General features: G+C 39.2%; 6 protein-coding genes and 1 long non-coding RNA gene across 21 annotated transcripts in view; 2 read left to right on the forward strand and 5 right to left on the reverse strand.

The window, feature by feature from the left end:
* The first annotated feature begins 23730 nt into the window (after positions 1-23730).
* Positions 23731-29055, forward strand: CTSL (cathepsin L). Its single transcript, XM_042787965.1, has 8 exons — positions 23731-23824; positions 24278-24413; positions 24744-24866; positions 24946-25101; positions 25454-25678; positions 27228-27396; positions 27736-27853; positions 28648-29055. The coding sequence occupies exons 2-8, from the start codon at positions 24288-24290 to the stop codon at positions 28745-28747; spliced, it is 1017 nt and encodes a 338-aa protein (XP_042643899.1). The 5' UTR covers positions 23731-23824; positions 24278-24287; the 3' UTR covers positions 28748-29055.
* An 11547-nt stretch (positions 29056-40602) lies between these two features.
* On the reverse strand, positions 40603-62353 carry LOC104367487 (fructose-1,6-bisphosphatase isozyme 2). Of its 2 annotated transcripts, XM_032981805.2 has the most exons (7): positions 61990-62353; positions 59114-59276; positions 58092-58184; positions 52249-52389; positions 50918-51055; positions 44682-44801; positions 40603-41416 (listed from the first exon to the last, which is right to left on the reverse strand). In XM_032981805.2, exons 1-7 carry the CDS (start codon positions 62160-62162, stop codon positions 41222-41224), a joined length of 1023 nt encoding a protein of 340 aa, XP_032837696.1. In that variant the 5' UTR covers positions 62163-62353; the 3' UTR covers positions 40603-41221. The 2 variants fall into 2 exon arrangements, with proteins under 2 accessions (XP_032837696.1, XP_032837697.1); XM_032981806.2 differs by lacking the exon at positions 52249-52389.
* Positions 62354-67976: 5623 nt separating this feature from the next.
* Positions 67977-77856, reverse strand: FBP1 (fructose-bisphosphatase 1). Its single transcript, XM_032981904.2, has 7 exons — positions 77618-77856; positions 75086-75248; positions 73235-73327; positions 72066-72209; positions 70727-70864; positions 69386-69505; positions 67977-68383 (listed from the first exon to the last, which is right to left on the reverse strand). Exons 1-7 carry the CDS (start codon positions 77785-77787, stop codon positions 68192-68194), a joined length of 1020 nt encoding a protein of 339 aa, XP_032837795.2. The 5' UTR covers positions 77788-77856; the 3' UTR covers positions 67977-68191.
* A 30199-nt stretch (positions 77857-108055) lies between these two features.
* On the forward strand, positions 108056-312943 carry AOPEP (aminopeptidase O (putative)). 10 transcript variants are annotated; one of them, XM_032981857.2, is made up of 18 exons: positions 108056-108123; positions 108988-109114; positions 124588-125551; positions 134322-134488; positions 142604-142760; positions 146890-147138; positions 192554-192743; positions 194662-194771; positions 199908-200010; positions 200129-200236; positions 209152-209195; positions 217041-217101; positions 231649-231711; positions 232422-232505; positions 288384-288500; positions 306279-306365; positions 309060-309204; positions 311099-312943. In XM_032981857.2, the coding sequence occupies exons 3-17, from the start codon at positions 124746-124748 to the stop codon at positions 309198-309200; spliced, it is 2487 nt and encodes an 828-aa protein (XP_032837748.1). In that variant the 5' UTR covers positions 108056-108123; positions 108988-109114; positions 124588-124745; the 3' UTR covers positions 309201-309204; positions 311099-312943. The 10 variants fall into 10 exon arrangements, with proteins under 10 accessions (XP_032837748.1, XP_032837749.1, XP_042644050.1 ...); XM_032981858.2 differs by lacking the exon at positions 108988-109114 and having other exon boundaries at positions 108074-108123; XM_042788108.1 differs by lacking the exon at positions 108056-108123 and having other exon boundaries at positions 108876-109114; positions 312116-312943.
* Positions 309783-325970, reverse strand: LOC122152905. The gene is made up of 9 exons (XR_006164887.1): positions 325679-325970; positions 322672-322813; positions 322511-322579; positions 318578-318716; positions 315976-316021; positions 314905-315069; positions 314626-314684; positions 311863-313273; positions 309783-310617 (listed from the first exon to the last, which is right to left on the reverse strand). It is a non-coding gene; the product is annotated as an uncharacterized LOC122152905 (long non-coding RNA).
* An 851-nt stretch (positions 325971-326821) lies between these two features.
* FANCC (FA complementation group C) lies at positions 326822-412807 on the reverse strand. Of its 2 annotated transcripts, XM_042788118.1 has the most exons (17): positions 412744-412807; positions 406493-406570; positions 401401-401607; positions 399346-399519; positions 397676-397760; positions 391962-392056; positions 362569-362688; positions 361717-361781; positions 357717-357881; positions 353570-353726; positions 347570-347622; positions 344458-344557; positions 336373-336448; positions 335489-335570; positions 331646-331817; positions 329031-329231; positions 326822-327236 (listed from the first exon to the last, which is right to left on the reverse strand). In XM_042788118.1, exons 4-17 carry the CDS (start codon positions 399508-399510, stop codon positions 327093-327095), a joined length of 1680 nt encoding a protein of 559 aa, XP_042644052.1. In that variant the 5' UTR covers positions 399511-399519; positions 401401-401607; positions 406493-406570; positions 412744-412807; the 3' UTR covers positions 326822-327092. The 2 variants fall into 2 exon arrangements, with proteins under 2 accessions (XP_042644052.1, XP_042644051.1); XM_042788117.1 differs by lacking the exon at positions 401401-401607.
* A 26384-nt stretch (positions 412808-439191) lies between these two features.
* The window catches only part of PTCH1 (patched 1), a 75173-nt gene continuing 20236 nt past the window's right edge, over positions 439192-494128 (reverse strand). For 2 of the 4 annotated variants that reach the window (XM_042787624.1, XM_042787622.1), the window contains exons 3-24: positions 484179-484368; positions 482820-482889; positions 482616-482707; positions 480959-481157; positions 480205-480326; positions 478772-478919; positions 477845-477976; positions 477379-477534; positions 476661-476759; positions 475224-475349; positions 468141-468259; positions 465752-466151; positions 464960-465269; positions 459239-459381; positions 457006-457189; positions 455239-455519; positions 453560-453697; positions 450331-450473; positions 447311-447410; positions 445652-445906; positions 444045-444573; positions 439192-442473 (exon numbers count right to left, since the gene is read on the reverse strand). In XM_042787624.1, coding sequence (XP_042643558.1) covers positions 444046-444573; positions 445652-445906; positions 447311-447410; positions 450331-450473; positions 453560-453697; positions 455239-455519; positions 457006-457189; positions 459239-459381; positions 464960-465269; positions 465752-466151; positions 468141-468259; positions 475224-475349; positions 476661-476759; positions 477379-477534; positions 477845-477976; positions 478772-478919; positions 480205-480326; positions 480959-481157; positions 482616-482707; positions 482820-482889; positions 484179-484368 — 3935 coding nt within the window. In that variant the 3' untranslated portion in view covers positions 439192-442473; position 444045. Of the gene's footprint in view, positions 442474-444044; positions 444574-445651; positions 445907-447310; positions 447411-447585; positions 447603-450330; positions 450474-453559; positions 453698-455238; positions 455520-457005; positions 457190-459238; positions 459382-464959; positions 465270-465751; positions 466152-468140; positions 468260-475223; positions 475350-476660; positions 476760-477378; positions 477535-477844; positions 477977-478771; positions 478920-480204; positions 480327-480958; positions 481158-482615; positions 482708-482819; positions 482890-484178; positions 484369-494128 lie in introns of those variants that run through there. The other 2 variants (XM_042787623.1, XR_006164838.1) reach the window with 2 other exon arrangements.

The raw sequence follows: 494128 nt of genomic DNA on the forward strand, positions 1-494128 counted from the left end.
GGTTTGACAGCCTGGGCCCGTACTTCCTCCTCCTGCTGAAATGTTGTCGTAGCACCCACTGCAACAGTTCAGGCATTTCGAGTGGCTCTGTGTCCAGATTTGGGAATATGCACCCTCTCATACCTGCGCAGGAGCCGAAGAGTGCAGCTCGGTGAGGCATCTTCCCTGTGGACCCAGGCACTGTCAGAGCTGAGTGTGACTGGCCTCGAGAAGCTTTGGGCCATATGTGCTGGAAGTGTCCTCAGGACACTTCTGCTGTATCTCAGCAGCTGAGGTTGGGGCAGGGGGCTTACCCAGCAAAGCGGGGTAGAATTATTTGCATGAGTGAGTAAGGGCTGGCTGAGGCACCAGCATGTGGTGTGCAGCGAGGGGAGGGTAAAGTTGCGCTTTTCAAAAGTGTTGTCAGGGAAATATGGGAGAGGAGAGAGGGCTCTTGCATTAGAGGGGTTTTAAACAGCTGATGCTGTTAGAAAGATCGCATATTTATGACTCATTGAGTCACTGTGGCTTTACTTTTTGAGCTGCTCATTGCATTACAAAATCTGCTATTTTAGCCTGGCCACAAAGAAGTATACTTTGATCACTGTAGTCAGTTTCCATCTAGAGATGAGTCAGTCCCACTTGCACACCCCCTATACAAGACTGCTTACAAGCCAAAATGTATGGAGCAGAGTGAATCAGCTAAGCAAAGAGAATGCAGAGAAAAGGGTCATCTGCTGGGAATATTGGAGTAAAACCATCAAATCCTGCTATCACCCACAAAGCACTACAACTCTGTAGCATTATCATCTTTTTTTAGTATTTTCTATTGGTTGCAAATGTGAAAAAAAAAAAAAATCTAAAAATTACTCTGCAAAGTGCTGAGTGCAATCAACTACTGCTAAGCCAAAGCTTTTATTAGTGTGGAAAACAGTGTACAGGTCTTGAAGTTTGTGCTGAAGGCAGTGTGTCAGTGCACATGAAAGCCTGTGCCAAACCCAGGTGAGTTGCAGGACAGAAGCGGATCCCTACTTTCTTAAGCCTATAATGTGAATTATTTCATTGTTCCCAAGGTATGCATCTGCAGAAGAAGCAGCAAAGAGATTATTTTGGAGGCGTTTCCACCTATTAAAGGTTTTGATAGCTAGAATTAGATTCTTTGATTTGATTGTACATAAGGAGTTAAACCACCATCCTCCACAACTAGAACGCTTTGAATCAGAATTTTCTACAGACCCCTGGGTATTGTGTTTGCAGCTGGAGAATGTTGTAGCTATTAGCCTGGCAACTGTTGAAGAGGGTGAGTCACCATAACCAAATTAGCATCAGATAGGATGGGCTAAATTTCCTTAGTTGCTCACAGTCAGAAGGAAATATCGCTTGCAGCTGTTAGACCTGGCAGTCAAGTGCCAGTAAAGGTTTCACTTGAGGCAGTGACCTGCAGTATCAGTCTGCTTATAGAGGTTCAGAAAGGAGATATGTGAATGTTTAAACTGATGGATTAACACAGTTTCCATGTATGCTTCAGGAACTGAATCAAGGCCTGGAGCTTGGAAGTGCTCCTGGGAAGAGAAGGACTTCCAGACCTTTTTATCCCAGGTAATACTACCTGGCTGAGAAGTGCTTTGCAAAGCAGCTGTTGCTGCCTTGTCAGAAAAACATGAAAAGGAACCTCATCTAGTGGTGTCAGTTTGGGTGAACAGGACAGCTGTAAAGAATGAACGCAAAGCCACTAAGTGACCTCCCCGTTCATTCTCCAAGGCCCAGTGTGTGTACTTAACAAAACAGGGAGAGTATCTTTCGGCAGAAGGTCAAGGCGTGTTGCAGGAAGAACCAGTTCACCAGCTGTGACTTAGCACCATGCAGTTACCCTATTTCTTATTATAATGGCTAGGAAAGCTCTGTAGGAGCTCCTATAGCTACTGAAGAAAAAGCATGTGTGTCAGGGAGAAAATATGGCTTGTTTTATTCATTCTTCTTCAGTAATCAGTTATTTAAATGTTCCAGTCTTCCGTGCTAGCGCAGTAGTTTCATAATTCCCCTACCAGACCCACCTTCCTGCTTTAAGTTACTCACCGCAGGAAGGAGTGCTGTGTCACTCGGGAGAAATGCCGTCTGCAGCGCCCGGCGAGTCCGGTGCTGCACGGAGGAAGAGCACAGGTTCTGTACAAGTGGCTGTGGTGGCTGCTGTTGCTGGCCAGATTAGCACGATGGTCCCAGGGCCCCTCTCTGCTGTTAGTCCAGCCATCCTCCTGGATCCAGCACAATTCAGCTGTGCAGCATGGATGTGATCTCTCTGAATTTCCCGTGGCTTTAGCTGCAAATACAAAATACTGCATCCACTGAAGAGAACAGAGGGGCGACTGCCTTATGCTTTTCTTTATGGTGTGGTTGACTTGAAGCATCTTGTGGATTCCACCAGTGAGCTCAGGAACAGGCTTCGTAAGCATAAAGAGATCTCGCTCAACGCAGGTTTGACATTCGTGTATTTGTATAAAGCCCAGTACCACTGCATTAAGCAGTAACGGGGGAACATTCCTGCCTTGTTAAACGTTCATTGTGATCCACTTTCCATTCCCAGCCGTGAAGCCAATATCTATACAAGTGGTGGAAACTATTTGTTTTCAGTGTTTATCATATTCATCTCTAGTCCACATTGTTTTTAAGATGTGGTCTCAATGAAATCTCTGAAGGAAAAGTTATCCCCAAGGGAGAAACATAACTGTTGGCAGCAATTCTCTACTCATACAAGCTACTAATAGAGACTGCCGCCAACTGTTACTTTGTCTGGAAGATGAAGTAATATGCAAATTGTTTCTGTCATTGGAAGAATTAGTTTCCAAACCCGACAGAAGAACCTCCTTTAATCCACTATCAGTGTGGAGCCACAATTCTTTATTTTGCATCTACATAGTAACTACTACAGCAGAGTCATGATTTCTGTATGCCTCTGCACAATAGATAGAAATGATTGAAAACTGCCCTCCCAAACAGGTATTTAGAGTCCTGTAGATCTGTGCATATGCAGTAGGCATGAAGCTTGTGGTTCCTTCTACAGGTGGTCAGACCTACAAGGACCACTGCATAACTTGTAATATCCACCAGGCCCAGAGCCACATTTTGCATAAACTGAAGTCAAGATTTCCATTTGTAGCTCAGAGGAGCTGACCTGCAGATCTGGACTCAGTCCTACTCAAGGGCTTACGTTTCTCTGCCAATCCTGTTACTCCTGCTTATCTGCCCACAGCTCCACGTTTATCTAGTGGAGGTGAGCCTCAAAAAGTAAAGTGTGTAAACGGTGCTAATGATGATTTTGAGAAGCTCTAAGATCAAGTGCAATTAAGGTCATTTCAATTGCAACAAGAAGCTGGTTTTATTCTTTTTCTGCAACTTCCAGTTTTTTAAAAAAAAAAAAATCTGCCAAATAAAGTCATTTTGTCTTTTTCAAATCTAGGAAATGTAACAAAGTCGGGAAAGCTTGTAGTATAAGTGATCTGGCTATATTCTGAAATATGACTATTAAGAACTTGGGCTGGAATTGCTCCTTGGAAACATTGTCCAAGAGCACTGTTTCTCACACCAAGCGAGAGTCCGACCTCTCTCCTCTGCTTAGTGGAAACGTTTCCTGTCCTTGCCCAGCAGAAAACTCTCTACCATGAACCAGCGGGTGCTTCCCAAGACTTACGAATCGCAGCTGGAAATGCCTCTGTAGGTGCACATTTCTGTAATTCAGACCAGGCCTCCATTAGCATTGCCAACAATAGGGACTTCTTGATGTGCTCTGTTGCCATCAGGCAGGGTGTGGTGCCAGGTTATTAAACTGCCTCTGCCACTTTGTTTTCATCTGACACATGCTTAATTGTGAGGATGTCCTTCCTCTTGTTAATGCTTGAATTGGCCCAACTGTTGATGAGAAATGTCCGAATCATGTTACAGTAAAATGTATTTACAGCCCCAGCCTTAATATTATGGTAGAACCAAGTTCAGACTCTTGACATGTCTCCTCACATTTCCCAGCATTAGCAAGGAATGGCACCATATTATTCCTGATGGGCAGAGATGCAGTAGCTGATGTGGCCAACAGACTGTCCTGGACTCCCCCATGGAGAGATGAGGACTGCAGTGTAAGCCATAAGTGAGAGAGAGAGACTTTATTCAATGTTCTCTGTCATCTTTGGCTATTTCTATTAATTATGTGAGAGGGGGCTGGTGATGAAAGTAGAATGAGAATGTGAAAAATAAGAAAATGTGTGAAATCAGTGGCTTCTTGACTTCACCAAATGGTTGGGGATATTACATACTAATAGCTGTTGATCAAAGGTGCGATGTTCAGATATCAGGGACTTAAATTAGGGTCTAGGCTCAAAAAAAAAGATTGGTGGTCTTGCACAAGGAACAAATTTCACAAGCTACATGGTTTTCCTATATCACAAATAGCTATAGTCCTTTCTTCTGACTTCTAGTCCTTTGGGGCACCAAATTTCAGGGGCAGTTTCAAATCTGGGAAGCCAGATGTGCTCCTCCTAACCTCTGCTACCTGAAGCCTTTCTGTGATTGCCAGTTCTGATGAGCTGAGTAAATAAAACATTTTGAAGAGTGGGAATGGAGTCATTAAGTGGTGAAATAGCCAGACTAGAAAACATGTTGATGGCATTCACCTTTGTGAAACATCAACACTGCTTTCTGTAGGGAGCAGAGACAGTTTTAAATGGCAGCAGGAGGCAGTGACAAATCTCTGCATTACTCCATGTGATGCAGCCAGGGTCTTGGGTGAGGGAGTCCCTGCCTCATCCATAACTCTGGTAAACACAGTACCTGGGAAATAAGATTAATCACTCTTTCTAAAGCCAGCCCATGTTCTAGTATGGATTCCTGGAGACCCCTGTACATCCAGTTCTGGCAGCGACCCTTTACATCAGTTGCAAGAAGGAGTCCAACTCTGCCAGCTTTGTAAGTGCTGTGTTCAGCTTTATCTCAGCTCTCTTGGAAAAGCAGTGTCACAGAGGTTAGTGGGAAACAGTAAACAAAACTGAGTGTGCAGCAGCTAACGTTAACTACGTGTTTGGGGCAGAGAGAAAGGAGCAGGTGCTCTTCTGGCCAATAGCCACAGTTCAAAGCTTTAGCCCATGTATTTTGCTCAGGAGGCTGCTGGCGACTGATCAGCAAATCTGTCCAAGGCTGATGTCTCTTACTTGCAGGGTAGTCATTGTGTGCACGTAGGTGCCTCTGTGTTTATAACTACACTCAGGATGGCTGACAGGGGTCAGCAACTGCTGCAAGAACTTCTGCGTTTCTGACATTTTGCTTTTTGTTCTTTTTATCTCTAATCTAGAATATTTTCACAACCATGGAGAAAGAGAAACAGAGAGTTTGCAGAGTAAGGGGTAGATGAATTTGATGCTGACTGGCCTGAATCCCTGCTCAGCTTGACATAGAAGAGACTTTAACCAAGTTCTGTCATATCTCAGATCAGCACTCTAGACTCAGCACTGGTTTGATGGTCCATTTTCTCGAGTATTTTAAACTAATCTGAAGCTGTGTTGCACTGAAAGGAGAAGTGCTGTACTCTCCACCCTTGCTTTGCAGTCTTTTGGGCTCATACTAGTATCTGGCGTGCTCAGCCAGTTCAGCTCACTGATCAGGAGGAAGCTGACATTTTGTTTTGAAGGCTTTGTCTGCAGCCCGATGAGCTTGCTACTACAGCTTAGAGCAGGAATGAGCACTCACAGGAGAGGGAAGGGCCAGAATGCCTTTTTTCAGCAGTAACGCTGGTTCAAATCAGCCTAAGATGCTTGGTAAACCACACCTATAAACCGTTTCAAGTCCTGTAAAGGTTTGAATTCAATGTTTGTTTTAGCTAAAGGCATTTCTACAAGATCTGTTGAAACTCTGCCCAGGTGTCAGTGGCCCTTAGCAGAAAAGACACTTAAAAAAGATCACAGTATACTGAAACTGTCCTCTACCCCCTTCTAGGAAACCAGCAACTATCTTAAATCCAGAAACACTGGCAAATGTGAGATGGTAGAGCCTGTCCCCTGGGGGATGTTTAACCAGGAAAGCCAGCCCTGAGCACTAATTACATCTGCTCTGCTGTGGAGGAGAGGGCAGCATGGCAAATGCACCGCTGTGGCATTGAGCTCTCCTGACTCATGGCCATCCCTGAAGTACTAAGAATTGCAATTTGGTTTACTTCTGTTAGCAAATGAAGAGTGACATCTGTAGCTCTTTCCTTCTCAAGCTCTCTCTGGGTAGAGCTAATTCTAGTACATCTGACGATGAAGGCAGGGTTAGAACTGAAGCAAGGAAAAGGGAGTTTGCTGTGCTCCTGCCTGCACCACAGGATTCCTGTGGCATTGCTGGAGTCACAGAGTCCATCCTTGACCCAGCCCTCTGTGGTGTGGGAGCTGATGATAGTACTGCCCTGCCTACCAGGGCTGGGCTGAGGCTCCGCACAGGGAATGCTTCCAGACCTGGTTGAAGTCTCAGTGCCTCAGGAGCTCAACACCTTCAGACGACCACTGCTTTTGCTAAACCCCTTAGAGCCGTACAGGGAATGCTGTGGTCCTTGAGCACTGCCACAGAAACACAGACGTAGGACATACCACCCCTGCTCAATAGCACCTGAGCTTTACAAGATGCAACTAAACAAACACTGGGAAGAGAGAGGCTAGCTGGAGATGTGGATGGAAAGACAAGGAATGTGAAGAAGAAAAACAGTACTACTTGCTATTAAACATTTCTGAGTAAAACTCATCTATGTGTCATCTGATCCCTTTCATCTCCTCCATTTTGCCCAGCAGATATTTTTAGCCTATTGGTATTTGGATTTGTTACTTTCCTTTCAGTCAGAAAAGGCAAAAAAACCCCAATTTTACAGATATGAAGCAGCTGCTGTAAATGCTGCTTCTTAAACCAACATAATGAGCAAATCGAATTAAAAATCAAAGTACAGGCTTAACTGAAAACAAAGCAAGACTTAATCTCCCATTTCTTGCACACCAGATATTACTGGTGGTTTCAAGATCTGAGTCTAGATCACTCTGCCTGGGAAAGCATTAAAAAAACAAGCCAACAAACCATGCTGATTCTGTAAGTGAACGAGAAAGTGCTTTCCCTAGTATTTTAAGAAACCCTGCTGAATTTAAAGGATGTTCTGTGATCCTACTTCTGACGAATGTTGTTCATTTAATCTGTTCCTTCTTCATCCTCAAAGCAGCAGGGATTGCCATGCTGTGGATGACACACGGCCCTGGTCATTTGCAGGGGCCACTCTCCAGGACAGGCCTTCCCAGGAAGGTACCACCCCAGGACCTAAAGCAGAGGGCAGCTTGGTTCCCAACACCAGCTCGGATGTGACCAAGGATCAGGGTATTGCTGCCGATGGTGTGTTTCCCAGGTACTGCACCTAGATACCAGACTCTGGACAGTATCACAGCTAAACTGTAACTGTAGATTAGGGTGAAATTTTCTCTGAGTGGTCCACGTTTTCTCACTAAAGAAGTTACAGCACCTCTCCTCTCGCCCCTCAACCCTCCTGGCAGGGAAGAGGGTGTTTCTTGTGTAACAGCATCAGCTGCAGACATACCAATGATGCAGCCTCCTCCCGATTCTCCCTGCCTCATGATGCTTCCTGCATTGGGTATATCTGATGGGGAAGATTTGCAGATTGAGGTCATGCCCCATATGAATGGAGAGGATATCCCTTTGTACAACTTCCAGAGTCTCTGTGTCTGTATAAGTAACAAAAGAGAGGACAGAAAGGTATTTGCAATTCTATTTACCTGTAGGTTTTGACTTTTATTTACTATGTATGGAAAACCCCATTAATTTAGCAGGACTTTGGTAATTTGGTAATTTGTGATTATTTTCCTCTTCACATATAAAGCAAATGTAAGGACCCATCAAAAGAAATAACTAGGAAGGACTGTTTAGGGGAAAAGCTGTCAAGTTTAGGACAGGCAAGGGATCTGTCATTGCTTCAGGTGTGGATAACACTGGCTTTCACACACTGGCTTCCAAAGTGCAGAGGTACAACTTTTACCTCTCCAGTAGAAAAAAAATGCACTGACTAGGATCTGAGATACATTTGCATTAACTTGATAGAAAGTCATCATCCTTGTCTGAAATGGAAATGAAAAGAAACAAAAATTCCTTCAAGTGAAAAATTAAAGACAGGTGAAAAGGGCAAAATGTCAGCAAGGAGGTTTTCCACAGGAAGCAGTTCTTCCAGGTTTTTGGATAAGCCTTTGTCTATTTGAACAACCTGCTTTTTTTTTTCTTTTTTTTTTTTTTTTTTCGTAAGTGTTTAAGGGTGTTCTGTTTAAACTGTTCAAAACTAGCTCCAGTGGTTGAGTACAAGGAAAAACCAACAAAAGAACATGTGTAGTGCTAACCAGAGGAGTCATCCAACCAGCCTGTGTGAAAATTCTTCACTGCACTTTCAAGTATTTTAAGTACTTGTAGGAAAAAACATTGAATACCCTTGAGGACTGAACTGTGAAGTCCTTACGTTGAAGATTCTGTTGGAAGAAAAGATCATCTTGGAGGAAACAATCTGTGGAGACTTCCTTCCCCGATACCATTTTCCCCTGGTAAAATAGGCAGTAAGCCAGGCATTTTCAACAACTAGATATTTAGCAATAGTCTTAGGCAGGAGTGGGAATGCAGTCCTGTATTCTGAAGCCTCTGCTCTGTGTTTCTGTAAAGAAACAGGAGGATTACTTTTAGATTCCCCCAGAAGAGCTGTCTTTCCAGCGTTTCCACTTGCAGCTCCCACAGGTGCCCACTGGAATTTGAACAAGTTTCCAAGAACAGATACCCAAGCTGCCTCCCAACAGCATCGACAACCAGGTGTACAAAGCGGTGACTATCTCTGACCTCTTCCTTGCTGTAGCAGTTTGCTTATCAGTAGCGCAGAGAGAATAACATACATGTCTCTGTAAGGAGGCTGCCAGGAGGTGGGTGCCCGGAGCCTACAGACAGAGGCAGACGCTGTCGCTGGCAATCTAGCATAGACACAGATAAGAAAGTTCAGACTTGTCATCAAGGAGGAGCTGGAGATGGCATAAGGGACTTTCTGAGGGCATCCTCGAAGAGCCCTAAGGTGGTATAATACATGACAGCTAAGAGTTTATGTGGTAATTGCAATTACCACATAAAACAGAAGAGAGACTGCAAGCGAATAGGAAAGATGCAACTGTGCGAACCCCTGTTTGTCGTGAGTCAACTATAAGCAAGCTGCACCTTGCAGTGGAAAGATGCTCCAGCCACCTCTGACAGGAGCCCTACTCTTAAGTTAATGCAGTCCCAGAGCCAAGAGCAGCTTTGATGCTTGCTCTCTCATTCTTAAATGTTAGGAGTGTTTTTGCTGGTGCTTCCATCCTAAAAGTAATCCAGACTAAAACTGCAGGTCCTGCACTGTGGTATGAATCATAGCGTAAATATTACCACAGTCACTGCTTGTCACAAACAGGTTTATTTCAAAATGACCATTGCAACATTCCTCCTTTGTTTGGCTGTTTTACAATCCTTCCTTGACTCCTGTCAGCACGCTTGACATTTGGAGGTGAGAGAGATGGTCTTGTTTTGCACCCCCCGTCACCCTCAGAGGCACAATCTGTTCAATTCACCGGTGAAAGAAGGTGAGGGGGTCTCTCATCTGACCATTCTGTAAGATAAACAGATGTGGTGATTTCACAAAGTCAGGTTTTTTCGCAATAGAACCACATACCTATTACATGCGATTTCCTGCACAGCCTGTATGCGATACATTCTGCTAAAATGAGGGGAGGTGTCTGGTGCAGGGAGACACTCGAATGCAACGCTGCACTGGCTGAAGTCTCTGCCTGGGGACACTGCCTTGCACAACCACCAAACTGCAGGGCACAACGTGCCCTGACCCCATATCCTCCCCTCACTCACCTCCCGTCCATCTGTGCAGGGGCTCCTGTGGAGGTACAGAGGGTATTGCAGGGGTAGTTCTGTGCCTGAACAGGAGGGACGGGACATATCCTTCATCAGAGGACTATAGCCATCCCAGTGCCCCTTTGCAACATCGTGCCTTCAGGCTGTCTGTCAGCCAGGGTAAGAATACAGTAAACAAGAGCACAAATCAAAAAACAATGTTGTGACCTGTTTAGTGGGAAAAAGACTATGGTGACCCAAGTTACTGGCAAAACTTGTTTAATTGCTGTAGCTACTAGCCAAGTAAGTTACGTGTGGACATACGTGTTTGTAGTCACCATGCTAGCAGGGGCCCTGCTCAACACACTTACATATCTCTGCAAATGCTTGGCCGGACAGGAATGTATCCAAGCAGAGTCTACATTTGAAGCAGCAGAAGTCTGGGAGTTGTTTTGTCTTTCGAAGGGAAAGCATAATGCCTTTCTTTGTCCAGGGCTCTGGGTGACGCATCCATCCATGCTAGTGGGTGTGAATTTACCCTGTTCTGCTCAGGCTCCATACTCAAGAAGGTCCTATAGAGGAGACTGTCCTCCACACCATTTTCTGCCTCATGCTGTCATATAAAGCAAGGCTCAAGGACAAGTGAAAAAAAAGGCTGTAACAACGGTCAGGGTAAAACAGGAGCTCCGATCTTCTGCCCTCACCCTGGCAGTTTCCATATACAAGTAATGTGAGTGACTGCTAATCTCACCTGTGAGTGGCATTGCTTCATCAACTCTTCCTAAAGAAAATGCTCAGCTCATGATGCTTATAGCTTTCTCCTCCTCACAGGTGAGTGCCAATCACCCCTGAGGGAAGAAAACCAGGAGGATTGGGAAGAGAATGGGAGGCATCCCTCTAGCATGAAACATATTGTGCACAAATAGAGATACCACCAACATTAATTCACCATATTCAAGCCCTCACTTTGGACTCTTTGGCTGTATATAACCATGAAATATTGATGTAACACTCGTACAGATTGGAACAAAACACTAATGATCCTTATACTCTGCATTGCAGAGTAACACCTGCAAAAAGTGCTGCATGAGCTTCACACCAGCTTTGGGGAGGGGAGAAAATTTCTTCCACCAATTCCACTTGGCCTCCATAGCATACAATTTGCTTACACAACTCTTAGAAAGTTATGAGCTTCTCAAGTTAGGTGCTTGCACAACAAAAATGTCAGGTTACTCTCCATTTAGTCCGCTGAGGAATACCATCTTAAATTATACACTCTTCAAAACACACTTTCTTCAGTAAGACTGCTTATGTGTGCTATATAATTATCTTTTATTTTACAGTCTTCGTGAAATTCAATGCTACAGTGCTGAAAAAAAATAATTGAGTCAGTGCATTACAAGTGGATAAAAAACTTAGTGTTATCAGCTATTCCCTGAGCAAAAAGAATTAATTCTGACATCCCACTGAAGCACACAGCTTAGGTGCTTAGGGCTTGACCCTGCAAACATTTAAAAGACTGTGTGTAGTTTATTCATGTGAGGGAATTCACAGAATTATATGAAAACACCTCTGTGGATAATATTACAGGGTACGGTTTTTCACTGTCTTCAGAACTGGGATGGCTAGAGCTTCCTGCCAAGTGTTTTAGAAGTGGCATCAATAAAAACAGGAAAGGGTTCTATTTTTAAAATTCATATTAAATGATGGGATTCCTCATGTAAAATGTTGGGCTTTAGTGCTGATCTTTTCAGACTAACTGCTTTTCCAAGATGTTTGGTTAGAAAAATTACTGATGTTCATTATAATTGCTGGTTTCTGCTACTGATGAGAAGTACATTGCCACATCATACTTGGCAGTCACAATGTGTTCGATCTTTACAGTGGTTTCGCTTACTCCAGAAGACTTCACATAACCAAAAACAATCAAGCAGAAAAGCAAAACTCATCCTGCTTTTGCTGCCTCCTTTGCCTGCAGTCTGCCTGCTTTCAGTTCAAAAGCCTGATCTTCCTAGCCAAAGATACTGCACTGCCCTTTTTCTTCAACACACGTCAGTTTCTTTACAAAAGAAGTGCAGGTAGGAATGTGCTTCCTCTTGTGCTTCACAGCTACGATTCATCATCTCAAGAATACATCTTCAGCAGCGACACAGAGGTAGCTTTCTGGAAGTAAATGAGAGAACCAGCTGTGGAAACAGCTGGGCAACATGGATGGCAGAAAAAAGTGGTGGGAAGGCAGAACTGATGCACTCTCAGTATCGCTGGGTCTCTCTTTCATCTCCTGTTCTTCCTTTCCTCTCTGTACCTCTTCCCATCTCCACTGAGCAAGAGCGAGCTGTGCCACAGACAGTCTGGAGCCCTACGAGCTCAGACGGGGGAGCATCAGCAGCTGCCGAGCGCTGTTTTGTGGCAGCTGTGGTCTGCCTGGCTTTCCCCCAGCAAAGGCTCTGGTTTTCTTCTCTTCTACCGAACTGCTACCTTCCAGGCAAGTTGGAGAGGAGTCCTTCCTTTCACATCTGACTTGCAATGGCCAATGTGCTTAAAAGGTACCAGAAGAAGGAAACAGACATATGGATGATGTGATGCCCTAGGTGTCAAATTCATAGGGAAAAAACCCCAAGAAGGTATTGATGGTCTGACCAAGGGAGCTGTAGCAGGGTAAGCATAAATCTCACCATTTATTCTGCATTGCCTACCTAGCAAAACTCTCACCGCAGTTTTCTGGAACTCAGCCTACAAAAGGATGTAGGATAAGGCGCTGTGCACTTCGCGATGATGCACACGAAACTTGAGCATTTTCTTGTCTTTACAAAACCAGAAAATGGAAAAAATTAGTTGTGCTGTATTTCTGCTTGCACTCCCTATTTATAAGAAGCCCCTGCTTAGTGGCACACTCAGCAAGTTAGTGAGAAAAACACTGTGGTTAGTAACTTCAAAAAGCTGCTTGAGAAATGTGAGGTAACTTTGGCTGTTCCCAGAACCGGTGGGAGGGAGGAACAAAACGGAAACACGGAGGAAAACAACAGGCAGGTGAATTATGCAGGTACACAATTGCAAGTACGTAACCGAAGGTAGGGAGAAGGTTGTCCAGGGACTCGAGGATAAAACTGTTCTCTTATGATGTATCTCACCTACTTAACATTCATAAAGAGCCATCCACAGCCGCACTATCTGCAAACTTATCAGAAGAAAAAAAAAAAAAAACACAACACTGCACATTGCAGCTGGATTTCTATGAATGTACCTTTGAAGTAGTATGTGAGGACAAGTAACCAATGTCCTCCTCGATTCATCTGCTTGAGGAGACCAGCAACAACTCAGCTGTGACCTCACTGACTGTGATATTTCCAGTCTGTTGTTTTCTCCTCCAGGACTGCAGCGGATTAATTACAAACACAGTTGATGAATCCTTGTAGTATTTCCAGTGTTTTGCATGAAAAAAAGTGGTTCTGGGCCTTTTTCAAATAAAAGAAAAAATAGAAAAATCAGCTTGAGAATTGGCTTTCATCTTCTGCCCCTAAAGTTTAGGCAGCCCTGCAGTGACACATATGCTGGTTTGTCAGCTCAAAGAATTTGTCTCTACAGCCAGGCTTTAGCTAGGAAAAATTGTAAGAAATAGTTCTGACAGCTGTATAGATATTTTATAGAGACACCAGTGCCAAATTATTTTCAGGATAAATACTGAACTCCCTCACAGGACTTAATTAACACAGCATCATTAGTGTTCATGGAAGAGAAAGGCATTCAGTCAACACAAACCATTACATTTAGTAGTGATACCATTACAGTATTTTATTATCTCCTTTTTATTTTGTTCTGCTTATCTTCAATCAAGATTTAGCCAAAAACATACAGTGTACATTAACACAGTGGCTGCTGCCCTCTGCTTCTCTCCAAGGATAGTGATAAGGTCAGGCTGACCCTTAAAGAAATTGAATTTTATGGAGTGAATGGTCTTGCTGATATAGGTTGGGGGCAGGATGGAGGAAGAGCTTATTTCTGCTCTTTTTTGTTTTGAAGAAGTTGAGGCATAAAAGAGCACGATGAAGGACTATGAACTGACCTGAGGGGTAGAAGAGAAAAAGCCAGGGAAAATGTTACGAAATCCCATGTATTCTGCTTAAGCCAACTATCAGTTGCTTCTGGCAACTCTGTCCTTTGTTTGTCTTCATTTTCACTCTGTCTGTGGAGCCACCAGCACACAACCTTTGTCACATGAGAAAAGGTTAAGAGAAAGACCACTGGTGGGCAGAGGGGCCCACAGCTGAGGAAGTGGACTTCTACCTCACCAAGTTTACCACAGGAAGAGCAAACAACCTCAGTGTACAGGATCATCTGCAAGGCACAAAATTCTCCCCGAGTCTGGGTGAAAAGGGCATGTTGTGGCCAGAGCTCAAACATGCAGACATACCTGTGCTAGCCATTCTAGTATCATTAAAAAATACGTGCATATCAATCCCTGTTTAAAGCAAACGTGGAACGCCAGTCAGTTATCTGAGTCTGAATTTTCTAAACTGTTTTTCTGAAGAAAATCTGTACTTACCAGCCTTTGTTTGATAGCTCTTTAGAGGCTGATTTAATGTTTTCAGTCCCCTTTAGACAAATCAGGCAACTGAAAGACTAGACTACTGGGCAATAAACAGTGTTTCACCTGTAGTTTTCAAATGTAGCCAAATACAGAAAAAAGTATAGACTAATCTCAGTTGGATTTTGCCACTTATGCTTGGCTTGCCTTTCAGTGAGAAGTACAAAGAAGGGGAAAACAGCTTTCTATGTGGAATTAGAAATCTTTCTAGTCAGGTCAGCCAAGTCTAATCTGGTATTTGATTAAGGAATTCTGTAGTTTTAGCTTTAACTACTGCTTCAAGGGGAAAAAATTTTAATATTATTATGAAGGAGCATTTTAATTTAAATGATCATAGCATCCTAAACGCAGAACATCACTAAAGCATGTTTTTCCATTAATAATGTACCTTCTTTTTAGGCATTTTCATGTACGTTCTGTGAATGGTTTAGGACAGTACAAATTCAGCCCATCAAATAATACACGAAACAATGTGTGATGTCATATTTGGGTTACGGATATGTTATTTCATGAAACAATTATTGATGATGCAAAAAAAAAAAAAACAAACAACAAATCAACAAACCAGCCACCAATCAAAAAACAAAACCCAATTCCAAAATACTATTCTTGCTAGGAAAAAATAATTACAAAAATATTTTAACATTTATATTGATATTTATCGTTGTACATATAGTCAAAATAGTCACAAATCAAGATACTATAGGTAAACTCCAGAGTGCTAATGTGTTGAGAATCTTCTGTATGTTTCATCCTTTCTTTCTCCCCTCCTTCCTTTCTGTCTGTCTCCATTGAAGTATTTGGGGATTATACCTTTTGCAACCAGAGGGTGAATGTACCTAATTCTAGATCCAAGTGTCAGGACTGAGGGCCTGTGTAAATTTGCACTGGAACCTGCAGCAAGGGAAGCCTTTGTCTGCAGAGGTGATAGCTGGAGCAGCCTACATTCACCCGGGTAAACTAATTCCCACTGCGCAGGACACATCAGCCAGTGGCTCCTGTGCACCCCCCAGCATGGCTGCCCTGGCCTTTGCCAACTAAAAAAAGCCCAGAGGCCCAAACTGTTCTCCCTTAAACACAGCCTGTGTTTCAAACAATTATATGTTTAGTCAAACACAAAAAAAAAAAAGTTAACTAGGGGAAACAGCCAGCGCTGTGTTTGGATTGCAGTGTGTGCTCAGCTGTCTGCCCTTCATGCTAAGAGGAGGCATTTGGGACCGCTATCAGGGGACAGGGGAGCAGAAGGCAACCCAGGCATGCAGCATCGGGACAGCCCCTGGGCAAAGGGGTTTCACCACCACCTTTCCAGCAATGGCCAAAGGTCAAATTTTTGCATTAAATCACGGGTATTGTAGGTAATGAGCTGCTTGCAAGCCAGTGTGTAAAACAGCTTGCTTGGCTGATAACCCAAGTCCCCGACTTCCACCGATACTGCTCAGGGAGGGAGGAATCTGTGAGTAAAGGACACTGAGTGTGAATGGTGAGGCTTGGACTTGAGCAGGCCTGAATATTAGGCAGCTGGGCCACAATCCAGCACAGCTGTATGCTACCATAGGCACCACAGCAATCACCCCATGCCAGCCCACTTTTCTAGCACTGCATGACCACTCACCAAGAGAACACCTGCTCTAAGAGCAGAGGATGACTCTGGTGACAGGGATGAGAAGTGATCATATGAATGCTGTGTCAGTCACTCACTGTGCTCTTCTGCAAGCCTAAGGGTAAGGTCCAGTGAAATCCCTGTGGATGTTCCCATATGGAGCAAGAGGAAATTGCATAAGCTTATAACTGCTCATGAGACAAGTCAGAGGAGCTCTGTTCAGACCTCAGCTCTGCGGCTGCTGCACTATGTATGGCCTTGTCATGGAATCATCAAGACATCGTTGCTGTGTGAAACAGTTTCCTAAAATATCTTGTTTCCTGCTGGCCACTAACTAAACCAGCTTCATCTTGCATACGGATGAACATCCCCTTGCACACACTTACCTTCAGTGTCCCACAAGGAACCAGCAAAGTCCTTTTTCTTCTACTGTGCTGTCCTGAAGCTTTGGGGTGTACATTTAGGATGCTCCATGGGTTGAGGGTGATCACAAGAAATTCTGCTCTGCAGATAGTGACAAGATTCCAATCAGGCAGGTCCTTGGTGGCCAGAAAGGTCCTATAAAAGACCTAGTGTAGTGTGTGTCTGCCACAGTGATTAAACAGTTATTAGAATATCTGAAATGATTATGTAAATCTGGCAGCAATTACCAGCCATCCTGGTGTTCAGTGGACTGAGCACGCTTCAGCTGGCTTTCAGACAGACACAAGTAAGGCAATGCGTACTGCACTGATTTATATCACATTTGTTCTCATTCCCCAAAACGAGATAACTCTTGCATTATTTTGATTAGCAGAAGAGCGAAAAAAGCTGTGTTATGATTTACCATAGCTCAGCTCTGTATCAAAGAGCCTACAGTGATCTATCCACAGGTCATTCATTTGATTTCAGTGTCCACAACAGTGTGGTACTGCTTTTTGCCTCAGTCTTCCCATTTGTGAAGCAAGAATAACAGCAGTTGTGAGTCACCACTGCTCTTACCCAAAAAGCACATGCACAGGTCTCTTTTTCCTCCTACCTGATTTTCAGGAAAACAAACTTTAGACCAGTGTTTGATTGTTTCAATTGCCTCTCTCCTCTTCTGCAAGCAGCTTTTGTTTAACCTTTACTCACATGATCTGTTAATGAAGCCCAGCCTGTAACTTTTAAGTTTAAAAATAATTCCTCACATCATTCGCAGTCTCCGGCCTTATCATGGGAAATGCTCTCCAGCATGTCAGCTTGCCCTTTAGACACCACTGCCCCAAGAACAACAGGAGACAGACAGATTTTTCTTTCATGCTCTGTTTACAACTGCTTGCAGAAGCACAAACATTGCAATCCAGCACTTAAAAGATTTATACTTCTCTGAACTTTATTACTGCTTCTGTCTCAAAACAAACTTTTGATCAGTTTGTTTAAATAAAAATGTGATTTAAAATATTAAATAGTATATGAAATACTCCCCAAAACCCTCTTTGCATTCTGTTAAAATGCCTTCACTGTGATCTCTAGAGTAGAGATGGGCAGTAAAAAATTGGTCTTGGTCAGAGGAATTTTACAATACAGACAGGATTTGCAGTTTCCAGCTTGGTACAATAAAATTTTAAATTAAGAAGATAGTAACTAGGTTTTCATAAAAAATTTTAAAAATAAAATTTTTAGTATGAGAGAAAAAAAAAACAATGTCCTTTAAGTTTTGGAGAAACATCAATACAACGTGGAAGTTATTCATATTTGTGAGCTTCTACATCAGCAGTTTAATGAGATACGTCACCCCATGCTCCCACTATTTCCCCAGGTTAGCTTTTAAAATCACAAATCTCCCCAAACTCAAAAATGACTATCTGTCAGAAATCTGGAGGAGACACTGAGTAAAGAATGAGGAATCAATAAAATTGCGGTTTGAAATTTTATGTACATAAGTTACACCATGTTCAAAGCTGACTTCAAGTATGACTCAGTATCTGGCCTCTCTAAAAAGATACAAGTTAAGATAAAAGAAAAAAAGAAACCAAAACAACTCAATTTTTTCCACGCATGCAAAAATAACTTCATCAGAAAACCTTACAGGAAAATAACATTGCTTTTGGGAAATGCTAACCCAGAAATAATGGCAATACCAGGACCCCCACCCATTTTTTCTTGCAAGGTAAATGATCCCTTGCATCATCCCCTGACTCCTGTAACCAGGTAAAACACTGAGGTGCAAAAGAAGTCGCCTTTGCCATGTGGGCCAGCAGAGAAGCTGGAATGCAGTTTCTTATCTGGCACTTGGGTGAGGAAATAATGGTTCTGGGAGATCACAAGACTGCTGAAAACAAAGAGTTGTTTCAGAAGCATTGTGTCACTGCTCCCCAGCCATCTCCTAAGCCTTCACAAGACTCACAGAACGTTATATATGTTCCCTCGAAGCATATGCTGTTTCCTTTTCTAACCTCATAAGGATGCAACTAACTTAACTATGGGTCCTCCAGCTGAAGCACGGTTTGAATCTGATTTTTTACTAGGGAGAATCCAAAACAAAGATTCTTTAAGTGGGTACTAATGAATGTCATTAATGCCAGAGGGACATTATAAACTCCAGAGCCACCTCAGATCTTTGGTGAGGAATGCCCAGGTTGCAGGGAAGCCTGGTTATTTTTCATGGAGCTGCAAGGAAGAAGAGAAACTGTTAATGCTTTTTTGGTAGCCTTTTGTTAAAATCAAGTTAGGTAAAAAATATCTAAAACTTTTCTGAAACTGGCACTAAAAATAAAATGCTATTCAAGTGAGTAGCATTTCTTAAGATGGCATAGGGATATCCGTTCTAGAATTGTATTCTCATATCCTTCTAGATTTCTAAAAGTCACTCTGATGATGGAAATTTACTGCGCTTTTTTTCTGTAAGAGTAATTTTTACCATAAAATAGAAAAAAAACATGATCATTTTTCTGAAGAGAAAGTTGACCTGTTTTTCAAATTTCATTTTCCTAAACACAACATGACTCTGGCATTTCCTACACATAAACCAGATTCTGGCATGTAAAATCAGCACAGTGCTTTCTGCAATATATCTGTGCTTTTCTAAACTTGGATCTGTGTTTGGCTGAACAGAAGTACGTAAGTGACTGGAAGTTTTTTTTCTTGGTAGTGTCTAATAAAAATTGGTAATTTGCACTTGAGGGTAGATAACACTTTAGGATACACCTTGACTAAGACCATGGCTGCTGTAGAAGGCCATTCTCAAGTCATGGTATAGTAAGGTAAAATGACAGAAAACAGAGGATTTTAACCTGTTATAAACAAACGTGTTCACAGCCATAGCTTAAGTTAGCCAGTTCAGCTTTCTTTATTCCAGGAATAAAGATCCTGAATTTGTCTTTATAGTAATGCAAAAATCGGTGTTTGCCTAAATAAAATGACCCTCCTCTGCTGTTTGGATAAATGGCACCCAAACAAACCACTTGTTTTTACTTCAGTAAGGATCATGGCACATGAGTTACCCTGACATTGCTGGTCTTCAGGAGCTGCTTGTGCACACACTTCTGTCACAGTTAAGTGTGACATAGTTTATTCTGCTTATATTGCACAGGTGGTTTTGGTACATTGACAGCCTACTGTAGCTTTGCAAGTCAACCACCAGGAGCTTTCCTTTTCCGATTTCTGGGTCTTTTTCTGGCAAAAAAGGTTGGCCATTTCCTCTGTACATTTGTACCAGGAGAACAAAGAAGAAAAAGGATTTCAAAGTACAAAACAAGTTTCGGCAATCCTGTATTCAAATAAGTAGAGTGGTTCCAGAGGGGGAGGATTATGCTGCATACCTGGGATGTGCAGCGGCAGCTGAGTTTCTTGTTGACGAGATGCTTCCCTGGAGACCAACACTGAGTTCACCCCTGCAGCGGCAGAGGCAACACACCACTATGCAAGTTCTTGGGACTCCTGAGAAATGCATGGACTCTGTTATCTGGTAACTTGTAATGCCAGATAGCTACAGAGCAGTTGGCAATCTTTTGGCTGTCACAATGGAAACGTGACTAGTTATTACAATGTGCTGTTCCTGCATCTTAGAAGAGTGATATGCCTTTGGCGAAACAGATAGAGTTCCTCAAAAGCTGTTTTTTTCAAAGCTATCTGGAAAGTTATCGGAGAGATTAAGGTTAATGGACAAAGGACTTCTTCCTTCAAAGTTCTGATATTTAGGTTATTGCAGAAAGGATTGTGACTGCTGTGGTTAGCATGGCTATTTAGGTCTCCTCTGGACGGGATAGCATGGCGTCAGTTGAGCTTTTAAGCAGAGGAACTGAAGGAGCTCTTGATTTCACGCTTTCTCTCTGCTAACTTGTAAGGAGTGCTATGCACACAAGACCTCCAGGCAGTTGCTAGTCCCCACAGAGATGTTTTCAACAGAGCAAAAACTGCTGTGGCTGGTGCGTCTGCCGCAGGGTGTCACAAGGTTGCATGATTTGATGGAAAATGATTTCTAGCAGTATCTGCCCAGTTATTACTTCTAACTGCTGCCACTGACCCTCTGTTCACTTCAGCAGACCACCACCGTGCTGGGCTTGCAGTCTGGCATGTGAACACATCAGGAGCAGTAGGAACAGTGCTGGGACAGAGGGATGATGCCTAGTAGCTGTGCAGTATGGCATTTTTACCTTGGCTGAAGTAATGGACAATCTCTGCAGCATGGATGGCAGTCTTCACATTGATAACAATACACAGCTACATATTTGTACAAAGAACAGCTCTCAGAGAAGAAATGTTCATTCTACAAATGGGAGGTAGCCCTAGGCCAGCTTCCCATCACAGGTGTCTAAATGGCACTCTTGTGATGACCAGATTCTGACCTTAGCTGTTACTGTACTGATTTCCCTTGCATATGCTTATGTTCCTGCACCTGGGCTCTCAGGCTTCCGTCCCAAAATACTCGGGGAACTGATACATCCACACAACAGTTATAACTCAGTGCAAGTCGAAGTCAGTGTGCTGAAGGTGAAAGTATTCCTGTCTCCTTCAAGAATTTCAACAAATTCTCAGTTCAGTTTTCCCAAAGTATGGTAGTTAAATAGAACCGTAGGGTGAACTTATCTTCATAGCAAAAATGTTATCTGGCATTTATGTGCGTGTACGTGTGCTAAGAGTATTCACGAGGAGAGGTAGCACAATGGTGTCACATGCTAGCTGACTACATGGTTACTTCCCCAAAGAGACAAGACCTCATACCATCTGGAAAAGCATCAGTCTGTCTTGGTGCATCTCAGGGCGCATTACAGAGCAATAGACATGTGATTTATGGTGTAAGACCCTCTACAGTTTTGACCTTACCTCCTGTCATGCCAGCGTTTAGCAAAGTTCTTGTCCATAGTTCATTGAGAACTTAATTGTGGCCTGTCAATGCTCAGTTAATATCAGATACGATTGCAGAAACAAAGCTGACATAAATGGGACTGAGAAGTCCCATTGCACAGAAAATATCAGCAAAAAGCTGTTAAGTAAAAACTTTTCAAATCTTCAAATTTTCAAAACTTAAAAAAAAAACCAACCCAAAACCACACACAAAAAGCCTAACTGTGAGTTAGTCAAACTATATGAAGTTCATCTAATTCTCCTGAGGTATTTACATGTGAATTGGTTACGTAGTGAAAATTTTCATGCTGGAAAGATACAAATGCATAGTCTTACTCAGTGCAAGCATTTTCATTTTCCTTTCCAAATAAGGAAGTGGGACATTTTCCTTAGAAAATGCTGGTCTTGAAACTGTTGTTTGACAGCTGGAAATATGTATGGTTGAACAGAAAGCACAAGGATATCTAGTTTAATTTGTCAAAGCAACACGCACTACTAATTATTTGAATTTGTTCAAGTGTGCCATGTTGATTGTTGCAGTGTATCTCACATGCTTTTTTCTTGCTTTCAGAAGATGCTTCTGTCATGATCGGTCAGTCAGCCACTAGCCATGTAACATCTTAAGGCAAAACAAGAACTTTCAGAAATTTCAGCCATGAAGACCACTAGAAATTTGATAACACAGCTTTGCAAAGCATGTGAATATTAAAATGATGGGCAAGTAATTCCTAAAACTTGTAATGCATCCAGTGTGCATTTGCTGCCTTCCTATTTTGAAGAAGTCCTTCCCATGTTTTACATTCCTGCTCAAAGTGGCATGGCTGCATATGTATTAACCATCCTGACAGATCAGTCCTGAGTGTTCATATGCAAGCTTTCAGTAAGTAGTTTAGCTTTAAAATATCTTATTTTCTCAGGGGTTTTACAAGGCTTGTTTATGATTTCTTACTAATCAAGGAGCACCATTGTTGGGTGTATTTACACATTTTTTGTGGAACCAGTACACTAGTTCAGTGGCAGTAGACTTGCACAAGGTACTCTGAAAAGACAAGACAACCACTCCAACTTCTCTTTATGTATTTGGCTCTGGGGCTTCCTTGGGCTGAAGACTGCTCCCAGCATAATATGGATAAGGAAACATGTATTGCTCGTTTTAACAACACACTGTGTATCTTAAGACATCAAAACAGGGAGAAGCACGTATCATGTGATTTCTTCCTTTTTGCTGTTGTGCAACAGTCTACAAACCCCGTTTTTTACTCTAAATACAGGCTTTCAAGTTTGCAATCTAAAGTCATCAGCAACACTGGCTTTGCAAGAGTTTAAGGGGAAATCAAATAGCTCCTGCAGTTATTCTACTACTAGAGGCGAGTTCCCTGTTAAAAATCAAAGTCTGTCTACTCCTGGTTAAATGCAGACCGAGTCCATGCGTACTTTTAATGTCTCACCTGTACTACAAATCTCGGTGTCACTGTGTTTTCCAGCAGACACTACCGGGCGCTATGCATACAAACAGTAGCCACACTGGTGGCAAACACCCGACTCTTACCGGGCTCGGGTCCGGAGGCAGCAAAAAAGCAGTTTTCAGATATTCCATCATGGGGGACTAAAAAGGACTCTCCTGGGAATGTTTCTCGGATCCCTGGAACCGCCGCGCCGCTGGGACCCTGCCCGGTGGCAGATGCTCCCTCACACCAGCCCGGCTGGGGAAGCTGCCCGGGCCGGCCTGTTCCACAAACCCAGCAGCCCAGTTGCAGTGGCAGCAGCTCTCCCGGGCAGGACCTGCCGGCGGCATGGCCCGCCACCCCTGAGGGGGCACAGGGGGCCACGGCCCGCCACCCGGGGGGGCACAGGGGGCCACGGCCCGCCACCCCTGAGGGGGCACAGGGGGCCACGGCCCGCCACCCGAGGGGGCACAGGGGGCCACGGCCTGCCACCCCTGAGGGGACACGGGGGGCCCTTTCCCCCACCCCCCACTCCCCCCCGATTTTGTTTTCCTTTAGTCTGCCAGTTACCAGCGTTAAGCCCTCCCTAGGTTACATTCCAAACACCTTCCGTGCGCTGCCACCCCCTCCAGCCTGCCGGCACTCCGAACGCGTATTTAGACCAACGCTGTCCAACGTAACGGCTTCCGCGGCGCGGGATGCCCCCGGGGCGGCCCCACCGGGGCTGCCCCCGCTTTGATCGCCTGCCCGCGGGACTCGCTCCCCGCGGGGGGACGGCGGGCGGCCCCGGGGGGAAGGCGTCCCCGGCGCGGCCCTCATCCCTGCCCCGGCGCAGACCCCCGGCCCCGGCCCCGGCGGGAGGTGCGGCCCGGAGGGGCGAGGCCCGGCACGGCCGCCAATCGGCGCGGCGGGGCGGGTATGGCCACGGCGGGTATAAGAAGGGCCGCGGAGGCAAAGCACCGCTGGGCCTGGCGGTCGGGAGCGCGGCGGAGCGTTTCGAAGGTGGTGAGTAGAGCGGGGAGAGGGCTGCGGAGTGGGGGAGCGCGGGGCGGGAGACGGCTCTGCCCCAGCGCTGCGGCGGGGCGGCTTCGGCGGGGAAGGGGCCGCCATTCCGGGTTTTTCCCCGGCAGGCTGCCTCGGCCCCTGGCCCCGCCACCCCGGCTTGTTTACAGCGGCGGTCGAGGGCCCCGCTCACTGGGCAGAGGCGGGCAGAGGCTGCGTAGGTTCATGGGGCCTCCGGGAAAGGCTCGGCGGGAGCGGGGGCCGCCAGGTTCCCTGCGAGTCTTGGTTTGCTTGTCTCTCCTGGGGCCGCCTCCTGAAGGAGCGGGGGGACGCGCTGTATGTCGGCGAGCAGGCTCGTTTCGGGTCGGGCATCCCCCTCCGTGCTGAGGGCGGTGAAGCGAAGGGCGGCTTGCCTGCGCGCAGCCCTGTCTGACTACACCGCCCCGTTCCCGGCAGATCTGCCAACATGAATCTGTGCCTGACCGCGCTCTGCCTCTGTTTGGGACTGGCCGTCGGTGCTCCGAGAACAGACCCCGAGCTGAACGTCCACTGGCAGCTGTGGAAGTCGTGGCATAGCAAGGACTACCATGAGGTGAGTGCCCAGGGATATGCGCGCAGCTGGGCCCTGCCAGCTGAGTCATGTCTGCTTTGTTTTAACGCTGGCTGTGGTCTACACTTGGGAAAGATAATCTCCCTGTTCCAAGGTCTCTTTCCTGTGTTTGTGCATCGATTCAGCTGTACTGTACGCCTTTGGTTTTGTTACAAGGGTGGCAAAAAGACCATCTCTTAAACAGCATTCAGACTTCCAATTTGAGTAGTCTACATTTGCCTGAGTGTACGAGCCATAACAAAAGTACATTATCGTGCAAGGGAACTTTGTCTTAACTGCTTCCTTTAAGTATGTTATTTTCTGGCCCCTCAGAGAGAGGAAAGCTGGAGGAGACTGGTGTGGGAGAAGAACCTGAAAATGATTGAACTCCATAATCTGGATCACACACTAGGAAAACACAGCTACAAGTTGGGAATGAATCAGTTTGGTGACATGGTATGTATAGAGGCATGAAATGCAGTGCTAAACAGCAGTGTGTAATAGATGATGACTTCATGTCTTGAATTTTCCTCAGACTACTGAGGAGTTCAGACAGCTGATGAATGGCTATGTACACAAGAAGTCAAAAAGGAAGTACAGAGGATCCCTGTTTCTTGAGCCCAACTTCCTGGAAGTGCCAAGATCAGTAGACTGGAGAGAGAAGGGATATGTAACTCCAGTTAAAGACCAGGTATTCTCTGATGGTGGATTTTTAACCAGTTACAGGTCTAGCTTCTTAAATGCTATCTCTGCTTCCATAAAGGAAAAGCCGTTGTGGACTTGTTTAATGAAGCCTGATGCAAACTCACTACATTAAGTGCCATTTTGATACTGTTCCTCTACTCCTTTAAGATTTTTTAAGATTTCTGTACTAGATGTCTAAGAACTGGAAAGGCTCTAGTATATTCACTTGTACATGCTAGGAGTGTGAAAATGAAGTTTGGTTTGAGGCTTTTCTGTTTTTCATGTTTAGATCAGTGGTAAGGGAACTAATTGCCTAATCTGTCTGCATTTGTAACTTGTGATTTCATTTCTTGCTTCAGGGTCAGTGTGGCTCTTGCTGGGCTTTCAGCACAACAGGAGCTCTTGAAGGGCAGCACTTCAGAAAAACTGGCAAACTTGTTTCACTGAGTGAACAGAACCTGGTGGACTGTTCTCGCCCTGAAGGGAATCAAGGCTGCAATGGTGGTCTCATGGACCAGGCTTTCCAGTACGTGCAGGATAATGGAGGAATTGATTCAGAGGAATCCTACCCCTATACTGCAAAGGTAAGTGTAATAGCTGAATTGTATTGCAGATGTCATGCCTTTTGTGTGGACAAACCATGTGTTGGGAAACTTGTACCTAGAAAGGAAAATGTCTAGGTAGTTATCAGCACATCTGTTCTTCCTGTTGCATCTTTACGAGGAAAACTAGAGTGACTGCTAGCCCCAGTAGGAATCACATACTGTACTGGTCTTTGAGGTGGAATCTTACCAGACCAGTTGGAAAAAATAGAGCAAATACTTTATTCCTCCCCCTCATAGCTTCCCTCCTATTGGATGTCATGCCTTATCTTGGTTCACACACCAAACTAGGACCCAGCCCTTGTCAACTGTGCTACTTAGTTGTAGAGGTGCAATTCAGCTTCCTGTGACTGAGCTATTATAGAGTTGCTGCCCATAGACCAGCTGATTCTTGTAGCTATTGTGATTTGCTTTTAAACAATAGTTGTTGACAATGCCATAAGTTCTACTTCTGGACTAAATATGCATAAGTGTAGACAATGGGCAGATTTCTAAAATACCTCTAGTGGTCTACCAAAAGTTAAACAGACAAGAGAGGACAAAAGAGCAGTAGTAAATTGTGATATCACTTGAGCCCATGGTTTGGGCTTTTCACCATTTGGAGTTCCACTCACTGTAGAGAATATTTCCCCGCAGCTTATGCTGCGTTGACAGAATGCAAAAGCAGTGCTGTTTGTTTATGAGCAACATAGAAGCCTTCGGATTTGGGTTTCTGTTCACCCGGGTCCCTGTAATCTCAGTGTTTTTCTAATCTTGGCTCTTGCAGAGATCCTGGTTGGCTATAGGAAGTGCCTAACTTGCTGAGTACAAAAAGTAAGCAACTTGGGTGTACTCAATGTTCCTTTAGTTGGGGGGAGGCAACTTAAGTACTAATTTTACCACAAAGGTAAGGCAGGGATGTACTTCAATCTGTTTTTCAGCTTCACATGGCCTGACTTGCAAACTAGGCATCTCTCCTGATGTAAATGCCTGTGGCACCACCAGTTCAGGCTTCACTGTAAAAAAAGATAATGTGAAGAAGCAGCACAAAATACATGAATGCTGTATGTAAGGTCATATAATGCAAATGACTAACTTCCAAATCATGCTGTACAACTTTTCCAACTATGACAGACTAAAATTGTGGATTTTAAGTGCTTGCTCACTGAGCAGTTTCTGGATTGCTTTGTAATTAATGAATACCTGGCTCTCTTCCATTGCCCATTAATGCATTCTGGGCTTCTTTCCTTCCTGAAAAGAGACTTGTCCTGCCCACCAAAGAAGGCAGGGTTCCAGAATGTTATGGTCCTTTGCATCCCATTAAAGCTTTCCTTTTGAGCCCCACTGTCCTTAGTTTTTTCTGTACCTTTTGAGAAACTCAAAAGCCGCTTCTGTGTTCTTCCTCCGCTCTTTCAAAGCATTGCTGAAGAGGTTGGATCCTCTTCAGTCCCTCGTTCGCAAGGCAGCAAAGTCACAGAATGTCTGGTAGTTCCTGGGCTCACCTGTGTGTTAAGAGGAGAACTATGTAATAACTAGGGCTTGCTTTATTTAGGATGACGAAGACTGTCGCTACAAGGCAGAGTACAATGCTGCTAATGACACTGGCTTTGTTGACATCCCTCAAGGACATGAAAGAGCTCTCATGAAAGCAGTAGCAGCTGTGGGTCCAGTGTCTGTTGCTATTGATGCAGGCCACTCTTCATTCCAGTTTTATCAGTCAGGTGGGGATTTCTTAACAACTTGCATGTAGAGAACTCTTTCTGAATATTTTCTATTCATTACCCTTCAGTTATATCCTATGTCAAGATCATAGTTGGTTTCATTTCACCTATTAATCAGGAGTCCTTTTAATTCTAGTCCAGGTTCTCCATACCTCGTACTTCCTTGCATATGTGTGTACTTGTTTCTTAGTTTCTGCCATGATACACTTCATTTATGACTCCTTTCTCTGACTCTTAAGAGGCTGTGTAACATTTAATTTCAAATACACAGACCTTCTGGTGAGGGAGAAGGGTTTCCTGCCAATAAGCTTCTTCATTTGTGAACTTATGCCTCCGCAGGTATCTACTATGAACCAGACTGCAGCAGTGAGGACTTGGACCATGGTGTTCTGGTTGTAGGTTATGGCTTTGAGGGGGAAGATGTAGATGGGAAGAAATACTGGATTGTTAAGAACAGGTAAGATAACTCTGTTCCTTGTACTCTGGGGATAGGGGAGAAGGGCAGCTAGCTTGTCACTTTTGGTGGGGAGGAGGGAAACAGCAGTAATTAAAATCTGCAGGTGGAAAATCTGGAAATGGTTCTCAGGTTGTATTGCATGATGGAAGTTAAACCAGACTCATGCTGCTGGCAGCCTAATAAAGTAGATCCAAAGCAGCAAACTTGTTCTTCTGCTTTTTCAGTTAATTCAAGGGAGCTCAGTACTGGAACAGCCCATGGAGCTAGTAGGTGTTAAAGTGGCAGAACTAGGAGGAAACCAGGTGGTGGGGGTGTAGTGGGTTTTTTTGGAAGCAGACTGCAGCTCACTTGTGTGAAATAGGGTGACACTTGAACTTTAAAGCTGGAATAACCTACTAGGTTGGAGGGAAGACAATACATTACTGCTGAAGGGCACATCACATGAGCTTGTCTCATGTTCTCAGCATTACTGGGGCACCACCCGCAAATGCTGCTTGCAGTCTTGGTCTTCCTTTAAAGCTGGCTGGGAAAAGTGTCTGAGCTTCAGGCACCTGTAATCCAGGATTGCGCATGAAGGTCTCCACCTTGCAAGAGTACGGCTGCAGCCTTTATTTCTGTGAGCTTGGGGTGCCTGTTCTGTAACAGGCATTTAATTGATGGAAAGCACTTTGGCTGCAGCTGTCTTGGTTTTTCTCCCCAAATATGGAAGGCAGCAGTTTTCAATTCAAACACTTGTGAGGAGGTAATTAAGTCTCTTCTGAATATGAAAACAAACCCTTTACTTCTGTTTCCAGCTGGGGTGAGAAGTGGGGTAACAAAGGATATATCTACATGGCCAAGGACAGGAAGAACCACTGTGGAATAGCAACAGCTGCTAGCTATCCACTTGTATAATTTGAAGACTGAACATTTCAGTGCAAGAGGGGATTTAAACTGAATGACCGAGCCCATGTTCACACATGTGGTAGAGTTGTATCCTTCAAAATTCAACTTGATTTTTTTTTAAGTATATTTTACATGTTGGTGATATGCCACTTGTTCTAAATTAATGTAAATCTTGGTATGTAAACAGCTTGTAATATTGCTGGTTTTTGACTGCGTAATATAATAGATTTATCTTTGTATTTTTTCCTTTTTTTTTTGCAATGTGCCCAAAGGCTTACTTTTTCAATAAACTCTTAAATTCCAGTGTGTACAGGTGACCTAGCTTTTTGGTCTGTGTTTTTTCTATTTGGGACTTTCATCAAACAGACATCTTAAGTCACATTATTAACTGAAGCCTATATATGTGCCTCTTTTCTTCAGTTACTAAAATGTAGCCCTATCTGGGAATGGCTAACAGCTGTTATAAAATGGAGTGTAGTGTTTGTGACACAACTTACTTAAAATGGGAAGTGTAAAAGTGTCTTTATCAAATAGAAAAAAGTGACTGAATCTGACCCTCATTCTTTCACGCTACTGGTTCCACAGAATGTGTTTGTAAGTGAATTTTGGCTTAGTATCACCTCTGGATCCTAGGACTATCTGGTTCTTTGTACTTTGTAACAAAGACCTTTAGTCTTCATGTGCTGCATGCAGCATCTGATCTTCACTTAGCTTTACCATCAATGTTTTCTTCTACCTCAAAGTACCACACTTCTGCAGTTAGAGCAGTTGCCTCCTTTTGAACATTACAGGGTATAGCAGAAACACCCAAAGCACATGGGCTGTTCAAAGAGAAAGCTTGTTTGACATACATAGAACACTTAGTACTAACTTCTCCCTATACCAGTTTTGGCTGGGGAAAGAAGTGGAGGAAAAAAATGCTGTTCCTATGGAAAGTAAAGTTGGGCCACTTTGTTAGTCCCTGGATACTTAATGGCTGACTGAACTGTGGTGACTTGTACTGTGTCCTGTACCTCCTTTTCTGAGAGGACCTTTCTCCTCTGCAGATATCTGTGCTGCTGAAAGATTATTAGTAGCTGTTACATACTATTGTTTAGATGTGTTTTGGGTAGCAGTAGTTTTTGCAGAGGAGGATGAATACCGTAAACAGATGGACTTGCCTTGTTTTTTGGGTGCTGACTCACCCCCTTTTGCCTTTGGGCTGGAGGGGACTAGGCTAGCACCAGTTCAGAGTTTATTGACCCGTAGGTTTTTATGCACACTATCTTTTCTGAGTTGGATATCCATACGCACAGGGGAACACTTGGACTACCACTTACAGAGGCTGAATTTCCTTATTGTAGATAAAGCTTTAAGCTTGCACTTCATAAACACTTTTGAAAGATAACCAAGGTGAGGTATCTAGAGTAATCAAAACTTAACAAAACTGAAGAGTCTGTCCATGTGCTGCTTAAAGATTAATTCTTCCAGCCTGAATGCCCTTACAAGCCTTTTTTGATTTTGTTTTTTTGCCTTTTTTTTTTTTTTTAAAGGAAGAGCTTCCTTCAGCCCAGTGGCTACTTAACAAGCCACAGACCAGAAATACCGGTTAGAATTTAGCTATTAAATTGACTTGCTAAGCCAGTTATGGAGAGCATCCACACTGCTTGGTGGAAGCTATGGAGGAAATTAATCTAGAGCCCGACTTGTGGTCCTCTGAAGCCTTATGTTCAGAAAGAAATGGCAGTGGTCAGTACATTTGAAATGGGAGGCAAGATCAAAAAGCTGCTAGGGAAGTGACTGTAAACTCCTTATTGCAATAGCTGCTTTTTATTCCTGCTGCCCCAGAACTGGGGATGGGTGGAGACCTGTCTCTCTGAACACTTTTTAATCCTGGAAGCTGACATGAGCTTATTAGCATTTAAAGTGCTACTGGTTTTCTGTATTGATTAAAACAAGAAGACAGAATATCCAGTGCAGGGTGAAACCATTATGAACCATGTGACTTGAACTGCTGCAAAAAATGGGCAGCAGGGAAAGCTGTTTGGTTACAAAGACCAAGGTTACTAAAAGTTGCTGTGAAAGGAAGATATTTTTGTGAACAGATGGGAAATGAAAAGGAAATAACTTTCCAAAGCACATGCACACCAATGGGAATGTAGCTCACAAAAGAGACATCAGTCTTCCAACTTTTTTATAAATAAAATGTGATAATACAGCTATTTGTATTCATTAAAACTTGCTGACTGTTCTGGTTTAACATCCTCTCTTAGTGTAATAATCAAGAAGGAGAGAGGGTAAGTCAGGTCATTCAGATAACTCAATGTTTACACAGTAACAGCTTCACTCAGAATTGCCTTACATGACACTGAACATTAGTATTTTGTGTAAGCTGCAGTTAGGCACACTGGTAGAAATTTAAAACCTGTTACATTTCAAGAATTGCATTTTTGTGATTCCACAAAAATGGCCTTATCTTCTATAGAGCTGTTTCATTTACTTTTGAAGTACTGTTGTAAAGTAGCAAATGATTCCATGCTGGTATGTGCCCTGCTGGGGAAAGCGTAATCTCTCTTCAGAGTTGTTCCTTTCTGAAGATGCAGCAAATGCATGTTAGGCATGTACAGAGAAAGCTCCTGAGTTGTTCCCAGAAAGCTATGGGCAATTAAAGCTGTTGATGACTATCTTCCAATTTTTTTTTCCCAGGCTTTCTTTAGTTTAAATTCCTGCTGATAGCTGAAGTTGCATTTATTACAAGATATATTATTTTAAGGATACTAGTGCACATGTATTATCAATAAAACATCCTATCTCGACTGCCTTATTTAGGCCCTGTATAAATTACAGCTACTGTTGTTTTTAGTGGGGTCTTATCTGAATCTAAATATGTAATTGGGCACTATGTTACATGCATGGTAGACAGTTCTGTGTAGTGATAACCCTCTGCAGTCATTGCTTGCTTCCATCTTCATTGTGAAAATGAACTGTTTTATTTAAATTTGGGAAGAAAAAAGATTTTGCGTTTGGTTTCCATGTGCTGGTGTTTCTTAGATAGACTGTGCTTGTCCTAAAGGTTTCATGAGAATAACAGCTTCTCTGATCTGCCTGGTGAATGACTGTGTTTATTAGTAGTTGGTCATGAGTTTCCAAATACAAGTACTCTTGAGGCAAGGAAAACCATGAAAAATTATTCTATTCACACATGAAGTGCTTATTCTTTAAACTCCAGTAGGAAATTAATTTAATTGTCATGTAAGAAAGTATTTATTTTCCCTTTAAAAACAGTAATTTTCTCATCCTATCTGTGACTGCTAAGTAGAATGGAATTTGTTTTGGTTTGGTTTGGTTTTTTTAATATGCATTATTTTTCATCTTTGCTAATGCTAAATCAATTTCCAAAGATTAACAATGGAATAAATAAGCTTACTATCCCCCTACACAATCCATACAAGAAAGTAATTTTCAAAATATTTTGAAGGACTACAGTGCAAAATGAATGTCATCTTGCTCTGTTGAAACCTTACAAAGAAGCCAAACCTGATGAGTTGTATCAGTCAAGTTTTACTATCGTGAATGATTAACTGCTGATCTGCATAAGGGCACTCAGTGAACACATCATTCTGAGACAACCAGAGGTATAGGAAAATAGGAATATCCACTTCAAAAGACCAAGACGACAAAAGCTCTAGCTTCTGAAGATCAGTTATGCAGTATTTTCTCTTTAATTAATCTCCTTGATGAAATAAAAAATCCTGCCATGTGTCCTGTAGCCAACCGTGTCCTGGGCTGCATCAAGAGCAGCGTGGCCAGCAAGTTGAGGAAGGTGATCCTCCCCCTCTACTCCGCTCTCATGAGACCCCAACCTGGAGTGCTGTGTCCAGCTCTGGGGCCCCCAACATCAGAAGGACATGGACCTGCTCACGTGGGTCCAGAGGAGGCTTCGAAGATGATCGAGGGACTGGGGCACCTCCCTTGTGAGGACAGGCTGAGAGAGTTGGGGTTGTTCAGCCTGGAGAAGAGAAGGCTCCAAGGAGACCTTCTAGCGGCCTTCCAGTACTTAAAGGGGACTACAGGAAAGATGGGAAGGGGCTCTTTATCAGGGAGTGCAGTGAAAGGATGAGCGGTAATGGTTTTAGGTTAGATAAAAGGAAGAAATTCTTTCTTGTGAGGGTGGTGAGGTACTGGAGCAGGCTTCCCAGAGAAAACCCTAGTAAGGGTTGTCCATGTGCTTAGTGGCATCTGATCCACTTTGGACATTCATCTGGAATTAACTTTGTGTTTCAAAGTTCTTCATCTATGTTAATGTGTGTTCCTCCAGGGCAAGAGTGGTTCAAGTGTGCACTCCTGGGCTGCCACTGAGGGCCCTCTGAAGCTATCACAGCTATTACTTTATGTGTCTACTAAGGAAATTCACAATCTCGGGAGCTGCTGTGGAAATAGTCTAAGTTCTGGTTTTAATTAAGTTGATTTTTTTTTTTTTTTAATTACTAGCAAAAGCTTCCTGCACAGCATGCATGCAGTGGCATAAAACTTTAAAATAAATGCTGGGCTGTTAGACACTCAAACCAATTCAGGGTTTCTGGGAAGCTGATGCTGAGACAGGGAGTTGAGAACTCCTTCAGGCTGTAGCACAGGTCTTGGAACACACACACTTTTGCCTAAAATCAGTGAGTCAAATGAAATTAAGGTGGCTTCATAACTGACAAATCACGGGTGAATTTTCCCACTTAAAAAAAGGAAGTGTATCCCTAAATGTATCTCTGTAATGTATCAGTTTATGAGGCTGGTAACAAGTCAAGGAAAAAGCATTGATAGGGCTGCCCACCAAACTCAGTTCATTACTGTATCTGCAGGTGCCCACTTTTTCTAGACATGGATATGGCCAAGCACATACCACAGTCTTTTACCATAATAGCACAACAATGCAAGAATTGTGAATGCAAGTTCTTCTCAATAGCCCTCTTAACATTCCTTCTGCTCAGCCGTGTTTACTAGTATTGCAGTTTGCTTTTCTTATTCAAGCATGAAGCACTGGCTGACAGCAGTGGGGTTTTTTGGAATAGCAAATTGTCCTGGTTTGGGCAAACGTTAAGTGCTCACAATGGTGGAAGTAGCTACCGGATGGCTGGAAACATATGCTGTGCCCCATGCCACTGCTCGGAACACTATTCTGGGCCTTGAGAAACAAGTCCTGTGGCGGCATGGCACCCCAGATAGAATTGAGTCAGATAATGGTACTGATTTTTGAACTAATCTTATAAACATCTGGGCAAAAGAACATGGCATTGAGTGGATATATCATATCCCCTATTATGCCCCGGCCTCTGGGAAAATTGAGTGGTATAATGGTCTACTGAAGACCATGCTGAGAGCAATGGGAGGTGGGACTTTCAAACACTGGGACGCACATTTAGCAAAGGCCACCTGGTTAGTCAATACTAGAGGATATGCCAACCAGGCTGGCCCTGCGCAGTCAAACATTCTACATACTGTAGATGGAGATAAAGTCTCAGTAGTGCACCTTAGCAACATGCTAGGGAAGACTGTCTGGGTTATTCCTACTTCAGGTAAAGGTAAGCCCATACGTGGAATTACCTTTGCACAAGGACCCGGGTGTACTTGGTGGGTAATGCAGAAGGACGGGGAAGTTCGATGTGTGCCTCAAGGGGACTTAATGTTAGGTGAAAATAGCCAATAAATTGAATTGTATTAGGTCAATCACCAAACAGCCCAATCAATGCATCGCTATGATTGACACATATTATATAATAGCATCACATTCATGAAGGAACACATGAACTCAAAGTCAGGATTGGCTTCAGCAACTGATGCCTAGCGACTCCCATAGACCGTGAATACAGACAGGTTCAGATGCATCTGCCACCAGCTCCGACTGTAACAGGGACTGCATGCCTTCCTCCTGCCAGGTCACCTGGTCACCTATTCCCTACTGACCAAACATCACCCTTCCTGCCTTAAAAGACTATTATGACAGATGGAACCCAAAGTTATGAACCAAATGAACTTACGAAACATTCTGCAGTGATGGCCCAGTGACTGAGGGAATGATGTCTGTGTGCACATGCCTAAAACCCAGGAGAAAGGATAGCGATCAATTAGACTGTACTGGGTAATATGGAACTTGAGCATAACGTAAATGATATGGAATAAGGGGTGGATACTGTCCTGGTTTGGGCTGAAATAGAGTTAATATTCCTTTCCAGGGACTAGATGAGTGCTGTGTTTTGGATTTAGCTTTGGGTTTGGTGTGAGAAGAACACTGGTAGCACACTGATGTTTTCAGCTGCTACCGAGACTTCAAGGACTCTCCGACTCCCCATGTCCTGCCCATGCACAAGGGCACAGGGAGCAGGGAGGGAGCACGGCCACAGCACCTGACCCTAACTGGCCAGTGAAATATTCCATATCATGGAACGTCATGCTCACTGTATAGAGGAGGGGTGGTCGGGAAGGGGCTCTCTCTCTCTCTCTCTCTCTCTCTCTCTCTCGCTTCCGGGATTGCGACTGCGGGATCTTGGTATCTCGGGGTCGCTGGCCGGGAACGGGCTGGGGATTGGTCAGCGGGTGGTGAGCAGTAACGCTGTACATTGCCTGTTTATATATTTCTTTTTTTTTTTTTTTTTTTTTTTCCCCTATCATCATCATTGTTCTCGTTTCATTGCCATTATTAAACTGTTCTTATCTCAGCCTGCGAGTCTCCCTTCACCCCTCTAATCCCCTCCCCCATTCCCAGGTGGGGAGGGGGAAGGGAGGGTGACCACCTGCGGGGGTTGGCTGCCGATCAGGCCCAAACCACAACAGAAATATATATTGAAAACATTAGCTGTGATGTGAAATTGCATTGGCTTTTGGAGGTTTATGGTAATATTCTGCATTTGAAATAAATTTCTTTGTGTTTATGTAGAAATTACAGTGCCTTATGCAAAGGTCAAGAATAAATACTGCTGCCATTTTGCTATTAGTTGCTCATTAGTCACAGGAAGAATTGAAGGGGACCTGTGTTTTCTGATTCAGTGCTGTTACAAGGTTTGATCACATTTCTCTCACCATGTAATAGAACATTTCAGAAGTAAACTTGTGGTCACAGGAAGCCCATCAGGAATTGTTTTGAAGTGTTATTTCAGTTGCAGTATCTTCAGACGTTTCAACAAATTTTATAGTCCCATTTTGTTAGGTGATCTCTGAACCCCAAAAAAAAAAAAAAAACCAAAAAACAACCAAGAGAACGTCTCTCCCCACCAAGTTTTTAATCTAAACTGACACACAGCTGAGGGGTGTGAGAGAAAAAAGGGCAAAAGTGGTAAGGCTGCCTGCCAGGGGCCCTGCAGCTGATTAGCAGCTGTGTGTGTTCATCTGAGAGAAGGCAAGCCTTCTCCTTTGGCTTTGTTTTCTCCCAGTGTAGCTCCAACAGAGCTAAAAGGTAAACATCCCCCATTCTTTTTCTTTCATTGAGTTTAAATTTCAGATCTACATTTGCCTGCGTGGCCCTTTCCTTTCCATTTATCCTCCCTGCTTTCTTTTCATTTGAGCAGTCTCCATTTTTCTTTCCTGTGCTGGAATGATATATCACGCTGTCAGAAAGTTGTCCATGCAGGAGCAAAACAGGAAACCAGGCAATCAAAAGGGCAAAACACAGATAGTGTGTCACCCGGTAAGTATGTGGCAGGCACGCCAGTATCTCAGAGTTACGCTTTTCCCAGCAGGTGATGATGAGGCAGGTGCTGCTGCGGCTGGGCGTGGGGAGAAGCTGACTTCTTTCTTTCCCGGGCATGTGCTGACAGTGCATCTGAGCGTAATGCTGAATCGATGAGACACTGCAGAGGGTCAGGCCTCGGGCTGGGATTAGGCGGGCCTCGCACATTCAACCTGAGCACAGCTGACCAGGTAATTAAGCCAGTGTATACCTCCTCCTCCTCCTGGCCTCTCTTCAAAAGTGATATTCACAGGGTGATTTGCTCAAGCAGCTGACAAGAACGCTTAGGCCAAGCTCCATTTACCGACCTGTGAGTACATAGCTGTCCTGGCCAACACCCTCTGCAAGCCGTCTCACCAAACTCCCTTCATTGGTCCTCATGGACAGAACTGCAGAAGCTGCTACCAGAAGCCACCTCGGCTCCTGATGAACAGGATTCTGCAAAACCATGATGCAAATCATTGCATCAGGTGAGAGCAACCCCCCCCCAGGGTGGATCTCTGTGAAAAGTGATCAGTCACCTATCTCCATGAAGTATTAAAATCCGTTCAGTGGAATGAGATCACATGCTTGGTTTGAGATTTTTATTCTTCTGTTTTCTGAAACCACATCTATCTCTGCAGAAAGATAGGAACAAAACCTGAAAGTGTTTTCAGTAGCAACGTATGGGGTTTGTGAGTATTGTCCCTGATGACATGAAGCCTGAATGGTAGCAACTGTCTCCTCAAAACTTCTGGGGTTCTGTACCTCTGGTTAACTCTTTGTGTGCTGATCCTCTATCTCTGTGTTCATTGTGTTCCCTGCTTTACCCACATGTTGGCCTTGGGTATCTCTGGAAAATAGATACTTTTATCTTTGCACTCCCACGGGAGTCAATGATTTTATCATCTTTCCTCTTGTTAATCCTTCTCTTGTGTTCCATGGGTACCAATCACCCTTTCCTCACAGTGAGCCTAAGTGGGTAGTATACTTTATGTAAACTGAGAGCTCTTTCTTGTTCTCTGTCTGTAATTAGCCTGAAGTATACTACTTCCATTTTACAAACGAAGAAAAGTCTTGCCTAATTTTTCCAGAAATACCAGTTGGCTTTATTAAAAAACACAGCAAAACTCCCTGTGTGTACGTTTTGTGGAAAACAGAGCCAAGTACCAACTTTTGACACAAACGCTCAAAGACACATTTGATCCAACATTTCAAACAGCATCTCTACCCCATCTGCCTTGTTTTCTCGGGGAAGGGTGAGCTCCCACTGCAGAGGGTCCGGGATCAGCTCCCTGCAGGGCATCAGTGCAGGCAGGCTGGGCACCGCGAGGCTGGTGGGAAGCCTGCCAGCCCCAACCTGTTCTCTGATCCCCCATCTTGTGATTGCAGTCACAAGGCCAGCTCTCTGAAGCTGACTTCAGACTAGCTTTATTTCCAGTCGAAGTAGTTTGTGAACAACTCCTCATTTGTTAGGGATGGGTGGGGTTTCTGTGTTTTCTTGTGTTACTGGATACCACCAGGTTAAGGTAGTTTGCTTTTACTCCTGAAATAGGTGCAAAGGTGCCCTGAAATTGGAAATAAGAATTAGGTTTGGCAACAAGTTGGAAACCAGTACTTTAAGAGCCATCATGTTTGTTATATACCTGGTACAATACAACTAGTATACTTTCCTTTCCACATCCTCCTCCAAAAGTCATAGGAAATAAAACTGGTGTTGGTTTATACATAATTTTATGTCAAGAAACTGTTAAATTCTGATACAAAGGCATACATGAACTAGTGTTTAAAAGCATGCCTGTTCCTTCATGTACATGATGTTTCCACGTATTTCCAATTTTTTATCATGCTGATGAGTTTCCTGAGGAATAATATCAGGCTTCCCCTTCTTTTATAAGCAGAGTCAGAGCACCTGTGTTGTGAGTGCTGGTCCAGGCCAGCTTCCCTGCTCCTCCTGCTGGTGTTGAAGACAGCTCGTGGTGCATCCCCTTTCTCACTGCTCTAGCCACTAAATATGGTCTCTGGAGTCTTAAAAAAAAAGCAAACCACAAAATGCTACGTCTTGTTTTCTCAGCTGTCTGAATGCCCTTGGATACCCTGGCAGCTGACCGTGAAGGGAAGTTGCAGCCCAGTATCGCAAGGGCTTCGTAGGTGGTGAACCCCACCACAGACACCCTGTGGTTTGTGTCAGAGAGCTCTGGTAGAACAGTCCAAACGGGTATCACACTGGGAAGGGAAACTTTAAACCCCGACCTAAGGGATTAAGAAGGACTCTGTGGAGCAGTCTGGTTGAAGGGTTGTGCTAGATGTAGCGGAGAGTATAAAAGTACTTAGGAAACCAGAGTAGGTGTGGTAAGTCAAGGTGGGAATCTGGCAAAGAAAATCCACAACTGACACTGAAGAAAGTTGCTGCTTTCTTAATCTGCATTTGGGGTTTGCATGGGTTATTTATACAGGGAAGATACAGATCTCTTTGTAGATACCAGCTACCCAGAAGCCCACAAACTGTGAATGTTATCATTTCAGCATCAACAGCCACCCAAACTGAAGTTATTTGTCAGATCAGTGACCCAGCGCTGGCTCCTCCACTAACAGGTGCTTCTGGTCCAAACTCAGGAAAAAAATATTCATGGGAAGGCTAGCAGCTGGAATGATATGCAGGTTTTGCTGTGAAATCATACTTAAATGAAGACAACTCAGGTGCTGTTATGCTGGCACTAGAGCACTGGATGGCTGACACATTGCAGTACGCAGATACAATTCAACTGTGTATACCCACCTCAATACAAACTTTCTTTCAGGATTTTCCAAAAAAAGTGATTGTTCTTAGAGGTCCTGTGGTTACACTGGGGAGTTCCAAGTCCCTGTTCTTGCTCTGTCCTTAATCATGTGTCCTGGCCCCTTGTAAACAGGATCAGGTTACAAGTGATCTTTCTTCTGGTGCAGTACTAATATTGTTAGCTTACTCCACTAACCTCAAATTCTACTTGGTTTTAGCTTTCCTATTTTAAAAATGCAATATCATTTTTCAATAAATTGGTGAGATTGACAGCTATTTCTATCCTTACATGAAGACTGTGTGAGAGAGAGAGACTATATATGTATAAAATATATGTATAAATGTGTGTGTGTATATATATACATACACATACACAATGTGTGCACATTTTGTTTGCAGGAAAACTGATTTACTAGCATTCATAGTCAGAGTGCACAGTTGCATTCTCCAGTATAAAGCTGGCTATTACCTAAACACCCCACAGTTTTTTTCTGCTTCCTCTTCATTCCCCAGGATTTAAGTGTTGCTTGTGTTTTGCTGTTAGTAGCAGAGATTCGGGAAGCACATGACAAGGAACAGAATAAACAAGTACACACTGTACTTGCTGATCCTGGGCAGTTGTCACTATTACAGCTTTAAAGGGTGCCAGATAAAGACCTGCAGAAAGAGTGCTTTGATACTTGATGCAGTACTGAAATCACATCCTCACCTCTGGGATAACAATACCTAAGGGTAAATACAAGTCCTGTATGATTTTCTGTCTGCCTTTATTCAGCCCACCTCTTCTTTATAAATAATAGAACATAGTTGTAAGTTTAAAAATAACCATTGGAGTTTCTTGGTAGGATTATTTTTAACTCCTATCTATGTCCTAATGTAATTCGCAGAGTGTTCTTAATAAAGTCTTGTATGAGCACGGCTGGGGGTGTGGAGCAGGGGTGAAAATGAGCAGATGGGCCAGGAGTAGTTTATGGCAAGATGGTTGCCAAAAGAAACGTCCGTATAATGAGACAGGAGGATTAGAAATGTATCAGGATGCCTAATACTCAAACTGACCTGAAACCCAGTTTTTACACCCTTACCACTTAACATATCCACACATTTATTTTAATTAATAATTTTTGCTCTCATTGGTCAGTGAATGCCTGCTAGTTTCAGAGCTGGTTCCTAATCTCCTTAGGCAGTGTCAAGTCTGAGACGTGGCACTAGGACACCAACAGGACGGGCATGATGTAGGTGCCTAGGAACAGCGGTATAACGTGTGTAACAGGGCAAGCTTCACTCTGAAGTGAGAACCTTTCAAATTGAAAGGAAATGGAGGTGTAACTGTCACTTTGTGGCAATAGCTCATATTTTGCTGCAGAGGACAATGGATAAACAAGGAATAGGCATGATTTGAATGTTACATCCGTAGCAATGGTTTATTGTAATTTGTGCTGTTGATGGTTACCTGTCTGTAAATAACACAAGGCATTTTCTTGTTCTTATGAAAACTGAAATACCCTGGCAATATTGCAGCCTTTTCATCTTTATTATTTACCCAAGCCATTTATAATTTGGAGATTAAAAACACTGTTTCAGACAGCTCGAGACTTGTTGTCTTCTCAGGGCTGTCAAGATAAAAAGCACTTGCAACAAAACCTCTAACAGAAAATCCAGATAATGTTATTGCAAATGTTGATGTGAAAAAACTGTCTCAAACAATGCCAATCAGGTAATGTCAGATGTAAAGCTTCAGATCAAATGGGGGTACTGACACAATCCACTTCCTTTTGTTAATATTATATAAAGTAAGTTGCCTCTGTTTAATAATCAGGCTCTACATTCTCACTGCATAAATCAGAGTTAAAGGATTTTTACATTTGTCTGAAAGGAGAAATTAAATTTTTGGGGTTTTTTCCCATCAGCAGTTCTCACTATTTTTCTTGTTCTTGTAATGTGTGATTTTTGTTGAGAGAATCCATCATCTTGAAAGGCATGCCTTTTTCTGTAGACTGGAGATGGATGAGCAAGGTCTGATGTGGAAAAGCCTTTAGCTGCTCTTCTGGTGTTTCTGTACACAAGCGAGATATTCTTGCACATCATCTGGAGAACCGAGGATAAGAGGGACTCTTTGGTGAATACTCTCAGGTTTCACATCCAACACTGCCCCAGTCCCTGTGGTTGCCATCCCACCTGCCTGCTCAATGATGAAAGCCATAGGGTTGCACTCATAGAGCAGTCGAAGCTAGAAAGAAAGAGGGAACATGTGATTGCCTTTGGGGGAAATTACACCAAATGACTTACCAGAACCTAACCTTCCTTCTGTGATTTTGGAAAATTTTGTACCAAACATCAATTGACCCAAGTAGCAATGTCTCTCAATAGGCCCCTCCTTCTTCCCTCTCCTTCTCTCACTTCCCCTAACACTTTTTGTTTTGAGAAAGAGTGTACTAACCCTGTATCCAAGCATCATCCCCATCCTTGCCAATGTGACGTACTGATGTGCAGCACCGGTGAAGCTGTATTTTGCCAAAAATGGTGAAAGTAGCTGTCGGGCCCACAGACATCAGCAAAACAGTTAAACCAGCTAAGTTAACAGTACTGGGAAAGAAAAGACAAAATCTCTTCTTATGTACAGGCTTTATGTGTTACCTCATGGTTTGGGGTGATTGTGTTGTGTTTAGTCAGGATATTTTGGAGTTTGAAACTTGATGCTCCCAGTTTCAAATTTCAGGATTCAATTCCTGCTCTTCAGAAATATGAATAGATATTAGTGTCCTGAACTCATCCAGATGGTGACTCTGCTTTCAGAAGTAACTGCAGTAATTATTAAAAGCAAATTTTCCCTTTTGGTATGGAAGCACTTTTGGTTTGGACCCTGATATGTGTTCACATCTTTAAAAATGTTACCTCTGGGATGCCTGTGTTCCCATGGAATGCAAACTTATCTGGGACACATGCCAAAAGTTTGTGTGTTTAAAAGGACATAGGTGAGATGGCTATTTTTTGACAGACATTATTTCTGTGGGTTTAGTTGAATCTTTGATGGTCTGTGAAGTGCTCACGTATGACAGTGCTAGTACATATTATGTTTAAAGGGCTTTTCATATGTGCAAGAGAGGGAATGTTTTCTAGCATGAAAGAAAGCATGACAGAATGCAACTGCATATAAGGACAAAGAAATGGATTGGACATAGGATTTTACTACTTATCATTCCTTTATCACACTGTTTGTAATAAAACCATGACATATCACAAACTTAAATAGCACATTTTACCTTCCTTCTTATCTTTAAAGCCCACTGAAGTGCTACTTCTGGTACAAGGACTCCATCTGACAGGCAACATGGGACCAATAGCCTTCATGTTCTCCTTGGTGCGTGGCCAATTTTGTGAAGATCATGAGCCAGAAAACAGCAGTGGTACCCCTGTGGAACCACATGTTAAGTTTTTTGTTGCTTGTCTGTGACTACATGGCTTAAGGAAACCAGTTTTCCTTCGGGTAGTAGTGCAGTTGCACCTAGGGGTCTTCAAATGGGCTCTGTCTTCAGAGAGGTTTAACCTTTTTCACCCACCAGAGAACTGTAAGCCTTATATTCATAAAAAATATTATCTATCATATCTGATTTGAAAGAGGATCTATTTGTAGTCTGGTTCTTATTGTGCATTTAGTTCTCACTCTAACTTAAAGAAAGAGCTCTGTATGCTAGGGCCTACATGCTTGTAATTTACATTCGCTCTAAAGCCTTTGGCTTGTTTCAGTGACATTTGTTTCCTCTCATCTCTCTATCCAAGTGTGTAGACTGTTTTTCAGGGGGATGATGATCAGCGCACCTGCCACAAAGGCATTATCTCTCCAACAAGGTGTTTACGTGAAAAGAATTGTATATACCTGCACCCTGAGAAGGAAAGAAGAAAAACTTTATTTCTAATGATAGTACAGTTTTGCTTCTTTCATAACTCTCTCTACTATGGCAGTGCAAGCCAGAACAATGCAATAGTCAATGTAGGCTAACTTGTGCAGAAATCTTGGTTTCTATAAAATTATAGAAGTAATTTGTACATCTGTTCTTTTGTCCCATTTCTCATCTTTTCAGCAATTTCTTAACACAGATTTCAAAACAAAAAGTTTAATCTGAACAGGTCAGTCAGCAAACCCACTTCTCTCACACACAGCAAATTCCCTTTTTGTCTCTTGCTCTGATACACAAACAGATCCACAGTTAAATGGGTTTATTTTGTTTTGTTGTTTTGGGTTTTTTTTGTTTGTTTGTTTGTTTGTGGTTTTTTTATTATTTTGTGGGGGAAAGTAATTTGGTTTTGGTTTTGTTTTTTTCTGGGATGCTGTATCAAATATTTAAATAAAATTTGCCTGGACAAACATGCAGACATTTTCAGTTGTGTATTCTGAAGAGTTCTTTTCCTGTCCTTATTTCGTAGGCCACTTGGATCCGCTGTTATTATGACAAATACAAGCTCACCAGGATGGAACCAGTAGTCCTCTGTCCCTAAAGAACTGTAGGCATCAGAATATTCTGATACCAGTGTGGGAGATGGGGCAAGTAGTTTTATGAGAGCAGATTTCTGCACGTGCCAGCCAAGAATACAAAAACATTTGCATGGAAGATTTTAAATATGGTATCAACCAGGATGGAGTGTGGTCTTCGAGTCAGAACATCATGACCAACCTATTATGCATTGAGCCAATCATTTCCTAAGGATGACCTGCAGGTTACTGGTGCTTCACAGATCAGCTGTATAACCAGATTTCTTTTAAAATATATTTGTTCAGGAGTTTGATAATAAGAAAATCTGTTGATGCAGGACAAAAGTTGAGGTTGACTATGATCCATGGCCTAGTAGATTCAGGGAGTCACTGCACTGCACTGCATTAAGTCAGTGTGAGTTTTGTAGAGTTGCCCAAATGGGAAATCATCTCTTCCCAGAATACTGATCTCAGCATGCATGAAACTCACCTTCCACTGACAGAGTTTTTCAGATCAGTTAGTAGAAGCTTGTGTTTGCAGGGCTGGTGATAGTAAGCTCAGTACCCTTTGGAAACATTAGGCAGGCAAACTCGCTTGTCTAACATTGGACAAAACCCTGTCTGGAGCTCAGCATGTCCCACCCAGAGTCTAGTTGCCAGTATAAAGTGCAGAGTCCTTCCTTAGGCCTGTGTTGCATCTGCCAGCTGTGCATAGGTATCTCAACAGGTTTCTATGGTACTGAAATGTTCCTCTTTAGAAAACTGAATAAAGCCCTTGGTTGCAGTGAAAACCATCTGAGCAGTTTATAATATAAAAGCACACAGGAAGATTTTTGGCCCACATTGGAAATTGCCTAAATTGCTTGCCTAAATGTGATTGCTGAACATCGTATACATTAATAATTTTCTCCAGGGGTGGAAAATTATTATCTGTTTATATATCTAAATTATTCCTTTACATCTCTGGGAAAACCAGAGGTATTAGGTTAACTAAGTTCATCAGAGAGTAAGTCAAATGATTTACCTTTCCTTTAGGACTCTTCTGATTAGCAGGGTACATGAAGATCCCACCATACATCAATGTACGGTGAACATCAGCTACCATGGAGCCCACATATCTGGCACCATATGGAGAACTGCCATCCTGAAAAACATAGAGTAAAACATTGTATCTAACAGGCTAGACAGTTAGCATCACTGCAAAATGTAATTTGGTTATAAAACAGGAATCAAGGCTACTTACGTCACTGGCTGCTTATGGACACTGTAAATGCCTACTAAACCAGCCTGAAACTTAGCCTTTTGTAAGATGTCATGATCATCTATGGGATTCTAAAATAATCACTTTAAAGAGTTGCATTCACAGTATGGAAACCAGGGTGTCTGTGATTTGAGTGCACGATTTGGTATCAACCCCCAGCCTGTGTAACATCAAGGTCTGCAAACAGTGAGGGAAAACTTCTTCACATTATCAGAACAAGGTACCCATTTGATTCCTGTTGCTGGTTCCGAAGCCAGGGCAAGAGGAGGGATGTCACTTTTCACTGCATGTTCAGAGGGTTCCCAGAGGACTCAAGATTTTTCCTTCTAGTTTATTTGTCAATTTGTGAAATTGGTCATAGCATTCATTCTGCAGCTTAGTTTGGGAGATAACAATTTATTCATTAATGTAGTTTTCCTTGCTCTCAGCTTGGAAATTAATGTTGTTGAAGGAGAGGTCACTTTAGTGAGAGCAGTCAGGAGAGTATTCACATCAGTCTCAGGTTTGTTGGTCATAAAAATGATAAGGTATGAAATATAGAAGAGAAGCAAGGCGTCTTGCACAGATAGAAGTTATATACACCAAATAAGCTCCACCCAGAAAAAGCGATACGTTGCTATACTTTTGTGAAGGGGAGATACACAGTACAAATGTAAACCAGAGGAAAGCTTTCTGAAAGCTACTATGCCAAGAAATGTGTTGGTGTTTTGATATCTCTCACTCTGTCTTGAATGAAGCATAAGAGGAATTTACACTTCCCCAGAAAATTGCTAGAGACTGGGACTTTTAATACATTTAATACATATTTGTGTATTGCAATGGTAAAAGTTTGAAAAACCTCTGCATGTTTTTTCTATCTGGATCAGTTGTCTAATAAAAGATCTTAGTGCTTTCTACAAAGCTCACTTTGTGCTGATACTAGATCCAGAGAAATATACAGAATACTTGTTGAGTAATGGCAGCTCCAAGACCTTGAGATATCACAGGCTAGTCACCCTCCCCAGGAAAATCATGAGGTTAGCTGGGAGAAAAAAAAAACAAAACCAAAAACACAAGTGGGAGGAAAAAACACAGAGAAAAATATACTTCTATTTTGAAATCACTTTTTCAAACTGTTACATGCAACTGTTAAGTTCTGATATTTACTCTCTTTTAAAATGGGAAGAGATTCCCATGAAATTACACAATATAATGCAACACAACACTAGGAAGTTGAGTCCTATACCACTAAATATATGACTTGGATATTTGATTAATCTGGTAGTAAAATTAGAACAGAGAATTGTTCCAGACTAAATAATAACCCTTGTACAACTATACTTGTGCTGTTTTTCACAATTCTTTCTTCTTGTATATGTTAGGAGAACTATTGAAAATCCAAAGGAAAACAATACAAAGTGTGAAAAACATGATGGATAAGACACAGCCTGGAGCTTTTGTATTTAATTATGTTTAAACCTGGCCCTATTACTTCCAAGCATAACTGAACAATACTTTTAAGTACTTGATCCCTTATTTTTTATGGCTTACCCTCAAATAGTTACATATTTAGACTTCAAATGATAGCTTCTCCATCTTGCAGATGTTTGTACTTGTGAATTTGCAACTGTAAAATTCTGAGGTCAGAAAAAAACACCTTAAGAGGTCTTAAAGAGAGACCAAAGCAAGTTTGCAGTTTAAGAAAAGACAATTTTCAGGGAAAAAATGTGATTACAGTCTAAAGTTACCTTTAAAAAATACAGTCAAAGGAAGAGCTCTCTTTTATAGTTTCAGAAGGTGATGAAATGAGTCTTAAGAAAAGTTTGTTAAACATTATGAAAAGTCATAGCGTATCGACCATAAGCAGGCCCAGAAACAGACTGCTAAAGACTGCTTCTATGACATTATCAGATAAGGAGTCTGAAACCCACATGTGTAAAATTTACTGACCATGAGCTGCACAACTGACCCACATCTGGGATGTGCTGGATTTCCTATATGTGTGCAGGCCATTTACACAATTTTTGTGTACATAGGCAGTGTTATGTGAAGATAATAAGATGCCCCTGAAAATGTCAGTTGTTTCTTACCCTGATAGAAATTTGCCTGCCAGAAACACAGTGCTGAGAAAAATAGAGAAGAGAAATTCCTCCATTCTGGTACAGTTGTCACTTGAACCACAGACTGAAATAAAATTGTCACTTCCCTTAGCATCCAGTTACCTGCATGGTATAGATAGTCCTTTAGTTACTAGAAATGTTACTTCTTGTTTCTCCAGTTTAGTCACTCATGCATTTTTCTTACAGATGAGAAAGTTAATAGGTGTTGCCTGCATGTTGGCATATTGCCCAAGCTTTCTTCTCAATCAAAATAGCAGAGCATGAATTCTAGGGAGATTCATCTCAAGTTCTGAGTAATGCCAAGATGTGTTTGCCCAGTGAGCACTTCACACTGTTTTGGCTGATGGTAATGAAAGAGTCAGAGAACCTTGATTGTTCCTTGGTCAGTGTCCATGGCATTTGAGTAAACTTGTGATTACTCTTAGTTTCACCCTTTCCACTGCTTTTCTTTGCTTATCCCAGAGGAACAAAAATGGATCACAACAGATAGGTCCTGTGATTTTTTCCTTCACAATGTGATGGAAGTCACTTTTTCGCTTTTTTATTCTACTAATTTCTGACAGTTACAGCAGAACAAGACCATGTTTTTCTTGCATAACTAGGATGACTAGGAGAGCAGGGTGAAACAAGTCTTTCCTACAGACTACGGCAGCAATACCCTGCATCCCTCACTCCACATACAGATATGGTGACAAAAGCACAGTGTTTTTATTAGCTTTTGATGTCACTCGGGCACAGCTGGGATGGCTAACAGAAGAATGCATCATGCTGCAATATGCTGTTGGTGATATGTTTTTCATGTCATTGCTAAGAGAAATCCTTAACCAGAGAGTCTCCATTGCATGGCTCTCAATCAACAAGCCATGATGAGACTCAACTTCTCTTTTGGCCATGGGAGGCACAGATAAAAATGAGTGGAATAGGAAAGTATGACAATCCCCTCAGCAAGTTGCTGAGTTCTACCGCCAGTGAACCAGCGACAGCTAGAGGCTAGGGCTCTGCAGCATTACAGGAGGAAGAGCCCACTTTGGGATGGAGTTAGTGTGAAATTTGTGCAGAAACTGTGACTGGCCCAGCAGTGTCCATTATACAGAGCAGACTGAAGTAAACGTGTTGCATTACAGGCAGCCTTGCAAACAGCAGCTTGCTCTTCAAGCTGGTTAAGCAGCAGGAGATTTTGTGATGCTTAACAAAAGATCAGCTTTACTCTGGACTCCCATTCCAGAAGAGATGTGTCTAGACAAATATTTCCCACTAAGATCCACATGACAATGGTAGAAGGTTTACAGCTGACCTGCAGCAGCACTTCTCTACTTTTTCACTTCTTAAATTCAGAATTGATGCCTTAGGTGAGTGGTTGTCCACAAGAAACTTTGAGGGTCAACATAGATTTGTAGACCAAATTGTCTGACCTAGGATGCTGTTGTTAGATAGTAAGGGAAAATCTCTCCGCATAAACAGTTGTTTTGTAATGTTTGGTTGCAAATGACAGTGATACAGAAAACGGGACATGTTGTGGGCAATATCCTACTTTGCTTGCCTGTTTTATTTTCAACTTTTTGGTTTTCTGTAACAATGTTAGAGAGTCATCTGAACAGTATGTTGACCAAGAACCACAGGAAGAAGGAAATAGAGGGAGGATAAAAGCTAAAAAGGAGATAAGTAAGTGTCAAGTAGCTGAAATTAATGTGTAGTCTCTTGGCTTCTAGTGGCCAGAAGGCCATAGGGTGAGAGTGGTCTGCCTGAGTAAGAAGGGGTCCCCTGTGCCCCACATGTCAGTTCTCCCTCAAGCCACAGGCAAGGGCTATCTAACAGATACCTACCACTGCCCTTCTGTGTGCTGAAGAGAGGAAAACACAGACCAAAGCTGTGCAATGCTCCCCGCGGGTGCTGCAGGGAAGGTGGGAGCATCACCAGAGTAGCTGTAGCTGGTAAAGCTTACAGATGATGCGAGGAAGTAGGTTTTATGCTATGGAAGAGTTGCAACACCTTCTCCCTCTTGTCCTCCCACAATGCAAATATAATGTCCTTTGCAAATCAAGGAACTGAGTTATGCTGTTCCAAAAGTTACGTTCATAACAAGGTTTCAGATGGGCAGGGCTCTTCCTTGTGCTTTCTGGCCATAAAATTGGTGCCTCTGCCCTTCTCACGCAGACAACCCTATGTCTCAGAGCAGCAAAGCAATGTGCTTGCTCAGCACCCTTGAGGAGGCTCCCCCTGCCCCAAATAACCCATGCTCTACTGTGCTGCTTGTTTTAAAGTAACAAAGACATATTCTGTCAACTTCTCTTGCATCAGTGCAACAACACTCAATAGGTTTTCCTCAAATGAAGCACAGATTTGAGGCAAAACAGTGCTTGCAAATAAGATTTTTTCTGTATGTCCTAACCTAGGGATTTAGAGAATCACATGATAGAGCTGTCCTCACTAAGCCTGTAGTGAAATATCTCTGTCTGGTCTTTCCACTGAGTTTGAAATCTCTTCAGTCTTTTTATAGTTGCCTGGGATTGACTATTTGTTTAAGACTTTTACTTTAAAGAACACTCGGGTAGTTTGCAAAAATACAAATTAATAAATCCAGTGTTAGTACATTATACTGAATACATAGTTCAGCATAACAAGCAGAATGAGAAGCACAGATGTCCTCTATCCCAGCTGGATCAGTTTTCAGGAAGTATGAAAATTTTGCTGTAACTTCTGCTTCTCTCACAGCTGGACTGAAAGTAGATTTTGAAGCTTCAAAATAACCTCAAATATTAACAATTAATATATTTTAAATGCTGTGATGTGACAACCTCTGTAGCTACAATCTGGGTAATATGGAAAAGAGATTTTGGTAAGAGGTCAATATTGCAGCTATATCCAGTGCAGTAAATTCAGATTTTCAGCTCAGAAGGAGCTTCTCACAGGACTATGGTTTAAACTCTTACTCATTACATTTCCCTTGTAAAGCATCCTGAGGCTTTCTAACTGATACACTGATTTTTGCATGAGCCCTGTATAAGTATTCTTGACAACTAATAACTTAAAAAATAAACATATGGGTTTGGGGGTTTTTTTTTGGCTTTTTTTTTTAAAAAAAAAAAAAAAAAAGAAAAAACAGGAAGAGCACTAAAACCAGTCCCGAGCTCTTCCACATCACCATGTTTTGTTATGACTTACTGGTCACACAGCCACCCTTTCTAGAAATCATCCAGCTTTCCACATTGAGAGCTTGTATTGTGTCCTCCTAGCATGGACTAGAGGCAATATAGAGCTGTATATCCCCATGAGGAAGTTCATCAGACATGGGATATTCTCAGCTTTAGCTCTCCAAGAGGTACCATATAATCCTCTTAACAACAGAATATAGTGAGATTGTGCCTCACACCTTTTTTTTCAACCTATACGTTGGTTTGTGCTCCGTATGGTGCAAGCAGACAGTGCAAGAGTAGCTATGCATTTCTCAGATACAAGCGTGTACAGGAAGGAGAAGGTGATGACACCCAGCTCCCTGCAAGCACCTTCTGGGCAGTATGTGTAATCTGCCCAAATGCCCAGCTGCACATATGGCTGAGCTGTACTTACAGATAATTTAGAAAACAAGGGTACCTCCACATTTTGCTGGTATACTTTCAGAGCTTTGTTGAAAAACCTGGTTCTTTGTGTACAGCACATTTTACTCCACACAGTGACAAACAATTTATGAATTTACTTACTGAAGTCTAAGTTATAACAGATGACAGGGCACTGGTAAAAAACACATCAGATACGTGCCCAAAATGGACCTGATGGCATGAAAGGGTTACATGGGGCTGAATTCATCAGGGCCTTCAAATTCTTTCCAATCAGCCCGAACTGCATGGAATGCAGTGCTTGCCAGTGCACAGTACATTGGGTACAGTGTTAATATTTTCTTACCTCAGGGAATTTCTTCTTTTGTAAGTATTCTGTCATTGCAGGATCAAAATATTTTGCATAACCTTCATTGAGACTGTATACCTTCCCCTTCTTCTTTATTTTAACATCTCTGTCCACCAAAATAAATTCACCGAGACCCTACAGAACAGGAGAGACCAACTATCAGAAGCATCAGAGGCAGTAGAAAATTTTGTTGACTTTCTGTAACAGTTGTCACACCAGAGATGGCAGAAACATTAGCACAGCTTGGTCTTTTCAGCACCAGTCTTGTGTATAACTTCACAATATTTCAAACAGAGCAGTAGGCACAGACTCTGAATTATGTTCACGAAAAATTGTCACATTAGTACTATAAACAAAAAGCATTTCTACTGTTATAGTTAGCATATCAAAAGAACACCAGTCAACCCTGGGAGCAGATGTCCACAAATAACAAGGTTACAAATTAAGAAATTACACTGCCTTCTGATTTTTGAACTCTTCTTGCCTCTTGTCTAAATATCTTAAAGTGCACGTGGTCAACTACCCCAGGTGTTGTTGTCTGCAGTTTGAGTACAACTTCTACCTTCTATCCCTCTAACCAGAGCCGTTCAGGTTCAAGTTCTTCCCACTTGGAATGAGCCTATTTATAAAGGTTAAAAGACATTTTGATAATGATGCATCCTTTCATCAAAAAAACCTCCTGTGTTATTGCCTACATCTAATACTGGTTTCTCAAATGAGCAGTCTTCTTCCTGCATTCCTCCAGTTAACAGTTACTGGGCTCCTGGGCTGGGTACTGAGGGGAGGCACATGTCTGATCATATGGGTATGGTTGTGCTTTTCCAAATTGCTGGGTATGCAGCTTAGAGGACTTAGCCCTAAAACTGAATTGCACTCAGGAAATCAGACATCACTTTGCATGAACTCTATCAAAAAAATGGTCCTTGCCCTAAGCTAAACACTGAACATGATGAGGTTCTTTTATGGACAGAAAAAGCAAGAACAAGGCAGGAGTCCTGCAAGTGGAGGTAAGGACACTGTTCAGAGTAAATTTTCTTAAGTGTTTGTGCAAGCCAGTAGTCTGGTTTAAATGAACAGGGTTTCAAATGCTATTTAACTTATACTTTCTTTCACTGAGCAAAAAAAACTAAGCAGAGGTATTGCAACTGATATACTCATATACTATTAAATACTTGTAGGGCAGAGGTGGGATGCCCCAGGAGGTGGGTAAAAAAAAAATAGAATTGAGTAGATTGACTAGATTACAGAGACAAGGAGTAACAAAAATGAGTAAACCCAAGCATGGAAAGCTCTAAAAGATGACAAGAAGATATACACCAGGACTGTACCGGATCAAGCATGAAGCAGTCCACCCCTTGCCCGGTAGAGAGGGCGACCAGCGTGGCACTGCCGTACAAGGCATACCCTGCAGCAACAATATTGCGTCCAGGCTGCAAAGCATCTTTTTCAGAGGGCTCGTCATCTGTTTCCTGAAGAAAAATTACCATTTGACTGAATGTTAAATTTTTATGAGAAACAGTAAAAGCAACACTTAAATAACAACATGACGCAGATTTCCTTTTTGTGCCTATGCAGGCCTTTGAAACAATCAAACCAGAGATATTTCCCACTCATTCAGGGCAAGTTTGGTACAAGTACATGTGCACGCTGGGACAGGATGTTGAGAGTTTGTTATTTTATACATGTCATGCAATCAATATGATATCTGCAACAAAGCTGATACCTTAGCATTACAACACAGCCTATTAATTCAAGATCATCAGAAATCTGAGAGGGAACAGGGGTACTAATTTTCTGTAAATGTAAACATCAGCTATCATACTGACAACCCTCAGAGAGAATACCTGTGAGGTGAATGCAGTAATTAACATTACAGACAGATTGCTTCCAGTAATGCAGAATAAAAGGGCAGATGGTGCAACACGATGGAACCAAGATTGTCCACTGGTCTCCACTGGTGAGGAGATGGGTAAATGAAGTGATATAAATGTTCATATTATACATAAAATAACAAATGCATTTGCATATGTAATGTGTGCGTCTGCGCAGGTATGCATCGATAACTCCACATAGAACATTCATGTGGCGTTTTACCTCAGGCTTTAAACCAATTTCCATCACTTGTATTTTGATTTGGCACTTTGGTTATCACTGAACAGCAATAGCCCAAGCAGACCTGGTGCAAATATTTCCAGCCAGCTCTGGGTGTGTGCCTCAGCCACAGCTTACAAAAGTTTGACTGATAGGGTAAGAAAGAACAGCAGAGAGTACCTGGGAAGGCTGGCTCCAGCCTTCACCTCCTGAGACTACAAAATGGGTAGGGATGCTTTGTATTAGTGTTTCTTGAAAAGCCGGTCAGTTGTTGTGGGTCTTCTGTGGATGTTTCGATGGTGGTTCACAAGTAATTTGAATGAGAACCCTCTCAGATCCTTTCTTCAGGCCCTGGTTTAGCATTTTATTTTTCTAAACTCAGACAATTTCTCATTCATTGTGTGGGCCTAATTAGATTGAGTATCAGTTAAACAGAAATAGCGGGTCTAGCCCAAAATATCTGGTTAAAAAAAATAAAAATCAGTGGAGAATATTTTGTAGGAAACAAAACATTTCATGAATATTGAGTATAATCTTTAAAAAATCAAGAATGCCTTCCACAGATATTTCCCAAATGAAAACACCTCTCTTACAACAAACAGAGAAATTCTCTGCTGTGCCCCATGTCAAGGAGCCCTCACAGTGCCCATCAGTGTCCTAGCAAGTTGGAAGGTTAAGGGTAACCTAGGGATCCCGTTCATCATTGTATGACAATAACTAGAGGAAAACTGAGATGTGGGACATGGAAACTACATCTTTCTTGCCATATGAAGACAGTAATTCCACAACAAAGTGTTTTAATTTCCAGCTGAAAGATTTTGTTACTTTTGCTTACAGTCTTTAGCTATATTTTGCTCAAAAATGTTATTTTTATTATTTTGCCAAGTTCTTCTGTGGAAAAAAAAAATAATCCAGCTATCAACTAGCTCTTCATGGGAGCTGAAGCATGTACAAATAAACCTGGTATGTAGACCCTCGGAATTATCCTATGTCAAGCTGCTTATTCAGAGAGCATTACAATGTACATAAGGAAGGAAGAGTGGTTAAAATCCCTTTTTCTATATTTCAGAGATTTTAATACTATTAGTGGCTAATTCTTTGCTAAAACTATCTTTTACAGAACCAACTATTATACCCTACATAGCATATTCTCTTTCAAAAATAAATCCCAATGGCAAATACATCTCAACATCAAAAGCAATGGTTGTCTATAGTAGACTAATTATTTGCAACATTAAATGCAGAATTAAACAGACATTTACACAACTAGTTGTAAACATATTATGGCTCTCCTAGCTCTTTGTATGCTTTCCTCATTAAATAAAAATTAATTTTGTATAAATACAGTAAAGAGGTTTGTTTTGTAGAACATAGTGTATATACAGTATACATAGCTGCTGGTTATACATGGTATTGATTTAAAATATATTTTTTGGAGATGAGATTCTCAGTCCTATCTTTTAAATGCATTTTATATGTTTATATGGCTGAGAAACCACATATTTGTTGATTTTTCTGAAAAAGCAGAGGAAATCCTCCCTTGGGAATTGGACATTTGGAGGGAATTCACTTGTTTTTCCATCCTTGTTCACAACTGTGTTTCCAAGAGCCAGCTTCCAAAAGGAAGGAAAAAAGCTCAGTCTCAAACAAACATTTTGCAGAGCTTGTCAGAATGTAAAAAAGCTAGAGATCAGCTGATATTTCATTGATAGGACCGCAGGATTTTTGTCCTGCCAAGTACCATGCACTGTGAAACAAACCAGGGAATTAAGCTAGCTGGTAGACTCTGATAGCTGCTGCATATTTTCACTTCTTTCTGGTGCACAGATGGATTTCCTTTCTATTATATTTTGACGATGAGATGGCGGTAGTGAAATCTCGTTAGAGGTCTTTATGCAAAGCAGTGAAATAGGCAGAGGGACTGCAGAGAAGCTCTGACAAGCATTGGTTGGCACAGTCACTTTGACTCATTGTTGGTGTAAAGCAGGTGAAACAAGGTCTGCAGTCTGGCTGTTGGGGTACCCTCAGGTGATAGCTGAGTTTGAAAATTTTTGCATGTACGATTTGCCCACATCACATGAGGGAGTTCTCATCAGCAGTGGGAGCAGCTCTGGAAGGACTTGGTTTCCACATCTCTGTATCACATGTTTCATGAGTATCCTTTGCATTTACCCTGAATTCTTACACGTTATCTATGAGGGACCACATGGAGGGGAGGACATTTTCCTCATTCCAATGAAGGCGGCGGAAATAAAATACATCTGAGGCACTGGGCAAAGTTAAAAAATTAAAACCAGAATGAAACAAAGCAGAAGAGTTTCATAGCATATACATGCAGTATGGATTGAGAGTTGTAGATCCAGCTCACTGTCATGAAAAATTGAGAAAAATCCAAGCAAAAAATACTTATTATCACCACATCCTGACCTGCAGTGGCTGAGAGCCCCACAGCAGCAGTGACTGTCAAGGTCCTATCCCCTGCTATGGCAAGGATCCTTCTTCAGCCCCATTTTTCTGATGTTTCTGGTCTTTTTAACAGTACTACGCATGCTTCAGAAAGTAAAATACAGGTGGAAAACTAAATAAACCTAAGGTGACATTTATTTCCTGGTGGTTTTCCCTAAGAAACTGATACAGTGCTGTTCTGGCAGGAGGCAATGTTACCTGCCACCATGGTGGTGACTCTAGATTGAGAGCAGCAAGAAAACCATTTTCAGGTTTGAAATGTATTGGCCAAGTCTGGCCTTTATAAAAAAGTACCATGCACTGTGAAACAAACCAGGCAACTAAGCTGTATTTCCCACCCACCCCCACCCCCACCCCGCCCCCAGCCCTCAAAATGAGGCAGATATTTCAGTTCTGGAGGATTTGCCTTTAGAAATGAAGTTAAGGTGCTGACATGGTGAGAAAATCAGTCATAAAATAATCTGAGAATTGGAAGTGAACAAATATCAGACAGGTGCTAATGATCATCCTTTGGAATTAAAATTGTCCTAGCTTTTACAAACTTATGCTAATGAACCTTAAATGGCTTGAAAATGTATTTTCTTTCTTAAGTGATTCACATCCACTGGGTAAACATCTTTTATTCCTTTCCCAATACCCTTCAGTAACAATCAATAAAGCACTTATTATTGTTTCATTATTTCAAAGGGTTTGAAGCTAATAGTGTTTAAAGTTAATAGTGTTACTATGAAATTGTCTGAGAGGAAGGTAAGTTATTTATCATGTACTTTGGAATTAGCATTTTAATGGAAAGAATTATGCAAGCGAAGGTCTGTAAATGCAATGTTGTTTCTAACTTTGCAGGGAAAATGGATAAGTTCTTCTTGTAATTGACAAAGTGTGCTTCATCCTAGCAGGGGGTTCTCATCTGGCTATGAAGCCCTTGTTCAAAGCAATAATTTTCTTTTTATGAAGCGCTGAAGGGTATTCACTGATAGGAAAACCAGTAACTTAGGAACAGTATTTACAACAAATATGTTAATATATATTAGAACAACAACAACTATGGAAGGATCAGAAAATTAATTGATAACTTGAGCATTTGGGAATGACATGAGTTCTTTGGGAAACGTTTATGTTCTGAAGCAGAATCCTAGGGAAGACTGAGCAGTCCTTAGTCTTTACACATGTTAACTCGTGGGTTAAAGATGGTAGAGTAATTTAGTCTGTATTTCAACCTACTAAGCTATATTAATCACACTGAGTACTTGCCTTTATCGTTATGCAGAGTAACTTAACACAGCATTTCTAAAGGTAAAGCTAATATTTAGTATTTGTAAGCTGGTGCTTGCCACTTTTAAGAATGGTGGACAATGTGGCTATTGCCTGCTGGAAGTGTTGGGAGGTGCTGTGGTTTTTTAGGCTACCTTTAGAGAGGTAAATTAAAAGGGTGGTGCCCCCTTTGCTTACCATGAGGCCACGTGGCATGGATTGAATCCATATAGCTAAGCTCTCTTCCCTGCAAAAAGCAAGGTGGTAGATGGTACTGGAGGTAGTCCCTGGGCTGCTCTTTCCACAAGCCATACACAGACACCATCTCAGTGTTGTCTGGTCTTGGCTGCACCTGTGATGGGGGTTTGCACTAACCATTAAGAGTGTGGACAGCCATGTGCCAGCACTTGGCTTGTGCCATGACCCTACTGAGAATGTGCCATAACTATTTGGTTTACTAGTAGATGCATATCCTCAACAGCTATGATTAGTGTATCGCCTACCAGAAATGTAAAAACCAAGCACAAGCCAGTTGAAAATTATGAGTTAAAAGATGAGAGTGGACCTCAGAAACATATGTTTATGTGTTTGAAGCATAACATCTGAGTCTGCAGAGACTTCTTTGCAGTCACAATTACTGTAAATGTTACTTCACAATAGTAATGGCTGAGGGTCTGCCACAGTCATATGACTGTGAGCTCATGCTTTAGGAAAAAAGCCAGCTGCTGGGAGATTAGCAGTCAAATCACAGGACTTGGCATGACTCTAACTATTAATGTTTGTTAACTGGCGGCGCAGTGGCTGTTCTGTGCAGCCCCACGGGAGCAGACATACTGGCAGGGCTGCGGTGGCTGTAGGTGACTGCTGCCTTCAGCCTCAGGTGGCCTCCACCGTTAGCACGCTTATAAATTCCCACCCATAACAGGCACAGGAGCTCACACCGGGAGGCCACCACACTGCTGACCGTGATATGGTCCAGGCAGCGACTGTTAGCCCTTCCCAGACTGTATCCAGAAGGATGAATACCATGATTTGGAGGCACTGCGGCACCCCTCAGCATCCCTGACAGGGCTAACCAGCTGCCTGGTGGTGAGAGGGATCTGTTTAAGCTCCTCTGTGTCTGGAGATGGGGAAGTGCTGCCTCCTAACTATTTCACAGGGCTGAGTGTCCCCTTCCTGCAAATTCAGGCAGCATATTAGCACACACGAATCCAAACTGTTACCTCTTCTACACTTTCTAAGGCTCTGTTGATCCCAAAGACACTTAAAGGACCTAGGAAAGAATTTAAGCAAGTTGATATACCCAAGACATTTTGTTTTCACCAAGTCAATCGTACCATGTGTGCTTCATTCATCCTCTTACCTTTTTGTAGATAGCAAATATTGTTCCTATTGGTGCCAAGCAGTCTATATTGGATGAGCCATCAAGGGGGTCAAAGCACACCACATATTTACCCTAAAACAGAAACGGCAAGGGAAGCATTAAATGATATGTAGTCTTGCACTATTATCTCCTTTTATTTGACAAAACTCATATTTTTTAGACTGTGTTTAGCTCTCCAAGCACACCTGACAGAGCTTGTCAGAGGAGGCTGCGCTGTTGGCTCAGGTGGCCCCTGCAGCACAACACCCACTCCCTGCAGGGCCTCCCAGAGAAATAGGAGAGGGCACGTTTCTGCTCAGATAGCACAAAATCTGACAATATAAAGGAGCAGTCCTCTGCTGCCAAGCAATGCAAGAAATCACTTGAAAGCAAAAGGGGTGACTCATTCTGGGAATGAGCATCTTCCTCGAGTAAATATGTTTTGTTTTGGTTTTTTACATTTTGTTCTGAACAAAAAGATTTGCCTATGATGTGAGGTTTGAGGGTAAGAAGGCAGAAAGAAATCGTCTTGGGGAAAGGGTAGGTTACATCAGTGTGAGCAGTATCTTGCTGCAATAGGATCCCCTCTTGGGGGAAGCCTGATGAAGCAGTCAGGTGTTTCCTCTGGATGTGTAAAGTGAAACCCAGTTCTGCCAGCCTCTCATCTCATTTTATCTTGCCTAAATATTAACGTAATCCAAAACTGTTATACTGCCGGTCAGGGAATGTAATAGTACACTTACACCTGGGATCTGGGGTGTGTTAACAAGCTCCAAAATAATTATTCTACCCCCCTTCACAAAACTTTAATAATAATTTTACCATCCACATCTCATTTAGCTGTTGAAATCATGCCATCCACCACAGTTGTTAATCAAAACAAGGCAGTAATAGTGCAAATTTTCTGAATTCCCCCGGGAAGGGTTGGATTTGGGGCTGGGGCCAGGTTTCATGCTTGAAACAAGAGTGCCACCTGCTGCTGCCTGAGTCAATAACCCCCTGAAGGCAGGAGCCGCACAGACCCTCTTGTCTTTCGGGGTGACGATGGCCTCCTTGTTCTCCTCCGTGACCAGGACACAGGTGCTGTAGGAGGACTGGAGCATATTAATCACCAGAGAGTTAGATAATACATCCAGCTTCTTCACTTCGTCACCAGTCACGTTCACAGTGCCAGCTATACCAAACCTACAGAAAAGTAATAATATCAGAAACCTGAGGTACGCCAATGTTACAGGTTTTCAGGAAAAGAAACAAGTCCGGGTGGCTCCTTCCTCTCATCTTCCCACACCTCTAACCTTTGGATTAAACTGCTAAAGTGCATTAGGAGACAGTTGCTGCTGCTAGAAAATAAAAGCATGCATAAGAAAGAGGAAGGGTGATGGCATCATTTAGGGGCTTTACCCGGGTCATTTTGCTCTTGCTTGGATGTTCTCCAGGCCAGGAGCAGAGCCCACAGCCTGGCTGGTGGGTGCCAGGCTTCCCTAGCAGCCCCATGAAGCAGCTGGCAGCAGCCTTGAGGAAAGAGAGGGCAGTTAGCATCCACATTATTTTTCTGCCCCTGGCTGCTCAGGGCTTTGTGACGGTCCTTTGACCCACATCCACTCAGTCCCCAGCCACCCCAAAATAAGAAGCTTTAAAGACACCTGCAGATAATTCCCCATGATGAACTGTATCTCAGGATCAAGTTTTGTTTTATTTGGTGATCCTCAGCTGAGTTAGGATGATGCTTCTGTTCCCTATCCTGATTTTAGCAATATACTAATGATGTAGTATATAGTAGTATACATATTTATGAGATTTCCAGTTGAGGAAGCACTGTTTAGACTTAATGTCCATGGTCTGGGCAACTTAGAAATACAAGGAACCATATAGGGAATACATACAACATTTTTATTCATTATGGGAAAAAAAAAAAGGGGTGGGGGGTGAAAAGGGGCAACTAATTAGTCCCTATGATGTTGATCAGCAGCAGGCCTTAGCTGGGCACAGAGTAGGTCTTTTGTCTTACTCAAAGCTCAAAGCTGCCTGACCTTTCCAGAAGTATTGAGTGTTTTGGGCACTCTATTTCAGAGTGCCACATTTGAGATACTGGAAAGGACCATGACTTTCAGGGAGTGCTAAGAACCCATTCTCCAGTTAGTGTGTTTTCAGGCACATTCCCAGCTCAAGTCCACAGCTTGGAAAAAGTCCTCCTTTACTCTTGAATAAGCAAATTTTTAAAAAATTCATGCTGAGCTCTTTAATGTTAAAGAAGTCACTTCACAGTCTCCGATTTGGAGGGGTTAGAAAAATCAGAGATCTCTAACTTCACAACTGCAGAGGGATGCAATCCAGTCACCATGGTTGAAAGTTTGCCATGGGAATTTCTGAAATTTTATGGTTAGTTGCTGTATTCTGAATGGTGCAAGCTACTCATTAGTGTGTTTGGATACTTTAGGTATTTCTGGTACATCACCTGAAGCTTTTGTTTAAAGAAGGAGACATTTGCTCCTTAACATAATGGATGTTTTCTTTCTGAAGGGAAGATTCACGTAGCACAGTAGCTGTGTGTCCTGAAGGCTAGGTGGCTGTTCCACTTCTAATCTATCAAATAGAGGTTCTCCCCACTTTTAAATACTTCAGAAGTTGCATAATGAAAGATAAAAATGAGATAAAAGTGACTGTTCCTCTGAGTCAGGGAGGGAAAACAGCTTAGCTTCACCTAGTAAGTACAGAGACAAAGTATAGCTTAACTGTTAGGGCATAGGAGCCTGACATTGCTGTTAACTTTGAGTATGTCTCATGTCCTCTCTACATATTATGGTTCACTCCTGTAAAGTGAGGGTGATAGGAATGAGACACTGAATTAATGATTTGGAAAAATCATTGAGGACTCTGACTAAATAGTCAACAGAAGCACAGAGAAAACCAGTGTGTCATACATTCTGGTGATTCCACAGGGGAAAAAAAAAAATGAAAGAAAAAAAGAAAAAAACAAATTACAAATGTTGTCTTTCTTACATAAATATATAACCTGTCTTTTTTTATGCATATATGCATTTGTACATGCACAGACATGTACAGAAACATACCTTTCAATACATAACAAAATCTGTATATTTTAGATGCATAATTTTATTAGGAAGTTCCAGCTCTCTGAACTGTTTCAGATAGATCACCATTAAAAGGTTGCCACTGATGACTATTTCACCTGTCTGTGTGAGGAACACCTTGGTTCATTCCAGGCTTTGCTGAGGCAATTCTTTATTCCACTTGCTAAACCACTAGATGTCAAATTGTTATGCTTGTTTTTCATACAGGGCCCTTTAAGATTCCCCACCCGTAACCCTGATACTGCTTGAGGAAGGAAGGGGAAATGCAGTCATGCATGGCAGCTTACAGCGTTTCTCACAGGGCTGTTGCTTTAGATCATTACCTCTACTGCAGTCAGGCAGAACATCAGCTTCCCTATATAAGCCAAGCCCCGATTTGCACAGCTCAGCACCAGACTTGGATGTTAGCAGAAAAAAATCATGGTGTGATATTCTGCATTAAAAATATCATGGGGTGATATTCTGCAAATTCACAGTAGTTTTAAAAATAGATCAATAACAACATTTGCAAGGGAGACCCAGGTGAGCAGTGCACGGTTCTGACTCATGTTTTTAGAGTAAAACATTACAGAACAGCAGTTAGTTTAAATGTCTACCTTGCACCCAATATGAAAATGCTCCAGAAAGAGAGAGCTCCCACTTCCCACTCTTGATAATCCAGGATCTGACCTCATGCCCACAGTCACTCATCTTAAAAAAAGACACTTCCAACATTTCTATGAATCCTTGCCCATTCCCCAGCCTTGCTGTGCAAGCAGCTGTCTCTCTACCTCCTCCTCCTCCCCGTATCACTAGGTAGGACTCACATGTGGGCAAGGCCTGCCTTTCTGACTGCAGAGGAAATGGCCTTTATGGCAGTCAGCATGGAGTTGAGCAGCTGTGTCAGCTCCCCTGTCGCTCCTTTCACGCGGCGTCCCTTCTCCATAACGAATCGTGTGAGCGTCAGCATATCCGTTTCAAAGGGGGTTTTGTCAGACATTTTTGCTGGGTACCAAAGTTCTTATCTCCTCAGGTGAATGAGACACTTTCTTGCTGTGTGGAAATCCGGAGTAGCTGTTTTATTTTGAGGCGACGCCGTCAGCTGTGTTGCTGGTCAGAGTTTATTAAGATGCTTCTGGGACCATGTGATGGAGTGCTCAGAATAACTGCACCCCAGGCTGGCTCGACCACACCTCCAGGATGCAGGAAAGGAGACTAAGACGGGACTGCAGCTCAGCAGCCAGTTACTGTTCCGCCCTGCCCGTGCACTGAAATTAGCCATGTGCAGATCTAGTAACATCTTCTAATTGTGCGTTAGACTGCTCACAATGCAAAACTTTCGCTGGCCACTTAGCTGGAAACTGCTTTCCTGCAGCTGCTGCTCAGCAGCAAGCTCAGCATAGCCAAGGCAAGGTGCATGATATGCAAAGCACCAGAACGAGGCGTAGGGCGTCAGTGACCACACGTGCCACAGTGCCCCACAGCAGAGCACCCGCCGCGCTGTGGGCCCGGACAGGGAAGTTCCCTTCCCATATCACCTTCATCCCTGTCTGCTCGCCCTCTTTCGGCCTCCTCCATAGAGAAGGGTTTTGAAGGTGTATGGCCCATCCCGGAGGAATCAACAGGAGCTGCAGGGTGCACCTTAGACGTGCATTTATTAAAGATGTTTATGTTGCTAGTTGGTCTGCTGCAATCACATTGTAATGACTTAATTTCTAGTCTGGGCTATGTGTAATATTATAGAGCTTGCATGCATGAGAAGTACTGGTGAACTATGGCTTGATTCGTTACAGAGTAATTGTGCCTTCAATAATTTACAAATGAGGCTTATCTGATTTAAGCATGTCTGTGTCATAACTCACAAAATGAAATTTTACATCAGCTTTGGTATTACAGTGCACCATGTAAATATAGGTATGTCCAAGTTTTCAATTACACTGTCAGTAACTCCTTACAAGCAATAGCCTTGGGTGACATGATGCTAATGTGAAAGTAGGCAGAAATGTCAGTGAATTAGGTACATGCTATCTGCAGCATTGGAATTACAGATTTTAATTACAGCACTATCTTCCCACTCAGATAAGGCAGTAAGAATAATTACATGTTGTAGCCTTCATTCTACTTATTAGCAACACTCCCTTATTTTTAAGATCTGGAAAGCTCACAAGCAAAACACGAAAATCTGGAGTTAAAGAAGAAAAGTTTCCTTGAGTTTCACTGTTACCATTCACTCAACCCAAGTTACTGCACTAAAATCATGCCAGAAAGACAGAAACAAAGTTCAGTAACAAAGCATATATCTAGCTTTGTTTTTGTTGATAGGAACTGCAGCTGTAGGCAAAGAAATTTTATTTCCCTTTGCATTCCTTTTTAAATCTTTAGCATTTCTTTGGATTCTTTTAATCTTTAGCATTTCTTTGGATTTCTCTAAAAGCATCTCTTCACCTATGAGCAACACATTACTTGGAGATTTGTAAAGGGATTTGAATGGTAAGGTTTTCTACTTTGAAACCAGCCTCAAGGAAAGGTCTTAGGGATTGACAGTGCTGAACACTAGCAACAAGTGAAAAGACAAGAGTTCGGTGCTTCTTGCATCTCATGTGCTTAGCTTTGGGAATGTATTTCAAGTCTCGGGAAAGACTGGTGAGCAGAGCTCCTCAGGTGGAGCAACAGGCAGATTTTGCAGTATGTCCTCTAAGGCAATGATGGAAGAAGAAAGTGATCTTGAAGGTTTCTTTTTCTCTTTTCTACCACTGTGATCTAATTAAAAGTGTATGATACCATTCACATCATGGGACAAATATTTCAGAGCTCTTTTGCCAGGCTAGGAGACTTTCTTTCTTCAAACAGACTTTGTACAAAACTGAAAAATAATGTATTTAGGGAGCTCTGGGATAGCACATGGCACTATTACTAAAAGAAGGGGACAGGTTTCACGTAATACATGCAAACAGATCTGCTGGCTTAAAGTACAGCCATTACATTCTGCACATTATTTTGTCATCATAGCCTGACCAGTGCTAAAATGCTTTTAATGCATAATGTCTCTTCTGTGTAGCTAGAATACCATCGGGATACCAAATCAATTTAGCAAATAAGACATGGGGAGGGGGGGAGTTGGCCTATGGCTTCCAGCATTTGTCAAAACATCACATGCAGATCTTTACTTTTGATTCCAAGTGATCTGTTACACTGGTCAAAAAGACAAAGTTCAGATCATCTTCTAACAGAAAGTTTGTTTTGGAGTTAGTGGTCCAAAGGGTGTTCTCAGAGCTAATAAGCCCATTATTTGCCTCTTTCCTTTTTTCAACTGAAAAATCCCCAAATGCTTTTTACAGGTACTGGATACTTTTCAGTATGTATAAAGCACAACGCTTTATACTCAAATAACACTCCTTCAGTAGGAACTTTATGTACACTAATATGTAAAGAACACAGACGCCACACCTAAGCTTTCCAGAAATACTGCAGCCAACAGTGGAGCAAGAAGAGAAAATAATAAAACTTGGATAAAGGCACAAGACTGGGTTGCATGAAAACTTTACTTTGGTAAATACTGTTATCTCACTGAATGATAAAAACCTGAATGATGAAACTGATGATTAAGCTCTATCTTAATCAAGATGGGGCTGGAGGAGGTGGGGAGGGGGAGGAGGGCAAAGTGAGGGGGGGGGGGAGGAGGGAGAAGGTAGGGAGAAGAAATAAGATTGTTTCAGAAATGTGTAATGAGTCTTTATAAGCCTGAGAACCACTTGGTAAAATGGGTTCAAATAGCATAGAAAGGTTAAAAAAATTAAACACCTCAATTTGACAAATCCATGGGAGATTTGTCTCTAATATAAAGATTACACAACAGCTCTCAGGGGTGATTCACACTTCCACTGGCATATAGTCTAGCCCTGTGCTTTAAAGGTGACGTCTTTTCTAACTGATTTGAAATGTTAGTCACTTAGATGGTGCCGGCTGAAATTGGAGCCAGAGACCTTTCACCAAATGCCACAGTTCAGCCTCTGAGTGGGGCAGTGGGTAGTTCTGAAGCGGGGGCTGAAGGCGGGCGCAGTGACACACTGACTCTCCTGCCCATATTGATGCGCAGGGCAAGCTCTGGGAAGAGGGCTGTGGAAGGAGATTACTGAATAGTTCTGCCCACTGGTGGCTATACAGGGGTGCTGTTCAAATGTGGGCTTACATATTACAGACTGAAAGAAAAACACATCTTACAATATGAAAAATGTTAACTAAAAAACATCAGCCTACAGGCAAAACCAAAACACTGAAAACTGACCTGACAAACATGGGCAGTATTGCCTTTCCTTCTATAACCTTTACCTACTGCCAGCATGGTGTCTTAAAAATAGACATATGCAGCCCAGGGATTCCTGAAGAGGTTGGGGGCAGAATACAGCTGAGGAATTACTATAACTAGACAAAAATGGCTGCTGCGGATACTGTCTGTCAAGTTGTGCCAACAGACTAGTGAGGCACTGTAGTCCAAACTGACATACAAAAAGCCAGAAAAAAGCTGTAAGGGCTTCCAACTATGCCCCATTTAGTGCAATTAAATAAAAAATTGCAACCAGCTATGGCTCTGGAGACAGGTCGAATTAAAAACTTAACGATCTAAAATAGTTGTGCATGACAACAGCAGTCATGTACTTTCCTCTACGAGCAGCATCCAGAACCTCAGAGAAGTTTAGAGTCTATCTCAGCATGCTGCCTGCTGTAGCTGATACAGGGAGTTTGGAGCCTTTTAAAGTGCTATGGGGTACATGCCAGAACCAGCAAGGAAGGATATGCTCAGGATAGGAATACTAAATTCCTCTGGGAAGTGTTTTAGTGTGCAAGGTATGAATATCTAGCTGCTCCTAGCACCTTCACTCCTCGTCAAACTGAGAAAGACCTACTGTTCCTTTTGAAATCACAATGAAAAGACAAAACAGATGCAAGGTTTGCTTTTTTTTCCTTTTACAAAAGCAAGAACATGGCCATATCCCAGTTGTAGGCTGCTCACATGAAGAAGAAGCAGCATTGGTCCTAGCACAAGAAAGAATAGCCTGTGAAGAAAATGCTGGGCCACAGGAGTCCCCCAGCACACAGCTGTCCCACTCACCATTTGGTCGCATGAAGCCTTCTCCCAATCATGGCACAGCACTGTCAAGTTGGGGTAGTAAAAACCCTCTCCTTCCAGGCCAGCCCCCAGGCTGCCAACAAGGGCACCTCACTAAATGATGTGTGTTTGAGCCTCCTCCCAGAGGGGAATTAATCAAAAATCAGACAGCATACTGCATGGTTGCTGTTTATGGGTTGCCTGATTTTGCAGGTGCATATCAGGCCAGGTATGTAAGCCATGATCTTGCCATTTCCCAGAGCAGAGTTTGGCCTACAGAGGAGCCAGATCCTGTGCAGGAGCAGACATAGGCCCCCACAGCGTGAAAAGAGAGTGCACAGGCAGAACAAGGGCTCAGTAGAGATTTCCAGGACTGTCCCAATCCTGGTCCCTGAAAGCCCTGTCTTCACTAACAAAACCTCATCAGAAATGGCACTTTCAGCAGAAACTAGGCCATCTAGTCCCTGCCAGAAACCTCTTGTCCTCTATCACTTTGGAGAAAAGATGCATATATACACTCATCTAAGGTTTGCCAGTATGCCTCCACATGCCTCAAGTACAACCTGCATCATAAAAAGGACCCACAGGTTTTTCTTGTGTGTGAACCCTCACAGAGCATGCCTTTGCACCATGGCCTCTATGTTCACCCACACTCTTTTCTTCTTGTTTTACCAGAAGAACGAATCTCAGACAGGCTTTCTGTACTGATGTATGCAAAATCCTCAGACAGGCAGGTTTATACATCATTGCACCTATAGACAGGTGTTCCCAGACCATGGCTTGAGTGAACGTTCAGTGGCTGTCTACCCAACAGCAACATCCATGTGTCCCTTAGTTTGAGTCTGGCAAAGGTAAGCGGGCAGTGAGAAATGTCAAAGATTTGCAGATTTGGACAGGTTCAGAAAGCTTGTGAGCCATGGCCATAAACTGTACCCAGACAGGTGGACAGCCCATCTAAGCTCCCAAGCACTAATGTCGTGTTCCCAGCAGCATGCTCTGAATCTCTGAATCAGCATATTAAATGTCAGTATGCTTTGTGGGGATCTTCACAACTTCTGCTTGCGCAGCAGAATCCTCTTCCATGGTAATGCACACTCCCAAAATAACACAAAAAACACCTGGTGGGTGTTGCTAGCAATGCACATGTTCATTTTTTCATCAAGCAAGCAGGTTAATTTCTGGCAAAGATTTCTGGCCAGCTTATCACAACAGAATGCTACTAAGCTGTCTATACACGCTCCTTATCCAATTCAAAATCCACCTCCAAAATAATTTTTTTGTCCTTGTGTAACTGGATCTGGCAGACTACCAATTGGCAGTATTAACAGTACCTGTCAGATTTAACATAGACTCATGTGCATGTTTCACAAATGTTGACTTTCAGTCAGAATAAGCCCAGACTAAAGTACAGTGAGGAACTTCTGGAGCCTAGAAACAATGTGTGAAGGTGTCCATATTAGCATTTATGTTTATTGCCAAAGAACTAGAGACTGTTCTAGGAAAGGTCACTCACTGTAAAAGGCTGCTGAGTCTTCCCCCCCGTCAAGATTTTTAGAAGAGGAAAGAGTCAGATATTCTGGTGATATACTGTAGGTTGTCTGAGAAAGTTGAGTCTTCCCCTAGTTATTTAATGAAACACTGTGTAGCAGAGTGGCTTTTGTGTAATTACAAATGATAAATGAAAAAGCAAACATATTTTCCCCTTGCTTTTACTTTTAATGCTTCCTTTAATGCTATCTTTTCATGCTTTTCATTGCACAATGCAATTGCACAAGATTTAATTTAAAAAAAAAAATCTTATGAAAATATGGCTATCTTGCTACAGAGGTTAGACAGTTCAATCTTGCAGTATCGCAGTATGTTTTTTGGTTCAGCTGTAAGGCATTTCTTTCCATCTGCACAGTGACCCCAGCAAGCTTCTTCTACTTAGTTGAATGCTTCTTGACTATCTCAAGGTACTCCTTTACATCGTCAGGAGATCCCAAGACAACAGGCACTCTTTGGTGGATATCCTCAGGCACTATATCTAGTATTGCTTGGTGCCCAGTTGTTGCTATTCCCCCAGCCTTCTCAATTACAAAAGCCATTGGATTGCATTCGTAGAGCAGTCTCAGCTAGAAGACAAAATTCAAAATGGCAATGGTTATCCCAGGCAATGCTGAGAATCATGAAATGTAAGTACATTTGGCATTTGACTTAAAACCAATCAACAATCCGAGTACTCCATATTTCATATAAACTTTGACTCGAGAAATTAAATTGGGTGGATTTTTCCTTTAAACAAAACACAGTGGATGCTGGATTCACCCAGTCTGAGTGCTTTCTCCATAGCTCATATTTGTATTGTGCTCTTTACACAGAGACAAAGCTCGTATGTATGACACAACCTTTAACAAGGCAGCAGACCACGTAGGCCTGTGTGAAAAGAGAAAAACACTGGTCCTGAGTGTGCCATTAGGTTTCTCTAATGAATAACTGCATCTTATCTGAAACCTGAAGCAATAATTTATGGACAATTACAAAACAGATGAAAGGTCTTTGCTGAATAAACAGTCCCCTTGTCAGCCCATAAGTGTGTGATCTTCCGTGACTGACTGTCGTCCTGGCAGGGGCAGCCAGGCATAGTTCCTCCAGACGAGGCAGTGTTAGCAAGTACAAGATGCAGATGGTTTTCTCTTTGGCAGAGCTTCTTGTAAAGGACACACATTATTTAGGTTTCTTACATACTAGCTTGTAACAGGAATCTCAGGGTAATGTGTGTGGTTTTCTTTGCTTTGTAATGTTTCACTTGGTTGGGGCCAGCACGGTTTGGGCTGAGATGGTACAGAGAATCCTGTTTGAACTGCACATCCCCTGGTACATTCCATAACCTGAATAAGGCTGGGGATAAAGAGAAGTCAGTGCAGCTGAAACAGGCGAGCAGCAGCTCTAAAATAGGTGTCTGACAATGGGTTGCTGTCACTCATGACAGTGTGCAAGGGATGGCCATACCCACACACCAGAGGTGCAAGCTATCAAGTTATGAAATACATGTCACGCAATCAAAATACTAATCTATGCCACTGAAGTATCTAGATAATGTGACCTTTCCTGTAATTGGTCTTATTCAGGTTTACCTTTCCTTTGGGACTTTTGGAGTTAGCAGGATACAGAAAGATTCCTCCATACACCAGTGTGCGATGCACATCAGCCACCATAGATCCTATGTACCTCCCACCATATGGTGAGCTGCCATCCTACAGAAAGACATTTAAATAAATGTAACTTTTGAGCACATTAGGTTAATCTTCCCTCCCCCCACCCCTTCACTTAGTGGTACTAACATCTAACTCCTCCATATTGTGATTCATTGATAATATTCAAAGTAGTTTTGGAGAAAATTTCAGTTTCCTCCTCATTCTGTAATTGGGGAAATCCAAGGAAAAGGACTGACAGAAGATTTCAGGATAGATCAGTGGTAGTGCCAACAACAGAAAATGCATCCAAGATCTCTGTCAGTGCTCTAACCCCTTAGAAAATACTGAATTTCTAGTAGCAAAAGATCAAGTGCTAGGAACTGATGTTGGGAGATTTTTCTTTTGTAGCAGAAAAAAATAGCAAGGATCAAAACAAATTATCCTTCCTACTTCTTCTACCCATTTTTGCCAGCTTCTACAACTTTTTTGGTAAGAAAAAGTTAATAGTTGACTACTGATATTATTTCCTCATTATACTCAAGAGAGTATATTTTAATATCTAAATAAACAACACCTTAAGCCTGGCAAGATGCCAGATGAAAACACAAGTCTTTGTTCAAAGCAAGATCAGGAAGTCAAGAAGGGACACAAACACTTAACAGTAGTAAATGTTTACACTTCATTGTTGACATAATAACTCCAGTGATGATAGGTGTAAGGCATGAGAACAGACGTGATTTTTATGGGCACTCCTTAGACCTTCAGGCCTCCTGACACCAGGACCACAGAGCAGACCCTGAAACTACGCTAGCTTTTCAAGTGAGAGGCCCCCTCAGGACCCAGCCCGTGTCACCACTGAGTAACAACCCACTGCCATCCCCACTTGGCTCTCCGTCTGCTTGGACACTGCAGTGAGGAAGCAGCAATCTAACACACGTGTCAATCAAATTTCTTCATCATCAGATGAGACTTCCTCTCTACTTCACTACCAAATGCTCAGTTTTGCTTCCTGCGCCATTACTCAGCCCCCCAGTCAGGAAGGAAAATTAAAAAAAAAAAAAAAAAAAAAAAAGAGAGAGCTGCAATGCAGTACTGAAGGATGGTGAAATATCTGGGCACATCAACTGCTGCTTTAATTATCAGTCCCACATGAAGATACATTTTAAATAGTCAGGAAAGGAAAACAAGATCTGAACTGCATGAGACAGTGGTTGATCATAAAGTTGGAAATTATGAGTGTTGCTTATGATCAGAAAGTTTCTCTGAAACAGGATCTTTTACCTCAGGGAACTTCTTCTTTTTGAGATACTCTGTGACTGCAGGATCGAAGTATTTTGCATAGCCTTCATTGAGACTGTAGATATTTCCCTTCTTTTTGATTTTCACATCCCTATCCACCAAAATGAATTCTCCAATTGCCTAACAGTAAGAAAGAACAATCTGTTAATGTTAATTGCCCATTTATTTACAAACCAGGGCAAAAGCCAATCGTACACACAACTTACGAAAAATTTACTACTGCTGCTGCTTCCTTTAATAATTCAGTACCTACAAAAAAGTGGTATTTGCAGGGTAGATGCAAAGTGTCTTGCTTATCCATAAAACACAGACAGAGCATGAATCCTGGGGTCATGCTGGCTTCTTCATACTACTATTGCCAGCTCTCTCTCACTTTTCCATGACAAAAAAAGCTATTGCCTGTAGATTTATTTAGGTCTCCACTCTTTTGCTAGACTTACAATAAAAGCACAACTCTGAGGAGTTTGGAAACAGAGTGCCAGTTGAATCAATGCATGAACATCTTCAAATAGCTGTAGATACTAATAAATTCCAATTCATCTTGGCTTGGGCTAGAGAGCCAATCTCTGTAACCAAGGGCTGGTCTGTTTAGTTTTCATTAAATTCCCAAGTTACTTCTAAAAATAAACAAAATAACATGCATGCATGCTCAAAGTTAAATCTGTTATCTGAATATAGACAAAAATACATGCAGCTACTTAAGCTGTTACTTAACAGGGAGCACGCAGTTATACTTCCTGCTGCTTGATGACTGCAGCTTCTAAAAATTTAATACTGGCAGGTGGCACAGCCCAACTGAGTACAAAAAAAAAGGGTCACTAAGGCAAACTACTTTCTGCTATGATCAATATGACTTTTATTTTAAAACTCATACAGTCAATACATGCCAGAATGTCAAATGCACCCATACATGTCACTTACTCTTTTACACATCATGGTGGGATCTGAAAACACAGAAGAAGGTTAAATATTTCTGCTTCTCTGGTTTACTAAGGTCCTAACATTAAGGAAAAGACAAACAAGTCTTAAAGGGCATTCTGCATTGCAGAAAACAGCTCGTTTTAAATATCAGATGATTTGGCACATGCTGTGTATTTACTTCACTGACTCAGCTGTCTTCCCATTGTTGAATCACATATAGCATCACAGCAGCGGGCACACAGAACACAAAAACCTCTTGACATTATTGCTGATGGGTGTACTTCATATCTCCACACTAGCTTGACAATTGCTCCTTTGTTTGACTTTTTGGGGGACAAACAGTGCTTATAGATCATACCTTGTTATCCTTAATAAACAAAGAAACAGAGGACATTCTCACCGGATCCAGCATGAAACAGTTGACACCTCCAGCAGAAGTGGCCAGTACCAGCATTGTGGCACTCCCATAGAGAGCATAACCAGCTGCCACAAGATTACGCCCAGGTTGTAAAGCATCTTTCCCAGAAGGTTCATCAGTGGACACCTAGAATAAGAAGGACCATAGTCAACTTTGCTTCATTTCTATAGTTGGTACATAACAGGGCTCTCTGGGAAAGGGACCGTCTTCTACTCCATATCCATGCATGAGGTGGCACAAATGCTTCCATGATCCACAACTGAGATTCCTACTGGATGCACTAATACAAATTATATGGAGGAGACAAGCACATTGATCTAGAAATGCTCTTGTATAAGCCTACTTGGAATGCAGGAAGCAGGAAAGGATTAAGGAGATAATAGAGAGCTGTGTACCTGCTCATAGGTGATGATGAACACAGCTCGGAGGCAAACTGAGAGGCACAGTTGAAAAGCGAGCAATGAAATAGGACTCATGGCATTCACAGCTGATCAAAAGTACTTGGGATTATTTTGGTTTATTTTCCTTCATATAAAAATGAAGTTGGGAATAGTTATTTTGGGATGTATGTCAACATACAAAAGACGATTAAAATGGACAGTCAGGTGTGTTTTATCTGACTTACTTTTTCCCCCATCTTATGACATGCAAGTCCAGTATTTCAAGATCTTTCAGGCAAGGTTTCTGCCTTTCAGAGTGAATTAGACACTTCAAATGCACATGCCATGTTTCAGCTCAGGCTTGTGTTTGAAGCCTGTCCTCGGGCTAAGAGGACTAATAGTACAGAGAACAAGAAAACCTGAAAGCACATTCCCTAAGTAGATGACAACCATGAGGTATTTTGTCTCAGCACAAATATTCATTAAAACTAAGACCTGATATGTTTGTAAGGGGTAATTCCTTTAACTGGCTAGTTAAATATCAGCCAGGCATGTCCATATAGGTATCTCATCTTCTAAGAGACTAATCCAAACCCCTCACAAATATTTTATACAAATGCCTGTGAAATAGCAGATTTAATTTAAAGCTGGTCCCGAAAGTCTTTTTCACAAATAAGTTTAGTTAGATTTTATTAAGTCTTCACATGTAATTATAATTCATCAAAAGGTGCACAGCAATACTTTTTCCTGTCCTACATGAAAGCCTTTTACCTTTCTGTAGATGGCAAAGATTGTCCCAATGGAAACAAGACAGTCAATGTTCGATGAGCCATCTAGCGGGTCTATGCAGACTATGTATTTACCCTAGAAAAATAGAAGAGGGAACAACTAGATTAGTGTCATTATTTACCCACTTCCCCAAAATAAAAATACTTCAGTAGGTAAATTTTCTCACAGAGTTTCAAAGCAGTATAAACTAAAAGGCTTTGATAGATTATGAAGGAACTGAATTAAAATGTTAGAAATCCTTTGGTCCAGATTTCATTTTTGATTACAACTGTGTGATTTGTGCCACAACAAAAGGTTGGAAGTCTTTAAAGTAAGTAGTAAATTATGACATGGGAAAGGTGAAGTTTTTCTACACAATTTTTTAAATAAATAAATAAATATTTTAAATTACTAGTTTAGCTTCATCTTTTCAATTAATGCTTATCCATTTTGATAGATATCCTGTAATATCTATCATTTAGGCTACACTTTCCCATCTGTAACAAAATGGCTTTCTGAATTATATGTAAAATGACAAATTAAGAGGATCAGCCTTTTTCATGTAGAGCTAAAATTAGAGACATTTAAAAAGCCTTTAACACCTGACATTCATAACTATACATTTTACTTTATCAGTGTTCTGAATGGATAGATGGTCAGAAATTACCTCAGCAAGTCTACTGTCTTATCCTGGGTTTCCAGGGTTTCCTCCATGTCCTCCTCCCCCTCCCAAAAAATAATGGTCCCCACCTATTGCTGTATTAAGGGTTCCTATAGGTACAGGAAACTGCCAGCGCTGGGAAAATAGCTGAATCAACTGTATCTTTTAAATATCTTGTTTTCTTCTAATTTTATCCACAATCATTTTAATGTGTAACAACAGTAAATGTTCATTCACATTTTGTTTGATTTCACCCTGCATGCCAGAAACTTATTTAAGTCCAGCAATGCTATACTCTGCAGGTAGAAATTCAGGGTAGGAATTCTGATAAAAAAAACATTAGCTCACATTTAGTTTAGAAAAGCATCCCATCACTGAGCCTCCCTCAGTGATCTCTGAGGATCTAAAATCATATTTTTTCAGATCTGAAGCAATCTCTGTTCATGCAGTACCTATAAAATCAACTTTGAAGATGTCTCAACAGGGAGAAAAAAAGAGAACTGCTTCAACAAAGAAAACATTATTATACCTTCTAAATTATGTTTTAGTTGTTTGTTTTTGCTAAATTTTTACTCAGATTTTTATGTGATCACACCAAAATACTAGCTAGAAAAAAGGAACCATCACTCAACAAGTGCATGCAGACTTGTGAATATAAACAATAATAAATAATAAATAAGTAAAAATAATGTTTGTTTCATTGCTGCTAAGCCTTTCATGGGCTTCAAGGAGAATTTGCATGAACCAGACAACTCAAGATTTGACTTTCATGGAACACCTTCTCTGTATCCTCCCGACAAAGCGACTTTACAAAAGGGCTTGATTGACTCAGAGCATAGTTCTAGAGATCAGATGGGATAAACAAGAAATCATTTCCCTCCACAAATAGGAAAAACTGGGAAAAACAGAAGGTAGGGAGAAACAACAGAGAAAAAAACAAAACAAAACAAAACCAACACAACAACAACAACAAAACCAAAAAACCCAAACATCAGTCTCGAGAGCAGAAATAACAGAAAGGACAAATGATGACTGACAATCTCTCCACCTGCCCCTTACCCCTTCGTTTACCAGTATCGAAAAGTTCAAATTTTCTGAATTTTTTAGCTCAGTTTCAGTTTCTCAGATCTGAAGGAATACACTTGTAAGGGCTGATTTGCAATCAAGCAGGGAGAACTTTTAAAGCTACTGACCCGTTTTTCAGCTTCCACTATCACAGCATCTTTGTTTTCTTCAGACACAATAACACATGTACTGAAGGATGACTTGAGCATGTTAATCACCAGGTCATTGGAAAGGATGTCCAGCTTCTTTACTTGATCTCCTGTCACATTGGTAGACCCAGCAATTCCATAGCTAGAGCAATGGCAAGAGAGAGCATTCTATGAAAGCCGGACACTACATCTTCCAAAGCACCCCATTTCTGGCAACCTTATGTGTGTAAAACAAATGGCATCTTTGGAGGCTACCTCACCTCTCTAAGCCTGTTTTTTGTTTACTGTCCAGTGGATTCTGGCTGAGACCTGCTAACATTAGCTCTGGTGGCAAATCTAGAAGACACTGAACATGAGGCACACAAAACAAGGAATTGTTTTTCAGTAGTCCGTAAACTATAGGCAAACATACATAGCAAGCTGTGAAGGCTGAATTATGGTAATTCAGTTATTTAATGAGCTTTTAACTTTAAGACCTAAATAGTGTCCTTGAATCCTAGGCTCCAATATTACAGCTGCATACACTAAAAGCTAAGACTTCGTTAGAAAACTTATACATAAAAAGTAACAATGACTCCGAAGACATTAGTTACACTATAACTTCTGTATGTAACTTGCTCCTGGTCAGCAATATGATGTACAAATTGCAGTAAAACCACTTTGCTCACAGATGAATTGACATTTTTATGGTTCAGTGTTTTCGGTTTTGATTTTAAGTAGTAAACATTTCATTGGGAATAAAACTCAGAAATACAAATATGAAACACAAATAAAACCCTGCGAGCTAATCAGAATCAAACCATCTGGCATCAGGAAGTACGAGGAGACCTTGTGATAGGTGATTTCGAAAGCATGCGAAACAGAGAGAGGGGAAGTTTAGTTCTTGGACGAGTAAAACAATAGCCAGCTCTGTACACATTCAGATGACTCTTACGTACGTCAACTACGGTTTATTGATTAGGCCAAATACTGGTATTTCAGGTTTTTTGTAATAACGCTGAATACACTCCTTTAGGAAGGTACTGCATTTCTTCAGTCTAATGCATGAGACAAATAAAAACACCTGGCATAATTCTCTTTGTCTCTCTCCCTGCTACAGAGGCTTGAACATTCTTCTGCCAGTGTGAAAGTGCTTTTAGAAAACCACATACTTTGAACACCATGGTTGCGAGCAGAAGCACTGGTCCTCATCCTCGCAGCAAAAATGGCACATGGCCAGCGGCTACAGCTCTGGCACTTAGTCTGCTGGGGACTCCTGGGAGGGGGACGGCAGGGTGCCCTGCGCACACCCTGCAGCTGGGAGGGGACATTGGCTTCCCCAGCAGCTCTGCACCTCGCTGCTGGGCAGTGCGGAGCATTCAGCCGAGCCTGAGGGTGAGCCGAGGAAATGGCCCCCAGCGATTCCTGCCTGTTCACATTCCCTCATAGCCCGGCAAATCCCACCACGGGCTATAAAGCACAGTCCCACAGTGGGAGATGTACTGCTCAAGGAGGCTCAGAAGTCTGAAGCTGGCCTCCCCAGTGCTGGTTCAGATGCACTGTAGGGGACCATAAGGCAAGGCTATCAGTACAGGTATCGAACGTGTGGGCAGCTGTCCATGGATGCAGATGGAGGACACATAAGGAATGGGACCTTAGACAGTCACAAATCAAGTCACCGATGGGAAACCCGGGTCTTTACTATAGACATAGGAGGCACATGGGAGGCCTAGCACATAGTGATTAAGAGCTACCACAGTTACATAAAGTCTGAAGTCAAAAGAGAGAAAAATAGTTCAAATGTACATAAAGTGGAGGATTTCTATTCTCTCTTGCAGCTGCTTCTATTTTATTAACCCCAGTCACTACATTTTTCAGCTCTCCGATACATTTTGTAATAAATGTCATTCTGTATTGCCAGAAACCTTTTGCTTTTTATATCTTCCACTACATGGTTTGTAGAGGCCCATTCCTTTTCTCTCCACTGCATTTTCCATTAAGTAATGAAGCAGCCCGTGTCTAAAGCCCTGATCAGCATGCAACTTGGCTTATCAACAATATGTAAAATACTTAGGGGGATTAGTTATCTCCAACCAGTTTCAGTTATTTCCTAATTTCCTTTTGATGCATCTCCAGAACAAGTCCCCTCTGACTGGCTGACTACAGACACCACTGTTCCTAACCAGTGCCCTTTCTGTAAGTCTTTCAGTCTGTTCGTTTGGACTTCTGGCTTACAGCACCCAAAACCTGCTGAAGGTTTGCACGAAGGTCTAGCAGCAGCAGACATCTGCCAAAGATTGCATGCCTTATATTATTAAAAAGCCATAGGACCCGTAGCACTTAAGAAAATTAAGAGTCCAAGGTGCTTAAGGTTACAGCTCTGTGCGAGGGGGTGGGTGGATGCAACCCCACCGCCGTGCCTTTCGGGTGACACCCCCCCCCCCGCCCCTGTCCCCACCGCCGCGGAGGCGGCAGGATGCCCCGGACGCACGGGGAGGTGCGGGGCGCTACCAGCGCCCCCCCGGGACTCACAGGTTGGCGATGCCCGCCTTTCGGACGGCGGTGGAGATGGCTTTGATGGCCGTGCAGAGGGAGTTGAGGAGCTGCGTGAACTCCCCGGTGCCTTTCGCCCGCCTGCCTTCCTCCATCACGAAGCGGGTCATGGTGATGACATTGGTGTCGAAGGCGGAGCGGTCCGTCATGGTGCCGGCGTCGGGAGAGTGACAGTGCCGCCGCCGCCGCCGCCGCCGCCGCCGCCACTACCCCGGGGGGGGGGGCGTGGCAGGGGCGGGGGCGGGGGCGTGTCCGGGGCGTGTCCCGTGAGAGCCCGGGGCGGGGGAACCCCGCTCTCGCCCCCTCCCCCCGCCCCACCACCCCCGCATCCCTCCGGGCTGGGGAAAGGCGGGGATGAGGATGAGGATGAAGATGAGGGTGAGGATGAGGATGAGGATGAGGGTGAGGATGAGGATGAGGGTGAGGGTAAGGGTGAGGGTGAGGTTGAGGGTGAGGTTGAGGATGAGGATGAGGATGAGGGTGAGGATGAGGGTGAGGGTAAGGGTGAGGGTGAGAATGAGGGTGAGGATGAGGGTGAGGGTGAGGGTGAGGTTGAGGATGAGGTTGAGGATGAGGATGAGGATGAGGGTGAGGATGAGGTTGAGGATGAGGATGAGGATGAGGATGAGGGTGAGGATGAGGATGAGGATGAGGAGAGGGGCCCCATCCCCCTCTCCCCCTCCAAAATAACCGCAGTGGGGAAACCCCGCAAGCACCCTTCTCTTTGACCAAAGCGCGTCTCATTCCCACGCATTTGTGGGGTAACCGATGCTTGGGGCATCCAGTGCGTGAATAGCACAGCAAGTGAAGCGAGCCATGGGCCCTGGTAGCTCGTGGTGTCAGCAGTGCTCCCACGCCAGCGCTCGTGGTCCTGAGAGCAACACCAAAAATTCACAAGTCTGCTTCATTTCACTGCCTGATTGCAAAACTCCGTGTGTGGCATGTGGGTTACGGTGAACTGCACACAACCGACAGAGCAAGGTTAATGTCTTCTGCCTCACAGGAACACTCTTATCCTGACCCGGCGGTATAGGAAAAACACACACTTAGTAATCGATTCCATCAAGTATTAACTTCTTCTGTTTAAAGAGATCATGCTAAACTCACGTGCACCAACGTACCCAACACCATAAGAAAGCTGCCAGGAAACAGCCACTGGCAGCTGGACCCAACAACAAGATTTTTATAACAAACTCTCCAAACCTGTTCAATAGAAAGATGTAGGTCAAGTTCCACTCCAAAAGCTAGAAATTAAGGCACCTCATACAAATACTGTTAGGAATGCAGAACCTCCTGAATCTCACTGCTTTTGACTCCAGCCTTCCTGACTGTACAGCAATATCAAGCAATATGTTTTGCTGCTAATGTTTGATCAGAAAAATCCAGGCACCAGTAAGTGTAACCAGCTTCACCCAACACCTGACCCTAGATACACTCTTTCACACAATAATTTGACAAATACAAATCTGGATATGGCTGTTCTAATCTATACAGTGTAGAGTTGTTGTACTACACATCAGATTACGTTTGCATTATCTAAGGAGGTAAATTCTAGAAATTTTTATTACTTTTCAGTAGAATACACACATGAGTTGGTTAAGGATAGTCTCAGATCCTAAAACTGAAACCACAAACTGAAATCATTCCAGGTGGTGTCACATGCAGGGCAAAAATCTTTTAAGATGTGCACCACTTTGCATATATATGTTCTTCCTTCATGCAAAGCACATGGCATATCTATACGTTACATATTGCAAAGGTATGCGTAAATGTCTTCTCCTGCAAGTGCACACAACTTTGGCCTAATTTATCCATGCCCAGAATTACAGACAGTCCTGAAGGTATTCGATTTAAGTAGCTTCAATGCTCTTCCAATGGGATATTTCAGTCTTCAGCAAGTGGTTACCAGCCCAACATCATAAAAGTGGTCTTGGAGTGGCAGGTAGATTTTGGAAAACTTGCAAAACATTGAAATTAGCTCTTTCTTTAAAGGTAAATAATGTTTTACAATCACCTATAGCAGCTACTTCAGCCTTACTAGTTGGGAACTATTAACAGCAAAGATCCTACAAAATTTTGCATGAGTGCACTTAAACTGGGTAAAAGCAAGTAGGCTAGAACAGCCTGGGAATATATGAGTTATGGTAACAAACCTCAGAGTTGCCGATTTGGGACAATTTACCTGAATTGTGAAGACCCTACCAAATACATCAGTAACCTGCAGGAAGAGCTGACCTTCAGTGTAAAATAGCCAAGATGAGTTCAGAACAGTCACAACCTAAGGTTTTGGTATCCATGCCTGAGAATAACTAACCTATTTCACCTTGCTCACACGTCTATACATACTCTCCTCATGTTCTGAGCTGAAACCTGTGCCCTTTTGGAGTTGATGGAGTGAGTGAGACAAGAGTTTTACTCCACCATACCTACTGTGGAAGCCAGGTAGAAACAAGTAAGCTGGGAACAGAAATAGTAATCATTTGAAAGGATGCTGGTTTCGCACTGTTCCATCCAGATGTATTTTCCACTGTGGGGAAGTAGTGTAATTATTTTTACCAGATATAGCATGCTCATAATCTTCTGCACTCAAGGCAACTCAGTGTACTATAGATTAACCCATTTCCACACCCCTGGCCTTAGAATACGTGCATACATTGGTCTTTCTTGGGATTCCACTATAGTGTAGAAAGTCAGTTTGACATGAAATAATTAAGACCTAATGGATGACGGTAGACAAATTGTAAGAATGTAAAGCTTAGTGCCATAAATTGCCTGATACTACCCAACTTTTGGGCAGAATGTGCAACCTGCAGTGAGTTCCCTGCTGTGACAACTGGCTATCTAGCCAAGCTACCTTGCTAATCTTCTCTGTACTAGCCAGAGACTGCAGTATAGGTATACCTTGAGATTATTTTGATCAACTTGCTAAGAGAAAAGGTCACAAGCTTAGCCAGGGTTATACTATGGGCTTATTTTTTTCCCTCTTTGTCAGTATTTTCACATATTTTAGGACAATACAGGAAGATGTCAGAAGCAGAATGAAAAAGGAGGTAACACCTGTGTCAAAAGAGTTTTGGAACATAGATGAAAAATTTTAACCTCCTAAAACATATATGCAGCCCTACAGCAACCATGTTGTATAGTTACTATAAAATCATTGTAAGATTAAAAGTAAGTTCTACATGTTGTGAACCTTTCCCTTTAGAAATCAGTAGTTAAACATTTATTGAAAACAAATTTGTGGCATTTGAGAATAAAGGTCAGTGCTGGTTGATTAAACATTGCTGAAACAGCTCACTTCTATATAGAAGAAAACAGTCTTGTTTATGAACAGATGACGTTCAACTAGATTCAGCTCACAGCTGGTTTAGACCTGTAAGAATCCCAAACCACATAGCTTATTTGAAACAAACTTTTCTCCCAGCACAAAAAATCCCAAATGTGTAATTATTTTGAAAAAAAAGACACATGCTGATGAGAAATCCCCAGGTATTTTATCATTAATATTGTCCCTTGTATGTTCAAATGACAGCCAGAAAGACAATGCGAGTGAAACTCCTTCACAAAGACCTTCTTTTCCTGAAGTAAGAGTGCCTGTGTGGGAAAGGCAGCTTTAGATCCCACTGTTGCTAAGAAAAAATTTTTTTTTGTGCAGAAGTCTCACAGCTGCAGAAGTTTTGTGCTGGCTGGAAGGATAGAAAGTAAGATCCAGCAAGTCATCCTGAGATCCCTCCCAGGGCAGTGCCACTCCACCCATGCAGCTGCTCTCTGCCTTGCTAGGCCATGATGTTTAGGGCTGGAGCAGTGTGAAGAGGATTTCTGAGGCTAGTCCTGGCTGCTGCAGGAGATGGATCAGGAGGAACTGCCGTAGCATGTGCAGAGCTTCTGGCAGGGAATGGTACCACATGGGAAATTACCAGGCTGACTTCTACCTAGACAGATGATCTTTTGTCTTCTTTCCTTCAGAAAGTGCTTCATCTTGCCCACCCGAATTTCCTATGTTGGGACAGCATCCCGGATTATTTATTTATGACTGTGATAGCAGAGCACGTTTCATCTTGGAGCACAGCTGAAAGATACCAGAAAGCATACACTTACATTTAAACTTAAGAGTACAAATTGGCTACAAAATAATTTCTCAGCATAGTAGCTTTAAAATGGGATCCATTTGATATCATGCATTAAATTGCTCTGACAATTTGTACGGATTTCCCTATGATCAATAAGCAGAATTTATGGATAAGGTTAATAGTAATTAAAACCCAGAGCAAAGGGATTTTCCGGCACCGTGCTTGCCCACCGCCCTCTTGTGGGAGAAAGAGCATTGTCATCATTTCAGTGTGAGGCTGGCTCTTGTGAGACTACCGTTGCAGTTTTTTGTAGGGTGACACAGTACCTAACGTGCAGACAGTAGATCCTGGAAAGGAAGGCTACGTGCGAATACAAATATTGATCTGTAATTTTTAAATCTCTGCATTTGTTACTTATCCATAAGATTCTACCATGTGAGCAAAGAATATGCTACCTGAATATTGCATTTGTTATCACTCCTTATCTTGTAAAATTTATAAACTGAAAGTCTTTAAAAGAATCATTCCAAGTCTATGTCAACAAAATTAGAAAAAAAAAAAAAGAAGTACTAAAAACATGTAGAGGTTTCAGTGCACTCAATACTAAGCTAAGAAGGTAATCAAAGTGTAGTTATAATCTTTAAGTGTTCACTTTGCAGAAATAAATAATTTTTGTCAATACTGAGTGCCATAATATCATGATTACATGTTACAATTTGTCAGTGTAACAATCAAATGAAAGATTTGCTCTCGGTTTAGATGTAAAAAAGATTGCTTTTTTACATCTAAACCGAGAGCCCACAAAAATCAAGACGTGGGAGAAAGAACACATGGTATAAAAGGTCAAATTGTGTTCTCAGATCCCAATCCTAGGTTAGATTGCTGGGATAGGTCTTCCATTAATGTCCTTGCAGATTTAGTTGCTGGCTCAAATACCTAGTTATATTGCTGTATTTCAAAGTACAATCTTTTCAGGTTTTTCAAATCCTGTTGTTTGGGATGAGTTACATGGACAGTGTCACAGAGGTTCAGCTGTGAAGGTTTAACTTTAGCATTATTTCAGCTCTGGTAATTTTAACTTTACATGATTCAGTTCAGAATTTCTAGATAATCTCAAATGCTTATCAGCACAATTAAAAGAATTTTCTTCTATGGAGGTACAGAAGAAAGAGTGGTTGGCTTTTCCAGCTTTATTGGCAGTGTGAGGAAGGTCTGACCTGAAATTCTTCTGTTAGTCAGATACATACCACAGAGAATGATGCAGAAATGCAGTGTAATATCCACAAGACTCTTTTTGTGTAAGCTTCTGAAAAATACGGCCAACAAATGACTCTGAGTGACTGTTTATATGGTTAGTCCCTCTTATTCTTTACCATATGTATTCCGTTCCATGCCAAAAGTACAGGCAATAGAACCATTTGAAATGACTGGTAACTACTACATTTTTAAAATTAACTTAATCTATAATTTGCCACAGCTTCTAAATTCTGAATAAGCATTAGCTAATCAATATAATTGCCTTGTGATGTAGGTAGGTAAGTAAAGAAAATCGAAGAAAAAACTTTATCCTGGGCTACAGAGGAAATTTGTGCCAGAATGAAAAGCTGGCTGATTACTTTGGGAATTCACAGTTTGCGAGAGAGTGAAGGAAAATGAGGAAAGGAAGCATTTAACCCAACAATACAAGAATTGCATTTCTGTGTATTTCCATTTGTTCTACTAACTTGGTATTTCCTTGGTGATACAGCTGCAGACAGTATAGAAGAAAATAGAGAAGGGACATGCCAAGCACATACTGGGTCATCTCTGGAGAACTAGCAAGAAAGTTCAACCCATACAGCTAGGACACCATTGCAAGATGGTACAACTTTAGAAACAGGAGTGAGAGGTGGGTAGAAGGAAATTTTAGATTGCTATAGAGTTCATTTAATTGTGTTGGATTAACAAGCAGTAGCTCAAAATCCTTTTCCATTAACTAGTCATTAGGTAGCTATAAAATCCTGTTCTAAAGTCAGATTTTATCTTACAGCTTCCCATCATTGCTGCAAGTAGGCTCATTTTACTGATGGCAGTCGTAGTAAAAACATTACCTTTGATAATAATAGTATCACACATGTATAGCAATTTAGTGCTTTGTACAGCCTCTAGCATGCAAAGGATTTAGTCTGCAACTGGATCTTGCAGGTGGTAGTGTAATACAGAAAAGGCACTGCCATCCATCTTGCTTGAGATGCATGCTGAACAACTTTGTCTTGACCTTATATGCTATTGTTCTGATCAAACATTTTATTGTAAAAGTAAATTCACTTGTGCACAAGTACACATGTAGGGGTTAAAATGGAAAGGATAATTTTTAAGACTGCTTGAGAATTTAGTTTCATGACTCACACAGGTATGAATGGGTTGTGTAGGCTAAACTCCAGCCTTTGCTTTGCAAATGTGCTTGTACAGATTCCGGTGCCTGTTCACCACGAAACACAAGGTTGAAATCCAAAACATAGTATGTATCAAGAGAGGGAGAAACCAGTGTAGATGGCAATGTCAGAACCAGACTGTTGATCACTGGGATATATATTTCAGTTTGCTCAACCTCCAGTATCCAGGCATACTGATTCCCAGTTGATTTCAGAACGTAGGTAAGAGAGCCCAGGGATGTGTCTAGCCCAGGGTCCACCTCCTGCAGTAGGAGCCAGAGGTGCTGTTTAGGAGAATGTGTGAGCCTGGCCATTCCAGCACTTCTTTCCTCTCCTACTCCCTCCATACATAACTGGACCAGGGATGCTAGAAGGTGCATTCCTGTCTGTTGCTTTAGTGTTTACTGTCTAAGTATTTTACTGATAGATAACAGGAAGCCACATATCAAACCCTAGTGCATTGCAAGGTATGGCCCTGACACTGTAGGAGCCTGATAACAAAGGCAGAGGTTTCTGGTTGAACTCATTTCTGTGAGTCTGAGGAAAGTAACATGAACACACAGAGAAGGCAACAAGGATACCAAGGATCCAGCTGGAGAAGCACTTTTTCAGTGTGACTCCAAGGAAATAGTAAGAGATATTTTTATATGCGTGCTGGCTGAGAGAGATCTGAACAACAAGCAAAGAAACTGTCTCATGGTCTCTTTCTTGTTCTTGAAGGATTCAGAATGTTCCTGTGTGCTATTTAAAAGGAAACGGGGTAGTAATCACTGCTGGAAGAAGAGGAAAAAAAAAGCACGGATGCAGCTCAAGCTTGGCAGGAGCTGTAGGCCCTCGCTTCTCTGTATCAGAGGTGTCTTGACTGTCTCCCAAGTCCTGTGGCACCCAGTGAGAGACAAACAGAGAACCAAGATCTAGCCTCCATAGGAGGTGGTGTCTCCAGCTGAGCTGGGAACTCAGCACTGGTGCTTAGCCAGGATCTCTTCCTGTTTATGGAGGTGGTATCTTCCTGCTGTGAGTACTGGTGTTTCCCCACTCCTTTTAAGCTCCAGACATAGCGAGAGGTGTGAGGTATGCACCCTTATCCCCTGAGACAAGATGCTGATGATCAGGGGAGAGGCAGTGGTTCCCAAGACAAAAGGGCTTATGGTACAGCAGGACCTTAGCACTGCATGTGGTGGCCATTGTCAGTGTGACACACATTTTCTAGATGAAAAATGTTGGTACAAACATAACACCGTGGCCTTGTAGATATCACAGAAACACTTGGTTGCCTCCAGTTCTTCTGTCCCTGGAAACAATTTACAAAAATTAGCCAACTGTCCCAGCTATAATCTGAAGTAATGATGGGGTGGGGCTTGTACAGTCCATAGCACTGGATAACTGGATAAAAATTTTGTGGTGGAAGATGTATTCAAGACTACTCAGTGCTGCCTGGGGAGAGGGGCTGGGGAGAGGGAGGGTCAGCATTGACTGAAGAGAGCAAACAGGGATGCCAACCCATTATCTTGGAACATAGACACGTCATCATTTTTCCAGTGCACACTAACTCCACAGGGGATATTTGGCTGTTACATCATCCACCTCAGCAAAATAAATCAATTTTGATGACATGTTTGCAATGGTTTCTCCAATCCATTTCTTAAAAGAGCAAGTATGATTTATTAGAGGGAGAGACTAGGAGAGATCAGGAGTGCTGAGGCATTTAAAGAAGTCTTCTGCTAGTCCCAGATGCTGCCACTGTGTGAGTGGGGCCAGGGTGGTGCAACTGCAGAGCAGGCATTGAATCACAGGAGAAGCATGTGCGCATGTACGTTTGTGTGCGCACACCCCCCCCCACACACACCCCCCTACACACCCCCCCACCCCCGTTCACGCACACCTCACAAACCCCCCACACCTCCTCCAGCAGGGGATGTCTGCCCAGCCACAGAGCACCTGGAAGCTCATGAAAAGAGTATTATATTGCAAAAAAGGTGAAGGAAGCCTGATCTCTGATCTCAAATGAGAGACAGAAGGTGAGGGAGTAGGTATTGGCTCAGAAGGCCAAAGTCTGAGAAGGTGCCGCCAGATGATGGCCACTGTCACTGCGTCAGTGGGAAATCTGGAAATGAGTGTAAGTGAAAACGGTTAGCGTAACTACCCTCATGAACACTGGAAGAGACAAGAAGTCCCTTCAGGGTAAAGACACCTTGACAGAGTAGCATACAGATAACAACATCTGTGCCTTCATGCATCTGCCAGGAAGAATATCTTTTTAATATGTGGGAAGAATTGAGACTCCAACACAGAACACTCTTTGGTCTGTTCATGCCCCAGACAATCAGGATATGGATCTAGGACAGCACCATGCCTGCAGATACAAAACAGCATAGAGTTCTGGAACTGCTTTCAGTGTGGCAAGATGACTTTAAGAATAACCATTCATGTTAATACCATCTGCTCTTTGTTACCATGCAGGACATAGGGCTGCTTAAGCCATCCTTGTAGACCAGAAGTTAGCTGTTTCCCTACAGAAAGCGGTATTTTATGTCTTTATTTCATCCTGTTCAGTAACTCACAGATATGAAGTGCCTGCAGCTAGTGCTGGCCCAAGTTCTAAGGCACATCAAGATGCCCCAGTTCATAAACCATTGTTTATTCATTTTTAGAATAGTACTAGATGAGAAAACTCACTGACAACTGCAGTTAGATGGACATTTCCTGGGCATGTTAGAAATGACATTGCTCTATATTTTCACACAGGCTGAGACTAAGATTAGAAAATCAGGGTGAGGTGAGAAAATGTCAGACTCACAGCTTCCAACAAGTGGGATAATGATGCTGGTATGGATAATGATACTGGTGCAAGCAAGTAACTCATACACATCTGTATAATTCAAGACTATGCTTCACCCACAGACATTTTACTAGTGACAGAAAGAGCAATAGCAATTAAATCATTCAGTATGGTGGAAAAGATACAGTTTCTATTTTTTTCTCTTCCTTCTGCTTGAAGGTTACAAACTATGAGGTGAAACTTTGCTTGAAACCTCTCTTGGAAGGGTACAAAATAATAAATGAAAATTAACTGTGTTCTCAACAGGGAGTCTTTTCTGCAGTGTTAGGAGAGCATAACTATGGATCAGTAGGGCTAAAAACTTGAAGTTCAAGTTCCTTGAGCTTACAGAGACAAAGAAGCACGTTGAAGTTCAAGTCAATAAATGGCTCTGAAATGTCATTAATTTTAATAGCAGAATTCATTGTTGTGAATTAAGGCTAGGATTTTATTAGTGAGATTGCTCATAAATTCAGATGACCGACCCCCTGTTTTGTACCCATCTTCATATGACACTGTGCGCGATCTCTGATAAGAGGAAGGTTCAGCTTGCAGCATGCTGCAACGTGTATGTTTCAGAGTAATGTTGGTGGAAAACTTTGGTAGTTTATATACAGTCCATAATGAAGATTTTTTTTTTTTTTTTTTTGGTATGCAAGGCTGGATTGGATGTATTGAAACACAGTATTCAGAGCTCTGTCTTGCCAGTAGGTGTTCAGTCTGTTTTCCCCATTTTGTATTTCTTCAGTTGCACTACTCATTGCTTATGACGATGATTGCAGACAGAAGCACCTCACAAAACCTGGGGGAGAAGTCATGCATTTCAATAATGAAATGAGATAAGTAGTGGGGAACAACTTACAAAACAGAGCAAGAGAACAGCCGTGATCTAGTAGAGCTATTGTGCTCTAGAGAAAATACTCAGATACAATACTTAGGAGCAGGCTGGAGTAGGCTGAGGCGAAAAGTTTGTTGGACAGATCTGGACAGTATCTCCACTTAAGTCATATGTTTGTGTCTATGAGTAAGAAGAGAAATCCTACACTTCTGTTTTCACTCTCTGGAAAGCCATTAGTACAGAATAGAGTACAGCATAGCATGATGAGTTAGATACGAGCAGATATCCAACATTATAGATAGCACTGTTCCCATCTAACTGTAATATCTTTTTACAAAGGTGAGATGGTACTTTCCAGGTGACAAATTAGAACAGTGAAAGTTCTTAAAAAAGTAAGTCCATGCATGACAAAGAATACTAAACCCAAGAGTCATGTTTTAAAAGGGTCAAGCTACTGAGGTACGTTCCAGTTTTCAAAGGACTGTGGGTTTTGCATATGCTTGTCTACACTATCATACAGAAATATATATGCATTGGTTTTAGACTTGCTAGGTTAAATCTTGCTAGCAGCACGGAGCTCTGCATGAGCTAATTAACAGTGTTTTCCAGGCGACTAGAGAAATAATCTCAAAACCTCATTTCTTCCCAGGAAGAAATAGGTAAGGTAGAAAGTTGTGAGCACCACCTTCCAAATTAAGGAAGTGAAAAGATATGTGCTACAAAAGTTGAATTATTTGCCTGGTCTTTGCTGTTGCTTTCAGAGAAATGCAATACATGAGAGTTGCTTCACTCATAGGATAGGCTGTGAAGATAATCAGTAAAACACTTTGATATCCTAGCACAGAATATCATGTAAAATTGCAAGCTACTTTTTTTTTTTCTTCCTAAAATAAATTAGTAGCAATGCATGTTTTCCCTTTTCCAGGTCCCAAATCCAATCCTATTTCAATCTGGCTCCATCTAGCAGTAGCACCAAGACCATCAGTATGTCTCCTTTGATGATAATTGATCTGTAAATGGGAGCAGAGTTCGGAATGGAAGGACCAGCTTCCCATGCTAAACAGTAAGCCTGGCAGTGTTGGAAAATTAACTTTACAGTGGTGAGGCTGAGACATAGTTACACAAACCACTGTCAGAAGTGCATAGCAGAGAATGAAACCACCACTCCTGACAGCTGAATTACACTACTGAGGTCTTTATAAGCAGTGTCTGTCCAAGCACAAGACACGCTGCCATCTGAAACAATAGCATGGCACTTGGTAAATGCCAAACATGCACTCAAAGAGGCTTCACTGCCTACCATCTTGTGCTTGTCTGAATGCCTGTAAGCAACACCACAGAAGGCCCAGAGAAGGAAAAAACAAAAACTGAGCAAAAGTTTCCAGCATCCTGTCTCTAAGGAAAAACTAGAAACACAGTGGTCAAGGATGAAAAGGGTTCTTAACATTGCAAACATTAAAGTGATCCCTTTCCTGCTGCTTAAACCCTGCCCAGTTCAGGAAAACCTGATTTTCATAATGAAAAAGTCATCATAAAATGGTGTCGGAAAAACTGAAATCTGGCGTTTAGTCATAGACACTTCCTTTGGGAAAGAGCCGTTTGGTTTAATGTCAGCTCTCCCCTGGGAGTGCGCTGCGGCGCAGTACCACGGCTCCGCCATCAGATGGCAATGCTTATTTATGTCAAACTGCTGCAAAACTAGAGCCTGGCAGAGGCTGGTCCGGGCAGCCTCATGTGTCTCTCCCTGCAAAAGAGGTTGTGAAGTTCTTACCCCTGATGGTGACTGAGTAAGCGGAGGGGAACAGAAAGGCCGAGTCTCTTCTATGCCTGTGGAGAAGAGATTGACACTGTATTTCGAACCTACTCCTAACACAAATTTGTAATTTAAATCCTACTGGAAATGGTGTCTTCACTACCCTGAGGTCTCCGCTGCTGCCCACGGAATACTTCTCACACCCTCGCAGCTGTGTCAGTCCTCCCAGCCTGGTTCCTCCCAGGCAGTTCCCAGTGGTGAGGGACGCATTGTTTTAGCAGTACAGGATTAGACCTTCTGCATTTGACGTCCCTGAGTATTGCTGTTGTGATTGCTGTGATTATTATTTTTAGTAGTTGTTTATTATGAAAGGCATCATTTTGTAGTATACATAAATAAATACAAGTAATTATTGGCACTGTACAGAGAGAGAACAGAAACATAGTCCTTGCCCTGCACCGTCCACAGTCTGAGAAAACAAACAAAAACAGGCATATGAGGATGTGCCTGGTTTTACAGACAAGCTGCTGCAATGCTTGTACGGACAGAGCTTCCACTGCCATTCAAAACTTCACTGCCAGTTATTCACCTTTTCCTCTTTGCATTCTGTAGTCTGCATATAATTCTGCAAATTGCATTTTGCTAGTGTGTGCTGAATATATAACCTTTGGAAGAAAAAAAAAATATGATAATTGGGGAAAGAAAAAGTAACCTGTAAGAATAGCATATATTGAGTTGGAAAAGATAATTTTCAATGCTCAAATTGGGTGAGGTTGCCAAGTAACAACACTGCAACTCTTCCAGCTTACATAAAGAAAAGATGACAAACTGTCCTTACGCATTCAGTGCTTATGTTTGTAAGGCCAGATCACAGGTTCAGCCATTTACAGGCTGAATACCAAAACCAATTAAATAGACCCCGTGTGTGTTCTGTGACATGGTATCCTTATGAGACAGCAGGAGGCAAAACATCCTGCCATCCGCTTCCACTGTGTCTTAATTGCAAAGGATGAGCAAGCACTGCACAACCAGCCACAGCTGGAAGTTGATTTAGCCTATTTTTATAGGGAAAAGAAGATACTTATATTTATAATGGCTGATAGGATTTGTCTTTCATTCCACAGATACAGGCCTAATCAGAGGATTACATGTGTATTTTGTTCATTACAGATGTAATAGCTACACAGTGTTCAAGGTGAACTAGATACTCTACAGCAGCGGTCTCTAAACTTTTTTTCATTGTACACCTCTATGAGTAAAAATTGGACTCCAATATATGTATATTTATTTATAAATTATATACATGCAATAGTGTACTAATGTCATGTACATAATAAAATATACACAAAATAGAAATTTAAAATGAATGACATAAATACTATTTTAGAAATTTATTTTTTAATGGTAAAAAAATATTTTCTTCCTGCACCCCACTGGATTGTCTTGTGTACATCCTGGGGTGCAGGAACCCCAGTTTGGAGACCACTGTTCTACAGACAAAAGCTGTGAGGTCTGATATCCATTGTCCCATATCTAGCCAAAAGGACACATCTGTTCTGATTTTTACAGGATATGAGTTATCTCCCCATTTCAAAGGACAGCAACATGCAGCATTCATTTAAACTGCTTTACGTATGTGGATGGTTGCAAGCAAAAGGTGTTCATAGCTGAACAGGAGCTATTACAAGACTGGCACCTAAAGATTAATAAACTTCTGGGATCTCACATAACAAACAGTACATGTTTTGGGGGACAAAAAGATGTAGAGTGTGTGGCTGCTTGTTTATGAGGTATCTATGCATTACAACAGTTTTGTGCACATGTTTTTTAATGGCATTTTAGGGAATGCTTCAAATGGAAATTTAATGGGGAAGTGCTTTTAGAGACAAAACAATGAGATGAAATTAAATAAAAATAGATATCAGGAAGGGAAGGGATGAGGACAGGCAAACAGCAGAGCAAGAAAAGAAGAAAAATATTGTACCAGCACTTTAGAAGAGGAACCAGTGCTGCTTTATGAAAACAAATGTTCACAATAACTGTGAAAATCTCATGGCAGAAAAATAAAGATATTTTCTGCAACACTAATGCTGCCTTTTAAAATATTTTTTGCAACCCTGCATGAGAACTGTACTGTTCCTAATTTTTAAACAGAATTTTTATATCATACAATCTTCAGCTCCTAAGCTTGAAAACATTAATATTTAACCATGATTTATCTAACTACACTATATGATTACCAGGGTAATATCAAGGTATTGCCAAGGTAATAATATAGTATAATTAGAATGAAAAAATATGATTTCTGATAAACTGTTGAGACATTCCTACTGTTTGGCTTCCTGTAAATCAGAAATGATTTATTAAGTTAAGAAGTCCCTGCCACTATTCCCATTTTTTGTCATGCAGAAAGAACTGTCCATAGCAAATGTCTCTCTGGGGTCAAATTCTAATTGACCCATAAAGACTGGAGGTGGATTTTTTTAGTCAGGACTTTGAGTATTTAAGGCGAAAGACTGTGAGTTCCCAGCCCTACTTCAACTCAGCCTAATTCTCACATTAACATTTACGCACTGACTCCTGCAAGACCCACATGTAAAACTAGCTGTGAGGCACCTGCTAGCGTCTGCCATGGCAGCACATGGGAACCATTGTGGTCCAGCCACATAGGCCTAGCTGAACAGTTAGAACTAGTATCAGGCATAGCACCACTGCCATTTCAGGTTTTATCAGTCTTAAGGCTTTTCAACTACAAACCTAAGACTACTCAAGCAGCCTTTCACATTCTAGGAGTAACTCCAGTTTATCTGAAGCTTTTTGGGTCCCAGTTCTGAAAGTAGCTTGAAGGCTGCAGTGAGCACCAAATCTTAACCTAAATCTTAGCCCAGCCAGTAGTCTCTGAATTGCCTAGTCATAGTCTAGCTGTTTGGCTCGTAACCCAAATCTGACATTTATGCAGTGTTAAGTGATCCCTTTATACAGAAGTGTACAGGATTGCCATCTGGGCCCTACTGTCACCAGTCTTACATCAGTCCCTTCCAGACGCAGCACTATTCATAGTTAATCATTCCCCTTGGGCCTCAAATTTAGAATAAAAGTTAAATTTAGCAAGCTCCTTACTCACCCCAGAATCTGCTTCTGCTCTACCTAGTTTGTCAGCCTTCTTTATGACAAACATTAATCTGAAACCTAACCCCAATTTTAGTCATAGCCCCAGACCCACTAACCACGTGGAAAATCTTATCACAGAGTAATGTGCACTCAGCCTTAAAGTCAGTTTCTCGCCAGGACAAATCCTAAGCCAAATACATTTGTAGTCTTAGGTGTCCACTGGCTGCTGCCAGGCAGAAATCCAAATGTAGTTACCCTTAAACCAGGCTCATGTGGTTCTTTGTTTACTAAACTGTAATTGAGGTTTGCAGGTGACCTATTATCCCTATTCCAAATCCCACACTTTGCCTCGTGATCACTGCCATCCTACAAACTACTCTAAGCGCTGTGTCCCCTGCAAAGCTCAGAGCTAATTTTAGCTAACCAGATCCTTCCTGTCCAATCCGAACTGCAACCTCCTTTCTAGCACTCTCCTGAAACTTGGACTGGTGCTGCTTCCACACCACGCTGCAGTCTAGCTCAGCAGTCCCTACTGATGTCAGAAGGAATTACAGTCCTTTGGCCAACGATAGACCACACATAACCTAAAACCAGCTGCAGTTCTAACTTCAGAGGTTGAGCACACCTATTTCACAGCCTCTCCCTCACAGAGGAAGGCAGCTCAGCGTTCATACATTTAGGTGTGGATTTGGGCTGTTGTTACACTGTTTGTAGCACAAGGACTCAGGCCTGTTGACCTAACGGGACCTGAGTCCCGAGCGCTGAGCATACACTCTGTGGGCGTGTGGTACATGCTCAGCAGCTCTTCTCACTCCCTGAGTGGAACCAGAAGGGCTCTTACCCTTTTGCATGGCCTGTACATGTTCTCAAAACATGTGGCCATCTTATTCCAGATACCTTCTGAATTTGCAGAAGCTATGCATGGCTGCAGAAATTCAGAGTTTCAAAGGAATGAAAAAAAATGGTTATAAGAGCTGCAAAAAAAGTTTGAAAATAGGGTCTGAATATAAGGACACACTTCCCTGAAATCTGCCCAAAGCTTAAAACAATGATGGTATGAGGCTTGGATTAAAAAGTGTTTTTAAATATTGCACTAATCAACATGTGTTAGCTTGAAGGACTGGAAACACCATTAGGGAATGTGATAGATGGGCTCCGGCAAATCTCACTGTGGCACTTTACAGGGTCACTGGCCCTTGCTGTTTCCCTTCCCCTTCTGCCAGAGGTTACACTCCCCCAAGCAGCCTGAGCAGAAGTTGTCCTGTGGCTGCACCTCTGTGAGGCTCCAGCTCACTTTGTCATCTTTCAAAGGCCTCAATTCAACTCCATCAGAGGTCAGCAGGTCACATCAAACCCCAGGTTTTATGGAAGAAAGCAAGGCATAAACCTGAACAAAGAACTGTCCGCCACAGAAACTTCATAGGCGAGTGTTACATGCATTTATATAGTAGGTTACTAGTTTAGCCAAATTATTTAAGATCATAAGTACTAATCCCAAGCAATTTCTTTGGTATGTGATTGGCTGAATCACAACTGAAGCCAAAAAGCAAAACAGCGTTAAGTGACAGATAAACTTCTTGACCTCTTGCATTCTTCTTAAGGACAAAAGCTGCAAATGAGCTATCGACTGCAGTAGCACTGGAAAACTCCACTGAGTGTTATTCTGGCAACTTGCCGTTCTGTGAATGCCTAATGATATATCTAAAGTAAAAAAAAAATACCTGTTCTCACATTTAGCCCAATTTTTCTTTCACTAATTTAGCCTTTTCTTGTCTACAATCCAAAGCAAGTGGTTTTGGACCTGGAAAAGGCCTGTGCTGTTCTACATTGTTTTTCACCAATAATTTCTTCATTTTCAACTAATGACATGCATTTAAATCGCTTTTAAATATTAACATTAGTGCCAGAGAATGCAAGTTCAATACACAAAGGCCTGTCTGAATAAGTACAAAACTTCTGAGTGGGTATGAGTTATGCTTATTTTGCTTCATATAAATGAATTTTGCTGCAGGTATACCCTGTTGGTAGAGATTATATCCTCTACTGGAAGTTAAATCAGCTTGTCAGCAAATTTGGGTGTCCTGATTTTACATTAATCACACAAATATTTAGCAAGTGTATTCTTGCTTCCCACTGAACTTTTGTCTGAATGCTTTTTACAAAAGCTTTGCTACCTAAAATGGCTTGGGGAATGTATGGCATTACAGAGCTCTTTTTAATGAAAAAAAAGATTGGGGAATCTCAAGGGAGAACTGAAACTCCGGTGTTTCAAATTCTAATGCCACCTTTGATGCTGGACTCATGGAGACAGGACAAAAACAGTTTTACAAAGTTGACTGGTGCTCAATGGACAAAACTGTGGCAGGAGAATGCAGGGTTTCTGCAGAACACCACAAACACTTCTTTAGCCCTTGTTCCCCAATCCACTGATCTTCAACCCCGGTCACAGCTGCCCTTTCATTCTTGAAACCGTGCTGGGAATGGTTCATAGAGACAGACAGAATTTGAAAAACAAAGTACTGACATGCTGGCACAGCATCACAACAGGGAAAAGGCAAAGGGTTCTGCTGCCTGACGGTCTGAATTAAAAGGAGCTCTGAATAGATGTGAAATAAAAAAGGATCCATGAATAGAAGAAAATTAACACGTTTCTTTAAAATAAGGACAATGTTTGAATCCAGAACATAATTCAGTGGAATGTCAGGAATCTTGTTCCCGCTGAATGGCAGGCCACCTTTGTACTAGAATGAATTTAAAAATCTGCGTTTGGACACTTGTTTTGGAAATGTAACTCTGTTTTCTAGATCTGAGTTTGGACATCAGGAAAACATGCACTGCAACCATTGGGATGATTTTTATTAATTTTTTGAATGAGCTTCTGTATGTTGCCAGAGGAATAGCACTTGTGTGATATATACCTTCTCCTCCTTCTTCTCTGACAAGACAGTCTGGTAGGCTATTGTATTTGCCTTTGACATGCTGTAATTTTGCACAGTCAGTGAAGAGCCTACTGTTAAATTTTCCTCAGATGACAACTGTCTTGGAAATTGTCACTTCTATTCAGTTTTTACTTTAGGTTCTGTTTCAGACAGGTTTTGGTTTTTTTCTTACACTGCCAGCCCTGTAAACTCAAACTGGGTTTTTACTGGGTCTGCATCACCACTAGTAAGGAAGACTCCATAGTTCACTTAGTTAACACCTCTGTAAACTGGGAAAACAAGATAGAATACTTGGTCTTCCCCTTAGGTCTCAACCTGCTCTGTAGGTCTAAGAATAAAAAGCTGGTGGGGTCTTACGGAAAAAAAAGGAAAGTAAAACCTTGGACAAATGAGTTGCTACTGTTCACATTTTCCTTTTCTTGGAACTTGTAATTCTGTTTTCAGTCTGTTAATTTCAGCCTGTGCAACAAAATAAAAGCAGAAGACTGCTGGAAACCCTGATTTCTTCGAAGAGACAGGAGAGTTACAGTCAAGATAAATGTGTGCTACTGAACAAGCGGAGTAAGGGCTATCTGGTGGCTACAGTCAACACATGGACTAAGGTAAATAGTGGCACATGTTAAGTTCTGCCACCCTATAGGAATTTCAGGATTTTTTTATGTGTGAACATGAAATAAAAAATAATAAGGTTTTATGTAAAGCCCTGGTCTTTGAAATGAGGTATTATAATGCTTCATAAGTCAGGGACCCATGATTACCATGAATAGTAGTGGTGTAAGAACCAGGACATTGGAATGAATTAGTGGCCAGGTATCTGCGAATGTTATACTGTTTCTCTGTATTCAGTGAAAGTCAAAACAGTAAATCATAAGCAGAAAGCTCCAGAATGTACAGTAACTGAAAAGCCAAAGCCCACTGCATGATTGACTGCTAGGAATATCCCATGAGCAGCCAGTTTCACATTTAATCTTCCAGTGGAATTAAAAATGAAGAATAATGGAAGTAACACTTAAGCAAAACATGCCAATCTGCTACATTATGACAATTTTTCTTTATTCTTGCACAATTATAACAGTCAAAAGGTCAGGCTACAAAATGCCAAGAACATCCCCATGGCTGATCCGTTAATCCTGGAAATGCATAACAAGGACTGCATGGGCAGTCATAAAATTTTAAAGAGCTACAGTAAATCTTTTTGCAAATACTGCCTTCATTTTTACAGTAAAGCAGTTAGGTGAAATAGAAACTGGAGGTCACTCATCTCCAGTGATGATCCCATTTAGGCCCTAATAGTACACCTTATTTTAATCTTTTTCTCCCAGTGCCTTTTGTTTTCCCAGAAAAAAACATGAGGGTTAAGAATTGATATTGCCAACCATTAACTAAGTTTTGTTCACATCAGCTTTGTCCATTGCAGGAGTAATTTATTTGTTTTCTTATCAAAACGTTTATCTGCAGTTTTCTGGCACAGCTGCTTAACATGCCGGTTTGACATTGTTCAGAGGCCTCTTCCTAAAACTCAGCTCAGTTTCTTCTGCAGTTGATCAAAACTAATACTTATGTGCCTAGCAAGAAGGGCAATTCCTACATGGCATGAAATAGAGAAATGAAAACTAAGAGAAATAATTCAATCATTTTCTCCCTGAATTATAGCCCACACAGATCTCACATGCAAACTAACAATTACATTTACAAGAACAGGCAAAGGACTGAGTGGTGTTTGTCTACTGAAAAAGTGCTTTTAAGCTCCACCCTCTTTTTTGTTAAACTTTCAAGAATAAATCCTTATGAATTGAATTCCACAAAACTGCTGCCTGCTTTTTCTTCTTCCTTCCTATTAGAAAAACACAAATGTATAACAAGAAGGTTTCCTCTTGGCCTTTCATTGATTCTCCCCTCCCATCCCGCCCCGCCCCAGTATTACTGATATTTATTTATATGGGTACATGACAGAACTGAGAAAAGGGCTCCCTTTTCCTTAGCGCTTACAGTCTGTGACACTTGTCCTGCAGTCAGATCCATAGGAACTGATTTTTATACAGAAGTGTAATTCACATTGTGTCACTGTGGCTGTGCACTGATCTAAAACCCAACCATTTTTGTATCAGATTATGGGCCCTGGATGTAAAAGAAAAAAACAAGGTAAAGTAGTTCCCCAGCTAGAAATTAATACTGGAAAGGACTCTGCCTGAGTCATCAAATTCAGTTTCCTCATAGCTACACACCACAGGTAATAGCTATCAAATGCAGAACCATCTACAAGTACCTGCTCTGACATCAACTTACACACTCATTTCTAGCTTTCAGTGTTCAACAGAAAGGTGCTGTTGGCAACCGGCACTGACGATGCGCTAGCTGCATGCAACAGCAGAGGTCTGGGCAGGCAGAAGCGCTCACCTGGCCTCACAATGCAGACCATACCCTGCACCGTGGAGGGGGACAAGGCAGCCCATCTGACTCCCACTGGGAGATGTGGACAGCAGAGAAAGGAGTGCATGAGAGAAAGATAAAAACTCTAAACATAACGTCACGTGACCGAACAAGGAAAATTCATGAACATAGCAGAGATGTCAGTCTCCCCAATTCCCTCATGTGTCAAAGAATGAAGTACGCTAAGCAGTGGAAAAACAGGGGGGCAGGAAGTGGCGTGACGTGCCAAGGTTGTGTACGAATCCAGCACGTTAACTTCATCATTTGTAACGGCTCGCTACCAATGACAAAGGCCACTCAGAGGGTTGCAGGAGATGGAGTGGCCTGTCAGAGTTCGGAGAAGAGGAACCATATGGGCTTTAAATGCACGACGCCCTATGTATGCATCTACATCCAGCAGCAAGGGGAGGCTAGCAGAGGGCAGGCCCACGCCAACCTCCCTTTCACAGCATTGCCTCGCTCCGGAAAGGAGGCAGCGACGTGCAGACCCAGTGTGGGGACGTGACAGAGGTATAGCAAGAGTATTTGGAAAGGAAACTGCTTACTACCTGTGGAAACACCATAGTGACACTCCATTATGAAGCTTGCAGACAACTCCCTTGGCTTAGTGAAAAAATAGACTTCAGCTCATGAATCGCAATAGGAATTTTACTGTTTGAAGAACAGGAACATAAGAGCTCAGCAACTCCAAATAATTATCCTGTTCATTCTTACATCCTTCTGTTGGATGGTCAGTTAGTCCCAAGGAGACAAGGAGTACGGAATATCCTTCTTCTCAGTCCAAGTCTAAAATCCATAGTCTCTACCTGCTCATTTGTCCAACTACAGCAGAAAATTTGTCTAATCTTGCTAATATCTTCTTCAATCCCTCAGAGTAGCTTCCCAGTCAATAACTCCTATCACTCACTCTGTTCCTGTGCTGCTTGGAAAACATCAGCTCCCTTCTTTACCTTCCTTCAAGTTCCCATCCCATCAAAACCAAGAGAAAATTATGAGAGGAAACATATCAGTAAAGCTCTTTATAGTTTCCAGTGACTTTTTCTTCTTTCCAAAGGAGAGAAAAGACCAGGCTTCCAAAAGCCTGCATTTGAAATCAAAGTGTCAGCCAGTTTCTAGAGGAGACAGACTATTTTTGTGCTAGAGAAACATGGGGGTGCTCATTAAAGAGATGTAAACTCAAATACAGAAGGAAATCCATTAAATGTTATTGGGCATTTCATAAAACTTCAGTTTTTAATTTTTTCTGCAGACAGCAAGTTTTGAAATATTTTTTTGTGAAGTTCCTTATTCAGTTCTCATCCATTAATGAAAGAATTGCTCCACACACATTGGTTGTGCTTATTTTATTGAAAAAAAAAATTCCGATGTGCAGAAAAGATAAAGGGAAGGAGGAAATGAAGAATTTATCAAAGTTTCATTGTTTATGGAAAGAGAACAGATTAAAAAGTGAGTATATGTATTATAGCAATAAAGCACCAGCAAACACTTCAGTTTTGAATTATTATGACACTGTTTATTTGGTGGATATTTCTGTGTTATGGCAGATGTGGGTGATCCCATGCTGAACTAATGATATAACAGTAAGTTCTCAGGATGCAACAGTCATTACTTGCTAAGGTAACATAAGAGCAACAGAACAAATTCACCACAGATGTAAGCAGACATTCAGAGCTGAAAACCTCAGTTTTCCAGATATGTGCCTTACTATATCAGAACGTAATTTTGACACAACCAAGTGATTATAACTCCTGCTGGAATAAATATGTAGAAATTTTGCATAAGCTAAACCTGATTTTGAAGCTTTGCCCTCTTATCTTCTTACAATAGCTGCAGTACAATAATATTGCTTTAGTGCAAAATATATTTTATTTTTATCTATTTGTTTATATCTTTACTCTTAGAGCAATTAAAAATCGGCTTAATACTGGCATTATATTCACACAGCATTTGTACACCTTCCGTCTCCTTAGGAGGTAAACATCTAGAGACATCTGGAAAGGCAGTGTCCTTCCACTGTCTGAGTCTCTGTATGCCACTGCGATATAAACATTTAATAATAAATTAGAAGTTACAGAGTTGCCATGACATCTATTGTCTATTTCCAGCAGCTAGGATGAGATCTGTAGCTATTAATATGTACACAGGACACAGTACTGCTTGTAGCTTTGTGCAGGCTGTTATTCAAGTTAGCACTGAACTAAAGCGTTACAGAATACAGTAATTTGCTCCCTCAATGGTAGGCTTTTAGAGTATGTTAGTTAGCTCATGATTAGTTACCATGACCTTTACTGTACAGTTCTAATAGTTTAAGGCAATGTTGTAAAACAGCTTGAGTTATTTTAGGATTTGTAAGTCTTAAGTTTTACTTCATTATATATACTATAAATGCACATGCTACATATTTAAAAGAGCCATGAATCGTGTGTGTGTAATATAAACAAGGTTTCTATAGATAGGGGATTAACTTGAAAATAGAGAAGGATGGTAAATTAATTTAGCAGATATTATGACATAATAATGAGAGACACAGTGGCAATGCCGGTGAATTTATGATTAGTATGTGAAAATTAAACTATGAGTGACCTACACAGTGGTCCTCAGTGAATTAAATTATCAGCATTGCTTTGCTTCATTGTGCATTTTATTTATATCAAATAAAATCTTACCTTCTGTGCCTTTTGACTTAGTATTAGGTTTTTTCCTAGATCCTGGGGAAGCTCAGTTTAATAAAATAAAAAATACTTTATTATTCTGACAGCTTCAAAATGCTAGTCCTTACTTTTATAACAGGGTAGATTTGCATCATGTTAACATTTGTTATGGTTAACTACAGAAGGAATAAGTGCTATAAACTTTGAGGTCATGCACCTGCACAAACCATTATACCAGTGTAAGCTTTTACTTGGAAGGCTGTGCACTTTTGTCTTTAGTCCCGTATTTTATCCAGTGACTGTTTAATGTAAAACACAGAAACAGCCTTGAATGGAGGAACCTTGAATTGCTGCTTACAAAGCAAATATCCTGCTTGTAAGCAGGCATGCAGTTTGGGAATTCTGAAGAAAGTCTGCAAGGGGCCTTTGGGATTTAAGCAGCACCTGAGCAAGAGTCTTCAGGTTCACTGTTTTGAATTTGTATACTGGAGCTCTGCCTGTCTTCCCTTTTCAGTGTGTTGAGTCCACACAATACTGTTGAAGCATCCTCAAGCTAGAGACACATGACCTAATGTCTCTGTCTTTCTATACAGTCCCAAGGATATGGTAAGCTCAGCATATCTAACCCTGTGCAGTGTATTGTGCTGTAAACACATAGCCTAAAATCTTTACTGAATTTTGCTTGCATTTCCTGAACAGCAAAAACTCAAGGAGTTACCAAGATTCGTTTTCTCAAAGATTTAACATCCCCTCAGATAATGTATATGCAAAAATAGTCCCCTGATTTCCCACTGAAGGTTTTTCACAAGTTGCTATTGATCATGGCTGCAAACCTGAACATATTCAACTACATATTTGGCTGTGATCTAGAAATGTTGTCTACTATGTCATTTACTAGTGCCAAATTTTAAAATCAACCCGTGATTGCCACATAGTGAGTTAAGTCACCTCTTCCCTCAAAACTCCTGATTCCAGCAGGATCCAACAGCCTAAACTGGCAGGAACAAACCACTACTCAGAGAAGTCTGTTTCCCCAACACCTCCTGCCTCACATCACCCCCACAAGCAGCAAGTTCTCTATGAGCTCTGACAAATGAAACATGCCTGTTAAGTGCCTATGAAAAACAGGAAATTCTCAAGGATCTTTTTCACATGTATTCAGACCATGAAAAAGCCAAAAAAGCCCTCTTATATGCAGCTGCATCTACTGCAATCCATTCATATATGACTGCATCAATTTCCTTTAGGCAAGCTAAGTTGTGTTTGTGTGCGTGGCAGGGATTTTTGGTAGCTGGGGAAGGGGCTACAGGGGTGGCCTCTCTGAGAAGCTTCTCAAAGCTCCCCCAGCTCCAAGCGAGACCCATCTCTGGCCAAGACCAAGCCACTTAGCGACAGTGGTTGCTTTTCTGTGATATCATATTTAAGAAGGGGAACCTGAGAGGCGTGGTGGGAGTTGGACGAGCAGTGGTGAGGGAGATACCTTTGCAAACACCGAGGTCAATGGGAGAAAGGAGGAGGAAGGGGGTGGGGGGATGGACTGGAGCAGAGACTCCCCTGCAGTCCGTGGTGAGAGGGCAGATTGTCCCCCTGCTACCCACAGAGGTCCGCGGTGGAGCAGAGGCCAACCTGCAGCTCATAGAAGACCCCACACTTGAGCAGGTTACTGCACCCAAAGAAGGCTGGGACCCTGTGAGAAGCCCCTGCTGTTGTAGTTCAGCACTGGGAGGACTACAACACATGGAAGGCACCCATGTTGGAGCAGTTTGGGAAGAGCTGCAGTCTGTGGGAAGGACTCATGTCAGAGAAAGCTTGTGGAGGACTGTCCCCCATGAGAGGGGGACAAGCGCAAGAACTCCTCCCTCCGCGGAAGGAGCAGCAGGACTGACCAAACACCCATCCCCTGCCCCTTGTGCTGCTGGGGTGGGGAGGAGGTAGAAAAATCGGGAGAAAAGCTGAGCCCAGATAGGGAGGAGTCGGGGGAAGGTGTTTTTAAGTTGTGGTTATACTTCTCACTGTCCTACTCTGTCTGTCAAGTGTTGTTGGTGGTGTTTGAATTAAATTGATCTGGTTTCCCTTCCAAGCCTGTCTTTTGCACATGACTGTAAAGAGTGAAACACCCCTCCCTGTTCTTATCCTGATTCTGGAGCCTTTTGCTTTATTTTCTCCTTCCCACTCCTGAGGGGGAAGCGGTGAGTGAGCACCTGAGCACCTGTGTAGTGTTCAGTTGCTCTCTGGGCTCAAACCACAACACAAGCAAATGCTGCCCAGGGATTTCTCAAAGCATCCCAGATTCCCTACAAAATATGCTTGTGTAACCTACTTCATTGACTCAATCCTTAAAACAGAGTTTGTGGGAGTAACAGAAAACTTCATCCAAGCTAAAATTACATGAGTAGAACTGCTCACCTATTCAAAAACCTGGGGGCACTGGGTCTTATCTACCACCCGTAAAGCTGGTTTCCAGCCTACATGAGTAGTGAAGTCCAACAGGAAATACCTACTGCCCTTGAGAAGGGAGGTAACCAGGTCCTCTACCAAAAAGCCAAATTGACAAATGTTGTTGAAAGAATATCACAGACTAAAAAAGCCCATGTGTCAAGTGGACTTTCTGAATGACACCCACTTTCCAGTTTTCTTCCTTTTGGTAAGACTGCTGAAAGCTCAAACTCTTGTAATGTCATCATAATCATACGTGTCCCCCCAGTCAAGCTTTTCATCCAAGCATACACTAAAATAGTCTCAGGAATGCTACCAGGAGTCCCATTACTACAGAATTTTTTTCTTCTGATCCTCAGAAGTTAAGAAACTTCTTTGATGATACTTCTAGATATCTTTGCAACCATTATCATACGCTATTGGTGGCAAACATATATTTCACCTGAAGAGTGATGAGATGACACACAGAATTCTTTCATTGTTAACATATGGGTTTCAGAGAGTCATTAGGGTCACATTTTCCCTGCCAAAACTTTCAGCTTCCAAGTTATCACCATCTTATACTTACATATGATTGACAGTCTCTTCTTAACTGTGAACACCAGAGAGGTTGTGATTGCAAATTAGTTTTGGGACAGAGATCCATGTCTTTTGTCTGTCTCATCAAACTTAGCCACAGAAACTTAGTATCAAAGAAGCACAAGGCTTGTAAACTAAGCAAAACATGAGTTAGGCAGTGATAATTCCAATTATGCTCATTGTTCTCAAGATAAAACAAAGATCCATAAAGATTCTGACAAATTACAAAACAATGAATTAAATCGTATTAACAAGAGCTGAATGACTGCAGTTAGTCTTAGTACTATTCCCAAAGCATGTTTATTATGGATAGTGTAATTTTCCTTCTTTCTTTCAAATATTCAGGCACTTCGTATTGTCGATGTAGATAGTGAATCAGGTTTAGAATTCAAACAGTTCCTCTTAATTGATATTCTTATAATTTTAGTGTAATTCCTGAGAATGTCTTTGAATTCACAACATATAAAAATTAAATACTATATGTTTTATATATATCATATGCATGTTATAACATTATAGACAAATGCATTTGTTTTGTGTGTATTACTTCTTTATAGATTATGGATACATCATAAGAATCTAACTCATGAGAATAAAACTTATAATTCATTGATAAGTTGAGGAAAATAATTGTTCAACATTTACACCTAGTAGTAGGAGTCAGAACCAGTTAGGTCATTTAAGGCATGTAATGTGTCTATAATGGAATTACGTGTTGAGCGGTACGTCCTCTTCTTGAAGCTGCAATGTACATTTTTTGAAAAAAGTATCATTTTATTGCTCTTGTGAATACAGTGTTTAGTACATAAACTGAACACCTTTTCAAGAAATTATTATTTACATTATATACTTTAAAACAGTACAATTTTTTGTGTTGAAATTCTCTGGCCTGAGTCATGCAGAAGATTCAGGTTAATTAACCCTCCTTGCATTTAAGACTATAATTTATTAGCAATATACTAAATTAGGACAACACTTACTCTCGACTCCTGTGAAAGCAATGCTGAATTTAATCTAGGTGCTTTGGGGTTCCCCCTGCCCCCGCACTGGTGCTGTTGTTATGGACTGATTCCCCAGAACAGGCACAGGGTGTAACTGAGATGCAGTGCACGCTCTGTCAGCCTCCCCAGGCACAGTCCTCCAAGCACTAATGAAAGGATTTTCACAAACAGTTGATCCAAAATACCACTTTGAGTTAAAAAAGGCAACAGCTTTATTTTGGTAAAAAATATACATATATTTCCCTCATTAAGGCTGGCACAGTGGTTTTTGTATGTTACCCATCACCCTGATACCTCAACACTTCTAAAATGTTTTGAAATAGAAATTCTAGCTCTGCTACATCTACTCTCTTCCCTTCCAAAACATGGAGTAAGTATCTTGACTAGTGAGAATAAAGAGCTTGACTAGTTCACAGCTCGGTTCCTAAGTGTGGGAAATGTGGTGAACATGCTGAGAAAGTTGAGACAAAGAATTATGCCGATTTTTTAAATATAATTCTGAATGCAATCACCCTGATTTTGAAATTAAATCACCTTTTGTGACATTTTCAGTCCAGTTCTGAGTTCTTGGTTCCCAGATTCAGTAACTGGAGTGCAGTTAAAAACAGGGGAGATACTGTGTCACACTTTCATGCTAAATTACTTTATGTTCAGTTTTCAGTCAGTGCCTTCTCACACCAGTGTGCATGTTACCTAAATACTGAGACAGTGCTTACTGGACGGAAAGAGACAGGAAGTTTTACATAAATCTTTCTGGCAGGCTCTCATGCTTATGTCCTTACTATCCCTGCATAAGGTTTCTTGTGGATTATGAATCAAATGATGTAGGGAACTGAACTTCATGTCACTGCAGATGTGAGCCCTCCAGCATATTTATTTTTGGTGTTGTCTGGAAAAATTGCACAGGCTGCAGCAAAAGATTTCAGTGTATTCCTGGGGCTTCTTGTGGATGTGATGGGTGCAGGTGGTGATGTGCAGAGGGGCAGCTAGCAGGGTGAAGGCTGCCAGCAGAGCTGAAGGGCCAGCAGCCATGTCACAGATACCCCCTGTGCCCAGGTGGCCCCAGAGGCTGGCAGCTGGCTCTGAGAACTGGACTTTGCCAGCTTTCTTCCTCTTCTTACTTAGCAAAGGGAGCATACATACTGCATGCTCGAGAGGTCTCCAGGTTACGAGTGAAACTCATTTTGGCACGGAGCAACCCATATACTTCAGGACTGCATTTGTATTTCTGATGCACATGGAGCTAGGGAAGTTACAGCATCACAGGCCATTCCCTGCAGTCGTTCTTCTCCAATTATGCATCAGAAGCTTCTCAGATTATCTGTCAGATTATAAAATATTCTCTAGACCCTCCTTCGCTTATATTTATAGATCCTATCCTGCAGCACTTCCTGTGTTCCTGAACATTTTCTTTCAGTTTGCTAGTGGCAAGACACTTCGTATTAACAGTCATAGGCCTGCAGAAAAACATTAATTATGCATGTTTACTTACATTCTTTGTTTACATTACATTTGGAGACCAGAGAGTAATTGGGACATTTTTATGATTCACTCCATCCAACTTCCCTTTGGTGTACTGGCTGGAAGGGTTCACAGTGAGCTGATCTCTTGACTGAGCATAATGAAACCCACACTCTCAGGGGCAACAAATACTTTTCTTGTGTCGGTTGAGAAAGGTTTCCTGAAAGCAAGACTTTCCCGTCTCTTTATCCCATATTTGAATGACTGTACTAGGATTTTATCAGGCCAAATTGCTATCAAAGCATGAGGCCAAATTACAACCATTGGTGTTCATGTGAAGGGGTATTTTTCTGCACTGGATGATAAGAATCACTACGACTGAAATAACAGACTGGATAAAAGAAACAAGCCTTTTAGGAAAATACAGGTTAAATTAGATCACTACACTCTTGATGCAAGAGTAAAGCCATAGAAGAACATTCTTATTTAGCAATTATTTCAATGACTAATTCTTCCAAGTGATGAGCTGGTAGCAATAGCCACTGAAGGTACATAAAAATTTATCCTAAGATCAGGTGTCCATTTTTATCTTTACACTTGCTTCCAAAAGGTAGGTTCACGTGAGAGGTATCTTTGGAAACCCAAAAGTGGAAATGCTGTATGTGTCTAGCTAAGATAAAACACAGCAACTGAGGTGGATTTTTACCATCTTTGGTGTCTTTTAATATTCCTTTGTACTATTTTAAAATGTGAAACCAATGAAAGATTACCAGGAGAGGTATAATTTTTTTTCTACCTCTAGTGGAGCTTCAGGGACATATCCACAGACAATTTGTTTTATAGGTTTCCACATATGGTATACTTAACACATTGATTTTGAAGATTTCAGAAACCACTTACAGATGAGTCTTCCTTTATATTAATCAAAATACTGATGAAGTAGGACAGTGGCTGCTAGCTGCAGAAGCAACTAAAGCAGAAAGGACTTCCTTGTAAGAGGACAAAGCTAGGTAGCATCACGGCCACCCCACCACTCTGAACTGTGCAGGAAAAACCTCCAGTTTTAACATCAAGCAGTGTACCAGGTAGTACTTCTGTTAGCTCTTTTTCCTCAACAATGTGTGGGATTGGGAAAAAAAAACACGACCACGGGACTGAGTTTGCGCAGAAGTAAGGGTCAACTGGTGGACACAGTGAAGAAGACTATAAACCTTCACCTGAAAACCCCCAACCACCACCTCAGGACTCCAACTGACACGAGTAAGAGACATTAACATATGCTAAATGAGTTCCCGTAAAAGTTATGAACATGATAGAAATGCAGTGTGCACGTATGATTAAGGTAGTATAATTGCTTGTTGATTTCATTTTCACACACTCACATTAGGAGGAGCTATCCCTTGTGTGTCCAGCACTGTAATAAAGAATGCCTGCTTCCTAAAATTGAGTCTTAGAGAGTGAATTAATTACCACTTTCTGATAACAAGGTCACTGGGATTTTGGCTGCCTTGCGTACCAATGGCGGGGCCCCACCTTGGCGTACAAAAAAAAAAAAAAAAAAAAAAAAAAGCCTGTTTCTCAGTCCTGTGATCTTACCGCGCCTGCAGAGGCTGGTAAAAGCCGCCAAGCAGTTCTGACGCCGGAGACGACCAGCAGTTACCTTAGCAGGCCAGCTCCCGCCCCTGCCCCGCACCCCTCACTCGCCGGGACCGCGAAACTCAGCCTTCAGCTTGCAAGACGAGGCCGGTTCCGCCGGGAATTGGGTGCCCCCCGGGCCGCGGTGACGTCAGCCGCCAGCCCGCGCCGCCCGACGACGACAGACCCGACAACAGTCCGCACGTCAGCGGCGGCCGGCGCGGCGGGGAGGAGCGGCCGTGTGGGCGGGGCGGGGCCGGTAGGGGCGGGGCCGGGTGGGTGAGGTCATCAACCGAGCGCCGCGGCCGGGATTGGATGGGCGGCGCGGGGCTCGGCGCGAGCCTGGCAGGTAACGCCGCGGCAGTTGGGCGCTCGCCGCGGCTGGCGTGCCCGGCGGGGCGGGGGCGGGAGGGGGCCGGTAGCGACCGTTCGTCCCGCTCCCCCCCCCCCCCCCCCAGCACGGTGCGGCCCCGGGAGCCGGCACGCTGGCTTACAAAGCGGTCCTTCGCCGTCCCCGCCTCCGCCAGCGGGGACCCCGCTCCGGGCGGGGGAGGTGTGAGGGGGCGGCGGGTGCCCCGTAAGGGGCTGAGCCGCGGGGTGCGCTGGCTTCTTTTGGCCCGGAGCGTCTTCCACCGCCGGCGTCCGGCCGATCCGCTAAGCCTCTTGCGAGACCCAGCTGGAAGTCACACAGTTCCTACCCCCGCCTCTTATAAACCAAGCTGCTGCAGCTGGAGGGCAGAAAGCAGTAGAGTGATCAGAATGCAAAATAGTAGGGGGTGTGCCACCAGCGGTACCTGTCGTCTTTTTTCGCACTACTTAAGCAGCTTGAATCAGTGCCCTTCTTGTAGGACTCTAGTTTTGTATAATTTCCCGAAGTTAAATATAGTTCTCTTCCAGCTTCTCAAAGCTCATTAACAAGATTTCCTGTTGGTTGGCCTGTTTAACACTTGGAAGCGTATAGGCAAAACTCTTGCCTTAATAAGTGGCATTTTGTAATCTATTTGAGGATTTAAGCTTAGCTGTGCGTTGGGTTCTTTACTCAGAGTAATGCTTAGTTTCGCAAAGGCCAAGTGACTGAGATGGCTTGCCAATGTCAACATTAGAAAAAGAAGGCTTTTTGTGATTTCAGCCTTAAGGAAATAGTTCTTTTGCATTGTGGGAAATATTTATAAATGACAGCTGCATGTAGCTAAAACCAGTAATTCTATTTCAGCTTGAATTTGATTTGGACGCTTCCTGAGTATGAGTATCTTCTCGCTTTCATGGTCCCTCTCCTGAAAAGCAGATGCAACCCCCACCACACACCTTCCTTGGGTATTTTGAGTGCAATAAAATCAAAGGTAATTTTGCCCCTATTTAATGCTGTTCAGCATCTCCACAGAATCACTGAGGTTGAAGGGGACTGTTAAAGATCATCTAGTCCAATGTCCCAGCACAGGCACAGTTAGATGTAGCAGATTGTCCAGGACCATGTCCACCTTGAAATCATTTTGTAAAGTAAAAAATTGTATATTCCATCCTTACAAAAATGGGTTTTCTATACACATAGTAGATTTGTGGGCAGGGACTTGCAAACCATTTAGTTGCATAATATTTGGGCTCTGTTTAATGATTTTAGGTATTTGGTCACATACAAAGTACTGCCAGTGGACTAGAGAGGGTTTATGGATAATACCAGGATGCTCTTCCTAGCTCATTCACTGACAGTAAATTATGCATCTGTCTCAAGCTTTGGTTGATTATGTGTTTTTCTTCAGTAATAGGTATTTGGTGGCTGAAGGCGACTTTGATTTTTTTTTTTTTGATATTTCTCTTAGCTGAAATAAAGAATTTTCTATCTTGACTTGTAATTTCAACTCATGAGAAGCAACATCCACTGCTGCTAATTTGTTGGTAAAGGAGGTCTTCCATTGTGCTCATTATTTCTATAGTTTCCAGACTTAAAAGGAGGTTTCTGGAAAGGCACCAGTTGCTTTGTCAAGGGATATTATTAATTGAATTACCTTTCACATCAAAGCCTCATTAGGATGTGTGCTCGTTTTCTTGTGATGCAGGGTGGGGTTTGCAAGCTCTTTGGTATGGATTGGTCTGTGGTAGTTTAACAGCAGCAAATGTTTCTGTTAGTTTGTTTAAGCCTTACTTTCATTTATAGAAGAACTCATTCCTGCCTTAAAAAGGCTTAAAATGGCTTAGATATTTGTGTTAAGTATGTGAAATAAAAATAAATCGGTAGTTACCCAAAATTATGTATACGTATTACTTGATATTTAGAGTAAAATTACTGTTGATGCTGATGTTCAAAACTGACTTACTTCTTGGTAAGATCTTACTGTCTTACATTGTGTGAAAAAAATTTATAAAACTGGATTTGGAAGAAGCTTCCTTGAAAGCAGTTTAGAGGGAATTGGCTATAAACCTCTTACAGTTATTAAAGAGAGTGTTTGTCCAGAAGACTTCTTGTCTTTTTCATTTTTTAATTTCTTTAAATGCTGAGTGGGCAGCATTGTAAGTTACAATTCTGACACCTCCACATTGAAAGCAATTGAGTTAGCTTTTATGTATGGAGGAAGCAAATTATGCTTAACTGAAAGTGAGAAACCAAATATGGCTTTAATTTCCCCTGTCTTTTATACAGGGATAAAAGGTGGTGGTATTTAAGTGTGTAGCATCTGGATATTGGCCAGTGGCATGTAGGGAAAGTCTGTGGTGCTGAAATACTTCTATACCTTTTGAAGACTATAATGAGTACATAATACAAACAAGTTGGTGTCTGTGCTTCAGAGATCCATGTTTGCAGCCCAGAATATTAGCTTAAATTACCAACTCGGCTGCATGTGTCAGGTTATGGGCTGGAGCAACTGTACATGGAGATATCTGTCTCTGTTGACTGTTGTTCAAAGGGGGGGATGATCCTGGCAGAACCGACAGCTGGTAGAAATATCTTCAAACAGACCTAGCATAAATTGGTAGGGTTTGACTGTCTTTAGTTTTCTAGGAAACTCAATTTGTGTCACTATCTATTTAATTGCATTAATTGGCTATTGTTGCAGGGAATGAGTTTGTGTACTGTCTGAAAAACAGAAAAGCGGAGATAGAAATGGCCTGTGTCTTGGGGATTAATGCCTGCTGCTTGTGTCAGCATTTGTATGTGAATAAAGTTATGCAACTCTGATTTTTGCACAATAAAAAATATTAGTAGGGTTTTTAAGGCATTAACCAGTTAATGTATTCAAATTTTTGGAACAGCTTTAAGTTGGAAATGTTCCAGGGCTTGGCAGACGTCAAATACAGAACTGTAACTGCCTGATTTGCTTGGAGATCAGTTTTCTTGGATCTTTTCTCATATAGCCCTCTTTCATTCATTTTTGTTTTTTTTTTGAGATTTTGGAAGTGCATGGAAAGAAACAGCTACAGTTGTGTTCTGAAATAAGTATCTTGCATATGCTTACAGAAGAACATGTTTGGCATAGTCCTGCATTTTGCCATGAAGGTGTATCTCAGATGACTGCGTTTTGCACATACCTTTCACTGTCTTGTATTAACAATGTAAGACAGTCCATCACTGGCTGATCTAGCAGGAGTGCAAGGAAATAAAGTGCTTGGACAGGGGGTGGATGATTCAGGGCATTCTGGATAGCACATTTCGAGCTTGTGCTACTATATTATGGAGTCATCTCTATCGACCATCTATCTTCTCTGTTTTTCAAGGGTTGGGTTTTTTTTTTTGAAGTTTGTAAGCCTTTTGTTTGCTTCCACCAAGTAGTGCCTGTACTTAACCTCCAAACAAGTTCAGGTGGTTTTCTGTTTTTCTCATGTGGATTATTAGTGTTAGAATAGAATTAGATTGGAATAGTTAGTTGTTAGCAATTGAAAATAACAGCTTCCTGGAATAATGGAACATCAGTATCAAGTATTATAATTGACCATTCTAGTTTTTAATAGACTATTTATAGGTTTAACTAGACTACTTTGTAAAACAGTTATTCTCACATTCTTAGTTTACTACTTGTAATGGGTATGTTCCCAGGGTAGTTCAGGTTTTTTTTCTTCTCCACTTTCTCCTGTAGGACAGGATTATGTTTCCAAGATCTTCCCTTCTCTCGTCTCTTTATTTCACTTTCCTCTTAACTGTAACAACCAAAACTCTGCATTATTGTGTATTTCTTACTACAAAGAAACATTTTTTGCTATAGATGTTTTTAGGAAGTTTATTCTCTGATCTTGTCTGCTTTGCAGCATGTTTTATTTTGCCTGGAAGCTCTTTTCTCGGGTTTGTTTTCAGAGGCATATGTTTATAATTCAGGCCAATGCTTTCTGTATTAAGTGGAGAAACAATGTTATACAAATACCATTCCATGAAGAATCACTTCTCCCCTGTTTCCCATTCTTTGTGCCTTTTATGCAACTCTATTATGCACAGGTGATCGAGTGACTGTTCATGCTGGCCACCATCAGCTATTATTGTTGTTTGTTCTTTTACAAACATCTATCTTCTAAAATATTAAAACATATAACCAATTAGTTTGCCTTATATTTTTATGACTTACAAAGTACATTTGATGAGACAAAGTACATTTGATGAGAAAGATGCACTGAATGTGATGTCTGTTTTTAAAATGTATGAGTAATTTGTTATATCTTCCTGTATAGTGGTATGACATGGAACAGTGTTTGTAAAATGATTGTCAAGAGGTTGTGGTAGTGTTACAGTTTCTAATTTGTTTTCATGATTAGAATAAAGCTGGTGAACTCCTTTTCTAAAGGTGAAATTAATTACTTTCATAAAAATGGAAACCGGATACTCATATTATGGACAGAATATAGCAAAAAAATATTACAGAAGACAAAGTTGTATAAGAGAAGTATCTTAAAAAAAATGTCAGAAATAATGGCTCTAGTATAGTCTCTATGATGACAGTTCCTTGATATGTGCATAAGATAGTGAGGAACTTGTCATATCAATCCAAGGAGTACTGGCTCAGAACAATGTATTTAGGAAGCGGTAGTAAAAGATGTACTATTTGCATATATGACGCTTGGATATGTACAGAGAAATTCCAAGGTGTACAGCAAGGATATTGCTTCAGCAGTTGAGTTAGTATGTTTCTTGTATTATGTGAACACCATGAGTACAATTTATTCTCTTAACCTGTTAAGGAAGAATGAAAGGAAATGCAGAATGAATAGAAGTTCAGTTATAAGAGTGTATTAGATATCTGGGCCACAAAATAAAGCAAATGATACTTCTGTGCTTTGACATTTGAATGGCAGAATTGCATACCAATAGCTTTTGATTGTCTGGAAAACACTTTAGAGGTATTTAAACCGTTTTAGTAACAACCCATCATATATTACATTAGTGTTCAAAAAATACATAAGGTATGAATATGTAGGCAAGACTTTCAATTTCTAGCATAGAGGCAATTTTTTTTTGTTTAAAACAAGAGCCTCCTTTATATCTTTCATACTCCACCTCCCTCCCCTGTGAAAATGAGGAAAAAGTTGAATGACAAATGCTGGTCTGCATTAGTTCTGTGATCATGTACTGTTTGGGAGTTACGTTTGTTACACTTGATCTGAATCTGTATTCAGTCAGGAAAAATGTAGGAAGAATCCTGCCTTTGTATACCTAGGCTTGACTTGCAAATTTGCATAATGTTGCAGCTCCTGTTTATTTTTCTTAGGATTTTGATAAGCTGTATTTTAGTACTTTCAGTAGAAAACATGTTGGTGGGGTAATTATGTTTTTTGTACATTTTTGGGATGACTTGATTGAAGAAAAGATAGAAGTTGCATTTAATCAAATGCAGTTAGAATCAAATGGTAAATTAAATCATTATGTACAGTCTATTCTGTTAAACTCCCAAATTATCACTTATTTATGAAAAGACATCACAGTTCCAATAAAGAGATCGTGGGGTTTACAAAGCATGTTTGATTGTTGCACAGCTACACTTTTTCTTTCTTTTTTTCCTCACTTGTCTCTTGTACCTGTCATTACAACTTTTAGCTTCTGTGGGTGCTCACTTACTTTCTCTCTGTCTCATCTCACTGATCAAGACATGTTGGACCAATGAGGGACAATCTATGTGTAGGTGCTAAACTTCAAACAAAATACCAGCATGTTTTTTACAATATTGTTGAAATAACGGTACTGATTGAAAGAAAAGGTATAGATGCCTAGCATTTAAGTAAATGCAACAATATATATATATATGTCTACCTTTCTGTCCTGTTCAGGTCTGGGCTTTTGCTCTGATATTACATTCTGCACTCATTTTTACCCTCTTTTTATCAATTTTTGCTTCTCTTTTTTTTTTTTTTTTTTTTTTTCCCCTCACTTATTTTGATTTCTGGTTTAATGTGGTTCCTATGTTTAATGTGCTTTAGTGTGATCCTGTGTCATCTGTTTCATTGCTACGGAGGTTGGGTGTGTAGTCATTAATTGCCTTGATTTTTTATTTTTAACTTGATACAAAAAAGGCTCTCTGTTTAAGTGGCCAGATAAACAGTTCATTTTGTCGTCTTCCTAAATAAAACTGAGACATTCTTCCAGGGTGGTTGAGATCCAATATTTGATAAACAAAGCACAGCCTGAAGGAGGAGCAGATACCAATCTTGTCTGGAATGTAGCCATTTATCCATGTACTTTAATGTCATAAAATTAGCAGTGCTGTTGAAGACAATGCATCTGTTCATCTCACATCAAGTTTATTCTTACATAGCATGGGTTTGGGTCCAAAACATCTTTCTAGCTCTTAATCAGGTGACTATAATATATATATGTCTTACAATATTTCTACTAGATTGTTCTAAATTCTGAGTAGCTTTATACAGTTTTTCTGTATTGCAAATACTGTATGCTTTCCAAAAATGCATCATTTTACCATTAAATCTCTTGTTAATAAAGCAGGTATAAATAAAATCGGATTAAAATGCGTAACTGTTTTACAGCTCTATTAATACTTGCCTTTTTAAAAAAAACCCTGGAATTTATATTGTGTTAGTGCCGATTATACCTGTCTTCTACAAATTTTGGTCAGATGTGGGTCTGAAGTTTTAAGAAGAATAGTTTAAAGACAGTGTGTGTTGTTCGTATTTTCTAATCACTTATAATTTTAAAGAGGGAATTTTACTGCATATGTCCCAACAGATTTTAATGCACAGTGGTGTAACATTACCCACACACAAGAGGGCACACTAAGTCCTCTGGAGTATAATTAATGGAAAACCTTTTTGGTTAGGGTAAATTAATATTTGTAAAGAATATAATAAAAGCACACCTTGATTGTGCTGCTATGTATAATTTTTAACAAATGTTTTGTGTGAATATTTTATATATGTACCAGAAAACTTAACTAATCTTACCTTAAAGTTCTTTTGGTTTGTTCAGTGAATATTGTGAAGTACTGTGACTGAAGATTAGCATTGTTGTTAAGCTGTTTTAAAGAAAAGTAGAAAGTAATCTAACACTCATGTCATCATTTCTTCCTTACCATAGTGTTTTATAGTCAAAAGATCATGAATGCAAGAGTTCCTGTAGAGAAGTGAAGTTCCAGAATTCTTATACAAACATATAATGATCTGGAAAATTTTAAAAAATGATTAACTTCTGGTAAAGTTCTTTGCTGTTCACATTGCAGGTTTTAATTTTGTCTTCTCTCTCTGAAAAAAAGCACAATGCTCCTCTGCTTCCCTAAAAATTATGTATGGAATGATTTTTTTTTAAAGATACGTTACTGTCACTTGAAGATTTTTTGTCCTTGGATTCATCTTAATTTATTACTGAACTTACAGTTGATTTAACTTTTAAGGACCATTTTCCCCATGGTCTTTTCTGTATTAGTGTTATCTTTGTAATCCTGTTTCAGAGCTTTTTAGAGTCACTGGAGGGAGTAAATAATCAGACTTTGCTATGCATTTGGGCTTCTGTTCATCTCTTCCCTTTTCCTATCTCTCCCTCCTAAGAAGACATCTAGTGGCCCAATCTTGATTAAAAGCATGAGGTACTATCTCTGTCTCTGGGAATATGTCTTAAGATGTCTTTAACAAGATTTTTTAAGGAATTTTCTTTCAAAAACCAGTGCAGACAATATTGTTTAGACATCTTCCTTGTTACAAACAAATAACATCTTTTAGGTAGCCAGTCCGAATACTGTGGGGAAGATCACCCTAGTACTGGAGCAGTGAAATACATATTAAATCTAAATTATAGGTAGAAACAGTGATGTAGTGTGACTACTTCTAAACATAAAATCTGTTTTGCAAATTTCTGGTTAACTTGACCCTGGAGCGGAAGAGTAGTATTTTGTTTGTCCTTTTGTTATTTCAGTTACATTGTATACTTCTATTGAAAGTATAAAGAACACTATTTCCTGGGAGCGTATTTTGGTATACTCTTTCTTTAAATGATATATTTCTGTTCTTATTCTTTATTTGCTCCATACCTTGTCATTTACTATTTCAGTTCATCAACAACAACAAAGCAGCTCTGCAGAATATAAAAATTGCTATATTTTATATTTTTAAAAAAGTTACTCTGTGTAATGCAGTAAAATATAGAATGTAGTTGTACTTGCAAGACAGCTTAATATCTTTTTTGCTTTGCTTTTCTCTTCACCCCTCTAAGAAGAGTTTGGCTGCATTTTTGGTACATACCCCTTTAGGTACTGGGATGTAGCAGATAATCTTCCCTAATGGCCTCATCCCAAGGCTGACCAGACCCAGTGCCACCCATCGTGTGCTTCAGTCCTTTAGCCTTTAGCCATGTTAGTGACTCTGTGCTATGCTTATTCGGTCAATGAAATTGCAAGTTTTCAATAGACTTATTATAAACTTAGTCCTCTGGAAAAAAGCTAAGCAAAGTGAATTGCTAGGCAATTGGCTTATGAATATTTAGTGGAAAAAAACATGCAGTAGAGGCTTGTCAAAAATTAAAGTTGTTAAAATAATCTGATTGCTTTCTCTTACTAAACAACTGAGCTGTTAGATAATGAAGAAATAATATTTTTTCTTTGCCTTTAGAAGGACTCTTTTGTCCTATATTAACTTTCTTTAATTTGCCTTTGAAATTAATTTTCTTTTATTTGTTTGTAATTTCAAAACCTGCCAAACAGAACTCTCAGGATCATCTTCAGCATTCACCAGTGATTTATTTTTTAACTCTATATTTTAACTCTATATTTTAAATTTATTTTGATGTACTTAAATGTAGTTGAGTCTGTGCTGTGTTTTGCTCAACTTTTGATAAATTTTGGGTATGGCCTCATTCTAGGTTTATGTCTATCCCAGTCTGAACTGCCTCCTGAAGGGCAATCATATTCTGTCCCCAGCGGCGTGTTCCTGCCTCTTCCCTTGAGTTGTCCTCTGCACTTCCGTAGCTTCATAGGAAGGAATGCTGTGCAGAAATTTGAGGAATAAAGACACGTTTCATATAGTGGCATCTCAGGCTAAGATTGGCTTAGTTTTGTTGTGAATACGTGCCCTTGTGTTTTATGCTTGCATTAGTCAAGTGATTGGATGGGATCAATCTGAAGAGGTTACAAGCACTTTGGAGTTCAGGGTATAAGTGATTTTTAAAAATGAGTCGAAATCATTAAGTTGAAATTCAATAACAGTATATACAAAGTGTTGTAGAAAGAGAAATTCAATGTGCAGATAAACAATTGGGATAAGCTCAGGGAATTGTTTTGTGGTTATACCGATATCAGTTCAGGTTAAACAGAGCAAACACTGAGATTTAAAGGCTGGGATTACAAAGCAACACCACTTCTTAGCAATACAAGTAATTATTGCCTTTCTTCTGGGAGCTCTGCAGCCCCTGTGGATCGGTTGAATGACCACACTACATAAATGGTCTTAATTTATTATGGGCAAATGAACTATTTTGACTCAGAGCACAATTTAAACTTTATTTTAATATTCTGCCTTTTCTTACCTGGTGTGTTGAGTGATTAGAGAGATGGAAGAGTGACCTTCAGGTTGGAGTGGGGTCAAAAGTGGGGGTGAGAATCAAATGAGTGCTTCTACAGTGTATCTAGGTTCTCTTTATACAAAACTTTAGGGAACATGAACTTACTGAAGCTTAGGAAAAAATATTTAATTAAATATTATGAAAAAATGGATTGTGCTAACTAGTGAAACTGAACAATTCCCTTCTGCAGAGGTATTTAAAAACAATAGAGTCCAGTTTCACATACTTCTGTCTCATCTCAAGGGAAGGAACAAGATTCTTCCACTGAGGACTCTTCCAGACAATATAATCTATCAGCTATACGAGGTATGTATGCAATAGTAGAGGCACAAAAGAAAGAGAGCAAACCAACAAACCAGATGTACTCTGAGAATATTTTTAATAAATCTAGACTTTGGATGACATGGATAAGAAAGGACAAATGTGGTAGAAATGACACAGTTGGCTGATGAAAATACATTTTGATGTGAATGAAAGGTAACCTGCCAAAATTCTATTTCACACATACGGGGCACATTTTAAATAGCTCCCTGCATGTATTTGAAAAATATTTCTTTTAATGAGTATTGGGTGTGTATTTCAAGCAGTGCAAATATTTAGAGTCAGGTTAAGAACTTTCCAAATATTTTAAATGAAGCAAACTAGACTACTGTACACAGTTAATTTGGGCACATATGAATAGGAGTGGGCAAAAGCTGAGTCCTATGCTTTATTAATACTGTGGAACCCCAGAGAGTGATGTAGCAGAATTGTTCTACTAATATCTAGCATTATTTTGTACAGCTAAATGTTTCCATATACAGAGCTCTGTCTTTAGTCTCTATTTTTTTATAAAAATAGATTGAATATTTTTTAATGTCTTGTTGCTTGCCCATCAAGCAGAGAATGCTGTGGTAATAAGAGTGTGCTAACCACATACTCCTTGCAAATGCATCATGATAGATTCTAATGAAATGATCAAACCTTTCCTCAAAAGTACCTGATTTTCAGCTTTCACAACCTGAGATGTGTATTTACATTCTCTGAAATTTCTAATCTGATACATTTCATTGAATTTTTAATGTTAAGAAGTGTCAGCAATTGAAAAAGCTAATGGAATGTAGGAAGCATCTAATTACCATTATAAAGCTAGCATTATATGTGGCTGTTTCTTTTCAGGACTATAGTGCTAGACTGAGTGGCAACTGAACTTTTTTCTAGGACTTTTTTCCTCTAATATCTGAACTTGGATACAGTCTTGAGAAATGTTTTTATCAATTTTGCCTTAGTTTGCTATTTTATAGAATTTTGTATTGTTGCAGGCTTCTGCTTTTCCGCAGTTAGAAGAAAACCTCTGGTTCTGTTAACAAGCCTTGCTAATGAATATTTATATACTTGTCAGCAAAGGGCTTTATCTCTGCAATTACACACACATATTCCCAGTGGGTTTTTGAATTTCTAGAAGTTTTTCATTATCACATTGATAAGGAAATCATGGCAATAATGAATGTAGGATTCTTGCCCCCAGAGAATGGTAGTATATAGGGTAGATACAAAATCAAGGAGAGGGCTTATGTACTAAATGATCAAAGCAATTACACTCATAGGAGCTTTTTTCCAATTTATCTTAATTGTGGTGGTTTTCTATATGCTATGTATGGACTATTGCTGTTGGGAGAAGGGTGCTGAATTGTGCTTTAGCAAAGCTTTTGTGGATGAGTTCCTCACTAAACTAAGAACTATCCAGTGCAAGAATGTTCATTTCTTTACAGCAGAATTAATAGATAATTAACAGCATGTGCAACATCTCTGATGCTTATTTAGAATTCCAAGGTTGTCTTCAAGGTTCTTTTACTGCTTTTTAGCATTTACTTTTGGCCACTTATTTATATTCTAGAAATAGATATGTCTAAGTTACTGTAACTGGAATTATATAGCTATGACCAAAACTGGTTTTAAGATAACTTCTAAAATTTAATTTTTTAAAATATTTTTTTTGTTTTGTTTTATAGTATGTTTCTGATATTTCTTAATCTCTACAACTGTACAGTAGTACAAAACTGTCTAAAACAAACACTACTGCTGTGCATGACCATGAAACACTAGAGAACAGGGAAAGGAAGTAATTTAATTTATAATTTCTATTCTATTAATGGTGGATTTCTGTCAAGTTACTTAGTGAGCTGGAACTGTTTGGAGGCTCTAGGCATAGACCAGATAGTATAGAAGTGACATTTTTTTTTAAATCAGGCTTTTTGTTTGGATACATTTCTTTCCTCCTCTGAATTCAGTGTAGGTATATTTGCAGTTGGATATTGAAAAATCAGTGATGAACCTGTTAGCAAATATATTTGGTTTAGCTAGAAGCAGGTACACTATGAAGTATCGACTTCAATTAACATCACATAGACACAAATTCACACTGAGGATGTGTATCTCAAAATTGACAAGTAAGTTCATGGTCATATATTTCCTTTGACTTCTTCCGTGTTCTTTTTTAATATAATTTTCCATCTATTTGTGAGAAACAAGCCCATGTATATTAAAAAAAAAGTTTTTTCTGGGGATAAAGTCAGTGGAACAAAGAATACAGCGCTGGGCGCAATGGCGCAACCTGCCCTAGCAGGGGCCTCTTTTTATAGTTCCAGTCCTCCTTTTTGTACCTGCTCAGTTCCTCCTTCTTGGTTTCTTCAGGGCTGTCTCTCCCTGCACTTTTCCCTTCACTACTTATCACAAAACAAATTGCTGCTGAGCAGGGGGTGGGGAGGAGGCAACCGCAATGTTACATGTAACCTTCAATTTAAACATGAAATCAAACAAAGAACAGTGCACACAACCAAGCCAAGCAGCATGTCCACTCGCTTTCCTCCCCTCCCTGCTTCTCTGGCATTTACAGTTGGTCTCAGTGGTCCTCTGGGGGGAACTTGGTGGGGGGTCGAAGTCCAGGTTCCTCTTCATCAGGAGTTCTTTGCTTAATCCTTTTTCTGGGGGCTTCCATTCCTCTTTACATGATACCCAACCACAGACACACTCCCCCCTTCCATCCCCTGCTTGCCCAACTCCCCGCAATGCCCAACCCTATGCCTAACTTGTGATCAAAAAAAGCTTGCTTAACTTACAATTCTATCAACACTATACTAGCAACACTAATTTAATAACAGCTTTAGCCTAACTCAGTAAAAGTAATTAATTACTATTAGTGAAAGCAAAATTCTACTGTTACTTCTCACATACTGTTGTATATTATACCATCTGAAGTCTTTCTACTTCACAATTGATTAGTGGAGTTTGCTGTGCCTTCATAATGTAACTCCTAATTTTAAAAAGCTAAAATTGGTGAAATTATAAAAACAATAACATTTAAATTAAAAGCATGCATGATTACCCTGTCTTAAAACTGTAGTGCGTAAATTCAATTTCTTTCCCACTTAGGAGAGCTCTATATAGAACTATTTCAAATTACTTGAGACACCACCTCACTTCATAGGATGCAGCTTCCAGTGTGAGGCTTTAGAGGAGAAGTAAAATTATCATTTGTAACAGAAGCATGCTTTACACAGAATATGAAAGTATCAAAATACAGTACAGAATTGCAAAGATATTTGAATGACTGAGTCCCCAACACTATCAGAATAGCATATCAGCTTTTTTGTTGCATAGTTCTAATGTTCTGTAGACTCCTTAAAAATATTTCATTAAAAAATTCTTCAGAAGTTCAGAAGCCAAGACACCTGAAAACAGCCATTTAAATTCACTTACTAAAGCTTGGAGATAGAGAGGCTACCTACAATTTTTGAAAGCTGAGATATCTTTAGGTGATTTTGAGATAGTTATTAAACAGACACACTACTACATCTGAATTAAAAGTCAGTGTCAGAGCATGAGTATGCGGTAATAGTTGTTAATTGTCTATGAGTGTGTTCCTCTTGTTTGTTGCTCTGTAAACATAATCTCATGAGTCATCTCCACTAAACAGAAGTGTTGATCTGAAACTTTCAACTGTAGAAAATTAATGTCCACTCTGTTTTTTAGCCTCATTGGCCTTTGTTTTCAATTCTCTTGAATGTCATGGATTTCGTATTTTGGTATTAGTAGCTGTGAAGAGGATTTATATTTATATAATTTAATTTTTTGGTAATGCTTCAATTAATTGTGGGGTTTGTTTTTGTTTGTTTTGTTTTTCAATTTGGATTGAGTTTACTTGTCTGGTACTATTTGTCACCTTTTAATCTGCTATGCTAAGTAACGTTAAATAAATCTGACAGTCCTCCAAATACAAAATAAATGTGTAACAGAACTGAAGCTTTACTATTTATTTTAAGGTGTTCAGAGGTGTTTCTTAATATAGTAGCTGAGAATTTAATGTAAATTAGTGCAATTCTCTTAATGCTTTTGAGGTAAGAAATTAATCACATCTTCCAAATGGAAGACAGAAAAACAGAGATATAAACACAAGTAATATAGCACAAATATTTATTTTTAGTATAGTACTCACATTCTGTAAAACGTATTAGTATTATATTATACCTGGCTTTCACATGAGAAAATCTAAGTATTTGTGCAAATCAGGCATTCTTGAATGGCAGTTCAGTGTTGGGTTTTTTTCTCTACCAAGTCACTTTATTTCTTTTCACTACTACCAATACTTAGCTAACATGTCAGAAAAAAATCCAGATAACATCAAGGTCAGTCCACAGCATTATGCACAGATGTCACTGATGCATTGCTCGTGTCACAGCATTTAGAACCTTTGGTTGCTCTGCTGATATTCCCAGTTATGTATTAAGGCAAGGACATGGTTCTAATGGCCATATGCTATTTATAGACAGTGCTGATTTACCAAGCTGAGGCTTGCCTAATCTTCCCTCAGCCTTTCTTACAAGTTTTCCTAAATGTTGTAGTTTTACCTTTCTACTATTTTCCATACTTCCTTAAATTAAGTAGAAGGCAATCACTGTGATGATATTAGGTACTGATATCCATTTCAGGGTACTTAATTCTTTACCTTCTTCTGTGTTTTGTTTTTTTTTTTTTTTTTTGTTTTTTTATTTTTAAAGTCAAACTGGCAAAACTCAGATCAATGTTGTACATATATCTGCAAAGATAAGTAAACTTTGGAAGGCTACAGTGAAATCAGTGGGATTCTGCAGGAGCTCATGGACATGTTTTTGGATCCTAATACGAGGTTGAATTCTGAAAGTAAGCAGGTGTACAAATCAGTTAAGGCAGTGCAAGATGCAAAGTGTTTTCTTGCAAATATGTGAAGTTTGAAAGCACTCAAAATAGTAAATTGTTACGATGAACAAGAAGATGATTAAATTTAGAGAAGGTTGGGAAAACTCAAACAGAGAATAGAGAAGTATCTACTGGAAGCAGTTTGAAAAATGCAATGAGTGTCTCTTGCAGGCAATCTTAAAATTATTCTGAATTTACTGGGATATTTCAGTGCAAGAGGGCCTTCTGAAGTGAGCTTGGTGGCCTGGTATGTTTGCAAAAATGCAGGAGGGTTGATATAAAAGTGAAACAAAATTCTGCTCAGCTTGTCTTCAAAGACAACCCCGTAAGAGCTGTTCCTGACTGGTAGAAAGCCATCAAGGAAGGGAGATATTTGCAAAGTTTTGTGTACTCTATGTGAAGCTAGTTTGGAGAAGAGTATAGAAAATTTCTTATCATGAGTCTTTCACTTACTGATACCAGCTGGATAGCACGCCCTGGACTCCTACAAAAGAAACAGCAAATGTTGGGGGTATCTGTGTTCTCCTCAGTGCTAACTTGGAGAACTCCACAAAAACTGACTTTGGGCACTGAAGTCTATGATGAGTCTCTGAAACTGAAACGATGTCACAAGGGAGTATTTGTTCACTTAATGCACTTAAAAACAGACTTGTTTGTCACTGAACTGTCAGGGAGCGAATGGCACATCTTAGCAGTTACTTCTTCCTCTGATTTCTATTTCTAGTTTAGAAAGTAGACAAAAACTGCTTAAGTGAGCTGAAAGTGCATAACTTTAGCTCAGTGGTCATAGCAAAACAGGCAATGCATGACAGTTAGACTTCTGTGATGAACTTCTGCCTGTTTTTGCAACAAATGTTGATGCATTTTACTATTTTCTTGCTTTTATAGGTAGTTGCATGTTTTCCAGTGAGAAGACCTTTTGTTTTCTGTAAGATGCTGTTATCTCAAGTGTTAATGGGTTTCTACCTGTTAAGATGTAACCATATACCTTAAGTATTTAACTATAAATTTGAAAATTCTTCATGAACAATCTCAAATGAATACTTGGAATGCATTCGTAGTAGATTGTCTCATTTTCTTGTAATTTACTAGAAGTGCTGATGTAAGAGCAGGTGTAATGTGGAAAGTATATTAATCCATGGAAATACATTTTATATATGAAATTATTAGTTCAAGACATATGAGGTTATTTAGGCTTACTCTTGTTGCTTAGAATCCGGGTAGAAAAATGATCACACTCTTTTGAGGTAATGCATTTTAAATGAATACAGCAACCTTAAAAACAAACAGTGCAGTAATAAATTAAATTAGATGTTGCATAACCATTTATCTTTTCTAAGGGATTATTGTGGGTGAAGGGGGCCAACAGGAGGCCTATGGTGAAGTTTGCTTCTTTCAGTTTATAAAAGCTGTCTAGAAATATTTTCACTTGAGATCATCTCTGAAAAATAAAGCCAGTGATTCTTGACAGCAAATCCTGAAGCAACTAGCTTGATGTCATGTTATGGAGACACAATCACCCTTTGGCTGTACTATTTTTAATAAAGGCAACTGGACTTTAAATAACTTTTAGATTTCAGAAGCTGTTGTGAAATAATTACCTGATTTTTTTTTTTTTTTTCCTAGACTGTGAGAAGTGGAGGAACTGCAATTAATTTCAATACTGTAGTATTAATAAAAATTATTTTTGGCACTGGGTGGCTGAACATCTTTGCTCTTTATGGAGACCTCATATGTAAGAAACGTCTAACCCTTTGTAAGACTGCTGCCCAGTAGACTGCAACATGGAGACACAGCTAGACCCAATGAAGGATGACTTGCCCTTAATGGCCAACACTAGCTACATGCTTGTAAAGCACTACGTATTGGACTTGGATGTGGATTTTAAAAGTAAAGTTATTGAAGGCATCATAGTTTTATTCTTTGAGACTGGGAGCCGGTACAGGAAAATGAGCAGCAGTGGCAAAGAGGGCTGCAAGTCACAGTCTGATGAAGCCTGTAAAATAAGGACATCTGAACCTTGCCACATTCCTGTGACAAATGTGAGTGCCTGTTCATCTAAAGTGGAATTTAATGATTTTGCTGTCTGTGGTAAAGGTGAAGAAGATACTTCTGACAAAAATGGTAACCATAGCAATAAGGAACAGGCTTCTGGGATTTCTAGTTCAAAGGACTGCTGTGACACAGAGAATCATGGGAACACAGATTTTCTGCTGGTATTGGACTGCTGTGATTTATCCGTGCTAAAGGTTGAGGAGGTAGATGTTGCTGCTGTGTCAGGCATTGAAAAATTCATAAGATCTGCCAAACCAGCTGATGTTTCAAAGGAGCTGGAAAATCTTAGGAATCAGATTGTACATGAACTTGTAACTTTACCTGCAGATTGCTGGAAGGAACAGCTACACTATTTTACTTGCTGCAGTCGGGCGCCGGGCTGTGGAGAACTTCTGTTTACTACCGGCACTTGGAGCTTGGAGATAAGGAAATCAGGAATTCAGACACCAACAGATTTTCCTCATGCAATAAGAATATGGTACAAAACCAAACCGGAGGGAAGATCTGTTACGTGGACTACAGACCAGAGTGGCAGGTATGTAACTATTAGCTGAAAGCTTTGCACACACTAATTTCAAACATAGGTGCAAGAATGTAGAATCGTGTAATGCTGAGCAACTGTGAAGATGTTGAGCATTCTCTTCCATTGTTTTAGGAAAACAAACTGTGCTTAAGAAACCCCAATGGACTTGCAGACCTCAAGCCTGTCTAAGTGGTTGTGTTTGCTCACTCTGAATGGGAGTAAATAATGAGAATTAAAAAGAAGTAGAACAAGTATGTGCAGGGAATAGGGAATTATCACTTAGGGGAAGAGAAGATATGGATGACAGGTTATTTTAATTTTAATACTTTGTGTTCTTTTTGCTTCCTGGCTTACATAACTGATCATACAGTATAAAGATCAGTATACATAATATTTAATAGAATTGCTTTACAACTGGTCTTTTATCAATACTGTAATAAGTTTAGAGTTGCAGTCATTTCCTGTTTTCTCTCTCATAATCAACTTTTAAAATCTTCATCTATTATGTAAAGTACATTGATGATAGCAGATGAACTGCAAACTGAAACTTTGAGAAAAATTGGCTTTTTATTTAGTATTTGTGAAACTACACAGTGCTGTACAGAAATCTTCAAGATAAGCTCTTTATAGGAAGGAAACAACAATCCACTCTTGACTTCTATAACTGTAATTGTTTTACTGTAACGTTCAAAGCTGGATTTAATGGTTGTTAGTTCTTTACGATACCTAAAAACCAGGAACTACATTGGAACATGAGGAAGATATTTGGTCTGATTGCATACTTGCTTTTCACTCCCAAACTAGAAGTATATGATTACCTTTCATTCATTTCAGTTATGCAAATAGAAATTAAGAGTCTTCTCACTGGCATCCACAGTAGGGAGGAAAATGAGGCCTTTTAAGTGTACATCTGGTAGTTAGATCATTCTACTGCTAAACAATGAGCAGCATCAAGCCTAGGAATATCTCAGTCACGTTCATTACCTTTTCTCCTTCCCCGTCCCTTTCTCACTCCCCAAGGAGCTATTTTTGATATGAGTTTAGGAAATTCAACTCAATATGCTGTCTTTAATTATGAAAGTTTTGAATTTTGACTGCATACAAATGTAGGGCAATTGACTGTGATCATACAACATGTTCGTGTCTACCTGCCTGTTATGAAAGTCTTTGAGACTCATGTTAGCAACACCCAGCTGGTACAGGACTCTTTTGTGTGTTGTCTTTATGTTTTGAGAATTTGAAGGTTTCTTTTAAGCATCTAAATCACTAATGTCTTTTTGTTTCGTTCTTTTTCACTTTCACTGCAAAGCATTATTTTTGCTGTAGAGACATTTCATGGCAGTTGTACGCAAACACATGGAATTTTATGAATGAATAATGAAGGAGAGGATGGCTTGATATGGGTCAGTCAGTCTGATGATAGCAAATAGTCTTAAGATGTTTTATTTTCAGTCTTTTGTAGGGTATTTCAGAAACTAATGCCTGTCAAAAAGTAAGTTTTCATATCACAGTTGTCAGAATCTTCGTTGCTACATTTTAAAAGTCTGTATACATTTTTTCTGCTACATTTTAAATTCTCTATGTGGTGAACCCATAAATATAGCACTAAAGCTCATTGTACAAAATGCTGTCATATTTTTCCGTCCCTTTCTAAAGATAAAGCCCATTTATAATGTATGGGGGAAGTACTAGCACATTATGTATTCATAGGGGAATTCTTTAAATTGTTACAAATTATGCATATGGTGCTTTTTTAGGCAGGTGTCAAATCCTTTCCCAAAGGAGTCTATACTCTATGGTTCTAGCTCCAAAGAAAAGTTGAAGCAAATAACAAAGTACAAGCATTGTGTGGCTACTTCCAATATGTTTCCTTTAATTTAACACTAGTACAATGTTTTGAAATTTAACCTATATACTATTTTATAAAGACTTCCATTTTGCTTGTTTTAAACAATGATGTATTATAATACCAAAGAAAAAAAAAATGTTTAAAACAAAGCTTCATGGATTGAGTTTAGGCAAGTTGAGATATATGTATGTAAACCTGATGTTAGTACAGCAGGGCACACGTCTGTTTTCAGGAGAGGAACTGAACATGTGGAATTTCAGCATATCCTTGTTTTGGTTTTTGAAGATGCATTAATGATCAAGAAGAAAGGTTTTCTTTAGCTTTAGAACCTGTTTTTTGTAATAATACTCTCTTTGGGGCCTTTGTACAGAAATACTGAATAGGGAGCAAAACAGAGGAATAGAGTATGTGTGTGAGAATATATGGGTATGCACATATATATACATATATGTGTAAATATACACACGTTTTTGTCTCTCCAAAAGTTACACTTACAAGGACTATAACAGTTCTTAAAATTGGCAGGTAACTTTTAACAGTGATCAATAACATAATTATTAAAGTAGAAAAAAAAAGGTATTGCTTATAAAGTTTGTAATATATTTATCATGAACAAAGAACAGTTCTGTTTCAAAGTTTTTCAGTTGTTTACTAGCACAATACCACACTGGGGTTTCAAACTAAGGAGGTAATATTGCAATTTTAACAAAATCATACATTTGTTTGAAGTATTCATACTAATATTAAGTATTATAAAATTATTTAAAATAATAATTTATTTTAGACATCATAATAACCACTTTGTGGAGGGAATAATGTGTATAAAATATCTTTCATTACTAGGAAGGAGAAACTTTTTGTCACCCCATCAAAGTGTTTAAGCAATTTTCCCTAATGCTTAGGAGTATATACAGTGTTGAGTCATCATGGCAACCAGTGTATTTCAAATTAAATGCTTTCTCATGGTCATTGTTAAGGATCCATATTCATTAAAATATCCTGGGATTCCATCTCTTTACTGTTTAAGAAAAGCATTAAACAGATTTGAGTTAAAATTAAAGAGGTAATTTTCTTAGCAGCCAACCCTGCAAATTCACCTCTCAGGAAGATTCCTCCCACCTTTTTTCTGCCCTACTTATTGCCAGTTCTAGTGTGCTCATAAATTAGTTAGTGGCTTTGTTGGTATTAATGAGAGACTAGAATGGAATTAATTTCCTCATTGTGGGATTAGGAATGGAAGAGTATTTTTGATATGAATGACATCAGTGAAAGACATTTCATGGCACTGAAACCTTTCAGTACTGGATCCTAATCCTGAAACAATCTGTACATTATTTACCTTGGCATACATGAGTAGGTACATGAATTGGTCAAGTGCACACACTTATTTTTTTCAGGTTGAGCCCTAGATATTAGATATACAGAAAAGGGAAATTTTGGGAAGTGAAGGGGATTGGTTGGATTACTACAAGTGTGTTATTTTCATGAGAATGCTATGGATAAAGTGTATTTTTAGAAGCTATTAAAGGATGGTTGAACAATTTTGAGGAAACACTCTAGAAAGAGTTACCCTTCTTCTAATTTTCCAAAGTGGAAAATATTGGAAAACATGAAATGATCTCCTTAAAAAAATGATACCTTGATATTTATTTGACCAATTTAAATGCCTGACCTTTAAAAATATTTTATACCTGTCCAGTTGATTATCTTTATGATATCTTACTATTAGATTAAAATATTAATGTAGTTTTAAAGAATTCAGGAAATATTTTTGCTTTTATGAAAGCTATGAAGGTGATACAGCAAGCATAAATGTACAGTTTGGTTGAAGTACTAATACTAGCATATGTTCTATAATTAAAGGCTTATTTTCAAATGCAGTGTTCAAATGCATCACAGATATCACCAAACTGTATGGTTCCTTATTTGTTATAAATAATCTTGCATTTCTGTAATGTGCAGCTCAAGCACTTGAGGTGGATAGTGATTAGGAAATCTCCTGTTTTTTCTGCCAGTAGTTAGTTATTTTCAGTCTGTACTACCATTTAAACAGGAGCTATGTCTATGAAATTAAATTTTGTTTAAACGCGGTTGGGTGGAACTTCCTAAGGTGTCACAGAAGTGGTATTAAAAGATGTACAGGGAATGGAATGCTTAAGGAATTGGTCAGATATGTGACTTCAAATTCAGGAAGCTTTCTCATAACAAACTTGAAGAATCTTTTAAGTGTATTGCAGTTGCCAAAAATACCGGTCAAAGCGAGTGAAAAAATCCTCACTGTTAGAGGAAAAGTGGGAGCACAGATGTATTTACATTGATTTACTTTGGTTGAAAGAGTTATGCCCTGTCTTAACCTTATTATCCTTACTTCTCAGTGATGGCTGTACCAAAAGATAAAACTTTAGAACAGGAGACTGTGCGTGTACTACGTCTGGAAGAAGCAGGATTGATATACCTGCTTTGGACCACAAATCAGTGGGCAAAAGTCCAAAAAATTTACAGTGAAGTATCAGTTTAGAAATGTAGCTATCTAGCTGCTGGAAAACCCACATAAGAGTAACAGAGATTACTGGAAATGTTGGTGGAATCACTCATCTCATAATCTTATTTAGTACTTTAAATTGGAGAAGGGTTTGGAAAAGGCATGGGTAGTTATTGACTGGTGTTTTATTCAACAGAAAAATGAAAACAAGAATACCTGCTCTGTTGGAATCTGATGACAATCATTGGCGTGCAAATAAGACAGAACAAAAAATTTGGTATGATTTAGGTACCTGGAAATCCTGCTGCTTCATGGAAATTATACTAATTTAGTGTAAGAAACAGCTGCGAACAGCAGTGGCTTTACAGGGAGTGGCTTTGTAGTTGCAGGAGGTTGCCACCTTATATCTTTACATGGAGACAGCCCTTGAAGAAACAGTGAATGTATTTTTTTTTCATATACAGGAAAGGGATAGAGTTGCCGAGCTGGGCGTTTTCCTTGAGAAAGCTTCAAACAGGCACTAACCAAAGCAGGTTGTCATGGTTGAGCCTTAGAACATGGTTCAGGTGTCTGATGGCAGGTATTTCAAAGGTGACCTGCAGATTCCTATTTGCAGGACAGAGTATCAACTGAACATTTATTAATAGCTTTAAGGTAGTAGCTTAATTTGTTACTATAGTTGATATGCTTACATGGGAGAGGAAGATCTGCGAAGAGCTGGTTTGAACTGGTTTTCTTATGTTATGAAAATGTATGGAATACCGGTGAGTTAGGATTGCATGAATCAAATTTTCCTCAGAATCCTTGGCTCTTGGGGATTACTGAACAGCAGAGAGCCCCAAGTCTCCCCTTGGAGCAAAATGAAACAATCCCACAACTAGTGCTTGATTTTTCCAGTAGCCTGGATTGTTGATCACTGGGAATTACTAGTCAAAGTTGGCCAGATGAGACACTGGAGACATATTTTGTGTTTTGTGGGTGCTTGTTTTTCCAGTGTAACAAGTAATTAGACAAACAGTCTGAATTATCTGCTTATCTTACTTTCGCTATATTCAATTTCCTTATCTCTTCCAACCTATGGTGGCAAAGATTATGGCTGCCATGAACAACATGTTATGTAAGTAGATGATTTGAATGTTACAAGACCATTAAAAGTGAAAGAAGAGAGGTAGAGACGATAGATAGTAGGAAAACAGAAAGGAAATGTGAAGTTTCTTACTTGTGGTGATAGGGATAAATCAGAAAAAAGGTAAATTCTGTATCAATTGACAAAAGCAGTCTGAAACTATTTATTTATCACTGTTATTCTTTCATGTACCTTGGTTAGCTAGTAATTTTTAAGACTTATGTTTCTGGTCTTCTTGTGTGCTTGAATTGTGCTGTTTGGCCCAGAACAAATAAAGCTGATGGCTGCAATGGGTGCCCTAAAATAACACTTCACTATTACTAATATTGTAAAAAGGAAATTACTACTGTAAATGGAGCATAACAAAATTAACAAAGTAAACCATGATTTGTCATGGGAAACAAAATATCTGTGGAGGTATATTTTAGGGTGAGAAGGAAATAGATTAAAAATTCCAGTGAAAGAAGAAAAGATGAAGAAAAAATCGTGAGTTCACCTTATAAACACTCTTCTCTGAAGCTAAACAGGAGACTGCTCAATGTTAGCTGACATCTCAGTTGATGGCATGCTGCAGTCAAGCCTACAGGTGGTCTAGTATTGAATGTATGAATACTTAGTTAAAAGCTGATGTAATTGTTGTTCTTATAGTTTCCTTTCAAAATTTGGAACTTGCATATTTCACTACTGTTTTCTTAGCAGACTCTGACATATTTGAATACATTTTGGTTTGAAATGATGAAGCTAATAAGTATACCTGGACAAAAATGGTATTAAAACAGGCGAGGAGTAGAAAAGAGGCTTAGTTTTGAAGAAAAGATTATGTACTTGACCAGCCTTTCTCCACTTCCCTAACTTCCTTTCTACTTGGGCCTTAATTGTAGAGACTTGTGACTTGCCTGTGTATATATTTTAGCACTACAGTGTTTTAGGAAAAATAAGTTAGTTATGTAATATGTATAATTTCTCACAATGAGAGTCTTCTTAGTGCAGTGTGAAAGCTATTGGACTGTGAGGCTTGAAACTAAGCCTGTAGGCACAGCTTGAGCACTAGCAGTAAGCAGATCTGTTCACTGTGTTTCATTTTCCCGTCTGCAAAATTGTATTGATGTTACTTGTAAAACATTTTATGGGCTGCAGGTAAGAAGTACTCTATGAGAGTGAAATAGCATTAATGATCTCAGTAGTGTCCGTTCTGTATTATCTTTGTACTGTATTGACACAGCGTTGCAACATTCTACTTTGTGCTGTTCTGTCAGCCTGTTTTCTCAGACATTGTGTCATTTCCCTCTGAAATGTCTTCAGGATATGAAAATCCCTTATCTTGCTCTTAAGACTGGGTTGTAACAATGGCACCCAGCAAAATAGCCTTAGTTTCCATGAAGGAGAAACCATCCTTTCCTTCCCATCCTCTCCAGCACACATATGTTTTATGGTAAATAATATGTCCAGTATCTCTTGGCTAGCATTATAAGGAGGAAGCAGAACCTCCTAGAGGGTGAAAAAGCAAGTTCTTCCCTTTTCTTGTGAGCTCACTGCCATGCACTGTTACTTTTTCTGGGAGAAACCGCAGTAATTTTTTGTATACCAGAGTTGTTTACAGATTCAGTTTTAGGAGGTTAATTCTAAAGAAATAAAAGCTAATTAAAGATTTATACAGATTAGTGGCCTTTTACATTTAGCTGTGCAATGTGTTCTGTGGTGTAAAAGATAACCAGTTGACTTTCTTGCTATTTCAGTTGCCTGTTGAGCTTCACTGGATATCTGTGACCTACTCTATTCACTCTGATACATGGCAGGGGAAGCCAGATTATTTTCTTTTTCTGTTTGTGTGCATTAACAATACGCCTACTTAAACTGCAGTTCCCCTCCCTGTTTTTGTGAAAGATCAGCTGGTCTGCTTTAGTTAAGCCACAGTAACTTGATTGTGCTATGGACAGCTCTGGATCCAATAGTACAGATAGCACTTTTGACAAGAGGGCAAAAATAGCTGTAGATTATTTTTAATCTGTGGCCATCAGTTACTCCAAGTTCTTTCCCTCTATGTAGTTTAGAGTTGGCTTTAGGGAAGGAGTAATTCGAGTGGACGAACTGTTTGGAGGGGAGTAAACAAGATGATCAGATCTTAGCCACTGCAAAATAGGTTTTTCTCTAACAACTTATATCCTGTTTTCCAAAGTGTTCTGATGATTTATAAACTCAAATTATGAAACATACAGATCATAATATTTTTAGTGTCAAGCATTCACAAAATAATTTGTTGTATGCCCAGAATACTGGCTTTAAACACCATAGGTGTTTTAAAAACTCACTGCAGTGAAGTGATGTTTTCACGATTTTCTTCCTTTAGCATGGGGAAACCTACTGACTGTGTTTCTTTTATATAATCTATATTTGAAAAATTAGATTATTTTTTTAAGCTAAGGGGTGGTGTTATATAAGTACTAGGAATGACAATAAAATTGCAAAATGTAATAAAAGAAGTAAAGCAAGATTTATTACATCTGTGCGCCAGCAATAGCAAGCTAGGAGGAGTTAATGAAAGGCTTTGTTACCTTCTCAGTTTGGCTAAGCTGCTAATAAGAAACTGGCTGTCATGAAATACTGCAGTTGAAATTGGAAAGGGGCAGTAGGTGAAGAAGCTGCCTAAGAGAGGGTTAGAGAAACTGTAAAAGGAACAATACTACAAGGAAGTTTACTATGTGAAAAGCAAGAAAGGAGGCTGAGGCTGATAGAGAATAAATGCTTTCTTCTCATTATATGTGTGTCCTGTGGTTGAAATTCTGAAAGGCATGTGAGCTAGCATTCATTACCTTACTGCAAGAAGAAATGTAAAAATGTCAAGATTTACTGAATCGTGGACTAATGAAGACTCAAGTCTAGATCTACTGCTCAAAGTCTGGATTAGCCTCCAGTTTGTACAGAGAGATGGGATTAATGATAATGAAAGCACAACAGGCTGTGACGACAACAGCAAGGTATCACAGGTGTTGATGAACCACTGCAATGTCATTTCCAGAAGATATTCAGAAGCCTTCTTTGGCCTTCTGTGTTCAACTGAGAGCTATTGTATGAGGCTGGAAGGCTCATGCAGAAGCAGAAGTGACTCTTTTCTAGTTTATGTAAAAATTATTACGGTAATCTTGCTTTCCTTCATCCTGTCTTAAATGACTTAGACTGTACTTTGATTAGTTGATGTCATACAGGTTGAAAACCTGCATAGCTGAGTCATAAGAAAAATCTCAGCACAATAGTAAGTTTGACTTTTGACAGAAAACTTAACTCAGTCTTTCTTATTGTAACTCCAATCTCTTTTCCATCCATCTAGGCCATGTGTTTATACGATGGGATCGCCAATAAACAACAGAGCCCTTTTCCCATGCCAGGAACCACCCGTTGCCTTGTCAACATGGCAAGCCTCAGTCCGAACAGCTGCAGGCTTTGTTGTGTTAATGAGTGGTGAAAATTCAGCAGAACCAATCCATCTTCAAGAAGGTGAAAGATATTTTCTGTACCGAAATATTTTCAATAATTTTATAATTAGAAATATATCTTAGTAAACATACAGTTTTTGAAGGAATGAAATTTCTAATCTTGAAAGCACTTGCATGTCTATCTGTAATCTCTGTGTTGTTCTGTGGAAAAGTTACTTGCTCAAGGCCTTGTGTTAACTTAGTAAGAATTCAAAGCATCTACGTTTCACTGTTAATTCTACTTACTTTGTTCTGTGGTTTTATTCATTTTACTTTCCCCACGCCTAATCATCACCTGTCATAAACTGGCTTTATTTTAATCATGCTACAGTTGAGCATTTCGTAGGTGAAGTACCTTACCAGGCTCTTGACAACTTCAGGCCTTGGTAGATAATTAACTTTCAGTGTTAGTTCTCCAGTCCAAATGTAACTCAACATGATGATGATAGAAGCAGTCACTGTGTCCTGTTTCCTGAAATATATAGAATAGATGAAGAATATCAGGTTGGTGCACTGAAAATCTGTTGGTTTGGTTTGGTTTTTTCTTGGCATTGGTAGATAATACCTGGTGCAATAATAAGCAAGCAAGCATTTTACTTCTCTGATTGTTATGCTTTATTCTCTAAACCTCTGTCTACACAGAGAAGGAAGTTTTTAAGGCAGTTTTACACATAATAATACAAAGTATGTCTTGCTACCATTAGTTTTGAGATAAGCTGTCAACAGGGTCAGTATTTTCTAGTGCAGGTATTTCTGATGAAAAGTAGCATATAGGAAAAGATTAGAATTAGGTGTTTCTGGAAAAAAAATAATCTTCTATTCCCCTTTAAAAGGGCAAATTTATTCTAGAGGGGAAAAAAAGAATGAAAAGTCTCCTTGATTTGAGAACCATCAGTTAATCCATTTGCATGGCATTGTCTGTTTATTTTTGGCCATATGTGAAGCCTGTTTCAAGCCTTGTCTCTGCTGTTGAAATGTGGAAAACTGCCATGATGAGATGCTCAGCTCACTTGGACAATAATAATTTACTGTCTCAGCATCAAGAAAGCAGGAGTGCTTTTGACTTCAGACTAGAACAGCTCTGCCATCGTTGTTTAATTTAATACACACTTATACATTGCTAATGAGTTGTTGCAAGTGGTGGCTATGTGGTCTAAAATAATAAGAGGAAGAATTATACTTATGTGAATTTCTAGAACTAGAAACCTTGGAAGAAATTTCAGGCAGTATAAATTGTCATAGGTCAGTTAAAATTAATACTTAGACCAATTAGCTACTTAAAGGCTGTATTGTGGAAGAATTATTTCCTCATTAACATTGTCTTCTCATTCTAGTTTAAAAACCCATTAAAAATTTATACTCAAATAGAGAACTAGTTGCGGGGAAAACCATTTAAAAAATGCTGTTGCTAGCGTTGAAAATTATATCAGGGTATCATATTTTAATGATGGTACTGGGACTTAGTCACCCAAAGTTAGACTTGTCACCCCATGGAGAACAGAAGGGGCTTTTGTTTGAATCCATGTAGTTGTTGCAGTGGGTCAGTTTATGTTGGTAATTCATGTTGTCAGCTTAAAGCTTTGTTTGTTTGGGGTTTGTTTTTTTGTTTGTTTTCTTTTTTTTTTTTTAATTTTACCAAAGGCTAACCCAGTATATTTCCTCTCCTAAGAACTCTGTGAAAGTAAGAAGTACTGCAAGAAGTCTTTAATGGAAAGGCCAGTAAGGAGGAAATTACTCATTTTAGCTTCACTGTGCTAATGAAGTGCTGAGTGAGGTGAACTGGGAAGAACCAAATGCAGCATTAAAGCTGGCTCCTTTAGGAACCATGTGACAGTGGCAAAGTTTTGTGCTGAACTTTACTGAAGAGAAGCGGCAGGGGCACCTACTGCATTTCTATCCTTACAGTTTTCCATCCACCTCTCCTCAAGATGCAATTCCCAAGAGTGTGGAAGGTTCTGCTTACAAATCTATGTGGCACACACTATTTATGCTAATTTTTACGTCATGATGCAAGAGTTGCTGGGTTTCTTTAACGGTAGTAGGCATTGTGCTCCAGTAGCTCTCAAAGACTCAGTCATGGATGGTGCTTATATACAGTTCGAAATGACATATCAGTGTTAGAGAGCTGTTTGGAATTGTAAAGTTTTGCAGAACAGATAGAGAAGAAAGAAGGGAAAAGTGCAATATTGTGACGAATGTTTTAAACAAATAAACCCAGGGCTTAAGTGCTAATCTGAAGCCTTGAATAAATTCTTAATTAATTTAGGAATAAAAATTCATTAATTAGTAGGATTTTTAAGAGTTCAAAAGTTCAAAATGGTCTTTAGTGTTAAATAACCTGTCCTGCATAGATCTTGTTGTTAGGCAGTTATGCAGGGCATGTGAAATCTATCCAACTTAAAATTTTGTCTTTACATTTATAAAACACACTTAAAACCTTTCAGGATAGCTTCAATTAAAATAAGTTTTCTTCACCAAATCATTTACATACAGAATGCTATTGCTGTGCTATTTATAAAAGTCAAACATAACTGGCGGAACACAAAAACACATTTTAAAAAATGCCATTTATTGGAAAGAATAAGCATTTTTGCAAGCATTTGTGAATTAATTTATTCTGAATAGAATTACAAGCTAGCTGAATATTTTTTCCCTTAAAAGTCATATTTGTAACAAGTGTACAGGCAGACATGCAAGCAGACAATAAGAGAAGAGGAAGCAAGGATGATACTTTAATGCTTTTAAACAGAGATCTGCATTCTGCTTCATAGATGTACATCTCCAGATGGACAGATGCTGTGATCCAGTGTATAGCTAGACTAGGTGCACTCATATGCACAGATTCCTCATTTGCCACTTGTATTTGTAGGTTTTGGTAACTGTACTTCATCACATATGTGCCATTTTTGTATTCTACCTCCTACAAAACTATGGCTCATCCTATTTGAAATAAAGTGAGGCCACATTTGTTTGAAAATCCCAATATGTCACTTATTCAAGTACAAATGGTAACTATTCAAGTATGACCTAAAAGTGCTTAAAAATACCGTGCATTCTTTATGGAGTACTTAGAGAAGAAAAATTTGTCAGAAAAATGCAATCGACAACGCCCTTTGGGAGAAAGCTTTAGAGGGATCACTATGTGTGTGTGTGTGTGTGTGTGTAATGTGAAACATTTAAATATTGAGTTTATTTTTCAGCTCTTTGCAGTTTTCCTTTCCTTTAGAATATTATTGTAACACATAGATAGTACAAATATATTTAGTCACAAACACCTTTACATTTTAATTCATGTTGAAGGAGTAGATATTCAACCAAGTAGTCAATTCAAGTGTGAAATGGACTAGCTTGCTTTTTGTATGGTTATGCTACCATTATGTAGTCCTTGATCTTGTTCTGACATCTCTGATTCCAGTGAGAAAGTATATTCTGTGACTGAGAGGAAATATGGTGCTAGAGAAGCTACTGCTACTGCTCTGTAGCTAGCAGCAACAACAGCTGCTTTGTTTGTCACTGTCCTGGGTTTGAGTGAGTGCTAGGGTTTTTTTTTTTAGGTAGTAGGGGAGGGGGCTACAGCAGTGGCCCCCTGTGAGAAGCTTCTTGAAGCTCCCTGTCTTCAAGTCAGCCCCACCTCTGCACCAAGGCTGAGCCAATCAGCTGAGCCTCTGTGATAACATATTTAAGAAGGGATCTTGTGAGGAGGAATAGTGGCAGCTGTGTGAACACCAAGGTCCTGTGGTGAGACATCAGGGCAGCCCCCCCTACCACCCATGCAGGTCTGTGGTAGAGCAAACACTGATTTATGGCTTGTGAGGGGACTCACATTGACGTCTAAGGTGACTGTACCCAAAGGAGGCTGGGATCTTGTGGAAGGAAGCAGTCCTTGCTGTTGTAGTTCAGCCCTGGGAGGATTGCAGCATGCGGGGGTGTCCCACGCCAGAGCAGCTCAGGAAGGACTGCAGCCTGTGGGGGGGACTCCAGTTGGAAAAAGTTGGTGACCTACACCAGAGCAGTGTAAGGAAATGCTGCGGCCCATGGGAGAGACTCATGTTGGAAAAAGTTGAAGGAGGACTGTCTCCTGTGAGAGGGGGACCACGATGGAGCAGCAGGAGAGGTTCTAGAAGCTCCCCCCACTGATGATGGAAGAAGTGGCAGCACTGACTGCACCCCCCATTCCCTGCCCCCTGCGCTGCTGGGGGGAGGAGGTAGAGATATTGGGAGCAGAACTGAGCCTGAGAAGAAGGGAGGGGTGGGGGGAAGGTTTCTCAAGATGTGGCAATGCTTCTCACTGTCCTACTCTGTTAAGCGTCGTTGTTAGTGTCTGTAATAAATCTGTGTTCTTTTTTGCTTCCCCTAACAAGTCTGCCTTTTGCCTGTGACCATAATGGGTGATTTATCAATCCCTGTCCTGTATTGAATCCCAACCCTGGCTTATTGCCCCCTTCTCATTGCTGGGGGGGAAAGGGCAAGTGAGTGGCTGTGTGGTGCTCAGTTGCCCTCTGAGCTCAAACCATGACAGTGCCCCTCTCACTTTTCACAAGGCAAAACAAGAGTCCAGTACTTGTGTAGATTGATCTCTAACATATATCAGGTGCATGGGAGTTGACAGCTCATCACATGCTACTCATCACTCTAAGCCAGTGTTGAACTAACACTCTGGCATGACTGTGAGGGTGCTCTGTCGGGAAGAATCTTTCAGATGAGATCAAAGATCTCCACAAGTTACAAAGAGATTCAGAAAGCTAGTGGGTTCTTAAACCTGGTGCTTCAGCCAAATAGTAATTTTGACGTAACTATTCATTTAGCTGTAGTTTTATGTATTATTGCTGGCTGTTTGTAAATCAAATGCTGTGTGGGGCCTATAGTAGCTGAGTATTGTGGGTTTTAGTAAATCACGGACATCATCTGTATTTTGTGGTGTTTATATTTGTGTTAGTGCAAACTATTTGAGAAAAATTATACTAAGTAAAAATACTCTTAATGTTCTTACATCTAGCATTAATAGATACTGACTCTCAGATGTTTCTTCAGTTATAATGGACTCCACAGGACTCAGATAATTTCAATGGTTTCAAAGATAGATAAATTCATTAAAAATTCTAGGAAATAATGACATAATTCATCATTATTTCAAGTAGAATAAATAAACAGTCTTTAAATTGTTCTGTTGCACAGTTGTAAATATGTTATAATTTCCTGCTCTTGTTAAATATATTCCTAAATTTTGCATGAGATGTTTTCAGTTAAACCTAATAGAGTAGAAACATAGAGTCATAGAATGGCTTGGGTTGGAAGGGACCTTAAAGATCATCTAGTTCCAACCCCACTGCCGTGGGCAGGGACACCTTTCACTAGATCAGGTTGCTCAAAGCCCCATCCAGCCTGGCCTTGAACACTTCCAGGGAGGAGGCAGCCACAACTTCTCTGTGCAACCTCTTCCAGTGTCTCAAAACCCTCACAGGAAAGAATTTCTTCCTTATATCTAACCTAAGGCTTCCCTCTTTCAGTTTAAAATCACTACCCCTCATCCTCTCACTACACTCCCTGATAAATATCCCTCACCATCTTTTCTGTAGCCCCCTTTAAGTACTGGTAGGCCACTACAAGGTCTCCCCAGTGCCTTCTCTTCTCCAGGCTGAACAACCCCAACTCTCCCAGCCTGTCCTTACAGGGTAGGTGGTCCAGCCCCCTGATCATCTTCATGGCACTCCTCTGGACCTGTTCAAACAGGTCTATGTCCTTCTTATGTTGGGGCTCCCAGATCTGGACCTTTTCAAACAGGTCTATGTCCTTCTTATGTTGGGGCTCCCAGATCTGGACGCAGTACTGCAGGTAAGGTCTTATGAGAGCGGAACACAAGGGGAGAATCACTTTCCTCGACCTGCTGGCCACTCTTCTCTTGATGCAGCCCAGTTGGCTTTCTGGGCTGCGAGTGCACATTGCTGGTTCATAGTCTGTTTTCCATCCACTGTTACCCCCAAGTCCTCCTCTGCAGGGCTGTTCTCCATCCAGTCCTCACCCAGCCTGTATTTGTGCTTGGGATTGCACCAACCCATGTGCAGGACCTTGTATTTGGCCTTGTTGAACTTCATGACCTTTGCACAGGCCCACTTCTCAGGCTGGTCAAGGTCCCTCTGGATAGTATCCCCCTCCCTCCAGCATGTTGACCACACAACAAAGCTTGGTGTCATTGGCAAACTAGCTGAGGGTGCACTCAATCCCACTGTCCATGTCCCTAACAAATACATTATACAGCACTGGCCCCATCACCCACCCCTGAGGGACACCAGTCATCACTGCTGTCCACTTGGACATTGAGCTGTTGACCGCAACTCTTCGACTGCGACCATGCAGCCAGTTCCAGCAAGTGGCCCATCTGTCAAATCCACGTCTCTCCAATTTAGAGACAAGGGTGTTGTACAGTCAGAAAATGCATGGAAGCCAGCGATAAAGCTGCTATTAACTTCAGTGTGTGCAGGCTTGGGCCTCTAGCACAGTTTATATCAATGAATCTCTACATCAGGTGTTTGGTATTTCAAAACAATAAGTTGTTGCTGTCCTGGGTAACCTCTTTCTCTCAAGGTGGTATTTGCTTGCCGTGGCTCATTTGTAGCCTTGGTAAGTTTATTAAAAAAAAAAAAAGTGAGGAGGAAGTTGGCAAAACAGTTATTCTCTTGGTTCCTACCATGTTTGGAGCAAGTAAGTTCATTCTGCTCGCATACTGACAGGAGGTTAGGAAAATTGCAGGAGTAGTATATTTATTCCTGACAATACAGACAAAATGTTTTTAATAGTAGTGGTGAATGTTGCAGAAGTGGATTGGAGTGAGGGAGTGTAAGTGGTTGCTTGTGCATGTAAGGGGCAGAAGCTTTATTTGCCTCTTAGAAGACTTCACAAACAGTATAGTTTTGTTATACTAAATAGTAGATGGAAAATTTGTTGATTTTTTTGCTTGTCCTTCATTTGGATAGCTTGACTTTCTGTGGTCATTAAGGTAGGAAACCCAGAGATGCTTTGCTGCAGTTTTTTCCTTTCTGTTATGTCTTGTGGCCTCTACTGGATTGTTTTGGTTTTTTTTTCATTTTAGCATTCCATAGCCCTGGTCAGAATACTATTGCAAAAGAACAACTGTTAATGTTCTCTTAAAATAACCAAAGTGTGTATGTTTCCACAGTTGCCACAGCTACAGTTATTTGCACATGATTCAGCAGGTTGTAATTCATGCTAGGATCCTTCCAAGAGTAATTGACCTATCAGTATGGTGTAGTAACTGTATTTGTGACCATAAATGAGTACATGAATGTGACCCTTAAGCTGTACCCTTTTTAAAGGGACAAACAAAAAACCTAAGCAACATTTAGATTAATTAAAAGTATGCTGTCCTAAAGCATCCTCCAGTTTATCCAAATGTGTTCAAAGTTACAGTCATCCTATACCATACTCCTTGTCTTCCAGCACTGTGTTCCCATAATGATAAGACTCACCATCTTTTTACCTTCCAATTGACTCTCTAACCTTGTTTTAGCAGCTCCTGGATTATCATGATCAAATCGTTGATTGAGGCACTAACTCATGTGGTTCTAAGCTTTGATTTCTCACTGCCTGGTTGGCGCATCATGTGTCTCAGATTGCCAGGTCCAATTCACAAGCACTAGTGTTGTTTGTTAGAACTTGCCTCTCAGCTTTGTACTGTCCAGTGAAATAATGCAGTTAAGACAGAACCATAAAGTGATTGGTCCAGGCTTAAAAGAGTTAGATTTTAATCTTTGTGTGTGTGTGTGTATGTGTGTGTCTGAAGGTGCTGTTAGATTTCACATCTAATGCAAATCTTGGGCAGTAACAGTACAATCATGTTAAGTTACATTAATAGGATCACACTTACAGGTGATTTAGATAGATAGATAAAGACATCAGCAGATAGAGGAATGGTGCAGGTGTAAGTAAACAGTACTGATTCCATAGTGGTTACATTTGACTGCTCTTACATGTCTGAGTGAAATTATTTTTTCTTTCCTCAACAAAAATACCGGGATATAAGGTGGGAGGTATGGACCAAAATCTCAGCTACATAAAAATGTCAAGTACTGAATGTGCGCTGTGACTGATGAGGCTGTACAAATGTTCTTTTCATTCACAGGTATCTTGAGCTGGTACTACTATGTGACTATGCCAATGCCAGCATCTACCTTCACTATTGCTGTAGGGTGCTGGCAGGAAGTTAAACAGCAGTCCTTCACAGCTGCTATCCAGGCAAACATTGAGTTTTCCTTGCCATCTTCACAAGCTGACTTCAGGTTTGTGTTTCAAATGCTGTTGAAAAATTATGTACACGGGTAGCATTTTAATTTACTTTGTGGAATGTGAAAATGAGTCATATTAGCACAGGAATCAAAATAGAACTTGTTTAATCTGAACAGAAAAATCTTGACAGGAAAATAATTCCAAAGGCATTATTTCATGGACAAGGGTGTGGTTCTTATGTGAAAACAAGCTGCTTAGTGAGCAATAGGGTTAATAAACCCCAGTGTCCTCTGGATTTGCATCTAATGTTCTGTGTCTCTTAATGCCCTGCCACATCAATACCATGTCTTTCCTTGTTTCTTACAGTGCCTACCTAGAAGATGTTTCATGTCACTAGACTTGGTCCATTTTGGATACCTAATGCCCCCTTCTACAGTATTGCTTACTCACTCATTTTTTTTCTTCCTGTCCAGTCCCATCGCAGAGATAGAGCTGGCCCATCCAGTGGTTTGTATGGAGTGATGTGTACTGACTGGGTACATGAAAGATCTGTTGTAGAGGTCCAATAAAATAAAGTTGCACCAATGATTCTTTTCAATAAAAAAATACCCTGTTGCGTAGTACTTGCAGTGGCTACTTACCTGACTTTCACCAAACCCACAGAAATGTAATTATTTTGGATATTTCGATATGACACTTGATTTCCTTGCATATTACTCTCAGCCTTTCAAATTCACAGAGTCACAGAATCACAGAACAGCCCAGGTTGGAAGGACCTTGAAAGATTGTCCGATCCAATCTTTCATGGGGAGGGGAGCTTAGATGAGGTTATCTAGCACACACTGCCCCTTGTCTTCTCCATGTGGATCCTTGTGAAGAGAGAGTCTCTGTGCCCTTTGTAGATACCCTTTAAGTACTGGAACACTGTGAAGAGGTCCCCCTGAGCCTTGCATTCTCTTCTTGCATTCTCTTCTTGCATTCAGAAAGGCCTGTCTCCTTCAGTTTTTCCTCATGGGGCAGGTTCTCCAGATCTTTGATCATATTCGAGGCCCTCTGTCAGGCCTTCTTCAGTTTGTCTGAGTCTTTCTTTAATTGTGTGGACCAGAACTGGTCATAGTTACTCCAGGTGCAGTCCGACAAGCACTGAGCAGAGCGGGATGTTCATGTCTCCATCTCTGCTAGTAATGCTTCTGTGGATGCAGCCCAGGATCCAATCTGCCTTCTTTGCTGCAGTGGTGCACTGATGACTCATGTTCAACTGCCTGTCCCCCAGGAATCCTGGGTCCCTTTCAGCAAGTCTGCTGCCCAGACACACAGATCCTGGCCTCTGCTGAGCTCTTTGGCTATGTCATCCCAAATTCAGGACTTTGCACTTGTCTGCGTGGAACTCCACACTGTTCTTGCCAGCCCACTCTTCCAGCCTGTCTGGGTCTTTCTGTAAGATGGCTCTCCCTTCCAACATGTTCACCTCACCATCATCTCACCATCAGCAAACCTGGTGAGGAAGCTTTCAATCCCATCATCCAGGACATTTGTGAAGGTGTTGAATGGTGTGGGGCCCAGCATCAATCCCTGGGGGACTCGTGACAGGCTGCCAACCTAAGTAAAAACAGTTGATCACCATTCTCTGAGAGTGGCCTGTGAGTCAATTTCCCACCCATCTCTCAAACCATCCATCCAGTCTGTATCTTGCCAGTTTGTCCAGGAGAAGGCTGTGGGAAACTGTGATGAATGTTCTGCTGAAGTCCAAGCAAATAATATCCACTGCTTTTCCCATGTCAAGAAAAAATGTTGTTTAGTTGTAGGAGGAGATCAAGTTAGTCAGGCTGTAAGTATTTTTTCTGTTATGCAATTAGAAACTTAGCCAAAACAATACTTGCATTTTAGACAGCTGTTTTGGGCTAATAGTGTGTTAATATTAAGACAGTGGAAGTCCTTACCATTTTGGTAAAGCTAGTGAGACTTCAGGACTTGAGGACCTAATAGAGATTTCATATTGGAATTTAAAATGAAAGGATTCCAATGGCTTGCAGCTTCACTAATTTTCGTTTAAAAAATTTCTAATAAATCTTGAGAATAGGATTTTTTTTTATTTACCTAAGATCAGTAAGACATGCCTATTTAATCTTTAAAATAGTTTATAGGTTTGATAAGCTTCTAGAAATTGTTTCGTGTTTATTCCTCTACTAATTACCTGTTTATAATATGACTGCCTCTACAGAAATATGCTCTAGGTGTTCACTATTTATTCCTCTCTAATGTACGGCATGTTCAGTAACTGGAGTTTTTATTGATTTGGTGCAAAAGATTATTCTGACAGAGTGTTGATAGAATAAATGAAAGTTTCCATTTTTTGTAAAAGTTCTGAAAAAATGGAAATATTTTTTTAGCAAAAAATAGTTAAGTTTTAATCAGTGGGATGGTCATTGCATGAGTTAATTTGCACAGGCAGTGTGTTGTATCTGCAGCAGTTTAGTGACAGTGGAAGAAACAGAACTAATAAGTGAATTTCATAAAAAAAAATAACAAAAAAAAAAAAAAAAGAAAAAATCCTCTTCAAGTGTGGTGTCTCTTAAGCATAGACAGGAGAGCTTAAGTGTACAAGTTTATTTTGCAGTTACTTATGACATAAAAATCCATGTCTTTAAAAATTTGCTCTTGCAGTTATATCCAGTTAATCTTTGTGAATTTGCACAAGAGAAGCTTGTTACATATTTTAGTCATTAAGACTAGGTAACCAAGCCAGTGTTAATGCACAGTAGCAGGCATTTCTAGAAAGGGTGTGAAATGGATAGACAAACATGTTAAAGTAGTGTCTCAGGTAAAATAGTGGCGATAAATTCCTGGGCAGCAGGAAAAAGAAGGCTTTCTGAAAGAAGTTGTTGATACGTGTGATGTAATTTATGTCCAGGTGCCAGTGAGTTTGACATAAGGAGACTGTAGCAAATAAAATGTTAAATGGAACTAGGGTGTTAAATAGATCTATTTCCTTTTGGTCATTAAGCATTTGGCAACTTTTACAAGAGATAGAGTATGAGCTGTCATGTTCTTGCCTAATCTCAACTCTGGTAATTAAATACAAAGTGACATTGCTTTAGAGCAGAAATATACTGGGTTAGACAACCCTTGGAAAAAAATTGTATCATCATGGATGTAGTTTCTTTGCATATGTAATCAATGGAATAGCTTAGAGTCCACTTCTTTCACAGAGAGAGTTATGTAAGGTGTTAAAGTGTTGGCACTTCCACAAAATGTAGTCCTTTTCTAGGTGTTACCGTTTTGTTTTCTTTCTCAGCACTCACCTGAAGCATGATCTTTCAAATATACATGCTTTGGGTGATGCGAGGTGCAAATAAGTGCTTTGCCTGTCCAGGCAGAGGAGAACCAGCTTCCTTAAGTTGAACTCGCAAACCAAGGAGAGGCTCTGCGCTGTACAGAAGACAGACTAGCAGGTGAAAACATGAAGCTGATTTCTGCTTAGATACGAGTCTATTTGGGCAGATAAATTATTGTGAAAAGGTATATGACTCAATGGTTAGGAAGGATTTGCTTTACCCCTCCTTCCTCCCAGCTATAGCTCTGAATATCCTGGAAAAGTAATGTCAATTAATCTTGATCCTAAGGTGATATTTTCAAATGTCTACAGTGATAAATCTGAATTGATATCTACTGTTGTTTTTCAGTAATGAAAAAAAAAAAAAAAGAAATCTGAAAAATCTGTAAAAGTTCTGGAGAATTTTAGTAAAAACAACAGAAGAAAGCCCCCTTGCAATTTCATGCTAATTGCACTTAATATGTGTGTGTGTTAATATGTATGAAATTTTATTTTTGTAGTGAAGTTTGTATAGGAATTCTGAATAAATAAGTATTCTTGTATTGTTACTTAGTTTTCTTTATGTACATTTTGAGTACTTGTTCATTTGATCCGTATCTATTATAAAACCAAGGTTTGGATAGTCTGTTTTTTTTCAGTTATGAGTAACTTTATGAGTTATACTCGGACATATGAGTGTCTTCACTTTGCTACACATGTGTTAACAGTGTGAGAATACAAATGAGTTGGTTTTATGTGGACTAACTGCCATTCTGATATCCAGAGAATATCCTCATCTTGGCATACTATGTTGTGCATATTTCTGGTATCACATTAAACTATGTTTTTCTCTCTTTTTTTTTTTTCAGATGGCATGAAGAAATCTGTGGTCATGTGGAATATCCATGCCGTTTCCAAAATCCTGATGCCAGGTTGCAGGCAGTCATTCCTTACAGAGTCTTTGCTCCCTGGTGCCTTATGGAACGCTGTGAAGAACATTTGCTTCAGCTAATTCCTCAGTGTCTCTCAGCTGCTTACACCACACTGGGTACCCACCCCTTTTCCAGGCTTGATGTTTTGATAGTTCCTTCCAACTTTTCCAGCCTGGGAATGGCCAGGTAAACAAACTTCTCAGTGTCTCATCACCTGTATTTTGTTAGACTCCTTTTTATCAGCTGGTTAACAGTGCCAAATTGTTATCAATATAAAGTTGCTCTGCTATTTTCCTTAACCCAAACTTAAATCTCTAGTTGTGGCTTCATGTGGGTAGATTTGTTTGTATCCTTTGTGCTATGATCTTTAATTTTAGTTTTACAGAGCTCAGAGAAGGAAAATACAAGCTCATTAGACATGTGTGTCTGAATTTTCTCATTTGCCAAACTTAAGTTCTTTTATTGGTTCTATTCATTTAAATACTTGATGCTGCTATCATTTTGTCATGTTTTCTTTTGGCATTGATTTTACCATTATGTCTTGACAGAACAAAAGCATGTTAAAATCCAGATCTAGAGTTTATTCATAAGACTTTTGTGATTTATGAATTTCTAGTCAAACATTGGTCTTTGGAAGCTGAATAAGGCAAACTGTAAGGATTATATCATCAAGTTTTTATGGAATTGTAGAGAATAAAAACTTAATTAAATATTTTTGTTTTTTACAGTATAATTTCCGGTTGTGCAATGACAATAGAATTTTAGCTCTATCAGCTGTAAGGCAATGACTAGCAATTGAAATTCCCCATCAGCTTTTAATTTTTCTTTAAAATACATATATTTTTAAGTTAGTAATAAGATAGTGTTTGTTAATAGCAGAAAATGAAACCCTGTTTTTATTTACTGTTTGCCTAGTGCCAACAGTAGAATGAATTCATTTAGGCAGATGGACAAAACATCCAAGGGAAGAATTAAAGGCAAAGGTCTGTTAGAAGGATGAGGACTGAAAGGGAAGGTGTATTCCCAGACTGTTGGTTTTGTATTTTGGAGCTCTTGGGGTAGTTGTCGAGTAGGTTTGATATCTGAAGCAACTTCAACAAACTGCACAAATTGCCAGTCCAAGTGCTTAGATGAACCAGAAGTTTATTTCTTTTTACAAACTGTATAATTAATCAAATAAGGAACCATTTTGTTTCATGCTACATGTTTAGTTTCTTATTTACGTATATATTTTTCTACAGCTTTCCTCTTGCAATCCTCCTTAGGGATAAAAGTATAAAATTATGCTGGCTTGTAATAATATTCTATAGTTTTTACTATAAGTTTACTTTCTTTTGTTTTTATAAAGATCTATAAAATTAAAAAGTCAAGCATTCAGCTATCCTTCTCTGTCATATAAGCCTTGTTGCTTAGTAGATATATTGTACTGGCTATTGAGTTTTCAATGATAGCTCTCCGCTCAGTGAACTCCTAAATGGAAGCATCAAGGAATTTACACAAGCCCTGGCTGCTTTGGGCACCTACCACAGACTATTCTCTGATGGTTTGCATAGTGGTTTAATTTGGAGGTAAGTGTGATGTTGTGTACCATGTTCTTGAAGCCATATGAAATTGGTAGAGCTGCTTAGCAATTTCCTCTGACTTCAGAGGCACAGTACTGAAAGGTTGACACAGGTCCTTATGGATCATTACTGTAATTGAGGAAGAAACTGGCCATTTTACTTAGCTGTGTGATAAGAGCAGTGATCAGTAGAACCATGAAGAGCAAGATGCACACAAAATTAAAGAGAAAGGGGAGAGATATATCTAGGCCAAAATGACATCACACAGTAGGAGAGATCTTCAAGATTCAGTTGTTCATATGCTACTGCTCTTTGGGAAGTTGTCAGAGCTTCTCCTCAATGTACCTTTCCCAGAATTTATAGGGAAAAGATGCCTGCAGGGTGTTCTGTTACAAAACCATCTGTGTTTATCTGAGTCCAGACTGCAAGTTTAGAATATTGTAATTGTGCTTTCTTTGTGAAGGAGATGGGAAAAACCTATGCTTTTATTTCCCTGTGTTTCTAGCCACTTTCAGTTCCAAGTGATCCGTATCATTGGACGTAAGTAACAGATGAAAGAAAGGGCATGCATACTTCCTGATGCTTTTTCATTCAACATTTCATCAAGCCAAGCACATTGAAATTTTTCAAAATTGAAATAAAGGAATAATTTAAGCTGTTTAAATGTCAAGCTGTATTTGGACAGCAAAGGCAATTATTAAGTGACTCATAATAGCTCGTTTGTTCTTGTTTTGTGTGATTTTTCAAATAGAGGCTTCTATGTATATAGCAAGCTACTTAAATGGTTAATTCCTATGCATGCAATGATAATACCTAAATTACTTCAGTTAAGAATAAGCTATGTGCAAAACCATGTCCAAACCCACATTAAAAAAAAAGTTAGCTATTATCTTGAGTTAAAAAGGGTGCTGTAGTATTTATATTTTATCTTCTAGCCTATCTGTAGCAGTATAAACATAACACAGCATGCCAGCACAAAGGGGCTGTTGTTTTGAGAATTCTAATTGTACTCCTGTGTGCCAGGGAAGGAAGCAGTCATAAATTTCAGTCATTATCTGAAGTATCAGGGCTTTACAGCATTTGGCACGTTTCTTTGTCTGTTCCTCATTAGCCAATACTTACTGTGTTTTTTATATCCCAAAATACTTCCCTTTACTTAAGGGGGATGTTTCCCCAACATTTTAGACCTGTATGAAATGATGATAGTTCTTGCATAGCGTGACCTAATTAGGCATTTTAAGCTGTCTATTCTAGTAGCCGCTACTGTGGGTCAGCTCCACTTCTCTGAAAATCTGACAGATGCTTTATGAGAAAAAACCTCTAGTTGAAAGTATATTCATTTAACTTGTGTTTTCTGTACATCCCTTCTTGTGTTTTTTAATTCGTTATGGACTTCTGTATGGAAACAGGGCCTTGACTTTATATAATAATTGCAATCATCCCCTTTTTCTTCCTGCAGATCTTTGAAGCTGGAGTATTTAATTTTGCACTCTCTCTTCATTTTACAGTATTTTAATTCCAAGTGATTCAGTATAGATTCTCCCAAATTTATGCCTATACAAGAAGAACTCGGCTTACATGTCTTTGCTGGTGATGTTATATTAAACTGTGCATAAATTAAATGAATAAAGCATTGTGGACCAAATGTAAATAGTTTACAAGCCAGAAATTCAGTGCTTTCTGTAGAATTTTGAGAGTTTCATGAACACCTAAAAGCACTTAATTATCTGACTTTAAGTTCTCTCACTAGCAGAAGGGAAAGGAGCAGAGAGGGAACAGAGTAGGGAAATGTGACAGACTGTGAAGACTCTAGAGCTCCTAATTAGATTGTTCAGGGAAGAAATCCCTGACCTCACGCTACTCTGAACGGTGCACATCATTCATGTGCTCAGAGAGCTAAGCGGAAAAAAGCAGGAGATGAAATTAGCACCATGTTTTGGTGCTGTTGATGATGATGTGCTACTCCTTGAGGAATTGTCAACCCCACTGGCATTTAAGTAGCAGTTATTTCACAGTTGCAGATGTTCTCATATGAGCCACTAGTTACCCAAGCAAAGCTGGCTGAAAGACCTCAAATAAAAACATAGGGTTTGTGTATGTTCCCTGGTTGCTCATGCTCTTCAAATTAGTTAATTTCGAGACCAGTTTTGTTGATCATATTTGAAAACCTAGTGTTTCAAAATCTCTTCCCACTCACCTACAACTCAATTTCCTTTCCTTTTGGCAAAACCTGGATAGGCTCTGAATTCCTTGTTCTTTTCCATTCCCTGAGGAAAAGCATTCTTTCGAATACAGAGACTTTTAATTGTTTATGTCACCTGAGCCTGTGCTTGAGACCTTAATTTCTCTTCTTTTCTTGCAGTGTTTAATTGCATAAGTCCTCTTTTTTTTTTTTCTTTCTACTTTCCCCATGGAAGTAATTTTTTCCTTGATAACCATTGAGCACCTTTCATAGCCACACCAATCTCGTGTTTCTGTGGCTTTAGAAACTGCTTACCAACTTCTCCACAGCAAATATGCTGATATTTATTTTACTCTCCTGGGGGTTGTAAGCCTTTGTTTCCATTGAGTTGAGGTACTTTTTTTAAAACAATGGTCTTCAAAGCTTTTTGTTTCCAGCATGCATAGTTTAAATAACTAAGAAAGATTACTTCTTACTTCTTTTTCTGTTTGAATTAATGTACTTTAGATGTACTAGTGTTGTAGTAAGTGCCAGCACAAGGAAAAATTCTTTGCCGAGCACTATATGTCAATAACTTGACTAGTCATACCAAATGGTGCTGGGAGCTGGAAGAATATGATGAGAAAAGTGTCCCTTGGAATGTACCATGCTCTTAGTTTTTCCTTGAACACCCTATACTAGTAACTGCTGAAAATGGAATAACGGGATAGATGGACCTCTGATCTTACCTAGTTTGGCTGTTCTTACAGCAATTTTACCCAGCAGAACTAGCAAGTAAGTGGAACGGAAGAACTTCTGAGCAAGACACTGACATTTCCAAAACAGGATCTCTATGTTAGGTTATTTGAATACTATTTAGGCTCTAAAACTAGTGGCCTCGTTTTTAAGTATGCTGGACACCCTTGAAACCCAAATGGTGTTTGATGACAGAAACACAGAGGATGCTTGGCATATTTGTAAATCAGGTCAATTCATATAGCTGTCTAAATATGGATTTAGCAACCCAGCTTTCAATTCCTATTTATAAAGATCTTATTCACTCTTCTCTCATGTAAATGGTCTTTGGTATTTTAAGAGAAAAGAACATCCCTTTCTTCAAAACATGGTATATCAGCAGAACTCTTGAGTCTTTCCAGGCCATGTCACTAAGGTTGTTAACTTTTTAAATTAAAAAGGGAGAAGCGAAGAGAAGAGAAGAGAGAAACAAACAAAAAGAAGGAGGGAAGGGGCAGGGGCAGGAGCCCAATCAGTCTCTTTGGTTTGTGCATCTTTAGTATTCCGATGACAACTGATAAGTCTATAGTAAAATCAGCCAGGACTATTGGAAAACATCCAAGTGCCAAACCTAAATGTCAGTCTTTAGTATTGTTCATCTTGCAGAACTGTGATTGACTGTTTGCCTCAACTGTAGAAGCCTTTTGTGAGTGTACACGTTTGTATAAACTTCTTTGTAGAACATCTTCAGTTGTGTTAATTTGACAAAATACTTGAAAGAGTAATACTTAAACATGAACTCTCCTTAGCCTATTTTTTACATATCACTAGGTGGCTATCCAGACAGCAATAACCATGTAAAAAAAAATAAAGTGAAAAGTAAAAGTATGATGTCTGGAGAAAGAAAAACTTATTTTTTTTTAAAACTTATTTTTGATTCATTATATAGTGGAGAATCTCTACTTGAACACTGCATACTTGCCTGCTTGTGTGTGAGGTGCTTTTTCTTTGGATTTTTTTTTCATATGAGAGACTGAAAATTGCCTGAGATTTTAATTCCTGATCCTGCAAATGGGTTTGCATGCCCTCAAATTTACATACAAATGTCTGTTTCTTTTTGTTCAAAAGCCGTACTTGTATCTTAGTGTATTTGTTGCCAGGATCATGTCTTGGTTAAGCATAAGTGAAGTTTGACTTAATGATGCAAATGTCTTTAATGTGATTTGGATTTAAAGAAAAAGTAAAAGGTGTTGAGTTCAGACTTCCTGGAAGTATTTGCAAGTAGTGGTGCTTTGGTATACATCCAGTGTTTTTTTTAAATAGAATTTGGATCTTGAAGTCCATAGTGGAGTCTACATAGGGAGAAATCATATCAGTCCTTCTTGTGCTTCTAAGATGAAAAATCGTGCAGGATATTTGGCTGAAGATACCATGAAATCCATTCGTCAATGCAAACAGAAGTGCTAAAAGAGGATTGAGCATAAACTGTTTTTTTAATCCTAGGTTCTGTTTTTCTCTCCTGTTTTTGATGACCACCTATGCTGAGTTCTTTAATAAGGGATGCAAATTACTGATTTTTTTTTTCCAGAGGCAGTTTTTTTAGTTGGCATTTTTTTGTTTGGAAAATTATGTATTTTGTAAATCACACACAAATAAGTAAACATGGTTTATTTTCATATTATGGAAATTACCTATGAAATCCATGTTGTCTATAGTACAGAGACTGCCATAGAGAGTTATAAATGCAGAGATTCACTTCAATTTATATGAGATTCCTTATGAATAGTAGCTGTTCTAGTAGCTATTTGGCGTGTTTGCTAGCCTCACACACTCTGTTGCAATGCTGCTGTAAAAAATAGTTCAGTACACGTATGCTTAGCAAAGGGGCTCCAGAGATTTGCCTTGAGGAATGAAGAGGGGAAAATGTGATATTAGTTGGGGAGATTTTTTGAAAGAGATAAAAAGTTGAGTATCTATTTAAAATGTTGGTTTTGTTCTTAATCCCAGAAAGGTAGTCAGTCCTGGATGACATAATACTCAAAATTCACTGTAGGCTATACAGTCTATAACCTATAATCAGTTTTGAATTCAAAGAGACCTTGGATCTGTATTCTAGCCATTTAAACATTTAGTTCATTATATTTCACTTCAATTTATCACTGTCCTAGGAATTTGGATTCAGTTTTTAGTATTATAGAATTTAATTACAATTTTAATGAAACTAATATTAATGTACTGATGGGGCAGCAACTTAGTAATTTTTACTTTTGCTGAAGCACTGCTTTACTATTTCTAGAAAATAAAGCTATTAAAAATTCATCCTGGTTGTAGTCTGAGCTGTGGTAGCAGTAAGTCAGAGTAAGTGTCTGTACAACACATGCATATGAACCTGGTGGTATTTAGACACTAAGAACATTTTCCAACTCTGGACTGGACCCTGACATGTAATTTGCTACCAGTGTGATCACAGTCCTTCATTCAATTGTTATTTTGGAATCAGAACAGGATTTGGAGTACTGCGGGCACAATGTATTTCCTTACTAATGTGCTGATCTGCCTTATTGGTCTATTAACTCTGAATAGATTGTTCTTTTGAATGTAAACCTGCAAAGAGAATAAAACAAGTTCATTTCTTGATGGAAGGTAAAATTTATTTTTCATCATTTTATAAAATTGCTACATTCAGAGAAATATTATTACTTTAATCAAATATCAGAAATAAAATTATTATTACAAGATTATCCTTCTTCTCCTTCAGATTTACTCTTAAAGGATTAATAAAGCAAAGAGATTTCTTACCTTCGATACCTCTTTTTTTCTCTTTATTTTCTTGAAAATAAGTACTTACAAAATAGAGATTAATTTTAACTTGGCAAATAAGCCTTCATGTGCTTTGAATAGCACTGGAAAATAAAATGGCTGCTTCTTTTTAAGAAACGCTTCAAGTTTTGTATAAGGTAGCTTCTTAAGCCAGGTACTGTGGATTTGTATTGGTATCTTCACTGACACCGATTATTTTTGACTGCTGCAGCACACTGAGAAAAGAGAAAATTAAAGGTTTAGCACTTTGACAAAGTGGGATGTAAAAATTACCTGCTGCAAATAATTTTTTTGTTATTATTGACTGTTTATTTCCTCCCACCACTTAACAGGCAAATTGTTTTGCATGATGTCGTGTAACATCTTAAAAATAAAAGGCAGTTGTTGTTCTGGCAACTACACATTTTAAGTATAAGATGAGAGACTGTGATAGGGGAAGACTTGTTTCTTTAATTTGTTGGGATATATGCATATCTTAAGTATGATGTTTTGTTTTGTTTTGTTTTTTTCCCAATGGCTGGCACCCAGCCATCTGAAAACCATGCACTTCTTTTTTTGTGCTTGATCATGCAAAAGATGCTATGCACTAATACACACTTAAAACCCAACATACACAAGTTGCTTTTGATTTTTTTTTTTTTTTCCTGTTAGGCTTGTGTTTCACAATCTGACGGGTTGACGAAATAGCATTTGAGGCTATGAATAATAAAAATTGACTTTTAGTTCTTTCACCATCTTTCTTACAGTGCCACAACAATAGCTGCATTTACACTGAATCCCTAAAGGGAGATTATTCAAATGTTTTTTGTAACCACCACAGTTCAGGTGATGTGTCCTTTTGCTTCAGTGAGATATCTCAATGTAACATGTGTGCAAGAGTGTATGTTGTTTTCCTTCCAGTAGCAACAGCAGAAAACAAAATAGTAGCCTCCTAAAACTGTGGAAGCAACTACTACAGTTTAAGGTGGATTGAAAAAGCTTTACAGTAATGTAAATTCCATTCTCTGAAACTAAATTTTGAATTGAAACCAAATTCGAGCCATACTTACTGGTACCATCAGCAGTCTGTGCTGGACCACTCATAGGTCCTCAACAGACACTCATCAGGACCCAGCCAGATCCATATATGATCTTGTTGCCTGTGTGTTATATCAGTCTGTCAGTCATGACTTCCTTGCTTTTCAGGTGTAAGATTGCTATCTCTTCATGGAAGCAGAAGTGTAGAAGCTGAGTTTGCAGTATTGCATCACAGCTATCTCTGATGAGACCTCTGTGTTTCAGTCATGCATTTGCTATGCCATCTGGTAGAAAGACTAACATGAAGACCTTTGTAATCTACAAAGCGACTATCACCAAATCTTAGTAGGTAAACTGAGAAAAGTACTATTTGCTCCTCTTTTTTTTTGAAAAATATGGTAAAATGGTAAATATACCAAACCAGTAAAAAATGGCAAAAGTGGTAAAACAATGGTAAAACTGTTATGCTTGAATATCACTGATGATGATAAAGATGATGATAAGTCTCTGAAACCCATTGTCCTGCCTTTGGGCCACTTTAGAGGACATAAACCTAATCATCCAGCTTTGTATGTGCAAACTATGTGTTTCAAAACAGAAAGGACTCACTCTACAACCCCTGCCACTAACACCCAGTTCTCATCTGGAGTTCTGAAACATGTCCTTCCTTATAATAAACGCCTACAGTGAGCCTCAGCTGTAGGATGTATTAATAAACAAGCCAGATGTGTATTCTGCAGTATCGGGGGGGTTCTTTTGCATTTCTGGTAGTTTTCTATAGAGCTTTCTTACTGCTTTTAGAAGACAAGGTACAATATTTACCTGTCTTAAGATGCTTCACTTCTTGGATAGTACCACAAGGAGATAACATCTCAGTCACTGATTACTGACCAAAATTAGGATAAAAAGGCATGTTTTAGGACATCTGAATTTAGTTGTGCTTCAAATATGCAACTTTAAATAGTTACCACTTGTAATTTTATGAGATGAATAAGGAATATGGTTTTAGGAATTTAAAAATCACTTGCTGCTCTTGCTGTATGGCACATGAATTGTTAAAAGGTCTCTTGGCCAGTGAAACTTGTATCTGAGTTTATTAAAGGGGTAGGACCTGCAGTGTGATTAGAAAAGCACTCAAAAATACTTATCTTTTTTAAATATTCTTAAAATTGGCACTTGTACAGAAATTCACTTACTTCAAATGAGGAAAATAAACATTACATTGTCTAGAATAAACCTCATAAGATGTCCCATTTGGAACATGAAGTGATTCCCTCTTCTTTCCCTCCCAACTCTTGGCCTTAGCTACATAAAAAATGTCATTTCTTCTTGTAGTAACTGGAGAGTTAATGGGCCCCTTTTGATGCTACTGTAATAGTAACTGCATGTTATTAAATTCTAGGACTGAAATTATTGCAGAGCCTACTAGCATCAGAGCCTACTTGCATCACAGTTAAGGGTGCCTAAGCATTTCCAACATAAACTTGTGTTTCAGTGGTTTATAACTGTCTGTGAAGACTTGTTCCCAGCTTAAATCTGGCATAAGATGGTTTGTCTCAGGAAGAGTGCGTGTATGTGTGTGTGTATTGTACACACATATATGAGAGGCAGGCATGTGTTTATGCATATTATATTTGTTACATGTTATGCAGATTATATATGTATACCTAATCATATATATCCATGCTTGCCCTTCATATATGTTCATATATGTATGTAGGTAACACTAATGAATTTTTTTTTGTTGTATGAGTTGCAAAGCATTTAGAAAGTAAAAGTATTCTTTTCCCTCAAAAATGACCTGTGTATAGAGAGACAGAATATGGGGAGATTAAAATAGTGATTAACTGTCATTATTGAACACTGGTTTTGAGATTTTGAAACTAATTTTCAGAATGAGTTCTCCTCTATATCCTACTTTATCTCTACCTCTCAACTTTTTTTTTTCCTACCAACAGAGCTGAATAAGATGGTGGAAAAAGATTTTTTTGTTGCAGATCAATAGTAAAATAGTCTGTCTACTGTCTAATATTGTATTCATAATCATCAATATTACAATGTTTCCTTTGAGTTTTTGAGTCATATAAATAGTAGAGTGCTTGTAAATGCAGAGATTTTGCATTGTATTTGCAGTAAGGGATAAGAAAGAAGGTACTTAATATTGTGGCCAATTGTTTTGAAATCCTCAGCTTAATTTGAAAAGGGCCAAAAGAAAGGCAGTGTTCAGAACAGCTACAGACTTCTGTCATGCAGTTATCTCTGATCTGATTTGCCATACCAGGTTTGCAAAACCTTCATAGTCTCTGACTATCATAATCAGTAAAAATTGCAGACTAGTTGTCTGCAATTTACCAGCCCCATCTGGGAAGAACCTGAATCAGGTAATAGGTTTTAGATTTTAAATGCAGACTGCAAGGCCAGTGATGCCCAAAGCAAAAGGAAGTGCATAGAAAGCATTAAATCCATGAACTGCTTTACGTATGACACCGGTTGCCAGGTGCTAATGTCAGGTTTTTTGCTTCAGCTTTGGTTTAAACAAACACCAAGAGTATGCAAACAAATTGATGGCTTTGTTTTCCTTGTCTGTCTTTTTTTTTTTTTTTTTTTTTTGCTAAAGAGAAAGGAAGATAAAAGATGCTAGTAAAGATTGGGATTTGAGATAGGAAGGAATGTGTGAGAAAATTTGTAGACCAGAAGAGAATGAAGATAAAGTAGAATTTTAGTAGGTAGTCCCAGTGCTACATCATGTTCCTCTGTACAGAACTTTCCTTACAAGACTAATTTAAGGATACCTAACCCTTTTCTTATATGAGTTGTAGTTTGAGTACTTGCTGTTGACTACATCAGAGGACTCTAGGAGAGTTCATGTTCCCACAAAACAGTGATGTTACTGAGCAAAGACTCTACCAAATTCAGTACTCCTTGAGAGTAAAGCAATCCATTCTGAGCTCCATCTTTTGCTTCTGGCCAGGGAACCTTTTCAGATAGTCACAGACAGTTGGGCAGGCAATTTTGGTTTGCTTGTGCTCCACTCACCCACCCACGCCTAACGTAGGGCGTCAGTCTTCTCTACACTTGGGACACTACACTGTGCCATGTTTTGGGCTGCCTATTATGACAGAGATACTGACAAACTGGACAGTCCATCAGGCAGTCACTAAGATTATTAGCAGGCAGGAGGATATGTTGTATGAGAAGAGGCCCTGAGAGCTAGATTTGCTTAGCCTGGGAAAAGACAAGACTAACAGAATTGCTAGCTCCTGCTACCTGAAGGTGTGATTACAGAAAAGACAAAGTCATGGTCCTCTCAGAGATGCACTGGGAAGATATATGAGGCAACATTTGCAAGTTGCAGTGATGAAATTCAGACTGATTACAGAAAAGACAAAGTCATGGTCCTCTCAGAGATGCACTGGGAAGATATATGAGGCAACATTTGCAAGTTGCAGTGATGAAATTCAGACTAGATGTAAGGAAAAGAGTTTTCACCATGATTGTGATTAAGCATTGAAACAGGTAGTTCAGGGAGCTTGTGGAACCTCCATCCCAGGAGATGGTAAAAAGAGGTCCCTTCAAACTTGATTTTTTTCTGAGATTCCAAGACTTTGTTGCTTTTACCTGTGCTACTGCTTTGGTTTCTATGTTCAGTGACAAATGACACCTCCCCCTCCATGTTACTTGTATGGCTCATTTATGTTACCATGGTATTTTGAGAGCCTTTCAACAATTACAGTATTTTGTTTCCAGAAGATCCAGGTAAGTAGTAGGAATGTATTCTTATTTTACAGGTAGTTAATTGGTGTCTGTAAGATGTTAAAGGAGAATCTTTCAAAGAAACATACAATTTTCTAATTCCCCTTTCCTCCCCCATCCCATGCCAAAATCAAGTAAAGAACTGAGTCCATGTCATCTGGACCCGAGCCCAGTGTTCTAACATTGCACCAGCCTTTCCAACCTTTTATTTTTGTAATAGTAAGTACCAGCTATCTGCCAAGTTTGAAACACATACTCCAAACTTCTGGCCTGCTAATACTAACAAAAATCAGTCTTCAATTGGAATAATGTGTAGTACTACTTTTTTTCCCTTTTTAAAAACACTGGAAGCATTTTTATCATTATCTCTAATCCTGGAAAATGCAAATTTCACATGGAGAATTTTCAGTACATTAAAAATACTGAAAGGTAGGGGATGGGATCTTCAGTAACAGAGAATCTAATATCCTGACAGAGGATTCTAATATTAGTATTATAGCCTGTGGTGTCATCTTATATTGAATGTTTTTGCAGTATGGCAGTAAGACAGATCTTATTCACTTGTTTAGAAATTGTTTCAGAATGTGGTTAAGCTTTTGGAAATGCCTTCCACAGTTCAAGAGAATATTGCGTATCAGCCATTGTGAATGGGAGTGGTGGTTGTTTTTTTCCTAGGTTCTGATACTAATTTTTCTCATCTAATGTTGATTTTACATGTTGGTTTGGTTGAATGAAGAGATGTATTTCTTAACTTCTTTTCTGGTTTCCTGTTCCACTGAGAAATCATTTTAGGTGCAGTAGAATTATGATATGGGACATTTCATTATTGGCTAGGTGTAAAGGTGTCTATCATGACTATTTTTCTAAGTTGTCTTATTTTTCTGGTGATGTAATCCCTCCAAAAAAAAAAAAAACCAAACAAACAATCAACCAAACCCCTCCTTCCACCCTCTCCCTTCTTCAATCCTACAATGAGTGCCCATGTGTGGTGCTGGAAGAACGATGAAGCCATGAGCCAAAGGCCATTTATCTATTTTAGAATATATAATTAAATGGTAATAATGTAAAAGTAGTCTAAACCACAAGTATTCTACAACTTTTTGTTGCTAAGTAAGTGCAAATTCCATTCCTTCCCCACACCCATGACACATGGTTTGTGATTTAATTTATTTTAAATTTGCTGGTATTTTTGATTCAGTTTTTCAAATAACGTGTCCAAGGAAGCAGTTTGGTTTTGCAATTACAATTACAACTTCAGTAACCAGGTAGTTGCCTGAGAGTTTAGAGCTTGGTACATATAAAGCAGATCCTGATGACGGCTTTCTCCTGTAATTTATCTAAAACTTCTGGGACTCTTGGAGAGGAAGAAATTCACTCTTCTATCTGTGCTTTAGACAGTTTTAGTCTGTTGAGCCCCTAGTCAGTTGTGCACAAAGTCACTTTCTATGAACACATCAATTAAACTTCTTTTCCTTGAGCCCTTTTGGCCTATCAAAAAAAAAAACAAGGAATAGAAATGGGGTTTTGTACTACATCTGTCAGTTCCAAGCATCCTTGGGATGGGGTGGGGGGAGTGAAAGGCTATGTAAAGACTGCCTGCCTATTTCTTCTGCAAGGCGAGTGATTTGTAGCACTGCTTTTTACACATGGAAGAAAAAGATGGGAGGAGAAAAAAATCATAGAGATTACACTTTTACTGCTTCTCCTTATCTTGATTGCAGTATATATTGTGCTGTGTCTCACTGCTTCTCAGCCAGAAAACAGGGAGACTTGGCATGTGATGTCAGTCCTAACAAGCATCGACTGCCTGCGGTATTCACAGTAGCTATGTGCATCTATACTGAGGTGCCTTCTGCCAGGCAGTTCTATGCATAGACTGTATTCTGAGTGCATTTAATTTAATGTTTTAGCAGAGGCCAAAGTGCTGACTTTCACTTGTTTTTGGCTGCAGGGGTATAGAAACTACCAGGAGGTAGAGGAAGTTGTAGAGGAAGGCACAGGCATAGTTGTGAAATAGATAAAGATATTGTGAAGGAGAACAGATAAATTATTAGCTGAGCAGTGATAACATGAAGGAAAATCAATAGAAATGAGTAATGACATAGGAACCTGTGAAAGAACAAACTTAAAAATGTTGTAGCCTGTGAACATCTTTCAAGTACAACCAGATCGGTAAGTGTGTTTTGCATGGCTTAGTGAAAAATAGCAAATTTCTTTCTGAGCTCTCAAACTGTGTATTTGACACCAGTGAAGGATAAATGTTGCTGCAGTACCACTTTGTGAATATTATTTCTGTCTGTTACTATTTTAATTTTGTATAGTGACTAAAAGCCACAGTAAAGGAGTAGATCTTCCAAAAGTATCTAATTAGGGCAGGGACCACATAGCCATGTCAAACAACTCCCATGGAGCGCTTTTCCTTTTGGTCTTACAAAGTGAAGACCACAGCAGTACTTGTTTTCTGAAACTTGCCAAACTTCAAACTTACGTTTTTTCATTGTGTAAGTGTATAATTCCTGTAGACCTCAAGGTGAGGCTAGTACTTTGTTGCCTTTATTGGGAAATGTTTGCATGTTGTGATTGCTCTTTAGGGATCTAAGAGTCCTTGGTGGCATTCTGTAGTGACTGAAGTAAATACTGGACAAGGGAGATGAGCATGTTCAGAACCTATTGCAAGGAAACCAATACTATGTTGCTTGCTTTTGCTATTTCTTGGAGTCTTTTTTTATTGTTTTTAGTAATAGTTTGTGTACTGTTCCGAGGGTGTTTTTAAACAAACTGACCTAAAAGTTCTTTTTATTAAGAATAAGACCAAAAATCTGCCCAGAACTGTGAAACAAGTCTTTTGGAGTCCTTATATGTATTTTTGCACTAATCTGATGTTTATTCTCACATCTGCTAGAAGGTCTTGTTTGAATGGATTTCCTGTGAACTGGTGCTAAACCAGCCTATTTTTAATATTCTTCCTTTTCCTTCTCCAAAGTAAAATTCAGAATAGAAGCTTTAATAACCAGGAAATTCAAGTCTAACTTGATCATTAAACAAGTGGAAGGACCACACAATGTTTACAAACAGAAGGAGAACTCCACATAAGATTTATGTTTCTCATAGGACATGAGTTGAACTGTTTCTGCTGATTTTGGTGTTTTTCCAGAAGTGTGATTGTCAGGTAATTTAAAGTGAGCAACACACAAAGGCTTTTGGATCTTTTGAAATACAAATAGTGAATTATTTACTCTGGAACAGATATTAGAGATTTTTTTTTTTTTTCCTTCCAGAAAGCTTGGGGAGAAATAAAAATTAAAAGAAAAAATAGCATAAAATCAAAATAATCGAGACAGAACATTTAGAACACAGACTATGAAGTGGTGAAGATTAGATCTTTCTCTGCAATTAATCATTTTTCTTGTAACCATGTGTTCCTTCCACATTTCTCCACAGGCCTTCCCAAATAAATACTTTGCTTGTTTGTAGTACCAGTATTCATATTGACACATCCTCTGGTAGGAAAAAAGCCAACTCATCACAGCCATCTTCTATAATTAGTGGAATCATTTATTGGTCATTAAGAATAATTCCTCTTCCATGGCCACCAGCAGAACTTGCAAGATCATTGTTATGTTCTTAATAGTTTTTTCTTATTGAGTACTAAGTGGTTGGATATGGGTTAGATTAGGCCTTCACCACTACACTCCTTTGCAGTGACGATTTGGATCTTACAGTTTTACAGTGCTTTAGGGCTAGTTTCTGTTCCCCAAAATATGCGATTTCTCCAGTAAATTCTTACATAAATAAAATCTGGTGGCAAAAGCTCTCACTTTATATGGATTCAGAGGCAGGAATGCCTTTCTCAGCACAGTTGGGATTTTATTGATGTTTGTTTGTTTTTTTGAGACCCTCTGCAAGTAATTTATGATACGCTCATTGCCTCTGACCAAGGTAACTGTATCTTCCTAGCCCTCAGTTTATCTTTTGGTCTTATTTATCCTCATCCTCTTTGAAAATATGTCTGAAGTTGTCTTTTTTAATAGCATTGGTACTTGGGATTTTTTTGTCCCGCTTCTTTCAGCTGCTGCAAGTCTAATTTTTCACTTTTGTAACATTCACCCCCTCTAACTCTACACTATTGTATAGTTAAGTCTCTTTTTCTCGTATATGTTGTGATTTAGTACTAGCTTTGATCATGACCATTCAGTTAAGTCTTCCTCTGCTTAATGGCTTAGATCCTATACTTCCTGTACTTTCTATTTTTATTTCTTTGCTGTCATAACATTCTGTCAGTTGGGAGACTTCATCCCTGAAGGACAGTTTTATTAAGTTCACAGTGCTCAGCACCTTATTTCACCTTAGAGCGATCCTTTTCATTTTGACGTTTTGCTAATCTGTTTCTCTCTCTGTTCAGTCCACACATCTGCTAGCACGGGGCTTCACAAGGGCCTAGGTCAAATTTCAGTTACTTTTGTTCAGAGGGAATAGCCAAAACTCTCCATTGTTAGTTGTCTAAGCAAAGCTCTGACATTCCCTTGCTATGTTATGTCTGAGGTTTTCCCCTAACTTCAGCAGCAACGGGCTGCAAGCTCTTCTAGGGGCCCTTTGCAATTCTGAGTTTGGACCATAATCTTTGGGACACTCCAGCATGCGTCAAAAGGCATCATTTTCATCCATCACATGTTCTGTGCTTTTAGAATAGTTAATCCAGTCTGTTTGGCGAGTACTACTGTTCTGACATCTCAGTGCTGACTAGTTAAATTTGCTATTGAATCCACTGCTGAGCAGTGATTATGACCTTCAGTAAGCTGCTGCTGCTGTTTGGCTAAGAAAGGAGAACTCATTTTTCAACACTGCCACCATCAGACACTGGCAGCTTCGGACCGGTTTTGCCAAGGAACATCATTTTGCCTTCTTTCTGGCTTCCTTCCACTGTGTATCACTTCCAGCTACTTTACATACCACTGTAGTACCATACAATGTATCTTTCTTTAATATAAAACAGTCTTCCACTTCTTTGGTTTGAGCAGGAATGTTTGGAGGTAAGCATTCAGGTGGTTTACCACACCTTCTGCAAGAAAGTTTTTTATTTTCAGATGAAAAATTCTGCCAGGTCTGGTGGATGGCAGAACTGCTAAGAACAGCTTAGGCAGTATTACATTTTCAGCAAAGTACACATTTTTGGTAGATTCTATAAGAAACCCTGGGTTCAGCAACTGTGGAAAGATCTTACAATCCATCACTGTTATTTTTAGAGTGTGTGTGTTGAGGGGATTGGCTGGCCTTCTCTTTTGATTTTTTGCCTGTAATAAGCCAGGAAGGGATGTAGTTAATAGTGCCTTGGACCTTTTGCTTGAAATGAACTCTATAGATGCTGACTTAAGTCACGAATGTTTTGTCATGGAGGCCTGTAAACCTGAAAAATTTAGTTGAGCTAAGTAAGTTCATATAATTGGCTTCTTTAAGTCAGTCCAGATAGGAGGTATCATGTCCCTCTTCTGCATTGAAATCAGACTCAAAAGCTAAATGTAATAAACAGGTTTACAACCACACAGTGCTGAGCTAATTTCTAGTTTAGATATCAGCATGCTTAGAGATACAAGTCAGTAACTCTACAAATGCTTCTGGATATGTATTTGTATTTCTGCTTGAAAGAAAAAATAAAGCAAAATAAAAAGTAGACAGAAAGTGGTTTTATAAACCCCACACTATTTTTTTATTGCCATTTACTGTGTTAACAGGTATTATAGTGCCATTATAGTGGATGAATAGGTTGAAGTAGTCAGTATGGAGACCCCTATGTCTAGAGACTCTACAGTCAGGGAGATGCACTTTGTACTTGATTTAGTCTGGTTCCCTGAGCTAAATATCCCTTCATAAGCATTGAAGCTGTTCAGATGACTGCTTATTTTTTTCATACCCTTACGTTCCTGTTGGGGTGAAATGGTGCACAACTGGAATTCCTCTCTACCTAGAGAATTCCTCTTTATTCTCATATTCTAGCTGGAATTCCTCTCTATCTTCCTCTAGAAATAATCCAGGTTGCCTGCACCAAAATCTCCCTGATTGCTGAACCAGTTTGGAAATGTAAGTGTGAATAACTGGGGGATTTGCTATAAAAATATACCGTTGGTCCAAGCGAAAACACCAATGTAGGAATAACCATTCTATCTCTGTAGCAATAAACTCTCTGTCAAACTGCACTAAGTAGTTTGAATGCAAACTATGTGGAATAAAGTTTAACTGTACTATTGTGCATAGTAACAATGTAGCAAATACCCATAGGAAGATCTTATAGTTGAGAAAGGTGATTTTATCTAAAATAAAGCCTGAAATGAAGTAGGTTTCACTCACTCACTATCACACTTGAGCACCAGAATATGTGCGTCCAAGAAGTCTGTCCAACACTCTGGCACCGTGATACTTTGTCCTGGGTTGAGTGAGTGGTGGAGTTTTTTGGTGGCAGAGGAGGGGGCTATCGGGGTGGCCCCCTGTGAGAAGCTTCTCGAAGCTCCCCCAGCTCCAAGTCAGCTCCACCTCTGCACCAAAACTGAGCCAATCGGCTGCGCCTCTGCGATAATGTATTTAAGAAGGGACGTGGTGACGGGCAGTCGGACTTGTGAGGAGGAGTTGCTGCAGCTGCATGAACACCAAGGTCAGTGGAGGAACGGAGGAAGAAAGGAGGGGGGAGGTGTGCCGGAGCAGAGACCCTCCTGTATCCTGTGGTGAGACGGCCGGGCGGCCCCCCCTGCCACCCATGGAGATCTACGGTGGAGCAGACATTGATTTACAGCCTGTTGTTCCTGCTCAGCTGATCAAGGTTCTGTGCCCGAAGAAGGCCGGGGTCTCATGGAAAAAGGCAGCCCCGCTGCTGTAATTCAGTGCTGGGAGGATTGCAGCATGCGGGGGTGTCCCACGCCGGAGCAGCTCGGGAAGGGCTGCAGCCGTGGGAGAGAATCCAGTCGGAGGAAGTTAGTGACCCATGACAGAGCAGTGTGGGGAACGCTGCGGCCCATGGGAGGAATTCAAGTCAGAGAAAGTTTGTGGAGGACTGTCTCCTGTGAGAGGGGGACCACGATGGAGCAGGGGGTAACAAGTTTCGGACACTCCCCTCACCGAAGATGAAGGAAGTGGCAGCACTGACTGCACCCCCCATTCCCTGCCCCTGCGCCACTGGGGGAGGAGGTAGAGATATCGGGACCAGAGCTGAACCCAGGAAGAAGGGAGGGGTGGGGGGAAGATGTTCTCAAGATGTGGCAATGCTTCTCACTGTCCTACTCTGTTATGTGTTGTTAGTGTCTGTAATAAATGTATGGTTTTTTTTCTTCCCCTAACGAGTCTGCCTTTTGCTCGTGATCATAAAAGGGGGATTTTCCCCCATCCCAGTCCTATCTTGAACCCCAAGCCTGGCTCTCTGTCCCTTCTCATTGCCGGAGGGGAAGGGAGAGAGAGGTGCTGCATTGTGGTTGGCTGTCAATCAGGCCTAAACCACGACATACTTCTGTCCAGATGTTAGGCTCTGGATCAGTTACCATGATGAAGGACATGTTTCAAGTCCTTATGTCTCCTTGGTTCTTAGGTTGGCAGTTGTGTGCAAGTTTTCGATATGCCTTTTTTTACCCTTTTGGAGCTGAGAGTGATGAGTATTTCCATTCTTTTCCCCTTTGTGAGTGGTCAGGCTTTGATCACTTCGGTTGGTCTCCAGATTTGGATGTCTTTTTGAAGTTTAGGTGAACTGGGGTATTGATGACCTGCTAATCTGCATGCCATTAATACAGGACACTCTGAGAGCCTTGTCCTTTCTGTTTGTTCCTCTGGGTGATACCATGCCCAGGCATTCCCATTCATTCTCTGTTCATGCATACTTTTGCAGTTCTCTGCAATACTCCTGCCAAAAATCAGACGTTAATGAGGTTTTACCTACTGTGACTTAGTTTTTGCTCTCTCTCTCAATGACAATTTATAGAGTTCAATAGTTTGGAGGAAACAGTGCTGTACAGCGACGATCGTATGTGTAGCTGCTTTCTGTGAGAAGTTTTCACTTTGGGCCTAAAAGTGCTATTCTGGCTCTGCTGAAGATTTGTGTGTTCCCAGTGAAAGGAAGCAGCTAGACAGGGATTGCAGTAAACAGTAAACTCTCAGGACAACTTGTGGCTGTGGTGTTAAATTTGGACTAGGCTGTGACTGGAAACCAGGAGAGTTTTCAGCAGGACATGTATGCCACTATCAATCCTGTTAAGCTACAGTTATGTAAGGCATGTGTCCTAGACATGGAGGAGATACAGAGCCATTCTGAATCCTGTGCCTTTGTCTCCACAAGGTAAAGATTCTGATCAACAAAGTCCACAGACTTCTTGCCTGGAAAATATACCAGTATGTCAAAGAGGCCTACGAAGGAGCCTGTGTGGCCCAAGAAGCTCCAGGCAATCCAGAAAGAGCCATAATGGAACCTATGACTAAATATGGGCAGAACAACCTGGATGTGATCAGCCAGTAACACTTGTGAAGCCTCTTGCTTGACAACAATTAAATCAGTGCTGGTGACCACAAGAATTAACTACCTTTACCTCCAAATTGGAACTCTTGCAGAGGTCAGTGTGTAGCTGTAACACCATAGGCAAAAGGTGTTGAACTGGAAACTTAATAAAAATCTGTATGTTGATACCGTCCCCATGTCTAAGAAGCATGGATTGACCATGATAGCAGGAAGTAGCAGACTTAGATTTGTAAAACTCTGAAGCAGTGTCTGTTCCATGAGAGCAGCTTGATATGCTAAAACTTTGAGTTGAGGTCAGGAGGTTAGAATGAGCTAGACACTTCACATATATCTGGGCCACTGAGCCAAGTTACCTTGATTTGAGAAAGTGATAACTTAGATTTTTGCCCTAGTATCAGTTAGAGGATGGAAATGCTGGCAAAAATGAGTTCCAAGAAGCTAGTAAACCAGAGTGCTGAGTTTTCCTTGCTCAAGTCCAGCACATGCAAAGTAGTATCTCGGTTTCTCCCCAACTGCCCCTTTCCTTGTATCTTTGAGTTTACTCATACACTCTACCAAATCAGTCATGGGTACCATATCGTAACCATCATAAATTGTTTTTTGGATGAGAGTGTTTGGTGCTCTGAGGGCAGCTGATAGAAGCAGCTTTAAACTATGTGTGGCAGAGGAAGGTTTTGGAAAGTTTGGGATAGAACAGCCGTTCCTTTTTGTACCTGTTTTGGCTGTCACTTTGTTCTTTAGCTCATCATTCCTTGCTGATGCTATGTTGTCTACTGGAAAACATTTTCCACTGAGGTTGGAATAATTTCTTGGCTGTCCTGGAGACTCTGTCCTATTCTGACAGGCAACGGCTGGGCTTTGGCTTTTCGCATTTGTGTGACCTCCTGGCTAGACAGTGCAATCCACCTTCATGCCAAACATTCAGTATGTAGGAAATTGTGTAAAACAGGGAGCTTGATGCATTTCTTTGAGGAAAAGAATCAGTTTTCAGGATGTATCAAACCTTTGCTTTGCAGATTGGCTTTCCGCAGAATTTAGATTAATTTTCAAGGCTTTGAGTATCTTAAAAACACTCTTGTCATATGGGCACAGAGAGCTAAAAGACTATGTAAGGTTTCACCATGGTGAAACCTGTGGTGATCTGCACACAGGGGAAAACCGAAGGAAACTGAAGTTTTATCCAAGGTTAAATGTCAGTGGGGTTGATCTAATTTTGACAAGTTAATTTTTTCAGGGAGGAGGAGACAGGGCATACTGTATCACCTTGCTGTCAGGAACAGTGGGAATGTTGCTGTCCATGCTTGCTTATCATAACTATTTAATACTGTATATATTAATTCATATATATATACACACAAGTATATAAACCCCAAATCCTATCAAAACAAGAAACATCTTTCCTTCTGCTTTTCCCCTGGAGGAAGGATCAAAGAAGAAACCATGTGCAGCAGATGTTAGTCACATGTCTTAATGCAGTGTGATTTATAAAACTGTCCAGAATACAAATTTGCTTCTAGTTTCATTGTTGTTAGTAGATTCACACAACTGAAATCTAGTCAAAGTAGTCCCAAATTATGCGAGTATAATAGAACAGAGTTAGTCCTGCCCACACATACAGTTTATTTGGGCTGTAAGCCTTGAAGAAGACTTTCCAAAACTTTACACTGTTGCGTGTTTATGTTAATTAAATCAATTCTGTTCAGTCATGAGCTTTTCTTTATAAACAGTATCTATTTTCAGGAATTATTTACTCAAACATGTAAAGACTGTTAAAAGATTCTGAGATGACAAGTCCTATAGCAGTCTGGTTTTATTTTATGATATATATTTCTTCATTAGTGTTGCTTTAAAGCTAACAAAAGTAAGAGTTTTTATATAAATTCTACAGTCTACACATCTGGCTTTTTTCAATCATCAAAGCTATGAAAAAAAAAAAAAGCATGTTTTACCAGTGCAAGTATTTTCACTGTGTCTTTATTAATATTTCAGCAATAGGAAGTTGAAAATTATGTGTATTTTATTAGTTTTTATTTTCTACTGACGTAGTATTTTCTTTCTGATAGCATTATCTTTTTAATGCTTCATTAATATTCATTTGGGAAGTGCTACAAGAGCTAATCAAAGCTATTTAGACACATTGATACAGATTTTAATCCTGTGTAGGAGAACATAAAATAGCCACCAATAATTTTATAGGTAACTCATTAGTATTACACAAAGAACTCTAGAAAGTGACTTTAATGGTAAATTGTTGCTTTTATTGTTTAGTTGCCCAACATAAGTTCATAAAACTAAATCAGTAAGGAGTGTCCTAAGGTAACTCTGTATTGTACTTTTGTTTTTATACCAGGCATTATATATGCAGTAAATTAGTAATAAGTATAAACTACTGAGTACGTTGTGTATTTGGTGTGAAACTGTATCATGCAACCTTATGTAATGCATTCTGGACACCTTGAAATTATTATTTTAATGAAAAGTAGTTGTATGTTCAATTAAAATCTGGGAAGGTAGATAGCAAGGTTTTGTAGAAAGGAAGATAGAATTGTACAGAGAACTTTTCCAGTGATTAATAGCAGTGATAACATTTTACTTAACTCAAAAGAGAGATTTCCCTTTTCTGAGGTATTTTTCAGTTGTTTGACAGTAAGGGCAAAGTATGGGTGTTATTTTAAAACAGAATTCAGTAAATAAGTAATTTATGCTTAAAAACATCTGGCATCTCACGGCATAAGAACTTTTAATTAACATCTGCATAACGGGACTGAAATGTGCTATCTAAGTTTGTTATATTTGCATTCTAAATCACTGATTAATGCAGTGTTTAAGGAGGGTAAAGCAGGAATTACTAATACTTTTCTCCAGCTCAGAGTGAATTGGTTTTTTAACTTGTGTCTTTCGCTTTACTCTTATAATGTCTTAAATATGATCCTTTGTGAAGGCAGTTAAGGGAGTTTGTATTTATTTTCAGACAGATGCATTTGTTTATGAGCTTTTACTTGTGGGTTGTTGTAATAATTTGACCTAAAATGGACAGATGTTTGAACTCCTATGTAAAACCATATTCTAAACAGTATAGCTTACTGCTCAACAAGAATGTTGAATGTGTCAAAACAGAAATACCTTTCCAGTAATAACCAACTTGAAAGCAGAAAACAGAGCTGTCAATTCTGTGATGTGATCCAGATGAAGATACAAACTTGCATCATTATATTTTCTTTCTACTTACAATTAATGGCACACATAAATCACATTATCGTGGTAGCAGACCATTAAAAATAGTGCAAGCCAAAAGATTAGGAGAGTTTTACTTCTCATTTTCTTCTATGTGATTTACCGCTACTTAGAATGAATTTTAACATAGATAAATTTTAAGTGAAATGGACATTGTACACACTAAACATGACACAAAAATCTTATAGCTGCATTATAGTCAAGAGAACTACTGGCGTCTCTGGAGGTCAGACCATTTGTATGGTGCACTGCCTCTTTGCTCACATTTAGTCATTATCTCTATTCCCACAGTTTTCCTCAGAGTCACCATAACTTCTCAGTTTCATGAAACAGTCAACATTCTCCACATTTTTCATTCTTCACATAATGAGTAATATATTTGGTAGCTTTTGAAATATTACCACCTGAATGTGCAGCTGAGGCCTGACTGCTGTTCTGTTGCATGCACTCATCTTTCACTGGGAGCCGAATGTGTTCACTGTTTTTCAGAAAGTGCGCAGCCTGCCTCAGATCACTGCTCTTGCTTTGTAGCTATCTAGGAAATACCATAACTATAACTGGCCTAAAAAACTTTGATTTAATATAATACATCCTGCTCTTTTGAAACACCTGCATAAATCTTATTAATGCTAATGGGCATCGCACACTCACAGAGAGGGGGAAGGATAACCATTTGTCTGAGATTTACATAGTCTGTGTGATATTATTTTAAAAGATTTCTGGGTTGTGTTCAGGCGTAAGATTTTTTCACAGGGGTCCTATTGACGTCAGTAGGATGTACGCTTTCATATCTGTAGAGCATAGTCATTTGTTTTTAACTATATAACATATGGATCAGTGCTAAAATACCAAGATTATAGGAGCCAGAGAAATACCTAAATAGAGAGACATGGGTGGAATGGCTAAAAATACACACATACTTTTAGATATTTTTATCTACTATAGTATGTCTGAAAATGCAAGGAATTCTTAAGATGTCGATCTTGGCACTTTAAAAAACAGAAGAGATTAATCTGTGATCATTCCCAATCAGTTTAAAAATTTAACTGTCCTTTGGATAAAAAATAAACTAAAAACAAGCCTTGAATTAAACTAGTCTCAGTTGATGGATATATGTGCTAGAAAGCTTGCCCTCTACCTTATATCTTTTGCATAGACAAATGTAGTCAAGCACAAATTATCCATATCTGAATGTAATATTGTTGTGCTGTAATCTTGTTGTGAAGGTAATGATACAGTATCAGATTAAAAAACGGCTGTTATTACATTAGGTTTTTTTTTTTTAGTCTGCCAGTTTGTTCCTTTTCATTCTGATTAGATTTTGCTTTTACCATTCCAAATTGATAAACGAATAAATCCGTCCTGCTTATAAACTGTTATCACACTGATCTTTTCTTTTCCTGTTCTTGAATTGACTGAAAATGTGACATGTATTATAAATCATAGCTAGCCACTTTCTCACATCATTTTAGCATTCTCTTTTCCACATGTATGTGGTAATTTGCACGGAGATTTTTTGAATAGTCAATTTTATGGCTTTTTATGGTGGTTGAAAATGAGTTTATGTTTTGGAATATGCCACATATCTACTTGTGTGTATCTTTTTGCATGTAATATCAGTATAGTTACCACTAATACTGCATGTACGGTAGACAAGAGTACATTATATGTGCAGTGTGCTTTTAAGTTGGGGCTAAAACAGTTGATCACTTTCTTCATCCAAAGGTATTGGTGCTTCTTGTAGCTGTACATTTGTAATAAGTTAAAAATCTATAAGAGATATTTTTCACTGTTGTTTGGTTTGATATGAAGTATTTTTCTACATATGGCCATTGTGGTCCAAATATTCTGCTTGTGTTAACAGGTACAAGGCTGTATTTCTGATAATCTAGCTGAAGAAATCAGGTGGCTAACATGAGATCTGATAGGTTTACCTAGAGAGATTCTTATTTCTGAAAGAGTCAAGAAAGTGTGGATGAGACAATTTAGTTGTCTTCTTTGTGTTTTAGTATCAGGTATAGGACCAAGGTTTTTAATCTTCTGTGCAAGTTCCTGTCATGAAACTAAACTAGCAATTTTTGCTCTTGCAATTGCTTCCTAGCACCCCAAGCTTTTCACCTGAATTGATTAAGTAGTCTTTGGACTCCTAAATGAGAGACTGGAAAGGAGGTGGTAACATCCATACTTTTCTTATGGTAGTATCTGCCTTTTTAGGGTTCAGCTCAGAGGCCATACAGGTTTGAAATAGGTTACATGGAGTGCCTCCTACGAGTGAATGTTCCACTTCGGGGTGTACTTGCACATGTGCATCTGAGCTGATACAGCTTTTTCTAGACAAAAAAAATCTGTACTTTGTGCAAATCTAGCTTTTCTTTGTGTTCTGCACTGAATGCACGGAAGGCAATGCACATCTTCCATTCTTTAGTGCCTCCCAGTTCTGACTTCTGTTTAGGTAAAGCATTCTGTGGCTTCTAGTCCATAGTTTTGTCTCTTCTAAGCTTCTGAAGTAAATTTAAAAAAAAAAATAGTTTGTAGAAAATTGCAAATTACAAAAAACTAGTCATCATTATTTTGGGTGGTACTTTTAAATAAACTCAGTTTGCAGAAACTGTAAATATGAATATGTAAATTCATTTGTGTTACTTAAAATCTAAGTGATTGTGCTCCAAGAAACAATTTTTTGTGTTGGTTTTATGATTCACTCTTTCCACAGTAATTAAACAAAGAGAAACTTGTGTTATATGCAGCTTTTTAAAACCCACCTGCCTTTTCCTAAGTGCTTAATTCATAGGAAGAATTAGGTAGTGTTCAGATAGGAAGAGCTGTGCTAATATAGGCTACTCAGACAGTTCTGCAGTTATGCCATAGAAAGACAAGGAGCCTCAAGGTAATTCCCTTTCCTTAGTTATGGATTTGCTGAGGGAGTTGCTACTTGTGAACTGTGATGAATCTGTTTGCTTTTATGGATAGGAGAAACAGATGTAAGAGTGTCATGGTTTGAACCTGGTTGGCAGCCAAACACTACACAGCCACTCACTCCCTCTTCTCTTCCGGCAATGAGAAGGGACAGATGAGCCAGGCTTGGGATTTGAGATAGGACTGGGAGGGGCAGATCACCCATTATGGTCACGAGTAAAAGGCAGACTCGATAGGGGAAAGAAAAAGAACATACATTTATTACAGACACTAACAACACTTAACAGAGTAGGACAGTGAGAAGCATTGCCACATCTTGAGAAGACCTTCCCCCCACCCCTCCCTTCTTCCCGGGCTCAGCTCTGCTCCCAATATCTCTACCTCCTCCCCACAGCGGCAGGGAATGGGGGGTGCAGTCAGTGCTGCTGCTTCTTCCATCTTTGGTGGGAGGAGCTTCTGGAGCTTGTTCCCCCTGCTCCAGCATGGTCCCGCTCTCACAGGAGACAGTCCTCCACAAACTTTCTCTGATGTGGGTCCCTCCCATGGGCTGCAGCGTTCCCCACACTGCTCCATCATGGGTCACCAATTTTCTCCAACTGGAGTCCCTCCCACGGCTGCAGCCCTCCCGGAGCTGCTCCGGCGTGGGACACCCCCACATGCTGCAATCCTCCCAGCGCTGAACTACAGCAGTGGGGCTACCTTTTCCCATGAGACCCCAGCCTTCTTTGGGCACAGCACCTTGATCAACAAGGCGGAAACCACAGGCCATAAATCAATGTCTGCTCCACCGCAGATCTTCATGGGTGGTGGTGGGGGCCGCCCTGCCGTCTCACCACAGGATACAGGGGGGTCTCTGCTCCGGCACACCTCCCCCCTCCTTTCTTCCTCCGTTCCTCCACTGACCTTGGTGTTCACGCAGCTGCAGCAAGTCCTCCTCACAAGTCCCACTGCCTGTCACCACGTCCCTTCTTAAATACGTTATTGCAGAGGCGCAGCTGATTTATCGCAGTTTTTGAGCAGAGGTGAAGCTGAGTTGGCGCTGGGGGAGCTTCGAGAAGCTTCTCACAGGAGACCATCCCTATAGCCCCCCCCCCCCCCCCCCCCCAGCTACCAAAAAACTCCACCACTCACTCAAACCCAGGACAATGAGATACAGATCTGACACGGACAGGCTCATTAGAACTTTCCAGTCGACTGAAGAGTGCCATGTATTCTCTTTTGTTTTCTTCTGGTTAAATTGTCACTGTTCACAACTGAGTTAAAAGTATCTGCTCTCTTATTTTGTGTACAAAAGTAAGAAAGGCACAGTGAAGCAGATCTGGCAAAGGCCAGGACCTGATTATTTCCTACCACTTGATGTTTAAATTGAATGTGACCTGGAGCATTGATTGGACAAGGAACTTGCAAATAAAGATGGTTTGGAGGTTTCTTTTCATGGTACTAATTGCAGAGAGCAGTGTGCTGCTCCACAAGCCTTTGATGAAGCTCTGTGCAGTAGTTGCACATATTCCTTTATGAGATCCCAGAGAATGAGGTTGTTGTGTGCTCATTATTCCTGGGTTCTGTTTTGTAATGCGTTTTGCAAAGATCTCTTCTGGCAATTTCTTTATGTAATGTTCATGTGGGGCCGGTGAGGGAGTCTGTGAGACGGTCTGTGCTTCTGTGCCATCAGTATGCTGAAGATACCCATCTCCCTGTCGTCATACCCAGATGGTGCAAGCTCTGCTTTCCCACTGTTTGTTTGATTCATAGGCTTACATAAGGAGGAACTGGCTGAGTTTCAGCTAGGGGTAATGCTCATAGGAATAAAGGAAAAAAATAGTGCTTCGTCTGATTCCACTGTTGAGAAGGAATACTCGCCCTCTTTCAAGAAGTCTCATCTGATTTATTAGATTCTGCTAATTCTGTGGAATTATTGTTGGATACAGCTTTTTTTGTGAGAGGCACATTTTTACCAAACAACTAATTTGTGGTGAGAATTACTGGTCAATGAGCAGATCTTGTTTATATAGTTGGGGATGTGGATAATCATTTTGTGTGGGTATTGGAGTCCTGCTGTCAGTCACTGCCAGTCAATTGTTATTCTTTTTAAACTTTAATTATAAACTTGCCCAAAGCTTTATGCATTGAAATGTTTTATACGTGTGAAAATTAGAATTAAATTCTAGTCTGAGATACATGTTTGTCTCTTTCCCATTGAAATAACAAGTCATACATCTGGAGAACTGAATTTGACTTTAAGCATTTTCTCAAATAGATAAAAAGTATGAACATAACTTGCTTTCATTTCTCTGTACAGGGATCCCTAAAAGAGCTCAGAACAGTCAACGTGGAGAAATACTGTGATTCTTGCAAGTGTTCACCTTCCATGTTGCATTTCTTGCTTCACTTTTTTTTACTTTTTCAGCTATCTTTGAAGTTACCTTTTTCTGATTTGTATGCAGGATGTGCTTAATGACTGTGAGAGACCTGAAACTGATGAACTGTTCTGTGTCTGTTCAGAATCTTGCCCTTGCATAGTAACATAAGCATCGTACCTCTGATGCTGCCAGTCCCTGTACCTCTAAGGCGCAATAGTCTGTTAGCAGCTTTGCTTATGTTTCCTGCATTTGCAGCACGTTTGTACTGCTGCTTCTGCTTCGGTAATATGACTGGCTTAAATTTCATTCTAACTATGTCAAATCGTCAAATAAAGCTACAGCACTGCAGTGGCCAGGAAAATGAGAGGCAGGGCAGTAACATATGTATAATTAAATTATTCCTGTTTTTCAAAGATAAGGCTGCTGTCATTTTTCCATTTTATCAGTCCAATGTATGTGTTCAAGACTTCCCTGCAGATGTCTACATTAAAGGAAGAATTCTTTCTTCACATAGTTTTTTGTTTAGGGTGTTTTTTTTTTTAATGGAAGGAAAATCCTTCTGAGCAAATAAACAAAGCTGATAATGTTTGGAAGTTCATAAGCTAAGTGATTCTTGAAATGAGGAGTGGGCTACATTATTTGGGTGGTAGCTTAATTCAACTTTTCTGCACATCACTATGTGATCTTTACATAGGAAGGAAGATACATACCTTTGGAACGTTTCAACTTAAAAACAGTACAGTATGGAATTTCTTGAAGAAAAGTGTATTCTGCATATTCTAAATAAATCAGCATTATAGATTAAGGATTTTCCTTTAGTGGCTTATTTTATGCCTGAATCCAGATTTCTCTTACATATATGACTCAGTGATGCTGGCATCATATACAGAAGATGTGTATGGGGGAGCTTTATAGCTGTCCAGAAACATATTGATAGTTCTTGACCTGACTCTGTGTCTGCTCCTGTGTGTATATACTTAAATAGCATGTTTATTTTTGGAGTAGAATACCACCCGATCTTCCTGAGAGGATTTTGACAAATGAGAGTTGATGGGGAGGAAACTCGTCCTCTTTCTGAGGTGTGGTTTAAGGCTCCATAGGGGAATCTAAGATTTTGATGCCTCCTCAGAACTTTGTGTTCGCAGGTGTAAACACAAACGCAGACACCTCCAGAGCTTACCAATGTCTTGGATTAGTTCCTTCTTGTTAATATAGTAGAATAAAACTGCAATGACAACGTTACTAAGAGTCTGAAGGAAGCAGCTGGTTGTTATGGATCTTACTGAGACTAAAGAGCTTCTTTGTAGTCATGTGTATTACTTCTGGCTTCCATCTGATGCTTGTAATACAGCTGAAGGAGGAATTACAGGGCATCTGTAAGATGTTTTAAGACCTGTCTCTTCTGGAAAAGAGGATGGGACCACATAATCTATTATGAACTTCAGAGTTAGATGACTTAGTCCTTCTGCTTGGAGATGCTAAGATTTCTAGCAGATTCAGTTTGAATATAAATGTGAAATGTGGTTGGGAAGTCCTGTGCTGCCCCTTGCCACAGTTGTTACACACTGGCAACTTTTTATTTTTGTTTCTATATAGCAGTTTTTTACCACTTAAAAAGACAGGCAGAAAAGTGTTGGTGATGCACCAGAATACCGTGGTACAAAAGGATTCCCTTTGCCCTCACTCTGATGCTCAGGGAAATTGCTGAGTATTTACTCATTAGGCTTGAAAGCACTTTGAGAAGATAAAGACACCCATGCTGACACCATAATTCTTACAAAATGTCAGCGAGCTGGTTCATTTCTGTTAATTTGGTAGTTTCAGATGACCTTGTTTCATCTTGCTATATTTAGCTTTTTTAGTTTAAGCCATGGGAAAAGGTGGTGTTACTATTACTGTGACTACTTTGAGCATAGTCCTATGCCTGTTGATTGCAATGGGAATGATAGCAAGTGCCTGCTCCTTTATATGTAATTCTCTGCATGTTTTTCAACCTTTCTATTTTAAACTTGTCCTTTATTTATTATCTGCCTAGAAACCACTCTCTTGATCACATAATTTTTAGACTTCTGACATCTGAATGGGATGCATACATACAATTCTTAACAGTGGGTGATTTTAATCTTCACAGTGACAATAAATCTGGCAAATCCCTCAAACAATGGTGTGGATTTCTTGATGTTCTGATCCCTTTCTACTTATTGCAGAGCTTACTTGATTTAAAAATGTAGGACTGGTGCTTATTGTTATTACTAATGCTCAAATGTCAGAGGAGGTATTCCAACAAACTTTACTTTCAACTAATCATTAGAATCTGTTTATTCTACGCTTTAACCAGTGTGAATTGCGTCTCTATGCCAGTAGTTTATTTCTCTTTCACAAGGTGTAGGAAACTGTTTTGTTGTTTTCCTCCTTGACATGTAAATACAAGTAGAGAAGACTATTTGGATAGAACTGACTAGATATATTGTTCTCTCATGACGTGAATCTGCATGTGACCGTTTTGGAAATGTTCAATGGGATACCTAAGAACATTCATTAAATAACAGTGAAAAATGTGTTGAAAGGAGAGGGGACATTATAGGATGCATTGGGAGGAATCTGGGCAGTTGTGATATTAATGCTTTCATTTATCCCTGTTGTGAGACTTTTGCAGTGAATGCACTGATAAAGCTAATAAAATGAGGCATGGTTATTACAATTCTTTTCTCCCAAACATCTGAAAAAATTGCTAGCTTTTGTACTTTCTCTGCCACTGCCAAATTTTTAAGGTTTTTATGTTGTATACAGAGCAGATTCCTCTGATGTGTTGGTCATCTCCAAATTATTCTTCATCCTTGTGTTTATTCATTGATGTATGAGGGAAGTAATGAAAAACAGGCTTCTGTATTCTGAGAACAATTATGTATCCCTTTTGTTTGTTCCACTATATTTAAAGTAAAAATGATAATTCTTTTCTTCAAAAGTATATTAACATAAGTAGATTACACAATATAGTTCATTGTAAAGATTTTTTTTTAAACATTTCTCATAGGAAAGAATATTCTTTGAAAGGCAGAAGCAGATTTTCATACCTGTATGAGTAAAGTAACCATTTAGAACTCCTAATATATATTAAACTATATCAGTTACCCTTTCAAACAATTTCATCAGAAGTCTCTGTCCATCGGTTCCATCCAAATAACTGCAACATTGTTTAATTTTTAGAAGAAAAATATTAATTAAAAACCCTCACACTTTCCAAAGTGTGTCAATAGTACCACCAAACCCTAAGCCTTTAGTGGAGTTAAAAAGACATTTTGCTGCCTTATTTTATATTTCAATGATTGAATTTCTGATGTAGATTTCTTCTGATCCTGCTTACTAAGGAAAAGTTGGGTTTTTTTTTGTAAAAGCTGAACTGTGGAACTACAGAATTTTTCAGAGTACTGTCAAAATATTATAGCTTGTCCTATAAAGTTAGCACCTATTTGGCTGTGGATCGTTATATTTCACTGGAAATTTGAAACATTATTTTTCATTTTTCCAAGGGCTGATATGTGATACATTGCAGTCTGAGTGTTGTCATACAGATTTTCTCTGCACACACACATGGATTCCCACCAGATTGTTCCTGTTGGAGATTTTCTTTGGGACTAGTAGGGATCTCATGTTATAGACTGAGAGTTAAACTGTTGAAATTTGTGGAGGAATGCATGTAAGAACGTTTCGTCCTTAGGAAGATCAGGAGGACAAGTAGACTGCTGAGAGTGCTTCCAAGGAGGAGAGAAGGGTTCTGTGTGTTTCCTTTTTCTGTGAGGGAATTGGGTTTATGATGGATTTGGGGGAAATTAATTGAGATGTGTGGGTTTGAGAATAAGAAAAATTTGCTTGGAGATCATAATTCAGGAATAAAACACCACCTTTGTTTTCTGGTATGGTTTTTGGATTTCCTTTGTCTGTGGTAGCATGAAGGAAATAGATGGTTTCATTCCTTTCAATTTAAAGGCCAGTCTTTTCTTGCCGGGTGGCAGGCATTTGGTTTGTGATGACTGCCTGCTCTTTCCACAATATTGCATAAATTATGCCTCTGCTTAACAAAGGAAGTTACTGTGTGCTTTGGTATTATGAGTTTATAATAATTTTGACTTCTAAGTATCGATTTAAATGTTGAAATCAAACAGTGAAGTCATAGTCATTTGATAACCTCCCTCATTGATTGTATAATGCTTTATTGATACTTACAAAGGTTCATTCCCCTTTCATTAGAGCTTAATTTTAGAATTTCAAGCATCTTTAAGATTACTTGGAAAATTGTTATCTTCTGCTTAAATTGTTTGAAGTTGAAATTTAAGGTAGTGTTTTGAACTGTAAAGAGCCAGTACAGTGAATTTGCTGGAATATTCTTTTTCATTTATTGTATACTGAGCTATTTTGTCAAGTAAACATCAGTGAGTTCACTGTTAGGAATATATTTTTCGTATGATCACCAGCATGGCAGTGATAGATACTGAGTTAAAGCTATGATGTAATTCTGAATAGCCTTTTTAGTCTTCTTGAAGATAACTTGTAGACCATCAAAAGAAAGGTGCATATGTCTTAGTCACCAAGGAAGTATTTCAGAGGCCTCAGTTAGACCTTAGCATGATGAAGTGGGGAAGGAGACTTGCTTGTCAGTGGTTGAAATGGCTTTGCTACTATCTTGTATATCTTACATACCTATCTTACGATATTTCAAAGGTTTCTGTTTTCACATATAAATTCTGTGCACTTCTCAGTGCTAGCTGGAGCATTGTTGTATTTTACATAAAGTACAGTGCTCCAGACAAAAATGCAGCATATCGGAGACAAGATCATTAGTTTGGAGAGAGCACAAAGATATTTCTAACTGTTGAACATGACTTTGAGCTGTTTGTGGAATTTTTTCTCTTCCTCACTGCCTTCAGTAGCATAATGTAAAATCTTTAGGGCCAGTGCCGTTTGTCTGATTTTGTGTGATATATTTGTGATGCTGAACATTATATATTAATATTTAATAGTATATATATATAAAAGCAGTATGTGCAAGTTATGTCTTGGAACAAAGATATTCACAGATTAATTCCTTGCTTTGAATCCTATGACTAAAGTTTGTATTATCATGTCTCCTCTGCAACAATTTGATATTCTAGAGACATGTTAAAACAGTGCAGAGAGAACTGCTCTTCTTTACCCACTTTTCCAGAGCAATTGGAATACTATATTAATTTAGTGGCACAAAGATGCCTGATTTAAAAAAAACTGGCTGCCTTTACAACAAGAAGGAGAAAATAATAAAATGAAGCTGTACTATAGGTCTACAGTCTATGTAAGTCCTTAGCTTCACATAGTTTTTTGAAAAGAGAGCTATTGGCAAAGAAGGTAGGATTCACCAAATTCCTGTTTATGGAGTAACTTACTTATTTTTCTTAAAAACCACACTGGGCACATCCTTGTAAATTCAAACCATTGTGTCATTATGGCTAGCATAAACCAACAGTCCCTACTTACTGCTGTTTACTTTTTTCTTATAATGTTCCAGAAACAGGCCTCTGATTTTGAACAGATCCTGATGTTATTGTGCTGTCTGGTAGTGCCAGATTAGATATGTTATTTGTCTCTTGAAGATTAATTTCTGTTTTTTGCTTGTTCAGTTGATCTGAGTTAATACAACAGCAGTGCATATGTATGAACACAAATGCTTTAAGTTCCTAGGGGGAAAAAAAAAACAAAACAAAACAAAACAAAACAAAACAAAACAAAACAAAAAAAAACACCGCACTTCAGTCACAGGGGCATTTCCAGTGCTTTCTGAGAGGAAAAAGCTACATGCAGTTTGCTTATGTGTAACTAGTATTTGCGGTGAATTCTCAGCTAACTAGATTTAAACCTGTTGGAGGTATAGCTATAGAGTGATAGCTGTGGACAGAGGTGCGGTACGTATTGCTGTCACCGAAGAGCTTTTCCCTCCAGATCTTGGAATGGAGCCCAGCAGAAGCACAGTGGCAGACACTGTGCCGTCCCTTCTCGTGTCTGGCCGTGGAGATGGTAACAGCTTCTTGTTTCTACCTGTGACTTTGGTAACAGGTGGTGAGGGCAGTATGATAGACCTAGAGGTCTGAATCCACAATATGACCTCAGTATAGAATTTATCTTTTTAAGTGTTACCTACTCTAAAAATGACATTAAACTGCTATACTAAAGTTTAAGTTGCAGTCAAGCCAGTATGTACAGCACATCAGAGACACACTGTCTGATAGCTGAAGCAAGTCTCCAGGAGTGTCCTCCCACTTGATATTAAATTCTGCTAAAACCAGAAGTGTAAAGTAATTGTACTGTGGAGATTAACTAGATTTACAGCAGAGTGACTGGATTTAGCTGCAAAACTGTTAGCTGTTTGGAAACTTCAGTCTGTACTTTCTGAAAAATTACACAATATACATAATTTTTTGATCATCAGTTTCATAATTCTAAACTTATATGAATGCTAAATACCATTTGAGGTTTTTAAGAAGATAATTTGATCAATGCTGACAATATAGATTCTATAGAAACAAAAATTAAGCATTTGACAAGATATACATCCAACTGAGTCTTCAAGGAAGTATCCAACAGGAACTACCTGTTACCCAACTAGCATTAACTGGATTTTAACTGGAAACCTGATTCTATTTGGTCTTGGTAGAAATTCTGGAATACATTTGCCTCCTGTCAGTGGTTAATATCCACAACTAAATGTGAATGTATGGTCCGAGAAAAAGACAGGTTTAGTATATTGGCAGAATTGTGGACAGGAGAGTACATGGGGAGCAATCAAAAGTTTTGTTCTTTTTTTTTTTTTTTTTAATTTAAAATCCTTGGTGATTTAAAGAAAAGAAAAAAAAAGAACAAAACAAAATCAAACCAAACCTAAAACCACCTCAAAATGGGTATCTTTTGACCCATGGTAGTTTATTTGCTGTGGTCTTGCAAGGCAGGAAACTACCTCACTCTCTCATCTTGGACTTGGAAAAATACTTACTAATATAATCTGTGTTGGCCTTAGCGTTTTGTCAAATACAGAATTTGGCATTCTCAATTTAACAACTTCAAAAGTTCCTTTGTATTTTCAAGACTTATTTGATGAATTCACAGAGCACAAGTTATCAGGCCACTGCAGGAAATCTCCAGAAGAAATGTTGGATGCAACAGATATTTCTAGAATATACTGGTGTTTGTTTCTTTTTGGCATCTTTGAAAAAAACAGGTAAATGTATTCTGTGGCAGTGTCCTGAACAACAGGAAAAATACTTGTTTAGTCCTTATGACGGGCTGAAACCAATTTTGAGATATATGAAGAGGTAAATTGATAGAAGATGCAACGGGATAAAAGTTCATTAGTAGGTATTACAAGTATTATAAGACTTTAACACAGTTCTCAGTTATACTAGCTATTTCCAGTTAAACTGTCCCTTGCTATGTGATTCAGTAATAATAGCTGGATGTCTTTGTATGATGAATAAAGTAATTCACATGCATACTAGCTACTTCCAGCTAAACTACCCCTTTGCTATATAATTCAACAATAATAGCTGCATGTCTTGTATAATGGATAAAGTAATTCTCAGGCACACTGAAGCTTTTCTGTCACTGGATATGATGTAATTTAATCTTATTTTTCCACCAGCATAATAAATGTGACTGTGTGTGAAAGAGAATCTATGTTTGTGTGTAAGATTTTACTTGGAAATAATCTTCCTAAAAGGAGGAAAATAAATGCATTGCAGAGTTTGTTATTCCCAAAAGGTTTTGTTTACAGTTTTGTTGAACTGTTAAGCATTTATTGTAAGGAGAGTAGATTGTTCTAGTTTTAATAATCATAATGCTGTTCTTTTTTAATATTGCATGATCTGTGGGCTGCCATAAAGTTGTTACAAATTGAAGGCCTGATATGACATGAAATGAGGCACCTCTTCTGAACGTTGCTTTTGTTCTGTGTTTAACAAATTAGTATGTTGACATTTGTCAGTGATGGATTTCATTATTTGCTGAAAGGGTTCTAGGGGGTTTGACAGTATGAATGGTTTGTCCTACAGACTTTTGAGAATTGATAAAGGCATCTTTGTTCTTTGTGCAAAAGCACAACAGATATCTTATTGACTGACGCATACAAAAAAGGCTTGTATAGCTGCTGCACAGAATAAACTAAGAAAATAATTTTGAAGTCATTACATATTCTTCTATGTTGTTCTCTCTTTTTTTGATAACAACATGTGTCTCATTAATCAATGTAAAAAGAAGCATCGGATCCTCATTCAGTAAAATTAAAACATGCATTTTAGATCAGTTTGCATACTGTTTAAAGATGACAGAAATAAGAAAAGCAGGTAGTGGATGATAATAGGACTAGTTAGTTAAATTTCTATTGCCCAAACCATTTTTAAGATGAGTGTGCAGACTGTTGTGGCACTTGTATATACAGGGGATAGAGACATAGTAGAAATAATTAATTTTAGCAAGGATGTTGAAAATCAGAATAGACTTGACAGTGTTGGATTTGCACCCATTCTTTTAAGTTAAATGAAAGGCTTCAGAGAATGGATTTCTAGGTACCAGTTCTTAAAAGCAAGAAATGTGGGTGATACTGCATATGGGCAAAAATTAGATCACATAATATTGAATAATTATCTCAATCTCATTGTTTGCTCCCACATTTGTAGTTGGCACAAGAAAAAAGAGTGTATTAGATATGACCTGAAAATTTAAAAGAATTGGATCTGTGCCTCTTATGATTTGAGACGTTCTGATCTTTAAAAAAAAAACCCTGAGCTTTACCTTTATTTTTCTCTTGCAAACATCAAAGATTTGTAGTGCTCTCTCCTCCAGTAATGTTTGGGATTTCCTGAATGATTCAGGAATATATCTGGACTTTTCTTGGTTTGCAGGTGAAGTATTTGTGATAGGAATCCTTAAAAATCAAGAGCACGCCTTAGGTTTGATTTGGTTTGTGATGCTACTCTATAGTTTGTAGAGATTTAATAAGAACCACTTCTGCCTTCAAGCATTTGGCCATTTTCTAATATTTGGAAGCACTGAGAGAAATATGGTAAAAGTTTCATATGAAATCTGAAATTTAGCAAATCCAGAATATAAACCAAATATTGCATTTATATGTCTATATAAAGTTCTTACTGAAATTAGTGTAAGCCTGATATTTCCCCTGGATCCTCAGACATGAACAAAATTTTTCCTTCAGCCTCTGAGCCTCTTTTGTGATGCTATTTGTGTCAGCAAAAGTAAAGATGCTTTATCATTGTTGTGTTCTTTGCATCAGCTGCCTTATATCAAACAAAATAAGATACTTTTATGAAAAATTCTGTATCCTAAAATACTATTCACAGAACAATCTGAACTAGAAATATTTTTATTTTCTTGATCTTGTTTTCTTTGCTCTTTAACTGAAGTACTCTAGACTGACTTCTAATCTATGTGCTTTTTAAGAAAAAAAGAAGCAGCTGATTGAGTTGTGTAACTTGTAAGACTTGTTTGGAATCGTCTGCCATGAAACAATGCAATTTTGTGCTATTTAATCTTACTACTTAATAATGGATCTTGAAAGAGGTGTTACTGATTCACAAATTATTTTCAGTGTTAGCAGCATCAGTACTTTTTGAGGAGCAATTTGTGAAGAGTGAAGGTTAAAAATTGAGCTCCATAAAGTATAGAGGTTGTTTTAAGAGCGAAACAAGTGCTTGCATTTATTGAAGCCACTTTACTTGCACTTACTCTTAAATCAATTAACTACTTCAGTTAAATATGAAAAATTCATTCTATGATACACAGCATGAAAAGCTCAAGTGTTTCTCTTTGAAAGCTAACTGTAAGATTTCTGACAGTATTGTAGCCATTTATTACTAGGTAGTATTGTGTAATTGATTTATATAAGACAATTCCATTACTTCGTGTTTTTTTGGGCATGAGATTTCAAACAAATATGGATAAAAAAAATCTTGATGGGAGCTGAAGTTTTCAACCTGTAATTCCTTCTTTCCCACCCATAATTTTCCACGTTTGCTTTTCTTTCTGTAAAACAGCAGGCAATTTGCTGCCTGTCATAAATCCTGGAAGTATGGAAGTTTCTAAATGAATAGATATTGTTGGACATACTTAAGAAATTAGGAAACAAAATCTGGATAGCTCAAAAAATGGTTCACGCCCTGCAAGTTCTTCTTTGTGATACAGAATGTGTAAGATGAAAAGTGAGCTAGAGCTGTTCTTAGTCATCCTTTGGGGCATCAGGATCAACAGATGAATAGCTGCAACTCCACAGTTCTTACCTGGGTTGACTGCTGGTTGATCTTGTCAGCTGTAGTTCCTGAGGAGCTTATTACAAATTTGCGTTTGCTCACTGGCAGTACTCGGATCCCAGGCATCAGACTGAAGTCCACATGTAAAAATACAATGTACTTTCTTTCCTTCTTGGTTTACGTCCCGGGTCAGTGTATTTGAATCAGGTAGGCTTACTATGATAAAACTGCAGCAGGATATCAGCCCCAGATGTTTTGTGAATTTTTGTAAAACCCCAATTAAAGTTTTTTTGTCTTAGCACTGTCAGTGTGTGTGCTCTGTGTGTGCTGGAGAAAGGATGAGACAGCATTGTTTAAAGAAATTATTTGCTTTATTACCAGGTTGTTCATCTTGTGGTAAGTTCCTGTTCTTGAGAGTTGGATCTAGGGAAACTCTTTGTAATCCTTCTGCAGAAAATTATAGTTTCAGTCCACCAGTTTAACAGTGTATATTTTGGTTGGATGATAGAGGACAGAGGAGTTGGACCCCAGAAGAAAGCGAGAACTTTAAAATGGATCATGCTTTAGAAAAACTTAGAAAAGAATAAGGCACATTTTTGGCAAAATTTGGTGCAAAAATTAAAACCTCCAAAATGTTTCCTGTCTGTTAGATGTGCATTTTGTTGGGCAACTAAATATCTTGTTTTAGCAGGTACAGATCTGCAGTTTATACTTGAAATCCTCTAAGATGGAAATATGAAATATGAATCCCACTTTTAGGATTGACTGACCTTTGATATTCGAAGAGGAAGTTAATAGATGGTATCATCCCATATATGGTTAGTTCCCATTGATCTGATTTTAAAAGGACAAATGAATTCTTCAGTAGTTTGGTTTGTTTCTTGACTTTTTTTATTTTCTTATTAAAAAAAAAAAATCTAAAAATACCCAAGATTTTTTTTTAATACTTTGACCTTTTACTCATGTGAAAGTTTCAGAGGAAGTTACGATTGAAATTTTGAGGAAATTTATGCAAATATATACATGATATAGCATGAAAAGATATAGCATATATTTTCATTTGTGAACATAAAGTTAGGAGAATTGAAATAGGGGGAATGAGGTGGGTTGATACAGTTTTTGTTTAGGCTGATCTTGTATTAGCTGGGAATGCATCAAATTCTTTGTTTATTTTTTGAAGCACATCAAACTTGTATCCTTTTTATTCATGTCAGTATGATCAGTCCTTTTGCAGTAAGGAAGTAAGGTCTTCTGGCATATAAAATCTGCATTTGTCAACTCTTGTCAATATTTTCAGTGTGGCTTATTTTTGTACATCACAAAGTTCCAGAGCTATTTTGGTATCTGAAGAAAATGTATAAAATTTCCTCTGTGAATAATGTCTGGACAAATCAAATAAATAGTTGACAAGGTGGCCTATGTCACAATTGTAGGTGATAAGTATATGTTGTCTTTTTATGCAGGTTTTTGCTTCAAAGCTGTTTATTTGGTGTAGTATGGGATTGGAGATAATGAGAAACATCAAGAGTAGTTACAAACCCAGTTGTTTGTGTGGCTGCTGTTTGAGTTTAGGCTCGTGTTATCTTTTTCCTTTCACTGTGTGGTTTCTTCAGTTTTATGCCGAGTACCAGTTTTGCTGTTGAACAGTAATAAAGATTGCTTCTCCTGAGATGGTTTCACCCTTGCTTATACACATCCTCGCTAACCTGGTTTGGTACGGCGAAATAAGCAAGACTGAAGTGATTGTCTGCCAGTTCATGGAGCAGCTGCTACTTAGGTGTTCAGATGATTAATTAGGTGTTTGACTGAAATTTGAAGTTTGGTTGTTGAATTGCTGAACTGAGTTGGCTGATACCATCCTCCTTCCAACACACAGGGGTTGGTCTTCTTTCCTTATTGCCTACCCTACTGTATTACTGAATGATTTATGGAGTAAAAAGTTATCTGCTCTAGAATGACTTTCAGCTGTAACTTCCAGTCATTTCTTGGTTTTCCACTGCGATAGTAGGAAGGAAAACTTTACAAAGTTTCCATTATTTCTGGAACAATGCTTGGAGTATTCTAACTACCAGACCCTTGTCTCTGCAACTGCAGCTGCATGTATATTTGAGTTTCTGGTACACTGTAAACCTAACAGATTAAAAAGGTTGTTTGTAGTTCTCTCAGTACTGGGCTGTAACATACACCAGAATGCTGGAGATTATAGAGGTAAGTAAGTGAATGCTGTATGTTCTTGTGTCTGCATTCCAATGGCACAAGTGTCCTCAAAGATAAATTAATCTAACATTCAAAGTCTGATGTAGATACTGCAGACAATATGCTAATACTGTTCTTTGTATCACCGGAATAATGTAGATTCAAGGCAACTGATGGGAGATTGCACAAACTATATGTAAAGACATTTAATTGTCTAACTTTCTCAACTTTGGTAATCTTGAAATATATATCTTAATTTTAATGTGTTCCTATGAAAATATTTTTAGAGAGATTTCCCCTGCTCCTTTCTACATGTTTACGAAGGGGTTTTCTAGGAGTATAACTATTTTTTAACTCATTTACTAAGTGACTACCTTTTTCTAATTAGGAAAAGATAAACAATATGTGGAGTAATATCAAAACATGAAAAATATTTTTTTTATTATATACCTTCCATCTGTAATAGGGATTTTGGGTGCTGCTTTTGACTCCAGAAGCATAATTTTCCAGCTGATATGATCTTAACTCTGTTACTTCAATAAATACGCAAGAAAACGTATCTGCAAATCCCTGTGTGTTAAGAGGGAAAGACTTCTACTTCAAAAGGAATGGAACAAGTCTGTTAGGAAAGAGCTTCGTATTCCTAGCTTGAATGTGTACTTAAGTCCTTGCATGTACATTTGGCTAGAGTTTGTGCTATATGTCTCATCTGATTATGTGTGAGCAGCCAAAGCAAGCATGCTGCTGCAGGCTGTGTGCAAAGCAGCACCTACATCTAAGTCATAAGTCTGAAGAAAACGTTTTGCAAAATTGCTTTCAGAGATTTGGCCTCTCAGCTGGTCAGACTGCTGTTTAGAGCTCTAGGACTCATTGGAAACCTTTTATTTGCTAAAGAGACCATTGATTAAGAACATCTATATGGGTGAATTTGGAGGTTGGAACATCAGGACCCTTTGGTCTTTCACTCCAAAAATTTATTTCCATTTGGGGCTCATTTTTTCCTTCATATGTGTTCATACCATAGTTACAGTGTTGAGATTTCCCTTAACTGCTGTTTAACTGGGAGAGGGAACTTGCTTCCTCTTTCAGGAAAATGATAAAAAGATCTGAGTTATGAGGGTGTGATTCTGGTCAGAATAATAACCTTTTGCTTTAAAAGTCTAGCCAAGTTTATACTTGTTGAAAATAAGTCATTAACTTATTTTTCTGTAAGAGCCATTGGGAACTTGCCCAGCTTTCTGGGAAGGACTGGTAGGGTTTTTATTTTTTTGTTAACTGGGAGAGGTTTCCCATCTGCCTCTCCACATCCAGCTAGTCTGTTCTGGCCTGCTTTAGAAACTTGGGCCAGACTTGAAGAGATGTCATCTGGGAGCATTTATAAGCTGTGCATACTTTGTTAGGTCTTGATGTAATTGCTGAAGTGAATCACCTTTGTCAGTTCTTAGTGTATGAATGGATTTCTTTCCTTTTTGATTCCAATTAAAGTAATAAAGCAATGGATATCAAGCCTTATAATTTGTTCCTAGTAAATTAAATGGATGGTAGAAGGACCAAATTCCTATTCCAGTAAAAAAAAAGAAAAAATGTTTTTGGCTATTGCAATTTAATCATCGTTCTGATTATCTTATTTTTCACAGAGACATTTTCTTGAATTATTGAGTGGTTTAGAATAACACTGATAGTAACAATGTGCAATGAATAACATGGCACATTCTAGATGTCCTAGATGATGTAAAAAAATGTAGATTTAGTTGGTATCAGTAGGGGTGGATCAGAGTTTCTGGAATTCAAACGTATTGGAAACAGATCTTCAGTATTTTAAACTAATACATAGAATCAAACTTTTCCCCAAACTCATAGGTGCTGGACATATTACAGAAACATGTTCAGTCTTTGTAAAATTACTCTTGAGATAAACTGGAACTTTGCACTGCTCTCTAGTGATGATTGTTGCTATATGAGGCTCTGAAGTGGAGATACAGCTGCTTGTTAAGGGCAAACGAAAAGAATCATTTAAGGTGTTCACAGGAAAGGAAGTTGCTGGCTGTACTCAGACTCTAAAACTAAATTCTGCTGCAGGACATAATCTTATTTTTGGGCTTGTAGGAAGTTGTATTATTCTTTGGCCTAAATATAACTCATATACATTTTTCTCACTGAAATCATTTGTAATCCTTTTATAAAGGAGTATATTGTCCAAATGTGGCATTTTTATTATTCAAGTGATTGGAAAAAGCAGGAAACAAAATTTTTGCTTTTATTGTGTATTTACTTACAGTAGACTTCAAATGCAAACCATTCTGTGGGCCTGTTTATAAGGCTTGAAGTTACTTTGTTTTGCTTAACCAAATGGCCAAAACACTGACAGCAGTATGTCTGGAATGTTATTTACTTGGTCTATTTCTGCAGTTTTTCTTTGTAGTGCTGTACACATGCCACAGTTAGGGGTCATTTACTTAAAAATGACCAAAGTAATACCCCCAAAGCTTCAGTTATTCTTCTCATCAGGGTCATCATAACAAAAGGTTCATCATGTTCTGCAGCTTCTGTGCTTGCACTATCCCCCCAGCCCATCTCTCCCTCCCTCCCTTCTCTTAATCAGAATTACTTTTGGTGAAGATTTGGAGAGCTGCTGTTTTTTCTTGCTTTATTCTCTGTGTCTTGATTCCTCTATCAGTGCTTTAATTTCTTAGATTTTTTCTTACAGTGCCAACTGATTGAAATGTATCAATTTGATTTGCTGGACGACTATTATTTTTCATAAGAAGATGGTTATTGAGTATGTTTATCTATTTAAGTGTGTATCCTATTTTATAGTCTCAGTTCCAGACATTCAACTAGTTGCAAGAAAACTGTATGTTTTAACATTTCCAACGGAAGGGTAGGACGGGTGGGGAAGCTCTTTGGAATGCTGACAAATTATATTTGACTCTTGGAAATGTCTTAAGGCCATATGCTCTCCTCCCATGCTTGGAAAGCTAGACTTAGTTTTAAAGACCTGTGGTCTTGAAGGTATTACCATTGTTCTTTATTGCCTTTCTAACTGACTGGATTTGAGAAAACAGTTGAAATGCTGATTATGGTTGCCAGCAGTTAGTGCAGGGATACTCTGAAGATGGTGGTCTTGGTTTGTGCCCTTGCTACTCCCATCTGTGGCATGGCATCCATTAATCCTTTGCGTGTTAGTCAGAGGGCTTAATTCTGCTACTTTCCTTTCCTAGAAGTATTTAATTAAAAAAACTATGTAACTTTTGAGACGTTAATGTCTGTAATTTCTATAAGCATAGCAGAAATTGCCTTACAGCAGAACATGAGTTAGGAACTGCAGCAACCCGCAATTCAGTGTAACTGTTTCCAATAGCAGAACAGTAGTTCATAACAATTTTTTTCTTCTTGTAGTACTTGAGTCCAGAGCAGAATAAATATAGATTGGGTTGTTCTCCCCTGTTGTGAAAAGAAGATATCTAGTGAATATTAAGTCTCCTACTCACTTCTGTTTGTGGTAAAGGTTGATCTTCCTCTGCATCTGCAGAAATGATCAACTCTTATTATCAGATGGTATCTTTCTAGCACATTTGAAGTTTTAACAAGCACAGGTGCTTTACTGTATATGGCTTGTGTTACTTTTGGATAGGGATTTGTTTTCTTTATAAAATGTTTCTGCTTTGTTTATTTCCAGCTTTCATCACTTAACTGATAAATACTTGCTGCCTATATTCACACCTGCTCATCTTTTATTATCCTGGTTTGTATATAAGTGTTTCTATTGAAATAAATCAGTCTTGTAATTTTAAAAATACAAAACTTTGGTTTAAGTTACTTCTTACAGGTAATAGCTGTTTGACGGTTGAATACAGAACAACAGCTTGGCAGAATTTTAGTTTGAGTCTCTGCCAACCAACAATACAGTACCACCTAATTCCTAAAAATGCCTGAGCTATAAACTATTAGTCATGACCTAGCATGTATATAGCAATCAGAGGCTAACAAGGCTAATAAAGCCTATATATTATTACGGCCATGCAGCGCATGTTGTAACAGGTCAATAATGTATTTTGTCACTCATTCCTATTGTGCAGCCCACACATCATCTTCCTGTCACAGAGTGTACTACCGGGAGGGAGACATCTCTGTGGAACACGCCTGTGCCATGAAATTGCTCATGCTTGGTTTGGACTGGCCATTGGTGCTCGTGACTGGACTGAAGAGTGGTTAAGTGAAGGGTTTGCCACGTTTTTAGAAGATGTATTTTGGGCTAGGGCACAACAGGTAAGGTGATGATACATCACTTCTCAGTTGAATTATGTGGAAATCAAAATTATATACCCTGTTGTGAATTAGATATAAATTAAATCTCCTGTGTTATGAAGATAAGTCTTTTAAAATTATGTCGAAATCAAAATTATATACCCTGTTGTGAATTAGATATTATTTAAATCTCCTGTGTTATGAAGATAAGTCTTCTAAAATAATTTTGGCATTTGCATGCTAACTTGATTTAAAAATAAAAAATCAAAAATCCTTCCTGATCCACAATGAACACTAGTCTTTGCAGAGGTAGATGTCAATGCAAATGAGAATGGAAACATCTGTTTGTCAATTATTACCCTCCCACAAATGTACTACTCAGTTATTAAAATTCAGCTATCAAACAGTTGCTCTGCATTCTTTCTGCTTGTATTGTGTTCCTGAAACTGGAACAATCAGCAGAGTCTTACTTGTAATATTCCAAGTACCTAATGCAAATGGTCTCATTTTATTCAGTGGATAGCCAAGAAGCATACCTCAAACCAAAATAGAAACTGATGAAATATAGCATCAGCACTTACAGGTTTTTTTCTTACACTACTCAGCAAGAGTTACCCTCTTAAATACCCTTCTAAGTCAGAGGCTTATAAATCATTATCTGCTTTAAAGTGAAAAGCTCATGCATTACCTGTCAGTTAGTAAAGTGGTTTTCTGATCCAATTCTTGTTTTTGTTATACCTCTGGTACTTCAAGCACTTCATGTGTTAGTCATTTCTTCCTGTGTTTGTGTTAGGCCTTGGTTCTACCCCTTAAGTCGGCAGAGCCCCATCTGTGGAAGAGCAGGTGGGGCTGGGAACTGACATCATACACTCTTTTGAGGCTCCATTTTATTAAGTATCAGGCATATTTATAGCACCGAACAAAACAGAATTCCCTGCCTCTTACCACGTTTCTGGAACAAGAAAGAGAGGAAGGCTGTCCAAACACATTGCTTTGCCCTTCTGGTCCTAAAACTCATTTCTGCCCTTACATTGAGCATCGCTCCTCTGCGATGAGCTGTTCACATTAATTCTATGCTTTTGTGAGTCATTTGAAAGTTTTTTCATTTTTGAGTAGTAGACTCCCATCCATGCAGCTGAATGGAAAGGAGTAAGCAACAAATCAGGTGATTAGTGCCCTTGTTAATTTATGTCAGAAAATTGCCTTTTTTTTCCCCTCCTTTTTAGAATTACTGAGTGGTTTTGGTGCTGTACAATCATATAATTGTAGGATTATGAGTATATTCCATACTGCCTGACAATAATTTCAGCTGTGAATGAAATATTGTTATAATGCAGGATAATAGTAGCTGCTTTTGCTTTCTCCCGTCTCCCATCTTTTCTTATAATAGAGATGCATAAATTAGTTCTTATTTTTAAGTTGACAACCTGGCATTTATTTCATAAACATGCATCTCTGTTAATATTATGTAAATGGGGGAAAATACAACATGGAGCTTTCATGAATGTGGCAGAAGTAGTAGGAAAGAGGAATGATGTCAGGACACAAAGCAGCTCTTTGCTTTCAAGCTGGAAACAGTAAAGATGCAACCAAAACTGACATGCCAGGTATCTCTGCTGTACATTCAGCGCACTTACTGCCAGTCAATTTAGGAAAAACAGCATACCCGTCTCTCTACTCAGGCAGAAATATTTAACCAACTATTGATTTGATGCACACAGTGAGGTTTCTGTTTTCGTTAGTGCTGCTATTAACTCTCATAGCAGCAACTGGTTTTTTTTTTGGTTGGTTGGTTGGATTTTTTTTAAATCGTGGATATTGGTACTGTTTCCTGCATCTTCTGCACATTACAGGGAAATAAAACAAGTTTTTCATTCTGAAAATTATTATTGTCTGCTGGGAAACAGCCGTCAGTCATCTGTGTTTTTTGTATACTAAGCAGCTGTCACATGATGAAGTAAAAAGGCAGCAGGAATTGAAAGCTTTACTTCGCTGGCGCCGACTCAGAGATGAGGTGCAGAACTCTGAAGAAGAGCTGCAAGTTTTAAGGTAACAATATGATAGTGTAATCTTTGCTTCTGCCTCTTCTCTCTCTCTCCTGTTTTCCACCATTTTCTCCCTTCAAAGGATATACATCCAAATCATCTAATTAAATCCATTGCATTTCCTTATTTCCTTCTGAAGAAAAAAAAAAAAAAAAGTAAAATTGAATTGACTGGGTTATTCATCTTCTGTATAATGCAATTGCTTTTCTCTTTGTTATAGAAAGCTTTCAAGAACCATGGGATTTAGTTTGATATAAAATGTCTCTAAGCAGTTTACAAGAGCCTCTATTCAGGGAAAAAAAGAGGCCGTTTCCTGAACAAAGTTCATGGTTTGAAGCCGTAACAGATTCATTTTCTGTGGCTGAGGACAAGCACATACAGGAGTATGGTATCTAACTGCCAAGCTGAATGAAGCTTTAAAAAACAAAGGGAAAAGCATAATGAACTATGTACATCTACTTTCTCTTTAGAAATTACTAATAATGCTATTTAAACAGGATTTTGGTCTTTAAGTACCATATGCTAAGCTCAAGGCTTCTTCTTACATAGCTGAAAACATCAGATCAAAAAGAGATTCTTGCTTTGCTAATGATTAATTATCTGGAATGTTCTGATTGGTGTCTTGGGAATTTGCCATAGTCTTTTATCTTGAGTAGCTGCCTAACATCTCCACTGCTTGTATCCCCACAGTCTTTGACCAAGAAAAACAAGTTTACTAATCGTAGCTCAAATTAGCCCTACACTGGCCAAATCACAGAAGTTCAGGGACAGATTTCTAAAGATTATGTAGATCATTCTCCCACCCTGAACTACAGGCAGTATACACAGACCATCTTAAGTAGGTTTTTACTAACATGTTCTTAGAAACACCCGATAAAAAAGTTTCCATAGTACCTAGCTAAGCTGTTTTGGTGTTAACAGTTAAAAATTGCTTCCTGATGCACAGCTGAAATATTGTTTATGTCAAACAATATAGATTTCTTCTTTTCTTTCACCAAGTGGAAATAAAGAACAAATTGATCCCCGTCTTCTAAATAATCAACTTTAAAATGTTTTTGGAAGACTGGTTCTATTTCATTCATTTTGAGGTCTTCCCTTGTTTTTGTGCTTTCCCAGTAGGACCTGAAAGCCTTTTATATTTGGGCACTAGATACTATTCACCAACATAGAAATTCTACTCTATGGCCTCATGTAATCTGAAAACGTCACCAACTGCATAACTGTATTCTTTCATGGATTTGCTTTACTTCATGTTTATTGATGAATTGTGTATCCTACATGTAAGCAGAGTCAGTGAAGTTATACATTTGCAAATGTGCGATTTCATGACAGGTATAAATACAAAAGCAAGCCTTATCACCAGCTGCTGTCAACACAACTCCTGATTGACGGATGCTGTTTGTTTTAAAATAAATTATTTTTAGGAACATTAGTTTTTGTGATATGAGGCTTATCTAGATGTATGTTTTCCATTTTCAACACTGTGTAGTCACATTTGTCATCTCTTGCATTAATTATTTAGTTGTTACTTTTAATAAAATGTGTATGCTTTTCTAAGGGCCAAAATGTCCTTTGTAGTTTGAAACTCAGAAAGGGTTAATTTGTCTTGAAATTGAAACCTATGTTTTCTATTGACCTCCACATTTAGTAGGCATAAGTCTCTGTAATAAGCATGCTGCATAGTGGTATTCTCAATACTAATACAAAAGAATGACAAATCATTTCTTGTTTGAAAAATATGCCTTTAATATACACTTCAGGAGAGGAACATGATACCAGCTTTTGGATTCTGGCAAACTCTTCCTCTCTGATGTCTGTAGTTTCCTGTGGTTGCATTTAAGGACTTGCCACTGGTTTCAGTCAAATATAAATATTCTCTACTATTTTTGTGGCATGGACTTGAATAGGTTCTCTCTTTGATTGTTTACTGTTTTTTTTCCTTTTCTTCTTCCTTCTGAAAGTATGTCCATGTGCTTTCCAGAGTTGGTATTTAAGAGAGAAAATTTCAGTCTTGGCATTGCACTGAGTTTTGAGTCTATAGTGAGACTTGTGCTGGTTCAAGCTTGTGTTTTTATAGAAGGATATTAGAAGTAAATGATAACTGTTTGTTACTTCTTGCCAGTTATGTCAGGAAGAAAAAAATCAGCCCACCCACTCTTCCCAAGCATAAGCTTATTCTTCAATTACTTTTTTTTTTTTCTCCCTGCTGGACAATCATATGATTTTCTGTACTTTCTTCTAACAGCAGGAAAACCTTGCCCAAAATTTGTCCTATTAACTTTTGATCCAGCAAATGAATACCTGTTCAGACTAGGTGAAAGCAACTCAGCAAACTGATCATTGGCATGATGTTTCTTATTTTGGGTATTTGTTACTATGTTATAGTAGCATCTCACATGCTACCTAAGAAAAAAAGGTCAGGTATGAAGGAAATATATGTCTTTTCAGCAGGCAGCAGCTCTGAAAGGCAGCACCAGCAAATCTTGATATTAAAGAAGGAATTTGTGGCACTGTAGTGCTTATACAGGGTAAGATTTCAGACAGAATTCTGTGTATTTTCTCACAGAGTTTGAAGCAAATCTGCAGGGATAAAAGCCCCTGTGAAATATGTCCTGGCACTCATTCTGCTGGCAAGCATCAACACTCATCCAGTCTCTTATGTTGTGAGAGCAGAGGAGACTACAGAATCCATTTAATTTTGTGAAATAAAGCCGGTGCTGAGACTGTTTCATGTCCTGGACCTTATGACTGAACTTCAGCTTGTGATTCTTCATTAAGATAAACCAGTGTTGATATTTATCTCTAAATGTGTCTCTGAGTTCATCTTGAGTCAAGTCTATTTCCCGTCTGAAGCAATACTCCCTGACTGCTCTGTAGGTGTTTAAAGAATTTTATTCTACCACACTGATAGGAAACATGCCTTTCAGATGGTCTCTCATAGGCTTTGCATAGGTTTTCATGACTACCGAAGTGCATCAGAGCAATCAGAGCATTTAATTACCATGGACTTCCTGGTGAATTGTACTTTTACTTTGTACAATGTACTTCTCCACCTGGCAAACACAAATCAGCATCTTTTTCTTCCTTCAGAAATTTGCCAGTATCTAAAATGTGCCAGGTGGCAGCTTGAACACCTTGAATCAGCTTTCTTTTAGCATTATGCCTAGCTTCATCTACTAGGTTAGATGCCAGGTTTTGTAGGTCAGTGTAACAAACTTTCCATCTCTTTACCTTCTATGTGTTGTAAATGTATTAAGCATTGCTTTAAAAGAGTGTGCTGAAGTGCAGACAGCAGAGAACAGGCTAACTTTCTGAATATTTACACTCTTTTGCAGACATTATCAGGAGTATATATACATCCTTTCTAGAAGGGAATTCTTCAATACCATCATCCAGATGGGATACTGCTTTCTAGTCACCTACTAGCATCTACACAGGAGCAAAGCTGGAGGAGGAAGGAGGGGAAGTTGGGTTACCTAATTCAGAATAACTGTGACTATGGGAGGTATTTCAGTTTAGTGTGGATCCTGTTGCCTGTGCTCAAACTCCATTTTTCAGTCCATAGACTGGGCTATTTATTATGAAAGAAATTAAGCAGTTTTGGATTTTTATACATGCAGAAAACAACGAAAAGTTGCATGTGGAATGCCAGGAGGCCTTCCTTCCAGGAGACTGATCCAGAATGAAAATAGGTGAACCTCTGCTCTCCTACAGTGGGTCTGCAATGATTACATGTCTTGAAGAACTTTTGTTACCATAGGATAAGAAATCAGTTATTGATCTCTTGCTTACAGTGTTGAAGGAGGATCTTCCTTGAAAGAAAATATGAACTATAGCATCACAAAGGACTGTGTTAGGAACAGTGTAAAATTGAATCTGCATTTTGCATTTCTATTTTATCTCAAAAAGTTACATTTTATGAAGATTTTACTGTGTGAAGTGGATTTCATGTGCACAGGTCCTAAATATAGTACCTAAACAGTGAAAAAAAGAACATTTAGCACTCTGGACAAAACTCTAAGAAGAAATCATTACACAGATACAAACAAGAAATAGTTTTCCTCAAAGCAGTCATAGAAATTTAAAAAACTGATAACAGGGATTAGCCCATGAGAAATGTAAGTAAGAGTGACGTGGTTTGAAGAATCCTGCACTGCTGTGGCCTGTGTTTCCCCTATTCTGTAGAAGTAGAGGGAAAGATATTTGGTTTCCAAGACTGACCATTTCAAAATCCACACCTAGAATTGGAGAGGTTGTTTAAGTCACACAGTTAAGCTCCTAAGAGAGACATCTGTTCTCAGACTACTGTTAGCTGGGATGTTTTCTGGATGGAAGAAAAAAAGCTAGAGGGCTTTCCTTTACTATAACTGTGAAGGCATTACTTACAAATGAAGCAAAAATGTTTTAATAGCTTCTCTTTAGTTTTACTCTGTGCTAACAAGCACCTAGAAGTCCTCCGCACTTCACTGATGTAGATTTGTGGCATAATGGATGCTGTATTACATCTTAAAATAAGGCAGTGAAGAAGTAGGTTTGTTCTAGACATTATTGTCTGTAAAACTCAAACCACTGTGTGTGTGAAAGGCTTCCTGTTTTAAAACTTTGAATACTTCTCTTGCAACCCCAAATGGCAAAGTGAAAAACCGGACATTATTTCTTCTGCAGTGTACTGCATGCAGACGAAAGAGATTATTCTTGCAAGTATAGTCATCTAATCTGTTAAACAAATGTTCAGGTGTAAGAGAAATCTCTAGTTGAACATGACAACTTCAGTATCCTTCCCTTCCCAATATAAGGTCGTCTTTTGTTTGTTTCTATTTGTTCATAATGTGTCTTCACTGTAGAATGACATGCAACGTGACATCATGCTGGCAGTGAGAAGAATACACTGAGTTAGTGATTTCATTTGTACCCCAGCTGTCTGGTCAGCTATGTATAAAATTGCATTAAAAGTATCAAATTCTTTTGTTTGTCTGTCTTAGCCAAATTATTTACTTAGGGTAAAGAAAAAGACTGAATTAGTCACCAGTGTCTAAAGTTACTATGCCATTCACTGTGCTTTCAGCAATGAGAACATGTAATGTATGAGTTATATCTTTACTTACTTATCCAAGACTTAATTAGAGTGTTACCATTTTAGGCCCAAAAAGGAGAGCACGGGAGAATCGAGTGAGTCTGGAGCATCTCTTGTCAAACATGGTCTTAAAGCAGAAAAAATCTTCATGCAGGTTCACTATTTGAAGGTGAGTGTTGTCAGCTGATTTTTATTGAAACTGCTTTACCAATAGGATAAAGAGTTATTTCTTCCAAACATCAGCAAATTCATAGCATCCTATTTGTTTCTGGCTTAATTTCCTGCAGGGTTATTTCCTTTTGCGGTCTCTGGCAAGGACAATAGGAGAAGCTTCATACCTTGCATCTTTACGAAAATTTGTCCATAAGTTCCATGGGCAACTTGTCCTTTCTCAGGTACGGTCCTTGGGGTTGTTCATCAATTTCTGAAAAAAAATATTACCTAAACTTTCAGTTTGACTGCTAATACCACCACTTCTGGTTGTGGTGAAGAGAGGCAATTGTAACTTGGCAATCAATATTGGTGAAACTCCTACCTGCTAGAGGGCAGAACAAACTTTTTCAGGGTGATATGTAAATCAGACATCCTGCTAGTATCTGGTAACGTAAACAATGGATGATTATTTTTTTTTTTAAGGTCAGTGTTCATAGGTGGTGATGTTCTCAAAGATAGGGTCATTTACCATACTGTAATTGTCTCCTGTAGTCTTTTACCTCATGGGTTTTGGTAGTGATCAGTCAGTCTTTTCCCTCATACTGTTTCTGATAGAGAAGAAACACAAAGTACAAATGTAACCAAAAACTTCTATAAATCATAACAGTGTATGCATGTTATATTTCTGGCTTTATTTCCTTCCTGTCTGCATGCTGTTTCATTCAATGCTTGTAATTTCACAGTCCTTCTTATGAGGACCGTCTCTTTCTCACCCAGTTGAAGTGTGATGTCCCCATCACTCTGTGGCATTGCACCCACCTTTATCACAGCTTCTGTATAGGTTTCCTCATCATGGTCTGTATTCTCATGCTTTCTAAAGCATTCTGTTACTGAAGTATTAGCCTACAAGGGATGTTTTAGATATGCTGCTTCTTTCTTTAAGTAGACTTTCTGTGTCTCCTTGCAACACAGAGTAAGGGCCTCTGATTTTGAGGGAATGAGGTCTAACACTTTCCTGTTTCTTCCAGACAGTGATATTTTTGCTCGTGTACTTGCTGTTCTGAATCTCACTCTTACTGGGTGAGATGTATGCCCATGTATCTTAAATATAGCTTACATACCTGTGGATTCTTTCATATGTCAGTTCACCCAGAAGTTTTGTATAATAGGTCTACTGCAGCACTCTGCCCTGTGCAGTAACGTTTTGGGGTGTCAAGGGAATTAATGTTTCGACTGCTGCAGCTGTTTCCTGTGCCATGTTACTGAGACCCTGAGCAGTTATGTTTGGCATAGTGTGGGAAATACCAGTGACTATATGAGCCTTGTCTACGTTGCGGTGTCCAAAATCATAAATATGGTGCTTCATTATTACACATCTGGAAACTTCTTGAAAGTTACATAAATCATGAAACTGCTAAAAACAAGAAGCAGTGTTTAAATCTGGTGGTAAGAATAGTGAGAACTTAACTTTTGGTGAGAAAAAGTTAACTTGTTTCTTCTGGTTGATGTGAGATAAGTTGTGTCAGTAGACTGTTAAAATGCTACAAAATGTCGTAGCACATTACACTATCAGTCATGATAGCTAGATTGCATTGCAATGGAACTACCCGTCTACTACAGGCTTCTCGCTTTGTCTAGCACTCTACTATAAAATGTCAATTTGTAGCATATCTAACTCCAGTCTCATAAGATGAAATACTGTATGTTGTTTCTGCACCCAGAAACAACCAGTTTGGTTACTGGGTAAAAAATTGTTCAGTGTTTTTAATTATTCAAGTAAGAGTAAGTAATGATTTTATTTCAGGCTTCTTGGGCTACTTTTTATTTGAATATGTGCAATTTATTCATAGCTATGTGCTTAATGTAGGTTAAAAAAAGATACTTTCCTTCATTTGAAGATACTTGATTCGGTGGAGAAAGATCTGTGTACTATGTAACTTCATTGTGTGCTTTTTGTGCTTTTACCTTGTTTCACAGCAGCCTAAATCCAACTCCCACTGAAGATGCTGGGAAAAGAATTTTAACATCATCGTGTTGTTTGGTCACTATGTGAAAAATGCAGAGGGGATAGGGCTACATCCAAATGTAAATGCATTTACTTTCTTTGTAAGAAATCTTAAAAGATGGTATTTATGTCAGCATCTGGTATGGGTAGATAAGCAATCACAGCAGGACTTGCAAATGAAGAAGCAATGAAGTCAAGTTAGTACAAAGTTTATTATTCAAGTTCCTTCTGAGACAAACATGCTGTCAGTGTTTAAATGAAAAAAAGATTTAAAATAAATAGAGGTGCAAATGGTAAGTTTAAATATCATAGTGTTGTACTTTCACCTTGTTCAAAATAATTGTAAAAGTTCCCAGCTTTAGTAATTGTGGGGATGGGGGGAAAGTAAAAACAGTGAAAATAATTACCCGTGTTCTGAATACCAGTCTTGTTTTCAGTGATGTTTGTAGTATTTTTCCTAGATGGGAGCTGCAGGTGCAAGGAAATGACTTCAGATGTGAAACATTAATCAGTTTGCCTTTTTCCTTTATTTTGATTGCGTGCTCAGTATGTTTTTAATAGTAGTTTTTGTTTATTTTAGTTGAGTTTGCACCCAACGAGTAAGGCAAGTCTGGAATCTTTGAGAATGATTTAAAAAAAATCTTCCATTTTTCTTTCTGTGAGAGAGTTCACTTACTAACTGCTTTGAATGAACTTTTAAAATAATGAATGGAGTGTTACTGACTATAAATAAATAGGAGTGCAAGTTTCTGATATTCTTAACACAGTTAAAGCTGTAGTTCAGTTTGATATTGAAATAGGAATACATTGGGAATTGAGTTGTTTGCAGACTTTAATTTTATGTAGTTCTGTCTGCAGCAATACTAATCCAAGGTCTGTGGTGTTCATCCATCTGGGAGAGTTATAATTTGGTATAGTAAAATGACAGTCAAGGAGGCAGTGCTTAAAAAAAATCATAGTTTATACTATTCTTAAAAGGTTTTAAGGGCAGATGTGTGGATCCAAGCCCACTGTGATGTACCTATATCAGCATGTTCCTGCACACTAACCTGCATGGGCACATACCATTATCATAATTTTATAAAACTGGTATTTGCACACACAAATCACCATTCAACTATCTGTCAGCTTGTAAACTCTTGTAACTAGAATTGGAAGTCTAAGAATGCAGTGTACATGTATTTTAATGTTGCAACCTCTAAATTCTTTTATTTAGGTAAAAGTTTAACTAAAACTTTGTCTCTGCAGTTTGGTCCCAGCTGTTCCATGCTTATTGACCTGTGAACTTGAGTGAAAACTGTTGACATCAGTGGGGCATGGCGTAGACTCTGGCGCTGTCCCATCACCATCTAGGACAGGGGTCTTCGCTTCCTACACTCTCATGTGCTTGTAAAACAGAAGTAGATGGGTCCATTTTACTCAGATTGAGTTAGCTTCCTGTTCCAATTCTTACATAAATGAACATATTCTTACTGTTGTGCACCATGCAGCCTTCATTCACTTTCCTTATATGTATGGTTTATGAAACAACCTTTAATTACTACATGACCATAGTCCTTGGTTTCTGTTGTTGTTGTTGTTGTTTTTTTCTTTTGTTTGTTTGTTTTTGTTGTTGTTGTTGGTGGTGGTGTTTTTTTCCCAAAGACCTTTACCTTATTTATGTAGAATAGTTTTTCTCATACGAAGCACCTGCTTGGTATTTTGTTCTGTGTTCATTGTTCAAGGCACTTTATTTACCATGGAGTATGCTTTTCTTTCTGTTCAAATTTTAACAAGTAGAAGGCAATAAAAAAGACTGCTTCAGTAGGTGAGACATTTTAACCTGAGATTAACTGTGTTTAAAATGCTTATGTATGTGACAATTGATTAATGTATGGATCAGTTAATTATGTTGCACATTTTGACAACCCATTGTGTTCGCATATAAAAATCTGACTAGCTTTAGGCCATATTTCTATTTCAGTACAAGTATCTTGAAAGAGGAACATATGAAATACTGTGCTTGAAGTATAAGTAAGACTAGATTAGAAGTCACTAACGTGGTATAAGACAAGATGATCTTTTGTTAGAAAACTTTCTTTTTTCTGATATACTTTTTTCATAATTATGTAAAATGAACTGTGTATTTTAAAGGACAGATAGATCAGAATGAATTAGGGCTAGAAATGGAACTGGAGAAGAAAGCAGAAGGTAGTGAAGCTAAGAGGGCCCCAGATGTTTTACAATCATGTGTAATACAGATGAGTAACGAAAAGGTCAGTTAATGTGTCACACATTTTAATGTCCCACAGTAGTTGTATAAAAAAGACAAGTATCTTTTGGCATCATTTATCTCAAGTATGAAGATCTTAAAAGAAGCAGTAAGTTTTACACATGTAATTGTCTGCTATTGTAGAAGTGACCCATATATCTGAAAATGTCTTGGACTTTTCTGATAAAGCACACAAATCCTTCCCATAGCTGCTGAACTTACCAGGTCTTGAGCCTTAGTCGTCAACTGTGGAGTGTCTCTCACTCATCTGCTCACCTAAGGTTTTTGTATTTACTTAGCTTCCATTTAGCATCTTTCAGGCTTAAAAATACATAATAGCTCATTATGCAATATCATTTGATAGGAAAAAAGATAAATTCTTTAATTCTGACCAGAGCAAACTGGCAGGGGAGTGCTCCCAAATCATGTGGGTTTTATTAGTGCTGAATCACAGCGCCAGCTTTTGTTTGATTTAGTGAGCTGTATTTAAAATAATCAGTCAAATGCATCTTACATGATTTTCTTCTGGATAGTCTTAAAAGAAGTCCAAAGAATGAATGAGGGCTCTATGTAGAACCATTGATACATAACAGATCTAGTTCCTCATCTTTTTCTTAGGTACATATGTGTGTTCTTACACGTCTATACATGTAAAATAGAAGGCATCTGTATTTAATTTAAATTTTTAGGTGGTGATATATTTAGTATTTTTAGTGGACAGTGAGAATTTGTATAACTTCTGAAGAAATTAAAACATTTCAGTTGAGTATGAGACAACATAGGCTCTGGTGTCAAATTGTTAGGAGAAGGCTGCATGCCTTCACTTCCCTGCCTGGGGTCTAGTTTGAACCTTCCCATCAATATGGTGAGGAGGAATGCCAATGCTTTGTTCAGGGAATTAAGTGACAGTCAGCATACTTTTTCCAGCTTATCTGGTCCCTGAAGGGACTTACCTGCTCTGAGGTGTTTTGACATGTATGAAGATGTTTGTTGTGAAAGACCTGGAGCTCTGACAGAAACCCTTTTGCTAATATAGCTGGGGTGATTTAAGACTTACTTCCCTTAGTTAGTCATGCTGTACCTAAGAGGACAAATTCAGTCTTGTTAGTATGGACAGTTTACTAAGATTGGTTTGTGTGAAAGCACTGGACTGTGAATTTGGGCAGCTCAGGCAGGGATACCTTCTGCTGCTGTGCCACACAGGAACAATATCCCCAGTCAGAGAAATTCCAGGGATATCATCCAGGGGGCTGATATCACCTTAAATATCCACAGGAAGATTTACCAGAAATCCTAGTCAGATCCTTGTATGTGCTGTGTTTTCTTGTTTGCCACAGTAGCTAATAACTTTTCTTTAGGAAATTCCTAGTGATCTGAATGCAGTTCAGTGGCACAGGGTAAACGGGCAACAAATTCTGGTTTTGACTGTAGCTAGTAAGTGGCTCTGCCAGCTGGGGCTTAAACTGCTAAGCAGTCTGGCTAATGATTGCTGCCTGATAATAGAGCATGTAGTTGGGGAGTCATGATTACTCTTCATAGGAAGTTGTCATCTTTGGAAGGGCATTCTGGGCTTATCAAAACCCCAAGAGAAGGATTTCAACATGGTGCTGATTTCGTTAAACAAAAGTTAAGAAGATGAAGGAGGTGGGAGGAGTTCCAAATAAACAGGATACTTACTAGTAGGGATGCTCATTATTTATTTTTCCACCCAAAAGGGACAAAGCAACATTAACCATTTAGTTATGTCATTTACAGACTGCATAACTGATAGGGATAGTTTGAGTGGGTAAATTCCGTAAGGAATTGGATGTAAGTGCATTTGGAGTTTATTTGTTGGCCACTGAATGTCTTTTTAGATACATCACTTTTAGTCATGAAATCTGCATTGCTCCTATGCACCCCACTTATATTTCAGTTAGAGAATTTAACTGAAAGTATCTGTTGGTCATAGAGTACTTGAAATATCTCAATTTGAGGTTTTCATAAAGGGGATATAATTTGTCTTTTAATATTCAATGTTCTGTATTTAATATAAAAATGTGTGATCAGAGAGAGATAACCATCAGGTGTCCCAAAACAGTTCAAGAATAGAAACTTGCTTGTCATTGCTCAAGGCAAGAATTGGACTAATAATATAGCATCTTTAGTCATGACACAAAAGGTCTTATAAACACAGATCTGTCTAGTTACTACTTCAAGTAGCCTTCATTCCTAGGGTTCTCAGAATTACTTCTCATAACCTACTTCTCAGTCATTGGGTCCCCACTCTTTGCCTTTGACTCAGACATGCTACGTGCATTAACAGTGCAAAGAAAACTTCTCCTTGATTTCAATTCAGTCAGTATCCAGATCTGATCTGCTCAGCAGCAGCCCAAAGTTGCAGTTGTGATTAAAATTGTTGGCTTCAGTCTGGACTACGGTGAGAGCAGACAAGAGTCTTTAGGGAATTTAATTATGAGGGTGTAGCAAATCCTTAGCAAACGTGTGTGAACTCATTTTTCAAAGGCTTTTTCAGTTTGGCCAAGTGTCAACAAAATTCCACAAACTGCAGAATAACAGTTCCTTTATATAGGGAAAAGTTGTTTTCTAGCCTCTGGGTTTCCAGCCAGGGATGAACAACAGGAGTATGCAGGGAAGTAAGATTATTTAATCATAGGAATATAAGCCAGTTTGCTAATAATGCAGCACTGTGGTGGCATGTGATTTCTAACTCATGTTTTCTTTCTGGCTTCATCAAATTACTTGCAACAAAGACAAAAAACAAAATATAACTTGTTTTAAGAGCTGACTCAGCATTTATTTATGACTACCCTGATCATTCACAAGTCTTTGCTTCAAAGTATAAGGTCACCAGAATCTTTTAAGAAATGGCATCAAAGCTTAAAACCCCCCACATTATTCCCTAACTTTTTTCTTGGACACTTCTCTTGGACACTTCTGAACCATTTCATCTGGGGAGGAAGAAAAAAAATGCCTGAGGATAAAATTTCACTCCAGATGGTTGAAGTTTGGCAAAATTATGAGCAACTGAAAAGTGAGACCTATAATGGGATGTGTCATGCAGACTTGATAATAGGCAAATGTTAAAAGCCACACAAATGTGAGGTAAGTGGTAATTTGTTTTTCTACTCTGTTTTAGAGCATCAAAATAGAAGCAGTTAAGATAGAATAGATTAATCATAATTTTAAGAAAGTGTGTAGAATGAGAGTTACTCCCTTGTTCTTAATAGATAAAAATTAAGACACAAATCTCCTTTAATCACAAAGGAGATGTTTAATTTCATAGTACAATATACAGAACATAAAACCACTTCTAATACCAGAGATATCTTCATGTATACTGTGGGATTGATTATAAAAAGTTGATGCAATCCAATCAGGGAATTTAGCTGCATTAACGTATACAGAAAGAGTGCAAACAGCACCATGGATGACCACTTCAGTATTACTTTTCCACACTTTTGAAACAACTCTAATGATGATCTTTTCATATTCTTTATTTCCATGTAATGTTACTCTGTACCTCCAGGAAAGCTTCCACAAGTGGAAGGAGACAGTAGTTCTCTGTTCACATACAGAATAATGGTACATAACTGCAAGTAGTAGTATGAAATAAGGGGATTTCACACTTTATCATCACGTCAGCAATACACTGTAGTTAGGACAGCATAAATCCTGGCAGTTAATTCTTGCCAAAGCAACACTGAGCACAGCGCTGTGTAATTTACCTTTTGTTGTAAGCAAATTTTGTGTCCAGTGCAACATAGTCTGAATCTCACTTGTAATCTAAAGGAAGAAGGTTTTAACTGTGTTACCAGTAGTTTCAGTTGTGCAATCACTCTTTCTTTTTTTCCCTAACAATGCTATAATCAGACAGAGAAAGCATATTTTGTTGAATGCCATGATAAAGTACCTAAATAAAAGTTTTCTGCCTTTTAGGAAACATTCTTCAAGACGTTAGAAATCATGTACTTCCAATCAGAAATGCACCTGCATTCATGTATTGCAGTGAGGAACATCGCTAGCCTATGAAACTTGTCTCCACAAAGATTAGTATCAATAAAGTGGTTGTATTGTTTATGGAATAACATATAAATGAATAAATAATATTAATAAAACCTCTTCTCTTGAGATTGTTCAGAGTGCATTGTGTCAAAGCGATTGTCATTAAAATTAGGTCATGTGTATTGTGGGGTGCCAAAGAACCTTTCAGTGATGTCAGGTGTAACTTTCTAAAGAGGGCTTATACTTTTGTAAGTGAGGACAATAGTAATGCTGTTCCATTGGCATTGCACCTTCTTTGTAAATCCATGAAAGAAATTCTATCTACCTTTTCTTTGAAGAAGATTTACTCCTTAGTTGATGTAGTTGGCAGCAATATTGCCAATTTTGTCACAGAATGAGGAGTAGGTGAGTAGGTGTGATTTTCCAATCAGGTATGTGCATTAAGGAGAAAAAAAAAAGCTTTATGTGATTATATAATTAAAGACAGTGTGATAACATAAGCACAGCAGAGAGAGCATAAACATCCTTAATTCTAGTGTTTCTTAGCCTTGAGTATATGCATCTGCAGCCTTTGACAGTTTGAAATATAGTTTGTGTGTGTGTATTATAGATTAAATAAAAGTGGGAATGTGGGATTGTGTTAAAATAGTCAGCAGGCATTTCAAGCCCATTTTCCTTCAATATTGACACTTTTTGCTTGAGTGGGTTGGAAAACTGACAAACATAACGTATGTTGTATAAATAACTGAGCAGTATGTCACCATAGTGGATATCTAAACTTACTTCTTACAATTCTCTAATCTGCAGTCTTTAAAAATCCATTGCTCACTAAAAAGACACACACAGAGTTATGTCTTCATAAACATATTAACTATGGCGCTTTGTTCGTTTTCCAGGATTTTCTTTGCATGCTGCTGGAAGACATCCCTGAACAAAACAAGTAAGTGAAAACCAGGCTAGAAAAGTCAAAGAAGAAAGTAGAAATCAGATTTAAGTACCAGCTGTGCTAGATAACAATAGTAGGATTTTGTTTAGTATTGTTCTGCTTGTTTCTTTCAAGTGTGTGTGTGTATCTTTCTCTGAAAATCCTCATGCACATATACACAAAAAATATGAGACTTGCTGTGTTACTGCGGTGCCATGCTCCTCCCAAGCAGTGCCTTGAACTTGCATGTTAGGGCATCAGCGAGGTCCTGTGTTCACTATGCAATATGAAGTGCCAGGCACAGCTGCCTGCTGAAACTAATCTGTGATCCTCCTGCCAGCTGCTTTTGCCACATGGCACCCTAGGGCAAGGCGGCCAGAGCTTTGCTGTGGATCTGGGAAACCAGAGAAGATGGATTTTTCACAAGCAGTAGTCTGGTACCATCCCCTCCCTCTCATACAGTGTGCCAAATGGGGGAGGATGGAGAACACTCCCAATCCAGCATTAACTGCCTGGAATGCCTTTCAAAGTCCTCCAACATGTGACTGTGACTGGCTGAAGATGATACTGCCAGTCTTTGGCAGAGCTCTGAATCCATCCCTGCTTATCCACTGGTTTGTTCTGTGCTATTACAGACTGTGCTACAATTACAGGTTCTTTTGCAGCGAAGCTTTACATATTACAGTTTTTAAAAATGATGTATTCACTTAAAAAATGCAATTCTGAGGAGCAGGATTCCCAAAGTCTTCATAAATCTGGGTGCCTGGTTTGAAAAAAAAACGAGAGAAGATATTCATAGATATCAAATGTATTGAGTTTTTTAGTGAAACACTTCTGTTCTCAGAGGGTGAGGGACAGAGAAGCTAGTTATCATTGAGATTTGTAGCATCATGAGTTTAGTTTGGGCAGTGTTCCATTTTCCAGTGATATACCGTAGGATGGTGTTTTGTTTAAATCACTGGATATGGGTTTCCAGCCCAAATATATGCAGGGATATTAATCTGGAATAAATGGAAAAGTGGCTTTTCCCAATGGCATGGTTATACATTGATTTGTTAATAAAATCTGTTTTCCTTCCTTTTTTCACTTGTGTTTCTCTGAAGTCCAAACCGAGTGCAAAATCTTATTTGAATAAGCATCGCACTTCCCACCTAGAAACATGCCAAAATATGAACTTTCAGTGAGAATAATGCAAAAGAAGTATGTCTCCATTTGCTTTGCATCACACACCAGAATGTATGGACAAAATTTCAGATCTGTGGTAATTCATTTTACGATCAGACATATCTGAACTTACCTACTGCCAAAATTACCTTGGGTGCAGATATCAACAGCAATGCCAAGAATAATAGAACATCTGGATATACAGAAGGCCTTTATTTTCTAAACTTCTACAAAGACGGTTTTTTCATTCTTGAATGTACTCTGTTGCTAGTACACAAATACAAGCCTGAGGTAAAAGCAAAGAGAGCAAACATAATAATGAAATATTTTTACAGATCATCTGCTGTGATGAGTGCTTTTTTGCACAAAGTTTCAGTCATAGGAATGAAATGCATTTCAGGATTAGCGAACAAAATTCTCTGTAGCACACAAAAACTCCCAGACTTGTGCAATTCTACCAGGTAAAATTTTAATGTTTAAACTAGGTGCTTCTTACGTGAAAAAGACTAAGTACTCTGATATACTCAAGTTTGTAACTGAAGCTGGACTCAATCATAAAAAAAAAAAAAGACAGACATATTACTAGTAGGGAATCAAGCCAAATCATTCCCTCAGCTGTGGCAATAGTGGCAAACTAGTGTAGCACTAGGAGTAGAGTGTGGTTTATGGGAAACTTTTGTAATGAGAACAGGATTAACACTGTCAGAAAGCAATCATATAGCAGTGTGGAAATTTTCTGTAATTATTAGACTGGAGTAATGCAATAATAGCTTTCTGCTACTGGATACAGCAGACTACATTGAAAAGATTCTCACTCTTCCAGTACTTAATTCCTTTAGCTCTTAGTTACAAGACATTTTTTAGTACATTCCCAGCAATGAGCCATTCCAGGATACAGACATAACTCCTTAAGCGGCAGTCATTGATTTTTGCTGCCTTCTGTACTCAGAGGAAGATGATTATATGCCTAGTTTATAGGGCTACTTCACTTCCTGCCCTGACTCAATTTTAATGGCGTATTAGGTGTAGGAATCCATTCTGCAAGGCAAGATCCTCCTGTTTCTCGACTGTGGCTGAGTGCTGACAGCACTATCTTCTGCTCCTGTGTATGAAGGGCTAATGGTGAGAAGGACAAACAGTATCTATCATTATCCTTCTCTGTTTTCAAAGCTTTTTAAAATATAACACATACTGGCTGTAGTCTCACATTATTTTGGCCTTTCTGTAGAAAATCTACAGTATTTCCCATCTGTAACTGAGGCATTTTATTTCCTCATATGTAATTTGAAACTTCACTACAATAACAAAAAAAAAAAAACAACAAAAAAAATAAATAAATAAAAAAAAAAAAAAAAAAACAAAAAACAACAAAACCACAAGAAAACAAACAAGCAAAAAACCCAAACAACTAAGCCAAACAACAACAAAAGATCCCCTTATGTGTCTGCATATCAGTGCACTAGATTTGATAAAACTCCCAGTGGCTCTGTTCTCCCCAAGGCTTACACCCATAGTCTTTGCTGTAAATTGATCCTCTCCACATCTGCCCAACATGTGAACTGTGCAAAACCTCAGTGTTTTTAAGGCCCTGTAACAGAGGGTGAGTTACACCAGCCTCAGATAAATCAGAGTCGCAGCTGCTTGTGCTGTGTACCACTGAATAATTTTTTGAGCAGGTCAGTTCTGTTCTTTGGGGGTTTTCTGATGGTATTTTTTAATATAATTTTATTCAGGAAAATAAGTAAGTATACTAATAAAGCTATGAGTTTAATAATACACAAAGGAAGGCTTGTATTACACCTCTGCTATTTGTACTATTAATAACTCAGACTTACTAACCACATTCCTTGGATGTCTTCATAAATTGTCAGTTAAGTACTAAATCAATGTTAAAAAACGCTGCAATTTCAAACTACTCAGCTATACAGGTAAATGTCTCTTTCATACATGCTTTCTTTGTTACTCACATTGTCATGAATGTAGTGATTTTGATTGAGACAAACAGCTGGTAAGCACCTAGCTATCAAAGCAAATAATTTGGAAAGATTTTTCCCAGTGCTTTCGACTCCTCCATTTTTTTTTTGGTAAGCCAAAATATATATATGCTGGACAAAACACAAATGAAATCTTATCTGCAGGAAGCTATTGTTAGTTAACAAAATCACTAAGCAGTCACTAGTCTTTGATTTCCTCTGTGTCTCCACATTAGCTGGAATAGCTTACTTTGAAATGATTTATGTGTACGTATGTATATATCCAGATGAAGCAAATACACTTGTTGAGTCATTTTCAGTTGGATATGGCAGAGTTTTTACGTTCCCTTATTTAAAAAAAAAAGTTTCACAATTCCATGTGCACTGTTCATTTGCTGCAACATCTTATTCTAAAAGTGGTTTCTTCTTGACTGAGGAATTAAGTGGGTTTATGTTAAAGTTTGTAGAGTGCCCTGGGGCCTTGTGCAATGAAAACTTGATATATTGACGTATTTTGTAATGATAATTTTCAAATTATCATTATTGTTAGTATTTTGCAGAGCTTGCCCTGAAGCATTGAATCTGGCCGTGAATAGTATGTATGCATGTTAGATTGTTCCTTGGATGATCGGCTTATCATCTAAACAAATAGACAAGGGGTGAGATAACAGATGTAATAGCACTCTCATTTTACAGTAGGGAACAAAGCAGTAGTACAAAGCAGTTGAAAAGCCCAGCCTTGTAAGAGCTCTGTTATGGTGCTCATCAGCTGAACCCAGATCCCACAGTCCAATACAGTACCTCAACTAGAAGGCCATTCAGGAAATAGCACACATCAGATTTAAGTTTTTACAGGTGCTTAACTGCAGCATAAGCAGATTGTAAATGCCCTTTCTGAATATACGTTTCACTGAACTGCAGCCTCTACAAACATCAGACCCAGTGTCCTTTCTCTAGGACATTTGTTTTGAAATAGCAGTCTGTCTGTGATCTATTTTTTGGGCTTGATCTGAAGCACAGTAAGTTAGTGGAAGCCTTTCCAAGGACTTCAGTTCTTCAGCACTGACTCTTAACACAGTCAGCGTAGATCTTTGCAGTAGTCTGCATATTACTAATATATTTGGAAAAAAAGAAGTGAAGGCCTGTAAACTGCTAAAAAAAGTTGCTTTTTTTGATGGGTGCCAACAAGAATGTCCTAAGCTGGAAAATAAAAAAAAAGGTGTGTGCAAGTGCAAACAAAGATTGCATATAGTCATATGATGGGTGTTTAGCTGAAACTGAAGGTGCTGTAGGCAGAGAAATAGTAGCACTGTTGTCTTTGCCCTTGAGAAAAGCGTCAAAGTTTCAGGAGCGGCTGAGCAGCTTACTAGCGGTGTTTCTGCCTGGATTAGTACAGTGTCAGAACAGTGCAACTCCCCTCAGTGTCACAAGTTCATTTCAAATATGGTGTTTTGAAATGAGCTCTTGTTGGCTTTAAAAGAAATAGAGCGTATATTTTAAAAAGGCACTGCATAACAAATGTAGCATAGATTATTTTGCATAGATTTTTTTTTTTTTTTCTGATAAAATCTCACACTTTATTTTCTGGGGAAAAAGAAGTCATGAACAAACTGGCATTGTGAAGCTGTATTTGTTACCCGTAAGTAAGACAAATTAAATGCACAGATAAGGGTATTCTTCCCAAGCTGCTAGTTCTGCTTCAGCATTGGAACTCTTAAGCTGTATTACTTTTGATTCATGCAATAACAAATTAAAAATTGTCATTCTGATTATGCTGCTTGAGACAGAATAAATGGTATGATCCACCTCATCTACCTTTGACTATATAAAATTTGGGTGTCTGGTTTTATCTTAGTATGTGCCCTCTGTAATAACCAGACAGAAATAAGAACTCGGAAAAACACATCATCTTGTCCCAAGAGAGGTGAACTGACTGACTGAAATACTTCTCTTTCTCTGCATTCCCTGTGGAAGGGACTCAGCTAAATAACTTAGACTAGACATCAATTTTTAGAGCTCTGTATTAAGGTGAAGGTAATTACAGCCTGAAGGATATAGCAGTTGAATACTCTAAATTTAATAAATTTACACAAAGTACTACTAAAAGCTGACCGAATCTGGATGTTCAGTAATTCATTTGAATGCAGATCACTACCCAATTGCAAGCATGGTGTGTATGTTCAGTTATATGTAGAAAATTGATTTCCATAATGATCAGACATGCAGTATGGAAATTTCCTGAAAATTCAGAATCCTGGGCGTGTAGAAATGCTTCTGCTTGACTGCCACAATTATCTGAACCACATGATCAGAGGGAAATTTTTGTCTGTGATAGTCTATAATCTCCTAATGTTACAAGAGATAGTTAGACATTTCAGATTTCATGATTGAGAAGATTTCTACGTCTCTATGGGAATTACTCTCCCCTCTGAGACTTTTCAAGTCACCTCAGCCAGGCTATATGTCATCTGTTACTTGTAAAGACATTGTTGAAGTAAAGTTTGGACCTAAATTACATGAACTATCAAAATATATTACCAGCAGCAAATAGATTAGGGATGTTTCCACAGTAAGCTTCCTTGGCCTGCACCTTCAGATACAACAGATCAAAAACTAAGAAAACTATTAATACAAAATTACAGCATGTATAAATGGCTTTATTGTCATTGTAATCTGGTTTTTTTTTTCCTTTCATCTGTCACTTCTGATTTTCAGTATGATGCTGTAACCCACGTATGCAAGCATATCTTAGTAGCTGAATGACATAGGGCAGTTTTTGTAAGGCAAGACTTCCTTATATTTAAGGCACTTGGTGTCTGGTTTCTGCCTTTGTTACAAAATTCCTGTGTATGTTGGACAAGCTTATTAAAACCAGATTGCTTATTTTTTGCATACACTGTTGAACAACTACTCAATGAGAAGCCAGATGACTCCCTATTTTGATCAGATTCTCTGACCCCTAATTCACAGTGGCAGAATTTTATTCTAATAGGTAGAACTAGAAAGGTCAATTTAATAGACGTCCTTCAAAATACTGCTCAGTGTGAACAGGGATGGCAGATCTCCCACCACAATGGTGTTGAAGCTGTTAATTCTACCTCAAAGGAATGCTAATATATAGTTCTCCTTGGAGATGGATGGTAAATTTTTCATCTTGGATTCAACAAGGATAAGAATATCTAACTCAGGATATCACAAACGGCTGGCACAGTGCTGTTGTTACACCTGTTAATATCAGTAATTTAAATCTTTGATAATTCCAAATAAAACTAGCCAAGTTAAAAAAAAAAAAAGTAACATGATCAGTAAGCACAGAAATTTTTACTCTGTGTGTTCAAGAGTCATCCACTAGCATACTGCTTTATTGCTTTTGAGATTCCATAAGCTCTCTAAGCCTTAGTTTTTCAATTTGAATGTCAGTCATAATGGTGATTGATCTTTCTCCCATTGGCATAGCAAAAATTAATATTTAAAAGTGTTTAAACATCATTCAGTAAAAATGACTGATGTATTCATTACAAATCCTTCTTAGTCACTGATACAGTCCATAAATAAATCTCCTTTAGGGTCACAAATTTGAGCCATGGCAGGGGTTGGTGGGAAAAAAAAAAGACTTCTTTGTCATGTAATTCAAATTTAAATAATATTGGGTTGCTTGTGTTCCTGTTTCAGAGCTTCGGAACGGCTGTTCTTTTCATTAATGCTTTGTTGGTTATGGGTTTACATTAAATATATGAAGGTAGCTGCAAGTATTAGGATGAGTCTTGCCAAAGCATTACCATGGACATGACTATGCACATCTATTCTGTTTCTCAGAATATTTACATTCATTGTGGGCTTACTTAAATTCCCTTTTTCAGTACTGGATTTCTGCATGGACAGTGTGATTTTTTCTTTTACCTTTTTTTTTTTTTTTTTTTTAAATTCGCTTCCCTGCAAGTTAGGAAGTCTTCAACCAGAGTTGAAGTAAATGCAACAGAAGTTGCTTACAAAAGTAAAAGGGGAAATAGAATTTCTAAATTTGCAAATACTTAATGCATGTGGTTATTTCAGTGCCACACAGCTTGATCACGACAAACTACTTCCTTTTGTTGGGGCCCCAGACTATTCTGTGACTTCACTGTGAATATTATCAGGTATAAAGAAACTGCAGAAAAGATGAAACTAAAATATATTAGATATTTGGTAACTTTGAAGATTAATATCCATCAGTGCCATTTAAAACCCAGAAGTTTAAGGAAGTTTGTATTTAATATAATTTTCTTCAGTGTTTTATCCTTACATTTAGGCTGCTTCTGTAATAAAATACTGGTTTTGAATGTCCCTGTCTAAAATACACTTGCCTGTGATTTTTTTTTCTGTAAAAGAAACAAAAATCCACTCAACAAGAAGTAGAACACCTGTTCATACTTTACATGTTTCATAAATGCACTTTACCATCTTACAATTTCTCTGTCCATCCACATAAGCACTGAATTTATCATTTGAGTTTTCAGCACACAAAACCTGATCTGTTTTTAATTTGCTCCTTATCACCCCTGATAGTATTATACATTAAAAAACCAAGCATGTAGTACCACTGAACTACAACCAGTACTTGGATTTCAGGATTTTTCTCAGCTTCTACAGGGTTAATTTTCATGTGGGAAAATTGGTATTTTTGTGTGGTGTGTCTTCTAATTTTGGGGATTTTTTTGGTGTTTTTTTGTTTTTTTTTTTTTAGATCTGGGTTAACTGTAGAAAGTATCTTCCAGAATTGGCTCGACACTTCCGGAATACCAAAGGTAAATACAAAATACCAGTTCCCAGTTCTTTCTGGAGTCTTGTATTTCTCATTACATTATATGTTATTTAAATTGTTACCTGAACTTGTAACAGGTGTGGTTTTAAATAAACAGTTTTGATGATGCCTGCTTTCTGCATCTTTATATGGGTTTAGCTTTCATCAGTTGCAGATTTTTGCTTCCACCATCATCTCAACAAACCTGCCAAAGGGTAAATCTTACAAAAACTTATCCTGTTGCTTGATAATGTAGTCACATGGAAGTATGCTTTATAGTATAGTGATAGATTCTACTAAATGTAAGAAGCATTGTTTACAGTTGTCAGTATATTAATTACTTGAAAGCCATACTGACAGCAGTAACTAAATGTTAAATTATTTGTACTTTGATATTTTGTGAATATTGTGGCTTGCGTATGAATCTGCTGCACGGGTAATGTATTTCATTGGTGTTCCAGTTTTGTTGCAGTTCAGACTGAGCGTTATTCTCTGCTTCTAATACTAAAAGATTTTAATATTACTCTTTTAAATTCTGTGAACTGAAAATGCTTAGTTGTGTCTGTGCTACGTAAAGGCTCTGGTTATTCATTTTGATGCAACACTGGGATTAGCTGACAAAAAATATACCTGTATAAATCTTCCTAAAAAACAGTTTTGTACAAAGTGATATTTTATTATACACTTGGGGCTCAATTTGTAACTCATTTCTTCAAAGCTGGCATCCTCTGGGTTGCTTGGGATTTAGCCTACCCAGTGCTTGCACTTGTTTCCGCTTTGCAATAGCATTTAAAAAACAAAACAAAACAAAACAAAACAGCACTTTTAAGAGTTGGAATGATAAATCCTGGTTTGTAGGTGCAAAAGTGGTAGTACTTAGGCAGTATGACTGAGACTCTGAGGAGTGAGAATGTTTGCAGTAGAATTGTCATATAGCTGGAGAACTCAATACGATAAGCAGTGGCCACTGAACCTGAGCTGTACCTCAACACTGAGGTTGAGCTGTTCGGACAGCTTTAGAGGTGTGCATGTTCACCATTCTCTGTATACTGTAAAATGTCTTTGGGAATTTTAACCTGAGATCAGAATGTTCAAAGACGAGTATCTGAAGATGCTGTAAAATCAGGGTGGAGGGTTTTTTTTTTCTGTAAAATTATTGAAAATAAAATTAGCTTTACTTGGAAGGGAGGAAAGGAAGGGACTGTAAGTATGATTATGCATCTTGATGTTCAGTCATTTCTTGAAAAAGGACCTTGATTTTAATGCTATGTTTTGATTAAGGTTTTGTTCCTGATAAAAGAAATCAATACATTGTAGGACAACTGCTTCAAATACAAGGAAGAAACCAATGTTGTACAGCTATAGTTGTAAGATGCTGAACTGGCTGTCTGAAATGGAAGAGTTTTATGGCATTTTACTTGCATGTATCACTTTGAGAATGTGCCTTATTAGTGTCCCACAATCAAATGTAAAATCACAAATAAGGAAGATTAAATTCTTTAATCTTGAGACTAAAGAAGTTTAAATGGTTTTGATGAATGTGGAAACCGAATTCTGTTTTCCTTAGTACCATAAATTGTTCAGAATGAATAATGAGTAGTTTCACTATACCCTGCAAGTATCGGATGTGAAAAATATTTCCACACCCAGAAGGCTTGTAAATCATTGTAAATTTTCTTTAAAGACTAACGAGATTTCCCTGGTAGTTTGGCTGCTCTGTAAAAATAACGTCAACAGGAATGGTGTAGATTTAGCATTCTGCTTCTTACCATCAGCATGCTGACCTTTTCCCTTTGTCTCTCTCATCCTTCAGTAACCTTTTTGATGATTTACCCTTGTTGCCTTCAGCACATCTCAGGCTCTTATAGGAACTAGTTTCCACTTTACTGAAAGATCTGGAGTTGTTGTCATCCAGTGAACAGGAAATCTAGTTTCCTTTGTGCTTCATTAAATCATTTGGGGAGCCCTTATTCCTGAAATCAAGGATGTAGAGGTTGCTTAGTAGCTCTCAATACATTAGTATCTGTAACCTAAATATTACTGTATGTACTAACTACAGAACTATAAATCTACTCATGTGCCATACAGGAGCTGATATTGAAAGCCCCTTAAGAAGTATTTAGATTATTTCAGCAAACTATTAACTTGGCTAATGTGATGAATCTATGTGAAGGCACACAGACCACCTTCTTACACGCTGGTGAGCTACCTGCATCATAAATAGCAGCCCAGGAATGCCACAGAACTGACTTAATCTCTCTCATATGGGTTGCCAGGTGAGTGGACTAGGGTGTGCATAGAGGAAGGTTTCTGTTGGCTCCTTTGGGCGAAGTCATAGGCTGAGCCAGCCAGCCAGTCAGGCATGAGCAGTATGAGATATGGAGCATCCACGGCAGTTGACTGCCTTTCTTGAGTACTGGAGCAACAGAAAAGCAGCTGGTGAATCTCTGCTCCAAAGATGTCCCAAAGGCAGAGACACAGCTTCCTGCGCCCTACACAGGATTCAGCAACTTTCTGCATATCACCCTTATTTTACTGACTGTAGTATAGAGTCCTGTAACATGATAGTTGAAGTAATTTGTAATCCTGCAGCACCTACTCTTAGATAGACAGAATGTATTTCTTAGTGGTTTAGTAGATACCTGTGACAAATAACTTGATTGAGAATTTAAACTTTTTAAATGTACAAATACTATCTAAGTCTTCACTGCATTTGGAGTGGAAGCTTCCTTACTGGAGAGACTATCCTCTCTGATGGGATTGGGAAATACGCATCACGATGTCCATTCTGCAAATCAAGTCAGGGCATGGTTCCTTTATATCTCTCCTGTTTGAGAATGTTCATATTTTATAGTGGCTGTGGTTATTTCTTTGACATCTTTTATTTCTATGTTTTGGTGGGTTTTGCTCAGGAAGTTCGTGTCATCCACTGACTATGAAGAAAATTCACCACTTATGGTTCATTTACAGCAATAGCTACCAAACTGTTTTGAAGAATCTTCTGCAGTGGTTATATTCAAATCTATCACCTGTACACAACTGGTACTCTCCAAAAGTTTTAAAAAAATACAGTCACTTAAAAACAGAGTTGTTGGCCACTCCTCAGTTCACTATTTTCACAACAGTCTCTAGTTTAAGGACACTGGAAGGGTACTTCTGTAAAAGATGAATGAGGGTAGATACTTTCCACTCCCCAGTACCTCCTGAAGCAACATTACTTACCATCTTCCTTCCATCAGAGGAATTAGCATATTGTATTCTTTACATTCATATGTCATGGCAACAGTCTAACTGAAGATCCTGTACTCCTTTACCTGTGCTTTGTTATGTTTGCCATTCCAAATTGTGTCACCAACTCTGTCCAGAGAACCACATATATATAACCCTTTATACTTGCAACTTATAACTGTTGAAACTTTAATATTTGTCAATTTCTATTATCATTTAACTCTTGGAAAATCATTTGGTCTTTTCTAAATATTGGACTAGTTTCCAGGCTCATGCATATACCAGCAGTAATCAAGAACAGTTTAACATAGGGAAGTCATACTGATAAATAAAAAACAGAATTTGGCCTGTTGCCATGAAAGAATAATTTTGCATGCCAAGTTATGCTACCATATTTGGTATTTTCTGAAGCATTAAAGGTTAATATTACAAAAACGGTGTGTGGTAATGCCAGGCCAATTCTTTCTTATATGGAAGAGTGCCACAGCACAGCAGTTGTCTTCAGGCTTGCTGTGCAGGAAGGTTTTCTCACACACCTGAAACAATAAGGAACATAAAGAGATGAAAAGCAAACATTTCTGAAATACAAGCTTTCATGAGAATTTTTTTCTGGGAACGCATCATGGTGGTGTTGAATAAGGTGATGCATATTGTGTTGTTGAAAATACCTTTTATCAAATCAGACAGGCTTCAGCATGTACTTCTGTCTCACAGGTGACTCACTTGGGGTTTATAGCAATTTTTCATCATGTACAAGTAGTAATGACTTAACACCACTAACTGTAGTCAATGAATTAAGCTGGCAAGCAGTAGAATCAGAAGAACAAAGCAGTATTTAGAGCTGGAAAACACCTATGAAATCATTTAAATTCAATTCATCTCTGCTGCTGCTGATTTGTTCGCTTAAGTACAGTTTCTGTTGTGTCTTTCAGTCTATGTAATGTTTAATTAGAGTTTAAAAATAGAGGACCATATGCTTCTTGAGAAATATTTTCTCAGTTTTGCACAGACTTGTCTTTCTGTTACATTATCCAGTTACTCTTACCTGAATTTCATATTCTACCCTAGATAATTAACCTTTTAAAAATATGCTTCAAATCCTTCCCCATTTTGAACTCTGTTGTACACTGTTTGAGGAGACCAATAAACATAGGTAGTCTCTGCATCTCATAAACAATTCCTACATGTATTTTTTTAACTCATTCCAGTTTCACCACCTTTTCTCTTCCCTCTGAAACTGCAGTTTCATAACATACTATTACTTACTAGTAAACTGGCTATCTTGAGTGTTCCTTGGGTGTGTTTTTCATTTGGCACCTTGTGTTATGAAAATGATGTTCTCCAGATTCATTCTTCAGTTAAAAAAAAAAAAAAAAAGAGGGGGGTGCGGGGAGAAGGAGGAAAAAGAAAACAAAAAAGTAGTTGGCTGGCTCCTTTATGATTTTCAGTGTCTTTTAGTATACCAGCAGTGTAATCTACAAGACTCATGTGATCACACAGCTACAGGGACTAGAAGAAACACACCAAACATCTCCTCAAAATTACGAAAAAACTGCGAGAGATGATATCACTGCTGTATCCTTTTCTTAGTCCCTTTTGATACTTTATTCTCCTGTTAAAGCTTAATTCTTATCCACTGTTCCACCTTAAGCAGTGTTTCTTGATTAAAGTAGGTACTTCCAACAGGTCTTTTAGGGTATGTACAGCTCATAGTGTGTATTGTGAGAATACTACTCCATGCTTTCTAATTCTGAATGAACATTGTAGTACAGCCTCCTGTTACAATACTAAGAATTTTTTCATTTAAAAAGAATTAATACCTATTCCTCCCTCACTGCTTTTTGTTACTGTGGTAAAGCAGTAGTTAAAGCTCCAATCTACTGATATTATTTGTAAATCATCTACATTTCTGTAGGTACACAGTCAAAAGAAATCTTCCAGAGGGGAATATTCATTTATTCATAGTATTTGTGGGTTTGATTGTATATGACTGGCTCTTGGATTGTCCTACTCAAAGGAGAAACGTATTGAAAAGGAAACTCATAGCAAAACTATTAAAAACTTTGAACTGAAATATAATTTGTAAAGCATTCTAAATCAATGCAAGTAACGTATTTCTGTGGTTTCATAAATTGTAGGAGGATGTGACAGCAGCAGTTCAAGTACTTAATATGATTTCTGATAGAGCCATTTGTTATTAAGAAGGTTCCTGGCTTTTGCCCCAGTTATAAGCTTTATAGATTTCCTGTTTCCTTTTACTATGACAAAAATACAGATGAAGGTATAGCTCTACAAGAGAATGCATTGTGGAGTAGCAGTTACAGTCAATTACTAACAAACCAACCACATTCAAGTATTTTTTAAAAGAGTGCTCTTACTAATCTTCTGAATTATCTTTAGCAGTTGTTCACCTAAGTTTTACAGAGGATACTAGAAAATTTTCCCAGCAGAAAAATCACTCTTATGAATCATAGTGTAAAATAAGGCCTGGGTTAACACTTTGTATTTCTTGTCATTGCTAGTCATGCCTTATCTTGAAATTTGTCTGTCTGGATGTACATAATAACTGAGTAATGGTGGATGGCAACAATGAGACAGTAAACAAGTGAAATCCTTATTGTTTGTTGAGATGCAGTAAATTTGTAGGCACTGGCAGTGAGAATGACCTGTTAAGTAGGAAAATCTCATTTAAGTTTGTGATTTGGGCAAAAATTGGGAAGCAGCTATGAAGAGTTATAATTTTCTTACTTATTTAATCAAGTTTAACAGTGACTCTGTTGGGTAAATTTCAAAGTTGGTATTAAATATCAGTCGCAAGAATAACATGCTGCTGATTAAATACTGAATTTTGCTACTTACCCTTGATTTTTTTTTTTTATCTGAACATGGAGACTTTTGTGTGTACTTTAACATCAGTGCAGAGACTATAACTTATTTGATAGTTGAATTCTAATGAGCTGATAGTTGAGAAATAACCTGAGAAATAACTGCTACTTTAAGATAAGTACTTACTCTTGTGTGTGGAAAGCATACTTTGAAGAATGGGCACTTCCCCTTAAGCAAAATGGTATTGTTTTGATATTAGCAAGCTTGCAAATTGGAAGATGAAAAGATCTTTCCAAAGTCCTTAAATTTAAATGAGCATAGGTCAACAATATAAATTGATTAATGTCTTCTCTAATGATGACAAGTACAGTAAGAAAAAAGGTTTTGAATATGAATCATTAGTGCTGTGTTTTTTTCTGAAATTAGCAGCTGAACTGTCAACATTGGATCCCATTTCCTTAGAAGAGAAGATAGGATTTTGGAAAATACAAAAATGTCATCAAGCAATGTGTATAGTACTGCGGCGTGCATAAATGTCAAATGAATCATGAAGAGAAACAAGTTAAGACAGATTGCACGGATAGACTTTCGCTCTATTAACTCTTTGAAAGATGTCTTACATAAAGACTATCTATCTGAAAATCTTTCAAGATAGACTGTAGTATACAGAGAATTTGATACTTTCTTTGTAGCAAACTATCAAATAAGTTGTAACGTCTGTTACTATTTAGGTAGATCCTGTGTTGCTCTAAAGAATGTTATTGGCATAAAATGGCCTTGTAATTTATTTAGCCCTTCCTAGAAATTGTACTTAAGATACTGCTAAATGAGACACAACAGTGGTATATTTTTGTTTGTTGAATAGTTCAAAAATTCAAGAAAATCACGTACATAAAATGATGTACCATTAAATGTCAGTAAGAACTCAAATTTATTTCAAGAGTACTCAAATTCAGGCATGACTTAGAGTACTGTTATAATTTTGGAGGGTTTGGAGTAATTTTGTTCTGCATTGCATGTGGTAGCTGATTTTAGAAGAAAAACACAGACATTCAAGATCAGAATAGCATTGTTACAAATTATTGTGTGATCACATTCTAAAATTGGAAAACATGCAGCCTCAGGTTAGACACCCACATAGCACTGAGTAAACTGCTGACTAGGTTGAATGTAGATGTTCATTTCTAAATGTTAGATATGAAAGTATTTGCCATAATATTTCAGTGCCTCTGTTGTTCTGTTTTCTAAAAGTGAAGTTTAAAAGAGTTTTAGGAGTCTTAATTTAGCCATTTACTGAAAAATTGAGAAAAAAATGCTTTTGAGATGCTCAGCTGGTGGGACTGTGAGTCTGCATTAAGGCTGAGGAGGATACTTCAGTGGATTTAGTTTAATGACCTGCTAAAACTTTGGCTTGTCTCTCCCGTTAAAAGTCATTTCACAAATGTCTTCCTGTTTTACTTCAGGATACCTTTCAGTATTTTATGTGTCCAGCTCAGAGGTACAGGAGCAGTAGTAGTAGAGTAAATCTGCATGAGTAATAGCTTGCTCAAGAAGTTGAAGTGCATTTCAAACACGTGTTCAATTTCTGAAATAATTGTGGACTGGATTCCACATGTTTGTTCATTAGAATCTCTTTTAAGTTTAATAAATCTCAAGCAGTCATTCTCATTCCCTTTTCCTATTAATTGCATTGCTGAACACAAAAGCTGTGTTATGTGCAGAATGACTGAGCTTATCCCTACTAGAAAGGAGTTATGTTTGGTATCTAAAGAACAATAACAGTTTGCTGCCTGGCTGATCAATGCTGGATCAAGTTCACATTCCCAAACTCCCACTCTCCCACCTACATATGCAGGAGTGGAAACATAGCAAAGAGAGGGAGGACAGGTCCTCTTTTACACAGAAATGTTGAACTGAGACTTGCCTAATAAGGACACGGCTGGGCTTGCATAGCAGTAAACACTGATTTTAATCCATTGCTTGTAAAAACATCCAAAGAAAAGCAAAGAAGTTAGCAATCAATTAATTTTTAGCCTGCCCAGTGTTTTCTTTACCAAATGGAAACAATCCATAAATGTTTAAAATATTTTTCTCTGCTACCTTGCAAGAAAACAGCTTTTCTAGATTAACAGGGAAAGAGTAGCCTTCAAAGTGGCTGAAATCTCTCCAGTTTGGAGTCCCTTGTAAGCAGTTTTAGTGCATTGGACACAAGATACAGAATAATGAGAAGTCAAATGCTACTTTAGGAAATAATATTTGAGATCTTTTTCGTGCAGGAGGGTAGAGAGTTGGGCATGAAGCTGAGGTAAAAATTTTATGTGACAGGAACAAATTGCCACCTTCCCTCCCCAGTGGTCTAGGGGTTTTAAAAGAAACACACATTTCACTTCCTAGAAAATTTCCCTGCTTTCTAGGCTTGCAGAAAGACACGTTTGTGACTGGAAGGAATAAATATGTGAGGAAGATATATTTCATGCATGTGTATAAACACATATCATATGTAGCTGAAGTCCACGTAGCCCTCTGTAATGCTGACCCCAAAACTGTGACCTGCTGATTCCTGCAGTGGTCCGGTCAGAAACTGAAAGTGACACTGAGAGTTTAGATCCTACCATTGTGTTCCCCACTGGCTAGAGTTGGGGATAAAAGCTCTTGCTTTTGAGCCTAACAGTTGTTTTACACATTCTGCAAAAACACTGAGTTGCTGAAGTGCTTCTAGAGAGCAGATGGTAACAAAATTTGTGTAATGGTCTTCATTCCATCTCCATCAGTTCGGTGTCTCCACAAAGGCTGATATAAGCAATGTTAAGCCCACAGTGAAATTTAAATGCCGAAAGGAAGATGTCTGGAGAAAGATATGTTTGAAAAGCCTATGCTGAAAAGATGTTCTAGACAAAGCTATTGGTCAGTACAAAAATGAGCAGTAAAGCCCATGATTCGGCTTAGGAGTATTAGCTCTAGCATATGGGCTAACAGTATTTCATGGCCAGAGGGCTTGCCTTGAATATATTTCTTTACTAGAGCTGTTGGCAGGATTTTTGATTGCTTCAGGGGATCAGTAAGACTCAGAGGTCAGTATCTCTGAAATACGTATTTTATTTCTTCAGCAACAAATAGTCTGCCTCATTTTCTTTGAGTATTTTTGCACTGGAAAAGGAAGAAAAACACTTCTTGTCACATCAGTGGTGCAAAACTGTCCAGAAGCTGTGTTCCAACATGGTTTTCTTTGTTTCTCTCTTTAATTTAAAAAAACCCACAACCCAACAAAAACAACAAAAAACCCACAACAAAGGGCTTTCAAAGTCCTATGTAGGTTGGCCAGGCAGCAACTAACCACTTGCCTACCAAGATCTTGGTGTTGGATGGAGCCAAAGTGAATTTTATAGAGGATTCTCTTATTTCAAAGAAACTTGAGCCCTAGTCATTGTCCTCTGGGTTCAAAATGTCTGTACTCAAATTACTTTTAAATTGACCGAGTGCAGGGCAAACCTGAAATGTGAGGTCTTATTTCCATATATGACTGTATTAAAAAGTGTTATATCTTTTAAATATTATCTTGCTATTTATAGAGGAAGGTGCTGTAATTCGCAGTCTGGACTGTGTTGAAAGTTTGCAGCACATGGGAATACTTCTCAAGCAGAAACGCCTAAATATAAGAACAATAATCTACTTTTCCAGTTGCTTCAGAGAAGGAGCTGTATAGTAGTGAGAGCACCTAGTGAAATCAGGAGAGAAAAAAAATTAGCATTTTAGTATATTATTATAATCTAGATAATGCAATATGATACATAAATTAGACATCATTATATGTTAGATACTATTATTTAATAATAAGCAATAAGCATATTATTTAGAGATCCTGTGGTTGTGTGGTCAGAGATACTTCATCAGATTAGGGATCTGATCTTGAACTAAATAGGTGGTACAGTGATTCATCTTTAGCCAGGAACTTTCTCCACAAAGTAGGGTTGCTAATGTGGATATGAAGGATGTATTTACATTACCCATTTGAAAAAAATATTCCTGCCATAGTATGTGAAAGTCATGTTGCAGTGTACTGAAAGTACATCCTCAGAGTTATTGTTTCAACAGGTTTTTGTCTATTGGAGGTAGAGATATTTTCAGTAAGGGCAAGTTTGACTTGAACATAATGTCTCTGTAGGGGTGTTACGTTGAAAAATACCAGATACAGCATGCTGATCTGAAAAGAGCGTGTTTACACCACCACAGAGACTGTTGGAGGAATCAGAACATTTAGATTTATGGTATCAATATAAATGACCATCTTTCCTAAAATATGGATGATGTCAGAACAACGTGACTTTCCGTTTCAGGGAATAAAGCTGTCCCCATGAGAACTGCACAAAATCAGTTGGAGGACTTCCTGTTCTTACACAAGCACATTCTGGGATGCATTTCTTTTTCAGTAATTTTGATCTGTCACTGATACACTGCTTCTTGCAATGTGGATGCACCAGCCATCTTGCAGTTTTCAGTTGTAGACCACTGCGTCCTTAATCTCTCTGCCAAATTCTGGTAACAGTAGTGTTTTAAAATCCTTGCAATTGTTGCCCTTGGAGAATACAGTCAAATGTTTCAAGTCCTTAATAATCATCTAGTGAGCTATTGGATAAAATATTTTTCTGTATTTTAAATTTCTGAATCTTTTTGAAAAAGATTGGAAGCCAGCTGTCTTGTGCTGAAGCAGTTTTCAGGTCATACAGACTGTTCTGAGGGCACATCATATTCTTAGTTTCCAAGAAAGGTAATTTTCTAACGTAAACCAGTGTTCTTTTTTTCCTATAAATCTTCTGTGTGGTAGGAAAACACTTATGTATCTTACATTTTATTGTAGTTTCTTTAATTTATCCCTTACTGGTATCACAGAGGTGATGGCATCTGCCTTAAAAAGCAGGCAGTATCATTCTAGTACCATAGAATGAAACTAGGGGGAGTACATTTTTTGGTTTATGTTACATAGGAAGGTGTAGAAAGGTACAAAATTGCAATTTGTAGACTAGTGAAGGTAGCCACATCCTCTAGGAGAAAACATGACATGATGGTAAAATCTTTAGACTTCTCTGTGCACTTGCTGGTGTACGCATAGATCTGAATGTATAAATGTGGGTGTGTATAAGTGGTGTAAAATTCAGTAATTGAGAGGAAAATAAAATCTCTAGAATTGAGAGGTTGGAAAATGACTCGACTACATTGGTTATCAACTTCCTCTGCTTTGCAGAAGCTCCTATGAAATTCATTTACAGTAAATATTTTTATTCCTCCATTTTCAACTTTGCTTTCCAGTATCTGAGGGCTGCTGGCAAGCCAACAAAATGGCACTGAATCAGTATTCACCTCAGATAAAACAACCTCCTTTGTCTATCAGTATTGAATGTTTAGTATTAGAGTAGCACAGACCAGCTGAAGTTATAGACAATTTATGCAAAGGAAAAGTGCATGACTGTAATTTTTCATTGAGTTATGAAATATCATTAGTAGGCATCACAGCCCAAACAATTTAAAACCAGTTTCTGTTTCAATTTAAAATGAAACAGTTGTCTGTTGCACAAATATCTTGTTATTTTCTAGCCTATTTACAGTCCTGAAACTTCATTGTATGCTTGGGATCTGGACTGTCTTGAAGAATAGCTGGGGTAAATCATTGCCTAAGTTATTTACCAGGCTATTGGGCCTGTCTTCACCTAATTGGTCTGTTCTCCCCTCTATTTCAAAATTCAATTATATCTAATCCTGCTGCTGCAAGAATGAAGGATCCTAGCATGCTCTGACACATATAAATGCTTGTTCCCAAATCTAAATGTTACACAGGACAGCTCCGTGAGCTGTTTCTGAAACAAACTCTTCCCAGGTAAAGGAGGACATGGAGGATGGACTAATCGCTTAATTTCTGTTGTGAGGGGATTCAAGTATGACAGTCAGTGTCATGTGGACAGCAGTGATGCTGTCGTTCTCCCTTTAAGCTGGGTGTGCCATCACCCTTTTATCTAGTGTAAGCAAGCTCCTTCCTTTTGGAGTATGGAAGAAAAAACGTTCTTAAAACCATCTTCTCTTCCCTCCCTTCCTTTCCCTCCTCTCCTTTTCCTCTCCCTGCTCTGTCTTCCCTGCTCTCTCTTCTGCTTTCAATTTTCCCAACAAAATTTCCTAGTCTGGTCATGAGCTACACCATACTGAAGCATCAGTATGTAGAGTTAACGGTTGACTGCACAGACGGTGTGGGGTGACCACCACTTGTTAGGCCCACCCCTGTCTCTCATGGCTTTCTCTTCTCTGTTGGCTGTCTGTATGGGCATGGTGGCTCCTATCTTATGCCACAGTGCAATTATTTTACAGTAATGAGTGTTCAAGTTATGGTATGCACAGCAGCCAGCACCAGGGAATCCCAGATGTTGGCTCCACAAGGTATATTACCATTTTAAGAAGTCGGTAACAATTCCTGTTGAGTTTCCTTCACTGCTGTGTAGCTACTAACAGGATAACAGGAGCTACCTCTGAGTTTTATCACAGTATTCGTATATAAGTATGTGTATTTAGGAATTTTCATCCCAAATAAGTCTTGGTTTCTGGAAGTCTGAAAATCATTGTCTTATGTAACTTTTTTTGCCCGGTTTTCTCCAAACATTTGACAGGAGAGGAAGTGTAATTCTTTAAAGGATTTAAAGTACAGATCTGTATCATTGTTCCTATGACCCAGTGTTTCCCGTAACTTCTTCTGTGGGAATGCACAACCTAATCTGTTAACTGATCCAAGGGAATATTGCTTAAGTAGTTGCATTTATTTCTGTTTGCCATTAGCATAAGTTTTGTTCATATTGTTGTTCATTCCCTTTGAACTATGCGCTGTTTTTCATTCAAACGCATGCAGTTCAAGAGTCAATTTATAGGAGTTTTTGGAGGGACCACTCCAAAATCAGTTGTGGCTTTACAAAATAATAAGACGTTGATACCAGCTACAAGGAGGCCTGTTGTAAGTGTGAAATAAAAATCTACACTAAGATTTTCTACTGTGATATCTCTTTTAAAAACTCCTTTGTGTAATGCTTCATAGTAAAGTTGCTTCTATTTAAAGCATTAAGTTTGATCTTGGCTTTGATCTAAAGCTTTTGATCTTGAGAGAGGGATGTTGTGGCAGTAAAACAAAAAGGGTAGGAGAGAGATTTTCTCTTTTTTTTTTTAAATGATATAGGGATAGTGTCAAGATTTAGTACACACTAATTGGACCTACCTTTACTTAAATCTGTCTGCAAAGTCCATCTGATTGTATATATAGATGGGTTTGCTCAAATAAATCCTTTAATAAGCCTTATTCTTTTACAAGATCACAGATTTTCTTTTGAAGTTTTCAGGGAATTGTCATATGTAGCAAAGAGTATAAATTATTTTTAAAATACTGAAAATACCTTACTAGTATTATTTTAACCATACCAAGCGTGATGCAGTCTTTGTTGTCTCTCATTTTAAATGCTAAACAGAAAGCACTTCATAAAATACTAACTTAAGAATTTACAGTACTCAGATTTTACATGGCTGATAGTACTTGGGTCTCTCCCATCATGCTGGACTTTGAATATCCTCTTCAAAGGGTGCTGAAATATCTGTTGAAGTCCCATGCCTAAATTTAACCACCTGCTTGAAGTCTCTTGTTGAATAAAGCATTTAACTGAGGCCTCCATAAAGGGCTTAGCTGTGCTGTAACACGAGTAAAAAGCTGCTTTGGTTCTTGCTTTTAAGATGCGTTTCAGGCCCTCCAAGGTGATTTTATAGTTGGATTCTTCGGATGTCGAGCAAATACCGGGGGAAATCTCGAAGCTGTTAAGGGTGATGGTACTCCCTCTCTTGAACTAGCCCCATCGGGCCATTCCTCCGGCCGTGGCAGAGGGTGTTCAGAGGAAGGCGTCTTTCGTATTAAGGGTTTCTTAACCGGGAGAGCGCCTCTCTAAACATGAGGGACTGTAAACTCCTGACGAGCGCGCAGGCGGAGGTTGGTAAGGGCCGTCCCGTCGGCGAGGAGGCCGGAGGCAGCGCTGGGCTCCGCGGCAAGCCGGGCCGCGCCTGCAGCCTGTGCCCGCCGCCGGGGCTTCCGGGCGGGCACCGGGGGCGGCATCCCCGGGGCGGCGCTACCGCCGGGCCGGGCCGGGCCGGGCCGGGCCGGGGGAGGCGCGGAAACCCCGTCGGGGCCGGCCCTGACGTCTTTAAGGCAAGCTCCTCCTCTCCGCGGGGCTCCGGGGGCCGGAGCACGGGGGCGGGAGACCCCGCGGAGGTGTTTCATTTCCGACCGAGGGCTGCGGTGTGCCGCCACCCGCCCCGGGAACGGCGGGGCGGGGCGGGGCGGGGCGGGGCGGGGGCGCCTCCGGGGCTGGGTCCGTCCCCGGGTCCCCGGGGGAGCGGAGCGCAGCGCAGCGCATCGCATCGCATCGGATCGGATCGGGGATTCTCCGCGGGCGAGCCCGCCTCAACGTGCGCTTTCTCCCCCGTGTAGCCTTTGCTGGAGGAGAGTGAGACTTGGAAGGAGTGTCAGCTCGTCCAGCAAGTGAGCGACGAGGTGAGGAGAAAACCTTTCGCAGCTATTGCCTCCGTGTCGTCGTGTCCCCCCCCCCCCAGCTCCGCTACTCCTGCTCCTTTCCCTTCTTTCCCTTGCAACTCTGCTCCTTCAGTTTTCCACCTGCCACCCTCTCCCCATCCCCGCCACGCTTTCTCTGTAAAAAAATAACCGCTTTCATATCGGGAATAAAAATAATTTGTATGCGGAAAAAAAAAACTACAAAAAACAACAACAAAAAACCCAAACAAGTGTTATTACTTTATTAAGTAATAACCACCCCACCATCTAAATTTGGCGTTGGTAGTCTGGAACAACATTCGAGTGGGTGGCTGGAAATAAATCTCTTACTTGAAATAGAAGGTGTAAGGGATAAAGCACAGCACAGAGATTTTCCCCAGGATTTTTACACACTGCAATGATAACTTTCCATTTGGTAAACTGGTCTGGATCAAACACATTCTTCGTGCAAAAAAACCTTAAACTGAAAGCTCTAAGATGAAGCACTCCCACCTCGCAGTTTGACCATGCACGAGTACCTAACCAGATTACCTAAGACCTTGTCATTCTAGATGGGAAGCGTGCTTTTCCTCCTTCCAGTGAAGCAATGGAAAAAATTGTCTTGAATCTGTTTATAGCTTCTTACTAATGCTGAATAGCTACACTCAGGTTGCATCTTCTTCCTAAAAAAACATTATGGTTTTGAACTCCAGGTCACAAAATGGATTCAGATAAACCAGAAGACCAGAAAAAGCGGCAAAAAGAAAAGAAAGCAGGATGAAGTTGTTTTCCAAAAGGTAAGGGTTCATGATGTGCGTTTGTGTAATGGGACAAAGGGCAGCAGGTCCGAAATGCTTTCCGATGACACCCTCTGGAACTCAATATAGGCGTTACTCAGCGTCTTCCACAAGGTGAGGGTAAAAAGGTGTCACTGATAAAAGTTTCAGTGTCACTGCGTAATTACGATGTAAAGAAATAAGTAATCTTTTCAAATGTCTGTAATTTAGGAGACAAAATTTGCTTGTATGTGTATGTAACTGGAACGTTCTGAGGAGGAAAGGGAAGAGAGAGCTTTTGACGGAACCTGCACTGCTATTTGCAGTTTTTCAGATGCTGGTACCTCAGAAGCAGTTTTCATGGTTATTATTGGGACAATAATAGGTGTGATACATTGCACTGAAACAAACGTTCTGGCTATGCTGTTGGCTTTTCATTCAGAGTGTGAGTTTGAAAATCATCTGTTTGCAGTATAGATTTTTAATTAACGCAAATGTGTCCAGATGGTTATTTTAAAAATTGCTACAGAGGATTTTTAAAACTGAATACAACCTAAATTAAACTGGTTTTAAACTGGTGATTTTTGATTTAGCTGTTGGGAAACATTTGTTCTGTAATGTTGAGTTGACCATTTAAATCACAACGTAGAGAGGTAAGTAATTAGCTGACACTTTTACTAAATAGCTATTTTCTGTACTCTGAAGAAAAAAGATGTCAATAAAAATGCATTTTCAAATACATCATTAGAACAATGGTTTTTTTTGCCTGATTTGGTTTAACAATCAAAATTTATAATTATTTTTTTAAAACTTCGTTACCTTTAAAGGATTAAAATAGAAGTGTGTTGTTTTGCTGTTCCGCCAGTGCTTCTAGAATGTATGATGAATCATTGCTGTTTCTGTAGCCAAATTCTTGCTGATAGCATGGCTGCCAACTCCTGGGATGTGTTGCCTTAGTATGGGCATTGCAGTATATGACAAACATCTACAAAATGCATTGTTGTGTGGGGGTCATCTACCAGCTCCATGGTGAGTTAAAAAACCACCAAATAGCATCCTTTAATGTACTGCTACTCTTATTTTGTTAGGGGAATACATCATTTAGGAAAGATGTTCTGTCTTCTTGTAATTTAGAATGACGTGATCTAAACAACAATAGCACATCTGTTGCACCAAATAATTCCATTTCTGTTTACGTTTCTGTATGTGAATGTTTTTTTGAATATATGTGTAGCATTTGTATTTACAATCACTTTATGTTAAGATGAAGAAGAATTTTTTAAGTTAAAAAATGTATCATCATGTGAATTTGTGAGCGATATGCATTGATGATACAGCCTTAGTACAAGCTACATTCTGCAGATCTTTTGAAGTAATTTTTAAATGGTACAAAGTATGTCCCCTGCTACATCTTAACAGTAGGCTTAAAGGTACTTTATGCTGTTATACCCCTCCTCATCTCTTTTTATAGGAGAAAGCTTTCTCAGTGCAAAATCCCTTTGTACTGACAAAATTCCATTTCTATTTGGGGAGGAGGGAGAAGTGTTGTTCTCCTCCTGCTTCTCCAAGCTTTGGGAGAGAGAATGTCAGCATGTTGGCTTGTTGTGTTAGAAATGCAAAACCTAATGTATAAACCTAAGATACACTCGCTATTTTTTAGAACAGTAATTCTTGAGTAAGGCCTGTGAGCAGAAATGTGAATTAAAATTGAAGGCAAGAATGCACATTGTCTTCTAATATCCATGAGTATTAATAATTCTTGGAGATTCAGTGCAGATTCACAGCACTGCATCGACAGGGTACTTAACTGCATGGGAAGGAACAGGCATAACAATAACCTTATATTTGGTAGTGAAACCACTGTCTAGGCACCGAGGATGGGATTCTTCATGTTCCTTAAAAGTTTGGTCATTGCAGCGGTGACTTTTCCAATACAGTTAGAGATGAGCGAGGAGAAAAAGGATGAGGGACCTCCCTGGTGCTGCCAGAGCTTTATCGCATTATTTGGTTTCAGAGCTAGGTTTCAACATGGACTTACCAGTCAGTGTGGTGCCCAGTCAGTGCTGATGGTGCTAATTGTTCCACTAGAATTCTTGATTTTTAGCTGTGTCTGTATTGGCTTGTAGCAGAAATGGCATCATACAGCAGTTTATGTACTTCTTTGGGGATAAACAAAAGAACAAGAATGAAAAAAACATGTAATGGAAAAGTAAGGCACCCTTGAAGAAAGTAGCAGAGGTAGGAACAAAACCATGGAGTGAGAAGAGGGAAGTGAGAAGCGGAGCAGTAAGTAAACAGAGAAGTCATAGAGCTGGTACCAGCTCGTATCACAAGTGTAATTAAAATAAGGATACTGACATATTTTGCTACATCTAGAAAACTGAGCTTTGCTTTGATCTTGCTTACCCTTTCAAAACAAGCACTAACTTACTAAATGTGGCTTCTAAACTTTCATGTGCCTGTGCTGTCCGATTTTTCCTCTATCATTTTTTTTCTTTGTGATAGGAAGTCCTATTTCTAATACAAGATGGATGACTTTGCTATACTGAGACACCGCCAAATCAAAGCAACTGCTTCTGCATCCAAGTACAAAATCTAGGACAGAGAGATAACTGTATGGAATAAGTGAAACAGAATTGTGAAGGAAAGGTTGCTGACAACTGCCGGGGAATTGCTTCTTGAAAAAAAGTTGCCTTCTAAACAGTTAAGTTTGTAGGAGCTGACTTTACATACACATATATGTATTTAAAGAACATTTGAAGATACCATGCGCTGGGTAAGAACTGTGTAACTAGTGGTATTAACTGTGCTCAAGAGGCATATGAACCAGTGGGGAAGCTGGTGTAGAAAGGTGTGGTGCTGCTCTCCAGTGTGGACCCAGATGTGATGGATTGCAGCAGTGTAACAAATTCCGTGGGTGAGAGACTTTCTAGTCAAGTAACTAAGGGTTCTTGTTCTTTTGCTCTTCTGCTCTTTTTTCTTTTCCTTTTTTTTTTTTTTTTTTTTCCCTTTGAGCTTTTCTATACTCCCAAATCTTTTTGCTGCTCTGTCTCTGAAGTATTTTATTTTTTCTTAGCAGGTTTTATTATGATCTTTCCTTTCCTGCTTCTTTTTCACCCCTCTCTCTTCTCCTTTGTCTCCTTCAGTCACCGTCAGTACTGTTCATTACTTTCTATTTACTTTATGTAGCTTCTTCTGTTTCATAAGTTATCTTTTGCTCACCTTGTTTTCTCTTTATAGTTCTCTGTAGGTACCCTTCTTACGACATGTGTATGTGCACATACACACATTTAAACACACACAGCCCTTGCGTTTCTGCTTTTGCCATCCCTACTATTCTCATACATTCTTTACTGATTTAATTTTATGCTGTCTCTTCATATTGTCATTTAGCTAGTCGACACATCTAGCAATCAGGTTTTGTATCAATACAGAATGTTGTTTATGTGAGAAAATTAGAGAAGGTAGAACAGAGCTTGGAAAGAATTGGTTGGTTAAAATTAGTGTTTTATAATGAAGAGTGTGATAGAAATGCTAAGTGTTGTTATTTTTGTTGTTATACTGGACTGTGCCTGCTTGAAAAAAGATTCCATTATCCATGCCAGACCTGAGGATTAGGCAGAAGAAAATGATCTTTCCATTGGACTAGTGGAATTGTAGCATGTAATCTGTATCCACTGTGGAATTCGAGGGGAAACAAATCTTTTTATTAGGAGATTAATTCACTTTCATGAAGTTCAGTGTTAAAACATAAAAACTGCTTTGACAATAGTGGTAGAAAAAGTATCATAGGTTGTGATACCAAAGGTACACAGTAGTTAGGGAGAACAGTGAAATATGAGTGTGTATATATATAATAGGTAAGGAAGATGATTTGTGCAAATTATCAAAATTGCATTTGTCTGTTTCAGTTTTAGTTTGATTCTGTACTGAAACTTTGAGGAATAATTCCACTTTTCCAGAATAATTTCTGCTGCTTTCTCAGAAATACTGTTTTCATGTGTTTAAAGTCTATCTTCTAGTTTACTAAAAATGTGATTGTCTTTGATTTTTTTCATATTGGTTGTTGCTCTTAATCATTCGTCTCTCTCCAGAGATTTACAGTTGTCAGTTTTTAAGCTCTGTTAATAACCTGAGCAAAAATGACTTTGTTGAAATAGCTGTTAAATTTCTAATAAAAAAAATAAAAACCCAAACCAGTTGTGATATGTATGACTAACGCTAAATGCTGTAACTCTTTTGTCCTTTAATGAGTTTACCAGTGTAACTGAAACACAGAAAAAAAAATCTTGTAATTTGTTAAAATGAGTTATGGTATTATACTTCAAGTAGAAAAAGTTTTGAAGTCTCGGCAAAAAATAGGGAGAAGAAAATATAATGCGGTAAAAGAACTTTTATTTAACTAGGGAATTTATTGAGGATGATGTGCTCCTGCTAATTCAAGTAAAGGAATATTAATATATAATGCGTTAAACTTACTTCAAAACTTTTAATTACCATGTATTTTTTGTTTCTCAAAATGAATGTTTTTACTTGAATCCACCAAACTGAGAATCAAGGCAAGGATCAAATCTGAAATATACCTCTTGACTTTATACACTGTGTAGTGCTTAACAGCAAAAAAAAGATGGTAAGAAGTCCTAAAGCGTTCTTCAGTGGAGTCATTTGCCGTACCTTACCTTTCCAAATTCTGTTAATCTCACAGAAATTTCTGGAAAACCTGTAAATATATTTGCTGGCCTTCACTGGTTAGATGTAGCATTTTATGAATTTGGCAAATGGAGTTTCGAATGGAAAATTTTATACCCACCCCATGCACAAGACGTGAATGGCAGTAAATGTTGTTAAGCTATCTGAGAAATAGAGCCTGTCATTTTAAAAACTTTTTGCCTGCATGTGAATATAATTTCAGACCATTAAAACTAAACATTTTCAGCATTTAGTTTTCCATCCCTGTAAAAATACCTGTATTTATGGATTATTTGGAAACTAATTGTACAGTACAGAAAAACTATTATTTTTTTAGGATAGTGTTGCTTCAGAGTTCAGTTAAGAAACATTTAATAGAACAAGTAAATACTCTATGTGTAAAAAATGTAAACGAGTGGAATTTTTGGTTTAGCCATAATAATAATAATAATCTTTTAAAAATTTATTCCAGTTCTGACACCAGTATCAGCTGTATCTTATTTGCAGTACTGTTGTGTCAGGATCTTAGCTTCCTTTTTAATAGCGCCCATCTCTCTTAGCAGGGAAGTGTTGTTGCATAGCGTATTTCACACTGAGTCTCCCAGATGGATATTATTACTATGTTGTCAAAGGGTGAATGTTCCTCCTACTAGGCCACATTCAGGCCACAGGATGCACCCACTCCCTTTCAGGCTCTGAGATGACCATTTCTAAATTAGGAGAACTCAGGCCAGCATGGCCATGTGTTGAAATAGTTTAAAGTTTACAGATAATTACATCACTGGTAATGATACTGGTCCAAGCCAGCAGCCATCCTGTGCTGGGGAAGATTAAGGTCACTTTTAATGTAAAAAACACAAGGTTTGTGCGGGAAAGAAAGGCAATTTTAGTAGAGAAGTTTTTTCCTTTTGATCTGTGGGAAGAATTAGTTACACGCCCGTGGTGGAGCACTATTTGGCAATCAGTCTCACTGGAGGCATTTTAATGAGGTGATGTTTGTGCATGTTATCATACGATACTAACAAGACGAATTACATTACTGGGATCTACTAATGCCACTAACTTTTCTGTCTGCTGTTGTTTCTAGTGATAAAGCCCTAATTTTAGTGGTTGAAATGTGCTCCTTTGTACCTTAGCTTACAAATACCTTTTGTCTTTAATAAAACGGGAAATGGAAAATGTGAGAATAGTTTTGTTCTTTCCAAAGTAATAATAAAAAAAAACAAAAAAAAAAAAAACAAAAAAAACAACAAAACCCCAAAACCCCACATTTGATCGTTTTTAATACTTCTCAAATGTCTGTCCCCACCAGCATTTATGCAGTGAATTCTGAGCAGTAATGTAGTGAGTTTCGGGAGCAGTAAGAAGGCTGTCCCTTTCAGGGAGGGCATTTGCATCTGAAGCAACTTACTACATTTGGAAAAAAGTTGTATGCTGCATTCAAACACTCTGTAAGTTTTCTTCCACAGAATTTCCTATGAATTTTTATTAGTTCAGAATACACACTTGTGCATGGCAGCTGAATAATCCACTTGATTTAAATGTCCCCAAATTATTCTTTATGTGATTGACTCCAGAGGAGGTTTAATGGTCTGTTGGCTCAAAAGTGTTTTATTTCAGCCTTACATTTATTACACATTGTCAGAAACAGGCTTAATTTTTTGTTGACCAGTATTAGCTATTGTCCTCATTCTATTTTTTTTTTTTCAGTTTAGATTATGTTCACAGATGGTATAGTAAAAGCACACATATAGGATTCTGTAAATGTGGACATTGTTATTTAAAGAAATACATAAGCACAGAAGGCAAAAGCTAGACCTTTTACAAAACCAGTTAAAAACGTTTTGGTAGCTCCTAATCTGTTTTTTTGATGGCTATAGTACTAACAGTAGTCATGGGTACAACTTACAATACTGTCCTTTCCTCCCATTCCAGCCCCTCAAGAAGCTTTTAGAGCAGGAAGGTAGCTCGCTATTAAAAGCAAATGCTTTCACTGTTGTTTTAGCTAAACAGACAGAATAGAATTCTTAAAGGTGTGTGAATTGGACCATGCTCATTTGGTCTGTGCTGCATATATTTTATTGTGTTACTTTTCTTGTGGGCACAAATTGAGTGACTACTCACAGTTGTCTAGTTCCTCTAGAACAGGTTTTGTGAAACCTGTACCAACGTTTGAAGCTACCCTACAGTATCTCAATGCTAGAATGGATATTTATTCTATATAAATACATATCTACATATACACTATATAAATCTAAAAAATATTTTTGATCTGGTGAGATGCAAGAATCAAGCTATCTTAATATCTGTCAGTTTACTGGGACTGCAGTCTCACTATGGATGAGTAAACAGAAAATATTTTCCTTTTCTCTTTGTACTGTTAAGCTAAGTTCTTATCCTACACTGACCTCTACCCAGGCTATCTCCGTATCAGAACAGCATTCTTGAAGCACAGGGAATTGATACTTTAATTTTCTGTATTTTTGAGTCACAAATGATTGCCAGTGACAGTTTGCTTAATAAAGCAAGTACAAGAAATTTGTTGTCCTCCTGTGTTATAACTGTGTTCTAGTTAATAATAATTTTTCAATAAAAGCTTTTCTTTTTAACCAGAAAAAATGCTGATGGAAAAGAAGCTTAGGTGATTCTGTTGTTCTGTATGTGTCTTTTTCCTTCTTCTACATTTAATTTAGTCATCCATTGGGCATTTTCAATGAAACTTGTTAGTGCTCTGAAGCTGCCATGTTCCTGTAAGAGATGCTGTGGGGAGAGCTCACATAGAGGGAAGGCAGAAGTGTGAGCTTCATCATTTCTGGGAATCCTAACAGACACATGAGGGGGAAGATATTAATGACTGTCCCAACCACAGGAAACATTCTTGTTGACACTTGGAGCCTATAAAGCAGTTTGGTCATGAGACACAAGTTCCTAAGAAATTGGATTTCATTACTTTTGCTTCTTACAGATTTTGATGTTTTGGTTTTATGAACTATATCCTACGTACTCTTTAGCTTGCATGCTCCAAATGTGGTGAACACCCACGTAATGAATTCGCCTTACAGCAGGTTTCCTCTTTCACTCCTAACACAAATATCTGAGAAAAAGGGGGCTTAGGACTTAGCTTGGAAGATTGATGAGTGTCTTGCTTACATTCTCTCATCCATATTGCAAAAGGAAATTAAATAGAGCTATGGACTATTAAATGTTTCCATGTTTAAGATCCTGTTTATTTCAAAGAAAAGATGTCCAGCTCAGTGCCAGTTCTGCAGTAACTATGGTTGTCTTGTTTTTGTTTAAATTTGAGAGATTTCTCTGTTTTGCCTGTACTTCTGACAAATTTGGCAAAGCTACTCATATATTTAAATGCTTTGCTGAACCAGACCTTAGTCATTCATCCTCAAGATCTTCTTTCCAAGTGACCACTTCTCTGATTAGAGAGGAGATTTGACTTCTTCTAATTGCCTGGAGTGCTTGTTACTGAGAGTTGTGGTGTGAACTTTTAAAATGTATCTTACAGCCTAGCTGAAACCATTGTGGTTCAACCAATATTTGAGGGAGGGTAATTGTAGAATTCATTTGTCTTAGGCTCCATTTCCTTCCACATCCTGCAATTTCCTTGCCCCTCTTTCACTTGTTCAGGCAAAAGTAGGTGCCCTTCTGAGTGTATGCCAGTTTATAGTGTGAGAAACCCACAAGATAGAATCTGTTTATCATCCAAATTCACCTTCATTGTGGCTTGATAAATACTGCCTGTTTTTTGACAGCAGGTGTTGCCCTGAGTAAGCCTCTTTGGTTTTTAAATGCTTATTAAGAAACAGGAGGAAGTAAAAAAAAATTCATTTTATCTTTTGTGGAGCACAGGCAACACAGATACTCATATTTAGGAGCAGTGATTGCTTGAAGAGCCTAGGAAGCCAGGGAAAGTGATTTCAGCCTACCTGGTTTTATAGGTGTGGATATGTGAGCAGAAGGTTCATTTTAAAACTTTTTCCAGTCTAATTAGTTAATATACCATACTTCTGTTCTAATACACCCTCTTATTTTGTAACATCTGCAATATTTTTTCAAGGCATTAAGCATTTGCTCTTCTTTGAAAAATTACCATGCTTGTTTAGCAGCACAGGAGAGAAAACATACATGACAACAAAATGCTTTTCTGTATTACATGCATTGCTCCTAATTTTACAGCAGCTTGAAGTTGCAGGGTTGAATTGTATGAAAGTAGCTTAGAGATTCTAGATGAAGATGCAGTTTTAATGCACTTGTTTGTATTTGCAAAGTGTCATTCTACTAAACTATTGGAAAGTGAATTTTCTTAATGTAAGGACCTCATTAACGTTGTATGAGATACCTCAAAACCATGTAATATCTCTCTTAAAATTCCCTGTCCTTCAGAATTGAAATTAGAATGTTCATCTTGATTTTACAGGTCATACACCAAGTCACAGAGATGCTAGGTAGCTTGTCCAAAGATACCTAAGAAAGTTGGGCAGAGCAAGGAAGGGGACTGAAGCCTTCAAGTTTAGTGTCCTAATGCAAACCTTCACCCGAGGGCTCTCTCTGTTATAAATATCAAAGATTTAAGCCACACATTTTTCCATGAAGCAGTTTGTGCTCTATGTCACAAGATATGGACAGGTCAGTGGCAGTTTAACCTGTAGCAGATGGGAACAGAAGCTAGTGCTGTGACTTCATCTCCCCTGTAAGACTATGAAAGGCCCAGTGCACGTAGCAGTGTAAGTGAAAAGAGGGACTTGAGCATGGGAGGTTTTGCTTTATCAATATCTCTGTTGCAATAAACATACCTTCTAGTAATGAATTAAGGCTATGGTTAGTGGTTTCTGATTATAAATATCACATACAAGTGTAGGCTTTGTATTTTAAATGATAATAATTTAATAGGCAGCTACTTACTTTCCTGTCTTTGACTGTGTAAATGAGTGTATGCAGTCCTGTAACTTCAAGCAGAGGGAGAGTAGAATGATTAATAAAAGCTTGCTAAATCATGGGTTTTTTCAGTGCAAATAGTTTTGATTGTAAAACTTCCAGGCATGGTATGATAGGGAGTTGGAGGCGTGATATTTAATTTAGAAGCCAGAAATATGCCTGTGTGTTGTGTCTGCACAGCATAGAAAGAGGTATGACAGACAAGTCTGCTCCTGTCTTACTAAGCTGGAGGTAGTGCAGAGCTGGAACCTGTGATGAAGAACAATTGCATATGTATTTCTTTGCTATAGAGGTATACTTACCCTATCGATATGTGTTGCTTTGCAACTGTGCAAGACAGAAAAATAGACTTAGGTATCTTGTGTGAATGTCCTGTGTAGTGATCTAGCCTTCTGGTATAAAGTGGCATGTAAGTAAATATTTAATGCTTTCTATTTAATTGAAAGTATCTGGTCAGCCTATCATGTTCTTTTAGAGTCTCTCAGGGACACAGGCACTTTTTCTGAAAACAAGCCATTTTGTACTTCCAGGGTGTATTTCATATCTTGGACTTGTTTTTAATCAGTTAAAGCCCGTGAATGTTCTGTATAGGAATTTGTTTGAAGTGTTTTTAAAAAGGAAGGTTGTGTAATACCAGTGACCTAGATGGCATGTAGACACTAAGTCTTTTCATTTGTTTTCTCTTGTCCAGAGCATTGAGACGGGAAGCATTCTTAGAATTATTTTTAGATTTTTAAAAGTCAACCTCGATTTCCTCATGTAACGGTAATCCCTTGGCTAGGCCTGAAAGCAATATTGTTTACTCTTCCATAGTGCCATATGCTTACAGTTTTTTGCTTTATTTTGGGTGCCTGTGTTTTTTTAAAAAGAAAGTACTTGGAAACTTCAATTTATATTGGATTGTCAAACTGTTTAGGTATAGAAGAAAGTATTCCCCAAGGTATCCATGATTCTTCTCATTGTGGGTCTAAATCACAGTAAGTTGTTTGATTTATTGCAGTCTAGTGAGATGATCATGTCAAAATATCACTTTATTGCTCCATAATTGTATTGTCTTTATGACATCACATTTGCTGTGACAGAAAGATGCCTGAGCAATTAGGAGTCAGAAATGTTGGTTTCCTTCTTAACTTATATCCTGCTTATTTCCCACCTGAGCATTCAGCTGGAAAGTGAGCTGTAGGTCCCAGTGCATCTTTACACCTAGGTCATAGCACTGCTGCTGATGCTTAAGTTGATGTGTCCCTCTTCTTAATCTAAAGAGAAACTGAGTGCATCATTGTGTTTCTGTAACCCAGGCCATTGGTCCTCATTCCATTTCCAGAATTAAAATCTGGGAAACTTCTGCAGAGATGTTGTCTTAAACATGCATAGGCTGCAGAATTACTGAAATTTATTGTCCTTTCTTCTGCCACACAAATGAGCTGTGCTGTGTAGAGAGGGTAAGCTATTTAAAGTTCTGCATCTTTGTAATGTAAAAATAACAAAGTGGTTTTTTACTTATGAAGCCAAGTTAATATTTGTAAAACATACTGAGATTTAGTAGATGTAGTGACCGTTAGAGTTCAGGGAGTTCCTGTTTGTTGTTTGAGGTGTCGGAGCAATGACGGATGATTTCAAGTAAGGGAATTAAAATGTTAATCATTCTTTGTGCTAGATGCCAGTTTTTCAGTATCTTAACCATATTTGTCCTGCAACACAACTCGATGTTTCGAAATCATATGCTAGCCTCTGTGTGACTATATTGTTTTCATCAATAAAATATTAGTGGTTTTCAGTTTATCTCTTCCAGAGTCATCTTCATTTGAATGTTTTTATTACCCTCAAACCTAAGAATTAGCCAAATGATTAAAATGTTGTAAAAATGTCTTTTCATGACAGAATAAAAATCCCTTGTGACTCAGCAAACCTGCAATGGAAAAGAGTTACTTTTGAAGACTATTGTGTGAGTTTTAGTTGGCCATAACATTGTGAGTATCTGTTAAAGTTTATGAAAACATGATTATGGACACAGAAGCATGAACTCTGGATTACTCACCTACAGATTAAAAAAAAAAAAAATAGCTCAATATGAATTGCACAGAGGAAAAACTGGAAAGTGAGAGAAGTTGGATAAATATATCATCTCTTTCATTATTGTGATTCTGCTTATATTTACAATTCTTATAAATTTCTACGTCACTAAATGAGAAGTGACCAGGCCATGAAGGGTTATCAACACAAATAATATCCTTGAGATTGTGTAATGCTCATTGCTACTCGTGTGTTGGATGAGGAGATCTAGGTAGGCATACAAAAGGAACTGTAGAAGGAAAGTCGAAGCTCAGTGTTTGTGTTCCCCCTCCCCAGCCAGTACCTGCATTTTCCTCTGGGGAGGCTTCTCTTCTGCTGTGGGAATATTACAAATAGTCCCACTGTTGGTCTGTAAAACACTCCAAAACTGGACATAGAAGTAAAGTTGCTTTAAGTTACAGGTAAGGAGAATTTGGCTACTTATGTTGCATTTGCTTTTACTGTTAGGAGGTTGGGGATGGGAATCAAAAGATTTATGGAGGGAATGTCAAGTTAAAGATGCCCTTACAAGGATATTCTTCGTATTCTGGAAGCTAGCATATAATACAAGTTGCTTTTTTTTCTGGTTTATTGCATTTATTGCCATCTTGGCTTAGTTAAGAGTGGACTGGGTGGGTGTTTTGCAATGCGGACTCTTTCCACAGCACTGGCAAAAATTTAACAGTAAATTCAGCTGAGTTCCCCTGAGGGTTTGAGCTGAAATTCTGACTTTCATATTAAATTAGGCATGGTTACAAGACAAGAATTATTTGAAGTTTTTATGAAGCATGTGACTGACAGCAGGCAACTGGGATGCAAATTGTTTTCATGTATGTTTTCTTTGTTGGGTCAAAAATATATTCAGGATACAAAACATTCTTATTTTTGAGACCTGAAGGGACATAGATAAAGTTTCTAAATCTTAACGATAAGAAACAACACCCTTAAACGTCTTTGCCCAGGTTTTCTCCGTTTGAGGATTCCTCCCACAAAAAGGGCTTTCTCCACTCCATTTTTTCTTAACACCTGAAGCTTCATACAACTGTCCCGTGTATTTCAACCAGACAGTGTTCTGGGGTTTGTTTTTTTTTTTCTGATTAGACTTGAGTTGTATTTTTTAAATACTTCAGCAAATGTCTTCTGTGATACAGCAATGGCCAAATGGACTTGCCATTTGTTTCCTTGGCCTGCTTTATACCTATATTGCCGTGATTCTTTCTGGCAGGGTGCTGCAGCTGTTCCTGCCAGTATTTAAGTTTATATTATGAATGCGAACCATGAAATAAATGTTGTCCCATGCCACTTTAGACAGAAATTTCTATTAGACTTTGAAATGACCAATCACCACACCACATTTATTTTTTTTTCAACTTGGAATTATGCTATGCTTTGGAAATAACTGTGTATTTGACAAGTTCAGAATGATGTGTGATTACAGACAACAACGCTAAAAATTCCGACAGCCAGACACCTGTCTACACCTGAGTCTTCCCCATGGGTCCTGCTGGATTAGTCCTTTGCTGGTGTCAGGTTTAGCAGCCCTGGGAGCTTAGAGGGAAATGAAGGTAGAACGACACAGTCATCAAGTCAGTCTCTCCACAGTACCACATAACAAATGCAGCCCTTTTATTTTCACTTCCTGCCTTGCATCATATCCCGTCTACCTGTATTTTCACATTGGCTTCTTACCATATTTCCTACCATCATTTTCCTCATTAATTTATAGGGAAGACTTGAGTTTCAGCAACCTCTTTATTTCCTTCCGTTGCAAAAAAAGTCTACCACGAGGGTCAAAATCCATTTAAAACCAGAGAATGTTTATAGATACACTACTGCAATGAATACTCGCCCTTTATCTGCTTTAAGTCACCTGAGTTAATGTGGGATTTTTTTTTCCCAAATGGCAATAGAACAACTCTTACATGTTTACCCAGGTTAAATGTTTTTACAGTATGCTGACAGTTTGGTAACTGGACTGGGTTTCTGGTGGGAACTGTTGCTATATGGAGCCTTTTGTTTCTTGGTTTAAGTATGAACAAGATTGGCAATAGCTAAAAATCAGCTGTATCTCAAGGTTGCTCAGTGTTTCAGGTAAGGTGTTCTGGTTTTGGCTGGGATGGAGTTAATTTTTCTTTTTAGGAGATAGAATAGTGTTGTGGTTTGGATTTAGTATGGGATTTTGTATGGGAAGAATGTTGATAATACACTGATGTTTTTAGTTGTTGCTGAGAGATCAAAGACTCTCAAATTCCCCATGTCCTGCCTGTGCACAGGTGAACAAGAAGCAGGGAGGGAGCACAGCCAGAGCAACAGGCTCAAAATAGCCAATTAAATATTCCATATCATGTAACATCATGTTCAGGATATAAAGGAGGGGCAGCCAGGAAAGAGGGGGTTCTCTCTCACTTCTGGAATTGCGACTATGAGATCTTGGTATTTTGGGGTCGCTAGCCACAAACAGACCGAGTATCAGTCAGCAGGTGGTGAGCAGTCATATTGTGCATTACCCGTTTGTACTTTCTATTATTGTTTTATTTTATTACAATTATTAAACTGTTTTTATCTCAACCTATGAGTCTCCCTTCACCCCTCCTCCAATTCAGTCCTCCTGCTTCTGGGTGGGGGAGGCTGAGAGAATAACTGCGTGGTATTTGGCTGCTGGCCGGGTTTAAAGCACGACATGAGGTAAGCCATTCCTTATTCTTTCTAAGTAGGAATGGCTCCTAAAACAGCTAACGAGAGTTGGTATTGCTTAAAATCTTTCTTTGATTGTTTCAGCAAAAGCCAAGGATAGGATAGATTTGAAGATACGTGTCAACATAGGAGGGTCTGTGTCAATGCTAGTTCTTTCAGTCTTATATCTTTTCCAGCCTTTAAAGGCATTTCCCCATGGAGAGAAGGAAGTTCACGTTTTCCACGACTTACTCTGGGGTTTTTGTTTCAGCTACTTAATTTTTTTAATGCGTGGCGTTCATTCGGGAAATCTGCAGCCCATACAGGGGGAGAAGATATGTTTGAACTGAGCAAGGCAGAAGGACTGGGTATGTTGTGTATAAGCCAGTCAGTGTGAATGCTCAGTCAAAAAGCTCTTTTAAAATGAAAGCCATTGCTAGGTCAGTTGACATGATGGTTGCTAAACTGGGGGAGGGCAAGAGACAGCTGATTGCCTTTCAGGAGGAGCTGCTGAGCTTGAAGTGTGTGTGAGAGCATCCACTAAGAAGTATTGAATCAATATTTGCAGTCACACTGTAAGTAATTGGGAGAGGGCTCAGAGAGATACCTGATTATTTTCTCAAAGGAGAGGAATAGTTTAAGAAAAGCCAGTGTGAGAGGTGATACTGAGTTTAGATGGGAGCCATGCTGTAAGTTTTCAGGCAAGGACTACCTGTTCTTGTCAAGAATTGTCCCAAATGGGAATATCCATCTCTCAGTGGGTGCTGAGGGTGTGCAGCAATTCCCAACCTCCATGGGCTCCTGGCTAGTTCACTGTTAGGAAATTTCTGCATAAAATATTTTGAGTTTTGTATTCTTTCTGATGTCTTGCTCCCATACAGGATCCAAATGTTCCAATCTTTTCTGACTACGCTGCTTTAAGGTTAGATAAAAGGGGGACACTTTTGAAGTTGTTATGAAAACCTCTGTCTTTGCTTCTCAGAACAGTCTGGAAAGGTCCTGAAATGCAGGAGCAGAGAGCTTGGGTGGGGAAAAGACACCTTCAAACTGACAGTGAGAAGTAGAATCTTTACACACTGGGATCTCTGATAATGTGTTTTTGGGTTGACTAACTTCAGGCTAAATTATAACAAAAAGCAAACTGGTTAAACTGGAAGTTCCCGTTATTAACATCATAAAAGTATTAAAAATAGAATACACAGCAAACAGGATGTCTGGTCATAACCGTGCAGTTTCGGTTGCCTGGTATTTATGCAGTTGACCTTCTGTGCTGAGATCAGAGAGCAGTGAGGAGCCTCGTGACTATGAGTAAAAACCCTGTTTAATCTGAAGACACCAACATGGCATCTCCTGGAAGGAGTGGGCTAGCATTTAAGGGTAATGCAGAGAAATTAATTAGTACCTCCAGGGAATAGCACGTATGCTGCTCCCACTCTGGAGGTGACACATCCTTTCTGAACAACTGTAGTTTTACCTGGACTTCTGGCCAGCGGAATTATGTATTTTATTTATAATAGTAGTGTTAACTTTTTTTTTTTTTTCTTCTCTGATACTAAATTTGGAAGTAGACTGTTGGGAATACAGAGACTTTATTCCAAGTTCCCGAACTTGTACCAAATGAATTAACAAACCAATAACTTTGGGAGATGGGCTGTGCTGCGCAGCCAGAAGGATGTAGTGAGCACTCAGTGCACCATGGGAAGCATCCCCCAATGACCATTTAAAGTAAAACTATTAAGAAAATTCTTTCTTCCACCTGACAAACAGGCGTGCCTGCAGCTTGAAGTCTGGACCAGACAGTGCTGACATTTTAGCACAGAGAGCAGTTTGTGTTCTCAGTCCCTGCCTATCGTGCGATGGCAGATGTGAGTGTTGGGCTGGCTCCCGAGAGCTGGGGCGCGTGGGGCTGTTCTGACTGCCCTGTGCAGATACGGCTTTTTGTATTCATGTTGTGAAATGTGGTCAGCTGTGCCAACAGCAGTTAGCTGAAATTAACCTTCCCTATTGCGTGCTTTGCTGTTCTGAAAATTTCCATCTCCTTCAACGGGAAGCAGACTGCCTCCAGTTTTAAGGAGCAAATCCATGAATGTAACAAAAGACAAGGTAAAAAGTATATGAGACACAACTTCTAAGAGTTGATAGCAAATGTTGAAATCTGTTGAAAATGGTGGTAGCATGGTTGCATAAAAAGGAGGCTTAAGAATCAAAGTTAAAAGCCATAAAAATAAGGCTATCCTTTTTCAGTGTTTGGAAGAAACAGGCAGCTTCAAACTTGGCGTATCTCAGTATATAAACATTTTTTCTTAATGTTCAGCTGACTTCTTCTGAGTAATCCATTTGGAATTATTTTAAGAACTCTTGAAACTGTATTTAGTGTCTGTGAATGTGTATGCAGTTTCTATGAATCAGTATTATAGAAAATTGTTTCCCAGATAAGTGTACCTTGGTAAATAAATGAAATAATTATAGTATTGATAGAGGCTCATAAATTTTCCCAGATATGTGCTGTGGAACAGCTGGATGTCTGTAGTAGACAAGACATGTTGGAAGATGAATATGGTTGCCATAGTTCTTCTGGAGAGGAAAAAAAAAAAGGGGGGGGGAGGAAAAAAATGAAGCATTTCTGCTACTTTGTATTGATCTGGGTCTGAATTTTGTGATGATTCACTGAGATTAGAAAAACTGTACATACAGATCTTGATTTTGGCTCACTGCCAAGTTCCTAGGTTTTGGTAGTGCCCTCCTTTATGATTTTTCTTCCCCATCCTTTTAAAGGAGGATGTTGGCTTACAGCATCAGAAATTCTGTTGCATATCAACATATGTATTAATGGAATACTTTAAATAAAAGTTATTTGAAATAGGTGTTCCTGGCTTATTTCTCAATGTCTTTTTGCCAAGCTATTTGTTTACCGAACTGTTGAAAAGAGAGATATAATTTTCAATTAACTGAAGGAATGTACCACATTCAAATACCACACCCAGCCTCCTTAGGAGGACAATATTTTTTTTTGTGCCTACATGCCCTTGAATAGTTAAGGGGCAGGTTTTGGGTTGATATCAGTTTATAGTGGAAAAATACAAGTTTGAAGCTATTACTTGAGAAGGGAAAATGTGTAGGTGAAAGCAAAATGCTGGAAGAACATACAGTAAAAGAAGTACAGCCTTTTTAAAGAAATGTAACCATGTTAGTGGAATGGGATTGACAAAGACCTCTCGTCAAGTTTTGATTTCATCTCGGACTGGGGAAAGATTTCTCTAAGATCTTTGTTATCTTCTTAAAAAAGACACTATATATGTAATACAGTTTGGCTTTCTTTCCTTCTCATCCCCCCCAAACCGAAAAGAAATGCTGTGTTTTAAGAAATGTGTCAATTTTTAATTGTTTTCATTAAAGCTTTTTTTTTTTTTTTTTTTAAGTTTAAAATAGGTGGTTTTTAAAAGAAGCTTGATAATACTGCTTTTTTGACTTGTAGGAAAACCTGATTAATCCCTTTTAAGTCCTTGCTTGGTCCTCTGCATGTCTTTTCCTGTGCTATCTATGTTTCAGCGAAGTAACTAGGCTTGAGCAAGACCACACACACATTTGGGTCTGTGTCAGTAGAGGATGTGGATTTCATTCTGAAAAGGTGGGTTGGCCTGCAGCAAACGTACCCAGCACCCACAGGAGGCTTCCTGCCCCCCCAGGGAGCTGATGTCCTCGCCAGCTGTCCCCACGCACAGCCTGTGGGGGTTCACGTGGCCGGCCGTGGGCTGAGCTCCACTTACAGCAGGACTGCTCTTTCTCAGGAGGTATGCCAGGGGCGCAGCAAACTTTCCTCGGGAGTGTGGGGAGACATCCAGGATGACCCCCCATCTCAGATGGTTTGAAGGTTAATCATCAAGAGTAGAAGGCCAGGTCCTTAGGTGCAGGAGGCTGTGCGGGGGGTGTGGGCAGGGCCTGCATTTCTCCCTGCTGACGCTGAAGGCATCTGAGAACCAGCCTGTCACAACCTTCTCACGTGGCCCCTTCTGCAGTGAAGTACCCACAGTAGTTCTCAAGAGGACACTGCCAGTACCACGCAAGCATGAAGTATGTTGCAGATCCTCACTGCGACTGATGCTAAAAGCCTGGAGCTGGAAGCTTTTAAATATTTTTTTTTTGAGCCCCCATGTCACCAATTTACATGCTCTGAAGTGATCAGGTTGACAAATTGCATGACTTCAGGGTGGAAACTTTAAGATAAATAACAGAAATATTGCCAGGTCTGCTCTGGCCCTGAACTATCACCGTTTTCCCTTTCCCCTTATAGCTTGAAAGTCATGAAACCGGAGCTTTTTATATTTTGTGCATGTATCCACAAAGACTGTGTTGTCAATCAGCAATATACATTATTGATGCTGGGTTTTCATAGAACAGATCATTTGCAGGCACTCCTCTATCGTGGATTGATAGTAACTTGGTTAGATTTTAATCGGCCACTTGGCCTGATTTAAACTCCTTCTGCTTAAATGTCAGGAGATACGTATTTTTGTTTTTAAATTATGACCTTTATGAAAAGAAGAAAAAAGAGGGTAAATAAAATCATAAAACCTAATCTCATTCACTGTTCACCAAATTCTGCTTTTTGAGTCAGAAGCTCAATCTTCACTTTTCGTTTTTGTTTGTACTGGGGGTCCATATATAGGAGCACAGGGAAGAGGCTGTTGCAAACTGTTCTGTGAAGCAGAGTGCCTAAAAGAGTAAAAGCAGACTTTTTAACCCAAACCTGATTTTTGTCGTTTGTTGGTTAGTCAGACATTTTAATATAGGGCCAATTTCAAACCTCAGCAATGTAGTTCTGTAGCAATGTACTATTAATAGGGTTTCAGTCCTTAAGCAAGTTCATCTCAGGCATGCGATCCTTGTGTCCACAGTAGTCCCCTTTTAGTATATCCCAATGGAAGGACTGGCAGGTTTTCAAGTGGGGTGAAAGACAGAAGGATTGAAGAGCTCAGATTTAGCTGGAATTAGTGCAAGTTTTTGCAAAAGTGGTGTGCGCACAATTACTGTTCTAGGAATGCAGTCACTTGATTAATGTTTGCAGATCTAGTATTTTTAATTATTTTTTGTTGTTTTAAGTTTACTTTAGAGTTCAGAGTTTAAATATGAGGACCTGAGTAAAGCAAGTTTGTCCAACAACTGTGATGGAGAAGTACTATCTGTTTTGAATGAAGTGGTTTTGTTTAGACCCACGTCACCTTTGGCTTCAGTGATTCCATGCTTTATAATCCATGTAATGGAGCTACTTTGTGTAAATTAGAATACAGTATTCCATGTAACAAAAATCCAGTTGTACTCTTGAAATAAACCTACACTAGTTTAAATCAAATGTCACTATGTACATTTTCTCTTATGAAACTGTGAACTGGTATAAACTTTTTATAACCTAAAGAGTGCTGTGACACTGTACTGGGTGTAAAACAATATAGAACTTGGTACTCTGCATCAGCTTACAGAGAAGCTCAATATAGTTTTGTGATTGTTTTAGATCACCTACATAAATATTCATACTGCCATATTTTGGCAGTGGCATGACAAATAATTTTCTATTTTAAAAGGTCATGGAAGAGTAATTTAAAGGTCCAAATACATTATCTATTGTTTTTAATTCTTCTCCTTCTTGAAAATATTGAGAAATTTATTTGCATAAACAGGAAAGTGACTGAGCTCCCTCAGTAATCTGCTGCAGGTTCAGTGTTTGTGCCTTTCAAATTGCAGTGGCTAGACATAAGCAATGTAAATTGTTCTGAGACCTGTACAGCATGTATAGAAAGGATGGCTGCACCCAGCAGTTTCTGGATCTTTTTGCACAGTGCAGAAATACCACATCATTTAGCAATATTAGAAAGATCAATTTAGAGAGATTAGTGTAGGATAACACAGGATGGTCTGTCCATCTATATTACAATAGCACGGCTGTAGGAATAGGTACACGTAGTGACTTGGATTGCTTTTAATAGTTCTTTACAGATACGGTGAGTACTTTGCTTTCATAGAGAAAACACTTACTGTTTCACATCTGTAACAGTGGAGACAAAATGACAAATTAACTGCAAAGGTTTGGGTCAACATGTACCCAATCAAACATCTGTGTGCCAGATATGCATGCTTCTGGGAGAGTGTTTCTGCTCAGTGGTCTGCACAAGATGATGGTCTTTATTTAAGCCAGCTTTAGATGGGTTTCTTTGAAAAATGGAGATTATGGTTTAGACAAATCATTCTTCCTTCTTAATGATTCCTCCATATCATCTGCCTTTCCTGTTTTTAGCAAGATTTCTCCTGTTGACAGTTGCTGAATTCTTCTGAATTATTCTGCCATTGTGTTTGTTTTGCTGTGGCGGTTGTTAACTTACAGTGAAAGCACTTTCCTGGGTGTCCTGGATGTTCCCCTGGACTTCACGTTTTCCAGATGAAACAATGAAGCTCTGTGTAAGCTCTGGAGGAACAACTATGGTGCTTCTGCATCCTCAGCTGGACAATGATCCTCAGTGAAGCAGGTAGTTCTGTGTTGAGTTCTGTGAGGTTTCCCTTCCTCTGAGTGGAGGAGTTGTGTGTGTGGCCTCACAGATTCCCTCTGTAATCATCTCTGTGCACTGATGGTTCCCCACTGTCCATTAGCCAAGATATTTTAACCAACTCTTACAGAAGGAAATCAGATTCATCTAAAAGAACCTACTTCCCCGAAGACTGTAATGCACACTGGCATTAGCAATAGGGGCTTTTTCCTGAACTAGCAGAATCCCGTTTGTTTATTACCAGTGGGAAGGTTTCAGGGTTTTTGGCTCGGTTGTTTTTTTTGGTTTTGCTTACTATTAGAAAAGTTTGCATTAGTTCAATAGTATTCTTGTTATGCTACTCGGCTTACTCCAGTTATTTTCTTCTTAGCTGCTGAATACCAACTGCCAGATAATTTTCCACATTCTTTATTCCTCTTCTTTCAGGGAGGATGCCATTGAGTGCACAATACAGGATGTCAAGGCATGATCTTACAGCCCCGGGCGTTGCTGGCTGTGTTCAGGCTAGGCTGGATTCTTGAGATCCTCTGAGGCGTAGAACTGTGAATAGCCGGTAGCTTGTGCCTCAGTTGACTCGAGAAGTCACCCTGGTGCCATGCAGGTTTTTCTCCCCTTTCTGCTAAAGTCTTGACACTGGCCTACCTCATGCTTCTCTAGCACTGCTACCAGAGAAGAGGTTGGATCTGAAAATTGAGTCCTCCGCTGCTACATAGCTTTGAATGGCTATCACAAGCTCACTTACACCAAGTGTTTTATCTAAATTATATAAGTCATTCTTTCTTCCCCTTTGCCCTTTTCCTTAATTGTTTCCTACAATGATATATTTGCTTCAAGGACATTGCTATTTGATTTCAGAGGAGAGGAAGAAAGCTGATCAGCTCCCAGGAAATTCCTCTGGTAACTGCAGGGGCTTGTGATATTGTGGTATTAATAGTTGCTGTTCAGAGATTTTATGGATGCTGTCTTTCACCTCCTAAAAGGATCAAAGATTATTTTAGTCTTGTTTCCTATCACATATGCTCACATAAAGCTAGTTTCGGTGTATATGTGTTAATCCATATGTTTTCTCTAGTAACCTGGCTTATTTAATTCAAGTATGACAGAGAGACAGATGTCAATAACAACTAATACAGTAAACACCAGCTAGATAAAGCAACAAGAGTCTGTAAATAATGCCATTGAAAGAGCTTGTGATTTGATAGACACGGGAATCTCTCTGTAGAAAGGCCCTAGGAGTACTTGAATAAACTTCAGGTGTGTTTACAGTCAACCACAGGAAGTGGAAACCAGGGGAAACCTGGACTTCATGGATTCTTATGCTTCTGGAACAACGGTGTTGCCACATGATGCTCCACTGTGATGAAGCAAAACTCTTGCTCATGCATTCTTGTATAGTAGTGTCAAAGGGATAGATAGGATGCTGGGTGCAGCCGCAACTAGGAATCAGGGTGGGCAAGTCTGTTTCTCCTTTTGATGCTGATGAACTGAACGCCTTCAGGTGAACTAATTCACCTTAGGTTGTCTACAAATGACTCAACACAGTAACTGTGTTCAATACAGATGTCTGCAGTACCTATATCAACGGGTATCACAACGAGCACAACACAGTGTGGCAATTCCCACTGTATGACCTGTAGACCTCTGCTCTTGAATGGGCCATACATTATTGGCTTTACCTTCCAGCTTCAAAGACTCACTATTATCCTCTTATTCACTTGGTAGTACTTTTTCAGGAGTGATACACATGAGCACAAAAAAAAACAACTTTGAAAAAAGATGAGTACTGGAGATTGTTCAAAACTGTTTGATGTTGTTGCCACTGTTTGTGCTGCCTTACGTAGTATGCAGTTACTGCATATAAAGCTGTATAAGAGGAAAATACAGTTCTCTTTGTTGGGATGTTAGCAACTCCGTGCTCATTTCACTGCAGAGTGCTTCATGAACAAGACTTCCTGACCACATATTTTGCCTTTTCATACCCTTAAACATGATAACATAATGCAATCAGGCAAAGCCATGTATGATAGAACATATGCCAAAGTAGTGATTACATTCTGATGAAGTCCTTAGATTAATTTAGGACTGAGGGTAACTTGAAGTATCTTGCAAGGGGATTGAAGGGAATGCAAAATCTGGTATAATGTATTTCCTAGTTTTTATCTGTGAATAAAATTTTAAGAAAAGTCAGATCAGGTGGTGTGGGGGGTGTTTTTTCCATTGTGAAAAAGGGTATTTGAGTCTGGGGGTTTTGTCTTTTGTTTTCCCAAAAGTTAAGTTATACTGGATGTGGATTCGTTTAGACAGAATCAGTGTTGAGCTCCACCCAAGTTGTCCAGTCATTATAAAAGTCATACTGTCTCCAAAGCTGGACTAAGACTCTTGAGCCAATTTCGACGCATGCTGCTTGGTCTTTCCCACAGGGCACATGTGAATAATATTATTAGCTAGACAAAAGTATTTTTCAGACTCTTACACAGTAATTTAAAACACAGGTGGAAACTCCTTGAAGCTTCTTTAGATACATTACTTCTCTCACAGTCTAGTAGTACACAGTAGTCAATTACATGTGCTGTGTGTGCATCATTAGTTAAGATGAATTATACTTTGGTAATAAAAAATAAACTATTTCTTTAACTTGCAGAGAAGTAACAGAGATCATTTATTTTTTTCATGTATTCTTGATTCATCTGGTTTGCTGCTGTGTAGCTAAAAATGTTGTGACAAATGTAGCTTGTTTTACTTCATTTCCTCTTCAGAGAAAGCCTGATCAGGCGGGTCTTTTACTGCATTAATCTTACTGCATTTTACCAGTCATCTGTTTCCCTGCCATAAACCTCTGCATGTGGTGGAAGAGAGACAGACAATGTAACATTCTTAGTGACTTGAGGTAAAATAACTGGTAACCCATCACAGCAGAAATGTATAAGTCTTAGATCATCTGGGTGGATGGAGCAAGTGTGCTAATCTCTCTTGTTCCACCTGAAACAACAGTCGCCTGTGAAGCAGGTTGTGTTTGAAGTTAGGCACAACCTTAAAGAACAGAAAAATCTGCATTCTCACTCTTGGTAATTTCATTAACTCTGTTCTAGGATTTTTAGAGTGCTGACTCTCATCTTTCTCTGGCATCATATGGATGAGGAAGAAAATACTGGTTCTAAATATTTTGTTGTAAGCTATGTGAGGTGCATATGGGGTATATGCTTATCTGCATCACAACTGTGGAAGTTTTTACTCTTGATTCTCAAGAGGCCCATCTCTGGCTGTCATGGGGTGTTGCAGCCGTCAGGAAGAGTAGATCAGTGACCATTTAAGTCAGCTGAGATCTTTCCATTTTCTTTTTTCCATCCAGTATATTCCATGTTAGGAAGCTATCAGAAATTGTCAGAGCTTACAGGCTGTTCTTTTGTGAGTATGCAACTTTCTTCCAAGCTTCCTTATAGAACTTTGAGAAAGAAGTGGCTTGATTAGCTTCCCCCAGCCCTCACTATGGTTTTCTGTTGTCCTGGGTTTGAGTGAGTGGTGGAGTTTTTTGGTAGCAGGGGACGGGGCTACAGGGGTGGCCCCCTGTGAGAAGCTTCTCGAAGCTCCCCCAGCTCCACATCAGCTCCACCTCTGCACCAAAACTGAGCCAATCAGCTGCGCCTCTGCAATAATGTATTTAAGAAGGGACGTGGTGACGGGCAGTCGGACTTGTGAGGAGGAGTTGCTGCAGCTGCGTGAACACCAAGGTCAGTGGAGGAACGGAGGAAGAAAGGAGGGGGGAGGTGTGCCGGAGCAGAGACCCCCCTGTATCCTGTGGGGAGACGGCAGGGCGGCCCCCCCTGCCACCCATGAAGATCTACAGTGGAGCAGACACTGATTTGTGGCCTGTGAGGGGCCTTGCATGGTTGACTAAGGTGTCTGTGCCTGGAGAAGGCCAGCATCATGTGGGAAAAGGTAGCCCAGCTGCTGTAATTCAGCGCTGGGAGGATTGCAGCATGCAGGGGAGTCCCACGCCGGAGCAGCTCGGGAAGGGCTGCAGCCTGTGGGACAGATGGAAAAAGTTGGTGTCCCATGCCAGAGCAGTGTAAGGAAACGCTGCGGCCCATGGGAGGGACTTATGTCAGAGAAAGTTTGTGGAGGACTGTCTCCTGTGAGAGGGTGACCACGATGGAGCAGGGGGAACAACTTCCAGATGCTCCCCCCACCAAAGATGGAAGAAGTGGCAGCACTGACTGCACCCCTCATTCCCTGCCCCCTGCACCGCTGTGGGGAGGAGGTAGAGATATTGGGAGCAGAGCTGAGCCCAGGAAGAAGGGAGGGGTGGGGAGAAGGTGTTTTCAAGATGTGACAATGCTTCTTGCTGTCCTACTGTGCTAAGTGTTGTTGTTAGTGTCTGTAATAAATCTGTGTTCTTTTTTTCTTTCCCTAACGAGTCTTCCTTTTGCTCATGACCGTAATGGGTGATCTGCTCCTCCCGATCCTATCTCAAATCCCAAGCCTGGCTCATTTGTCTCTTCTCATTGCTGAGAGAGAAGGGATGTGTGAGCAGCTGCATGGTGCTCAGTTGCCCTCTGAGCTCAAACCACAATATTTATGGTTTGAATCATTAAGCTAATAGCATAGAATGGCAAAGAACAAGATCAGAAGGAAGATGTTATGACTGTTCTTATCCAATCCTTTCATTCTCTGAGGATCTGATAGGCACAGGGAACTTAACAAAGATTTAGGGTTTGCAGTCACCATCTATTTGTTTGGCCCTCTGATGGCCTTTTTCTTTTGTTCTCTTTCTTTCTTGTCTCTCTGCTTCTCTTTCTGAGCTGGGTGGGAGAGCTGTCCTAATGTCCCTGTAATATGTACATAAGATGTGAGGAATGACTGCTGTAAATCAATCCTTACATTCACCACAGAAGCACCCTGTAGTTATGTCAGCTGGCAGATTCTGAGTGCAGTATGTTTTATTGCTTTGTAGGCCATGAGGTTATGCAATGATGGTGATCTTTGTTGTTCTTACCTTCCACCCACTGTACAGCATCAACTGGCTTCCAGAGGATGAAGGTGAATCCTTCAAAGACCAGGCTCAGCTTTCTAAAATCACTGGGGTTTTGGGGGGGGAGGGGAGGATGGGGGAGGTGGGGAAGGCTCCCTTTCTTGCAAATATGGTAATACAGTGCTTCTGCAGTAGTACAGGTAAAACCTTGGTAATGTTTGGTGTTGTTGTACAGCATAGTTGCATCTGTTGTAGAGAGCTGTTGCACGTAGTGGTTTGGAAGATTACCAACTTTTACTGTGCAGTTTGGCAGTATTTTTCATGTCAGAAAGAATGATGAGCAATAGCCTCTGAAAGTAAAATACATAGAAAAATTCAATCTTCAACCTAAATTTTAAAAGAATCAGATATATTTACTCAATTTCAGTTGAATCCGCTTAAGTGACTGTCGGAAGGATAGGGTTTGATCTTTGACGTGGATTGTGAGACAAGACCTATCTAGCTGAGAGAAACATTGGGTAAATGCATAGTATAGCGAACAGCTTTTTATTTGGGGTCTGTAAAATGCTATGATCAGACATTAGTTTGTGGTGTTAAAAGTGAGACTGTGCCAGTGTGTTTGCTGTTGAGAAGTATATGCCCTTCCTCATTCTGCTTTGCTGAGCAGCCCTGAAAATTTGTATTGATCAGATCTGATGAATTTTTTTGTGTGGACTTCTGTGTGATTTCAGAGTTTTAGGATTGGAGATGTTGATACAGTCTTTTCTTCTTTTCTGAAAAATTTCAGCAGGAAAAATGAGATGTCAAGACCTTTCATGACACTCACCCTTGCGCAATTAACCCAGTTCATTACATCTTAAGCATGTTGGCCAAATTTATAGCCTGTATTACAGATCTATACTGGGTAAAATTGCTCTGCCTGACAGCAGTAGCAATGTTGTCAGTGCCTCCCTTTTGTTTTCAGGTAATCCAAAGTCTTTCACATACCAAGCATCTGTGAAGTGTTCTGAATTCTCACAATAGTAGGAGCTGAAGGAAAGGTAGAACTGAGCCTACTGAGTAATTCAATACAACGTAAAATCTTCCACTGCAAAACAGCAGTTTCCTAAGAAGGAAGAGAAGGTAGAAAATACATATGTCCATTGATTTATTAACAGACAGTGCTTTAAAAAGTGTCTGCTGTATCCATTTCCAAGGAGCATTGATTCCAGCACTGGAAGGAATTGGGGGGGTTAGGTGGAAATAAAGTACAGCCCTGAGCATTTTAACACAGAAAATGAATAATTTCAGGAAGACAGGTAAATATTTAGATATACTCAATATTCACACCATCTCTTAAGCTCAGGCATGTAATATCTTGAAATAAAATGTGGTGCTTAGAAGTTTCATGGTCTTGTCATTATCCCTTTATTCTTCCTGCTGAGAACAATCGTTAATTTTTAGTTACTTTCACGATTCTTTGGATTCCCTGGCAGCTTTTTTGGCATCTAAGCTAACTCTTTATTTGCTTTGTATAAAGATCCAGAATCTGACTAAAGAGTGTGTCTGTGCTGTGGTCTGAAGGTTAACTGATGCATTTAGACAACAATAACTCTTTATTTTACCCTCAAGCAGTGCTTTAGTTATGTACCAAAACTTCATAGTCCAATTGAAAGATCTCAGTGTCTTTGATGTTCAGAGGAAAAAGCTTACTTCAGACATCTCTTCAACTGTGATTGACAGCAAGCCATCTTGGTGGTAGAATTTGGCCTGTGCATAGTAGAAAGACATCACTATGGCATGTGTAAAATGTGTGTCAACAATGTCCATCCTTTAATTTGGGACATAAATAAAAGTCTACCTAATTCATACTATAGTGGGGATTTAGAGCAGCAGTATGGTGCTACTCTACTCGAGTACAGTCAGCATGTTTTTTGAACAGTGAAGCTGGGAGCAGAAGCCTGTGGGGAAAATGTCAAAACTTTTGCTACATAAGTTGGTTTAGGACTTGAGACTTTAGACAGAACTTACTGGGTTGGGTGGGTGGGTGGGTGAATGACAATGAGTGGAAAAACTCATGAAAAAAATGATACTTTGATCCGTGTGCTGGTGGTCTTGGACAGGATGAGACGACAGCTCTCCCGTGGCCTCAGTGAGTGCCTGAACTGGAGTGAAGTGGTGGTGTTGGCAGCAGCAGCGCCCAGGGGAGCCGTGGGGAATCTGTGTGCCCACAGCACCCGACTGCATGGTTTGGGGACATTCTCCTGGGAGGTGCACGGTACAGCCTTACTGTCTCCCAAGCACAAGATTTGCTAGAATCTGTTTCTCCCATGCTTAGGTGGTGGTTCATGGCAGCAGCACTGTATCAATTACCACTGTCCCTATTAGTTTTCTCAGTTGGTTTCACTAAAGGAAGGGAAACCAGAAAGGAACACTATTTGTTTGGAAGTGAAATTTTGGGAGGAGGGTTTTGTTGTTTTACCTGAAAATGTAGCAAGACAGGAGTATTTTCTCGCTTTAATCAAAATAACCCAACTCTTAAACTGCCTCTAACTGCACTTTGATCTTAATTTCAGAGTGCTTTGGTCATTGCAGCACATGGGATCTCTGCTGAAGCAGTGAGTTCAGTCCTGATCAAAGGTTGTTCAACAGGTTATTTTAATTCGCTCATTTTTGGTGTACTTTTCTGCCATGACAAAACATAACAGATCCTCTGTGAAATGGGGAGTCGGTGAGTAGTGATGCAGTCCAGAAATGGATCTTAACTGTAGGTGAACCATTTGCGAGTTTTTTTCATGAGATAATGTTGTGTAAAGGTGAAAGCAAAAAAATGTAGTTTTGTTACTGATCACTTTGCAAGCATGGCCCTAGAATTTTTTTTTAAATCTTAAGGTTTTTTACATTTTAGTTGTTCATATGAGAACAGATACTGCATTTTCATAGCTCGTGTTCCTTTGCCCCGTAGGCTGACCACTGAAATACCACCCACTGTATTCTATGGCTGTTTCTTTCCCCTATGTATATGTTATGGTTTAGCTAGTGTGTATTATTTCAAACCTCTTTTGCATAGGGAATGTCTGTAAAACAGGGTGTGAAAAGTGTGCTTTGAATACCAGTGTATTCAGAATTAAGTACTGGAAAACACTCCTGTCCAGAGCTTGACTGTTAAGCTGTGTTTGATAGTTCCAGCTCTGTTTGGATGTCGAAGCATGAAGACCGATACCTGAGTTATTTCTTTGTTCCTTTCTATGCTACAGACACAAAAGGAAGTTTTATGTCAATGACCCTAGGATCAGCAATGACTTTAGGAAACAACTTCCAATGTATTCCATACTTCCGAGTTCTTCTTGCTCCAAATGCAGGAGCCCCCTCAGTTTGGTCTCTTTGCCCTCTGACAAAAAAACCTAAAAATTTCTTCTGTATCTTTTAGTGTTGTTTGGGCTGATGGAAACCACCAGAGTTTTCCTGATCCACTGTACTCTTTCTTTATTAATGGGGGGACCTTTTTGTGCTGAAGCTGATCATGATGGAACCTGAGGATAGAAACCTAAATCATTCTCTATCTTCTTCACTGACACTGTAAAGTTTTTAATTGTGACTATTCCAGTGGCAGGTGAATGGTACTTCTTTAAAATGGCTTTCTGCTTGAAATATGGGTTTGGTTTTGGTTTTGATGGGGTGGAGTATTGCATCTGAAATTCTACCTCAGGAAAAGAGAGGTGGCCCAAGGGAATTGGCAGGGGAGCCTCATGCATCTGGAGTGATTATTTAGTTCCAGGTTGATACTAGAAATTACCATCTTTTCATTCTTGAATGACCTTTGTTAAATAAGCTTTATGGGCATTTTACTGCATTATGTATCAAAACTTGCTGGTTTAAAATGAAATACAGTGCCCAGATTATGCACAGTCATTGACCAAACCAGACTTGTGTCTTGTTTTTGCTGCTGTGTCCTGCTCAAGGTGTGACAATAGGATAGCGTGGTTTTACTTTGTGCACGAAGCAGTGTTTTGTTGTAAAACTGAGAAGTTGTCAGGAGGGGCCTTCTGCTTTGCTAGGTAGATGAGTATGATAATTTTGAATACTGTAATTTCATTTTGTTCTAGAAACGAAGAACGGGGGCCTGTGTTTACCCGCTTTCAAAATACTAGTTTTCTACTTTGGGAAGATGTGAATTCTTTACTTCTAAATAATTTAAACTTCATCTGTGTTTTTCCTAAACTCTTGACCCTTTAGATACATAGTAAATCATGCATCATAACAAAACTCCTGATGTGTTTCGGTTGGATTAGCAGATACACATTTTTATGTGAAGCCAGCTGTTTCAGGGGATGCAATCTCCACCATTTACTGTGACCATTTTTAGAGGCAAAGAGGCAGCATTTATAGTAGATGCTGCTGTGGAGTTGGTTCCTGTGCCCACCCTGAACCTCAAGAGTTTTTGATGATTCTCTGGTTGTATGGTTGTCACAGAGAGATGGCAGCGTAACCAGAAGGTGTAACTATCAGTGCATTTGTGTTGGCCTCATGATACGGAAAGTTAACCCGTCAGGAGATGGCTGCAGCATCAAGTGAATGTTACTTTTCTTTTAGATATATTTAGACTGGTCAGTATGAAAATATATGTCACCTTTGCATTATTTTGTGTCAGAGTGCCAGTTGGAATGGACCAGACGCCTGCTTTTTTTATTGCTGATTCAAACAAACAGTAGTTGGTGTTAGCAGCTGAATGATAAACCTGGTTTTAGGCAGAATTTTAAGGTTTCCATAGCTTCAAAGTTTTATTGGCAGACTTAGCAGCTCACAGTATTTATTGTCCTCTTTCCCCACCATGTAATCATGATGCTACAATCTATTTCTGGACACTTCCAAGAGGTATTAAAAATTATGGTTCTAGTTTGTAACTAGGCTTTCTTTATGCAAAAGTAAAAGAGAAGCAAAATTGCCTTCTGGGGACTTGTGTAAAGCCTCTTTGTTTCAACTTTTTCTTTCAAGCTTCTCAATAAGTCTTTTGAGTGCCATGGCATGGTCAGGAGGCAACCTGGAAACAGATCAAATCATGGAGAGGTGTTTCTGAGTATTTAAAAATATCTCGTCATGCTCCTTATTTGTTTATATTTCTAAACGTCATTTTTAAAAGTCTTGCAATATTGTCATCAAATAAAATATAAAGGTTGCAGCCATTTCAAACTGTGAGGTGTGGACATTCCTGAAATAATGTTTCTCAATCATTGTGAGACTGCTGTGCTGAAGAGTAAATTTCTATTTCAGAGGTTGAAACAAATATCGTTGGTTTCAATATCATATGTATTTCATTAAAAGTAAGTAATACCACATACAGTATTCTTAATGTGCTGCAAAATAAGTGAACACTACAGTTATTTTTCTTTACAGATTTCAGGTTAAAACTGTTAGGTATTTCAGGATTGGGCTTTTTTCCCAGCCTAACACCCATGTAGAAAATAATATTTCTGTGCTGTTGACTACTGTAGATCGTATTTGGATGTATCAAATTTCTGAATTTCGTTAATTTCTGAACCTACAATTCCTTAAATAATTATTTTTGCTAAGCATGCTCTGTGTTTTGGGGGCATAGTTGAGTAACATAGCATTGATGGTTTGTATTTGACAAGAGGTATAACTTCTTATAATTTGAATTATTTTATATATGTAGCTTTTGTTCAGTTATCTTTACAGAGATATCATACAGCGTTATGTACAACCATGTCCAGCGGTGCCATGAAAAGACTGTAGAAAGGAATGGCCACTTCTAAAGAATTTGCTCTGGTTTTGTGTGCTGTGTAATCATAACTCACATACACAGCACAGAAATAACAGGAAGGGCAACTGAGCCTGAGCTAACAGAAACAGGGGGTTTGTTTCACATGTTTTGGAATAATTTGCTTGCTAAATTAATACCTACTTCTCTGGCTGCTGACTCATAGGAGAATTACAGTCATAGAACTAATCCAAAAAGAGATGCTTTTGACCCCATTTCAGCAAGTTAATGTGGCTTTAACATGCTGACTGTGCTTTTGATTTATGCTGAATAGCCTGCCGCAACAAAATGGAGCTAGAACGGGGTAGCTGGTGAGCCATCCAGGAGACACAATAGCCCCTGGACCTCAGCCATGTAATTTGCACATATTAAATATAATTCTTATGGAAACATTTTTTTTTTTTTCCTCCCAAGAGAGCACTCGAAGGATCTGGTCATTTAGAAACACACAGATACATGCTTCTTTTAACCATTAGGACAGCAGTTGTATCTTTCATAATGTACACTTTTAATCTTTGGCTTATAATACAGAGCTTGGAGTTATAAATACGGTGCTAAGTAAGTTTCAACCTTACATGGTCCTTTGGGACATGAGAGTGTCCTTGGACCTATGTTTGACTCTATCTGTTTGCTGCCAACTTGTATCGTAACAAGCTTAATGAACTGCCACTTCCTATTTGTGTGGCCAGAGCAGGCAGGGGCAGCCACAGGGTTTAATTTCTGCTGGAATTCGGTGGCACTTTGCTTTGGTTTTAAACTTATAATTAGGACTGACGCTTTGCCCAAAACGTCAATACTGTGCACCAGATCTGTGCCTCTTGGAGGGAGATCTGTCGTGGGCTGTGGGTGGAGAGGCAGTCTGCGCAGAGCTGTGCCAGCTCTCCTGGAAATAGGCTGCTGAGAGCTGAAACCCTTCCGTTTGCCAGAATAATACAGCGCAAGAAAAAGGTCTTATGATACGTTTCCATCTTGCAGAAGGTTTCTGCGGCTTCTTGTTGTCTTTGAAATAAAATGCTTTTACTGTGACATAAAGCAACGTGACAGTGCTTTCCTTTCAGCAAATGTTGGGATTACAGTGGCTTACTTTCCTGAGATGGAACCTTCTGTTTACTTCAGGTGTTATGGAGCCTGATACAACTTCGATGTTGAGAGAAAGCTGTGGCCATGGAAGCAGTAGTCCAATTTTATAGGCACAGCATGTAATGTCATCCCAGTGGGGCTGCCTTTATATAGTTCCTTTGATCTTGTCTGTGTTTGGACTGACCACAGACATCGCATTTACAGTCATGGCCACATGAATGATCAGAAAGATGATGTGATTGCCATGTGGTTAAATTAACTAAGGTTAACTTAGTAACTAACTGAGGTTAGTGGTGAATGAATTCTGGATGTGTTGCTAGCAAATAAAGTTATTTCTCTGAAAATACACTTGAAAGCATAGAGGATATGATGCTTTTACCGCAGTAGCATGAATTTGGATAGCTGTCTTAGTTGGAGATCAGGAATTGTTGGGATTGGGGGTCACACTGGAGACTGTTGTAGCATGCCTCTGTAAAAACAGTGTCCGGTTCTGTCTTGTTGATCATGTTTTTGTGCTAATAAGATGATCTGCACCAAGACCAATGTCTGCTTTCCTTGATAAATAGAAAGAATGTACTATTTCCAGGAAGGCACAGGTTAAAAAGGTACCTGGATATCTTGTTTATTATGCAATAAACAGAGGAAATAATTTTAGTTCATTTCACTTGCAGAAGTATTTTGAATGAATGAATATATTCTTTGAATTTTCAGACATTAGGTAATAGTATCTTTTCCTGTTTGTTTTGGGGGGTTTTAAGGTGTAACTTACAGGGAGACGTCAGGTTTTACTGAAACTTTAATTTTTTTTTTATTTCTAGGAGGGCAGCCAGCTTCATCTCACAATATTTGCTGAAGTGTGTGTAGAATTTTTGTTTTAAAGAGAAAGCTGTGAAGAAAATGAGGTAGGGGGGTTGCTTGCCATTCACAGACAGCAGCCTGTGAGTTTAAATGAAAAATCAGCAGAGACAACCTTGTCATATCAGCTCAGAATAGCAAGCAATTCAACTTAAGATGTTGATTGTGGTGATGATACTTGGGCATTCCCCATGGCTGTTTGTGTCAAAGTGATGACTGGAAACCTCTAGGTTTTTTTAAAAAAAGTGCCAACAATGCTAGCCACACCGTGAATTTTTGCATAAGGACAAAGCATCTCCTTGTATCATGCTAGCAGTCTGTCTGCTTGGGCGTTATCTTGTGACACCTGCCCTCATGTATACAGCAGGAGTGGCACACAAAGAGGATATGACTTGACTGTCTGAACTGAGTTCTCCATCTAATTAGACATTGCTCAAACTGTGATTTTGGCTGTCTTAATTCATTGTCTTAGCTTGGTTGTCAGTGTTTACCTTTCATTTTGAAAGGGACAGCAGAAGAAAAGTCCTAGAATTAAGAAACTTCACAGTCAGATGTGTTAATTTTCTAACTGACTTGATGGAATCCCCCATGTAATTATGGAAGAGTTGAACAAAAGAATTGCCTGTATTCAGAAACTATTTTGCAAGTCTCTGAAAAACAGTGGAAGACTTCAGTTTGTGCTTCATGGACTAGTACCTATTTTGACATTTTTTATCATAGTTTTTCTCCTGCCCATTGTTACTCAACAAAATGTTGTCTTCTGTGCACAGGACGAATTACCAACCACAACTTTTTAAATTACAAAGTAGTCCTGGACTGCAAGTTTGGTGGATGGTAAACAATAGTGGGAAATCAGATCACATCAGACTTCTCAACATTGGGGTGCATTAATGACAGTCTCATCAGTGTGGGGAATATGCCAGATATTTTCTCACAGCTGGTAATTTAGCACACATGAGGATCTGAATTCTTCTGCTTTTCAGTCTCTAGGCAATCTATGCAAGTCTATAAACTAAATGTAATGGGATAACAGTGTAATAGTATAAATCCCTTGTGTAATGGTAGCTAAAGCAAACATATTTTCAGCAAAACCTGACTCTGTAGCAAATGTGGCTGTTGAACTAGGAACTGTAGTTGTGAGCCACTGGATACTTCATCTTTCTGTTACAGTGTTCAGGAACAGCTAAATTAATTTGAACTTCCTGAGTGGAAAAAAAATCATGCTTAAATCAGATTAGCAGAAGTCTGCAATGAGAGTTCCTATTGCAAATAGACATTTATCTTAAATTACTCTTTCAAAAAGAGATTTTTTAAAAATTGTATTTCACTCCCTTGAATCGTGTCATGCTGAGAGCGCTGCAATCTGAAGGATTGTGTCCATGGATCTAATGCATCATGGACAGGAGTACTGCTGACTTCTGACACAGTCCAATTCACGGATCTCTAAGGACCACCTACAGGGAGAGAGGCTGTAATTCAATTTCCACACTCATTTAATCCCCATGTTCATCAAGGCTGCCAGTTGTGAGGGCAGCTTTTGTGATATGGATGGGGTTTTTTAATAGGGGCTGAACTGAGGCTACTAAGCTCACTTCATCTAGCTACCTTTTGTTTTGGTTTGGTTTTAATGTTGCATTTCTTCAGAAAGGAAGTTTATCTAGAAAAAAAGCATTTAAGCTCCACTCTAAATGTTTAAGCCTCTCTTTTCCATTTGGTAGATCTTTCTTGCATACAGGACCATATGCCAAAAGTACACTCATCCTTTTACAAAGTTGGAAGTACATAGATGCTGTGGACATACTTCCTGTAGCTCAGAAGCCAAGATTCCCACAGCTTACAGGGTGCTTGTGAATGTCTAAGTCTGATTTAGCTTCTAATTCCAATAAGGAATAGTACAAAAATTGGAGAAAAAGACCCCATTCTGCCACTACTGTACGAGTAAAGACATTGGAAGTATATCTATGTAAAGGTGTCAGGATTGGCCTCACAGGTGTCTATAAATAAAACCCCCTAATTTTCTTACGCAATGAGTTATTGTAACAATACAGTACAATCTGTTTTTATAGCTGATATGTAAATTGTAAGTCTTCCATCCAGGGCCCTTCAAAGTTCCTGTTTTCACTGTTTGCTCATGCAAAACTGGCTGTTTCCAGCTGCAAAAGCCAAGGCTTAGCATGTGTCTATTTGCCTACATGGCCACAAATTGTTTCTGTAAAGTATTTAGAGACATCTAAAGTCAACTTACTAGAACAATTTTTTGGACAGATCTCCAGTGACCAAAGCATATGTTAGAAAATGCCTTGATAATACATGCTTCTTGTGCATTGGCTATGTGCTTTTTTGGCTTAGATTCTGTAGTAGCTTACTGCTAGTTTCTAAAACCCCTCAGTGTTACGGGTTGGAAAATACACCTGTACTGAATTTCAGCATTTTGTAAGTGTGTAGGCTAGCATGATTTTATACTGCTCTGTGCACATACTTTGTTTTGAACCGTTTTTTTCCTATATTAAATTAATTTGAGCCATGTCAGCATATATCCCTAAATAAGGATGGACACAGTGTGCAGATGTCCTCAATAATAAAAACTGTGAACAGGGTGGTTAGGAGTATGTTATGTGTTGACTTCAACCTCTGCTAGATTTGAGCAAGGCTGTTGCCTGCAGCACTTTGTTTTATGTTATGCTCTTTAATGTTTACATGTTTCAACTTTGCACTGAAAGTTTAAAGCTAACCAAAGAATATAAAATGTCAAAATAAATTTAAATGATCATGGTGTGTGTGTATGGTGAAATGATTACTCAGAAGGAGCTGTGTGCCCCACCCTACAATCCTTATGCAGATGAGTTTCACCGAAATCTATGGGAATTTTGTCTCAACAAGTACTGCTGCAAAATCAAGTTTGTTATGTCTTAAATGCCTAACATAAATCTGTTGCAAAGTAGTTGCAACTCAGACTCCCTAGTTTCTAAAAAGTGTATGCAAGTCTCTTTTTGAGCAGTAGATAGCCCATGTAGCATAATGAAAAATAAAGTGACTATTAATGTCCACTATGCAAACTTGTTTGATTTTACTGTTGTCAGAAATAACTTGATAGTGTCCTCTTTTTTGTTGTGTTTTTTTTTTTTTTTTTTTTAACACTGTTGTTACAGGATGGTTCTCTGATGTCCTCTTCAAAAGTTTTAGCCAAGTCAGTTCAGTCAGATCTTTTCTGTCAGCATTCATAAACTGTTGCAAGTTCCTAAAGGGTTTGAAATTTATATTTTTTTCCAGTAATGGCATATTACTATATTCACACCTGTCAAAGAAGCAGTGCAAAACTGTATTTGCGCTTTACATCAGGACTTACTAATTTGCTCTGCAAAGCACAGTTTTGTTTGCAAGTTGTGATGAAGGCGCAAATGTGCAAAAAAATGTACATAACATTTGTCTGAACAGTACCTTCTCTCATTGCTCCATTCAAGTTGTAATAAAATCTGTATTTAAAAATATGCTGCAGATTGGTTTTTCCATCTATTTTCTGATTTGTATAATTGAGAAAAATTGATTTATAGTTATTCACAGTAAGACTTTTTCCACAGTAGCAGTGTATCAGGAACATGCATCTAATTTTAAATACATGGCCAAGCTCTCTTGTGCTAAACTAAAGTGCCTGTAATATTCACCTAACATTTATTGAAGTGTCACATTTTAGAATTTATTTATGAAAACATATGTGGTAAGTTAATATAGCTAGAAAATTAACGTCAAATTTAATGTGGAAAAATACAGATCCTTGATTTGAGCCTGTTGTCTCCATGCTTGACTTTCCTTCTAGTATTTTTTTCTTTCTTTTTACTTTTCACTGAATAGTAATTCCACTTTCATCAAGACTACTTCTGTCTGCCTTTCATAATAAAGTACTTCAAGCACAACTTTGAGCATGGTTTCAAATATAAGCTAATTGTGGAGTACCAAAGATATTTTGTATAAGAAGTAGAAATATATGGATTTTTTCATAGTAACGGCACAAAATACAACAGTTTTTATTTCTGTTTGCAGCCATTTAATTACTTTTATATTTGCTTTGTATTAGAACTTAGAAATGAAAATGTGGTAGAAAATGAGTAACAGCAAAATGGAGTTTGACAAGATCCTTCTGTAGGTGCTAGGCAGCATCATGTAGTGTGTGATTATTCTGTCTTGAATTGTGTATTTCTGAATTTAGTTGTTTCAGCCACAGAGAGCAAAAGTTTATTTGTAGCGTTCCCTGATTTCCAGGTATGTTTGGCTGTCTCCCTTAGATAAACACCCCCACTGAAAGCGTTTAGACGAAGCTCGGGGGAGTTGCACGTAAGTCTCTTAGAAAGGGCTTTTGAAGATGAAGTAGAAACGTTTTCTGTGTCTGGAGCACCGAGTGGCAGCGTGTCCCACCTGCTCCCGGGGCGGGAAGGTGGCCTGCTTCTTCCAGGGAAGGTGGCCTGCTTCCAGGGAAGGTGGCCTGCTTCTTCCAGGGAAGGTGGCCTGCTTCTTTGAGGGAAGGTGACCTGCTTCTTCCAGGGAAGGTGGCCTGCCTCTTCCAGGGAAGGTGGCCTGCTTCTTCCAGGGAAGGTGGCCTTCTTCCAGGGAAGGTGGCCTGCTTCTCCCAGGGAAGGTGGCCTGCCTCTTCCAGGGAAGGTGGCCTGCTTCTTCCAGCGAAGGTGGCCTGCTTCTTCCAGCGAAGGTGGCCTGCCTCTTCCAGGGAAGGTGGCCTGCTTCTTCCAGGGAAGGTGGCCTGCCTCTTCCAGGGAAGGTGGCCTGCTTCTTCCAGGGAAGGTGGCCTGCTTCTTCCAGGGAAGGTGGCCTTCTTCCCGGGAAGGTGGCCTGCTTCTCCCAGGGAAGGTGGCCTGCCTCTTCCAGGGAAGGTGGCCTGCTTCTTCCAGCGAAGGTGGCCTGCCTCTTCCAGGGAAGGTGGCCTGCTTCTTCCAGGGAAGGTGGCCTGCCTCTTCCAGGGAAGGTGGCCTGCTTCTTCCAGGGAAGGTGGCCTGCTTCTTCCAGGGAAGGTGGCCTGCTTCCAGCGAAGGTGGCCTGCTTCTCCCAGGGAAGGTGGCCTGCCTCTTTCAGGGAAGGTGGCCTGCTTCTTCCAGGGAAGGTGGCCTGCTTCTTCCAGCGAAGGTGGCCTGCTTCCAGCGAAGGTGGCCTGCTTCTTCCAGGGAAGGTGGCCTGCTTCTTCCAGGGAAGGTGGCCTGCCTCTTCCAGGGAATGTGGCCTGCTTCTTCCAGGGAAGGTGGCCTGCTTCTTCCAGCGAAGGTGGCCTGCCTCTTCCAGGGAAGGTGGCCTGCTTCCAGGGAAGGTGGCCTGCCTCTTCCAGGGAAGGTGGCCTGCTTCTTCCAGGGAAGGTGGCCTGCTTCCAGCGAAGGTGGCCTGCTTCTTCCAGGGAAGGTGGCCTGCTCTCAGGGAAGGTGGCCTCACACGTGGACAAGCCGCTGCTCCACGGCTGCCGCTGGTTCTGTCACGTTTCAGCTCGGCCCCCGCCTCCACATGCTGCGTTCTGGCAGTAGGCTGCTTGGGGACATGCACAGACCTCATCAAGTGTCAAATGCAGAAAATGTGGGACAATGAGAAGCGAGAGAGAGTTTCAACTTCAGTTACATTGAAATACTGGAAGAAAAATATGGGGGCTTTGAAAAGTGGTGAAAGGGTGGAATGTGTAAAGTCTCTGTGGGAAGAAAATGTCATCCCATCAATGGATTTTCTTTTTTTTTGCAGTGTTTTCTTGCCTTCTGTTGAATTTTATAATACAAGCACGGTCCTTTGTTCCCTTCTAGTCCCTCTCTTTCGATCAAGCAAAGTATGTTCATGTTCCTTTTTGCTTTTTAAACGCTCAACTTGAAATCCCATCATCTTTGAAATGTTAGTTAAGAATATGTAAGGTTCCCCCCTGCTTTGTCACTCTGCCAGATTTTGTGGTTTTACAATCCAGTTTCCTGGAGAGGGTTTTTAAATATTATTATTGTTGGGGATTTTTTCTCTTCCCTGTTGCTGTGTGAGTAATGTAAAAAAAAAAAAAAAAGAAAAAACAACTGGAGAAACTGACTGTCTGGAGGAAACTGTGAGATGTCAAACATTAAGTAAACATTCCAAAAATAGAGGAAAATCAAATCACAAAAACTGAAAAAGCCCCAATGTATATATGAAAAAAAGAAAGATGTTACTGTAGTGGAGCTTACATTTTTCTCTTATGGATAACCTGCATTTTTAAAAACCAGACAACAATATTTGATTTACTGCTTCAAACGGTAGCAGGTATAAGTGGAAGGGGGGAGAGGCATTCAAGAAACAACTGGCTAAAAGCCAGCAGTATGTTTTCCCATGATTTTGAGGTCTCAGCAGCCTGACTCACCAGCTTCCATTCTGTCTTTTACAATTTTACATATACAAAAACCTAGATTAAACTAATCCCTCCTGCTGTCTGCCCCTGCAATTTAGAGCCATGCTGTGATACCCGGTCCATATGTGTATCACCACGGAACCACTGGCCTGCACAGAGAGCACTTATAAAGGAAGAGGGTAGTGTATATATTGAGAGGCCCTTAATTTGCTTTCCTTATTGTGTGCAGCAAATGTTGTCATTTTCAGGGTTGCTAAGAATAAGTCAATAATTTTTAGTATTCAGGCCAATAAGATCTACTTGCCTTGGCGATATAAATTTAGCCATATAAATGCTGAAAAAGCCAGACATGACAGTTTGGGGTTTTATCTTCCTCTTCCCCACCCCACCCCCCCACAATCCCCCCCCTTCAGTTTTCAAGTCAGTTCAAACTGTATGGTCAAGGATCCTAAGGGGATTGAAAAAAGAGAAAACGTGTTTGAGAGAAAACCAGTCCCCAGCACTGTGTGGAACCTGGGCAGCTTTGTGAAAAAATTGTGTGCTGTTATATCACAACATGCCTTCGCTGTCACTTTCATGTTCTTTCCCTGGAGATAGCTCTCAGAAAGCTACAGATCCTTATTATTTTGCTTCATGCAGATACATTCAAAACCAATCAGCATTGTAAACACTTTGTTTCTATTTGGACAAAGTATTTTTTTGACCAGAAGGTTAATATAGAAGGGTGGTATGTAATGGCAAGGCTGCTTATTTGCGCTGGCTTTGTTAATGATACAGACCTGCTGAAATACCATTGCTTTATTTGTTTATTCCAGCCAGACTCCCTATGAGCTGAGACTGGTGTTGTGAAATCACGCAGACCAGCACTTACGATTTACTGTAAGCGTGCTAATTATATAGTATTAATAATTAACAGAAACTACAGTTTCAATAGACTGATACTTCTTCCTTTTATTGCTTTTATTTACATTAAAATTGCATATAAAATAAGGTACAGTTATTCTGAAGATTAAGAAATATTTGCTGCCCTTGGCAAACCTTGGTGCACCTACTTGGTATTTCAGCTATTAAAGTGATAGGATATGTTTACTGCTTATATTTCCTTGAAGTCAGTGCGCTAGCACCTGAAATTAACAGAGCTCTTACGCTAATCAAGTCTCTCTTCTTGTTTACAGAAGGCAAGAGGATAACAATTCTTCTGTTTTTGTCTTCTAGAAATTCATATATGTTCAGGGGCAGATGAAAAAAGGCTTTACTTTTATGTTGTTGTTGCCCCTGGAATTGTAAGATTTGTCAAAACTAGTTTCATGTTATTTAAATACCAAAATTAAAATTTCTAATTAATGTGATTATTAGATGAGAGCTAATGCTCCCAGAAGAGCATTGAATAAAAAGGGCTACAGTACAGGGAAAGGAGGAGGGAAGGAAAGAGGTGGAATATGATCACTGAGAGCAATATGTAATTGCAAGGGTGGAGCGTGTCCAAGACTGGTTTGTGATTGGATTTAGATTAAGAAGAAGAGCTTGTGTATTTAGTCTGAAGAGAACATGAATATTATAGAGGCACCACAGTAAAGGTATAATCAGGTTAAAGGACTCTGTGCTCTTGCCAACTGAGTGGAACTGAAATTACATTTTCAGTAAGTATACCCTTGCCTTTTGGCCTTTTCACAATAATACTGCCTTTCTTTTGTCATGTGCCTTACCAATTCTTGGAGTAATTCAGCTGTTATGGGTTACAGTGCTTGTTTTGAATATCGGTGAAATTCCTTTCATACCACCTTCTTACCTCTGTTGCCCATTTGCAATTAGTAGTGGTTAAGAACTTCGATTTATCATGAATCACTTTTTTAAGGGTTGTTTATGAGAGAAAATCGCTGTCTGCTGCAGAGTTCAATCATGACATTAAAACAGTAATACTCAGATGACAGTGTTTTACCTGCCAGTGGGCATTTACAGCACAGCTGGTATCTGTTCTATGACTTTACAGGTATATGAAATACAGGCAACTTACTCGGGTACAATTTACAGTGAGAAAAAAAATATATCTAATACCCATGTAATCAACTTCCTCTGTTTGTTTGGATTTTTTTTCCAAGGTTAATTTTTTTTTAATGGTGAAATCTAAGACTGTTTAAGATGTTTTTCCTTCTTTAATGTGGATCTTTCAGCTTCTGTGGAATTTAGACAAAGATAATTGGCAAAATGAAGACAGATACACTGATTCATAGCTAAGCTGACTGTAGGCAGGAGTTCGCCCTCTTAATAATCTATGGTGAAATAATTATAAAGAGAAACAGGAGATCTCAGTGAATAGTGCTTTCTTTGCTTGGGCCACTATAATGTATGCACTACGGTTGTGAGGTCCTTAATTTCCAGAGGTGCTGAGTGCATTTGGTTCCCAGCTTTCTAGGACTTCTGGGTATGTATATGTTCAAAAGTCAGTGCTATAGCAGCTTCCCAGCCTGAAGTCTGTGGTTCACAGAAACTGTTTCAAAACCTGGTGTATTGTTGTAGCTAAGGTGTCTGTTTTTAAAAATAAGGGGGTACAAAGAAGAGTTAAATTTCCAATAATGTGTTGTTTAGTTCGGTGTATTTTCAGACTGGACTGGCTCAAGTTGTATACAAATTAGTGAGTTCAATAGATTCAACAGAATAGAATAAGCAGCATATAATAGAAATTGCTCTATGAATCTGTATAATACAATATAGAATCCTCATGTTTTGAGCTATCTTGAAAAAACAGTACTGTTGCTGCAAAATTTTACAGTGTGACTTTGCCTTTCGTTTATTAAACCTGGTAATGTCCTTTTGACAGGGACATTTAAGAGGGTCCAGTGCTATAAACTTGTGAGCACATGTAGGGTGCTGTTCCTTTCAGTGAAGGTACTCATGCATGCAAAGGTAATGATACCTAAGTGTTTGCAGCATTGTACCTATAAACTGTGGTTGTCTTGGGCTTTTGTTGGGGTAGGTGATGATGTGACTGGGATTTTGAGAGGCGTATTCAGGGGATTGCTTTTAAGCATGGGAAAGAAAAACACACAGCAAACTAAATCTCTACTGCCTAGTTTTAAAGAAAAGAGAAAAAGTGCTATCGTTTTCTTTTATATTATGTAAGATGCAGCTATGAAGGGTTAATTTTGCCAGTGGAAAATCCTTACTCCTTAAAGTAGCCCTAGCTATTCATTCTTTGTTACCATATCTGTCCTAATTTCAAAGGACTGCAAATGTCATTAGACTCACCCTAAAGTAATCAATTGTTGAGTTTTCATTTATAAAAAGTAGGAGTTCAGTGATAGACCCTTGTCTTCAATCAGTAAACTGCCTCGGGCATTTTATCTGGAAACATAATAGTGAAGGTAATTCTTTAAATATCTGTTATAAACTGACAACTTTAATGACAAGTTGCTTACTGGAGGGAATTTTATAGTTAAGTTATAAACACCTGAGAATTGCAGTTTATAATGGAAACTTCAGGTAGATTTTAGCCACAGCAGCATACACATATCTGAAATGAAACTTCTAGAGATTGATTTCACTAGATGGAAAGAGCTGATGGAGTGAGCACTTGCCTTTGCTTCTTAAGAGCAAGATTCATACTAAGCAGATATTTTGCTTGTGCTGCGGAATGGGTTCCATTTCATTGTTCAAAAGCATTCATTACTTACCTTATATTATGTTTAAATAATCATGTTACCAAGCAATTTCTTAAATTAGTTGCAGGATTGCACTGTTTCAGCTTTCCATGTAAGTAACTTGGTTCTGTCACTGTGCACAGCACTGTAGGTTCTCACCAAAGCTGACTTTCAGTCAACTACTTCCACGAGTAGATAAGATTATGAATTACTTTTGAAGCACTGTACTTAACTTAGTGGTTATCCAGCTAAACGTTTGTATATAAATGATATTCCACTGCTGCACAGTCAGCATACGGCTCCCTGGCATCATCTCTTTGCTCTCTTTCACATTTGTATGTAACTTCAGAGATTAAGTGACGGTGTTGTTCTTTCTCCTTATGCAAGTAAATATTCCTTTGAAGTTAGTGGGAGCTTTCTTGCCATAAGGACTATGGAATGAGGCCATGGGTCAGAAGATTTTCCACATATCCTTCCCAGAGATCAGTATTATTTCTTCTCACTCATTTCCTGAAGATGGAGAAGTTAAGTAGTGTGCAGCCTTAGAAATAAACAAGTAAATGTTGTTTTGTAGAGAATAGGCTCCCCTGCTATTGATTTAAATGATTTGCTTGATGCCTGCTTACTAGAATTCCTACTGTGGCCCATAGTGGTTCCTTCAGGTCCAGGAAAAAAGATCTGAGTTAAGCAGGACATGAAATGTATGGAATACAAGGCACTCTCTGCTTTACACATTAGATCCTTTTGGTAAAGGGAAAATAGTAGGGAAATGAACGGCAGTAAATTGAATCATTTCTCTGCACGTTTACAGAATAAGAATAAATAACTTCACAGTGGGTGGGGCTTTTGGTTTAGAATTTCTTTTTATTTTTCTGCAACTTCTTTACCCTTTTCTTCCTCAATCATTTGTATAGCACTGGAAATTTGCAAATGTCTTTAAAAAGGAAGGTTGTAGTAAATGATTGATGGAAAAAGTAATAAAAAAAAAAATCTCTGTTTGAAAATGGAGAACCTAGAACCTTTTTCCATTTCAGCAAGAAGACTTGTTTTTCTGACTGCTTCTGGAAATTACGTTGCAAATACCTGTATTTTATATAAATATGTTGAAGGATTCCAGTTACTCTAGAATGTGACACATAAACTTAGTGGCGAGGGTGGGTGGGTATGAAATAAAGGTCATTTTAAGCAACTCATTGAATCTTCCTTACAGATATATAAAAAAACAGAACTAAACTCCACCACCACCACCATTTGAAAAAAATATGGGACTTCTTATTTAAAAAAAGAGGAATTTGGAGATAGGTGAAAACTTCTCAGAGTTATTATGTGAGCATATCTTTATATGCTTATGTGCATATACCAATATTACAAATGAGCATAATAAATTATTTATCCCTATTTTATAAGGAAATTAATATATTTAAAGTATCTGGTTTTACCTCAACTGTGAGAGTGAATTTATCAGGGAGTTTATGCCTTACATATATTTTGTTCACACCCCTTCATCAACTTAGTGCCTGTTTAATATGTCTAAAATAATTTTTTCTGTGTTTCTGTCACTCATATTGTCATAAAACCAGCACACATTTCTGTAATCACAAGAAAGTACAAATTTTTGGTTTTTCAAGAGAGCTCTTCTGAGGCTAGTGCTTTGATACAATTCTATCAAATTGAATAGAATTGTTCCTACATGAAGTTGTAGTTGTAAGTCAAGAAACAAATGCATTATCTGGATAAAAAAATAATTATTAATGTGTCTAGATGTGGAAGTACTGGTCAATACACATGATAAAGTAACTCCTACTCCCTTTTAATAATTCACATACCTTCCTTGGTATTACAGAAAGTCTTATCTGAGAAACATGAGCAGAATGTAGCACTTTTATCACATTTTATCTGGTAATTACTTCTGAAAACGTTAGTATTTCAACTAACTTTTAGGGTTTGGTTTGCAGTTTTGTTGGTGTTTTGTTTTGGTTTGCAGTTTTCTTGGTGTTTTGGTTTGGTTTGGTTCGTTTTGTTTTAAAAAAATAATCCTGCTCCTACACAAGCTAATGGTGTGCAAATCCTGTCTCAAGCCACTCAGTCTCTTGCAGTGCTTCAAGCTAAAGATCTGTAAGTCAAATTGCAGTTTGGAAAAGTTAATATCCAGCAAGTTTCAGCTTGGATTTATTTTTAAGGTTAGTTTTAATGCTTCTATGTAGGATTTTGAAAGAGAAAACCTGGCAGCTACATCCTTGCCAGTAACTATAGCATCTTTTTAAATAGCACTGGGCATAAGAGGGGTGTCATGCAACACTTCATCCACTTGTCCTCAGATCTTTTAAAGGCTTTATTTTCTTTTTTTCTCCAATGGTAATCATCTTCCACAAGTTTTAAATAAAATCCTATCCATATTTTTTAAATCATGAATAAAAAGTAATGGGATACGCTTGTTCTGTTCCATACCACACTCATTGCCATAGGATCTGAGCAGCTTCCACAAGTGCATTAAGCAATGAACTAACATCTGTCATATGCTGTTTATTGTCTCATCCTCTCCCCCTGGAGAGGGCTGTGGGCAGTGGAGTGTTTTGTTTCAGAAAGGGTTTCTTGGGCGGGAGAAAGGGTTGTGCCTTTTTTTTTTTTTTTTTTTTTTTCCCCTTAAGTACATGCTGCTTTGTATTTGTACTAGAGTAGGCAAAACTGAGAAACTTGCCATGTTCAGTACCAGTTATCTTCTGAAGTGCCAAAGGCTTCATTTTGAGACACTGAGGTAATTGGGCTGGGAAGTGACAGTGGCTGTAGAACTGGATCACTTTGAGCCACTGTGAAAGAGTTCTCCCAACCAACTGGAGATTTTAAGTCATGGCCGTGGTGAGATCTTTAGTTAAAAAAATAATCCAAGAAGCCAGTGGTGGCGGATTGGTATCTTTGCATCTTTGGTTGATGGAGACTGTTTCATGACTCCAAACTCTACATACTACTCTTCTAAGTTCCCAGCATCACCTACATAGTCTTAGGTTTAGATCTCAGCTACATCTATTATAAAGTCATACGTGACTAAGCCTGGATTAGAGGTATGTGTGTATTTCTGAAACTTGAGTCTGCTCAATCTGATTGGTTGCATTCTTAACATTTTTTTTTTTTTAATCAGACAAAGACCCCCTAACAAAGGATCAGATGGATGTGGTGTGTTGGAAGAACTGTTCAGAATATACACAGGTCATGTTGGACACACAATGCATCAGAGCCAGATTTCAGGTCAGAAGAAAATATTGCTAGCTGAGGTCTAGAAATGCAGTCTATTTACAAATATTAAAAGACAACTGACATCATTATACGTTAACTCACTCATGACCTGGGTTTTTTTAAATCAAAAAGGGTAGAAAAGAGAGTGATTGTTGTCGATTCCAGGAGTAAAGGGTCAAGTGATGGATGTGCACTTCCCATCTGTGCTTTAGTCCTTTCCTCCAGGAAGGCTTGTAGCATTATTAGTGCTTTATGATGAACCTTGTTGAGCCCACCCTGGTGAAGTGGTGTCGTGTCCTGCAGCCATGAGCTAAGTGGAATTGCTGTGACTCTCTTCAGCAGCAGCCAGGCTGATGAGTGGTCAGAGGAGAAAGTAAGTTCTTGTCTCTCTTGTTCAGGTTCTTTGAATGACACTAACTGTTTGGGGCAGATGTAGTACCTTTGTGCTTGACTTATGAGAAAGGAACATGTTCTGGTGAAAAAGCCATGATCTGATCCCCAAGACCTGACCACACTGTAAGAGAGTTGGGAAACTTTTGGTGAATTCCCTGTGATCCTTGAAGATCACAATCCTAGATGAACTCTGGGCATTGACTGGGTACTGCATTGGTAGGCACAGGTAGAACAAATTTCTGTTCCAGAAATTTCCAAGTATGTGCCAGTTTCTCAAAGAAAAAGGCACTTCTTCAAGCTAGCCCTTGCTCAGTTCTGTTGCAAGGATTTTGGACTGAAGAGGTAGCTTAACTGTCCAGGGTAGTTTCTAGAGATAGGATTCAGCACTTTCAGTGCTGGGTGATGAGGTTACTTGGCCAGTAATCTGCAGCTTGGCAAAGCTTAGAAAAATTAGTTAACCTTCTGTGGTTCTCAGGTTTTTGTCCCTTTTTCTTATTTTAGTACATACAGTCAGAAAAATAAAGGAAATCTGTCTGAGGGTATTCTCACTGGTGGTTGTGGCTAGCATACAATGATAAAGGTTCTTCAGCTCTTCATTTCACGTCTGGTAGGCTGGCCACTGAAACACTGGTTTTCAGTGTCTGCTGTAGTCTGCAACTTCCTTTCAATGTCTCAAAGGACACTCACCAGTCTGTCTATTTTCAGAAGATCTAGGTGATGATCATTCAAGGAGAGATGGTTTCTACTGCTGTTGGTCTCAGCATCAGTGCATATTTAGGAGCAGCTGAGACCTAGGGTGTTCTGAGTGGACAAATAAGGGGGCAAATACTCCCACTTCAGCATCTGCTACAATGTGGGTATGAAATCTTTCCACCAATTGGTAAGACTTGTTGGTCTTCTGTATGAATCCTTCAATTTTTGTAGTCCAAGAGTCTGGGAAATAAAACCAGAGTTCTCCTTGGCTTTGTTTTTTTGTAGTTAGATGAACAGTTTGCTGAACCAGAAGTGCCTCTGTTGGCTCTGCTCTTAGATGAGAACGTGGTCTTACTGCCAGCTGCTTTCATGTGGTTGGAGAGCACTAACCATGGGGATGATGTTCTGATCATCTCTCCAGTGCTGTGGACTTCTGAGATCGAGTGAAGGGGTAACTGAAGATCTTGCTGTTGGTAGCTTCAACTTTAGTGTGTGTCAGAGGCAATGCTGTCTGTTACTGGTGTATCTAGGTAAGGGTCCTGTGAAGTATGATTTCAGATGTGGAATCTGGCTTCTCGTGTACACTTTTCTCTTGCCATGGCCATTTCATCTGAAACCAGAAGCAGCACATGCTGGAAGCATGGTAGTAAGTGGCAGAGATGATAATCTGCATAGAACAGATAATATGTAGCCTGTTATGCCTAAAAGGGAACTATTATGCTTGAGGGCAAAGTTAGGGTGAAATATTTCTTTGAGAAAACTAGGGTTGAGGGAAAGCCCTGTATAACCTGACTGAACCTGTAGTTGAAGCCACCTGGTTTTCATTTTGCTGGCTCAGCAGTATGTTGGATCATAAAGGTTTAATAATTTTTGACATTTCAGTGCATTTATATTAGATTGCAGATGCTGAATTTCTTCATAAGTGGATCTTCTATCCATTAAGTAAACGATGGGAAAATATTTTGTACTATAGCTTAAGAAAAAAATTTTTAGTTCATGGACTGGCAGCAATGGCTGGCCTTTTAAAAACATTACTGGTAACACGTAACCAGAATATCAGACACAAAATGTGAAACAGCTTTAAACTTCTGTTTATGCTGTGGATTCCCACATTGAAAGTCAGCTTAAAATATTGATAAAAATAAATCCTGTCATTCTCATCTCACAGTATTGTAATAGATATACCCTCAGTTTCCCTATCTGCTTTCCTACAAATATTTTTCAGTGTTAAGAAAATCAAATGCTAAGTTTGATGCGTAAGTACAAAACAGTGATTTTTACAATGATTTGTACAGTGTCAGAATCGCATTTAGATGCAACAGGACAAAATATCACAAAGTTTAAACACATAAGTAGTCCCAAGAGCCTTCCCGAATTGGATGTCTGTAACATTTAGGGAAGTACAGCATTAGTTATACAAACATTACTTGACAAATCAATATTAATTTAGGACAGGTTTTGAGGAGGGCATCTCAAAGAAGCAGTTACATTTTGTAAAGTTCTTGCCCATCAGCAACTCCTTTTTCAATAGTGCTGAATACATTTCTTATTTAGAAAAAGTTTCCCAAGTTTTGTTACTTCATGGACGCTTTACAGTTGTGCATGTCGGATTAAGTTATAATTAAAACTAAACACATGCACAAAGCCTTTCTTGAACCCTCCAGAATGCCACCTTAAATCGTAGCACTGTCATAACATTTATTGCTTGCGTATTGACAGTTGCACTCTGATTACTGCTATTTTTGTCCTTGCATTTGAAAAGGAGTGTTAAAAGTCAGTGGGGATCAGGTCATTTGACTTGTGTGCATACTAAAGTTTGTGTGGCTCTTTGGGATTTGTGTCCTTCATCCAGCAGTGTTTTCATATGCATGACCAGAATAAATCAAACTTTTATATTTGACTAGGTAGTGGCTTTAAAATTATTTCTGACATAGATCATCTGCTTCTAAAAAGAAAAAATCCTTAATTTTTAAGTTATAAAGAGCAAAGTAACTGGGAACTAAATTCAGGTGCAGCTGTTTATTAAATAAATTGCTCTCAGTGTCAATTTTATGTCCTACTAGGATGAAGCAAGTGATACCAGATGTCAATGTCCTAGAAACAGCATTTTAAAGTGTAACACAAATCAAATGCTGATGAACTTGTTGCAGTCATTGCTTCTTGAAGTAAGACTTTTTGAAGCGAATTTCATAGGAATTTATTTTCCATGATAAAAACCCAGTACAATTCCTGTCTTTTGGGTTTTAAAATAAATGTTGAAAAATGAATTGCCAAGCACAGAAAGAACTATCTAAGCAGAGATTGATAAAAATTGCACACAATGGGAAGACACTTCATAGAGATGTAGCTCATAGGTAGATGAGAATGTGTTACAGAGATATTTCTTTTGCTTTTAAATATAGTGAGGTCTAGTTATCTTCCATAAACTTTTGAAGGGGAACTGATTTTTCAGCAAGAGAGAAGTCATAAGCAAACTGACCCAAATAAAGTTAAACAGAACAGTCTGCTTCACTACACACTTCTCAAATTTTGTCAGCCTCTGGCATAGATGGGTTTTATTTTGTGAACTAGTTCAAAGCATTTTTTTGTCAGCTGCAGATTGCTTTTTTTTTTTTTTTTTTTTCCCCGTGTATTAATCAAACTGCAGACTAGTTCTTTCAGAGTTAGACTCTCAAGTAGTGTATCGCACTATGCTAGTTAACAGCTGTTAGCATGGACATTTTTATTGAATTCGTATGTTACTTGATATGAGTACATTTTAGGCCCTGAAAAGGGGAGCAGGAGGCAGGGAAGAGAAGCCTTGTTTTCATTTAAAAGAAGTCACTGTGCAGATGTAAACAGCATCTGAAGAATATTGTTTGAGATAAACAATGACAAAGTCTGTCTACAAATGTTGAGTAAATAGTGTTTTCTTGAATTTTCAAGCTAACAATTTTCTGGAGAGTTTGAGGAAGGGGGAGATCTGTTTTACAAAGGTTTTTTGTTTAATTGAAGCCTGCAGAAACCAACCCTCAAGGCAAATTGTCTATGTGGAGAGTTTATAATGTGAGATTCATTCAGGGATTTGTTTGATCAGTTCAGAATATAGGCACAGAGATGGCCTGTCCCTATAAATCCTGTCTCCTGGACTAGTAGCAGTGCTTTCTTATCGGCAATTAATGAGGAAATTCCATCTGAAGGGAACCATTCACTATTGAACTCCGGGGTGGGGTTTTTCCCTTTCTTTCCTAAAAGAGGGGAGGGAAGGAATTTGGTTTGACTTTGGAAAATCTTGTAAAAATGTAAATGAAAAAACATTTCCTGTTTTTTTGGGGGGGACAAAACTACCTTCTCTCAAAGAATTATGGGAGAAATATGTTGTGCCATAGAAACTTTAAACTTTTCTGTATAATTTTCAAAGGTCAAATTGCTTTAATTCTGTTTTGGGCCCTGTTTGTGTTGTATTTCAGCCAGCACTTTCCAGTGCACAGTAGTGACTTTTTTTTTTTTTTTCCCTTTCCCCACTGTTTTTGCTCAGTGTAAACAGTTCCTTGCTGTGGTTACACCGACAAATATAGCAGAGAACCCTTTTCTGAGAGAAGAGTCTCCCTCTGCATTTCTTAACCATTTTTGGGAAGAATCGATCTATCTATGCACACGCGAGAGGGAGGCAGTAGCTGTAAATTGAAGTGACATCATATATATTACTCCCATTGATCCGCTTTTAGACAAGAGCCAGGAGAAAAGGAAATGGCATCAGGGAGGAAGTATGCTCATTTAGGCACAGATCCCAGTGTGATAATGGAGTAATAATAGAAATCGCGCCACTGTCAATCGGTCGCTGCATTAGTCCGAGGCAGATTTCCCCTCCGAGGAGGCTTTCAATGACTTCATTCAAGTGCAGGCAGGAGCAAATGGGATACTCAGCATACCAGCTGTACTACTTTAGCGATTTGTGTCCTGGCTTAGGGGTGCAGTGCAAGTGCTGGTGCTGTGGATGCTCAAGTAGATATATATCCGTGTCACATTTCATGGCTGTGAAAGGTCAGTAGTCAAATGTTTCAGTGGTGTTTTTTCTAGTATAAAGGGTGAATCTGGCATTTACTGCATTTGTTAATGTAGGAATTGATAAATACGCTCCTTCGCGTGGGTGGTCTTCTGGGATGTCAGGTTGATGACCTCTGTAGCTGCCATACCAGATCTTTGAAGAGGCAGGATTTGTTTTCTTTGTGCTTTTTACAGGTTAGGCATAGGATTCAGAAAACTTACAGTTTTGTTCCAAGATTATTTTATAGAAACCCTTTCAAACCTACTGATGTCTTGCAATATATTTGTAACACAACATAGTGGCTTAAATGTTTTGTTTAGTGATATGAATAAAAGACAAAGTATGCTTTTTTTTTTTTTTTTTTTAGTTCCCAGATATTTAGTTTACACTGAATCTCAGCCCCAGTAAGCTCCTTCAGTAGTAGTCAGAATTATATTTTCAATTTGGTTACATTTCCTTTAATTGTTTTATCTTGCCTTTTTTCAAATACAGACCTAGTATTGAGACTCCCTATCATTTGCAGTTTGTTTTAGAGGTAACAGCCTCATTATTAAAACTTTAAAATCGCCACAGCAGGTAACATAAGTGAAACAGGGGACAAATGGCTATTTAGTGGCAGGACAAAATGAAGTCTTTCAAAATGCTGTAAAGTTGCTGGAGAGCTTTTACAATCCTAAGGGCGAAACAATGTATATACAGTGCTGGGATACAGCTCTATAGCAGGGAAGATGTTTAGTTATATGGGACATGACAGAAAACCTCCTGTGTGATTGATCACAACATACTAATTTATTTCCTCTTTGTAGTGTGGGTACTGGCAGCTGGGGGAGGGGGAACCCTGGGAAAAGTAGTGTGATTTCCATGCATCAGGCATAAGTTGGGACAGGAGCTATCTGCAATATAAATAGATGCTGTTGCAGCAATCACTGTTGCAGTGAAAACTATTTCTTGATACTTGCCACTTTTCCTGATTGAAGTGATCTGCTTTAATAATTGCATATATTTGAGCACTTTGATTGAGCACGCTCCAATACAGTTCAGTGTTTGGGGTGTTACAGTTGCTTTCTGAATGTTTTTAACATGAAGGCACACACTGACACAGTGAAGTATATCCTGATGTATTTTGCTGTAGCTGCGTTGTGTGGGGTTTATGTACGTTAGATATTCAATATGCATTCACAGTTGTAAAGGAAAATGGCTTCATAATACTTGAAAATAAATTTAATTTTATTTTCTCCAGCATTATGTTTCAGTAGGACTTAAGAGCAAGGGTCCCTTTGTATTAACCATAAGACAAACAAGTGGAAATTTGACAATGTGCACCCCAAACAATTCTCACAGTGTGAAAGATGAGAAGTAACAGGTGGGTGGAACAAATAAAGGTGGTGGTGGTGAAAATGAAAAATAATGGAGTATGGGGTATTTGGCTGAAAATTCGAGTGCAATTTCATGAAGTTTACTTGTGACTGTTAAAAAGCTGCTTTGGAGATAGCATTATTCATAGTGCTGTGTTTGGGGAAAAGATGTCTAAACCCCTGAAGGAATTTTGTAGGAGTCTCTGTCAGTGAAACTTTGGTAGAGCTCTCTGCCTCTTTGCTCAGGATAGATTTTTCTCTTAGGCAGAGTCTCCTTTATTAAAAGGAAAGGGTAAGAAATTAAAGAGAACGTTCCTCCTTTTATTCGTGTTGGAAGTAAGTGGGAGAACAACATGTAATAGTTGCGCCCACTAGTGCCACTTTGGTTACAGGCCTGTCAGCATTTCTTCTGCTGGTGCCCTCATCCTCTCTGCCCGTGTTTGCTAGCTCCTACCTTGGACTTTAATTAAACCATGAGCTGGAAAATGGTATGTAAAGTCTCATCTTGGGCAGCTGAGACATGGGAAAATAACAGAAGTCATGGTCTCAGATTTTTTTTCTCTTCAGTCTTCAGTCTAAACTTAAGAGTTTAACCTGTAATTCTGAAAACTCTTCACTCACAATGCAGCACTAGGCAGAGGTAAATTAAGGATGTGGCTGTTGCTCTGCTACTATGCTTTTATTGTCTTCAGTGAGATTCTGTAATGTTATCTTAAATAATAGCTTTCTGTGGGTGAATCTGTATAGCAATTATACTGGAGATATAAAATAATAACTCTCAGCCATTCTGTACCTATGTATTGAAGCAGCTGTTCTACAGTTTCTACAAATTCAGTATTGCTCTGCTGTCTTTGTAGTGAGCAGGGAAAGCTTTTTAAATCAGAAGTTACCTTTCTGTGCATGGTGTTCTGCAACATTTCAGATTTTATTAGTGTTCAGAATGAATTCAGTTTCCAAGCAGAGCCACTTCCCAGAAGCCTTCCCTGTTTTATTTTTTAGAGTGTCTCACCATCCCCCAGGCAGCTGCTGTTGGACTGTGCAATAAGCATTCAAGTTGGCATTTTAGTAGTTGTCCTGAAATTGAAATATTCAATATTTTTAAATGTCTGACTATTTTTAACAACTCGATTTTGTTGGCAGGCTTTGGTATCACTTAGAAAATGCTCCGGTAAGATGTGAGGTTTTTTCAGTCTCCAAGAATACAACTTCAATAATGAAAAAATTGAAGGAAATCGGACTGCAAGGAAACCAAAGCAACAAAATTCTAGAAATCTCTTTTCCTCTTTATTTTGATGTAGGTACTAATCCTAAATTATGTCAGACAAAAAGGGAAGAAAATGTCATGTTGCTTAGTTAGTTGCTAATGGCAATATTTTACAGATTAAGACTTATCACAAGATCCTTGATACCTTCATGAACTTGCTGTCAGAGATCAGTGGTCCAGATTTGTTCAGTCCACATAAACAGCCGTGGTTGTGGGGTGTGATGTTGGAAGGGGCATTTCCTACATCCAACTTCATTTTGTACCTGCTTAGCACATTGACACAGCAGAGGGGGACGTGGGCAGCAAGGCGAGAGCACAGAACCGCCAAATATGGTAAAAGCTGGAAGTAGTGTTAAAGTAAAAGGACATCTTTTTTCATTAATCTGTCTGGAGAACATTAGAAGTAAGCAATGATGCTTTCTTTTTGGTGTGCAAAACCTTAAATTCACATTCTTCCTCCCTTCTCCCTTTCTCTTTTGGTGCCCTGAAAAGATGAATAGTGGGGAAGGCTTTGGGGCGTATAGCAAACTTCTGAGCGATCGTCCTGAACCCTGAATTTCCAACAGATGTTTCCTGGCAGCTGGTATAATTTCCCTTTGAGCTCTGTCTGAATTATTTATTTGTTCATCCAATAAGCCTATTAAACAGAGCACTTAAGCACTTGATACATCAGACTTCTTGTGCTTTTTCTTTTTAGGTTACATTAGGTTCAACTTGAAAATGATAGGTTCTGGAGTTGGGGAATAAACTACTAAATACATATATGTGTATAGATAGATATTTACTATGTGTGCCACATTCATGCATCATTAACATGTAATGATGGATGGCTTGTGACTCATTGCACTAAAATATGCCTCAAAACATGTTGTTACAACACTTGTTTTGTGGGTTACTTATTTGTGTTGTGTTCCTTTGTTCACTGTAAGATTATTGTTCAATTGCTCATGTAACAGATAAAAATGCCACTCTTAAAAATTATGCATTCGTATGTCTGGTCAAACCTGAAATTATGCACTGCAAATTATTCTCTTTTTTTATTCCTTCCAAGCCCAAACAAAATGGAATTACTCAGCATAAGTATTCCATAAAAATCTTACTTAATAAACTATGATTATGTTTCAATAAGATAAGCATGGTTTAGATCTGATCTAACTATAGTAATTAAACCCATGGAAAATAAGTCTTAATTGGGCCCCAGCACGGAGTCTTTCAGAACACAGACACGTAAACCCTGCGTTTCTTCAGAAACCAGCTAGAAGTTCTTGTCATATTTCAAGCACACGCTGGAAGTACACAGGTTATCACAATCTTGTCCTCTTTGGTTTGTTTCCATTTAATTGCTCAGTCAATCAAGATATTTATTCACACATGGCATTTATTTTTGTCCTAGCTTCTCCCTGACCAGCTGGTCTTACTTCTGGAGTTTGTCTTGGAGGGGAAGACATTGTGTCCTAGAATACTGCAGTCCTTAGAGAAGACGTACCAGCTCCGGGAGCAAGATGCTGAGGTAATTCACTTTTAAAATAATCTCCCTAATATACGCCATTGCATTGCTGATTAGGGGAGGTTCCAGTAGGATCTAGGCTCATTCAAGTTCTTTTTTCCATGTCTAAATCTGAAATTGGATGTTCTTAACTACAGTATTGTTGCCTCTTCAGATCCTTAATTACTCAGTATTTCTGTGTATTTTGTATAGGTCCGGCTGTGTTTGCATACCATGGTAGCTGGAGACAGTGCAGCCTAGATGTCATAACTATTGTACATGCACCTCGGGCAGCACATTTGCTCAAGTGTTACATTTCTCACTATGTCGTGGTGACTGCGTATTAGAGCCCAGTTTATTTTAGTTGTGTGTATTGTCTCCAAATGCAATCATGTCTGTCGTGGTCCAAAATTATTCTTTCCCATGATCAGGCCATATTGTTCCTCTCTGAGTGCTCCAAAGTCTTACTCAGGATTTAGAAAAGTTTGCTTTTCAGAGAGACTACAGTATGTTCTAGGTTTGGGAATGAGTTTAAGGGAGAATCAGTTCTTTACAGTTGTTTCTAGTAAGTGCCAGGGATATTAACTATCCCTGAGGAAGACACTGGTTTATATGATACTGTAAACGTGTCTTCCCCATCACAGGCACATACGAGGCTAGCATCCCTGTTCTAAAGAGCTTAAAGTCTTTAGAGGTGCAAACCAGTAAATCCTTATTACCACACGTAGCACTGGCTATTATGTAGAGTCCCATGGATTTCTCCAGCTGGGAGAATCGTGACAATTAAGGCAGCAGAAGTTGTGGCTGAAAACACCCCTGCAACGAGTCTTTGTTTTGAGTAACGTAGTATTCAGGAAGGGAGGTAAGAAGATGAAATCAGTCATGAAAATAAAGGATGTGTAGATTTATATATAAACAGAGGTTAGTTGTGAAGTAGCATATGATCAAACTAATGTGCAATGAGGGAGCACGATATACTTAACGTGACATTTGATTCTTGTTTAATTAAAAACTACTGTGAAAGCTGCAGAAAGTCAGTGTGCATGACTTACCCTGTTATAATTGGAACTTTATGGCAATAATTAAAATTGAAGGAGAGACCAAAATCTCTCTCTTGTTACTCTTATGCTGAAGTTCTGGAGTAGACGCTTATAGACACTTAGGAATCCAAACATTAACGTAAAGATTGATAGAACGGAATTCTATCTTTTTCGCAGAAAAAAATGGAAAACATTTTGACTGTTGACGTTTACTGCATGTTTTTACTTTTTTTGTTGATATAGATTTCCAAATGCTAGATTTGTTTTTAATTAGTACTTGAACCGACATTTCTATTTATAGGTATTAGAATATATTTTAATCGCATCTGAATACCAGTGAAATGTCAGGCGTTCTATAATGGGAAGAGGAATTAATAGGGAGATAGATCAAAGCAATAGGTGTGGTGTAGCTGCTTGTGAATTTTAAGTACCAGGCCACAAGCTTTAGTTTCTCAGGTTTTTCCTTTCTTTCCACTTTCATGCTTGCTTTCTTCCTTGCAGGGTCATATAATAGTACACAAGTGATCTGTTCAGGTTTTTTCTTTTTTTTTTTTTTTCTTTTAAAAAAAAAAAAAAAAAAAAAAAACCAACAAAAAAAAACAACCACAAAATTACAGACTTGGTGAAAGAAGCATATCTCCATTTTATTTTACAAGAAGAAACCAAGGGCTTAGCAGATGTTGAGAAGTACAACTAAGATAACATTACCATTAGCATTTTACCATTCATCAGACCCCAGATACCTACAGTCTTTTAAAGGGAATGTTAGCTTATGTGCCCTCACATACCTGAGGGCAAGACTTTTCGAGTCCCTTTCTCGGATTTTTCTTGTTGTGACCCAGAGACAAAGAACCACAGTCCAAGCCTATAGCTGATCTGTTCTAGTCTAGATTTAATTTGTGAAGACGTTACTCATGACAGTGATCCTGTTGTGTTACTGGAGTTCAAATGTTCTCAGTAACTAAAAACCAGAAATGGATCATTAAAAATACAAGCATAAAGAATTGCAGGCAGGCCAATAAAGAAAGAAAACTGTCAATTTCAGAGTTTTTTTTCACGGATTTTTGTAAGGTTGTCAGCTGCATTCCATCCAGCAGCAGAAAGTTAAGAAATAAGAACCTGTTCTCTCATTTTTGACAAGTAGTGTTTAAATTCACATTAATCTTCTGGTAGGGTTTAGCAGTGATATGGCCAGGAGTACGTGCGAGTGGTACACAAGGAAGTATGGTTTGTTATATTTTAAACAAAGTTCAGTCTTAAAAATTGTACACAAATTGTTGTCTGCACACTCAGGAGTTGGAAGGCTTTCCCTTTTCATATTGTAGGTCGCTAAAAGGCCTTCTTACAGCAGCAGAGGGAATATAAAGAATACCGTGTATGTGTGCTACTGAGTACTCTTGAGAGGGCAAGAATGCTCTGCACTCTGTAGTACTTATGAGGAAACAGTAAAGGATTTGGATAATCCCACCTTGTCAGGTAAATGTGTTGGGGAGGGTAAAGGAGACAGTTGCCTGGTGGATTTTACTGTTGGGATAAAATCAGCAGAAAACCACCACCCCATCTCTGCCCATTTTAAAAGACCTGATTGTTCTGTATGGACACTTCAGTCCTGTGGCACACAGGCGTTGAAGGACCGCACTGGAGCGAGCACTGGGAAAGTAACTGGGGAAAGCTGGCCCAAGGTTGCTGGTCTGCCCTCAGTCTTGGATGCTACAAGAGGCTTGTAGGGCATCTGCCTAATTACATAATTTGTGACTCTCCTATATTTTTCAGTCCACTGGTACAGCAAATCACAATTTCATTTTCCATTTACTGTTCAAACCTTGGAACATCCAAGAAGGCACAAAACTACAAGTTTGTTATCCAGAGATTAAACTCACTGATGTGAATTACTTGAATTGAGCATCTCCAATATATCTTTAAACAACATTTTGAGAGCAATGAAGGTTTCAAAGTTTAAACCCATTTTAAAATCTTTTCTCAATGCCTTGAGCCCATCAAGGTTCAGACTTTGTCAGACACATGGGAGGCGAATGCATAGAAGAATGATTGTGTCCTCAGTTTTCTCTTCCTGTACCCTATTTTCTTGCTGTGCTTCTTCCTGCTGCATAGTAAGACAGTTCATAGACAGGCTACTTCTCCATGACGTCCTGTGTCCAAGAGAAGCATTATAGAAACTGGCTGCAGTTTGAAGATGACAAAGTCCAGCTGGAAGCTCAGCTGACTGAGGAGAACTGGGTTATGTTATAAAGCAGCTGCAATTGCCATCAGACAGCACAGTAGGATAATAGAATTGAAGGTGGGTCTGGGCTTGTTTCTGGCTTGTTTCTTTCTGAGTGTCCTGGTTTGAGCCCAGAGGGCAATTGAGCACCAGGAAGCCATTCACTCACCCCTTCCCCTCAGAAATGTGAAGGAGAATATAAAGTAAAAAGGCTCAGGCATCGAGGTAAGGGCAGGGAGGGATGACTCACCCATTACGATTATGGGCAAAAGACAGACTCCTTAGGAGAATTTAAAAAAAGAATATCACTAATTCAAACACTAGCAACAACACCACTTAGTGGAGTAGGACAGTGAGAAGCATTACCACATCTCAAAAACACCATCCCCTACCCCTCCCTTCTTCCTGGGCTCAGCTCTGTTCTTGGTCTCTCTACCTCCTTCTCCTCAGTGGTACAGGGGCCAGGGAATGGGGGGTGCAGCCAGTCCACTACTCCTTCCTTCTCAGGGGGAGCACTCCTCACATTCTCCCCTGCTTCAGTATGGTTCCCCTCTCACTGGAGACAGCCCTCCATGAACTTTCTCTGGCATGATTCCTCCCGATGCCATGCAGCCATTCCCATGCTGATCCAGCATGAGTCATCCCGGCATGTTTCAATCCTCCCAGCGCCAAACTATAATAGTGGGGCTGCTTCTTCCCACAGAGTCCCAGATTTCATCAGGTACAGACACCTGCCTCAGTGTGGGGTTCTCAGCATCTGCTCCACTGTGGACCTCCATGGGCAGCAGTGGGGGGGCCCTGCTGTCTCACCAGCACACCTCGCCCCCTTGCTCTTCCTTTTCTTCTACTCACCTCAGTGTTCTCAGAGGTGTCCTCCTCACAACAACTCCCCACCCCTTGTCCCAGGTTCCCCTTCTTAAATACATTACTACAGAGGCACAACCACCGTTGCTACTTGGCTTGGCCTTGGTGCAGAGGTGGGTCCGACTTGGAGCTGGGGGAGCTTTGAGAAGCTTCTCATAGGGGCCACCACTGTAGCCCCCTCCCCTGCCACCAAAAACCCTGCCACATGAACCCAGCACACTGAGGTGGCCATTTTATGCAGCTATTTAATTTATTCAATATCTAGCATCTGGCAGAACATGGAGAGTTGGTCTCCATGGAAAGTTTCTGGTTGATAGTGGTTTTTTAAGTCTTCCTAACCTTGATGACACATCTTTTGATATGACTATGCAAGCTTAAAAGAACATCGGAATCAGCTAGTTACAAATATCTAAAGACAACACTAGGAGCTCTGGGTAGCACTCAGTGAATCTGTTAACTAGAAGATCCCTGTGATTATTTCCATTATTTGTGTTCTAACATCTTCATTTGTTCAGGGAGAGGTCTGTAATGTGTGTGTACACAAGATCACAGAACAGCTGAGTAGCCTTCAGAATAGTAAAAAAGGCGACAGGGAAAAGACCACTAGAGCCATAGGAGAAGGGCAGTGGGAGTGTGTGACGCTTTTAGTCCTTCTTAAGACTTGACAATATTTCTGGAAATGTATTTTACTTACTGCTGAAGTATATAAGACCTGGTGATAAAAAATACAGAGTGCGGATGAAACAGAAGGATTTATGGTGTATTTCCCCAGACTTTTGACTCTAGAGTTAGCTTTTTTTTTTTCCTACTGCAGGCATCATTTTTTAATAAAATATCTTGCCTGCACAGCATATGGAAAGTTGCTTTGTTAGTTTTCCTTGTCTTAGCAAGTTGGCTGAAATGCTATTCACTTACATAAGGCTTTCCCTGTATTCAGGATCATAACGTGGTGTATTTTAGGGAGAGAGGAAAGACTATAACTGTTTCTGCAGAAAATGTGAGTAAAATGAGTTAAGATCATAATATCATCAGTGATGTGGGTGGCATAAGTCCATTCTCACACAACTACTTCATTGTGCACGAGGTTTGCCTGTGAGACCAAGGCTATAAAGTAGTGGCATCTTATTTCACTGACAGAAATCCAGTCATGCTAATACAAACCATATAAGGTGCTTGGCGTCCTAGAAGTGGTGAGAATTGTGTTTAGGACAAAATAACCAATTCATTGATCTTTCCTAGCCCCTGAAAAGCTGGCAGGCATGGAAGCACAAACGAGATACAATGCAGTATCTGTCTCGCTGCTTCCATCTGACGACGACTGCATTGAGCTGGGCGCAGTCTCGCACTGCGTTATTCAGCTGTCCTGCGGTGGTGGCTGGGCACTGTTGGAAGACACCCTTAAAGAACAGGGCTCTGTGGAGTACACTGTAAAACTGGGTGGGAAAAGGGAACTTCTTGGGAGAGGTCAGTCCATGCTCACAGGAGGACAAGGTGAGCTTTCCTTTCAGCACAGCCACTGAGCTAGTCCTCCCTTGGGGCAGGGGCTCAGGAACAGTCTCCAGCTTTTGAATAAAATTAGCAATGTGTTGCAAATACTTCCACAGGCTTGCCAGTCCTCCTTGACTGGACCATGGAGCAATAGATAGGCATGTTTCAGAGAGTGCTGGTGTAACCAAACAGGGAGATACACGATCCTTTTCTTTCACTTATGTCATTGTCAGTATGAACCCCCAATTCAATAGATGGAACAGGTAACTGCTTGAGCTGATGACCATAATACAGGACATTACTTTCTTCAGAAGTTAAGTGGATACAATAATTTTTTATTCCTGCAAAAGTAAAAATATTTTCTGTACTTATTCCATATTTAAACATACAGCTTATTATTCAGTTTCAGCTCAAGTCAGGAGGAGACACCTTGTTTTGTATACGAGAGTATGTTTTGCAGGACTTACAAAGCTGTTGTGAAAATTTATCACGGTTGCAAAATAAATTTCACCTGTCTTTTTCTTTCTTAACATTATATTCACAATATTATTGTGGCACTAGAGATAGGTAAGATTACATGGAAGAATTTTTTATTTGCATTTGAATTACAATTAGCAATTCAGTGTTAAGGAATTAGGAACTTAGAAAAAAGGTCTGTAGAGCAGTCAGCCTGCATGCCAGATTTGTTTCTGGAATAAATCAAATTTGAGGTTTGTATACCCAACCATTACTGAGGTGATATGTTCATTAAAGGGAAGAGAAAGAACAGAGAAGAAATGCAAGTTTTCACGAATTTAAATCTTTGTACTATTATCAGATTGATGCTTTTCAGACTCTTCTTCACAGAAATATTATTTTTTTTCTCTTCTCTTCTCCCGATACTTCCTTTGGAAAATACTAGCACACAATATGTCACGATCATAGAAAATCTTACCCATTTTCACTAGTAAAGGGGCTAATTTAAAGAGTAGACTGTCCCCATCTCTTACAAAGGAAATGCACTGACTGGAGCAGCAGCCACTTGTCAAAAGGTCCTTTATGATCTTGATATGTTTTGAGTCTTCACCCTGTTTCATGTTCTTACTTGTGTTGAATCTAAATGCAGTTTGCAGGCTCTTTGGTGCAGATGGTATTGCTATTGGTAAAGATGTTTTTTCACAAGCATGCATTCGCAGGAGTTGGATTTTTTTCCTGGTGAAAGGAACTTTGAAAAGGGTAGCTTCTAGGAATGTCACTTGCTTCCCAAAGATGAGGCCCAAAATTCAGTGTGAGGCTAAGAAAATTGGAACAGTATGAGGGAAAAAATGCTTCCAGTAACAGCAGTAGAAGTTATCCCCTGGGACTGGCTCTGGCTCATGTGCCTGTCGTAAATGAGTGGATGTTGGGATGAATTTGTAACACTGATTGAAGGATAATCTCAAGTAGCTATAATTCTGGTTTATTTTGTTGCTACATGCAAAGTATGGGGGCTTTTCCAGCCACTTGAGGAGAACAGAAAATCCCTCCATCAGCATTAGCTCTCTGAAGGGCATGATCAGAGCACAAGATTTATGGAGCACTGGAAATAACTCTGTGCCAGTCAGCAGTCATGATCCCACACCCCTCCGGGAGCCAACAGCAACACGTTTGTTCCAAGTGATCTCACTCGCTGCTGGGTGGCATTAACAGGAGTTTCCAAGACCTTGACTGGTGCTATTACAGACACTGTTCGCTTACCGCCCCTTATTTTTCTAACTGGTTTGGGGATATAATTTACTCCTTATCGGGCAGCCCAGCAGCTTAGCAAGACTTGGAAAGTGGGGGAGCTGATGGTAAGAGGGAACCAAATATGAAATTGGGTTGTTTGGGTTTTTTTTGTACTGTTTATCCAAAGAATCCATGGAGGAAGAGATTGGAGATAGGTCCTGCTTTTCCGTGTCCTGTTTTCCAGAAAGGAGAATGAAGGGTTGGAGTTCTATTGGCTTCTGAAGTCAATCCCAGAAGTGTTCTGAATTGGGTGCAACTGCTTTATATGAAATTTTATACAGTATTTCTTTGTAGGGCAATACAAACCTAGTACTGTAATATAAACCACCTGGCCTTGTAATGAAATTTAAAAGTTTACTCTGTTTACATTTATATGATAGCAGTGACATAGCAGCCAGGATGTCAAGGAGAATGTAGTTTTAAAAATACAAACAAAAGCTCCTAGGTATCAGCAGTGGGTTTTTTGATTCATTGTGAAGCTGTAGACGTTTTTGTGTTTGTTTGGTGCATCCTCTTTGGGGCTTTTCGGTTTTGGTTTTATTTCCATTTCTGAAAAAAAAAAAAAAATCTGAAGATACTTTTTATTTAAAATAAACTGATTTTAAGTCTAAATCCAAACAGATCATCTACTACTTCGCATTCCTATATAAAGGCTGACTGCAGATGCAGGTTATGCCTGGATAGGACCACAGAGTTAGAAGAAATCTGCTGTGCCATAAATCTGTGAGGTCTAAATAGTGCAAGAAACAGGACGATTCAAAACTACTAGCCGTAGCTGGTTCTGACATCATTACCTTAGCCACACAGATCTGGTCCCACCTCTGAGTCACTGTGTGGGTAGAAGTCTGCTGTCCTCCTTTCAACTCCATGCCATTTAAATACCTTTGGGGTTGCAGTGTCCTGGAGAGGAATTTTGTTGTGTTCCATATGGGGTAAGCACCATCCTAAGCAGCAGTGGTCACTGTGATCTTGCATTGCAGGGAAAAAAAGAGGAGAAGATGACTAAAAAATTTGAAACATGGAGTAAAATCTTGATGCTCTCATTTCAGGATAAACATGTTTCTTCTGAGTTTATAAAATCAATATATATTTCACTTCAGAATTTTTACTGGGGGGTGGGAAAAGGGGTGAGTGTGAGAGTGATGTGAACGGTCTTTGTCTTTAGAGTCAAAATCTCGTGTTTAATTGTTTTGAAAATTGGAAGCAAAGTTTTAAACTATGCAAAATTGGAAGGATGTGAGCATGGGCTGGGTAGGCTGGCTGTGACCTAAGCTGTGGAAAAGCCAGGCGACCACATTGTTCATTGCCTGGCATGTGAGTCTCATTTTCATATGGAGCTCCAGATTCTGTCTGTGATGGTAATCTTGCCTGGAAATCACAAATGTTTGGACCACAGTCACTGTGGGAGACCAGAGATAAAAGGAAGGCTCTTTTTTTGCCTCCAGTTACAAGAGGGAGGAGACAGAAGTAGAGGGATGGAGAGAGGGGCATAAGCAAAAGGGATAGCTTACTGTTGCCTTAATACTTGCAGCAGCCTTTCCTTGTGCTGAACAGGAGTTATAATTTAATAATAATTGGTAACAGATGGATGGTGTGCTTGATCCCAAACTCTTCAGAGTTGGATTTCTGCTTCAGATGTATGGGTGTTTATGTGCTTTTTCCCACTACAACGTTTGGTTTTATAGGTCCAGCATGCTTTTATGTGCATGTATAAATAGCTTGTGTTGAAATTCATACACAGACACTGTATGGGTAAAAATGCTATACAGACTCGGTCTGGAGGAAGCTGGCAGAGACGGTGGTGATGGGAAACCTTGTGATGTTGATACAAAAAAAAAAAAAAAAACATTGCAGTGATACCAGAGATATTCTAGCTGTTATTGTAGATAGGCATTTCAGTAGGGTGTCAGAGGGTATGTGGATGGTGTTATGTATGAGATGGAGAGGCAGTTGTGGTGATGCATTTTGGAAAAAAGTGTCAGTTGGGACGTATACATATGCCCAAGCTGGTCTTGCTGAAGGTATGGGGCTTGTCCCTGCAGTACTTCTTGCTGGAGGCTGCAGTGTGAGGTTGGTTGTGCCTGAGGCTGGGACCTGGTCTTGCTTCCCCTCCCTCTGAGGTACGGGATCTCCTGGCCACCCAGCGCTCTGTCCTTACTCTCCCGCAGCCTGTACCTTCGCGCCTGCAGGCACCCTCCCCACAGCACCCAGCCGGGAGAGGGGACATGAAGGGGCGGGCGGGCAGGAGCAAAGCCCCAGGAGCACCCTGCCAGCCCTCCGGTGGGGACGAGGAAGGCGTGAGGTGCGGTAGGGTCTAGTGCAGGTGCAGGGCTGGGACCCATCCTGTCCTGGTGCAGAGCCCTGCTGGGACGCCAGCACATCTCCGAGTGCCGGGGGTGCAGGGAGGTTTGTGGGGAGGCACAAGCCTTTCTTCCGCCACCAGTCAGAAGGCAGCCTTGCTCCTGAGAGCCAGCAGCACCACAGCAAAGCAAAGCTCAGCACACATCTCCGGTGAAATTGTTAAAAAGTCAGCCAGTAACATCTTTTCTGCCATCTCCATCTTGCTGCAAGCTGTGAACGGCACTAACGCTCCAGTGCGCTGAAGAGGCAATGCTGAAAAGGCAGGGGAAAGGGGAAGCATTTGGTTCCAGCATAAGTAGTGTATTTATGTTTTTAATTAAGGATTATTTTTAAAAACCTTTGGTTTTCAAATTAAGTGAGTTCACATGCTGTGTTAAACATTTCCTTACCTCGCATGCACTGTGATAGAGGGGCCGCTCCCCCTGGCACGGAGGTGGCAGGAGCGCAAATGGGAACGCAGTGGGAAAAGCCTTCGGGTGCAGCGGGGACGCGGTCTCCTGGCAGATGTTGAAGCTGTCACGCTACCTTGGTGCTGGTGGCCCTCTTCTCATCTAACCATGTTTCAGGTCACTGTCCTATCACCGTTTTTTTGGTCTGCTGTAAAAGAAGAATGAAAACTGGAGGCCAGATCCTGTTGTGTGTCTGTCTCCTGTTAGACAGGGTGAGGAGGGGCAGGATGAGAAGCATTGAGAATTACAGAATTAGGCGTCCTACCCGAGTCACTTATGCACAGTGTCAACTTTGACACCAGAGGAGAGATGCCGCCTGTGCCATCTTTGAAGAAGGATTAGACATGGCTTCTTAGTCGCTTTTACTGACTTCTGTTGGAAAATTTTTTGTCAATGTGGATGTCATTGTTCACAGATTGGGGCCCACATAAGGAGAAAAGTGTCTGGTCTCTAATTGGGAGCTCTCTGTGAACCTGAAGTGGGGAAAAAAGGGCATTTGTCTTTTCCAAACAAGTCCTCAGCATGTGCTTCATTTCCAGGAATTAATCTTGTCCTGAAATGCTGCCCTTTGGTTGCTATGCCTTTCTGATCACAGAGAGCAGCAGGGATCTGCTCTGCTTGGACTTTCCTAAGCAGCATGTTTCGTGATTCCTGGGCTTCTGTACACTTATGTAGGAAAGAGCCTCCACGCTGGCTGTGGAGAAGCAATTGTTTTATTTGGAGGTGGAAGAGGAGTTGTGTTTACGGTCTGTAGGAGCTGGAGAAGAGGGCTCTGATCAGGTTGTTCTTGAGCAAGGCTGTGGTACTGCAAAAACTTTTTAACAGTAAGGTTCAATAGCTTCACGTAGAACTTGGTGAATACTAAAAGAGGAGCATGTGGTTGGAGGGAAGGGGAATGGAAATACCTGTCCATAGATGACATTTATAAAGGTGAGAAGGTCCAAGCCTGAACCTATTCCTACTTGAGGCTTGCACAGCTACGGGAGCCCACTGCCTGACCCGCTGGCCCGCTTGCACGGTTACAGGTTCAAATGCTGCCAGTTGTCCCACAGTCTGCTGTTGACCAAACAACAGAATTTGTTTTTTAAAAGCTTGATTGCACACCACCTCTCTTTTCTGTTCCTAAATGGAGGCAGTTGCTGCACAAGCTCTATCCACAGCACTCTATCAGTGCTGTTGAGTGGAGGAAGGAAGGATAGGGCTTGCAAGTCCCTTTCCCCTGTTACCAGCACCCCTGACAGTGTGCAATTGCTTCACCTGTGCAGAAATACAAATCAGAAGGAGTAAAATTTAATTAAGGAACTAGGATATTGCCACCAATTTTACCAAAATCTAAAGCTTGGTATTCTGCTAAATTTAGATTTCTAAGTTGCTTTTTGATGATCAGTTCACACCCCAATTTTTAAAGTATTTAGACCTCTACACAGTTCTCCTCAAAATGACAATTAGCTCCCGGCAAAAACTGTTGTGATTAGCCAGCTCATTATTACTGTAGGATTTCCGGAATGACCCTGCTACATTTTTCTGGCTTGTCAGTGGACTAAGGTACTCACACTGTGGGGTGCAGAGAGGGGAAGGAAGTTGTCCAAGGTGGCAGGAATTGGGATGGGGCTGCCTCTACAATCAGTGATGTCCAACACAGAGCATGATGCAGCTCAGTGAACTCAGCCTCGGGTCCAGCCACCGCCCCTATTCCCACTGAACAGCAGTTCCTCCCAGTACTCAAAATAACATGCAGTATGAGTAACGCTACCAAAAGCCATTTTTTAAATTTGAAGTGGTATCATCATTTTCACTGTAGCTCTGGGAAATTAACTGTTTAATACCGAGAAGGAGCACTGCACTGTAAGAAACAGCATTAATCGAACCTTGATACTGTGAGGGTCTCAGGAAAAAAGGCTGGCATCAAAGATGCCTGCTGCTGTGATGCTGTGTCTGGCTCGTGGTTTCTTTGGCCCTGCAGTATTGTCAGAGCAAGGGCTACAAGACCTGAGAGATAACTTAGGCTATGAAAAGTCTGGGAGTTGCTGGTCCAAAATACAAGCTGATTTAAGCTGTCCAGCAGCTTTGCGCAGTCTCCTGACAAACCCTTGGCATACACTGTAATCACAGAGTTCTTGTCAGAGTGATGAATCAATTCTGCCTGCATCCAGTAGGTTGTTGGCTCTCAAATACATTTTTTCAGGTTGCTGAACTGATACTCTGTCAGCACAGTTGTAACACGCATGGCTGTTTCACTGCTCCTTCTGAGCTGCTTCAGCATCCCTGATCATCTTACTTGGGTAAATGTTCATGAAACTAAAGTTGCAAGCTAAGGTGTTTGTATACTGTGGCATAAAAGATAGGAATGACCATTTGAAATTCAGACTATATAGAATGAAAAGTCACTGATGCAACCTGGCTGGTGTATTAAAGACTAACTAGTTCAACTAAGATGGAGGGAAAAAAAAAATCATTAAATTCACTGTAAAATTGGCAGTTCTTAAACTGCAATTCTTCCATGTTAAGCAATTGTAAAACCTGTTTTTTAAGTCCAAATATTGCCTTGTAACATCTGGCATTGTTCCTTAATCTAGGAAAATGATATAATATTTGAATCCAATTTATGTGTAAATAGGAAGAGACTGGAGATAAATGCTTTCAGATGGAACAGAACAGCATTCCGGTGCTCTGGAGATACCAGCTTCCTTCTTGTTAATTAAAACTAATCTGTAGTAGCATAGCTTGGTTATTTGAAAAAGTTTTTCTCTACAAATTAGACTGGAGTCTGGCCTCCGAGACTCTTTAATTAACATTTAAGATTCAAATTGTACAAATAATTTTTTTCAATAGAGTCTGAATCTGTGTTTTATAAAAATCACAGACCCCTCCTACCTTTAATAAAGGTTACGTTTTGTTGGACAATAGCTCTTACTGTATTTCAAATTACCCCATTTTCTAAGATCTCTAAGTATGTTGCTTTTATTCAGTGATTTAGATTTGTTGTCTCATGGCGCCTTTTAAATTGGATCCAGCTATTAGCAAAATGTACTCATTTTCCCTGAAGCTAGTCTCCCATTCTGCACACCAAAGGCTTAGTAAACTCTAGCTTTTTTTCTCCCTTTAATAAAGGCATGGTTTAAATTACTTGCTTTCTAAATCTTATATGTTGACCTCAGATGTAAAATATTTATTTTTTTGCTTGCATACATATGATTGAGAACACTAGCAAGCTAGATCATTACAATATAACATACAAAGCTTTCTGTGAGGATGTCTGTTTTAGGCTTGTATGATTGTGTGTGTGCGGCAGGGGAGAATAACATGGATTAGGCAAAGTAATTTATCACCTGGATCAGAAAAAAACCCCAAAATTATCACTTTAATCTAAGACGTGTTTGAAATAGTTAAAGATATTGTTTCTCGGGTGTGTCACTGGGAACTTTTCTTTTGAAAGTCAAGCCATGTATTCAGTGCCTTAGATGGGTTTAGTCAGCCAGATTTAAGCATCATTTCCCAAAAGGTCTTGGCCCAGGCTGCTACAGCAAAGGGACTGTCTTCAAGATGGATTATTAGTATATTTTATGTAAGTATTTGTTTCAGTTTAATAATCTCACGCAACAGCGTGCATTCTCTGAAAACAGAGGAGGACTGGTAGTGGAGAATTCCGCACAAGCTGCGAAAGCAGGGTGAGAAGAAAGAACAATTTCCAGGTGATGAGGATCCATCCATGAGGAACCTGATGTCCCAGCAGATCTCCATCATCCCCCCAGCCACCTCTCCCCATCCTCGGGAGCACCAGCTGTCAGCCACAGGCTCGGAAGGACAGGTCTCAGCCCGGTATCAGAGGCTGGGATAATAAGTTGCATTTCCAACTTGGGTCCTGCAGCTGCCAAACCAGTAAGAGCGTGGGTGGGTGGGCGGTTACAGGTGTTGCTTCAGATCCAGGCAGTCATATGTGCTTCCTGCCAGCAGTAACAGGAAGGATTGCTGTAAATTACTTTTCAGGTTTAGTTTATATTGTTTATGGTGTAACCAGCCAAAACGACATATGGTGTGCATCTCTGGACTGTGCAGAAGAGCAGAGAGAAACGTGCAGAGAGAAAACTGGGAGAGGACTGATGAATTCTTATTTTTGCCACTGACTGTTTGCTCCTGGGAGGAACAGAAAATCCAAGAGCATACACAGGATGTGGTATGGTTAGCTCAGTCCTACCACAAGCTACTTAGTTTTTGAAATTTCCTTTCAAGACTGGTTTGTTAGAAGTGCCTGTTCACATGACTCACACATTAGGCTGTGAAGCTGTGGGGCCCATTTTACTTTTTCTGCTCTAAGCATTGGATGAGGAGTTGGGAACTGAATTTTTTTTTTTTTCCATCCTTCTCTTATGTGAATAAAATTCTCATGTTTGTGGTATCAGCCTAGGGCATGGGTTATGCTAGAAAAAATTACTTCTTTATAGTGCATGTAACTGAGAAGTGACTGTGTTTACTTTAGCTGCAGTTCACGTTACAGGACCATCTACATGGCCTGGAGGGCAGGGTAGTAACCAATATATGTGTTCAGTCCAAGTGGTAGCAAAGATTTTAGTGCCAGCGTTGTCCAGGTCACCCCTGGCCCCTCTTGCACTCAGAGCCACCGTTGGTTTCAGTGCTCAGCTTACTGGGGACCCAAATGAGACACAGGAGAGTCAGCAGGGCCGATGGCACTGCTGCTTTCACAGGCGCTTCAGCAGTGATGGGTCCTCCTGCCGTTTGCTCTGCCACAAGAGCATCTAGGCCTTTTTGGAAAAAAAAAACGTGTAATTTGAGGATGATAGACATGCGGCTCCTGCCCCAGCTGGCAAAGCGACAGCATTTTGGATCTGGAAATGCCCCAGGATTTCTGCTCACCCTGGGAAAGAAAAGGAAAAAAGCAAAAGAGAGAAAGAAAAGTGTGTGCTGTCCCAGATCTCGGTCAACAAACAAATATTTTTCTTTTAAGCTATTTGAAAGGAGGTTGATTGCCCAGAACAAGAACCCTATGGAGGAAGGAACAATTTAGGCAACAGGCACAGCTTAATTATTCCATGTTTTCTGAAGCCATTGGGATTCAGATGATCAGCCCATGCTACAAATGTAAGGCAGACATAGACGACATCGGTATGTGAGGAAGTAGAACCACATCAACACCTTCACGTGAAGAACTTCTGTTCTGCTCTCCATGCAGCCATTGTGGTTGCACCAGGAGAGGCATGTTGGGGACAAGCTGGCTTGTGCGCTGCATGAGCCAGGTCCCTGCTTCTTCCTGAAAGTGTTCAGAAATGTAGACCTTAAAGTCTTGTGAACTCCTCCTTTAGGATCAGTAAATGTTTTAATAACTGCAGGGGAAAAAACAGCTTCACCAGGAGGTATGAAGAGAGCCCCATCCCAGAATACTTTATAATCTGCTGTTGAAATATTCTGACTGAAGGCACAGTTTGAGATCTTGAGCAGATGCAGAATCTGGACCTGATTGTTTACCTTATGGGTAGCACTTACCGAGACTGCTGCATCATGAGATGTAGAAGAGCAGTGATCACAGGAGAGGACCACAGTCCCTTTCCCCTCCTTATGTTTCTCATACATGCTGTAAGAATACATAAGGAATTGTTTGGTTTTTTTTTTTTTTTTAAATATATGACAGAAGATGCAGAATAAAGTGTATCAGATGAAGATACACAACCTTTTTAAATGTGCTTCTACTCTGTTTGGTTAACTCACCTTACAGATGAGAGCGGTGTATGCTTAATTTTTGAGCCTTGAAGGTTTGGTCCAGGCATGGAGCTGCTCGGTGCTATGAGAAACACCCTGTAACAAACCTGGATAGCCTGGGAAGATTTACTGGTGAAATATTTAGTCTCTCCAGGGAGAAGCAGCTGCTGGGTAGGATTTTGAAGGTCTACATTATGGATGTGGGCATCAACAGCAAAGAGAGATGAATCTTGGAAAACTGTTTACTTTTGTAGATTTAGCTCTGGTTCTGCTTGCAGGAATCTTAACAGCTATAATTTTGTCAGCAAAAAGCTTTAAGAGACAGTTTTCATTCCCTGCCATGCCTTGCACTGTAACTGTTCGGTATCTTGCATGCTGTGAGTGCAAACTCCACTCAGCCACAGAAACCCTCAGCATTTTATTTAATCGATGTGTTGACACTATTTTGTATAAGAGGTCAGCTGGAAAGAGATATCAGGTACCCGAGAAGGACTCTTCCAGGACCTGTGAGCATTTATCGCTTGTTAATTATGCTAATAGGATTAACATCTAATTACACAAGTCTGTGAAACTTTTTCCTGAGTTGTAAAGTTGTCAAGGACTAGGATGACAAGTATTTTCAAATACCTTCTTTCCAAAAGCAACAATATGCATAAGTGTGACTTTTTTGCCTTACCTTTGTGGCTTCCGTTCTTGATGTTATTAGTAAATCTGTCATTCAGAAAAAGGTTCATGTTCAGTTACTTGATATCAGCACAATTTGGGCTCAGTTTTGAAAAATATTAGAATTGCTGACATTTTACTTTTACTATGAATGGTGATAGTTATTAGGTGCCTTGTCTTTCAAAAGATGACAAGAACAAAGGCTGAAACAGAACAATTGGGAGAGTGGGAGGGTTTTATTGAATTTAACTGGTTTCCTTTAGGATCAGTTTTGAGCCACTAATGGAATATAAAATGTTAACCTGATCACTGCCTACAACTGAGGAAAACTTGCTGGAGAGTAAGATGACACCCCACAAGAGTGGTTAAGAACAACTTAATGGGGAGTAGTCAGAAATTTAAAGAAAAAACAAAAAACAAAAAACAAAAAACAACACGTGTAATTCATGTCCATGATACTGAAAGAAACATATTTTTTAGTTGTGATTTGCATGAAAATTTCTATACTTCTCATTACAGTATGTTAATAACTGTTTTTGTCAATGTGCATTTGGTAGAACAGCCCAGATATTTAAGTGTAGATGGAGTTTAAATCCTCTGCAAGGTGCTTAAAATCTATTACCAACAAAGATACAGTGGCACAACTGTGCTTCCTTTAACTGAAACCTCCCTGTTTCATGGCATTATATCTAACTCTTATCCTTTTGGCATAGATTTAATATTGGCACAGAATTATATTTAAGCCTTTCTATCTCTTGGATTATACATTTACGTGGGAGAAATTATCAGTTATACCTTGTGGTTCTTCCAGATGTTTGCAGTGCTAATCTCCTCCCCCTCACCCCTTCTAACACTAGAAAAGAAATAACCACTAGCCTAATTTAAAGGAAAAAATAGTCAAAACTGGAAACAGTGGAGGTGAAGATGCTTCAGATCTCTGCCTGGATGTGGGTTATTTTACTAACATGGAACCAGGAGTTTGTCTTTGGGCGTTCTGGGTTTCCAAAGCCTGGGCCCAGGTGCACAGAGCCCAGCTTACCAGCTGGCGTTGGGAGATGTCTGCCTGGCTGCTGGGGAAAAAAAAAAAACACAATCACCTACCAAAAAACCCAGACCCAACAAAAACCACAAAACCCAGCTCTGGTTCTATATGTATTGTTTATCATCACTCATGTAGATACAGTGCAGGTTTTTTTTTTGTTTTGGTTTGGTTTGGTTTGGTTTTTTCCCCCCTAATATATTTTTTTTCTTCCTAAAGGTTCGTCACCGGTGGTGTGAACTTGTAGTTAAACACAAGTACGTCCCTGGGTATGGAGATGTTGAGAAGTTTCTCAGAGAAGATCAGGTCAGTTACATTTCATTAGCATTTTCAAAAAAATCAACTTTTTGACACCCTTTGTGTGAAACAAAGAGATTTTAATGTACTTTCTTGCTGCAGTTTGTCAAAAACATGAATGTATATTCAGTTTTTGCCTCTTTTACCCCTTAAACACTGTAGTTTAAGAAAGCCACTTAGGGGTATCCAACCCCACCTAAGCATGCCAATCTTCTCTTAAGTGGTGAAATAGGATAGATTCCCTCCTCTCCTTCCATTTTATGCAAGCCAGAGGTAGGAGCAATGCTAGGAAGATAGTTCTCAGCATTGGTTTCTTTTGCAGGATGACAAAGGCAAATCTAGCTGTGAATGTTAATGCATGTAGGTATGAGCTAGATGCGGAGCAGTCAGTGATGTGGTGACTCTGGTTTTCAAGATGACATCCAGGAGAAGCATAGGACAATGAGATGCATCCAGATAACGCAGGCCTCTCTACACTTAGGAAAATACTATCAAAAGATTTTGAAGGTCTTAAAAAGCTGGCCATACAAGATGTCTTTATTATGGCTTTTTATTTAGGCCACTATGAACTTACAATTCTAGTTTGTACCTTTGCCTTGCTCTTTATACTTCACTTTTATTTATTTTTATTCACTATGAACTCTATAAAATAAAGACACTCACTGCCTAAGATGACTGTTATATATTTAAAATGTATGTAAAAAATAGAAAATGTTGAAAAATATGTCAAAGTCTAGGCCGGATATCAATGTCTTTGTCTTCTATGTTGACAATGAACAAAGACATTTACAGCCAATGAGGTTTTTTTGCTTTCAGGCAAAAACATTTTGTAAAAACAGCACAATGGAATTATTGCAGTCTCTTGTGCTATTTCTTCCAGCTCTGAAGTATACCTCCTATTTATATCTCCGCCAATAAACAGGCCCCAGTCTTTCTGGCAAACCCTTTATTTAAAAAACAACAACAACAACAACCAAAACAACTGTAAAACAACATTATTTATTAAAGTAAGGAGTTACATCTATTGTGCATATTTTAATCCTATGAAAGGATGGAGATAACCACCAGCAGAAACCTTGGGGGGACAGGGAGGGGCAGGGAAATCATGGAGTTCATAAAACCATGCATATTGAATTACATTATGTTTGGAACAGATATTATGCCAAATAAAGACTAACCTTTTCTGCAGCACAGGGGAATCATTTTTGCAACTTTTTTTTATGTATCCTTCAATATCTTTCATTTAATTTGCTCCAGCAGTGCACACAGTTATGGCACAACCAACTTCTAGAGTGATTACAACTCAGAGCAGTTTCATGTCCTTATTGAACATGAAAGACTTGGCTTTTTTTAAAGTCTGGGAAAAATGCAAATGTGACTATTTAAATCCTTTTCAGGTCTACAAAAATCCAGTGTGTTTACTGCATGTTAATGTTTAGGCTGGGGGAAAATTATTAATACTGGGTAGAGAAGGTAATTCCTGTTTGTAACAAAATTCCAACATTTTGAAATTCTCTATGAGAGCAACTGAAGCCCAGCTCCAAGGCTGTGTGCATGCCTGGTGCAGCTGCAAACCCTATAAATGTGAATTCTGGGATCTCTGCATGGCATGTTTAGGGGATTGGCAAGGAGTCTGGCGGGTTTCTGCCACTCTGGACTTTCTCTTTTTATTTCAGTCTTAATCTTTAAATTTCCCTTCTTATTGAAGCTAATTTGTTTTAAGGCTTACCAGCCAGTGCTAGAAATTGTAGGGAATAGTATTAAAAGTTGTGTTATTTCAATGCTATCCAAATTTTTCCTCCCCTGAAAATGTTCAAACATGAAGTACAACTGTAAAAGTCAGTGTGCTAAACTACTAATATTTTGTCATGTGTATAATCCTATTTGGCTAACTGCAGCTTAACACTTACTGAATTCCTGTAATTAGGTGGAAGATTGTCTCATCTGAAAAAAATGGCAATCTCCCATATTAATCTCCTGTTAAGGTAGCCAGTGCTTTGCTACCTGCTGTCAAAGGGGCTCAGATCTCACCCCCAAGTGCCCCATTATCTTTCTTGGTAGCTGCTATGTCCAGAATGAGTAGTTAGGAAAAGCTTGCCTTCTTACCAAATCAGAATTTATGCATGTTCAGCCATATCTCAGATGTAAAGAAGAGTCTGAAAGACAGATCTGACCACATTCAGTTGATGTCCAGTTACAGAATAGCCAAATGGGAATTTTAGAGTGCATGGTTTTGGTTGATATCCTCTTTATTTGTGTGTGTGTGTGTATGTGTGTGTAAACATCTCAGTTGGAAAGAAAATGTGTATCCTGTTGAAAAAAGGACAATCTCTTTTCTTAAGGGGCATTTGGAAATATTTTAGTAGTGGATAAAGGAAAACAGATTTCACCTTGAAAAGTGTCAAGAAAAATGGAGTGAGAAAGCATTTTCTTGTCACGACATAATATCTATTTCATATTAATATTCCATTCTTGCAACACCCAATACCATATATAAACAACCATATTTAGGCTAAAGAGATCCAGAGAAAACTGCTTTTGGAAGGGGGACATCTAGGCGTTATAGAGTACATAGTATTTTCTGTGTTTTGAATTGCCTACTCTGTTTTGAATTAAATGAGTACTAGGAGGTCAGTGGAATGAAAACCAGCTAACTAGTTGTTACTGGTGATAGGATGCCTGTGTGTTGTGTTCCTCTTTCAGGCAATGGGTGTGTATCTCTATGGCGAATTAATGGTGAATGAAGATATGAAACAACAAGAACTTGCACATAAATGCTTTGCTGCAGTGCGAGAACATATGGATGCGTCCTCAGCCAAAGTGGTGGCAGAGATGTTATTCTGAAGAGGTGATTTTTCTTTTTAAATTGAACACCTTGCTTTTGCCTCGTACAGAAAGAATACTCAGAGCTCATTAAATGTAGTAAACTTTGGCATACCATACACCTTGTGTCTGCCTAACTTGAGAAGTTACTCTTGTTAAATATTGTGCATTTTTTTTTTTTTTTTTTTTTAAAGACCAGCTGCTGGAGGAGGAGTGAGTTAGATACATGTAGACACTAGCTGGAGGGCATGGAGCATGGCCTTGTTGTACTTTGTAATGGACTGTACAAGAGGCAACTGTAAGTCCAAATGTCTGGCTGGAGAAGGCCAGCCTCTATGTGCAGTTGTTTCCCATTCTGTGTTCTTAAATCTGCTTACAGAAATTGCAATTTTGCAAGGAGCATTTCTGTTTAACAAAGCTGCATGTTGACTTGATAGGCAGCAGAGTCTTTGAAAGGAATCTGATCCCACAGTGGAAGTATGAATCTGTGCACTTGGAAGCAAATCTGAATCATGTGAGAACAAGCTGATAATTTAAATATTTTTGTGTTAAGTGTAGTGAGACCTTTGAAGACTGATTATGAGGTAAGAAGATTAGCCTTAACAGGAAGAAGCTGTTTAATATCATACATAATCTATCTTGTTTCTTAACTTAATGGGGAGGGATCACCAGAGAAGAAGCAGAATTGCAAGGAATATTCATGAAATAAAGATTGCTGCAGGCTATAAACTGGTAACTTGCAAATATATTCCCCATTTTTCAGTCTATTTGAGTAGTCAGAGGTAACCTTACAGTGTCTATACATGCATTTTTAACACATAGGCAATTAGGATTGGTATGAAGGTCTCTTCCAAGTACAGCATACCTCAGATTTTTCCTTAATGATATAACTCATCTGATGGACTGATTGCCCTGGTTGTTCACATAACTTTACAGTTGATTTGTGGTATCAAAATTCAGGCATTTAATTTAGCAAAATCATAATTTTCTAATTGGTACCAAGCAGAAATCTTAATTTTCTCCTGTCCAATCCTGTACATGTAGCAGTACTTGATAATGAGTTCCATCTGAATTTGTGGTGTTTATTTTAGTTATTTGAAATACAGTAGATGATAGATAACACGAAAGCAAGTTTGTTTATGGACAGCCATGTTGTTCCTCTGTACAAAGAACTGTGCCTGCCAACAAGACTTTTTGGGAAAGGTGGATCAGACTGTAGGGTACCAGGATATCACTTACAGGGTAGGAGGGTCACCTTCTAAAACAGGTAGGGCTGAGACTTGCTTGTGTGCTCCCAGTTTTTGAGGACCCACAGGAATCTTGAGTTACGTTCAACAATTTTTAATCTGGTAGATGCCTTCAAGTGTCTGAAGGCCAGAAACACAGAGATGCAGTTTGTTCTGGTACTACTGTACTAGGAACTGTCTTCCTATAGTTCCTGCAAAAATAAAATAAGAATCAAAATTTTTACAAGCTTCTGGTGGTAAGTATCTAGCACAGGAAAATTACATTGCCCCTTTGACTTTTCAAACAGACAAGGAGATCAGGGTGAGCTGTAACATAAAATCTAGAGGTACTGTTATGAGAACAACACTCTGTGACTGCACAGCTTTTTCTTAATGTTGTGGCTGTTTGGGTTCCTGGCATGATGATTTGTGACTTAAGATTAAAATCACATTGCCAGGGATTACCACACAGCCATGACCGCAGCTGCTAGTAGGAAACTCACCATAACTACCCAATCTGTGCACAGCGTGGAATCCTCTCCGTCCATTAAACATAAAAAAAAGAGGAAGGCAGCAGACACATCACGGAAGAACCTCATCTGATAATTAGCTATACCGAGACGGAGACCTCTCTGTCGAGGTGCAGAGCTTAGCTGATTGGTGAACAGTGATTGTTTCCCTCTTTGTTCACAGTGGCTAAGTTCTGCACCTGAAGAGAAGGGGAGAGGAGACTTTGCTTAATGTCAGCCTGCACAGGGCAGAGAGCGTTTGCTGGCTGAGATACCTTGCTGCTGAATGGGCATATTTAAAATGAATGCACGTGTGTGAGACGCAGTACACCGAGGATGAAAGGCAGAAGTGACCTGGGGAGGACCAGAGACTCTTGGTTTTAATTGAGAAAAAACAGTGCTCCTTGAATTCCCAGTCTGACTGCAAACATAAGGCATCGCCTACAGTAATTTGGTTACCATGATCTTCTGAAGGTCAGAGGAAATAAATATTTGTGACTCAAAACTGGAATTGCCTACAAAGCTTTGTTTCATAGTCTTCTCTTTAATGGATGCTGTCATGGTCTTTCTGCAGTTGTAGCTCAGCACGGTGTGTTGTTCGCAGGAAGTGTTTTTTTCCGACTGGAGGTGCTGCTGTTGTTCCAGGCTGTTAATGGACCCGTCCTCCAGTTCCTACTGAGCTGATATCAGTTCTGATTTTACACACTGGCTCAGTTCAGCAGGAACAGGAGTCGAGCCCTAGAGCAAAAAAAGATATACCTTTTCTAAGAGCCTTTGAGAAATGTTGTTACTGTTTTCTATCAAAAACTGAATTAGTATGCAGCATGCTGTCCTGATATCAAACACTAAACAGCCTAAGGTGGAAAAGCTGTTTAGAGAGCTGTTGGCTTAGGACAAGAAGGTATGTGGATATGTAGCACATCACACAGTATTGCTCTGGTAACTGACCTCCAGCATAATTTTCAGAGTAACCTGCTAATAACCAAGAGAATGTGCTTGCACTGTGGATCTTCCCCATCTTCTCCAGACCTCGTTGTGGTAGCTCTAGAAATCAAGAGATCATTGTTAACTCTGTAACCACAGTTATGCTCTACTGGTAACCTAAAAAATAACCCAATTTGGAAAGCTGGGGCAATCAAGAATGCACAGATACTCCTTTACTGTGACAGAGTAATAACTTCTACTGCTGTTTCCATTGCAGGAAAGATCACAGAGAAACTCTTTTAATATATCTCCTACTAAACCCCGATGGTACTAGGATTTCACTGACCCAAGACATCAAAGGAAGGATTACGTGACTGCTAAAACAATCAGCTGACAGAAACATTTACCGCTCAGTATTTATGTCTCCCAGAGACTCACTGTAACCAAGAACGCATGTGCACAAAACAAACTACACACACACACACCCCCACACACACACCCTTCACTGTGGCTTTAGGTAGTTCTTTAATACAAGAGATTTGGGGTTTATCCTTGCTCTTTGGTGATACAGCCATTCCATTTGCAGATTACAAGGACTCTTGATTTGAATGATTTTATGCACTCCAGTAATTTGACCAACATTAGTAACCTCTGAAATTTGATGAAACTCTCTTCTGTACTTAAAATTTTGTTTGTAACTTCTATGCCAAATTAAAAAGCCAAACTTGGGGATGGGGCTGGGGGAGGTTGACTGGAAGCAGAAATTATCTGTGAAAAGTGACCAGCCATCATCCTGGTGATAGGATGGGACTGAAGTTAAAACAAAGATCAGCATTCTCTCTCTGTCTTGTTTAGGTTAACTTTTACCAGAAGTGTCAGACCTTCCATGTTCTGAAAATGCCTTCCATACCCCCTGCTGCTCCTTTTGCACAGTGATAGATCAAGTGTAGCTCTCCTTTCCTGGGATCGTACCGCTCCACTGATCAGAAGACATCTTAATTGTTTGGTTCAGAGGACAAGAATTTAAAACACAAAAATTTGTGAACACATTTTACTTTGTACACTATTGTTTTACATCAAATACAATAAATACTTTTTTTTTCAAGTACGTGTAGTCTTTCCATTGCACAGTGGTTCAATTTGCAAACTTAGGAAAAAGAATGACCCCATTCCTGCTTTTGCAGCAGGAGAGAAGCAGCTGAAAGTCATTAGTTAGTGGATATTAACAAAAAAAAAATTAAATGTGGTAATTATTTTTTTTCTAAAGTAAAAGCCTACCTCAACAGTGACTTCAGTCCAAAGACTACGGTTCCTCTTTACTGCACTACATTTTCTGACTTCCCCCTTTCCAGGCATGCAGTGTCAATACCTGAATTATGGGACACAGCAGCTTCTTTCAAATGCAGCAAGGGTTAGGAAATTCTCCAAGAATCTGCTGAGATACCACAATGAGTTCTAATGTAGTTATGCTCGCAGATGTAATGGTTAAGAGATCCTGTTCATGTAAGAGTTACGGTTCATTTCACAGGGTTTTCTGCAAAGGCCAGCAAAGGAGACCAGCTTGCTTTTTGCCTTTTCCCTTGTGAGAGGTAAAGAACCTAGAGCTGGATAAGGCGCTTGCACAAGACACCCAGAAATTAAATATGTTGTAAGCCTGTTCAAAGCAAGTACTGTTAAAACTACAGAGCAGGTAAGACATGCCACACGTTAGCAAATATCACAGCATTTTTGTTCTTTAAAAACAATTTACTTTTCTCACCATTTTAATATGGAGCACAACAGTAGTTTATTTTGCTTGCTACAGCTGTTCCAGTCTGTCGTAGCAGAATTAATGTGAGCGTGAACTTGGTTTCCTGCACAACAATTTTGTGATGCAAAGGCAAAGAGGTGGCAGCCGTGGCCCTGCATCTGGGCTTGTATGGCCTTTTGTTACTAATCCAAGCATTACTAAATAGAGTGAGGCTCCAGATTAAGAACGAAGCTAAAGGTGGCTTCAAATCATTGCTGTTACCATAACTCATCAGAAGAAAGAGAGACCAGGAGAGTCCTGTATGGATTGTACAGTAGCTCTATTAACATGATATAAGCATTACCATTAGTTTAAAATCCTTCTGAATCATGTAAAAAGTTCTGGGAGCAAACCATTCAAAGTGTCATTTAATTATTTAAGATTTTAATACGCCCTATTGAAAGCTGAGAAGATAAAAATAAAATAAACTAGTGTTACTGTTTATTTTGCTCAGAATTCTCCCAAGGTTGGTGCTTCCATATTGATTTCCTGAGAGGAGGAAGTTGTAGATTCTAATTATAGTAAATAAAAACAAACAACAAAAAAATCCATTTCCAAACTTATTGTAACTAAAATCCTTACTGAAAGTGATGCTTTATCAAATGATACCTCTATCCAGACTTGGTTGTCAACACATTAAAATCCAGTGAAACTGCCCATTTGTTGTTTAAGTTGTTTAAGTACAGTCAGGCATCTGGGAAAGTGGCAAAAATGCTATGACATTAAATCTCTATTCTGAGATGAAAACTAAGACTTCAAGGCTAACACATATTTATGTATCAATATGTGGCTATGATGAGCACAGGCATTTATGTGTCCTTGCCCAACTTAGGTTTCATTCTGCTTCTTTCATAGTCAGCCCCTTCTGAATAAAATAAAGCATTTTGTTTGGGTTTTTTCTCCTATCCCTAATTCAGTCCTTTCCAAACACAGTGGTAGTTTTACTTTGGATAGCATTAGAAAGCTCAATGCAGAAGGCTGGACTGTCTCCCACTTACTTTGTTAGGCCAGCAGCTGGTTAAGATCGCACTGATTCTTTTCTGGATGTAACTTCTAACTGTAAAAATGAAACTCGGATTAAACTAAAACTGTATCTGTATAATTAGGCAAGGATCATCATCTATTTTCATGTGCCACTTACTGGGTCACGTCTTCAGAGTAAAGGCAGACCATAATGGGGGGGGGGGGGTGGGTGATGCAGGCAAGTCCCTTGCCCCCTCAGAGGAGTTGCATTCCTTATCATACATTTTCTGCTATAAACATGGACTAAAACATACCATTCTGCTGTCAGCAGTTCCTCCACTTCGTCTTCTGTCTTCAGCTTTGCTGAGAGGTGTTTGCAGCTGCTCCTGGCTCCTTCAGGAGGGAATTAGCTGTACCCCATTGCCCATTCCTCGCACAGAAGAGGGAAGGAAAAAAGGTCTAGCCTGGAAACACCAGGTCTAGCCAAAAATACAGTCTGAGCAAGTGGGCAGCTTGAGGAAACAAGTAAGACTCAAGCAATAAGAAGCCTGTATGGATTTCTGACACATAAAAAGCACTATGAGAAAAGATATTACAAAACCAACAGAAAAGTTCTATAGAGCTAGGCTGTGATAACGTATCATGCAGAGTACTGCAGCCAGCATTTATCTCCACAGCTGATGAACGCCTTGAGAACTAGTACTTCTATTACAGAAAATTTCATCTGTTCTGTTAAGAGTTTGCAGGTGTAGGCTCCTCTGTGTATGTAAGGATGCGAGGGAAACCATGACACCTTTGTAAGCATGAACAAGCAGCTAAGTTACAGCGTGCCATTACGTGCCAAAGGCTTTACTGCTTTTGGTTTGATTCTTTCCATGCAGAAACCGGACTGCAAATACCTGGAACCCCCCCCCCCCACACACACACACCCCCGCTTTCAGGAGAGGGTCACCCCCCGTCCCCCGGTGCCGCAGGCCCTGCACGTGCTGCAGCACGGCTGCACCGGGCTGTCCTGCTGTACGGCACTGCCGCCTCAGCTTTTGTGCCTGCGGAGGGAGGAATTTCCATGCCTCCACTGGTCTGTCTTCCCATACACGTGATTTAAGAGTCAGGAGTAGCTGTATGTGAATTATCTAAGAACGTTCGAGTTTTACATCTGCAACTTAATGGCATTTTCCTCTGAACAAAGCATACTCTCGTAATATGTACAATGTACTCTCATACTAATGTACTTCTACAGCAAGACTACCAGTTGACATAAACCCACACACTGAGCACAAAACCTTAGTCTAATTCACTGCAAACCTTATTCCAGGGCATTAATTCTTCATATTTAAAAGTATATTAATATATTTTGTGGTCTTTTAAAACTATAAAATACCTACCTTGGTGCTACAATTCCCACTATTCCTGAGTCAGGTTTGATGTCTTCTAAAACAGGAAGAGATTTTAACAGACACATAAGTGCACTTCTGTTCTTGGCCCCAGTCTTTGATGCTCAGACTCATAGTCCAAAACAAAGTTAATTACATGAAAGGACAAGGAAGCAACCAAAAAGAGAAGCCTGGCTCATCTAGAATTTTACCACATATATACTGAGTTTAGGCACATACAAATACTGAAGTGAATGTATATACCAACATGGATATGTTCCCTTGTGTCTGTGGGCACAACATATGGCAAAAATTACTTCAAAAATTTACCTTGCTGGCAGGGTGACATTTTGCACCATGATATATGCCAGTGCCTAAAGAAACTGAGACAACTCCACAGGGCTTGGGAGATAAACTGCGTTTGTCCATTTACTGTGACTAAAACTGAGTGCAAACTTTCTGCAAAAAATGAAGGGCCTGCTGCTTATAGCTGCCAAAAGAGGAACAGAGGTTTGTTCTAACTGTTATTTAAAGGCATGCAGAAATTGCCATTGTGTAGAGAGTGGCTTTTTTGTGATAATTTTTGCATCAGTAAACAGAACTTCATTTTCAGCTGAGCATCGCTTTGTATCAGCACAGTAGCCCAGCAGCAGTAATTCCCACAGTATTGCCATGCAAAAGCCTGGTTTTGCTTATACTCCCCCTTGTAGAGACGACCACTCTGCTATCCTCTCACACACCTCTGAGCAGCTAGACATCATTGTAACCTTCGGTTACTGTAGCTCACTTCAGTCATCCCTGAAAAATGCTGTTTCTCAGACTACTTCCAGGCTTTTTCTTTGGACTTTCTGGAATTGGCATCTCAGCACTGAGGCTCTGCTGAAACTCACCCCGAGACATTTTATTCATGAACCAATGGTGTCTGTTTTGCTACTAGCATCATCCTCAACCATCATGACTAGATCTTGCTAGATCTAAATGGGCTAGTTTGAAAAGCTGGTGGTTGGCACCATAATGTATTTCACTTCATCTTTAATCCTGAAAGGACAGTGATTATCATCTACTACACAGAAAATAGTGTGGGGTTTTTTTTAACCTCATGTTAACTTTACGTTGTTACATCACAGTATCATCTAACTTTGTTCTTCAGGGGTTTTTTATATTTGGTAGTAATGGCTGTCTGCTTTACAACTGTACCCCCTTATAGCTAACTCTTGCAAACACAACAAAACTAAAAATTACAGTGTGTTAGCAGCCATCTCACTCCATTCTGCATCTATCTCTTGGAATCATAGAATCATTGAACTGTTTAGGTTGGAAAAGACCTTTAAGATCATCATGTCTAACCCAACCATTAACCTAGCACTGCCAAGTCCACCACTAAACCATGTCCCTAAATGCCATATCAACACATCTTTTAAATACTTTGAGGGATTGTGACTCAACCACTTCCCTGGACAGCCTGTTCCAATGCTTGACAACCCTTTTAGTGTAGAAATATTTCATAATATCCAATCTAAACCTCCCCTGGCTCGATTTGAGGCCATTTCATCTTGTCCCATCACTTGTTACTTGGGAAAAAGAGACCAACACCCACCTCACCTCACTACAACCTCCTTTCAGGTAGTTGTAGAGAGTGACAAGGTCTCCCCTCAGCCTCCTTGTCTCCAGGCTAAACACCCCCAGTTTCCTCAGCTGCTTCTCCAGGACTTGTTCTCTAGACCCTTCACCAGCTTCATTGCCCTTCTGTGAACATGCTCCAGCACCTCAATGTCTTTCTTGTAGTGAGGGGCACAAAACTGAACACAGTATTTGAGGTGGGGCCTCAACAGTACCAAGTCCAGGGGGACAATCACTTCCCTAGTCCTGCTGGCCACACTATTGCTGATAAAATCCAGGGTGCTGTTGGCCTTCTTGGCCACCTGGGCGCACCGCTGGGTCATATTCAACCAGCACCCCCAGGTCCTTTTCCTCTGGGCAGCTTTCCAGCCACCCCTCCCCAAGCCTGTCTTGCTGTGTGGGGTTGTTCTGACCCAAGTGCAGGACCCAGCCCTTGGCCTTGTTGAACCTCATACAGTTGGCCTCAGACCATCAATCCAGCCTGTCCAGATCCCTCTTGGTGTGCCTGAAACACCTGTTTAACTGCCAAACACGATTTCATTCCAATTTATTAAATTTTACATCTGAAAAGTTCTATTCCTTTTTCATGTTCCCTAATGTAAAATGTAAGCCCCCTCCTTCCTCATTCTGCCTTTCACATTCCCCTTCCCATACAGCCATAGTATTATCATCCATTTTGAACTCTCTCTTGCTCCCTTTAGTAATATGGCAATATTACTCTGCAGTACTGCCATGGAGGTTTTGTCATTGCCACCACTTGTACTGAAATTGCTCATCATGCCCTAAACTCATTATCACCTCCTGTTTCTTTTGACTACAAGGCTTTTGAATAAGATCCCAATTTTAGTTGAGGGAAAAAATTGTCCTTGTTAGCTTAAATATATATATATATATATAAGTGCAACTACATGACATAAATGCTGAACTACTTTAAAAACAAACAAACAAACAAACAAAAAAACATAAATAAAGAGTCAGATGAATAGTTACTCACAAGATTGTCCATTTCATACAAGAACAAGTAAGCCCATCTCCTGATACTGTATGGTATTCTATGCACACCTTATCCCTAGCACTTAGCCTCTCCTTTCCCCAGTCAAATCACAGGAATGCACAGGTTTCCCACTTGATAGCTGGAAGGAAAGAGTGGGAATTAGGAAGCACTCATACTAAGAAAACAGTAAGATCGAAGTCTCATCTACGTCTTAAGCTAGTTGATTCTCTTTTACCAATATTTAGTAATCCCAGCATCAGCTGTAGGATACATGTGATGTTGAGACAAGCAATTGCTCTACACCACAGAATGAAGGTCAATGCTAAAATTTGGTGTATTTTTAGCATTAACATTTCTATTTTGGCATCAAGAACATCCAGCACCAAAACCACAGGTTTATAACAGGCAAAAACCAAAATCACCAAAAATTATTCCCCTGTCTTGAAACACAGCTAGTAAAGACTGTTTTAGAGGTGGTGAGGACCCACCGCTGCCAGTGCACTCAGGAAAGAGGAGCTTATTCCGAATGTCTGAAAAATCAGAGCTATACTGTCTTTCAGATTCACAAAAGAAAACTGAATTGATAGGAAGACTATGAAAGTGACACCACAACAGGATGTCATTTAGCTGTCCTTTCCATATTTTCTTTAAATACATGTAGATTGCCAGACTCTGCAGTACATTTTGAAGAACTGTCCCAAAGTAGAGTTACTGTTTAAGTGGGATACCATTACTGGTCTGTTCAAATGCCTGATTTTTGAAGCAGAGGGGAGACAGCATGGATGTAATACCAAACTCTCTTTCTCTTTCAATATTCTATGACAATTAAGTTTGACAAGTCTGAAGAAATCAGGGCAGGGAACAGCTGACTTAGAGACTGCTGTGTGGTTAGACATAAGTATGTATGTGAAGGATCTCATAAAGAACAGATATTCAGTTCATAAGTGACCTTATATGCAAGTTCCTCGTTCTGTGATGTTTGCATAACTTCTGGGTATTCCATCTTAAAAATAAAATAGAAAAGGTAAGGTGATTGGATCTGCCATTTCTGCAGCCTGCCCATCCACAGAGAAGAGGTAAAAAAGGAAATATTGTCTCTAGCTCAGCTGCTGGAAAGGCACAACAGATTGCAGAACAAAGTGAATCTTACAAAAAATAAACTTTATGGGTGTAAATTAACAGTAATTAAGTGTTAAAACTACAAACAAAATTTGTTCTAGGGTAGTGCCTGGAAGCAGAACTGGCATCACACACATAGGGACACACAGGGGCTGATGTGTATCTTCACCTTCCCTGACAGGCACACTGGATGACTTGCACCATTACCTAACTTAGCCTACCAAAAACCGGTTGGTTTTGGTTGCTTGATTCACTTACTCCTAGAAACCCATTATGGATCATACATACATTCATCTTGGATCCTGGGCAGAAAGGAGGAGAGGGTGAAGAGAAAGAAAAGGCAGTGCTTATGGCTAAAGAGTAACTGTGTCTGAGAGCTCGCTCTGCCAACACAGCAAGCAGAAGCAAAACTGTTGAAAAGAAGTTAAGATCAGAAAAGCTATGATGAAAAACAGTCATCAGCTATCATCTGAAACCTTTAAATCCCAACAGAATTCTATTTCCAAAAGGGATGCTATAGCTTAATTGCAAGGTTTGGGCTTGACATTTGCTCAGTATCTTTTCATGGTCTAGGTCAAGCAGGCCAAGGCAAGCAACTATAGCAATTCATTCTGGCCCTAAAAGTATGCTATACAGTGTATTGCTCAGCACTGATCATTTGTGTTTTAGCAAAGAAGCAAACCCACAAGAAAGATGAAACATAATAGTAGATTTTGCAATGCATTTGAAGAAATTTAGTGGTCTATGGAGATAACAATTGTATTTTTGTTGTGTCTCCAAAAAATATGGCAATGATCCTGCCTACTAGAAATTCACAAATAATGCCTGAATTCGCAGACACACATATCATTCCTTTCCATCTTAAGAATTAGTTCTGTAGCAAATTTCAAGGCTTCTCTCCTCTTCAGTGGAATTTGATACTGGCTTTTCCCTCTATTTGCAGACATCTCAAGCTGATATGGAAGTGCAGCACAATCATGAGATTAAAAGCACTTAAACACTTACTGGTAGTCTCTACTGGGAATGTTAATGCAGATGGGAAATTCATATCTTCCGCTACCATTAAAAGTTAGTTTGGAATAATAAATGGAAGTCCTATCTTTAGAGAACTTATATGTGGTAGAAGTTACAGCATCATTAGTCAAAACAAATAAAAGCTGCTTTCTCATGGGTGAAATATTAAGGGAGCATTTAACAGTAGCATGGAAATGACATATTACATGCACCTGTTTTGGGAGCCTCAGAATAAACATACAAACTAAGAAATAAAATCAAACCAGCAAGGAGTGAAGAAGCTGTATATACAGGCTGATTTGGCACATACACATGAGAAATCTCAAGGACAGTGTAATTCAGAATGTGGATAACAGAGGAACTTTTCATTATGATCAGGAATATGTAAAAATGTGATCTTTTCAGGATGGCAATAAGCATTGCAAAAGTTGATGGGCATAACACTGAAATTCAAAATAATAGAAAAGAGAGGGTCATTGTTTCTGAGGGGCTGCTTTTTTATGAAATGAGTCTATCCAACATAATGCAGAAGAGTTATGAAACACACATTTAAAATAGCAAGATTTGTTAAGAGCTAGGAAGTTAGTTAAATGTACAGACCTATTAAAGACGTGGTATTGCTGGATTTTTTCCTGCTACTTGTTGATGTTCAGGTTAACTCTCTTCTATGGAATTGTTATTTCCCAATCCTACCAGTATTACAATTAAATTGAATATAAAAATCACAGCTAAATTTCTGCAACTGAGATTCATCATGTTGGGTTTTTTCTTCCTTTTCACCCTCTCTCCCTTCACACACATGCAAGAATATAAAATGCAAACTAAGGCACAATCCATGCTTACAAAGTGTATTGCTACAACTCGGCTACAGCCAGCTGACGTTTCAAAGTTTTGTTTCAGTGGCTGATGGCAATCCAATTCCTATCCCTAGCTGGCTCCTGGCTGCTAAAAGGATCCAGTCACTGTCAGCACACTTAAGCTATCAGAAGGGGCTCATGATGTTTATTCCTTTCCAGCCAGACCACTGGTTAAATGAAGATGGCCAATGCAAGCAAGGGAAACTCCTTTTTGGCATTCACTAGTGAACAGACCACCTAACAGCAAATTCCCAAAATAAGCTACTCTCTGCTAGGGCAGCAAATAAAATGGCCACCACGAGTGTATCTTTTAAATCCAGGCAAGCATTTAAGGAAAAATTGTAGCATGAGTAAGAAAAACTTGCCAGAGATGTAGGTGGACTTAAACAGGCCCACATGTGAATACTGCTATGAATTAACTGCTAGTGGGGTGCCTCTAGCAGCAGCTAATTCAGCTACGGCGGTTTAACTTCTGGTGTTGCCCAGGAAAACATGCCGATTGCGTAACGAAGCCATTGCAGACTATCTGAGAAGTATAAAAACATGGATTCAAAAACGTGCTGGCTGCTCTGATGGAGGGCTCCTCCCATAATATTCCAGGGTTTGACTTTTCAAACTTTGGTCTAGCAGAAAGCTGCACTTCACTGTCAGAATTTCTCACCTTCCTACATCCTTCTTATATCACAAGAAAAACTAGATTTTGATTAGCATGACATTATTCACTCACACAGAACATTATCATTTTATTCTGTCGCTGGATAATACAGCAAAGAAATGGAGTAAACCTGTGTCTGTAGTGTTTGGTTTAATAATTGCAAGTCACTTTTGCTAGATGATTCATTCTAAACTTGTATAATGCTTCATATTTTTTTTTGGATTGTCTCCTCCCAAAACCAACCCCAAGCCAAACATATATAACACCATGGCATGAACTCTAACTTACCAAAATTAATATTAATTCAGCTTCATCTTCAGTCTGACTCTCTATTAACACCTCTTTGCACTTCCGATGCTGTGAATATGGAAACTTGATTACAAATTCCAGAAGTAAACAGATTAACATGTTATAGCTGGTCAGATAAATTGCAATACTTGGTAACATACCTGTTCCTACCATACCTCACAAAATGAAATGTATTCAGCTTTGTATATGCACTGTACTGAGATCTTGGCTGAATGAAAGCCACAGAAGTGGCTTTTTTCTGAAGAAAATCCATAAAAAACATCCAGTCCCATTCTGGAAAGCCTGCAGGATTAAAAAAGCTGTAATTTAGACTGAAAAGAAGCATTATCAACAAATAAGTAAAAATTTACTCTTTATATTCTTACTTGAAACTCCTTGAAGCAGAAAAAAATTGAAAAGATATCTATATTCAGTATAAAATCCAGGATTAGGGTGTGTGATGACATGTTGATTGGAAGGGGAGGGAACATGCTACTTCAAGCCTGATCTCAGGACTCGTCGGCTGGTTCTGCATAAAAGTACAGGCCTGAAGGCTCCAAAGAACTTTTCCAGTAAGCAGTGATTACAGAGAAGATGCATGTTAGATGGATAATGCAGGAGCAACCACATGAGAAATCCTCCATAACTCGGATCTACCAAATCACACTGTTGCCTTCCACTAGCAAACTAATGAAAGTAACTTCAACATCCCATAAAATCACGGTTTATATCAAAGTTAGATCATAATTCAAGCACTGTGAAAAAGCAAGGAAAAAGAAATACCAAAGATTAAAAAAAATAAATAAAGCAAAAAGAACATCGGTACAGATATAACTTTTGAAAGTTACAGAAAGCATCAATTAGGTTTCTTCCTTAAAGTCTCCTGAAACAAGCAAACCCTCCTTGTAATATTTAAATCATGCATTATTTCTTAAAAAGTTGTCCTGGGTTTGAGTGAGTGGTGGGGTTTTTGGTAGCAGGGGAGGGGGCTACAGGGGTGGCCCCAGGGAGAAGCTTCTCAAAGCTCCCCCGGCTCCGAGCCAGACCCACCTCTGCCAGCTGCGCCTCTGCGATAACGTATTTAAGAAGGGACATGGTGACGAGCAGTGGGACTTGTGAGGAGGAGTTGCTGCAGCTGCGTGAACACCAAGGTCAGTGGGGGAACGGAGGAAGAAAGGAGGGGGGAGGTGTGCCGGAGCAGAGACCCCCCTGTATCCTGTGGTGAGACAGCAGGGCGGCCCCCCCTGCCACCCATGGAGATCTACGGTGGAGCAGACACTGATTTATGGCCTGTGAGGGGCCCCACACAACCTAGGAAGGTGGCTGCACCCAAAGCCAGCTGGGACCCTGTGGGAAGAAGCAGCCCCTTCTGTTGTAGTTCAGCACCGGGAGGATTGCAGCATGCGGGGGTGTCCCACGCTGGAGCAGCTCGGGATGGGCTGCAGCCGTGGGAGGGAATCCAGTCAGAGAAAGTTTGTGGAGGACTGTCTGCTGTGAGAGAGGAAACATGCTGGAGCCCAGGGAACAAGTTCCAGAAGTTCCACCCTCTTCTGAGATGGCAGAAATGGCAGCACTGACTGCACCCCCCATTCCCTGCCCCTGCGCCACTGGGGGAGGAGGTAGAGATATCGGGAGCAGAGCTGAGCCCGGGAAGAAGGGAGGGGTGGGGGGAAGGTGTTCTTAAGATGTGGCAATGCTTCTCACTGTCCTACTCTGTTAAGTGTTGCTGTTAGTGTCTGTAATAAATCTATGCTCTTTTTTTTTTCTTTCCCCTAATGGGTCTGTCTTTTGCCTGTGACCATAGTGGGCGATTTGCCCCTCTCAGTCCTATCTTAAATCCCAAGCCTGGATTATTTTCCCCTTCTCATCTCTGGGAGTGAAGGGGAAGCGAGCAGCTGTGTGATGCTCAGTTGGTCTCTGAGCTCAGACTACAACAGAAGTCAAACACGGGAAAACAAGAATGTACCAATTTACTACTAATTTTGTTCTTTCTGCCTTCACTGCACATTTCCTTCCTGCTTGAATTGATTTGCCACCATTTAACAGGATATTGATTTTGTTTAACAAAGTTAGAAGAATTTTCATGCATGTTGGTGGTGGAAAATAAAAAGATTGCACTGTGAAAGGATGATTACAAATTCATCTCCAACAACTGTAATACACATATATACCCATATAATTCACCTAACAAATCTGCAAGAGTCATATATTGCAACTCTTTGCCAATCTTTAAGTAGCTGAAATTACTTACAGTTGTAATATGGAGAGAATTTAAGGACAACCTAAGAATCTCACACCTAACAACTGGATTAGAAATAATTAAAAAAATAATTTTTCCTTTGGAGACAAATTTTAGGTTATTTATCATTCTAGGTAGAGCTTTCCACACATGTTCCCATTAAACAAATACCTCAGTTTGTGATCAACAAATAATTTAGTTTAATCCCATGCTTTTCTGTTATGATATTGAGGGAATAGAAAACTGGTTGCTTGATCTGTCTTTTTCAGAAATGTGTGGCTATCAACAACTGAAAAATTGCAACATATCTCTGATTTTTCATTCAGAAATATTTTGAATCCAAAAAGAGACAAAAACCCTCCTTTCTTCACAGACATACTTTACATATTTACTATTTCTTCATACGCTGGAATAAAATATTACAAACATTACCAAACTGACTGAGAGGCCATGTAACTTCTGTAATTTGGTCCACTATGACTCACTTGGAACAAAAATGTAAGAAATCAGTCAACAGCATCACAGAAAATATCCTTCTACTTCTTACAGCCAAGGGACACTAAGGACATTGTTTTTCTTTTCCCTTGCTCACAAACAAGTGCTACATTCAGAAAGCTGTGTTAAGATACATGCCTCTCATTTTATGCAAGAATAGTATTCTCAGTAGCTTTTTTGAACATGGCACAAGTGTTGATATTAAAGATAGGTAATACATGAGAAATTACTGAAAAGACTGTCGTGGTTTAAACCCAGCTGGCAGCCAAACACCACGCAGTCATTCGCTCACCCTTCCCCTGCTTCAGGGATGGGGAGAGAGGGTTGGAGGAGAAAGGGTAAGGAGACTCGTAGGTTGAAATAAGAACAATTTAATAACTGAAATAAAGTAATATTAAAATAATAATAATAGAATATAGAAACAAGTAACGCACATCATGATTGCTTACCACCTGCTGACTGATACCCAGCCTGTTCCCAGCTAGTGATCCCAGAGGAGAGAAAATCCCAAAACCGTGATCCTGGAAAAGTAAGACAGCTTCCCGGCCAACCCTCATCTATATACTGACGATGTATGATATGGAATATTCCATTCCCCAATTTGGGCCCACTGCTCTGGCCGTGCTCCCTCCCAGCTTCTTGTGCACCTGCACACTAGCAAGACACAGGGAGTTGAAAAGTCCCTGATTTCTTAGCAACAACTAAAAACATCAGTGCCTTATCAACATTCTTCTCATACCAAACCCCATACTGAATCCAAAGCACAGCACTATCCTATCTACTAAAAAGAAAAACTAGCCCTGTCCCAGACAAAACCAGGACAAAGAGTAAAATACTCTACCATTACTATTCTCTATGGGTTTTTTTCTAGTTAAGCTAGAGAAAAGGTTCACAAAACTTTCTGAGATGAATACCTTCCTAAGGGTAAAACAGTAGGCCATTGCTCCCTGTCCATGCTCTTTGAATGAGACGAAAAACCTAAAGAAAGAAGCAAGCAAACTACCTCTGGACACAAAAAGGAAGGAGATGAGTTGTAACCATATGCTCTCTTTAGGAAATTTGGCCCTCAAACTGGGAAGTTTCCTTATGCCTATGTTGTGCTTGCCCTATTTTGTCTAAATGAAAAAAGATTTCTTAAATGAATAAACAAGAGCATTCAGTCATGGCAAACTGAAAATAGGCTGTACTGCAAACAACCTTTTACCCACAGCATCTGTTGAGAGAGACCAGCTACTGGTATAGTACTTTGAGGAGAACACTGTCCTGTGAAAGCTACAGTACTGAAAAAAACAAATAATTTAGCAAATCTGAAAGGAGTTTCATTTTGGAAACATTTTCAAAAAGAACTGAAGAGTTCAGGAAACATCGCTGATTTCCTGAGAACATAGAGTGCATTCACCATGAATCACTAACTCTCACTTGAGATCATCATTAGTTCCATAAAAGCAGAATTATAGAACAAAACATTGTAGGAACAACTTAACAACCAAGCTATTGGATATGATTTGGTAATAGAACCCTGTGTAATTTGGAAGAAAAACTGATTCTCAGCCAGATAAACAAGGAAATGAGTGAACTGCTTTAAATAACATAGGTCTCTTGTTAAAGAAGGTGCTCAGAACAAAATATTCAACCATCTTTAATAGTTACTGTTATGTTCTAGAAGGTTAACATTTCCAAACAAAGGATTATATTCAAATATATATATGACAAAATACAAAGTTGTGAGGTATGCTTAAGTAGAAATTTTTCTACCCTTGGTAACCTGTGGTGCAAGACTTTAATGAAAGTCTGACACCTAAATAAAGATACCATTTGTTGACTTGATAAATAGATGGTATTAAAAAGCTAAACTTTCAATGTTAGTTTTTGAAGAATTTCATTCAGCATCTTCATAGTCATTTTGTTTTCTTCTCCATTACGGCGCATTCTGTATGCCATACGGATAAGAACGCTATAAACTTCTTTGCTTGCACCAGTTTTCCTATTAACCTGAAGGGAAACAGACAAGAGGGGAAATAATGCAATTATGTTGCTAAATACTAAGAATGCCTCATTAATATTTGCAAAAAACCCACAGATTTGTCCCTCACTACTGAACACCTGAGATGCTCTGATTTCAAAAGCAACTTCTGCTCAAGGCATCTCTTTCCATACATCTTGGCAGAGCTGAGCAACTTTGAGATTTCTATTGTTCTCTAAAATTTATGTGAAACAAATCAAGAGGTCAGAAAGTTTTTAAAAGAAACACAAATGGACAGACAGTGTAACCATTTAGAAGTGATCTCCTTAAAAAACAACTAAAAGCCCATTAAGGTTTTGGGTGTGTTTGGGGAGACAATTCAATTCTGTAAAGCTTTCGAAAGTAAAAATAAATCCCTTCTCCAAAAGATGACAAAGTACCAGGAAAATACCCTAAATAGCAATTTTGCAGATCAGATGGGCCTTTACACCATGTTATCTGCTGTGTTAATCCCAAAGTTTATTATGCTAACCAAAACCACTGCCATGCATCCAAATTTGGCTCCACACCATTCTGCCTTTCATATATTGTGTTCAAGCCTTTTCAAATAACATAGAAGGCCTAGCTACACAATAATGATTACACAGACACAGTCAAAATTAATCAGACTGACATACTCTGGCCTACAATAGTTCATGACCACCCCGCACTGGGGAATACTCAGGACTTTTGAAAGTTAATTACGTTGCTTTCTATAAGTAAACAAAAAATTGCCTTCGGTCTTCCTGAAGAGGTTTAAAGTAGCAGGCTAGTATGTTATGGCACCTCTGCTCAACAGCCACACTCCTCAACAGAGAAACTAAAACCAGCAGACTGTAAAAATACATATCAACCCCCCTAATTTTATCATTTCATTCTTATACTAAGACGAAATTTATCACTTGTGAAATTACACCTAAAAGGTTAGAAATATCTTAGTCCTTCTTAAACAGAAGAATGTTACGTATGTTACATCTGTTCAGTCAGCCAGAGGAATAACCACCAAAATAGGTTTCCAGTTCCCTGCGTCATAAAATCACACTCCTTATTGATGCCATATACACTATACAGATGGAAGAGTACACTGCTGCTGAAAGGAAAAACTTTTGGAAGTGCTAAAATCACACATTGGCCCTAAGACCTGCTTGCACAGGAGGCCTGAACTTCTTAAAAAAGTATGGTTTTATAGTTAGAGAGGAATAAATTCCTAATGTCATGATGAGAGCACTCTTTATCATAAGAGACAATTTACCTGAAAGCACCAATTTACCTGAAGGGTCTCATCAACAATAGCAAGCTACTGTGGCAGCGTCCCACATTTTACTCTTCTTCAGCTTTTGTCACACCTTAAGTGACACTTTTGTCAGGTTTTCCTTCTTTTTATCTCTCAATTATCACACCACTTTCCCCTCTGGCTTTGCTAAAGCACCAAGCTTCTGCCTCATCAATGCTAAGGCTTAGTAACTGGCTAAAGAAATGTAATGAAAAACAGAGATAAGACAGTCCCATCATCTCTGCAGCAGCTGGATAATTAAGGGAGTGATTTATAGCTGGGAAAAGCAAAATGTTTGCACATGCTATCTACGCCAAATGTAAATGAACAACAGGTATGTAGCAGGTTAGGTATAGTTGCTGTAGTCATGATCTTCTTTAATTGTCTGTTATGTGTTTTCTTTATTAGGAGGTAGGAACTTAAATCCAAAACAGTAAAAAAAAAAAAAAAACAAACAAAACCAAAAAACACGAAGTTTTACTTAAACTGAAAAAAAGGAAGAAATACTTACTTGGTAAACAAATTCCTGGGCAAACATATGTCCATCAGAAGAAAAGAGCAAAATGTTGGTAAGAAGATATACCATAAGATGGGGGTTATAAAACTTCTCTATAGACATTACATTGAGTACAGCAGCCTTCAGATATTTGGCAGAACTGATTCTACACCTGAAGAGCCTCATTAGATGACTGCAGACCTCTTGAGCTTCTACCTGTGGGGAGCAATTTCAAAAGATGCAGGATCAGAGAAGAGTAAAGGTCATACCTATTGTATTTTTCCTTTGGATTTATTCACTAACAGGAAACTGAATTCTTGGCAGAAACTACCCAAACATTAAAGAGTTTGAATACGAGCAGCAGGGAGAACAGGGAAGGAAGGGCTGTACGCATTTCTCATACTGATTCACACACACACAGAGGTGGACAGAATGGATTTTTTAACTTACTTTGGTCTTGCAAATTAAGCAGGCAGGGCATTGAGCCAGGATTTGACCTTTTTTAATAATAAAAGGAAATGGAGAAAGTCCCTCAGCAGAACATGATCAGATTTTTGCATTGTGGGGAAAAGGAACAGAGCCTCCTCAAGGGCTCATTTCAATATTGCTGCTACAAATCAATTAAATCCTCATGCAACCTGACCTTGGCTGATAAAATGTTCTGGTAAGAATGCAGTTTCTTCCTTCTTCCTGTGTTGTTTGCAACTTACTTTTTTACCTTTTGAGTTAGCCAATAAAAGCTAATTTTTACTGGGAGTAGCGAACAGAAGATTTTGGCACCTACACAATGGAAAAAGAACTACAAGCAACTACTGCAAAAAAATCCTAACAATACTTCTGTTCACTATATTAAAAACAAACTGGTACAAAACCCCCAAATGAGTAAGTGTAGGAACAATGGAACAATATACCACTGCAGACCCAAAGGAAAAGGACAACCGTTTCTCAACCATATTCATTAGGACAATTTGTTTCAGTCATGTACCTGACCTTGCTTTTCTCATCTCTGCCCTATTAAAAATTTGATATAAAATAGTCTGAAAAATATGTTATTCTTAAATTATGTCCACCATTACCTGTGAGGCAACAAGTTATACCAGAACCTAAAGAAAGGAGACTGGAATTCTCCAAGATTCTTTATCACTCTCTGGATCCTATTCTTGATGTGCCTCCATCCCACGTGCAAGAGACTGAAGACTGATACTAGCAAGCTCTGCTCCATGAGCTCACATATGCTAGCAGGCATGTTCTTAGTGCCAAAGTTACTATGACCAACCTCCAAGTTTTGTTCCTCCCATGTTTTGGAGTCTAAAGGTATGAAAGGACTCCAACAAATGAATAAATATTGAGCAGAATATTCAGTGCTGTGCATGAGTGAAGTCTTGTGAACAAGAAGAGTAGCCTTTTTCATCTTTAAATCATTTTAATCCTATGTATTCCACTCTTGCTGATATATAAGCTGCTACCTAAAGTAGCAAGAAGACAAAATCTTAAGTCATGAGTGTACACCTTTTCCCCCAAAATATGCTGAATGAAGAGTCCTCCATCTTTTCACTGAGTCTGGCCTTTATTGCTTGCGTTTTGCTTTCCTTCCCAAAACTGCATCCTAAAACCAGCCTTGGTTTCTTGACATCACTGCAGCCCTAACCTAACTCTGCTCAGCCAGCATCCCACCCCTACTCCTAGACTATAAGAAATTAACGAGAAAAAAAAAAAAAAAAAAAAGTGACTGGGATGTACACTCCCATTTGTAGTTCCATCTGGGTGGCAGGACGGGAAGGGAAGGAAATAAAATCTTGCAGAACACACTGTTGTACATGGACCATTAGATGTAAAATGAAAGCATGATGTTTTACTAGCATGATGTACTGAGCTGCATTATTAAATCAAACAGAATCCATTTTCAAAGTAAGGAAAACTAGAGATGTTGCAGCCAAATTTTGAATCTGGGCTTTGTAGATAAGATTGCTTAGCCTAGTTCAAACTTGCATAATAGGTCTAAATTGAAGGCTTTACATGTATTTGTATGCATACACAGACATCTTCATGCAGTACAGTGTGTGAGGTTATATCACTGCTTCCTTCTGTTAGTAATCTAGCATATGGGAATATAATATACTTGTTACAATCTCATACATGCCAAAAATCAGTGAAGACACATAAAAGAAATCAGAATAGATAGGTAAGGACAGGATTCAGGGCTGTGTCTGGTAAGTATTTTTACTGCTTCGACTGCTGTTGTGATTTCTCTTGTGTTTCCTTCTCAGATGATGTCATAACACAGGAATGCCAAATTCTGCCACATAGTGATTTAAAAATTACCATTCCTAGTGTAGTTTTATGTGTGACTAAAAGCACTCAAGTTATCCAAAACAAAGCCAAGAAGATGCTAATCTATATAATGTACTTTAAAAAGAGGAAATTTTTTTTCTAAATGTCACCAAGAAAATCCACCAAAATTATCTTTCAACTTCACCACTGAAACACAATTCCCAGGAGACCTTGTGAAGACAATACCTTCTTTGGTGTAGACATTCAATTTTTCTGGTATGCAGTGGTTGTTTTACAGCAATAAGATATAAGCAGACTATTGACTGTTTATTGCTGCTTACTATCACTGCATTACTCACCATTGTTTGAGTCCTTTGTTGATTTTCATTCTGAGGACAGTAGTAAAACGCCAGCAGCCACAGCAAAGCATTTGGTTCTATATCAGCCTTCACTAATTGTTCTGCTGCAATATCCAGCCATTCTCCAAACCGAGCAACCAAAAACCAGATTTCAAAAAGGTCAGCAAGAGAACTGGAAAATAACAACAATACAATTAAGTATTTTTTGTTATTTAACATTTTTAAATGTCTTACGTTAACTGCAAAGGGTGGTGGCATGAAAATAAAAATCCTTAAACTACTCTTCAACAGATAATGCCCTACCTGCTAAGCATACAGCCATGTACTACTCTATTATCTGCAGTCACAATCAAATGAGACACACCCAGTACTACTAACAGATTAACTTCATCGGTAGAACAGACTATCCATAACACCAGTTTCTAATCAACAGTAACAAAATATTATGTATTAAAATATGCATAATAAAGGATTTTCAGAACTTTAAGTCATATCTCAAGTGTTGTATTCTAAAACACTCTTGCCTTATAATGTCTTCCAATTTCTCTGTTGCTTTCCAGGGTTATTTTCTGGTCTTTGGTAATTCATGAGGCATGTGTTTTTTTGGTAATTCATGACAAATTACATTTAGCTGGACTAAATATAAAGTTTTTAAGGATATTCATCTCCTGACTCTTAAAATTTGGCTCTTCTTTAATGTAAATTTTGAATGTATTTACAACTGTTTTACTGCAGCAAGAAAGGTGACAATATACCACAGCTCATCTCTACACTTTCTCACATGCACTCTTCTAAAGTTAAGACTAAATAAAAGAGAAGTAATAGGGAGATGCAAACTAATGGTAGACATCTCCAAAGCATAAAGTTGAACCAAGTGTGGAAGGATGGACAGTCAGGAGGACAATTGGAAGGAGATTAAGAACCAGAAACAATTATTACTATTAAGTTTGGCAAAAATTTGAAGAATTAGAGGGCTTTTTATGTTTTATTCCTGTGGACTCCATGTGCTGCTGTGCCAGCCCTCCCCCAAAACTCCAAGAGATCTCAGAAATTTCAGGAGTTGATGAAGTTGTCTGATACCATCACATCACCTGGGGTACGTGACAAAGTCATAGTTGGAATAGACTGCTTTAAGACTTTCTGAAGAGGTGGAAGGCACAATTTTATGCATGAAGGTGTGGTGTGTGCAGACAGTATTCTATGACTGATGTTGTCTACAGGTGTCCCAGAAATTACTGATCCTGTAAATGACACTTGCTAGATGCTACAGAATCTCAGGGCCTTAAAATCAGATTCCTAGGACACAAATCTACCACGTCATTACTTTGGGATAAGCATAATCACTGACATCAGACATAGGAGGTTGACATAGTCATAGAGAGAAAACAGAGTTCTGAGGTGATGGCTGTAAAAGTCACCACTGATGATATTCCATTGCTTTTGGAGGAGCAGCACCATGGCTCAGACTGCAGGGAACTAGAGATGTGTGACAAAATCTGAGACTAAAATTCCTTAGCCAAAGGAACAGGATCAGCACTGGTAAAGTCCTTGAAGATACTAGAATCTGGAAATGCAACATTAAAAACCTTTGAAAAAAGAAACAAATGTGATAGTGATCTAGGACAACAGCCCTCCCCTCAGCAAAATAACTTACTTATCTGACCATAATTCAGTGCTGTGACAATGTGAGTGGACAGGCTAGCGTTGAAACCCAGTGATTTACAATCAAAGATTAAATTTAATTAAATGTTAATTACTGAGACTAGATAACTATATTTAGTGTAATATTGACCATATTTACAACTGGAAGTGTTCATAGCTCAAAGGGTAAGTACAAGTCCTTAAACTTTAAGCATTAAACTAATTTTAACAGGTACTTAGCAGAATAGAATTTGATTCTTGCCTAGACAGCCCTTGCACCACTGCACTTATAACTCAACATAACTTTCCTGTACAGTCACAGAGACTGATTCGGGGTCACGTACTCTCCACTTCTGTCTCCACTGCTGTTTCTGCCCACTCTGTAGTGGCACCTATGTCAACTGCTCCACTGTTATCATCAAAAGTGCCCCTTTGTTTTTTCTGGGACTTTCCCCTGCATCAGTTGATTTCTGGTTTAAAATGTCACATAACATTTGCTGTTCACTGAGATGACTACATATAGTAATGAATAATGACACAGAAGCAATCTGTTGATTACAAGTATACAGAAAGCACCTTGCTGTAAGACTTACATGTGGTGTAAAATAAAACCACTGAAAAACAGGCTATACAGACAGAGAGCAATAACTATTAGAAGTAAGAAGATATGCTTTATAGCAGTATTTTTTGCTCCTCTGTTAATCTTATTAAGTAGAAAGGATGCAGAATCAGGAATAAAGCAATAAAAGAAAGTTTGATACAGTTTCCTCATGGATAGCAGTATTTAAAAACTTAAGCCAGATTCGTTTTCTTTGTAACTGAGAGGCATTTGGTAGAAAACATTATTGTTGCGTGAGTTCTAAAGGAAGAGGATATTCTGGCAAGTACAATACTATTCAAACCAGTGTACTATCAAAGCAAAGGGGGGAAAAAGACCATATAAGCCAAGAAAAGGCTAGGCAACAAAAGCAGAAGAGACATGCTTCTATTATTGTAACACATTATGATGGGTGATATTTATTTTATTTGTTTGTTCTAAGCTTGAGTTATGTGTTTCTTTAAGAAGCCAGGGTCAGCTACTGGTCACACTCCAAGGGCGGAAGGGTTTGACAGACTTCAGGGACGAACAGGCGAGACAAAACACTGAACTGCAGCTCATACAGAAAGTGAGAAGCTGCCAGGAGACAGCCTGGCCTCAGAGGGAACAGCAAAATGCTTTTTTCTGCCACTCAACAACAAAAATAAAAGCCTCCATGAGCCAACTGAAACCAAGCATGAATTCAAGTAGCTGTCTTCCAGGACACAGGGGGACAGCTGGATAGCTTGTTTTCCAGGTCTACCTGGCCTAGGCATTCTAAGTTTCTATTGAAATAGTTCAGGTTTTAAATCAAAATTAATTTGGTTTCTTTGAATTTAAAAGCTGTTCAAGATTTTTTTGAAAGATCAGTCTCAGAGCAGGTCTAAGCAGACTCATATTCCAGTTCTAGCCCAGTCAGGTCTCATCACACACCTGATAAGAAAGAATTACAGGGCTGAAACAGATACAGATGTATCCTTTTTCATTCTTTTCATATAATCCTAGAGCATCTACTACCAAAGCAGAATTCATGTAGATAACCACTATCATTCATTACAGAAACTATATGGACAAAAAAGGCTAAGGGCAACAGGTCAGAAACATGGGGGGTCAGCTCAGAGAGTAATATAACAACAACACTGCAGTCGAGCAATCACATCTATATGAAAAAAATCAAGAAGCTTGAAGTTTGAATGTTTTCACAAGCCTGAAGAAAGCAAATACAAGCTCCTTCATGAAACAGTACCGCTCATAACCGCTTTTTTCAATACTAGCTGCTTTTCTGGTTGAAAAGTTCCCTTGTTACTCAATCCAGAATCAGTTTTAAAAGTTTTGGAGGAGAAACTGGAGAATAGGTAAGTAAGAATTTGTGTTATACAGCTAGCTATTTGCTGAAATGAAGAGAACAAGATTTTGTTCACTCAGAAGCTTATCAGTCAGGTTTATAGGTGCTACAAAGTTCAGGTTCAGTAAGAAATTTAAGTCCTATTCTTTAAAAAAACCCCTCTATCTAGAGAATAATAAGAAAATTATGAAAAGTAACCAGTAAAGACTTCAAATGGCATGACTTTTCACAAAGTAACATATGCAAAGGACAAAAAGTTAGAAAATACAACACTACTTACGTAAAATTTGTATCTTCTACTAATGCTTTGAGCATACCAGAAATGTGTTTCAAGTGTTGAGACCAGTGTCTAGCTGGCAGTTCTGAGGAAGGATGAAAATAAAACTGTTAAAATTCTAGTCTGTTCAACTAGAACAGAACAGTGAAATTAACCATATTAAGCTAGCATTAGAATTTGTGCAACTTTATTGTTACCACAAAGCATTTAAAAAATAATTTTAATATTTAATGATTTTTAACAATACCTACTACTGTGTTTCTCAGAACAATTTATTGGCACAGCCATATGAGGAAGTACAGTTAAGAATATTCAAACTAGGCTGATGTACCCTTGTGTAAATGCTACCTCGATATTAATATATAATCAGTGGAGTAACATTCTCAGAGGCTCTTGTAGTAAGCTGAAATTATTGTTCATGAAAAGCTGTACCATATTGAACAGTGGTTTCTTGATCTATAAAAATGGGAAACCTGAAAAAAAATATTAGGTTTGCAACTTAAAATATCAGCAGAATTCAAGATTCAAACGGCAAGGCTCTTTCTTGCAATATACATACTAAAATGTTCATAATGACAATTACTAATATTATAAGATAATTAGTATTTTTACAATGTCAGTAACTTGTCTTCATTCCTACAAAATTATGCACTCTGTTATTCACTTCTGGTTTAGTGTTCTTTAAAGTTACATCTGTATTATTGTTACATAAAAATTAAATGTTCCTACAAAAAACACATTAAAAGAGTATTATTAAAATTGCGAAGCCAACACACCCTATTCGGGAAATAGCAAAACTGTGTCTTCATCCCTTCTAAAGTTATTTTAAGTCATATACAAATTGTGCAGGTTGGCTAATGCTGCAAATATTTCATGAAGGAACTTACCAGAAGGATGTCTGAGTAAAGCTGTTACAAGAGGCTGGTGATGGTAAGGGAAGTAGGCCTTCAGTGGATATTTATGCTGAGATACAAAATAATTATTTTAAGAGCTTTCTGGTCAGTTTTCAAAAGAAACCTACAGTGAACACTATCATCTAAGGTAGTAATTAACAATACAGACTGAAGCAAGAGAACAGAAAAACAACTCTACACTTAATTTTAGAATTTTGCATAAAGAAAGAAGGGGGATATTTAGGATGAGCTTGTCTAGAAAAATTATTATTTATGACTTTTCAAATACATGCATTAAAAAAGATTCAGAGTATGAAGAAAATTACATCTTAATATTCTTAGCCTTTTTCCCTGTAATCACAGAAGTCTTCACTCTTAATATGAAGAGGTTAAGAGACACTATTAGTTTAATTTCATTTTCCAGTGTAAACAGGTTCATGGACCATATTAAAGTAAGGACTAATAACATCTACAAAATCTGAGGGTGTGATGTAGATTATTGCTTTCTGTTCAAAAATGGAAACCTAAAATTCTTAGGACCTGATTGAGCACAAGGTAGGGTAGTCACAGATAAACTGACTTGTCCTCTATTTATCTGGGTACCTGCAATTTGTATGCGGTGAACACTGCTGCTTGTGTGAGACTAGCAGCAGCATACCTTTAATCTTTTTGTTCTGCAAACATCTACTGCAGGCACGTCTGAGGCACAGCCTGCATGTGCAAGTCAATATGAACTCCCTTTGAGGTGTACTGAAAACTGGCCAAATGGCCAGGCCCAGAACATGGTGATCCCTGACACAAAGTCTAGCTGGAGGCCGGTAACTAGGGGTGTCAATACTGGGTCCAGTCCTGTTCAACATCTTCATTAGTGATTTGGATGAAGGGTCAGAGAGTTCCCTCAGCAAGTTTGCTGATAACACAGAACTGGGAGTAGTGGCTGATAAGCCAGAGGGTCATGCTGAATCCAGAGGGACCTTGACAGGCTGCAGAAATGGGCTGACTGGAACTTCGTGAAACATAACAAGGAGTAAGTATAAACTCCTGCACCAGTACATGCTGGAAAGTAGTTTTGCAGAGAAGGACCTGGGGGTCCTGGTGGACACCAAGCCAAATGTGACCCAGCAACGTGCCTTTGCTGCAAAGGCAGCAAATGGTATCTTGAGCTGCATTAGGCAAAGGATTGCCAGCAGGTTGAGCGAGGTGGTCCTTCCCCTCTCCTCAGCACTGGTGAGCGGCCACTCCAGCAGCCAAACCTAGAGTACTATGTCCACTTCTAGGCTCCTTAGTAAAGACATACCAGAAAGAGTTCAACAAAGGGTCACAAGAATAATTAAGGGACTGCAGCATCTCTCCTATGAGGAAAGGCTGAGAGAGCCTGGAGAAGAGAAGGCTCAAGGGGGATCTTATCAATGTATAAAAATACCAGGAGGGAGGGCACAAAGAAGACGGAGCTAGGCTCTCTTCAGTGGTGTCCAGTAACAGGACCAGGGGCAATGGGCACAAGCTGAAACACAGGAGGTTCTGTCCGAATATCAGAAAACAGTTTGGTTTTTGGTTTTGTTGTTGTTTGTTTGGTTGGCTTTTTTGGTGTTGTTTTTTTTTCCCCTGTGAGGGTGACCAAGCACTGACACAGGTTGCCCAGAGGGGCTGTAGAATCTCAGTTCTTGAAGATACTCAAAAGCCGGCAGCTGGACATGGTCCTGGGTGTCCTGGATTCATCTCAGAGCTAACTTTTCTCTTTAGTAGCTATCATAGTGATGTGTTTTGGATTCAATATGAGATTTGGTATGAGAAGAATGTTGGTAATACACTGATGATTTTAGTTTTTGCTAAGAAATCAATGACTTGGGATTCAGTATCAGCAGGTTTGTCAGCAAGTTTGGCAACAAGACCAAGCTGTTTGGGTGCAGTTGACTTGCCGGAGGGACGGGATGCCATTCAGACAGACCTTGACAGGCGGGCCTGTGCAAACCTCATGAAGTTCAACAAGGCCAAGTGCAAGGTCCTGCACATGGATTGAGGCAATCCCAAACACAAATACATGCTGGGTGAGGAGTGGATTGAGAGCAGCCCTGCAGAGGACTTGAGGGGTGTTAGTGGGTGGAAAACTGACTATGAGCCAGCAATGTGCACTCACAGCCCAGAAAGCCAACTGGGCTGCATCAAGAGAAGCGTGGCCAGCAGGTTGAGGAAGGTGATTCTCCCCCTCTACTCTGCTTTCATGAGACCCCAACCTGGAGTACTATGTCCAGCTCTGGGGCCCCTAACATCAGAAGGACATGGACCTGCGTAAGCAGGTCCAGAGGAGGCCATGAAGATGATCAGGGGGCTGGAGCACCTCTCTTATGAGGACAGGCTGAGAGAGTTGGGGTTGTTCAGCCTGGAGAAGAGAAGGCTCTGGGGAGACCTTATAGAGGCCTTATAGTACATAAAGGGGGCTACAGGAAAGATGTGGAGGGACTCTTTATTGAGGAATGTAGTGATAGGATGAGGGGTAACAGTTTTGAACTAAGACAGTGTCTATTTAGATTAGATATAAAGAAGAAATTCTTCCCTGTGATGGTGGTGAGATACTGGAAGAGGTTGCCCAGAGAAGTTGTGGCTGCCCCCTCTCTGGAAGTGTTCAAGACCAGGCTGGATGAGGCTTTGAGCAACCTGGTCTATTGGAAGGTGTCCCTGCCCGTGGCAGGGGGTTGGAACTAGACAATCTTTAAGGTCACTTCCAACCCAAACCATGCTATGATTCTGTGATTCAATTTCTCATGTCCTGATAGTGCGCAGGTATGTAAGAAGTTGGGAAGATGCATAACTAGAGCAATGGACAGCACAGAGGCAAATCCATGTGGATGGCTGAATTATGGCATGATATTGCTGCTCGGGTAGAGAACATGGTTGTGGAAGTAAGTCATGTAGATGCCCATGTACCCGAGTCAGGCCACTGAAGAACACCAAAACAACCAACAGGTGGATCAAGCTGCTAAGATTAAGGTGGCTTGAATGGATCTGGACTGTCAAGATAAGGGTGAAAAATTTATGGCTCACTGGGTCCGTGACTCCACAGGCCATCAAGGAAGGGACGCAACATACAGATGGGCTTGTGATCGAGGTGTGGATTTAACCAGGGACATTATTACACAGGTTATCCATGACTGTGAAACACGTGCTGTGATCAAGCAATCTAAACAGTTAAAACCTCTGAAGTATGGAGGATGATGAATAAAATATAAATATGGGGAGGCATGGCAAATTGATTATATCACACTCTCACAAACCCGGTATGTCAAATGCTATGTGCTCACAATGGTGGAACCAGCCACTGGATGGCTGAAAATGTATCCTGTGCCCCATGCCACTGCCTAGAACACTTTCCTGAGCTTTAATAAGCAAGTCTTGTGGCAACATGACGCCCCAGAAAGAACTGAGTCAGATAATGAGACTCATTTCCAAATAATTTCATAGATACTTGGGCCAAAGAATATGGCATTGAGTGGGTATATCACATCCTCTATCATGCACCAGCCTCTGGTAAAATCAAACAATACAGTGGATTTCTAAAACTAACACCAAGAGTAAGAGTAGTGGAACTTTGTTGAAAGCTGTGGAACTTTCAAACGCTGGGACACACATTTGGCAAAAGCCACCTGGTTAGTCAACGCTAGGAGATGTGCCAATCAAGCTGGCCCTGCCCAGTCAAGCCTTCTACATACTGCAGATACGGATAAAGTCCCTGTAGTGCACATTAAAAATATGCTGGGAAAGACAGTCTGGGTTATTCCTGCCTCAGGTAAAGGTAAACCCATTCATGGGATTGCTTGTGCCCAAGGACCTGGGTGCACTTGGTGAATGATGCAGAAGGATGGGGAATTCCGATGTGTGCCTCAAGGGGATTTGATTTTCAGTGAAAAAAAAAAACAATGAATCGAAATGTATGATGTTAATTGCTCAACAACCCTGTCATTGAATATCATCGCTATGGCTGATATATATTATACTAATGGCATCATATTAAGAATCACCCAGCTTAATGAAAAAGAAACTGATAAAGTCAGGACTAGTTTTAGCAACTGGAACCCAACAACTTCTTTGATTTCAACATCTTCAACCCCCAGACCATGAGCACGAGACCAGAAACAAGCTCCAAATGTAGCATACAAGAGAGACTACATGCCATCCTCCTGTTGCAATCCAGTGACACCCACTTCACTGAATGAGCCAACTCTGCCTCATCCTTCCTGCCTTGAAAGACTGTCATGACAGATGGAACCGAAAGTTATGGACTAAATGAACTCACTACACATTTTGTAGGGATGAGCCAAAGACTAAGGGAATGATATCTGTGTGCATATACTAAAAAACAGGAAAAATTATTATGATTAATTAGAATGTATTGGAAAACATGGAACCTGAGCATAACATAAGTGGTACGGAATGAGGGGCGGGTACTATCTTGGTTTTGGCTGGGATAGAGCTAATTTTTCTTCTTAGCTGCTAGAACGGTGCTGTGTTTTGGATTTATTGTAAGTTTTGGAATGAGATAAATGTTGATAATATACTGATGTTTTTAGTTGTTGCTAAGAAATCAAGGACTTTTCAATTTGCCATGTCCTGCTAGCTTGCAGGCACACAAGAAGCTGGCTGGGAGCATAGCCAGAGCAACAGACCCAAACTGGCCAATGGAATATTTCATATCATAGAACAACATGCCCAGTATATAGATGAGGGTTAGCGGGGAAGTGCTCTGGCTCTTCCAGGATTGTTGTTTTGGGATTTTCTTTCCTCTGGGATCACTACCCTGAAACTATCTGGGCACTGGTTGGTGGGTGGCGAGGAATCTCAGTGTACATTGCTCATTTGTATTTTCTATTATTGCTATTATTTTATTTTATTTCAAATAGTGTTTCTATCTCAACCTATGAGTCTTCCTACCCTTCCCCCTCCAACTCTCCCTAAACCCCTGGGGCACAGGGAGGGTGAGCAAGCGGCTACAAGGTGTTTGGTTGCTGACCAGGTTTAAACCATGACACTGGGCAACTGGTTCTAGGTGGCCCTTCTTGAGCTGGGGAGTTGGACACGATGACCTCCAGAGGTCCCTTCCAACCTCAACCACTCTATGATTCTGTTATTTCAGTCTTCAAGTCTCCATACCAATGACCTTAGAACTCTTCTGTTCCCATTCTTCAGGAATAAGAGACTATTTAGCAAGTAGATCATCTCTTGAAACACAGACTGGGAATACAGACTCTATAAAATGTGATAAACTTCTAAATCCAATGAAGACCGTATTTAGTAACTCATTTCTTTGGGGATATACATGCATGCATCTTATAAATAAATAGAATGACACATTCTCTCTCTGCTCAGTTTTTTTGTTCTGTAAACAATGGTTAGCTGAAATTACAGCACACTGATATATACAGTATTCTTAGACAATCTGTGTATCACTGGTATGGTAAGACTCTAATAGTCTACTCGTCAAGTGGAATTAGGTTAATTAAAAATTAATAATCCTTATACTAATGTATGCATGTAGCCAATTAGCTTGGACCAAGAATCCCCATGAAAAAGCAGCCCTTGACACAGTTAGTAGTAGCCAAGACAACCCACAGCATGAGTTACATATGAAAACAGTAAAGTAAGTGAAAACCAGTTTTCAGCACACTGTTTAAGCAAAGTAAAAACTGTTTGCTTCCTATCATACAGACACAGTATTTTAGGCAGTTCTTTCCTTACATAAGATATCACAAAGTGCAAAACAAGGTACAAAGAGACAGAATGAGTTTAGATGTGTCTGGTTATAATAATTGCCATGATGTATAACAGGAAATAAAAGTTGAACACCAGTATAAAATATTTATCCAGCTATTTAAAAAAAAATTCCCAGGTGGAAGCCACTGACAATTCTGAAATGATCAAGGGAAAATAATCCTGAAGAAAAATATAATTTCCATCAAATAAAAACATGAACTTTAAGTTCATAAATTTACAAGCAGCATGACCCAAATATCCTTAGGTCAGCTTTCACTACCATTGCAAACTTGAAGAAAATCTGCTTGTACAAAACATGGAAAGGATTATCCCAACAGTGACCTCAGTACTTCCATTTTTAAATTTCTTATTCAATGACTACACAAATGGTCTTTTTTTCTTAAGTAGGTTTAAACTTCATATTCCATTTATACCTTTTTCAGTCTCACAAAACACAGAGGAAACACGACTATTTCTAAACCCTGTAGTACTGTTTTTTCACACTCTTGAGCTTTTTCCTGACAAACGTTGCTCTCTCTAAATGGTCTACAAAGTTATTAGAAAAGACAGCTATTTCTGACAGCTGCCACACCACAATAGAGAATCATTCTCCTCCTTGCAAACCTGTGCAACTGCCAGACAATACCTGGTTCTCTTGAAAATTCTGTGGACACATCTGTTTGCCTAGCCTTTTTTTTTTTTAATTAACTGTACTATAAATTCCTAAGGTCTCATATGATGCAGCTAGAACCCTCTTCACCTTCTGTCATTAATGGTATTACCATTCCTCTGTGAAATGCTAACGGAGCACATTATGTCCTGTCAAGGGCATCCAGATACCACAAAGATGGGTGCTTTATGAATATATGTAATATTGGTATGAAAGAAAGTATGATCTGACTGATTTTAAAAAGTTTAGGTAGGAGTCTGTGCCTGCATTTTTGTATGCCAACTGTTAGTTAACACTACGGTTGATTGATAAACTGTGAAAGAAGGGATATTAAATTTAATATTGAAGGTAATACCTTAATCAGAGCCCCATGAATTAAACTGTATACAAGTTAAATAGAAGAAACTTAACATTTAAAACCACTTCAAAAAAGTGGGCAATAATCCATGTCACAATGCCAGCAGGTGAGAGGCTTTTACCTTGAAGCAAATGCATTACCTGCACAACAGAATTAGCTATTGGGTGTCCGATGGGTGTGGAATCTTTACTTGGGATCTCCACCCAGTCACCCCCACCTGGGGCTACACAGTGTGCTGCTGCCATGCAGTCAGGGTGGCATAAAATTAACATGCAAAGTACCTATGTATTAAGCAAGACAGCTGTGGTTTCATTCATAATTCATATTGACTGAAGCTAGAAGACAGATTCAGTCACACTGCTAGTTAAAGGCCAGTACATAACAAGCTCTAAGAAGTCCCAAAATTTTCTTAATTCCCACCTCCCTAAAAAGATACAAGAATCAAAGGAACTGGAAATTTTCTTAAATCTAAAGTGAAAGCCATTAAATGGTAAGATACTTTCCAAGCTTACATCCTATAACTTGGAGTTAAACAACCAAACAAAATGGTCAGGATGTGAAATGACAATGTGATTTGCAACCTATAAACAAGACAAGACTTTTTCATATCTTCATTTTGAAATTTAAAAATGAGAAACTGATCCTGCTCTTGTTTAAATACATACAAAAGTAATTCTACTTGATTCAGTTCAGTAAGACTTGTATAAAAATCTGTGCAGAAGAAGAGACACTAAGCTGGGAAATTTGAAGCTTTAGACTGAGGAAAAATTTCTAGGAGGCCACTGCTGAAGACAAGAAACTGAAACCAGTACGTATTCTGTGTCTTTTACCTTCTGAACAGACAAATCTGACTGTTCAGAATCCTAATCATAATTATTTGGAGGAATGGAGATGGGGTTATTCTCACTGTTTCATTTATTATCAGAAACCCTGCTACTGCAAAAGAAAAACACATTTGTTTTTCATCCTTTCTATCAGTGATGGATGATCATGATCATGTTCACTTTACAGGCAAAAAAACTTCAGCAGCAGGGGAACTGCCCCTGTGAAAATCACAGTTTAGGTTGCAGGATTACTCCAGTGTCAAGTCAGATAAATTGCTTTTACATATTGGTTTCACACTGTAATTTTACTCACAGATGAAGATGTTAGAACTGAACTGTATATACCTGCACATGCAGCTGTAGAGACATGCTATTATTTAGCCTGTTACATTCAGTCACCATTCCTAACAGTTGAATTGTTCCTGTTAAATTTCGTATCTTCTTATTGAAAATAAACATTTAAGAAATAGATCTTGACTAACCTGCTTGTTTTCATTCTGATGAGCCTGAAGGAAAAGCTGTGTAAACACCTGTATTACTGTTATAACTTCTGGAGTTCCATCAGTTTCCAGCAGTGCATTCCTAAGCATTGAAAAGTTAGATTACAACAGATCAGATAATTAGTCTGCCTGTCACACCACTGTTAACTGAAATGAAGACAAAAGATATACATTCTTTGTATGCTGTAGATTCAAGCTATGCATGACTTCATTATGACAGTGTGGAAACCAACAGAAATACTAACTTTGCGGCCTTTTAAAATTTATTTTTTACTTAAAAAAAAAAAAGCAACTTCTAAAAATAAAGTAGATTTAGTAAGTATATACAGCATACATGCAGACACACATAATTTACCCTACCAGCAGAAGAAAAGAAAGTGTAAAACTAGAAAACAGACTACCACAACTTTGTTAGGCAAATTTGGCATCTGAACAGTCTTCCTGTGTTCAGAGCAACCATTCCCATGCCTGCAGTTAAGCATACTTTAGTGCTTTGTGAGACTGCATCCCATAAACCATCTCAAATTAGAGAGAAAGCACAATCGAATACAATCTCTTGGGTTATGGTACCTGGAGGGAAAAAAATAAGTAAATACATAAATAAATAAAAATCTGGACTTAAACTGTTAAATGTAACGCTCCTACTGGAGCCAGGAAAACAAATAAACAAAAGCTGATAATGAACAAAAAAGAAAAAAAAAAAAACAACCAAAAGTCACAGATTAAAAAAACTACACAAGGAGACTGAATTTAAATATTACATAACATAGCTGCTGTTCAATCGCTGTGACTCCTTAGTGATCATTAAGCAATGAATCAGCTGCATAAACAGAAATGAGTGTATACCAAAGGCGTACTTTAGATCCATAATTGCTACAGATTTAATTGGGGACTGATGCATTTTAGTGGTGAAATCATAAAATTGACTTTGGTGGTTCAGAAAAGTGAATGCTTTAACTGGCCTTACATAAGGCATATGCAACCTTGAGCAAATGGAGCAGAAAAACACACGGGTACCAAAGTGTAATTTTCATTCTTATTTAAAAGACATGTAATACTAAGGAGACAAAATGTTCAAAAGCAAGCTGCCACTGAGATACAAGGTTTTTATTAGAGAATTGTTTAGTTCTTTCAGTCATGGTCTAAAGATAAGAACAGCTAACAAATTACTGCAACAGAGAATTTTTACAAAACTACAGGCAAATATAATCACTACTATACACACAAGTAGTACATAGAAACTCAAGACAATCTAGATGTATGGACTTTTGTATAGCCACACATAGCAAGAAAATAAGTTTCTACTTGGGAAATAAAACCACAAGTTAATATCTCTGAGCTAAAACAATCTAGTACAATCAACCTCCAAAACAAGCATGCAAATAGCTGGAAAAGTTATTCCTGAGACACAATGCTTAGATCTGTACTTCTAATAGAATATTAACCCCTCAAAATAAAAGGAGTTTTGTGCCAGCTGTAGAAACATAGCACTGTTTCCAAGCAATGAAGTACAAGTTCTTTATCAGCAGCTCTCTAAAATCTCATGTGACTAAATCTAGAGTAGTATCTTCATGTCTGCACACCACTTGATAATAGTTGGAAGGATGTCAGAGAAATACAACAAAAATGGACACAAATCTGCAGAAACCAACCAGTCTGCTAAAGCCAGCTAACATACACAGCTTCACATAATACCAAGAGGACCTGACACACAGTACATTTAAAACATATTAAGGGTTAAATACCAATACTGTAGAGGAACAAGCATACTAGGTAGAAACAATTGAAAGCAAACAAAGGAACAGAAATGTAGGCTGAGAAACAGGGAAGTATGATGAATTTCTAAGACCCTTTGGAACATTAATACAAGTGCAAAGTCTTATTAGGAAATACTCTGCTGGACAGAGTCCTGCATTATCTGAGAAACAGCATCTCATCCATTTCTATTGTCTACCAAATGGAAAGGTGCAAAAGAGTTATGTAGTTTCATGTTATTTTTAGAAAATATTTTATATACCATGAGCCTAAATAAGCAAAGAACCTTGAACAAATTTAATCTCCCTATACCATCACAATATACGGCCTCCAGACTAAGATATGGAGGTCTGCTGAAATGTCCTGACAGCAGGCCTGTTGAAGTCACTTCCATTTTCAAGTGCATTTTATACTGGGAAACAACTATTCAGAAATCCCAGCTCTGCTCAGATACTGAACCACAGCAACCAAAAGGACTGCCATAGCCATCGCTCCTGAGTGGTTCCACTCTCACTATACAGCAGCCTACGGATTCTACAGCAAAGACTCTTCTGTTAGTGCCTGCACAAACCTACACATGCACAGACACACAAATGCCCCCAAACATATGTGCCCGGGAGACCTTTTTTCTTAAGAAGAAAAACACTTGATGGACAAAGAGTATCAGTCACTAAATACATTACTGCTGTACTGAAACTGTAATACTGATAAACCTGGCAGCAGATATACTTAAAAAGGATGTTAAAATAATAAGTCAAGTGAAGTGAAGAGAAAAAGCCACTGAGTACGAAGGACTGGAAGCCCCCATGTGGTAAACAATATATATTGCTTCAAAATAATAATGCATTCAAAACCAAACTCATTATTAACAGGCAGATGAATAGTTTAATGCCATTAAGAGCATACTTTATACAAATCCTGAAGACTATTAAGTAAAGGAAGCTACACTTGTAAGTGCAAATGTTTTAGCTAAATTCCATCTTCATGCTGGCATGGGCCAAGCCATTTCAGCATTTATAATTTTCCCCTCCAAATCATATTTCAACCACAAATCTCTACTGAAGTACAAAATATCTTACAAATTTTAAAGGCTAAAATACAATGTAGTCAACTGTATCAATGATTCTTACAATGGAACTTTTATGTAAAGTTCGCAAGATTTTTAACGTTTTTCACTATTTGCAGTATATCACACAGAAGGGGACATTAAGGCATACAGAAAAAGAAAAAGACATCCTATAATTATAATACATCCCAGATTGTAATACTCCTCATGAAGAAAACCTCAATGTTTAAACTGATTATTTGAAACACTTCTCACTGTGACTTCAAGACTTACTTGAAAATTTCATTAATAATTCTGAAAATGGCAGGATGGCTTGCTGCTTGTGGCTGTTGATAAACAAATGACAGAAAATTAGTCATTAATAAGAAACAACTCAATGGCGACTGTATAATTTACAGCTTATTTTATGGATGCTATTATACTGCAATTATTAAACTATAAAACTCAGATTAATTCTTACTAAACCCTCAGATTTCCTCAGGATTAGGTTCTTCAAAATAACTACATCGAAGTCACGGAAGGAGATCGACAGAGATACCAAGAAGGCTAAACAGCTGATACAAGCTGGGATCCCAAACTGTTTACGACAATAATCACTAAAAATACTAAAAGTGGCAGCTAGAAAGAACAGGTTGGTGCATGCAGTTGCTAGAGGAAAGAGACAGAGAGCAGATTTACAAACAGCTTTCCTCTCCTGTTCACAGACAATCCCTTTTGGATGTGCTTTGAGATTCTTGCTACACCTTCAAAATCGTATTTCAGAGATTAAATTTACTACCCTTGTCTTTAATACTATCACACACATTTTGGTCCAAGAAATTTTTGCAGAGCATTTTCTATGAATTTCACAGTTGCTAGTACAAGTTAAATATCTCAGTGCATCAAAATGTACTTTTTTTAAAAGTAGTGAAGCTTTTTATCATGCTAGCACACAAAAAACTGTTTTAAGAAAATTGTTATAGTAGACACACACTAGTTAACACACTATTTTCTAATCCCATATTCTTAAATTGTTAGATTTATTAGACTTTTATAGAGCACCAAGAATAAAAAGCTACTTACACATTCTCCAAAATATATTTTGCCTAAGTTAAAAAAACAATTAATGTTTTGTGTTTCTGAAGTTAGCACCTGAAGTTTTGATAAGAATAAAGTTCTTGAAGAAACTAGAGCAATTCATGTTTAATGAAGTGAATTTTACAAACTTCAGGATGTATTGAAGAAATAGTGTTTCTTAATGGCATTTATTGTAACAGCTTTACATGTCCGATGCACTATTCCAAAGAAAACTTTCATGCATTTGTTTCAAGCTAAAAAGTACCAAGTAAAATAGAATTTTTTTCTTTTTAGTTGCACACAAGCAGAATGAGGACTTTATATGATCCCTATATGATAATCTCAGAAAACAGAGACAACCTTTAAATATAAACTGTCTAGAAAAGCTCCTTATTTCTCACAGTTGGTTTTGGCATACTGGAAATATTAGGTGGCACCTCATTTTCTTGTTTTAGCACACTTTCTCTTTGCCACATGGCTGTAGCTAAATTGTCCTATTGAACGTGTGCCATCTAGTGTTCGAGAGTATTTACAGCCGGTTGTTTGGACGTGTGAAGAACAGCATGCATCTTGTTGAAAAGGCTGGTCTCCAAACTTCCACTACTGGAAGGAGAAAAAATAATGGCTGGCTGAGGCAAAAAATAGACATGTTCACTTTATTTTTCTGTTGTTGGTGGTGGTGGGTTGTTTGTTTTTTTTTTTTTTTCCCAAAGGAAAACTTGGACTAGACAATCTCCAGAAGTGCCTTCCAACCCCAACCATCCTTCAATTCTGTGAAAACAGTGGAAAGTGAGAAGTATGTTTTCCAGTCCTGTGGGCTGAACGGTTCAATGTAGCCATTTCTCCACTGTCTTTTCAGACACTTTACCTACCTTTGCACACATGCCTCTGTGATGACATACCAAACCACTGTTGCTTCAGACAGGGTGAATACAAACTAGAAAGTGTCCATCAGCACACTGCCACACGTACCAAGATCAAATTATAGTTCTTTTGAACAACACCAAAAAAAATGCAACAATGAGAAACTCTCCACCCTTTCCTGCCAGACAGGAGCAACCTACAATACTTACTACAATAAAATACAGTTAAGAGCTCCTAGTATTTAATCTACACTACTGACATCAACATGAATTTCATTACTGGTATTCAAAACTGAAAACAATGAAAAGAAAAACCAACCCCAAGCCCTACCGTTACCTAATTCCACAAGATTTTGATCAATGGTCTGCATGGAATTAATTTGCAAGCACTCAAAGTAAGAATGCTATCATAGTGCAGAAGTCTAAGGCAATTTGAAGATGTGCCTGCTGTTTAGCAGAACTAGAGCAGGCAGCACAATTCTGCTGCAGCCAGCAGCAATGCTGGCATTTAAGAGGGATAATCAAATTCAAGAGGGATTCTCATACACTTTTCACGTTGTTGTCTTAATCTCCTTATTTTTTCAAAACAAAAAGGCATTTTACATTTTAATAATCATGTTTGCAACTATGCAGTATTTTCACAGAAATTCAGAAAATCAAACATACTGTCTATCAGGATCTTGTTCCATCACTTTTAAAACATGCACAACACATACAGCACTCCACACACTAAACCAAAAAGATCCAAACACAGGGAATTGAAGTCTCATGTGTGATACTATAATTACATATTTTAAGAATATGTTCCTCTTCAGAAAAAAAAGAACCACAATAATAGTTATTTTTGAAAGAAATACAATAGGAAAAATATACTGTAACATACACAAGTTCTGTAAAACTACACTAACTTTTGCATCTGTATGATCAGAAAGAAGAATCTTAAACAACTAATTTATAATACAAAGCCAGAAATGGATAAAGAAATAAGAAAACCACATTTGTATCTACAGGAAGGAAGTAAATGTAAATGGCACAAGGAAGAACAGACTAATAATGATACACTGCATTTTATTCACATCATAGAATGCTCTGTAACAACTGCAAGAGAAAACACAGGGAAACAAATGGTGCCCAAGATCCCACAGAAACAGATTTGAGGTGGTAGCACCAAAAATATCAGTTCTCTTGACTTCCAGATTTGCATGCGTTTGATCGGACACAATGCTTCTGCAGTTAAACACATCTATCTTTACAAAACTACTACACTGCTGTATTCCAAATGTTGTCTGTATTTCCAAATTGTGTATTTCCTGTATTCCTGAATTTGATATTTATCAATTAAAAATAAGAAAGGCCACATAATTTTTTTCTTATACCAAGTGCCAAATGTGTTTTTATTTTGAAGCATACACTGATTTTGAAAGCACAAACTTCTTTTCACAGAGGTTTAAAAAGCTCCTGAATTCATCGAAGTTATCGATATATTAGTGTGTGCTATTTCAAAAATTTTACCAAAACAACGCAGGTTTTGAAAACAGGCAATACTGTGGGAACTAATTGTAACTTAGCTGGAATGCATTGCAAGAAGAAAAACAGCTTCTCATGTTCTCCCTCTATCCTTCCTCCTTTCACCCTCATTAATGCCTGTTTCATTGGCACAGCTCCCAATGAAAGGTGAGCGTGGATCCAGCTAGGCTCAGAACCTGGGGATAAGGCACAGCAAGAGGGCAGTGCAAGGGCATGGGAACCAGAGCAGTCTCCAGCTTGGTATCCTGTCAGGCAGTACAAGTGTCACCATATCACCCACTAAAACTGTATTTGCTCTGTAATGCTGAAGTGAAATTAACAGCAAGGGAGACCCCACGGCCAGAGCTTTAACTGCAGAGCGCAACATAATTTCGATGCTGGGCTGGACTTGGGAAAGCTGAGGAAGTAGGAAAACAAAATGCAGCAGTAACAGATGGTTAGAAGCTGACAAATTTTAAGCCCTCTCAACCTATTACTCTTTTCTCGCAACGTAACTTTGAAAGAAATAAAACTACTTTGGAAAGCTGTCTAAGAACTGAACACAAACTATAATTGACATTGATTCACTTGCACCTATTTTTACACACATGGTTTAAAACTCTGTTTGTATACACACCTATGCATTTCTGGGACAGCATAAAATTCTAGTATGTGTATTTACTTAAATTTTAGTTGCTAGCGCACACATACGAACCTTAAAGTTACTTCACAAAGGTAGACATCCACTCACCCATCAAACTCTGAAGAAGCTGAAAGACCATTTGTGATGGTCACTTAACTTGCTTTTATTAGTACTGAATAACTACAGAATTTCCAATATTAATTCCCATTTAGCCCCCACACCACAAATCTAATAGCATACCATATAAAACACAAATTAGTAGATCGTCACATTACAATTACTCTTGGAATTAAAATGTAACAGTATTGTATATCAAGCTTCTTTCATAACAGAAGTATGGTGTTTTACAACTATCTGGGTACCAAAGATTTCTATGAGGTTTATGTACAGTTTGGTTACTGTATCAAGATATTTTATTTAGGTAAGTGACTGATAATGCAGTTATGAAATAGCTTATTGACATTTCCTTCTTATCATATACTATAATCAAACCACTAATGTATTTCTTCCTATCTATACTATAGAGGTTTTCTTCCAAATAGAAAAAATGTATAAATCAAGTTTTGTCTCATGATTCCACTTTTTATTACCATATCCATAAGGCAAACAGAGGTCACAGACTATAAACACCATAACCCAACCACTAAAAAATGCATACTTACATTCCTAAATATTCAAATATCTTTCAGGCAGACTAAATTAATCATATTGTTGGATTCAAAGTGCTGACTAACTAAATGCTACACAAGTAAATATATAGTACCATGTGCAAGTTGTACAAAATATCATTAAGTATTGTACAACACAATTTCCAAATCAAATCTTTTCCTTCTATACTGCCTCTCTGAAGCTTCTCATCCTGTTGTTTTTAATTGGTATGCCATCTCCCATTTACGCACTTTCCCTCTTATCAATGCCTACTGATCAGCAATATCCATCTTCCAACTGCCCCCTTCTTTCTGCCTCCATTCATTCCACTCCTTGTCCACAGGATGTCCTCTCTAAACCAGCGTTCAAAGCTGCTGCACTGGTCTTTCCACTCTGTGAATATCTTATTTGGAAAACATGAAATCTTTGAAGCAGAGGCAAGTAAGGACAACCTAAGTGAGCACAGTAATGTTCCATTCTTTTCAGGCATCAGAATGTGAAGACCGGGTAAATACGAACACTGTTAATAAACAACAGTAAACCAATAATTAAAACAAATTCTTTGCTTCTTTTTGCATATAACCTAGATACTTTGATTTTCTTCCTCAGCCATATGTGGTACCATATCCTGTATTCAACTCACAGTGTATCTGACACAGAAAAATTAGGCACAGGCCTTGCATATAGCCTTATTTTCTGGCATGCTTAGATCACCAGATGACATATGAAGTGCTGCTGATGCCAAGCATTTACAAGATTTGCAAGTAATATAATGGATCCCTAAAATAGAAATTTGCAGATTTAATTAAAAAGGAAGAACATTTAAAGGTAATAATTAATTTCTTACCTAGAATAGAATCTCTGTAAGCAGTTTCATAGGCTGAACATAAGATACCACATGCCATTATTTAGTTCTATCTATTTTATGAAATATACAATTTAAGTACATAGCACACATGCCATTTCACACTGTAATTAACAATTACATTTACATTTAGTGTTGCAAACTAGCTCATTATTTTGGAAAAGGTATTGTGTCATGTTTTCTCATAGAAAAGGTTTTTGGTGCACTGTGTAACACAGCATTTGAAAGGTTTAGCAAATGTTTTGTATAAAGAATTTTGTTCAGGTTTGCAAACAAAACTAAGTAACTAGGCAGTCCATAATAAAATAATCTACAAGATATTTCCAATTGTTTAAACTGCTGAACTCCCAAGGGCACAGAGACTGAAGTAAAAAAAAAAGATTCAAATCCTCCCTAGCCAAAGTTTATAATTTTTCTTTAGAACATAGCCAGGTACTCAGCACCCCACCAGTCAGATTCTCATCTCTTCATACATTCTTCACCACTAAATGAAATCTTTTTTCTCTTCTACCAATTCAGTGTAAAAACTGAAAATTTAGTGGCAGTTGTAAGACTCAAGATTTGCCTTTGCATTAGTAAATTACACGCCACATGACAGCCATTTCCCTCAAATATGCTAACATATTTGGAAACTCTCTGTCACTTCTGAAGCATGAAAGAGAAGTATCAAATGTACTCCATGTTGCACATACCAGTAAGGAGTCTTTTATGACACCAGCAGCTTCTTCCAGTGAATTCATCTGAATGGAAAGCAGCTGGTCTAACAGATACAACGTAGCCTTCTCAAGGCTTGGTAAGTGACGCAGCCAGAGGCTGAAGACAGCTGATTCGGGAAGGGAGATCTTCTTCCTGATTTGGAGAGAAAAACACAGTTTTCCCCAAGAAACTGGGAGGGAGACAAAAATGTACTTTTTTGTAAAGCACACTGGGGAAAAAGAAGGCACAAAGATCAACCTGCAGCAAGACAGCGCAAAACTTGTTTACAGTGGTCTGTTCAATAATAATGGCAAAGAATAACAGGGAAGCACCATCATCCACAAATTAAACTTTACCACGTGTCTTTAAAAACCTAAAAATGGTGGATCCCAGTAAATGGAAACAGAAGGTGTAAGTCTGGGGTTCCCTTCCACTCTAAAGAAAGGTCCTGCCCCACACTTGTGCTTTTTTAAACCCAGGCTGCTTTGTGAAGACCTGCCTGATCAGAAAGTGTCAGCAGCTGACAGGTAAGCAGGAAGGTCCTGGATAATATTACTGCTGCCCAGAAACAAGAAAAAAAAAACAAACCAACCAACCAAAAAATGGAGTAGAGGTAGGTAATTCTTCAGCCCACCAACACCAACCAGGGCCTTTTAAAAGATAAATGGTTAAAAAGACAGTTATCTCTTCACCGAAACCTTCAGCTATAACTCAGCTGAATCATACTGTTGTATCACTAGGAAACAAAAGGTACAGTTTATTGTGAAATAACACCAAAATTTGTGTGGGCCAGGACAAATCAAAATATACTGAAGTAACCACCCAAGAAGAAGAGATATCACAGCACAAAACATCCTGGAATATTTCTACAGCTATCATGATAGTTGTAAATTAAAAGGTTAAAAAAAAATACATAGATAATAAGAATGTGCCTTAGTCTTAATTCAGATAAAGATGAAAAAACCCTAAAATTAGGCTGGAGAGTACATGCAAACTAAAGCTACTGATAAAAAAGAAAAATACCAGCAGAAAGAAGATTTAACATAATTTTAGGATCTATTTTCAACATATGTATTTAACCATACATTCATTTAAATATGACCCTTAAGAATTCTGATTTCCATCAAAAAGCTGTATTTTTTTCATTCAAAACAGTAATAGTTTCATTTAAAAGTGTACATCTGTAGACAAGAAATATACAGAAGTACATAGAATTTCAAAATTGTAAAGCAGTACTCAATTACAAGATGCTGTTTAATTATCACTATTAAAGTACATATGCACATCAGAGTAAACTAAGAATACCAAGAGATTATTTAATTTTGCCACAATCTTCTTTTTTTGTTGTTTTTGTAGTAACATGGCAGATATTATAGATACTACGTCAGGAAAAGAAATCTAATGAGCTTTCATAGAGGTGTTCCAACTCTACGATTTAAAAACCATATAGGAATTAAACTACAGTCATTATCCTTCTGCGACTGAGCTTGCAGATGGTCACACTGGGACAATGCTGAGTTCTGTGGAGAACTGTAAGTCCCAGTATTTAGTAACCCTATTTCCTGGAGCAGGCTTCATGCATATTCTTAAGGAAAACAAGTGTACAGAACACAACAGAGATTGGTAGCACAGAATTCAATTGTTGAACTGGGAAAGAAAAAATAAATAGAAGAACATTAACACTGAGATCACATGGGCTTCGGTGACAGGCCAGGAATACTCCATGCAAGGCACGTGTGAGCCAACGCCTGCTCTCAGGGAAACCATATGCTTTTCTCAAGGGCCCTGCAAGAGTCACTTAGTCAAAAGTCATATGAGCGGAATTATTTTTCCTCACTGTGATGAACAAGGAGCTCAAAAGTTAAGTGAAGGGATTTTTATTTCAGTCAGAAGAAACTTTTATGACTATCTAAAGGATTCAGACTCACATTCCGAAGTGGCAAAAGTATGTCATGATGGACATGGCTTACTGACATCAGCACAGACCATCCATGCTGAACCTGTGAACGTGCTCTGGAGGTTTCCCGAACTGTGTTACCGCTTGTGGAACACACTGACTGGGGTTTGAGTGAGTGGTGGGGTTTCTGGTAGCAGGGGAGGGGGCTACAGGGGTGGCCCCAGGGAGAAGCTTCTCAAAGCTCCCCCGGCTCCAAGTCAGCTCCATCTCTGTTTGGGAACTGAGCCAATCAGCTGCGCCTCTGCGATAACGTATTTAAGAAGGGACCTGGGAGGAGGAGTTGCTGCAGCTGCGTGAACACCAAGGTCAGTGGAGGAACGGAGGAAGAAAGGAGGGGGGAGGTGTGCCGGAGCAGAGACCCCCCTGTATCCTGTGGTGAGACGGCAGGGCGGCCCCCCCCTGCCACCCATGGAGATCCACGGTGGAGCAGACATTGATTTATGGCCTGTGAGGGGCCCCACACGACCTAGGAAGGTGGCTGCACCCAAAGCCAGCTGGGACCCTGTGGGAAGAAGCAGCCCCTTCTGTTGTAGTTCAGCACCGGGAGGATTGCAGCATGCGGGGGTGTCCCACGCCGGAGCAGCTCGGGATGGGCTGCAGCCGTGGGAGGGAATCCAGTCAGAGAAAGTTTGTGGAGGACTGTCTGCTGTGAGAGAGGAAACATGCTGGAGCCCAGGGAACAAGTTCCAGAAGTTCCACCCTCTTCTGAGATGGCACAAGTGGCAGCACTGACTGCACCCCCCATTCCCTGCCCCTGCGCCACTGGGGGGAGGAGGTAGAGATACCGGGAGCAGAGCTGAGCCCGGGAAGAAGGGAGGGGTGGGGGGAAGGTTTCTCAAGATGTGGCAATGCTTCTCACTGTCCTACTCTGTTAAGTGTTGCTGTTGTTAGTGTCTGTAATAAATCTATGCTCTTTTTTTTCGTCCTCTGAGGAGTCTGTCTTTTGCCTGTGACCATAGTGGGCGATTTGTCCCTCCCATTACTATCTTGAATCCCAAGCCTGGCTTATTTTTCCCTTCTCATCACTGGGAGTGAAGGGGAAGCGAGCAGCCGTGTGATGCTCAGTTGCTCTCTGAGCTCAAACCACGACACATACCCAGTCTGAAACCATGAAAGATGGACAAGTAGAAGATAGTGCTCTCTTTTTTTTTGGGACACAGCTTTTGCTACAGAGCTTCACATTCGCTTTTCACTTGTTTTCCTCGGCTTTTAGTAACATGTGTACAAATTAGTAATTGTTCTTTGCCATTAATTGTTTTTTTTTGCTGGAGCCCTCAATGGAGCAATGTAACAATCTTCATTGGAACAACTCAGAAATTACCATGTTGAGTACAGAGGAAGAAATTAAAACTTTGATTAAAAGAGAGATAAATGGATAATTGAGGTAAAGTCTTTGCAAAGGACCTTTTCTAGTATAAAAAAAAAAAAACCAAACAAACAAAAAAAAAAAAACAACAAAAAAAAACTTGTTTATAATACAGCTCCTCAGCTACAAACTGAATAAAGTAATTCTCCACCTAAAGCAGGCTGAGGTTTCCCTGACATCTTTCTTTCCCTGGCATAGCCAATTTTGATGATGCCAGCTTCACTCAGATGTTTTTCATCCATAGACTGATTTTATCAAAACAGTGGTTTTAGTGGCAGCAAGAGAAGTAAAGTTATATTTCACAAATTGCTCCTCTCAGACTCATTAAAAATAAACTACCGAAAAACAAAAGAATTTAAAATCCTGATAACAAATTTCACAGGAAAAAAAAAAAAAGTATGGAAACATTCAAACAAAAGGATCTATCTTATGCACAGAAAAATAAAGTTGGCTCTCAATATGTCGTTAGAAATGTTGATATGCTTATGTGAAAGGTAAATAACATTTTTATGAGAAGTGATCATGTCTTCACAAAATTCCTAAGATTCTGTTGAATACTTTAACTGCAATTTTAGAGAAAAGGTGGGACGAAGGTTCAGTTAACATTTAAAGCTGTTATGCCACAATTTGTGTATAAGCAACATAAAAGTCCGCTCTGGCCTACAACCTGAGCTCTGCTATTCAACTATATGGGAAATATTTTAGTAGAATGAAGAAGGTGTACAGTGCAATCGGCATACAAACCAAGAGAAAATACATTTAATTGAATGAATAAACTTTACAAAAAGAGCGTAAAAATCATACAGACCATGCTACTTACTTTAAAAAGGCCTCATTCACAGCCTCCAGAAACTCTGAACTCAAAATTTCTTTTGATGTACCTCCATGGTAAAGAAGGAGAGTTTCCAGCAATGGGGTTAGATCAGGCAAAGTAATGAGAGGGACACAGAAAAGGGACACGGCATTCACATGACTGGCTGAAACTCTGAGGGAAAAATAAACGCAGCTGACATTTCACAAAAGTCAAAAGTTTAATTTCTAAACTGATAGGGATTCATTACAGAACATTAAATGTAAGAGATGCATACCTAACCACAGAAAACTTATTTATTGGATGACTGTTTATGTTGTTACATATTGTCTGAAGAATCTTAAGGAGAAGTCTGATAAAATTTTGTTATTTTAGTGCTCATGGCAAACCCTGTGAGGGACACCAAACCAATTCTGAAATGCAGCCAGTTGTGTTCAGTCAGTAATCACATCCGTCCTAGCAGGGAATGCTTTGTCTTTCCCAGGGTCAGCAAAGCACAGGTGAGGAAGACTATGGATTCACAGATCCCACGTAGGTTTGCTAGACCCTCACAAGAGACCACCTAGCTGCTTTTAAAGCCTCCTGTTGTTTTCTTGACCTCTCTCCTCTCAAGAGAGACGACTTCTATGAACCAAACCAATCCTGATGTCTCCAAGTGCTCAGTTGAAAAATTTTTGTCTTGCAGATCTACAGTTGAAGGAATATGTAACACTTCTGGATGTTATACAAACCACTCACTTGACCTGCTTGCTAAAATTACATACTTGGAAACTACTAAAGACAGTGGAATGAAGCCTTTGGAACATAAACAAAAGGGAAAATGGCACACAATATAAGAGATAACATTTGCAACATTCCCTTGAAATCACAAGTTTCCTGGAGTATATACAGTTTCAGTTTTGGCAGTAATACATTTATGAAAATGAGGAAATCAGAAATATTGAATTCTAGCAAACTCGGAAGTGCTAGATTGCTTGTGAAAGGCTTCTCTGGGTTGCTGCAAGTTTCTTCTGATTGCATTGCTCACTAAAAGGGGTGCATTCTTTGCAAGAACCTGAAACTGTTTTCTTTGGGGAGCCACCAATGCAGTTTATGAAGAGCTGAGACAGGAATTACACTACCGGCTGCTCTGAATAAGAGCTAACTCTACTACCCTGCATTAAAGATACTCCCAAATAGATGTTGCCTAATGGTCACTGGCATATGCTGTGACAGAAGTGCTATGATTTGTGGACACGGGGTACCATTGTGGTTTCCACAGTGAGAGAAATAAAACATGACACATTTTCAAAGACTTAAATTTCCAAGTAAGTACCTAACCAAGTATGTGTTTAAGATTTCTTACACTGAAATAGTTTGAGATGCAGTTTTACTGTAAGAAGTGTTTCTGTAGGAATGGTAATTACTGGGCTGATATTAATTGTGCAGTAGTGTTTTCCAGGATACACATGTAAATACATGTAAAGCTCACAGACCTGAGACTCTTTAAATCAGTCCCCTTTACAAAATTCTGTTTCTAATTACTTACTCATGAGCAGCGAACTTTAGCAGTTTACTTTACTCTTAACTTTAGAGGAAAAATCCTGCAAAGGCAATTTTCTTCTTTTCTACATAAACTTCAAAATATGTTCCTGGAGAATACTGCACTGTGCATTCCACTGTTTGCAATGGATTTGCACAGACAGTTTCATCTGTGTTGCTGTAAGCATCACTGAACAGAGAAATGAGACAATGTACACCTCTAACTGCAAACTACATTTCTCTCTGCAACTTGAATAAACAACCATATCATAATTTCTACACTCAAAAATCCACCTACATTCAAAGTTTTCCTTTTCTTCCAGTAGAAATCGGATATTTCTCTTCCCAACAGCCTCATTAGCTTTTCAGCTAAGTCTGCTTTATCCTACTTTATAAAATGTGGGTATTTGTTTTCTACATTGAACAAAACTTTGTGATGCTCAACAGCTGTGTCCATCATTTCAGTGTTAAAGTCAGCTCTAAATTAATTTAGCTCATTTACTCTTCCTTCCACAAACATCTAAGTTCAACAAGAAAGACAGAAAAATAGCCAAGCTATTGACTCATGATAAAAGGAAGATATTTCAATCAGCTTCCTCTTTCCTGTAACTTTTCAGGCTATGTGGTGTTAAATAGGTCATAAAACTCATTTAAACATAACAGCAGCTTTAACTCTGAAGACCAACACAATATGCACAGGAGAGTCATACATTTAAAACAGAAGACACAATTTGAATATACAGTTTATATTAAAAATACATATCCTTATTTTTGCTTTTGTGTTTTAGCTGGAAAACAATATGCATGCAATCAAAAGGATCTATTATGTACTCAAATACAGTAATTTTTAAAATATTGACAAAAGACTATGATCTGCATTTCAAGGTCAGTGGAAAGGCACAAATTACACAGTGAAAAGGCACAATCATGTCAAAAATAGTGACAATAGTAGCATTAGGCAAATGTATTCCTTTTTTATCGTCACAGATTTTGGCTTAATTCACTGTATTTATGTAGAATGCATGAAGAAGTTGATTATTCTCACTGACTACAACTAGATCTGTAGAAACACCCTGCAGAATGCTGCAAAATGATTATTAGCATCTGATAATCTGGATTGGAGATCTGGCCAGAGCACCATCACCATTTCCTTTCCACCCTCTTTCTCAGACTTTCATCCTTAAAAAAACAGGCTGAGGAAACAGTTAAATGGTGGAAATACTCTGTGCTCAGGAACATTTAAAATAGCTGTATATGAAACATGTGGTATCACCACAGTATCGTTTGGTACCAGATCAGGGAACTAATGGCAGGAAAATGAGAGGTTCTTTAAATAAACACAAACAAATTTTACCATTAGTAACAAGAGCAAAGTAACTACTATTCTGTCATATTAAACTATCACTCACACAAACAGGAAAAAAAATTCCTTTGGAAAAATTTTTTTGCTTTTTCTCATAGTAACTGCCAGTTAACTTTGGTTCTGAGGACACATATAGCAGCCAACATTATGATTGTGAAGGTCTTGAGGTTCTACAAGGCTAAGTGCAAGGTCCTGAACCTGGGTCAGGGCAATCCCCAGTATCAGTACAGAGTGGAGGATGAAGGATTGAGAGCACCCTGTGGAGAAGAACTTGAGGACTGGGGGTAGTGGTAGATGGAAAACTGATTACGACCCAGCCATGTGCACTCACAGCCCAGAAAGCCAACGATATCCTGGGCTGCATCAAAAGAAGCATGGCCAGCAGGTCGAGGGAGGGGATTCTCCCCTTCTGCTCTGGTGAGACCCCACCTGCAGTACTGTGTCCAGCTTTGGAGTCCTCAGCACAGGAAAGACATGGAACTGTTGGAGTGGGTCCAGAAGAGACCCACAAAAAAGATCAGAGGGATGGCACACCTCTCCTATGAGGAAAGGCTGAGAGAGTTGAGGTTGTTCAGCTGAGAGAAGGTTCCAGGGAGACCTCGTAGCAGCCTTACAGTACTTAAAGGGGGCTACAGGAAAGATGGGGAGGGACTCTTATGTATTATGAGGAATGTACTGATAGGATGAGGGGTAATGGTTTTAAACTGAGTGTCCATTTAGATTAGATATAAAGAAGAAATTCTTTCCTGTGAGGGTGGTGAGACCCTGGCACAGGTTGCCCAGAGCAGCTGTGGCTGCCCCCTCCCTGGAAGGGTTCAAGGCCAGGTTGGACGGGGCTTTAAGCAACCTGGGCTGGTGGAAGGTGTCCCTGCCCGTGGCAGGGGGGTTGGAACTAGATGAACTTTAAGGGCCCTTCCAATCCAAACCATTCTATGACTCTCACATTAAATATAAATTCTTATGTGAAGCACAAATTAATAAGCTTGTCCACACCTGAAATTATCTGCATACACATTCAAAACTTTCCATTTGAAGCCTAAGTTGCTCAAGACTGTAAAAAGCTCCTCACTGAACTGTAATGATCCAAACTGAAATATATCAAAATTATGTTTAGATAACACCTACCTCCCCTGAATGGTAAGTCCAGTGAACTGATTTCCTCTGAGTTCTGTTACTAATGAAGAGATCATCTGTTAAATAAAATAAAAACTATTACACATACTGCAAATCAGCAGACATTAGTTGCATGGTTCTCTGTGTGACTGACATACTGCAGTGTTTAGTAACTTGCTCTGTTCACTCAGTTTGATTTTTTAATTTTTTAATTATTGGTGCCAAATTAAAGGTATCTAGATCACTGAATAAATTATGCTGCAAAACATTTTTTGAACACACATTATATACCTTCCATATTTGAAAACAATCAAGTTATTTATTTTAGCTCTGCTTCCCCAAGAGGTGAGGTAGAACTTTCAGAAGAGCAATACTATTACATTTTATATGATTTATCTAATTTAAACCATCATATTATGATACACTATTCCCATTATTTTTGTATATTAAATATAAAAGACACTTTTCCTAAGATTTAGGGCTCATCTACCACTTTTAAATGCAGTGCATAGTCAAAGAAAACATTCAAAAATTACGTTCTAATACACAAAATAAAATTTATCATTTAAATTTCACAGGGGAAAAAAAAATAATGACATGGCAGACTTTTTTGTTATAACACAACAGCAACAGGAATTTTGTTTTTTAGTAATATCTATTACAGTGTAATCTAATACAAATTCTCTCATTTGTCCAGAGATTTCCCACTTAATTTTTTCCCTTAAAAAGGCTGTAAAAGTAACTGAGGTAAGAAAAGATAAACAAAGTTCAGTCCACGTTCCTTATCACAATGACAGCTCCATGTATGTGCTTATAAACTGGTGATTTATTATTAACAAAATCTCAATTGCACAAAATACTTACGTTTTTAACTAAGTGACAATAATAATCTGCTGATGTGTAGCCAAGAGTTGATATGAATTTACTGGTTTCAGCTTCATTACTTTCCCACTTAGAAGAAGAAAGGAGATGGCACAGCAAACTCTGTGAGACATCAATAGAAGGGCAATAAAAAAAAGTATTAAGACTACAACATGCTGTGTAAAAAGAACTAACTGCTATTGAACTATATCTGGGGTAAGTAAGACCTTTTGATTTATTGTGGCCATTTTACACCACTGACACAGAAGAGCAGGCAGCTCTCATCAACCATAAGGAAAATGCTGCATTTGCTACAATCAAACATGGGTTCACATGCCACACAATTTCACTAGCTGTGCAACAGCAGTGGAGGCAATCCATATCAGAACCAGACAGAGCTTTGGTACGTTTCAGTTATGAGTGCTGTTTCAGTCTGATACCATCTGGATAGCAGAAGTGACATTGCTGCACAGCAAAAAAACCCACCTGTAGTCTTGATCAGTATTGTGATCGAGAAAGCACAAAGTTAACATTTAACTTTCTGTAGGACTCCTTCAAGAGGCCCCAGTAATTCTGATGGGATTCAGGGGCTGGCCTCATAATTTAATTTGCTTAATTTCCTCATTATCTTGAAAATATAGTGATAAAATTTTAGTTTGACATTTACTTCTCTACCAATTTCACTATGGAATGCTTTCAGTCACATTTAATAAAACCTTTTTAATATATCATATAACAATCCTTAGATGGTAGATTCAGAGTAAACTCAGATTAACACATTTGATACACTGGTTCTGCAGTTGCATACAGAGAACTCTGAACATAGTACTGTGGTTTCATGCTTTCCCAGTTCTTCAGTGCCATACTACAGCTCTGCTGTCTTTTATACAGATCCTACTCTCCATCACCTTCCCAACTGAACTCATTTATGAAAACTGTTGCATGAAATCTTGAGCAGGTTTTTGCATCCCGATGTTATAAAGGAGCAGAGATAGTTTTATGTTGCCTGTTAAATCATTTGCTCTGCATTTGTTAACAGTTTTCTTCCTGTCCTCTGCTGCTACATGCTGATATAACAACAGCTACATTCCCCTTCCAGGGGTTCATTTCAGGGCTTTATATATCACTGACACTTAAAAGTTTAAACTAAACTACATTTCGTATGGCAGTAAGTATAAGACCCTTTGTAACAAAGGGTCAGGATTAGCAAATGCTGAAAAAGATTTTAACTTTAAAAATATGTAATTAAAAGGAAAGTTCAGATGAAAGCTCTGTGACTTACATGGTCTTAGGGTGTTTCACTCTATGTAATCTTTTTACAAGAGAGATCTGATGAAATATTTGAGACTAAAAAACTAAAAATCAGTTAGCTCATTTTCTGCTTTCAGAAGTCCAAACCAAATATTTATACATGCTCTGGTTGAACAACCCTAAGCAACTGCTTCAGAAGTCCTGAAATTAGATGTATTCCATGTTTGATTAATGTGAGAGAAAAGATACAATCAGTGGAAGCACATCAGAAGTCTAAGGAAATTCATTACTATCAAAGTAAGTTACAAGCACTTGGGACACCTTATTTATTGTGCTTTTGTTTATTATTATTTTACCACCTTGCATACTTACGTTAAATGCCTAAATATCCTTTTCTTCCACTGTAAACCTTTTTTCCTAAATAGCCCTCAAAAGAAGAAACTGCTGGTTTACTGTCATCCAGTGACTTTCCTAAAACTAAGGATGAAGGAAAATGCTGGGGCAACACAGAGTTTCGAAGAAGTAATTTACAGGCAACTTTTGCATTCTTAAGAAAAAGACACAAAAAGGTTGATTTTCAAAATGTACAAACATCTAAAAATGTCAAAAGTGAAGGCCAAAATCTATTAATGTGTACAATCTCCAAACACTCTTTAATTAATTTATTAATATGGGACCATATATGTATTTTTATTGTCCTTTGCAACTATTACTAAAGTTAAAATTTGTTTTCAGAACACCAGCAAGGGTTCAGAAAAGTAGTTCCTACAAAATGGGTCAGTCTGCCAAGTACAATGAGACAAGGGATCAGATTGCAAGTTGTAAACAAAATAAAGAAGTATTTAGCAATAAGCCTGGGATGCCATGTTTGCTAGAGGTAAGGAGGGGGCTTGAAAAGTACAAAGTTTGTTGGATTGCTCAGTAAAAGACTTACAAAAATCTTCACCAGTGAGAAGAACAAACATAAAAAGCTCTGAAAAGGATCTGACTGGTTGATATGGCAGTTAATGGCAGCTAAATGAGGGAGTAGCTTAAAAACCCATATAGTCATCTGTAACACTGTAAAATGTATTACCTAGTGACTCTCTCTGTAACCAGAATCTTCCTAAGGGTAAAACTAATCAAACACTCTTTATATGAAGAGTCATTTCAGAATTATGTTCCCCCTACTCTTCTGTAACAGTCACTGTTAACCAATCAATAGAGGAAAAGACAAAATTACTACGTATCATCAGACTTTGCATACAGCCTGCAACACTTTTCTGTTTTTTTTTTGTTTAGTTCACTTTTTGGTTACTGTTTTGTTTGTTTTTCCTTTTCTGAGTACTTTACTATATCCATGCTAGAATTTTACAGATCACTTATTATTTTTTTGGATCACACAAAACCTCTGAACAGCCAGAAAGGGGAAAGGGAAATGGGAGTAAGGAGATAACTGTAGACAAGATGAAAGGAAGTATTAGGTAAGTATAAAAGAAAGGTATGTATTAAAGGTGAAAAACATTTAGAATTCAGCTCTATGTCTTATATATCTCATTTTACATTGCCAGTGCAAAGCCCGAGACATACCTACATGCAACAAAGATAAAAAATTGGTAACAGTAATTTAAAACATTTATCTTTTAAGGTTTAAATGCTTTCTTTGGTCCAAAACACGTCCAGAAAGTTCTCCTCCTCCCTAGAAAAAGTCGCTTATTTACTTCACATAATTCTGGGTGTAAGTGATGATTCTTTTACTATTATATATTTCATTAGCAGAGAGCTGTCCGAAAGAAAAATCAATATTGAGAATTCACTCTTCTACTTGACAAATTGACTGTTAGATAGATAAGGAATTGGCTAGATGGCTGTGTCCAAAGAGTTACAGTCAATAGTTCAATGTCCAAGTGGAAACCAGTAATGAGTGGTGTCCCTCAAGGGTGCGTACTGAGACCAATACTATTTAATATCTTCATCAATGGGATGGGATTGAGTGGGACAGTGGGATTCAGTGCACGTTCAGCAAGTTTGCTGATGACACCAAGCTGTGTGGTGAAGTTGATTCGCTGGAGGGAAGGGTTGCCATCCAGATGGACCTTGACAGGCTTGAGGAGTGGGCTGTGTGAAGGTCACGAAGTTCAACAAGGCCAACTGCAAGGTCCTCTACCTGTGTCAGGGCAATCCCTAGTACTGATGCAGACTAGGGGACGAGTGGATTGAGAGCAGCCCTGCAGAGAAGAACTTGGGGATACCAGTGCATGGAAAATCCAACATGAACCAGCAATGTGTGTTTGCAGCCCAGAACGCCAAAAACACTGGCACAGGTTGCCTGTAGAAGCACTGAAGTGTTCAAGGCCAGGTTGGATGGGGCTCTGGGCAACCTGGGCTAGTAGAAGGTGTCCCTGCCCATGGCAGTGGGGGTGGAACTAGACGATCTTTAAGGTTCATTCCAATCCAAACCATTCCATGACTATGATTTTGTAAGGGGAACTGTTTCTTGAAAACAAGATGCTTTCAGCTGTTCCACTGCGTAATCCTCTTGTAATAATACACTTCTGTGTAAGTACACAGATGGTGGGGAAGCAGCAGTAAAATGTCTAGAAATAAAGCTTACACCTGATAACCCCCAACTAAAGACAATTTTTTTTTTTCATACAATTTTTCCAGCCACTTAGCAGGTAAGCTGGATAAGGCAAAACTCAGTACATGTGAGAAACCCAATTTTCCAGTTAGAACATGGAAAGCTAAAATGAGCAGACTATTCCAAGAGATAATCTCTAAAGAGAAAAACTGACTGAGTACAAAAAGATCATTAGCTAATTACTTTCTTATGCTATTTGTCCATCCTCTTTCATCCTATACATCATTAACTTGATTATCAAAACCACAGTGTAAACCAGGAACAGCTAATTTTTAAATAAATGGCAGTGAAAACTGCTGGGTTTACCTCAAGCTTCAAATTTCACAATGTTTAAATTCCAGTAATTCTCAGATCTAAAGGGACTGTATCAGTAGTTATTTCACACCATACTACAGAACTTGGTTAGAACCAGTTCCAAGACCTAGTGTAAAACAATGTTTTATTTTATGTAAATTTATCCTTTCACTTTTGAAATCAACTCTTTCAGAAAATCTTATAGAGAAATCTAGAAGGTTTCAGGTTTTCTCAGAGAGGTTCTTATAGGATACTATAGAAATATTCAGAACTAATTATAGATTCCATTATTGTATTATGAAGCCCCCACAAAGCATTTTGATAAAAGAAAAAAACCTAATGCTTTATACAGTCACAGTGTGGACTCCTGGGGTCAGAGAGATCAGCAATTTGAGACTAATGACTTCTAAGCAATCATTTCAAACCCAACAGAGGGTATTCAGTTACGTGATGGGAAAGTTGTCAATTCTAAATGCACTCCTGTATTGATGATCTCAGTCATAAACCCTAGTCTACTCCAATAAAGTAGACAATATGAGATTTACATAACTGTCAGTTATTTCTGGCAGTAAATCAATTACTCACTGTCTAATCCACTAATTCCATATTCTACAAACCATAAAAATGGATGAGTCTGTGGCAGAAGTGCTGCATTCAGAAGCAAAAATAACAAGGAATCATGATTCTGGAAAATTAACAGCAGTCAGGCATACTGGTATATGAGAAATTATTTCTTTCTCGATTTCCCTAACCATTGATTAAGCAGGAAGTAGGAAGGAAACCACCTTGGTTCTAGTTGCAAGAGAATACACCCATGGCCTTGGATTAAAGTTCTGCAACATAATTCCCTTCAGCCTGAAACAGAATTAATGAATTTTCATAAAGCCTTCACCATGACCAACTTCCCTGAACAACTTTGACAGTGGCTTTATTTTACTAATGTAATTTATACTGAGTAAGATTCTAGCTAACTTAGTTTTAACATCCATTGCATACAGTAATTTCCAGTATTTTTAACAGGCGGATAATCCTAGGAGAATTGGCATGAAGACATAAAATCATGTATTTTATCAGTGTAAACACAGTGCTTCATATCTACCAGGTTCTGTAGCGGAAGAGGCCTGATTTAGTGTTTACTCTTCTGATTTATAGATTGGCTATAAGGCTGTCCCTTATTAAATCACCCAGGGAAAGCAGAAGGAATGAGAACAGACTTGAAACTAAAGACTTCTGAGAACACAAATGGAGAAAACAAATCACTACATACCCTGGTTATCGTCCACCTGTATCTAAAGAGGACTAAGCAACTGAAAAACATTTCATAACTACCACTTCCCAGTTAAGCTAAGCCAAATCTTCTGATACTCCTCTTTAAGTAAAGAAGGATGATCTTCATGTGCTACAAGCGATTTGTTGAGCTACTCTATGAAGTTTGTTTCTTAAGAGACAACCATCTCTTGGAGCATATGTGTCTATGAAAGCCTACAAATTATTTTCCTGGAGCAGAATTGGCCCCTCCACTGAGATAAGCAGCACAGCACCAGGCAGATACCAACTCAGCTAGTGTCTACAATGTCAGAAAGGGCGAGAAGGTGTCTTTAGTCTTCTGCTACTGCCTTTACTAAGCAGGGATCCAAAAGCCCTTGGAAGCCTCTTCTCCCTTCTTTCTGTAATAGGAAATATCTTCCTGCTCACATTGATGGGGAAAAACATAGAAGACTAAACTAAAGGCACAATTACATGTGAAATTAGACATCAACATGGAAATAGCACTTGATTTTTATTACAGGACCACATGACAAGTTTTATGCTAGTAACTGTATTTGTGTAGCAACTGTCCTGGAATTTATGACACAGTTTCAAAGACATTCCAGGGGAACCAGATAAACCAATTTGTTTCTGGAAACTTCTCAACACACTATCTCCAAAGTATTTATGATTCCGAATGTCCTCTGAAGCAGATGTGAAAATCAACACAGGCAATATATTTTGGAGAGAAGAGATGGATGGTTTCACTGGGATGAGCCATTCAAACCTGATACTGATTAGGACTTCAGTGACACTACTGGGCCCTTTTTGCCAATTTGGATGAGTCTGTCAAAGCCACAGATAGAGAATGATGGAACACAAGGATCTGCCATTTACCCTAAAAGATACTTTTCTTTAGTATATTCTCCTCATAAACAAAGAGCGCTATTATTTTCTGAGCAGGGACCATTAATGCCACTTTGCTGAAATATATGATATATGTGGATTTGTTGGAGTAAGTACAACATGGATACCCAAGGGTAAATTTTTGAAATCTGGTCAAGTAACAGGTTTGTTTCTGACCTTTCCATCTGCTTCAATGGGAACAAGATTTCCTCAGCTCTGTTAAGAAAAAGCAAGTATCATAGAAAAAACCTAAATCTTATTCAGAGGAAGCATTAGAAGTGCTATTTCCTCTTTGCATTTATCAGATTTTGGAATGAATATTTCTTGTATGGCAATGATTTCAACAGTGTGTACGTCAATTTTGTTTTTAGGTGTTCCCTATATGGTCAGTTGGCCTGTTGCTTTCAACACAGATCTACAAGACAAGAGATCAAACTGTATTTCCAATCTGGATTTAAAAATACTTGAAAATTGTGTAATCAATCACAACATTAATGATAAATTAGATAATACAATTTCCAGTCATCATAAAAAAAAATAAAAATGCTATACAATAGGTATTATTTCTTTCTTTAAATAGGTAGGATTCTAACATCTCAAATTACTTCCTAAATTATTTATATATATTATTTATATATAACAGAGTATATATAACAGAGTTCTCAGGAATCAAGTTATACACATTGCTCTGATTAAATTTAAATGTAAATTAATTGGTTGGTTTGCTAGCTTTCAGCAGCTCAGTTCAAACCAAATTCCTGCAGATCTTTTTAGTAAAATATTTCTTGAAAATCCTGCCTGAAGGCTTAAGAGTTTTATTGTCTCCCATGTCCTCTAGATTAAATGATCGGCAATAAAACAAAACCAGGTCTGGTATTTTTAGAACCTTTTTATTATGAAATAAACAGCCAGTTCTGGAAAATAGTAGGGGCTGTCTGTAAATGACAAGGCAGCATGCTCGTTCAGAGACTATCTCAACACCAACTGTTTGTGAAACCAGTTCTGTGGGTAGGGTGCTGATATAACACAATTCATGTTATTTCTACACAGTTCATAGCAAAGTCTGTGGCTTTTAATTTTGTTTATAAGATCTCTTGCTCACTTGCTCCTTAGTTCCAGAAGAAAGAAAATTACCTATCCACAAACCAAAACCAAAATGTAAAAGAAAGTAAGGTAGTAAAACATCATACAGACAAATATAATGTAGCTTTCAAAGTATGTTTTACTCTAGACAATTTTGTTTTCTCGGTATTTTACAAAAATCTCAGTCTATAAATTAGCAGCAATTATATGGCACAGATTTGTTAACAACTTAATTATTATCAGTATGTAAGAGTGTATTTTATAAGCTAGTAAAAAAAGTTTCTTTAATTACTATTGTTAGCCTAATAGAAATCTACAATTTCTGTTTTAAAATTAAAATTGGTTAGAACATATTTCAAACAGATGAAATATTAGACTACGCACACATATATTTCAATCTGCTAGTCAACACAGCCTCACACTTTACAAAATTGAGTCTATTCCAGTAACCACTCACTGGTCTTATACAAAGAAATCAGTTTCAACTTAACTTTAAGAAAGCTTAGAATATTCTTCAGTAATTTACTGGATCAGGGCCAAAGTGCCTAAGTGTAGGGTGAGGAGGGGTTTTCTTCCTACATTTCTTTCTGACATTTACTGTCAGGAAGTTTTTTTGTTTCAGCACAGTTTATGGATACATGCATTTATGGGATGGTTTTCATTAGCTAAATTCTATACCGGCACACTAAATAAAATTGTTGGCCACAAGTACATGTTCAGGATTTATTGTAGCTTCTCGTTTTTCTCCTTATTCACTTGGAATGACAATCTGACATCTGCCCACATCTAAATCTCTATTGATAACCATGAAAGACTAGTTGATCGTAAACAAATTACTCTGTTAAACACTCCTACAGAGACAAGGGTCTTGCCAGTTAAACGTGATCGGGTTACAGAAAATCTACTGAGTTAATATTAACTTAGAGTTTAAAAAAAAATAAATATCCAGGAATAATATTATTCTTCACAAAATTAACGTTGCCAGACGCACAGACGTCACTGCTTTTCACATATTCCCCGACAGGAAAACACTGATTCTACAAAGTACTCCACACTGTACCTTATGCAACAGAACCTTTGACCTTGCTCCGTCTCTGAAGCATGTAAGCAGGTTCACCTTCAGTCAGTGTTTGCAGTAAAACTGCTCAAGTGCTCTTACATTAGGCCCATTTCTCTAACTTTGCTTCGACAACATTAATTGCAATTTGCTTCTAAAAAAAGTAATACTAGCAAAAATACACAAAAGGACCATGAAATCCTACTAGAAAAAAAATAACTGAAAAAAAATCAAAACCCCAGACAGATATCCTTTTTTCTTTAGAAATTAATGTATGCTATGATTTGTGTTAAACTTGCCAATACATATAGCTTATTAAAAAGGCTAGGCTCATATTCTGCCTGTTTCTTAAAATGGAAGAAAAATGTTACATACTTCCATACAACACAAAATGAACCTGATCCTAATTTCCAAACTATATGCAGAAAAGAAAATTATGGGAAGAGAGGGGAAAGGGAAGCTGCATTGTTGTTCCCTCACCAATTCAAGCTCAGTTAACTTCTGTGAAGCTAGTATAGGAAAAACATGTTGCACTACTATTGTGGCTAAAGACCACACAACTTTTTAATGGATGAGTTCCAAAGCCTAAGCTCCATCTGCAAATCACTAACAAAACCCTTGGAAATCATAAGAAAGAAGCTAAAGAATTGTGGGGCTGGCAAGCTTTGAGTCTACTCTTGGCCTCAGACAGGAAAAGTAGTTTCAAATCTCCTTTTTTTCTTTCTCCTTTCTCTTTAAGAAACACCCACCTAGAAAGTGCTATTGCTCTTTGTATTACAGAAGGGGAGACTTTTGCTGCTGAAATAAAACACACATTTACACTAACTTACAAAAGTAAATTCAATAGCTTTACCAGAATCAACCGTATTTTTTTTTTTTAAAAAAAAAAGCCCTGTAGTTTAACTAGCAAGAGATCTAGAATTAATTTCCCTCTTCCCTTCACAATTTTCAAAAGCCAAACTGCAAGCTTCTCCTAGAATTCCTTAAATCCACAAAAAAAATATGTGGAAAGGAGAGATGAATAAATTTAAGTTTAGAAGTAGTGGATGCATCATAAAATTGTTTCATTTTTAGTTTAAATTGGCGAGTTTGGTAATTTCTAGAGAAAAGAAAATCCCAAATTTATGCTTTTTTCAATAAATGTATGTGCCTGATGTCGGATTTTTAAACTTCCAATAGGTATGTGTTGCAAATACTCAAAGATAACCTAAACTAGGATGATATTCAGAAGAAATTACTTTTAATTGCTTGGGTTTGGACTTCATAAGTATCAAGATGCTAAAAAGTTTAAGGGGAGAAAAATGTTCACTGAAGTTTTTATCAAAAAAAGCAGAAAATACACCTGTGATGGTGATGCAACAACTGCTGGTCAGTAATTATATTAGGTTAAGCAAAAATATCTAATGCTAATAGAATTACTTCAAATAAAAAGCACTTTTTGTTTGCTAATAACAAATCCTTATTCTTTACTAGAGCCACCTGGCACTACTAAAGTGCTCCGAGAAATGTCAGCTGGCTAGCAAATTGTGACACTTGCTGTTAAAGCTCAAGCAGCCTTGCAGGAAATCAGAATCCTCAGTTTCTCATTTTGTTCTTTGAGATACTTAGTTTTTGTTTATTTTGGCCCAGAAGCCAATAAATTATTTATATTCATAATAGCTTGGCATTATTAAAGAATTATCTATTTGAAAAAGAAGAGAGGTCTGTTTTCCCCCAGACTATTCATATTATTATTCTATTTTTAACCAGAATAATATGGTAATACTTGAAAATTGGCTAACACTGCAAATTCTCTTACATCCTACCAACACAATTTTCTATAGATGACTAGGGAAGGTCCAAATCTGCTTAGAAAGTTGATTCACAGAAGGGTTAGTGAGCAGGCTAACAATTTAGATGTATAATCTTCAGTAGGTAAGAAATGATCAAGAACTCCCTCTGGTTGACTTTCCAAAAACTGAATGACAACAAAAAAATACTGTCAGTGAACTCAGTAAAACTTCGAGACAAATAAGCATCAGAAACTGATTATGTGCTGTGCATGAAAATACATCTTCATGGTTGAATGTTCTCTTATTAAAAAGAGCCAGCCTTAATCTCTTCTTTTATAAGTATCTCTTAACAACTTCAATCACCCTCCTGTCCCTTGTGAATAAAACTGTTTTTGCACAGCCTATTAGAATTCATTAATGTATGCCATCACTGTATCAACTACGTACCATTGATTCATCCATCAATTCCAATTTTCACTGCAATATACCCCCTCGCCCAGAAACGACCCACTCTAACCATACCTAAGAACCTTGCTTTTTAACCTATTAGAGGCAGAACTGTATATACAAAGTTTAAGAGGCAGATATGTCAAATCTTAAGCAAGTATGGCTGGGAGAAGTGGGCTTCCCTACCCAGCATAGTCACACACACACTTCAACAGTTGTAGCTGAACAAAGGTGTTAAACAAGGGTTCTGAAATCACTCCATCTCTGGCCCACACATTTTGTGTATGCACAGGACACACACCAGGGACAGGAGTACAGGGCCAGCAGCTGAGGAGCCCTTTTCCCTTTCCAGGTTGGCACCTGGGACACAACCAAATCACAAAAAGGACTGAGAAACATGCCTCTATCACTCATTAGTCCCTCAGGACACACTGCAAAACAAGCAGACTTGGTTCTCAAAACTGAATTTTAAACAGTAACTTAGAAGTTGAACTGTCCCATAGGATGTAACGTTAAGTCGCTGGCCTCTAATTAATGATGTCACATCTTAAAAGTGTGCATATATATCATTTAACAGTTTTGCTTTCTGTTCTGATTCAAAGGAAAATTGACTTTCAATTATCAGTCACCTGGTGAAAGCGAAGATGTTTCTTTCAAGCTCATTTATGTATTTAATTCCACATATGTCTCAATACAATGTAAAAATTCATCTATCAAAATGTATCCTTTCATGCCCATAAACTAATAGAATTACAGTATCTGTCCTCAATTGCAGCTGATCAACATACTCCAAAAAGACCCATAAATGCTGTGTAAGTATTTGCATGACACCAAGTTCAGCCATTTAAATCTGTCATGAAACTCAAGATTCCAGATTAGTGTATGTCAGACATCAGGGAGGTGAAATCAGCTTCCAAAGCTGTAAACTTTGGTTTCTACCAGGTAAAAAAAAAAAAAAAAGTTCCTCTTCATTTTGGTTAGAGGAAAAGTGCTGTGCTAATGGCTAGAGTGACAGTAAAACATTTTAGAGAAACAGTAAACCAACACTGAGCATCAAAGCAAGAAAAATTGGGAGAATGAAAACAACAAAGACAAAAAACTTTTGAGAAAGGATTAAACATTATACAGCACTTAATAGAAGTGCAGAGGTTACTCCTTATTGTCAAAACCCAACAAAAATAACCATTCAGGTTTTGAAGTAACATATTTTAACGAAACAAAACAAAACAAAAAACCAAACCAAATAACTTTTTGAAGAGCATCTCTATATATTATATTATATATAATTTACTTCAAGCAGAACTGACATGGTAGGAACCATAACCTGTATGCTTACAGCTGACAGAAGCAAGCAGCCAAACGGAGGGGCGAAGGGAAGCGCTACTTTCTCAAAATTAAAATCCCCTAAAAGTCTGTGGAATGCTGTTTACTTCAGCTCTGTTTTACAACCACTGCTGCACGGAGAAGGGATTGACTGAAATGCCTGCAGCGTGTGGCCACCCACACTATGGGAAGCCCTATGATTAAAGAGAATGCTGCGTTCTTGTATTTGCCAGCGAAGTCTGCTCCATGCTGTAATTATTATACTTGCAGTCTTCTTATAATCTATTGCATCTGTTGTGGCAAGTCCCCTTACATTGTCCAAGAAGAAAAACATTGAACATGAATAGCAAGTTATTTTTAATGTGCACAAATGGATCAAACACTAGATAAATACTTCTCTTTTAAGTTTATGAAAACATTTTGCCTTATAGTATAGCCAGTGCCATAGTGAAAGCAGATCTACCACTGAAACATTCACTTTAACCTACTTACCAAAGGATATAGCCTGACACACCACCCTTTCACCCCACATCTTTATAATGAGCTGTCATTGCTTTAGATCTTTAAAGCATAAAAACTATGTGAATTGTATATTAGACATGTACCTAGAAAGCATTATAATATTAGAATTCCATCTGTCACTTTGTTAAGTGATTACACACCTTGACCATTTCCGATGACCCTATGATTTCATGCATTATAACTTCTCCCTTACCCTTTAAGAATGTTTAGTATTTCATAGTAACAGTAACTTTGAAAACAATAAAATAAGCCCTAAACATCAAAATAAATAGCAGTTCTCTTAACAGAAAATTTTGTTTTGAATCCTGATCTCTTCAACACATAATAAAAAAAGCTCAAAACTTGTATTCCATGCATTCTTCTGATATTGATTAGTGCTCTATCACACAAAATTAAGCAGTACAATGCTGTTGTTAGAAGCACAACACATAGCTGTTACTGCACCCTTCCCTACCAAGTTTATGAGGCAGCCCCTACCGTTGCAACAGTTTTGCCAGGAGTTGGCTGCACAGATACTCCTGTGAAAAGAACAGATTGTCTCCTGGCTATAAATATGAAGTGTTACACTAACCAGTGTGCCACTGCCTAGTGAAGGAGGGAAGAATGATGTACCAAAAGCAAGGCTGAATGGGGGGGAAAAAAAAAAAAAAAAAAAAAAAAAAAAAAATCAAGGACTCGGTAAAAGCTCATTCGTCTACACCCACTCCAGACCACTTCCTGAGGAAATGTCTTTAGACTCTCTTTGATATAAACCTTTGATTAGAGGCAAGGGTAAATTCCACATAGAGTGACTGAGGAAAAGTGCTACAAAGACTCTTGAAGAACCAGGGAAAAAATACAGAAAAAAATATTACGAAAAGTATAAACAAGATACATACTTTAATCACCATCAGATGTCTTTCATCTGAAGGAATACACTATGGTCTTTGCAGTGATCAAAGTTCTTGATAATTATTTGCACAGGTTAGAGGAGGAAAGACAACTCCTCTTTTCCAAACATACCAAAAAAGCTGAAAGATCCCTAAAACCACAAGAGTGAGTCTCAGAAAATGATTAAGTAACTTTGAACTACCTTGGCCTCCAGGAGACTTAACATTTTCCGTTTCTCTCTTGGACACATGCCCCCTGGAATACAAACATTGCTCTCTCCCCAGCTGCTAGGGAAAACCAGATCCCCTGCTCCACACCTCCCCTCCCCTCTTAAACTGGCATTACCTTATGATTATTTCGTATTTTAACTATGGTAAAATATTACCACAAAGATAAGAAATAGTATAAAGCAACTACTTAATTATCTTAGTCTGAATATTACTAAAATTAGCGTTCTTCAAACAACAAAAACAAAGTTTCAAATATTATATTTGTAATAAAAGCATGCTAAAACCAATTCTCTATGCCACAGATTCCTCTTCCTCTAATTTTTTCAATAACAAATAACAGGTAAAGTATGTTCATAATTTTAACTCAAATATCTCAGTTCAGCTCTTAATCTCCCTCTTTCAAAACTGTCTAGATAAGAAGGAAAAATCGTGTTTCTCAGCATGACCTCTAGCAATTTATAAGCCTTTTAACAGATGCATTACCCATATATGTCATTAATATAGTATTCTTATCTCATAGGGACATCATTTATTGTAAATACAGTATTATTTTAACATTTTTCTGCATCAAATGGTCTTTGGGCCCATCTGCCCCTGTGGAATGACAAATGATTTAGGTTCTTCCTAACTTAATGAAGCAGACTAAAGAACAGCATTTGAGGTTCATTCTGATTTGTGCACTAAGTATCTTCTTCGTGCTATCTTAAATTGCCATCTTCTAGAAAACTGTGAGCTTGCAGATTTGCTTTTATAAAGACAGCAGAATACTTTTAAAAGAAAAAATAAAATCTTTTTACATTATATTTGGATTATTCTTACATATCATGGTCTTTCCTAAAATTCTCAAAGGTTCTTTACTACCTGACAAAGCATGTATATAAATAACACGTAGCAAGTTTTATTAAAAGATGACAAGTATATTGGCCACAAAATCCAAACAACACTCTTCACCTAAGAGGAGACTATCATAATTCCAATGTACAACGTACATCTTCACGTATAAATCAATGCATCTGTATTAAAGTTAACAGTGTTAGAGAGAATGAAGAACACTGTCTCCTTAAATCACAATGATCTAATTTATATTGAATGAAACTTAGAAGCAACACTAGTAAAAACAAGACAAAAAATGTTCTTTTATTCTGGTCACAGTCTCCTTTAACGTCACTCCTTTTCTTCCAAAAAATACAGAATACAGTGCAGTTGCAGTTCTTTGAGATGTGCTCGCATGCAGACATCTATTCCATCAAAAGGACATTCAAGGAAAAGGGAATGTTTTGCAAAAAGAGCGTATCACACCCTGCCCTACCCAAAAGGGTAGTATATACCCTATTAAATTCAATTCCTACTAGAAAGAAGCTGGTAAAGAATTTAGTAAATGTTTAACAGACAACAGCTCTTCAGGCTGTAAAGACAAAACCTTCTCTCATGTTTGAGTACTTACCTGAATTCAAATTCACACTGTGGGAAACTTCAGTCTAGCACAGGACCTTGGAGGTGTCTTAGGAAAAGACATTCTGCCAAGGGGTGGTATTGTTTCAGGGAGACTCCAAGATGACCTATCGTTTGGTGAAGGTATGAACAGAACTTCAAGTAATCATCCCACACACGCTGGAATGAGGCCCAACTTCTGAATACTTCAATGCAATACACTTGAATACTTTTGCACTCTTACAGTATATCCTAACAGAACTCACCATTTTTTGGGACATTTTTTTCACATAAGCACCATGTCATGTTTATTTCAGCAACTGAGAATAACAGAAGTGTTTCTTTTTATAAAAACCTAAACATGAAGATATATTAAACATAAGTTTTGGAAAAGAAAACAGCCAAGTGAACCTGAGCCAAATATACAGACAGGAACTACAGCTGGGCCCAAAGAGACACAATCACTAAACAATCACTGACCCTGAAGAAAAAAAGAGTGGTGTGGAAGAGAAGGCATATCAGTCTCTGACCAAAAGATGAGGACAGGAACAGTAAAAAAAAAAAAAAAAAAAAAAAAAAAAAAAACAAGATATGGAGAAGTTCTGGGCAAAAGGATTGTTCATTACTGAGGCAAAATGGTTCACCTTCAGAAACTCAAATCCTGGCTCTCCAGCTCATAATCTTGTATCATAAAGATACCTTCATAAAATCTAAAAGAAATGTCAGGCAAATGGCTTTGATGATTCACAGTATGAACTACTGCCCAGCTGAGAGAAGATCATGTTTTATCATTCATTTTACTTGGGCAAAATACTTAGCAATGTTACCCACGATCATCTAGTTAGGATGATCAGCAGACATGGATTACAACAGCCTTGAACTCTTGAATGTTAATATGCAAACTTCTCCTGACAGGAGAACAAAAACAAAACTGTTCATTGCCTGTGAAATTGTCTCCCTGCCGGAAACTAGGTCACTATAACAACCATTGAGACTAAAGAGGAAAAAAGTGAAATGAGCTCCCTTAACAGATGTTAAAGGACTCACCATCAGTGAGTAAGTAAATTTCTGGATGCAGAAAAGCTAACTGAGTAGATTAGACATTAAGAAACCAATCGTACATTCAAAGCTTGAAGGACACCAGTGTGAAGTCTGGTACAAGAAGTAAAGGCATTTGACTCAAACTTCCAGGTGACATTCTAGTCTGACAGTACAGGCTTAAGTCCCTCCTTGTGGGAAATCAGTTGGGAAATAACTATACTAATGGAGACCAAGTCAATCCTAAAGTCCCCCTATCATTTCAATTGAGCATATCAAAGGAGAACATATTTTTCATTGTTTACCTGAAGAACCGTGATGGTCAAAATGTATGACGTGTATGTGAACCTGAGCTGCTAAGGCTCTTTCATATAGCAAGTTGTCGTGATGGAATAGAATAAACCTCCTGAGATACCCACTAATAGGAGATAGACTTCCACAAAAAAACACAGGTGCTAAGGAAAGCCAAACATCTGATCATGGGCATAAGCTATTATGAAGCAGTGGTACTTACAGCAACTGCGTTCACAAGGGAATTTGAGATTAGACTTTGAAATTCTGTGTGGAAGAAAAAACTGCTCCACTACAAAATATATTAGTAAACCTCCCTCTTATTTATTGTAACAGTCTGTAATGGCTACAAATTACCTCACTAATCAGATCGAATCAAGTCATCTAGAGTCCCTGTGTGGACCTCTTATAGACCACGTAAAGAATGCTTGGATGGAAAATGTTCTCTGGGGTTTCACCTTTGAGGTATTTGGAAAGTGTCTGGAGAGTAGATGAAGAACTTCACTGTCACACAGTTTCCACACCACAAGATTCTCCTTTCATCTACCAGAATGCTCCCAGTTCCAACAAGCTTATATGAGATCACGACATCCCAGCATCAGTTTATTCCTGATCGCTAACAAATGAACTCATCTTTGTGTTTCAGACATTAAAACAATAAACTTTGCTTTGGCCATCTGTGATCCCTGGTGAGAAAAGATTCACGCATAATAATCTGTCCCACTTCCCCACTAAAATCCTGTCTAACGCCATCTATAGAGCTTTTTCTCACAGGGATGGGATTGTCTGGTTACCTTGTATACAAGTGGCAATTGGAAGATACAGGAAAATTAGCTTAACTGTCTAAACCTTCCACAGACTTTTCATGAGAAGTTTTAGAAACTGTATTCCTAGGTCTTCTAAATCACATCTGTAGAAACCTCACATTGTATTACCTAAAAATAATCCAAGGCAAAAGTGAGACTGCAAGAAATCTCAATCAGAAAACAAAGAAGAAAAAAAAAAAACTCGCTACTGTGGCAAACCTCAAAACCAGCCTACTTATTTGGGGCCTGCTAATATACTCTATTGAAGAGTAAACCAGGCACTATACATATACTGAATATGCTATGGCTATTAAAAATAAGTGAATAAGGAAAAAAACTTTATTAAATATAGTATCTTATAGGGTAGTTATCTCTGTGAAATAGAGCAATAATCAAAGTACTTTTATTTCTCTAAAAAGTAAGTAAATCTATGCCTACCTACCTTTAGTAGATTTTCACTTGACTTGCCCTGCACTTCTAACTCCTGACAGATTTAAAAGAGAAATAACATATATTTTTGTATCATGTCATAATCAGACCAGTCCAAAATACCTCCATCAAAAATAAGAACTTTTAAATCTATGAATAAGCCTTATTTTTCTCTTTTAATGTATTTTATCCAGTGTATTAAGGCAACCATCATGACAAATCTTACAGAAACCACCACAGTACTTCAATACACTCCATTTGCCCTCTGAAACTGACAGCAATAACCAGAGCTATGTTGATATGACCCCCTGAATTGGTAACACAGAATTTCTGTCCAAGGCCTTAATTTATGTCTGCAAATGCTATACTTAGAGGTGGAAAGTGTTTGATTACTGTATTTATCCTCAGACCTTTTTCCTGAATGGCCACAATTGTTTATTATCATTTCAGCTGAAGCTTGATTTCCTCAAAAAAAATAAACCCGAAGATTTTACTGCATGAACTGAGGCCTGTGAAAGAGTAGTTGTTACTATTGCTTTTGCTGGGCCCATGATCCAAACAGAAACATTCTCCTATTTTAACTGACATGACTGCACTGATACCGTCTCTCTTTTTTTGCAGAGGTGGTCACAATAACTGATGATTTTTTTAATAAATTAATCCCGTCTGTTTCTCAAACTCTTTTCACAAGCTGCACAGAATACTTATTAAACAGTTTTACACGATGATACACTCATAAGGATGGTTCAGGCAGCTTAATTAAGGGCATAAACTACATTAAGACTTTTTATACAGTCCATCCCTGTACACGATACTCTTAGTACAAACTGTCTTCCTATACACTTCTCCACAGGTATGTTATACCCATGCAAAGGCATTTTTGCTTGTTTTATTCAACTCAGTCCTGCTTCTTTCAAAAATAGCTTAGAGCTTCCGACTATATTCTTTTATTATTGGGTTTGGATATTAGTATTATTTTCTTCCAGATTAACAGAACTTCCTGATTTTTAAAAACATGTTGCTGCATCCTGGTGACACAAACTGACTGCTGTACCCAACCCAAATGACAGCCAAGGAAACAAAAGCAGTATTCTCTATGCTCAGGGCTAAACTTGAAAAAATTTGCTGTTTTTCTAAGAGCAACCCTGATGTTATAGTAAGCTTAATATCTGACACCAATCATAAATATCTCTCCTTGTGTTTCATTACCAGATATTCTCTTTTTATGTATCTAATCAAGTAATTTTTCAGTGGTTTTGGTTTGGGTTGATTTTGCACATGGCCAACAAATGTACCATTTGGGTGTTCTTTAGAACAGCCAGCCTTCAGGAGAAGTCAGGCCTCTTCAGCTTTATTCTGCAATTCTGCACTTTGATTATTACTCTCCTGAATTGGGAGACTTTTTTGGGGGGGGGGTCCACTGCCCCAGCTCCTGGCAGAAGTTATGAAGCCCCACCAAGTATTTTTAGATGTGCTTGCCCTTCCAACTCATCTTCCCCCCCACCCCCTGACCTGTCAGATTTTATTTGCTATCTGGCTCTGACAAAATGGGCATTCCATCTCCCCATGCTATAGCTTTGGCTGACACAAGTTTTTTTGTTTGCTGCTAATAAAACTCTAATTGCCAAATTGTTGCTGAACAAATACAAGGCATCAGAAATTAGGTCTATACCTGCAAACATGTCTCTCACCACTTGTTCCAAATCCTGAGCACATTGTGATCTCTCACCTGTGATCAGCCCTTAAATTTGTAAGACTGGGTGGTTTGCAGTCTTATTTACAAACTGTTTTATGGAATTTACTATTTTCACTTTCCTTATGCATTCTCTAAAACATATGGTTTATGTTTCATTTTACACAATACATGTGTGTATAGCTTTTGCACACATGTAAAATAACAATTCACTCAGGTTCCACTTGTTAAATTAACTGAAAATTGCTTTAAAACACCCATTAATTTATCTCAAATAATTACAAAAAAGAAAGCTGCCTTCTGACTTTTACGGGTTTTAATACCATTGTCTTTGACATCTGAGTCTTCTGCATGTCCTTTCAGCTATACAGGGGATGGGGTGTTGGCATTTAACTTGTTCTGTCTAGAGTCGGAACAGATTTTTAATTTCTGCTAGTATACATAACTGGAAAACCACTCTATAATAGAGTGCCCTTCATGTGTCTGTTTCATTCTGCTTCCAAGATCTACTCTTAAGAGTGTGCATATGCACTATGTATCAAGAGAGCTGGACTAGGGGAGAAAAACATAACTTTATGGTCCCTGCCATTATTACATATGTAAACTTCCTTGTACAACATGGTGGACTGAAAACTACCCAGCAGCTAGGTTGGCATAAATGCTTCTGATCCTTTATTGCTTAAGTAAACAATGGGAAAACTGTCAGATTAACAGTTGTGACAATTATGTTCACTCTGTTATGTTTGCTGTTATTTAGTCAACATTGTTATTAAATGGATCGATCAAGTTTAAAACAAAATAACTCTGTTTATTTAGCTTCACACATAAAAAATAAAACTATGTAAACAGAACTTTAAACAAAAAATTGAGAAGCAGTATCTTTTATGTTTTCCCTTTGTATCTGGGAAACATTTTTAAATCAGCTTTTTCTATTTAGAAAGCTAATACGCTTCCTTATTATTCCTTGACTCACAAGTCAAATACAATGTTCTGGTTTCTTGGATGCAACTCTGATGGCTTGTCAGCTTACAAATGCCATAAAAAACTGCATTTCCCAAGCTGTCCACAGGATATGAGCCTGTAGGATTTAAAATTGGATTTCAATTTTCATTAATTATGAGAACATATTGCTATTGCATAATAAAATTTTAAAGAATACGTTAAGTTCCAAGTGTTTTAATGGTCTGACTAATCATGAATTATAAAAATAATCTAAAAGTCTCAAAACTTAAAACATTATCATAAAAGGTATTACTAGCTTGTAATTATCCAGAATCTCTTGCACGTTCACAAAATCCTCCAGAACAGGCAACCATTAGCAAGAGAATATGTGGTAGACTGTTTTTGTCTGTTTCCATTTTTTGTGTGGCATATTTATTTAATAATTGCTCTAGTTTTAACTAAGAATGGAAAACTTTTGTAACAGAACAGCTTAAGTGAAAGTGTAATGCACAACAGCTAATTTTATTTTTCATTACCAACTCCAGTGAATGGCCTGTTCATGCTTGCTCTGCAACAGTATTATTTTATACTCATTAATTTGATTGCAGAAGTCAAGTTCAACTTGGTTCTTCCTTAGAGGAAGCACTCATCTTTATTTGTCATCCTCATGACAAATTGAAAGCAAATTACTGTGTAATACTACCTTTCTAACAAAACACATCCAGATGGAACCAGGGAAAGGCTGCAATATTATTACCATTCGTTTAATCGCTAACAACATCTAAATTACCCTTTTCTTTAAAAACGGTGTGTGAGAGTGCATGCTTCTGTGTGTATGCATGTTTGTGCGATGTACATACTGGCAACCACTTAAAACAGAGCGTGCCATCTACTGGTAATTACTGGTATACCTTTCTGCAGCTTACTACGCTTGCTAGAGTTGCTGTGCTAAAGCACTGCAAAAGGCTTACTCTTAACAACGTACCAGAAACAAAAGAATGGATGGATGCTTTGTCGTACCCGACGTTGTGAGGAGAGTCCCACGCCTACAGAAAATGAACATCTGAAACCAACAGCAGTGAAAAAGGTGACAGAATAAATTAAAGCATGGGAGCAGCAAACCACGCATTATGATGACAACCCAAAAACATTGCAGAGTAGATAGATGACTTGTCCTTAAAAATATAGTGCATCACCATACATAAATGGGTCACCATGAAACCACATAATAAAATGTGTCTAGGGAAAAACAAAGGAGGGGAAATACAAAAAGCCTGCACTGGTCACAATACTATTTGCAATTTTATAATAGTGAGGGAAAGAGGCGGCTGGAGGGAAGAAACAGTTGTTTCTTTTTGCTTCTTTTTTCTAAACCTATTTCTAGGATGAGTCTTTCATTGTAACCACTTCAGAAACAAGAATGTTTTCTAAACTGTTCAAGTACAGTGTTTAATACAACAGATCCTCAGATACAAAGGGCCTCTAAGCACTACAAAAAAAATATAAATATGAAGAATTAGTCATTATCATAGCAACAAGTGAAAACACAGGCCGAATTCTTCAACATCTCTGGACTAATTGTGGGCAAGAAAAGACGAAAATCAGCTCAACTGCAAGGACTGTGCACAGAGGAAAGAAGATCATTAAATTAATTTTCTTATTAGTGAGTATCCTAAATTCTTGTCCAAAATTTCAGGAAACTTAACACAGAATTCTCACTAGTACAGGCATTCTTAGACAGCTAAGACTCAAAACTAATGCCACGCAATCCAGACAGCAGTGAAGCTGGCTTCTAATCTAGAGACTACTATTAAAAGAAAATGTTCATCTTCCCTTAGAATAATATGTATTAGGAATGCTATGAAATGGAAAGCTGTGTACTTACTAACATAAAACAAACACATGTGCACCCGTATGTAACATGAAGAATGCCATCTACTGGTATGTAAGAATATACACCACTGTTCATAAATCAGTAAACAGCTATCACAAAAAGCAACAAAGTTGTCATTACTATGTACTGCAGACAGCTGTGTCCAGTTCCAAGCTTTTCCTCATATACTTGGCATACTGCATTTTACCAAATACATACAAGGCATACATCCAACAAAATAAGCTTATTCCCATAAAACAGACATAGGAAGAAAATACAGTTCCCTTATTCTAAGCTCCTAAGACCTTATAGGGGCCACCTTTCAATACCTGAAAGGGCTTATAAGAAAGACATGGACAAACTCTTCAGTAGGGCCTATAGTCATAGGACGAGGGGTAATGGTTTTAAACTAAAAGATTTAGACTAAATATAAAGAAGAAATTTTTTACGATGAGGGTGGTTAAACACTGAAACAGGTTGCCCAGAGTGGTTGTAGATGCCCCATCCCTGGAAATACTCAAGGTCAGGTTGGATGGGGCTCTGAGAAACCTGATCTAGTTGAAGATGTCCCTTGCTCACTGCTATTTTGGATACTTTATACAGACACGATGAGAATCCTTGTATTCCTCAAAGATAATCTGGTCCCTCTCAGTTCCTTCATGATTTACTGTCATGCCTTACTATCCTCCTTGTGATACAAATTTTGAAAATGTTTTGGTAACTCATTTCAAATAGGAGCTAAAATACATGAAAACATGCACATAAACATAACTTTCACATTCCCTGACCTTTTCTTAACATGACTCTTTCCAGTTTGGTTTTTTTTTTTTTTTTTCTCTCAGCTATACTCAATAACTTTCCCACAGTTCCATCACTATCTACTTTCTAACTTCTTTCCTGTAATACTTCTATTTCAATTTGTATGAGACTTGCACAGAAGTAACTAGATAATCTTGCAAGGTCCTAGTAAATCAACGAGCAACTCTTTGCTGACAGACAAAACAGTAAGTCCACTTAAATCCTAAAATTTTAAGAAATTTCATTTTGCTCAACTCTTGTCTTTATAACAGTGTTGTTTTTCTTTTATTCCTGAATATTGTTGCCTAATCAAAACATATGTCAATGAATACACTATTAAGAATGGCAAATATGGTAACACCTGATTGGACAGCTGGAAGATCCAAGATACAAATGAAGAAGCATTTGACATCTAAAGAGGAAAGGAAAACCACACACAAGTGCAATTTTACAGTGAGAAGTAACTAAGCATTTCAGTGCAGGTGCATCTGTCCCAAGAAGTAAACTACAAACATTTCCATTTTGAACCCTCACTAAGAGACCATCCTTTCAATGTTATTTCATCTCAGCCTTAGATATATTGCTACATAAAAAGCAAAGGTCTTAGAAACCCATTTTGCTGAAAATTCTGGCACAGATTCAGAAGTAGGGGTGAAAGGTCAGTGCTTCATTAACTGAACCAACTCAATTAAAATTGTAATTTAATTAAGAAGTCAAGATGATCATAAAAAAACCCAAGTCATCCGGAGAACATCACTAAAAATCTCAAACATCCTGTGCTTAATTGGCAGTAAATTTCTTGATCTGGACTATTTGAGGAGTCGCAATCCACTGCAAAACACTTCAATACAATTTAATACACTAGACAGAATTCCCTCGGATTCAGTCTAAACAAATACAACTTCAAGGTACATCAAAAGGCTGGCATGTGGAAGAGAGCTATATGTCTTCTGTTCTTCTGGACAACAAGACTTCCATTCAGATGCTTTAACGTGCCCTCCACAGGAGGTAAGTGAAGCAAAACTACAGGGAAAGATTCCACACAGAAGGCCTTGGCATTATGTTTTCAGCCTTACAACCCAAATTAAAAAACAAACAAAACAATAAAAAACCCCACAAAACCCTTTCTACCAGAAACATTCAGGCATTGCTGTACAAGCAGGGGTTCTACTAAACACATACTAGACTAACAGTTTTCAAGCATGTTTCCATGTTTGCCATTCAAAAAATAACAAGACGATAAAGAAATTCTGGTAAACCTCCTTTTTCCCTCAAAAGCAGAGAAACTCCAGCAAGCACATGTTGCAGTTTTATTGCACACACTAAATTTGGCAAAAAGTAAATCCTTTACCTGAAAAGACTACGTCTGCATGCTCAAAGAGGTACTCTCAAGTGGTGAACTTTGATCACTGAGTGCTGACAGTGTCCGAAGGAAATGATACGGCCTCTGCTTTCCATTGTATACATTTGGAAGTAAGTGGTGCCCACCACCTTTCCACCAATATTGCTTAGCTCAGCAGAAAATTGAGACGTTAAAAGGGGGGGAGGCAAGAACTTCAGACTGTAATTCAAAACCTTGGTCTTACAGCAGAAATATCTCAGCAACATTCACAAATGATTAATAGATGAGTCAGACTTTTAGAGGCCCCTTTTTTTTTTTTTAATCAGTTTTAGTATTTTCATAGGAACATTATTTTCACACAGTTCTGTTGAGGAACTAGAAACTCACATAATAAAATAACTTGCTGAAACAGAATTTTTACATCAATTTGGCATCATACCATCCTCAGTTCAAAAATCTTCCAGAATAACACTGATAGAAGAAAACATGTATGAAATCTTATGAAAGATAAAATTCACAAGTTTCAATAACTATTTTGGAAAATATAACAAAAATAATTTTTGAATTCCAGTACCATTAAAAATTACTCTTACAAAGAACACCTATTACCTTTGCAGCCATTAATATAATGTGGCCTTGTACTGGATACAGATACCCAAAAGAACTACACATTTCCAGAAAAGAAAATTTGACCAATCCCTGAAACCACCTCTAAAAACACGTGCCAAAGCTGATAGGCCTTCCACCCCTGTGTTTAAGCTATTATGTATACATTCTCTTGTTCCTTTGTATTCCTTTGAGGGAAACTAAAGCATTGAAAAGAATGTATCTAATGTTCAAAAATAAATTTTTTTTTTTAAATTTTAGAAAAGGGATATTAACTGTTCTTGTTTTACCCAGTTTGTAAACGGATGGGCTGTAACACTCACACAAGTATGTATGGCCATCCAAAACAAAACAACAAAAAAAGTATTTGAAACATAAACAATTCATAAACACAGGTTACAAACTGAGAGCAGAGGAGTAAGTATGACCAACTTAATAAAATGTAAATCTACTTCAGAAAAGCTCTCTAGTTGCTGCAATGTGATTGCAATAATAACTGAAGCTGTTATAGACCCACCAAACAGAAGTCCATGTTAGAACCACAGTTACTGTACAGCTCCAAAACACTCTGCTCAGAGAAGGCCAGCTAGAGAACCTAAATCACTTTCTTAGAGACTGGTTTCACCACATCATGACTGATTTCATCAGTGGGAAAGATGTGGCAGCAGGTATCTTGGCTTCCTACAGTGTCTGGCTATATAGAAGACCTATGGAACCTAGATTCCAGCACTAGAATTCAGAATTATAAAAACCTCCCCTAAAACTACCATTTTAAACAGCATCTGATACTAAAAACACTACAGTTTACACTGCACATTTTAATTAAAAGTAATTTCTTTCAACATTTTTTTTTTTAGAGACTTAAAGGCCTGCACTGTCTTGGTTTCTGAAACTGACAAATAATGAGATTCAAGTTGGTAGCTACCCTTCTTGTCATTAAAAACAACACAGATTTTCTACATTTTTTGTTACTTTGAAACTGCAATTTAGTATCTGAAAACAAGACTTGAGATCTGCCTTCCTATCAATGACCTTAGTGAAAGACACACTGAAAGGCTACAAAGTACTTTTTAGGAACTTGAGCTTACCATGACAAAAAACAATGTGTGATTTAATAGTCAATGTACATAGCTATAAAAACAAAGGAAAGATGAATATTCACCACTAACTTGACTGAATAATATAATTTTCCAATCAATTTCCAAGATACAACTTTGCATTTTGGGAATAAAATTTTCAAGTAAGCCACATTTAAAACCCATAAAATCTGGAAGCAATTTTAAAAAGGTTTTGTTGTTAAACAGTTAATATTAAGCAGGTAAAGTTATCTATCTCCATTATACACTCCTCATTTTTTAGTTGTTTGGGTGGGGTTTTTGTTTGGTTGGTTTGCTTTGCTTTTTTACATTTTCTTTGTTCTATTTTCAACTAAATGTACACCCAGAGATCCCAGTTTATTTGATGCATGCTGGCTTACACAGTGAACTCCTTTACTTCTTTAAAAACTCAGCATTCCTCCTCAGTGTATGCTGAAGTATTAAACTGAGGTGATAAAACCAACTCTCAGCTGCAGGACAAAAGGACAAGGCTACTGTGAAGGTCACTCCTGTGGAAACTGAACAGCAGTTCCTATATGTAAAGTCCTTTTCCATGGCTCCTGTGTCAGTGTGTATGGACCCAAGACAAAGCCCCATTCTGTGTGGTCATGGATGGCTTTCCATCCACACTGTCTAGGGAGAGTTTAAATACTTTACATTCTCTATCATTTCATTCCAAGTATAGGCAATTTTTCCATAATACTAAAAACCTTTTTAAGTAGCTTTCAAATTTCAGAGCTTTATTTAGAATTAACTTCTGAATTTCAATTGCCTTTACATCATGTAGCCACAAAATGACCTTGCTTCCCAACTCCACACAAGAATTTGTTTCAACTGTATATTTTAGACTTTCGGCCATTTCTTCCATAGTGTACCACAATGTGTTTGCCACATTCTCCACCAGAAAGTGAATATCCTCACTGTAAAGAGCTCCCATCATATTACAAACAAGGCTGAGGTTAGATCAAACCACTGCAGAGCTTGGTCATCCAGTCAATATGAAAACAGCTGATGCAAACCCCAAATTATGGCTCTCACAGCAAATGTGTCTTGATCCCTCTCTGCGACAACCTTCTGAGAACATATAATATGGAAAATAAGACTGTTTCTTACTGAACTGCTTTAGTGCTTTAATGCTCTAAGTGGGTCAACAGACTTACTGTATGAATTTTTCTTCAAAATATACATCATCATCACACATGGCAAAAGAAACCTTTCAATAGTCACAAAATATTTAACTTGGGTTCTTCTGTACAAACACGCATACAGTCATTATATCGCAGTTTCCGGTGGCTAGAATTACAATGCAGATTATGAAAAAGAGATAAAAGCACTTTCTTCAAAAAGCTTTGTGATGATGCTTAATGGTCAGTAAGAAACCAAGAAGAAATCCTAACTGTAGAAAACAGTTTAATAATACCTCTTCTTTAAATCTCAATTTCTGTATTGTTATATTGTGCATTTTGCAACACCCCTTACTTTTTTTTTTTTTTTTTAATTAGAAGCTTTCCAAGAGCTCTTTCTTTCCCTCCAATCAAAATATGAACATATTACATTTCAGATCATATTATGCTACTCCTACTTCAGGCAACTAGAGAAGTGCTGAATGACAAAAATAGCTAGTAAGACATGTTTGTGCTTTGAACGCCTCTATGCCCTCTTCTCTATCACTTTTAGGTTAACTCTTGGCCCATCAAGTCACAATGACTATTAAGGTTGATTCAAACACACGGAGTGGGTGGAAATATTTCTGCAGACTACAGTGAAGCTTATATCAAATGCTTAAATGTTAGTCCCAGCCTAAGACAGCGTCAGGTGGTAGTGCTGCCAAAAGCAGCAGTCCCACCCTCATCCACCCCCAACTGTTTGTTCTTGTGTACTTGATACTTTTTCTTATATCAGCCACACCACCAGTTCAGTTACATCAATCAGATAAGTCAACTGACCTAGACTAAAACAACTGGTTTTTTCCCTCCCAGAAACAGAAGCTATGTCTAGAAGATTGTCTGAGTACAGCTCTCCCTCATAACTTAACATCATTAATGCATACACTGCTACTAACAACAAATAAAATGACAAATTTCTATCAGTTTGATAACGAAGGGTGTGCTACTGTGCATCTGCTAAGTCATTAGGAAGAATACACCCAACTGGCAAGACTACATTACAAAAGGCAGATTATTTTTTTGCATCACTTTACTTTGGTGTTCAAGCATTGCCACACTGTGAATTCCAATAACCTCAGGAAAATCCTCTTTGAAAAGGTCAAAGACATGAATAAAATAAGGGTGATTTTAGTTAGCATTAAGTTGTTGAGAATTTCATGGCATGTAGTACAACCCACCAAAAAGGTACATACAGGCACCCAAGTGCATCTGAAAGTTTGTGAGAACTTACTGCTGAGATTACAGCACCTAAATCAATAATACTACACAGTTTAATAGTTTTTTTACCAACATAAACATCTGCAGAATCTTTGCCTATTTTATAATCTGTACAACCTATTATTACATGCATACCTAAACTGACATTTACGAAGTCAACCAGTAAGTAAGAAACTAACTTAGAGAAGCCTAGGTGTATCTTCAGCTTTAGCAGACATACACAAATAATGATCAGGCTGCTACAATCTCACTAGTTGCGAGAACTATAAAATATTTTTAAAATACATTAACAATTCTATTAATATTTTTAACCGTATTTTGACATTGACCCATGGAGAATGCAAGGACATCAAATCAGTAACACTGCACCCTCAAATTACTATTCAGCAATGTAAAGCATTAAGCATCAATGTGCTGCAAGTTATTTACATGCTGATGTGCTTTGCTAGCTCAGTGTGGAAATATATAAAATATGAACAGATGTGCCATGCAAAACCCTGAATCTGTGATTCAAGTTAAGGATTCATTATTCCTTAAGTCACTAAATATAAATCCACACACAAGCACTACTCCCCCCCTCTCTGACTGCCTTTGAAGAAAGTTTGGATACAATTAAATTCTTCATAGGCAGGGGATTAAACAAAAGCAAAAAAGGATAAAATTAAAGAACAAATATAAGCTGTTTTCAAAACAAACTATGGCATTTCTCCAGGTTATTTATTTTATCCTAATTGAAAGGTTATTTTTTTTCTTAATAACACTTTCTTCCTTTCTGATTTGCGGTCGTTGCTCACTATTCACAGTTGGTGAATCTATTAGGTTAAAAGTCATCAAAACTATCCACTTTATAATGCCACATATTTTTAATATTTAAAATGACAGATTAGCACTGACTGTGTTATAGAGTGATATATACTTCAACACAATATGTATGCAAGTTGTGTTTGGAGCAGTTTCTTAAATGACAGTGTCTCTATGCTATAGATGTAGCACCTTTAAATAATTTAATTCAAAACAGTCCTGGGAAGGATTCATTCATTTACCCGTATCCAGCTGTTGGCCTTCGATTCCACAGGGTTCTGTGGTTCACTGCTGTATAGACAACATAAGCACCACATCAGAGTCTTCTGGCTTTCATCTGCAGGGAAAAAAGCAAATAAGGATACATTTAGAAGGGAGAAAAAAAAAATCAAAATACAGACAGAATTACACAGAACAACCCCTATCCATCCACAAAACTAAAGCCCTAAATATCAGCCTCAACTCATAATGCTTCTATTCTACCAGCTTCACAACATACATTTAATGTTATTCATATGTAGTTCTTGTGTAATCATTTCCTTCAATAACAGTTTAAGAGGTATCAAAGAGTTCAAAATCTATACAATATTTATATGGTCTTAAGAAGCATGCATGACTTTGTGATTCATTTACATAAATAATACTTGAAGCTATCATCAAGGAACTTCCAATTCAGTATCTAAATAATATCATTAATCATAAACAGTAATCAACAGTAGTAAAATAGTTATTACATTGTGCCCAAAGCTTGCACAACTAAAGAATGCTCACTTCTGAAAAAGTAAAGTTTGTGAAATATGAAATCATTCATAACAAGAACGTAAAACAGAGTTTTCCATAAGAATATACTGATTCTCCATGCTTCAGGAAAATGACATTTCTGCAGACAGCAAAATAGCTAAATGCTGATGGAAAAAAACCTATTTTGATTTTCTGTTTAGGATCAGATTACGTTTCACTTAATTCTAACCCACTGTTGTAAATTAGTTGCCTTCTCTAAAAGCTTACTATATTGAGCAATACTGCCACTGGTCAGATGCACAGATATTATAGAGGAGCTGATTATATGGAGTAAGTAGTTGAAGAGTCATTTAACTCATGATTATTTCCCACTACTTTGTTTTCAATAGGCTTTTTTTTTTCTTTTTTTGGCAGATACCAAAGGTCTCTACACTGAATTTCATACCAGAATAAAACCGTGTGAACAAAATTATGAAAATTGGATGTAGTAGTGTAGCTCTGATACAATATTCACTTAGTAAGTGATATTATTCTTGTTAAAATAATAGAAAACAGTAATACTACATGAGTTTTAGAAATTATATTAGGAGACAATTTGATTATCAAGCTCAATACATGATTTCTTTTGTCTTCTGTGTATTTGTTATCCAGGATGCAATAAACAGTATTATTTAGAAGCTTCCTTGGCAAAGCCTGAAGAAAAAAATAAAACTTCCATTAAGTTATGCCTGTATTTTCACCAGGTGATCAGAGAAGTTAATATTGATTTAAACCAGTATTCCTCAATAAATGTCCAACAAGCCTGTAGGCCATTACTGGCCTCCCACTGACTAACATCTCCACACAGAAATGGTTTCTCAAACATACACATTTAACTGACTACAATTTGGGGTATCCTGTATTCTGTGTTTGGGGATTTTTTTTTTTTTTTAATACGGATTTTTACAAGGTTAATGATTTCCTAGGTTGTTTAAGACTGGAGTTAAAGGAGACATCTTGCATACAGCTCAGCAGGAATTCAAAGTATCCTTATACTTTGATTGTAACTATATCCAACTAGTATTCAGACATCAGCACTAAGAGGCAACTCCTCCAAATCTTCTTCAAAAAACATTCCATCTAAAATCTGATATGAAATTACATGGGAGGAAAAATAAACAAATACTGTTTTATTTGTTTAAAAGGCTAAACAATAGCCATTTGCTTCTTGGAAAATTAATATTTTAAACATTATTAATTACTAGTACTAAAATACTGCCTGTTCATAAAGTATGGCTTTTGACATAATTTTAAATTGTATGAATTCTATTGTGAAAAAAAAAGTCAAACTATATAGAAAGAAATGGGGGTGTGTGTGGAAATCAAGTCCAAATAGCCTATCCCAAATAAAGTGTATGTAGTTCAAGTGATCATACTTTTGACTTATCCTATTTATACCATATATCTACAGTATGCCATTAAGTCACTTTATTTAACTTACAGTTTTGTTTTGACCTAAAAAAAATAAAGGAGAGAGGTGAAAAAAAATGCATGTAACTGCTTAATTAGAATTCTGGACGAGAAGTCTTTTTGCTACACATGATGACTTCCTGCACACTATAAAGTAAATTGCATATATTGTTTGCCTGTCAGAAATGTAAATCAGTATGATGAAAGCTAAAATGATTAAAACAAAGCTTGGATAAATGATATACTGACACTCTTTGCCAGCATAACGAGTTTACACAGATTTAGCTAGACACATTCTAACTTCAACCTAAGTGAAACCAACTCATTTTGGTGTCATAGCTATGCCAACAGTTCCCAAAAAATAAGGGACTTGTACAGCTACTCAATTTTACCAGTAAAAATTACTTTTTGACTACAGCCAAAACCAAAGTAGACTCACATAGATCTGTGAAAATTAGGAAAAGGGACCATACAGTCCTCTTGCTAAAGTACCCAGTGACACTCTGAGGGCCACTCTGAAGTTCACTGTTTTCTTTTCACAACTGCTTTGGAACTGGGGATGAAAGATGAGAAGATTAAAAATAAGAGAGGGGCAGACCTTATTTATGGTAGCTGCAAAAGATAATAATCTCAAAAGACCAAACACTGGGAGCCACAGAAACCATACCGGTGGGTTTCTCCCTCCCATTTTTCTAGTAACACTGATCCCCATGGAAAACATACCATCACGATACGCACTGAAAATCATTATCAGGATATGAACGAAAACATTTGATGTTCTTATGGCATGAAAGAACGCTCACTACCCAGATAAATACCTAATTAATACATCCAGAGGAAGAAAATCAGTAACTCAACAGTAGAAATTATATCCCAAAAAAGGTCACCAACAATCTTCTTAAGTAGGTTAATGTTGTAGTGCCAACTAAAGGAATTAAAATTTTCTGTAGGAAATTTAAGAGCTTGGAAGACATTTTGTAAAAAATAAAAAGCCAACAATAAAAAAGACGCAAACAAAAGCCCAAACCTTTACGATTAATCAGATCACATTTCTTCCCTACCAGTCTCACATCAAAAATTAAAAAAAAAAAAGGCAGTATTCTTCTCATAACACAGTGTGGTCTCAATCATCCTATGATACAGTCAGTTTATAAATACCCTGTCATGAATGAGGCCAGATGCAAGGAACTAATAAGAAAACCATAATCTTACAGCCAGAAATATTCTTTTTAGAGCTGGTTGTAAAATTTTATTGAAATACATCAGAAAATGTTGACTAGCTAGAACTGAACTTTCCATGGAAATGAATACATATATAAGCATGCACATTCACACACATATACTGACATCCAGAGCCATCAAGAAATTCCCCAGCATTTATACTATTAGTTTGGGATTCAAGAAATTTCAGCTCAAAACTCAAACCAGGAGGGTCCTACTGAGAAGATAATCCCCCAGCCCACAGAAAAAAAACATCAGAATTCTTTACCAAGACTGAATTCCTCATGTATCCCTTGTGGTTTAGGACCACAAGTACAGCCATGAGATTTTCTTCAGTCATGTTTCCTTCACATTAGTGTTCTAAATAAGGCTAACTTGGTCACCTCCTGCTCAGGAGTGTTTATGAGGAGATTATTTTCCCTTGGAGACCACGCTTCCTGTACTGAGTGGTCAGCCATGTCAGCTTCCAGCATCAACAGACATTCATCTAAGGTGACAGGTATTGTGGTTTGGACATGATGCAGAAGTATAATGTTTTTCCTCCTCCATTTATTAGTATTAAAGACTGAACTGAACAAAATTAGTTCCCTCTACCGTGAGGGTGGCCTGGTCTCAGAAACATGCCTGAATGAGCTATTTATCCAAATGAGAAATTACATGAAACCCACTTGAAAGACAGCATCTGCTAAAACCAGCACTATCTCATATAATATCTTCAGAACTAGCGCCAAACAAAATGAAAATCTGCTGAATCTAAAATGCTAGCAGTCCAAAAGGTGCTCAGGTGGCTCTAAAAAGAGGAAGTGGTGGGAATGTATAAGCAGACATCTTCAGGTCTGTTATGTCAGAAAAATCTCCTTGACTCATCTTTAAGCATTAAAGTGTAGGATTCCATTCTGAGCAAGTTAAGTTCTCTGCATTGGCTTGCTTGCAACTTTGAGAGCAAAAAAAACCCAGTAGTAAAACTCCATTCTCTTGCAGTCATCAGAGGTAATGATCAACTTGCAGAAAAAGTGCTTGCTTTTCTTTCTGAAGAAAATGCTGAAGGATCCCAAGGAAGAGGAAATTACTACAGAAAATCAAGAACGTATTGCTGGGTTTGTTGTGAAAAGGAGTCAAGAGCAGAAATAGATGGCTTTCAACTTTGATGAAAAATATAGATGAAGCTACTTTCTATACCGTAATATACTGTCAGCTCAGAAAAACTGATTGTCTAAAGACTTGTATATTCCAAGCAAAAACTTAGAAGCATGTATGTAGTTGTAAACAACAACAGTTACCAAGACTCTCAGAAACTGAAATCATGATTAAAAAGGGAACTTCTTCATTGTAAAAATAAATCTATAAAGCATGAAAAAGGCTTTTCTCAAAAGGTGCCACAAATGCACACATTTGCTGCTCTGAAAAAGTGATCTACATTTAAATCTATGGGGTTTTTCCCCAAATTTTCCTTTCAGAGAGGAAGTGCTAACATAACACACATCTACCATGTGTTTAGAGACAAGTTCATTCTGCCCATGCTTGGAGTTGACTAGAAGATGATAAAGCCAAACCAGAAGACATATGATCACTTTAGCCTAATGCTGTGCTTGACTTAATAAGCCCTTCCAGGTGAAAACAAAAATTGTCCTTTCCCATATTTCCCCAAAAGGAAGCATAAAGCAGAAGAGACAAAATGCCACTTTTTTTTTGTAGTCATTGTAGTAGCAGAAGACTAACAAAAGGTTAAGTGGCTCAGAGAGAAGCTCAGAATTAGTTTTCTGCTTAAAAGTAGATCCCAAGTAATTTATCAATATATCAACATCTCAGTTCCCAAAAAATGTACTGAAATGCTGGTGAGGTAGCACAAGCAATGTCTCCTCCTCCCCAACAGTTTTCCTGTCCCCAATTTCTTTTCTCTTCTTTATTCTCACCTACACATATATACACTACCAGTAGGAGGCTTTTGGTTTTTCTTAAGCCTTTTCCCTGTGTAACCACTTTACTGTTTTGCTTTTGATTCTATGTGCATTTTCACTAGATTGCAAGATGGGTAAAACACACATTCAGAATAAACTCAATAAAAACACACACAATCATCACTTAGTAGAGGTTTACACTAATTAAAAAAAACAACCAAGTATCAGAAAAATTAATTCTTCTGTATTAGCACAGATAATAGACTATTCTGATGTATAACTTCTGTTGAAAGTAGTAAGAAACACTAGATTTTGTACAGTCTGAGAACCTAACAAAAATGTAATTAATACAACAAGAAAACAAGTAGAAATCATGATGCACATAAACAGAGTTTAAAACCTACTGCTCCGTCATCAAGATTTTACAACTAATGAAATTAATTAGCTTCAAAAGTAAATTTAAGATTTCTCAGTGCCACATATTTTAATTAGCTTGGCTGACCTTTTCATCTGAAAATTTTACTTAAATAAAAAAGAATGCTGTGTTTTAATGGAAAAAATGAAAGTATGTAACAAGTTGTATTTTCTTAATTCCTACAGAATAAAGTTTATGGAACTGCTGAAGAAGTATCGTTACACGTTCTTACCGTATCCTACAACATAAGGATTCCAACAAAGCCTTCCTAGAAGCTGGCCAATTAAAGGGAACTGCTGAATTGCTGCAAATGGATCCTGTTAAAACATAAAAACAAACAAAAAGATAATAAATATAGTGCACATCAAAAGTAGGTTAGGAGAACTGTTAATGACACAGATTGTTGTAAATTACAATCCCTATGGTTTCGCTGTGAAATGCTCTAGAAGCTAAACACCTGCAGGTATGTAATAAAAACAGAACTTCCTGAAATGGGCTATAATGTAATAATTCAAATAAACTAAAGCTTAAGTAAGTAATTTCCTCACCTAATACTTAATTATGGCAGAAAATTTTTCATTTGCCTCACATCCAATAATCAACAAACAGTATTAATAACCAAGACTTCATGATAATTAAGGCAAAATTACACTACATTTTTGTTGATCCTCACTGGAGGAACTGTCTCTCAGAGTTTCTGAAGAAAGTAATACCTACTATGGCACAAAACTAAGTGTCTTTCTGTTACTTTTGCTTGCTTTCTTTAAATTAAGTAATGACTAGCCAGTAACAAACTTACATTTAATTTTTAACCAGACAGAAAGCAGCTTCATTATAAAAGTAGTAGACAATGTAGTTTATATACAATCCTGTGTAATCAGCCTTATTTTTCCATTTTTGTAGCTTTACTATCTAATAAATGAAAGCTTTTAAAAATGGTGCTGTGCTGAGATAACATACAAGTAGCAGGAACGATAACCATTTCCTGCTGCTGCAATAAATTCCTTACATTTGTCTCACATTTTGGGTTAGCCCTAGACTTTCTGGGGCCATATTCACAAGGTCCATTTCAGGCCAAGCCTCGGATTACTTGGAAGTAGCAACATCACAAACAGATTATTTTTTTTACCCTCTTAAGAAAAAGACATACATAAACACAGGAAGAAACACACCTCCCCAAAAATCTTTCATTTGAATGTTAAATTCAGTTCAGAAAAAAAAAAAAAAAAAAAAAAAAAAAAAGAACTCTGCAGTCTTCAGATAAGAATAATATTTAAAAAGAAGTATTTCCAATAAGAAGTCAGCCACATGCCATAATGCTGTATTTCTGAAGTTAATTATACTGAAAAAGCCATTCTCAGAAGAACACATCCACAACTAAACATATAAACAACTAAATTTACTTTTTAACAAAAGCACTCTAGTCAGTGCAGACAATAATTAAATTACTAAGCAAAACAGCCAGCAGCATGTACCAACAATCTGACCGTGCTGCCAGAATTCACTGTGTGCCACAACACTGGGGTTAACGTGTCAACAGACTCTCCAAGATTTAAAGGATCAGTTACAGTTTTGCATGTTAAGGCCTTTAAATAATCCAATTTATGACCTGACAACCAGAATCAAATTCTTGTTTATTTTAAAGAGTTTTTTAAAGAGGCTAAGTCATTGGCTGGGAAATCTCACGTGACAACAACCAATAAAGAAAAAAAAAACTGCTTTCACAATAAATCAAGGAAACAGGAAGCACATTCCTGTTTGCATTACCTGTGACTGTTTCCCCAATTTGCCTCTCTGATCCAGCAATACATTAGGTCAATAATGCAAACCTATTTGCTACTGCTAGCTTCTGGTCTGAGGGTGCCTTCAAAACAGGTCACTCTTCCTTTTAAAGTCACTTACCATATGTTTTAAAGTTTCATAAATCTGATGTAGAAACTCCTGGAGCTGGGGTAAGTGAAGGCACGCATCCTTCTGGGATTCCTGTGTGGTGGCTTGGCCCCATTCAGTAGCTTTATTCAACCAATATTCAAAGTTCAGTCTGGGCACTGTAGTGTCCTGGGCCATTTCAGAATCCTGAAAAAAAAAGATTTTAAAGCCACATCATGGAGCGCTAAACACTGGCTTCAAACCAGGAATGAAAACAGGAAGAAGGATTTCTGCTAACTTTTTTTTGTGTTCACATGTAAAGTGGGGTGTGGAGGGTGCCTGTGTTTACTTCTCATGAGGGGGCCAATTTTCTTTGTAGTAGTAATAGGGTAAAATAATAACCCCATTGTGACAAAGTAGCAAAAGGGGCACAGTAATCAGTAAATTACCTGAGAATGTACCACCCAGCTGTCTCTCAGGATTTTATTTGAATTTGTCGTCACCAATATTTCACTCAAAGAATGTTAGAATAATGTGAGCATGCATTTATTTAGAATGCTTTGCAGGATAAAAAACTGAAAATGCCATTTTCAAGACAAATGAAAGCATTAAAATATGACTCAATCAAAACAAAAGTGGTTAGGGAGCCTTTGCTTATCGTAATTTCTGAATTTGTAATTGATTATTAGTATTAAGTGCAAAAAGAGTATTTTTGCACTTAAGGGAAACTAGTAAATTTAGTATTTCAGCTCTGTTCTTCTTTGTGTTATTATACAAAGGAGAGGGAAAAATACGACCACATGCAGCTTTACCTATAACTCAGTTCCGAATAAAAGCTGAACTGTATATAATCTAAATCCAGTGGCATACTTTGCTGTAAAAAGTGGGTCTTTGAGAGATGAGCATTACCGCCAAGCCATAATGTTAAAATCTAACTGAACTGCCCCAGTAAAAGACACCCAGAAAAAAACTCCACATTTTCTTCTACTTTGTTATTAGATTTTTCATTGGCAGAAGGACAGAGAATAGCACAGCAGGCACTACAACAACCTTTAAATCTCTCTGAAAGAAACTCCTCATAGGCTGAAAGAGCAAACGACCTCTTGCAGCCATTCAATCATTGTTCTTTCTGTCAAGACTGTAAAGACAACTGTCAATTAACACAAATGTGGTGATAGTTTCCAGAAACGAACTGTTGCCCACTTGGAGACAAATTCAGTCATTCATAGATGCAACAGAAATCAGTGAATATTTATCTTTGTAAACTACAGACCAAAAAAATAAACCCGAACCTGAGCAGCAGCCCTGCAAATCAACCTTGCTTTACATAGCTAAACCCTTTACAATCACACCACTTACATCACATGCTAATCTAAAACAGATAAAAATCTGAAGATCATTAATAAACTTGTTTAATTTCTGCAAATAATAAATAAATAAATAGCCCATAGTGAATCACAACTATCACTTGACTTTGGATCCTGCCCAGCAAAAAAAAAAAAAGGCAAAACTGTTGGATTGCCAGAGTGCAATGCGTGTTTGCCCTAAACATGTTCAAAGTAAGGTAAGCAAAGCCAATGCTTTTCTATTCTTCATTACACTCCCATTTCTACCCGCAACTGTTGCTGTCAGCAGAACTCTTAGCTGACCTGTGTAGTGCCAAGATCTTACCAATCTTCTATGAGTATCAAAAACAGGCTGCGAGACTTCACCACCATAGCTCACTGAATTGACACAGGTCAATCACCCAGCAGCGATTAGCTATTAAACACTCTTATCATCACAAGGATATAATAAAGACTTTAAGAACAAATTAAAGCCAGGAACTGAATTTACATATTTGAGTGAATTAATGAGCCTGTTTGATGTTCCCAGGTAAGATTAATCCTCCTCAAATAACTGAAAAATAAGCCCCCTAACAAAACAGCTCCTAAAACCTTAAGAAAAAGGAAAAAAAGGGACGAGGGGGAAGGGGGAAACAAACCACAAACACTCCAGCATTTTGGAGCCACTCCCATGAGTTGACTACATGTTAACAGAGGATTTGAAGTAAGCAAATCAAGCAGGTTTATCTCTTATAGCAGGTACCTGTGACTATTATTCCAGTATGCAGAATGGCACAGCCATCACAGAATGAGGAATGGTCTTTTTCCACAGGTTGGAAATCACAGCTCCATAGTAAGAAAGGTAATTTATCTGCCTTCTTAATTACAGCTAAATAAACTGGATTGCTGGTCCAGTGAGACTCCTTACAAACTCCTTAGCCGATCCAGAGCCACCGCCTTATAGAAAAAACTGTCAAAGACCAAGATATACATTCTTTTTTAAGTACTACAAAAAAAATGTCAAAAAGAGTATCATCACAAATCATGAGAAAGGAAATCTTAAAAGTGTACCTATTATTTGTGGTGCTAACTGCAAGTGTGCATTTTTCACAGTTTCTGATAGTTAATTCCCTTAAGATACCTGTTCTGAATATCTTGGATATCAGCAAAGTACAGTCCCATCAACAGACTTGTACTCCTCACATAAATAAACCTGTGTTTCCTTTACCAAGAAAATAAAGTGGTTGTGTTCAGTGCTACTCAAAATCCACCCCTGAAATGCAGTATATTTTCTACAGTTGTATGAAAACAAAAGCAAAGGACTTTCACAAAAAGACCCCAACTATACATTCTAGAGTTCAGAGCCTATCTTCAGAAGAACCAATGCTGAACTTGATCCTTCCACATTACTTTCTGATGAAACAGAAACAGGGTTCTGTTTCTAAAAAAGAGTTCAGAAATTCTAGTTGCAGTCTAATGTTCGTTCATGGCCAAGTTTACAGGCAAAAATGAAGGAGTCAGGTTTCCATCCGACTTCTAAAGTGGATTAAGGGACAAATAAATGTATTTTTTGGTACAACTGATTCTCTGAAACTGCTCAAAATACTATAATATCAGAAATAAGGAGCAGGAGATCTGTACGACTATGAGAACGGGTAATCCGAAATGCGTATCTGTAATAAACTATAGTATATAGACTCTGTGTGTGTGCGTGTGTATATATATCTTTTTAGACATATATACATATGTAATAAACTGGTATATACACTGAAAAAAAGGAAAATAAACCATTACGAGTGACATGAATAACAATCTCTCTTTGTACTCTTTTTTTCGGGGAGGAGACAAGGTTGAGGACTTCTGTAAAGCTTTATACAAGAACTAATCTTGCGAGTTCAATGGTAGCAGAATCTCCTAGAGCAACTATTAGGAACTGAATACAGATTTTCAAAAACTATCATCACAAAAATTCTTCAAGTGTTAAAAATATTGTTGCTATTTGTTTTGGGGTACAATCAATTAAAATTCTCATAAAACTTATCCTGAGATCAACAAGAGAATATATTAAAGTGACATTTCCAAGAATTGCTCCATTGTTCACATAAGCCATTGGCCCTTGTTTAGCATTTAGTATGTCAAGAACATGCTTAATTTAACATGCACTAATATTCTGCTACATCACAACACTGCCTATGTCACACTAAAACAAAATCAGAAAAAAAAAATATCCCAAGCAGCTGTTCTATTTGCAATAGCATGATTTTTTAAGCTGTACTTATGTGTTTGCTTTCTTTAGAACCTCCAATTGAATAGTTATTTTATTGATTGCTTATTTTAACTATAGCATCTAGTCTTGAAAAGAGCAATTGTATTAATATAGCTTACTCTTGTCCTCACCTCAACACTACTGGAAAGCATACAGTAAAATTACTGGATATTTAAATAACATAATTTAAAAGAAAACATAATATACTCAACCTAGCACACAGATTTCATCTGAAGAACTATCAAAGGACATATAGCTTATTAAAAATAGAAATATCAAACCATTAGTTAATTAAATGTAAACATTCAGATGTCTACATTAAAAGATCAACATAGAGAATAAAGACCTGATTAATAATTTGACTTGTCATGCTGTCAAGTATATTCCTAAAGTCTCTTTCAGGTTCATTTCCACTCTCTTCAGTTTGTTGGGACTCCTTTTATTTCAGCTGCCAAAAATAAAAACTGCTTCTTATTTATGACTATTTATTCCACAATATGGAAAATTCAGAACCTGGATTCACTGTGAATCACCCTAAAATATCTTTTAATTCCAGAAAGAAGGGGAAGAAATAGTCTTTAGTCCTGTCTCAGAACCCCCAGACAAACCCTCCTGGTCTTGTACTTTCAAGCACAGGGAACCCTGTGGAGCTCAGGCATGAGGGTACTTGTTATATCTTTCAGAAGCTGAAGGCAGCACTTCTAAGAAGAAATGGATTAGCTTTATTCTGTCAAGTGAGCTATCTGGATTAGTGTCTGAAATATAACACTTTGGTCAGTAACTTTTGTTAGCAGATCTTGAGGCAAAGCCCTACAGTATACCAGGGCACTCCACTTAACAACAGTTACTGCTACACCCGCCTTAATGCACACGCACACACACACACGAACACCGCACAGTCAGTCTTCCACTTTCAGAGATACCTGAACACTATTCCTCTGTGACAGACAGTGATCTGTTTGCAAGGGTAGAAGAGACACAATCAATGTTTTCGGAAAATTTCTCACAACTATCTCCTTATCTATAGTCTGAATATGAAATATTCATGTATTCAGCATGTAAGGCAGTAGAAGAATGAAATTTTATTTCTTTAGAACTGTAGAAATAAAATATTTTTAAGTAAAACCATAAAAAGAGAAAAATTAAGTGAAATCAAAGTAACTTCTTCACTATTACAAATTCTGAAACTCAGGACTCAGATATAATAAAAATGGAATATATGGTGGCTAAAACATTACAGCTCCTCAGAAATAATTTCTGTCAATCATAGAAAATTCAGCAACAAACTTTCACAACTTTCAGTGTCCCCAAATCTGGCTTCAAGAGATTGCCAAAAATTACTACTGAACTTTTATTACTTAGTTTGTCTTTAATTCTGTAAATTCAGCTCTTATTTTTAAATTTCAAGTAGAAGGATCTTCGAGATGCCATTAAGGTACGATATTGCCTTATGTCACAGCATTCCAAATAAATGTAACAAAAACTTGCATTCAAGGTATAAAGCTCTCATGTGTGTACGTTTTCTTGAGCCAGTGATAAGTAGTCCCACACTCCAAATGAACACTTCACTTTCCATTACTCCATCTCCTCTCTCAAATCTTGCCTATCAGCAACCTCATCTTGTGAGGAAAAAACAAAACAAGAAAACAGTTAAAATACTCATATGACATCAGGGTCCAAAGGCCCCAAGCAGAACAGGTCACCGGTGAGCTAACAGAACACATAAACATACATTCCAAATTTTAAAATATTTTTAGAGTTGTTAACACAAAAGCAGTAGAACAGTCCTTTTGTGCATGTTCATTACTCTTAATAGATATTAGTAGACTAACACTAGGAACTAGGAAGCTAAATATTAGGTAAGCAATTCAGTGTTATTATATATATAACCAAAAAGTAACATGATTTTGACTCCTTAATCACCCTTAACTCCATTATGATACAGCATGGTTGATACACTAATAGAGCAGAAGATTATTACTGTTTCCATGTTTCAAAGATGATGATAATCATGTTACAAATTTACTATTTAAAGGATAATATTTTGAGGTTATGTCAAAAGAAAAAAAGAAGTAGCAATTAGGTTCTTCCACCCTCTTCACACACGTATATTTTTCATCTTCACCTTAACAACTCTCCTTTCACTTGCCAAGAACAAAAAGAAAATGTAACACATACTTAGGCAGTAAGGTCAAACATGATTTATCTCCTACTTTAACAAAAACCTATTACTAGCACCCCAAAATAAATTCAGAGAAAGTTTATTAGGAAAAAAGGGAATAATTTTTTAGAAATTTCAGAAGGTCCCAAGAGCGGTAAAGGCTACGTGAAAACTACAAATATGTATTATTTATTCCTGTCATCTTACTTTTCACAGTGTCCCTTGTTGAGAAATTAGGCTGGTTTATAGGTTGGTATTAATCTAATCTACACTCACTGTCAGTCCAGAAGTCAAGAATAATCTAGAGAACAATTTCCATCTCGATTCTCAACAGTGTGCTTACATCCAGTGTTGATTAGTGTTGATTTCTTGTTTAATAACTTTTCAGATCAGAGAAGGTGTGCCTATATCCACACATATTTTACAGCAAGAACAAACCACTATTACAGAAAGCTGCCTGTCTATATGCAACTTTCATATTAAGACAAATTGCACACAAACGTATCTTCCTCTGAAAATAAAACCAAAGAACAGAGTTTTGCCAAAAGAAATGAACCAACATTGGCTAAGCAGCATGCAAAATCTGGTAAACTAAACAGCTGTCAAGTAGATGGTTGGCATTATCCGTCAACATTTAGACTAACAATTCTCCTAGAGAAAGTAATTTACTCCTCTATTTTACTCCTCTGCATTTACTCTGCTCATTAGTATTTTAACAGTTTTCAGATCTGCCTTCTGAGTTACATTATCAGGTCTCATTGGCTAAAGAGACCAATTTTCATCTTTAAGGGACTGTGGCTACTAACAGGACTACTTTCATGGACAAGGGATGTATTAAACCTCTTGCACAGGTTTAATCAAACAGCAAATGGTGTTTCCTGTTGCAACTGTTGCCCTGCAGGACTGGAGAAGACTCCATGCCCTGAGGAAGCATGCACTGCTAGGCTTCACATAAGATCTCCCTTTCTAGAACACTCCGAAAACATTACACCTCCCTCTCCTTCCAAAACACCTATGTGATCATAATAAAGCCTTCACCTTCCCATTCATCAGGCCATAAGCTTCATGGCCAAAAAAATACTATTTATTAGCCTACCTGGTAACAGTAACCACTTCACACAAACTTGTGTTTTAAAACTTCCTGGTTCTAATGGCAGGCTTATGTTGCAGCAGCCAATCTTCCCTCTGGCTTACACCATTTCAGAAGGCTAAGATTAAAATGCTATTTAATGGAAAGGACAGAAATAATATCTCACCGTATCTGTCTAACTCTTACCTTTTTTCGAAGGGAACAGTTAAAGATGTGAAAGACATTTAGGAGTGGTATCACTGAATTTCACAGATGTTATTTGTTACCTTTGCATAATGAATCTTAACAGGACAACAAGGCTATTAATTATCACTTCTATACAAAAAAGATGTACTTACCATCCCACAGAATGGACTACTATGTTTTTAGGCACAAACTGAATACAAAGTCTGATCACAAGCCACTGGAAGTCGCTCCTGCAAAAAACACACCAACTAAGTTACTAAGACTCACCACCGCAAGTTCAAGATTGTTTTTTTTAAAAAAAGTCAAATTTAAGAGGAGAAAACAGATAATGGGGTAAAGTACCTTTACATCTCTGGCAGAAGGCTCTACACAATTCAAAGTACCAAACCATACATTGTCCTAATTTCATTGTCAGGAGCAGCCAGATGAAAATCCAGCAAGGCCTACACAAAGCTGTCCATACCATTAGGCAGAGAATCAGATGTATGTACAAAATGGAAATTTGCTTCAAGGCAATAGAGCATATCCCAGATTTGATGAGTGCACACTAAATTCTGATTCCGTTTACATCCGCTGCAAAATTTTTGTTAAGTCTCAATGGAACACAAATTTCACATGGTGTATTTACAAAACAGAGAAGCTTATCCACATAAGAGCTCACCAAGTCACTACACCAGAAAAATTAGACCTCTTAGCAATAATGGCAAAGTCTTGTTAGACATAATTTATTGTTTGTACCCCTTCTCCTGTACCCAATCTGCCAACTAATGCTTCATTCAGTGTCTTGTGGGCTGTCATAAACCTTGACTATAAAGTTTTCATTACCCTCTTCTGGCAAATATTATGCTCTCACATAACTTCATGTAAGTCAAAGCAAAGATATGAATGAATGATAATTAACTAGACACAGAGTCATTTTTCTACCAAATACAAATTATGACTTCTCAGTTACACTTTTACATCTGGTTATCACTGTCTCTTCCAGCTTAAATCCTATTAGACATTTTTACTGTAATTTCACATACCTAAAAGGCTTTCTTCAACCTCTTCTCTGCAGAAAAACACTTCTGCCTATGGTATTGATATCCAGAACTATTCATACAGTGTATAGTCTTACTTATATTAAGTGAATTCCTTTTCTTCAAAAAGTCTCTAGAACTTTTTTTAAGAACCTCTAAGATTTTCTATAGTAATGAAATACATACCTTTTGAAATTTTTCAGTTCTACCAAGTTAAAGCATTTCTACATAAGCATAAGGAAACAGAAGCAGAAACAGAAAATGACTTGCCCAAAGTCACTGCAGAAACAAATCACAGAAAGATATAAAAGACACTGATCTCATGTTCTAACCCATTAGAGAACCCTGCTTCTCAATGATTTCCTCAAAGATAATTTATTATTCAACACAAGCTCCTTAAGCATGACAGAATGGTTTATGCAACGGCGAAGGGCAGTATTCCACCAAAAAGAAAATGACCACACAACAAACATGGGAAAGTATTTTTTTCCCAGTTTTTATTATATTTACTTTTGTATGAACTCTAGTGACAGCATAAGTGTAAGTAAAAATGATACGTATTTATTTTAACATCACGTTGAGGCTACTGAAATTATGTGAAAAGTATTCACATAGTCCACATACAATGAAAACAAGTTTGCAAATGAAGGAATGCATTTCCCTGGCATCAAAAAAAAACTTAACAAAGAGTGTCGTACTTCTCCCCCCCTCTCTCCCTGACTACTAAGAAATAGCCACAGAATAAAATCTTCTAAATAAAGACATATATATGGCACTAAGTACACCTGACAGAAAAATGTATTCTTCAAAAGAATAAAAATAACTTAATGACATCCACATCAACATTTACACCTTTTTGTTGTACATTATTTTAACACACTCACACAGACACTTGTTCCTGGAGTCCACTGACAAAGTTTCATGCTATTCACAGGCATTAAATCAGGCTATTCATTCTCTGCAAACAAGAAGAGATGTTTCCTCAGAAACATCTAGAGTAAAGGCTTTCAATGATTCACTCAAACTCATATGGCAGCAACGATTAGCTATGTGGGCATTTAGACTGGAGACAGGGCACTGACATTCAAAGCAATGAGACATTCACTGATTTGGGGAATTCTCAATTATTCCTCCATATTCTATGCCCATGCATCTTTTAATGTGCTAAGAGTAGATTCTGTGACTTGCCAGTAAGATTTCTGTCCCACCTCTTTATGAAAAATTCACAATTTAGCAATACCACCGTTGGCATGAAATTATATGTAGTTCTAGTATTCTATGAGAAGAGAGTTCCTTATGAATTTGGGTCAGTTGATGATAGATGAGAACTTGTCATGTACAACACGGGAAAAAACTATTTGCTAGTGGCAAGTCTCTTGTACTCTTCTCCTTGGACACTCATATCAACTTAGTTGCATATTATGATCCTTTATTACAGTGACTGTTTGGAATATTTCAATACTGTCACATAGTTAAGATTTATAAAATAAACATGTCTGATAAATCTACTAGTAAGGAGGAAGGACAGCCTTGCAGTTTGGCTCCAGAAGTCAGAAGCCCAAGAGCCTGATTCTCACTTCTGACACGTCTCACACACGACAAAGAAGTCATTTAAGTGTCCAAGGCCTGTTCTACTTCACCTCTAAAGCCTGATTGGTACTGCTCTAATTTCAAAGTTTAATAGAGTACTTCTTTATCTTTTTTCTTCTCCTTTTAATCAAACTAAAAATACATGTCTGATAACATCATATTTATTCCGCTTGCAATAAAAAGAATTTATTCCTCTCAAAGGTTTACAAAGTTCCTTTTGCTGCAGTAGCCTCAGGAATTTTGTTTCACCAGATTACCATAACTGATTCTGTACAGATTACATTTGAGCAACTCATCTGACTTTAGATTGTGTCCAATAATATCTGTGTAATTCATGACTAGTTAGTTTATGAAAATATAATTCATGGCATTGCTTACCTACAGAACTTCTAATAAAAGTTAAAAATGCAGGCAGAAGTTCTATATCAGAACTCTGCAACCATACACAAAGCTGGCAGTTCAAAAAATTTTAACAGAAACCTCTTGCAAATAGTATGATCCTGACATGAGTCTGTCCTTTACCATTACACAGAATAAAAGCACTCTTAAAAAGATGCTGAAGATAACTAAAAACTCCCAAATTCAGAAGATTTAAATTGTAATTGTTAAATTAATATAGGTTTATATTAATTATGATTCATTTAATTAGTTTATGATTAATGCAATACTAATAGAGTGTTTTTCTAGTAGGGATACAGTGTTACAACTCCATCACATGCCATTAGTCATAGCCATCTAAACCCAATGTTCTTTCTATAGTAAAATGCATAACTAAGTCCTACTAATTTTCAAATACTTTTGCAAGACCCACAAAGTTATTGGCCCTCACTAAGGAGAAAATATTTCACATATTCTACATTCCTATAACTTACAAAGTAGACTATGTGGTCCTGAAGTGCTCTCAGAAGTTGGTGAAATGTGCCCAAAGTTTCAATACACAAAAGATTTTTCAATTTCAAGGCTATATGAAATAAAATAGATTTTTAATGAACACTACCACTGTCTTCATTTCAGCAACATTAATGACACTCATTTATGACAACATTAACCAGAAAATTCGGTCTGGGAACACCCTTCTTGGTGAAAGTTAAATTGTTTAGTTCAAGATTTGGTTTGCATTTTGAGAACTGTTCTGCTGTTTATACATGTAATAAAAACTTCACAACTTGGCATACTTTTGAGCACTTTTTTAGATCAGGTTGGTACAAAATATGTTGTAATCATTAAAAAAAAAATAATCTGAGAAACCAAAGACTGAGGATTTTTATTTGGGATTAACCTCATGCAATATATGCATCTTTTTGTAAATGAGAAAAATTATTCCATGTGTATCAAAGGACTCTAACATTTTCTGAATTACTGTTTCAAGAAAAAACTGTTTCACCCATCCTTCTCCCTTCACAAGATCCTTCACTCATCTTCTGAAAGACACCTTTGTCAAAAACAGCGCATTCACAACTGTTAGTATACCGAAACCTGTCTTAGGGAAACAGAAATTATGGTTTTAAAGTACAGAGTGCACAAGGCTGCTCCATTAACAGAGCAACTGTGTCTAGTACCTTCAAATGGGTATCCTTTGTTGCTTTAGCTCTCTGTCACACCACCCTTAAAACCGCCACTCCCTTTGGTGGCCCTTAGGACACTTTCAGCCATGGTACCCTGTGGCTCATTTCATGTGTATACCAACCAGCTGGCCCATATGCATATGCTGACTAGATGGAAGACTACCACCAAACAAAATGTGGAACAGCCTCTCTCTTTGACCCACATTTCTTTTCATGAGGAAACCATGATAAAAAGCACAGATATTACTATCAAAACTTGATCCATGCTTGTAAGTGAAAAGATAACCTTCAGGATCTGTTCCCAGCTCATACTTTCCTACTGCCATGTTCTCTAAAGCCAAGTCTTCACAGAGGGGCAAGCAGAACAACGTTTATATTCTCTTTACAAACTAACCACTGGAGGACAACCATCACAAACGTTCAGCAGGCCTGCTTCCATCCAAGAGATGGCAGTAGCGAACAGCCACACAGGAAGAGAGACTGCAGCAGTCTGGGGTAACGGTAAACAAGTAAAAGGGGTCACCGGCAACGCCAAAATTCAACAGACAGAAGATTTTCATAGACTTGTCAACAGTGCACAATATACCCTGATAAATATCTCCATTTCTGCTTCAAATACCATACGATGATGAATTCTTATGAGTTTTTGAACCCTGAGCACACAGGGAAGATGAACGTAAACCCAAGTAACACAGCAAATAATCCATGCCACTCATTTAATCTTCTTGGCTTAATGGCTGCAGACAATAAAGTTTGACTTTTACAAAAAAGATGCATAGAGTTTTGTACTGGGGCCAGCGGAGGGGCGGGTGGGAAGAATGACCTTCAGAACCTTCTAATTATGTATTGAAAAACCTCTCAAATTCTTAAGATTCTCCTGGATTTCAAAGGCCCATCACTACAATGTTATGTCCCACAAATTTCACTACAGAATTCTTCACTGTGATACAGAGCAGTAACCATTACCCCATTTTAGTAATTCTTCCACATCAAAAACGGTGATTTGGAAAATTTTTGACAGGAGCGGAAGGCGGTGGTTTGATTACCTACATTTGTGAACGACAACCAAAAATAAAAATGGCAACTTCCCCCAACACTTATGAGGCATTGATCTTCCTAATTTCTCAAGTAACAGGCCTGCTACACTCTCTGACGGTATTCTGTAGCAGCATACTGTCCAGCAGTTCCTCTGGTAAAGCAGATGTTCGCGAGTGTCAGATTGCACCAGTACATCTGCTAAATCAGAAACAAAGATGTAAACTTTTTACTCCCTCTCTCTATAAACCACTTAGAAAGGTATCTATGTATTACAGTGGCAGTGATCTCATCCATATACCACAAAATGACACTTTATCGCTTGGTTTCCGAAGTTCCTAGGCAGAAGGGTAACAGGAAGGTGCAAACAGCACGGATGTGAAAGTCTCCCTCTTTCCAACAGTTTCCAGTACCAGACGATATTGACCAAGTACTCGCTGTTAGCCGGGACACGCACGCGGCCCCACGCCATTTCCTTTCCCACACGCCATTCCCATTTGTGGCCGCGCACGGCCCAACCAGCGTCCTCCCCCCAACAGCTCAACCCCTGCCTGGCGAAGCGTCACGGAACGGCCTTCCCCGCCGCCCGCAGGCAAGCGCCAGGCCCGCCGGCGGCGGGGAGGGCGCGACGTGCCGGGCAGCGACCCGGCAAGCCAGGCGGCAGCAGCCGGGGCAAGCAGCCGGGGCAAGCAGCCGGGGCAAGCAGCCGGGGCAAGCAAGCAGCCGGGGCAGGCCCCGCGGCGAGGCGCTGGCCCCGCGGCGAGGCGCTGGCCCCGCGGCGAGGCGCTGGCCCCGCGGCGAGGCGCTGGCCCCGCGGCGAGGCGCTGGCCCCGCGGCTCGCAGGCCGGCGCGGCGCGGCTCGACCCCTCGGTGCCGGTGCCGGGCCCTCCCCGGCCGGCAGCTGCCTGCCAGCCCCCGCGGCCAGGCCAGCGGAGGACCCGCACCACCTACCCCAGCCCCCGCTGCCGCGCCCGCGACCACCGAGGCGAGGCCGCTGGGGAGAGGGAGAGGGAGACGGCCCCGGCCCCGGCCCCGGCCCCGGCCCCGGCCCCGGCCCCGGCCCCCGCCCCGGCCCCCGCCCCGACGGGAGGGGGAGGTTCGGGAAGGGGGAGGGGAGCCGCACTCCTTCCCCCCACCGCCGCTCCGGCTCGGCGCGCGCGGCCCCCCGGCCCCGCCCCCTCCCCGGCGGCTTACCCCGCGGCCCGGCTCGCGCCGCCGGTTTGGAATTTTCGCGCGCTCTGCCCCGGCGCCCGCTGGCGGCGCGCCTGCGCGTGGAGGGGGGGGGGGGGGGGGGGCGGAGCCGGAGCCGGCGGTTGGGCGGCGGCGGCGGCGGCGCGGCCCTCTACCCACGCAGGTCCCCACTTCGGACGCGGGACCCCGGCGGGAGCCGGTGGTGCCATAAAAGCGCCGTCGGCCCTCACGGCCTGAGGGGCTGAGCGGGCTCCTCGTGACGGGGAACCGAGGTGCTTGCGTTAACCTACGCGTCCAAAAGTTTACGTGGTGAAACAGAGCGAGTTGGGTACAGCCAGTTTTGATCCTGTTTTGTACAGCCAAGGCAACAACTCCGCAGGGAAACCAAAACGAGGGGGACATTATGCCCACTGTGCACGTTGTGGTGCGTCGGCCAGGGACCCTTTGGCGGTGCTGGCCGGGTGGAGGTACCCGCCCATGACCCACCCTGTTGGTCTCGGACCATGAATGAATAAAATCCTTTGGTTTTTTCCCCTTCTGGTAAGACTAAGTGCAAAACCTGTCAAGCTTTTGCTTGTTTTCAGTTTGGTCAACATCCAACAGGCCTTTCCACCCATGTGAGAAAAGGGCAAAGGGTATGACTACAGGCATACAGTAGATAAGAAAATTTCCTTTGAATAAATGTAGGTGTTGAAAAAATACTGATTCTCTAACTGAAATTTGTGCTGGTGCTAAAATGAGAAATACACACATGGTACGTGTTACTAGTCCTCAATTTGTTAAAAGGCAACGGCAGTAAAACTACCAAGACGCATATTCTGTCACTTAACCACTGTTGAATTATGCTGGTCCTCAAGGAAAACCCTGCTAAAAATACACTACACAGTCTGACTACTTAGTGCAGTTTTGCTCATCGCTCCGCAGCCCACTTACATGCTCATACTTTACTCACCTTCCTCTCATTCCTTCTCTTTTGCTTATCTACTCAACTCCTCCTCCTATTCACCCTGGTAGTTTTTCCACTCCTGACTGGGTTTACCTCCACATTCACTACTTGCAATGAAGAGCTGGTGGGGAATTGCTACAGTATTTGCACCTGTCTTTCTGAGTAGCCATTAGCACATAAAATTTCTTTCTCTCCTAGCATTCCTTTCCTCCTCCCAAATACCTATGCTTACACCACTCTGTTCTTATTTCCTCCTTGAAGAACCTGTGGATGGTGAGGCACTCATGATCCTACCTGAAGAAAAACAAATTATTTGGAAGAGCAAAGCCACTGCCTCTGAAGGTCCAGTCCATGACGACGCGGGCTGCAGCAGCGGTTGCCTCCCTCCCGGAACGACACGCCAGCGGGTGCAGAAGGGGACTGCCTTGCCGTGACCACCAAGCAGTGATTCGACCCATTCGACCTACCAGTGTGCAGCGGGAAGGACTATGGCGGTGTGGATGCGTCTGAAACCTCAGAAGTCCACGTGCCGTTCGCGTGTTCGGTGCGTTTCGGGTGTTACGTGTTACTTAATAAAATCTCCCTACCCCATCTATTCCCTGCGCAGCCCCATCCCATCCTCCCCAGGGGGCGATTAGTGGGGTGAGTTAACTTGTCTCATGACAGCCGCTGGCCAAGCCCATTTGAGTGAGATCTGGCAAAGAAAGATCTGTGCCACAAATGGATATGGGACTCGTAGTCATGATGCGCACATCAGTAACAACTGGCACCTGTTACTGGAATTGACACTCCAACCGGACGTGTCCAGGTGGACAGGCCACCTTTACTTAACTTGGAAAAGAAACTCAAAATTCGCAATTGTATTTGAAAAATAACCTAGGTTGGAATGTATCTTTTCAGGTGGATTTTAAGTTAAATCCCACTGACATCATTAGTCTGAATTAACAGGCTAGTTTGCATTAGATTTGTACTCTGCATGAATGTAGGACTACCAGTGCTGCTAAAGCTGAAGTTGGCAGTTTCCTCTTTACAATTTACCCAGTCCAGCTGATGTCCAAACTCCTTACTCACGTTTAGCTTTCATATTCTTCTATTGATATTTCGTGCAGTGTGTCATCTTTTCTGATCACCACTGCTTTCAATTTTCTGTAAATGAGATAAAATCCCCTTCAGTACAAAGCAAATTCAATTTAGCCTTTTAGTGAAATCCCAGTGCATGAATACTTAATTACTTTTTTTCATTTCATCCCACCAAATCACCTGATGAATTAAAGGCTTGTCTGTGGAAGTTTCAAAGTACTTTACTGGGAAACAGCAATTGCTCATCAGGCAACTCACCAAGACAAACTGGCAGGGATGTTTCCCACACATCCAGCACATCTGCTGAGCACAACGTAAAGCCCATATTCACACTGTGAGTCCAGTTCATAACTCACGCAGGTCTTTAATCTTTCTACTCCTTCTCTTTCTTGTCAAGTGAAAACATGGGATAATTTATATTGTTTTCTACCATCAATTGTGTTAACGCTTCCTTAGATGTCAGCATTATTAATTATTTCATTGATGAAACATGTAACTGTTCTGGTACAGTGGAAGAAGCTTGAGTGGAAGAAGTTTGATAACACCCTTTTTCATATTTCTGACTGAACATACTCCATTTTGTCCAATACCTATTTCTATCCCATATTCACAGAGTAGCAAAAGCTGCCTTTGTTAATCAGCTTGGTGTTTATGCCATCAGCAGAGCCAATTTTCTTCTTGCTATGCAAGAAGCCATATCCCAGTTTCCGTGTACACTCAGACATATGGTCAAAGATATACCAGAAACTGTGAAAAGTAAACCAAGGTGTTTTGGTTTGTTTTTTTTGTTTGTTTGTTTGTTTTTTTTTAAAAAAAGGCATTTAAGAATGTCATGGGAATGGGAAAGTTGTATAAAAATAGGAATAAACATAATAGCAAAGAGGAAAGCACAGGACTAACATGCATAAACTCCAGTGGATGGAAAGAACACTTGGTAGTATTACCTTCAAATGACCCTCATTTTAAATAGTCACAAAATAAGTGGCAATTATATGAATAATGAATTAGGTAGTACAAATCTAGTGAATGCCAATATAAATGTTATGTTACTTCAGACATTCTGTATACAGTTCGCCACTCCTCTACATTTAATATATGCAAAACATTTGCTTGTTAAAAAAATGTTATTTGCACTATTTTTTTGTAGCCTTAATCTTTAAGAGCAGGTACTACTGCACACAGAGCTAATCCAGCTGCCTAGTCTCAAACAGAGAATTACTAATAGTAAATCTTTGAAACTGAAAAAAAAAATTTGAAACTGTTCAAAGTCACCAGAAAGAGTACTGCTATAGATAAGGATGCCACGACTTCAAAACCTGAATATTTAAGAAAGGTCCTTCCAAATACTGGAGAATTGCTGGCTGCTCCCCAGGAACCATGGCAATCTCCTCTTCCCCAAGGTGTGTTGCAAAAGACCTTGCTAAGGTTTGCACTTTGATGAGATACAGCAGATACTTCACTTTGGTTCAGGGAAAATATCACCATTTTGTCTTTTGGCCAGTGTTAATTTGGTAGGAAAAAATCCCCCATTGGGGGAAAAGAAGGAAATATATCTTTGACAGGTTTTGGGGAAAAAAAAAAAAAAAAAGAAAAAAAAGAAAAAAAGGAAGTCCCAGCTGTTTGAAGCTGCTCAGAGGCTTGGAATGTTAGAGTAAATACTGGGGGAGATAGATTGATGGGACGAACTGCAGGTGAGGCACCAAAGGTGCATGGTAAATATAATTTATCAGTGCACATGACCACCACATATGTAATATATTTTATGCACATTATAGTGATTAGCTAGAGAGCACATACTGCTTTAAGCAACACAAGAGCTTCTGCTTAAACAAACAAACGCACAGTACAAAGCAAAATGCTCTCGGACCCCTTAGCTGAAGTGAACATGATACGTGTCTCCGTACAGGACTGTGGCTAGTTCAAAATGTTTGCTACAAGACAACAAGGAGCTAATGTAGCCACTGCATACCTACTGTTGTTCTTTGTGGATGGAATTGCAACTGCCCAAGTATTAGAGTGGCAAGCAAACCATCAGTAATATTTGGTAGGTTTTCTGTCTTTCTGGAGAAGAACACCATGTGTAACAAGGCACCAGTACATGTCAGTTTACTGCTGTTTGCAAGCCACTTTAGGGGATTTCTGAATAGGCAGATGTGTCATTCCTAGCTGGTGATGATATCTTTGAAAATTTCCCCCCTAAAATACTGTATTTTGGGTGACTGTTAACGCAATAGCTAGGCATACTAACATCCCTGAGTTCCAGGTGTTCAATCTCTCCCATATCTCCCATTCACTTTCCAGTATAATTTCACAGCTCAGCATTGCTTGTGCTTTCTGTGCTGTTCTAGGAAAGAAACAAAGAGCCATCTTCAGTAAGCAGACGTGGTGTTACTTCTTGGAGGCATCAGGCCCTGCAAATCTGGTTGATGGTCTTTGTGAGCAGTGTGTGTCACACAGTCTGTATGTTGATAATGGAATAATTTTTCCTCTCCTTTTGATTTGACATCCTGGGGAGGTTTACTTGCTCCTAAGAAGGGCAGGAATATTTGCTGTGTTCTGTGTCCCACGTGATAGGTGAATATATTTGATTTCTTCTTAACAGAAATATTATCAAGTCTTTATCTGGGGAGCCTCTGCAGGGTTCTAGAAAATTGGCCCTGAATAGGCCAATGGTATTCACTGCTCCTTAAACCAGACTTTAAGAATTCTCTTCGTAACTATTAAAGCTGTGCCCTTCATGTTTCTCAGTCTTGTATAAAACATAAGTTCACAAGGATAAAATTTGGAAATTGCACCATATATCCATCAATTAGCTGATCTTGATACAGTCGAGATTTTAAGAATTTTTTTATTGCATCTTTCCAATATGTGCATTATTAGAGGAGCTGAAGTATTTAGCTTGGTGATTGATTATGTTTCTATCTATAATTTTAAAACTTCCCCATGGAAAGTAATCGTGAAAATCATTCCTTTCTCTGTACCTGTCTGCACCCTCAGCAAGGTGCTATAGAAGAAAATGTGAGTCAAATCAATCATTCCCAAGACACTAAGACAGCAAAGATATAAAAATCTTCCATGATGTCCTGCTGCTGTTGTGTGATGGTTGAACACTGGATGCATGCTGGAGAGCATTTCCAAAACCTGGGTCACATGAAGTAAGCACAGTGGATAGGAGCAGAGAGCTTACTCATTCCTATGGTATTCCCTGTTGACACTCAGAAAAGTTTTTATGTCGTATGCGGAAGGAGCATAAAATACTTGCTACAGAATGGAAAGTTAATGACTTTGCCTTGGCCTGTTCTCTCACAGACAGCTGTTTACAATATGAAATACTTTAGTGAGAATTGCAGTTTCATGTGTATGACTATTCCTTCTTGCTTTGTATATACTGTCCTTAACTAGAATAGGTATTCACACATTCTAGAACCTGAAAGTTTTAGCAAAATTTAAGATAATAAAAAGGGAAATACTTATTTTACTGGCAGCAAGCAGGACCCAAAATAACAAATCAAAAAAAATGTGATAAAGATCATGCTTAAACCAATTTACACAGGTTTGGAGGTGTGGGAAACTGGCTGTTGAGAATCAGAATGCAGCTACAAAACTTCATATTCTTTCGTGACTTACATCATTATTCAAAATAATTTCAAGTTATGAAGCATTAAATCTTAGAAAATGAAATTACCATCATAAAGTACATCAGTGAACTCAAAGACATAAAGTGTTTAGGGTTTTTTTTTGCAAACTTATTACAAGTGAGATTTTCAAATTGATAAATCTCAATAAATTTTCCTTCACAGTTTAAAAATATGACAAAGCTTGAAACAGAAATTTCAAACAATCTCACTGTAAAATGTTGCAAGTAAAACAGTTTGTAAGTTCTTATTCCATTAAATACAGAAATTTTTAAATAAAACAAAAAGCAGAATTCACACACAGAAAAGGTATGCCTCAACTTTTCATGGCATGATACAAATCATAAACTGAGGTAAAGAATGTTGTCTTACAACACCCCACTGTACTAAAAATGCAGCAAGAGTCACTGTCCATGGAAAAGAAGACAAGTAGAAGAATACAAGGAGAAAATATAAGCATATAGGTGGATAAATTTCTTTTATAACTGCCTTTTATCATATGGATGAAATGCTTAGATTAAAAATGGAAGCATAGTTGCCAAATGGACATAGTTTTGTTTGAAACATAAGGCTGCCTTTTCACCTGTGAGTCCTACCAAGCATAAGTTTCCATCAAAACAAAGTGTAAACAGAAATACTATACAGCAGATTAAAAGTTAAGAAATGACCAATATTTACTCAGCACACGAATTTCCACCTATTAATCACAGTATTCCTAATGCTGACTTCTATGGTGCATATATATAAAAAAAAAAAAAAGGGAAAAAAAATACTAAAGGCCATAGAACACAAGAAATGAAGACTGGATGGAGAAACAGTGAGAAGATACATCTCTTTGGTTTTAACCCAATTTCATGCAGGTAGTTTTAGCTAATCAGTTTGAGAAATTGTCTCCATGGTCTGCATTCTTCAACATTTGCCGAATGTTGTATATGATCCTTTGTTCACAACCAGATAGGCCAGTCTGCTAGTGTGGCCTCATGCCTTTGCAAATTATTTATTTTTGAAGTGTTGCAGACCCCTGCCTCACAAAAAATAGTCCCTAAGTAAGGATTACATTCAGAATGGAAAAGATGCCCACTTACTGAGTATTAAAGTAGCTACCAAAATAGTATCTAGCAAGTCTGTAGAATCACAGTCGTTCCAGTGTTAGTCAAAACAAGGCTGAAACAATATAGGTCTGTGGCAGAAAACAAGAACTGCAGTTTGTGGATTGCCAACTTTGCCCCCACATTCTCTATTCATTACCTGAAAACTTCATATATCTCATTCCTTCGTTTAGTTTATTGGACACTACAATATGGTGCTTCTTTGACCTCCCAAAGGAAATATAACTCCAATATTCCAGTGCCTTCACTGCTTCTTTAAACAGTTTGTCATCCACACTCCTTTGCCTGCAATACTCATAGTTGCAAATCTGTGGAATGCACTGTTTCATAAATCTCCTCTCAGTTGTTTTAGCAATCCTTCTTCCTTTATTGGTATTAACCTTTCTTTAACCTTGTCTATCTTCAGATTTAGTCCCTTCCTTGTGACATCACAGACAAAATATCAATTTGTTTTCCATCATTCTCTCATTAAAACAGTGTTCCTTCGTTTCCTTCATTTCCTTACTGCATTAACTGAATATTTACATTGGATCACATTTAAATGTTCTGCAATCTAGTATGGTGACTCTGATTCACAACTGATAATAATTTACATGCATACAATGCATACAGTTCAAAAATGCTTTATACAGCTTTGTACATATCTCTGTAAATCAAAGATGAATATGCAAATACATTATACATAATAAAATAGCAAAGACAAATATTGTATTATGATGGAGATGAAGTTGAGAATATGTATTTGTAAATTACAAATAAATAAATTCAACACAAATTGTGTTGAATTAACCCAAATCTGAGCATCACAATGCCAAGTTATTAATTAAGATCACACATAAAATAAATGTAAATGTATTAAGAAACACAAAGAGCCAAAAATCTCATAAGACTGTCCATGCAATAATAACAAGTTCAAGGCATAGAGTTTGTTGCTGTATACAAGATTCTATACATTTTGGAAATAGTTGCCCACTCCCTGATTTTCTTGTATCCATAATGTCACACCCTTTGTTTTCTCTCAGAGGTGTCCCTGGAAGCTTGCTCAAGAGCTTTAGCTCAAACCTAGAATTTAACTATACTTTTCCTTACATTTACGTACTTCTTTCATTTCACAGGACATAAAATAACTCTGGGGGCATCTACAATGTCATTAGAAGTTCTTTCATATTTGATCTTATAAAATAGTTTTTGTAATGAAATAACATGATATCAGATAAGAATATGAAGCTGAATACCCTCCCTACTAAGTGCTACCATGTAGAGCTCATAGTGATCTGAAAATAAGTGCAAGCAACCTTCTTGCCTATTAAACTCCTATCTGAAATGCACTGGTCTGGACAAAGCATCAAATAATTAAATTATGCAGGGAGGCCTGCACAATTAAGCTCCGGTGTGTCCATGCTTTAGGTGCTCCTCAGCTCTCTTGTGTTGGTCTGCCCAGCTGTGAGGGCAGGACTGTACAAGGGAGCATTTAAGTTACTGATACCTGAGCTGGCATAAAACCGCAGAATCTGCAGTGATCAATAAAGCTGATGTAAGCAATCCTGTATCCATGAATAACACTCAGAGTTACGTACCTATGGACTGCTGCTGCAGACAGATTACCCAGCTTGCTATACCAGTGGCCTGATCCACTATGGTAATTTCTTTGCTTCTCAACTACAGTTCATAGAAATGAGAACAGAACAATAATTAGTATTTCCAATCTTAAAATTTAAACACTTAGAAACATTGGTTAACTTTATTCCCTAAATATCAGGTGTCCTAAAAATTTCTCAGTAACTAGGCTTTTACTTCAGATGACTGGATTGTACAAATAGACCAAATGGCCAATGACATTTGAAAAGAAACAGATGGTATTTGACTGTAAGAGAAGAGAGGTTGTACCCTCTTCCCCTATGAGCTCCATCTATGCCTAAGTGTAAAATGTGTCCAGCCTGACCTCACCAAAAAGCTAATGACCTGAGCATCCATTTCTATCCTATCAAGAAATGTTACCCTCTCTCCCTGAAGTCACAGTGCCTTGTGTACAAGCATCATAGGCAGAAAAAAGAATATTCAAAATGCACCTAGTGGGCAGTGAATTTTGTGGAGAGTGTTCTGGATGAACCATGAGTATTCTGGGTGGCTGAAAGCATTTTATTTCCTTCCTCCAAGTGGCAATTTTTCCCCATCTGATAAATGAGCAAAATGATACTGGCATTGTAAAATTCTCTAGGAATGAGGACTAAGGAACACAATACAAAGAGTAAATCTTATAATTATTGTAGAGGAAAAAAGACATTCAAATTATAAGAGTCAAGAAGACTGGTTTCTCAGAGTCTGTATTAATTGACTTTGTGATTTCTGGGAAGCCATTAACCTTTGCCTTTTCCCTGCACTAACTAAATACTATTAGGGCATTAGAAGTGAAAAAAACCAAAACAAACCAAACCAAAAAACCAAAACAAAACAAACAACAACAAAAACCAAAACAAAAACCATCAGTAGCTTTAGTAAGCGAGTAGGAAAAAAAGCATCACTGGAAAAGTATCTAGAATGCAAAAAGGCTTCTGAGTGGTTTACCAGTGAGTATACATACTGGAAACATATGGGATACAGCAGTGAAATGTTGTAAACATGGTAATAGGTAGCTGTACATTACAGCACATGAAATGCTGCAAACACGTAACTAAATTAGTTAGGGACACATTATCTATCCAGTGGTTCCAACTTCCTCAATATTCAAAACCTATGTAGGGGATGCAGCATTACTTGTCACCTCCCAGAAGCCATACCCCATGCCGCAGGGTGAAAGCCAAGCTGTTGATGGGAACAGATGGCCAAAAGGACAAGGAGACTGGGAGCTTGACCCCCGTCTGGATTTTCTCTCAGGCTGTAACAAAGGTGGAGCAAAAACTAAACCAGCAAAATCTTGCCTCTGCTGTCAGAGCTGCCCTTGTGCTGCTGCTGACATCCTGATGATTCACACTTTGCCAGGCACTCTGTTCAGTGATGGCTGCTCTGTAGCTACGAGAGGAGTGAAAAGTGGAACACGATTAAATGCTGCTCCATGTTGTGTCAGTACATTAATGGCAATGGGAAAGACACGTGAAAACTGATCTGTAACTGGACAATGGTGTGATACCCATTTGTCATGGAATAAAGAAAGCCTAATTAAGAAACAGTGGGAAGAAAACACAATAGGTCTTTCTTTTAAGAAAGTCTGCAATCACTGAAAGAAAGGTTTCAAAATAACATTTTGCTAGCTTTAGCAGCACTCTTTTCAAAATTATAGTAAAATCTATCAGTACTTGTTCAGAGAACTTGTAACCATGTTCAATCTAGAAAAGCCATAGCAGGCCAGCTACAAATAATGATATAATTAAAAAGATCACTGCTGTGAAATACTCCCTATCAGAAACACACTATTTTTTCTGTCAGCTGTGGATATGAGGTTGTGAAGTCTGTAGTAGATTTATGCTCACCCCCACTTTTCATTCATATCCACATGATAAAACTCCTTAACCAACATGTGTCAAAAGTAATTTATCGTATCACATTTTATTTAGCACCATTACAAGTGTTCAGTATCAGTCTCCCCTCATTCAGTTTTAAAACAGGCAGGTTTAACAGTGGCCTATTATGAGTTCATTTCAGACTCCAGAAACTGTTTCTGTCATGGTTTGAGCTCAGAGGGCAACTGAGCACCACGCAGCCGCTCACTTCCCCCTTCCCCGCCAATGCTGAGAAAGAGAAAATAAGCAAAGGCTTGGGATTTGAGATAGGACAGGGAGGGGCAAATCACCCATTATCGTCACAGTCAAAAGACAGGCTCATTAGGGGAAGAAAAAAAGAATATAGGTTTATTAAAGGCACTAACAACAACATTTAATAGAGTAGGACAGTGAGAAGCATTACCACATCTTGAGAACACCTTCCCCCCACCCCTCCCTTCTTCCCAGGCTCAGTTCTGCTCCCAATATCTCTACCTCCTCCTCCCAGAGACACAAGGGGCAGAGAATGGGGGATTCAGTCAGTGCTGCTGCTTCTTCCATCTCTGGTGGGGGGACCTTCTGGAACTTCTTCCCCCTGCTCCAGCGTGGTCCCCCTCCCACAGGAGACAGTCCTCCACAACTTTTCACCGATGTCAGTCATTCCCACAGGCTGCAGTGTTTCTCCAGCTGCTCCAGCATGGGACACCAAGTTTCTCCAACTGGAGTCCCTCCCACGGCTGCAGCCCTTCCCGAGCTGCTACAGCGTGGGACAGCCCAGCATGCTGCAATCCTCCCAGCGCTGAACTACAACAGTGGGGGCTGCTTCTTTCCACAGAGTCCTGGCTGGATTTGTGTGCAGCCACCTTCATTGGTCACGCAGGGCCCCTCAAAGGCCATAAATCAATGTCTGCTCCACCACAGACCTTCACGGGTGGCAGGGGGGGCCACCCTGCCGTCTCACCACAGGATACAGGGGGGTCTTTGCTCTGGCACACCTCCCCCCTCCTTTCTTCATTCATTCCGCTACTGACTTTGGTGTTCACACAGATGTCACAACTCCTCCTCACAATTCCCAGTTCTCCTCAACAGGTCCCATCTTATATACGTTACCGCAGAGGTGCAGTTGACTGGCTTAGCCTTGGTGCAGAGGTGGATCTGACTTGGAGCTGGGGGAGCTTTGAGAAGCTTCTCACAGGGGGCCACCCCTGTAGCCCCCTCCCCTGATACCAAAAACCCCACCACTCACTCAAACCCAGGGCAATAGTGCAGCTGCATGCCTAGCAAAGCCTTCTGTACAGTCTTTGCTGATGGCCTGGCAAAGCCATTGGTCCCATGCTTAAAATTAGGCAGAGTATTGTGGCAAGTGACAGTGCAACTGATGTGCATGCTGTTAAACACAAGCTTACATGGTTTGTCAGCATCAGGATTAACTTCCTCAGCACCTCACTAATGCTTGTGGTTGAATGGGAATGTTGGCCTGAATGGGCCCCCTTTGAGCACACAGAGTAAACCAGAAAATCTGACTTTCAGCCATGTGATTCTTCTGTCTCTTCATCCTTCTGGTTACTAATTTCTCTGTGGATGCTCTCGAAGACATGGCAGAAATCAAGTCTTCTTTTGTCTGGTTTATGCCTTTCAGTAATCGATTGTTCTCCTCCTAAGTCCCTTGCACCATGCAGCCATCACAGATTAGGCCTTAAATGTTGTACCTATACAATAAGGCTTAACCACAAAGTATTTATATGAACATAATTTTTCTTTTTCATGTTGGAGCTCTGGTGGCAGACATTTGCAGACTTTTGCGATGTTTCCCCAGAAGACTGATAAATGTCCACAAAATTCAGATCCTCTTGGCTAACAGTCAGGCCTAGAAGAGGGTAATGCTAATGACTCTATAGCCTGTAGCCAAAAACACCAGCAGTGGGTAATGAGACAACCCTAAGGGTGTCTAGTTTCTCAGAGACATACTGAGAATATACATCTTCTTAGTCCTGTCTGTTACAAAATAGGCTATTTTCCCAGCAACAAAAAATAATCTTTGCTTATATTTTTTCAGAACCCTCAGCTTGTAAATATTTTGGAGTCTTTTCTGAAGGAAGGTACTATATGCATTTAACAATAATAATATTTTCTCTGCTAACAGCTGTTTACAGTCTAAGTTGTCATGCCATTAAGCAGCAACAATCAAGGAACGGAGAATTTCCTAGGAATTAATGGCTGGCTGGGCAGAGTTTAAAGCCTGAGGTACAGCCAGAGGCTATTAACTCCAGCTGGTCATTAAAAATCCTTGGAAATACCTTGCTCTAAGGTCAGTATTACTGTTAAAACAAATGTAGGCAGATGGATTTATTTCATGGGTTGCATTTTCAGTTGGTATGCACAGGGCTTTTCTGGAGAATTTACACCTTCTTAACATTAACCAGCCAATTACTTGAGTCACCTCTCAGCATTCCAGTCATACAGTTTTAATTACACTTATTATGAAAAATGGAAGCAGAGCCCTCTGACAACTTTCAGATCAGTTTATCTGATTATCATTTCAGATCTGCTGGCAGACATGAGATGGTTTTTGCCTACCAAACAAAGAAACAAAATCCCTGAAATGTGTGTATATTCACCAAGTAAGTACTCCATCTTCCTCTCCTCATTATCTAGTATGTTTGCACAACAACACGGTCATTCAGAATACCAGCTGGCCAGCAGGCCAAAATGAAAATTCAACACAGGCAGGATTTTATAGGCTTTAACAAGAGTCTTTAAATAATAAATAATTCCATTTGAAACATCTTCTGGGAAGACAGTGTTGTAGCAAAAGAATTCAAGATAATACATTTGGAATTGATTTGCTGAAACAGAAAAGGGGCATTTAGTGGAAGTATTCCTCCTCATAAGTGGAGATGGGCACAGTTCGGAATAAAACAGGGATTGATTTAAGCTCTACAAACTACTGAATAAATCTTGAAACATATGTTTCTAATAGGTCAGTTATCTTTCAGAACAGCCATCCACACATGGGTTTATATTTTTGTAATATCCTGATTTCAAAAAACAAAACCAAAACACTGTAAAAACATTGTCACTGAAATATTGCTATTGCTGCTGGAGGGAAAAATGAAATTTTGCAAGTTTAATAGAGAACATCATTTTTTACTGGTTTATGTGTTTGTACTGTGATAACACAAATCAGCTCAGGTATGGATAAAGCTGAAGTCTCTCACACTGCCAATTCTATAATATCTGTCTTTCATCTCACTAGTGATTTTCAGACTAAGGGTCTGATGACTTATCTGAAGCTTCTAAGCTTGATCGGTGCATAAAACCAGTTTTGCTCTTGTCAAATGACAGATTTTTATTTCACTAGAATTTAATTCCCCGGGTGACTGACTACCTTTAGGTGTAGGTGGCAGGGCTCTGGGATTTGACTCCACCACTTTTAATAAGATGAAGGTGTCAACATATCCCTCTCAGCTACTGTTAGAATCACTGTCAGTAAATGGGGAAGTTTCTAAATCTAGTCATCCTGCTGGGCAAACTATGTTTCAGCAGTGAAAGTAATTATTTTCTTAAGGTACTCAGAGCTGTAGAGCAAAAGATGATTCCAGCAATCCTGTCAATGTCCTGTTGAACAACAAAATCTTGTATCACTTCTGCTGAAATACTCTTGTAGCTATTTGTTTGCTTTCTGTACATATATTCACACATACACACCCCAATAACTGTTCCATCCTATTTTATTTCCACTGTCATATGGGTTTCTTCTATTTTCCTTTCAAAAATGTTTCAACACCTCAACAATGTGCATATGTGTCACCTTAAGGCTTCCAAATATCCCAAACCCAACCTCTGTTGAGTTTGGTAAGATACAGAGCAAGTCCTAAGGCACAACTCCTGCGAAGAGTTACACATCTGCTTAATTTTACAGACTTAGGAGGCCTCTGAGAGCTAAGAACTTAGTAAACATTTGCAGGATTGAAGCTTAAGTATTTTTATTGTAATATATTATTATGCATGTAGAAGTATGTTTATGTCCCATGACTGTACTATCTGTTCAAATGTAAATTTTCCATCTCAGCCACCAACTTCTGATAGCAATAGTTGAATGCAATCTATGAAGTCAGACTGCCGTCCTGAATTGAAGGCAGTCTAAGAAATGCAGGTTTCTGCATCAAGAAAAGGTGCTTTCCCAGTTTAGGCTGAAATAGTTGCACATGCTGTCTGTGACTGGGCATGAATTATGGACTTCTATACACTGTTTGAAAATCTGTGCTTTTAGTGTAAGAGACAGTGTGTATAAAACCAAATTTTGTCCTTCTAAATGTGTTTTCGAGATGAAACATCCACCCCTCCGACATTAACTGGATAAATTGCAGCAGTTAAAATGAAAGGATGCCAAGACTAAACTATTTACTTAAAGGATTCCAATTTGTCCAAGCACCAAATGGTTTAAGTCTCTCAACCAGACAATTAATAATAAAGCCACCATTCCAAAACACAATTTAGCACCCCAGATATATATCCAAGTTTAGCAGTATCTGATTGTCCAACATGTTGCACATTGCTTTGAACAAAAATTTCTCACCAAATGGATAGCTTCAATCCTGAAATCTGTATCAGACATTCAGAAGGTATACTGGCAAAATATTTAAATGCCATGTTTTAAACTGCATCTTATCTTTCTGTGGACAAATACTTGAAATAAAAACCTTTGAAATTATTTTTGTTTTCAATGGATTATTCCGAGAATTAACACTTCTTCATATTGATCAGGTTTTAGGAAGATTTCTTTTCTTGTGTGGACAGCTAAATGTCACTCAGCTGGGTAGAAAGTGTGTTTTTCCTGAACTGAATAGGTTTCATCGAAATAAAATTAAACCTTCTTGTGGCACTACACCTTATAATTTATTATTTTCATGTTGCCTGACACATCTTTAGAGGGCCAAACTCAAGTGTCTCAGTTTTTTATGTGGACAAAAAGGGGAAATTGGGGCAAATACAAGTGAAAATCCAAGTGAAAAACATAAGTGAACATACATAAGCAATGTGGAGGTCCAAAACAGAATGCTGGAAACCAGAAGCAAAACCGAAATTCTTTATTTTGATAAAAGAGATACAGCCACTGCAGCAGCTTGCAGAAGTCACAGACCCTAGTAAGCAACATCCACTGAATTCAGCTCACAATTCTGAAGTCAGGCCAATCAAAACTATAGATGTTCACATGGTAATATGGTCAGAATCCATGAAGGATTAAACTAATCTATGCCCAAAGTTCCTAGGTTTTACTGCAATGCCAGAACCACTAATGATGATGCTCAGAATAACAATTTGGATGTACCCCTGCTACAAAGATGAGTTATTGAAGGTAGTATACACATTTTGGAGTCACAGAATTTCATGGGGAAAGCTACACATCCTCTATAGTAGGATTCCAGGTATACTTTTATTTATTCTCATGGTCTTCCTCAGATCCATCTGTATTTGATCTCATGTACTGTAAAGATATTAGAGAGAATCTAACAGAGGTGCTTTTGCATAGACTCCTTGAATGTGTGTAAATTGTTATAAATAGCAGCATACAAAGTTGTACGTTTCACAGAGGCAATGTCTTCTTTCAGCAGCTTGCAAACAACATGCAGTGTCAAATTTTGTATGCTCTGGAGCACTCTACATCATTTTCCCCTGGCTATGACAATAAATGGGCATGTACCTAGACACACCATTTTTATCAGAGGTCATGGGAACGAGGACCGGTATTGTGGCTATGTTTCTGATGACCCAGTGAACAGCCTTTTTCAGCAACATGTTCTGCAATACATACAAAGCTCAAGAAGTAATTACCTGACCAGACTACATGATCTAGAGACTTTGTATTAGCATAAATCCTACTACCGGATTTGCACATTCACTTCTTCTCATGTAATCTCAACTAGTTACAGAAAAATCTTTCTTCAGTGATGCCTTTTGAGCTTTCCTTCCACGGAAAACCACAAGAGAATTAAAACCCGGATAAAGAAATGGAAAAGAGTTTAAATCAAGTTTAATTGTATGAAGCTGGGAGTCACACATTTTTTTATTAGTTTAAAAGATTACACTGCTGGTCCATTTATTGATTTTCTACTTACATGACCACTCAAAATCCATTCATATTAAACAAGCAATAAGCCATTCAGAAAAATGTAATGATAACGAGTTAATCTCTGAAAGCACTGCAGTAACTAATCCAATAATGATAATATAATTTTTTGTTTAATATCCTGTAAGGGACAGATCACAAATCTATGTTTCCCATTAGAATGGCAGAACAGATCTTAATAAAAGGGCCTCATTATGAAATATGCTTCAGCTCAAAACTCTCTGGAGAAAATGCCCTGACCTTATAGTGCTGTTTAAGAAGATCATATTGGATCAAAGGCCCACTGGGATATGGAACGTATGTGGTGGATGAAAGGCTTAGATTTTATCAGTTATTGTAAGATATAATCATAAAAGAATGGGAAAGGATTCATGGCACACAATAAATAAAATATGTAGCCACTTTTAATTTTAAAACAGAGATTAAAGAACTCTTCAATATCAGTATTTTCTGTAAATTACTATTATCCATTATGATTTTCATATATTTTCAAGTGACAATACAGCTACCTCTGTTCTCCCAGCAGCACAGCACTGGGTGAGAGTCTGAAAACACAGAGCAGCAGTTGCACAGATGAACAAGTATCAAATTTATGCAATGATTTACAACGGTGAATGTTTCCAGAACCCACTTCCTTTGGAACAAAGTATAGCAAGAAAAAAAAAGAGAAGAAAGTTTTGATAGTTCTTTCCTACCTCTGTAGGGTGGAACAAAGGGGCCAGCATCCAACAGAGAAACCATAGCTGAGTTCTCCGTGCTCCTGAAAATCTGGTGACCTGTTTTGATGCCTAAATAAAATTGTATGATACCAGAGAGGGCCACAGGCGAAACCAAAGCCAGAAGGGACTTGTTGGAAGGCAGAATTCCCTAACTGCTTGTCACAGTTCCACAGCATCACTTCTTTTTCTTGTGGCACTTTCCTGCTTGTTTTTAAGTGGTGTTTAGCTCTCAAGGCTTTAGAGAAACAAATGTTTGAGATGCTAACTTAGTGAGACGTGCTCTTTGACTGCAGATATGCATCAATTTATTTGCAAGCAGAATTTCTGTAGTCAAAGATACCTTTAATTGTCTGGGTGTTTGTAGCAAGATTATACTCTTATTGACAGCCTATAATCTCATTTACCTTTTAAGTCTTTCTTTATAAAAAAGCTAAACATTATTAATTTTATCTTGAAAAAAGAACTTGCTTGTATCCAAACCAAAAAAACCCAACCAACCAACCAACCAACCGAACAAACAAACAAAAAAACAAAAAAAAAAAACAAACCAACAAAGTGCATTCTTCCCTATTGGTGATTTTAGTGTAGCAGAATTTTGAAAGAAAAAGATCTAGGACACCACTGGCCCCTCTTATATTTTGATTTTTTTGTGTGAGTCATTGAGAATTATGAAAAAAATTATAGAAAAATGGGCAAAACTGAAGCACATTTATAGTCTCCACTTTGCCAACACAGTATCCCTTCTCTCAGTTCTATGAACTGCAAATGCGCTACTTACCCCTGTGATGGTGGTGCCTCCAAACAATGTCCTACTCTTGTGTAGTACTTATTATTATTATTGTAAATTAGGACTCTTAAATATAATGTTTGGACTGAACTGATCATAACTATTCCACGCATTTAATGAGTATTTTACAAGGGCTGATTTCTTGTGATGGAAAGATAACAATTTTTATGATGTTGCATTATATTTTAATTACAATTGCATTGTTCCCTGTCTTTTTTGTGCAGTATTTCATTGGTCTGTCACAAAGTTCTGTTAACATTTTAAGTTTTAGAATATTTTAAAGTGCAAAAGCTGGATTTATTCCTCAGCTCCGTGGGTTTCATTCACTTTTCAGTACTGATCCCAACTTCTTGCTCTCTCCAAGCCACCAGCACATGCCCCCATCTCAGAAGTCCCCTGCTCCTTTTAACCCATCCTTTCCTGGCTCAAGCCCCTTCTACCCTTCCTCAGCCAAACCCCCAGCTTCCCAGCGCCTCCCAAATCTTCCTTGTCACTGCCTGAACACAAAGTTGGGCTTCCTTTCCCAGCTCCTGTGGCTGTTCAAGGCAGTAATGCTGCTGCTGCTGTCGTCCACAATTCAGACCCAGGCAATGCTCTTTCTGGCACTTGTCTCCCCATCTGCCACCCTCTTACTGGCTTTCATGGCTAGCCAAGTCCATTCGCTCTTCTGGTTTCTTTTTGACCAGAGTGCAGGGGTTGAGAAAGGCACACCAAGACGTACATATCACAAACCCCCACAAAAAAAGCCAGGAAAAGCCAGCACAACAGTCAGACTCCCAGCTGTCCCAAAAGCGATGGCTTCCTGTATGCCCCTGCAGTAGTGCTTCTTCGTGAGGGCTTCCACATTCTTTGCTTTTTCACATACTTAGCCCGTTAGGTGGCATGTGAGGAATAATATGGTGGTTATTAGGGGGATGTGTGTTCTCTGGAACACGAAAAAAGTGTCTGCTGGGCCACAGCCCACTTAAGAAGACATTAAAGGGAGAGGTGCTCTGAGGCCAGAGAAAATAATTTTAAATGACACAGTGAAGTGTCTTCAATTCAAATCCTTTTTCTTCTATTACATGTACATTAAGGAAGCTAACAAGACCATTTCCAGTAAGCCAGTACCCTTCCATTCTGCTTAATTCTACTTGTACTCTGATGAAATGAATCAAAACAACAGGAGTGTGGAAAGGAGGTCCAGAGACTCCCATAGTGTGTAGGACAGAGCAGAAGAAAATCTTTTAGGAAGAGTCAGTGAAGTTAGGCCCCAGACCAAGAAAAAACACTTGTCTGGAGCCTCTTCTTCTAAACTTCCCTTCAGGAGTTTGCCAAACACCGCAAATTAAAGCAGAAACAGAAAGTGAAGCGATGTGCACCAGGAATTCCAGCCCCAAGAAAATTGTGAAACCCCAGGTGCAACTTCCTGCATTTTGGAAGACTTTTAAAACATTTCAGGACAAAAAAGCACATGCAAAAATATGAGCCTACCTGGTATTTATCTTGGACTTGGTGCTAGAATAACTTGCCAGTAGCAAATTCCACACACTGAAACCACAGTTCTTACTACACACTCGCATGTTTCCCATCATACACACTCACACACACATACACACACACACACGTTGCATAGAAAAACATTCAAAAAGCCAGCATCAACATTATAAAAAATATCCCCCAAAGCAAGTTATCACCTCCCCTATGAGTAGGAACACTGGGCTCTTATGCTCAGCATCCAGGCACAGCCAAGCCTCCCTTGTCCAGCAGAATGACACCCCTAGTCGTTTTACACAAACTTCAAATGCACCTTTTAAAGAAACTTTTGTGAGTCCTCCCATAGGGGCCCAGGTATAGTTCTCATTTCTTTTTCTGCTGCTTCCTGTCACTTTCTACAGTACAGCTCACTGGCTTTTTGGCTTCTCTGTGTCTCTTCATCCTGCATCTATGAAGGCACACAAACAAGCATCACGGCGCGTGTCTGTGTGTACTACTGCATGCAGAATATACAAGTCTCATGTTGCCAAGCTGAAACAAGTCTCATCATCATTAGTGGTAAAACTCATTCTTTCTTATATGTGTTTTTATCATTTTTATCACGTCCCATTTCTGCAACTACTTGAGTCCTTACTTAATTTTTCAGGTTCAAATAGTCCCAGCTACTCACTGTGATTGTGAAACAAAGGACTTAAATGTTCAAAGGATTGGAGACCATGTCACTTTTTGTTAGGAGAATATTAAGTTTTCTGTAATAGTATTTTTTCTGCTAAATTTTGATCTGTCTGATATAAATGACTTGACTTTCAAAAATGTGAAACTCTCCATTAGACTCATGCAAAACCTAAATCATAAAACAATTTGTGAAACATATGCACAAAGCAGAGAAATAAAACAAAGCAAAAGAAACACAGGTAATCATTTCCCAGGGAACATACTCTGAGAGGCTTCATAGAGAAATTTATTTTCTGGGATTCCTCAGGCCTGCCCAACCCCAAATTTTTACTATCTCACAGGCACACAAGATATCTTGAACTTCTGCACCAGCTCTTTTCACTGGTTTATTGGAACAGCTCCATTCAAACTGCATACCACAGATATCTCTGGGTACAGCTGCATTCACCAGCTAGACATGAGCCATGCTGGATGCCACACTGACAGCCCTATGAGGATGTGCAAGGGGGAAAGCAAAGAAGAGGAAGGACAAAGAGAGGAAGAAGTGTTGCAGTTGCGAGGAAAAGCTTATTTAAATGGTATTGGGGGGAAAAAAAAAAAAAAAAAAAAAGGCAGCAGCTATTTCCCTGCAGAGATCCAATTCCACAGAGGTAAAGGGTGAAATCCAAATCACTGCACTTAGGTCATAATAATTTTCTTTAAAAGCTTTGTAAGATTTAAAGAAAAGGAAAATAAAAAGACGGTTATTTGTTACAGAATGGCCAAACCAGAACAGAATTATAAAATACCACACTAATGAGAGAAAGACTGGATGTAATGGCAGTGACCTGGCGGCCTAGGATTAATGTTCACAAGCATATTCCAGCATAGCTCTTCTGCACATCTCAGATGGGTGCAAGACAGGCCATTTCCACAGACATAACCCTCTCTGTGTTGGTTTTCTCTGTATAACTTTGTTTCAGATGTGGCTCAACTAAAGGCTCCTGAATTATGTAAATCCATTCAAGAAGTCCCAGATTACCATTGACTAAATTAACAGTCTGAGGGGGAAGAAACCATGATTTTTTAGACTTGATTCTTGCCCTCAGCTATCGACATCTAGCTTAAGTATGAGCTGGAGCCTCTGTGGTCAGAAATTTGTGTACTTTTTGTAGTTAGTGACAGCAAAGGGACACCTCCACAGGGATGACTAGCTGTGCCCAAGTTACCTACTGCGGATTAAAGGAAGGGTATGAATAGCATAACCAGGACCACACCTTTCACTGTATCAAACCATGCAAAGGTTAATACAAATGCAGATCTACTTGTGAGTAATCCCACCAAAGACAATTTAAAAGCAGTATTTGCTTAAGGCTCTTAAACAGCCTTGCCGACTCATGGCCTATTCCCATCAGATTTGTCTGGAGTTTCCACATTCCTTTTATGTTTATTTTGATAGTAAAATGCTTAAATGTTTGGAATAGAATAGAATAGAATAGAATAGAATAGAATAGAATAGAATAGAATAGAATAGAATAGAATAGAATAGAATAGAATAGAATAGAATAGAATAGAATAGAATAGAATAGAATAGAATAGAATAGAATAGAATAGAATAGAATAGAATAGAAAGAATAGGAGTAGAGTAGCATATTTCAGTTGGAAGGGACCTACAACAACCATCTAGTCCAACTAGACCACTTCAGGGCTGACCGAAGATAAAAGCATGGTGTTGAGGGCATCATCCAACTGTCTCTTTTTAAGGCACTGACAGACATGGGCCACCCACCACCTCTCCAGGAAGCCTGTTCCAATGTTTGACCACCCTGTTGGTAAATAAATGCTTCCTAATGTCCAGTCTAAACCTCCCCTGACAAAGGCTTGAACCACCCCCACACGTCCTGTCCCTGGATCCCAGGGAGAAGAGCTCAGCACCTCCCTCTCCACTTCCCCTCCCCAGGAAGCTGCAGAGAGCAATGAGGTCGCCCCTCAGCCTCCTTCTCTCCAGACTAGACAAACCCAGAGTGCTCAGCCACCCCTCACAGGACATTCCTTCCAGCCCTTCCACCAGCTTTGTTCCCCTCCTCCGGATGTGTTCAAGTACCTTAACATCCCTCTTAAATTGTGGGGTTCCTAAGAAACCATAACCAAGTAATTTGTAAATTCTCATTAGTTTGTGGGCTACTGACTCAATGGACTGTAACAGTTACTTTAAAGCATCACAGAGAACAACCACTGAAATTGGTTTAAATCCATGTAGTATCTAATTAATTGGGAGACCTATTTATGAATGACATTACAGCTTTCACAGACAATGTACTTAAAAGCACTTTTTGCACCCCATACGTACACTTTTCCTCAAACTTATGCTGAAGTGCCGGACAACAGCATAGAGGTGCAGAGGGAGGAGTTAAATTAACTAAATGGAGCAACGTTAAGTAACTTAAACAGAGGAGTTGAACAGCATAGCTTACATACTGGTTAGTATTTTCACCAGCTATATGCTTAATAATCAATAATATTCATATGCAAATTTCTTTAGGGGCTAAAAATAACTCATCTTAATTTATAGTTCCGTTTCCTCAATTGATTCAATATGGGCCAGACTGAATAAAACTATAAATGCATGGCATTCCCAGAGTTCATGCCACGGATACTTTTGTTCCATTCACTTAGTTTCACAAGAACTTTGTTGGCAATTTTTTAGAAGTTTTGAGAAGATAAAAGTGCACAAAAAGAGCCTCTTCCTGCCCTTTGCAAGGTAGAAAGCTCTAGACTACTAACAGCAGAGCGGAAAGTTTTAGCTATCTTTTAGATGTCATCTGACAGTTTGCCTAAGTACCACGCTAAGGTGTGTGCTGCTGTACAAGAACACTCTCCCCTAGTCTTTACAACCATTTAAAGTTGAACCTGCTAGTCTTCTAAAATGTTGCAAAATGGTACTGAAACATACAATATTAGCTACAAAAGTAAATGTTCTTGAGTTAAAATATATACCCTATTTAAAATGATTGCATAATAGGGAAGCAATAAAGTGAGAAAGAGTTGGAGTTCTCTTGCACCAAATGCTCGTTATTTGGGGTTAAAGTTGCGAGTTTCCTATTTAGCCCATTTATTCTACTGAAATACGGTACTCAAATCTTTTACCTTTGTTAGTCTTAACAACTAATAAATAGTCTGGTCCCTTGTTTAATGAGAAGAAATAACCCATTTGGCTCATCAAGATAAACTGTAATTACAGATGGGTTATGTGTTCGGTAACTAGGAAATGGTAAATGAGCATTTTAACCTCGAGATTATCAGTTTAAATCCATCCATCTCAAAGGTCATTTGTCACCCATGTTTGGTGACTTACAGAGTGAATCATATACACATTCAGTAAAGCCACCTTAGTGCAGGAGCAGCATTCTGTGGTGAGAGGCTCTCCTAGAGGAAGTTCCCCACTTAGAAGCCCTGCCAAAATCTGGCAGACCAGAGGTGCAACCTCTTGTCTTCTGGGCAAGACACATCTGTCACAAGGGAGAGAAAGAGGAAAGATTTCCCTTTGTCAATGTAACAAACATTGGAAAAAAGAAGCATAATAATACTCTTCTACTTTGAGTCCTTTGTTGTTATCAAATTAATCTTTTTAAACTCCTTTCCCTTTCCCTCTCTTTCAAAAGGCTAGCCAGACATTCCTCCCTACGAGTCTATTCTCCAACATAAACTTCAGAACAAAAAAAAATGGGGTTGCTAAACTGGACACAATCTGGAACAGAAAAAGCAGTTTTACCTAGTCTTTGAAATACATTTGCAATACCCTTTGGGGTCTCCTAAATCAGATGGTGGAGCTCTCCCTCTTCCAGAGCACCTAGGGTCTCTCACTTCTGCCATAAATCACTTTTCAAACACTGCCAGTAGTCTCTCCCCTCAACAGATGGGGAAACCCACCAAACTCACTCACCCGTGAGTGCAGTCTGGCCCCTGCTTCCCAGCCCTTCCTCTCCAACTGAGGCAGAGCCCTCCCTGCCTGGGAAGCAGTTTCCAACCACCAGCTTCCAACCCTCCCCCTTCCTGCGTGCCCTGGCTTTCAGCCTCCTTCCCCAGATGGTTTCACAAGGCTGTGGTGTCTGTAGGCAGCTGCAAAGGCAGCCCCACTGCAAAGGTTTGAGCTGAAGGGGTGGAAAGACCAGACAGGAAAGCCCCAACTTTTGGGGATTCGTTGTGCAAAAGTGTGTTTCATCTCCACTGTGTAAACATGAGGTGCTAATTCAAATTAGCTGACTCAATGATCCATCAACTCCTAACTGGCAGCTTGAATTAAGCCTGGAGAAGAGCCTGGGAGGATGCTCTGATTAGCAAAACAAATTAAAATGCATGCTGCCTTATGTTCGGTGCTTCTTAGGGCAAGCTGAGTTAGAGCACGTTCACTGACCCAAGGGAAATGCAATTTTCTCCACTGCAGCCTTACCCCTGACATCAGTGGTCAGCAGGTGTAGCTGCTGTGGCAGCAGAAATGCTAGTGACGTGTGCAGTTACAGCTGTTAAAATGAGAGTGGAAATGTTTTTAAGAAAAGCTATTGTACGGTGGTAAGTGGCCTGGATGCCACTGCAGACAACCAGAAATCTGAGGCAGAGATTTTCTTTGCTTACAAAGTATCCACAGGGGCAGAATGGTTTCTACAGTGCCAAATATGCTGGGATATATGTTAAACTTTTTTTGTCAAAGCAACAGTAATGCTTCATTTTTGTGTTTAATTAGCTGCAACTAACCAAGTAAAGTTAAACTGGGCATGTATTTTTTAAGGCGCTTGGGCTGTGTACTGCAGTTTCCTGGTGTGCATCCTGTTCTAGGAGTACAGTTCAACATGTCTGCAACAAAAAGAACAAGAATGCTTAAATGGAGTAGGAAAGTAGTAATTGTTCTCATTACTTGCAGCAGCTATTAAAAGTAATTACCATTTGGCAACGGTGGTTTTCAGATATAAGCAGTCGGTGTCTCAGATGCTCATTGGGAGTGAAAGTTAACAAAAATGAAACACCTGTTCATACATCAGTGCTGCTGTAGTTTAGCAGCATGCAGCATTCCTGAAGCTGTTAAATGCATGCATTATGCCAACAAAAATTTGGCCATATGTTTACTTAAGGTCTGAATGAATAGGGCCGATCTCTGACAAAAGTCTTCTGATTAAGGTCTTACCCGGAGTTAATAAGACTGACAGCAAGAAGAGCCACTTAGAAGAAATCTAAACATGACACGTAAGGGAAGTAGCCATCTTCTATGCAAAATGGAATTTTTAAAGACAAATCCTGTGTTCTGACTGGCAGAATGTATTGATTTATTCATATGGTTTCCAGTCCTGTGAATGGAGCTGCTCTCACGAATGGCTGGGACACAAAAGGCAGTCAGTGAGTTGAGCTAATGCAAGACTTCGTGGCCACTGTTCTGACGGGCTGTAGACCACTAAGGCCCAGTCTGCAACCTGACTCAGTCAGGCTAGTCCTGAGGATCTGACAGAGAGTATTTGGCGTAGCAAAACAACACGTGTAGGAGTTTTGCAATTCAAGTCATTGAAATATACTTCTCTCTTTTCTGGTTAAACTTCCAGATAAAAATTTTTATGAAATAAAAAGTTGTATTTGTATTTCCTCTGACCGTGAAAAGTAGAGGCCAAATTATAAATTATTCCAAGACGTGTATGGGCTTTGTGAGAAATTTACAAGACTCATGAAAAAAAAAATCACTTAAGCATTATAGGATAAAGGATTTCTGGATCTGTGGCGCTTTGGTGGATGCTCAGCAGAGTATGTTCGCACAGGACCACACCGATGTTTATGATACAGGTGACTTCAAACATATGCTTCCACTTCAAACCCCCACCCCGCTGCCCACAGTGGCCTCTTCTCCTTCCCCAGCAGGGACCTGCACCCTGGCTTGCAGTCGCTGGGACACTTTCCGGAAGGAGTTTTGCCAAGAGTCTCCCTTCTTATGGAGTGCTGTGGTTTTCAGAACTCCATGTTTACTTATTTTTTGTTCCACAAAGTGGGAAAAATAGATTGATTCTCTAATCCAATTTAGGGAGCAACCACAGAACTGAAAGAGACAAAGAATTTCATCCCACTTCTAAGCAGAAATAACCTGTACATAAACTGCTTCACCCAAGGGTTCAAAGCCTACACAAAATGCTTCATTCAGTGTGAGACAGAAAGGTGTAATCCAGTCCTCAACCCATCCCCTGAGACATAACAAGGGTAACAGAATCAAGAGTCATGCACCAGTGTGTTACAATTTAGACAGGATTTTTGAATGAGCTCTTGTTCCAAAATGGGCAAATTGAATCTCACAAACATCCCGAATACTGAAACATCCCCAAGTCATGCTGCAAATCAGAATGATTGCATGGTTGTACTTGCACAGCTGACTGTTAGTATGTAAAGAAGCATTCTATAAACAACCAAATCCGTAACCAATAAGTTATAATATTTTTTATTCATGTTAGAATTTCTATCAGTGTTTGAACATTAATATTTAGAGAGTTTGTACAATTTCCATCAAAGTTTAAAATGAGAACCACACTAGATCACAAATGATAACTAAAACACAGTTCAGAATTGTATGAATATTCACACTCTCTTTCTCTCTTAACACTGTTAAACACTTTATTTTCTGCCAGGGGGTTTACAAGGAAAAGTGTGCACTGTAATCATATCTCAGCAGTGTTCCAAAACATAATGGTATCATCATTACATATAAACTCTTTAAAAATATACTTCTGTCAAAAGACTTGATGACTACTATGTACACTACAAAAATAAATTTTCATATAAATAAGTTATATGGCATAATTTTATCTTTGTAACTGAAATGACACAAACCCACTCCTACCAAAACAGGCAGGCAATGAGACCCAGTCTGAATATTTTTTTCCTTTTAACTCCTTACACTAAAACCTACGACAAGTCCTTAATGTAAATGTTATATACTCTTTCCTATTTAACATTAGTAAGCACTCTATACAAATAAAAATCCATTAAACAGTAAAAACATAGCTGTAATAGTGTTTCCAATAGAAATAAAATCCCTGCATCTTGTTTGTTATAAACTGGCATGACAAATACTGTAAGAAAACATTCTTATGATACAAAAATATAAATATCACCCATGATTAAAAAAGTTAAAAAACAAAACCAAAACAAGATAGATGTTGCCAGCCACTGAGTTCTCCCCTTGCCAATGTGACTACCGGAGAAGAAGGTCTACATTGTGCACGAAGCAGCAGACAGCTCACCCCGGCGCAAGCACACAGGAGGACTTGGGCAGGGGAAGGTGGCAGACACCGCGGCTCACCCCGGCCCCCTTCCCTCCCCAGGAAAAGGAGGGAGCGAGGCGGCCCGCGGGGCGGTGGTGTCAGTGGGAGCCCTGCCGACCTCTGGGAGGGGAGCGCACACGCTCGGCAGCTGAAGGCAGCTCCCAATTAGTATCATACGGTTCTGTCGTGGAGTTCGTATGATCTGAGGTCACCATGCTGCTAGTGCTGAAGCGGGGCCCCTCGTCTTTTTGTCATTAAGAGTCTTCATGTCAGACAGTGAACTGGACCAGTAGGCAGTTGCAACATTAACCCTTAATGTGCACCGAGACAGTAGCTTATGTATCACGGGAATGACACCGGGCTCTCACCACCTGCGCTTCGAGCGTTCACATTGGAGATCTGTAAACAAGTGCCTCATATCAAAGTGTTTTCAAGTGAGCAAAAAAGACATGGAAATTTGTGCATTTTAATTATCCCCATTCGTTATGCTGGCAAGGTCTGTGGGCAAAGATAGACTCCCTGAAGCCACTGGAGAAAAACACTTTCCCACCAAAGAATTGGCCACTGCTGTTCAGATATCATACTTAAAGAAAATCCCCACCACTGCTGTGTTTAGAAACTGAACAATGGTTATGTTTGTTTGGCTCTGAATACTCAAATAAACATCTACCTGCTCTAAAAAAACAGCTTGGAGAAGGGCAGAAAAAAAAAAGATGAAGAAAGAGGAAAACAGAGATAATGAAAACTGTTGTTCTATTATTTAAAATGAAGGTTCTCCATTCTTAGGGTTTGTTTTCAATGGGAACACAGATTGTAGTAGTGTTTTTTTCAGACCCTTCACCTGCAGCAATCCCCTTTAGTTTAAAAATAGTAATACAAAAAGCTAAATTAGTTTCGCAAAGAGATCCCAGTTTAGCTGTTTTAATTAAAAGTGCCAATGCAGCATGCGAAAACACAAACAATAGAGGAAAGAACACCCCAGGCCTTATGTCTCATTACAGGCCTTATGTGTCATTACAATCCTGGACCCATCAGAAAGCCATTTATATTTAAAAAGTGAAAACAGATTTTTTTTTTTTTTATCCTTCCATTTGACTTTTATCACTTACTATTAACTTCCTTCCTGCCATGAAAATAAGGTGACCAAAGATACTGCTTTCAAAGCTGTAAGGACACAGCTGAGCTGTGGCTCACCATCAAACAACTCAATTTTCCACCTTCTAATGCCACTCATAGTTAACAGTATCAATATCAAAATAAGGCATATGCTCATTGAATTTCTATAACCACCAGCACCTCTCAATATCCAGCACCTTTGGAAGTGAAAAAATAATAATGGTTATAGTGTTTGCACTTACCTGGCACCTTTTGCAAAAAAAAAAAAAAAACAAAACAAAAAAACAACCAAAAAAAATCAAAGCACTACACTAACAGTAATTAAGCCTAACAACATTCCTGGGAGGTAGGAAAGTGTAATTATACCCATTTTACAGAATGAGAAACTGAGGCATGGGGCAGTTATTGACTTGACCAAAGTCATGTGAACCAAGTCATCAGGAGTGTGGGAAACTGAACCACAACCCCAAACCTCGACTCCCTGTCTTTAATTCTACTTTAGTTGGGCCTTTGATGATGGCAATCTACGGTATATGTTGGTAAACACCAACCAGTTTTCATTAGTGCCTACTAACAGGGAAAGCCAGACTCACATCAGCATCAGTGGGTTTATAAGCCCACTAAGTGTTACCATACAGTAAAAGAGAAACTACAGTACACCAGGAACATACACACAAAAGCATGCACACTTCCAGATGCACACATGGATACACACAGCAAAACAAAACCTGCACGTAGCTAAATCTATTTAAGCCTCCCAGATTAACTTGATTTTCTTCATATCTGCTTATTTTAAAAATTACCACGCATAGCGTGTTTGAAAGTTAACAGTAACATTTCATACTACCACAGGGTTGTGATACGCAAATTTAAAATATTTTAAACAGACATGTACCTTTTAAAAAAACCCCTATTACATAAGCAATATTTGCATAGAATTATACAAGTAAATTATACAATATTTAAGCAGCAGCAACTTATGCTGAAATTTAGAACTAGATTAAGGTTAGTTGTGGCACAGAGATCAATGTACAAAAAGTACAAAGCGCACACAATATTGTCCCCATTCGATTGCCCAGAGGCAAATGACTCCAGATTATACTACTTTACATTGTTCTTTTGTATATTACATATGTGTACATCTTTTAAATACTTAAAGAAATATTTAACAAAATAATACAATAGGTTACAGTAACAGTGAACTGTTGTCCTGATGCAGCATGTCCTTTTCTACAACTTCAAGAAGTTCTTCTCTTCAAGCAGTTCTGGAAATACAGTTTTTCATCTTTGGCCTCTTCTTTGCTTCAGTTACTACCCTTTACAAGTAAAGAGATAAGAAAAACAAATATTCATTAAAGAAAAACAAGCAAATCAAGCTAATCCAAAACTGATTTCATTATTCTTGTGGTTACAGTTAGCAGCCAGGAAATGTGGGCTCCGCTTGCATCTTCGTCATGAATTTCCCAGTAAATACTGATGCCTATTAAAAAAATGCAGATGCTTTAATTTCTAAGTTCCGAGCTTTAGCTACCTGGGACAAATTCAGTCAAAACCAAAGAACACCTCAAGGAGAAATATGGTACATCAAATGCTGCACACAGTTTAGAATCTTGTATTACTGTGCAGTCCGCCTTGAAAAAGCTGAGCCCAAGTATTTCCTTATTCTGAGGATACTATTACTTGCCGTATTTCTAGGCTGTGAGGCTCAAGGCATTCATGACTATTTGAACTTTTGAGACGTCTGGAGAGGCATTTTATAAACCAGAAGGTGATTTTTTTTTTGAGTCATCAAAAAATTTCCATCAAAAATCTCCACATGCGTGTGCACACACATGCACTTACACGTACAATAGTTCTACAACCAAAATAAAATGGCTTGCTCTGGTCAAATTAGTGTCTGTCACTGAAAAGCTCTGAAATGCAAAGAGAAAACAGGGACCCACAGTAAAGTAACTATTTTAACACTTCCTCCATCTCTCAAAAGAAAAAAAAAAAAAGAGTTAAATAGTGAGAAATGTTTTTTCAGGCACAAGCCCCAAAAACTCATTTGGTTTCTTCCCTTCAAAGTATTCCTGATTTCACGGAAAATTTTCAAGAAAAAATCTACTCAAATATCATGTCTGTTCTAAACAGCACGGTTTCCTGTAACCTTCTCTTGCCAGCCTAAAGACAGACAATGATTTAAATATCAAGTCTCACAAGTTCTTGGGTGTATCTGTTATTTCCCAGGAACACATTAAATGCCCAGCTCCACCCTACGCAGGCCTGCAACAGCCACTGCAGCTGCCCCAGACAAGGGAGAGACTGGCCCAAGGACTCCCCCAGTGTGTTGAGTTCACTGGGTGGGTCTCTGACTGCCCCCCAAAGCGCAGGGGACACCCCACTGCACAGCACTGCACCAGGCATGGTTGGGACTGCCCACTCCTCACTCAGCCCATCTTCCAGAGGGTTTCAGTCCTTACTACAGACTTCAGATTCTTTCACCGAGTTTTATTCAAGAGAAGACAACTCTTAAAATTCGCTGGCAATTTTATACTCTCCTAGGCAATGTCATTGCACAAAGACATTACACAACACCTCTGCTTCATTTTCCTCATCTGGCAAGCTGGGACTGTATGATGTACCTGCCACTTTCCAGCACTCCTGAAAGCAGTTCATGTCTAAACCCACTATAGCTTCTCAGTGTTGGAAAGTACTGTCCTACTCAATCTGATTTCTAGTGCAAAATGTGCTATATTCATGGTCAGCAGATTTAAGAAGATCAGGGACCAGTAAGTAAACCTACCTGAAGGCAAAGTACCTCAGAGAGATTTTACTTTTCCCCTTTCTTTTGATCACACCGTTGCCTGACACAGGCAAAGCTTGCAGCTACAGGAGACGGACCTACCTTACTGTGAGCTGTTGCCAGGTATCCTTTCCTCACATTCAACATCTTGCAGTTCTATAACTTCTACTTTAGAATTTCTTCTTTCACACCGCACGTTAAAAGGCACATGGGGGTCCTCAAATGGCCCGTGGTCAGCTTCATGGTATCCCTCGTAGGACGGAAAGCTCCCTCCCCGAGCGCTATGGCTATGCACCGCAGGGTGGACAGCAACAGTCACTGAAGCTGAGGCAGTCACAGTAGTGATGGGCTGGCAGTACGCTGGCCCCGCGGCACCCACCGCACCGGACGCCGGGCTTCTCACGTTATGAGAATGAGCCCTGTGGCCCAAGCGATCCCTATTGCTAGGTCCTGAATGCCCTTCAGTAGAAATTTCAAAAGCATCCCTGCGAGGGCGGTAAGGAGGTGGTCGCAGCCCTTCCCTCGCTTCCCGTTTGGGCTGCCTGCCCTGACGCCACGCCTGCGGCACGCCGGACTCTGGATTCGACTGTAATCGGGGACTCGACTGATGCCTTGCCTCTGGCTGAACCACCTGAAAGACACATGTGCAGTTATGCCTTGGACAAGGTGAGGCAAAAAAATACTACGCTCGCTTGTATTTTATGCTGACAACAGTTATAATAATGCTGGCCCAGCTCTAACGCTACAAAGGTAATGTTCTGGACTCTGATGTTGATTCTTCCAGATAGCTTTTGTCTGAAGTTATTAAAACCTAGAAAGCATACCTTTGGAAAAAAAACACAGGACGACAGTGAAAACATTATTGTAAGCTTCCTACATACTGGTCCTTCTCTTCAAAGGGATGGGTGACAAGCACTTGATCTTAACTCATTCAACAAGCAGAATTGTAGGCATTTGGAAAAGGCTCTATTCCATGCAGGGTACATACACAGGATGTTAGGAGGGTAGTTTGTATAGACTGTAGAAATCTGTTTTCTGATTTCTGTAAAAAGCGTGAAGCGCAGCGGCCACATCAGTCAATAAACCGTGACCAACTTCAAATGTGGCTGTGCTTGTACCTATTTCTAGGCCTCTGCTGAACAAAAACAGATCCGCATTGCAGCTCAGCATGCAGCATCAGCAGGGGTAGGAGACAGAGCTTTTTCACTCTCCTTTGAAATTGCAGTCATGCAAACCCAGTAGCAAGATGCAACAGGCCCAAGATTTGGTACAACCCTGAAACTGTTTCCTTCTGGCTCTATGAATCTTTGTCCCCAAAACGTGTTGTTAGAGAGAGGTATATGAGATGGTGATCCACGAGGAGCTGTGTGGAAGAGGTCTGGACATTTAATCTCTCCCCGTTCTCTCCCTGAAAGCAGTCATCAAACAGACTGAGAGCTCTCTCTTGTGGCTGGTGCCAAGACGATGTAACAGCAATTACATGGGCCAAAGACCTCTGCTTTCATACCAACATTTTACCCCCAACTTGTTTCTAAAGGAAAGGATGAGGAAAGCCTTCACTCCCTGCTTACGAGTTTTGGCACAAATTCACAAAGCATAATCAGCCAGAAATATGAAAGAGCTTTCCACAAAAAAATGTATTTAAATAAATAAATAAACCCCCCAACATTATTCTTGCCCTCCTGACAGTCAATAAGTGAGCTACTTACAGTGGATCTTGCAAAGACAGGATTCTCGGTGGCTTCCACTATTACTTGATGGACTGGTGCCCCAGGAACTTGGGTGGCCTCATACTGATGAAGCTCTTCACTGATGCCAGACACTGTGGTTTGAGAGCTGTACTCTGAATCAGAGGAATCTGACCCATTATTTGTGTGCCCAGGTGGCAATGCAAACCTCACGATGCTGGGGGGCGGCTCAGGAGATGGTGTGGGCAATCTGTTTCGTCCATTGGCTGGAGAAACCTGATAATGACAATGCATTCCGTAACATTCGGTTAGTATTACCCTTTTCATCATTAATGCTTGACACAAATGTTCTTCTGTCAAATACAGCCCCCCATCCCACGAGAACCTTAGCACTAGCTTTATGGTGAACACTTACACTGAACTGAAAAAAAAATAATGGAAGAAAAAGACATCATCTCCATCTATGGGTATGTACATAAACAGGATTACACAGATTCTCCTGTGTATCATTGTCTCAGGGGGTGCATATGTGTGTGTGTGTGTGTGTGCATGCACTTGCACTTATAAATAAAAATAATACGTGGAGTTCCCTCCCCGCTTCAGCATACATTAAAAGTGATTTAATAAAATCACATCAAATGTGTATGCACAGTATGGTTCAGTGTCTGTCTGCAAAGAGAGATGGACACACATACAATAGCAACATATGTGGTAGTAACACATGCACATATATACCGCTTAAGTAAGGTACAGGTCATGTATACTGTTAGGAATAGAAAAGATTACACGCTGCTGTTGGAACTGATTTACTAATATTAAAAAAAATAAATACTTCTGAAATATTACTAGTGCTGTATACATACCTTGTGCTTTATTCTTGTACGCGCACATACATACAGACATGTGAAGCATAGCACACTGATTCTACCAGTATGTGACAAAGACAGTGCTATGTAACACAGTAATTGTGTGAACTGTAGAGCAGGTAATGAATAACCAACAACCAAATACAAATTCAGTATCCAGGAATCCTTTTTTGCTGGACTTGGGCTTTATACTGTGAAGTCTTCAAAATCGAAGTGATGCCTCCCACCCATCAAAAATGTTGCTTCAGCCAAGAGTATACCACAGAGAGGAGTGACTGGAGAGGGGGGACCTTCTGGCAGGCTGGCCATGGGTATCAAGGTGTGGTCTGTGGACCACCACTGGTGTATGTTGGTCCACACAGGCCTTCCTGGTGGTCTGCTCAGTTAAATATTTTGAGGAGAGCAACACAGGCAGTGAGGTAGGAAAGAAGAAGGTATGTGTACAAAACGAACTGTCTTTTGCAAAATACTGGGGAAAAACCTTATTTTACAAACTACTTTGTGTATCACATTATGCTTTTAAAAGCACAATCCTACACTTGTATCAAGTTCACCGACTACAGCCTCTGAAACAATACTTATTAAAAAAAACTTTAAAAATGTAAGTAGAAGAATATCAACTAAATAACAAACAGCACTTTTAACAAAAAAAAAAAAAAAACAAAAAAAAAACCAACAACCTAGAACAAGAAACTTAGAAACTAAAAAATCCAAGAGAATTTAAAAATAAAGAATTTCTAAAAAGGTGTGGGGGGGGATGATCTGGGGGGCAGGCATAGTATTATTTCTTCTGTTCACCATTAATTTTACTGACCTCAGGGTATGGTCCAAAGAATGAAAGAAGAACAGGAAGCAGCACCAATCCATTGAGAACTCCCAGAATGGTTAAGATTGCCAAAACAGCAAAGAAATACCTGAAGTAGGGTTTAAGGGGTTTGGAGGACACAACAGCCACATACTCTTAGAAATAAGGAATTATAAATTACTTCTACATATGTTAACACATATACTAAATTAAATCTAAGATATTACTAACATTGTACTAAGCAATTATATCACTTTCTATATATAGATATAGGGGTTTTTTACCTTTTGAATTAGAGAAGCTACATTCCACAACCCAAAGTGTTAGTTGATAAAAGAAAGAAAAAAAATTACATTTGTTAATTTCCCAGAATCTGGAAGCATGTAATGTTATTTATGAATGTGTTACACAAACACAAAAATATGGCATGTGCAGTGAATAGCTGAATGGATTGAAAGCACAAATACAATGAAAAGGGGCCCCCATTAGTGAAAACCCAGCAGAAGCAAACAAATGAAGTGAAGGGTGTAGAATTTAAACAATTTAGCCTAGAAGGAAAAGAAGCCCTCTTCTCCCAGCAGCTAATCCACTGTGAAATGCTTCTGCATCTTACAGCAGAATCTCTAATTAAATCTCCAGTGTATCAGGTAAGGGTTTCCCTTGCTGTTCATTAATCACAACTTTCCGCCTAGAACTCTGTGAGTTCCACTTTTACCAAATAGCTCGAATTGCAACCTTTTTACAACACAGGAACCCGCTTTCTGCAAAGAAAATGCTGCCCATTCTATAGTAAGCTTCAGCATTGTACTGAGTAAGAGCACTCCACAATGGCAGAGCTGCATTGCAGGCTAATCTTTTGTTGAACAATTTAGCATCTCTGAATACTCTTGTTTTGCGTCAGCCAATTCAAACATAAAGGCTGAAGTACTATGGAAGAAGAGGAAAGTGCACAAGTGGTTGTCCTTTCCCACCACTGAGGGCTAAGGTCTGGGATCCTTCATGAATACCAAGGTAAACCTGTCAGTAAAAGGAAAGCCTTGCTAGTTGGTATTCGGCACAGCTGGGGCTCAGGCTAAACTTAAGGCTGTGTTGTAACTAAGGATTTCAAGGATTCGGTCTTGGTAAATTCCTGGAGGAGAAGGCAAAGGAGAAGAACGGAGGGGAAAGTTTGCTATTAATGGGTCTGCTGATTACACTGTCTATCTGGCAACAAACTTAACTGCTTCCCTGTTTCCACATCTGATCAAATAGATCAGTCTTCAGTAAAACTACAAATACCATGCTATTATAAACACTTGGGAATTTCTGATCTGCATTAGCAATAAGCAGCAAGCCAATCTACTTTACTAACATAAACCACCAGAACTTTATACCGGGACAGACATCAACAACAGGCATTAAAAACATTTGCATCTCATCCATCTAATGCTAGGATAAACAGGAGGATTATAGCTCTGACCACTTGGTGTATACAATGTCTCTTAATTTACTTAATCTTCCACACTGTTGGACTAATCTATCGCTTTCCGGAAGTTTGGGATCTTCTTCGCCCACTAGAACAATGCTCAGGCTCTCATAGTTTATTTTATTTTATTTTTTAAGCAAGGCAAACTGAAGTCAGATTGTGATAGAAAATGAGAAACTGATGGCCCAAAAAAGTAAAATAACGTAAGTTGAAAAGTTGAAAAGCTCATTTTATAAACTGAGAGAACATCCAATCCAAATTTGGTGTGAAGGGTTGCTACAATCTTCCATTTGCTATGACACAAAAATGTGCTTGCCAAAATCTAGTCTGTTAAGTAGGAAAGTAGCATGCTAAATGTATCCTTGTAAATTTAGGTTAAATGTGTGAGTTACAAAATCAGGCCCTAAAAGAATAATTCTACCTTATTTCTTCAATATCAATAAAGTAAAAAATAATGACTTTGGAAAAAAATACAAATTCCATTTCAACACATGCAATATCTGCATAGTAATAATACGCAGGTTTCATGAGGTCTAACTGCAAATTGCCTGCTTTTTTCAAATCTCTTACATACATAAACAAAAAATCTTGATGAGATTTAGCAGCCATTCTCCTAGTTCCTGCCTCTGACATTTTGTTGTTCTTGCTGTCAAATGGATGTCAGCTAAACCTAGTCATCTATCCAGATTACCTAAGTAGTGAAATCACCTTTCAGAGCATTTTTATTTGGCTCAGTTGTACCTCAGTTCCATTTTAGGGCTTGGATTATTTTTTTTTTGTGCTGTAGTTTGCCACAAAGAACCTGTGTTACTTCTGAGATTAGCCATTTTGCAGAGCTCCACAGGTTGTGTGGAATAGAATAGGATCTGTTTCATTGCACTTCTCAAATTCCCCTCAGTGAAAAACTTGCTTTCCTCTCATACTTGACGAATTCACATTCTTAATTAAATTCACAAGAAACAGTCTGCCTGGAGTTCTAAACAGAAGGGCCTTCAGGCTTTGCTTTACAAAATTTTAATATGAAGTTCTGTGTTCATACTTATGGTTCCCCAGCTCCTAGACAGGGCTTTTTTTCCTCTCCCTGTTATACATCACTGTAAAGCTCACATAATGATAGCAGGAGAAGGCCCGGAGAGACCCACTTGCAGCACAGTTGCAGCATGTTTGTAGGTTCATGTGTCCTTTGCATGCAAACTGTCGTACATAAAAGACGTCTGGAGGACCTAAAGGTTAACTGTCAAACCCAGCTAATATGGGACAATACTAAATGCTCTGACTCAAACCCAGAATTAGCAAAATTTGCTAAAGGGGGGACATTTTTGTGTTCTTTCATGCTGGGTGTCAGATTTTCCTGGAACAGATTTTAATACCAGCAGTGGAAACACTACCGTGTCTAGCATGTAACAAGGAGTTAATAAAACAGAGGGAAAGCAGGACCATGACGTAAGCATGCTCGACACACCATGCATAGTAATAAAATGACAGATATGCTTAAGTGACTAAAAATTAAAAGCATGCTTATTTTTATTTAAAAAAAAAGCCAAGACACACACAAATGCTTTACCTGACAATAAAATCAAACTCTGATCCTGCAAGCATTAACACTCCAAGCAGAGTGGACACAGCCCCATCCAGCACTGGTGCAAACATGTGTTCCAATGCAAGGACAGCTCTACGGTTCCTGTCTCCTATGGCAGTTAAAAATGCCTGTAAAACAATGAAATCCATTCAATTAGACAGATGCATACAACCTTCCAAACAGCCTCTCCATAGCACGCACAGCTTTTCACCAGTTCATTACTTCAAACTATGGTTCATGAAAGTATCTCTACAGCTGGCTAACCTTCACGAGAGGGCCTGATTCTGCAGTCATACCACATAGCTGCTGCTGCAGCCACACGACCTAAGTATGCACAGATTACAGAGTCAGACTGTAGCAATAATCATGGAAACAATGCCTGCTTGCATCAGTAGGCTTTTGACCCCATCTCTGCTTCTTTCCACCTGCAAAGAATTCACTTAATGGTGAAAACACTGCAGGTGTCAAAATTACAGGGGTACTTCTCTCACCCTGATGGGGCCATGCCTTCGATGACTTTTTTTAACACTTCTATCTCACTGAAAATAAGTGTTTTTTGCAACTTCTACTACTTCAAAGCTAGCAGGCCTATACATACAAAACAACCTTGGGAATAGCACTGAACATGGTAGTGACTGAGCAACAGTATGACTAGTGAAATGTCCTTCTCCCTCCAACTCCTTCGTGAACAAGCTGTATCAGGGACACTCAAATGCTGTCGTTTCATATGAATTTGTCTTCTCTGTGTATGACTTAACGGTTTAAGAAGACAATAACCAGGCTGATGTTATTCCTGTGATTTATAAGGGCTCTCTCTTCAGCAAATTCTCTACTCCCTGTTAAGATACCAGCTCAAGCAGCTATCTTCTTCTTGGTCTTGAAATCTAAGTCTCTCTTCTCTAGTGGCCTCTTTTCACTTGTCTAACAAATTTGGGGTGAAATCAGTCAACACATTAAAAAGTTATTTGGTGGGACAAGCAGACCAAAAATGGGTACATGTGGAGTGAGATCCCCAAGGCTCCCTTCCATAGATAGCCAAACCATGTATTATTAAACTTTAGTATTGGATTAAAAGTGGTCTGTGTAAAATTAAGGTATCCAGGACATTTAAAATTCACATATACATAAGTGGATAAAGAATCCCACTCAGAGTAAGGGCAGCTGTCAGTGAGACAACTCACATGAATGGAAGCTATGGGTCTGATCCACAAACATATTAACAAGTTATATAAACATATGTGTATGTGTGTAATTAAAGGATGCATAATACAAGAGTCTACTCTTGATTCAGAATTTATTTGCAGAATTAAAAAATGAGGTCACAATTCACAAGCTATAGCAGAGAACTGAGCCACAAGTAGACAGTGAATCACTCTTAAACAAGTTCTGTAACAACAGTTCCAGCATTGCCTTTTTTGTTTATCCAGTACTGGTTTCACTGTTTATATGCAGGAAGTTCTGTGAGGTCAGGACTGCTATCATCTGAGGTCTACTAGGCATTCTTTTATGTAAAGCCTATGTTTGGAAATTTTTGATTCCAGAGTCAATGTGAAAAAAAAAAAATGCAATTTTCACTTTGCTTGGTACTACCTTCAGTCACAGGTGACTTTATATATAATAAAGTCCTGTAAATTATATTAGTTTCTTCCCAAATAAGTTGTTTCTTCTTAGAAACAAATGTTTTGTCCTTTTTTATTACAGTTTTGATGTTTTAAATCTTCAAATCTAAGAATCTGTCACTTCTTTCTTCCTCTTGACACCATTAGTTTCTAACAGTTCCCAAACTACTGCAGGTCCCAGCAGACAGGTGCACCTCCAAAAGCCTAACTATTCATAGCAGGAGGGGTAAAAAAAGATGCCACCATTTCAGGGAACCAGTTGCTCCTCTTTAACCTTACCCTACTTCCCCTATGATTTTTCTTTAAATTATTCTTTCTATCCTGCCACTTTATGTGCCCCAACTCCGTACCTCACCTATGTGTTCTGAGTTTTTGGCCATCTCCAGTGTGCTAAGATCCTTGTTAGTCCTCCTCCCTTTTTCACTGTCACCAGATCCTCTCAGCAGTCTACTAGTCCTCCTTTTGAGTTTAAAAGGCCCATTGCATTCCCATCTGATGTCACCAACACTTTCCAGCCCCCACCCCTCACTTCTTTTCTGATTGCTACAGTACTAATATATTAGAGATTACAGTAGATTACAAGCACCTCCTCCCTGGAATTACATTGATCACTCGTCCTTTCCTACTTTTTAATACAGTAAAATTCAAATCCATGAAGCCAATGACGTTCTTGAACTATTCTGAAATATCAATTAGAACACCCTTATAGGAAGATGACTTATGCTGAGTGTGCAAAATTTTGGAAATCAGTGCTGACATTGTCAACCGTGAACACAGAAAAAAATCCCTTTATTCTTCCTCACCAAATAAAGCAAGAGGAGTTCTGCATATCTTGAACAAGCAAAACTGCCCCCTTGCAAGTGCACTTGTCATTTCTATGCATTTTTGCACATCAGGTTGACTAAGCTGAGTGAGCAGGTGCACTCAAGATTTGGACACTCAATCTTGACAACGTTGAAAATCTTCATATAAGACATACTTCATATAAGACATACATTTTTCCCCTCTCTGCTCCTCCTCATTACATTAAGACTGTAGGACTTTCCTACAGACTGCATGTTTTGTGCCCATTATTATCAGCTGATGGGTTCTGAAAAGAAGGTGCAAATATTTCAAGTGAAAAATGAATCCAAATACGTTCAAATTTCAGTGGTCCAGAGAGATCAAATGACACTATATGTGGTTTTGAAGATCTCCTTTAAAGGCTGCTCTTCCACAAGATAGAGAATCTAGACGGAAGACGAAACAAACAGCCAGAGAGCACTGAGGCAACAGTGAGGCTGCAGACAAGAACCAGCAGAGTCTGGACTGGACTGCAGTATGGTGCATTAAGAGCTCTGCTTTGTCTATATATTTGCATCATTCAGACAACTAATTATCACAGGTAATGTATCCCCTCTTATCTCCTGAGAGACGGACTCAATAGTTACGAACTACCTCATCACAATCAACTCCTCTCTACCAAGACAAATCAAATGGCACACAAAACTATTTGTGACCAATTTCCTTCTAAGAATCATGTCACTGATTTGTGATCCCATGTTGCCACCATTTTACTTTAAAACATTTTGTAAATGCTTCCTGATTTTACGTACCAAAGCAACGTGAACAGTGAATTCCACACCAATGCCAACAGAAGCAATCAGGATAACCACAGGCACTGCACTGAGTTTTATTCCAATTAGACCCATCATGCCAAACAGCTCCACAGTCATCAGAGCCAGCACCACCACCTAGATGATTTCAAACAGCTGTTAGTAACTTCTTATACTCCAGACAAATGAAGAGAAAGATATTTTAAAACAACATGGTGACTTGAAAACATACTCCTCGAAGCCAAACATTCCCAAAGACTGGCTGCTTTTCCTTGTTTTGTTGCGCTCAATGGCAATGACTTGCTAAGAAGCCAGTTTAAATTACACTCCTGAGAAAGAGTTAGCAGACCAAGCATGAATTTTGTATTGGTTACAATTTATCAATGATCTGAAAAACAATTCATTCTTTCTTATCATGGACACCCCTCCCCACCCCCATACATTTTCTCTTTTTCACCTGTTTCCTGGACAATCCTAGAAAAAGTAACTTTTAACTACCTGTAGTGGAATTCTTTTTGTAGGACTGCAAATATAAGTGAGGATGACATATGAGCAGGTTTAAAGCCCAGAAGAAAGTGAATGCCATAATCAGCTGATGAGTCTCAGGTTACAGAGGGGCTTTGAGCTTTTAAGATACTTGGAGGGATTGACACGGACAAAGCGAACAGTTAAATCTAAGGGAAAGCTTTTATTTTTCTTTCATCTACCTTGTAAAAAAAACTGAGGAAAAGCGAGGGGAGGAAATCTGTAGTACGAACTTTAAAAGTTGCTAAAGCCAAGCAGGAAAAAAAGATAGACATACTTATAAAAGCAATGGTGGACTCTGAAAATAAACGTCTTATCCAAGGGAAAAAAGTATGCACTACAATAAATGATTTTATAAGCTAATGAATCAAGAGTAATAACATAAATTGCTTGATTAAGTGCTATGAAAAATATTCTAGACTAAACATTTACCTTTTAACATACCTGTCGTATAAACGTATATTACAAAAGCTAGTAACTGTTTTACACTTTTCTACTTCTGGCATTTTATAAACCATACGATAGTTTATGGAATTTAAACATAGGAACATCATCATTCAATTTAACTTGAATGTTTACTGAGAGGCTTATGGTGCCTCGCAGAAAGCATGGAGGAGTATTCTCTTCAGTTTATAATTTTATGGCTCTTTCTCCTCAATAGCTCAGTTACACTCTTTCCACAGCATGTAGTGTATAACCTAACCATTTCAGTTTTTCCAGAAAGACTGCATTCAGAAATCAGTGGGAAAATTTACGGGCAAGCTATTCACAAGAAATTGCCTCGAAAAATAACTATGTCTGATAAAATGGGAGAAGGAATAATTAAGTAGAAATAATTTTAATGTTTAATAAAGTTCTTAATTTTCCTCTGTGTCTTTATTTCTCATGTGAGCATGCATCTGAGCAAGGGTAAAAGTTTATGTACCTTTCTAAGAAACCTTTAAAGCTGCAAAAAAGGTGGCCAAAGGATTAAGGTTATTAAGGTTTGTACCTTTAGCGTGAACCCTACCCCCTCAAGTTGAATAAATATATAATGAATGATGCAATATACATACTCCACCAGAGGCCCAGACATAAACAAAACCTTCCCGACTACAGCAAGAGCTATGCTGAAAGGAATTTGACTTCAACAAAGACCCTTATAATAAACTTACAATGATCCCAGCCGTCCAGGGGTTTAGGAGGAAGAGGGCACACACCAGAAACGTGCAAGCCAAAACCACGCTAATGGATAAGAGGAGCCAGTGACGAAGACCAATGTACTGCTCCCAAAACAGAAATGGGTAACCATTTGGGTAGCTGGCAATCCCCAGGCTGGTGTAGTTACTACAGATAGCTCTCACTTTCTCGATAGCCTCCACAAAGTCAGAAGTTTCACGCAATCCGTTGAGGTAGAAGGGAAACTGAGCATATTCTATGGGCTCAGCTGCTGGAACTAGGAAAAGGACAGCAGTGTTAAAATGTGTGTTTGGAAGGAAGAAGATACACAGCGAGAACACTATCAACAAAACACTTCGTTCTCCACAAAGTGCTTAAAGGTGTTGAATTTAAATTTTACTTCTTTGGAACAAGTCACATCTTTAAAACTCTCCGATAAATTGAAAGCTGAAGCAGTACAGGAGATTACTATATTTTATCATGAAGTGTAATGGGATGAACACAGTCTACATCAAGTCCACAGTTTAACAGATCTATTTTAATACATATATTTAATCCGCATGAGTGTTATAGTGGTTCTTACTGAATACCTGACCAAAAGTCCCTAACTGCAATATAAGGTAGAAGATTACATTGTCTTAAACATTTGACCCAAATGCTCTTCTTTTGTGCAAGTGCAGCTCCGTCATTTCCCTGAGATTAATTTAGGTCCACTGACAGAAAAACTAGAGAAAAATTATGCTTAACCAGGCTGATTGGTTTTTAAGATTTCCACTGAATATTTTGAAAATCAGATTCAGAAATCCATGTTCTGTTACTGATGCAAAAGTGAAAAATCCCAATATATAAGTAATGGTTTACTGAGGAAATACGTAACTTTTTATCTTTATGTGACAAACCAACACTCTCCATACTTCTTTTTGAGCGTAATGCTAAGTACTGTATGACAAGAAAAAAAAAAAAAGCTTGCACAACAAGCATTTTGTTACTGCCGTTGTGTGTTCCAGACCCTGCAGGGTCATTCAGTTGACTTGCTAAACATGATTTGCCCTATTATAATCTCAACTATAAATTTTCATTAAGACATGACTTGGCTGACTGCCACAAAGCTCTAGGGTTCGGATACACTGAAGCATAGCTAGCTGGTTACCCAACCACATTTCCAAGTGCACCAGTCCTCCCCAGTAATGCCCTCTCCCCTTCCCCACTGGTGTCCAACTAGCAATCTGCCCAATAAACTGAAAACTGAGGCAAATCAATGCGAACTAGCATTGGTGCTCAGAAAAACAGTGAATGGCATGGAATGGGACTGCGCCGCTACCTAAGTAGCTCTGGTACCGTATCAGCGTTGGTAGCTTAGCATATGAGCTTAATTGATAAAAATCCATTAGGTGTTAAGAACTGAGGATAAATTTGACACAATCTTAGCGATGACATTTCAGAATGACATAGGCAGGAATTTCATGCCGTCTCCAGGTTTCCCTCACAGACAGAACTATCAGATGACACTATAAAGCAACGCTTACTGTAAGATTTTAGATCTTTGAAAACTCATTTTTCGACATGATAAAACCCTGCAGGGGGTGCCACATTTGCAGTGGTGCATAGGACTCCTAAGAGTACAGAGTAACACAATATATTGTCCTGTTTACACTTCTGAGCCCTGTGCAGCATCAGCCAACGACAGCATTACTGGTTCACGAAGGAAGGAGCGGGGGGCACTTTACATAAACTGTAAGACATGAAGATGAAATGCTACTTACTTCTCAGCCTTGTTTCTGGCATATAGTCTGCTTTGTCGTGGACCCACTCCGGGCGGTGAGGCCGGATGTTGGCTTGCGAGGCAGCATAGGCCACAGGGTCATTGCTAACCCAGGCTGTCAGGTAGATGTAGAAAGCGTTTGGGTTAATGATTCCATCCGCATCCACCAGACGCTGTTTAGTCAACTGCAGAATGGAAAAAATTAGAAATGCTTCAGAGCGTGTTTTGCTGTCGGGGCTCCTGCCGTAAAGCTTTCAACAAACGCCCTGAAGATGCAACACACATATAGGACGGTAAAAGCAAAAGAGTACAAATCTTCACTTAAAGTGACTTATCGGTAAACTATTGTTTGACAATGAAAAAAAATCTAAAAAACTACAGTGACAGTAGAAAGCGGTTATTTATAAATTAGTACTCATATAATATTTACAATAACCACTAAATCAGCAGATGGTTCCAGAATAGACTGAACCAATTAAATCTAACTTCTGAAAGCCTGCAGCCAAGAGTGAAAAACAACCAAGTTGGAGAAACATATTTAAAGACAGGGAAAGAAAACCTGGCAAGAGTCCCTATACACGTCTGTGTGCAGTTAACCTCTGTTGTTAACACTGAAGGAAATGCCACCCAGTAAATGGAGGAGAGCTATAAAAATAAAACAACATCTGTATAAATTTTGCTAACACTTGCCTCCTATGACCTATGTATTCAGAAAATGCCCAGCGTCAAGAAAGCAGACGAGTGCCCCGTGTTATTTGGGTCACTGTGGGCAAATGCATCTGTGGGGTAAACAGCAGTGGTTCACTTCTAGGGTTCTGTAGCCAAATCCTGCACAGCTAGAGCTCTGACAGAGGACTCTGTGGGTGAAAAGTATTACTGGGGTTTTTTGTTTTGTTTATTTAAAATTCTGGCTCAGCTCCAGTTTCAGGTCTTTTTAATGAAATGAAAAACAACAGTGACAGCAGTTTTTTAAAAAAAAAAGCTGGATTCCAAGGATCTGGATTCAATTAGTCCACAGGATATGCAACAACTGTATGTCTTCAAGCTGTCTCTGGAACTGCACAGTACAGCACTCAGCCCCTGTGGGTGCACCGTACTTTTCTCCCTCCCAGGCACAGGAAATTATATCAGCAGCTGCAGTCCAATCGCATTTGTTCCACAGCGTACCTGGTACACTCTGCTAAACAAAATCTCACTGAAGGTTTTCTCTTCAACTCCCTTTCTTTGCTTAATTCATAGCTGAAGCTTCATTCAGACCTGACAGCATGCTGCACGTTGCTAAACAGCAGTGTGTTTTACACACCATAGTAACTTTGAACAATGTATTCTGTAAATCTGTCACCTTTAATGGCAGGAAAAAAAGAAAGACAATAAGCAGATCTGCCAAGAAGCTCATTAGAAAGACTGTTTTTCTGCCTGAAAGCACAGCGAGTCAATGATGACTCTAGGAGAGGAGAAGTTAGGTTTTTGCAGAATTTCTTCTTAGAGGTTTGAAATCTAATTTTAGTGTAAGGAGTCAAACCTAATGTATTTCCAATGGCTAAGGCAAATGCAGTCATATGCTGTGATAACCTTGCAAAAGAACCTCAGACATTTTATTTAGGCAGCTCAAACAACTGCCATTCTTAATTCTACAACAGTATAGCTGTATTTAGCAATGATGGATCAAGATTATGATACAGCATGTAATGATTTCAGTCCCCTTCCACTATCATTCACCAACACCATTTTTAATGTTACATTTGGCATAAATCGGTAGGAAGTAACCAAATAATTGCAAATGCTAGATTCAAAGCCACAGCTGAAAACTGAGCAAAGGTCAGCCTTATAAAGCAACATGATTCAAATCAGAAACAATGCTACTTGGGGCAACAAGGCTAACATTGGCTCTGTCTGGCAGAGGACCAGACTTCATCTACCTATGGATGAAGCAAAGCATTCTTCACAATAATTTCAGTGGAGGCTGAGCATGTCTCACACAAGAACAGCACTGAACACATGCCAACCTGTAATAATCAATGGCAGGCATTCCCAGTGCTGACTCTGAATGCTTTACAACATGGGCCAGACTGCAGCTAACAAGTGGCTCCAGCAAACTCAGTGAGGCCATATAGTAAGGTGTAACTCAGCCACTCAATTCATCAAGATGAAAAAAGAGACTACAACATGCTCTTTGCATCTCCCCTCATGACTGGTGACTTGTGTACTCCTGTATATGGACTCTGATACAGTACCTGGCTGATGTCAATGGGCTTTGCTCGGTTGCCTGTTTGTACCAAGAGTTTGTAAGCCAAAACAGCATCATCGGATCCATTTTTATAACTGTTGTAAGTGATTTTCCCAGTTTCCCAGTCACTGTCAAATGCATTCTGAAGTCCTGAAGAGTTAAGGGAGGCAAAGAGAAGACAACAAGAAGGTAAGCCATCAATCCTACAAATTTCAGCAGGAAAAAGGAATAATGACTCTTTTTCATACCTGAATCAGGAAAAAAATTATCCACCTGCTACCTCCTAAATTTGGGGCTTCTCATTCACTGTCAGTGTGTGGGAAGGTAAAAGTACCAGTTGCATGTCTGTATTTTGCCCAAAGAACGGCAGAGAAAGCAAGAAAGTGCAAGGGGGAAGCCTCAAGAGTCTTCCCATGTTGTACAGACCAGCAAAGCTGAGCTAGCAAGCTGCAGATGTAATGTGCACCGGTGTAAACCAGCTTCCCCTCAAGGCAAAGAGGAGATCTTGGATGGGATTAGGACTCTCTGGTCCCGCGTCCTTCTCAGAGCCTTTAAGAGCAACATAGCACTCTGCTTGGAGAAATATATGGGCAACAGGTAGGCTTGTCTACAATAAAAAATGGCTTTCTTCATGAACCACAATTACAGAATCATCAAATTCAAAACTCCCTAAGCATATTTGCATTTATCACCTCTTTCATACACATCCTCCTCAAAACAAGCTGAAGACTTGCCCTTACCTGGATTGTGCCACAACAGAAAAGGTCTGAGTTCACCTGTGATCCAACTTCACCACCTACCATGCACTTAGAACCAGAGGAGACATTCAGTCCATTATCCAGAAGGGAAACACCCTCCATACTCCCCTCTGCCTCACCAAAACTCTGGCCAAGTGCACTGAGCCACAGAGGAGGACACACACAGCTCTCATTAACTGTTTTGGGCTACTGCAGAGCACTGAGGCAATAGCTTCTATGATATAACCAGAAATTCCACTACAAGGGGAAAAAAAAACACACTCAAACTTTCAACTTCAAACAGCAACTCAGCTGCTCCTCGAGCACAGCGTGAGTGAACACGATTTTGTCAATTTGTTCCATCTGTTCAACTTGTGCAGCTAATACAAGATGTGGGATCTGCTGCCAGCACATGTAAAGATCACAGCCAACACCTATTCACTCTCAACTGTTATTTTCCTTCTTGCCACCCTTCAAGGGGGAGGGAATACCTCACCACACAAATTTGGATCAGATTTAGTACAGGAAGCCACAGCCCAGTACAAGGAGGCTCTGTGCAAGCAGATGACAAACCGCATGTCCAGGGAAGGGAAGGAAAAGGCCGGGGGGGGAGTGGCGGTGGAGGAAATCGCCAACCCACCTTGCAGCTGTGCTGAGGAGCCGTAATAAAAACCCTCATTACAGATCGGATAGGTTAGCTACAGTTACATAGAGATAAGAATGCTGGAAGAGAAAACGCCACCAGGCCAGAGTACCTGCCCCCTTTACAAACTCATGACCTCTCTCTCAGAAAAGTGCCTCCCTTGTTTCCTGACAAATCATACCCACTCATGAAGCCAGCGTGCTGAGAACCAAGCAATGAAAGAAGCTTGCCAGGTCTCCACGCATAGCCCTCCAGCACCTGATGAGGAGGAGGACAATTTGCCATCATGTTTTCTGGCATCACCAAAGGATTTCAAGGCTCCCTTTAAAAAAGCCTTGTTTGCTGGTGCCCTCAGAGAGGGGAAGACGTTGCTTAGAACATCCAAAAATACCAATCCACCCCTCCTGTACCAAGTCCAGCTCCATGTCAGTCCCTCGGGAAGTGGCCAGGTGAGAGCATTTGTGCTATCGTACCAGTCATGTGAAAGGTGACTTCAGGAGGTTAAGAGGAGGCTGTCGAAAAAGCACATGGGAGAGAAGGAGACCACCAAAAAACAGCTTAACTTACAGTAAAAATGGCTCCCTTCAGCAGGAGGAGCTCACAAATTGCTGTTAGACAGCATGTCTGTCTATGTGGGGACAGAGCTTTCAGACCATCATCCTACCCCTGTCAGGGGGCTCCACAGACACACAATAACAAATATATCCAGTGACATGTGACATTACCAATTTGGGGTTGCAAGGAACATCAAAAAAGGGCATGTATATTTCACATTACTGCAGCGAGTGACAATTCATGTCTCTTGCATTTCTCCCCCTCCCCTGTTCTGACAAGTTTGGTCATCCCTCAAACCCTGCTCCCTTTTGTATCTTTATTCCTCAGCTGGCTTAACCACTTTGTGCTCTGGGTTATTTTATTACTGACCTTGCTGAAACTGAAATTCTGTGGAAAGAATACTAATAAACTACTATCAGTTTTGATTAACTTCTAAAAAATTTCAAAATTTCAATAATTAAAATTTCCCACAACACCTTAAAATTAATCCATAGTTGCTGCTTTCAAAGCAAGGGGTACTTTTGTTGTAAACTGTTCATACCAATGATTTAAAAAGACATATAATCTTTTATAAATGGTATTAATGGCACGTTTCAGGTCAGAATGATAAAAGTAACTTGTTGACCTAGTTATGCAGAAAAGTTATAAAATTAAAGGGAATTGAAAAAATCTTACATATGGTTCTTTTTGCATATCAGCAGTCACTTCTGCTTAATGTTTTGGAAGAAAATGAAATCCTCCAAAATTATGTGGGATGCAGGAATGGAGGTAAGGAGGGAATTCTTACTGACTCATGTGAACAGCTCGCACCATGAAACACCAGATAAGATTACCCATTGCAAAAACAAGCCTAATTACAAGCCATTAGGGAATTCAAGCTACCTCATTTACATTCAGTCACTTACAAAAAATAATGTTAACATTTCCAGTTTAAATGAATAGTTAGTGTTAACTCTTCTGTTGCATTTTCAGTAACAGAAAGTATGCTAACATGATAGGATATCAGAAAGCAAAATATAAGGGAACCTCTAAAAAAAGAAGCGCATTAGGCTGAAGGCACTCCATTCCTAGTAAAGGAAAAGAAATGTACAGCTAAGGCCAAGGATGCCTTCTTGATAAAAAATGGTTTTGTTCACATGCTGTTGCTTCCCTCATTCTGCCACACAAATGTGTGCTTGTCAGAAGGCCATCTTAACAAGCCACTAGCACTGAGTTCCCAGTAAAGTAGGAATTATCCACAAAGTTCAAAGTTGTACCAACTTTGATTATCCTGCTCCTCCAGCATGTAAAAGTGCACCCCCGTATAACTGTTCCTACTTCCGAGAGGATCCTCCCTGAATCCAGCCTAAAACTATGCCTTGTTTGTAAATTCAGTTTTCACTTTTCCTCCCCTTTACTCCCTCAGCATCAGCCCCAGTTGGTAACAATCAGGTATTATTCTATTGGCGTCTGCACCTTGAGATAATTCCCTAACTATGACAAGTGTGGCAGCTTTTAGTGTAGCAGTTTAGTTCCCCCCGTTACATCAATGCCCTGTACCATTTTAAAACATTACTTCTTTCTATCGATACATCTCAATATCCTTCTTCTTTACAGCTTTGCGAATGCAGTATCACACTCTGTGAAGACAGCCCTGCATCTCTACAAAGCAGCTGGTTTGTATTAATTGTGCATCTCTTGGGGAAGGTGGGGCGGAGGGGTAAGGACATGGACCTAAATACTAATCAGTAATCATCACGACTAATTCTAAAGCTCTGGGTGATCAACAGGCCAAGCAATGAGTCTTCCATCACAGGGCTGGTATGCCCACTTGAACCACCACAACTTGCTGCTTCCTGGAGTCTCCCGGACTGGTCTAGTATAGCATTTAAGCTCCATGCACCCCATCAGTACATCCAGGGTGCCAGGAATACTCACAACTCCTCATGTGGAAGAAAAGCAGAGAAAAAGGAGAAGGTCAAGCAGACTAATGTGGGCTGGAAGGGGAAATGAGACTGTAGGCAGTAAGAAGAGAACAGGTACATCTTTAAGAGAAGAGCAGATCTGTAAATGTCACATACGAGCATGGACATAGAGCACAGAGAAGGAGATGTGCAGGCCCTCGGCACGGGGCCAGGGCCACACAAACAGTCCTTAGCACAAGAAGATGATTACAAAGAGGACAGGGAGGTATCCAAAGTGGAAGAGGTGTGGGAAAGAACGTGGTGGACCTAAGAGAGGGGCAATGGGAATGTCAGCACCCCAGGAGCAACAGCAAGTGGGCTAGCCTCCAGCGTTTCACGCTGCGAAGCCAGCAAGGGAGCAGACCCAAGGGCACCTCCTCCCTCCTTTACCACTGGCAAACTGTGCTGAGGTTCAGCGTGAATATGTGAAGATACTGAACATGATCTCAGACTTCTGTCTCCCTCTTATGTTTGGTAGCGGTGGGGGGAAGGTGGAAGGAGAGACACCAGACGTATTTTTTCCTACTGTTTTGAAACAGCAACAAAAAATCTCCACAAAAATAAACAGCAGTGGTACAAGAAAATTTTAAAAAGCATGAAGAAAGATGCTTCCTTAGAAATCTAGAAAGTATAGTAAGCTATGTTGAATTTTCTTCCTGCCTTTAATACCTTCCCTTATAGTTCAATATGCTCATGTGCACAAAATATTTTAAGTAAAACTTCCAGTAATTAGACTGTAATGAATGGATACAATATATTTAAAAAACATTTAAAAAATCAAACCTAATCACTGAAACACTGCTTTGCATGATTTATCAGTGCATTAAACACACAGGAAAATTAATGATTTTGTCTAAATATGTTACTTAGATGTATCAACTTTCCTGATATCACCTGACACATTTTCAGAAGGAACAAAATACCCCAAATACTGGTAGTTACCTTCATGTTCTCTAAGAATCACTGGTTGCACTGGTCATCTGTAAGCAGTTAAGGTTAAAATTTACAGTTTCACTAGGTCAGCACAATTTACTTTTCTGTTGGCAAAAGCTTCCTGGAGATTCTCCCAACAGAAAGACAGAGGTAGGACTGAAGTACTCCTGGGCAGATTATGTTTGCTGTTAAATTTTCTGAGATGTAACAGTACTATTTATTTTAAATAGAAAACAGTTGCCTCAACATGTGTAATTATAGTACCTTTAATAAGCTGACTTCAATGTAATTATCATAATCGTATCTGAAAAGCCATGACTTCTCGTGTCTTCCCCTGCCCCATTACAATTAAACACAGAAAAAGCAGCACCATAGAAAGAGTGAGGATACTTGACTGGAAATCTAGAATGTGTCCTAAGTTCCCAATCTAATAAAACACATAAGCCACACTGAATTTTCTTCATGCCAGTAGTCCCAGATGAAGCCAACAGGATCACTCGTGCTGAAAGTTAAGCCTGTGCCAAAATACATCACCGGACAGGGACTTTTCATTTAATGTTCTCAAAACACTCAACAAACAGTTATTTTGCCAAGACAGTGGGCCATATTTGGCCATTAATTATAAAGCAGAACTCCTCATTAGCTGCTTAGAAATTATTAGCATCAGATGGTCTCTCATGGATACTATCTCTTAAAAGCTTCAAAACTGTCTTACTGGGGAGTAAACATAGCCACAAAGAATTTAAGTGACCTGTTGGAGAAACAGCAAGTCAACATGCGAGTTTGGATCAGTACACGTTCTCCCTCCTGCTCACAGTCTTTAACTGTGTGGCTATTTTCAAAGAGGGAAGCATTACTAACATGAACAAGCGGTTACTACTATAAAATTAAGAAAAGTTCATGCAACTCTCTCTTACCTTGCAGCCAGTCTCGAAAATAGTGTAACCACATTTTGGGAAGCTGCCTATCCTCTTCCAACAAAACATATGTCACATTGCTGAAACTTCTGTGAAGCTCATAAAGTAAGTGCTGGACATTTGGATAGTCTGTTTTCTGTGTCACAATATACATGTTGTAGAATGAAAAGTACTTGAACTGTGCGGCAATAAAGTCATATTCCCGTGTTTCCCGTGGTACAATGTCTGTGAGATCTAGTCCATCTCTCACCCGGGTAGTTCCATAAAGGCTGAGCCCAAGTAAACCCAGAAAAAGAAAAATAACCACAATCTGCAACAGAAAATGGAAATGTGTTTGGTTTTAGGTTTCTAAAGCAACTAACAATTCAAAATGGCACACCACAAAGCCACGTTCAAAATTAACATCCATCAGTCTACTTAAAAGCTTTTATTTCTTCTTTTTTTTTTTTTTCCATGCACAGACACATTACAAGCCTAAACTAATTTGTGCTTTATTGAATGGGCTCTGCATCACGGATGAGAAATGTTATTGTAATGAAATTTAGAAGTGGCTTTAGCTTCACTATTCATGAGCTTATGTTACTGAAAGCCACCAAAACCCTCACTCATAACTTGTATTTGAAAAGCAAGAAAAAATTCCTGAAGTATGAAATTATCTGTACAATTACTAAGAATTGTTATTCCTAAAAACTCTATTTATTCTTTATATTTAATACCGTTGACAGGATAATTTTATTACTGAGCAAGGCAGAATTCTATTTTTGAAAAACAGGTAAACAGTTCCTCAATTACCTTAGCTTTTGGTTTTAGGAGGAATGGAGCATAATGCTTTTCTGCAAAAGATGAGAGTGTCCACTTCGTACAGGGCGGCTCAAGGCAATGCATACTGGAATCTGAGAATTGGGAAAGCAAATCCCTCGTCGAGCTTGTGCTTTCTGGGCTCTGGCAGCTGAGATTATCTTGCGTCACTGTCACTGGCTGAACAGATATTTCTGAGCGCGGCTCTGCTGTGGTGTAGTACACCTGCGTATGAGGATCGTATTCTGTGCGCAACTGCACTGTAGACTGCATTGTAATCTGAGTTTCATGTGCAAAACTGTGACTGCTGTACGGAGGTGGAGGACTGTAGCAAGTATTGTCATTTTCTGCATATGCTTGAGGCTCAATCTGAATCACTCTAGTGACGCATGGACTGTAAGAGAAGAGAAAAACTTCTGTTCGCATTTAGACAGATCTTTATTTTAATCAGACTAGACAGAATAACCTGCTTCCATCTAAGACTACTCCTACTACTGTTAGATGGTTTATATTGATTAAGTGTAATTCTTCGATGTGAATTTTACTGTGCGCCTTTAGGAAACACTTCTCAGACGTCATTCAAACTGTAGGCCTCTGACAATACGTGCACATTTCTGGTGCTCAGAGAAGAAGGAAACAGTGTCTGTCTAAGGACACTGACATCTACCCACACCGCTCCATTAATTACAAGTCAGATGATCAAGTCAATAGTCAGGTAGTTGCACACAGTCTGAATGCACAGTATCTGTGTGAGTTTGCATCTACGTGCCCATGCTGAGAATTAAGCTATTTAGAACAAAATGTAAACACATGACATACCGAGTTCTTCTGTTTAGAACTATTAAAGTAACTGTTAAATAATATTTGTGCCTTCTGGTTAAGATCTCAGACTTTGGGGAGGCAGGTTGAAAACACTTGCCATACACTGACTGAATGTTTTAAAAATAAGTAAACATATGCCAGGATTAATTCTCAGGAAAGATGGGCAACATGAAGAGACAAAATTACAGAATTAATTTAAGCATTCTTTTTATTTTAGTCTACGCAAGACCGTAACAGATACCTAGTTTATTAAAAAAAAAAAAATATCACAGACAAACCTCTTCCTGTAAATGAGAAATGACAAATTGATGATAGAAAACAGTATCAGAGATTTTTCACCAAGAGGACAGATCCTACAAAACCAAGAAGAATTCAGAATGTTGCCTACCTAAACAAGGCAAGCTATCATTAACTGCATTTCTTCATATGTAAATGGACCTGAATTCTCATACATGTTTGTTGCAACTTCAGATGAGAGAATAAATGGAAGGTCCAATTGCACTGTCTTTCGGAGAAATCAGGGCTCCAAAAGTCAAGCACATTAGGCCATCCACTGAAACTATGACTGAATCAGAAATAGAAAGCAGGAGTCCTGGCTTGAGATCAACTCCCAGTTCTAATCACTCCCTCAAAAACAAATTTAGGAAAGTGCTTTCTCTCCTAGACATTAAAATTAAAATGTCAAACTGTGTCAGCTCCTGTGAGGGTGTAAAATGCTAAGGTTTCATAACGTGGATTCTTCACATCCTGGTCATGACAATAAGAGTACATGTGTAGAAATGTAGCTGATCCTCTTCACTGAAGGCAAAAGCAAAAACTAAGGTAGAAAACATGCTTAATTGATGACAGTAGACGACTCCTAGCACCACTCCGTGCTCAGAGCTGGCCATCTATCAGGTAAGAGTCTGTGTGTACAAACTTTAGAATGGCACTATTACCATTCTAAATTAGCATTGCAGCCACGGCAGAAACTTTATCAAGCTTTATCCTGTCATGGTACTGATCACATTGCATTCCTCATAGTCCTATGAAAAACTTGGCTAAGGGGAAGTAATTTTACAGTTCATACATTATGTTTATGTATTTAAGTTTAAAGACATAAAAAGCATAACAATTAGCACATAGCGATTAACTAACTGCAAGTAAGGCTTCTCAGTACCCTGACTTATATACAGTCTTCTAAGATTACCCAATACTAGCATTGGACACTTTGCAGTAGCCCCATAAAATTCTAAAAATACTTGAAGATATTCTGCAAGCATGGATCTTTTATCTGCTTTCAAAAAACTGTCCTCCAACTGCCAAAATGAACATATGTATGAATGAAGGGAAAAGTGTGTGTGTGTATATGAGAGAGAAAGACAGACAGACAGAAGTATTTTAACATTTCCCCTCAGTCAGGTAAAAAAAAAAGTAGCAAATTTAAGTCAGTCACTAGCAATAAAATGATAAAAATAACACACTGACCCCTCTGCAGTGAAGAACTCCCACTCCTGACCAGGAATGGTAGTGCTGATTGGTAACCACACACCTCATACATCAATCCATCACACATTCTCACCTGGTAAAACAGCAGAATATATCCAATCTCCTGTCTTCTCGACGATAAAGGTCCATGCTCAGGATAGCAGGAAAAATTAGCAGAACCATAGCAAAGTTGAATACCACCACAACTGCTGCCTAGAGATCAATCATAGGAGAAGTGATATTGTTACTAAGCTTCATGTAGGGCATCAGCTTTACAAAGCATAAAACTTCCTTTCAGTTCTCATCCGTTCACCCATTTATCATGTCAACCCATCAGATGCTTTCAAGATTTTCCCTGAGGAAACCGGGAGATAGTCTTTTACATTCCCATTTCATTATGGTAGGCTCATTGCAGTTAATTAATTTCTTTTCATGATAAACTTTATATTATTTTAATACAGATGTGTCTGAAGATGTGGTGATGATTTTTTAAGTAGAAAAACAGAGTCAACAGATCATACTTTTGCGTGAGATTCTGCCACATTTAGAGTCTCACAGTAAAAAAGGATGGAAGCAAAACCAAACCTGGAACTAGAACTGAAGTTCTCACATTTAAGGGATCTGAAGTAATTTAAGTATCACAGTAACATTAAAGCACATTATTCAATCAGAAATTAAATAAAGGTTTAAGAAAATTTTAATGAAACTTCTATTTAGTGAAGTATTACACGTTTGATGCACTTACTTAAAAGTCTAGCCAAAAAGAGCAACATTTTGCATTTATCAGGGATTACTTTTGAAGAAGAATCAAAAATAATCCAACACCACTAAGTAAATTTACATATTATGCTTGTGTTTAACAGAACTTGGTTAATGAGCCAGTCTTCCAAAATGAGTCTTAAATTGGAACAAGAATACATCTTAAATCGGAACAAGAATACGTCTTAAATTGGAACAAGAATACTCAGTTTAATTTGTAAAGCGAACATTACGTAATGAAAAAAACCAACCTCTCCACCCACCCCCTTTCAAACCATACTTCAAACTCTTTCCCACACAGAGATTCCCAGAGAATCTCCATAAACATATGTGGTACAGCATCTATCATTATTATTAATAGCATTTATTTGTAATGCAGAATTGTTAGGAGCACTAGTCGTAACAAAGGGAAAGCCTGGGCACAGATGGGACTGGAAGATAGTTAGGAGAGACACTGGGAAAAAATATGATTGAGCCATCAAAATGTAAAAAAAAAACCCTGAAATCCTTATATTTTACCCATTAGATAAGGAGTAGGTATCTCAACAGTACCTGAGTTTCATGTTAAGGAAATCATATAAACTATCAAGTGCCTCCACCTGTAACATCTGAAGCAACGACTGCTTGGGTTAAAACAGTCATAAAAAAGCGCAAAAGTTAGGCTACAAAAATGAAGTCACTGACCTGATATAAATAGGCCCTCCTTTTTCTGAAATAAACAAATGACTGGTTTTGATCTTGAAAAATCAGGCCTCAAAACTGCCAGCTCAAGAGGTGTGATATCCAAAATCCATGTTTTAAAAAATTTTTACTTATTTGTAAAATAAACAATATAAATTGCCTAAATAATGCAATTCTTTTTTTGTGTGTCTCTTTATCTGTGAAAGTCAAAATACTAACCTGAATGACTTTTAGGGTTCTGAAGCTGTCAAAGTATCATAAAAAGACTAGATACTGTTTTTACTTTCTGAGAATGCCAGAATCAACTAGTTATGTAAGTATTTTATAGTAATTTCAATCATAAATATATTGCATACAGAAATGGGTTTTATTGGTGTTTCCCTTTTGTTGTCTCCAGCCTGCTTGAAGTAAGAGTTTGGTCCTGCTGGTTGTCTGTAGACATAACTACTAAACCAGAATTTACTTAGTACTTAAGGGAAATTAGAATTTAGCCATCTTTGAGAGAAAACATCCAATGACTATTTCATGATTTATAAATATCCACATGGAAAGGTATGTAAGGTCATAGCCAAGACTTTAAAATTAAGTGACTCCCTTTTGATCCTCTCTAGAATTAACTGAAACTGTCAGAAAAACAAATGGCTGCTGTTGCAAGCAAGGTGTTCGTTGGACCTAGTTCATACAACTGCTTTCTTTATTGCTGCTAAACCAGAGAGGGTTGAATCACCCATATAACATGAATAATTAGTTGTGTCTAACCAAGATCTTCTATCAAGGATCAGCTAAGATTTATTGAGATTTGGAAAAAACAGCCGAGGCCTGACTCAGTAATTCTTATTCCTCCCAGCACAGCTGAAAAACTAACAGAAGTCCTCTGTTCCTGCTCTAGAAGCTGCAAATACTTCATGCCTTATCAGTTCCCTTTGTAGACCTCCAACATCCTTGAACCTTAAACGCTGCTAAACCTGAAAACTAATACTTGAGTGTATGGTAGAGATGCCATTATAGCCACATCTGATTTTTTAAGAAGCTGCAAAACTAATCCAACAACACACAGTAAATCTGCCTATTAACATGGCATCTCTTTTTAGAACAATTAGATTTTCCATTGTGCCATTCTGGTGTTGATGTAATAACCTTGCAAGTAAAATATTTTTAAACAATCCTCTCTGTTCTGGTTTGTACTGAAATAGATTCCTAGAGCTTAACACCACACTTCCTATTTACTGCACACTGTCTCTCCCTCGCCCACCTTCTCAGCATTTCAAGCACATAACAGTTCTCAGTTTTCACAATGAAATACAGAAAATATTGTTCTTGTATCAATTCTAATTGGTTGTCCCATCAAAAAAGCACCTGGTGATTTGATAAGGAAAGGGAAGGAAGAACTGCTGAGGGGTGACTCAACCTCAGAGTTAATGCATCAGCCACCCCTTCCCTTCCCAATACCGTTTAGACATCTGGTGGCTCAGAATGGAAACATGAGAATAGGGCAATACCCACAATCTGTAACAGCTACATTGACAAGAGGAGCACCAACAACAAACTGTGGTAGCAGAGGTTCCAGAGTACAAGCAGCCTGCTAACAGCGCCCAAGCTGACAGCATGGTTAGGATTTTTGGGAACAGGGCATCTTCTCTCACCCCTTCAGAGACAAATGGTCAAATGGGAAAGGGCCTCAGACCTTTTCCTTGAGAAATCAACAGTAAGATTAGTCCTAGAAGTGATAAAATGGGGCCTACTCAAGGGTGTAAAATGAAAGCATTCAGTAAAATGAGATCAGAGAGTAGTGCAAAAATTCCACTAATCAGAAAAAAACTGCTGGTTACTTCCTGAGAAACACGCTCCGCTTTTGCATCTTTTCATAATGTGCAGCCCAAAAATATTATTGCTGCTGCAACTGTTAAAGGGAGGCAGAAGAATGGCAGTCTGTGCTGGAGGCAGCAAGGGGGAGGCGAGCCGGGCGGGCAGGCAGGGGCCCCGCTGAAGGTATGTGCTGCTGTGTGCCATTCCTGGCAGCCCACCCAAGGAGAACGGGTGTGCTGTATAGCCAGAGGTGATGAACAGGCGAGGAGGTCTGTCAGGGAAACTTCCACCCTACTGCTGCCTATCTGCAACTCCCTCCTGACAGCCGACAGACTCGGATCACCTCCCTGGCACACACACACCCCCCCATCCTCTTTTCCCTTAGGCTTTAATTTTGCTTGATAAATTCTCGCGTCGGGAGCAGGGAAAGGTAAATGACATAGGTAAAAGTCGGGGGACAAACCACTTCAGCAGAGTAAAATAACCAAACGAGATTAGAAAACTTATGTTCTTTCTCTCCACAAACCCACCACCACCACCTGGTAATGCACTTTTACAATTAGGAAAAAGACTTGTCATTCTTACAGTGAGGGAAAAAGTTACTGCTGAGACTTAATGCTACAAGTTCCACCCCTACTCATTAATGAATCCACACCACTCCTCTACTGTTAGAGGAAGACGTTTCTGGTGTAAGCAAGAAAAGTTAGACAAATTCTTGTGAAGCTGTACCTTCTCTTTCCTGGGCAGAATTTATTCCATAATGGTGTCCCAATAGTCTGTCTGAGGAAAGAATTCAGCCCAGCGGTAGTTACACTCTGCCTTATCTTCCTTCATTTATACTCAAAACAAAGGGCTATGTTTAAGACATTCCTACTGCAAACTTCAAAAGCTTTCAGTGGATTTCTCATATAACCTCCTCCTCTACCACAACTTTAAGAAATGAAACACATTTGAAAATTCAGGACCTACTGTTTCAAAGTCCTGAGCACTCTTACAGGTGATTCTCGTGACTGAGTATCTGGGACATGTTCAGCATCTCAGAGACCTAAAACTGCCTAAATAAGGAGCTAATAAGCTCAACAAATAAAAAACATTAAAATGGTGAAAAAACTAATACAGTCCCTATCTGCATAATGGAATCAATTTTAAAAATCTCCCTTTCAGAAGGACTTATTTCCATTTTTTAAATCTCAGCAAGAACTAACCCTGGCAAATTCCTAAGACTGCATCAGACTTGCAGTGTTTGACTTCCATAAAGTACATGAACAACTCAGAGGTATCAATGAACTGCTTTAGCTGGCAGAACAGAAGCTGAGAAAGAAGAAAGCATTGATATGCAAAATGTGAGTTTCTAACTGAAAGTTGGGCTTGCAGATGCAGGAAACCATTTATTCTCCCATAGCAGCTGGGCTGTTTTACAGATACTGGGCCTCAAAAATTATGGAAACTTTGACAATTATCTTGCAATGTCTTAAGAGAAGGGAATGAAGAGCAAAACAAGGTCAAGGGCAAGAACCTTTTTTAAAGACCATCTGTTAAAATTTACTGTCTAGATGAGAAGAAGGCGTAATCTGTGAAAATTAAATGCAGTATTTCATTGCTTTCTAAGTCTTGCTAGGAAGCTATCAAAGACAGCAAGGACTTCTACTTTAAGCAAGCCTGGGTAGTAGGGAGAGGGAGAAGAAAACTGTAAATAAAGAAACCCGTATCTAAATACAGACCACCCACCAAAACCTGCCATGGTTATCCTGATTCTCAATGCTGTGATGAACATATCAACTGATTTTAGCTTTATGTGGTGAAGCTAGGCAAAGCAAGTAATAGACGTTCCTTTCTGAAAAGGAATTTTAGTAGTTCCTAACTTATATTCGTATCAGTTATACATATTGCTGTAGCATCAATGAATCCTCGTTATAGGTCTCCAGCTGCCCTTTTTTTGCATGTTTTTCCAACTCTTATGTACATATAAAGGGTTACAATGTGCAAGCAAAGACAAATTACAGATGCATGCAAAAAAAGATTGAGCAACTCAAACATTAATTTCTGGACACCCAGATGTTCTTACACATAGATTCCATATTAATCACTGCCTTAAAAAGGACTTTGATCGTGATGTTTTAATTCTGAATAATATCAACATGTTCATACATGAATATGTTGAAATCTCACTGGAATCTTTTTGTTTGTCATTCTGCTATTCAGACTTCGTTTTCTAAACTTTCAGTGATTCAGTCTACAGCATGGCATCAGGCAAAATGAAGAGTTTAGGAAAGGTGTATTTAACTTATATTACAGTAACAATTACAGCTGTTGTCTCCACATATGTTCCAAAGGTAACCTGTCATGTTCTGATGTGAAGAGTGAGAACAGAGAAAGGCTGAGCAAAATTTGATCAGATAAGAAAAAATTAATTTTGGTTATCTCCCACTCAACAGCTCAGCAGTGCAATTAGGACAAAATGGCCCATCTCTCAGCTTTTCTTATGAGATGGATTTAGGCTGAAGTAACTTCTGCAAAGCACAGGTACTACAAATCCTGACAAAACAAGCCTTCTCCTCTGATGCCCAGTGAAGATCTCCAGTACCCTGTTAGCTGTTTAAAGTACAGATTGAGTATTTGAAATTGGGCCACAGCTTTAGGAGACATAAATAACTTCTTCCAATAGAACAAGTGCTACACTTCCAAAAATATTTCACACATTGACACTGGTCTTTGCCATAAAACAAACAATTCACTGTCACATCACCTGTAAGAAAAGACATCTAGGTTTCAGAAAATCAGCCAAGCTAAATACTGCTTAACCATTCAGAACTAAGGATCTAGATTTAGTCGCCACAAACATCTGCTAAACAATGCAGAAAACCAATGAGGCCATCGCTTGCTCTCTTATTCACTACCAAATTGCCAATTGAGAAGGAAATGGTAAGCAAATTATTAATGCTTATTGGTAACGTAACTGCAATTGCAAACAGTTTGCCATCTTACAGCTTAATGCAGGCATACTTAAATCCCTGAAAACAGCAGTAACTGCCACATGTATTAAGAAAAATTGCAGCCCTTGCTTCCTCTGGATAGCCAAGGGCTCAAGAACAAACCAGGCTACAGCAGAAGGAAAATAACTTCTGAAAAAGTACAGTTTGCTTGCTCTGCACCAAGGCCAGACTGTGCTATACATTGCTCATATCAGGGGAGAAACTCTCATAATTTTCTTCAAAGAACCCTTTTTTTTAGAAGAAAACTTTCTCCAGCATCCTTAATATTCCATATTCCTGAAGGTATATTATCACAATCAAATACAAGAAGACAGAGAAAGGGAGAGCGAACAATACATGGTTCAGCATATAATATTCGCATTTTCTCTCAAAGCAGTTGGAATGTAAAATTCTTGAAGTTTCCTCCAAGTTTGCTAGAATTACATTGAGTGTAAGGCAGTACGAACTGCTGTAGTAATAATCAATATGGCAAATGCATATTTGCTGCTGTCACTGGACTTCAGTTATAGATTTTAAGAGCAGCAAACTGGACAAATGTAAATGAAAGGATTAAATTCCTATTGAGAAATGTTACAGTACACACTACAGTATAGTCTACTCCTCTTGACTGAAGAATGCAAACCTTTCTGGAGACTTGTTTCTGCTTAAGTTGCATTTGTCTTGGTTTTTGCACTCAACCCAGCTGTGATGGGACACTGTATTCTTTCACCTGCTAACAGGATGCAAGAGACTCCAGGCACAAGAAATGGGAGGAGCAGAATCAAGGGCAGACAGCAGTTGATATTACCCAGATCTATGGTAAGCAGTGATCACATACTGGTTCAGTAAACCACAGCAGCACTGGGCACAGACTTTAATGCTACCACTAACCAGTATCGTTACAGTCGTTCCATGATTGGACCATGCATAAGAGCTAACAAAATAGCATATAAACTTACTTGGAGTGAAAAAGCTCGTAAAGCAGGAATAGGGATTAAGGCAGCCATAAAGAAAGCAGTAACATTGCTGATAGATGTAAGGGCTACACTTGCTCCTGTTCGCTTCAAACATTCACCTGTTCTGTCCTGCAAAACAAATTATGTGTCTTGTCACAGTCAAATGAATAAAGTGACGTCCTGCAAATGAAGGGTCATCGTACAGATATAACACAGTAACAGTGAAAAATTATTACAGTGAAATTCTAAATACAAATGTGCATTTGAAGGTATGTGAGAATAAACAATATACTAAGTATACTCTTCAGGACAAAAGCAGATGACACATAAAGTACATTTTTTTTGAGGGTAGAAAACATCAAAGCTGATTCTAGCTTCAGAACATAAAACTAAATGGGTACTAACATTCTATCAAATACATGTGTAATTAAGCAGGATGTATTTTCTACCAGTGGAGACACTTGGTGTTATCATTTTTCAGACAAAATAAGCATGTATTAACAGCACAGAGGCATAACATAGCTACATATCTTGAAGAGGTATGTAACAAATCAAAAAAATACCCAAAATCCAGGAACCACACAGAAAAAACACAGAGAAGGCAAGATAAACACATGACCCTTTCCCAACCCAACATGATATCATGAAGCATATGGAGGTTATAGTAGAGTGAAGTTGTAATGCCTGCATGCCAAACCAGCTGGAAAGAGCACATGAAAGACTTTACTTGTACAAAACAGAATGGGCAAATGTGCCTTGCTTTTAAATGGTTTGTAATTTGGATACGAAACTTTGGACACGAAATTTTGGACTGAGGGTAAAAGGGTCAATAAAAGAAAAGGATCATAAAAGTGACGACATCTTAGATTTCATAACAATATATTATACTTTGAAATGTCATGGTCAATTATAAGCACCAGAAAAGAAAAACAGAGACAAATATACAAAATAACTCAAATTTAAGGCCATAACAGTTAAGTAAAGGTTGATACAAATAAAAAGAAATGTTTATTTTCTAAGCTGTCCTCCTCTTTCTTTTCACCTTTTTTGTGTTCTTTCATTAGAAGCATCCTATCATTTAATTGTCAGCCATGTATCTTGAGTTTGTTTCTAAATTGACATCAACTTCTGCTGAAATTCTGGGCAGAATTTGGATTATGTAATTTAGTCCTTATATGACAGTTGTCATTTAAAATTGCTAATAAATACACTATTCAAAAAAATATACAAAAAGAACGTGAACCTTCCAAAACATTCTAGGATCACATGCAATGCCATCATTTCCTATTTTGACAGAAATAAGGATTTCCAGACCCCAGGAAAAGCTATTGAGAAAAAACCTGGGATTTTAATCACTACTAATTAATTCTGGATACAGTTATCTTTTCCTGTGCGAAGCCTTTTGTTTTATCCTCCCCCAAATCCCCATCTTGTTATTACCTCGAATGGAATTCTCTTGTTCTGCCCTGTTTCGCTAAATGCATGTGCCAGAAGGAAAACATCGTCTACACCAACTCCAAGAGCAAGAAAAGGCAAAACCTTGGGGAAGAAACAAAACAACAAAAACCAAGAAGGTTGTTTTATGATCTGCCATGCAGCTAGCCATTAAATGGCTAATTAAAGCAACTTCTACATTACACTGTACACAAATCCAAGGGTAAAATGAAAATCAAAAGGATGCACTACAGCTGTTAACTTTTATTCTGGAATACTGATGAGGAACTTGCAGTGTACCATTTACAGGTACAGAATCTCACCAGAGGTAATTCAGGTTCTAGGTAGATAAAGACTATGTGATAATAATTCAATTTATATTCAAAATACTTCCAGAATTTTAACATCCATATATATTCAGATGTAAAGACAAAACCTACAGCTTCATATACAACTGATGCCTCCACTCGTATTGGGACACAGAAAAAAATCAAATAACCCAGAATCTAGTAATTATACAAACTACACGATACCTGCCTTTAATATCATTTGGCAGCATGATCACTTAATTTCTCACAGCATAAGCTATGAGATAGGAGAAAGACATAAGCAAAAGTCTAGAGCCAAAATACTTCTGCAGCTTTTTTCCCCTCAAAAATTCAGTTGTGTTCATTTACTAACAGAGTACTTGTAACTTAACAGCAGACATGTGTCTCCTAAATACCTGAGTTGTGGCAGCATTAAAGGAAATTCCAATCAATGAGCACAGGCCCAATCCTGCAGCCACTGAGAGTGCAACCAACAAGACTCCTGCCAGCCCCACGGCACCCTGAGACTTGGCACAGTCCCACCGCAGCATTGTTAAACAGGCGTAGGCAAGCTAAAGCAAGTGGGGGGGGGAGGGGAAGAAAGAGTTGGGGAAAAAAGGCAAAATATTAGCATGTATCCTTCTCTAAGAACTATCTCTCCCCACCCCAAATACACACCCTTACAAACATTTTTAAACAGAATAGACACATCATAGATGTTACACAGAGGAACAGGTGACAAGCCTGAGGCAAAAGTTTACAAACTGTAGCTTTTATTTTAAATATGCCTAAAATTTACTGGTCTACTGACTGCTAATAATAAAGCAGATATTTAAGACCTGCTCTACTACCAGAGAAAATTAAATAAATTCATTTCATTACCATTAGTAAGTAGCCACTAGCTACTCTGATAACACTGACATCAGAAAATGACTTTAGGATGTCATCCAGAGTGGTGGTGGTAAAGGAGAGCACCTTCTGAGTGGAGTTTTGTGCAACACTTTGATGAACAACCTATGAAAAGAAAAATAAAAGTTGGTGTGACTAAAGAAAAAATTCATAACCAGCACACATCTGAAATCAGCTACTTCTGCCTTAATGTTCCTGTGAACACCCACACCCTACATGGAGATTAAGCTGATGCTATACAAGTGTGTTTGGTAATTATTTCTTGCAAGCTACTGATTATCAGACAAGAATTTGCATCCTTCAGAAGAATCTACTGCGTTCACAGCCCATTTCAAGCATTTAACTTGAATCCTCTTCGGGTAACTCCACCATGGATTTGCTGCAGTACAAGTTTTGCCTTTAACCCAAGGCCAGAGATCTCTTTGGGGTGCTTCTCTTTCCCCCTGACTGGCCATTCGCAGAGGTCAGTGCTTGGGACACAGAGGCCAGGCACTGTCACATAGCCTTCCCACCCAGGCTGCCACTGGAACAGCAGCCCATGTCTGGATAATGTCTTCCAGACACCTGTAGAATAACCACGCCAACAAAAAGCTTTCAAATTCCACCTAGCTCTTTGGTTCCTTCTCAGCCCCAGCAAAGCAAAAATGTCCCAGACAGCAAAGAGCAAAACCTTCATGTCTTCTCGTATGTGCAGAACCAAGCAGCTTCTTAATTGGGGAAAAAAAACAAACCAACAAACCCACACCAAAAAATTGAAAAATCAGCTTAGTAACTGGGAAGCAATGACTCAGTTCTGGTTTAAGCATCTTCCTTACAGAAATACTGTAAAAAGCCGTGACAGAAGGCAGCGGATCTTAGCAGGACTTTATAGTATGATATCTAGGTTATTTTCAATTTTACCTCAACATACATCCTCTGCCAGGCTTCCAGAATTGCTGCTGCCTTATCCTCATTCCAGTTGATATGTGAAACATACTCATACCCCTTGAAGTGCTCATACATTTGCTTAGGAGTCATTAACTGAAACATGGTTTGCAAAGCCTGGGCACTGTGTCACAGAGAGAAGGGAAAAGAGGAAGAGGCATAAAATGAGCATTTTCAGGAAATTATTTTCATGGTATCAAGTCTCAAATGATAGCCCAACAGGAGTTTGCATAAGTCCTTGATTTTATAGGGCACACGTTTGTATTAAAATCGAACATAGTATAATTATTCGACTGTGTTTCTTCTGCAGCTGTACTGGTCTACGCAGTACTGAGGCTAAATCTGGTTTCACTGTAGTTAATCAGAGTTTTGCTATTATTTTCAACAGGATCAGTCTCAGAAGCAAAGACTGTAACCCTACGAATCAGTTATAAAGATCACAACTGATAGATTACTGTGGCGATGCCACAGGAACAGTTATTTCTACGAGATCTTGTAAATGCTGTTGGCTATCTGAAGACCTCAGTCTTTTTCATCCTTTGGAGAGAAATGCCGGGTTAAAGTCTTCATGCCTGACAAGCTGTGAGGAGTACACAATGGCACTAACTATCAATCCTGAATTTCCACTGTATGCAACTGTATCCAACAATTTTAGATGTTTAAGGAACTATTACATTTTTCACTAAAAATATATTCTTTGGCTACCAGTTGAAAGACCTATCCATGTTTAGTGTGAATGTCAAAAAGGTCAAAATTCATATTAGAAGTTCTAGTAGAAGTTCTCCGTATTAAATATGGAAGAATTATGCTTCATTTAGTTTACTATGGCCTACAATTTTCAGCACAGGTTTTTTCCTCCACTGAAGTCCAGTGTTCCATGACTTCTTCAAGAAGCCTGAAACAAAGGGGTTTGGTTTATCACTCAAAACTGGATTCAAGATGTAAGGACACAGAAACAGACTTTTCTCTATACTGATCCTGAACAAAAAGTTCAGTGGAGATTCTGGAATTCTGACAGAAACCAAATGAGTGAGCATATTACCCAAATTATTTTTTCCTCCTTTTTCTTTGATCTTATTTCAAAACATGATCAAAGGTGTTCAGTGCTTTAAAACACTGTTCAATGCTTTATACACGCATTCTAAACAACAAAGTTGCCAGGAAAACGCTTTCTTTCTAGTGGCATACACTCATTCTGAGGTTAGAAGCAGGAAGCAATGACACCTCCTTAAAATTAAACAACTGTCTAATCACTCTTTTAAATGCTGTTCTCTTGAGGCATGTTCTCCTTAACTGGGATTCGTAATACACATGAAGGGCAGTAGATTTTGCATAATCCTCCCCTTGTGCCCCAAAACCCAAACTCTGACAAAGAAAAACTTTTACATTTTCTTTAAACATTTGCTTACCTGACAAGTTTACCAGAACTGTTCTTGACTGTACCACCTATAATCAACTCCTCCTGCCAATGCATGTATTTTCTTGACAGTCCATAGCACCCACCACTCAAAACAAGGGCTACATCAAGAGGCTAGATAAAGTTACAAAGCAGAAATTAATCAGTTTCATAACATTAGACAAACTCATACCATGATTCAACACCCAGTGTACTAGAATAATGGCTATTAAAGCCAATCTAGGAGGTCTACGAAGAGAAATGTGTTCAACAAATCAAGTTGAACAAATCAGCCGGGTACTTGTTGACCAGACAGCAATGTTTCCAAAGCCTGATGTGAGTAATAAAGGGATATATAAAATTTGGGCCTGTGACTTCAAATTCTTCACAGAAGTCAATAGAACTGGTGCTACCTGAAGGAAGGCTTTGCAGCGCAGTGTGAGTGTACGGTGGCAGCGGTATTCCAGCGGTGGCTACGTCCATCTGAGCCATCAGGTTTGCTGGAATGCCACATCACCACACTGCCACACCCAGCCCGTAGCTGACAACTGTACTCTCAATATGCAGGATTAAGCATTGCCTCACAGAATGAGGTAAAGTTCATGACTATGAGCTAGCAGCATATAACAGGAACAGAAAAATTACATCACTCCAGAACACAAACTATATATTGTTTGGAAGAAAATGGTACCACCTTCTCTCCTCTCTGACATCCCCCTGGCCTTGGCCTCCCTTGAAAAGACATGCACAAGGACAAGCAAACTTACTTTGGTGGAATTTTTATTGGGAGCTGTGATTGGGCAATCGGGATCAGCAGGATTCAGGCAGGGTCGATCCATATAACCATGACCAACCTCTGCTTTATTCAGCATTTCTTCCCAGCTCTCCACTTGGTAGTTTATTTTCTTTAACTCTTCCAAGAATTCTAAGGGGTCAAAGTTGATCCACTGCAAAGGAGGCTTCCCTCTGCAAGAGAAACCAGGAGAAAATGACACACACAAAAAAGACAAAAGAAGTACTGAAATAAACATACTTTTAAAATTCATATTTGCACAAATAATTGAGTTATTTTCTGTTACAAGTTAAAACCTTCTCTGGTAAGGTTGTTTCATAAAATGGAAGGCATGTTTTAATTAGATTTCTTTCTGTACTTCTCTTGCAGCCCAGTTGTAATTTTAACAAAAATACTCACTTCTTCCGAAGTTATTGTATAAAATGGAATATTCACAGGCTAAAAATACTTCCATTTACAAGCAAAGCAAAACAAATCATCAAGCACCTAAATAACAAAAAGCAGCCAACTGCTGCTTCAAAGAACTAGGGGGGGAGGGGAGGAAAAAGAGGAGAGGGGGCTGAGGAAAGAAAGCCTTTCTCATAGTATCAGATTACTTCTTGCTAGTCTAATAATCATCTTGCAAATGTAATCAATCAATATAACTGATCTTTGTTTATCTATAACAATACTGTGCTCCTTCAAATGCCCTGGCAGCTTGACTATCAACCATCAAGCTTTCCTACTACCATGGCTGTCACCACTATCACTGTCACATCTCCCACCCCCCACTTCTGAATTTGTGATGTTGACAGACTAGAAAGGCTTTTGGCTGCCTTATTCTGTGGTTCAAACCACACTGTATCTGCTTAACCAGGCTTAAGTCATTATTCCGAATCTCCCAACCAGAAAACACAAACCCCCTTATTTCCCCATCTAAAACTGTACACTAAAGGTTAGGAGATGGGCATTGCAAATTGCTTTTACAGAGACATGCAAACCAGGACAGAAACAATAACTCAAATGCTAACTCTTGCATAATTAACAGAAAATGCCTGCACAGATTAACAATTAACTCTTTAAAGGATTCGGGGCATATAATATCACACTTGTAAACTGTGAGAAACCGCCCATAAAAGATACTATATAGTTTCTTTAATGATCTCATAAGCAAAGGATTTGTTCTTTATTCCTTAGGAAGACTAGAGATTTAACCCAAGACATTTTCTTAGGAATAAAATTCCCAGCCAACCAATGTTTTTGTGTTTGGGGGAGGAGGGGAACCAAACAAAAAAGCTAACCAAAACCAAGTTTATTTCAGGAAAGGAAAAAAAAAAAAAAACCCAAAAAACAAAACATGAAATTCTTAAAACCTGGATTCGGAACTTACATTTTATTTTGCATGCTAGCAGATGGGAAAAATAACACAGTATTTAAATAGATGCCTACAAAACATCTCTTAGAAACTGGAAAATCTTTGTTTAATAAAAAAAAAAATATCCATGCCATTTTCTGTAGAGACACTACACTTTATCTTTTATTTTCCTGTTAAACCAGAATCTGAATAAACAATGGGAATGCAACTGAAAAAATATACACTGTTGTAAAACTAAAATCAGTCAGACCAGAAAGTTATAAAAAAACATGCTTACAATAAATAGGCAGTTCCTGACTGTAGTTTTGCACCCTCCCAGAAGCAGTCCAAAGGAGTGATAATTAAGCAAGGATAAAGATATTCTATGATCTGTCAAAATCAGAAAGGGGAAAAACACAGTTATACTAGAATATAATCAAAGCAGCACAAGCTGAATCATGAAAATACACAAATCTTACAACTAAATGCCTGCTACACATACCTGGTCCATGTAACCTGCTTCTGTGATGAGTTCTCCTGATTTGTAACACAAATGTTCCAATTTCCACTGTCTGTAAGAAATACAAACAACAAATGTTTTTTTTCTTGTACAATTAATGAAAAGTTATTTTAAAAATGTAACAGACATTGCAACTCATATACACGTTTTGGCCTCAAGCAGCAAATCACTGAGGAAGGCAAGTATTATTCAGCACAGATATACTACACCTCACAAAAAAAGCAAAGGCCTTTCTGTTTGTACTTACAGGCTAGACTTTTGTTTCAATTACTCTCATGTTCTCTGTAAAACTCATTAAAAGTAATGGAGCTGCTTTTGGATATACAGGCTAGCCAACACATGCTAAAGGGACAGAAATCTATCTTCATATAAATGAGTGACTGAAGATATCACTCAGTGACACAGGTAAGAGAAAAGCCAGTTCTAGCTCAGAGGACTAGAATATTCCTAGCTGACCCACACATGTGGGAGACAGGAAACCATGAGGATTTCCGTCTTCGTTTTTCAGCTTTATTACAACTTCCACTGCCATAACTTCTAACGCCTTAGACAAGGCAGGAGCTGGGTAAAGGATGACTGGAGCCTCTGCACTAGTTCACTGAGGCATCAGCCGATTATGCTGAAAGACGGGGAGCTTCATGCCCCTCAGGCAGCACCCCTAGGTACATCGCCATGTAAGTAGCAACCCTGGAGGAACCGCTTTTCAGTGAGACATCTCACTAGCCCAAAGCTGGTACCTTCCTAAGGTGCACCGTTCTTATTCTTCTATTCTACAACACACAACTCCCAGCCTTCAGTATGTTCACACAGACACTGTGAAGGCCAGCTCTATTACGTCTGTGTTATTAAACAGCTACCATTCCACCCACTGACTTTCCTCACACATCTGCATTTCCCTTTATATCCAAACTATTGGAAAGATACTGACCTGTGCAGCTGTTCACAGTCATTCTGTACCTCACGATGGTGTCAGCAACTGAACTCAACTCTATTATGGAAGGATTTTCAGTATGAGGAATCCCATCCATAAGGTCTTACGTTTAAGAGTGCAGACATCACTCCTTTACCAAGACAAATGCTGGGTACTGTAGCCCTGCTCGCAGGGGTAAGCTCTAAGAATCTCTTCCAACACCACTTAGCCCATCTGATTTGTTATAAGACAGCTTGTCACTGCTACCATGCCACAACGTCAAGTATCAGAAACCAAAGACATTCTAATCAAAACACAGTCCTACAGCAAAGGCTCTGAAGTGCTAACCATTTACAAATACACGGAGGGAAACATGTGCCCCATTTTCAGGTGTTACAGATGAACAAGGAAAGTTTTGCTTCTCTCCTTACCTGTTGTACATATAGACATGTACTCTGCTGGCCTGAAGTGCAGAGTCAAGGTGCTGACGGAGTGCTTCTGTTGTTAGTACATTAGCACCATCTTCCTGTGGAGTCTGGATCATGAGCTGGGGGTTAAACATGGCTTCTTCTCCAATCTTCTGCCTCGTGTAATTTAACTCCCGACTCACTCGTCCACCAACTGATGGATAAATATCAACAGCTTTGTTAGTCACCAACTGCTTATTCTGGATTCGCTTGATGAGCACTTTCCAGTCAGCAAAACTTGACCAAGTGCATGGACTATTCTGTCTCAAATTGATTACAGTGTAACTCTAATAACAACTTTAGTAACACTGCAACAAAAAACATATTCCTCATTCAAATACCATTGCCTCTACTGCACTAATACTTTGATGCATAAACTGGAGCCTCAAACAGTTTTTTATACATTATAATCAATCTCCCATATGTAAAAATTAAAAAATGAAAGAAAAAAGGAAAACCTTTTCCTTGCAGACCAGACCAAATACTATGTTACAATTTCTTGCACTTGTATAAACAGTCTGCTCCAATAGCACATTTCAAGATAAATGGCTTTAATTTACACTCTTCCAAATAATTTGGCAAAGGCAGAAGGAGAACGTTTCTCTTCAATTAAAAAAAGGGATAGAAAGAGTAAGTGAGCACAAATACCTCTTCCAGCCTTAAACAGAAAAAAATACCAGGTCTGCATAGAGATGCAGTTTTGAGTGTAGTAGAAAGGACTGTCTACAGCTAATTTACTCCAGTGGTCCACTACCTGCATAACATGCTGTGATGAAGCAGATCCTTCACATGCAACATCTGTTCTTAAACGCACATGAGCTGAACAGTGTGCTCTACACTAAAACATGGTGGAAAAAAAAAAAAAAAAGAAGAAAAAAAAGAAAACAAAACAACCAAAAACTAAAAGAGAAGACAGGACACTGTAAAGTTGACAGGCTCTAGAGGGAGCCGTATTCAATTTGCCTTGCCAGAAAATATTACATAAGAATGGAAAATCATCTTCCCTTATACAAAAAAGCATTCAGCTTCATATACTTTATATAACCTCCCCTGTAGTCTCTCTAGCAAATGCATATGGGAGGCGGAGTCAATTAATTCAGCCCATTAGCTGAATCAAGACCACATCCAGATGAGGAGGACAAGAATACCACCACCATGTTGTTTCCATCCCTTACAATTTATTACCTTTATTGCTCTCCTAAGTCCAAGCTACAGACCTGGTCTAATTTGTTACATTTTTTTCACTCCTAGTCAGCTTGGCACTGGTGCTCTGAATTAGTGCCAAAGTTTAGTTCTGCAACAGTGTGAACAGAAATTAGGCATGTACATCTACCTCTTCCTACGCTGTGTAACATAAGACTGATCTGTAACCAGTTGGCAGTGTGGGAGATGGCATTCCCAAGCCTGAGCAGGGACATTCTTTTTCAATCACTTGGGCCCTCAACCCACCCGTAACACCCCATGGGGCTAAAAGGACCACCAGGCAAAAAGCTGGGCCCCTGAATGGATAAAGCTGTCAGTATGAGACCCTCAACAATTAAACCATACAGTCATTCTGGCACAAAGCATTGCTCAGTTTCTAGTTCAAGAATGCCTTGAAGAAGTAAATGTTTCTACAACATGCTCCATTTTTTCAGCCTATCACATGTGGCATTACCTCCTTCACACCACGTAACAGTGACCAGCTCACAGTAAGAAAAAGATAAAAATCAAAGTACAACTTCTTTACCAAGAGTCCCTTCACAACTTCCTACCATCCCTCTTACTACAGTGAGAGAACATACAATCGAGACTGCATATGCATGGTAACAAAAAGCTATTTTTAATTTTTATCAATAATTAAACCCTAAAAATACTTTCACTCATCAGGCTCATGTTCATGCTTGCTGACATCTTTCTCCACCAAACAGTAATCTATGATAAACTAATAAATTTTGCTTCATCTTAGAGGAATATGGCGTGAGGGTAAGGGAACAGAGTTATCGTACTCTGTATGTCTTGGAACCAGAGCTTTCTTTGGCAGTCCTTTATACTGCAAGTGCCTCCAAAGACAAAATGTCTCTCTCCCTCTTTTGTGTCTCGATGCCAGCCAAGACAATAAAGCCCCGATTTTATGAGGACTGTGGAGTCTACTACAAACTAGTACTGTACTGGTTCTATATTCTCTCCCATTCCACCCACACTTCCCTTTTGAATTTAACCAAGACTTGAACCAACAAATCATACTTCATGCAAGACAAAGGGCAGCATTCCTATCTCTGCTGAAAGTGACCAACTGTTTACTATCAACAGAAATGATTGCTTCCTAATCAAGGTCCTGTCAAACCACATTAACTTCACTGAACAAGGCAGATTTAGCTAATCAAAATTGCATTACACAAGTCAGTCATCAGAACAGAAGCTGTTTTTTTCCCCTTTTAACATTTGAGACAGGAATAGCAAAACCACCCAAGAAGGCAGGCACATGTTCCAGAACACAGAAAATCCTCTCTGCATTCCTCTTAAGGCATTACACCATATAATTATGTCTTTGATGGGTACGTTATGTACATTTCTTCAGCCACAACGAGTAAAGATAACTTCACAGACAAATGCAGATACTTTATACAACGTAACACTCAGGCACAAAGAAAACAGATCGCAGAGGAAAATTCTGACTGCCAAAGTCAGATTATGTGAAATACAGGGACAGACCAGAAGCAAGTGGATACATGAGTGGCCTTTCAACGTATCAGAAGAGCAAAAGGGAAGGAGAAAAAAAAAAAATAAAAGTTTCTACCAGTTATGTTTTCGTTTATTTTAATTGAAGGTTTGCAAAGATCAATGGAGGCTGCCATACCCAGAGATCTTAATCAGCTGAATATGCATTTTTTTTAAATCAAGAGCTCTTCTTGCCTTTCTCCCCGCCCCCCACCCCAACTATCCGCAGCTGGTTCAAAAATCTAGGAGAGAAACTACTAAAAATGTCACTTAAAAGTACCTGAAGCTTCTGGCCTTATTGTGCTGCAAATAGGAATACTATGCTCAATGCTTGCACACTCTGCAGAAAGTAACTCCTTACACTTTTAAGAAAAAAAAATGCATGCATTGTAGTCATCACAGGATTTCCACATTATAGGACAAATGATGTAATAGCAAATCTGACCAATGAACAAAATGCTGGTGTTTTGTGGTTCTCCCTTAAGGACTCTTTTCTCTTATTTGGTGACAACAACATTTTACACTCAGAATGCTACTGACTTAAATTGTATGTATGGCATATAGTACCAATACTTCAGATTTTATTCCATATCAAAGACAGACAGAACTATTTCACTTTAATATTCTGGTGACAAAATCCACACATCACTCTCCTCTTTTAATATATCAAAAGCCACTTGATGGCATTTGAGTCCTTTATTGCATGTTTTGTCATGATTTAGTGCCTAGACGCCTGAGTTGGTGGCACAAATTCCCACAAGCCAAAATGCTGATTTAAATAACAGATTGGTACATTGTCTCATGGCCGGTAGTAACACAATGCAGCAGTTTGTACACCATTCTTCCAGCAGCGTCATGAGATTCTGGGTGTCTGCCTACTAGAAATGAGATACTATACCATCTGTACAATTTAGCTAACAAATTAAAAAAAAAGGGGAAAAAAAAAAAAATCACAACAAAGTAATAACACCAGTGTCCTGGCACCATTTCTCACTTAATATATCAGTTTTTAATTCTCAGGTATGTGTTTGAATGCCAGTGTTCAACATGAGGCAGTTTTACTGACAAGATCTTTGTTGCTGAGTATTAGTTCCTGTTAAAAACCTGTTTTTTCCAAAGAAGAGTAAAGTGTATTCCCCCTCCTCCCGTCTCTGATATCCACAGGCTCCCCTCCTAGCTCCCTGCTAGAACACGTGAGATCTGCCCTGAGCAAGCCGGCATCCTGTACCATGAAACACGCTGCTGCTCCTCCCAAACTTTCCTGCGACCTGAATGGGAGCTGGTCAAGGTACCAAATTCTTTGCTCTTCTGAAGGGCCTGAAGAGAGCAGTAATTGTCAGTATGGATGCTGGGTTGCTAAGAACTGTAAGGACCACCGTATCTCCCTCCCTCGAGAGCAATGAGTAGTTGTCAGGTGGTAGCAAGTTTTAGTCATCCTTAACTTGGGGCAGACCTGAACCCATGACCTACAGGTAAAAGGCTCTAGATCCCTCTACCAAGATCTGGGGTCGCAGTCCCTCTGTTTCAGTCATCACACATTAAAATGCTCTGGTGCATCTCAGGTGAGAAGCACCCAGAAAAACAAAAATGTTTGCATCCAGTGTACATTTGCACAACACTGATGTGCCCTGATGATGCACTGATGACATGAGTGAAATCGTGTTTGTTTTCATTGGTGCAATTTCTGACAGATTTCCTTCCACTGACTTAGGAACAAATTCAGAGTTATTGGATCGTTCAGCAAATGTGCTCATTTCCACTGCAAATGCCACTGGCTTACCTACACTCTTCTCACAATTAGCATTCAAAATTTACATGGCATTACGTTAACATTCTTACAAAGAACGCCAGAATCCACCACCAGGAACCACAGTCCCTTCCACACAGAGTAGTTTCAGGAGTGAGTTTGACCTCTGCTACGCTAAGAGATCGATCCTAAATCAAGCAATGTGTGATAGCCAAAAATCACTGCTTGTTAATTTACTGCCCAGTTGCTCAAAAGGCATGAAATAGTTCTTATTTAGAACATCTTACAAGGTTTCATTTCAGGTTACTGGAATTGCATCACATAGTCTGAGGCTTTGTTATTTTTTTTTGGACATAAACACTACCTCTGTTAACCATTCAACAGTTACCTCGTATACAACTGTGCACCAAGTAGGTTAGTAGAGAGCAAGCTGTCTCTAAAAAAGAACATTTACAAGAGCCAAACACTTGGCATAAAAATGCCTGCCTACCAATGTGGAGAACAGACTTTGAGACACCAACGCCAAGATTTCCAGAAATACCTACTGCGTTTGGAGCCTAAGTTATTCTGTGACAAGCTTGAGGTGTGTGAACGGAGCAAAGTTTTCTGGAGAATCTCCCTTCTGAAGACTATGGGCCTTAAGGTGTTTCCACTTGAGGCTTGGGGTGGGGGGGGCGGCAGACACACTTCTGCTTTGTTTGAGCAACACCGTCTTTTTAATTTTTCCAGCACTGTAAATGTGTAGCATTTGAGCAATCCAGGCCAACCTTTTGACAGTGACGACTCAAAGCAGTAAAATCGTATCTCTGATAGTCATGGATACCTCACACAAACAGTGTTTTCATTTCATCCCTCCAAAAGATGCTGACCTTTTTTGATAAATCAGACGTGGAGATTAGTACCCCTTACGATGCTTATCTTAAGGCCTGAGCAGTAGCCAACGCAGGCAACCTCTGCAGTGTGCAGTACCTGTTACCACCACAACAGGAACTGAAGAGAACAGAAAATAAAACCCCTTCATGACTCAGTAACCATATGAAAACAAAGACTGAGAATAATATCCCAATGTGTTCACCCGAGACTCAACCCTTTCCAACCAACCCAAAAAGCAGCAGTGTGCAGAGAAAGCCAGGAACAGCCCACAGTTGCAGGGAGACCATACAGTCCCCTGCTACGTGATGTGATGTGATGTGATGTGATGTGATGTGATGTGATGTGATGTGATGTGATGTGATGTGATGTGATGTGATGTGATGTGATGCGATGTGATCTGCCTCGGGTGAGTGCCAGGGAAAGCTGCAGCCTCCTTGCCTTCTCACCCTTCAGTACCCTCTCCTGACGGGATGGCAACCAGGAAGGGTCTTTGTCTTCATACGTCTCTCCCTGGCATCCTACATGGTCTATCTCCCTCAACTTTGACTGATGTTAAGGGTTTCCTTCTATTCCACTTCCTCATGTACTCTCTCCTTGTTCTGTTCCCATGTGCATCTCTATTATGTGTGTACACAGGCGTTACTCAAAAAATTACCAAAATTAATCTAGTTTCAGTCCATTACAGTGGTACGCAGATAAGCTAGCCAGCCACAGCTTTGCCTCCCTGTCCTAATTGCATACTGGGACTGTAAGTGTCCACACAGAGCAGAAGGCTAATGACACCAATGACAGTTTCCATGTTTATTGATAAAGGAGCACAGACCTCATGAGAACAAAACATAGCAGCCAAGTACTATTCATGCAGGATCGAAACCTCCTATAAGGAAGCTGAGATTCAGGAGTTGAAGTTCTCTGGCAGACAGGAAGATTACGCTACCTCTTATTGGGCACAGAGAAATAATGGCTTTTTGATTTAAAGCTTCCTGTTGCTCTCTAGGGATTTCTGTCTTCGCATTCTCTCGGATGTTTCAGCTTGTCTGCGCTGCTCTTTGTCCACAACAGAATATAGTTTTTCTGCACACAGACAATATTAGTTAGCATCCTGACAGAAGAGCAATGAAGACAGCACCTTCCTCAGAACTGTCATTCTCTAGGCCTGACTGGCAGAGTACAGAAGTAAAACTGTTTGCTGAGAAGAAGTGCAAAACACTTTAATTGAAATGTAAGTTTAGTCAGTACAATAAATGGACTGTTTGGCATGTCCACTTTTTAAAACTTTTAAAATGCTGCCTACCTGTAGAGTCAGAACTGCTATTGGTTTACATGGTTGATCTCTGAATTCAGTAACTACTGACTGTAAGACATTATCATGTATCTCATGCACTGTAACAATGCTAAAGATGGCGCTCATAAACCCATCAGGGTTACGTTGTAAGAAGGTTTTGGCTACCTGCAATGATTTTTTTTTTTTTTGTCATTTATTTAACCATGCAAAATAAGGACTTCATAGAGAATGACTGAAATTTAGCTACCAAAAAAAAAAAAAACAAACCACCAACAACCCTGTTGAGAAATCATGAGTTTACAAGAGCTAGAACACAGTGGTAAGCAATCAGTGTCTTAAAGAGATCACATGGTCGTTCAAGGGGCTGTGCGACAGTTCAACGAAAAATTATCATCCTTATCATGTAATTATACATGATCTATGCCAGCACTGGAATACAGGCAGTCAGAAATTTCATGCCATGTCTAGGTTTTCTCACACATCATTTATCCTGCTGAATACACCTATCTGTGTTTGTATAGCTCACATGGAATAGCAACATTAGTGTCTGCCCAGGTTAAGACAGCCTGCGCCCTACCATCTCCCTCCCCAACGTCCAGGTGGACACTCTACTCTTCCCTTTCTCCCCCACTATAATGTCCAGCAGAAGGACACCGTCTGTCTAGAATATCATCACACCCCAGTGTGAAGATTTAATTGACTTCAATCTCTCTTTAGCACTGCTGACTTCTAGGAAAATCTAGAAGCAATGCGGTCATCTCAACCATTATTGTCACATTGAGAATGAGGTAACAGCAGGTGCTTTGGTTTTAGTTAAAAAGACAACCCCCCCACACACACACAAAAAGCAAAGATAAAAGACTGTGGCCTACAAATGCAAAAAAGTTACAACCCCCCTCAAATCAACAGAGCACTTCAAAAGGCTGCTTTTTATCTCTCAAGCCATCATATGATACAAGTTACTCCGCACACATGCTGGGGATGACTCCAGTGTTGCTGTTACAAATTTCATTACTGCTGACACGATTATGAATAACAAAAATAAAAACACACATCAAAGATGGCTTTTCATTCTGTTGCAGTTTGGCAAAGTTTAGAGCTGTGACAAGGACACAAAGCTGTCTGCATACTCAGGAGGACAGCCCAACAACAGCTGCCTCTGCTTGTAGCGGGAAACCCCTGCAATTTTAGGAGCTAAAACCTTTTCTTTATAAAAATCAAATAAAACCAGATTTTACATTTATGCATCTGTATTGCCTATATGCAGAAAAATATTATTTCTTATTGGGTAAAACAGATTTCTTAAAAAAAAAAATCAGACATTTTTTGATGCATTTCTTGCTTGGTACCCCTTTGGGTCGACAAACTGGAAAAGTGCAGTAAAAAAAAAAAAAAAAACAAAAAAAACAACAAAATGAACAAATTGAACAGTACAAACTGAAAAAAAAAAAAAACCAAACACGAACAAACAAACCAACCAACCGACCAAAAAAAAGCAGTTTTGAAACGTACAATTATATTCAAAACTGGTGCATGCAATTCAAACTTTCTAACTAAACATAAACCACGGTAGCTGCTTACTGAGCTGCGACGCACGTCCCTGGTAACAGGATATGAGCTGTTCACCTCTGGGTCACTGGTTCTAACCCAGCCTGGAACAATAGTGACCACAAGTTGTTTACCATCTGACAGCTGTTTGCTAGCTTATGTGAAATGACTTGGTGGTCTCAGTCCATTTCCTAGTGGGCAGGTGTCCATATTATAGAAAACCACCGTCACAATTGGCATCCTTGTTGACCATACCAACAAAGAGACTTTAGAGTGAATGGGCACGGAGAGCGGACTATCCTTTCTTCCAAAGACATGGTCCCTTCAGGTCAGAGCTAAACCACAGCTTTTGGTAGAGAAGCCCAACTATTGAATTTTCTGGCTGAAGTAGCAAAGGAATAAAGGACTCTAGACTCTGCTTTTTCCTAGAGATCAAGGAGATGGCCTACAGTGAGGATAGGCAGCTAATATAGACCATTGCAACTCTCCACCAGTTTACAGTCATGGAACAGTTTACACCCGCTGAGAAACAAAGCAGAATTTTTATTTTTCGGTAATTTAAGAAAACATTTGAGCACACTGCATAACAGGCCAAAATCCTCAACTGTACAAGAGAGTGACCAAGTTTCCAGGAGTTCTGCTGAGAAGGGTATGTAAAGGGCTACAAGGTCTAAACCTAAGAATTTCAAACCAGCTGAATATAATTGTTTTAAGTTACTTTAACTTGAATAAGAGCTTCTGCTGGGTAATATGTTGAAAACAATTTGCTGTGTTGTTCCACAGCAGTCAGCTTTCCTCTAGGCCCAACTTTTCATTTAACCTCTCAGTGCCCTTTCCTCAAATATGTAATTGTTTTCCTGTGCGGTTAAAAGCAGCATTTTTAAGTCTTTTCATCTGTACTCCTGGGATAGCACAAATTTCATCTGTACATGGAGTAGCACAAAATTTGAATGCAATTTTTTTAAAGGATCAGCAAACAGCAATGAAAAAACTCTTCATCCAGAACCTTTTAGGGGATACCATTTCCTAAACAGTGCTTTTAGGAAACAGCAAAACTAACATATAGAAAAATGTAAGGAATGAACATGTTATGAAACAGGGTACAGTTTCTTTTAAGTATTCCCTGCCAGCTGCTTGCTGTACCATCTGTTGTTGCCTAAGCAGCCTCCTTCTGAATGGCTTTGCAGTGAAGCAGAACTGCTCTCACTGTTGGACACAATCAGATCAGGTCAGCACTCCCCCCAGCACTGAACCTGCTGCCTGTCACGGCTCCCCCCACCTCGGTATTTCTTGCCGGCCACCAGCTCCCAAGACAGCGCTGCATCTGTCAGGAGGCCCATTTTTCATAGTTTGTTTGCTATTCACACTGAGCAGTAAAGACCGCATTTAATTCTGCTCAGGATGCAATCCGGGATTGCCGTCAGACACTCCGAGAGCGTGACCATATGGCCAAGTTTCTTCCGAAGCAGAAAAGGCCGGGCAGGAAAAAACCTAAACAAATGACCAAGCACACCCGACAAGGCAACCTTTATTTCCTACTTTGGCTGCTCTGATCACGCAGGTAATTCCCCTTCGCCACCAAACCCACCAGACTGCAACAACGGTCTGTTCTCCCTCTGGACCAGCCATGACCAGGAGCTGCGGGAAGGGAGGCGACAAGCCCCCGCCGCAGGTACACTGGCCCGCGAGAGGTTTTAGGAGAGGGTGGGTGCCATTACCCACCCGCAGCCGCCGCCGCCGAGCGCTCCCCACCAGCAGCTC

Source organism: Tyto alba, unplaced genomic scaffold, assembly GCF_018691265.1.
Source record: "Tyto alba isolate M040663 unplaced genomic scaffold, T.alba_DEE_v4.0 Super-Scaffold_13, whole genome shotgun sequence".
In the NCBI taxonomy this organism is placed as follows: domain Eukaryota; kingdom Metazoa; phylum Chordata; class Aves; order Strigiformes; family Tytonidae; genus Tyto; species Tyto alba.

What these genes read in the sequence shown, in the direction of transcription:
- CTSL (XM_042787965.1), top strand. Translation starts at nt 24,288, where the DNA reads ATGAATCTGTGCCTGACCGCGCTCTGCCTCTGTTTGGGACTGGCCGTC. An exon ending in CCTACCCCTATACTGCAAAG is followed by an intron (nt 25,679 to 27,227) that starts GTAAGTGTAATA and finishes TGCTTTATTTAG; the next exon opens with GATGACGAAGACTGTCGCTA. An exon ending in TACTGGATTGTTAAGAACAG is followed by an intron (nt 27,854 to 28,647) that starts GTAAGATAACTC and finishes TTCTGTTTCCAG; the next exon opens with CTGGGGTGAGAAGTGGGGTA.
- LOC104367487 (XM_032981805.2), bottom strand. Translation starts at nt 62,162, where the DNA reads ATGTCTGACAAAACCCCCTTTGAAACGGATATGCTGACGCTCACACGA. An exon ending in TATTTGCTATCTACAAAAAG is followed by an intron (nt 52,390 to 58,091) that starts GTAAGAGGATGA and finishes ATTTTTCTTCAG; the next exon opens with GAAACAGATGACGAGCCCTC. An exon ending in ACTGCTTCATGCTTGATCCG is followed by an intron (nt 51,056 to 52,248) that starts GTACAGTCCTGG and finishes CCTGTTCTGTAG; the next exon opens with GGTCTCGGTGAATTTATTTT.
- FBP1 (XM_032981904.2), bottom strand. Translation starts at nt 77,787, where the DNA reads ATGACGGACCGCTCCGCCTTCGACACCAATGTCATCACCATGACCCGC. An exon ending in AAAAGAAGAAGTTCCCTGAG is followed by an intron (nt 69,506 to 70,726) that starts GTAAAAGATCCT and finishes GTCTTTCTGTAG; the next exon opens with GATGGCAGCTCACCATATGG. An exon ending in CCAAAAGTCCCAAAGGAAAG is followed by an intron (nt 68,384 to 69,385) that starts GTAAACCTGAAT and finishes TTTGTCTTCTAG; the next exon opens with CTGAGACTGCTCTACGAATG.
- AOPEP (XM_032981857.2), top strand. Translation starts at nt 124,746, where the DNA reads ATGGAGACACAGCTAGACCCAATGAAGGATGACTTGCCCTTAATGGCC. An exon ending in TTTGGGCTAGGGCACAACAG is followed by an intron (nt 192,744 to 194,661) that starts GTAAGGTGATGA and finishes TTGTATACTAAG; the next exon opens with CAGCTGTCACATGATGAAGT. An exon ending in TCCGGGAGCAAGATGCTGAG is followed by an intron (nt 288,501 to 306,278) that starts GTAATTCACTTT and finishes TTCTTCCTAAAG; the next exon opens with GTTCGTCACCGGTGGTGTGA.
- FANCC (XM_042788117.1), bottom strand. An exon ending in TCATAAAAGACTCCTTACTG is followed by an intron (nt 347,623 to 353,569) that starts GTATGTGCAACA and finishes GTTTATCAACAG; the next exon opens with CCACAAGCAGCAAGCCATCC. An exon ending in AACAAAGGACTCAAACAATG is followed by an intron (nt 329,232 to 331,645) that starts GTGAGTAATGCA and finishes TGCTCCCCACAG; the next exon opens with GTAGAAGCTCAAGAGGTCTG.